General features: G+C 40.0%; 2 protein-coding genes across 11 annotated transcripts; one reads left to right on the forward strand and one right to left on the reverse strand.

The window, feature by feature from the left end:
• Window positions 1–46032: 46032 nt before the first annotated feature.
• On the forward strand, window positions 46033–395006 carry nol4lb (nucleolar protein 4-like b). 3 transcript variants are annotated; one of them, XM_063041305.1, is made up of 13 exons: window positions 46033–46210; window positions 46329–46658; window positions 101813–101968; window positions 119141–119252; window positions 119360–119469; window positions 148810–148945; window positions 263801–264090; window positions 299869–300051; window positions 319734–319925; window positions 335941–336099; window positions 350521–350640; window positions 370115–370316; window positions 389248–395006. In XM_063041305.1, the coding sequence occupies exons 2-13, from the start codon at window positions 46374–46376 to the stop codon at window positions 389448–389450; spliced, it is 2148 nt and encodes a 715-aa protein (XP_062897375.1). In that variant the 5' UTR covers window positions 46033–46210; window positions 46329–46373; the 3' UTR covers window positions 389451–395006. The 3 variants fall into 3 exon arrangements, with proteins under 3 accessions (XP_062897375.1, XP_062897376.1, XP_062897377.1); XM_063041306.1 differs by lacking the exon at window positions 335941–336099; XM_063041307.1 differs by lacking the exons at window positions 370115–370316; window positions 389248–395006 and adding an exon at window positions 353787–353901.
• Window positions 395007–424858: 29852 nt separating this feature from the next.
• asxl1 (ASXL transcriptional regulator 1) lies at window positions 424859–549210 on the reverse strand. 8 transcript variants are annotated; one of them, XM_063041310.1, is made up of 11 exons: window positions 548918–549210; window positions 509371–509479; window positions 475711–475828; window positions 474691–474797; window positions 461209–461326; window positions 452507–452683; window positions 451272–451438; window positions 444721–444817; window positions 443340–443445; window positions 434473–435217; window positions 424859–429196 (listed from the first exon to the last, which is right to left on the reverse strand). In XM_063041310.1, exons 2-11 carry the CDS (start codon window positions 509446–509448, stop codon window positions 425885–425887), a joined length of 5025 nt encoding a protein of 1674 aa, XP_062897380.1. In that variant the 5' UTR covers window positions 509449–509479; window positions 548918–549210; the 3' UTR covers window positions 424859–425884. The 8 variants fall into 8 exon arrangements, with proteins under 8 accessions (XP_062897380.1, XP_062897379.1, XP_062897386.1 ...); XM_063041309.1 differs by lacking the exon at window positions 548918–549210 and adding an exon at window positions 510557–511105; XM_063041316.1 differs by lacking the exon at window positions 548918–549210 and having other exon boundaries at window positions 424859–425268; window positions 426205–429196; window positions 509371–510120.
• Window positions 549211–576716: the final 27506 nt, after the last annotated feature.

The raw sequence follows: 576716 nt of genomic DNA on the forward strand, positions 1-576716 counted from the left end.
AAGTTAACAGGCATAAACCTGGGAGTTTGCTAATGAATTGGCTCTCAATTCATTATCATCCACCTGATTCCATTGCACAAGACAAGATTTTCCTTTTAACAAAATATCCATGGGATCAGGCTCTATTCCATCACAGATTATATGTTAGTTTAGGCAGGCTTTTCGGTTCATTGTGGATAGAAGTTGTCTTCCTGATCAAATTATAAACAAAGGTTATTTCTACACACTTGGTGGGGCATGAAAGCTCCCATAAGATTATATGAAAAAAATAAAACTGATTAGTCCATTGGTGACCGAAAAACTTGGCTCATGGATTCTACTACATGACTTGAAAATGAACTGATATCAGAATATTATGGATTAGAAATGAGTTGCCATATACTGTAAGTGAGGTTGCTGGGTTATGGAATCATGGAGTTGCTATGTCCCAAAAGAAGGATATTTGATCCATCATGTCTATAATGATCAAAAATCTTTTCCATCTTGAATTCTGTTAGCTGCAAAATTTTATTGGGAAATACTTATCCATTAAAAATTAAGTCATTTGGGAAAGCTTTAGATATCAGAAGTCTTAAGCTCACTTGTGCTATGACTATATAGACCCAATTCCAGTGGGATACATGTGAATAAGACTGTAATTCAAATATGGAGCACAGAATGGTTTACATAGGACATAGAAGATAGATCAGTACAGGTCCTTTGGTCAGTGATGTTGTGCCAACCCTTTAACCTACTCTAAGGTCAACCTAACCCTTCCCTCCCACATAGTCCTCCACAATCTTCATCAGCACAGGTGCACCGCAAAGCTGTGTGCGCTACTCACCTTACGCTTATGACTGTGAGGCTAGGCTCAGCACTAGTGCCATATTTACAGTAAGTTCACTATCATTGGCCAAATCAAAGGTGGTGATGAGACAGCATCAGGAGGAAGACTGAAAATCTGGCTGAGCGGTGTCACAACAACGACCCCTCACTCAATGTCAGCAAGACCAAGAAGCTGATTATTGACTTGAGGAGGAGGAAAACAGAGGTCCATGAACCAGTACTCATCAGGGAATCAAAGCTGGAGTGGGTCAGCAACTTTAAATTCATCAGTCTTCAGAGGATCCGTTCTGGATCCAGCACGTAAGTGCATTTAAAAAAAGGCAGCATGGCAGTGCCTCTACCTTCTTAGAAGTTTGCAAAGACTCGGCATGACATCTAATACTTTGAGAGTATGCCCACAAGAAAGTAAATCTCTGGGCTGTACATGGTGACATACAGTATGCACCTTGATAATAAACTTAATTTATTTTTTTCTTTCATCCATGTGCCTATGCAAGTGTACCTTAAATGTCGCTAATGTATCTGCCTCTACCGCTCTCTGATATTTCCCCTAACACCTTAATAAAATGTCCCCTCATATTAGTTATTTCCACCATGAAAAGTCTTTAGTTATCCACTCTATCTATGCCTGTCATTATCTTGTACAGCTCGATCAAGTCAGTTCCCATCCTCCTCCTCTCCAAAGGGAAAAGGCCTAGCTTGCTCAACATATCCTCATAAGACATGCTGTCTATTTCAGGCAGTATCCTGGTATACCTCTTCTGCACTCTCGCTAAAGCTTCCACATCCTTTCTGTATGAGGTGAACAGAAATTGCTTTACTTTTTTTAGGAGCAAGTATTAAAGAGCTGACACATCTATGGGCCAAATAGCCTCTTTCAGCAAAAAGCAATTCAATGATTTTTATTTTAAGGTAAACTGAAGCTGTGTAATGATTCATACATTTGGTCCATGCTTTATTACAATTTCAACTTTCTATAAGTTAAAACTGAATGCTATATGTTATCCTTTCACATTTTCATTATTTGGGTATCATTTTTTGTGGAATTCATTACAGTTTGGAAAGCTGTTTAAGCATAAGCTTATTTTTAAAACATTTATTTTTCACAGTATTTGCAACCTTGGGTCAAATATATTTGTCATTGGTGCCCCCGGCAGGAAATGCTGGCTGAAGGAGATGTACAATTTAATCAAATGTATATATTTTTAGAGACTAAGACAAGTTCTTTGTGGAAAATGTAAATCTTATTAAGAAAATCATGATCTTAGACAAGGATATTTTACCCTGTTCCAGCACAGGAACATACAAGACAGGATGTCTGATCTGTTCAAGGAAATTCATTCTAGCTATGAAAAACATTTGAAAAGGTGATAATGTGGCGACCCACTTTCTGGCACCCACGAACCGGCTCACGAAACAGTGCGCGCAGGCAGAGGGCCGGCAGCAAAAAGGGCGCCAGGCCATCTTCACCAGCAGGGGGAGAATCTCGCGCGGAAAGGGTCAGGGAATATGCATTCCCCACAGTAGTCCCGCCCAGGGAGGGCGGGAACGGGAAGGCTTTAAAGTGGGCCGCGAAGTTTGAATAAATCTCTTTCATTGCAACTCGTGGTTATTCTAGCGCTGTGTGTAGCACATCGCTACAATAATAACCTTTATGCTCTATAATGATTTCTGCAGCAACGAAACAACAATTTTTACCTTTAGTTTAATGATGTAGACAAATAAAATAAATTTACTTTATCAAATATATTGATCAGATAGCATTCAATGGTCCAAGGAAATATTTTAATTAATTTACTTAAAAGCCAGGATCTGGGAGTTGATAGCGCAATGTTAATTGTTCATCCCTAATAATTGGGGCACCAATTTTCTGAGTACTATAATCTACTTGATTAGGGTGCTGCCACGATGCAATTGTGTAGAGAGTTCCAAGATGTAAATATAGTGGTGACTGACAAAGAGTGCTATATCTTAAATCAGAATAAGAATTGAAAATAAAACAATGCAGATGCTGCAAATTGGAAATAAAAACAGAAACTGTTAAAAAAATCTCAACTGGTCAGGCAGTATCCGTGAGAAGGGAAAACGGGTAATGTTTCATGGCCAGGACACTTCATATAGAGATGGGGAGGCCACCTTCAGGTGTGATGCTCTCATGTACCTGTTGCAGAGGCTGTGGTGAGGGAGATTCGCTAGTGTAGACAAGGAAAATAATCATAGTGCCTTTTTGTTGCTGCAAACATTGTGGCCATGTTGCAAAGGTGATGGAGAGAATGAATGTGGTGGATGAGGTGCCAATCAAGTGGGTTGCCTTTTCTGGGATTTTGTTGAGCCTCTTGAGAATTGTTGGAATTGCACTAATCCAGTCAGCTGGAGAGTATTCCATCATACTCCTGACTTGCATGATGGAGGCAGGTGGTTCTAGTTAAACTTATTTTGGAGAGTGAATACTACTTAGTGATTCAGTAAACAAATCTTTCCATTATTTTGCCCAAGACTCAGATTAGATTGATAGGGAGTTAATCTTGCAGTTTTGATCTGAAACAGTTTTGATTCTTCTCCCCTTCTGTCTGCTGAGTTCTACCAACAGGTTGTTTGTCATTTCAGATTGCATCATATGCAGTCTCTCAAGTCTCCTTGTTAACAGGACTTATCGGGCCCATTTTCCACATTATGCTTTGAATGCCAGTGTCATAACCATATTGGAGCACTTAGGCTAGGAGCATGACTAGTCCTGATGAAGGATGGGGTAGATCCTTCCTATTTGCTTTTCTTGACCACTACCTTCTTTGCTGTCCATTTAAACACCCATTCAGAGTACAGCCAATGCCACTAGATGTGTCACTAGAGCTTTTACAGAATTTGTTCAGAATGGGAAAAATTTGGTGGGGTCAGGGAATCCACCCCAGATCACTGGAGGGTCGGGCAGGGTGATTAGCAAGCGTGGTGTGGCGTCATCTTGGGAGAAAACAAACAGTTTGTGTAGGAATGCAGATTGAAAGTGGAAAATGTGGGTGGAGAGGAAGCAAGTAGGCAGCAGGAGGGAAGAAAGGAGATGGGAAGGGAAAACACAGGGGTGATTTAGGAAAAGGCTCTGAGTGAGTCGGAACAGAGAAAAAAGATGTTGTTAAGAATGTTCTTGTGTACCTGCCCATGTGTGTCTGTGGTAAGAGTGCATAAGCAAAAGGAACATACACAACATCTTAGACTGCCAAAGTTTTCTCAGTCTAAGATTGTTTCTTTTCCCACATTTTTACTTTCAGATATCTTTACTAACATGAAGAGAATCATCTCCGAAAGTGAAAGCCCCTGAAAACAACCAAAATTATTAGTGCAATTAACAGTAATTTAAACATTGATACCTTAAAAGACAACAGGTAGCTTTAGTAGGTCACCAGGGACAGGACTTGGAAACTTTCTCATGGACAAATAGAAGATGACATGAGGTGATGTTTTTGGGTTCTGATGCAGAAAAGTTTATCTACCTCTAATATGTGATTTGTACTTTGCAACTGTTGAGCACAGTTCTGACAAGGCTTTTGGACCTGAAATGTTAACTCAAATTTTTCTTCCCACAGATGCCTGCCTAGCCATTTAAGTCTTTTCAGCCATTTTTATTGTTATTTCATATTTTCAGCATCTGCAGCTTATTTTTATTTTCATCCAACATACAGAGCTTGACACTTGCTGGCTCTGTAGCCTTTCAACCAGAAAATTGTTGCTCATGCAGTTCTAGGGACTTCAGCACAAAATGTAGATAGACATTCCTGGGCTGCTTTTCATACAAGATCTTAAACCAGGGCAAATTAACTCTGATGGGAGGTCATTGACCTGAAAAATTGACTTTGTTTCTCTCTTCGCAGATGCTGCCTGGTCTGTTGTATATTTACTCCATTTTCTGCTTTGCTTTTGGATTTCCAACAGCTGAACTTTTTTGCTTTTAGACTTCTTAAACTAAGCCACTCCCTACTTTTTCAGTTGGACACACATTAAGTTCAAGTTCAAGATTATTGTATCTGACTTTACATATGTAAGGGGTTTCTTCTTTTATGTTACTGCGTAGGCTAATTAAAATGGCTTCTTTGTTATGTTATAATTAAAATGGCTTCTTTGTTATGTTAACTGCTGAGAAAGTTCTCTCGCTAGCAGCTTGTTTGGGTTATATTATTGATAAGAGAGCGAATGAACCAATTGGGATAGATGTTATTCTTTTTTGTGTGTCTGTAAGCTATTGTGATGTGCGGGTTTTTGGGGGCAGAAAGCACGATGGGGAGAGAGAGAGTGGACATGGTGCTGTGAGCTGGCTAACGGGGTCGGACCCCAAGCAGGAGTCCAAGGTCCAGGGTCTTCGGCGAGGAGAGGAGACGAAGATAGACTCGTGTGGAGCGTCTGGTCGACCACTATGGTTGATCCCAGGCGGTGGGTCGAAGTGGTTAGAGGGGATCGAATGGCGAAGAGAGGATCGTTACTCGAGCTCCAACTGTTTGTGCATGAAGAGATTGAACTTTGATAAATTTGGTGCCTTTGATTTTCCTTTTATATTTTATCTCTTTTAATTATAGAGTTAGAAAGGTAGATAGATAGATATACTTTATTGATCCCGAGGGAAATTAGGTTTCGTTACAGCCGCACCAACCAAGAATAGGACATAAATATAGCAATACAAAAACCACAAACAATCAAACAACAAAATGCAAAATGCAAACTATGCCGGATGGAAATAAGTCCAGGACCAGCCTATTGGCTCAGGGCGTCTGTCCTTCCACGGGAGGAGCTGCAAAGTTCGATGGCCACAGGCAGGAACAACCTGCTGTGACGCCCAGTGTTGTATCTCGGTGGAATATGGCCAGGGTCCAACAGCAAAAAGTTCAATATCCAGTCTACAAACATGTTCCTCGATCGTAATATGACCCGGATTGCACCATCTGTTGTTAACCAGAACAGTAAGCACCCAACTCCTTTACGCTTACCGCTCTCAGTGCACTTCCGGTCAGCCCGTACGGTCTGGAAGCCATCCATGAAAAAGATTTGATCGATATGTCCTCGTGCAGCCCCGTTCCAGTAAAACACATAACACTGCACTCCCGAAATGTTCTGTGATGCCTGGCCAGCGCCGTGAACTTGTCCATTTTATTACCCACCGAACTCCTCTTCTCCATAAGTCTCTGTTGGCTTGACCCGGTCCTCTTTCCTCGCCTTTGTGATCCCCTTCTGCATCCTCTGTGTGTTTTCCTCCAGATTTCAGCAGGGGTGTCTGCCACTCTGCTCGCTAAACCAGCCCGCATAAGCTCAATCAACTGGTCCCTGGAATAAACAATACAGCCATGCTTCTGCCCCGCTAATGAGACGTGTCAGAATGTAACTATTTCCAGTGCTAAAAACCTGAATAAAACTCTGTCTACCAGCATGTTAGAGAGGGTGCAGCTTCAACGTGTTATCGTGAAAAAAATACAAAAAATAACCTAAGTCAAAAAAGTAAGAAGAAAAAAGTAAGAATACTCATCGGAATGGCTGTAACAGGCTGCATGCATGACCAGTGCACGCGCACTAATCCAGTAATAAAGTTCCAGTAATATCTATAAATTGTAATCAATTAATCATATATGGTGTTTTTTCTGTTATTTGACGGGGTGCGGTACAATCACACAGCATCCACACAAACTTAATTACCCAGTCTGGCGGGGCCGAGGGCTGCTTTCCCTAGACAGCGAGTTGAGTGAGCCTGAGGCATACCAGGGGTCTACACTTGGGGGCTCGTCCGGGATTGGCTGTGTGGTTGCCATGTTTAAATCAGTGCTGCTGTGTCTCTGTGGGATTGCGGTTAGTAACGTGCGTCTCTGTGGGTTATTTGCTGGTTATTGCTGCATGCATGTTGGGTGAGATCTTTGTTTGAGTTCAGACTAGTGCTGACGAGTTGGTGGTGGGACTAGGGGCTGTCCATACTGTTAGGAGAGAGAGGAAAGAGTGGTTTGATTCAGAGGGAGTGTCTGCGAATAAATGTTCCGGCTATGGCAGGCTCCACCTGGCTTTTGGGATATTGTCCACCCCTAAAGGGGCGGAGATGTACGAGATGTGGGCGGAGCGGATCTCTCAGTTGTTAGATGAGTGGCAGTGCTTGGTTGAGGGAGAGTGACAGGGATTGGTTGAAAGTCTGAGTAGACGGGCTGTTGATGGTGTTAGAACTGTCAGTGTCAATTACCCTGTAGTGACAGCTGCCAGTTATCTGAAAGCAGGGGAAAAGCTGGCTAGGAGGGCAGCTAGATTGCTTGCAGTGCTGGGGGATCATTTCAGGGGAACAGCCCCTCCCTCAGCTGATCAGAGAGGTTGGCCTATGTAGCGCCCGTGGTATCGGGTGTGAGGTCCACTGTTGAGGAGCAATGTCACTGTGTGTACCTGGATTGGGTTTTTGTGTCTGCAGGAATGGTTGGCGAGACATGACTTTATTTGGTGGGAGGAGAGTGTAAGTGGTTTTCTCTTTTATGTTACTGCGTAGGCTAATTAAAATGGCTTCTTTGTTATGTTAACCGCTGAGAAAGTTCTCTCGCTAGTAGCTTGTTTGGGTTATATTATTGATAAGAGAGCGAATGAACCAATTGGTATAGATGTTATTCTTTGTTGTGTGTCTGTAAGCTATTGTGATGCGCGGGTTTTTGGGGGCAGAAAGCACAATGGGGAGAGAGAGAGTGGACGCGGTGCCGTGAGCTGGCTAACGGGGTCGGACCCTGAGCAGGAGTCCGAGGTCCAGTGTCTTCGGCGAGGAGAGGAGACGGAGACAGACTCGTGTGGAGCGTCTGGTCGACCACTGTGGTTGGTCCCGGGTGGTGGGTTGAAGTGGTCAAAGGGGATTGAATGGTGAAGAGAGGTTCATTACTAGAGCTCCAACTGTTTGTGCATGAAGAGATTGAACTTTGATAAGTTTGGCGCCTGTGATTTTCCTTTTATATTTCATCTCTATTAATTATAGAGTTCCAGTAATATCTATAAATTGTAATCTATTAATCGTATATGGTGTATTGTTTGTTATTTGGCGGGGTGGGGTACAATCACACAGCATCCACACAAACTTAATTACCCAGTTTGGCGGGGCCGAGGGCTGCTTTTCCTAGACAGTGAGTTGAGTGAGCCTGAGGCGTACTGAGGGGCTACACATATATACAACCAAACAAAACTACATTCCTCCAGACCATGGTACACCCACAAAACATATATGGTACAGCACATAAACCAAAATATTACCATAAATAAGTTAAGAATACATAATCCAAAATGCATATAATGTGCAGCACAGGGAAATTGTAAACGGTGAACAGCTCGCTGTCCTAGTGACAAGACCTTGGTGGTGGCAGAGTATTCATTATTCTCAAAGCCTGAGGGAAATCTGTTACCCAATCTGGCAGTCCTAGCCCTGATACTTCTGTACCTCCTTCCTGACGGTAGTGAGTCAAGGAGGTTGTGGGATGGGTGGTAGGGATTCTCAACAATGCTTTTGGCTGTTCGTCTGCAACACTTCTGGTAACTCACAAATAGAGGAGAGGTATTTCCTGACGATCCTCTCAGTGCCATTGACGTGCAATGGAGAGTGGTTGACCTGTGCTTTCTTGAAGTCCACAATAATTTCTTTTGTCTTGTCCATGATGAGACTCAGGTTGTTGTTCTCATACCATTTATCCAGCCTCTCTACCTCCTCTCCATATGGCGAGTCATCATTGTTGCTGGAGTATCATCAGTGAACTTGATGACGCAGTTTGAGCTGAAGGAGGCAAAGCAGTCATGAGTCAGCAGTGTGAACGGCAGCGGGCTGAGCACACTGCCCTGGGGGGTACCTGCACTCGACGTGATGGAGTTTGAGACTTTGCTGCCAACTCAGACTAACTGGGGTCTTTCCATCAAGAAGTGATATAGTGATATTACCATATCACTATTTTGTGGAAGATCAGTGGGGTGGAGGTTAATCCTAGCTTTCTGATCATCATTTATTCAAAATTCAACATCACCAAAACAAGTCATTTGGTCATTATCACTCTTTTTGTGGAAGTTTGATGTACAATAGACATTACAAAAGTGACAATATTTCAACATTTTACTTACATTTTGACTGTAAAACTCTTTGGGGAGGAGAAAAGTGCAGAATAAATACAGTTCTTCCTTCTGTAGCACCGTATGTGTTTCTGTATAAAATATAATTATCATGAGTTCAATAATATAAATTTACAACCACAATACATTTAATTTAGCATCAGTAAAAGACCTGTGGTGTATTGTTATTTAGCTGTTGTAAATAACCATGCCATTTAACTCCTTTAGCAGGAGAACAGTAATCAATTTCCTGACCTGACATTATGCAGTGTATTCATCACTTTCTAAAGCTGTTATTGCTGTTTAAGACTTTTGGCTGATAACAGCATACTGAATTTGTATCAGGCCGTGAATTATTGATTGATGGTGCTCATACCCCTGTTCTTCTTCAGCACTCAAAGCAAGTGAAGTCTGACCATTATCTACAATTTCATTCTGCACCTTGTCTTATCGGGGTTCAGCTATCCTCCTGTAATGCCTGATTTTTATTTTTTGGCTTTTTCTGTTTTCCTTAAGACAGCATCCCGTGGTGAGTTCAGGTTCACAACTGCTGCAGCATTTTTCTTTCTCCCATGAGTAATCATTCTTCACACGACCCTCGGCAATAAACATTCTTAGACAGGAGTGACATTACAGACATGTTTCATTCTGTCCTCACTCACTGCTGACACAGGTTCAATACACTGGGGACTAATGGACTGTAATTAGGAATAGGAAAACTGGTTGATTCTTCCCTCTCCCTGTCATTAAAGAAAACTTTAGTGCACCAAGCACTGCCTGACACAGCCAAGACCATCACAGAAGCAAAGGTCCTTCTAATTTCCATCATTTAATGCAACATCATTTGGAGCACTGATTTCCTGGATCAACAGGAAAACCTCGGATATTTATGTCCCCACCTACCCTTGAAACATTTTAAATTTACAAATTGAAATGATTTGAAGATGAAGCTGTGTTTCACGTTTATTAACATTATAATGGTAGCTTCACTTTGCACTGTTATTAAGAAGCTAGGTTAATCTGCACTCAAGAGTTACATGATTAAACACTTGGGTGAATTAGACTTTGTCTTACAGGAAGTATCACAATGGGGTCAAAACCTGACCCAAATTCAATTTGTTATTATTGTTTTTAAAAAAAAACTCTTTAAATCCAACAATAGTTGAAAAGCAGATATATTCTTTAAATCCCAAGTTCTTCAGAATTGAAAAAGAACTCTAATTAAGCTGTTAAACTTTGAGTATGTATTCTCAATACTCTGGATTGATAATTCTACATTAAAAATAGTAAAAGGAAAACGTACACAACACTAAACCTAAATAAAAACACAACCCAGACCAAATAAGAAATTATCACTATAGAAGAAAGAGTTAACCAATGCAAGATCATGACCCTCCATGAAAGACATCCCCATGATCTAAGTAGACTAGCTGTTGACAAGGAAGTGTTGAACTGCCTGGCTCAGAGTTGGAGACCTCTTCCTAGAAACAGAAGGATTCCTTGCAGCAAATCAGGGCTATGTGTTTAACACACACACACACACACACACAAAAATCAAAAATACATAATAAAGACCAACAAATTTAAGACAATAAATGCAGAAAATGCCAAGAAAAACCGAAACAATGCAACACATTACAGGATCCTGTAGCAGTTTAACTCAATCTGATTACTTACACAGGCACAATCAAGTGACAAACATCATTCATCAAAATCTTGCTTTAAAATACCAACTCATAAAAGATACAATACCTTACTATAAATACAAGCCTAATCCAGTTTTAGAGTCAAGAGTCCTACAAATTATATTACGACCTATCTATTATTACAGATAGGAAAATCTATAATAACTGTCTGGATATAATATTACATAATAAATAAGCAAAAATAATTAACTTAATAGATATAGACATTCCAAACACACATAACATACAGAAATCAATAAGTGAAAAACACCAGAAAGAGGAAATTAAAAGACTGTGGAACATCAACAGGGTATACATTGTCCCAATAATAATATCTACAAATGGTATCACCCCAAAGTCACTACACAATAGCATTAAACAATAAGGCCTACACAGCAAAATTTATGTAAATGTCCAGAAAACCACAATACTAAACTAGAATAGGCTGAAAAGTTCCGAGCAATTAAGAAATGAGTGTGCTTGGCTATGCCTGTACCATAGGTTTTACCAGCTTGAGCTGAGAAAAAATAAAACTACAACAATAATAATAACTTATTTGTAGAGCACTTTTCATATAGGCAAAGTAATTCAAACTGTTTTATAATGGGAAAAAGTACAAACATGAAAATTAAAAAAATAAATATACACATGAAAATAAAAGACAAAAATATGTTAGGTAAAAGCAAGGTTAAATAAATAGGATTTGAACTGGTGTTTAAATGTGTCAACTGAGTCTACATCCCTTATAGTTTTAGGGACTAAATTTCACAGTTTAGGAGGGTCATTCCAAAAAGCCAACCTGCGAATTATCTGAGCAACATACATCAAAGTTGCTGGTGAACGCAGCAGGCCAAGCAGCATCTATAGGAAGAGGCGCAGTCGACGACGAAAGGGTCTCGGCCTGAAACGTCGACTGCGCCTCTTCCTATAGCTGCTGCTTGGCCTGCTGCGTTCACCAGCAACTTTGATGTATGTTGCTTGAATTTCCAGCATCTGCAGAATTCCTGTTGTCTGCGAATTATCTTTTGAGGGAGATTGTTTAAATTGAAGCGATTGGCAAAAGAAGACCTGAAAGCTTGAGCAGGATTATAAAACAAAAACTATTCTGTGATGAACTCCAGTCCTAGATCCAAGTGAGAGAACTATAAAATAAATTTTAAAAGATACAGGAAGCCTTTGCAGAGTAGTTAGGCCGGAGTGATATGTTCCCTCATTCTGGTTTTCGTTAAAAGTCCAGCAGCGGTGTTCTGAATGAGTTGAAGTTTGCCAACTGATTTCTTTGGAAGGCCAGTAAAAATGCATTGCAGTAATTAGTCTATATGACATAATTAAGAAGATTATGAAATTAGTAAACAAGAAGTCTGATTATTAGAACTAAAATTGCTTTAAATTTCAATTCTATTATTGCAGAACTGAGGATATAATAACTTTAGACTCAAAGTCAATCTTGTATTCACTTAGTTTGCCATACAGAACTGTGTGCTGTGTTTCAGGGGAGTGCGGTGGAAGAGTAATCTTTCAGTGAGATATTTTGTTGAGTAAAGCATGGCTCCCTACCTGAGAGCAATGGGACCTGAACACATGGATCAGGTCACTGTTGATTGGTATGAGAAAAAGTCGAAGTCCATGGGTTTGGTTAGATTTAGACTGGTCATGGGTGAATTGAGCAAGGGGTCAGGGTATAACCTCTGATAGTTATGTTAATACAGGAGCAAAAAATCAAAATGCTAGAGGAACGGCTACTTTCCTACAAACTGTACAATCCTAATTTGATCTCAACAACGGAACAATATAACCACCCTTGTCATCGGTCTGCATACTCACCAGCCTGCACAATTGATAAGTTTTCCTAAAACATACTTCATTCATGAAGTAGGCAACAAGGCCGTCAGAACATATCATCTTCATTCACTTTATCAAGCAACGCAGTATATTCATTTGTAAGATTTCAATTTCCCTAATATGTCATCTTTAAATCTTTGAGATGCTGTGCTTCATGGAGCCCAACCCCTTAGTATCTAGTGATAAAGGATGCAGAACCAAGGCTTTTCCCCATTGAGTATCTGTGGTGCTGCATTAACCTTCAGTGCCTGTCAACTGTATTTATATGTGGTCACCTCCATTCATTGGAAGACCAACATGTCTCAGGCAGATCAAAGTGCATCTTTTGCCAAGTTAATGATCTTTCAACAACAGTTAATATTTATCTCAGTATGCATTCTTATAAGCAGCCTATGGAGTAGAGTCCATTATGCATCTGGCTGTGATGAACCTCCCTGGCAAACACATGTTCCACAAGGAGGTGTCTGTCTTATTTACATTGCAGCTAACTTGACAGCAGCACATTGTAGCATTGAGACGATATATTTGAATGAATGATCTGATAGGGAGTGCCCTTCTCATCCTTTGCCAAGTAAGGTATTGCCAAGGAGCTTGAAGATTCGTACGGCCAGATTTGGGAACAGCTTCTTTCCAACTGTGATAAGACTGCTGAACGGATCCTGACCCGGATGTGGGCCGTACCCTCCAAATATCCAGACCTGCCTCTCGGTTTTGTTGCACTACCTTACTTCCCATTTTTCTATTTTCTATTTATGATTTATAATTTAAAATTTTAATATTTACTAATTTTAACTATTTTTAATATTTTAAATATTTAATATTTGTAATCCAGGGAGTGTGAAGCACAGAATCAAATATCGCTGTGATGATTGTACGTTCTAGTAGCAACTGTTTGGCGACAATAAAGTATAAAGTATAAAGTATAAAAGTATTGATGCGTTTGAGATTTCTGGTGATGAGGCATTAACAGTGTGCAAGGTTTCAACTGCACTTAATTTCAGTGCCAGGTCATCTGAGGCTTTAATATCAGCTGGAATGTCATCAAGTTCCTCCATTATAAAAAAATACTAATTTGATTGTGAAAAGCTTGGGGCTTGAAAAATATTATATAGATCATTAAAATGCTATATGGAAGAAAAGTCTTATTTTCTGGAAAGGTAGGGAATTTACATTAATAACCCAGTATTTGATGACTGACCATCAAAATAAAATTAAATAAAACAGGAAAAGGTTTGAAATTAGAGATGTGTCCTTGGAGACATAGAACATAGAACATAGAAATCTACAGCACATTACCAGCCCTTTGGCTCACACTGTTGTGCTAACCATGTAACCTACTCGAGAAGCTGCCTAGTCTTAGCCCTCTATTTTTCTAAGATCTATGCACCTATCTAGGAGTCTCTTAAAAAAACCCTATTGTATCTGCCTTTACCACAGTTACTGGCAGTGCATTCCACACACCCACCACTCTGTGCGAAAAACTTACCTCTGACATCCCCTCGGTACCTACTTCCAAGCACCTTAAAACTATGCCCCCTCGTGTTAGCCATTTCAGCCCTGGGAAAAAGCCTCTGACTATCCACACAATCAATCCCTCTCATCATCTTATACACCTCTATCAGGTCACTTCTCATCCCCCATCGCTCCAAAGAGGAAAGGCTAAGTTCACTCAATCTATTCTCTAGATCCAACACTAGATTGGAGGTTCCCAACCTGGGGTTCACAGATCCTTTGCTTAATGGTATTGGTCCATGATATAAAAAAGGTTAGGAACCCCTAACTTAGATACTTTGGATGAAAGAAATCAAGTGCTACTCATGATGGAAAGGGCATGTGTTAAGATTCTATATATAAATGTTGTTTATTGTAGAGGGCAACCCATATCACAAAATCAGATGTTGATGACAAAAATCAAGTGATAAAAATACTCATCAGCTAGGGCAGCATCACTGGAGAGAGAAACATAACTAAAGTTTTCGATCAATAAATTTTCATCAAAGTTCAGCTGTTCAGAAGAACTCAGAAGTTTGATCATCAGATCAGAAGTTAATGCACCCTTTGGTTAGAGACTACTGTAAATATTAGCTACACAGTTGTTAATGCTAAAAGATTTGTGTTGATGTCAGGATTTCAACAGAGAAAAATGAGGGCAGTTTGCATATTGTTTGCTTCTTTTCCTGCATTGGTTTGTGGTTTTAGAGATGAGACACTGGGCAAGGTGCCACTGCCAATACTCCCACACTTAAAACATTCCTTTTGCATGGTTTCCTGTCCTTAACCAAGCACATTTTCTCTGCTCAGTCTGCTTAAGGAGGATTACAGGTCAGTTTCATTAAAATTTAGTTCGCTCTTTGTTTATCTTTGCGATATGTGTGTCTGTATGTCATGTCATTAAGTCATTGAAACATAGCCACAAATTATTCGGCAAAATCATGCAAAGGCCATCCAGTATAACTGACAATGAAGTCAGTGATCCAAACAACTGGCTTTTTTTTTATCTACTGTTGCTTCAGACAGTTGCTTTAACCTTGTCAGATATGACTTTGCAAAGACTGAAATCTTAATTTGCAAACAGCCAAAGCACAGTGCTGCTGTTGTACTGGAAGCAGCTAATGAGTTTAATAGAGCTGGATCCAGCCCACAGTGTAGACTAACCCCCTACAGTCCCTACACCATGCCCCCCCCCCCACCCTTTGCTAGTGGAAGGCTAGCCAAACCTGGGAGGCTTCCGATGAAAAGCACTGAGGCCTCAGTGCAAGCAACAAACAGGGCCCCACCCTGGGATGTCCTGACAACTTTTGAGGGCAAAACTGGGAGGCTTTATTTAAGGTGTCATCGCATTCAGCAACATTTTAAAATTGTTAACATTCTGTAAGTAATTTGAAAAATCTTAATGAACTAAAGCAACAATAAACATAGGGAAAATAAGTAATTAAAAATGGGGGATAATAATTAAAAATGGGAAAATGGAATAAAGCGAAACATAAGTAACTTAATTTGCCCTCATCCTCTTCACTTTATGGCTGGGAATCTCCATTCAAATGAAAGAAGATTCTGTCAAAGTGCTTGAAGTTCCAGCATGACTAGGCTGCATCAATGGGCTCTCTGTGATTTCCAGCAAGAACAGAGTGACAGATGTAGGCAGCACTTCCCAGGTATATAGAGGACTTGTGTAAATAAAAACAGAAAGTGAAGAGCAGGTCAGACAGCAATTGTGGAGACAAAAGCAGAGTTGACATTTTTGGTCAATGACGTTTCATGAGAACAGATAAAATTTAGAAAACATGTAGGTTATAGAAAACAGGGAGGAGAGGGAAGGTTCCTCAGGAGAGTTTTTAATCGGATAGTTTTTAAAAATACTTCTCTCTTGTCTGTTCTCGCTCTGCCTAAACTTCTACACAGATTGGTTGATTGGTTGCTATTAATCATCCTTTTTCACTCTCTCTTTCTTGCACCACATCATTTTAATCATCTATCTTCTCTACGTGCAATGAACATCCCTTTTGAGAATGAAAAAAGATCACTAATAGCAACCAGTCCATATAGAAGTTTAAGCAGACTGAGAACAAAGGAGAGAGAAGTATAAAAACAGTTACCCAATAAAAACTCACCTGAGGAGAAGAATTTGGAGGATAGTAAAGGCATGGGGGTATGCTAATGTGCTGGGACATTTTAAGATTAAGGAGGAGGTGGTCTTCACAAAAACATTAAAGTAGTTGAGTCCCTAGGGCTTGATGGCATATATACTAGAATATTGAAAGAAGCGAGTGAGGGGATTGCTGGGGCTTTGATGGGATCTTTGTGTCCTCATTAGCAATCGGCTAGATCCCAAAGGACTGCACAGTAGTGAATGTTGTGCCTTTGTTCAAGAAAGGAAATAGGGATAATCTAGTAATCATAGTCCAGTGAGCCTCAGGTCAGTGATGGAAAACTTTTGGAGAGAATACTGAAGGATGGGATTCATGCACTTGGAAAATCATACATAGCCTGCTCAGGGACTGTCAGTATAGCTTTGTGCAAGGAAGGTCATGCCCTACAATCTTGATTGAGATTTAGAGGAGCTTAATGAAGGTAAAGCAATGGGCATTATCTATATGTTGTTCAGTAAGGTATTTGATAAGGTCTCTCACAGTAAGCTAATTCAGAAGATAAAGATGCATGAAATACAAGGTGAAATGCAAATTTGGATTTAGAACTTGCCTGCCAATAGAAGACAGAGAGTAAGTAGTGATGATCTGCGAGGTCTGGTGTTGTTTGGGTCTTCAGGCTCCTATATTTCCTTCCCAATGGTAGTATTGAGAAGGGGACATGTAACAAAGGATACAGAAGGGATATAAATCAGTTACAGATATGAACGGGGAAATGACAGATGAAATTTCATCTGGGCAAGTATGAGGTTTGTACATTGGGAAGTCAAATGAAAGTAGAATGTATTCATTTAATGGCAAACCCCTTCATAGCATTGAGGTACAGAGGGATCTTGGGGACCAGGGCCATAGTTCATTCAAAGTGGCCACACAAGTGGAAAAGGTCGTAAAAGGTGTTTGGAACACTTGTCTTCATTGACAGGGGTGTTGTGTATGAGGGTAAAGAAGTAACGGCTTAGTCAGACCACTTTTGGAGTATTGTGTGCATTTCTGGTTGCCTCATTATAGGAAACACATGGAGGCAGTGGAGAGGGTGTGGAAGAGATTTACCAGGGTGCTGGCTGGATTAGAGGGGACAAGCTAAAAGGAAAGGTTGGACAAACTTGGGTTATTCTCTCTACAGTGTTGGTGGCTAAGGGGAGATGTGATGCAAGTTCCTAAAATTATTCAAAGTATATACAGCATAAGATAGGGTGGAAATGTCAAGGCAATTTTAAGGCATGGGAAAAGTTTAAAGATGATGTGAGGAGCAACTTTTTGATGCAGAGAGCGGTAGGTGCCTAGGATATTTACCAGGAATAGTCTGGTGGAGCTTAAGAAGCTTTTAGATAGACACATGAATACGAAGGGAATGGAAAAACATGGATGAGGATATTTCGTATAAATTGCCATCAGAATCAACACACAGTCATGGGCTGGATGGTCTGTCCAGTGTTGTACTGTACCATTCTATGTTCTATGCAAATTAAATACAAAGAAAGCCCAACTGATTTTAGTCAGCACTACTAAAGAGAGAAAATGTAAAACTGGTGAAGATTTAAAAATCAAAGTAAACTGCAGGTACTAGAAATAGGAAACAAACACTAAAAATGCTGAGAATAAACAGCAAATTAGGCAGCATATATGGAAGGAGAGAGAAATAGAATTAATGCTCAAGATCATCAAACCTCCAAAGTGAAAGGTTATCCAAACAAAATTCCAATCCTGTCCTTTCTCTCACAAATGACATCCAACTCTAAGCATCTTCAGCTTTGATGGAACAATGCAATGCTCCCTTCTTGCTGCTGCCATCAGGAAGGAGGTACAGGAGCCTCAAGACCCACACCATCAGGATCAGGAACAGTTATTGCTCCCCAACTATCAGGCTCATGAACCAGACAGGATAACGTCACTCAACTTCACACACCCCATCACTGAACTGTTCCCACAATCTATGGATTCACTTTCAAGGACTCCTCATCTCATGTTCTTGATATTTATTTATTTATTGATTGATTGTTATTATTGCTGTTTCTCTTTTTCTTTTTTATTTGCACAATTTGTTGTCTTTTACAAACTAGATGTTTGTCCATCTTGTTGTATGTGGTTTTTCACTGGTTCTATTGTGTTTCTTTGTATTTACTGTGAATGCCCCCAGGAAAATTAATCTTCAGGTTGTATATGGTGACATATATGTACTTTGGTAATAAATTAACTTTAAACTTTGCATGCTCAAGAAACAACATTTCATCTTCCATCTTCGAGCCTCAGGATCAACAGTGCGCTTCATAATACCAGATAACCAGCATTTCTAGTTTGTCTCAAAAGAGCAGAGAATGGTGGACTGTGCCTGTGGGACTCTTACGCATTTAGTGCAGGTAAAGGCCAAACCCAAAACAGTGATGAATAGAATCAAGTGGTTAATTATTTCAGCAGATCAAAGAAAAAAAATATTTGTCTTTGGTGCTTTCACCTTGTGGAAAGGCTCCAAAAGCAATTCATTTTAAAGACACATTTAAGAATCCAAAGTGAGCAATTTATTTCTGGCAGTTGGATAAGCAGCTCTTTGAGAAAGAAGCTATCAGAAACAATTTGGTCTATCTATATGAGAGCAGGTTGTTCTGCAGATGAATTTATGTGAAGAACCAGCTCCAGGTGAAAACCTACAGAATCTGGAAACAAAGGTTTGAATCTCCCTCAGCTGAAATGCTTACAAAACCCTCACCACTATTTAATTCCCTTTAAATTCTGCCTAAGTTGCCTGTAAATTTATTATTTAATTGGCATTCATTGTTTTCTGAAGTGAAACACAACCAGCAAAATGGATATTAATATTCAGAAAATTGGGTAGCCTTTCAGATTAAACCATATATCTTATGAATCTGATGATTAACATGTTTACACTGATGTGTTGCCAGAATATACAATTCTGACAATATTTTGTTAATTCTAAAAGAAATGGACATCACCAGAAGCAATGGTATCAGATTGAAGACAGTAGTTAATAGTTACCTTCATTACTTGAAATCCATAGCCAGCTAGGTGGTTCACGTTTTTGTTTTATTAACCTGCATTCTCATTTTGAAGAATTGGTTGTTCGATAATAAATAATAACTTCGTGGTATTGTTTTGCAGCTGTAACAACTGCACCTAGGAAATTGTTCACCATTCCAGTGGTCATACTGGTCAGAATGGACTTGTTAAGGCAAATCTATGATTCTGATTTGGAAGGATGTGATTAAGCGAGAGAACGTGCAGAAAAGTCTCAAAAAGATGTTGCTGGCACTGGAGGGCATGAGCTATCAGGAGAGACTGGACAGGCTGGGACTGTTTTCCTGGAGTGAAGGAGACTGAGGGGCATAGATAAGGTGGGTGGTGACAATTTTTTCCCCAGTGTAGAGGAGTCTAAAACCAGAGGGTACAGGTTTAAAGTGAGAAGGTAAAAAAAAAATTAAAGGAATCTTGAGGAGATCTTTTCATTCGGATGGTGGTGGATATATGGGAAAGTATATGCCAGAAGAGATAAAGATGGGTACAATTATGATATTTAAAGGACACTTGGACAAGTTGATAGATAGAAAAGGTTTAGGAGGGATATAGACCAAATACATATAGGCAGTGGGCTAAGCACACACCCCTGAGGTGTGCCAGTGTTGATTGTCAATGAAGTGGTGATATTATCACCAAACCGCACAGATTTGGTCTTCCAGTTGGGAAGTCGAGGATCCAATTGCAGAGGGAGGTACAGAGGCCCAGGTTCTGTAGCTTATCGATCAGGACTGTGGGAATGATGGTGTCAAACACTGAGCTATAGTCAACAAACATCATGATAACATAGGTGTTTGTATCGCCCAGGTGATCTAAGGCCGTGTGAAGAGCTATGGAGATTGTGTCTGCTGTAGGCATATTGTGGTGATAGGTAAACTGCAGTGGGTCCAGGTCCTTGCTGAGGCAGGGGTTCATTCTACTCATGACCAACCTCTCAAAGCATTTCATCACTGCAGATGTGAGTGCTTGTGACAGCTCATTAAGGCAGCTCACAATACTCTTCTAGGGCAGTGGTATAATTGTTGCATTTTTGATGCAGGTGGGAACTTCTAACCATAGCAGTGAGAGGTTGAAAATGTTCTTGAATACTCCCGCCAGTTAGTTGGCACAAGTTTTCAGGGCCTTACCAGGTACTCCTTTGGAGCCTGCTGCCCTGTGAGGGTTCACCTTCCTTAAAGACAGCCTAACATCAGCCTCCAAGAACAGCTGTAGTTATGTTCTTGCTTTCAAAGCAGGAATAGAAGGTGTTGAGTTCATCTGGCAGTGAAGTATTGCTGCCATTTTGTTTTGTAGGAAGTAATGTCCTGCAAACCCTGCCAGAGCTGCCCTGCATCGGATGTGTGCAGTTTTGGGCTCTTTATTTTAGAAAGGATGTACTGACATTGGAGAGGGTTCAGAGAAGATTCACAAGAATGATTCCAGGAATGAAAGGGTTACCGTATGAGGAACATCTGCCATTTCTTGGGCTGTATTCCCTGGAGTTCAGGAGAATGAAGGGGATCTCATAGAAACATTCCAAACATTAAAATGCCTGAACAGATTAGATATGGCAAAGTTATTTCCCATGGTAGGGGATTCTAGGACAAGAGGGCATGACTTCAGTATTGAAGGACGTCCTTTTAGAACTGAGATGTGGAGAAATTACTTTAGTCAGAGGGTGGTAAATCTGTGGAATTTGTTGCAGCTCCAATATCTTATGATCTTATGCTCTTATGTTGCCTCCAACCTCAGTCAGAATTGATCCTTCACTCTTGAAATAGCCATCCACAAGTCACACTGGTTTTCTTGTACAGACCTGGAGTTCAGATTTAAATGCCACAGATCCAGCCCTCAGCAGATGGTGAATCTCCTGCTTCATCCATGGTTTTTGGTTTGGGAGTGTACAGCAAGTTTTCGTAGACGCACACACATCCATGCAGGGTTTAATGCATAATAAATAAAATATATATTTTTTTTGTTTTGGGGAGTTTCACAATTTACTCAACACACATTGTAAAGATGTAAGACAATGCCAATTTATGCAGGGATCTCCACAAAGAAAGGATCTGTCTTTGACCATTTTACCAGCAGCTGGTGCAAAGCGAATGGAAATAAAATAGAGAGTTAGAACTTCTTAATTACTCTTGCAACCTTTTTTCTGCTTGTGGCCCACTTGTGGCTTTAATTTGCCTTTGTGTCCTGACCCACCATAGTCTCTGTTAGTTGCTAAATTTTTTTCAGTCAACTGTAAAATTATTCTAATATACAGACAATATTTATTTTTAACAGTTTATAGGTATTATATGTTTAATGTAATGTTACAGGTATTATGAAAAATAAAACTATTTTAAAGTTCTGCATTGCATACTTTATTTGTAATATAATATTCTTCCAACCAGCAATGAAAAAGCATTTAATAATTTTACTGTAGGTATTTAGTCAGATCCATGCAACTGATTTAAACATCACTGAAGATTTCACCTGGCCTGTACACACCAGGTGTGTGGCAAAATAAAAGCACAACAGCGTCTCTTCCACTTCAGGTGACTGAAAAAGTTTGGCAAGAGTCCCCAAATCCTCACGACCTTTCTCAGGGGCACCATTGAGAGCATCCTGACTGGCTGTATCACAGCCTGGTACGGGAACAGCACGAACCTTGATCACTGGGCACTGCAGCGAGTGCTACGGACAGCCCAGTTCATCTGTGGACGTGAACTGCCCTCCACTGAGGACATTTACAGCATCAGGTGCAGAGAGAAGAAATGGAAGATCACCAGGGACACTAGTCACCCCCCCCCCCCAACCATAAACTGTTTCAGCTGCTTCCGTCTGACAAAGATACTGCAGCATTAAAGCAGGACCAACAGGCTATAGGACAGATTCTTTCTACAAGCCATTAGACTTACAAATTCACATGTCTGTACATTGCGACAGAGTCATAACGCAAAGATTTTTACTCCCTCACGTTGTGGGACGGATGTAAGATTTAAATAAATTCAATAAACTACAGAGTTTTTGAATATCTGGTTGCAACTTGGGTTAAAGATAATTGAAGATCACCTTTTTTCACAGCATCGTGATGGTTACTAGCTTTTGACAGCAGGTGAAAAGCTTGACTAATTCAACTAGATAAGAGATGGGAAATTCAATTAAAGACACCTAACTATCTCCCAGGGCTGTGGAAACTTATTTTGAATATTGCTAGTTGTCCAGATATTTTGCTTGCTGCGCTTGAATTTTGCCTGAGCTGTTGCATTACTCTGCAACTCAATAAGACGCATTTACGATGTGGTGCCAACATCATTCATGTTCACCCCAAATGGATCTACCACCCAATCTGGAATATATACCTCCAGCAGGTCTCTGAACCAAAATTCCATACCAGTGTGCAGTTCTTTCAAATGAGGCAGATACACAATCAGATTATTATCTTGCAATTCTATTTTGAGAGTGACCACTGAAGGAAATTGCATAAACTCGGGATGCTGCTGAAAAGTTTGGACTTTCCAAGGAAAGCAGTAATAGCCTCTTTGCATGATATGAGATAGCAGTATTTTCCTTGTAACTATTTGTTTAATAAATTCAGATTTTCAAACATATCTGACAGGTAAAATATGTCACCCTCAACAGCGACGGTTTGTTCTCCAAGCTGCTTATCACTTAGACATGCTACAATACCATCCCAAAGTGCAACAAAGCAATGAGGACAATTTCTGTTTGGAACCATTGGACCTCTGTATGCATTAGTAGCTATTTAAAATCTTGTTCATTTTCTTCACAAAATTGCCAAAAAAGATGATCTTGAAGTGTCTTTGATTTGATAAAGTCATTAGCCATCATTACAGCAGCAAGATGTCTTGCAAATATCCCCCAATTTTTTTGAAACCAAATGCTGACGTTGGATGATACAGTGTATGCAAACAACGCCAGGTACAGCATTCTTAAATGAGCAATGAATCCCCTGCATCTCCTGACCACCAAAGCAGCACCATCGGTTACACAAGCCATTATATTTTCCAGAGGAATATTGTTTTCCAAGAAATAGCTGGGCTTCTGGGCAGTTTCTAGAGTAGGTTGCATGGTTGGCACAACATTGTGGGCCGAAGGGCCTGTAATGTGCTGTAGATTTCTATGTTTCTTCAAAAATAGTTTTACCTTTAATATATGTCTTAATCTTTTGGGCCAAAAGCATTTCCTTAAAAAATTAAACTAGCTTTTTAGACAGTATTTTTTAAAAAATAATTTAATTTTTAGGCAAATATTATATAGGCAAATTCTTTGAGACAATAAAGAGTGTGTAACAACAAGAAAAGCAAATTGAATGTCCTTTCAAAGTATGATAAGTATCAGGGATTTGATGGAAGTTGCATTGGTAGATAGTTTTGCAGTGGTGGACTTCATGCATTCTTGCCTCTCTGCAGTTTAGCCATTTCAGGCAGATGACCCTACTGCAGTAACTGCAGCCTTCACGTCATGTTCTATAAGTATTATAAGACCATAAGATATAGGAGCAGAAGTAGGCCACTTGGCCCATCGAGTCTGCTCCACCATTCAATCACAGGCTGATCCAATTCTTCCAGTCATCCCCACTCCCCTGTCTTCTCCCCATACCCTTTGATGCCCTGACTAATCAAGAACCTATCTATCTCTGCCTTAAATGCACCCAATGACTTGGCCTCCACAGCCGCTCATGGCAACAAATTCCACAGATTTACCACCCTCTGAATAAAGTAATTTCTCCACATCTCCGTTCTAAATGGACATCCTTCAATCCTGAAGTCGTGCCCTCTTATCCTTAACTCTCCTACCATGGGAAATAACTTTGCCATATCTAATCTGTTCAGGCCTTTTAACATTCGGAATGTCTCTATGAGATCCCCCCTCATTCTCCTGAACTCCAGGGAGTACAGCCCAAGAGCTGCCAGACGTTCCTCATATGGTAGCCTTTTCATTCCTGGAATCACTCTCGTGAATCTTCTCTGAACTCTCTCCAATGTCAGTATATCCTTTCTAAAATAAGGAGCCAAAAACTGCGCACAATTCTCCAAGTGTAGTCTCACGAGTGTCTTATAGACGCTCAACATCACATCTCTGCTTTTATATTCTATACCTCTAGAAATGAATGCCAACATTGCATTCACCTTCTTCACCACCAACTCAACCTGGAGGTTAACCTTTTGGGTATCATGCACAAGGACTCCCAAGTCCCTTTGCATCTCTGCATTTTAAATTCTATGACCATTTATTTCTCCCACCAAAATGCATGGCCATACACTTTCCCACATTGTATTTCATTTGCCACTTCTTTGCTCATTCCTCTAAACTATCTAAGTCTCTCTGCAGGCTCTCTGTTTCCTCAACACTACCCGCTCCTCCACCTATCTTTGTATCATCAGCAAATTTAGCCACAAATCCATTAATCCCATAGTCCAAATCATTGACATACATGGTAAATGCAGCGGTCCCAGCACTGACTCCTGTGGAACTCCACTGGTAACCGGCAGCCAGCCAGAATAGGATCCCTTTATTCCCACTCTCGGTTTTCTGCTGATCAGCCAATGGTCCACCCATGCTAGTAACTCCTTTGTAATTCCATGGGCTCTTATCTTGCTAAGCAGCCTCATGTGTGGCACCTTGGCCTTCTGAAAATCCAAGTACACTACATCTACTACATCTCCTTTGTCTACCCTGCTTGTAATTTCCTCAAAAGAATTGCAGTAGGTTAGTCAGGCAGGATTTTCCTTTCAGGAAACCATGCTGGCTTTGGCCTATTTTGTCACGTGCCTCTAGGTACTCGATAATCCCATCCCTAACAATCGATTCCAACAACTTCCCAACCACTGATTGTAACACACAGGGGTCAGTGGAAGGCAAACAGAAGCAGTCTCCTGCTGTGTACCCACTGATTGGCCTTGCTGCAGACAGCTCCGCCCAATCAGCAGTTTGGGATTTGGGTGTGGGTGTGGAGCAGGGCTCAGAGAGCCACCCTGCAGGGTGTGAACAGTGATTTGTGCTTGATCAAGCAGGAGTAGAGATAATGATTGACATGCCACACTATCCCTCCCCCACCCAACATATATATACACACACATACTCTCTCACACACACACACACACACACACACACACACAGGCTAAGGTGTCTTACTGCCTCATTTGCATTACCTAGCATATTTTCATTCAGGGTTCCAAATAAATTACATACATTAACTTTTTAAATTTAAACATCTTAGAGATATATTTAATTAAAACAGTAAAGTTATCTTGGCCTATTCAGAAACTTCTGTGGCCCCCAGTTTATTGTTTTTCACTTGTGGCCCATTAAAAATCCATCATAGCCCCCTGTGGGGCCAGATGGCCCATGTTGAGAACCACTTCTCTAAAATACCAATTGCACATTTATGAAATGGTCAGGAAGCAAACCGTGTTTCCTTTTCTCTGCTATTTATTCTCCTCATTTACACAAAAAAATTGCTGTCCACATAAAAGGTTTGTAACAGCGATCCTGAACACATCGCTTTTTTTTGCCGTTGTTCCATAGCAAAAGGGAATTACAGATTTTTCATCACAGCTTTTCATCTATAGGAAAAAATAATTCAGTAGAAATATTTACTTTGTAAAGATGAATTTCTAATTGGCAAAAACAAGGTAATTTGAACAATGCTCTTTATGAAATTATGTGTTTTATACCCAAGACCAATTGGTAATTCAGTTAATTTTGCTACATTTCTGTGAACTTTGCTCTTAAAAGGTAAAATCAACTTGGTTCCCATGGAATGATCTATTACTGAGGAGTCATGGAATCAAACAGCACAGGATCAGGCAGAATGGACAGCCTTCATCCCTTAGCCTTCTATGTCATGGTGTTTCAAGTTATTATCTAATTACTTCTTAAACATTGTGGGAATACCTGGCTACTCAGGCAGTGTGTTCCAGAAATCAGCCTCTGTCTAGGTAAATGTTCTCTCTTCAAATCCTCCCTAAATGTCCTACCTCTTACCTTAAGCCTATGCTCTCTGGTTATAAATAGCAAGGGGAAAAGTTTCTCACCATCTTCCCACTCTGGGCATCTCATAATTTTCTATATCTCAATCAGGTCATCCCTTGAGCTTCTCTACTTCAAGGAAAAGAAACCCAGCCTTTCCAGTCTCTCCTCACAACTGAAACTCTGCATCATTGCAACATCCTACTTCATCCTTTCTGCATCCCCTGCTGTACAATCACATATTTCCTGGAGTATGGCGGACTGTACTGCACACAGTATTCCAGCTGTGGGTTTGACAAAACAGATGATTTTGCTGCAGTACGAAACAAACAACAATCCAATCAGGAATGTATCTTCTTGGAGTTAATTCAGCTTCCCTTTGCATAAGCAGTTTTTCATACTCTACGAAACATCACTTTAAATGGTGACCATGATTTTGAAGTTAGCTGTGAAGCAACTGCAGTCATTGCTATGCCTCAGAGACATTTGCCCACAAATCTACAGAGGATCTCTTTCTGGTGCATCCTATGCTTTCCTGACCTTGGCTACTGTTTGTCCCTCTGCTGTTATTTCATCAAAATGCCTGAGCAGCCAGTCACATAATAGAATTCTCACTGCAGAAAATCAGAAAGTTAAAAAAAAACTTTTCTTAACTAATGTTTTAGACCATTGACAGAGCAGTAAATTAATCTTCAGAAGATAAACATTTGATTGAGATAGAAACTGAAATATTATAAAACCTGTTAACATTAAAATATATACTTTAAAATTTAAAATGTTTCAAAATATTTATCTTAAAGAAGTACAATCTGCATGGTTTATAGAGACAGAGATTTTTCCCGGTAATGGTAATAACATAGAAGGCCACAAAAGCTCATTTAAATCTCTTTTATCATATCACAGTATCTTCCTGGTACTTTACAGTCGGGTTGAATTCCATCATTCAGGACAATTCAATACGTTTCCTTTGATCTTGGTGAAGGAGATTAGAAAACAGCACCACCTGTGGAGCAAAGCATCGCATCCCTGCCCGCAGCTCTCCAATTTTCATTCTGAACAGTGTGCGCTTGGAATCTTATGCTTGCCAACAATTTTACAGAGTATTTATGGTGAATACTAATTGTAAAACCATGAAGTCGAGGGCAAATGGAGACCACATCGGTACTCTTAATGTGTATTTAATTTCCTGAGCTGCATAAATATTATGGATACAAATTTCTGTTTCCAGTATCTGCTGAACGATTGCTTCCTTTTCTGAGCAAACTCGGTGTATTGCACTCTGCTACATAATCTCGTAACTCTTCTAACTACCATCCCAAGGGCAGGAGCTCTCAGCAGCTGTATGCCATGAGTACCTGCACTCAGTATCAGTAGACACGTTTTTGACATTATTCAGCATTAGTTTGATTCACTTCCATATCTGTTTTCTAACTCATATTGGATGGCAGAATTGTATAGATAAGACCATAAGACATAAGAGCAGAATTAGGCCACTTGGCCCATCAGGTCTGCTTTGGCTGATCCTTTTTTCCCTTACTCAGCTCCACTCCCTGGCCTTTTCCCTGTAACCTTTGATGCCGTGTCCAATCAAGAACCTATCAATCTCTGCCTTAAGTACATCCAACAACCTGGCCTCCTCCACAGCTGCCTGTGGTAATAAATTCCACAAATTTACCACCCTCTGGCTAAAGAAATTTCTCTGCATCTCTGTTTTAAATGGACATCCCTCTATCCTGAAGCTGTGCTCTCTTGTCCTAGACTCCCCCACCCTGGGAAGCATCCATTCCACATCTGCAATGTCTAGGCCTTTCAACATTTAAAACGTTTCAATGAGATCCCCACCCCCCCCCCCGCCACCTTCTAAATTCTAGTGAGTACAGACCCAGAGCCATCAAATGTTTCTTGTATGATAACCCTTTCAATCCCGGAATTATCCTTGTGAATTGTCCTGAAATGATATGGCGTCATCAGATAAGATGAAAACATCATCATCACTTTGCGTCTGCTCCAAGTCAAGGAGGAGAGACAGGAGCCTGAAGACACACACTCAATGTTTTAGGAACAGCTTCTTCCCCTCCACCATCAGATTTGTGAATGTTCCACGAACCCCCGAACAGGACCTCAATATTTTGTGTGTGTTGTTTTGAATTCCCAGCATCTGCAGATTTTCTCATGTTTGTGACTTCAATATATTTCTCCTTTATACAGTATATATTGTATATTGCACTGGATAAAACAACAAAATTCAGCACCCATTTCAATGATAATAAACCTGATTCTAATTTTGATTCTGATTTGATTCTTAGATTTCGCCAGAATGTCACTGGAATTGGAGGGTTTGAGTTATAAGGAGAGACTGGATAGGCTGGGTTTTTTTTTCTTGGAGGGCAGGAGGCTGAACATGACCTTATAGTGGTTTATAAAATCATGAGGGGTATAGATAAGATGAAGAATCACAGTCTTTCTCCCAGGGTAGTGGGATCTAAAACTTGAGAGCATATGAGAGTCAAAAGATTTAAAAGGGATCTGAGGAGAATTTATTCACATAGAGTAGGGTGGGTTTATGGAATAAGCCACCAAGTGGTAGAGGTGGATATAATAGCAGTATATAAAACACTGGCATGTTGATAGTGGAATACGGGCCAAACACAGGTAAATGGAGCAATCATGGGTAGACAACTTTGCTGGCATGAACAAGTTGGGCTGAAGGGCCCGTTTCTCTGCTGTACAACTCTGTGACGTTCACAAACAAAATCAGAAAATGCTGGAGATACTCAGCATCATCTGTGGAGAGAGAAGTGAACGTTTCAAGTTGAAGACCCTTTAAGTAAGAAAGTAAGTTAGGATTAAGTTGTAGAAAGTCTGGGAATTCATCATCTAGTGTTCTACCAAAGCCTTCCCCAGTGGTTTTCTCCAATTGAGGAGTAAATCATTCCAAGGTATCACTGCCACAGTATCCACCCTGCAGTGTACGCTTATATCCCTAAGTCAATACCTATGTATCAAGCACAGTCACCAAAACTGATTCTCTAGATATTTCGGTCAGAGGTACATTGGTGTATATAGATTGACTGTTGAATTTCCTTCCGTATAATAATGATTTTACTTATGATTGTCAAATACTTCCAAATTAAGGAAGACAGGATGTCCAGCAGCTCACTGGCAGTAAAGGCATGCACAAATACTTAAATGATATTATGACTGATACTACCCAAACATCTAGGCCTACCCCTTCCCCCACACCCTCCAGTGAGATACAAGAATGAAGGAAAATGAATCAACAATAGAGATGCAGTCATGCCTGCTGCAAGAAGCATTTCAAAGAAATATTCAACCATGACTCTCTCCTTGACCGGAGTGTCCTTTCTTTCATCCCAGAGCAAACTGTCTGATCCAGCCTAGAACCAACCAACCTAGAGCTGAGAGAGGGTGAAAAGGCCATATGTTAACTGAAGAACAAGCAGACCTTGGAATCACATGATGTAATTGCTGAAATTCTGAGACTTATTAGGTAGTAACTACAGTTAAAAATTCCCAGTGTCTTCTCTCTTCTCTTACATCTAGGAGAAGGAAATGACATGGTACCAGTGACACAGGTAGGAAGTGTGACGAGGTTCTGCAAAGGGAGTTCAGGGAGTTAGGTGCTAAGTTAAAGGATAAGACCTCCAGTGTTGTGATCTAAGGATTGCTACCTGTACCACATGCTAATGAGGCCAGAAAGAGGAAGATTATACAGTATAACATGTGGCTAAAGAGATGGTGCAGGAGGAAGGGCTTCAGATTTTTGGATCATTAAGACCTCTTCCAGGGAAGGTGGGACATTTAGAAAGCGATGGTTTGCACCTGAACTGGAGGAGAACTAATATCCTTGTGGGAATGTTTGTGTGGGAGTGGGAGGGGAGATGGTTTAAAATGGAGTTGCAGGGGCTTGGGACCCATAGCAGATAGTGGAGTGGTTGCGAGGAGAGATATTGTTAAACCTACATACAAAGTCAGGAAGCAGAAGGTTGAGCATGGAGGAACTGATGTTCTGAGCTGTGTGTATTTCAATGCAAGGAGTATTGTAGGAAAAGCAGATGAGCTTAAGTCATGGGTCGGCATGTGGAATTATGATATTGTAGCCATTAGTGAGACTTGGTTGTAGGAGGGGCAGGACTGGCAGCTCAATATTCTGGGGCTCTGTTAGTTTAGACAGGATAGAATGGGAGGGATTATTAGTCAGTGAAAATGTACTCATACAGAGCAAACTGATGAGCTCGTCTACTAAGGTTATATGGGTGGAAGTAAGGGATGACCACATTAATGGGATTATATTATAGACCACCCAATAGTCAGTGGGATTTAGAGAAGCAAGATTTTACAGAGATCACATACTGTTGCAAGAAACATGAGGTTGTGATAGTAGGTGATTTTAACTTTCCACATATAGATTTGGACTCAATACTACCGTAAAAGGGCTAGATGGGATAGAGTTTGTCAAATGTGTTCAGGAAAGTTTCCTGAATCAATACACAGAGGACTCAACTAGAGATAGTGTGATACCACATCTCCTATTAGTGTGATACTACATCTCCAAAAGTTTGCAACTACTGATCATAATGCCATTAGCTTCAAGATGCTTATGGAGAAGGATGTGCTGAGATTCTAAATTGGAGAAGGGAAATTTTGACAGTATCATTAAGGATCTGGCAAGTGTGGATTGGGACAGGCTGTTTTCTGGCAAAAATGTGTTTGGGAAGTGGAATGCCATCAAAAGTGAAATTTTGAGAGAACTTTGTACATTCCTCTCAGAATAAAAGGTAAGGATAACAGGTTTAAGAAATCTTGGTTCCCAAGAGATACTGAGGCCCTGTTTAGGAAGAAAAAGAAGGTTTATAGCAAGTATAGGCAGGAAGGATCAAATGAGGTTCTTGAAGAATATAAGGAATGCAAGAGAACACTTAAGAAGGAAATACAGAGGGCTTAAAAAGACATGAGGTTGCTCTAGTAGATAAGGTGAAGGAGAATCCCAAGGGCTTCTACAGATATATAAAAAGTATAAGGATAAAAAGAGAAAAGAATGGTCCTCTTGAAGGTTGAGTGATCATCAATGTATAAAGCCATAAGAGATGGGGGAGATCTTAAGTGGATATGTTGCATTTGTGCTTACTCGGGAGATGGGCACAGAGGCAAAACAACAAGGTCATGGATGTATACGGATTACAGAGGAAGAGGTGATACTGTCCTGAGGTAAATTAGGTTACATTAATTCCCAGGGTCTGACAAGGTCTTCCTTCAGACCTTGTGGGAGGATAGTGCAGAAATTGCAGGGGCCTCTAGCAAAGATACAGTATTTAAAATTACTTTAGCCTTGAGTGACGCACTGGAGGATTGGAGAATATTTAATGTTGTTCCGTTGTCTAAGAAACGCTCCATAAATAAACCTGGAAATTATAGGCCAGTAAGCCTAACATCAACAGTTGGTAAACTATTGGATGGTACTCTAAGGGACTAGACATTTAAGTATTTGGATAGAGAAAGATTAGGGATTAGAGATAGTCAATATGGGTTTGTGTGTGGTGGGTCATGTCTAACCAATCTTATTGAGGTTTTCAAGGATGTTACCAGGAAAGTTGATGCAGGCAAGGTAGTGGATGTTGTCTACATGAATTTTAGCAAGGCTTTTGAAAAGGACACAAATGGGAGATTGGTTAAGAAGGTTCAGTCACTTGTCATTCAGAATGAGGTAATAAATTGTGGGAGAAGCCAGAGAGTGGAATTAGATGGTTGCTTCTTTGAATGACTAGTGGTGTGCCGCAGGGATTGTGCTGGATCTGTTGTTGTCTGTCATTAGATAAGATTATATTCAACTCTATTGTCATTGTGCCAAGTACAGATACAAAGCCAATGAAATGCAGTTAGCATTTGACCAGAAATGCAAAGAATAGTGTTATTTACAAAATAACTGCGAATAAAAAGTAAGTGCTACAGCACACAATTATAAAAGTACTGAGACAGTACAATATGGGTGCAACACTGCTTAGCACTGTGATGTGAGGTTCAGCAGTGTCACAGCCTCAGGGAAGAAGCTCTTGCTGTGCCTGCTGGTGCGGGAGCGGAGACTCCTATAGTGCCTACTGGATGGGAGGAGAGTAAAAAGTTCATGGTTTGGGTGAGATGCATCCCTGATAATGCTTTTCACCCTGCCCAGGCAGCGTTTATGGTAGATGTTCTCAATGGTGGGCAATTGGGTGCTGGTAACCCGCTGGGCAGTTTTCACCACACGCTGGAGTGCTTTGCGGTCCGATACGGGGCAATTGCCATACCACACTGAGATGCAGTTGGTGAGTATGCTCTCAATGGTACAGCAGTAAAAGTCCATCAGTATCCTGGGACAGAGGTGAGCTTTCTTGATGCTCCGCAGGAAATAAAGGCGCTGTTGCGCATTTTTGATCAGGATGGAGGAGTTTACAGATGAGGTGAGATCCTCGGAAATGTGGACTCCAAGGAATTTGAAGCTTGATACACGCTCCACTACAGTTCCGTTGATGTAGATGGGGACGTGAGTGTGGCTCCTAGCATTCCTGAAGTCCACAATGATCTCCTTGGTCTTCTAGGTGTTAAGGGCCCGGTTATTGTCGGCACACCACACGGCCAGGTGCTGGACCTCATCCCTGTAGGCTGTCTCATCATCCCCTCTGATCAGGCCAACCACCGTGGTGTCATCTGCGAACTTGATTATGGAGTTAGAACTATGTACAGTAACACAGTCATAGGTGAAAAGGGACTACAGAAGAGGGCTCAGCACACAGCCTTGAGGCTGTCATCTACATCAACGATCTAGATGATAATGTAGTAAACTGAATCAGCAAATTTGCAGTTGATATCTAGATTGTGGGCATAATGGACAATGAAGAAAGCTATCAAAGCTTGCTATGGGATCTGGACCAGCTGAAAAAATGGGCTGAAAAATGGCAGATGGAATTTAATACAGACAAGTGTGTGGTGTTGCAATTTGGCAGCACCAACCAGCGTAGGTCTTACAAGGTGAAGGGCAGGGCACTGAGAAGTGCAGTAGAACAGAGGGATCTGGGAATACAGATCCATAATTCCTTAAAAGTAGTGTCACAAGTACAAACGGTACATAGGGTCATGAAGAGACCTTTGAGCACATAAATCAAAGTATTGAATACAGGAGTTCAGATGTTATGTTGAAGTTGTTTAAGACATTAGTGGGGTTTAATTTGGAATATTGTGTCCAGTTTGGTCACCTACCTTGAGAAAAGGTATTGATAAGATTGAAAGAGTGCAGATAAAACTTGCAAGTATGTTGATGATCTGAGTGATAGGGAAAGGCTGAATAGGTTAGAACATCATTCCCTAAAGCACGATGATAAGGGGAGATTTGATATACAAAATTATGAGGGGTATGGATAGGGAAAATGTAAGCAGGCTTTTGCCACTGAGGTTTGGTGAGGGTAGAACTAGAGATCATGGGTGAAGGGTGAAAGGGGAACATGTGGGGGAACTTCTTCACTCAGAGTGTGGTAAGAGTGTGGGACGAGCTGCCAGCAAAAGTGATGGGTTTGTTTTCAACATTCAAGAGAAATTTGGATAGGTACGTAGATGGGAGGGCTATGGTCAGGGTGCAGGTCAATGGGACGAGACAGATTAATAGTTTGCACAGACTAGATGGACCAAAAGGCCTGTTTCTCTGTTTTAGTGTTCTCTGACTGTGAAAAGGAGCTAAGAAATGTCAAATGCAGAACCTAGACAAACAGAGAGTTTTTGTTCACTCAGAGAGGAACAAAAACTCATGATTTTACATTTGATTCTTTATCCGCCCAACGTCCTTTCCATACTCAACTCACCAAATTGATCAAGTCACAAACCCAAAATCATAGACTTCCATTACGCAACAGTTGTACTGAGTTCAAAGTTCAAAGTCAATTTATTATCAAAGTAGGTATATACTCAGTGGCCACTTTATTAGGTACACCTGCCACCTGGCTATAGGCCGCTATAGGCTCTACTTTTTTTCCAATACATTAAAACAAAACAAATTTAAAAAGATAATCCACAGACTTGGTACGTGGGAAGCACAGTTGCGTAGGAGTTAGCGGAATGCTATTACAGTATCAGCAACCTGGGTTCAATTCTGTTGCTGTTTGTACAGTTTGTACATTCTTCCTGTGATTGTGTAGGTGTCCTCTGGGTGCTCTGGTTTCCACCCATATTGCAATACATACACGTGAGTAAGCTAATTGGTCACTAGGTGTAATGTGCAGTGTGGGATCTTTGGCCTGTTACCATTCTGTATCTCTAAATCAGAGGTTCCCAACCTGGGTCCACAGACCCCTTGCTTAATGGTATTGGTCCATGGCATAAAAAAGGTTGGGAACCCCTGCTCTAAATAAATAGAGGACATATTTCCTTAGAAATAGCTTCAGAATGTAATCATTTGCAATCTCTGTTTTTAGGAGCTAAAATGTTGCACCTTGTTCTGTCTTTAGACATCCTGGGGCATCTGTTGTGAAGTTCTAACCTCTTCCTTTTGTAAGTCAGATTTCTATCATTTGCAATTTTTTTTGTCCTTGTATGGTTGTAATATTGTTACTTTGACTGGTAGTTTGTATTTCACTTACGAGGTTTTAATAGGATAGACTCTCTACATCATTTCTCTAGAGGACAGAATGAATTGCTGAAAACTCTCAAACTGGAGGTGTGACATGCTCCAATTTTTGTCAGTGCATAGATGCACAAAAATCTCCCTTTGTGTTTTAGCAAATGTAGTTTTTCTCTGCCAATATGATTCAGGACATGTGCAGCCAAGACTGAACAGGGAATTTTTTTAGGAGAGGAAATTTTATTTTATCCATGAAGAAGCCTTTGTCCAAACAGAAGTGTGAAATCACAGTTCAGAAATGTAAAACTACTGAGCACATTTTAGAAAGGGTCCAAAATATTAATTATATGTCAATGGTGAGAGAGAAGTACTCACTGATGAAAATCTAAATAAATCACATATAATGCATTAATTGTCATAGTGGTTCAGAAAGAGAGGACATCCAATAAACAGTTCACAGGAGTTCCATTATTTATTGGTCATAGTTACATTCAATGCCTCACAGTGCAGTGCTAGTTTGTGAATGATCTGAATTTCAAATGATGCTTGTTGCACAGCCCAGCACCAAGTGATAAGATCTCCCGGGAATTAACATGTCTGAAGTCTTAGAGATGAAATGGACTGCATTTTACTTTTGATATAAATGCACGTGTTGTCATAACAGATGTGGAGAAATACAAATGTAACATAAAATAACATTTTTTGGTATATTTTTATTTATCCATAACAATGCCATGTGAATTATTTTTGTATAATTTTCTAGGGATAATTATGAACTCTCTGAGTTGTTACACAGTTAGTTCATAAAGAAGCACAATACCTATGTTATACCACCAATTATTGAAATCTCATGCTTATGTTAATAAGAACTTATCATCCATTATTCAGCAAAAACAACCTGCATTTAGCACAGTAAAATGTCCCAAGCCACTTCACAAGAGCATAATCAAGCAGAATTTGCACCACATAAGGCGATACTGGAACAGATATTAGAGCCATACATTTCAGAGAGGTAAAAAAGGAGAGAGGCGAAGATGCTTATGGACAGTATTCCAGAGTTTTGGGCCTTAGCAGCCTAACAGTATGGCTGTTAGTGGTGAGGTGATTAAATTGTGGGACTAGAGAAACACAGTTATCTTATGAGATTGTTGTGTTGGCATGTATGTTTAGAATTAAAAACATAAGTGAATGTTTTAAAATAAAGCATTGTAAGTTAGCAAGTAACACACACAAAATTTGGGGGTTAGCAAATGCAGAGATAATGGGTAAATAGAGCAAAAATGAGCAATGGTGTTTTGACAAAAAGCAAGAAGGCACCAAGAATGCTTAGGACTAGAAAGATAAGGATGAAAGCTATTGACAGATTCAGGAGATCAGGAAATGAGATAGCTGTGCTTCATAAATGGCATGTTTTACTATCTATGGAACAAGCTGAATGAGACCATATTGGAGCACTTATAAAACCAATGCCGATAAAAAATACCCCACCTGCATTAATATTTTAAATAGATTTACACAATTTGTTGAATGTTTCCAAATAGGAGTTTGAAAGTAGATCATAGTTCACATTTGCATTTGTACACAATCCTACCAAAATACCTTAATCTTTACCTTGTAGGGTTTGGTTTGGTTCAGAGAATTATTTTTCCATCCCAGAACCTTTGCTCAAACTCATTCTAAACTAAGGTCATGGGTCATTAAAACTGAGTGTGCTTATTCTGATGTGTGAGCAGGTGAATAGTACCAGGGGGAGATGGTGTAATTGTATCAAAAGCTCCAGAGGGATCGGGAGAGACAGGGAGAAAATATACACCAAGGTCACAGACAATAACATCTGTGACCTTAGCTGTCATCCCACTAGTACTCCGGACAGAAAAATAAGATGGATTCAAACAGAAATTATCAGAGCTGGCATGTCCTAGTTCCATTACAGACCTTGGAAAAGAAAGAGGGATGGAAGGTTGTGGAAAAGTTAATGTGAACAGAGTATTTCATATTCTGGAAAAAGTATTGAAAGGCATCAGTACAGATGCTAGTAGTTTTGAAAGGAGAAAGGACAATATCTGATTGATATTGTGAGGTTCTTCACCTGCTACATTATTCATCCAGTATAGTGCCAGGAAAATAAGGAGTGTTGGCAGAGTCAAGGTGGAAGGGAATCTTTAGAATAAAATAATCTTGAAGATGGCACAGAGGAAATGAATGAGAGGCAGGGATTCATGCTGAGGGAGAAAGGGAGCTACAGATGAATAAGCATAGTAAAGAAAAATAAGGAGGAACATCAAAGACAGTTGATAGTTGCAGACAATATTTGATCTAGTCACTTTGGTTGGGTGGTCTGTATGTAGGATTGGGTATTCCAACCTCAGCTTGATTGGATAGCTGGATATAGGAGGGAAGGGATTTCAAGAAGTGATTACTGGAGTTTCACAGGCAGGGGTTCCCAACCTGGGGCCCACAGACCCCTTAGTTACTGATAAGGGTCCACAGCATAAAGTTTGGCAACTCCTGTTGTAGGGAACTTTTGACCATTATCTAAGGGAGGAGGGATGAATCGTCTAGATTTTTTTAGCAAACATTTTACTAATAAAATAAAACTCTAATTTAGTGAATTCTAGTATAATATAATGAAAAATGTTTTTTTTTAAACACTCCTGCCATTCTATAGATGAAAGGTCCTATTCAGGTGAATGGTAATGATCCCATGACATTTTTGAAGAATAGCAGCACCTTTGTCTGGGATTTGGAACAAAACTACAACCATTGCTGGCAATACTTGTAACATCATTGGGAGGGTAAAATAAGTGGTAAGTCTGGTGTTTGACATAAACCACCAACTTATTTTTAAATTAGGTGGTGTACATGGCTTGGTCATCTTGCTATTGCTTGTTCTACACCCTTCCCAAATGAGAATTCACTCTCGTAGTTGTAAATGTGATTTGAGAAGTTTCAGTACTGTATAGTATACAGTACTGAATACTGTTACTGAATACAGTATACTGTATAGTATACAGTATATAGTATAGTTTCCTTGTTTAACTCCTTACTTTCTGTGCATCATTATCAATACTTTAATTCACATTCTTGTGAGGAAAAAAGGCTTCAACGAATTTTATTCTGTTTTATACTTAAAGTTATGATGAATTGGTATGATTCATGTCTTAATTCTAAGAACACTTTGCCATTAAACAATTACTGTGTTATTTTGTATGACATTTGGAAATCTCTGCTTGTCTTTTTATGTGATATAATTTATCCTGGCAAACACCCTACCCCCTTTGACAAATTAGAAACTCAGTTTATTCGAGACAGTTATGGATAATTTATCTGTGATAATTCAAATCATTTGCACACCCAAATGATATGAGCAATTCAGGCATTGAGGATAGGAAGCCTCACAGGACTTTCCATTCATTAAAGTTAATGGATGGCAAATTAGGAATTGTCTGCTGAGCTCTATACTAAAATTCCTGATTTCTGTTTATGTCAGGTAACCACCTGTGTAAATAATACACTTTCCTAAAAAGTATCCCTCTGACTTCTAATTTGAATTCTGTTTGGTGCTATCACCATGTCCATGTTGACATAAAAGGGGCTACTTTAGAAAAAAAATGAATAATTAGATTTTGCATTTATATACTGCTTCTCCAGCAAGAGAACTTTTTAGAAAATGTTATCAAAGAAAAGTTGGACTCCGAGAAGGAGCAAATGGAACTTTGGTGTGAGAAAGCTACGATCAAAGAAAATGTTAGACTTTTAGGGTATAAATGTTTCAGGAGAATGAGAGCACTAATCTTCATTTTCAAGGTATATCACCAATGATGTGCTGTTCTTGGAAATTGTGCCTAGGTGATAAACCCTGAGTACCTGTCCATATTCTGAAGGCTGGCCCACTTGTCAAAACTGCCTGCATGAAATAACATCAGCGGTGACTAGCTCTACCAAAAAGAATCAAATGAGGAACGCAGCAATCTCATATGCCAAAGTCAACTGGTCCACCATGTAAATAGCAACCTCGTGTCAGCCAACATTATTTAAGGTTTAGAATCTGGGTAGGCAAAGAGAACAAAATATCTTAGCTACCACTTGCTTTGAATCAATCGCATGCAGTGAAACAATACTGCTTTTAACTATAAATATAGCAAATCCACGTGCCACGAACAAAGAAGGAAGAACATTTGACTTCTCAATAAATAAAGAGATTGCATTTGCATTCTCAGAATTAATTATTCCATGTCCTCAAATATTGGTTCACCTAAAATCCACATTTAGTCCAAACTCTCCAATTTACATTTCCACAGGAAATGTTCTTGTGTAAAGTAAACATATCCACTCTAATACACACAATATTTAATAATTATATATATGTGAGGTCTTAATTCTATTTTTGGAGAATACACTATGCAACATGCCATTGTCAAGGTGCAGGTAATTAAGCACACTGACATTTGTGATCTGGAAATATATTTCCTCTGTGAAACACCCCGATTTTCTCGGCTGTGTAAGTCTTGGGAGGACAATCACCGGCCCCGCCAAACTTGTGAGACTGAGGCGCGAGCCCACCCCGAAACTCTTGTTTGTGTAATTCGCTAGCCTGTTATAAATTAATGCCACGAAATAACAGACAGTACATGCATACTGTCAAAGGAATTATTTGTATGAATCTTAACTGAAGGGTTAGTAAAGAATAACAAAAAGAAAAGGGCCCGTTCTAATTAAATAGTCAAATGCGCTCAAGTTGGAGCTCATCTTGAACTTCTCTGGCACTCACGCACTGGGCCCTCGGTCAGCGGAAAGCCCACAACGTCGCTTGCAATCCATCTCGAACAAACGGGTCTTCCAGCGGATCGTTTCCTACGACCGGTTCTGCACAGCGTCTTCTCTTTTTATCTCCTCTCGAACAAGAGCTCCAAGCCCAACCTTAGTGTCCCTCACCAGAGAAACCACCCCTTAATCGGACCATCCTAATTAGATGACACACATTTCTCCTCTGTTATCTTCAACAGTAACCCAAACAGCGGAAAGCAAGCAGCTCGCGCAGAACAGCACAAAATGAAATACATACAGCATAACAGTAAAAAAATATGAACTAGGGCATTACATATGGTGTATATGGTATAATATGTAACAAGTGTTTACCACATTCATACAGAGAATGACAAAAACATAAGAACAATTACAAGTCCATAAGACACAATAATATTGTTCAATTGCTTTATGATTGATTTCTGAGACTTGGGATTTGATTACTTTCCAAAAGCATTTTCATAGCTTTCTTATACGATTAATTGTAGGTGTGTTCTGTGATGGTTCATTACAACTACCCTCAACCGTTTTGCAATGCCAACATCATCTCCTAACCTTCAGCATGTGTTTAGTATATAATACTTGTTCATTTTAAAAAATGCTGAAAATTTGTCAAGAAATAATTTCCACGTGAACATAAGGCATACTATATTTAAACACCTAATTAAGAATGACCAAATACATGGGCTTTTAATTGACAGGAAATGAAAATAACAATAATTATGCCAATCAGTATCAAGATCGCTATCTAAACTTGAAAATCTTGAGAAACCGGACATCGTATAATTGGAAATACAGTGATACAGTCGCTGGCGATGTGTTTAGCACTTGGGATCCAGCCCAATCTCGCCCCCTTCGGCTGTTGAGTTGTTTTCTGGGGAGTGACGGGCATATCGTTCCAGCATCTTCACGTTCCGAAACAAATTCTGTGACCGAACCATACTGGATCTGTGGATTTGCGCTCAACCAAATATTACTGCAGTGCAACCATGGCAACAGATGAACGGCAGCTCCAGGTTAGTTGGCTATTTACCAAGAGAAGTAAATTCCCGACTGGCTGTTCAATGTGAACATATGGTTTATCACTAACCTGTTGTTTCAACCTGCTTTATAATGTTTTACAAGTATGAATGCGCCACTTCGGAGCAAAGACAAAGTATTTGTGTTTCTTTTATCCAGCTGTCATTTTGGAACTTCTATCCAATCGTCCCCCTAAATTTGGAATAAACTGGATAGTCCAATTCACTACTTACCTGCAAAGGTATTGTACTGAAAACTCTCTTTGACATTTCTAAGTGCGCCAATCAAAGAATGTGCCGAGAAAACGAAGGTTAACAAACATTATTTTCAATAATTAGGCGCAGAATTCAAGAAGTAAATCTCTTTTAGGACGAAAACAAATTTAGCAGTTGGGTTCAGGTTTCAAGGCGGGAACTTGAGTAGTTAGCAATAGCGCAATACCGAAATAATTATTCTGCGTTTCGTGGTGGTCTGTTTGTAACAGGGTGTATCTATTTTGTTCTCTCCTGTGTATTTCTACTCAGTTCTACAATTAAAAGGAACGTTCAAAGAGTAAACATTCTATCTCATTAGTTTTACTTTAATTTGAATGTATTAATTTCGAATGTAGTAATTGCGTTTAGACTCGTTTCTTCGTAATATGTGCTCATGAAAAGAAATTTCTACGCCTCATATGAATCAAATAGTAGGCACATGGCTGCTTTGTGTAATATGCTAAATTAAAACGTTCAACATATCTCAGTGCACCAGCATAGCTATTGGATAACTAAGAAAAAAGGTCTTTGAAGATCAAAACCTCAAACCCAGGATAAGACTGGAGACCTGCTGAGCATTAATGATTTCTGCCCTCCGTGTGCTTCTGCGACTTGATGTACAGTACCTACAGCATGCACAAGACATTGAAAAGATATCACCTCTGCCCAGTTCCCCAAATCAACCAGAAGAATTAGTGAACCAATGTCAGTGTCTTCCCCTAGGCTAATGTCCCAAGTATGGAGGCCTTAATGACATTTAATTAGCTCTTTTGAGCAGCCTCTATCTTTGACGTGCTCAACGCAGTTTAGAGCTATCATGGGAAAAGATAATGAAGTGGGTACAGAAAAATATTCAAAGGTGTTCTCAAAGCCTCCTTGACTTCCTCACTGACCGATGACTGCTTTAAATAGAGAAGAAACAGTTGGGCTGAAATGGAGGATCTCAAATCCATTGAATGGGCACACATGAAAGCACATCATTAATGGCAGAAGGAGCATAATACTTCATAAACTATCCGTCTACCCATGCTGCCAGCCACTCTCTGTGGTGATCTGCAGATCCGAGGTTGTATTCTTTGGTCATCTCAGCACATGTTCTCAATCCCACAGAACCATCTAAGACAAAAGTGTCATATATATATTCAGCATACTAAAATGATCTTGGTAATAAACTTCCATGTCAACTTAATCTAGTTTATTTTTTTTAATCCATGCCAGTGAGAAATTAAAATGGATACTAACGGATGCTTATAGACAGTTGTAAAGTCAGTGCACTGGTGTATGAAAATCAATAAAGTGCAATTACTGCACTCTGAAGCAAAGACAGGGAATTCAGGAGTAAAAAAGGACAAACTGCTGGAAGAGGTTGGTGGGATAAGCAGCTATGGAGGGAAGGAGATTGCTGTTTTGGATCAGGACTCTATCTCAGGACTGAGTGTGAAGAGGGAAGAAAGGCCAGTATATTGAATGAGAGGAAGGGGTGATAGATACAACAACATGAGAGGAGATGATGGGCATATGGCACCAGGTGGGGGAGAAGGAGAAATGCAGAGAGAAAGGTAAGAACATTTCCTCCATTTTACACACATCATCTCTCACACCACTCCCTCCCCACACATGATAGAGATAGTGTTCCCCAGTCCTCACTAGCTTCTGCATCCTTCGGCAATTCTACCAACTCCAACAGAAACCCACCACCGTTGACATCTTCCCTTTCTCCACTAGCTTTTTTGCTTTCCACTGGGCTCACTCTCTCTGTGATTCTCTGGTCCATTCATCCCTTCCATCCACTGCTCCTCACCCCCTGGAACTTTCTCCCTGCAAAACTTGTTCCTACTCCTTCCTCACCACCGTCCAGGGAGCTAAACAGCCCTTCGCAGTGAGGCAGAGATTCACGCATATTTTCCAACCTGATCTATTGCATTTAGTACTTGTGATGTGGCCTCCTCCACATTGGGGAGTGGAATACAAAATGTGAACCAAGGGAGACAAAATCTTGCAGTGGGAAAGGAACACAGGGGCTGTGGATTGCCTTAAATAGAAAAATGCAATGTTTATGTCTTCCATGGGCTTTAGTCCTTTCCTAATAGCTTCCCCCTTCTCCAGCCCTGTATCTCTCTCCAATCCAATTCCCAGCTCTTTATTTCACCCCTCTCCCCTCCCAGTTTCACCTATCACCTGTGTTCTTCCTCCCCCACCCCACCTTCTAGCTCTGACTCTTCATCTTTTTCCTCTCCAGTCCTGATTAAGGGTCTCAGCCCAAAACACCGACTGTACTGTTTTCCATAGATGCTGCCTGGCCAGCTGAGTTCCTCTAGCACTTTGTGCATGTTGTTTGGATTTGCAGTATCCTCAGAATTTTTCTTGTTTGTCAATGTTTATGTCATATGGTTGGGGTATATGAGTTATTGTTATTCTGGATTGTGTGTGGTCTCTCCAGGACAGTGGACAAGGTCAAAGACAAGCAGGTTGGTGTGGAATGAAGGAGGACAGTTGAAACGACTTATGACTATCTCCCCCTGTCAGAGATCCACAAAAGGGTCAGGTGTAGCCCATATCAGGGAGGAAATTAGTGTTAAATGTAATAAAATTGACAAATTCCACACAAGAACAGAAAGCAACACCAGTACAGTCACAGTGTAGCAGAGAAGGAACTGGGGAAGGGTTCAAGTGTAGATCACCCATAAGCACTCACATCAACTGTAGTGAAGTGCTTTGAGAGTTTGGTTATGGCTAGAGTTAACTCCCGCCTCAGCAAAGAGCTGGACCTGCTGCAGTTCGCCTACCACCACAAAAGATCTACAGCAGGTACAATCTCACTGGTTGCATTACAGCCTGGTATGGAAATTCCAATGAACAGGATCGCAAAAAGCAGCTCCATCACAGGCACAACCCTCCCATCAAGGACATAAGATCTTCAGGAAGCAGTGCCTCAAGAAGGTGGCATCCATCACTAAGGATCCTCAGCACCTGAGACATGCCCTCTTCTCATTGCTACCATTGGAGAAAAGATACTGGAGCCTGAAGGTCCAAACTCAATAATTTAGGAGCAGCTTTTTCCCCTCTGTGATCAAATTTCTGAATAAACCATAAACCAATGAACACTGCCTCATTATTCCCAATTATTGCAGTTTATTTATTTTTGTAAGTTATAATTTCATATCTAGCATTCTACTCCTGAGGCAGTACAACAAATTTCCTTTCATATAAGTCACATAAATTTGATCCTGATTCGGAACAAGGCGTGTTCAAGGATCATTCTGGGAATGAAAGGGTTATCATACGAGGAATGTTTTTAGGCTCTGAGTCTGTACTCACTGAAATTTAGAAGGATGGCGGGGGGGGGGGAAATCTCATTGAAACCTTTCAAATGTTGAAAAGCCTAGACAGAGTGGATGTGGAAAGGATGTTTCCTATGTGGGGGAGTCTAGGACAAGAGTGCACAACCTCAGGATAGAGGGGCATCCATTTAAAACAGTGATGCAGAGAAATTTCTTTAGCTAGAGGGTGGTGAATTTGTGGAATTTGTTACCACAGGCAGCTGTGGAGGCCAGGTTGTTGGGTATATTTAAGGTAGAGTTTGATAGGTTCTTAATTGGACATGGCATCAAAGGTTACGGGGAGAAGGCCAGGGAGTGGGGCTGAGGAGAGGAGAAAAGGATCAGCCATGATTGAATGGCAAAGCAGACTCGATAGGCCAAATGTCCTAATTCTGCTCTTATGTCTTACGGTCTTATATAGCTAACAAAAAGAAAGACATAGCTAGGGCCCATGCAACTGTTCAGTTACACATCTGAATTGTGGAAAATTGGTGGGATCAAAAGAGAAGCTGTTGAGGGTACAAACAAGTTCTGCCAGGCAACTGCGGGTGTTAGTGGATGAGATATGGTTGATTTTTTGCTCCAGAAATGAGGGCCCGAAGCCCTTCCGGATGGGGGATGGAGGTGTATCCAGAAAGAAGGAGAGGGCCCTAAAACCTTCCTGTTGGGTCCAGCTCAGAAGCAGAATCAAAATCGGGGTTATTATCACTGACATTATGTCCTGAAATTTGTTGTTTTGTGGCAACTGTACAATGCAAGAGATAAAGAATTACTCTAAGCTATAATAAAAAGTAAATAGTGCAAAATAGAATAGTGAGACAGTATTCATGAAATTTGATGGAAGAGGGAGAGAAGCTGTTCCTAAAAGACTGAGTGTGGGCCTTCAGGTCTCCTGTATCTCCTCCCTAATCACAGTAATGTGCAAAGGCCATGTCCCCAGTGCTGAGGGTCCTTAATGATGGATGCTGCCTTCTTGAGGTACTGCCTTTTGAAGATGTCTTTGATGGTGGTGTCATCTCATTCCACCTACTCATCATGTACTTACCTATTCACCAAGGTTCCTGTTCCCTTTGGTCACTTCCCCTATTCTCCCCCCCCCCATCCATTTGCCCACCATTTTCCCTTATTTTATTCCACCAATCATCTATGAGCCTTTGTTTCTCCCCCACCCTCTAACTTTTTTATTGACTGGCTGTCTTCCCTCTAGCGCCCGGTTAAGAGGCAGGGTTTTACATACAATATCCCTTTCTCTAGCACAGATGCTGCCTGAGCTGTTCGGGTCCTTCAGCGGCTTGTTTCTATTTTGCTCCTGAGTACAGCAGGTGCAGTCTCTTGTGTCTCCATAGAACCACTTAACCACTTTAAAGGTCAGGCAAGATCTGTGGCGGGGGGAGGAGAACACCTAGCATTTCAGGTAGAAGATTAATCAGAACTGGAGAAGGGCACTCGACGACGTGAAATGTTAATGCCTTGTCACTTTACCTGACCTGCTGAATGTTGTTTTTACGACAAGTTTATGGATATGATTCAGGATTCATTTACCATTAACCTGCTTGGTCAAGTGGGACTTCAAATGTAATCTTACAAATGACATTTGCGGAGGAAAAGCCTAAATTATTTATAGTAGGTCCGCCCGTGTCCCAGAGTATCAAAATCCAAAAAAAAAAGCTCCATGCGGGTAACTTTAAATGCAGAAGCCAGGAGAATTGGAAACCAAGCTAACAGCAGGGGTTTTGTTGTAAGCTCCGGAGGTGCGCTACGCAGGATACCCCGCGCTCCACTCCCAAACCGCGCAGGCGCACGCCGCCGCATTCCTAAATGGGACATCTGGCCGTGACATCATTGATTGGCTGTCACCCGAGAAACTTTTGTCCCTGTGTCCAATCAGGTCACCGGGTGAGAAGAGGAAGAGGAAAGGGGGTTGGACCAAGAATAGAGACCCCTCTGGAGGCGCATTTACAACACTACACCATCACCTAGAACGGCTGAACCGGACCTTACCCAGCCCCAGCCTCCCAGCAAGTGATTTCCAAATTCAGCCCATCCAACCTGCAACAAGCTGCTCTTCCACAATTAGATCCACCGCCTATACCGCACTGACCGTGCCTGGCCATTAGGTTTATTGATCCGGACTATCTATGTAAGCTTCTGTTGCATTATTTTTGGGGGGAGGGGGTAGTGTGAAGAGATCCTCTGCAGAAAGGTACCGAAGTGCTCCCAAACTGACTGAGCTCTTTTCTCTCTCTTTCCTGTTAAAGGGGAATTTTTACGGAGATGTAAAGATTTTGCCCCCTCCTTTCTTCATGGCGAACAAAGCGATCGATTGGGAGAGCGGCGGAGATCGCGACATGTACGGTCACTTTCAGGACTGGTGTCTGAGGACCTACGGGGATTCGGGCAAAACAAAGACGGTCACTCGGAGAAAATACGACCGGATTGTGCAGCTCCTGAGCGGAGTGGAGCTCAGCTCAGTTGATAATGCAAAATTCAAATTTTGGGTGAAATCCAAGGGATTCCAGCTGGGGATGGGCGATCAGAAAAAGGGTGCTGCCGGAAAACCAGCGGTGTACGTACCAGTAAAAACAACGGTTAGTCTCCAGAGTGGGAACATTTATTTACTTATCTGATCAATAAATGTTTTGTCTGTGTGTCTTGAAACAGTTACTGTGCTATGTGCTGGTTTGGGAGGCTTCTAGCTGGCACGTAGTTTTGTGTATGGCTGCTTGATTTCGGAACACCTGGTTACCCTTCTGTACATAAAATTAGGTAATGAATGCTCGCTGCAAATACCAGAGTCCTGCATTTGAACTTCGTTCGGCTCCAATCCCCAAATCATTGTTAGATATTCAAGCCACTTCATAGAGTCGCAGATGCAGGTCGTCCAGATAAGGATGAAATCCACAGTCATTCAACTGCAAAATGCTATTGCAAGTTTACACGAGTTTACAAATCGGCCGGTGTGGAACATTAATAGGAAAGGTGAACTTCACGATTCACTTACATCCTATGTTTAAAGAGTGGGAATTTTGCCCACGCAATGTATAAATATAACGGAATCCCAGAGCACATTTGCCATAGGTGGATGTTCCGGAATACCATTCTGCAGCGATGGGCTGTCGTGATGCCCCCTGGTACACATCAACTGTTTCCTGCTCCCTCTACCCATCAGTCTCTGTTTTTCTTCCTCCTAGTTTATTTTTCTAACGGTCTTTTTTTTAAAAAAAAATGTGCGTACGTTTCTATCACCATCACCAGTCTCTTCTCCCATATTTACCCCATCGTTGTGTTTATCCAGTGCCATCTTAAACGATGTGGGTTTTTATTTGGCCAGTCGCCACCACGTCTGACACTCATGCCAGTTGTATCTTCCGTTTTCTTGTACGAATATAGGATGCTTTCATTTTGATTTTTAAATTAATTCCAGAGAAGGATTATTAAAAGTAAACCTTATGGATTTAAAAATGCGACGTATAAGAAAAGTGACATTTACTGCCCTGCCTGATTATTAGTTTCCCTTCCCTTTGGTCGTTTCGCCTTGTTGTCTCCATCCCGACCCTACCCCCTCCCATTTGCTCAGTGCTTCTCACTGACTACTGTAGTCACTAATTAGCTTGCATTAGCACTCCCCTGACCAGGTAAATTGCACTTGGATGAGCAGTGCCAAGCACCACGCTCTCTGGTTCATTATAATTAGCTAAATGAGCCAGTCCTGGCGGAGGAGAGCAGCGGAAACCACAAGTGGAAAACAGAAAGGCGCCTGGGACGAAATCGGATTAATAAGGGAAATTGGGAACCTGTTTTACTGGAATTTTCTTTTGTGTGTATGTGGAGAGAACGCTGGCACATAATGGATTTATGCGATGTAGATTATTTAGCGCTAACCTTTTTGGTTTTTCCAAGAGCAATAAGGAAAGAGGTCAAATTTAGATAAGTGTGGAAGTCAGGCTGTGATACATTGGGTGTACTTCGTCGCCAGGCAACAAGCTCTGCGTCCCAGCTCCTAATTCTGTGCTGGAGGACGAGTGCGTATTGTCAGTGCTCAGCGCTTTTTCTACTGAAGACTCTTAGTTAATTTTCACTTCCTTCCAAATATTAACGCTAGCCATTTATACATAATTTTAAATATTAACAGTAAAGTTGAATTGTGCATAAAATATCGTTGTCATATTTTACAAGATCTTTAGATTAATGCACTGATTTCACTTTGGTTGATCGCTGTCAGATAAATTTTGGGAACCTTTGTTCATTAAATAGATTAATAATCTCAATACTTGAAAACTTGTCACAAATGTTTTCGCGTTGGCAGGTTTATTGCATTGAATTCTATTTTGAGGCAAAATTGAGTCGCAGGGGACGGCACTGGAATGGTGTTCTCTCAATTGGACGGATGTTTTTTTTGGGGGGGGGGTGTTGCTAGAATATTTTCCTGATGGGAGAGGGGAGTGGTAACACAAACCCACACTACTCGGGTATCTGATCTGATCTGACAGGTATCTAGCTGTTTTACATTACTGTACCGTTAGTGTCCGATTAAGTTTTGTTGTAAATATAGAACAGGAATGATTTACAATTATTGAATGTTACGAACTTGTATTAGCTGCTAAATTGACTAGTTTGTTTTGGTGAGCCTAGTGATTTCGTTGTTTGATTATGACTGTCAGTTTATACTGACTACATTGTTAATTTCTTTGTGAGACTGGGCGAGCTGAATCTTATCGCCAATTAAAGTCCGGTTACCAGCAGCCAATAAATTGGTGATCCAAGTTATTCAGAAATAGAACTCTCCAATTTCATTCGCTTGAAATTTGAAAACACGTGGCCCTAATCAGGCCACGTCCACACCAACTAGTTCATTTTAAGTGATCGTTGTACATTTATTGTTTAAATGCAATTGGTTTGTTTATTATTTTGTAACAATATGAAATTAAGTAAAATTGTATCTGTAACCTAACCTTGTTTTAGGCGTCCCCTTTCATTGACCGTAATCTTTACTAAATGCCCAGTTCAGTTTAAATTGAAGAAGCACATTGCTATGAATCGTGGTATTTAGAAATGTAATTGTTTCAATATAAGAGGCCAGATTGCGTACAATATACAGACCAATACAGAGTGTTGGCAGAATTCTGAGTGCCTACATATTGTAAATTGCGTTCTTACACCGTTAAATACCTGACCGATCATATTTTAAATGCATTTATGAAACCATAACTCTGAGCCGTCCCTTACACAGCTTCAGAGCACATGCTGTGGGATTAGAGCTCGCCTACCAGGATCCTACTTCTCATCTAGACACTGGCGTTACCATAGTGACACTCATTACCTGTCTCCCTACCAGAGTGGACCCAGGCACTCAGCTCCATTCGCCTTTTCAGTTATTAACTTTAATGGGAGCCCTCCCCACCCAGCACGGTCATGGCTTTTCCCAACGCTCTGTTTTACAGCTGTGCTCAGGACAGAGGCCCGACATGAGGCTAATTAAACAAATACGGAGGAGATACAACCACCTTAATCTCCCGGTGGTGCACAATTGGTTGCTCACAACTACTTGGAGGCCGCGAGAGATTTCATTTCTCTGCTATACTCCCCAACCTTACCTCCTCCTATATATATATATATATAATATAAACATTCTGTTAAAAAAAAAACTGAGTGACAGCACAGGCAGGAAAAAAAGCCCAAACCAACATTGGTATATTTATAACCGGACTTCCCCGCCTAGAGTGAACCGCGTTGTTTTTTTTTGCCTAATAGATGGTATGGAATAAACAGAAGACACAACTTCCATCTGACACTGCGGTTCCTCCCCACCAGCTTGCTGTGAAATTGAATTTGCCAGTTTAATATTTGCAGACAGGACCCGGTCTTAATTTCTTTTAAAATCAACACAACAGATCATCGTAGCACAGGAAACATTTTTTTTTAAAAAGTACCCAGAAAAATGTGTTACGAAATAGGGCGATATTTCGGGTCTGAGACCCTTTCTGTTGCGCTTTTCTTGAGTTGTTCTGTCTGCACAGATGATCAGGCACGTACAGAGGGGAATTAAATGTGTTGACTAAGAAACTAAGTTTTTTGATCGCTAAGATTTAAATAATAAAGAATTTGAAGAAAGAGGAAGGAGTTTCGGCCCATTAAATCCTGTCATTATTGTCCTTAAATATCTTGCAAACTCTTAGTATTTTTACACCCATGCCCTGTAAAGTTCATTCTTAATACATTAACTCTGTCTTCAGCAAGATAAATATTGAACGCTGGAGAAACCCACTATTTAGAATAGCATTATAAAATATGCGTTCAGAATGTCAGCGAGCGCAGGCCAGTCTTCTGTCACTGATTTAGCAGGCAAGTTAATTCATTCAGTTAGGACTATTAAAACATTGAAGAAAACTTGTCATGGAATCGCTGTCAGCATCTGAACTTTAGTGCCAGTGGGAATGTTCATCTGAAAAACGTAGGGAGTGGTAATTGTATAAATTTAACATTGAGCCTGGAAAGTGATGAAGCACCTAGATAGGCACGTGGATGAACGAAAATGGAGGGAAGGGTTGGATTGATTTTAGAAGAAGATGGGCTGAAGGGCCTGCACTGTGTTGGGCTGGACTGTTCTGTGTTCTACAGGAAAGATGAAATGCCTTTTCCTGACTTTTAATGGAACATTACATGAGGCTGAGGACAAAGGTGAAGGGACTGGAACAATGAAGTGGCAAGTAAATGGAAGCTGAAGGTCTTGCTTGCAGATTGAATGGAAATGCTCAGTAAAGTAGTCTCAATCTATTTAATAATCTCTCCAAAGCAGCAGAGAGTCTAAATTAACAGGAAATATCAAAGACTGAATGCTAAGTTGAAAGAAGTGCAAGTAGCTTGTATGATGTTGCGGAAAGTGTTTGTGGATCGAAGCTGCTGCAAAGTGAGGACGTGAAAAGATAGTTATTGAATCTGCTGTGCTTGCATGGAAATGTATTAAGGGAAGTTTGGGTGGATGGAAACAGGTTTGGTATTGGGTGATGGAAGTGTAAAGTGGAGCAGTGCAGAGGTAATGGCCCTTTGGAAGGTGGGTGAGGGTGTGAACTGTAGTGGCCCTGCTTCGGAGTTGGCAGACGTAGTAAAATATAGTTCATTGAAAAGTGAGAACAAAGAAACACTAATATTTGTCAGCAGTGCACGAGAAGAAGTTTGAGAAAAGGTAATGATTTGGTTGTATTTATCACATTCGCTAACACTTAAGCTGCGGAAAAAGAAAATTGGTAGTACTGGTATGGAAAATATCAGAATAGATGATGAAAGCCAGGAAAATTGGGAGAATAGAATAAAGTCATTGCATAGTGTTGAGCAGCAAAGAGTATTCAAAGCAAGCTACAGGATTAATGGCTAAATTATTTTTGTTGGACATTTCCCTATATTGAAACTTGCTCATTTTCAGTTAGATTTTGCAGGTTCTGATGCTGCCTATGAAGCCAATGTGAAAACCATAGATTCAGATTCATTTATTTATAACACGTATATTGAAGCATACAGTGTAATGTGTTGTTTGCGTTAACAACCTGGTGATGTGATGGGGACACGTGTGGGCGGACATTCCAGTGCCAACAATGCTTGGCATAACAACACACCAGGCAACATAACAACAACAGCAAATCAAGCCCCAGTCCTCCCTCGGACAGCTTCCAGCAGACTCGTGGATTCACAGATGGTGGGCTTTGACTCCCCCAATAGACTTGCAGAGAATCACAGAACTCCAGTTCACCTATGACCCCAGGACTCATTGATGACAACAAAGGCAGACACTAAGCCTTGAACTCTAGACTTGCCAATGACTGAACCCCAAACTCCAATCTCACTGACTCACATACCTTTGTGCTTCCTGCCCGCATGGAAATCTGATTCCAGAATCCACCAACACCTCATTGACTGAAGGGGTGGGGGCACCAGCCCTTGTTAAAGTTGAATCTGAATTAAACTCGAGAGGCCAGCTTCTTATGGTTACAACAGTTTATTGCGCATCCTCCTGCAGGAGTTTGACACCCAGTTGTCAAAGGGAAGGCATGTAAGTACTGTAAGTATCATCCGACAAGTGGACCCACTTAGTCAGGTTACAGCCATATATTTATACATAGTAAGCCCCATTCATTACTGTTGCAGATGTTATTAGAACTGGTACTCCCACCAAGTCTGTTGGTGCAAAAGTTAGTTACAAATAAGAGGGTTCACTAAATCAAGGTTTTAATTACAGATGGATGTACTGTCCAGCCCTTATCAGTTATTCCCTTTACAAGGCCCTGACTTAATTACAGACGGATGTTCATTCCTGTCCTTATCGGCGAGACCTCCTCTCCTTACTCAAACAAGGGTACTATGTATGATGTTATCAACTCTCAATGTGTCTCTCTGCAAACCAAGGAAGAACCAGTATAAGCTGTTTTTTTTTGGCTAACTGCTGAGGACAGAGTTTTCTTCAGTTCAAGAATTCCTATTCAGTCCCAATTATTCTTTTAGCCAGAGGTTGTACAGGTTCAAAATGATTTTTTATATATCCTCAATTCCTCACTCTTGTCCTCCCTGGTCTCCCAGAACAATAGCTGACCACAGATATCCCACATCCACGTTACTGGCCTTAAAACACAGAGTGGAGGCCTAGACAATGACCTGACCTCTAATTCCCCATATCCCTCTCCTTAAATCATAACATGAGCTCTAATACCTTCAGTGTCTCCAAAAACATCATCATGAACCTAAAAACACAATTAAAGAAAAAGCAACTAAGTCTGAGCCACGGATACCATGGCTTGGAGCCATCTTGACTGGAAGGCAATGGAACATGTGGGGCAGGCAGTGACTAGTGTGATGAATAAATGGCTAATTTGTAAGATAGTCAACTCTTTCCACCATTTAGATACAGTATCTGTTGACCCCACTGCATAGCTTTGAGCTTTTCAACACTACACTAAATGTTCCTTCTACACTTAGAGTGGTCATGGGCCAGGAGTCAATGTGAATGTTACATTTCTTAGGGAGGCTCTGAACACATCATTGAATTGTTTTCTCTGGGTGTGTCTAGTGATGTTATGCAGCTGTTAACATCCTCCTCCATAGAAAGTTGGAAAAGATCAGACGAGGAAATTGACCATGTGATGGCAAGGCTTTAGCTGGAGGATCAAGGGGTGCAAATTTGAAGGAAAAATAGGAAGAAACAACAATCTGTTCCAAAATAGTGTCAGTAAACAAAAAAGTGGGGATCGAATAAGTTCAAAATAATTACGGGGAGAAGACAAGAGAATGGAGTTGAAAGGGATAATTAAACAGCCATAATGGAATTATGGAGCAAACTCGATGGGCTGAATGCCCTCATTCTGCTCCTGTGTCTTATGGACTAGAACTAGAATGTACCTTGTTTTACACAAGTTGGCTGGTTTGGAAAAGATCTATATGGACTGTTTCTGCTATGGACCTGTTTCTGCATTAGGCAAACTGAAGTGGGCCAAGGTTGTCTCAGTGGCTAAATTTGATGTGCCACCACCAGCCTCTTAAAGCACTTCATAATGATGGATGTTAGACCTACTGAGTGTGAGTCATTAAGGCACATTACCTTCCCTTCTTTGGCACCAGGATGATAGTGATCTCCTCAAAGCAATTGGGAATCTCAGATGGGAGTAGAGAGAAGTTAAAGATGTAATTATTTCCGCCAGATAATCCACACAGGTTTCGAGGACATTGCCAGCATATCCATCCAGGCTAGTTGTTTCCCACGGTTGCACTCTCAGGAAGGCCAATCCAATGTCTGCAATGATAAACGTGGGTATAGGGGCATCGAAGGCAGGTGATCTCATTTCATTGACCTTCTGTTCCAGATATGCATAGAACACATATGGTTCATCAGGAAAGGATGCTTTGTAGCTAGTGACACTTTGCAACTTCACATTGTAGCCCATTATAGCATACAAATCTTGTCACAATTGACAAGTGTTTGTGTGGTTATATTTTGTAATAAATAAAGAGGATGGGACTCTTGTAACTTCCCTTTTAAGAAAGGGCTGGTTTGGTGGATCTTTAATGTTATTGAAGGTGTGAAAAGATTGGAATAGAAAAGATGTTCCTATTTGCAGCGAAAACCAGATTTGGAAATGTTGCCAATAACTCTAACAAGTTGTTCAGCAGAATTTTTTAAAATCCAGGTGATTTGAATATGAAATTCTTATTATCGTGATCAATTGAGTTGGCGTGGTGTAGATATATTTAAGAAGATGTTAGACACATAGTAAGGGAAGAAGGCATAGAAGGATATGTTGATAAGGTTAAACAAAGTGAGATGAGAGAAAGTTCATGTGGAACACAAGACTTGCCAAAGACCTGTTGGGCCGACAGAGTTGTTTCTAAGTTGTGGATAGAATGTATAATCTAATTTCTGCTTTCATTGTGATTGCTCTGCAAACTTAAGGAATTTCAATGATATTTTGACTGTGATATGTAAAACTTCATGCATGTTTAAGCACACACTTTTAGAACTTTCCTTCACATGGATGGAATGGTGTCAATAAGAGTACTGCCTTCTGTATGGCTGTTCGCAAAAACAGCCTCAAATGTCACCTCATTCAATTGATATTTTAATCGTATTTTAGGTGTTTTAAATTATCCAAACTAAATGCCATTCATAGCTTTTATTCAGTATTTACCAACTTAACTTGTGTTTGCAGCCAAAATCAATGCTAACGATATTTTCTGGCTATTAAATTTTCTCATTTAAAACTGCTAGCTGGTACAACATGGGCTCATTCAGTCACTATTTAAAGAGTAATTACTTAGGCAGAAGTGCATCCTTAGAGAAGGTGAGAAGCATCAGCATTTCCCTAGTGAGGAAAGGAGAGTCACCAATAGGGACAATCTATCTCAGTCTAGTGAAAGTATGAACAGAGAATCAAAAGGTTTGAAAGGGAGATACCTACTATCAGTTCCATGCATGCTTATTGGTGAGAAATGGTGTGAAGGAGAGGTGGAATAGAATGAAGTATGAAGAGGACTCTCACTCTCTCTCATTTTTATTTCACTTTCATTCATGAGATGACCATCACTGACTACCCATTTTCTAAATCTCCTTGAAAAGGATGTGCTGACATGCAGCCATAGCTTTCATATCAGTTTTGTAAAAAATACAAACGGGTGGCTTGTTTGATCTTTATAGATGATGGTCGAGTGTCAACCTCTCGCTGTGGATCAGAAAGCACATTTCAGATTTCCTCTTGAGTAAAGCAGTTAAGTTTTACAACAGTTTGGCAGCTCCATTATTGATACCAGACTTTTGCCCATATTTATCATATTTAAATTTGCCACCTGTATCATGGGATTTATCCTTGGATCTCTGAACCTTTAGCCCAAATCTGCCGATGAACTCTTCAATAATATTACTGTTGTCACAAATGTATAAAATATATTCTCTGGTAAAGAAGTGCTAAAATGGTCAATTATCTTTCATCTCATTGTCAAGTATTTAAAAATGGATTTGGATTAATAGATTATCTGACAGTTCAAAACTCTTAGGTTGTATCAAATAGCTGATATTTGGCAATGTATACAAAATATCATAGTTGAAGATCCAGGCAGAGTTAAAGCCTGCAAAACTCTTACTTGTAGGTAAGACCACTGCTGCTAACTATAGAATGAATGAAGGACCAGAAAAGAAGATGAGGCAGATTTTTACTCTTTAAATAACAGTGAACTTAATAGTCAGACCAATGTATATATGTAAATTATCTAGTGATCTGCAACAAGGAGAATACTGGACAAGTTGCTTTACTTGATGCTTTGTAAAAATGGCAGTTTGCCCTTATTCTTTCTGGAGTTACAAGAAATTGCTACATTTACACATTAATTGCTAGTTATAACTGCTGCAGGCAGTTAGAACTAATACTTAACAGCATGTCATTTTTAAATGAAAATAATATATTCTTATAATATTCCTCAATCTGTCTGGCCCTGCAAGGGAACAATTGAAACAAATGTCACATTCCTACAGGTTGGTAAACTGCTCAAAATTTTTTCCATTTTTTCTCTTCATTTTCTATCTTTCTTCACTCTATTTGGAAAAAGTAATTAGGATGACAAAAAGACTAGAAAATATATCAGAACTTCATGGTTCAAAGCTCCATTTATTATCAAAATATACAACTCTGAAATTCTTCAGTTCTCTGGGTAGCCATGAAACTGAGGGAAAAAAAATAAAGGAAAGACAGCACGATCATCAACCCCCAGATCCCACCTGCCTGCAAAAAATCTAAACAAAAAATGGAACCAACATCATCGCCTTTCCGCACAAAAACTGAGCCAAATGGATCAGACACATCGACCCCCAAATCTCCCTCGCCCCACAAAAAACTAACAAACCAGGTCAGACACACCGACCCTCAAATCCTCTACTCAAACAAAAGAAAGATCAAAACAAGTCGGGCACATCAACCCTCAAATCTCACTCCCCCCACAAAAAAAATCAAGATAAAACACAATATAAAAACTGTAAGACTGAAAAATAGTGTCTCTACTCCAAAGTCTAAATCCAGAACGCAGAAAAAACATGGACAATACTCTCTGGGCCAGAGCACTGCAGCCGGCTCTCCCCTCTCCGGTAAAGAGCAACTGACCGAAAGGCAGGCAGCTGGCGCGCACTTGCTTTAATGCCTCCATCTCCCTTGTTGCTTTAATCGACGAACCATTAGAGGCAAATATTGTCTTGTGCCCTGTCCTGCAGCTTGCCCGTTATAAGGTTCATGCCTGCTGCCTCCTGGAATCCTCTCAGAGACTGCAGAGCGTTGGACACCCAGACGGTCTCCAAACTTCCGCACTCGCCTTGATGTTTCAATCATCCTCTTCACTTTAATCGGGACTTTAATTGTCTCACTATTAAAGCCATTCCATTGGCAAATATAATAGACAGCAAAACTAACAAAATTTAAGAAGCACTTAGAGGCCAATTCCATTGATACGGCTGCATAAATGTATCCTAATTACTGCTGTAAAGCTCAGAATCAGAATTAGAATATAAACCAAGCTCTAAATATAAACCAAGAAATGGTCACCAGAGATGACAAATTCATATCAAATTATAGCATCACAGCATTTTAAAAAATATATGTATTCAATGCTACAGTAATTCTTTTCAGCTTACAATGTATTAATGCAACAATTACCTGTACCTTACCATTGTAGTCAATTGATTGTCCAGAATTGATGTATTCAATTGAACAGAATTTAAAACTCAACACAAATTAATGTTTTTGTGTCAGTAATAACACCATCCCTCATACCTATTCATATGAATGTTGAATACTACAGGTGTTGTTTAGAAGTATTTTCCACCAAATTTATTTCAATGTAGCAACTGAAAATTTTCCTTTTTCTTTGCCAACTCTTTGTCAGTTCTAGCATTAACTTATGATTAAATGTGTTGTACAGGCAAAAATAAGGCTGTTCAAAATTAAGGAGAATGATTTTGTTCTTAACAAGCTTTCCTTTGTTGATTTAAACCATAAGACAGGGCTCACAGACCTTTTGCATAATCATATTGGTCCACAGCATAAAAAAGGTTGGGAACCCCTGCCATAAGACATGGAGCTTAATCAAGCCATTCAGCCCACTTGGCCTAGTGGATTAAAGATCTTCAGTTTCTAAGGTTGTGTGTCCAATTTTGTTGAATGACAATGCAGTAAAACATCTTGAATATTACCTACCGGGCATTATTTGATTGAAAAGATTGAAGTGCTTAATTAAGGAATTTCATCATGTGGCTCTACCAGGAGGTATTTTATAAGCTACCTTATATAAGTTTATCATCTACACAAATACATTATGTTCTCTTCATGAATTAGCATATGATGGAAATACATGGATTGCCTAAACAATGATGTGAGATCGTAACGCAAACACGAGGAATTCTGCAGATGCTGGAAATTTGTGTTCACCAGCAACTTTCATGTGTATTTCTTGAATTGCGTTCACCAGCAACTTTTTTGTGAGATCTTAATCTTGTTTCTTAGCCAATTAGAGTCAATTCAACTTCATGAACAGTACAACCAGGCGATACTTTAAATTACAACAAGAGTGCTCTATACTTAAAAAAACAGCTTTGCTATTTGCAGCATTGTATTAAATACTGTAGCAATCAATTTGTAACATGCTTCATAGCTAGAGGCAAAATGGCCCACTGTGACTCCCATCGTTTGGTTGTGAGCTCCCAAACTGAATTATCTGAGTTATATAGAATGGTTCAAGAATAAAAGATGAGGCTCCACCACAGTGGGGGCTCCTGATGTTCTGGTTAGAGTAAGCACTTCCTTGCTACCTATTCCTTCCAAGACTCATTGTTGATTTAAGTCATGTTGGTGTCTTGTTATACAGTAAATCTGTCCAGGAGCATAATAGGTTTATGTATGTCTTGATATGGTATTTATTAAAATTAGTGTTGGGAAAGTATTGCAAGATAAATATATAAAATATATATTACCAAACAAATATTTTTGCACCTGCCTGCAAATATGAGGCTGGGGATTAAAGGGATTATATGCATGAATGGATTGACAAATCCAGTTAGTTAGTTTGGTTAGTTTGTGATTAACTATTGTCTAGAAGATTTTGCCAGTTACAAAAGCAATAGAGTTAAGAATTTCAGTTTTTGGCACAGACAGCTAAGAAGCATCTGTACCTATTGAAACCAAAAGTTATTTTGCACTTTTATTGGTACATACAGAACCTTAATTTAATATCTGATCAAATCAGTGGGGAGATTAGCCATCACTACCTTCACAGCGCAATCTTATTTCAATACTATTTGTAAATGAGCTTCTGTCATTCAAGGATATCCAAAATGTTCACACCTGCCCACTTACATAGGGCCTTCTACAGTGGAAAGAGCAGGAAAATGTGGGCTTCTGCCCACCATTTTGGGAGTCAGAGGCACTCATCTCTAATTTAAAATCGCCAACATGAATGCACTTGTCCTGCAATTGGATTGGGCAGTGAGTGTAGAAGTAGATGATCAAAGAGCAAGTAAGTCAGGGATACCTAGAAATTTGCCATTGTATAAAAATGAAACTGATACCTGGTCTGTACTTTTTCGAAGTAATACTTTATTATTGAAAATCTGATGCTGAACTAGACAATCCAATGAAAAATATTTATGCTCTGTGATGGATCATTTTCAGATGTATTTATAAAACTAAAGGTTACCATTCATTGAATATCAAGTTTTGTTGTAATAAATGCTTCAAAATTATGTTTGGCCTTCTGCCTGATTATGTAGTTCAGTGAATATTTTATTCAGTTATAATACTGTTGGCACATGAGCATATAAAACTGTGCAATTTGCACCCAGATTGCTGAATACATTCACAGTGAGAGCTCTGCTCCAATCTCTTTTTTTCATTAAATATTCACTGTAAAATGCTGGAGCTATGCATGGTCCATGAAATGTGCTATAAAATCCATTTTGCACCTTGTTGTACATTTACAGTTTAAAAGAGTCTTTAATGTGGCTGTGCAAAAGCCAAATCCTGGACAGAAATATTGTTATCACCCCGTCAACAGAATTTGCTTATGTTCTTTGGAGTAGGGAAGAAGATGAGGAAAGTGATTTTACAATGAGTTGAAGGTGTGTGATACATATCAAGTGACAGAACTCCAATAAGTAGCAGCTGACAGGGAAATGAAAAAGAAAATACAGCTAGCAAAGGGAAGAGAATATCAGCATGTGGAAATGGGAGCACAGATGTCTTCAACAGGTATATAGTAAGTGGAGGGATGCAGATATCAAGGATTAAGAGCGATCTAAGCACAGAGACTGAAGACAAAATAAAGATTTTATATTTGTGTTTACTAAGCAAGAGGAACTTGGAAGAAAGGGAGGGCACAGAGATAATGTCAGGGTGAAAATTAATGAGATACTGGAGAGATTGGCTATGCGTAGCTGCAAGTTACCTGCTCCGATGAATTTTGGGTAGCTGCGGGGCATGGAAGGACATGCCATAATAAACCAATCCTCCCTAGATACACTGGACTTGCCAGAGGAACAGAAAATGTCAAATGTAACATAATTGCTTTTAAAAAAGTGTATATGGACAAGCCAAATAATTACAGAAAATTGCAGGCTTGTCAGTTTAGTCAGAGCTATGGAAACATTTTTAGAAAAAATATTCAAGGAAAACTTGGAGAAGTTTAAGTAGATAAAAGAGAGGTAGCATAACTTTTCTACAAACGTTTGTAAAAGCAATTCCTGTTTGACTAACCTAATGGAACTTGTAGATGGAAATGCAGTGGATTTCACGTTTATAGTACGTATTTGATGAAGTTCTACACAAAAGATCGGTTATCAAAATTGAAGCCCTTGGAATTGGAGGGTTGCCAAGAGCACATAGAGTAAATTTGGCTTTAAAAAAACAGCATGCAAATGCTGGTATCACTCCTTTTTTGATGCATATTAATGACTTAGACATGGATTTGTGGGGTAATGTTTTCAAATTTGTAGATGCCACAAAACTTTAATGTGTGAGGAAGCTAATGATAGACTGATAAGTGAGGCTTTGGGCCTACTTCGGGCCGTTTGGTTCGGAATGTATTGTTCACTTCGATTGTTTGCATGGTTTGTGTTTTCTTCTTTTCTTGCGCATTGGGTGTTGGTCTTTTACTTTTTATTTTCATTCTTAAATTGGGTTCTTTTGGGTTTCTCACTTTGTGGCAATCTGTAAGCAAACAAATCTCAAGATTGTATAATTTATACATTCATTGATAATAAATGTACCTTGAATCTTTGATAGACTGCAAGAAGACATAGACTGGATAAGAAATGGTGGATATATTTTAGTGCCAAGAAGTACTAAGTGATGCATTTTGGCCAAACAAATATAAAGGGACAATATGGAAGTATGGCACAACACTTAAGTGTTAAGTAATGGAGGATTTGGGTATAAGTGTGTCATAATCCTTGAAACTGGCAGTGTGTTTTCAAGGAATGATTAGTAACATATATGTTGACAAGATTTATAAATTGGAGAGGATAGAGAAAAAATTTACTGAAATAGCTTTGGAGATGAAGGATGAAGCTTTTAGACCCGCAATGCTGGGAGTGCCCTCCTTTGAGTAAAGGTTGAGAGAATACCAGAAAGATGAGTTTAGATGAGGTAAATAAAGGACAGTGGTCTCCATTAGCGAATGATTCAAAGATCTAAGACCACAAATTAAAAATTTTGGACAAAAGATACAGGAGGATGTGGGGAAAAACAGAGTAATTTTGGCCATGTATTCACTGCCTAAAATGATGGTGGAAACAGAATGAGTGTAGAGGAATGGGATCTGAAAAATTTATTGATGACATCACCATAATAGGTCAGATCTCAAATGATGAGATGGAGTACAGGAAGGAGACAGAGTCTTGTGGCATTGTGGCATGTATGTATCAATGATGCTGAGGTGGACATGGTTGAGAGCTTCAAGTTCCTAGGTATAAATTTCACATATAGCTTTGTCCTGGTGAAACCATGTAAACAACTTGGACCAGAAAATGCGCCAGTGTCTCAAGTTTCTTAGAAGGCTATGGAAATTCCCTATTGACCCTCACCAATTTTTATAGATGCACTAATAAAAAGCATTGTATCTGGAAATAAGTCAGAAAATGTGTAGCTCGGGTTGAATTGTTCTCTGATCTTGGCAGTCCATTTTCAGGTGCTTTGTCACCACACAAGTAGACATCATCAGTGCGCTGTTCACTTGTTGCATTGAATCTGGATTCATCACACCTTGGTATGGCAATTGCTCTGCCTTGGAGCACAAGAGATTGCTGAGAATTATGGGCACAGCCCAATCCCACACTAAACCATTTCTCTCACCAATGACTCTGTGTACACTTCCCTCTGTCTTGGGAAACCAGCCAACATAATCAAAGACCCTTCCTACCCTGATAATTTTTTCTTCTCCCAGCACGCCCTTCCATTGAGCAGAAGATGCAAAACACTGCAAACGCCAGGCTGAAGGACAGTTTCTATCCTGCTGTAATAAAACTTTTGAACGTACCTCATGTATAATAAAGATAACTCGTTATCTCTCAAATCTAAGCAACACACACAAAATGCTGAGAAACTCAGCAGGCCAGGCAGCATCTGTGGAAAAGAGTACAGTCGACATTTTGGGCTGAAACCCTTCAGCAGGACTGGAGGAAAAAAAAGCTGAGGAGTAGACTTAAAAGATGAGGGAAGGGGAGACAGAAACACAAGATGATAGGTGAAACCTGAAGGGGGAGGGGGCTGAAGTGAAGAGCTGGGATGTTGATTGCTGAAAGAAGCAGAAGGCCATGGAAGAAAGAAAAGGGAGAAGGAGTGCCAGAGGGTGGTGATGGGTGGGCAAGGAGATAAGCTGAGAGAAGGAAAAGGGGATGGAATGGTGAAGGGGGAGGGTGGTGGGCACTACTGGAAGTTTGAGAAATCGATGTTCATGCCATCAGGTTGGAGGCTACCCAAACAGAATACAAGGTGCTGTTCCTCCAACCTAAGCGTGGCCTCATCACGACAGTGGAGGAGGCCATGGACAGACATATCAGAATGGGAATGGGAAGTGGAATTAAAATGGGTGTAATCTACCTCCCTGTGGTCCTTGCACCTTATTTGTCTACCTCCACTGCACTTGCTGCATTCTGTTATTGCTTTTCCCTTTATACCGTTTGATGCACTTGTTTTGAAATTATCTGAATGGATGGATGCAAAATAAAATTTTTCACTGTATCTCAGTTTGTGATAATAATAAACTAATTTCCAATTACCAAGCATTATTTCTGGGGATTGCTCTTATAGGAGCTGGCATAGATTCAATGGACTGAATGGTTGTTTCTCTGAATTTGTTTCAGAATCAGACTTTGGCTTTCAGAAAAAAAAATGGTACCTTTGTGGTATAATTACCATTTCATTGCAGAACTCCAGTTTGAAACTGAGTGCAAATTCCAAGATTTATACTTTGCACTACCCCCCAGCAGTTCATATACAAGTCAAGGTTAGAAAGGCAAAACAATTTCAGCGCCAACTGATAAACCAACTAAGAAAAATCACAAGTATTGGTCATATGATATGAATGGTTAGGTTTAGAAGATTCTTATGTGAAATAAATTCTACTTTTGTGTTCCAAGTTTGTTCTTAGCTTCTTCAGTCTTAAATCCATCGCTATGATATTAACATGTGATTACACAACCCTCCCTGTATCAAGATTTAATTCTTGTATACATCAACTTATCAGCGTCTTCTTGAGTATTTCAGTATCTTCTTTATAATCAGTGCCTTGCATACTGTCTGTGAAAGAGCATACTGTTTGGATGGTTAAAAAGATTTACTAACAGAAATTTATAAATAATTTCATAACAGGGGAAAGTAGGTCAAAATTATACTAAAATTACATAAGCTGATAGAAACATAACTTTAGGAAACCAACATGTTAGTTGTTTTCAAATACACTTATGAATGATCTTGTAATTAAGGACATTAAATCTGTGAGTTGTTTCCTCCATTGTACATAAATTTAAATAGGCTAAAATGTTGGTTATTGCTCAATTAGTAACACAATCTAAACTCTGCGAGTCAGAATATTGTGGTTCAAAGATTGAGCTCGAAAGTTTTAGACTGAAATTCAATACAGTGCTGAAGGGATTATACACTATTTGGAGGTGGGAGGTAGTGTGTTTTGGAGAAGTTGTTAAACCAGAGATCTTTTTTATGGGAATAAAGGATCTTATTGTACTTCAAAGAGCAGATGAGTTATCCCTAATATCCTGGCCAACATTTATCCCTAATTAAATATTATTAAATCACCTTATCTAGTCACTGTGAGCATATTGGCTGCTTATTTACAACACTTAAATGTTTTCCTTGGCTTACAGTTTGATTGGACATTGGAACATCCCAAAAACAGTCACAAAGGAAAAGAAGCTTTCTCTTTATCAAATATCTTTGAGCTTATCAGTCACCAGAGTCTTATGAAATAACTGGATAATAACTGTCACTCTTTCCCATTTTACAACTTGAACACAATTGAACAGTTAATAGATATTTCTCTAGGCATTGAGGACGAGTTGTTTTTCTCTGGTTTTCTGGGTATTGATGATGCCAATGTAGATTCTGTAGACTCTATCACAGATTTTTGATGTGGACAGTGAGTGATTACACAGAAAGTGATGTAGTTTTCCCACCACTTTATACTAATGAAGGCATTTTTAATCATTCTGCTGGGTCTTTCTCTGTTTCACAGTCCAAGGATTGTGGAGTCTGTGAGGACATCGGATTTCTTTTCAAAGAAGCATTCAAAATATGCTGAGCATTATGAGCATAGAGACTCAGTACTGGGGATGTTGGCTTTGGAGGCGATGCTGATGTGAATATGCTTAGTAGAGCATAAGCTATAGGAGCAGAATTAGGCTGTTTGGCCAATGGAATCTGCTCCATCATTTCATCATGGCTGACCTATTCTCCTCTCAGCCCCAATCTCCTGCCTTCTCCCCATATTTCGTCATGCCCTGACCGATCTATCAACTTCTGCCTTAAATATACCCAATGACTTGTCTTCCAATGCCACCTGTGACAACAAATTCTACAGATTCACCATGCTCTTGCTAAAGAAATTCCTCCTCATCCCTGCCAATCGTTTTGGGGAATTTTGCCACGGTAGCATTGAAGGTAGTACTTCTGTCCTTCGAGGTACCTATTGTGAATAATCCTTGTAGAAGGATCACTCTTGTCTCCCCAACTATGCATCTAAGTTTTCAATCATTGTACATTCTTTTCATAGAAACATAGAAACATAGAAAATAGGTGCAGGAGTAGGCCATTCGGCCCTTCGAGCCTGCACCGCCATTTATTATGATCATGGCTGATCATCCAACTCAGAACCCCGCCTCAGCCTTCCCTCCATACCCCCTGATCCCCGTAGCCACAAGGGCCATATCTAACTCCCTCTTAAATATAGCCAATGAACTGGCCTCAACTGTTTCCTGTGGCAGAGAATTCCACAGATTCACCACTCTCTGTGTGAAGAAGTTTTTCCTAATCTCGGTCCTAAAAGGCTTCCCCTTTATCCTCAAACTGTAACCCCTTGTTCTGGACTTCCCCAACATCGGGAACAATCTTCCTGCATCTAGCCTGTCCAATCCCTTTAGGATTTTATACGTTTCAATCAGATCCCCCCTCAATCTCCTAAATTCCAACGAGTACAAGCCCAGTTCATCCAGTCTTTCTTCATATGAAAGTCCTGCCATCCCAGGAAGCAATCTGGTGAACCTTCTTTATACTCCCTCTATGGCAAGGATGTCTTTCCTCAGATTAGGGGACCAAAATGCACACAATACTCCAGGTGTGGTCTCACCAAGGCCTTGTACAACTGCAGTAGTACCTCCCTGCTCCTGTACTCGAATCCTCTTGCTATAAATGCCAGCATACCATTCGCCTTTTTCACCGCCTGCTGTACCTGCATGCCCACTTTCAATGACTGGTGTATAATGACACCCAGGTCTCGTTGCACCTCCCCTTTTCCTAATCGGCCACCATTCAGATAATAATCTGTTTTCCTATTTTTGCCACCAAAGTGGATAACTTCACATTTATCCACATTAAGTTGCATCTGCCATGGTCATAGATTGTACTGACACATTGGAGTAGAAGATGAATTTTAGCAAAGGTACAATTTAAAATGTTCTTCAGGATTACTGCTTTGATCAAGGAGATCCATACAGAATATAGACTGCAAACATTTAAAAGTTATGTTGCTTGAAATTTTAATAATCAATCTTACTATCTCAGTTAGTATAAATTTTGGTTGCATGCAATTTCAAAAACATTTGTATCACCAATGAATTAAAATGCTGGAAATGATTGGTAGGTCAAGCCACATCGGTGGAGAGGTATACATTTAATGTTTTGGGTTAATTATCTTTAGTTAAAACTGGGGAAAAGTTAGAGATTCCTCACTTGAGCCAAGTGCAGAAGCAGAGGTGAGGATGGCAAACATGATTAAGTAACAGGTGATACCGGGGGGAAAAGAATTAAAGCAAATGGTACCTCGATAGTACCTCTAAAGTAGTATGAAGTTTTGTACAGTCTGAAAAATGGAGGCAGTGGTAATAGTTTAAACTTAACACTGGGCCTGGAAAGTGGTGAAGTGCCCACGTAGGCACATGGATGGAAGAAAAATGGAGGCTATATGAGAGGAAAGGGTTAGGTTGACCTTAGAATAAGGTAAAGGATGACACAGCACTGTGGGCTAAAAGGCCTGCACTCAGCTATGCTGGTTCTATGTCCCAGGTATCTGCCTTTGCTTAGATTTGTCACCTTGTTATGAAAAGTCCATATTTTCTAGGGTTTTAATCATGGACCTTTATTGATGGGGATCGTGTTATATCAGGGAGTGTGCAGCTTGGTAGAGGATCTTTTGTCTTGAGGGTATTCAGCGTAAGACCTGTGCTTTTGCATATTCCAATCAATGAGCTTATGATGAGTTGGAGCACGGCCTCTGAACGTGCATGAACTCGAGTGCCATTCGAGGGCTGCAATTCAATGCCAGAGGTGAAAGTGGCTTTGTTTTTGGAGTAGGGATAATGCTGGTTAAACTGCTTTTGGTTTACCCTGTAGACCGCAAGGAGATTGTTGGACTTGGGTTCAATATAGGGGGAGGAGGACTGAAAAAAATTGCTTGGGCATGATGACACAATATTGCTTGATCCTCATCTCACAGGGATTGAGTCACTGGTGGAACCATTGGTTAAAATCATGACATGGATGTAGACATGTAGTGGATGTAAATTGGAAATAAAAATTAAAGGACACCTGGATTTGAGGAAAATTCTTTGATTCCCCTGGGTTGTAAGAGTCAAAGGATTTTGAAAAGTCCAAAAAATGCATACACAATGGTCATTCCTATTGCCTGTACTTTCCTTGGAGTTGTCATGCAATGAAAATCACATCCTTTGTGCTTCGTGCAGTTTGAGGAATAGTTCTTCAGCACTGTGTAAACACAGTCGTAGAAGACCCTTATTAAAATATATACCATTGAAACATGCAAAACTCTTGGAAAAAGTTGGCAAGAAAGTATATTTCCTCTTTCCAATGAGTCTGGAACCACAAGAATTTCAAAAAAAAAGTTAGCCATTTGGGACTGAGAGGAGGAAATATTTCTTCATCTAGAGGTTGGTAAGCTTTGGAGTTCTCCACCTGGGAAAACTATGGAGACTCTTGTCATTACGTTTATTCAAAACAGAGATCAATAGATTTGTAGACATCAAGGAAATCAAAAGATATGGAGATAGTACTGGAAAGAGTTGCTGAGACAGAAGATCTGCCATTATCCTAATGAATGGAAGAACAGGCTCAGAAGGCTAGATGGGATACTCCTGAATCAATTTGTTGTGTTTGTATATTAATACAAACTTTTGTGAGACTGATGTGGATTTTGTATTGATGATAAATTGAGAATAACTGTTAAAGAAGATACTGTGCCCTTTAGGGTGTCTAAGCACCTTTGTATGAATAAAGTTTTGAAATATATTTCACCTTAGGAAATGTTTAAGTCTAAAGTTTGTTAAAAATTTAAAAATCTTCCTCTGCCAAACACTGCAGCTTCTGTGACAAAGGGGAGACTGATAATGCTGATGAGGCTGGAATTAAACATTATATACACCCAGGAACAATTGTCATTAGTTTGTCTCCATCCCACTAACCTACACCCCCACCCCACTTTACCAACCATACCTACAGGTGTGAAAAATCCCAACAGGCATGCATAAATCTACATTGGATTTTCGTCTAAGAATTTGTTGTTGGACCAGGGTGGTGAGGTTGATGCCGGTTTAAATGACAAGCCACCCAAGCCATTGTAGCTGGACGACACTTTCTGTGAAGATAGGCACAAAGGAATATGAGTTAAAAGAGAGAATTCAAACAGATTGTGTTAATCTGATATGGATAAATTAAGTACAACTGCTTCAGCTTTACAGCAAGAGGCTGAATAGAGAGGAAGGGAAATCTAAATGGGACGATCACATGCAAAATGCTGGAGAAACTCAACAAGTCAAGCAACATCAATGGATAAGAATAAACAAATGAGATTTCAGGCCACGACCCTTCATTAGATCTGGAAAGGAAGGGGGAGGATTCAAAACTGTTTAACATCACTTCCATTACTCAAGTGTGAAGGGGAAAATAATTGTTACTCTGGATCCAATGCAGCACAAAAAAGAAGATAATTAAAAACGAAATCACAATAAGAATACATACGTACATTGGCTGATTGTAGGTACATAACACGACACTGAGCGCAGGAGTGTCAGTACATAAAGAAGAAACTAAGATGAAACAGTAGGGGGTGCAGACAGAGTACAAGCTGGCAGGAGTTGGGTGAGACCAGGTGAGGGGGAAAACCTTTGTTGAGAACCTTTTCTTTGTCCACCACAAAGGCAAACTGTCCCAGTGACTACCCATTTCAATTTTACTTCCCATTCCCATTCTGATATGGACTCCATGGACCATGGACTCATCTACATATTGAGGTTATACCCAGGTTGGAGGAATCGCACCTCATATTCCATCTGGGTAGCCTCTAACCTGAAAGCATGGATGTTGATTTCCCCAACTTCTGGTAAATTTTCTCCCTTCTTCCTTCTCTCTTTTTTTCAAAATTCCACATTCTGGTTACCTATCTCCACTTCTCTTCATCTCAGTTGCCCATTACATCCCTCTGCTTTTCCCCTCACCCCACTTTTCTTTTTTTTCTTCCATTATCCACTGCCCTCCACTATTGGATTCTATCTTCTAAGCCTTTACCTCTTCCACCTATCCCCTCCCAGATTCTTACTTCATCGCTCCTACAAGGTCTCACCTATCACCTGCCACATTATATTCCTTCCCCCTCCCCCTTCTTTATATTCTGGCTTCAGGCCTCCTTCCTTTCCAGACATCTCAGCCTGAAATATTGATTGTTTATTCATCTTTATAGATGCTGCCTGAATTGGTGAATTTCTCCAGCATTTTGTGTCAGGGTTTCAAGGATCTGCAGAATCTCTTGTGTTTTAATTATGTGGACCCTCTTTTTTCTTCTTTGACAGTACCTCTCTGAATGGAGGATGACCTATCTGTAGTCTGCTGGGTTCTGAGGTGTTTCATGTGACTAATGTGAGAACCAAAGCGATCTGGGAACACAGGCCCGTAATTCATTGAAAGTGGTGTCACAGGTAGATAGGGTCGTAAAGAAAGCTTTTGGCACATTGGCCTTCATAAATCTAAATATTGAATACAGGAGATGGGATGCTATATTGAAGTTGTATAAGACATTGGTGAGGCCTAATTTGGAGTATTGTGTGCAGTTTTGATCATCTACCCACAGGAAAGATGTAAATAAGGTTGAAAGAGTACAGAGAAAATTTACAAGGATGTTGCTGGGTCTGGAGGACCTGAGTTATATGAAAAGGTTGAACATGATGGGACTTTATTCCTTGGAATTTAGGAGATTGAAAGGAGATTTGATGGAGGGATACAAAGGTATGAGGGTTATAGATAGGGTAAATCCAAACAGGCTCTTTGCACTGAGGTTGGGAGGATTACAACTGGAGCTCATGGATTAAGGATGAAAAGTGAAAAGTTTAAGGGGAACATGAGGCGAAACTTCTTCTCTCAGAGGGTTGTGAGAGTGTGGAATGATCTGCCAGTGTAAGTGGTGCACGTGAGCTCAATATCAACATTTTAGAGAAGTTTGGATAGGTACATTGATGGTAGGGGTATGGAGGGCAACGGCCCTGGCGCAGGTCGATGGGAGTAGGTAGTTTAAATGGCACGGCACGAACTGGATGGGGCCAAGGGCTTGTTTCTGTGCTGTACTTTTCTATAACTCTAAATGTAGACCTTCCTGCAATTGGGGCAAGTGGATGGGTAGATATTGAGGTAGGTTGCTCCTTCAGCTTCTAGTGCAATGCTACTGTTGGTTCCCAGTGCATGGACTTGAGGTTGTCCACACACCTCATTATCCTCTGACCTATCCTTTGTAGATCAGGCTGGAGCAGGGATGTGTACTGTGATCCAGTTGTGCAGCCAGAATCAGAGCCAGGGTTGGAGTCAGAAATGGGAACACTGGGGGTGGGGGTGGATTGCATAGAAGTTGTTGTATTCATGGGTAGGTTGACTACAAATTGTCTTTGTAGCTTTAGTATTATCACCAGCAACCTAAGTTACTGTATATCCACGTTTTTTTGTTATATGTTGTGAATACAGAGGACTTGGTATACTATACCAAATACCTTTCTCCTTTTTGAGCAGTTATGATCCAGAGATTTCCAAGGGTCAGTGTAGATGTTGTACTCCTTCAAGAAGGCATTGAGCACAGCCTTGAATTTCTTTCACTTGTCCTCTTGTGGTCTATTCCCATGACAGAGCTAGAAATGGTGTGTCTATTTTGGATTTCTGGAGTCAAAGCATGCAACTGATTTGGCCTGCCCAATGTAGCCATCTGAAGGTAATTATGCTTGTGATATTAGCCTAGGAGAAGATAGTCATTTGCTTATCCTTGCAGTAATGTGGAGAATTTTGTGGAGGCAGCATTTATGGTATCTTTTCATTGGATTTAAAGTTGCATTTAAAATTAGGTCAGATTTCAGAAGCAGAAAGAAAAACAGAAATATGCGGTGTCCATTAGATTATGACTTTAATCAAGGTCCCGGATCTTGATCCTTAAATATTATTTTCCTCAACTGACCTGGTCAAGGTGGCACTAGTGAACAATGATTCCTTGGGGGACATCTTCCAGATAGTCAATCATTTCAGCTTTTCTACGTCTTTACTTATTCTTTTTATCTTAATTTTGTTTTTAAAACTGTTGGAGTCTGTGACTTATACTCTGTAGTTTGATTGAGTGAGCTAGCATCCTGCTGTGCCCAAAGAAAGACTCCAGGAGAGAAATGCGAGCACGAGCTACCACGAGGAGAACCTCAGACGAGACGAGGGGCTGTGATCGACTACATTTCTCACTGATTGAAGAGTTGAGGAAGACTGAAACATCAGGGCACCAGGAGAGTGAGTAGTTCTCACTTGGGTCATGGTGCTTTCCTCGGAAAGGCCACTGATTAAGTTGCTTTCCCTGGAGAGGCTGCCAGTTTGAGTCACTTTCAGCAGAAAGCCCACTGTTTCGAGTCACAGCCATTGGAGAGGCTGCTGGTTCAAGTCACTTTCCTCGATGAGACTGCTGCTTCGAGTCACTTTCCTCAGAGAGGCCACTGGTTCGAGTCTCTGCCCTTGGAGGGGCACTGGTTTGAGTTGCTGCCATCGGAGGAGTTGCTGCTTTGAGTCACTGCTGTTGGACGGGTTGCTGGTTCTAGTTGCTGCCACCAGAGTCCCGATGATCTCGGAGGTGTTATTGAAAATCTGAGATTCATGGATTGGACTGTAGTCCAAATTAAGTGTAGTTCATATTGTCCTCCTTTAGTTTTATGTTTTTGTTCATGTTATCGCCCATTCTTTCTTGTTGCCGATTGGTGGGCTGGGAGTTTGGGTGATCTGTTAGTTTTTGTGTGAGGGAGGGGTTGGGGGTTTTTGGAGTTTGTGAGTTTTTGTTTCTTTTTCTTTTCGTGCGGGGATGGGTATTGATGTTTTCCTTTCAATGACTTCCATGGTTTTCTGTATTCTACAGCTATCTGGAGAAGAGCCAATTTTCAGTTGTATTCTGCAGACATACTTTGATAATAAAATGAACCTTTGAACCTTTTGACCAAAGGCTATGCTGGTACATTGAAGGTGATGGTGAATTTCAACATCAATATCTGCCGTTGCCTGGAGATGGCTTTTGACATGTGAGAAGTGAGTCTTGCTGTGAGCCTTTATCATGGTGCATTTCGGCAGTTGGTAAAGAACAGTTGTACTGCAGATGTTAAGTGTAAGACCTGTTCTCTTGACAGATTCAGTGAAGAAGTCAATGATGATTCGGAGTTCAGCCTCAAAATCAGTGCACATGCAAGCATTGTCTGTGTACTGTAGCTCAATATTCTTGTTTTTTTTTTGAGTATGAAATGATGCAGGGCAGCCCAATTTTCCAGGCTCTCATTGTGAATGTACAGATGCTGAGTGATAGCCTACAACACACTCACTTCAGTGAATTATCTAATGATGACTTGGAACTTGGACTCTAAATATTTGCAAATGCTTCTGGGTGATTTTGGTTCTGGAGTTTAGTTGCTGTAGGTTGAATAGCTTCCCAGTACTTCTGAAAATAATTCCACATTTTCATTATGTGACAAATCTAGGAAAATGCAGGAAGCACAATCATCTACTCTGCATGACCTTTATCAGGCTCATTAAAACATTAATTGGCAGTGACTATGTCTACAAAGAAGTCTCCATTTTGCAAGTCCATGGTGGTAGGCAAGTCATGATGTTAACCAAGGGTCAACCAAGATGTCAACCATCTTTATGTCCCTGTTAGGTTGAAAGGAAAGGTTAACAGTTTGAGAGAGCTATGGTTTTCGAGGGATATTGGAAACTCGGTTTGGAAAAAGAGAGATATCTACAATAAATATAGGCAGCATGGAGTAAATGAGGTGCTCGAGGAATATAAAGAATGTAAAAAGAATCTTAAGAAAGAAATTAGAAAAGCTAAAAGAAGATATTGGGTTGCTTTGGCAAGTAAGGTGAAAATAAATCCCAAGGGTTTCTACCGTTATATTAATAGCGAAAGGATAGTGAGGGATAAAATTGGTCCCTTAGAGAATCAGAGTGGACAGCTATGTGTAGAGCCAAAAGAGATGGGGGAGATTCTGAACAATTTCTTTTCTTTGGTATTCACTAAGGAGAAGGATATTGAATTGTGTAAGATAAGGGAAACAGGTAGGGAAGTTATGGAAACTATGATGATTAAAGAAGAGGAAGCACTGGAGCTTTTAAGGAATATAAAAGTGGATAAGTCTCCGGGTCCTGACAGGATATTCCCTAGGACCTTGAGGGAAGTTAGTGTGGAAATAGCAGGGGCTCTGACAGAAATATTTCAAATGTCATTAGAGACGGGGATGGTGCCGGAGGATTGGCGTACTGCTCATGTGGTTCCATTGTTTAAAAAGGGTTCTAAGAGTAATTATTGGCCTATGAGTTTGACGTTAGTGGTGGATAAATTGATGGAAAGTATTCTTAGAGAAGGTATATATAATTATCTGGATAGACAGGATCTGATTAGGAACAGTCACTGTGGATTTGTGCGTGGAAGGTCATGTTTGACAAATCTTATTGAATTTTTTGATGAGGTTACTAGGAAAGTTGATGAGGGTAAAGCGGTGGATGTTGTCAATATGGACTTCAGTAAGACCTTTGACAAGGTCCCACACGGAAGGTTGGTTAGGAAGGTTCAATCGTTAGGTTTTAATATTGAAGTTGTAAGATGGATTCAGCAGTGGCTGGATGGGAGACGCCAGAGAGTGGTGGTGGATAACTGTTAGTCAGATTGGAGGCCGGTGACTAGTGGTGTGCCTCAGGGATCTGTACTGGGTCCAATGTTGTTTGTCATATACATTAACGATCTGGATGATGGGGTGGTAAGTTGGATGAGTAAGTATGCAGATGATACTAAGATAGGTGGCGTTGTGGATAATGAAGTAGGTTTTCAAAGCTTGCAGAGAGATTTAGGCCAATTAGAAGAGTGGGCTGAAAGATGGCAGATGGAGTTTAATGCTGATAAATATGAGGTGCTACATTTTGGTAGGACTAATCAAAATAGGACATACATGGTAAATGGCAGGGCATTGAAGAATGCAGTAGGACAGAGGGATCTAGGAATAATGGTGCATAGTTCCCTGAAGGTGCAATCTCATATGGATAGGGTGGTGAAGAAAGCTTTTGGTATGCTGGCCTTTATAAATCAGAGCATTGAGTATAGGAGTTGGGATGTAATGTTGAAATTGTACAAGGCATTGGTGAGGCCAAATTTGGAGTATTGTGTACAGTTTTGGTCACTGAATTATAGGAAAGATGTCAACAAAATAGAGAGAGTACAGAGAAGATTTACTAGAATGTTGCCTGGGTTTCAGCACCTAAGTTACAGAGAAAGGTTGAACAAGTTGGGTCTTTATTCTTTGGAATGTAGAAGGTTGAGGGGGGACTTGATAGAGGTATTTAAAATTATGAGGGGGATAGATAGAGTTGATGTGGATAGGCTTTTTCCATTGAGAGTGGGGGAGATTCAAACAAGAGGACATGAGTTGAGAGTTAAAGGACAAAAGTTTAGGGGTAACATGAGGGGGAACTTCTTTACTCAGAGAGTGGTAGCTGTGTGGAACGAGCTTCCAGCAGAAGTGGTTGAGGCAGGTTCGATGGTGTCATTTAAAGTTAAATTGGATAGCTATATGGACAGGAAAGGAATGGAGGGTTATGGGCTGAGTGCAGGTCGGTGGAACTAGGTGAGAGTAAGAGTTTGGCACGGACTAGAAGGGCCGAGATGGCCTGTTTCTGTGCTGTAATTGTTATATGGTTATATGGGTCTCTAACAGGGCCTATCTCAGTGAAGAACAGTATCAAACACAGCTGTGTTATTGCCTGAAATGTTTCTTAATCTTTCTCATTACTGAAAATGCAGAATCAATGAAATCCAGAGTCTGCTGAGAGCAGATCGGAGGCATTCAAGTCTGGAGATCAAGATTGCTACATGAGGTGCAGGTATGATCTCCAGAAAGCCATCTCTTGGGCAAAGTGGGGATTCCTGACTACACTGGAATCAATGAGGGATGCTCGACAGCTGTGGCAGGGTTTGAATGCCATAACCGCCTACAAAGCTAAATCTTGTGCCTAAGGGACAGTTTCCAGATGAGCTCATTACCTATCGCTTTGACCACCAGAACAGGGAGGAACCATTGTACACCCATGTTTCCCAATGACCGTTTGGTCTCAGTATCTGAAGATGACATGCGGGCTAGCTTCAAGAGAATGAATCTAAGGAAAGCATCTGGTCTGGACGCAGTACCTGGCCGAGTACTAAAGACCTGTGTTTACCAACTAGCTGGTGTATTCACGGATATCTTCTACCTCTCTATCTGGTAGTGTGTGCTACCCACCTGCTTCATACAGTTTTAATCATACCGGTGCCCAGGAAGAGTGTGGTAACCTGTTTAAATGACTATTTCCCTTACATCCACAGTGATGAAGTGTTTTGAGAGGCTGCTGTTGAAGCTTGTCAGCTCCTGTCTGAGTGGTGACATGGATCTGCTCCAATTCGCCTGCCAAAGCAATAGGTCTACAGTAGATGTCATATCATTGGCTCTTCACACAACCCTGGAACAGCTGCACAGCAAAGATGCATACATCAGGATGCTCTTTATTGATTGCAGCTCAGCATTTAACACTATCTTCACCTCAAAACTAACCAATAAACTCCAAGACCTGAGCCTCAATACCCCCTTGTGCAATTGGATCTTGGATTTCCTCACTCGTAGACCCCAGTCTGTTCAAATTGGCAAAAACATCTCCTCCACAATCTCCATCAGCACAGGAGCACCGCAGGGATGTGTATTTGGACCCCTGCTCTACTCCCTTTACACCTATGACTGTGTGACTAAGTAGAGCTCCAACACCACATACAAGTTGGCTGATGTCACCACTGTTGTGGTTTGTATTAAAGGGGGTGATGAATCAGCATACAGGAGGGAGATTGAAAACTTGGCTGAGTGGTGTAATAACAACCTGTCACTCAATGGCAATATGACCAAAGAACTGGTTGTAAACTTCAGGAGAGGGAAACCAGAGGTCCAATGAGCCAGTAATCATTGGAGGGTCAGTAACTTTAAGTTCCTGGGTGTTACTATCTCAGAAGACCTATTCTGGACCCATCATATAAAGATGATTGCAAAGAAAGCACAACAGTGCCTCTACTTCTTCAGGAGTCTGTGGAGATTCAGCATGTCATCAAAAATCTTGGCAAACTTCTACATATGTGTGGTGAAAAGTGTGCTGACTGGTTGCATTATGGCCTGGAATGGGAACACCAATGCCTTCGAGTGGAAAATCGGACAAAAGGTAGTGGATTTGGCCCAGTACATCACTGGTAAAAACCTCCCAACCATTGAGGACATCTACATGCAACGTTGCCTTAGAAAAGCAGCATCAATCATCAACAATCCTCACCACCCAGGCTATGTTCTTTTCTCACTGCTCTCATCAGATAGAAGGTACAAGAGCCTCAGGACTCGCACCACCAGGTTCAAGAACAGCTACTACCCCTCAACCATCAGGCTCTTGAACAAAAAGGGATAGTTACACTCATTTAAGGACTCTGTTATCTTGTTATTTCATGCTTGTTAGTTGTTGCTATTTAGTCATAGCTGCATTTGCACAGTTTGTTTACAGTTTAAAGTTCCTGATGTTTTCAGTTTACAGATTCTGTTTACAGTTACAGTTCTATAGATTTGCTAAGTATGGCTACAGAAAAAGAATCTCAGGGTTGTATGTGATGACATGTATGTACTCTGAGAATAAATGTTACTTTGAACTTTGAACCCTGAACATTCTAACCATCACAGGATGTTTATTTATTTATGTTTTTATTGAGATACAGCACGGCCCAGCATTCACCCAGTCCTAGCCTAATCATGGGACAATTCAAAATGACCAATTAATCTACCAGCCAGTACATCTTTGGACTGTGGGAGGAAACCAGAGCACCTGGAGGAAACCTACACAGTCACAAGGGGAATGTACAAACTCCTTTGTTCTAGTGCGTTTTAGTGTGTTATATTTTTTATATATAGAAACATAGAAACATAGAAAATAGGTGCAGGAGTAGGCCATTCGGCCCTTCGAGCCTGCACCGCCATTTATTATGATCATGGCTGATCATCCAACTCAGAACCCAGCCTTCCCTCCATACCCCCTGACCCCTGTAGCCACAAGGGCCATATCTAACTTCCTTTTAAACATAGCTAATGAACTGGCCTCAACAGTTTGCTGTGGCAGAGAATTCCACAGATTCACCACTCTCTGTGTGAAGAAGTTTTTCCTAACCTCGGTCCTAAAAGGCTTCCCCTCTATCCTCAAACTGTGACCCCTCGTTCTAGACCTCCCCAACATCGGGAACAATCTTCCCGCATCTAGCCTGTCCAATCCCTTTAGGATCTTATACGTTTCAATCAGATCCCCCCTCAATCTTCTAAATTCCAACGAGTACAAGCCCAGTTCATCCAGTCTTTCTTCATATGAAAGACCTGCCATCCCAGGAATCAATCTGGTGAACCTTCTTTGTACTCCCTCTATGGCAAAGATGTCTTTCCTCAGATTAGGGGACCAAAACTGCACACAATACTCCAGGTGTGGTCTCACCAAGGCCTTGTACAACTGCAGTAGTACCTCCCTGCTCCTGTACTCGAATCCTCTCGCTATAAATGCCAGCATACCGTTCGCCTTTTTCACCGCCTGCTGTACCTGCATGCCCACTTTCAATGACTGGTGTATAATGACACCCAGGTCTCGTTGCACCTCCCCTTTTCCTAATCGGCCACCATTCAGATAATAATCTGTTTTCCTATTTTTGCCACCAAAGTGGATAACTTCACATTTATCCACATTAAATTGCATCTGCCATGAGTTTGCCCACTCACCCAACCTATCCAAGTCACCCTGCATCCTCTTAGCATCCTCCTCACTGCTAACACTGCCACCCAGCTTCGTGTCATCCGCAAACTTGGAGATGCTGCATTTAATTCCCTCATCCAAGTCATTAATATATATTGTAAACAACTGGGGTCCCAGCACTGAGCCTTGCGGTACCCCACTAGTCACCGCCTGCCATTCTGAAAAGGTCCCGTTTATTCCCACTCTTTGCTTCCTGTCTGCTAACCAATTCTCCACCCACACCAATACCTTACCCCCAATACCGTGTGCTTTAAGTTTGCACACTAATCTCCTGTGTGGGACCTTGTCAAAAGCCTTTTGAAAATCCAAATATACCACATCCACTGGTTCTCCCCTATCCACTCTACTAGTTACATCCTCAAAAAATTCTATGAGATATATGGAGGATTATAGATTATAGAAGGAATTATGGTAATCAGCAAAGGCAACATGGCTTTGTGAAAAATAAATCTTGTTTGATCAATGTATTTGAGTTCTTAGATAAGTAACACATAAGACCATAGATATAGGACAGAATTAAGCCATTTGGCTCACCGAGTCTGCTTGATGATCCAATTTTCCCTCTCAGCCCCAATCTCCTTGTCCCCGTATCCCTTAATGCCCTGACCAATCAGGAATCTATCAACCTCTGCCTTAATTACACATAAAGACTTGTTCTCCACAGCTACCTGTGGCAACGAATTCCACAGGTTTGCCACTCTGGCTAAAGAAATTCTGCCTCATCTCAGTTCTAAAAGGACACCTCTCTATTCTGAGGCTGTGTCCTCTGGTCTTAGACTCTCCCACCTTAGGAAACATCCTCTCCACGTACACTTTATCAAAGCCACACAATTCAATAGGTTTCAGTGAGGTCACTCCTCTTCCTTCTGAGTTCTAGTGAAAACAGGCCCAGAGCCATCAAACGCTCTTCATATGACAAGCTATTCAAATCTGGAATAATTTTTGCGAACCTCCTTTGAAGCCTGTAGTTAAAAAGTGAACTGAATGCACTATACTTAGATTTACAGATGACATTTGTTAAATTGCTGCATTGGGATTATTACAGGAAGTAAAAGGGGGTGACATACTGACAAGGATAGAAGATTGTCTAGTTAACAGGAAACAAAGAATAGGCATAGATGTTTTTATTCTGGTTGGCCATTTGTACCTGGTGGTGTTTTACTGGAAGCAATGCTGCAGTCTCAACTTTCCACAAGTGTCTTGGATGAAATCACAGTTACCATATTTGCCAATGATACGTAGAACAATAGATAAAATGACATGAGGAGGAAATAAAGTGATAGTTGATTAACAAATGGAATATAAAGTGGGTAAGTGTGAAATTGAAGGAAAAATGAAGAGAAACATATCTATAGATTTCTGAGTTGCAGCAAGAACTGAATTTCCTCATGCAAAGGATTAGTATGCTGGTTAGGAAGTATGATGAAAGATAACAAAATGCTGTCATTTATTGTTAGGGAAAATTAATACAAAAATAGATAGAATATGCCTGTTTTATAGTGCATTGTCAAGACCAAATCAGGGATACTGTGTACCATAATGAGCTCCTTATTTACGCAAGGAAATAGATATTGGCATCAGTTCAGAGATTTTCTCATCTGATACGTGGAATGGGAAAGTTGCCTTTCTGAGGAAAGATTGTACAGACTAGGCTTGTATGTATCTAATAGAGGACAGAAAGCGGAGATGAGACTTCGTGGAAACATACAATTCCCTTACAGGTCCTGACAGGTTAGATATGCTTAAAATAAAGGGTTATATATTTAACACGGCTGTTTGAAGTGAGATAAAAAATTTTAATTGTCTGTTTTTGGAACTCTCTTCTTTAAATGAGTCTTTGAATATTTTTAAACCAGAGAGATAGATTCTTAATGAGCAAGGAGGTGAAAGGTTACTAGGATTAGGCATGAATGTGGCATTGAAGTTGCAATTAAATCGGCCATGGTATTGAATGGTGGAGTAGGCTTGAGAGGGTAAATCACTTCACCCATTCATTTAAGCTATTCATTTAGTATTAACTAGCTCTTTAACTTTACATCAATCTCACCTCCTAAAATAATTTTCACTTCCTCCTGGAAACATGCACGTGGACAATGTGAAATGCGGGGTGTGAAATCTACAATGTCCCAGCTGGCAGCAATAAGGTTGAATCACAAACAAGAGAAAATGTGCAGATGCTGGAAATCCAAGTAACATAAACAAAATGTTGGAGGAACTCAGCAGGCCAGGCAGTATCCATGGAAAAGAGTATGGTTGAGGTTTTGGGCTGAGACCCTTCATCAGGACAATAAGGTTGAATTTAGGGTCTCATTCTTGCCTCAATCTGCCTATCATCCTTTTACAGTACAGTATTTGTTTTTTGTGGAGTTATATTGGCTGTTATATTGAGACAACTACCAAAGAGGCAAATAATCATTAAATATTCAATGGGACAAAAATAGTAAAGAAGAAAATTTTAAGAAGTTTATAGTCTTCAAATGTGGATAATTCATCAGGAGCAGATGAAATATATCACAAATTCTTAAAAGCAGCGAGGTCTGAGATTGCGAGGTTTTGACAGCAATTTCTTATTTTCAATCTTTTCTGGCTACAGTGGTGGAGGATTGGATGACTGTTAACACTGTACCATTTCACAAGGGAAGGTAATGATAATCAGGTAATTACAGACCAATTGGTTTAACTTTGATGATGTTAAAAATGTTGGAAGTATTTCAAAGTGACACATAAACCTTTCAGAAAGGTACTAATTTATCAGTAAAGATCAGATGGATTTGTTTTATCTGACTAACTTGATTGAATATATAGAGGGTGTTACAAGGAAGTTCAGTGAGGGCTGTGTGTTTGATGGGTTTTTAGCCAGGTCCCACTTAGCAAGCTATGCAGAGAAATAAAAGTGACCTTGAAGTGAAGGCACCACAGATCCTTAAATGCACCAGGCCAAGTCAATAAGTTGGTTAAAATGCCATATGGGATACTATCTTCTATTGACCAAGGCATAGAACATAAAAAGGAGGAGGTTATATCTGTTTTGTATACAGCACCATTCAGGCTGTGCTCTCTTCTCAGTGCTGCAATTGGGAAGGAGGTACAGGAGCCTTAGGTCCCACACCATCACATTCAGGAACAGTTATTACCCTTCAACCATCACATTCCTGAGGCAATATGGATAACTTCAGTCACCTCAACACTGTACTGATCACTGAACACAACCTATAGGCTCATTTTTGAGGACTCTACAACTCATCTTCTTAATTTTAGTTATTTATGTATTTATTATTACTTGTTTAAATATTTATTATAGTTTGTATTTGTACAGCATGTCTTCTTTTGAACATTGGTTGCCTGTCAGTCTTTGTTTACGAGTTGTTTTTCATTGATTCTATGATATTGCATTGTTCTACTGTGAATGCCTGCAAGAAAATGAATCTCAGGGTAGTATGTGGTGACATGTACATATTTTGATAATAAATTTACTTTGAACCTTGAACACAAGTTTGGTCACAGCTTGAATAGAGCATACGGTTTTAGTCACCTTATTCTAGGTAAGGTGCCATGGCAGCAGAGGGAATGCAGAGGAAATTTGCAAAGATGTTACTGGGCATGGAAAATTGTCGCTGAGGAAATATAGGATAATGTAGGATATTTGCTTTAAGGGGAGACTAAGTTCAGGGGAATGGAATTTTGAATGGGCTGCCTAGATATGACTTTCTTCCTTTAGCAAAGGAATTGAAAAGAAGGGGCATAATTTTCAAGTAATCTGTGGAAGGATTAGAGGAAATGAGGATGATAGGCTCTGGGATTCACTACCTTATAATGTGGCCTTCACAAACATTTGTCACATTGAATCTGTACCTGGATGTGTACTGACAGAGCTGCAATCAGCAGGATTATGGAAGCAGAATCAGACCAGGTTTGTTGTCACTGGAAAAAGTCAGAAAATTTGTTCTTTTGTGGCACCAGTACACTGTAAGACATAGCAGTTTGTTGAGAAAACTGATGGCGGAGGGGAAGAAACTATTCCTAATACATTGAATGTGGGTCTTTGGGCTGCTCTATGATGGTAGTAATGAGAAGAGGGTGTGATTTACAGATTAAATATAGAAAAGTGTTCTTTTTTTGAAATGGCATGGACACCAAGGGCTAAATAGCCCGTGTTTAAATTTTCTGCGGAAAGTCTCTGATTCTGTATGTAATTGGTAAATTGGAGATCTATAAATGTATTCTGAATCCTAGCAATATTACAGTTGAGAGTGTCATGGCAAACATGTTGCATCCATTGGCAGTGCCCAGGAGGAGCCTAGTCACCTGCCCGTAAAAGGACTGCTGGAACAATTTGAAAAGGATGTTCCACACAAACCCCCCCAAAACATCTTACTCGCTACAAGCAGCTGCTCTGTGCCTACCTTGTGATTGTTTCACCTGACCAAGTACAACTCTTACATCTGATATTGTACCCATTAGATTTCCACTCCTTTGAATAAAGGATAATGTTATATTTTCCCTTAATGCTCATTGTGTGCAAATTTAAATGATATTTGAATATTAAACACGAGGAGGAGTGCTGATGCTGGAAATACAAAGCAACGCACACAAAATGCTGGAGTAACTCGGGACTGGAAAGACCTGAAGAAAAGTCTCGGCCCGAAACGACGACTCTTTATTCATTTCCAGAGATGCTACTGTACCTGCTGAGTTCCTCCAGCGATTTTTGTATTTGAATTTAAAGATGTTTGGACATCTCAAGCAGGTCATCACCAGAAATCTTAGTCAAGAAAACTCTTAAACATTTAACTCTGAAAGTCATGTGGAGAAACAGAGAACATAGAAACATAGAAAACCTACAGCACAATACAGGCCCTTCGGCCCACAATGCTGTGCTGAACATGTACTTACTTTACAAACTACGTAAGGTTACCCATAGCCCTCTATTTTCCTAAGCTCCACGTACGTAACCAAGAGTCTCTTAAAAGACCCTATCGTATCTGCCCCCACCACCATCACTGGGAGCCCATTCCACACACTCACCACTCCCTGCGTAAAAAAACTTACCCCTGACCTACTTCCAAGCACCTTGAAACTGTGCCCTCTCATGTTAACCATTTCAGCCCTGGGAAAAAGCCTCTGACCATCTACACGATCAATGCCTCTCATCATCTTATACACCTCTATCAGGTCACCTCTCATCCTCCGTCGCTCCAAGGAGAAAAGGCCAAGTTCACTCAACCAGTCTCATAAGGCATGATCCCCAATCCAGCCTACATCCTTGTAACTCTCCTCTGCACCCTTTCTATAGTTTCCAGATCCTTCGTATAGTGAGATGACCAGAACTAAGCACAGTACTCCAAGTGGGGTCTGACCAGGGTCCTATATAGCTGTAACATTACCTGTCAGCTCATGAACTCAATCCCACAGTTGATGAAGGCCAATGCACCATATGCCTTCTTAACCAAAGAGTCAACCTGCGCAGCAGCTTTGAGTGTCCTATGGACTCAGACCCTAAGATTCTTCTGATCCTCCACACTGCCAACATTAATACTATATTCTGCCATCATATTTGACCTACCAAAATGAACCACCTCACACTTAACTGGGTTGAACTCCATCTGCCACTTCTCAGTCCAGTGTTGCATCCTATTGGTGTCCCACTGTAACCTCTGACAGCCCTCTACACTATCCACAACACACCCAACCTTTGTGTCAGCAGCAAATCTACTAACCCATCCCTCCACTTCCTCATCCAGGTCATTTATAAAAATCACGAAGAGAAGGGATCCCAGAACAGATCCCTGAGGCACACCACTGGTGGCTGATCTCCATGCAGAATATGACCCACCTGCAACCACTCTTGTTGCCTTCTGTGGATGAGCCAATTCTAGATCTACAAAGCAATGTCCCTTTGGATCCCATGCCTCCTTACTTTCTCAATAAGCCTTGCATGGGGTACCTTAACAAATGCCTTGCTGTAATCCATACACATTACATCTACTGCTCTACCCTCATCAATGTGTTTAGTCACATCCCCAAAAATATTCAATCAGGCTCATAAGCCACGACGTGCCTTTGACAAAGCCATGCTGACTATTCCTAATCACATTATGCCTCTCCAAATGTTCATGAACCCTGCCTCTCAGGGTATTCTCCACCAACTTCCCAATCCCTGAAGTAAGACTCACTGGTCTATAATTTCCTGGGCTATCTCTACTCCCTTTCTTGAATAAGGGAACAACAAGGAGTATAAGATGATGAGAGGCATTGATCATGTGGATAGTCAGAGACTTTCTCCCAAAGCTGAAATGACTAGCACGAAAGGGCACAGTTTTAAGGTGCTTGGAAGTAGGTACAGAGGAGATGTCAAGGGTAAGTTTTTTATGCACAGAGTGGTGAGTGCATGGAATGGGCTGCCAGCGACGGTGGTGGAGGCAGATACAACAGGGTCTTTTAAGAGACTCCTGGATAGGTACATGGAGCTTAGAAAAAGAGGGCTATGGGTAACCCGAGGTAATTTCTAAAGTACGTACATGTTCGGCACAGCATTGTGGGTCAAAGGGCCTGTATTGTGCTATAGGTTTTCTATGCTTCTATCTGCAACCCTCCAATCCTCTGGAACCTCCCCCATCCCCATTGATGATGCAGAGATCATTGTCAGAGGCTTAGCAATCTCTTCCCTCCCCTCCCACAGTAGCCTGGGGTACATCTCATCCAGTCCCGGAGACTCATCCAACTTGATGCTTTCCAAAAGCTCCAGCACATCATCTTTCTTAATGTCTATATGCTCAAGTTTTTCAGTCCTCTCTAAGTCATCCCTACAATCACCAAGATCCTTTTCCGTAGTGAATATCGAAGCAAAGTATTCGTTAAATACCTCAGCTATCTCCTCCAGTTCCATACATACTTTTCCACTGTCACAATTGATTGGTCCTATTCTCTCACATCTTATCCTCTTGCTCTTCACATACTTGTAGAATGCCTTGGGGTTTTCCTTAATCCTGCTCACCAAGGCCTTCTCGTGGCCCCTTCTGGCTCTCTTAATTTCATTCTTAAGCCTCTTCCTACTCGCCTTATAATCTCCTAGATCTCTACCATTACCTAGTTTTTTTTAACCTTTTGTAAGCTTTTCTTCTTGACTAGATTTTCAACAGCCTTTGTACACCACAGTTCCTGTACCCTACCATCCTTTCCCTGTCTCATTGAAAATTACCTATGCAGAACGCCACACAAATATCCCCTGAACATTTGCCACATTTCTGCTGTACATTTCCCTGAGAACATCTGTTCCCAATTTATGCTTCCAAGTTCCTGCCTGATAGCTTCATATTTCCCCTTACTCCAATTAAATGCTTTCCTTACTTGTCTTTTCCTATCCCTCTCCAATGCTATTGTAAAGGAGATAGAATTGTGATCACTATCTCCAAAATGCTCTCCCACTGAGACCTGATACCTGACCGGGTTCATTTCACAATAACAGATCAAATATAACCTCTCCTCTTGTAGGCTTATCTACATATTGTGTCAGAAAACCTTCCTGAACACACCTAACAAACTCCGCCCCAACTAAATCCCTTGCTCTCGGGTGATGCCAATCAATATTGGGGAAATTAAAATCTCCCCCCACGACATCCCTGTTTTTATTGTACCTTTCCAGAATCTGTCTCCCTATCTGCTCCTCGATGTCCCTGTTACTATTGGGTGGTCTATAAAAAACACCTTGTAGAATTATAGAGAAGGATGGAATATATACTTGAGACAAGTCATTAGTTGCAGGTGACTTATGGTACATGCTGTGCATATCCTGGATAGGCTTGTTTACAAAGCCTGTTCTGAAAAGTGCATAATGGTAATGTAAAGAAACTTGTTAATGCTGATGCTGAAGATGTAAACTGCAGCCTGATTAAATCATTTCATAGGCTTCTATTAATAAATAATATTGAATTATTTAGTGGCAATGTTAAAAGCTACTTAAAATTTGGAAAGAATGACCTGATTAGATTTTTTCTTGTTGGTAGAAAAACCAATCACATTATTAATGTGAGGGATCCAAATTCACAGTGCTCCTGGAGAGTTTAATTTCATGCAACAGGATTAGAAGCACTAAGTTTCATAGGCAACATACGCTATGTGTATATGATGTCAAATTGACCTTTCGAGCATACAGCTGTCATTACTTTATTGTCTTGGAGACAGGTGTCTGGATTGTACACATGCTATGGGACTGGCACAGTTTGCAAAACAAATTATGTGGAAATACTACATATTAAGCTCCCCAGGTAAAACAGTCCCAGGTAGAAAATGTCCATTTAGTGTTGCAAAAATATATATATACAGTACATACAGTGGATTAGGGTTAATTGACTCACATCAGGACTCATACATTTTGGTCTAATTAAGCGGCTACCCCAATTAGCCGAAGTTTCATGGAAACAGTTAAAAATGTATAAAAAAGATAAGCTACCATTTAACTGAGTAATAAATTACACATTTCAATGAAATACAGAACAAATTAGAACACTACCAAAACTATTGCAGTGCTATAAAACTGTGTTTTTATCAATGGAGGAATTTATCCATGGTTTGCGACTATGTTCTTTTGATTGACTGTAAATGAACAAAATCAGCACAGGTACCTTGTGCAGATAGTGTACTGACTTCAAACTGTGCTTTTGATTATTCTATCCTCCAAATCTTCATTTTCATTGTAACATTCAAGATGACTGTTGATACCTTCAAATTCTTCATAGTGCCTAACTTGTTGAAGTAGTGGAATTGTTTAATTTTCACTCCTGGCCATTTCTGACATCTCCAAGGCTGAATGTTTGAGACTGCAGTGAGTAGTACAGTTCCGAGTTGTCTCACTGTTTATTATTCACCAACTGTCAGTGACAAAAATCACTGCTTTTTGAACACAAGTGCACAACTAACACTATTTTGAAACCATTCACTCTAAGCACGATGTAGTGTGTAAAGGCCCCATGACTGACGCTAGTTAGAAACCGTTTGCAATAGACTCCTGTCCCAAATAAACAAAGAGAATCCCTGAAATTTTCTTGATTTATTTTTGTTCTTCAAGAGTTGTCCCAATTAACCAATGGCCCAATTAATCAAAATCCACTGTATATGCAACACACACAAACAAGAGAAAATCTGCAAATGCTGGAAATCCATGCAACACACACAACATGCTGGAGGAACTCAGCAGGCTAGGCAGCATGCATGGAAAAGAGTATTGTCAACGTTTCGGGCTGAAACCCTTCAGCAGGACTGAAGAAATATCGACGTTTCAGGCTACCACCAACTGGACAGGGTTCGATTTTGTTATCCTTTCCAAACATTCAACACAGCGATTTTGCCACACTGTGAGTGAATTTTTGTAGTGCAATAATTCGTGTTAAACATTAAAGTATCTTGCACCTTCAATTCTTTTTGTTTTCCCAAAACAAAACTTCCTGAGCTACTTCACATTTTTCAAAGAAAAATGCTCTGTAAACACATTGTTCTGTAATTACCACCTTTCCCCCAAGGAGGTGCTCTGGTACCTGTCATAGATGGAGAAAGTAATGCAGCATGACAAGTTTACATAACCAGAAAATCATTTGTAATGGCATTTCATTCTGTATACACACTGTCATAACTGGTGGACCTATCTGATATTATTTTCATCCAAAAACCAAGTGATTTTCCACGTGTGCATTGATAACATTCAGCTCTGTTTCACCACCTTCTTCCTTGGCGACGTTTCTGATGCCAGTTGTCATATTTCATGGCCAACTTTGTTAAAGCAAATTCAGCAAGTCTGTGTCTATATTTAGATTTGAAACATTGTTATCTTAGCTTATCTACCATTGTTATCCTAGCTTTTGCCATCCCAATTTTCTCCTGACCTTCTTCCTTTATTCTAGCCTTCATAAACTCTGTTGCTGTGTTTAATTCACACTATAAATCAGGTGCTTGCATATAAGCTTCTCCCTGCTCTTAAGTCTTAGTCATTCCGCATTGTTGTAATCTTCTCTATTTTTGCCTCTTTTTTAAAAAAAGTTGCTCTAAATTGATGGCCTTGTCATTTGTTGTTCAGGACCTAAGTTATACAATTCTTTTCCTAAGCCCTTCTCATCATGCCTATAACACGTGTCAAATTTAATTTGACATTAGTACACTGGGATGATCTGTCTCTGATGTTTCCCTTTCAAAGACACTGCTTTCATCATCCTCAAAAGAAAACAAATGGGTGACTTAAATCTGAAGTAAAAACAGAAAATGCTGGAAATACACAGATCAGGCAATATCAAAGGAATGAGAAACCAAGTCAACATTAACCCTACTGAAGAACTCAAAAGCAGTGAGGGATAACTGTGAATAGCAATTTTCACCCAAAAACTGAGAAGGTAATATTGATATCAATGACCTCAGTAAGAAGAAGGCTAACTAGCCACAGAAATAACTTTTTTTTGGGATGCAGCACAGTAACGGACTGTGCAGGTCCAACGCCATCCAAATACACCGATGTGACCAATTAACGAACTAATGCAGAAGTCTTTGGAATGTGGGAGGGAACCGGAGCACCTGGACGATGTTCAAGTTCAGGTCCAAGATTACTGTCACTCGGCTGTATACATGTACATCACCAAACGAAACAATGTCATATTGGACCGAGGTGTACAATACAGTAGATACAGTATAACTCACACACAAAGCATAAGGTGATATTAACACAAATAAATTAACAAATAATAAAACTTATTCCAAAAGATTGACATGCATAATTGGCATTTATGACGCAAGGAGCAAAAGCTATCCTTGAGCCTGGTGGTATGTGCTTTCAGACCTCTGTATCTTCTGCCCAATAGGAGAGAGGAAAAGAGAGATTGTCTGGGGGTGGGTGGAATCTTTGATCATGCTAACTGCTTTACTGAGACAGCAAGAAGCATAGAGAGAGCCCATGGAGGGGAGGCTGGCTTCTGTGAAGTGCAAGGAGTTATACGCACAGCTCAGTTTCTTTTTGGTCTTAGGCAGAGCATTTGCCATAACAAGTCATTTTGCATCAGGATAGGCTGCTTTCTATGGTGCATTGAAGAAACTGATAAAGGTTGATGGGCTTGGTTCTACATGGCTAGGCCAGGAAAGCCTATTAGAGATGTTCATTCTTAGGAACTTGAAGCACTCATCCCTCTCCAGCTTGAACTGTTGATGTAGACAAGTAGATGTGCACCTGCCCCGCCCCCCCATCCTCCTCCTGAGGCCAATGATCAGCTCTTTAGTTTTGAGGGAAAGGTTGTTGCTGTGGCACCAAATTCCTAAGCACTTTATATCCTTCCTAGACTCGGACTTGTCGTTATTTTAGATACGACCCACTATGGTGATCACCTACAAACACGTAGATGGAGTTCGAGCAGAATCTGGTCATGCAGTCATGAGTGCACAGGTAGCAGAGTATGGAGCTGAGGGCACAAACTTATGGAGCATCAGTATTTACAATAATTCTGGCAGAAGTATTGCAGTCTGTTGGTCAGGAAGTTGACGATCCTGTTGACTCTAGGACTTGGAGACTGGTGTTGAGTTGGCTTGGAATGATCATATTGAAGGCAGAACTGCAGTCAATAAACAATAGTCTAACATAGGTGCCTGGACCATCTAGAAGATACAGCTATGATTTTCAGAAAGGAAATACAGCAAGTGACATGTGAATGCATGATGATTTCTTTGTAATTAAGACTTTTCTTGCCAATCATTTGGCTGTCCTGCCTTTTGGCATCAAAGACTCATTGCATTTAACTGGCAAACAAACTTTTGCCAGTATGAATTATATAAAGCAAAATATGCCCCAACTGATCTATTCAACATTCCTTCATTTATTCCAAAAACAATCAGGTACATCTATTTAAGGAACTTAATGCAAGGCAGGAGGAGAAGATGGCGACGGCCTGCGTGTGCGCAGCCCTCCGGTGAAAAATGATATTGTATCTGTTAAATAGGGGCCGTGGACAATTCTGATTTGACGGAGAATGGACGTGAAAGCACAGAGGAACATCTGGAGAAATTTCTGAAATGCCCATTCGCTGCTGTCGTTACTGTGTGGTCGGGAATCTTTCGGAGGGTAGGCCTCAAAATCCCCGGACTTGCCTGCTTTTGGCGACCGAGAGGGAGGTCAAATCGTTCGGACAGAGATGGCGCTCAGTACTGGGTGTCGGAAAGCTGATCAGAGCTCGAAGTTTTCAGATGACTCAAAGTCAGATTGTGGTTGGCATGGTAGGGAGAGTTTTTCTTCCTTCTCCCGTCTGCGTGAGATGTGGGACATCTGAGAAACTTTGAACTTTACTGTGCTCACGGACTTTCTTCATCAAGTTATGGTATTGTTACACTGTTTGTAACTATATATTATAATTATGTGGTTTTGTCAGTTTTTTCAGTCTTGGTCTGTCCTGTGTTCTGTGATATCACACCGGAGGGAATAATGTATCATTTCTTAATGCATGCATTACTAATTGACAATAAAAGAGAACTATGTGACTTCATAATCTAAATAGCAGAGGCTCTGAATTTCATTGGGATGGCAAATGTCGGCAGACCCAATTCCAACGTTACTGTTCTACTACGCAAGTGTATGGAATGGCCTTGTGATCATAAACATAATCTTAAGATAAAACAACAATTGCAAAGGAACTTGCCAGTAATCCTGTTCAACAATAACACCTCTTAGGCTACATCATTGTATGAAGACAGGATCTAAATTACATTGAAATCATTTGTTGTAAGAAGGAAGCTGGACTAGCCACTGCTTGGTAGTTAGTCAGGTATATGAAGAATGTACCAAAACATAGAACAGAAAAACACAGGAAGAGGCACTTCAGCCCAGTGTTGTGTGGAACATTAGTAGTCAAATAACCAACTACACTAAACCCTCCTATCTACACATTGTCCATTCCATTTACTGCATATCTAAGAGCCTCATGAAAACCTACTGAAATTACCTCCACCACCACTCTCTGTAAAAATAGACACACCCCACCCACCTCCTTTGAGCTTTACCCCTCTCATTTTAAATGCATACTTTCTCGTGTTAGGCATTTCAACCCTAGGAAATCGATAACTAGCTATATACCGTATCTACAGTATGTCTCTCATAATCTTACAAACTTCTATCAGATCTCCCTTTAGTCTCTGCCACTCCAGATAAAACAGCCCAGATTTGCCTAGTTTCTTCTTACAGCACATGCCCTTTAATCCAGGGTAGCTTCCTGGTAAAGCTATTCTACACCTTCTTCAAAGTCTGGATATGCATTACAACCAGAACTGTATGTAATACTCCAGATACGACTTAACTAGAAATTTATAAAGCTGTAACAAACTTTCCAAATTTTGAACTCAATTCCTTAACTAATAAAGGCAAGCATAGTGTATGCCTTCTTTACTACCCTGTGTACTTACGTAGTCACTTTCAGGGAACTATGCACTTGGACCCCTAGATTCTTCTGCACATCAACATTGGTAAAGGTCTTGCCATTGGCCGTGAACTGTCTCTTTATAGTTGATCTTTCAAAGTACAATATTTCACATTTGGTCAGGTTAAGTGCCACCTGCCATTTCTCTGCCCGTATCTGTAACTGGTCTATATCCTGCTGTATTCTTCTGTGCTATTCACAACACTACCAATCCTAATACTCCCAACCAGGGCATTCATATTAGAAGTAGCAGAGGTCCCAGTACATCACTATTCACAGACTTGTAACCAGAATAAGTCCCATCGACCACTACCCTCTGCCTTCTATGGGCAAACCAGTTCTGAATCCAAACAGCCAATTCACCATGTATCCCTTGAATTTTAATCTGCTGGATGAGGGTCCTATAAGGAACCTGAAAAAAGCCATCCTAAAATCCATGTAAACAACATCCATAGCTCTACCTTCATTAATCACCTTTGTTACCTCCTCAAAAAACTCCATTAAGTTAGTAAAACATGACTTGCCCTGCACAAAGCCTGGCTGAGTGTCTCTACTAAAGCTAAGGCTTTTCAAATGATCATAAATCATATCCCCAAGAACCCCCTCCGGTCACTTCCGTACCACTAGAGTGAGACTCACCAGTCTATATTCCAGATTATCCCTATTTCCCTTCATGATTAATGGAAGAACATTAGCTACTCACAAATCCTCCAACGATCTTTCCTGGAGCTAGAAAAGTTGTGAAAATATTGGTCAAAAACCCAGCAATCTCATTTCTTGCCTCCCTTGATAACATGGGTTATATTCCATCAGGCCCTGGGGACTTACCCACTTTAATATTCTTTAAGAGACCCAACAGTACCTCCTCCTTTATCTTGAAATGCCCCAGCAAATTAACATACTCCATGTTAATCTGTCTATCCTCCACGCCCCTTTCCTTGGTAAACACTGATGAAAAGTATTTATTCTGAACTTCACCTATATCCTCTGCTGCAAAATCAAGGATAATCTTCTTTACCCTTGAGTGGTCCCATTCGCTCCCTAGTTATTCTCTTGTTTTTAATATATGTATACAAAACCTTGGAATTCCCTTCAATTGTACTTTCCAAGGACTTTTCATGGCCCCTCCAGGTTTTCCTAATTCCCTTCTTGAGTTCTTTCTGGCTTCTTTAATCCAACAAGGGCTCTCTTTGATCTAAGCTTTCTAAACCTTAGATGCATTTTCGGTTCTTTTTTGACTGAGTTCACCACCTCTCTTGACGTCCAAGTTTCTCTGACTTTGTCATCCTTGTCCTTCCTTGTTACTGGAACATACCTGTCCTGTACTCTGTGCAATTGGCCCTTAAATGCCCTGCTCAAGTCAGATATAGACTTACCCAGAAACATCTGTTGCTAATTGACTTTCCCTAGTTCCTGCCTACTATCCTTTAAACTTGTCCAGGTCCAACTTAATAAACTCCTGCATGGTCCATGCTTATCCTTATCTTTATTTGTCTTAATACTTTAGGACTTAAGGTCACTGTTCCTTAATTGTTCTCCCACTGAATGAATGTTCAGTTACCTGGCCTGGCTTTTTACCCAATACCAGATCCAGTATGATCCCTCTCTAGCTAGATGATCTATGTATTGATTTAAGAAACCCTCCTAGATGCACAGAACAAAGTCCACCCCATCTACACCTCTTGCACAAAGGAGGTCCTAGTCTATAATTGCAACGTTCAGGTCAACCACTAAAACAATGATATTGTTTTCACATCTTTCCCTAATCTGCTTTCATATCTGTTCCTCAGTGTCCTGGTGGCTGTGGGGGATCTGAAATACTATACATTAACCATTTCATTCCCAAGATCATTCTTATGAACATCCTCTAGACCCTCTCAAATGCAGGCACAATATTTATTAGATAAGGGACCCAAACCTTCTCACAATACTCAAAATACAGCCTGCCCAATACCTTATAAAGCCTCCTTTAAGGATCAGACATTCTTTCAGGGGTTGCTGGCTATTGCAGCTCAAAGGGCCTACTCTGTGCTGTAACTCAAATAATTAAAAAAAAAATCCTGTCCCACTCAACCGAGTCTCTGTAAAGGTCAATATCATATTTTCAGGTACTGATCTATGATTGTACTGATCTAAGCTTATCACCCTTACCAATAGTGCTTACAGGATTAAAATACATACACTTTAACCCATCTGCCCCATGGTGTCTGTTACCTTGCTGTTGCTTGTTGTTATTGGTCAAGACATGTTACCTTCCTCTCAATCCTTTCACTTTCTGACTTGTGGTCTGGTTCCCAACCCCTCCAGACTAGATTAAACTCTCTCAAGTAGCACAAACAAACCTCAGCAGGATTTTAGTTCCCTTCCGGCATTCTGTTCCTCTTGAAAAGATCAGGCCTGCCTCAGAATAGGTTCCATTGATCCAAGAACCTGGAACTCAGCTGCCTGAACCACTTCCTCAGCCACTCACTCATTTGTATTATCGTTCTATTGCTGGCCTGACTAGCAAGTGGCACTGTGATTAATCCAGAGATTACTATCTCGGAGGTCTTCCTTCTTCAATCACTTTCCTAACTCTCTACACTCATGGCGCAGGACCTCTTTCTCCTATCTAAGTCAGTTGTACCAATGGTGCACTGCAAACCCTGGCTGCTCACCCTTCTCCTTGAGAACGTTCTGCAACCTCTCTGAGATATCCTTGGCACTAAAAAGCTACCCATATCACAGATATGATAGCCGAAGACTAATATTTTCAGCGCTTAAAAAAGAAATTCCAAGCTCATCTCAGTGGAAAGTCTATCCATACGTTCATTAGGGAAGAGTAACACAAGTGATGAAGATAGGAAAACACTAAAACAGATCACCCAAGTGGCTTTTGATGGAGCCACTGGCCTTGTTTTCTGCTGCAATCAGGACTGATTCAATGACAAGATTGATATCACAGACCGCTTGCACCAGAATAAGAAAACTGATTAGCAAAACCATCCATCATCAAGCCAGTAGCATAACTCTTTTCATCAGCTCAAAACTGAAGTTGAAAAAGATGACAAAGAAATTGAAAAAAAATGATGGGTGAACAAAACAAAACAAAAAAAAACAACCATTTGCTGACAGATATGATATACAGAGCTCTTCTGAGGCAAGAGACCCTGTATAAACTAAGTTTATGTGACTTCATGTCACTTCAAAGGAGAAATTTTGAAAGTGCAGAGCTTGTATGTTCCTGTCAGGATTAAAGGCAAAGTGAATAGGAATAAGGAACCGGTTCTCAAGGGATATTGCAACTCTGATAAAGAAGAAGAGGGAGTTGTATGACATGTATAGGAAACAGGGAGTAAATAAGGTGCTTGAGGAGTATAAAAAGTGCAAGAAAATACTTAAGAAGGAAATCAGGAGGGCTAAAAGAAGACATAAGGTTGCCTTGGCAGTCAAAGTGAAGGATAATCCAAAGAGTTTTTACAGGTATATTAAGAGTAAAAGGATTGTAAGGGATAAAATTGGTCCTCTTGAAGATCAGAGTGGTTGGCTATGTGCGGAACCAAAAGAAATGGGGGGGATCTTAAATGGGTTTTTTGCATCTGTATTTACTAAGGAAACTGGCATGAAGTCTATGGAATTAAGGGAAACAAGTATTGAGATTATGGAAATTGTACAGATTGAAAAGGAGGAGGTGCTTGCTATCTTGAGGCAAATTAAAGTGGATAAATCCCTAGGACCTGACAGGGTATTCCCTCGGACCTTGAAGGAGACTAGTGTTGAAACTGCAGGGGCCCTGGCAGATATATTTAAAATGTGGGTGTCTATGGGTGAGGTGCCAGAGGATTGGAGAATGGCTCATGTTGTTCTGTTGTTTAAAAAAGGATCGAAAAGTAATCCGGGAATTTATAGGCCAGTAAGTTTGACGTCGGTAGTGGGTAGGTTATTGGAGGGAGTACTAAGAGACAGAATCTACAAGCATTTGGATAGACAGGGACTTATTAGGGAGAGTCAACATGGCTTTGTGCGTGGTAGGTCATGTTTGACCAATCTATTGAAGTTTTTCGAGGAGGTTACCAGGAAAGTGGATGAAGGGAAGGCAGTGGATGTTGTCTACATGGACTTCAGTAAGGCCTTTGACAAGATCCCGCATGGAAGGTTAGTTAGGAAAATTCAGTCGCTAGGTATACATGGAGAGGTGGTAAATTGGATTAGACATTGGCTCAATGGAAGAAGCCAAAGAGTGGTAGTAGAGAATTGCTTCTCAGAGTGGAGGCCTGTGACTAGTGGTGTGCCACAGGGATCAGTGCTGGGTCCATTGTTATTTGTCATCTATGTCAATGATCTGGATGATAATGTGGTAAATTGGATCAGCAAATTTGCTGATGATACAAAGATTGGAGGTGTAGTGGACAGTGAGGAAGGTTTTCAGAGCTTGCAGAGGGACTTGGACCAGCTGGAAAAATGGGCTGAAAAATGGCAGATAGAGTTTAATACAGACAAGTGTGAGGTATTGCACTTTGGAAGGACAAACCAAGGTAGAACATACAGGGTAAATGGTAAGGCACTGAGGAGTGCAGTAGAACAGAGGGATCTGGGAATACTGATAGAAAATTCCCTAAAAGTGGCATCACAGGTAGATAGGGTCGTAAAGAGAGCTTTTGGTACATTGGCCTTTATTAATCAAAGTATTGAGTATAAGAGCTGGAATGTTATGATGAGGTTGTATAAGGCATTGGTGAGGCCGAATCTGGAGTATTGTTTTCAGTTTTGGTCACCAAGTTACAGGAAGGATATAAATAAGGTTGAAAGAGTGCAGAGAAGGTTTACAAGGATGTTGCCAGGACTTGAGAATCTCAGTTACAGAGAAAGGTTGAATAGGTTAGGGCTTTATTCCCTGGAGCGTAGAAGAATGAGGGGAGATTTGATTGAGATATATAAAATTACGATGGGTATAGATAGAGTGAATGCAAGCAGACTTTTTCCACTGAGGCAAGGGGAGAAAAAAACCAGAGGACATGGGTTAAGGGTGAGGGAGGAAAGTTTAAAGGGAACATTGTGGGGGGGCTTCTTCACACAGAGAGTGGTGGGAGTGTGGAATGAGCTGCCAGGCGAGGTGGTAAATGCGGGTTCTTTTTTAACATTTAAGAATAAATTGGACAGATACATGGATGGGAGGTGTATGGAGGGATATGTTTCATGTTGCAGGTCAGTGGGACTAGGCAGAAAATGGTTCGGCACAGCCAAGAAGGGCCAAAAGGCCTGTTTCTGTGCTGTAGTTTTTCTATGGTTTCTAAACTCTAAAGAGCGTAGTAGCTTTCTTGAAACAATCCATCAAAAATACTGCCAGGAAACTTTCCGGAGTTCCTAAATTGAGAGTTGACAGTGACTGTTGACACTATCAATTTTATCCCTTAGCTTCAGTTTGGGAGATTCTTGTCAGCGACACCTGAGGAGTGTCGCTGACAAGAATCTCCCAAACTGAAGCTAAGGGATAAAATTGATAGTGTCAAGTACTATTAAGCAAATGAAGAAATAAAGCACGAGGTCTTGATGGCATATTACCTATAACGCTGAAAATAGGGTGGAAGAAACACTAAACAACTCCTTTTGCAGTTCTGCAAAGTACGGTGTGTACAATAAATTCCCATTCATTTTCACCACAGTGTTTTTTTGAAACGGGAGATAGATCTGACTGTAACAACTATTGAGCCTTCGTTAATCTCACAGAGTGAAGATTCTTACTGAATCACCTTATTCATCTTACAAGTATTCCCAAACTCCTCTGTGATTTCGGACCATAAGAGACACCATTGATTTGGTCTTTACGAACGGGCAGATTCAGGATGAGTGTCAGAGTTTCACTTGGAATTGTAAATAGTCTTCACTGATTTGGGCAGAGTCTACAACTTTGTCAGTCATAAGGCTCTGTGAAAAAGTATAGTTCGGCTACTCAAACTACTGTCGTTAGACTCCTCTACTATCATGTACAGTGCATCTACATCTGAGATTTATGCCATCCGGTCTGTTATAAAATAGATTGTGTACTGGCACCCTTCTCCATGTTTTTTTATCAGTATGCAAACATTTATTTGAATTGTTGTCTGCCACAGGGCATTAGTATCCAGTAATAGACTGGCAGAAACCTCTTCAACAGCTCTCACTTTGGCTTTAGAACTAAAATAAACATAAGGTTCAATAATCAAGCACTAGTAGGCAGATGGTAATACTGTTATTGCTCGATGAACAGAAGACTCAAACAGGGTGTAACTGATTCTCTATTAGCCCAGGGCTAACTCTGAACATCGACACAACTAAAGCTCTTCACCTTTCTGCTCTGAGGGATCAAGTCCCATAAAAGAGATCTATGTTGACAGTGAGGAACTGGAAAATGTGAAGCACATTGCCTACCTTGGCGGCCTTCCCTGCCAGAGGGCAAATGTAGATGTAGAAATTCAGTACAGTATTTATTGTGTTTACTTTGCCTTTGTCAGGATATCTTGATGGGTTACTTTAGAATACATACCAGAATTTCACAAGATAGTGGTAATCTTAACTGCCCTCTATGTCTGCAAGACTTTGGTGATCAACAAAGTTTACTGGAAAACCTGGAATGCTCATGGAAGCTGGCATCTTCGGCACTGAGAGCCTTACTTTAGCTTAGTTCAACATCAGCATCTCCATTTGTGTATCCCAGAGCATGCCTATCAAAACAATTGTTTTATGACCAGCTCACCATTAGAGAAGGGAAACTGGAAGACTAAGAAGATATGCTTCAATGAAACCTTGAAGACAAATGTAAAAAGAGACAACATCACACACTAGCAGACAATAGCCTAGAACAATTACACAAAAATTGCTGGACAAACTTAACAAGTCAGGCAGCATCTGTTGAGGGGAATCAACAGTCAAGGTTTCTACCCTTTTACTTTCTAGTCCTGATGAAAGATCTTGGCTCTGAAACATCGACCAAATAATCCTTTGCTCCTGTAATGCATTCCAGCCACATGTCTCTCTCTGCATTTATAAAAACTATCTTGCTCCCTTTAAACTTACCCCTCCAACCTTAAAAGAACATCTTTTCTTATTTGACATTTCTACCTTAGAGAAAATATTCTAACTGTCTACCCTGTCTATGTCACTCATAATTTAAAAAAAATTATTATGTCGGGCTTCGATGCTCGAGGGAAAACAACTTACACCTGTCTATCCTTTCCCTTAAACCATACACACTAATCCAGGCAGCATCCTGCACCTCTTCTGCACCTCTCCACATTCTTCCCATAACAGGGCACGCAGAACTGCACATAACATTCAAAGTGTGGTTTGACTAAAGCTTTATATAGCTGCAGCATGACAATGAAGGCAAGCAAGCTGAAGAGCAGCACCTTGCAATTGTCTGGATTAAATTCTATCTGTCACTTCTCTGCCCTTATCTGTAACTGATCTACATTCCGCTCTACTCTTTGATAGTCATTTACACTGTCCTTGGTGTCATCCACAAAATTGCTCATCTTCCCACCTCCATTTTCATCCAAATCATTGAAACAACTGAAGTCTCAGTATTGATCCTTGCAGAGTATCACCGGTCTCAGACCTCCAGCCAGAAGAATAGCATTCCACTCCTACTCCCCGTCTTCTATGGGCAATAGAATCTAGTTTTATTAATTGAGAAATTTTGACCAATGCTTTGTTACCAATTTTAGTAAATGTTAACTTGTCAGAGAGACAACTTCAACAATATGAAGTCCAGATTATTTCAAAGATCTTTTTGATAAAAAGTAGAAAATAAATTGATCAACAGTTACAGAAATTAACACTGTATTCAGACACTTCTAACGCATAATTTGCTTGTTGAAAATGTTCATGCTTAGACACAGAAATGGTTGAAAGCTCTTTCCAAGGTAACAGGTAATCATCCCTACTGTAGGTATAAATGTATAATTTGAAAGAGGCTGAAATATAATAAAGTAGGACACTGAAGACTATTAAATGGACAATCATTACTTATATGTCTTTAATTTTTATTTTATTTAAAACTTTGCAGAGAAAAAAATCTATTTAAAAATATATCAAACCTGGAAAAGTTATAAAGTTAATTTCATAGCTAGGTTGGTGCTTCAATAAACTATAATGATAAAGGTGTTCATTTTAAAAGATATTACTATTTTTTTCAAAATGGCATATATGGCAGCTATTGTAAATTCAAGAGAGTTGAATTTTATGTGCAGAAAGTGAACAGAATATGCAAGATTCTTAAAAACAGCCTTATTTGAAAAGCTGGGAACCGGATCACAGCAAAACAAAGTGATTCAATGTATTGTGCTGACCCATCCCTGTATCTGTCTGCATCTTCTTCTATTCCTCCGCTTGCCTACAGCTGAGGGACTGAGAATGTTGGTGTTGATTTTAGAGTCTGCTCAAAACAGTTGTCAAAAAAAGCTTACATTTTATAAGTCTTGCTATTTTATCCAGCTTTGTTTCCTTTGCTTCCTTTTTATCTGAAGTTTTGAGTGGTTTTAGTGCTGGTTTCATCAGTTAGAGTATTTCAGACCACAATTAACTATAAATTCAGCACAGTGCAGGGGAAAGGCAAACACTGGAAATTATTTTAATTAAAAATAATGACTGATGTGATTAATGAGTCTTTTAACTCACAGACCTGCTAACTTTCAGCCTTCACTAAATATTCTTCCACCCAAAGTAACCAAAGACAAAATTGAGTATCTTAATTTAAAAGGCACTAAGTATTTGTGTTTGACTCATATTTGTGTAATGGTTTAAAATGATTGCCAATCATTAAAAGTTGGACATTTACTCCAAGTTTGTTTTATCCTATCAAATAAATACCACTTAGTAAACTTGAGGTACTGTTTAAGATGTGAAGTTGTGTATAAGATGATGAGGGGCTTTTTTCCAGGGCTGAAATCTATATAATACTAAAACTCTCATGCTCTGTCTGTCTGTTTGTGACCTCCAATTAGCGCAAATGGTGCATTAGAGCGACACTTTTTTGGCTAAATCGAATTAAAATGCGCTAACTTACAGAATGCAGGCAAAGTTCAAGATTATATATTCGTATAAAACTGCTTATTCACCAAAAAATCAACAGACTGTCTTTCACCCGAGAGCTGATCGGCCATTATGGAAATCGGACAGCCTGACGCATGCACACGGCCAGCCGCAGCAGCGACACCTACCGGAGCAAAAGGGCAGGGCAGCTCTATTTCGAGGGGTCACGCTCTGCTAATCACCATCAACATGTGCAGGATTGGGACAGAGCTAACTGCCACCCATCAATAAGAGATAATTACATCTTATTGTAATGACATACTTCGAGACACCCATAAAACCCTTTACTGCAGTCAAAGAACAGCAGGGACTATATCACGTCCATTTAGGAGAGTGCCAACCACATTATCAAGAATAATCAGCATCCTTTGGTGTTAGTGCTTTGTATCTTCTGTCCAGCATTAGGGTAAAAAAATGGTCAGCCCAATTATGCCGCGTGGAAAGAGAAGGGGGACATTACGGTCAAGAGATGACACCAGATGTCGTTGGGAAGCTGCAAGGAGAGGGAGAAAACAAGAATCGAATGAGGCCAGGGACTCCAGGATCAAAGAGTCAGGGCAGAAAAAGATGAGAGAAGAAGAGACGGAGGAGGAGAGGCATGCATGTCTCCAGGATCAGAGACAAAGAATAAACAGCAGAAGAGGTGAAGAGACGGGGGATGAAAGGACTGCACGTCTCCAGAATGACAGCGAGAGGCACGCGGATGGCAGATAAACCAGAAATGATGCCATCAGAAGTGCCCTTTGTTAAATGAGGAGGAGCTATATTTGCTTTGCTACTCATCGTTCTTCTTTAGTAAACTGAGGTTTTCTACTTCAGTTTCCAAAGCAAAGCAATACCAATAGCATTGAGGAAAATTTAATGTTCATTCTGGTCACATCAGACTGCACTACCCTTCTCTCAAAGGGTGCCCCAACAGATCACCCCGTTGTCTAGTGCCTAATATGAGGGGGCTTAGTTTTAAGATGCTTGGAACTAGGTACCGAGGGGATGTTAGGGGTATGTTTTTCACACAGAGAGCAGTGGGTGTGTGGAATGCACTGCTGGTGGTGGTGGTGGAAGTGGAAACAATAGGGTCTTTTAAAAGCATTTTAAATAGGTATATTGAGTTTAGAAAAATAGAGGGCTGTGTGGTAAGGAAATTCTAGGTGGTTTCTAGAGTAGGTTACATGGTCAGCACAACATTGTGGGCCGAAGGGCCTGTAATGTGTGTGGATTTCTATGTTCTATGTTCTATGTACTACATTTAGATTGGCTACATTATGGGGATACAAAGACCATGCACCACCCCAAAGATATAACTAACAATATAACGCATAAAGCATGTAACTTATCAGTCTGTCTAAAGGTAATTGTTTGCCACTGTTTCAAACAGGAAATTAATCCATTCACATTTCAATCAGACAAATTAGACGTCCTGCTTTTGCTATAGTTTGCAGACAGGCCAAATTAGATTTCCTACACTGTAGTCCCCATGTATTTTATCAAATCCTAAAATATGTAATAAAGGTTTGCCTGTTTATAATACTAATATTTAAGAACTGCTAATGAGAAACACATCAGTGATGTACAGTCTAAGATGTCTATGAAACCATTGCTGTTGCTGAATATTGTAATGTGCTTTTACAGACTGGAGATGGAGTCACTGCTAAGGAGAGCATCTCACTGAAACGCGTAGCTGTGGTGGAAGATTTCTTTGACATTATTTATTCTATGCATGTGGAAACTGGAACTGAGACTGGGAGGATGGCAAAACATGCTGGTCAGAAACGGACTTACAAAGCGGTAAGCTAAATTTCATCACCAATTATTTTTCTTCAATTAAACGTCCCCATACGCTGTAATCTCTGCTTCTTATACAGTATTTACTATGTTGTTATTTCCTTTTAATCTCACATATAAAATATCATTTATGTCAACTCTGTTTCAATCATAAAATGATTGCTCATATTAAATGTCGTAATCACATTGTAAACTCAATGCAATTATCTTGACAGCAACTCCATTCAAATTGTGCTTCTTGTCATGTCATACTGAGGTCAGAAAGGATCCACTGTCTTGAATTATACCCTTCACATCTTGGAAGAAGAGGCATTTAATATTGATGATTTAAGCTTCATTTCTGTGTTTAAAATACTCATACTATAAAATGGATCAATGAATTTGTTCCTACACTGCAGATTCTGAACTTTGATTATTGATCTCAAAAAGGCAGTGTCCATTATTAAGGCACCCCCAGCACCCAGTGCATGCCCTTTTCTTACTGTTACCATCAGGTACCATCGTTGTGGAGTTAGGTAAGGGAGAAATACAAAGAGATGTAGGAGTACTTGTTCATCAGTCTCTGAAGGTGAATGAGCAAGTGCAGCAGGCAGTGAAGAAGGCTAATGGAATGTTGGCCTTTATTACAAAGGGAATTGAGTACAAGAGCAAGGAAATCCTTGTGCATTTGTACAGGGCCCTGGTGAGACCACACCTGGAGTATTGCGTGCAGTTTTGGTCTCCAGGGTTAAGGAAGGACATCCTGGCTGTGAAGGAGGTGCAGCGTAGGTTCACTAGGTTAATTCCTGGGATGTCCGGACTGTCTTACGCAGAGAGGTTAGAAAGACTGGGCTTGTACACACTGGAATTAAGGAGATTGAGGGGGTATCTGATTGAGACATATAAGATTATTAAGGGATTGGACAAGATAGAGGCAGGAAATATGTTCCAGATGCTGGGAGAGTCCAGTACCAGAGGGCATGGTTTAAGAATAAGGGGTAGGTCATTTAGGACAGAGTTGAGGAGGAACTTCTTCTCCCAGTCTCCCAGTGGAGGTGTGGAACGCGCTGCCTCAGAAGGCAGTGGAGGCCAATTCTCTGGATGTTTTCAAGAAGGAGCTAGATAGGTATCTTATGGATAGGGGAATCAAGGGTTATGGGGACAAGGCAGGAACCGGGTATTGATAGTAGATGATCAGCCATGATCTCAGAATGGCGGTGCAGGCTCGAAGGGCCGAATGGTCTACTTCTGCACCTATTGTCTATTATCTATTGTCTGTTGAGATACTGAAGCCTGAAGGCACACACTCAGCGATTCAGGAACAGCTTCTTCCCCCCTGCCATCCGATTCCTAAATGGACATTGAAGCTTTGGATGCTACCTCATTTTTTTTAACATACAGTATTTCTGTTTTTGCACATTTTAAAAAACCTATTCAACATACGCATTTGATTTACTTGTTTATTTATCATTATGTTTTATTTTTTTTATTATTATTATTTTATTTTCTCTTTCTGCTAGATTATGTATTACATTGAACTGCTGCAGCTAAGTTAACAAATTTCACATCACAATCCGGTGATAATAAACCTGATTCGGATTCTGATATGGCTTGTATGGGCTGGGGATGTTACACACTTGATACTTCGGCTGTTCTAATCTAGCTTGACTTTGATGGGGGGAAGTTACTCTACGCTAATTGAAATCCAACTATTCAGAAACATCTATCAGACTCACCCTAATCTTTCCCTCCATAAACCAAATAAAACTGTCCTGAAAATAAATGCAGTTGTGCAGAATTTACATTTACATTTTGCTTTCAGTAGGTACGAGAGATTCTAAACTTTCTTGCGTTATGGGGGACTTCAACATGCAGGTAGACTGGAGGAATCAGGTTGGTGCTGGACCCCAAGAAAGGAAGTTTGTGGAGTCCCTCCGAGATGGATTCTTAGAACAGCTTGTACTGGAGCCTTCCAGAGAGAACGCAATTCTAGATTTAGTGTTGTGCAATGAACCGGATTTGATCAGGGACCTCGAGGTAAAGGAGCCATTAGGAGGTAGTGACCATAAAATGATAAGTTTTAATCTACAATTTGAGAGGGAGAAGGGAAACTCGGAAGTGTCAGTATTACAGTTGAACAAAGGGAACTATGGTGCTTTGAGGGAGGAGCTGGCCAAACTTCAATGGAACAATACCCTAGTAGGGATGACAGTGGAACAGTAATGGCAAGTGTTTCTGGGAATAATGCGGAAGGTGCAGGATCAGTTTGTTCTAAAGAGGAAGAAAGATCCTAAGGGGAGTAAGGGGAGGCCGTGGCTGACAAGGGAAGTAATGGACAGTATAAAAATAAAAGAGAAGTATAACATAGCAAAGACGAGTGGGAAGCCGGAGGATTGGGAAACTTTTAAAGAGCAACAGAAGGTAACTAAAAAGGCAATACGTGGAGAAAAATGAGGTACGAAGGTAAACTAGCCAAGAATATAAAGGAGGATAGTAAAAGCTTCTTTAGGTATCTGAAAAGGAAAAAAATAGTTAAGACCAAAATTGGGCCCTTGAAGACAGAATCAGGTGAATTTATTATGGGGAACAAGGAAATGGCAGACGAGTTGAACGGGTACTTTGGATCTGTCTTCACTAGGGAAGACACAAACAATCTCCCAGATGTAATAGTGGCCAAAAGACCTAGGGTAATGGATGAATTGAAGGAAATTTATATTAGGCAGGAAATGGTGTTGGATAGGCTGTTGGGTCTGAAGGCTGATAAGTCCCCGGGACCTGATGGTCTGCATCCCAGGGTACTTAAGGAGGTGGCTTTAGAAATCGTGGACGCATTGGTAATCATTTTCCAATGTTCTATAGATTCAGGATCAGTTCCTGTGGATTGGAGGGTGGCTAATGTTGTCCCTCTCTTCAAGAAGGGAGGAACAGAGAAAACAGGGAATTATAGACCTGTTAGCCTGACGTCGGTAGTGGGAAAGATGCTGGAGTCAATTATAAAAGATGAAATTACAACACATCTGGATAGTAGTAACAGGATTGGTCCAAGTCAGCATGGATTTACAAAGGGGAAATCGTGCTTGACTAATCTTCTGGAATTTTTTGAGGATGTAACTATGAAAATGGACAAGGGAGAGCCAGTGGATGTAGTGTATCTGGACTTTCAGAAGGCCTTTGATGAAGCCTCACATAGGAGATTAGTGGGCAAAATTAGGGCACATGGTATTGGGGGCAGAGTACTGACATGGATTGAAAATTGGCTGGCTGACAGAAAACAAAGAATAGCGATTAACGGGTCCCTTTCGGAATGGCAGGCGGTGACCAGTGGGGTACCGCAGGGTTCAGTGCTGGGACCGCAGCTGTTTGCAATATATGTTAATGATTTAGATGAGGGAATTAAAAGTAACATTAGCAAATTTGTCGATGACACAAAGCTGGGAGGCAGTGTGAAATGTGAGGAGGATGTTATGAGAATGCAGGGTGACTTGGACAGGCTGGGTGAGTGGGCAGATGCATGGCAGATGGCCTTCATAACAAGGAGAATTGAGTATAAGAGCAAAGAGGTCCTTCTGCAGCTGTACAGGGCCCTGGTGAGACCACATCTGGAGTACTGTGTGCAGTTTTGGTCTCCAAATTTGAGGAAGGACATTCTTGCTATTGAGGGAGTGCAGCGTAGGTTCACAAGGTTAATTCCCGGGATGGTGGGACTGTCATATGTCGAAAGATTAGAGCGACTGGGCTTGTATACTCTGGTATTTAGAAGGCTGAGAGGGGATCTTATTGAAACATATAAGATTATTAAGGGATTGGACACGCTGCAGGCAGGAAGCATGTTCCCGCTGATGGGTGAGTCCAGAACCAGAGACCACAGTTTAAGAATTAGGGGTAGGCCATTTAGAACAAAGTTGAGGAAAAACTTTTTCACCCAGAGAGTGGTGGATATATGGAATGCTCTGCCCCAGAAGGCTGTGGAGGCCAAGTCTCTGGATGCTTTCAAGAAAGAGATGGATAGAGCTCTTAAAGATAGTGGAATCAAAGGTTATGGGGATAAGGCAGGAACTGGATACTGATAGTGGATGATCAGCCATGATCACAGTGAATGGCGGTGCTGGCTCGAAGGGCCGAATGGCCTACTCCTACACCGATTGTCTATTGTCTATTGAGTGCTGATCTGTGGGATTCATCATAAATAGTTTCTAGGATGGAAAGAAAATCAAAGTGAAAATAGAGGGCAAGCCAAATACTGTGGGGACAAAAAAATAAGATTTTGCTTGAAGTCTTAATTTCCAGGGATTCTGTTCAAGAAGCTAGGTTGCCTATTAGAAATGCCATGAATGAGCTCCAGCGATATGAAATATAATAACAATTGTCTTGGTAACAGTAAACTAATAAGAATTGTGATTAAAAAAAAGATCAGGTTGGTGTTCAAAACACATTCCTTTGGCAGATTGTAAAGTAGCCCATTCTGGTGCTGTGCTGAATAAATTACTAGCAGCCCTTATGGGATAACTAAAACACATTTTGATCCTCCAGCTCACTCTGTTTGGAAAGTAGCATGCCACAGGTGTCAGCTCATTCTGATCAGAAGAACCTCTCAGTCCAACACACTGTGGTCATATCCCTTCCCGGAATCGGTAGCATCTACAGGAGGCATTGCTTAAACAAGACAACATCTATCATCAAATATCCCCACCATTTGGATCATGCTATCCTCTTGCAGCTATCATCTGGAAGTACAGAGGCCTGAGGTCCCACACTAACAGGTCATGAACAGCTACTTCCCTTCAACTGTTTGGTTCCTAATCACTATAGTTCAGCAACACTATGATTGCCATGATCACTTTGCAATATAATGGACTGCTTTTTTTGTTCTAAATGTGTCTTTTTGTAGTAAAAATATGTATGATATATTTAATTTGCCTTTCTTGGAATGCTTTTTATATGAGGCCATGTGTCTGTAACACTGCTGCAAGTTGTTCTTTGCACCAATGCATATATGCACTTGTGTCTATGAGAGTAAACTTGAGTTTGACTTTCCAATCATGGAAATGACAGATGAGACAAAGGAGGACATCTGTTTTCACCTTGAGAAGACTCTGACTCACATCTCTGAGAAAGACAAACTGATCCTTCTGGATGACTTTGTTGCCAGGACCAAAATGGATACAATTCCGAGGAAAGGTCTGATTGGCAAGAAAAAAGACGAGAAAGCTAACTGCAACAGAATCTTCCTCTTGACAAAGTCTTGGAACATGGCCTTGAGAGACAGAGAGACAGATGCAAGACTATGTGCAACCATCTCCAATCCACTCACTGGCACTTTCATTATACAAGTGAGAGACTTACAAGGATGTCCACATCATCTGCACCAGGACAAATACTGCTTCATCTGCTCTATTACTTCAATCAGCCTAGCATCAAAAGAAGTGGAAGCCAGGGTAACACTGCCGTGATGAAATCTATGTTGAATATCTCAGCAACTCACACAAAAAAAGAAAACTCTTCTCAGTCAACAGCCCAAAGACCATCTGATGGTTCCTAAACAATAGGAACCACGGTATGCCCATGGAGCCTAGATTGCCCTTAAATACATCATAATTAGCAACTGCGAGGAAACCTGAGGGAATAAGCCCTGTACTAAAATCTGTGGAAAAAAGGCCATTGTCTAATCTGGCCCCATCCTACATCAATGTCCCATGATGATAATGGTACAGGAGAAGAATTGGAAAGTACAGGCCAATTTCTATATCTCAAAAGTCACATTGAAGGCAAACATTAAAAATCACCATGTCTTCACTGCAGCAAAGCATGCTTTGGCTATATGAGCAAATGAATATTTGAAGATCAAGATCTCAAATGCAGTAGAAAGCTATCAGTCACCAGTAGTCCTTGCTCTTCTGTATAGTTCAGAGACTACATCTTGTAAGCACCTCGGGGCACTAAAGGTGTACCATCAACTTCATTTCTGTAAAATTCTCCAAATCTACTGGCAGAATGTGAGCAAATGTTGTCCTTAAGCCAGGCTATTATCTCCAGTATCGAGGCTGCAATTACTCAGCTTGTTCTGATGGGTGGGTCATATAATTCACACCAGTAATAGTTCAGCTTCTCCAAAGACTTATGTTAAGAGGATGGAAAATAAAATCAGGGATGTGCTCTTTGATGAAAATACGGCTATCCCTGACTCATGATTGAGTAAGATAAAGTTTTGGCCTTCGTCTGGCACTGAGAACCTTGAGTGTCTTTGGAAAATGAGCATAGACAGTGGGAAGAGATACCTCAGAGTGCCTCCTGTTCCACTTGTGGTGGAACCTGTGGATATCTGTGTAGTATCTGCAGATTCTGAACTGTGGAAGAATTCATCATCAATCCAGGTTGTTCAGGATGTACACAAGAAGGTACCTCTATGAATTAGAATATACACTACTTTCATTAAAAGAAACTGAATTAAAACTAGACTTTGTCATTATGTTCAACAAGTAGAAGAGCTCCCATACTGCATTCCTCAAATCGGGATGTTAGATTCCAAATCAAGAAACAGCTTTGCTATATACTAGTCTAAATATATAGCATATCAGCTCTTTATGATTCCGGTTATTGTTACTGAAACTGATGCACTTTATTGACGTTATTGAAACTTGTTAATAACCAAAATTAACCAATTTACTGAGCTAATTAAAAATAGAAGACAAACACTCTCAAATTGAACTAATATAACCATAACCATATAACAAGTATAGCACGGAAGCAGGCCATCTCGGCCCTTCTAGTCCGTGCTGAACGCTTACTCTCACCTAGTCCCATTGACCCGCATTCAGCCCATAACCCTCCATTCCTTTCCTGTCCATATAGCTATCCAATTTTACTTTAAATGATAACATCAAACCTGCCACTACCACTTCTGCTGGAAGCTTGTTCCACACAGCTACCACTCTCTGAGTAAAGAAGCTCCCCCTCATGTTACCCCTAAACTTTTGACCCCAACTCTCAACTCATGTCCTCTTGTTTGAATCTCCCCTACTCTCAATGGAAAAAGCCTAATTAATTCTATCTATCCCCCTCATAATTTTATATACACCTATCAAGTCCCCCCTCAACCTTCTACGCTCCAAAGAATAAAGACCTAACTTGTTCAACCTTTCTCTGTAACTTAGGTGCTGAAACCCAGGTAACATTCTAGTAAATCTTCTCTGTACTCTCTCTACTTTGTTGACATCTTTCCTATAATTCGGTGATCAGAACTGTACATAATACTCCAAATTTGGCCTTACCAATGCCTTGTACAATTTTAACATTACATCCCAACTCCTATACTCAATGTTCTGATTTATAAAAGCCAGCATACCAAAAGCTTTCTTTACCATCCTAACCACATGAGATTCCACCTTCAGGGAACTATGCACCATTATTGCTAGATCCCTCTGTTCTACTACATTCTTCAATACCCTACCATTTACCATGTATGTCCTATTTTGATTGGTCCTAATGATTAAAGATAAAAGAAAAAGAACTTTTTATATGTATCAGTTCCATGAATCTGCAATGTTGAGGATTTTGAAGGACTTAGGTAAAGGGTGAAGCCTAGATTGACATGTTCCTATAAGATAGCAAAGAGATATTGATGGAATGAGAGCTATTGACCTGCCTCATGCATTCAATTATTGAGGACCATAACTGTGCTCCAAGTGTAGAACATTGAAATATGTCCAATTCATGGTTATTTCAAAGTATTCATCCTGCAAGATTGAATGAAAAGAACACACTTGACTATTTAATTCAGCTTTGTATTTATCACTTCTCAGTGTTTTGTAAATGAGATCATTGACTGCACAGTATTGACCAATTTTATGATTATTTTATTAAATTAACTGTCTTGTTTGTGTGATTAAATGCTTACCTATATTACATTTACAAGAGATGTGTGAAATAAATGTTCAAAATTGACAAACCTTGTACAGTGACAGCATTTTAGTGGCAAAACCTATGTAATTAATTAAAGTCTGATGAAGTAATTAATGCAATGCCTCAACCTGATGACCTGATGAGAACTGATTTACTGTAATTTAGACCTACTGCTTTTGGAAAAAGTTGTAATTTACAGGTACTTGAATGAAATAAACAATTAATTACAAATGATTAAAAGCTTTGTTCTAGTGTGCATCTGCAACTTTAATCAATCACTCTGGTGGATTGGTGAAAATCATTAATAGATTGCAATTAGTGCTACTACCTCACAGCTTTAAGGATTTGGGTTTGACTCTGGTGTGCTGTCCGTGTGGAGTTTTGCTCATTCTCCTTGTGTTTGGGTACTCGGCTTTCTTCCCAACATCCTAAAGACTTGTCTGTAGGTTAATTGGCTAAAGTTAATCACACTGTAGTGCAAGTGGCAAGACAATCAAAGGGGAGTTGACAGACATGTGAATTGCAGGGCAAGAATTGAAATAAGAGGGGCAACTGCTGGGAAACATTGTGGAATCAACAGCCTAAAGGTCCTCTTCTAATATATATTCAGAACTAAACAACGGGAGATTGAATATAATACAAATGTTGGAAATATTGTGTGGAGCAGATGAGGAGAAACAGCTAATGTTTAGTGTGTCTCCCTATAAATTAACTTTGTAGGCAATTAAAGGACCATGATAGTGTGCAGTGTTTCAAGTTAGGAAACATTCATCAGGCATAGAAAAACTTACAGTCGTAAGGAAAGGCCACTGATTAGAAACATTGACAGCAAAGGGGAAGAATTTGTGTTAATGCATGTTTATTCTTGTTACAAATTTACCACTGTATGCGATGATGGTAGAGAAGGCTAAACGTGAAATTGTTGAATCAGCAGTACAGCTTTGTTGTTTTTCTCTAACTTAGCCATCCCAGCTATTAAACTATTTCAGAAACCTTAAATGTACTACATGTAACTTAATCTTCCAATTGATTGTGAATGATGGAAACAGGAAGACTGTGCCTCTTATATTTTGAGGATAACTTTAATTTGCATTTATAGTAGCCGATAAACACAACCAAAACAGGCAAAATTCTTATGGCAGCTCATATCTTTGACCTCCAGTTTTCCATCGGCATCTGGAGCCTCTTGCATGCGTTCTTATTCACATTGATATATTTGAGGTACCTACATCCGTATCAGAACTTGCCTCCAAGAGGGGTGTGCAGAATTGATATTCTTTATGTGAATGCTACTAAATTCAGTTCCCTTTACTCTTCTCTGAATAAAAAATAATAATTTGCATTTTTCTTTGTTACTACGTTTGTATTAGATATAAGCTTTAAGCAAACTAATAACTAGACTGAAAGAAAAGTCAATAGTTTATCCTGGAAGAATGAACAATGATGGCTCCTTTTGACTCAGAATCAGGTTTAATATGAATTAGACAAACATATGACATATGTTGTGAAATATGTTGGTTTGTGGCAGCAGTACCTTGCAATACATAATTAAAAACTCTAAATTACAATAATAAATAACTTAAATTATGTAGGTCGTGCAAAAAAAAAGCAAAACAAAAAAATAATGAGGTCATGAGGGTTCATTGTCCTTTCAGAAATCTGATGGCAGAGGGGAAGAAGCTGTTCCTAAAATGTTGAGTGTGTGCCTTCTGGCTCCTGTACCACCTCCTTGATGGTAGCAGTGAAAAGAGGGCATGCTAGCATTATAGGGGCCTTTAACACAGGCTGCATTTTTGAGGTATCACCTTTTGAAGAGGTCCTTGATGCTGGGGAGGCTACTGTCCATGATGCAGCTGGCTGAGTTTGCAATTTTCTGCAGCTTTTTCTGATCCTGTGCTGTGGCTCCTCTATACCAGATGTTGATGCAACCAGTTAGAATGCTCGCCACAGTATATCTGCAGAAATTTGTGAGTCTTTTGTGCCATACCAAGCCTCCTTAAATTCTGAATGAAATTTAGCTGCTGTTGAGCCTTCTTTGTAATTGCATTAATATGTTGGGCCCAGGATAGCTCCTCAGAGATGTTGACTCCCAGGAACTTGAAACTGCTCACCTTTTCCACTTCTGATCCCTCAATGAGGATTGGTGTATGTTCCCTCCACTTTCTTTTCCTGAAGTGCACAATCAATTCCTTGGCCTTACTGACGTCGAGTGAAAGGTTGTTATTGTGACACCACTCAACCAGCTGATCTATCTCACACCTGTATGCTTCCTTGTCATCATCTGAAATTCTGCAAACAATAGTTGTGTCATTGGCAAATTTATAGATGGCAGTTGTGCTGTGTCTAGCCGCACAGCTGTGGGTATAGAGAGAGCAGAGCAGTGAGCTAAGTATTTATCCTTGAGGTGTGCAGGTGAGGAGAAGACTTTATTTCCAATATGCACTGGATTTGGTCTCTTGATGAGGAAGTTAAGAATCTAGTTTCAGAGGGACGAATAGAGGCTAAGGTTTTGGAACTTGTTGATTGGTACTAATGGTGAGCTGTAATTGATAAATAGTCGCTTAATGTATATATCGCTATTGTCCAGGTGATCCAAGGCCGAGTGGAGAGTCAGTGCCATTGCATCCGCTGTAGACCTATTGTGGCTTGAGGCAAATTGAAATAGGTCCATATCCTTGCTTAGGCAGGAGTTGATTCTAGCCATGACCAACATCTCAAATCACTTTACCCCAGTAGATGTGAGTGCAACTAGGCAACAGTCTTTGAGGCAGCTTTCCCTGGTCTTCTTGGGCACTGGTATGATTGTCACCCATTTAAAGCAGGTGGTAATAATTTACAAATTTAGTTATGCAGATAAGTGGTTAAGTAAAACTGATTGGCACTTGTGAAACTTTTTTTCAGAATTAATTGTAGCATTGTCTATGTTCATCTCTTCTGCAAGATGATGATGCATTGTCATGGACTGAAGTAAACTTTTCTCACATTCTTGTGCATCAGATTAATAAATTCTTAATTTCCATCAGTTTAGAAATTTGTGGCCTGCTTATGAATGATGACTTCAGGTTACAAACACTTCTGCAGTTAGCAATGTTTAAGAAACGTTTGGAGGGGCACACAAATAGGTTGGGAATGGAGGAATATAGACCATATAGACCATATGCAGGCAGATGAAATTACTGTAGTTTAATTGGCATCATGATTGGCCGAAGGGCCTGTTCCTGTGATGTATGTTCAATGATACTTCATTTGATAATTGTGAAATTAATTTTAAAATTACTATTTACTTTTTTCAAATGACATTATAGGGTTTAGCATTGTATAGATAGCCTGCAGGTAGCTGAGTCTCTAAAGACATTGGAAAATCAGGCAGCACCATATCTGATGTCTATCATTAGAAATTAACTCTAGAAGATTTTTAACCTTTTTCCTTTTTTTATGGCCCTATTAAACATTGGTGCATTCTGGGAGTAACATAGAACAAGAATGTGAAATCTGGTTACTTCATTTCATCACTGATGACTTAACTTTGATAATATTAGAATGAATACAAGAGATTTCTGGAAATCCAGAGCAACACACATAAAATGCTGGACAATCTCAGGAGGTCAGGTAGCGTCTATGGAAATGAATAAATAGATGACATTTTGGGCTGAGACCCTTCATCAGGACTAGAAAGAAGGAGGAAGATGCCAGAATAAGAATGTGGGGGGAAGGGGAGGAAGACAACGTGGCTTAACAGGGACAGAGTTCCTCTTTTCCTCAGCTACCATCCCATGAGCCTTTGCATCATTCCCTGCGGCTTCTGCCACCTTCAATAGGACCCTACCATCAAACACATCCTTACCTCCCCCCATTCTCTGCTTTCCACAGGATTGTTCCCTCAGCGATTCCTTTGTCTATTCATCCACCCCCACCTCCATTCAGGCCCCCAAAACCGTCTGTACAGGTGAGGTGACACTTCACCTGCAAATATGTTGGGGTTGTGTACTCTATCCGGTGCTCCCAATGCAATCTCCTCTCCATTGGGGAGATCTGTTATCGTTTGAGGGACTGCTTTGTCATGCACCTTTGCTCCATCCACAACCAGCTGAATTTCCCAGAGGCTAACCATTTTAATTCCTATCCTCATTCCTGTTACGACATCTCGGTCCATGGCATGATGAGGTCACTCTCAGGTTGGAGGAGCAACACCTTATTCCATCTAGCCTCCAACCTAATGGCATGAATATCAATTTTTCCAACTTCTAGTAATTTTCCCCCTCCTTCTTCCCTCTTCCCTCTTCTTCATTTTCCCTACTCTTCATTTTCCCACTCTCGCCTCTTATCTCTTCTTCTCACCTGCTATAAACCTCCCCCCTTGTGCCTTTCTCCAGTGATCCACTCTCCTCTCCTCTCAGGTTCCTTCTACTCCTGCCCTTGGCCTTTTCCACCTATCACCCTCCAGCTTGTCCTCCCCCCCCCCACTACTTCCATATTTTGGCATCTTTCTCCTTCCTTTCCAGTCCTTAATGAAGGATCTCAGCCTGAAACTTGACTGTTTATTCATTTCCATAGATGCTGCCTGACCGGCTGAGTTCCTCCAGCATTTTGTATGAATATTAGAATGAAGTTCTCGATATCTTGGTCATAAACTGCTGGTGCAGAAGAAATTTCCAACATATCTGCATGCATACATTTGTATTCATTTTGATATTATTAAAAGAATGATGTGGCTACTCAATTTGTTGAGTTTATTCTATTATATAAAACATCCATTTACATAATGACAGAAGCAACTAAGTCAATTTCCCTGTATCAGCTTGAGCTGATTAGTGAATTTTTGTGACACCTTATCTTTCCCCTTTTGAAAAAAAGTGTGGAAATGCGATTTTTTTTTTAGTTTCATGGAAATTCAAGTTTGGATTTTAATACTTAAATCTTTACCTTAACACAAAATATCACTGAAACAAACATCAATTGATAAAGGAACACTGCTAGCAGTATCCATCTTAATTGTTTAATTAATTTTTAAAATATCATGAAAAGCACATTCTTTGAAGTCAATATACACAAGGCACAGGTGTGGCTGAATATAATGATGGGTTGGGGGGGGTATCTGCAAATAATGATTGAATGATAGGGGTGAGTGCTGTTTCTCTGAATGTGCTACATGTAAATAGCACTCCAGAAGTACTGTGACCTGTAACTATTACTAATCATGATAGGCCGAACTCTCCAAATAAACCATTTTTCAAAATACTGAAATTCTAATGAATCTTTCATTCCTAAGGCCAAACAGAAACTCTGCTGTAGCTGTCAATGTGTTGATTATGTATAGCTTTTTTTTTCTTTCTATGTATCCATACAGCAATTTATTCCACAGTGCTTTGTATTATTAATAAGAGCTAAATGAACCTGATTGTGCAGGGTAGATGTTATGTTGGCTGTTGCTTTACACTTAGAATTTTGCCACTACAGTTGTCTCTTGCAGAATTATTTTCCCTGTGCATAGGATGAAAAACACTTTTTTTTCATTTTGCCAATAAAAATCCTTCAACCGTCTTACTTCACAGAATTATATTGTAGACACTGTATATCTTTGTACAATGAGTTAATCAAGCTAGTGCAGTTTAAACCAAATGCTATTAACCAGTGATTTACTGTGTTCAAAATAAGTGATCAATTTTCAAGAATAAAGGTATATAAAGTTGATAAACACAAGAGATTCTGCAGATGCTGGAAATTCAATGTAACACACATAAAATGCTGAAGGAACTCAGCAGTTCAGGTAGCATCTATGAAAATGAATAAACAGTCGATGTTTCCGGCCAGACCCTTCTTCAGGACTGGACAAGAAGACACCATCCTTGCAAGCAGCCAAAGTACTACACCTGTCCATTCACCTCCCTCTCCTCTATTCAGAGTTGCAAACAGTGCTTCCAGGTGAGGCAACATTTCACCTGTGAATCTGCTGGGGTCGTCTATTATGTCCAATGCTCCTGACGTGACCTCTCTACATTGGTGAGATCTATCATAAATTGGGGGACCGCTACATTGCACAACTCCCCTCCATCTGCCAAAGCTGAACTTCCTGGATGTCAAACATTTTAATTCCTATTCCCATTCCTGATCCAGCATTTCGGTCCATGGCCTCCTCTTGTGCCAAGTTGAGGCCACCCTCAGTTTGGAGGAACAACATCTTACATTCCATCTGGGTGGTCTCCAAACTGTCAGCGTGAATATTGATTTTTCCTTCCAGTAAAGTAATCCCTTCCCCCCTTCTTCTATTCCTCACTCTGGCCCTTTACCTCTTCTCACCTGCTTATCACCTCTCCTGGATCCCCTCTTCCTTCCCTTTCTCCTATGGTTCACTCTCCTCTCCTATCAGATTTCTATCTCTCCAGCCGATTATCTTTGCAACTCACCTGGATTTGCCTGTCACCTCCTGGCTATCCTCCTTTCTCTTCCCCAACTTTTTATTCTGGCATCTTCCCCTTTCCTTTCCAATCCTGAAGATGGGTTTCAGCCAGAAACCTTGACTGTTTATACACTTCCATGTTAAACTGATGTTGTTTATTACAAACAGCAGTACTGTACTAGCCATGCACACAACAGAAACATCCTGACCTCCCAAACAATCCAGAAATATGTGTACAGTTATTTAATGATCTTGATAATTTAGAATTCAATTTATCAATTATTTAAAATCTTTAATTGTATCCAGTATGTATAATAAATCCTTTGAAGACTTCAAGGACACTTTTCTTACTATTGGTTTTCTTCTGTCATTCTCTGCATGATGCCATAACAGTAGTGGTACATTCATCAATACCTATCTTGTGCTGCTTTGAAATGTTAAAAATGGATTTGCACATCTATTGCAAAAGGACCAATTAAGCTCTTCATGTATGGTGAGAGGCATCTAATTAAAGTAACTTTCTGCAGTTTCTAATTGATAAAGCTCACACATCTAACCAATATATCTAGATTAGTGCTGGCAATAATGGAGGACATTTATTTACAAACTCCAAATTGAATATATTTGCCCTTTTTGGGAGTTCTCATTTTGTCAGATAAACAGCAGGGTTGGGAATACATTTTACACTTTATGCCAAGAATTCAGCATGCCATCTTCTGAAAATGAAAATAGGAAACAGGGGGACAGAACATTTTTATGATGAAAGTACTTCAGATATTACAGACCAGTTACATAAAATGCGTTTTCTTTCTGTCACATACAATTAGATTGCATTTGATTTAGTTGGTGAGAAGTTAATCTCTCATGGTTACAAATGTTAAATGTTTGAGAGTATTAGCCATATGCATTTCCTGACATTTGGCTTCATTGAATTGAAGTGAGTCCAATGTCAGGAGACAAGTCAATCTGACAGCGGTTAACTATGCATATCTTTAGTTAGTGCCAATGACAAAGTGCACATTTCTTTTCCAATATCGAATGCACTTCACACATAGAGGCTGAATTTCCAGATAACATCTGATATTACGCAATTTACCTGAAAGTAACTAATATAACTGTACTTTGTTCAAAGTACTTAACTTTATTTAATAGTGAGCACTCATATTCCTTTATGTAAACTGAATACTGTATTGCATGTCTTTTTGCCTAGTAGAGCATAAATGAATATTATTTAAAAGCAACAATGTTTTCTTTGAAATCATTCTGGAGTTTGTTCAGAAATGTTTTAAAGAGACATTAAATAAAATTATAAATCCAATGAAGAGAGAAATATTTCTATGTGCTTTAAAAGCACTTCAATTTGTAGTATTTTCCAAATATAAAAATAATTGATTTGTGGTTGTTGGTTATTTAGGAATAAACTGAACTTTCATGGCTGTGCTCAGCTTTTCTAATGGTAACTGCAAACAATTCCCACAGAAGCAATTTCAGGAATTACGTAAGCCTTTTGTAAATATAGGACTTAATGAATGACTGATGCTTCCTGTATCTGCCAATATGCGCTGTCATGAACCCTAGGTCAATGATGCTCTTCAGTTCTATGTTTGTAAGGTTAGCCCTGGAATGGGCAAGTTATTTAGAGAGACTTACAGCACAGTAACAAGTCCTTCCTGCCCAACAAGCCCCTGCTGGCCAGTTACACTCACGTGAACAGTTAACCTGCTAACCCATACGTCTTTGGAATGCGCACTCTTTGGAATGTGGGAGGAAACCAGAGCACCTGGAGGAAACATACATGGTTACGTGGAGAATGTTCAAACTTCTTACAGGCAGTGGTAGAAATTGAACCTGTGTCGCTGGCACTGTAAGAGCATTATAATAACCGTTACACTATCATGCCACCAACTTTTTTTTCTTTGGATGTCTATAATTTATTTTACTTTAGTTTTATATATACCCTTCATCTAGGTAAAGTTATTTTAAAGAAACATTTGACATAGACTTCATATGGTCAATCAACACTGCACATCAGTACACAAATCTGGGATTTACTCTAAGGAATGTCTTATCCCTTGTGATTTGTAACTTAAATGGTGTTTGATTAAATATATATTAAAAATTTAATCTTTAATTATATGACTTTTAATATCTGAATGTAACAGCATTTTTAAAACTACTTCACAATATTAATGGCTGTACCGAAATTGCTCGAGTAAAAATGCAACACGAGAAGATCAGTGACAGAGTGTTAAGCTCCAGTCCCAGCTTTGCCTCCTATCAGGTAATTTCCAGGGTGGTCCTCAAGACTGCCATCTGAAGCCTATTTAACAATGAGACTTGAGGGTGAGGAGGGCCAACAAAATCGGCCCACGATATTTAAGCCATCAGTTGAGTGCAGGTGGGCCTGGAGAGTAGACAATAATTCCAATTAGAGAGTTTGATCAAAATATATCTGGCTCTGCATTGTCTGCATTTTTTCTTCATGTATGCCAGCAATGATTAAATTGAAATTAATCGACAACAAAGTTATATTTTCAAACTAAGTTTTCAATGATAATGAGAAAAAATGAATAATGGAAAAATAAGATTGGTTTCAGCTCTGATATTGGTTTATGTATATTTTTGCTGAACATTAACTACAAATCATATGGTATACTGTTTAGATTATTCCAAGAATGAGCTTGGTTTCTGTGACAACCATCAACCAGTGAAATCATTATATTACAACAACAATTTATACAAACATTAACACTTAATGATTATGCAGGGCAAGTTGTGAAGTAACAGATGTATAATAAGCATGAAAAAAAATTACTTTTTTGTCCTGTATTATTGTATACCTTTGTAAGTCAAATGGCAGTTTCATCCTAACTAAAATATTCTCCATTTCTCAAAATCAGATAGCTGAAACATATGCATTCCTGCCAAGAGAAGCAGTGACAAGGTTTCTAATGAGCTGCACTGAATGTCAAAAACGAATGCACATAAACCCAAATGGTGTGGACTCAAAAGGTAAATATTGAAGATTGCTGAATATGGCAAATTACTGCAGAAGCAATTTTATTCCTGATATTTGGAAATAATAAATCATGATGCAGTTTATCTCATACATTTTTCAGAAAATGAAAGACCTTCATCACTGGCTGGGGTGATAGATTATAATATGCCCATTACTGCCACATACCTGAAGCAGATGAAACTCCAGTTTATGTGTGGACCTCAAGATTTGGTAGGTTTGACAAAACATAAATATTTCATGCTCGAGCTAAATTTGACTTTTCTGATTTAGTTGCTAGAACTCTTATTTCTGCAACCCATTCAAATTGATGTTACTTTGTTACCCTCAACAAAATATAAATAACAACAGGAAAATCTAAATTTTATGATCAAGAAATTCTGTAGTTTCTTCATCTACACTTATAAATTAACTTCTGACTGAACAATTCTGTTAGGAAGCACAAGTCCAAGAAGTCTTCATTCATGCTTGTTTTGGTGAAGAAGTTAAATACCTCATTTCCACAATCTGATGCTGCTTATTAAATGCCCCTTTGCTGATGTAGCTAGGTGTGACCATTCTAGTTCTTTTAAAAAATGGAAATGCAAAGTATTTGATAAATTGAAATTTTTATGAATTTGTAACACAAAGGAAACTTATATGTATAAAAACTTATATGTATAAAACCAGTGTATAAAAACAAATTTCAATTTCAAGTTATTAAAAATAGTATTTTCAGAAACCCGGCAACTCATTGGAAAGGTGAACAAAGGTACAGATACAGGAGGAGAAAATAATTTAGTGAATGGAAAAGAGGCTAAAGGAATAAACCTACTTACTTTAATTTGCTCTTATCTAATAAAGTTATGCTTTGTAGCATATTAATGAAGTATTTTTGTCAAGTCCAGTTTTGGTTGCTCAGGCAACTGTTTTGAGACAAGCTTGCCCTCTGGTGTTAGAGATTTGCAATTAATGAATTCATTTTGTGAAGAAAAATATTGTTTACAGAAATGTTTTCCATCACTATTATTGAGCCAAAATAGTTGCATTAAAATATTTGAAATTATGAAATGCTGCACATTGCAATATTGTGATTTTGTATAATATCACAATTATGCAGAATTTATAAAGATAAACTGTTATGTTTTTTCCCCAATCTGTTTGGCAATTTTAAGCAAATTTATGATATTTTTAAACTGGCTTGTTTTAGTGAAGACATAGTGATTACTACACCTGCTGTTTTTGTGCAGAGATGTTTTTAAATAAGAACAAAATACATGTAATGATATCTCCTGAAACGGAAGAAATAAATTTCAAAGAATTGAGAATTACTTTCTGAATGGTACCAGAAAGATTTGTTAAGTCACTGATGGGGCAATGATTTTTTTTGTGATCTGTCAATGCAAAATTATATACTGCAAGAAACTTGAGGTATCTTGCATAACTGAATTGCTCACAAAGAGAATGTTTTGATGACCTGGTTTAGTGGAGTGGTGAAAAGTTGGATTTGTGATTTAGTTTGGATATTGGCCTTGCTAGGGCTGGAGGTGCTATTGTGCTAGGGAGCTGTGCATATCCAATCTGATTATAATTACCTAACCAGAATTTATGATTAAAAATTAACAGATTAAATTATTGATGGCATGATATCCTAGTAACTGACCTTAAATTTCAAATTTGCAATCTTGAAGCCTCTGCTTTGGAATTATTGTTGGAAAATATCAGATAAACTGATTGTTTTACTTCTCTTTATATTTCTTATATCTCTTACTCTGCAAAGCATCTCTTTTCCTTTTAGCTTGCTCTCTGTGCACAGTTTTATATTGGATTTATAATTCCTGGTTTAGACCGAGATGCAGAAAGAATTTTTCAATTTGAAAAGTGCAAGAGATACATAGTTTCTCCTTGGAGAGGTACTTTTTAGAGATGCTGCTCTGAAAATGGACTCTTAATATATTAATTTGTTGCACAAAAGTCTGCAAGTAGTTCTAAGTGTAATCAGTTGTGGAGATAGTAATCATGTCACCAATAGCAAATTACAAGCGTTTAGTTGCGATGGACCCACCAGATTTTGCAACCCATGAGAACAACTGCCTAGAAATTGTTGTGTAATATCAGTGCTACATCAGTGACATGTCTAAAAATATACTTAAGTAAACCAGGGAACTTGCAGTAACTCATGAATCTTGAAGTCTGCAGATTTCTTTGGAGATCCTCCAAGTGTCAAGCACCTAGGGTGCGCAATGTGGTGGCAGTGCTGTTTGCGGTCCTGAAAAGAGCAACTGCAAACTGGGAATCCATCTTGGGTAGCTCTTCATGTTTTCAGTTTCAATAAGATTTGCCTCGAGTGGATTCCCAATAAAGGATTTTGTGGCCTAAGATCTGCTCAGACCTTTATGTTACACCTATTATTAGACTCCGGAAATTGTAAATGCTGATAACTTCACCGTAATGCCATTGTTTAATTGTACCATCAATTTATATATCATTGCTGAAAATAACAGATAATGGCATTTTGCTTTAGTATTTGTTTAACTATTAGCTAACAGGAAAAAAGTCCTTTACAAACTCCCATTCTTGCAGTTGTTAAAAGGACAACCTAACAAGTAAGAAATAGAATTACCCATTTAATGTATCCAATGGAGGCCCAAAAATGCCACTTTGGAATTATTTCAAGACTTGTACATTCACATTCATTTGACATGTTAGAATCTTATTGTATTGTATGTTCATTGGCTGGTGTAATGTACTCTGGACATGAGATGCTACATTAGCAGCAATATTTTTTTTACATATCCAGTATTACATCTTAATATCAGCAAAAATGAATGCATTAATTGTTTACAAACCGTCCCTTCCCTAGTGTTGGGATCCCACACACCCATTGTTATGCATCAAGGACATAATAGTGAACATTTCACATTTTCTTATAATATGGGAAGAGGCCATTTGTCCTATCAAGTCTATCCCAGTTCTCAGAGCATTCCTGTCAGTTCCAATCCCTCACTTTATTTCCTTTTCTATCACACACTCAAAGTCTCCAAAAACTCAAAAAGTTCAAAGTAAATTTATGATCCAAGTACATGTACATCACCATGTTCAACCCTGAGATTCATTTTATTGCGGGCAATCATAGTAAATACAAGAAACTCAATAGAATTAATGAAAGACCACACCCAACAGGACAGACAGCAATCAATGTGCAAAATAAAACAAGCTGTTCAAATACAAAAAGAGAAAAAATAAATAATATAATAAATAAATAAGCAATAAATCTTAAGATAATGATGCCTGTTATGCCGCTGGTGTTTAGGGCAGCAATGAAGGTCCTTTATCTTTGGTGTGTTCAGGGCTTTCTTCGTCGTGTTAGTAGCTTCCTGTCGGTTTTCACTACTGTCAGTTGTGCAAGGTCCAGATGGAGACTCAGGAATGCGGTTACACTCAGATGTAGGATTCTTTACTGCTGTTTCCATAGCAACTTTGTTTTACCAGTCAGAGTTGTTAGCCCTGAGCTGAACCCCCGAAACTGGAGGATTGGTGGATCACTCTTAGTCTGTCCTCTCCTCTTTGACCAGTTTGGCATGGGTGAGCCTAACAGGAGCCATAGCATAAAGCCCTGACTCCAGCCAGCATAGACCTCTGGGTCATTGAGTTACATAAGCCTCCAAACCACGACAAGGTCGTGGTCCTCTTGGAGGAGTAGATAATGAGACCATGAGATGAAGAGTCGTTGAAGGTGAGTTGAATGCAGTTCAGCGGGAACAGTTCAGTTTTGGGCAAGTGAAGTTCAGTGAAGTTATCCCCTCTGGTTCAAGAGCCTGATGAGTCCTAACTGCCATACCAGTGCAAGTTATCTGCAAAAATATTTGGATGGGGGGTGGTGTTTGAACAATATTTGATGGGTCAACACATTACTGAAAACAGTCATGCTTGATTACTTACTATTATGGACACAACACATACAGATCGTGTTTAGGATTAAACACATCTTAATTATCCAACCAGATCATGTTTAAGATTAAACAAATCTTGAGGTATCCAACCATTGAGCAGTACGATAGCACAGCAGTTAACGCAGCACTATTACAGTGCCAGCAACCCGGGTTCACTTCTGCTGCTATGTGGAAGAAGTCTGTTTGTTCTCCCCATGACCAGATGGGTTTCCTCTGGAGCTTCTGTTTCCTCTCACATTCCAAAGGTGGACAGGTTAGTACTTTAATTGATCACATGGGTGGAATTGGGCAGCAAGGGCCGGTTACTGTGCCATATCTCTAAATAAAATTACAAAATTAAAGAGCTGGTATAATTCTGCTCCTAATTTTTCTTTAAACTTTATTTTATAAAGTTAAAGGTGGTATGACAATCAGTCATATATTAATTCAGTTATTTAATTACAATGCTCATTAATAATAAGTGATAATTTGACTACACTGAATAAATCATCTAAGTGCTAAATTTGACTATACTGAAGAAATCACATACGTAGTAAATTTAACAGGCATTACTCCTATACATGCATAATGACTATTCTCAGTTCAATGTTATCTGGAAGTAATAAAAATGAAAATCTCAAGGATTCGGCAGCACCTTTGGAGAAAAGTTTTAGTTAATGATTTCTCAACAGAACCATGAGAAATAGGAAACATGATATAAGTTGTAGAATGGAGAGTAGGAGACGTCCTCTTTCATTTCCTATCATTTCTATCTTCATACAGTCATTTGTGATTAACAACTGGTTGTCTCTCAACAAGAAGCACTGCCCTTTGCATCATCATTTCTCATGTTCTCCATCCTTTTATGGCTATTCCTTTTGCTGCCTCTACCTTTCTTCCCCTTTTGTGAACCACTGAAACATGTTTATTCCCCACTCTTCCTAGTTATTTATGTATTTATTTATTCCTAGTTCTGATGAAAGATCATTCATCTGAAATATTAACATGTTCCTTTTGCCATAGATACGACTTGTAGATCCGAGGTTCCATCATTTTATGTTTTTATTTCAGATTTCTAACATTTTTGCCTTTTAACTGGTAGGAAAAGACTTGGTTCTGATCAGACACAAACTGAATAACAGCTCTAATAACACTTGCAGGAAGTTATGCAATTGAAGTATTTTTTAAGGACATCCCAAAACCCTGTATAGCCAATAAAATAAACTTAAATTGAGACCTTTAAAGGCTTTTCATAAGAATAATTTCCACACAAAGAGTGACATAGTCAATTTTGTGTGTTAATGTTTTCAGTTTTCAGGGCACAGATGTCACTGGCAAAGTGGACATTTATTGCCCATCCATAATTGCCTTCAGGAACGCAGTGATGATCCATCTTGTCGAATAGATGTGGTCCGTTTTATATAGTTCTTGCACAGAGCTGCTGGGCAGGGAGATGCAGGATTTAGACTTGACAACAATTAAAGAATAATTATATGTTTCTAAGCGAGGATGGCGTACGGGTTGGAGGGGAAGATGCAGATGATGATGTTCCTATGCACCTGTTGATCTGGTGGAAGAGGTGGCGAGTGTGGGAGATGCTGTTGGAATTGGATTTGGGGAAATGCTGGTCAGCACCTCAGATAACGGTCCCCTACTCTTTAAAAAAAAATTATACCCTGAGATTTTCTTTTTTTGCATTCGTTTGAGTAGTTAGGTCCTTTTTGAAAGATACTGAGGGTTATCCCGGACTTGTGAGTTGTGGAATAGGGGTTGGGGTTGAATGTAAATCTACCACCACAGCGAGAGGAGGAACGCTTGGACGACTTTCCCAACTCTACCCACTTCCCCATCCACACATCACGCCGGTCTGAATCCCTCTACCACCCATCAGCACGCCACTCGGTTGCTAAGCGAAGGCACAACTGCAGCGGACTCCCAACTACGGTAGCCACTGACAGCCAAATGAGCCGCGGCGTACGGCGGTGTGCGTGACGTCAGCGCCCCTCTCCATCCCCATCTGTCAGCTGGTGCGCTGCTCGCTCTGCTCCTGTGTCTCGCCGGCTTCCCTTTCAGCCTTCATCAGGATCCCCCTCGATTCGGGAACACCCCCTCCCTTTCTCTCCCCTCCCCCTCGCACCGCGAAGCGGCACGGAGCCGCTGTTCACCCCTAACGACTCCCCGCAAGAGCTCAGCCGGCTGCGCATTGGGTGAGTGCTGGCTCCGGGCGATCTTCTGGGAGAAGTAGAGTAAGTGGGAGCAGCTTTGGATCTGCCAGTGTGCTGGGAGGGAGGGAGGGGGAGCCCTGGGCTAGACTTGGCTTTAAAATGCAATGACCTGATCCATTTTGTCTAAGAAGCGCATGCTTGACCGAAATAAAAGCTTACTTATTAAATGGCACTCTTGTCTGCAGTGTAGCTTGTGAAGAAGTCTGATCGATTAGCACAAAAAAACCCTGATTTCTTTCAAGGGAATTATTGCATGTGAGCCTCTGTTTTTATTAAAGTATCATCTGCTTTCTTTCGGAAGCAGCTTATTTGCCCAGTGATTATGATTATGTCTTTAATATGAATTTTCTTTCATTTCGATGTGTCAGTTAAACCCTTCGTAGTTTGATTAACAGAATAAAAGAGCGACAAACATTTCGTTTTATTTTCATTTTCTCTCTTATCCGTTGTACTCAGAGTGAAGTCTATGCGTACATTTAATCATTTTTGCATTTCATTATTATCAGTGTAAAAGCCGGTCTTTGCAGGGGTGGCGATTACATATTAGATGTTATCCCCAAATATCCTTAAAAAGTTAGTTTTCATTAGTAATTCCACCACGTTTACAGAAAAGGAAACGGTATAAATCGATGAAACTGCTGCAGCCTCATCAATCCATAATTGAATATTCTTTTTGCAAATTGATTTTTTTGTGCTGGATTTTCCATTTTGAGTCTCGCAAGATTTTGTTAGGTGTATTGTTTGCGTGACATTATACGTTCATATATTGTATATAACTTTTTTTTCAGCGGGTAACCAGAAAGTAGGATACTATATACTTGTATGTTACAAACGTAAGTTTTAATGATAAATTATAGAGTATAGGATGGTCATCATTTTGATGTTTATGACAGATTTAAGAATAGATCAATAAGGGATTTTGTTGTAGGTAAATTAGTTTACAGTGTAGGCTAAAATGTATATAAAAATAGGAATATCGTTTCATATTTTAAAACAATCACAATATTAAACTAGAATACTTTTTCTATATATTGGAGTAGTTTCTTCATAGTTTCACTGAGACTGCATCATTGAAACTTTCTATGTTTTTTGAAGTTGCCTTCTTAGATACAGGATTTTATGAGATCTACAGGCAACAAGCAGCAAATAGGGTGCATCTGAAAATGCATTGTATCTGTAGTTTATCTGCTGTATATTGATATTCTTGGCAAAGTCATAAAGGCTAGTTGTGGGTAAAAAAAAGAAAATTCTTGTTCCAAAAAATAAAATTTTGTAATTATAGCTGAGTTTCAAATAAATGTATTTAATGAAAATAAAGATGTACAGCTCTTTAATCAATTTTTGAAATCGAAAGTTCTTTGTAAATTGTTAGTCAAAAGCTTGATAATAATTGTAAGCTTGTCTTTATTGTTTTATAATTTAGCTATGGAATTCAATCTTTCATAGTATTTCATAATTTTATTTTCTGTCTTAACAAGGGAAATCTATTTTAATTTATTATTATATCAATGCGAAAGGTCAAGAGCGCTAATGCATGACCTTACTGGATTGAGACTGAACAGGAGAGGCACTACTTGATGCTGCTCAAAGGTTAGGTGAAATAAAGTTTGGGTTTTAAAACTAGATTAGAAAAGAAAGTAAAAGACCGCGGTGTACTTACAGGTTAAGTATTAGAAAGGTAATCTTGATTGTGTTGCTCTCTGTCTCTATGAATAGGCTTAACTGTTGATGAACTTCACCAATGTGGACTTGTCATCGCCTATTTATCATTAATCAGTCAATGTCTGTTTTTCATTCTAACTGAAAGAACTTGCGTTTCTTTTTGTCCACATCTTTATTTACAACAGGGAAAAGAAATTTCACTCAGATAACTAGTGGGTGGCTTATCATGTAAAGTTCTTGCTTTCTGTGTACATCTTGTATACCACTATAAATGTTCTTCTGTAATTTATGCCTGCATAGCCTGTAGTAAGGACATTTGCTCAACAGTGAACTTGTGTGTAACTGCAGTATGGCAGATTAACTGCTTATTGTAAAATGAATGATTACTTAATGCGATAGCACGAAGGACATTTTACTGGAGTTAATCAAGAGAAAACTTCCATTGTATACTGCTGTTCTTGGGACATTTCAAAGTGCATGACAACCAAGTCATAAACCATGTCAAATGCGACAGATGGAGCAAAATTGAAGTAATTGTGATTTTACTCTTTTAAATTGTTTTGGTGTAATGGGGATTTTCAGCTAGGAGATAAGAAGGCTTTTCTTCTAGGATTGCCATAGGACTTATGATGCTCACCTGAACAGATGCACATGTTGCAGGTGATCAATTCCTACAATGAAGAAAAGTTTGGGAAGTGCATTCTTTGCCGTGTGCTGAAATTCAGCATCAGTTACGTTCTTAAATTCCAGCTTGGACCTTTAACCTACAATCTGACCGTGACAAATTGAAACAATGGGAATGGAGTAATTTTGTCTTTTGACTGTTGTTGCATAAATTATGAAAATTTTTTGTCCCCCGGGATGATGTACCTCAGGACCAAATTTAGATGTTTTTCACACAAGTATGGTTTGGTTTTATAGTTACATGGAGCAACAATACATGCTAATATGAAGTGTAGTATTTAGCTTTAATTCTCCCTTTGCACAGAATTCCTGATCTATTTAATATTAGTTTTAAAAAAAGTATTTAAGAAAGCCTATGTGCTTTGCTATAGAGCATAGGGAATTATCAAATGAAGAGTCATTTTCAGAGCATGTTCATGTGCATCTCCTATTAGCTTATTGAAGATTAGCATAGAGGAAGCTTGAAGCAGGCCATCTGCTTTTTCCTGTGACATGAGGTGAAGGATATGAAAGATCAGGAGGTGGAAATTGGTGGGAATGCTGAGGCGGGATGATTGTGGAAAGCAATGAATCAAGAACTCAGAATTGTTGGTTGATAACGAGCTGCATTCTTATATGTCAAAATTGGCTTATGAAAATAGCTACAGAATGTCATCAAACTAAATAATTCATAAAATCTTATTGATTTCAAGAATTTATTTTATGCTAGATGGGAATTGTATACCAAGCATTGGACTGAATTGTAACGAAAGAGTTAACTACAATAATTTTGGGATGGCAATCTGCCAAGCAAACAGTGGAGGGGTTTTCTTTGGCAATCTTGCAATAAAGAATGTGACTGTTAGCTGTAAATGGACAAAAATGTTGTTAATGATTTCTAGCAAATTGGGATGTGTACATGTAGATGTGAAGTAAATAGTTTACTGCTTACAAATATGTAATGAAGTTATTGAAGCATATCTGTGGCAACTGATATAGAATGTATTTTGTCATAGAAATTCAGTACTGTAGATAAATTCTGAAGGGATTTTTTGTAGCTTTCAGTATAATTTACTCTGTATGTGCCAGGCCCATCAGTACAATGTATTATTTTTATTAAAAAAATTCAATGACGTGACTGCATAAAATTATGAGTGACTTTACAGCAATGGTATAATAAGCTCATTGATATTTGATTATTCACTTTTCACAATTTTTCTATCTGTTGCATCTTCCAAAGTAGAAATTGTTTGTAGGAATTTTTTAATAGAAGATGGCTTATATACTGGAAGTCATTGGAAGAAGTATGAAATGATGAAATTGATGGACAGGAAAAATTTCTGAACTTCGTAGAAGGCTTGTCCAGCTTAGCAAGTTTCATCCAGTATGTCACAGGGCATTTTAATTAAAAGAATGAGAAGACAAGGTGTTGGGAGGTAGGGAGTTGGATGTAGTTTCATGATTGCATGTTTTCCCCCAGTTTATCTTCCAAAGAAATGTTGTCTAGATACTGTATTTATCTTGGAAAAATATCATAAAAGTTTTGACTAATATGACTAACATTGGGAAGGAGGTTATAGTGCATATTTGAATACAGCTAGTGTTTTAATTATGCTTTCAGACAATATGGGGCAGAAAATCTTCAGGCTGAAGTTTTCTTCCTTCTATACCACCTGTGATTTCACTAAGAATTTGTAATTGTCTGATTTTTACGTTAGTTTTTAAACCAAGCATTTTCTTAGCTACCAGCATGTATATTTTGTGAAATAAATTCTATAGTGCATTCAGATTGAGGCTATGGTGCTGAGTCTTTTAATGCAATGTATTTAGTGCTTACGTCAATGAAGTAATCATTGTATTTTGGAAACTTTTAAATAATGACCTATTATAAATATCCATTTTAAGAGAATCTAGGGAAGTGATAGCAGAGATACCATTACATATTTAATTCTTGTTTTAGAGAAAGCTGCAATTCAGAAAGAAATGGCAGATAGCTAATAGAGTGCTATATTTATGAAGGAAGATGGAGATGGGGAAAACTATAAGTTATTCAACTTAATATCAGCCACTACAAATGGAATCTTCATTAAAGGAGGAAAGGAAACAGATATAATAAAAATATAATGATTTTCAGTTTGGTTTTAGGAAGGTGTTGTTAATTGACAAACCTTGAATAATTTTGAGAAGAGGTAACATGGAAAGTAGGCGAGGAATACTGCGGGTGTAATTTATCCAGATTTCCAAAGGGCCCTCAATATCATGCTTCATAATGAATGAATTAATAAGCCTGAGCATATGGTATCAGGAGACAGTTAATGAAATGGCTAGCTAGCTAGCATTAAAACATGAAGCAGACAGTAAAGGTAACAGCTATTTTGATGGCACAAGATTGAAAGTGGGATTTTGTAAGCACTACAAGTTGGATTCCTGTTTATTCACAATGTATACTAATGGTTTGATTTCAAGATTAAGAACACAGCTTCTGAACTTAAGGATGAGCACTATTAGAAATGAGGGATGGCCAATACTGAACAAATTATAAGACACAGACTGCAGATTGGGAACATACAGTAATTGGTCAATGTATTTCAGCACTGGCATGTGTGAGTTATTACATTTTGCTACAATAATAAGGTCAAATTTTACTTGGTGAAGTAGAATCAAGAGGAACAAAGGAATCTGAAAATAAATATACTGATCACTGAAATAAGCTGCAAAAGAAACAAACTGAGGTCCAGGATTTGTGTCTGGAGAGTAGAATTGAAAAGTAATGAAGATTCTTGATTAGCCAATGGTATACATAGAACATAGAGCAGGGAACAGTACTACACAGAAATCGACCCTCTGACCCAAAATATCGGCACTGAACACATGCCAGATTAAACTATCTTATGTCTATACATTATCCAAAGTTCAAAGTAAATTTATTATCAGAGAATATATATGTTGCCATATACTACCCATGAGATTCATTTTCTTGCAGGGATTTACAATACAAAGAAACACAATTAGATTCAGTAAAAAACTGTACACAACAGAGATGGACAAACAGCCAATGTGCAAAAGACAGCATATTGTGCGAATACAAAAATAAAAAAGCAATAACAAATTAATAAGTAATAAATATCAATGACATAGATGTGGAGCTTTTGAAAGTGAGCCCATAGTGTGTGGAATCAGTTCAGTATTAAGGTGAGTGAAGCTAACCCCTCTGGTTCAAGAGCCTAATGATTGAGGGGTAATAATTGTTTCTAAACTTGGTGGCGTGGGGCATGTTTTATCAGCAACCTCTCAAATCTCTTCATTCAAAGTTCAAAGTAAATTTGTTACAAAGTACAAATATGTCACCACATACAACCTTGAGATTCGTTATCTTGCGTGTGAGTAAGTTCAAGAAACATAATAGAAACAATAAAAGACTGCATCTGGACAAACAACCAATGTGCAGAAGACAGAGGAAAAAGAAATAAATAATAATAATAAATAAATAAACAGTAAATATTGAGAACATGAGATGAAGAATCCTTGAAAGTGATTCCATAGGTTCTGGGAATAGTCCAATGATGGGGGTGAGTGAAATCATTTTTAATTGTTCAAGATCCTGATGGTTGATGGATAATAACTATTCCTGAACCCGGTGGTGTGGGTCCTGAAGTTCCTGTACCTTCTTCCTGATAGCAGCAGTGAGAAGTGAGAATGGCTGGGTGGTGCGGGTCCATGATGATGGATGCTGCTTTCCTGCAACAGTGCTCTGTGTAGATATACTCTCCACCACAGATCTTCCGAAGTTTGCCAAAGTTTTAGATGTCATGCCGAATCTTCACAAACTTCTGAGGAAGTACGGGCTCTGCTGTGCTTTCTTTATAATTGCACTTATGTGCTGGGCCAAGGTCAGATCCTCTGAAATGAAGGCACTGAGGAATTTAAAGTTGCCCATCCCCTCCATCTCTGATTTTCCTGATGAAGGCCGGTACATAGCCTTCCAGTTTCCTTTTTCTGAAGTCAATAATCAGCTCCTTGGTCTGACTGACATTGAGTAGAGGTTGTTGTTGTGGCACCACTCAGCCAGGTTTTCAATTTCTCTCCTATTTGCTGATTCGTCACCACCTTTAATTCAGCCAACAACCGTGGTGTTATCAGCAAACTTAAATATGCTATTGGAGCTGTGCTTACCCTTACATTCGTAAGTACGTAGTGTGTAGAGTGGTGTCTAAGCACACAGCGTTGTGGTGCACCTGTGCTGCTAGAGATTGTGGAGGAGGTGTTGTTGGCCAATCCAAATAGACTGGGGTTTGCAAGTGTGGAAATCGAGGATCCAATTGCACAAAGAGTTATTGAGTTCAAGGTCTTGAAGCTTACTGATTAGTTCTGAGGCGATGATAAAATTGAATACTGAGCTGTAGTCAATAAAGTACATCCTGATGTATGCACCCTTGCTGCCAATGAAGTGGCATCTACTGTGGACCTATTGTTCCATTAGGCAGATTAGAGTGTATTCAAGTCACTTCTCAGGTAGGACTTGATCGGTTTTATCACCAACCTCTCAAAACACTACACCACAGTGGATGTAAATGCACTGGACGATAATCATTGAGGCAGATTACCAATTTCTTCTTGGACACTGGTATAATTGAAGCCTGCCTGAAGTAGATGGGTACCTCAGTCTGCTGAGCTGAGAGTTTAGATAATGGTGAACAGTCCAACCAGTTGATCAGCACAGGGCTTTACTATTTGGCCAGTATCTCAACTGTGCTAGATGTTATTTGTCAGTTCACCCTCCTGAAGTATGCTTAAAGTTCAAATTTCAAAGTAAATTTATTACCAAAGTACATTTATTCTCTAGAAACCATAGAAAAACTACAGCACAGAAACAGGCTCTTTGGCCCTTCTTGGCTGTGCCGAACCATTTTCTGCCTAGTCCCATTGACCTGCACACGGACCATATCCCTCCATACACCTCCCATCCATGTATCTGTCCAATTTATTCTTAAATGTTAAAAAAGAACCCGCATTTACCACCTCGTCTGGCAGCTCATTCCACACTCCCACCACTCTCTGTGTGAAGAAGCCCCCACTAATGTTCCCTTTAAACTTTCCCCCCCTCACCCTTAACCCATGTCCTCTGGTTTTTTTCTCTCCTTGCCTCAGTGGAAAAAGCCTGCTTGCATTCACTCTATCCATACCCATCATAATTTTATATACCTCTATCAAATCTCCCCTCATTCTTCTACGCTCCAGGGAATAAAGTCCTAACCTATTCAACCTTTCTCTGTAACTGAGTTTCTCAAGTCCTGGCAACATCCTTGTAAACCTTCTCTGCACTCTTTCAACCTTATTTATATCCTTCCTGTAATTTGGTGACCAAAACTGAACACAATACTCCAAATTCGCCCTCACCAATGCCTTATACAACCTCATCATAACATTCCAGCTCTTATACTCAATACTTTGATTAATAAAGGCCAATGTACCAATTTACCACATTATCATCCAGATCATTGATATAGATGACAAATAACAATGGACCCAGCACTGATCCCTGTGGCACATCACTAGTCACAGGCCTCCACTCGGAGAAGCAATTCTCTACTACCACTCTGTGGCTTCTACCATTGAGCCAATGTCTAATCCAATTTACTACCTCTCCATGTATACCTAGAGACTGAATTTTCCTAACTAACTTCCCATGCGGGACCTTGTCAAAGGCTTTACTGAAGTCCATGTAGACAATATCCACTGCCTTCCCTTCATCCACTTTCCTGGTAACCTCGTCGAAAACCTCCAACAGATTGGTCAAACATGACCTACCACGCACAAAGCCATGTTGACTCTCCTTAATAAGTCCCTGTCTATCCAAATGCTTGAAGATTCTGTCTCTTAGTACTTCCTCCAATAACTTACCTACTACCGACATTAAACTTACCGGCCTATAATTTCCCGGATTACTTTTCGATCCTTTTTTAAACAACGGAACAACATGAGCCATTCTCCAATCCTCCGGCACCTCACTTGTGGACAGCGACATTTTAAATATATCTGCCAGGGCCCCTGCAATTTCAACACTAGTCTCCTTCAAGGTCCGAGGGAACACTCTGTCAGGTCCCGGGGATTTATCCACTTTAATTTTCCTCAAGACAGCAACACCTCCTCCTTTTCAATCTGTACAGTTTCCATGATCTCACTACTTGTTTCCCTTAACTCCATAGACTTCATGCCAGTTTCCTTAGTAAATACAGACGCAAAAAACCTATTTAAGATCTCCCCCATTTCCTTTGGTTCCACACATAGCCGACCACTCTGATCTTCAAGAGGACCAATTTTATCCCTTACAATCCTTTTGCTCTTAATATACCTGTAAAAGCTCTTTGGATTATCCTTCACTTTGACTGCCAAGGCAACCTCATGTCTTCTTTTAGCCCTCCTGATTTCTTTCTTAAGTATTTTCTTGCACCTCTTATACTCCTCAAGCACCTTATTTACTCCCTGTTTCCTATACATGTCATACAACTCCCTCTTCTTCTTTATCAGAGTTGCAATATCCCTTGAGAACCAAGGTTCCTTACTCCTATTCACTTTGCCTTTAATCCTGACAGGAACATACAAACTCTGCACTCTCAAAATTTCTCCTTTGAAAGCTTCCCACCTACCGATCACACCTTTGCCAGAGAACAACCTGTCCCAATCCACGCTTTTTAGATCCTTTCTCATTTCTTCAAATTTGGCCGCCTTCCATTTAAGAACCTCAACGCTAGGACCAGATCTATCCTTGTCCATGATCAAGTTGAAACTAATGGTGTTATGATCACTGGAACCAAAGTGCTCCCCTACACAGACTTCCGTCACTTGTCCTAACTCGTTTCCTAACAGGAGATCCAATATTGCATCCCCTCTAGTTGGTCCCTCTATGTATTGATTTAGAAAACTTTCCTGAACACATTTTACAAACTCTAAACCATCTAGACCCCTAACAGTATGGGAGTCCCAATCAATATATGGAAAATTAAAATCCCCTACCACCACAGCTTTGTTTTCTGCAGTTGCCTGCTATCTCTCTGCAGATTTGCACTTCCAATTCTCTTTGACTATTGGGTGGTCTGTAATACAATCCCACTAATGTGGCCATACCTTTCCTGTTTCTCAGCTCCACCCACAAGGACTCAGTAGACAAGCCCTCTAATCTGTCCTGCCTGAGCACTGCTGTAATATTTTCCCTAACAAGCAATGCCACTCCCCCACCTTTCATTCCTCTGCCTCGATCACATCTGAAACATCGGAACCCTGGAATATTAAGCTGCCAGTCCTGCCCCTCCTGTAGCCAAGTTTCACTAATTGCTACAACGTCATAATTCCATGTGTCAATCCACGCCCTCAACTCATCCGCCTTCCCCGCAATACCCCTAGCATTGAAATATATACACCTCAGAAGATTTTTACCACCACTCACAACCTTTCTATTAGTGGATTTGCTTGAACTTTTAACATCATTTATTTTCACCCCAGCCACACTGTCAGTTCTGGCACTCTGGTTCCCATCCCCCTACAAATCTAGTTTAAAGCCTCCCCAACAGCACTAACAAACCTCCCTGAAAGGATATTGGTCCCCCTGTAGTTCAAGTGTAACCCGTCTCTCTTGTACAGGTCCCACCTGCCCCAGAAGAGGTCCCAATGATCCTGAAATTCATTTCTGAGATTCATTTTCTTGTGGACAAACTCAATAAACCCATAGAATAATAATCATAACAGAATCAATGAAAGACCGCCCAACTTGGGTGTTCAACCAGAGTGCAGAAGACGACAAAGTGTGCAAGTACAAAAGGAAAGAAAGAATAATAATAAAAAATTAGGCCATCACTACTGAGATATTGAGATGAGTGAAATCTTGTCACATTCTTTATAAAGTCAGTGACAACTGTGGCATATTCGTGCAGATCCTCTAATGAATCCTTGAACATGGCTCAGTCTACCGACTTGAGGCAATCCCATAGTCACTTCTCTGCCTCCTACAACCACCTTTTTCTTGTCCTTACTTTTAGAGCCTTGCTCTTTAGCCTCTGCCTATGTGCAAGTTGGAGGAGGACAGCCAGATGATCAGATTTCCCTAAATACAGTCTAGGTATGGAACAATAGGCATTCCTGATCATAGTGTAAGAATGATTGAGTGTGTTGTGACTCTTGATGCTGCACGTGATATGATGATAATAGTTAGGCAGAGATTTCTTCAAGGAAGCCTGATTGAAGTCCCTGATAATAATTTGAAAGGCATCAAGGTTGGCTGTTTCTTGTTTATTAATCACGTCACTCGATACATCGAGTTGTTGCTTATCATCTGTCTTTGGTGGTATGTAAACTGCAGTCAGAATCACAGAACTCTCTCAGTAAGTAGAATGGACAACATTTAATTATTTGATGTTCCAGGTTGGGGGAATAAGAATGCAACAAGACCACTATCTCTGAGCACTATGAAGAGTTTATTATGAATTACAGACCCCGACCTATTGCCTTCTCTGTTTCAGCATTTTGGTTTTATCTGGTGGATTGAGAGCCCCTCAGGATGGATGCCATGTCTGGCTTGTATGAAGTGAGCCATATCTCTGTGAAACAGAATGCAGCAATCCCTCATTTCCCTCTGATACAACAATCTTGCCCTTAGGTCCTCAATCTTGTTCTCCAGTTACCGTACGTTTACTAATAAAATGTTGGGTAGAGGAAGTTACACTTCAAAGTTTTAGCCTGGCTTTGAGTCCTTCCCTCCTCTCTCTCTCTTCTGGCCATGGCGATGGCTGGTCTTCATCTGCTTAAAGGTGCCATACCTGCATTCTTGAGACTCAGGTCCACTGAGTCCTTCAGGAGTTCATAAAATTTCTAGTTTGTTTAGGTGGTTCAGAAGTTCATTACTTAAAGGGAAAGTAAGTTATCCATATCCCTCAAATTCACTTATCTATAAAACAGCCTGTTAAATGGCACTTTTGTATCTGTAGCCTCTTAAATGTTATAACTGTATAAGGTACTGAAGAAGTTTCAGAAAAATATGAGTACTTATCGCTAGCATTGCAATTGCCTTTTCTCACCACCGACTCAACCTTAAAGTTAACCTTTAGGGAATCCTACATTAGGACTCCCAAGGCTCTTTGCATCTTGGATTTTTAGGACCCAGCACTTAAGTGCAATTGTGAAGAAAGCCTCTACTTCTTTAGGAGTTTGTGAAGATTCGGCATGACATCTAAAACTTTGATAAACTTCCATAGATGTGTTCAAACCACAAACAAGAGAAAATCTGCAGATCCTTGAAATCTGAGCAACACGCACAAAATGCTGAAGGAACTCCTGCTGTAGGGTTTTGGCCTGAACCATCAACTGTATTTTTTCCATAGATGCTGCCTGGCCTGCTGAGTTCCTCCAGCATTTTGTGTGTGTTGTTCCATTGATGTGTGGTGGAGAATATATCGACTGACTGCATCACAGCCTGATATGGAAACACCAATGCTCTTGAATATCCTACAAAAGTTAGTGGATATGGCCCAGTCCATCATTGGTAAAGTCCTCCCCACAGTTGAGCACATCTACAAGGAGTTTGTTGCAAGAAAGCATCTTTGTCACCCGGGTCATGCTTTCTTCTCTCTGCTGCCATCAGCAAAAAGATGCAAAAGCCTCAGAACTCACACCACCAGGTCCAGGAACAGTTATCACCCCTCAACCATCAGGCTCTTGAAATAAAGTTTCACGTGCCCCATCTCTCAAACGTTCCCACAGCCTATGGACTCGCTTGCAAGGACTATTCATCTCATGTTCTCAATATTTATTGCTTATTTATTATTATTATTTCTTTCTTTTTGTATCTGCACAATCTGTTTTTTGCACACCGCTGAACACTCATTTGCTCAAGTCTTTCATTGATTCTATTATGGTTATTATTCTATTATGGATTTATACTTTATAGAAAACATAGAAAATAGGTGCAGGAGTAGGCCATTCGGCCCTTTGAGCCTGCACCGCCATTTATTATGATCATGGCTGATCATCCAACTCAGAACCCTGCACCAGCCTTCCCTCCATACCCTCTGATCCCCCTAGCCACAAGGGCCATATCTAACTCCCTCTTAAATATAGCCAATGAACTGGCTTCAACTGTTTCCTGTGGCAGAGAATTCCACAGGTTCACCACTCTCTGTGTGAAGAAGTTTTTCCTAATCTCAGTCCTAAAAGGCTTCGCCTTTATCCTCAAACTGTGACCCCTCGTTCTGGACTTCCCCAACATCGGGAGCAATCTTCCTGCATCTAGCCTGTCCAATCCCTTTAGGATTTTATACGTTTCAATCAGATCCCCCCTCAATCTTCTAAATTCCAACGAGTACAAGCCTAGTTCATCCAGTCTTTCTTCATATGAAAGTCCTGCCATCCCAGGAATCAATCTGGTGAACCTTCTTTGTACTCCCTCTATGGCAAGGATGTCTTTCCTCAGATTAGGGGACCAAAACTGCACACAGTACTCAAGGTGTGGTCTCACCAAGGCCTTGTACAACTGCAGTAGTACCTCCCTGCTCCTGTACTCGAATCCTCTCGCTATAAATGCCAGCATACCATTCGTCTTTTTCACCACCTGCTGTACCTGCATGCCCACTTTCAATGACTGGTGTATAGTGACACCCAGGTCTCGTTGCACCTCCCCTTTTCCTAATCGGCCACCATTCAGATAATAATCTGTTTTCCTATTTTTGCCACCAAAGTGGATAACTTCACATTTATCCACATTAAATTGCATCTGCCATGAATTTGCCCACTCACCCAACCTATCCAAGTCACCCTGCATCCTCTTAGCATCCTCCTCACAGCTAACACTGCCGTCCAGCTTCGTGTCATCTGCAAACTTGGAGATGCTGCATTTAATTCCCTCATCCAAGTCATTAATATATATTGTAAACAACTGGGGTCCCAGCACTGAGCCTTGCGGTACCCCACTAATCACTGCCTGCCATTCTGAAAAGGTCCCGTTTATTCCCACTCTTTGCTTCCTGTCTGCTAACCAATTCTCTATCCACATCAATACCTTACCCCCAATACCGTGTGCTTTAAGTTTCCACACTAATCTCCTGTACTTATTGCCTTATACTTTATTGTCGCCAAACAATTGATACTAGAACATACAATCATCACAAAATAACCGAGAGGCTGGTCCGGACATTTGAAGGGTATGGCCCAGATCCGTGTCAGGATCTGTTCAGCAGTCTTATCACAGTTGGAAAGAAGCTGTTCCCAAATCTGGCCATACGAGTCTTCAAGCTCCTGAGCCTTCTCCCAGAGGGAAGAGGGACGAAAAGTGTGTTGGCTGGGTGGGTCGTGTCCTTGATTATCCTGGCAGCACTGCTCCGACAGTGTGCGGTGTAAAGTGAGTCCAAGGACGGAAGATTGGTTTGTGTGATGTGCTGCGCTGTGTTCACAATCTTCTGCAGCTTCTTCCGGTCTTGGACAGGACAACTTCCATACCAGGTTGTGATGCACCCTACAAGAATGCTTTCTACGGTGCATCTATGAAAATTAGTGGGGGTTTTAGGGGACAGGCCAAATTTCTTTAGCTTTCTCAAGAAGTAAAGGCGCTGGTGGGCCTTCTTGGCAGTGGACTCTGCTTGGTTGGACCAAGTCAGGTCATTTGTGATATTGACCCCAAGGAACTTAAAGCTGTTCCACTTGTGCACCACCAATGTAAATGGGGTCGTGCGGTCCACTACTCCTTCTGAAGTCAACAATCAATTCCTTCGTCTTGCTGACGTTGAGGGACAGGTTATTGTTTTCGCACCATGCCACCAGTTTCTTAATTTCTTCTCTGTACTCAAACTCATCATTACCCGAGATACGGCCTACAATTGTTGTGTCATCAGCAAACTTATATATTGAGTTTGATGGAAACTTGGCTACACAATCATGGGTGTACAGTGAGTACAGCAGGGGGCTGAGTACACAGCCTTGTGGGGTACCAGTGCTCAGAGTGATTGTAGAGGAGAGCTTGTCCCCTATTTTTACAGCCTGGGTCCTGTCTGTGAGGAAGCTGAAGATCCAGCTGCAGATCTGAGTGCTAAGGCCCAGGTTCCGGAGCTTAGGAATCAGTTTATTTGGAATGATGGTATTAAAGGCAGAGCTGTAGTCAATGAAAAGGAGCCTTACGTATGCGTCTTTATTCTCCAGGTGTTCTAAGGAAGAATTTAGGGCCAGAGAGAGATGGCATCTGCCGTTGACCTGTTGCTCCGGTAGGCAAATTGCAAAGCATCGAGGTTGACCGGTAGGCTGTTGTTGATGTGTGCCATAACCAATTGCTCAGAGCACTTCATAGCAATTGATATCAGAGCTACAGGTCGATAGTCATTCAGGCATGCCACCTTGCTCTTCTTCGGCACCGGGATTATCGTTGCCTTCTTAAAACACGAGGGGATCTTAGACTGAAGCAAGGAGCAGTTGAAGATGTCAGCAATCACTCCAGCTAGCTCGCTTGCACAGGCCTGGAGAACCTGTCCCCGGATGCCATCTGGGCCCATTGCCTTCCTTGGATTTATCTTCAGGAAGGCCCTTCTAACGTCCTCGGTGACGACGAAGCTCGACGCCACCAGGTCTGGTTCATCCGGAGGGAGCGGGATGCTCCTCTTCTGTTCGAATCTTGTGTAGAATACGTTAAGTTCGTCAGGAAGAGAAGCGCCACAGTTATTGATATTCCCAGCCTTTTCTTTGCGCCCAGTGATCTCAGTTGAATACCTCAGTGATTTTATTGAATATGCCTGCAAGAAAATAAATCTCAAAGTATACGATAACATATGTATACTTGATAATGAGTTTACTATGAACTTTGAATTTTCTCCTTGTTTAGAAAATAGTTTGTTTTCACTTCTTCTACCAAAGTGCGTGACCATACAATTCCTGACACTGTACTCCATGTGCCACTTATTGCCCATTCATCCAATCTGTCTAAGTCCTTCTCCAGCCTCCCTGCTTCCGCAACACTACCTGCCACTCCACTTGTCTTTGTATTGTCTGCAAACTTGGCCACAAAGCCATCAATTCTGCCATCCAAATCGTTGACATACTATGGAAAAAGAAGCAGTCCCAACACCCACCCCTATTAGTCTCTGGCAACCAATCAGAAAAGGCTCCCTTTAATATTGCTCTACCTCCTGCTAATCAGCCGTTGCTCTATCCATGCTACTGCAGTGGTATGCAAATGTTTGTGCATTCCTAATCAAAATTTCTGTTCCTGTGAATAGCTAAGCTACTAGGGACTGTGAGGGCCATGGCAAAACCTTCAGCTTGCGCCTCTTGAGGTAGTCCATTGTGGATTTTGAGGTGTGTTTAGGTTTATTATCCTGTTGTAGAAGCCAAAAAGTTCTATTCAGAAGGTTCAAAGGAACTTCTAAAGAAGCCTGATGCATTTTGGAAATAAGTCCTGTGGACTGATGAAGTTAAAATAGAACTTTTTGGCCGCAATGAGCAAAGGTATGTTTGGAGAAAAAAGGGTGCAGAATATCTTGAAAAAACACCTCTCCAACTGTTAAGCACGGGGATGGATTGATCATGCTTAGGGCTTGTGTTGCAGCCAGTGGCACGGGGAACATTTCACTGGTAGAGGGAAGAATGAATTCAATTAAATACCAGCAAATTCTGGAAGCAAACATCACACCGTCTGTAAAAAAAGCTGAAGATGAAAAGAGGATAGCTTCTACAACAGGGTGCTGAACTTAAACACACCTCAAAATCCACATTGAACTACCTCAAGAGGCGCAAGCTGAAGGTTTTGCCATGGCCCTCACAGTCCCCTGACCTAAACATCATTGAAAATCTGTGGATAGACCACAAAAGAGCAGTGCATGCAAGACGGCCCAAGAATCTCACAGAACTAGAAGCCTTTTGCAAGGAAGAATGGGTGAAAATCCCCCAAACAAGAATTGAAAGACTCTTAGCTGGTTACAGAAAGCATTTACAAGCTGTGATATTTGTCAAAGAGGTGTTACTAAGTACTGACCATGAGGGTGCCCAAACTTTTGCTTTGGACCCTTTTCCTTTTATGTTATTTTGAAACTTTAAAATTGGAAATAAAAAAGTCTTCTTGCTTAAAATATTAAAGAAATGTGTCATCTTTAACTTTATGCCTTTTGGAAATCAGTGCATCTTTTACTTGCTTAGCTATTCACAGTAACAGAAATTTTGACCAGGGGTGCTCAAACTTTTGCATGCCACTGTATATTTCCTGTAATACCATGGGCGCTTATCTTGTTAAGCAGCCTCGTGTATAGCACCTTGTTAACAGACTATTGAAAATCGAAGTACATAACATCCACTGATTCTCCTTTGTCTACCGTGCTTGTTATTTTGTCAAAGAATTTAAAGAGATTTGTCAGGCAGGATTTTCCCTTAAAGAAGCCATATTGCTTTGGCCTATTTTACCATGTGTCTCCAAGTACCCCAAAACCACATTCTTAACAATCATCTCCAACATCTTCGAACCACAGGGGTCAAGCTAACTGGCCTATAGTTTCCTTTCTTCTACCTCCCTCCATTCTTGAAGCATGGAGTAACATTTGCAATTATCAAGTTGTCTGAAACCAAATCAGAATTTTGTGATGCTTGAAAAATCATTACTAATGCTTCCAGAATCTTTTCAGTTACCTCTTTCAGAACCCAGCAATGTAGTTCATCTGGTCCAGGTGACTTATCTACCTTCAAACCTTTCAGGTTTCCAAGCACCTTCTCCTTAGTAATAGCAACTGCACTCACTTCTGCCCCCTGACACTCTCAAACCTCCAACATACTGCTCGTGTCTTCCACAATGAAGCCTGATGCAAAATTCTTCTCAAGTTCTTCTGCCATTTCTTTGTCCTCCATTACTACCCCTCTAGCATTATTTAACTCCTCTGTAATACAGATACATTTGACTTTATTTTCTCCCTCTTTAATTACAGGTTGAATTCTATCATATTATGATCATTGCTTCCTAAAGGTTCCTTTACCTTAAGATCCCTAATCAAATCTAGTTCATTACACAACACCCAGAACAGCTGATCCCCTAGTGGGCTCAACCACAAGTTGTTCTAAAAAGCTAACCCATAGGTATTCTACAGATTCTCTCTCTTGGGATCCAAAATCAGCACCTACCTGATTTTTGCAATCTACTGCATATTGAAATCCCCCACGACTGTCGTAAGATCGCCCATTATGACATGTTTTTTCTTTCTTCGATTGTAATTTGTAGCCCCTATCTTTGCTACTGTATGGAGGCCTGTACTTCTACTTCTTCCAATCCTAAATCACCTCTGTCCAAGGATTTGATTTCATTTTTTTACCTACTGAACCACCCCAATTCCTCTGTCTACCTGAACATTTGATACAATGTGTATCCTTGGATGTTTAGCACATAACAATAATCTTCTTTCAGCCATGATTCCAGATGCCCACAATGTCAAATCTGCCTGTCTCTAACTGTGCTACAAGATCATTTACCTTATTCCATGTACAGTGTACATTCAAATATAACACCTTCAGTCCTGTATTTGTCACCCTTTTCAATTTTACCCCCTACTGTACTACAACTCATCCCACAGATTGCAATTTTGCTCTATCATCTGCATATCCTTCCTGACAGTCTCACTACACACTGTCTCTGTTTGTATACCAACTGCCCCATTCTGAGCCCTATCACTTAATTTCCCATACCCTTGAAAAATAAGTTTAAAACATCCTTAACAGTCCTTGCAAACCTGGCTATACGACCATAAGATATAGGAGCAGAATTGGGCAATTTGGCCCATTGAGTCTCCTCCACCATTCCATCATGGCTGATCCATTTATCCTCTCAGCCCCAATCTCCTGGCTTCTCCCTGTATCCCTTCATGCCCTGACCAATCAAGAATCTATCAACCTCTGCCTTAAATATACATAAAGACTTGACCTCCACAGCTGCCTGTGGCAAAGAATTCCACAGATTCACCAGTCTCTGGTTAAAGTAATTCCTCCTTATCTCCATTCTAAAAGGGCACCCCTCTATTTTGAGGCTGCGTTTTCTGGTCTTCGACGCTCCCATCATAGGAACATCTTTTCCTCATCCACTCTATCAAGGCCTTTCACCATTCAATAGGTTTCAATTAGGTCACTCCTCTTTATTCTACATTGCAGTGAATATAGCCCAAGCTATTAACTGCTCTTCAGCTGACAAGCCGTTCAATCCTGGAATCATTTTCATGAACTCCCTTTGAACCCTCTCCAGTTTCAGCACATCCTTTCAAATACAAGGGGCCCAAACCTGCTCACAATACTCCAAGTGAGGCCTCTCTAGTGTTTTATAAAGTTACAACATTACATCCTTGCTTTTATATTCTAGTCCTCTTGAAATGAATGCTAACATCACATTTGTCTTCCTTACCGCAGACTCAACCTGCAAATTACCCTTTAGGGAATCCTGCACAAGGACTCCCAAATTCTTTTGTGCCTCAGAGTTCTGTATTTTCTCTCCATTTAGAAAGTAGTCAACCCTTTAATTTCTTCTACCAAAGTGCATGACCGCACACTTCCTGATACTGTATTCCATCTGCCACTTCTTTGCCCATCTCCTAATTCGTCTGTCATTCTATAGCCTCCTTATTTCCTCAAAACTACCTGCTCCTCTGCTTATCTTCATATCCTCTGCAAACTTTGCAACAAAGCCATCAATTCCATCATCCAAATCATTGACGTATGACATAAAAAGAATCGATCCTAACAGCGACCCCTGTGGAACACCACTAGTCATGGCAGCCAACCAGAAAAATCTCCCTTTATTCCCACTCCTTATTCCTGCCAATCAGCCACTGTTTTATCCATACTGGAATCTTTCCTCTAATACCATGGGCTCATAAGCTTGTTAAGCTGCCTCATGTCAGAGGCCTGAAAGTCCAAGTAGCCAACACCAACCGATTCTCTTTTGTTTATCTTGCTTGTTATTTCTTCAAAGATCCAACATATTTGTCAGGCAAGATATTCCCTTGAGGACACCATGCTGACTATGGCCTATTTTATCAAGTGCCTTCAAGTACACCAAAGGCGCATCCTTAATGATTGACTCCAATATCACCCCAACCACTGAGGTCAGACTATCTGGCCTGTAATTTCCTTTCTTCTGCCTCTCTCCATTCTTGAAGAGTGGAGCGACATTTGTAATGTTCCAGTTTTCTGGAACCATTCCAGAATCTAGTGATTCTTGAAAGATCATTTCAAATGCGTCCACAATCTCTTAAGTCACCTCTTTCAAAACCATGGTGTGTACACTATTTGGTCCAGGTGACTTATCTACCTTCCGACCGTTTGGTTTCCCAAGAACCTTCTCTCTAGTAATGGAAATTTCACACACTTCATGACCCCTTACACCTGGAACTTCCAACATACTGCTAGTCTACTACGGGGAAGACTGATACAAAATACTTATTCAGTTCATCCTCTGTTTCCTTGCCCCACCTTGCTGCCTCTCCAATATCATTTTTTCAGCAGTCTGATATCCACTCTTGCTCCTCTTTTATACTTTATGTATCTGAAGAAACATAAGCCTGTAAGGATATTGCCCCCCTGCCCTCCCCCCCCATTCAGGTGTTACTCTTCCCTTTTGCACAGGTCATATCTTCCCCAGAAGAGATCCCAATGATCCAGAAATTTGAACCCTTGCCCCCTGCACCAGTACCTCAGTACCTCAGCCACACATTCGTCTGCCATATAATACTACTCTTACCCTCACTTGAGTGCAACATAAGCAGCAATCCAGAGATTATTACCCTGGTGGTCCTGCTTTACAGCTTTTTATCTAGCACCCAAAATTCTCTCTTCAGAACTTACTGACTTTTCCTACCTATGTCATTGGAACCAATATGTACCAAATCTTCTGGCTGCTTACCCTCCCCTTTGAGAATGCCAGGGACCCAATCCAAGTTGCCCCTGACCCTGATACCTGAGATGCAACATACCTTCTGGTGTCTCTATTGATCCATAGAATTTCATGTCTACTCGTCTCAATATGGAATCCCTTATCACTGCTGAAGTCCTCTTTTACCCCCTTCCTTTCTGAGCCACAGTGCTGGAGACCTGGTCATTGCAGCTTCCTCGTGATAGCTCATTCCCCCTCCCCACCCACCGCCCAACATGATCTAATGCAGTATACTTATTATTGAGGGGAACAGCCACAGGGGTACTCTGCACTAGCTGCCCGTATCCTTTCTCTCTCCTGACAGTCACCCAGATACCTGCCTCCTGTTACTTAGGGATGACTACTCCCCTGTAGTTGCTATATCACCCACTCAGTTTCCCCTATGAGCTGCAGCTTCAGGTCCTTAGCATGCTTTCTGAGGAGCTGCAGCTCAGTGTGTCTGGAGGTCTCCCAAAATTCACACATAACACACGAATAACACAACACAGGCCCTGGAGCCATCTTCATTGCTCTAACTATGTACTAGTAGATGAAGAATGAAAAAGAAGAAACTTACCAGGTATATACTTAGCCCAAGCCTGTTCTCACCAAAACCATCCCACTCTAACACTGGTCCACTCACACAATGGCCGCTCTACTTGGCCCTACCTGATTTTTATTTGCCCTTGCTATTGAATTACTCTTTGACTGAACCGTCACAAACACTGAAAGCCCGCGAATGCTCCTTTTTAAAATACTCACGGACCTGTGAGTTGCTCCAAATTCAATTGGGCTGCCGAGAAAATGCCAGAAGCCCACGAATGCGCCTTTTTAAAATCTCACTGATGGACCTGTGAGTTGCCTCCTCTCTCACTCCTAATTCAATTGGGCTGCTAGAAAAAAATAATTATATCCATTTGAATTAACAGAGTGCAAAATCTATTTGAAGATTCTTTAAGCCTTTCTAGCTTGGTATGAGAGAAGGTTTTACCTAGGATATTAATTTGTACCATTACCTACGCAGAAAAGCGGGAATAAAGACAAAGCAAATCAATTGAATCATTGTTGTAAATTGTAATGCACTTTTAAGATTTGCTGAATGACTGGAGGTGCAATAATTGCAATTTTCTCACTGTGTATTTGGAGATTTGTTTCTTGGAACAGATGTATAGGTTATTTCCTCTAAAATGTCCCTTACCGTAAGAGGAAATATGAAAATGAGCAATTTCTTGCTAATTGAAACGCAGTTTGAGGACATAGTTAAAGAAAAAAATGTCAGCATATATAAATATTCACTTTCAAGAGCTTTCTAATCTTCAAAATAACAGATTCAAAACAAGCTCTTTTCTTAAATGCAGGGGAGAAAAAGTTGAGGATCTATAAAGATATATATATATACACACACACACATACACACATGATTGATGAATACAATATTTCCTCCCTCTTTTTGTTCTGACTATCTATATACTACTAAAACTCTCATGCTCTGTCTGTCTGTTTGTCTGTTTGTGACCTCCAATTAACGCAAATGGTGCATTACAGTGGCACTTTTTTTGGCTAAATCGAATTAAAATGCACTAACTTACAGAATACAGGCAAAATTCAGGGTTATATATTCGTATAAAATTGCTCATTCGTCAAAAATCAACAGGCTGCCTTTCACCCGAGACCCGATCGGCCATTATGGAAATCGGGACGCCACAGCCCGACACATGCACATGGCCAGCCTCAGCAGCGCCTCATGATGCGCACAGAGCCGGCTCTACCTTCCATGGAGACCGCGACGCCACGGCCCAACACATATGCACGGCCAGCCTCAGCAGCCTGGAGGCTTTGGTGTTACTGCTTCCTATCCTCTATCAAGCATTAGGGTAAAAATATATGGATAGCCTAATATGCTGCGTGGAAAGGGAAGGGGGACATTATGGTCAAGAGATGACGCCAAACGTTGTTGGGAAGTGGCAAGGAGAGGGAGAGAACAACAATCGGATGAGGCCAGGGCTGCACGACTCCAGGATCAAAGAGTCAGGATAAAAAAGATGAAAGAAGATGAGACAGAGGAGGACAGGCATGCACGTCTCCAAAATGACAACGATAGGCACAGATGGAGGAGAGAACAAGAATCCGATCAGGCCAGGGCCGCACGACTCCAGGATCAGAAAGAAAGAACAAATGGTAGCAGAGATGAAGAGACGAAGGATGAAAGGGCTGTGCATCTCCAGAATGACAAATTGGTTTTAGAAGTCACATAATTAGTTAAATGGAGATCTGTTTTTCGAGACCTGTGTGCAGTCAAGGTGGGGGGGGGGGACTTATTACTGGCATTGTTTGTGGTAAAATGCTACAATTCGTATAATTTGAAATGCTGGAATGCATTATAGTTTCAGTGGAGGTAGCCGGTGGCCTCATACCTCAGTGAGCTAGGGACAAGCCTCTCCTAGCATGCGGACAGCTACCACATAGCTTTAGTTAACTAATTTAATATAAAAGTAAAGTAAGGGACGATTGGATTTGTTCACAGTGGGTCCATCTGTGGAACAATTTGTTACCCAAATCTATCTGGATGACTCCTACAGAATGACATACCTACACATCATATAAAGGCTGCCTCTTTTCTAGTCAAAGAAACATTAGCTCACAAAGATGCTCTTCCCTCAAATCTTTAGCACTCTGTGAAATACCTTTTAATCTTTCACCACGGGTCCATCTGTTTGAAAGCTCTCTACTCTGGTTGGGTTAAATTTTCTCCAATCTTGGCAATTTTTTTGCAAACCTTTCATCACCATGTGAGGAGACATCGTCAGTGTGCTGTTGGTTGTGGTGTGTCCTCCGAATGCTTGGCCTTTATATAATTTTCTATCAAATGACTGGACATCATTTCGGAAACTCAATTGCCATGGAAACCCATATCTTCCGAAGGCTGTCTACTCTCTTGATGAGCAGGTTGTGTTGGGTCTCTTTGTGGCTTTGTTTTCTGAACATGTATGCTTGTTTCTGCCTATAGTTACTAAAGAACAGCATAAATTCATATTCTTAATAATTATTTTCCATTTTTCATTCAAAGTACTGTATACACATTTTTCATTATTGTGCACACTTAACAATGTCATTAACACTGACTGTATTCAATGAAATGCAGCTGGACTAAATCAACACATCTTGATAATTGTGAATATATTTTCTTTTGTAGGATGAAAGTTCAGTGAGCAGTGATGATTTTGATATGAGTGACACCACATGGATTTCAGCTGACCAGTTTGTGAACCCCAGCCCCAGTCAAGAAGAAAAAATGCACAGCCCTCAGAATCTGCATAACCAAGAAGATGGTAAGTCCTTTCTTGAAAAATAAAATCAAGCAAACTGGGAAAAATGTGACTGACTTTGTGGCCAGTTAATTAAAGTGAGTACTATTTTTAAATGTTTTCAAAAAGAAATAAGAAACTGGAGTCATCTTTCTTCTCAAGTGGAGGAACCCTGTGGGACGATTCTAAAACAAAAAGTGGAATGTTTTCTCAGTACTCTGGCTATCAGTTATACAGCTATGAGTATTTTCATCTTAACTGACAAGATATTTAAGCAAACATGAAATTGTATTTATGTGCAGGGTACCTCAAGTATCACAATGAAATACTGTTCTAATGTAAGGTAACTTAGCAGGCAATTTGTGTGAAGCTCTTTCAAGTAGATGGAACGACTTTGGAAGAATGTTGTGGTAGAGTAGATGGTCAAACATGTGACCGAATGATTCTTGAGGCAATGTGGGTGGGAGGGGGTGCCCATGAGAGCATTCGAGTCACATGATCAAAGAGAAAAAGTCCAACGGTAATGAGAATCATGGGGCTAGATTGATAATTGAATAAGCTATAACTTATGATATGATAAATAAGATACAATAATAACTGAATAATCAATAAGATACTAACTGAACTTATTTTCAAAGAGGTGGGCATAGTCCACATTAACTAAATTTACCACAACAAAGGTTTCTTTATTGTGATTAGACTAGGCTGCTCATGTGCTTCATTGTACAAAATACTTTTGTATAAGGTGCTTCACTTATGATAATAAGAATAATAAGCAATACTGTCTCAATGAAGGTAGCTCCCGTTTTTTTTGCATTTCCAGACTTAGGCACTATCAGCATTCTTTTTTTAGCATGTTAAAATTCCATGTTAGTTCAAATTCATCATATGGTGATGCAACTTTTGGGTTTTTGTGAATAGCCAATGGATGTACATATCCAGGAAGTTCAGAGGCTAAAAAGGCAGCAAGGGAGTACAAGTCTTTGTCACTTTCTACTGTTTACCACGTTTTTATTTACCTACCAGGAATTTTAAAGTGAAATCAGAGTAAGATTACTAATAGGATATCTCTTCCGTAATAAGTGTAGTGTGTAATTTTGAAAAAGGTCAGCTCTTTCATGAAGCTGTATTTCATTTTCTCGCTAATTTTCTGTTTTCTCAGGTTGTAGAGATTATAGAAATTCGCAACAGGAATACAAATCACATAATTTTGCAATATGTTGGCGAAATATACCAATTGTGATAAAGCCCAACATTTCAATAGAACATTAGTTTAATTTTTGTTCCTGTGCTCCGGATATTATTGATTTCTCTGTATGGAGACCTAACTCCCTTGCTTGTTCAAAAGGTCCTGAACTTTCATATTTAAAGAAATATTCCAGTTTGCCCTTCTCATTCCAATGCAATTCCTCCTTATACTGAACTCCATCTACCTCACTCATACATTCTGTACTTTCTTATTATCCGTTACATCATAACCCTTATCCCTTCATCTAAGTCCCCTGGGATAATGTGGTTATCCAGCCTGTCCTTCTTGGTTCTGACATGTTGGCTCTTTGTTTCCGGCCTTCTAGTCTTGGGTGTCTTTCTACAGGAAATACACCCTTCTAATATGATCATTTCGGCCTGTATGGTACTGGAACCTGAGAACAGTGCCAGAACTGCCCTCTGACTCTTAGCGACCATGTGCTGTCTCAGGTCCACTACCTGAGGTGTATGGGGTGTGAGGGAGGGGTAGCACCTCTGGTGGGGGGACATGCCGTGTCCTTTTCAAGGCGGTTAGTCCACCTTTGGTCCCCACCTGGCACTCAGCTCTCACCTGTGGCTCCCCGTAGCTGTTTGCATGCGACAGCGGCCACACCCCAGGCAACGGCTTCAACAAGCCAGCTAAACCAAGTGAGGGTAGCCGGCGGGTCTCAAACCCTCAGTGAGATAGGGAGATGTCTATCCCAGCATGTGAAGACATACTCCAGCGGATTGAACAGACGAGACCAATGGAAGGTCCAGTGGTTTAGAAGGCAGTCTCTGCAAGCGTCATGGAACGTGTAGAGCATAACAAGACACAGAAGACGTCCTGGTCATCCACTGCACCTAGTCCCATCTCCAGCCGTCTCAACTCTGTCTTGTCACTGGATCCAGATGGGAATTGGGAAGAGAGAGTGAGGCAGATGCTGCGCAATTCTCCCTCACTTACATCCAAATCATGCGCTAGTCTCAACACCCTCAATGGTGTCGAGGTCTTCATAGACGACGACGATGGATGAACAATATCTCAGGTCCACTACCACAGCCACACATCCTTCCTGGTAAACTAAAGGCACTTTCTCCAGCCCTTTATCTCTTTCACCAATTGACTCCTCAGCTCTTTACTTCACTCCTCCCCCTCTCGGTTTCACCTATCACCTGCTACCTTGTACTTCTTAGTTCTCTCCCCCCCACCTTCTTTTTCTGACCTCATCATTTTTTTCCAGTCCTGATGAAGGATCTTGGCCCCAAATATTGACAGTTTACTCTTTTCCACAGATGCTGCCTGGCCTGCTGAATTCCTGCACATTTTCTGACTTGCTTGTGGCCAGAATTTGTTGTTCTATTCTCAGTTTTTTTTTGTAGTCTTTATTTTTATCTCCTTTTCCCCTGGAATAAAGGATCTCCCTCCCTCTTCTCTATCTCCTCCATGAACTCCTTGAGCTTATGACGTGAACACAGCTTCTTCCCCCCAGCCATCCAATTCCTAAATGGACATTAAACCTGTGAACACTACCTCACTCTTTCTTTTATATTATTTTTGTTTTGCACTATTTTTAATCTAACTATTTTATTTATATATAAATATTTAGACAGATGCGCGCGCGTGCGCATACACACACACACACACACACACACACACACACAGCAATTTATTTACTTATTTTTCTTTCCACATTTTCAAGTATTGCATTGAACTGCTGCTGCTAAGTTAACACATTTTACGACACATGACAGTGATAATAAACCTGATTCTGATTCTGATTCTGAAACAGGAGGTGGACTGGGTTGAGGTGGTACATTCTCTCCAATTTATTGTCTTTTTCTGCTGTTTAATAGAGCTGACCAGGCCACATGCTTGAACCAATGTTGTGGTTTAGTGAAGAATGTCCCATGAAGTCTGTGAATTAGTGCTTTGAAATGCTGGCAGCCGCACTTACGTGATCATTTGTCAGGACTTCTTCTGCTTTGCATACTGTATAAGGTACCCTTGGCCACTGAGAAGATGTTTTTACGTAGCGGCGTGATTAAAACTGCGTCCAGGCTGCACCAGCATGAGGACAGGCAAGTGAATTGCTAAACATCCCAATGAAGTAATCCTTTACCCTGACATTCTGTAACTGACCTCCCATCCAGTTACCACCCACAGGGTTATCTTCAAATTTCACTTATTTTCTGTTTTCATGATAATCTCCCATGCCAAGCTGTAGCAAATGCCTTCTGAAAGTCCGCAGAATGTGAATAAGCCCTTGTCCACCCACAGTGCTTGGTAACCTTGCCAAATGATTCAACTAGATTGATCAGACCAGATTTACCCTTCACAAATCCTTTTCAAGTATACAGTCATTCCGGCTTAGAGAATAGATTCCTGGGAATTTCCTGCAATTAATCTTAAACTGAGGCTTTGGGGTTCTGATATGACTATCATTCATTCTTTGGGGCTTCTTGTTTCGTGGATGTCTCTGCAAAGAGTAAGAATTCAGGCTGTATACTGTATACATTCTCTGATATTAAATCGAGCCAATTGAAGTTTGTATTTACTTGTTTCTTTTAGTTAAATAATACAATATTTTAATAATATTCCAATCAAATCCTAAAGAGCATTAGACAATTCACTTTTAATCATTTTATTTAAGAGACATTTGGATCTGAAGTAGAATGCTTCCCACTTTTTTTTATAGATTTATCTATTAATAATTCAGCTGAAATTTTTGTGACTAATTTATTTCTTAACTCTGGCATTTTTCCTATATTTAAGTGTCTCGTTCATGGCTCTCACTCCTCCTTCTCCAAAACTGAATACTTATAAAATGCTTTTATAGTGTCAGAAATTCAACTAGCTCTGTAGCTGCTTGTAGCACAGTTATTATTTTATTCTCCTCCATTCCTTTGAACAGGGGGTACATATTTGCATTCCTTCAATCGTATTCTTATGTCCAGAGATCAATGGATGATTATTGCCAGAAAATTAAGTATTTCATTTAGATATTTCATTTTCACATCCCTCAGCAAAACAGGATGTATTCTATCCTATACAGACTTAACTGCTCTGAGTGTTTCCAGTCTTTTAAACACCTCATCTTTAACTACTTCAGTCCAATTCAATTTCTGCGTTATCTTTTCCTGTGTTCAATTTGGCAGCATCCTAGTTTTCAGAGTTAAAGTTTCCATTCGATTAAATTGCTTGGCACTCAAGTCCAGTCCTTTTAGAATGCAAGTGAATTGAAATGAAAGCTTTACATCTGTTGAAATAAAATACGATAACACTAAGGGTGTAGAAATTAAGAAGTAAGAGTAAAATCCATAGACAATAGGTGCAGGAGTAGGCCATTTAGCCCTTTGAGCCAGCACCGCCATTCACTGTGATCATGGCTGATCATCCACAATCAGTACCCCGTTCCTGCCTTCTCCCCATATCCCTTGACTCTGCTATCTTTAAGAGCTCTACCTAACTCTTTCTTGAAAGAATCCAGAAAATTGACCTCCACTGCCTTCAGAGGCAGAGCATTCCACAGAACCACAACCCTCTGTGTGAAAAATTTTTTCCTCAACTCCATTCTAAATGGTCTACCAGTCCTCTAAATCACTGGACATTGAGAGGAGTTGCGGACTCTGAAATAATTAACTGTAGATAAACCACTAGCACCAAGTACAAACAATATCCCAATCTATTAAAAGAAACTGGGGATGAAGTAGTGGAAGTTCTAATCATAATTTGCTTATTATCTTGGGTTGCAGGTATAGACAAAAATACTGCTAGTAGGGTTATACTTGCTTTAAAAGGAAGAAAGAGATTGTTTAACAAGCAATCAATTGATTGACCAACATAGAATTTTTATATAGATCATGCCTGAATAAATGGATTGAATCTTGTAAGTAAATCGTGTTTAATGTCTGTGGATTTTAGCAGCAACTTTGACTAACCTTTCCTTGGTAGGGTGTTCAGAATAGTAAAACTCCACACGATATGAGAGAAGGTGACAAGTTTGATTAAAAATTTTGTGTTGAAAGTAAAGGGTGATGTTGACTGGATTTTAATGACTAGAAGACTGTTTGCAGTGGAATTCTGCTGGGCTGCATGCGCTGTATATCAATAATATAGATTGATATATAAGAAGTTTACAGATATTCCAGAACTGACTACAAAATGTGACAGTGGGATAGAATGTTTGGGTCTCAAAAAGATAGAAATAAATTGATCAGGTAAACCTGAAATGGAATTTAATTTGGAACAGTAAGAGGAGAGGGTAAATGAATGAAGAGAAGACACAATAAGATGCAGGATACTGAGAAATATGGAGGAACTAAAATCTTGAAGAGCATGTTCATATGCTTGAGAAAGGGTGGGTAAATAAGGCGGTTAAGAAGACACATGGTACATTGAATTCTGGCCAAGAATACTTCCGTATAAAATACTAATTAATCTATAGCCAAATTGTGTATATAGTTCTTGTTATCACTTTACTGGAGGGATATGATAGTACTTGAGCAGATGATAGCAGAGCAGTTTTATGAAGATGTTGCCAGAAATAGTGAATATTTAACTAAATTGAGAAATAATTTAGTTACAGTTGTTTGCTTTGGAATCAGTGAGGCTTGGGAAATTTAGTCCAGATGTTTAAAATTATAACAGGCTGGCAAAAGTAATAAAGTAGGACTTGTTTCCTCTGGTAGAGAAGTTAAAGGATTAACTTCTAAAGTTTTAAAACAAAGAGTTTGGACATATCAGCTGACATAGATTTAATATGCCAAAATAACCACCTGTGTCCTGAGGAAATATGAAATACGGACAATATACTCAGGAAGCCAAGCAGCATCCATGGATAGAAAAACTGTTAGTATTTCAGTTTTGTGAACTTGTATTAACAAAAAGCTTAATAAAAAGAGAAAAATCAGATGCAGAAATTGCATGAGAGTATGGTGAAAGAAGGAAAGTCTGTGATTAAGTAGAAGATATTGAAGAATTAAGATCATTAATGGAAGGATTAAAAGGCGTAGCAAAATGTTTACTAGAATTGTGAATGTCCAAGTTGGTGCAGTCTTTCATTGATTCTGTTATGGTTATTATTCTATAGATTTATTGAGTATGACTGCAAGAAAATGAATCTTATGGTTGAATATGGTGACATACCTGTACTTTAATAATAAATGTACTTTGAACTTTGAGAATGTCTGGAACTCTCTGCCTGAAAAGGTGTTGAAGGCAGAAACCTTCATCGTATGGTATTTAAGAAGTGTTTGGGTAAGTACCTGAAATATTATAACTGATAAGACTAGAGATGGGGGGAAGGTAATCAGGCTTAGTTGAAATTCCTTCTCTTGTAGTTGCCAGCATGAACATAACGGGTCATTTAGCTTAGTCCTGTGCCATAAATTTCATTGACTCTATGATCAGCTGGCAGTGCCTTCCATGAGGTCTAATCAAATTCTCCTTTTCATGATCTTCTACAACTTGTATTAAAAATTCAGTGCCTTTACAACATTTTGCTTCATTTGATTCAAGGTTCAAGATTGTTTAATGTAATTTCCAGTACACAATTGTAAAGGAAAACAAAATAATTGGTACCCTGGATCCGATTCAGCACAAACAATACACAATTAGATAAAGAACACAATGATAAGAAACACAATAAATATAAATACATACGATAGCTTGTATACATAGATTGTTTTTCCCAGGAGTTTGTAACTGCTTGCAGTTTCCACTTCTTTGGCGCCGGTGCAGTGTTAATGCTGCAAGTTCGGTAAAGTTGACAACCGTCTCCTTTGTCTTGTTAACATTGAGGAAGAGGTTACTTGCCTAGCACCAGGCCTGTAACTCATCCACCTCTTCTCTGGGCCATCTCATCATTGTTGGTGATCGGCCTGATCCTGATGAAGGTATGAGGATTGTTTTGACCATGATGGATTGGGGGAGCTTTATAAGACCCTAAGATACAGGAGTAGAATTAAGACATTTGGCCCATTGATTCTGCTCTGCCATTTCATCACGGCTGATTCATTTTTCCTTTCAGCCCCAATCTCCTGCCCTCCCGCTGTATCACTTCATGCTCTGACCAATCAAGAATCTATTAACTTCTGCCTTAAATACACATAAAGACTTGCTCTCCACAGCTACCTGTAGCAATAAATTCTTCAGATTCACCACCCTCTGGCTAAAGAAGTTCCTCCTTTTCTCCATTCTAAAAGGATGCCCCTCTATTTTGAGGCTGTGTCCTCTGGTTATAGAGACTTCCACCATAGGAAACATCCTGGCCACATCCACTTGATTAAGGCCTTTCCCCATTTGATAGATTTCAATTAGGTCATGGTTCATTCTTCTAAATTCCAGAGAGTACAGGCTCAGAGCCATCAAACACTCTTCATCTGACAAACTGTTTAATCATAAAATTATTTTCATGAGCCTCCTTTGAACCCTCTTCAGGTTCAGCATATCTTTTCTAAGATAAGGGGCAAAAAACTGCTCACGATACTCCAAGTAAGACCTCACCAGTGTTTTATAAAGTCTGAATATTGAATCCTTGCTTTTACATTCTAGTTCTCTTGACATAAATGCTAACATTGAATTTGCCTTCCTCATCATAGACTCAAACTGCAAATTAACCTTTAGAGAACCTTACACAAAGATTCCTAAATCCCTTTGTAGCTCAGATTGTTGTATTTTCTCTTCTTTAGAAAATAGTCTACCCTTTCGTTTCCTCTACCGAAGTGCCTAACCATACACTTCCCGACACTGTATTCCATCTGCCACTTCTTTGCCCATTCTCCTAATCTTAGTCCTTCTGTAGTCTTCCTATTCACTCCAAGCTATCTGTGGTTCCACCTATCTTTGTATCATCTGCAAATTTGCAACAAAGTCATCAATTCCATCATCCAAATCATTGACATATAATGTAAAAAGAATCAGTCTCAACACAGACCTCTGTGGAACACCACTACTCACCGGCAGCCAATCAGAAAAGGCTCCCGTTATCCCCACTCCTTGCCTCCTGCCAATCAGCCACTGCTTTATCCATGCTACTATCTTTCTTGTAATACTATAGGCTTGTAGCTTGTTAAGCAGCCTCATGTGTGGCACCTCGTCAAAGGCCTTCTGAAAATCCAAGTACACATCAACTGATTGTGCTTTGTCTATCCTAATTGTTACTTTTTCAAAGATTGAAACAGACTTGTCGGGCAAGATTTTCTCTTGAGAAAACCATGCTGACTATGGCCTATTTTATCATCTGGCTCCAACTACCCCAAAACCACATACTTAACAATTGACTCCAACATCTTTGCAACCAATGAGGTCAGACTAACTGGCCTGTAATTTTCTTCTTCTGCCTCTCTCCCTTCTTGAAGAGTGAAGTGACACATCCAATTTTCCAGTCATCCAAAAGCTTCCCGGAATCTAGTGATTCTTGAAAGATCAATACTAATGTCTCCGCAATTTCTTCAGCCACCTCTTTCAGAACCCTGGGATGTACATCATCTGGCCTAGGCGACTTATGTACCTTAAGAGCTTTCAGTTTCCCAAGAACCTCCTCCCTTGTAATGGTAACCTCACACACTTCATGACTCCTGATACTTGGAACTTCCACCATATTGTTAATGTCTTTCACAGTGAAGACTAATGCAAAATACTTATTCAATTCATCTGCCATCTCTTTGTCCCCCATTACTAACTCTCCAGCATCACTTTCCAGTGATCGGATATCCACTGTCGCCTCTCTTTTATGCTTTATATATCTGAAGAAACTTTTGGTATCCTCTTTAATATTATTGGCTAGCTTACTTTCATATTCCATCTTTACTTTCTTAATTACTTTTTTAGTTGCCTTTTGTTGGTTTTTAAAAGCTTCCCAATCTTCTACCTTCCCACTAATTTTGCTCTATCATATGCCCTCTCTTTGTCTTTTATATTGGCTTTGATTTCCCCTGTTAGCCATGGTTGTGTCATCTTGCCTTTAGAATACTTCTTCCTCTTTGAGATGCACAATATATATACTGTACCTTCTAAGTTGCTTCCAGAAATTCCTGCCATTGGTGCTCTGCCGTTATGCCTACCAGTGTTCTTTTCCAGTTAAATTTGGCCAACTCCTCTCAAGTGTCTCTGTAATTTCACTGTAATACTGACACAATTGACTTTAGCTTCTCCTTCTCAAATTTCAGGGTGACTTCAATCATTTGCTCCCAAGGGTTCTTTTACCTTAAAATCTCTAATCAATTCTGGTTCATTGCATAATACCCAATCCAGAATGGCTGATCCCCTAGTGAACTCAACCACGAGCTGCTCTAAAAAACCATCTCATAGGCATTTTAGAAATTCTCCTCTAGAGATCCTGCAACTACCTGATTTTCCCAATCTGTCTGCATTTTGAAATCCCCCATGACTATTGTAATATTGCCCTTTTGGCGTACATTTTCTATCACTCTTTGTAACTTGTAGATCACATCCTTTCTACTATTTGGGGGTCTGTATATAACTCCTATCAGGATCTTTTTACCCTTGCAGTTCCTCCACAATGATTCAACATTTTCGAACCCTATGTCACTTCTTTCTAATGATTGAATTTCATTTTTTTTTACCAGCAGATCCATGTCACCCTCTCCGCTTTTCTGTTTATTTTTTGATACAATGTGTATCCTTAGACATTAAGGTCCCAGCTATAACCTTCTTTCAGCTATGATTCAGTAATGCCTATGTCATACTTTCCACTTTGTGACTGTGCTGCAAGTTCATCAACCTTACTCCATCTACTATGCACATTCAAATATAACATCTTTAGTCCTGTACTCACCTTTTTTTAATTTTGTCTGCCTTTTATGTTGCAACTCATCCTGTTGACTGTAATTTTGCCCTATCATCAGGTTCTCCTTGCTAAGAGTCTTACTATGCATTGCCTCTGTTTGTAAACCAACTTCCTCATCTTCAACACTATCACTCTGATTCCCAAACCCCTACCAAAATAGTTTATGAAAAGGTGGATGGACAATGGCTGGTGTTTAAAAAGAAATGCAGAAACTGCAAAAGATTAATGTACCCGCTTAGTGTTAAAACTTGTAAATACTTGTGCATTTTTGTACACCATTCTCTGAAAGTAACCCTCTAACGAATCCGCAAACACAAGGAATTCTGCAGATGCTGGAAATTCAAGCAACTTTGATGTGCGTTCCTGTAACAAATGGTACGTTGGCCTTCATAGCAAGAAGATCTGACCTCAAGATCTAAGAGACCACATTTGGAATGGAACATAGAACAGTACAGGCCCTTCGGCCCACAATGTTGTGCCGACCCTTAAACCCTGCCTCCCATATAAACCCCCATCTTAAATTCCTCCATATACCTGTCTAGTAGTATAGAACATAGAACAGTACAATAGCGTGTGCAGTTTTTCTCTTCTCTTCTAAAGGATATAACTTGCCTTGGAGAAGGTGCTCAAAAGTTCACCTGACTGATTCCTGAGGTGGACTGCTGTAAGAGATGAGGTTAGTTTGATTGAGTCTGTGGTCACTAGACTTTAAAAGAGAAGGGAAATATAATTGAAACTCATAAGATTTCAACAGGGCTTGAATGCGTGGGTAAATTTTTGAAATAATTCTCTTGTATAGTTACATCTTTTATATTGAACATCACAGGAGCCATGTTTAATATTGCAAGCAGTGGATGTGGCAATAGTGATTAAAACATGAGTAAGTATGCACATCCTTGCGTTCATGTCATAAGTTGAGTTTTACATATTATGAGCCTTGCATAGTTTGAGCTGGGCTGATGAGGGGTGATGGGTCAAAAATACAGCACATTTCCATTAAATGGAAGGATAATTAGATCCTTCATTCTGGATGATACTTATTATCTCCAGCAGATGTCAATGAATGTGACGTTTGAGGAAATTTAGAAATGGGTTGCCTCTCTTTGTCGGTAACAACAAGGTGTCCTTACAAATGTAAGGAAAAATAAGGTGAAATTAACAGAACTATTTCCAAGAATTTGGTAACTTTATTGCAAGGACATTGTTATTTACGTTTGTGGCATTTGACATTAAATGATAGCTTGAGATATTTTATGCAATGAGCTTTAGCCATTTGACGAATCTGTGCTGCAATTTGGCTCCGTTTAGTTCAGCTTCCTGTGAGTTTTGTAAACGATGATTGGAATAGTTTGTGAAACTGATGTTAACCACATTTATGCAACAATCGCCTATGAACTTGGTATAATTTTTGAGCAGAAGTCTTGTTATTGTAATTAGAGATGTGGCACCAATGAAAAGTTACACAGTGAATATCTGTTAATCCAGTATGCTTAGCTCTTCGTTGGTGCCTGACTGTCATACTTTGAGTATTGGATTGTATTTCTATTAATACTCCAATTCACCTTTAACAGACTTTGACTTAGATGTTCTACTAGTGAAGCTCATAAATTTAAAAGGAGCACGAGAAACAAAACCCCTGATGAGTTTCAAGGAAGTGAGGGACCTAAGGCCCTGGTGAGTTTAAACAAAGTGCACAATCTAGGTAATTTTAAACTGAGTATAGGAGTCATTGGCCCCATGTGTGAAAGAAAGTACAAGAATCAATATCCAGTGAGTCAGATTTCCCAAAATTCACACGGTAGATTGTTGGGACTTTGCTGTTCATTGTTGTAAATCTGGCTCACAGGGTTGTAAATCTAGTCAGCTCCATCTTGGGTACTAGTCTACAAAGTACTCAGGACATCTTCAGGGAGCGGTGTCTCAGAAAGGCAGCATCCAGGGCATGCCCTTTTGTCACTGTTACCTTCAGGTAGGAGGTACAGAAGCCTGAAGGCACACACTCAGTGATTCAGGAACAGCTTCTTCCCCTCCGCCATCCGATTCCTAAATGGACATTGAACCTTTGGACACTACCTCACTTTTTTAATATACAGTATTTCTGTTTTTTGCATTTTTTAAAATCTATTCAATACAGGTTTCCCCCGCCATCCGAAGGTAGAGCGTTCCCATGAAACGGTTCGTAAGCCGAAATGTCATAAAGCGAAGAAGCAATTACCATTTATTTATATGGGAAATTTTTGTGAGCGTTCGCAGACCCAAAAATAACCTACCAAATCATGCCAAATAACACATAAAACCTAAAATAACAGTAACATATAGTAAAAGCAGGAATGATATGATAAATACACAGCCTATATAAAGTAGAAATACTTTTCCACAATCATTACTAAACTGTTCCCTGTAGCGAAAATCTCACGCAAGCGCTGTTGGCAAAAACACGGTGCAAGCGCTCTCCAGTAACCTTTAAGCTATGAAGCTGCCAAATCATACCAAATAACACGTAAAAATACACAGCCGATATAAAGTAGAAATAATGTATGTACAGTGTAGTATCACTTACCGGAATCAGGACAGCGCCGAGCACACTGATGATGGTGTGTTAGGCTGAGTCATCGCAGGTTGGGTGGTGCAGTGGCCCCCACCCTCCGGGCCACCAACCGATACATTGCCCCGAAGCACGCAAGGGTGCAGCGGTAGCCAGGAGGCACACAGCACATCTTTAAGAAAAAAGCCGAAATAAACATGCTAATTAATTACGTGCCGCCCGACATGTAATTGTCGGCCCAGATCACTGTCGATTGCCAATTGCATCGCCTCTCATCTGGGCTGACGTGTGGGGCGGCACCTAATTAATTAGCATGTTTATTTCAGCTTTTTTCCTAAAGATGTGCTGTGTGCCTCCCAGCTACTACTGCATTCTCTGCGAATCGGTACAGTATCTGTCTGCGGCCTGGGTGTTGGGGTGGTGGGACACTGGGGTGTCATCTCGTCATCTGTTTCCATTAGAGCAGGCAGCTCATCTTCTCCTATGACTGACCGCCTTGATGTCGAAGGTCGAGGTTCGTCGTCTGCTGTGGCTGATGTGGAAGGCTTGCTTGACTGCAGAGCCTCGTGCATTTTTCTATCATACAGTTCTTTGTAAGGACTCAAAGAATCTTGCAAATATCCTCTAAACCTACGTACCCTTTCAAAATTAAAGTTGTACTTTATCATTACTCATTTGGTTTTTATCGCGCGCTGATTTTTTTCGTAACAGTGAAAACACCTTCTGAAAGCGAAAACAGGGTACTAATGTAGGTCTTTCGTAACAGTGAGGTTTCATAAAGCGAATGTTCGAAAAGCAGGGGACATCTGTATACGTATACTGCAATTTATTTATTTATTTATTTATTATTTTTACTATTTTGATTTTTTTCTCTATATATTATGTATTGCATTGAACTGCTGCTGCTAAATTAATAAATTCCATGTTACATGCCAGTGATAATAAACCTGATTCTGATTCTGTTTATGTGGGGGTCAGCTGCTTATTACACATGCATTTTTCTTTCATCCTATATGCTAATTTGAAGAGTCAACAACTGCCTTAGCACTTCTTAAAACATCTTCAGTGCCCTAAATGATCTTTTAATGTCACTGCTGAAGAGTTAAGAGAGTGGGTGATGAACTTCAACCAGGAACCTAAAACAGATTTACGTCTAATTAGATTTTGTTGTAAAGATGTAGAGGATTCTGGCAAAACTGCATTCATTACCATCCCTTAATTGTCTATATTGGATTCAGCCTAACCAAGTTAAACAGCCAATTTACATGCAGCAAAGTGCTGCATGTGAAAATAATGATCATTTAGACTGCTTTTATTTAGTAGTGAGAAATCTTAGACAGCACGTCTATGCGATTCCTTAACACTTTTGAAGTAGCAGTATATTCACCTGAACAGGAATCCATTATACTTAAGTTCTCTCTCAATCTTCTTCTTGGGCAGTCTTTTGGAATTGAGGATGACTTGTTTCCACTCTGGTTTATCCATAATGCAATAATATGAATCTAGATTACATGCATAAATCATGGACCACAGGCTTCCATCTCATAGGCAAGAAAGAATACTGATATTACATGTAATGCAGGAGCTTTTGTATTTCATAATGGTGGGCTTTAACTGCTGTACTTGGAGTGGCTGAACACAATTTGACAGGTTAACAGTTAACTGACAAAGATTTTACAGGTTAAAAACAATATTAGGGAGCAACTTATATGGTTGATTCCAGTAATGGAGTTTACACTAATGCTATTGAAAAAACTTTAATAATGTGTGTAATAAAGCTGAAACCTGCGGCACACTGAAATAAAGTGCTTCAATAGAAGTTTGTACCCAAGCTCCACACAGGCAGAATTTTAGGTATTAGCTATGCCAATTTAAATGTTTAGCCGCTCTCGAAGAAGGGAGGTTATGGGTGCATGATTGCATGCAGGTGGATGGCTTAGAGGTAGTCAGAAATAATCAGAGATTAAAAAAAGCAGACACACCATCTCATTCAGCCACAGGTGTTTTGAGAAAAATGGGTAAACAAAATAGGGATCTGGTTTTAATCTGAAAAATAACAGAGCATTTAATTTAATTTCTCAATTTAAGCAGTTTTCGTGGTGATGGGTGAAGGGAAGGATTGTCCCAGAACTATTGGAAAGGACCTTGCATTTGTGTGCTAAATGAATTATGATGTTTAAGTAGCAGCTTAGAGTCTTCCATCTCCATAAACTGTACTAAGCAGTCGGTCTGGAGTATGTAAAATTTAACCTTTAATGCTTATCAAAATAAAAATACTTTTATTTTGGACCAGTTCCTTTTTCCACTGATGTAAGGCAATTAGGATTTCCATGCATGACATTATTTATGACCACACTTGTGTACTTTCCTGTACTTTATGTATTTGTGTACTTTAATTGTGATAATATACTTCAATAGTTCTAATTAAAATACAGAACATTGTCTAGTGTTTGTTTTAAATTCAAATCACTTATTTATTCATTTATTATTTATCGTAGTCTATTTATTATTGTTTAGTTTATTCAGAGATACTGCACAGTTACATCCCCTTCTGACCCTATGAGCCCCCATTGTCCAATTACACCCAGTAAGACCGATTAGGCTACCAATTACGTCTTTGGGATATGGGAGGAAACTGCAGCATCCAGAGGAAACCCATGTGGTCATGGCGAGAGCATTCGAGCTCCTTGCAGACAGTAGCGTAATTGAACCTGGGTTGCTGGCACTGTAATAGCATTACGCTAACCGCTATCCTACCATGTCACCCCCATCATCTTTGAGTGAATAGTTTCACAGAGCTACTTCCTTTTGAATATGATTTGGCACCTTGGCTGCCAATGAGGAGGAAGCATTATTGGCATGTCAGTGACCACACTCAACGTTCATTCACAACAGTATACCTTAAGGAGTTTTTCACTCATTGGCAACATTGAAGGTAACCAGCAGTTGCAGCATTAAATGATCTTTTGCAGGGGAGGTGAGATTTGTACAAAAAGGATAGTTTACAGTTAAAATTGAAGGGCACCAATTTCCTTGTCCAGAAGGTTGCTAGTGCTGAAGATGGTTGAAACAGGTGTGGCAAGTGAGTGGGACTGGAGTAGTAGGTTGGCAAATGGATTGATTAAGAAGAAAGTTGAGGTTAAATGAAGTAAGACTGATAGCAAAAATAGGGAGAGCTAAGCTAATGAACATGGCAGCAAAAATGGTCTAAAATGCATTGATTTTAACATGACAAGTAAAATAGATGAGGCAAATGAGCTTAAACTCTATCTATGCATTAAGTTATGATATTTTAGCTAACATAGAAACATGGTTGAGAGAAGGACTGGCACCTCAATATTCCAGGGTACAGATGTTTAAAATATGACAAAGAGGGATGTAAAAAAAAGTTGAGGAGTTGCATTACTGATTAAGGGGAATATCACAGCTTCGCTAATAGAGGACATCTTGGGAGGGCTCAGCCACCAAGGCCATATGCGTAGAAATCAGAAATAAGAAGATTGCAACTACTATGCATGGGTTATATTGAGGGACCAATTCATCAGTCACCTTTGATCTGTCTCCCATATTGGGGTGGGGGGGGGAATCGAATTTCCCAGTGGCCACCCATTTTAATTCTACTTCCCATTCCCAATCCATCATGTAAGTCTATAACCTCCTCTACTGCCATGGTGTGGCTATTCTCAGGTTGGAGGAGCAACACCTCCTATTCCACCATGGCCTCCAACTTGACGGCATGAAAACTGAATTCTCTAACATCTGAAAGTGACCACACAACTTGATAGGGTGTCAAATAAGGCATATGACATGCTTGCCTTTATTAGTTAAGGCAATGAGTTCAAGAATCAGGAAGTTGTCTTGCAGCTTTTTAAAGCTCTGGTTAGGCCACATTTGGAATATTGCATTCATTTCTGGTCACCCCATTATAGGAAGATTATGGAGGCTTTGGAGAGGAGGTTTAGCAGGAAGTTGCTTGAATTAGAGGGCATGTTCTATCAAGAGAGGTTGGACAAACTTGGGTTCCTTTCTCTGGAGTGGTAGAGACTAAGGAGAGACCTGACAGAAGTATATCAAGTTATGCAAGACATAGATATAGTAGAAGCCGTTATCTTCTCCCCAGTATTGAAAGGTATATACTTGCATTTAATGTGGGAGAGTAGTTCAACGGAGATGTATGGAGCAATTTTTTTTACACAAGAGAGTGGTGGGTGCCTGGAATCTGTTGCCAGTGGTGATGGACGCATACATGATTCACTTAAGAGATTCTTAAGTAGCTACATGAATATGCAGAGAATGGAGGTATATGGACTATGTGCAGGCTGAAGGGATGAATTAAAAATAGACACCATTAGATTAATTAGTTTGGTGCCACATCGTGGGCTGAGAGGCCTGTTCCTGTACTCTTCCTGTTTCATAATTTTTTAATGTGAGTATTTCAAAGTGTGAAGGATTTATATTTTTTTAATAGTATAGTAATGTTTTTTTCCAGAGAGCTTTCTCCAAGGACAGCAGTAAGTCATTATTGCACACCATCTGAGAGTGCTGAAGCGTTAGATTAGAATTGAGTTTAACTGATGGGTATGCAGATTTTAAGAATTGGAATACTCAAAAAAAAACAAAGACAAAATATTCACTCACCAAGGGAACATTCAGTTTAGTAATTTAATCAACCATATCCACCTTCTTCACAAATTTCTGTCAGTTATAACTTTATAACTTTCCCAGGTTCTCCTACTATTAGGAAGGATTGGGAGAGATTAGTTCGTAGTTCCCTTGCTTGTCACATTGTGGAGTTGGCTGTTTGGAATGTGTAAGAATGATATTTTTATGGTATTCTTATGGTTTGAGAGAGAGCAGGAAATTATAGGTAGTTCCAGAAAAAAGGGTTCAAAATTATCTCAACTTTGTGAAGATTAAAAAAAAATTGTTAATGTTGGAAACCCAGAATAAAAACAAATTCTGAAAATACTTAGCAGTTAAGGCAACAGATTGTTGGCTCGTTCATTCCCATTGATGCTGCCTGACCTTTCAAAGCCTTCCCATCACTATCCACCTTAGTATTGTCAATGTGCTGTTCATTCTGTGTGTTTTCACAGTTCATTGTTTGTGAGACCATGAGCCTCATTGCAAGTAACTTGGGTAAAACTAAAATTGGGACATCTCTGTAAATTTCTTTCCCACCTGTTCATCAGAGAAATGGATAATCAGCTACATTTGCCTTAGCTGAAAGTGAGTAAGAACCTTTTTTTTTGGAACTACCTATAATAAAGAGAGATATGATTGATTTTAGCTGAAAATATCATAGAATTTTCAAAATGTACAGCACAGAAAAGGCTTTTCATTATGTTGTATCCATATTAGTCAAAGATAACCAACTGAGTTCATTCCATTTTCCATCCCATAGTTTTGTAGTATTGTTACAGCTATTCATCAGATGATTTGAAGCATTGTGATGGTTATTGCTTGCGCCATCCTTAGAGGGAATGAGTTCCAGATCCTCATTGATTGGGTGGAAAAGTATTTAACTCTCCCCTAAGATTTCTACCTATTAGTTTAATTCTACGCCATTGGAATTTGTTCTGGGGAAGTGGAAACTGAACTGCCCAAATGTGTTGCACCTTAAGAGGAGCAGGTCCAGTATTCTGTCTGGCAGGATTCCTATCATTATTACAGAGGGAATAGATTTAACAGGAATCTTTCTGGGCACAGTGATGTACTTTTAAATCTAGCAATACAGTGTACAAGGCTGAAGGCACTGGTAGATCAATGAATGTAATAACATAGATGTTGTTTGAAATTTGGCTTAAGTTGGCAATGCAATATTTCTGGTTCCAGTTTTTAGACAAGATAGTAAAGAAGATTAAAATGGAGGTTATATAGTAGCATTAGTTCAGGAGACAATCACAGCTGTGAGAAGAGATTATATATTGGAAGGATCAACAAATTAGACCATGTAGGTAAATTAAAAACAAATAATGGTTGACCACATTTTGGATCTGTACTATAAATCTTGAAACAATTAGGGGAAATTGAAGTTCAGATTTGAAGGTAAATTTCTGACAAGCTGAAAAAAATTAAGGCATTAATAATGGAGCATTTTAATTACTTGGGAGTCGGTAAGTGTAAAGGATATAGAGGGTGCAGAATTCTAAAATTGCTTTCAAACTTTTTTTTAAACCAATATTTGGTAAATCTAATAAAATGTGGAGGGAAGAGGCAGATCTGATTTTAGCTTTAGAGATGGGTACTGGAGAGGAGCGAGGAGCTTCAGTGGGAGTTGAATCTTATGATGATGGTGATGATAATTCTGTTAGATTTAACAGTTATGAGAAAGAGCAGAAACTAAAAAAAGACAAAGGGTTCTCAACTGGGGCAAATTTATCGAGCTGAGTTGCTTCCACAAAGATGAAGTAGAGACAGCTGCTTGTCAGTTGATCAGACTTGGAGCAAAAGGTTTGTGGTACATATTTTGCTCAAGGGGAAAGGCAGGGCTGTCAAGTCCAGAACCGTCATGGCAACAATGTCAGTGAAGGATAGAATAAAGCAAAAAAAAAACCAAGGCTTACATCAACTATCAAGAAAATACTACACAAAACCTAGAAGAAAATAGAAAGATGTAGGTGTGAAATTAAGGAGAAAGTTTGGAAAGCTAAGAGAGGGCATGAAAGATAAAAGTAGAGAAAATTCAAATGTCTTTTATTAGTGCACAAAGATCTGGAGTCTAATTGGGACCAAGAAGTTAACTTGCACATTGTAGTCAAGGAAGATGAGTGTGAAATACTGGTTTGCATTGACAAAGTACGAGAGAAAATATTAAAGGAATTAGCACCGTTGAAAGTGAATAAATCTGTAGGTCTGGATCAAGTAAATCCCAAATCATTGAAAGAAGTATGAGAGAAATTTGCAAAGAAGTTGTTGACTTTCATTTTTTTTATTCATACTTGGCCTATAAGTTAAACATCAGTGGTGGTAAAATTATTATGATGAACTTCATAAGCTTTTCTGAAGAAAGGCAAATTAATCAAGGACTGTCAGCATGGATTTAATAAGAGAGTCATGTCTGAATAGGCTGGCTGAATTGTTTGAGATGATAGATGAGGCTGTGTGTTTGACATACTGGCAACCCTCTACATTATCCCATTTAGGTTATGGAAAACTGCTCTTGTAGAAATCACAGGTCAATTCCCAAAAATTGAGACATGGAATAAAACTTTTTCTCACAGAATTTTTTTGCAAAGAGCAGGATATAAGTACATTCTTTCAACTCTTATTTCTTATTGTATGCACAGGTAATATGGCTTTGCATTATGAAAAATTGCGATATGGGTCATTTTCTATGAAGGCAGGCCCGATCACCCCCTCCCCACCACACACACACACACACACACACACACACACACACACACACACACACACACACACACAATACGGGAGTTGCCTGTGGTTACATGGATTTCAGCAAGGATTGATAAGGAAAGTAAATGTGCATGGGATCCAGTGTAGGCTAGAAAATTACATGCAAAATTGACTCCGTAACAAGAAGCAAGGTGTAATAATTTGACAGGTGTGACTAGAAGACTGTTATTAGTGAGTTTCCACATGGCTCAGTAATTGGTGTGTAGCTTTTTGTGGGACATGCACTAATGAATTAGACTTAAGTATAGAGGAAGTGATATGACCTTTAAATTTAGTACACTTCAATTAAATCTTCCTTCTATCTCTTTTGTTCCAAACTTAATCAGTTTTTATTTCTTTTAACATTAATTTTTCTGTACTAGTAACACCTTTGTAAACTTCCCTTGAACCTTGTACAGTGCTGTTAGACCCTTCCTATAGTGTGACATTCAGCACTCTTTACAGTTGTGTTGCTATGGCCGAACCAACAGTTCTAGCACAATCTCGTTAGATTTTTATATTCTGTGCCTTGATTAATTGCATTAGTATGCTATATGCCACCTACTTCACCTTATTTACCAGTCCTGCTACCTTTATAGACATGCTCTCCAAGGTTCTTGCACTTCAAGTTACATTGCGTTACCTAGTGTTTCTCCAGATTGAATTCTACTGTGCACATTTCAGCCAACCTTCCTAGTCCATTAATATCTTCCTTGTAGCCAACATTTTCTCACCATTATCCATTTTGGTTTATTTTGTTGTCATTGGCAAGACTCGAAATGGTGGCATCTAAATACAAAGTTATAGATCTTGACATAAACCTTACTCAATTCCTGTCATTTAATCCTCTATCTGTCCAGACCTGATGAAGGGTCTAAACTTGAAACATTAACTGTTTATTCCTCCCCACAGAAGCTGCCAAACTTGCTGAGTTTCTCCAGCATTTTGTGTGTTTTGCTCAAGATTTCCAGTATCTGCGGAATCTCTTGTGTTTAAGCTTTATTTAATATGCTATCCTCATTGACCCTCTGTGTAACTTCCTTTAAATATTTAATTTGGTTATATACATGGCTCCTCTTTTACAAATACACGCTGACTGTCATCAACTAACCTGTGCCTCTCAAAATCCTAATTTATACTGGCCTGCAGAATATCGAGCGATGACGGGGGTGGGGGGGTGGGGGTTAACACTGAAAAATAAGGCCAGGCTTGAATACATGAGTATTTAACATATTTGCATTGACATCTAACACTGCTCACTCTGTCACAGTTTGTTCTTTGACCCAAAATAACTGCAATAAAATGCAATGTGGCTGAATTCCAATTCTTCTTGTAAACTTCACTCATGAAATTTTTATGAGCCAGATGCTCCTGAGGAGAATTATTAACTTCAAGCACCAAAACTTAAACAAGAATTGATGCTTTTGGTGTAGAAATACTTTTTGACATCATGAGCTTCCTTGTTTTCCTTCTTTCAATTTATGTGACTTTTTATTTGTTGTGTTATTAGAAACAATAGTACAGAATTAGAATATAAGCACAATTAATTAGCACTTTTATTATTGCTAAAGATAATGCTATTTATTCTGATGGTAAATTTCATAATATCTTCCTGTAAGTTTAATTATGATGTACAAGGGTTTGTTTGATATAAAACTCCTTTTAGGTTTGTATTTGTAAGACTTTCATAAAGAACAAACACTTAATTTCCAGCTTCATAAAATTTAATTGCTTTATTAAAACTTAAATAGTAGTATACAACTGAAAAAATGTTTATTATTTAAGTTTTACCTTTATTCTGGGGCTTTTTATATCGGTTTTCCTAAGTCGGTAGATATGTGGAATGCATTGTTATATGTGATAGAAACTTAAATGTTTTGAAACCTGAGTTAAAAACTAACATGGCACTTAATCAGCTGAGGCTCTAACTTTGCACATACGCAAGCTGTTGTCTCACCACACGATTAACAATGCCCTGAGGATGCCAGCTGCATCCCAAGGGGGTGATGTATCAGTGAGGGGCACAGGAATAGCGGAAGTCAAGGTCAGATCACTCTCAATCTCGAGTGGGATTCGCAGCCCCGGGAGAAGTGGAGGAAGGGACCCTTCACCAGTTGCAGGGATCTATCACGACAGTGACAACCCATTGGAGGATTATAGGTTAACCTCAACCACAGTTGGGTATTTAGTGAAAGCAACAGTTCCCAGTTGAAATGGAGTGGTGCTGTCCTTATTGGGGCCAGTGATAGTGGATATTGTAGACACCATCATTAGATTATTGAGGTTACAGCAACTGGGGAAGGTCCCAGCAGTCGGCTGTGCAAATTAGAAAAGTGGCTTGGGGTGGAGGCTCCCAAGTGAGCCATAAGGAAATGTTCTTGGTGTTGCTCAGAGCCCGGAATCCAAAAAAAGCAGTTAAATGGGGTTCCCATTGCTACACTCCATACCAAGGGAGGGAGCACTGCCAGGAAAAGAGAGGCAAGGGAGCCGTTAAGGGAAAAGGGGGTCATTCTCCAAGCCCTCCTCCAATAAAGGCTCCTTCTGCTCTCCTCAAGATTCCTCGCATTCCACTCAGGGTTCTTTCTATCCCTTGTTGGAGGCTCTGCAAAAGACACTGGCATATCTTCAGTGGCAGCAGGTATTGGGCAGTGGGTGGCAACCACCTGCCCCACTCAATCTGTGGCTCACTTTTCTCAGGGGCCAAATTCTAGGGGTGGGCTGTGGAGTCTGACATTGTGTGGGTCCTCCACATTCCACAAGCAGCAGGGGTGATTGAGTACATGGACGTGCTGTTGAAACAGCAGATTAAGACATTGACCCCCACCTGCACCTTTCAGGGTGGCTGAAAGTGCTGCAGTGAACGGTGGGCAATCTGAACTCCTGGCCAGTGGGCCTGGGGTTGTGCCTACTGTCTGGCGCTTGGCAGCATCAGATCCTCCAAAGGTGGAAGAGGTGGAGTTGAAAGAGGAATCGGAGAAAGTTTGGGTGCAGCACCCACAGGAGCCACCAGGGTATGGGGAGATTGTGGTATGTATAGCAGGGAGTATGTGATAGATGGGTGCTACTGGAGAAACGAGGGATAGTTTGTCTAAGTACCCAGTGATTAAGCAGGAGGGAGTGATATTGTATCTCCCTGCATTACAGAATGGCAAAGTGGTGGATGCTAACGACGATGGCGATGATAGTGGTCAGTGTGAAGTCTTACAACATATTCCTATGGATGGCGGACAAGTATGTGAACCACACCAATGCTTTGGACTGTTGGGTCTGAATGAGGGTGCCAGCGCATCCTGCAGAAGGGGTGCAGCTGATACTGATCCTCTTTAACAAAGTACAGGACTGTTGAAGGCATTCTGTTTTGTGTGAAGCTGGGAGGGAGCAGTCCATTGCAGCGAATGAGAATGAGTATGGGAATGACTCTCGGTGGAGAAAGTGTTTTAAAGGCTGATCATTTCCTATGTACGACTGTCTACTTGACTCGGAGAGTAATCCCTCTGCCAACAGGGAAGGGCAGGAACTGCTGGTGTAAGCTGTACAATGAGCACAGGTCCAACCAGACACAGCGAATGTGAGCGGGAGCAGTATTCCGGGATGTCAACACCGAATGGTGCCGTGAAGGTGGGTACTGCCTGGACACTAAACAGTATGTACTGGATATGCAGTGTCCCGTGAGATGGTCAGGCTGTTGACATATAGGGTACGTGGTACCATACATACACTGCCTTAGTAATTTGGACAGGCACCCTGAGTGTGAAGGTTGGTGCAGTAAGAGGCATATCACAAAGGCAGAAAGGCTCTGAATGATAGCCTTTCCCCTATATTGTACGGCAGGCTGTCCCGGCAGCTGATACACTTGGCCTCTGTGATGGAGACACTGACATACAAGACGGCTGCAGAGCTCAAGCAGACAGAAGGCGCACTGACCAGAGTGTTAGCTGCGATGATGGCTGTTCAGGTGGTGGCCTTGGACTACCTGCTCATGGAATCTGTGCTGTGTTTGGGCAAGAGCGCTGTGCCAACATCTCCAACGACTCTGGGAATGTTACTCACCTGATTGATGATATCCCGCAGTCAGTGAGTAAGATCAGGAAAGTGGGGGACCAGCTCCATAGCAACTGTATCCCGGAAGGAAGCTGGTAGTCTTTTGAGTGTTGGGAGGCTGGTAGGCTTGAGAGCTTGATGATAAATTTTGAGAGGATGGTGGCATTGAGTGTGGGCACATGGCCAAGTGGTTAAGGCATTGGACTAGTGACTTGAAGGTCGTGAGTTTGAGCCCCAGCCGAGGCAACGTGTTGTGTCCTTGAGCAAGGCACTTAATCACACTTTGCTCTGCGACGACACTGGTGCCAAGCTGTATGGGTCCTAATGCTCTTCCCTTGGACAACATTGGTGTCATGGAGAGGGAAGACTTGCAGCATGGGCAACTGCTGGTCTTCCATACAACCTTGCCCAGGCCTGCGCCCTGGAGAGTGAAGACTTTCCAGGCGCAGATCCATGGTCTCGCAAGACTAACGGATGCCTTTACGGTGGCATTGAACACTGAGTTGTAACTAAAGGGTAATAGTTCTGTTATACACGTGAACCAGAGTATGAGTGATGTAATTGGAGGAGGGATATATGCATTCATGCATAGACCCTGTATATGGAATAACATTAAAACTCTAAGCAACTGTATGGCTATATGAATGTACACGATAAGCTGTTGATCTCTTGCAGGTGCAAAGTTAAACAATCAGTTGAATTACTGAAAGGAGTTAAATCACTTGCCAGTTTAAGTACAAAATTCTTCCATGACTGTTATTTCAGAGCATTTAGGAGAGTGACTCACTGTCATTGCTTTCATCGTTTGAGCCGAGGACTTAAAAGCATATGTGGACGTTTGGAGGTCTAATGGAAGACCCCTGTCAAAGAACAGATTGCGTTGTGTCAGAACATATAGGAAAATCAGTATATCGTAAAAGAGGTTGCAAGATGCATGCGTCTGTTTGAATTGTGTGATAATGGAATAGATGTTGCAGTCTTGATGTAAATTTAAAAGGAGGAGAATGGTGGTGGGTTCACTTTGAGGTAATCTTGGGAAAAGGCAGACCAACTTCCTGTTTTCCTGTTTCACCGTTAAGATATCTTATAGCTGAAATATTGCCAGAGAGCACCTTGCTTTTATATTTTTTTCACTAATTTCCGCTGGAAGACCAGGAAGCTCTTCTAACACTGGAAAGCACAAGGAGTAGGGTTGCAGGAAAAAAAAACTTTTTGATTAAAAGAATTGATTTAGCTGTACAAGTGAAGATGCTGTGAACCACTTTGGGAAACCTTAATTTCTCAAGAATCACAGGGCAATTGTAAATGAATTCATGGGCAAATTAAATGTCCTACATTGAAAATTCAAATGACATTTTTGGGCTTTCAAAAAGTACTTTGATTATTTTGTTATTAATAAAAATTACATTAAATGTATTTTGAAAATTTACTTCCTTATTAAAATTAGGTATTTCCTTTCAATGTTACCTTGCATGATACTGATTTTGAAAAATTGCTTGTGACTCAAAATAATTCCAAATTAATAGTAATATAAGTCATAGGACCTATAGAATATTCATAAAATGAGTCCAGCTGTTACTGATGTATCCCGGGCAAAGACTATAGATAGTTTTCCCTTGATTACATTGTCCCTTTATTCTCATTCCATTACGACTCAGGATAAATCTGCAAAAGTATGTGAAATAGGCTAGCCAGGTTAAGATAAAACTACTAAATGCTGGAAGCAGTTATAACCCATTAAATTATAAATCAGACCTGCATAATTAAGAGCTTTAAGCCTAATTGCAAGGTGAAAGTCAGGAGGAAAGGGAACAAAATAAAAATAGACTGCTACATGGTGTAATTTGGTTGGAAAATTCTTTTAAAGAAAAGTGATTAAATAATGTCAGCATGATGCGCATAGAAAAATTAAATTATTGCTACAATCTTCTGATCTTCTGAATTGGTGACGTGGGATTTTAACCTTGAAGTAAGATCCTTTAAATAAAATGCACAAACTAAAACAGTATGGGGAAAAATGTTAAAGGACCAAATTGAAAGAGAATATTTCTGCAAAGGTAGATTTTATTGGAATCATCCTTCTGAAAAGTAGGGAGCATGCACTCTGCTGTATAATTTAAAACAAGATATGTTGGAAAGGCTGCCAAACAGCACAAAAGTCTGTTTGTTATTTTCAAGGTTGTGAGTGTAATATTGCAATGGCTCACACATTCTTCACAAATACTATCTGGGGAGTGATTGTGAAAGAGGATTTATGTGTCAAAATGATCCTTCTTCCAGTGGCAACAAAGAAAACTAAAATTCTTGAAAGGATTTTTCATGTAGCAAATGACCGAAGGTTTACTGGAACGCAAAACTTAGTTTATGTTTTTCCTAGATTAAGATTCTTTGATCTTAAAGTATACCATTTCCGACTTGATCTGTAACCTTACAGAAGAAGTGACCTGACATTTAATATTTTGAATTGAAGATTTTTGAAATAATGGCGCAAATGTGATGGAATAGACTACTTTAGTCCTCAAAAAATGAAAGTCAGAGACCACAGTACCCCGTAGAATAGGACCTATAAAATGTAATGCAATCAGCATACTAATGTGATGCTAACTACGAATTACAACAACTGGGAGATCAAGCTGGTGCTGACCATGCCTAGGACATTTCAGCAGGCACCACCTATAGTTAGTAAGCTAACATGAAATGTGTTTCAAGACAGTTGGCATTTCTTAAAGGGGAGATAGTGCGAGGTACTTTCAAATTAAGGTGCATCTGGAAAATAGACAAAAATTGCAAGATGCGGGATAGATAGAGTAAGCTACGAGGCTTGTGGTTGATGCACTGGAATAGGGGAGGAAGCAGAAAGGAAAAGAACATACTTTATCAGCAGGGAGCTTGGAGGAGCTGTAAGTGAGTGCTGATAAAGAACCAGGAGGCAGCCTCAAGGGGCTAAATACAAAACTGCTAAAAGTTCAGTGGCTTTATTTTCAATTATTTCATTTTTTGAATATCTTCAAATATCCTATCCAAGCACTATGATTACCTCAGATAAGGTTTAATCCGCTAATCTCTGTCGATCAGGACTTACTTCTTTCTATTCCTAGCACAAGTAATGTCATATAAACCTTGTGTCCGCTTCTTTCTGATGAATTATTCCGAGGGAGTGCAGAAACGTAAGTCACACAGAAGTTCACAAATGTGTGGCTTACTCTCGTGCATGACTTAAGGCACACAACCAAAGCTGACTAGAGAGAACTAAGTACATCCATATCATATCTCCTACGAGGGCATAATGTTGGCGGTGAGAAATACAAAGATGAAGACACGTCATCTGTAGGTTTCACACTGGCATCCATCAGCTTAGAAACTTTAATTTTGAAGATAACAAAGAGGCAAGATCTGCTTGTGGTGTAGTTCAAGTTCAACGTTCAAAGTAAATTTATTATATGCAACCCTGAAGTACATTTTCATGCAGACATGCACTGTAAATCCAAGAAACAAAATAGAATCGATGAAAGACCGCACTTAAAAGGTCAAACAAACATACAATGTGCAAAAGACGCCAAACTGTGCAAATACAAAAGAAAAAAAAAGTAATAATAAATAAATAAACAAACAAACAAACAAACAAGCAAGCAAGCAATAGATATTGGGATCCCACCACCACGCACATCTTTCCCTCCCACCCCACTCTTCGCTTTCCACAGAGATCACTCCCTACATGACTCCCTTGTCCATTCGTCCCTCCCCACAGATATCCCTCCTGGCACTTATCTTGCAAGCAGAACAAGTGCTACACCTGCCCCTATACCACCTCCCTCACTACCATTCAGGGCCCCAAACAGTCCTTCCAGGTGAGGCAGCATTTCACCTGTGAGTCTTTTGGGGTCATATACTGTGTCTAGCGCTCACAGTGTGGCTTCTTGTGCATTGGTGAGACCCAACGTAGCTTGGGAGACTGCATCTCTGAGTACCTAGAAGAAGCAAGATCTCCCAGTGGCCACCCATTTTAATTCCACTTCCCATTCCCATTCCGATATGTCAATCCATGGCCTCCTCTACTGTTACAATAAGGCCACACTCAGGCTGGAGGAACAACACCTTATATTTTGTCTGGGTAGCCTCCAACCTGATGGTATGAATATTGATTTTTTGAACTTCTGGTAATGCCCTCTCCACCCCCCACCACTCCCCCCCCCATCACCATTCCCCATCCCCTTTTCCCTCTCTCACCTTATCTCCTTGATGCCTGCCCATCACCTCCCTTTGGTGCTCCTCCCCCCTTTCCTTTCTTCCATGGCCTTCTGTCCTCTCCTATCAGACTCCTCCCTTCTCCAGCCCTGTACCTCTTTCTCCAATTAACTTCCTAGCTCTTTACTTCATCCCTCCCCCTCCCAGTTTCACCTAGTGTTTCACTTTCCCCTCATCCCACTTTTGAAATCTACTCCTGATCTTTTTTCTCCAGTCCTCCCGAAGGGCCTTGGCCCAAAACATCAACTGTACTTTATTTCCATAGATGCTGCCTGGCCTGCTGAATTCCTCGAGCATTTTGTATGTGTTGCCTTGATGGTGGATGCTACTTTCCTGCAGCAGCGCGCTGGGTAGATCTGCCCGTTGGTGGAGAAGGCTTTGCCCATGATGGACTGGGCTGTATCCATTACTTTTTGTAGGTTTCTTCGTTCAAGGGAATTGGTGTTTCTGTATAGCCAGTCCAAGAGGAAAAGAGGCAATTTCTAGCTAGCTTTGATACTAAGATAGTACATTAATCCAACTGCAGCAGACTCAGACGACGACTAGACAGTGTGAAAGTAGATGTGATCTGATGGGTATGGAGCACAAAATACCTGGTGTTTTTGGAACCAGCCAGAAAAAGTAACAGCATTCACTGCTAAGGAGTACCTTCCAAGGTCAGCTGGAATCTCTTCAGTGAAAATCACTTGTTATCCTTCAAGCTAGCATTTTCTTGGAGTACAGAAGATCATTCATTTATGAATTTGTATTTATTTATTTTATTTAGTTTCTTTCAAGATACAGCATGGTAACAAGTCCTTCCAGCCACACTGCTCAGTGACACCCATGTGACCAATTAACCTTCTCACCCATACATCTTTGGGCTCTGGGAGGAAAACTGAGCACCCGGAGGAAACCCCCGTGACCACGGAGAAAATATATAAGCTCCTTACAGACAGCGGAGGGATTGAACCTGAGTGCTAGTATTGTAATAGCATTATGATAACTGCTACACTTCCTGGGAAACTTGCATTTGGATCAAACAGAATCTGTGATGGTTAGTGACACCAGAAGGTAAAATGTAGAGCTGTGGTTGAAATGACTGGCGTTACACTTCTGCATATTTTTAAAATTCAGCATCAACAGAAAGGAGTTTCCTAAATTCTCCTTCACTACCTGGTCATCCATCGGCACCTCAGCTGGCTACTGAATGGTTGGTTGCAAAGGCTTTAATTATGAGGTTGTGCAGCATGTATGCTGCTAAAGACTATCTTGAACAACATTCACGCTAATGAATACTGCAGGGTCCTCCAGAGTGACACAGGAAGTGGAAGTATTGTTTCAGAATGCCAGGGACCTGCTTAGCTGTGTGCCTTTTACTGTATGTCATCTATGTAGTTTGAGTTGCAGTTCTGAGTCACGAGGCTGGGGAGCAGGTCCTTTTACCTAATGGCCACCATTCTTTCACCTGTGGGTTGAAAAGATAACTGGGACAATGGTAAATGGACTACAGCCAAGACACATATTTTTCTGCCTATAATGGGATTTGAGGGAGCAGAATCATTTTCAGTTCTGTTATGGATGAGAAAAGTAGACCTGTACAATAATATACTTCAAATGTGGGGGGAACTACTTCACTCAGAGGGTGGTGGTGTGCGTGTGTGTGTGTGTGTGTAGAATGAGCTGCCAGCGGACAATTTAGATACGGGTTCAGTTGTAACATTTAAGAGAAGTTTGGATAGGTACATGGATACGAGATGTATGGAGGGCAATGACAACCTAGTTCCATCTGCCAGGTGCAGAAAGATGCAACTAGGCAGAAAACCAAGCCAGCACAAAGGGTCTGTTTCTGTGCTGTTGTACTCTGTGGCTCTATAAGTGGTTGATGATGCTTTTAATTATCCTCGTGTTAGGGGATGTTTTCTGCAAAGGAGAGTTGTTCCTGCTGCCAAGTTTCACCTATGGGCTAAGAGAGCTTCAGAACTGTTGCCTCTGACTGAGGTAGAGCAGGAATATTCAGCATGGTCGTGCACAGGGAGCACACAGATGTCCTGTGTAAGCAACAGGAGACTGCACTGTCTCACAATCTACCCACCAGTCTGCCTGTCAGCCACATCTCAACCCATCTTTGGAGGATCTGTAGTTCCCAAACTGACTTCACTAGCTACCTCAGAACCCCAAAATCCCAAGTCACCCTTGATCCATGGAGAAGAAGAATTTGGTAATTGCTCCCAACCGGTAGCACTTCTATCAAATGACAGAGAGCCTCTTTACCTTTAATGCTTGGTGCAAGCTAGTGCTGACACTCTCCCCAAAGTACCATCAGATATCACTTCCCCCATAAGTACCTCTGTGTCATCTTAGTCGTTTTATTTCTCAAATGGGATCCATAAAACCCAAGCAGCAGATGTCAGCACTCCAAATTTTGCACAAAATAGATACATGAGTTCAATGAGGCTTAAATGAAAACAGGAAAACTCAATATTAAAACTTGTAGAAGTGAACAGATTATTGTCGCATTTGAGTTAACCAACATTGATAGGTGCAATGCAGCAAGGTTGGAGTGAACAGTTGTACTACTATCAAACCTAATAATGTCCTCCCCATTCCGTTTTCTACACTAACTGCTAAATATATCAACTACAAATTCATTATAATTTGATCGATAAGTGACCAGATGAAGAACCAGATGTTGATTAACAGAGCTGACTGGTAGATGATTGTGGTAAGGTAGATAATTCTGATTGTGAATCGCAGAATATACACGTGTAAGTCACATAAAATTATATGTGTCTTTTGTGTGGTGTTATTGATTGACGTATCCTACTGTTACAACTCATCCAAACTTTTGTTAATTGATAGTGTACTTGCTACTTTTTTAATACCATGTTTCATCGAACTGGAAGTGTTAAATTTGTGCGACCTAACTTTCAATTATACTGAATGCCTGCTGTGTCTTTTAGCATAAGTTGCAACACAGCAATTATTTAGTTTGTAACACTTTCATTAAAAAGTAGGTTTGCACTGCTGGCAATTACAAAATAGAGCTAAGATATAGTAATTTCTGTTTGGTTTATTATTTTGAATTTCAAATGCCAAGCTATATGTTATCTTAGATCCTGTTTCAGTAAAATAAGTGATTTTATTCTGTCACGTTGATGAATTTTTGAACTTAATGGGCAATGAATATAACACTGCCTGGAAATGTTTCCCTAATCTGAAGCATTAATATACATTTAGTTGCTTGAATGCATTTTTCTCTCCATATACTCTGTGTTTCTATGATAATATGAGATATATTTTATTGAACTGTCACTGTTAATTATGAGAAGCTTCAATATAATAAATTGAAGCTTCAGATAATTATGAGGTAAGTTTAATTTTTTGTGCCATCTTTCTGAATATTTCAAAGATTTCCATTTAAAATAAAAAATACATGACACATTTAAGTGTCAGCTGAATACTGTATGTTTTGTCACCATACCAATGCAGCTACTACAATTTTTACTTAGATTTTGACTGCTCCTCGGGGGAAAAAATTCTAAGTGTGTATTTTAGTTTGCAATATCATTATTTTCCATGGAAGCTACATTTAGGAATGCAATTGCTTTGAAGTTAAACCCCATGAATATTAACAGCAGGCATTTAATACCTTCATTAAAAAATTTCTTTGGGTGCTTCTTGATTGGAGGTCCTACACAGCTACATGGATAGTCACCTGATTAATAGTTGTTTACAGTGATTAATGAATCTAATTTGGAAGGAAATAAATTTGTCTTAATAGCATATATTTTCCTTTTATATTAAGTTAATAAAATTTCTTTGTGTAAGATGTGGTTAAAAGATTAGTAAATGAATCACACTGCTCTCAGGATGAGGTTTTTCATTCTAGGATGAGGGAGATGTCTTCCTTTTTTAAAGAAAGGGGCTTCCCTTCCTCCACTATCAACTCTGCTCGTAAACGCAACTCCCCCATTTCACGTACGTCTGCTCTCACTCCATCCTCCCGCCACCCCACTAGGAATAGGGTTCCCCTGGTCCTCACCTACCACCCCACCAGCCTCCGGGTCCAACATATTATTCTCCGTAACTTCCGCCACCTCCAACGGGATCCCACCACTAAGCACATCTTTCCCCTCCCCCCCCCGCATTCCGCAGGGATTGCTCCCTACGCAACTCCCTTGTCCATTCGTCCCCCCCCATCCCTCCCCACTGATCTCCCTCCTGGCACTTATCCGTGTAAGCGGAACAAGTGCTACACATGCCCTTACACTTCCTCCCTTACCACCATTCAGGGCCCCAAACAGTCCTTCCAGGTGAGGCAACACTTCACCTGTGAGTCGACTGGGGTGATATACTGCGTCTGGTGCTCCCGATGTGGCCTTTATATATTGGCGAGACCCGACGCAGACTGGGAGACCACTTTGCTGAACATCTATGCTCTGTCCGCCAGAGAAAGCAGGATCTCCCAGTGGCCACACATTTTAATTCCACATCCCATTCCCATTCTGACATGTCTATCCATGGCCTCCTCTACTGTAAAGATGAAGCCACACTCAGGTTGGAGGAACAACACTTTATATTCCGTCTGGGTAGCCTCCAACCTGATGGCATGAACATCGACTTCTCTAACTTCCGCTAATGCCCCACCTCCCCCTCGTACCCCATCTGTTACTTATTTTTATACACACATTCTTTCTCTCACTCTCCTTTTTCTCCCTCTGTCCCTCTGTATATACCCCTTGCCCATCCTCTGGGTACCCCCCCCCCTTGTCTTTCTTCCCAGACCTCCTGTCCCATGATCCTCTCGTATCCCTTTTGCCTATCACCTGTCCAGCTCTTGGCTCCATCCCTCCCCCTCCTGTCTTCTCCTATCATTTTGGATCTCCCCCTCCCCCTCCAACTTTCAAATTCCTTACTCACTCTTCCTTCAGTTAGTCCTGACGAAGGGTCTCGGCCTGAAACGTCGACTGCACCTCTTCCTAGAGATGCTGCCTGGCCTGCTGCGTTCACCAGCAACTTTCATGTGTGTTACTTGATAAGTTTCCTATCTCTATGTGAACAGATTGAACAACAAGAAGGTTCTGAGGTTTGACTACTGTTTTTATTTCTAGCAGTCAGCTTACTCTTTTTCAGATGCATCGAACACAGACTCCACCTGATTTCCTATTGATTCCACAGTTGTTTATATACCCCCTAACTTCCTTTATTGTACCACAGTTTAGGAAAGGGAATGATGGATGTTTATCCACAATTGCAATAGTGAGAACTGCTGAGGACAATTTGGCAAGCAGCATGTACAGCGTAATATCCTGATTGCATTCCAAACTGTGTTTCTGAGGTCAAAGAACAAAGCCACACTAACATCTTAACTGCATGCCCTATCACAATGAGACACTCATTCTGGAATGCTGCCCAGTCTTTAACAGACTGGAGATAGTAACAGCACATGGCTCCTTTATGAGTCACAGTACGCTGCAGCTTTAGGGGTCAACTCTGAGAAAGATCAGGACATACTATATTGGCCTGAGAATGTTCATTTTTTTCCTCTCTATTACTACAATGAGACCTGAAGATGTTTGTTTTTACTTTGTGAAGGTAGCATTATTCTCAGTCAGTAAATAGTCTGCATATTGCAAGAAATTATGGGCACATTGCTAACACATCTCCATACATTAAAATAGTTAGAAAATAATAGGTAGTTTACCCACTATTTCTTGGTGTGTATGCCAAGAACGAGGTCTGTTACTAACAGAAAAAAATCAAGCTTTTTGTGAGTATGTGCACGCACATATTTCTGCACATATAAAGAATGTATGTTTAAAATAGCAGAATCATCAGTTATAGAATAAATAAACAAATTTATCAAAAATTCTTTTTGAGTGCCCTTCAGATAATTAGATTAGATTATGAGTACACGCAGTCCTCTTTCATTGTCATTTAGAAATGCATGCATTAAGAAATGATACAATGTTCCTCCGGAATGATATCACAGAAACACAGGACAAACCGACTGAAAAACTGACAAAAACCACATAATTATAACATATAGTTACAACAGTGCAAAGCAATACCATAATTTGATAAAGAACAGACCATGGGCACAGTAAAAAAAAGTCTCAAAGTCTCTCGAAAGTCCCATCATCTCACGCAGATGGTAGAAGGAAGAAAAAAAAACTCTCCCTGCCATGAACCTCCAGCACCGCAAATTTGCCGATGCAGCACCCTGGAAGCACCCGACCACAGCCGACTCTTGAGTCCGTCCGAAAACTTCGAGCCTCCGACCAGCCCTCCGACACCGAGCACGGAGCACCAGCTCTGCCGAGCGCTTCGACCCTGGCCCCGGCAAAAGGCAATAGGCAAAGCCGAGGATTTGGGGCCTTCCCCTCCAGAGATTCTCAATCGCACAGTAGCAGGGGCAGCGAAGCAGACATTTCTGAACTTTCTCCAGATGTTCCTCCGTGCTTCTCACGCCTGTCTCCATCAAATCAGGATTGTGCACGGCCCCAACTTAACAAATACGATATCATTTCGGAGCGGCTGCGCCCGCTATGTCGCGCCGTCATCTTCTCCTCCCTCCAATTATATTGCTGAATGCAGTTTTAAAAAATGGACTTAACTTACTAAATTATTAAGATTCCACAAAGGATTTGGAAGTGACCCAGGCTTTATACACAAGGTTCTGTCTGAGAATGATACTGCAAGAAAGACTGGATTGCTTTCAAGTTCAGGTAGCAGAATTGAAACACTAGAATCAATTTGAATGATTTATATATTTACAATTTACAGTATTACTCCTTTGTTTACTTTGTTAGCAGTTCATCCAAACTCTGATTTCTTAAATAAATTTTCCAACTGTCCTTTCTGATCTAGTGGCCTGGAAATGCAGTCTCTTAACACATTTTTTTAAAATGCTCTACTTGATTTTATTGTAGCATAAAAATTGATCTCTAGGCATGGTCAGGACTTTGTAGTGTGCATGGTATATAGTCAGACTTTCAAGTAGGTCTATTCTGTGCACTTAATATGCCCAAGCACACAAAGCACTCACGGATGATGTTAATTTTCCTGGAACATTCCCACTGATGTTTCCCCTGTAAAATTGATCCACATACAGTATGCAGTATGCAAATAGCACTTTGATTTGGGCTACGCAGAGGGAAGCAGGGCCGAAGTTGAATTATTTAAAGGGACCATCAATTACTTGGCACATTTATTGGACAGACATTTGTATGAATTCATAATTAAGGTGCCTGAAAGCTATTGTCTAGAGGCAACGCTTCCTAAATCCGGAGCTTAGCTAACTTTTAAAGTTGCATTATGAGAGTATTCATAATGGATGCATCAAGCTACCAAAATCCAAGGCTGAAGGGAGGAAGAAACAAAAACTATGATAGTCTGTTTGCCAGGTGCTTTGGGGAATATGCAATCTGGCTCTGTCTATCTCCTGAAGAATGCACCCCATCAGCAAAATTTTCTGCATCAGTGGAGAGGGAAATCAGTTACCATCTGCAGGTTGAGCCCCATCCACCCAACAGTTCTTGTGCAACTCCCTCTGTGCCAGACAATGCCATTGTCATCTGAGCTTCTTTCTTAGGACCGGTGGCTGATAAATGCCACATATTGTAGCTTGCAGCTCATAACTGCTTACAGGAGATCATAGTTGCTCTCTGCTCCTGAGGAGAAGAAATTCATCTCCTTTAATAACTCTGGGTATGTGAATTGGCTCAGATTATTGTCATCGTGAAGGTTCAGGGAGCAATAGACTGCAACCATGAGGCACTTTAGTTTAAAAAATTTTTAAAAATGGAGTTCTTCATGGGATATAAAGATATGGTGCAGTATGCTGCAGGAACTATTTTGTTCTTCATCAAAATCAGACCTTACCCTCTAACCATTGCTTAACAGCAGCAGAAAGGAAAGAAAGTGATATTGATGGGTTTGGTCATAATGAGAAAAGCACATCAGTTGGGTTATATTGAGAGAGCAAAAAGTAATAGTTGACCCATTTGCAGTTACCCATGCAGAAATATATTTTGGTGTGAGGGGAAAATTGATTTCTTTGTACCGGGATACAGTGAAAAACATATATGGCATCCATACTGATCATTTCCTTACAATAGAGCTTTGAGGAACAAGGGGAAACAATGCCAGAATGCAGAATAAAATGTTACAAAGAAAGAACAGTGCCTGCAGACCACAAAAGGTGCAAGGCTATAACAAGATAGATTATGAAGTCATACTATAGGACATTTCAAAGGACTTATAACTGCAGTCAAGATGAGGAGAGGCACATATGAGCATACCATTGTCCTGTATATGATTTCCAGTCTATACTCGTTATTGGCTCACTGCTGGCTGATGCATGATCACTAGCTTTCTCTCCTCCAGATCACTAGGATATGGGCACTTTAGGCTCCCTCCGTAGTTTGATTCTGGAAACTGCTGTTGCAGGCACCTTAAGCAAAAGAGAGAAAAGCATATATCAGTCCTGACGAAGGGTCTCGGCCTGAAACGTCGACTGCGCCTCTTCCTATAGATGCTGCTTGGCCTGCTGCGTTCACCAGCAACTTTGATGTATGTTGCTTGAATTTCCAGCATCTGCAGAATTCCTGCTGTTAAAAGCATATTGTTGTTGTTTTGTGTGTGTGTGTGTGTGTGAGAGAGAGATATCCATACTATAGCTGAGCAGATGGAAATGCAAATAATATGACACTTCATGCTACTATTACCGTAGCAGTAAGTGTAATAGTGTAGCAGAACAGTTTCTGATAGCTGGAATGTGTTTCTCTTTTAACTAATTTTGAAAACTTGTGTGAAATTATTAAACTTCTTGCACTGAGACCAGCTTGCAGAGCACGGCCACTGCAAACAGTGATTCCTCTGCTCTCCTTTGCTTCATTGATTCATTTTGGACTTGAATGGCTTCCAAAACTTTCTGGCATGTGGGATCGCTCTCCAGATGTACACTTCTTCCTGCTCTCGGTGAAATTCCTTGGTCTGTGCTGCCCTGAATGTTCTCCATGTTGTGCATAACTTTCAGCAAGTGCAATGTTAGTTGGGTAGTTTCAGCAGGTGAAGTTATTCGTGTTCAATCTGCATTAAAGGTGACCATCTAAAATCCTCTGCGGTCCACCAATAATGCACCCATTAAAACCAGGCATTAATGCCCTTTGTTCAAACTTTCCAGGACCCATGTGCTGCAATACTTTAGTATGCGGTCTTGCACCCAGATATATTTCTGGACCATTGAATCATTCATTACATACTTCAGTCTTCTCCATATTCTTAAAAATTATCATCATCATCATCATCATCATCATCAGGTGCCGTGCCCAGTTTGAGCTTTGACTGCCATGGCGCACATACTCCTGTTTCGGGTCAAGTGGATCAATTCATTGGTATTCATTTCCAGTTCTCTGGCTGCTGTCTCCATCATCATTTGTCTTTGTCTTCCTCTTGCTTTCTTCCCTTCAATCTTTCCCATAATTACTGTGCATTCTAACTCCTCTTTCCTATTCACATGTCCAATGAAGTTACGTTGCCTTTTCATGATCTCATACCTTATTTCTCCTTTTGTGTTTGCTCTGTTCATGACATCCTCATTAGATATTCATTTCGTCCATGATATTCTTTGCATCCTCCTCAAAAACCGCATCTCTGCTGCTTCAATTCGTTTCCTCAAGTTACTAGATATTGTCCAACATTCTGAGCCATATAACATAACTGGATAAACATTACATTTCAGTACTCTGAGGCGGATTGTCATGCCTAGTTTAGTATTGGTCAGTGTACTCTTCCTTCTCGTAAAGGTGTCTTTTGCCATCCCTATTCTTCTTTTGATGTCCACGTCGCGCCTGCCATCTGATGTCACTCAGCTTCCTGAGTAGCAAAAGTTCTGTACTTGTTTTATGTCTTCCCCATTTATTCTCAGCCTGCAGATAGAATTCTCCTTTTTGGATATCACCATACATTCTGACTTTTTACAATTGATAGATAGACCCATTTTTGTACTTTCTTCAACAATTGTATCAATTAAGTTTTGTAGTTCTTCCTCCATACTTGCAATTAACACAGTGTCATCTGCATATCTGAAATTATTGACGTTTTCACCACCAGCTTTGATTCCCAAAATGTCTCTTACTTTTTGTAATATTGTTTCACTGTACACACTAAATAAATCAGGGGAGAGAAAACACTCTTGGCTAGCGCCTCTCTTGATTTTCGTAAACTGACTCACTTTTCCATCTATTCTTACAGCGGCAGTTTGTTCCCAGTACAGATTTCTGATTAGGCAGAGGTCTTTCGAATCTAGATCTAGAGTTTTCTGTAATATTTCAAATAACTTATTGCGCTTCACTTTATCAAATGCTTTTGTGTAGTTGATAAAACAAACAAACAAATCTTTTTGCACTTGAATAGCTCGTTCTGATAGTATCCTTAAAATCAATACTGCGTTTCTTGTGCCGTTGTCTTTCATGAAACCACATTGTTCTTTACCTATTTCAGCTTGTGTCTTAATTTTAGCTCTTGTCATCAAAATTCTTAGAAGTATCTTGGTGATATGACTCATTAAACTTATGGTCCTATGTAATTCACATTCTATTGCTCCAGGTTTCTTAAGAAGAGTGATAAATACTGATTTTTTTCATCTCTTCTGGTATTATTCCAGTCTCATAAATGTAATTGATTAAATCAGTAAGTTTTTCAATTCCATAATCTTCAAGGGCGATAATTTGTTCTATTGCTAATTCATCAGGACCTGCTGCCTTTCCTTTCTTCATCTTATTTATTGCATTATGAACTTCAGATTTTAAAATACTTGGACCTCCAACATTTTTCTTAATTTCTGGATTTTCACCTCGATTGTCTTTAAACAATTCCTGAATATACTCAGTCCATCTGTTCATAATCTCATCTTTTTCCATGATAATGGTATCGTCCTTTGCTTTCAAACATCAACCTGAAGAACGGAGGAGCTTTTTACCAGTGATATTCTTGATTTGTTGATGTAACTTTTTTGGATCAGTAATAGGGATTCTTTCTATTTGCTGACATTCCTGGATTAACCATTCTTCTTTGGCTTTTTGACATAAGCTTTTAACTTTTTTACCTAAGGACTTAGACTCTATAGGAATTGCTTTCTTCTGTCTCCTTTCTTCCACGAGATTTTTTGATTTCATCTGTCATCCATTTATCCTTTGTGCTTTTTTCTTTTTTAGGAATCACTGACTTTGCTGATTCTACCAAAGCATCCCTTAGAGAGTTAAATTTCATTTATGCATGATTGCTATCATCTTCAACAGATTCTATTTCTAGACTTTGAAGTCTGTTCCTTACTTCAATTGTAAATTTTTACTTAATTTTTCTTCTTTAATTGCAAGTAATCAAAGGATTGTTTAGGTTTTTGCTTCTTTAGTTTTTTAAGTTTTACTTTTACATGACATACTACTGGGTTTATGGTCACTATTACAGTCTGCACCTCGATATGTTTTGCATTGAGTCACTGAGTTTCTAAATCTTTGGTTTATAGTAATAAAGTCAATTTGATTTCTAGTGTTATCACCTGGACTCTTCCAGGCCCACAAGCGTCTTGGATGGTTTTTAAAGTAGGTATTCATAATGACTTGATTATTCATCTTGCACCATTCTACCCATTTCTCACCTCTTTCATTTCTTTCCCCTAGTCCAAATTTTCCTATGGTATTTCCATCAGCACCTTGTCCTACTTTAGCATTTAGATCTCCCATGACAATAACAATATCTTGAGATTTGTATCCATTCTTTGCTTGTTCAAGCTCTTCATAGAATTGATCTATATCCTCATTTTTTCCATCTGTTGTTGGTGCATATACCTGTATAATTGCTAAATCAAGTGGTTGTCCTCTGAATCTAACAAGGAGCACTCTTTTTGATATTGCCCATTGTCTTAAAACACTTTTTACCATGTTTTCATCCATAAGAATTCCTACTCCATTAGTATGGGGTGTTCCACAAGAATAAATTATTGCCACTTGGAATGTAAGAACCCCGTATCAAGCAGGAGGATTGGACAATGTGATAAATGAAATGGAAAGACTAATGGGAATTACCGAAGTTCATTGGGTAGGTGCTGGAACATGTCAGAATAGAAATAAAACTTAAAAATTATAAAATTTTAATTACAGAATGGTACAGCAGCAGCCCACTACCATACCCCAATGAACAAATAAAACAGCAAGAAAAACCAATGATGTTTTCTTCTCTTTTCGCAGCAGTTAACAGAATTCTATATAGTCCAGATAGAAACTTCTACAAGGAGGAGGCAAAGGAAAGTTAGATATTAAATTTCACAATGTAAAACAATTATCAGTGAATTTGTTACAGATATACTTTTGTGTCTTCACAGTTACTACTTCCACCAGAATACACAAAGGTCTTTTGTCATTGCCATGACTAATATTTTTAAGAAATCTCATTTTACTGTCAAATGATTACTTTATTCTGAAGAAATATGTGTTATTTAACATGTCTCACACATAACTCTCCCACACAACTGGCAATTATGTAAACCATAACAATGAGAGGAACATCACTTCAGGAGACTTGTATTAACACTATGCTTTCCTTGTTAGAGTCTTCAAAGAGTAATTTTGAACCTGGTCATCCTGGATCCAGCATGTTGCCCAGACACACCACCCACATTCTCACCCATTCACACCACCTCTAGATGTAGAATGCCAGTGAGCTAACTTTCCACACCCAATGGATCTACAGCAAGATGGAGTAATATCCCAATGCCCAGTAGGCCTCAGTCAAAGTTAAAAGTAAATTTATTATCAAAGTATCCATTCCTGAGTCCCCAACCTCTGATGGAAGCTCAGAGCTTCTTTTATGCTCGCTTTGAAAGGGAGAATAAAACTACATCTATGTGAATGCCTGCAGCATCTGGTGGCACTGTGATCTCTGTCTCAGAGACCAACATCATCTCTCAAGCAGGTGAACCTTAGCAAGGCGTCAGGGCCTTAAAACCTGTGCCAACCAACTGGCATGAATGTTGATGACATCTTCAGTCTCTCTGCTGCAGTTGGAGGTTCTCACCTGTTTCTAAAGGGTGGCAATCATGCCAGTACCCAAGAAGATCAGGGTGAGCTGTCTCAGTGATAATCACCTAGTGGCACTCACATCTACTGTGATGAAGTGCTTTGAGCTGTTGGTCATGGCTGGAATCAACTCCTGCCTAAGCAAGGGCCTGGAATTTGCATTTGTCTACAGCAGATACAATCTGATTGGCTCTCCACTCGGCCTTGGATCACCTGGACGATAGTAATGCCTTTGTCAGGCTGCTGCGTAGTAATTACTGCTCAGCATTCATCATCATCATACCCTTAGTACTAATCAAGAAGCTCCAAAACCTGGGCCTCTGTACCTCCCTTTGCAACTAGATCCTTAATTTCTTCACTAGGAGACCACAGTCTGAGTGGATTGAAAATAACATCTCACTGACAATCGGCATTAGCACACTTCAAGGATGAATGCTAAGCATGCTACTCTACTCTCTCTACACCCACGGCTGTGTGGCTGGGCCCAGCTGAAATGGCATCTATAAATTTGTTGACAACATAACTACTTTTGGCAAAATTTCAGATGATGTCAAGGAGGCTTATAGGAATGAGATAGACCAGCTGGTTGAGTGATGGTGCAACAACAGCCTTGCACTCAATGTCAGTAAGACCAAGGAATTGTTTGTAGACATCAGAGATGGTAAGTCAAGGGAACACACATTAGTCCACTTCAGAGTGGAAGGGGTGAGCATTTTCAAGTTCATGGGTGTCAGCATTTTTGAAGATCTAGCCTGGGCCCAATATATTGATGCAATTACAAAGAAGGCATGGCAGTGGCTGTATTTCATCAGGAGTGTGAGGAGATTTGGTATGTTACCCAAGACACTCAAAAATTTCCACAGATGTACAATGGAGAGCATTCTAACCAGTTACATCACTGTTTTGTAATGGAGGAGTCACTGTACAGGATCGGAAAAAGCAGCAGAAACTTGTAAACTCAGCCAGCTGCATCAGGGGAACTAGCCTCCCCAGCATCGAGAGCACCTCAAGAAGGCAGCAGCCATTGTTAAAGACCCCTGTCACCCATGACATGCCCTCCTCCCATTGTTGCCATCAAGGAGGAAGTACAGGAGCCTGAAAACAGACAGACAGACAGACACATGCATACACACGTTTTGTAATTTAGACATTTTATTACTATATAGCAATGCACTATTGCTGCAAAACAACAAATTTTATAACATATGCCAGTAATATTAAACCTGATTCTGATTTTGGAGATATTCAAAAACTATTGATGTTGAGTCTTATCAGTAAAAATTAAAAACAAATAGTTTTTGTTTTTATGCCAACAAATTAAAATGAAATAAAGTAAGATAATGACAGATGCTCTGGAAGATCATGTTGGCACAGTCAACATCGGAGGACTGATCATAACCAACCTCAGGTTTGCCGATGACATTGATGGCTGGCAGGAAGTGAGGATGAAATGGCCTGCCTTGTGAACCTTCTGGACATTGCATCTACCAGATATGGCATGGAGAATGGAGACCAGCGCAGAGAAAATCAAACTAATGAGAAACAATGAGGAGCCAATCACAACAAAAATCACAGTCAGTGGCCAAGAACTAGAGACTGTCAAACAGTTTAAGTATCTTGGCGCCAGCATCATCCAAGAAAGATCAAAGCCTGAAGTCCTTGCAAGGACAGCCCAACCAACAGCAACGCTGGCTAAACTAAAACCAATCTGGAGAGACAATAACATTGCTCTGAGATCCAAGTTGAAACTCCTGCATACACGTGTGCTCTCCATCTTCTTGTATGCTTGCAAATCATGGAGCTTGACAGGAGAAAGAAGATCCAGGCAGTAGGAATGAGATACTTCAGAAGGCTTCTCAGCATCTCCTATACAGACCATGTCTCAAACAACAAAGTACGAAGAGCCATCACCAGCACATGTCCACAGTAAAGAAGAGGAAACTGAGATAGTATGGCCACATAACAAGATCAAGTGGACTCTCAAAGACCATTCTTCAGGGAACGGTGTAGGGGAAAAGAACAAGGGGCGGACAGGGAATGAAATGTGTAGACAGCATTGCAGAGTGGACTGGAGAGAGCTTTACCACAACCCAGGCACTCATCCACAACCGTGGAGATGGAGGCAACTTGTGCAGTGCTTATCTGTACAGCGCTGTTATGACCCAGGCAGATTGCAGGATCTGTAACCATAAAAAGGAAACATGTTAAACATTTGCCTGAACTTCATCTAATTTTGAAGAGTTATACCAGGTGTATCTGTACAGTTGAGGACTATATGTGAAGTGTTTGTGGCCCCTCAGTAATGCTCTACCACTGGAGTCAACGGTGAATCTAGTTACATAGTAGATGGTTAGGTGACATCCAGTTCGTCTTGGACTTCAACCTTTCACTATGCACATACAAGTACTCAAGCCAAACTGAGCTGTGAATATCTGATAGCTGGTGGTTTCCTTCACAATCACTGATTGTACAGTATGTCTGCACAGTTCAGGCCATTATCACTGAATAATCCCTGTACCATTCCTTATTCCTTCTCTTTGTTTTGATCTTGAACATTGAGTTTGCAAGTCTTGGATGTGTTGCAAGATGAAATTGGGTTAAAATGTCAAGAATCACAAAACCCAATTAAACTAGTCAGATTTAAAATAGTTCCATCATATAACATAGACTTGCCTAGACAAAGTAACTTCTCCAAATACAACAGTATGTCATTACTTTGTCTTCTGTTGTTGTTGTTTGGCAACATATCATTCATAAGGGATGATGGAAAAAATTACCTGACATGATTAAATTGGCAGAAACAGGAGATTAGATTATGATTTATACTTCAGCACTTCAGATGAAGAAGACTGGCCTAGATCTTTCTGAGTGGGGCTCACCATCTGTTCTTGCCATGTATGTTCCCAATTCCCCTGAACTTAGCTGCTCCAGATCCAGAAGGCTGAGCTCACTGACCCAGATGATCTTGAGAATTAGCAATGAAGCAGAGTCTCAGATGGTGTAATCATAAAACGCTCTGGAAATGTTTGAAAATTTTTGACAGATGTTTTTCTCCCATGTTGCTATTTCTCATATCCATCAAGGTATTTTAACTGACAAATACAAAATACGTGTAATTAAAAGCATTAAATATTAAACATTGAACCAAGTGCTGAGAATTAAAATAATTTATCTTGTATTTTTCCATTATCCTCATCAGCCGTACATTTCTCAGTCAGTGAATGGGCTTGTAGATCCTGTACCAAGTCTAACCAGTTCAGGATTAGAGTGCAGATTCTTGAGCATACAGTGGCATGCAAACGTTTGGGCACCCCGATCAAAATTTCTGTTACTGTGAATAGCTAAGCGAGTAAAAGATGACCTGATTTCCAAAAGGCATAAAGTTAAAGATGACACATTTCTTTAATATTTTAAGCAAGACTACTTTTTTATTTCCAATTTTAAAGTTTCAAAATAACATAAAAGGAAAAAGGTCCAAAGCAAAAGTTTGGGCACCTTCATGGTCAGTACTTAGTAACACCCCTTTGACAAATATCACAGCTTGTAAACGCTTTCTGTAACCAACTAAGAGTCTTTCAATTTTTTGCTCATTGCTGCCAAAATTCAGCGTCAGAAGTTTGCAGAGGAACATCTAAAAAATCCTGATGCATTTTGGAAACAAGTCTTGTGGACTGATGAAGTTAAAATAGAACTTTTTGGCCGCAATGAGCAAAGGTATGTTTGGAGAAAAAAGGGTGCAGAATTTCATGAAAAGAACACCTCTCCAACTGTTAAGCATGGGGGTGGATTGATCATGCTTTGGGCTTGTGTTGCAGCCAGTGGCACGGGAAATATTTCACTGGTAGAGGGAAGAATGAATTCAATTAAATACCAGCAAATTCTGGAAGCAAGCATCACACCATCTGTAAAAAAGCTGAAGATGAAAAGAGGATAGCTTCTACAACAGGATAATGATCCTAAACACGGCTCAAAATCCACAATGGACTACCTCAAGAGGTGCAAGCTGAAGGTTTTGCCATGGCCCTCACAGTCCCCCGACCTAAACATCATCGAGAATCTGTGGATAGACCTCAAAAGAGCAGTGCATGCAAGGTGACCCAAGAATCTCACAGAACTAGAAGCCTTTTGCAAGGAAGAATGGGCGAAAATCCCCCAAACAAGAATTGAAAGACTCTTAGCTGGCTACAAAAAGTATTTACAAGCTGTGATACTTGCCAAAGGTACTAAGTACTGCCATGCAGGGTGCCCAAACTTCTGCTTCCGGCCCTTTTCCTTTTGTGTTATTTTGAAACTGTAAAAGATGGAGATGAAAAAAGCAATCTTGCTTAAAATATTAAAGAAATGTGTCATCTTTAACATAATGCCTTTTGGAAATCAGATCATCTTTTACTCATTTAGCTGTTCACAGTAACAGAAATTTTGACCAGGGGTGCCCAAACTTTTGCATGCCACTGTAAGTGCTGGGAAATTCCAGCAAGTTCCTCTTCCAGCACTGGATTTCAGTTTTAAATCTAGCACGGTAGCATGGTGGTTAGCACAAAGTGTTACAGTGCCAGCAACTGGGGTTCGATTCCTGCCACAGCCTGTAAGGATTTTGTGCGTACTCCCCATGTCTACGTAGGTTTCCTCTGGATGCTCCAGTTTCCCCTCTCAGTCCAGAGGTGTACTGGTTGGTGGGTTTATTGGTCATTATAAATTGTCTCATGATTAGGTTAGCATTAAATCAGGGGATGGTAGGGTGGTGTGGCTCAAAGGGCCAGAAGGGCCTATTCCGCACTGTATCTCAATAAAATAAATATATCTCAATAAAACTTCTTGAAGGTTCAAGATTGTTTACAATCATTCGTCAGTACACAAGTGTAAAGGAGAGCAAAATAATTGTTACTCCGGATTCAATACAACAGATAAAAAACACAGCGTTAAGAACACAATAAAAAGCACAATAAATGTAAGTGCATAAGATTAGCTTGTATATGTAGATTGATTGTATGTAAATAAAGCGACTATGTATAGGAGTATCTGTACATAGGGTGACAGGAAACGATAAAGTAGCAGTGATGGTGAGTGTGGTGGGGTGGGTTAATGGGTGGAGATGTTGATCAGCCTGATGACTTGAGGGAAATAACTGTTTTTGACATAAAGCTGAGAAATGTCAGTAATTCTATGTAGTGCCGTTGGTCAAACCTGACATTACATAAACCAATGTTCCCTATAAATAACGTACACTACCCCTTGAAGACTCATCGATTGATTGCACTTTTCAGGAAATTGATAAATTATTTAGTTCTTTATTTGTATGTAACAATATTAGGAATAGGAAAGTGGAGAGATGCGGAGCCCTGAGACCAGAATTAGGATGAAAGCACCTATAGAGCCTTCTCATCTCGTTTGAAAGTATGTTAGTCAATCTCCAAAAGAAGAACAAAAACATAAGTTTAAAAATTGCCTTCAAAAGTGTTTTTTTTTTACAGTTTTAGAACAGTAGCTTACAAAAGATGAGAGTTTGTGTAATTTTGTGGAGCTGCTCCCTATGGGTGTATTCGAAGTGAACATTAAAATGAGAAGACATATCCATCAGGCAATGTCGCAAATATATATCAGAATTTGATATGAACTGGAACACTGGGTATTTTCCCATTAATATTGCATTTCACCCAACAATAAGTATTGAAGTACAATGATGAGTCAGCTGTGTCCTGCATTATGCATTATGACTGAATTTGCTGTTAGAAAATCTGAGCATACACAGAGTTGGTTTCCTACAAACAGATTTGGAGGATAAGATGAGGCATTTTGACCAGCTCTTTCAGAAGTGGAATTTCAACCTGGGAGTGTGGCTCTGACTGTTCTACCTGTAGAAACACAGTAGTATTTGAGCATACCAAAATATACAGAAAGGACATGTGAAACTTTCATCACCCTATAAAAGTCCTTTTTTCATCCATTCTAGCTCTTCCAAAATTTCAACCATAATTTAAAATATCATCCTGGCCGAGCTGTGATCATAATTGCTGAACATTTAATTACAGGAAGGGCCTGTGCATCTTAGAGCTATAGATTAGAAAGCACAGATCTCTGCATAAAAATAGAAGTTAAATAATTTCTTATTCTGTGTTTGAACATTCTTATGTAACATGTCTTCATATACTTTGTGATAGCAATTAACTAACACTGTGAATACAGTTTTGACCCCTGTAATCTACCCATCATGCAATTTTGCAAGTATGTAGATTTCATTATCAGTTAGATGCAATGGCTGGTTGTAGTAATCATTGGCAACAAAATAGCTTAACCATTCATTAGCACTGTAAATGAAGCAGATTTTTGAATATTTCCCCCGTATCACTATCCTTCACTGAACAATCAATACAGAAATATGATGCATAGAACGAGAGTATTTTTAATAGCTATGTAGAATTCACTAAAAGATAATGATGATGGACAAAGCAGTGAGTATAACAATTGCTAATCTTAATAATGGTAAAAAAAAAACGTATGGTTTGGTGTTGGTACAAACAATGGAGCCATCTTTTTTTCAGATTTAGAAGAGTGGTTTGATTAAATGAAGAAAAAGACTATCTACCTTGTATGCATTAACCGAGACCAAGTTAAAATAGATTTTCTCTCAAGGAGCAACATGATAACTTACTGACCGAAGTTTAGTGTGTTATTTTCATTCGAGGTGTTTTGAAGGAATTTCAGTAATTAAAATGTAACCAATGATAGGTATGCTTTATTTTGAAATCTAGTGTTAGCAATTGTCCTTTGATCCTGTATGTCCAGCAAAGGTCATAACAAGAAAAATTGCTGTTTTCCCCCTTGGAATTGCTTATTGTAGTGTTAGTTGCTGAACAAGATATTGGAACCTGTCCAGCACCATCTGTACAACGTACATTAAGTTAGCAGTAAATTTTCCATTGTAAGTAAGTTTGTAAGTCCAAACTCACTATTGTGTCCCTATCCTTCCACATCTGAAATAAAGTGCAGATGTCTTGTATTTTTCAATCCTTTACTGTTTGAAGCTCTTGTTTAAAAGTTGCTATTACTTAGGACAGCCATGGTTACGGTATTACCTTCTTTTTAAAGTGAGAAGAGCACATATTACCTGGAACACAAATAATTAATCCCGATTCTGTCATAGTAATTGTTTTCATGTCCAAAATGATGTTATGCTTAGTGTATATGAATCAAAATGCTTTTTTAATTTAATCATTCATGGGATGTAGGTCAGATAACAAAGCCAGCATTTATTGCTCCAAACCTACAAGTAAGTTGGCTCACTTCAGAGAGAATTTTGATGTCAAGTGCAGACCAGCAAAGAATGGTAATTTTTTTGGATATTTATGTAATTAAGGAGTGTGGGATTAGTACAAGATGATGCTGAAAATGAAGATCAAATATAATCTTAATAGAATGGCAAAAGATAGAGGAGACTAGAGTAATTCACTTTTTTATGTTTTTTTTCTTGCCTGAATAAGAACAATAAACCTGATGGGTTGTTATAACAGCCAGGGGTTTCAGAGTTACCATTGAATTAATGCAGACGGATGACCACTTGTCAGCCTGAAACCTTATAAAACACCAGTTAGACTGCATTTGTGTGCAGTTCTGTCCACATTTCTCTCCACAAATGCTTCCTGTCCTGCTGAGCATTTCTAGCAGGCTCAGCTGTATAATCCATGGATGATGTACTTAATATATCTGTAGATGATGGCTTGGTTTATAATACAGATGACATTGGTACTGGCCAGAAAGAGCCAGTGGTATAATAATTGGGGGTAGTTATATCCCTGTTTATAGCTGGTTTGCAGTTGGTATTAAAACAATTTTCAAGACTTTGTATTTTTGCAGTGTGATATTTAGAATCTTCCTTTCATTATCACCACAGCTGCTTGTGCTTGTAAATAATATTGACACCCAGCATGCTAAAATAAAGCATCTTTACGCATTTTTATATCATAAAGGCAATATGAAACTGTGTGTTCCATATCAGCTTGTATAACTTACGTTCTCTGTTGTCTGAATTTTCATTTCTGTGTCGCTGCTGCAAGCCAGTTTTTCATTGAACCTTTACCTCACTGTACTTCTAACAATAAACTTGACCTGGATGCCAGCATCATTTGATGCCAAAGGTAGTATTCATTTTCAAGCCAATCATCAGTTCCGACATCAATCTGTAAGAGGTAAGTTACAGAGGTGGATTATCTTGCTGCTGGTGGTTATTGTCCTAGAGGTTGGCAGAGGCACATTTTGCTCACATTCCACTTGGACTTCTCTTCATGAAAAAGACGTCACTGCAGTTGATATAACATGCGAGTGTTGCTGGCTAATTCAGGTGGTTTCCAACAGTTAAATGAGAGAATAGTTGGGGCTTCTGCATTGAACAGCAGTGCAGCCCGTAGTTTTGCTGGTGCCATGCACCCCTATTACCCCAAGTTGTTTCCTAATCTCTGCTACTGCCCGTGTAGAGTTTGCTTGTTCTTCCTGTGCCCCCTCGTTTCCCCCTGTGTTTCAAGGACATGCTGGTTTGTTATTTCACTGTTGTAAATGATCTCTTGTATCGGCAATTGTTAAGGAATCAAAATGGAACTGATCGGCATGTAAAGTAGAAAAAGTTACGAGGAAATGAGAGGAGTGATTGGACTAATGGGATTTCTCTGCTGGGAGCCAATGTAAATTCGATGAACCAAATGGTCTGTTTCTGCATCATAAAATATAAGCGAATACAGTAAATCTGCTCTTTCTGACAGATTTAGAATGTCACACCTGCTGGTTCTATCTGCCTGCTGGACCCCATAAGCTTGGTCTTGCTGAGATTTCCCAGCATTACATTGAAGAATTACATGTCTGAAACCCTATCTATTTTTGGATTGGGAAGCAATGAGAAAGATGTTACTGTTAATTATTTTATTTTGTGTCAAGTACTCAATTATTTAATTTGTCTAGATTTGTTAATTTTTATTTTAAAATTTTGCAAAGTTTTGAAAATTATTCACTCAACTTTAATAGTCTTTTCTCGATATCAGAGCCATATATATTAAAAAAAAATTAAAAATCAGATTACAGCCAGTAAAGCTTTCTCCTAGATCCTCTGTTTCCAATAAGCTAATGCAGGAAGGAGTCAGACATAATCAATGGAAACCAAGAGTAGAAGCTCACATCTGTATACTCCCCGATCTAAGATTGTAATCGACCCACGTACAGCTTATCCTGTTCCTGGCAGCTCATGCACTAGCAGGTCTTTATAGTATTCATGGGGTCTGTATCAGTGTTATTAAAGAAAGCCATGCTGAGCAAGTCACCGTCTTGGAACCCATTGTTGGGAAAGACAGGTCTGCTGTAAGTAAGCTCGCCTTTAGACAACTGCTGCACCTTTTCGCTAACACCAACCTGCTAACGTGATCCAATGACTGACTTACCTACCCTCAAAATCTTTGTTGGCTGAGGTTAACTTATCCAAAAAACATGGCAGTTTCTCATAAATCATTTATACTGAGATGAAATCAGGAGGAGAAAATCAAAAGTGCCTATTGTCCAACTGGCTGCTGACAGTTGTGGCAATAAATGGTATTTTGCATATGAAGCAATGCACACTTCCTAATTTGCTCTACATAAATGCTGTCACACTTAAGTTGCAATACTGAGATCTGAGGAGCTAAGTTGGACTGTTCTCATTGGCACTGATATGGACAGCATCAACATGGGTCAGTGCAACACACTTATTATTCACCTGTATTTATTAAATGTTATTAATCTACAAATTAACAAAATACCATGGATTGTTTGAAAACCTGTTGATTTTTCTTCAGCTAATTTGGTTTTTAATATGCGTAGTAAAGCTGGATGCATTTGGTTGTATATTTTTGAGTCCCATTAATGTGGTGACAGAAAGCACTTGTAAACATTACCAATAGTATTTTCATGAGTAAATCAACTCTTTCACATCTCAAAGGATGACTGTTTAAAATCCTTGTGAAGACATGGTTATTTTGTCAGCTTGTTCATGATTCACTCCACATTCTACGTTCAAACTTCCCAGTGGCCAAACATTTTAATTTTGATTCCCATTCCTGTTCTGATATAGAAACATAGAAAATAGGTGCAGGAGTAGGCCATTCGGCCCTTCGAGCCTGCACCGCCATTTATTATGATCATGGCTGATCATCCAACTCAGAACCCAGCCTTCCCTCCATACCCCCTGACCCCTGTAGCCACAAGGGCCATATCTAACTTCCTTTTAAACATAGCTAATGAACTGGCCTCAACAGTTTGCTGTGGCAGAGAATTCCACAGATTCACCACTCTCTGTGTGAAGAAGTTTTTCCTAACCTCGGTCCTAAAAGGCTTCCCCTCTATCCTCAAACTGTGACCCCTCGTTCTAGACCTCCCCAACATCGGGAACAATCTTCCCGCATCTAGCCTGTCAATCCCTTTAGGATCTTATACGTTTCAATCAGATCCCCCCTCAATCTTCTAAATTCCAACGAGTACAAGCCCAGTTCATCCAGTCTTTCTTCATATGAAAGACCTGCCATCCCAGGAATCAATCTGGTGAACCTTCTTTGTACTCCCTCTATGGCAAAGATGTCTTTCCTCAGATTAGGGGACCAAAACTGCACACAATACTCCAGGTGTGGTCTCACCAAGGCCTTGTACAACTGCAGTAGTACCTCCCTGCTCCTGTACTCGAATCCTCTCGCTATAAATGCCAGCATACCGTTCGCCTTTTTCACCGCCTGCTGTACCTGCATGCCCACTTTCAATGACTGGTGTATAATGACACCCAGGTCTCGTTGCACCTCCCCTTTTCCTAATCGGCCACCATTCAGATATGTCAGTCAATGGCCCCTTTATTGTACCACAATAAAGCCACCCTCAGGACAGAGGAACAACACCTTATATTCCATCTGGGTAGTCTCCAGACTGATGCCGTGGTTCAGAAGCGGGCTATAATTAATGATCAACTTAAGACCATAAGATAGGCGCCACAGTAGCGTAGCAGTTAGCGTGACGCTGTTCTGGAGTTCAGAATTCAATTCCAGTGCCGCCTGGAAGGAATTTATACATTTTCCCCAAGAATGCATGGATTTCCTCCAGGTGTTCTGGTTTTCTCTCACAGTCCAAAGACCCATTGGTTAGTAGGTTAATTTGTCACTGTAAATTGCCCAGTGATTAAGCTAGTGTTAAATCGGTGGGTTGCTGGGCAGTGTGACTCATTAGGCTGGACAGCCTTTGCCATGCTGTATCAATAAATAAATAAAATAAGACAAAGGAACAGAATTAGGCTATGTAGCCCATCGAGCATTCTGCCATTTGATCATGGCTGATTTATTACCTCCATCAATCTCATTCTCCTTCCTTCTCCCTATAGCATTTGACACCCTTACTAATCAAGATCCTATCAAAGAGCGGTCTAAATGTACCAATGACTTGATCTTCACAGCCATCTGTGGTGATGAATTCCATAGATTCATCATCGTCCGGCTCCAGAAATTTCCTCTCATCTTTATTCTAATGGGAAGTTCTTCTGTTTTGAGGCTGTACCCCTGCATCCTCTCCAGCCAGGGCTTTGAATATTCAGTAAGTTCCAATGAGGTCAGAGGGGGAATCAGAATCAAGAACTGATTGTGGACTTCAGAAAGGGTAAGATAAGGGAACACACACCAGTCCTCATAGAGGGATCAGAAGTGGAAAGAGTGAGCAACTTCAAATTCCTGTGTGTCAGTATCTCTGAGGATCTAACCTGGACCCAACATATTGATGCAGCTATGACATCAGCTGTATTTCATTAGGAGTTTGAGAAGATTTGGTATGTCTCCAAAAACACTCAAGTTTCTACAGATGTACCGTGGAGAGCATTCTAACTGGCTGCATGACCATCTGGAACGAAGTAAGCTGCAGGGAGTTGTAAACTTAGTCAGCTCCATCATGGACACCAGCCTGCATACTATCCAAGACATCTTCAAAGAGCTATGCCTCAAAAAGGTGGTGTCCGTATTGAGGATCCCCATCACCCAGTTCATGCCCTGTTCTCATTTGCTACCATCAAGAAGGAGGTACAGGAGCCTGAAGGCACCCACTCAATGACTTAGGAACAACTTCTTCCCTTCTGCCATCTGTTTTCTGAATAGACATTAAACCTATGAACACTACCTCATTACTTTTTAAAATTTCTATTCTTGCACTATCCATTTAATTTATTTAAAATATATACTTACTGTAATTCAGTTTTTTCTGTTATTATGTACTACATTCTACAACTGCTGCAAAGTTAACAAATTTCACGACATATGCCAGTGATGTTAAACCTGATTCTGATCCTGATTCCCTCTAATTCTTGTACACTCCATTTAGTACAGGCCCCAAGCCATCAAATGCACTTACATCTTGCATTCCTGGGATCACTCTCCTCTGAACCTTCTCCAATGCCAGTGCATCCCTATGTATATGCAGGGCCCAAAACTGCTCACAACACTCCAAATGCTGTCTGATTAATGCATTATAAAATATCAGCATTGCACATTGCCTTTATATTCTAGCATTTTCAAAATGAATGCTATCATTGAATTTGTCTTCCTTGCCATTGACTTAATCCCCAAGTTAACCTTTAGAGAATCCTGCACTAGGATTCCCAAGTCCCTTTGCACCGCCGAATTGTTAATTTGCTACCATTTAGAAAATAGTCTGTCTTTATACCGTCTACCAAAGTGCTTAACCATATACACTTCACTTCCTCTTGGTGCCCCTCCTTCTTCCGTTTCTCCCATGATCCTCTCTCCTTTCCTATCAGATTCCTTCTTCTCCAGCCCTTTATCTTTGCCACCCACCTGGCTTCACCTATCACTTTCTAGCTGGTCCCCCCGCCCCCCCCCCCACACACACACACACATTTTTATTCACTTGTCAATCCCCCTTCTTTTCCAGTCCTGAAGAAGAATTTCAGCCAAAAACATTGCCTCCTTATTCATTTCCATAGGTGCTGCCTGACCTGCTGATTTCCTCCAGCATTTTGTCTGTGTTGACCACATAATTCGCTACACCGTATTACATGTACCACTTCTTTGCCCGTTCTTCCAATCTGTCCAGGTCCTTCTGCAAATTACTTGCTTGCTCAACACTACCAGCCCCTTCACCCTAGTTTGTCTTCATATCATCCACAAACTTAGCCACAGATGCTAGATAGGAACTATTTAAAAAGCAGAATTTTGCTTTTTCTAATTGCATCTTGTAATATTTTTAAGCTGCATTTTTAATTCTAGTCATTGTCCTGTTGACGAGTTTCCATGTCTGAAAATTTATATGCTAAGCGATCTCATTAGAATATATAGCTTTACGAAGGATTTGTCTATTCATATCATAAATCATAGGCAATCGCATTAGATGATTTTCCCCCCAAAGTAAAGAACCTAGAATAATTCTCTCTTTCTGATTCCTAAAATTGTACAATTTTAAATTTTCAAGCAAATATAGTGGATTTTGCTTAATTGGGTCATTGGTTAATCAGGGCAGCCTATTATTTGAGACAACTCTTAAAGAACCAAAATCAAATCAAGAAAATGGCCGGATTCCCTTCAGTTATTTGGGATACTATGCCACTTAACTGGGGCAGGAGACTGTTGCTGAACAGTTCCTAACTAGTATCAGACATTTGAACTTGTGTGGCCATCAAGCACTATACCACGCTGAGAGCGAACAGTTTTTAAATAGCGTCAGTTATGTATGTTTGTGTTCAAAAGATTTCGTCACTGATAGTTGGTGAGAAATAAGCAGTAAGGCAATTCAGAGTTGTTCTGTTTACACAACACACACAAAATGCTGGTGGAACGCTGCAGGCCAGGCAGCATCTATAGGAAGAAGTACAGTCGACGTTTCAGGGTGAGACCCTTCATTAGGTCTCAGCCCAAAACGTCGACTGTACTTCTTCCTATAGATGCTGCCTGGCCTGCTGCGTCCCACCAGCATTTTGTGTGTGTCGCTTGAATTCCCAGCATTTTCTCGTGTTTGCGTTGTTGTTCTGTTTACTGTAGTTTCAAGCATTCATGCTTGGAGATGCCAGAAACAGCCCTGAGTGAAAATGAAAATATTTTACTATTTCAGCAAGATAGGAGCTAGAAGAATTTGAAGGCATCAACAATCATCTTGAATGGAACAATGAAATTGAAAATTTGGAGGATGCGGTTGCCGATAGCTTTGTATGAAGGCTGTCCATTATCTACACTAGGTGTCTGTGTTGATTTTGTTCATTTACAGTCAATCAAAAGAACATGTACACTGGAGGACTTCCTCCGTCAATAAGTATTAGGAACTATATTGATCAAAGGTGGTGATGAATCAGCATACAGGAGGGACACTGAAAATCTGATAGCGTGGTGATTTAACAAGCAGTCCAAGGAGCTGATTTTTGACTTCAGGAGGAGGATACTTAACATCCATAAGCCTGTCCTCATTGGAGAATCAGATGTGGAGAGGATCAGCAACTTTAAATTGCTCAGTTTTGCCATTTCAGAGGACCTGTCCTGGACCCAGCATGCAAAGGCAATTACATCAGCGTCTCTACTTTGGCATGACACCTAAAACTTTGACAAAATTCGATTGATGTGTAGTGGAGAGTATATTGACTGGCTGCATTCCAGCCTGGTATGGAAACACCAAATACGTTGAATAGAAAATTCGACAAAAAGTAGTGGATATGACCCAGTCCATCACGGGTAAAGCCCTCCCCACCTTCTGTTATGGATTTATTGAGTACACCCACAAGAAAATGATTCTAAGGGTTGTACTTGTTGACATATATGTTTTTTGATAATAAATTTGCTTTGAACTTTGAACTTCAATTCCTTCATTGCCTCCCTGTCATCCATTAAAAAAAGTCTATCTATCTACCCTTTCATAATCTGTTGCCATCTTGTATGTCTCTTTTTAAGTAATCTTCCATTAATAAAAAGTACCTGAACTACTTTAGTCAAAATTTTAATCAGAATTTTCAACTGAGTACATGCATTTTCTGTATGTTATTTTCATAATGATATATAGTATGTAAAATTTGACTCAAAGTTAGAAATGCAGTTTTAATTGAAGTTTTGTAAGGATTTTATTCAAGTTAGCCTCTATTGCATTTTTCTTGAAAACAGATTTTTCTCTGATTCTGATCACGAAGTGCCTTAAGAGTTTATTATACCTTAAACTTGCTTTTACATAGCCTCTTTTTACTTTTGTGAGCATACTTCTTTTTTGTCCTCTGTACCCCTTCCCCCAAGGTCAGTGCAGTTGAGGATAAATTTTCCCTTGTGAGAAATAATGCATAAACATCGTAAGGTTATCACGCCATTTTTCCTGTCTACAAAGCAGCTTTATAATTCAGCATTCCCTTTATGACTGGAAAAAATGTTAAATGATAATTTTCCAGATCTTTTTGAAACTCCTTCCCTTCTGTGTTTCTGGTTACAGTAAAATTAGTAACATCTGGTCTCTTGGAAAATAAAGGAACCATCTTATTTTTCCCTAAAAAACCTGACTCAGAAAAGATGGTTCAGATCAGTCTTACCTATTAGATATGAACATTATTTCAGAATTATGGTATATGATTGACTTGATATTAAAATAAAATGGACTTCATTATAAGAAACTTGGTTTTACAAGTTTGATTTCTGATAACTGTTTCTCATAGGCTTAAACAATTTTCACTTGAAGATCAGTTATATTTTACATAAATGATATTGAAATTTGAAATGGGCTTTCCATCCACCTGTGCCTTGAATGATTATTTCTTTAGCTTTTAAGAAAACTAAAATTAATTAGATTATTTTGTTGACTCATAGTTATGTTGAGGATGTCAACATAGTGCCATTGCAGCATTAAAATTTAAGAGCTGTATGTGATATCTAGTAGACTAACAACGTAATCATTGTTTCAGATTTTAGCAATCTTAGCCATGCAATATATGAATGTATCGTAACACAAAGGCGGGGAAATACAAATCTGACTAGTATATTATAGCTAATACAGTGATTTATAAACATTGATTACTACTTTATGAATGAATGAATGCAGACTATCCAAGTACCTCACTTCTCAATATTTAAACAAATCATTTAATTTGTTTCAGATCTGATGATTATGAAAATTAAATTGATGAATGTAGTAAGGATTTAAGAAGATCATGAAAAAATGCCCATTTTTAATGTGGGCTTGAAATATTTTCAAATTTAATGGCTTAAAATCCTTTCATTAGAATTATTTCTTGCCTCTGGTGATAATGCTTCCCTCCAACTTGGTCATGAAGTTTGATATTGTATGATGCTGCTGCACTTAATTGACTTTCAGACTTATATGGGAGATACCCTTACATGTGTAGTGTACATCTCCAAAATCTCATACATTTCTACTGACTTTCTACATCACTGGAACCTTTTTAAAATCTTAATGTTCTTATAGTGTTCCTTGTACTTTTGTATGTACTGCATTTCACATACATTCTAATGACAAGATCACATAAATATACATATTTCCTAAAACAGGATATCCTTTTCCAATGTTTTAATTGCTGACAGATGTGCTCATTGCTATAAGAGGATAAAGTCTGGAACACCCATGTTTGGCATTTTACTCACACGGTATTAATCTGGCCATGCTCAAATAATGAGGTTTATGAAACTCAGATTTGCCTTTCAGACTTGTTATTGTAATTGGTTTTGTGGGAGGAGACTTAGGTTAATTTTGTGTGTGCCCTCTTCTCAGTTCCTACTTCATCGCTCACAAAAGTAATTGAACACTTTAGAGTGTCTCTTATTTCCATAGTCTCTGAAACTGTTTGAATCATGCGTTCTGATTCTCTGAGTAGTCTCTTACCTTAGGTTTCTCAGTCATATTTGCACCTGCATAGCAGCTTTCCTTACTGTACATTGATATCCCTTAGAGCTTCACAGCCAAATCCTCTTCAACCCTCACAGTCTCATTAGGACTTTGCATGAACATTCAATCAATTTCTTAAGATGATAACAGTAGAGAAATCTTAAATATTTTATCCCTGGAATGGTTTAGGAGCATAGTCTACAACATTTTGGATTCCCTCTTCAGAACTGGAAACACGTATAATTTAAGGACATAACGTGTTAGGTGGACAGATTCTCAGTAGTACGGATATCAGCCCATGCTAAGCTCACAGAAAAGTCCATCCTGTTTAAAATGCAGGCCCATCAATGTAAATGGCTGAATTTATTGTGGAATTCAGGAAAGCCATTTAAAATGCCATGGAAGTAGAATAGTTTGGTTGACAAAGAAAAAGCTGAAAGAAATATTTTTTTTTTAACTAGCAAAATCATGTCCTTAGTTTCTATTGTAAAATCTTTACCATTTGCCATTACTTCCAGTCTGTGGAAGATTCCTAGATTAGATGCAGGTCTTCTATTTTCCGATGGATTCTTCCTGTCCAGCTGAATATTCTGCGCCTTTTCAGCTTATGCTTTGAAGTTGGGCACAGCACAATGGTGACGCAGCCACTTTCATATTGTTGGGGAATTGAAAACAAAAGAAATTACGATTTTGTTTAACTTTACTCAATTTTTCTTTGTTATAAATGGATTCTCTGATATATCTTCAGCAAAGTATAACCCTCAGCCAATTATCACAGTGAATCAAATGATCACAGTGTTATTTGTGGAAACTTGCATTGTGCAAATTGATTCATGATTTTGTCTTCAAAGTACTTTATTTACTGTACAGCACTTTGAGATGTGCCGGAGCTGTAAAGAAAGCCATTACATAGAAGTATAATCACATGATTTTCTTCAAGCATTATACAATTAAGAATTGACTTTATCCGGAATGAAACATGGTCACAAGTATTTCTAAATCATTTCAAACACACCAGCAATTTAGCAGACATTCCCCAGAATGCTTGCATAACTGATATAATTTTCTACAAAACTTGAATATGGAATGACATCATTCCCCATGGACGTCCGTTTTGGAGGATTTATGTGTACTTAGATTGGGTTATCCTGGGAATGACCATTGTTGGTGCTTCCAGCAAAACTGGGATTTAATAACACAGTATTTGTGTCCCTGCAAGCTGAGTTCCACAGTTTTTACATTCAGCAGTCCCAGTTATGCCACAGATACCTCCAAGACATCTGAACCTTGCTCATAATTTTCTGATGTATTGATCCCCAACTACTTACCTCTTCGTTCGCGACTTCTCCCATCCTTACCCCTGGCTCAAACTTCCCCATGCTGAGCTAATCTAATCAGACACCTCAGTTATGTATCTGGTCACCAATCTGCTCCCTAGATCCTGATCCACTGTCTTCGCTGCCAGCCATTTTTTTACCACTTCCCTTGTCAACTACCACTGAATCATCAGACTCAGCCTTTATTTTCTACCACTTACTATCCCTGTGTGATGTCCTTTTAGTGGTTCCCAAGGCCTTGGCATTTGAAAGCTACTGGAACTTGCAGAAGCACAATGATAAAAGCAATCATCAGTATGCTCTGGCACTGTCCATCTCATGCACCCATCGAGGTGCATTCAAATCTCTCGCACATGTTTCTTAAAGTTCATGTAGATTATTTAGCACACCTAATTCATATGGTTATTTTCAGTTACTTCAGCCTCAAATGACTAACAGCTAAGACTTAGTGGGCATGAATTTTCTGTCATCAACAGCACTCTTTTAATGCACATCCATCTTGCAGTTTGCGACTCTGTCTTAGCCCTGTGATTAAATGATAGCCAGTGGGTTTTCAGTCAATCTCTTTTCCAGCCTTTACCTCATCCATCACTGAGGGCTAGTGTAAAGTGACATAAACTCCGTCAAGGAGTCAGCATAGTCACAGAGGAGGGGGAAAGAGAATAACTGCAAGAGAAGGACAAGAATTCCTGTCAGGTTTCTTTGTCACCTTGTTTAAAGACTTTAAGTAGTGATGCCGTACTCTGGAAAAGAATGAAACACTTTTGCATTTTATGTCGAGTCTCCATAACGAACATACAAAAGAAAAAAAAAACTTACTTTGTGTTTTCAAAGACTCAAAGTAGATTTATTATCAAAGACTGTATAAATTATACAACCTTGAGATTTGTTTGCTTACAGGGAGCGGTAAAACAAGAAACCTGAAAGAAACCAATTAAAAAATAAAGACCAACCCCCAATACACACTGAGAAAGAGAAAAAAACACAAATCATGAAAACAATAGAAGCGAGCAACAACAGCATTCCGAACCAAATTGAGTCCTTAGATCCAAATCCCTGGAGCAGCCGGGAGTAGGCCCGAAACCTCATCATATTAGCAGAGAAAGTCTCCATAAAGTTCACTGACACAAAGGACAACAGGCAGGGGTACTCTTACAGCCTTAGCGCCACAGAGAGAGGAGCCAGCCCCCAGTCTATCTGGGCCAGCATTTAAATTGTCCGAACAGCAAATCATACCTCGCATTAGGACCCATTTTTGATTCACGGTGTGAAGCATGTGTTGTTCTAAAATATGCTTAATTTAATTTTGTTGAATAAATTCAATGAGAATAATATCATCAGAGATCAATTGAACCGCATTGCTAAGAAAAGCCACAGGAAACAAGAAAACCAAGTTAGATGAATTTTTAAGAATTTACAATTGAAGCAATTGTGAAATTTTTCAAGTGTGGTTTACAATTTAAACAAGGAAGGGATTTGTTTAATTAAAATTGTTTTAACAATAATCAGATAATGGGAGATTTTCTGCAATGAATCTGCTGCAAAATGATTGCCCAATGATTTTCTTTTAAGTGCATATCATGGGCTGAGAAGTTGTAATTTCTTGTACTGGTGTTTATCTCTAGTGTTTAAGTAGAAAACAATCCCTCTGTATATTTTTTGGTAGATGGGAGTCAGTATCAGTTCAAAGATTGGAGATTTTTGATGTTGGTGCTGCCATCGGGTGATGACCGGTCAAGCATGGGTCTAGACATCTATGTTCCCACTTCTGCTCAAATCGCAAAGAACACAGCACTGAAATCCTGTTAAACTATTCAACTGTTTCATTTTAGTTGGTCCATTTGTAAGATTGATAGCTCCTTTCCGTTAAGCGAATCAAGAGAAATGGTCAAAAGTTGGGTGAAAGGAATTTTGGTAAAGAACAACTTGATCAAATGAAATATTACAACTTGCAAATTAAAACAGCACACACAAATTGCTGAAGAACTCAGCAGGTCAAGCAGCATCAATGGAAATGAATAGATAGACAATGTTTTGGCTGAGACCCTTCTTCAGGACTGAGAAGGAAGGGAGAAAGTGCCAGAATTAAAAAGGTGGGGAAGGGAAAGGGAGTAGCTGGAAGATGACAAGTGAAGCCAGGTGGGTGGGAAAGGTCAAAGGCTGAAGAAGAAGGAATCTGATAGGAGAGGAGGCTGGACCATAGGAGAAATAGAAGGAGAAAGGACTGGGGGAAGTAATAGACAAATGAGAAGAGGTAGGGAATGAGGAACCTGGGAGGGGAATTTGTTTACCGGAAGGAGAAATCAATATTCATGCCATCAGGTTGGAGACTACACAGCAGGAACATAAAGTTTTGCTCCTGCTCCCTGAGGGTGGCCTCAAATTGGCACAAGTGGAGGCTGTGGACCAACTCATCAGAGTGGGAATGGGAATCAGAATTAAAATGTTTGGCTACTGGAAATTCCTGCTTCTGGTGGATGATGTGGAGGTGCTCGGCAAAGCCATCCCCTTTTTTTACAAAAGGGCTCACCAGTGTAGAGGTGGCTGCATGGGGAGCACAGGACAGAATAGATGGCCCCAGCAGATCTTCAGGTGAATGGAAGTGAAGGAGGAGGTATATGGGCAGGTATAGCACTTAGGCTGCCTGCAGAGATAATTGCCAGGAGGGAGATTATGGCAGATTGTGGGGAGGAATGAATGGCAAAGGGAAACACCGAGGGAGCAATCTCTGCGGAAGTTGGGGCGGGAGGCAGAAATATATTTGGTGGCAGGATCCTCTTGGAGATGGCAGAAGTTGTGGAGGATAATGTGTTGGATATGGAGGCTGATGGGGTGGTAGGTAAGAACAAGAGGAACTATTAAAGCTGTGGGAAGATGGGGTGAGCGTGGATGTTTGGGAAGTGGAGGAGATTTAAAATAGTTTTTTAAATCTGTGTGATGTTTGTGATTGTTGGAATGTAGTGTCGATTCTATGGATTGTTTTATCTAATATTCATTATTTTCTTCCAGTTTTTTTTACATACTCAAGTCAATGAATAATTTGAAGTTCTGGGTGGTATTCTCAACTGTTTGAGTCTTTAAGAACTGCATATCATAAGAATAAGCAGTTAGTGAGAGATTCCCTGGTTGAGATTCTGCTGATAATGTTAGTGGATGTAAATTATTGGCAGGAAGTCTTGAGTATCCCACTCTACACTCATGCATATACTAATTTGGTAAAGGAGCCCTTTTGTGTTTTGTTTCTTTGTGAGGATGAGGGTAGCAAGGAATCAAGATTAGGTAGTCAGTAATAGCTAGGGAGTCACATGATATGGCTTCTCTGCTAGTGTTTCTTAAGGACTTATCTGTCAACTCCACATTATATATCTCAGCACCATTCTGCTGCTTGGTGATATCACTTGTGAACTCACAATTAAGCTGCACATTGATTATAAACATTTAGCTCCATATATCCTCACCTCTGTTGACCATTGTACATTTTCTAAGTTATCAATCTGCCTCTCCAGCTTCCAGCACTGGTGAATAGAATTGCTACTAATTAAATATTCAGAATAACAAGCATCAACTTATGATGCTGCACACCATAAATGCAAAACCTTCATAACTTTGACCTGAGGTTAGCATTGGATCATCCATGTATCTATATCGTCTATACCATTTCCACCTCCATTATATTGCCTAGCTTTAGTCTTGCTCCATGGTATCTGTTGCAAGATTTCTTAATTGTGTCTGAGTAATTTCTGCTAGCCCACCAGCGAGTAATACAGTGGAGAAGTAGGCCCTTCAGCCCATCTCCTCTATGCCAATCAACGTTAAGCTAGACCCATTTGCCTGCATTAGGCCTGTATCTCTCTTGAAGTTCCCTACCCATACACTTACCCTAATATCTTTTAAACATTGTAATTGTATTTGCCTCAATTACATTCTCTGTCAGCTCATTGCATATGACCAACCTCTGAATGATCTTTTTCTCTCAGGTCCCTTTTAAAACTTTACCTTCTCACCTTAAACTTATATCCTCTAGGTTTTTACTCTCTTTCCCTGGGAACAAGGCAATGTTTATTCACCCTATCTATGTTTCTGCTGATTTTGTTCACCTCTTTATGGTTAGCTCTCAGTCTCCAACATTTCAAAGGATACAGTACTATCCTGCTCAGCCTCTCTATAATTCTGACCCTCGAGTCTTGGCAACTTTGTTATAAATCCACTTTGCACTTTTTTCAACATTACTCCCTTCCTATAACAGGGTGAACAAAACTGTTCACAAAATTCCAAGTATGGCCTCACCAATGTCTTGTTCAACTGCAACATAATGTCTCAACTGTCATACTCAGTGCCCCAACTGAAGGCCAGCATGCCAAACATCATCTTCACTACTCTGTCTACCTGTGACACCTCTTCTAGTGAATTATGTACCTGTATTCCTAGGTCCCTCTGTTCCACGCTCTGTTCAGGACTTGAGGTTAACTAACACTGTCACCTCTGTCCTAACGTGCATTAAGTTCTGTGTATGCTTGAGCTACATGCCTCACAACTTGTTTTGTGTAACCAGCACATGGGTTTTAAAATAATCATCACCCTTGCTATCGCCCTATCTTTGTGATCTCTCTGGATACTCCAAACAATGACAATAATTACTTCTCTGGCATCTGTTTGTGGAATTCTCTCTCCATATCTCACTACCTTGATCAGTGACTTCTCCTTCGTGGAACTTCTTAAATCTCACCCTTTTGGCTAAGCTCATTTGTCCTAATATCACAGCAATAGAGAAAGGTGAAGTGCACAGTCTCAGAACTGTAACATCCCTGAGCAGTAACGTACACCCACTGCCAAAGCATGTGTACTTCCAGAATCTGGGCCCTCGGTCACCTAAAGGCCCATTAAACTGGACAAGCGCCATGCTCAATTCTGAGACTATTGCTACTACCACTGATAGCTCAGTGTCGGATTTTGTTAAAAATGTTCCTGTGGAGAGTCTTTGGTATGTTGAATGTGCCATATAAAAGCAATCATTTAACATATTGCTGAGGGAGAATAACAGTGTGAAAGAAAGTAACAGTTGAATGTTGTTCTTTGCTTTTACATTTTGGGTGAACAGAGCATTAATGAAGTGGTACTCCCTTACGTATCATGGTGCCTTAATATTAAGAGAACCATGTACATATCATTACCAAAATCCTGTCAAATTAAGAACAAAGCAGTATATTCTTGCTCTTTTGCTGGCTTCACACAGAGAAAGTAATGAAGGCATTTCACCTGATGCACATTGCAAAGCTGATATTTTTAAATACTCACCTTGTTTTCAAATCCTTCGATCACCTCACCTTCCCTATCTCCGTAAACTCCTAAAGCCCTCTGTACTCATCCAATTCTTAACTCTTGAGCATCCCTGAATTTAATTTCCCCATTGTTGACATGTATCCTGGGATGTCTGAAGTCAACTGCATTCCCAGTCTGTGCTTTCCCAGGAGGGCACTGGGGGATTTGTGGCATCTCCTCGAAACTGACCTTTTGCTAGTAACAGTTAAGGTCACTAGAGTCATGAATATTTATAGCTCGTTCCCCGATTCACAAGGGTGTCAATAACATCACTGAACCTGCAGTGCACCCATCCATCAAATTCACACAGGCACAGTGTTCATTAGTTAAAGAGCCTTTATCACTTTGCTCATGTAAAATCAGCCATTGGACAAGAGAATACTGCGATTTTTAACATTACAGCATTCTCTGAATGATGTTACTAGTGGTATCCATGTTTGTGTGGAATTCCTCTCTATTGATTTGCAGCTTAAAAGTATTCAGCAACCAAGAACCTTGTTGATTAGTGACTGATTTCTAAGATGATAATTATAATTCTTTCATTTTATGATTCTCTGCTGCTGTTTGATGAAGTAGCAAAACCAGAGGAATTGTTCTTAAGGAGGCCAGATTATGACATTGCATTATGACAGTAGTACAACTGCTGTGAGCATCAGGTGAGAAAGATATAAGGTAGTATACTAGGTTCAAAGGTTAATTTTATTATCAAGGTATGTATGCAGAGTACAACTCTGAGATTCATCTTCTCCAGCTAGCCATGAAATACAGAAAAACCATGAAAGTTGTTAAAAGAAAAGGTATCAACCCCCCACCACCAGAAAAAGAAAAAAAAACAAAACTCATAAACCTCAAACCCCCAGCTCCTCCCTCACACAAAACTAAGAGGCCACCCACCCAAATGCAGCATCTAGAATATCAAACCTCTAAACCCCAAGCACCTCCCATGCGAAAAAAAAAGTAACAAATATTCTGCTATTGCCTACATTTCTAGAAGCAGAATGTCTTTTCTGATCAGGAGGATGATATAATAATGTGAAATGAAATGTTCTATAAATATCCCAATTAATGTTTATTCAATTTAAGACCAATTGAATAATTACTTTGGTTCTGTCTTCACTAAGGAGGACATAAATAATCTTCTGGAAATAGTAGGGGACAAAGGGTCCAGTGAGATGGAGGAACTGAGGGAAATACATGTTAGTAGGGAAGTGGTGTTAGGTAAATTGAAGGGATTAAAGGCGGATAACTCCTCAGGGCCAGATGGTCTGCTTCCCAGAGTGCTTAAGGAAGTAGCCCAAGAAATAGTGGATGCATTAGTGATAATTTTTAAAAACTCTTTAGATTCTGGACTAGTTCCTGAGGATTGGAGGGTGGCTAATGTAACCCCACTTTTTAAAAAAGGAGGGAGAGAGAAACCAGGGAATTATAGACCGGTTAGCCTAACATCGGTGGTGGGGAAACTGCTAGAGTCAGTTATCAAAGACATGATAACAGCACATTTGGAAAGCGGTGAAATCATAGGACAAAGTCAGCATGGATTTGTGAAAGGAAAATCATGTCTGACAAATCTCATAGAATTTTTTGAGGATGTAACTAGTAGAGTGGATAGGGGAGAACCAGTGGATGTGGTATATTTGGATTTTCAAAAGGCTTTTGACAAGGTCCCACACAGGAGATTAGTGTGCAAACTTAAAGCACACGGTATTGGGGGTAAGGTATTGATGTGGATAGAGAATTGGTTGGCAGACAGGAAGCAAAGAGTGGGAATAAACGGGACCTTTTCAGAATGGCAGGCAGTGATTAGTGGGGTACCGCAAGGCTCAGTGCTGGGACTCCAGTTGTTTACAATATATATTAATGACTTGGATGAGGGAATTAAATGCAGCATCTCCAAGTTTGCGGATGACACGAAGCTGGGCGGCAGTGTTAGCTGTGAGGAGGATGCTAAGAGGATGCAGGGTGACTTGGATAGGTTAGGTGAGTGGGCAAATTCATGGCAGATGCAATTTAATGTGGATAAATGTGAAGTTATCCACTTTGGTGGCAAAAACAGGAAAACAGATTATTATCTGAATGGTGGCCGATTAGGAAAAGGGGAGGTGCAACGAGACCTGGGTGTCATTATACACCAGACATTGAAAGTGGGCATGCAGGTACAGCAGGTGGTGAAAAAGGCGAATGGTATGCTGGCATTTATAGCAAGAGGATTCGAGTACAAGAGCAGGGAGGTAGTACTGCAGTTGTGCAAGGCCTTGGTGAGACCACACCTGGAGTATTGTGTGCAGTTTTGGTCCCCTAATCTGAGGAAAGACATCCTTGCCATAGAGGGAGTACAAAGGAGGTTCACCAGATTGATTCCTGGGATGGCAGGACTTTCATATGAAGAAAGACTGGATGAACTAGGCTTATACTCATTGGAATTTAGAAGATTGAGGGGGGATCTGATTGAAATGTATAAAATCCTAAAGGGATTGGACAGCTATATGCAGGAAGATTGTTCCCGATGTTGGGGAAGTCCAGAACAAGGGGTCACAGTTTAAGGATAAAGGGGAAGCCTTTTAGGACCGAGATGAGGAAAAACTTCTTCACACAGAGAGTGGTGAATCTGTGGAATTCTCTGCCACAGGAAACAGTTGAGGCCAGTTCATTGGCTATATTTAAGAGGGAGTTAGATATGGCCCTTGTGGCTAAAGGGATCGGGGGTACGGAGGGAAGGCTGGTACAGGGTTCTGAGTTGGATGATCAGCCATGATCATACTGAATGGCGGTGCAGGCTCGAAGGGCCGAATGGCCTACTCCTGCACCTATTTTCTATGTTTCTATGTTCTTGAATGTTGAAGCTGTCTTGCACTTTAGATCACTTGTGCCATGCTGTCATCACGTAAACTCCACATATTCAACTCAACCCATTTTGTCTGGTTTAAGAAAGTATTGGTATTTTCTAGTAAAGTGCACCTCATTTAATAATTTGTCTAACTGAATTGTGGACCAGTAGAATTAAAATAATTCATTGAGAAGCTGATAGATGTATCAGAGAAGCTAATGTGCAGTGGATGGCTGTTTGGTCAAACGTGGATTTTCCGATCTCAGAAATTGTCTCCCATAGGGGCTTTTGAAGAGGACAGTGAGGAAAGTCAGAAGAGCATCTATCTTTTGGGTAGTTTGATTTGAAAAGCCAAATTAAGCCTTTCAATTAATATCTGATTTGGGAAGGCTTCAGGAATTTGGGAAATAATTTATAAAAATTAGGTTTTAAGATTGTTTTTCAGATGAAGACAATTTTTTAGAACTAAAAACTTACTGCTGTGACGAAAGAGGGTTACAAAAGTACACATAGACTAAGATGTTAACTGTCCTGTGCTAGCACCAGTGGGATCAACAGTTGATCTGCCACCTGTCTTCAGGAGAGTGAGTTAAGTAAGACAATGGAGCAGCATTTGGAAATGTTAATGAAGAGACGAGAGAGTTTAACGGAAGGAGACACCGGTCTGAGTATTGTCAAGACCGGCTCCTTTTGAACCCTGAACTGTTTGAAGTGTGATGGACAGGCGATACCCCAGCAGGGGGATAAAAAGGGACAGGTTTGCTAAGGCAATCGACACACGACTCCACGAGGTAACGAGACCCTGAAAGCGATGTGCCCCCCCGACTAGTTGGTGGGAGTTGTTGGAGGTCTGGTTGCAGGACCAGCCATAGACGCACAGGGTAGAAAGGTACGGATCGGCGGGAACCTGGTGTGTGTGTCCACCCTTGCCTGGGTGCTGGGTTCACCGCAGAAGAACGATCGTATCTGGAACGGAGGGGTCACAGTCGGTGACCTCAGAAGACATTACCAAGGACTCGCCCGAAAGCTAACTGCGAGGAATATCGAAGGTCTGTGTGGAATCCGTTTTGAATATTCATTGGCTTTCGCTCTCTCTCTCCTTTTTCCTCACCCAACGGCACAACGGTGATTATTGCGAACTGAACTGAACTCAATTGAACTGAACTTTGCGTCACTTGAAACTGGTCATTTACCCCTAGACAACGATAGAGCTTGATTGATCCTATCATCCTAGTTCTGTGTACATGTGTGTTTATCATTGCTGAACTGTTGCATTTATTATCCTTGTGATTAGAGTACTGTGTTGCTTATTTCTTTAATAAAACTTTCTTAGTTCCAGTAATCCAGACTCCAACTGAGTGGTCCATTTCTGCTGGTTTGGCAACCCAGTTACGGGGTACGTAACACTGCATTTACAGAAATATGCAATTTATGTCTGAAACTATTATACTTATTTTTTTCCAAACTTATGAAAATTTGGCTGCAAGATAAACTGACAGGATTGTGAAAGGAAAGGATCTATTAATTTATATCATTCGATCAGTCAGAATGATTAAAAAGATAAATGAGGAAGGAAGAATGGCTTCTGCTGCCATGGGTTAATTGTTAGCCAAACATTTTAAATTAGATGTTTACAGTGTTGGTTTGCTACTGCTAAATAGTTTTGCTGAGGTGTTGCTTTTCAAATGCTGAGTATTTTTGCTGGGGTAAAGCTAAAATAAATACCACTTCAGATCAGAAACTGGCTCTAACATTGAATCTGTGCCAAATCTTGAAATTGAAAGTAAGGATTAGCACGAAATTCACATACTTTATCTAGTGCAAATTCAACTTCATAAGTTCATAGAATTGTGCTGTATGGAAACAGGCCATTTGACCAAGTTCACTCACACCCGCCAGTGGGCATTCTTCCATATTAACCCAAATGCATAAGCAACTCAAGTGTTCATTTCGACATTTCTTTAATGCTGTCAGTGACCCAGCTTCACCCATTCTCTCAGGTAGTGCATTCGAGTTTCTTAACGCTCTTTTGAGGAAAGAAAGATCCCATCATATCACCATGGTAGCCTAGTGGTTAGTGCGGCACCATTACAGCTCAGGGCATTCCAGAATTTGGAGTTCAATTCTGGCACTGTTCTGTAAGGGGTCTGCGTATGTTCAAAGTTCAAAAGTTCAAAGTACATTTATTAACAAAGGACGTATACTATATACAACCATGAGATTCATCTCTTTCCAGGCAGCCACAAACCAAAGGAAGTGTGGCTTGAAGGGCCTGAAGGGTATACTCCGCACTGTATTGCTAAATAAAATAATAAATAAATAAATATCCTGTGAATCTCGTCCCCTTTACTCTAAACCTCTAGTTTTATATACCTTTGATATGGGGAAATGTTTTCTGCAGTCTATCCTATGTATACCTCTCACAATTTTACATTCTTTATTCATTACCCCTCTTAACCTTCTCTGCTTCAGGCAGAAAAGACCTTGCACTAGCTAATTCAAATTAATCTGGCATTCCCAATGCCATAAATGTATTCAAATTCTAAAACATTGCACAAGTTATTGAGTGCTCATATCATAGAGGTCAAATGCTAAAGCTAGAGTAAAAAATAGTGGAATTATATTAAATATGACTGTTTCAAATTCCGTTTGCAAGAATTGTCTGTCCATTGAGTAATAGTTGAATTTAATATCTGGAATTGCACCTTCATACCTTTTGTCATTTAATCTTTTCCTGCCTTTACATCACTTCAGAGACCTTACCCTTTGTCCACTAGTCTTTTTATAATGTGCATTTTTCCCACTACTGGATCTTGTCATGCTGTCTTCATTACAACTGAATTCAACATGACTGCTGCATTTTTTTCCTTTTCATTTAATTTTATAGCAGAAATTTGAATGCTACCAATTATATTTCAACCTTGGCAAAATCGTGTGATCAGTTAGTGTGCAATGTTTCTTTTGGAAGAGACACTGTATAAGATGGCTGCTTTTTCTCACTTGTTTCCATGTCTAAACTAATTTTCACCAACCTTTCTTTCTTCTGACATGTAACTCTCAATCACAGCTTCCCCTGGTCATGCCAATCCAAATACCTCAAGACCACAATATACTTTCCCATCTCTAGTTTACTGCCATTAGCCCCAATTTCTTGGAAGGCTCTACAACAGGTAGTCAAAACTGCCCAACGCATCACCAGCACCAGCCTACCTGCTGTCAAGGACATATATACGGAAAGGTCAATAACATTGTGAAAGATCTCACCCACACTGCTCTTGGACTGTTTGTCCCACTTCCATCATATTTAATTCTGACCCTTGTGCTCCAATCATTCAACCTAACTCGTCAATCTTCAAGGTATCCGTTCAGCTCTCCCAAACCATAGCTGTTATTGCAATTTTGATTCCTCAATGATATGTTGAATTCCAAGGGTTGAAGACCAAGGGTTACACCATTTATACTCCTTTACAATTAAGTTATTCAGTATTTAGGCCATTAACTCTGTTTCTCTCATGTTGAATATTTCCAGGCTTTTCTGTTATTACAGGTTTCCCCCGCCATCCGAAGGTAGAGCATTCCTATGAAACGGTTCGTAAGCCGGAATGTTGTAAAGTGAAGAAGCAATTACCATTTATTTATATAGGAAAAATTTGTGACTGTTCGCAGACCCAAAAAATAACCTACCAAATGATGCTAAATAACACATAAAACCTAAAATAACAGTAACATATAATAAAAGCAGGAATGATACAATAAATACACAGCCTATATAAAGTAGAAATACTTTTCGACAATCATTGCCGTACTGTTCTCTGTAGCGAAAATCTCACGCAAGTGCTCTCGGCAGAAACACGGTGCAAGCGCTCTCGGCAGAAACACTCTCTCCAGTAACCTTTAAGCTATGAAGCTGCCAAATCATACCAAATAACACATAAAAATACACAGCCTGTATAAAGTAGAAATAATGTATGTGCAGTGTACATATTTAATGGAATTGGGAAGACTGCGCTGAGCACACTGTTGATGGTGCATTAGGCTGAGTCGTCGGAGGTTGGGGTGGTGCAGTGGTCCCTAGCCTCCAGGCTGTTGACCGATACCGATCCGCGAAGTATGCAGGGGTACAGCAGTAGCCGGAGCGCACCCAGCACGTCTTTAACAAAAAAGCCGAAATAAACAAGCTAATTAAGTAGGTGCCGCCCGGCACGTAAACATTGGCCCAGATCAGAGGCGACGCAATTGCCTCTGCATTCTCCGCGGCAATGTATGGGTCCGCGGCCGGGGGGTTGGAGTGGTGGGACACTGGGGTGTCATCTCATCATCGTCTGTTTCCATCAGGGCAGGCAGGTCATCTTCTTCTCTATCTGCCTGCTTCGATGTCGAAGTCGAGGTTCGTCGTCTGCTGTGGCTGATGTGGAAGGCTTGAAAAACGACAGTATGCTTGACTGCTTAGCCTCGTGCATTTTTCTATCATACCGTTCTTTGTAAGCACTCAAACCATCCTGCAAATATGCCCTAAAGCTACGTACCCTTTCAGAATTAAAGTCGTACTTTTCTGCAATCATTGCAGTGAAAATCTCACGCAGTTGCTTCACGTTCAGTTCCTGGACGACTTCACTTTCAGTCCATTCGCTACTGCATTCGGTTTCGATTGTTATCCTTTCCTCTTCCAATTGCATCAGCTCTTTATTTATCAATTCTTGGTCATGGGATGCCAAACCTCTTCAACCTCATCTTCATCAACTTCCACAAGCCACGTTCACTTTGTCCTTACTTCGTTCACCACGATTGAAACGCTTAATTATGTCTAGTTTTACGCTGTGTAATACCCTTACGAGCTCTTTTAGGCTTTTCCGATACCTTAGAACTCATCTTGCTGACGGCTGCTCACAGACATGTGTTTAAGCAATGCCAGCTAGAATGCAGTCCCGGGGGAGGAGCTTCGCTGCTGGGGGCGTGCGCTGCCTTTTTTCGTAACAGTGAAAACACCTTCTATTAGCGAAAACAGGTAACTAATGTAGATCTTTCGTAACAGCGAGGTTTCATAAAGCGAATGTTCGAAAAGCGGGGGACACCTGGTATTTCTGATTTCCAACATTGAGATTGTTTCACTTTTGCGTTAATACGTATTTAATGCTTCCAATTCAACGACACAGTTATTCTTTCCTTTTTATTATCACACTACAATGATGCTTGTTAGGAATGAACAATAGCTGTATGCACAGAACTCTGGAAAAAATGTTTTTGTTAAATTATAGTTTAATTCCAGAAAGCATGACGAATGGGGAACTATTGGTGTTGAACAATGTAGTGAGCTGCAGGATGTCATTTTCTTTATCCTCATTGTGGCTTCAAAAGATGTCAGAAAATGTTACCTTAATTATACTGGACTGCAAAATGAGGAATTTTCAGCAGAAAGATTCAAAACCATTATCACAGCCAAAGGAACCCAGTAACCAGCTTGTAATTGGTATATATTAGTGAGGTTTTCATATCATACATTTGTAGATTCTAATTCTTTTGCTAATCTTTCATTACAGTAACTGTGAAATTTGTAGTTTTTTTTATTGTTCATAGTTTTGGACCTCATCAGAATTTTTAAGTGACTATTTGTTACCCTATAGTCCATACACACAAATCTAAGACAATGAGGTCTCCTGAAATGAGATTTTGATTCCAGTCACTAGAACATTGCCTTGCATTTGAAATTATGAACCTTGCCATCTTATTTCCTATCCCTAATGAAAAAATGCATTAACTAGAGCACAATTTTGTTTAAAAGCTTTCATTATTCATAATTTATATTTAAATTTGATTGAATATTAAAATGTGCACAGTAGGAGAATCTACAATGAATACACATAGGATAGCCCATAATTTATTTTGTAATCAGAGATTCCTTTGGAAGCCAGCAACAGTACAGTTATATAAATGCATTTCTTAAATGGAAATAAAGTAATCAGATTAACAGGTGTGTTTTGACCTTAAAATTTAAGAGCAGGAGATTGAGGCATGGACCATTTTAGTGAAAGTTTTTACACCCCTGTTTCAGTACTGGTAGTAGTCATTGTAGGAACGAACATTGTTTGCTCTGTGAGAAATTAATCTAACCTGCAACACCTCTTCTGTCTGGCTAGCGAATCTATAATAGTGTAATTCTACAGAGGTGCTGTAGAGAGCATTCTGACAAGCTGCATCACTGCTTGGTACAGAAACTGCACTGCGGCAGACAGGAAGGTCTACAACAGGTCGTCAAAACTGCCCAACACATTACCAACATCAGCCTACCTGCCGTCAATGACATATATGCAGAAAGGTCAATAAAATCGTGAAAGATCCCACCCATACTGCTCTTGGACTGTTTGTCCCACTTCCATCATATTTAGTTCTGCCAACTCAATGGCAACAGTTATTCTTTTCTTTTGAGTATCACTCTATAATGGGAGGACCCACGCTAGGGCCACCAGACTCAAAACAATTGCTTTCCCCAAGCAGTAAGGCTGATCAACACCTCCACCCACTAACGCCACCACTACTTAATTATTTTCTTCACTCACCTTATAGACATTTAGAAAAACAATCTATGAATCTAAGCTATCTTAAGTATTTATATTTGTGATTTATTATTATGTTCTTTATCTTTTGTGTGTGTGTTTTTATATGCTGCATCAGATCTGGAGTAACAACTATTTTGTTCTCCTTCACACTTGTGTACAGGAAAGACATTGATCAATCTTGAATCTTGACTTGGAACTCGTGCCAGCTGTGATGCTGTAACACTGGGATAATGTGATAGTCACTTGTATACATGGCATTCCATCCACATTTGATCCTGTAGCTAAGCACGAATTGAAACTGTTGTATGCACAAGCCAGTCATTCAGAACATTTTGCTAGATACCTTTTTGCCAGAATATCTTGCAGCCCATGTGCCTTTGGGAAAGGAATCGCACGTTCTATAAGCTGGATGGGAATGGATGAAAATGAGCTTGCAGAAGATAAAGGTAGAAAAATATAAGTAACACAAAAGTTGTTTTCCTCCAGTCCATACAGTGTCCCTTTTCCTTTGTTCTTACTGAAATACATTGCAATTTGTAAATGTAATTACAAAAAAAATGTGGTTATTTGCACAGTACAGTTCCTGACCTCAGGATGGCCTTAGGTACTGAAAAGGCAGTAACGACAACACAGTCAGAAATTCAAAAGTGCAAAATAAGCACTTTTATTATAAGACAGTACCTAACTTACAGATGTAAATTAGATGAGAAGGTTCAAGTTGAAAGTTGAAAGAGCAAGACTCTTACTTTTGCATGGAGCCTTACCTTAGATCCATTAGCAAAGCAGGGGATACAACACAATACTTACTTATAACATAAATGCCTTTGAAAGCTGTTTCTACTCTGGTTTTATGAGATCTGGTGTGACTGATTAAGTCAATGTGGAGACCAGAGAATTCCACAAATGAGGCAGAACAAGCCTGACTGAGGAAAAGTTCCAGTGTCAGGTAGAGCTCTCCTTCCATCACTTCCACAGAACAATTGTGTGCTCCTAATGTATGTTCTCAAGGGCTTAGTGCATTCCTGAATGCTTTGTCTCCATTTTAAGTGGCCATAAACTAGAGATTTTCAAGAACCAATAGGAATGTTGTATTTCTTCAAGGAGGTTTTGCATATGTCTTTGAATTTTTCCCCTACCTGTTGGGTAACCTTTTCGCATACTGAGCTCGGAGTAGATTATCTGTTTGGACAGTCTGGTATTCAGCATGAGAATGATCTGGCCTGACTAGCCCAGTTGACTGAGAGTTGTGAGGTCTTCAGTGATTTAGATGTTGGCTTGGGAGAGAACAATGGCATTGGTTCCAAACACAAGAAATCTGCAGATCCAAAGCAACACACACAATATGCTGGAGGAACGCAGCAGGTCAGGCAGTACAATATCTATAGAAAAGAGTAAACAGTCGACGTTTTGGGCCAAGACCCTTCATCAGGACTGGTGTTGATTAGCTTTGGATAATCTTGCAGAGACAATGCCCCCGCCGCATCTGCTCTCAGGATGAGGCTTTTCATTCTAGGACGAGGGAGATGTCTTCATTTTTTAAAGAAAGGGGCTTCCCTTCCTCCACTATCAACTCTGCTCTTAAACGCATCTCCCCCATTTCACGTACATCTGCTCTCACTCCATCCTCCCACCACCCCACTAGGAATAGGGTTCCCCTGGTCCTCACCTACCACCCCACCAGCCTCCGGGTCCAACATATTATTCTCCGTAACTTCCGCCACCTCCAACGGGATCCCACCACTAAGCACATCTTTCCCTCCCCCCCTCTCTCTGCATTCTGCAGGGATCGCTCCCTACACAACTCCCTTGTCCATTCGTCCCCCCCATCCCTCCCCACTGATCTCCCTCCTGGCACTTATCCGTGTAAGCGGAACAAGTGCTACACATGCCCTTACACTTCCTCCCTTACCACCATTCAGGGCCCCAAACAGTCCTTCCAGGTGAGGCATCACTTCACCTGTGAGTCGACTGGGGTGATATACTGCGTCTGGTGCTCCCGATGTGGCCTTTTATATATTGGTGAGACCCGACGCAGACTGGGAGACCGCTTTGCTGAACATCTACGCTCTGTCCGCCAGAGAAAGCAGGATCTCCCAGTGGCCACACATTTTAATTCCACATCCCATTCCCATTCTGACATGTCTATCCACGGCCTCCTCTACTGTAAAGATGAAGCCACACTCAGGTTGGAGGAACAACACCTTATATTCCGTATGGGTAGCCTCCAACCTGATGGCATGAACATTGACTTCTCTAACTTCCGCTAGGCCCCACCTCCCCCTCATACCCCATCTGTTACTCTTTTTTATGCACACATTCTTTCTCTCACTCTCCTTTTTCTCCCTCTGTCCCTCTGAATATACCTCTTGCCCATCCTCTGGGTCACCCCCCCCCCCATCTTTCTTCCCGGACCTCCTGTCCCATGATCCTCTCGTATCCCCTTCTGCCTATCACCTGTCCAGCTCTCGGCTCTATCCCTCCCCCTCCTGTCTTCTCCTATCATTTTGCATCTCCCCCTCCCCCTCCAGCTTTCAAATCCCTTACTCACTCTTCCTTCAGTTAGTCCTGACGAAGGGTCTCGGCCTGAAACGTCGACTGCGCCTCTTCCTATAGATGCTGCCTGGCCTGCTGCGTTCACCAGCAACTTTGATGTGTGTTGCTTGAATTTCCAGCATCTGCAGAATTCCTGTTGTTTGCAGAGACAATGTTGGTGGTATATCTCCAATGTCCTGAGGTATCTGCCATAGGTAGTGCTCGTCTGTCTTTAGCTTACAACATTAATGAAAGTCACAACCACTTACAGTGCAGCAACATAATTTTATCTTAGTTAATGAAAATGGTATATGAAAATCAAGGCCTCGAACCTTCTACAGAACTGATAGTCTTACCAGGCAGCAGAGATCTGTGCCCCCTGAAATGCTACTGAAACAAAACAGCTTTGGAGTGACACTGTAGCTGTAGGCGTAAGTGTATGCCGGTGTTGCCGTTGGTTCAGTGGTGGATAGTCTTCTTGATACTGATTAATACTATGCCATGGAATCCCTTGTGTGAATGAATAATTAATTCCTTTTAAACAAAGGGGTGCTACACTGTCATAAATGCTGTTATTTGCATAATATACAAATTGTGATAATCATTTGTTGATTTACTGGACAGAAAAATCTTATGCTGCTGATTAAAACATTGGAAGTTTCCTAGTGCAATATCTAAAATCCCTCAACAAAACTAATTAAAATAGATTAATTATTTATCTCAATACCGATTGTGCCTAAGTTGACAGACACATTTCCCAACAGAAAGCAATGACAACTTTTCAGTTGTACTTCTACCAAGAAAAATCATCCACAGTCAAAAACACAAGATTACATAGTAAGATTAATGCCTTGTATTTAGCCACTTATTTTCAAAATTAGTGAATAATCTGCTGGATTTATTGTAGGGACTGCTTCATACAAATATGATATTTCCATTATGAATGCAGTGTGTATCTCTGAACTCTTCAGATAACATAGAATCATAGAGACAGAGAACCTTTCAGCATAGAAACAATTCCTTAGGTCCATCTAGTCTGTGCAAAACCATTAATCTACCTAATCCCATCAACCTGCACCCAAACTATAGTCCTCCATACCCCTCCCATCTATATAGAACATAGAAATCTACAGCACATTACCTATCCAAATTTCTCTCAAATGTTGAAGTAGAGCCTGCATCTATCACTTCTGCTGGCACCTCGTTCCACAATCTTGCCACCAACTAAGTGAAGAGGTTTCCTCTCATGTTCCCCTTAAACACTTCATCTTTCACCCTTAGCCCATAACCTCTAGTTGTAGTCTCACCCAACCTCATATGAAAAAGCCTGCTTGTATTTACCCTATCTGTACCTCTCTAAGTTTTATATACCTTTATTGAATCTCCCCTCAATCTTCTACGTTCTAGTGAATTAAGTCCTAACCTATTCAACTTTCCTTATAACTCAGATCTTCCAGTCCCAGCAACATCATTGTAAATTTTCTCTGCACTCTTTCAATCTTATTTACATCTTTCCTTTAGGTAGGTGACCAAAACTACACACAGTTCAGATCCTGCTGCAAGCTTTGATAGTCTTTCTCGCTGTCCACTACACCCCCAGTCTTGGTGTCATCCACAAATTTACTAAATCAGTTAACCACAATTTCATTCAGATCGTTGATATAGGTGACAAACAACAATGGACCCAGCATCGATTCCTGCGGCACTCCACTAGTCAAAGGCCTCCAGTCAGAGAAGCAACCATCTACATCCTATATTTGACTTCTGTGAAGCTAATGTCAAATCCAATTTACTGCCTCATCTTGAATGCCATGTCACTGGAACTTCTTGACCAACCTCCCATTTGGGACCTTGTCGAAAGCTTTTCTAAAATCTGTACAAACAACTCCACTACTTTGCCTTCAACAACTTTCCTGGTAACTTTCTCAAAAAACTTATAAGATTGGTTAGACATGACTTATTGTGCACAAAGTCATATTGACCATCTCTGATCAGTCTCTGTCTATCCAAGTACTTATATGTCTTAGAATACCTTAGAATTCCTTCCAATAACTTTCCTACTACTGATATCAGGCTCTCTGGCTTATAACTTATGTCTCATCCTAGAGCCTTTCTTAAACAACAGAACAGCGCCCATGGCACAGGATGTTTTCAATATCTCTGCTAGGGCGACTGTTATTTCTGCACTATCCACCCATATACTCTGAGGGAACACCTCATCAGGCCCTGGGAATTTATCTACTCTAATTTTCCACAAGGCAGCAAACACCTCCTTCTCTGTAACCTGTATAGGATCCATGACCTCATTTCTGCATTGCTTCATATCTATAGACTCTATGTCCTTCTCACAAGTAAATCCAAGTGCAAAAATCCACTTAATATCTTACCCGTTTCTTTCAGCTCCACACATAGATTCCCACTCTGATCTACCTGAGGACCAATTTTGTCGCTTGCTGTCCTTTTGCTCTTAATATATCTGTAGAAGCCCTTAGAATTCTCCTTCACCTTGTCTGTTAGAGCAACTTCATGTCTTTTAGCCCTGCTGATTTGCTTCCTAAGTGTTCTCTTGCCTTTCTTATTCTCCTGAAGTACCTCATTTGTTCCTGCCTGCCTATACCTGCTGTGCACCTCGTTCTTTTCTTAACCAGTGCTTCAATACCTCTTGAAAACCAAGGTTCCCTATACCTGTTATCCTTAGCCTTTATTCTAAAAGGAACATACAAATTTTTTGCTCTCAAAGTCCATTTTTGAAGGCCTCCCGCTTACCAAGTACACCTTTGCTAGAGAACAATGGGTTTTCTCCAATTTTGAATCTCAGCCTGAGGACCAGACACAAACAAAAGACACACACAACATGCTGGTGGAACTCAGTAAACCAGATAACATCTGTGGAGAAAAGTACAGTTGACTTTTCAGTCCAGGACCCTTAGGAATCCAGCATTTTGTGTGTGCGTTGCTGAGGACCAGACCTATTCTTTTCCATGATTACCTTGACAGTAATGGCATTATGATCACTAGAGCAAAGCGTTCCCCTACACAAATTTCTGTCACCTACCCTGTCTCATTCCCTAAAAGGAGATCTAGTATCTCACTCTCTTTTGTTGAGACTTCTATGTATTGATTAAGGAACTTTCTTGAACACGTTTGACAAACTCTTTCCCATCCACCCCTTTTACATTCTAGAGTCCCAGTCAACGTGTGCAAAGTTAAAATCACCCACTATAATAACTTTGTTTCTTGCAAGAGTCTGCAATCTCTTTACAAATTTGCTCACCTAAATCCCACAGACTGTTGAGTGGTCTATAATATAATCCCATTAACATTGTCAAACATTTCTTATTCCTCAATTCAACCCTTAAAAACCTCACAAGATGAACTCTCCAGCCTGATGTTTCTGAGAACTGCCATGACATTTTCCCTGACTGGTAATAACAACCCTCCCCTTTAATCCTTCCCATTCTATCTCATATAAAACAATGGAACCCCAGAACATTGTGCTGCCAGTCCTGTTCCTCCATTACCAGTCCTGTTCCTCCATTAGAGTCTCATTAATGGCTGCAATGTCATAATTCCATGTGTTGATCCATGCCCTGAGCTCATTTGCCTTTCCTACAATACTCCTTGCATTGAAATTTATGCTGCTCAGAACATTGGTCCCACCATGCTCGACCATTTGATTCCTGACTTTGTATGTAGGCTTAACAATATCTTTCTCCACAACCACTCCATTATCTGTTCTGGCTCGTTCCCATCCCCCTGCAAATCTAGTTTAACACCTCACCCCACCCCATGCGGCACTAGCAAACCTTTTCGCGAGGATATTTGTTTCTCTCTAGTTCGTGAAAACCGTCCCTTCTGTATAGGTCCCACTTTTTCTGGAAGAAAGCCCAAAGATCTGAAATTCTGAAGCTTTCCCTTCTGCATCATCTCCTTAGTCACGTGTTAAACTGTATTATCTTCATATTTTAGGCCTCAGTAACATGTGGCATAGATAGCAATGCTGAGATCACAACCCTGAAGATCTTGTCCTTTAACTTAGCACCTATCTCCCTGAACTCACTTTGCAAGACCCAATAACCTTTCGTATCCAGGTCACTGGTACTGACGTGAAACATGACCTCTGGCTGTTCACTTTCCCACTTAAGAATGCTGTGAACTCGATCTGAGATGTCCCTGATCTGGCACCCAGATGGCCAGAAACTATCTGGGAATCTTGTACTTGTCCATAGAACCTCCTTTCTGCCCTCCTAACTAATGAATCCCTATCACCGCCACTCGCCTTTTCTCCCCCTACCCTATTAGCCACAGAGCAGAGCCAGACAGTGCCAGAGACCTAACAGCTATGGATTACTTCTGCTAGGTCATCTCCCTCAACAGTATCCAAAGTGGTATACCTGTTGTTGAGGGAAACGACCTCAGGGGTACTCTGTTCAGGCTGCCTATCCCCTTTCCCTCTCCCAGTTTCATGTGTCCTGCATCTTGGGTGTAATTACCTCCCTGCATGTCCTGTCTATCAACACCTCAGCCTTCCAAAGTATCCAGAGTTCATCCAGATCCCCCTCCAGCCCGGTCTGTTAGAAGCCGCCACTGAATGCACTTCCTGCAGGTGTAGTCGTTAGGGACACTGGGAGGTCTTCCTGCCTTCCCACATCCCGCAAGAGGAGCGTTCCAGTATCTTGTCTGGCGACCCACTGCTCTAAATATGCAATAAGAATGAAATGAAGAGTAAATAAAAGAAAAAAAATTCTATTTGTGCTAAACATGCATTGATACAGTTTAAAGTTGTACATAGGGCTCATATGTCTATGGATAAATTAGCTCGTTATTACTCTCATATAAACCCTGTATGTGATAGATGTCATTCTGAGATAGCCTCATTAACTCATATGTTTTGGTCTTGCCCTTTATTGAAGAAATATTGGGACAATATTTTTGATATTATTTCAACTGTCTTGAATATAGATTTACAACCTCATCCTATTACTGCCATCTTTGGTTTACCAATGATAGAAAAACATAATTTGAGCTCTTCAGCTTGTCGGATGATTGCTTTTGTTACTCTCATGGCTAGAAGATCTATACTTTTGAATTGGAAAGAAAATAAATCCTCCAACTACATTTCATTGGTTTTCTCAAACTATATCTTGTTTAAATCTAGAAAAAATTATAAGTGTCATTTATGACCCATCTATTAAATTTGATGAGACTTGGAGACCATTTATTCAATAATTCCACATGATGTAATTTGACCCTTGCCAAATCTATTTTGTGATTTCAATATATGGGGAGAGGAGCGGAAGTGGTGACACTATTGGTTCTATCTGAGGTATCATAATAGCCATTTCTTTTCTTTTTCTTTTCCTTAGTTTTCTTTTAGTTTGGGGAAATTAGTTTTTTTTAAGGGGATATATATTTTTTTCTTTTTCTGTTTTTTATGATATTTTTGTATTTTTTGTATACTCTTTATATATTTTATTGTTAATCTGTGAGATTTTGGGAGGTTTACTAACTATGTGTTACCTGACTGTATACTTTTACAATATAATTATTAATTAATACAATCCCAATTGCTCTGTACTTATTTTTGTAATGTGTATGATGTTGAAACTAATAAAAAGATTGAAAAAGAAAAGAAAAAAATCCATCTATGACCTACACCTCTTCTTGCTAAAGCCTCAATGAGCCAAAACCAACTCGCCACTCCAACACTGGCACACTCACACAATGGCCACTCCATTTAAACCTAACTGCTTCTTATTGGTCTTTAGCAAGTGCCTAATTATGCGCAATGCAATGTCTCCTTAGGAACTGTGGTGCTAAAAAGTGATGACTGCCCCTGCTCATTTCTTTTAAATTCTCTCTCCCTCTATGCAATCCATGGCCTCCTTGGGAATGTGGTGCGCAAAAGAAATCATCCCAAATGGTGAATTAGTTATTGGTTTCAAAACCCTTCAGTAATCTAGTCACTATTTATCTTGGAAAAGAAACACAAAGTAGGGTTTAACCAGATCTCCCACAGGGAAGGTCTGCCCATTCTCCTGGTGAGCAGATTAATGTTGAGATTAGCAGAGACCTAGAGGCAGTTCAGTTCCCATTGCATTTGGCTAGATAATGTCTGCATTTTGTACAGGTAAGTGGGAGTGGAGGGGCAGAGATGGAACTCTAAAGAAATAGATTAAATAAAAATAGTAGAAGATATATTTAATTTAAAAATATATTTAATCTTTCCACAGTTAATTAAAATGGCAGATCGTTAGCACACTTAAACTGAGTAAGATCTCTTTGTATTTGCTGCAAAGGTCTTTTCCTTTAATCTTTAATCACTGGGGCTCAGCGGACCTACTGTAATTAACATATACACAAAGTTCATGGCTTCATTGTAAGTTAAGGAGTTCAGATTCTGTGTATTAGATCTGAAGCAATTTCATCCATCGGTGCTGCGATAAGGATTTGATGCCAGTGGGGCAGCTCTGCTTAATTCTGCTGTGTGGCAAGTAGTTGAGTAAAACAGCCCATGAGAAAATCAGAATACTAAAGCTTCAGGAACTAAAACAGAAACAATGACCTGTATACTTAGATGGGCACTGTGAGGATTCTAAGATATTCTTTTACTCTCTCCCATTGGAATTTGTAGATAAGATCAGGGAATGATGAATTTAGATGACACATAAATAGAACCTTCCTTCCTTTGTATTTTTTTGCCTACATTAACATGTGTGACTTAAAGTAGCAAATAATATTGCTGTATGGAAAGTTACTCTCTAGAAGACAGATGAACCTCTTTCCCTGTGCATTTGCTACCACTTTTGTAAAGTGAAATTATCCTGACTGCCTTTAAATGACTTGGACTCTTGTGCAGAGATTTGACAATGCCAAATAAACATATTCTTGACCAGTGCAGAATGGGCAGTCCCCAGATACGATGCAGATAACATAACCTTCCTAACAGTGCAGCCTAATAGCAAAACTTCACAGGCCATTTGCACAGTGTTGCTTGAAAGGGCATAAAGGTGGAAAATTCCTTCTAATCCAACAGCAGATTCTTGCCATTACTCAGTGAACAGATGAATATGTTGTTTTATGATAGTAGGACAATGGAGTCATGCATACATTTGCACAATCTATTATATAATAACTATATGTTCTGCTGTATCAGGTGTAAATCTCTTTAAACAGATTGCTGTTTAGCCTGATCTGTTCACCGTGTTTCAAGACAGAAAGTGTACTCCTTATGAATAATAGTTCTAAATGGTCATGCAAAGGTTAGATGCAGTGCTTAGAGAAATTTACCTGTTGCTGGTCAGTGGCCTGCAGAAAATAATTCTTAGAGCCAGGCTATGAAAACAATTCATATGATATTAGAATCAGTGAGACATGACAATTACAGGCCAGACTGAGCTTCACCTGGCCTGTGTCTTACAGTGATATTAATGTTTAATGGTCCATTCTATAGGCCATCCCTTCAGCTGTTCCTACCTTTTCAGTGAAAATCAGTCACACCATTAGAATGAACTGATGTGCTGCTTGTTGCATGCAGCTCCTCATATCCAATCAAGATCTTTCACTCGACTTGGTTGTGAATCCAGCAGCATGCTGGAAGGCCAGGTGGATTTTTAGCTGTGGACAGGAATTTGACTGTCTCAATAGATGGGTGCCTCACATTGGAGCTCTGTCCATTCCTACGTTTTACTGCAACTCAAACCATATCACATTTTAAAGGGTATTAAGGAACTTATGCTTTACAGTTCTACAAATTAATATCTCTTGACATTCCTTAAAGTGAACCAAAGGTCTAAGTAGAAGCAATAGGGCAACATTAATCTTGGAAAACTGGAAGTTGGCCTGTTATCTTAAACTTAGTTATTACTTGTGTTCCACTAAAATCTTTGTATAGCTATTGTGTGTGTGTAAGCATTCAAAGTATGTTCTACCAAATGCATACCAATACGTTTCATACACATGGTGTAGGGTCTCAATATGGTATCACTTTAACTTGGGCTTTCTGTCTTGAAGAATTCCATGTTCGTCTCTCCATTGGATTCCAGCAGTTATGTGGACATGGCTGGTAAATGGGAAATATTGATTGGTGATGTTGTGTGGGTTATAGATGGCAGAGGAGCTCAACAGTGGTGATGTTGTCAGAGGCGGATGAGCTTTTACATAAATGTGTCAATTCTTGTTCAGTGGTTGTTAGATTTCAAAGTGGTTGTTAGGTTTCAAAGCCTACATCAGACACCAAAGCATATAATCTAGGTTGACACTTCAGTGTATTACTGAGGCATGTTGAAGTGAAGTCTTTCAGATGAGAATTTAAACCAAAGCAGTGTCTGCCCTCAGGTGAACACGATAAACACCACTTGAAGAATAGCAAAGGATTTCTCCCAATGTGCTGGTTACAAACTTCATAAAATAGATTTATTGCATGGATACTTGTAGAAATGTTGCTCTGTGTAGCTTGGTTGCTGTGTATCCTGGCCTTGAGTTTCTCCTTGGGCATTTGCTGAGGTTTGAGAATGGCTTCTAGTTTTGTAGATTCTGAGGCCTCTCATGAGCGTAATGTGGAACTTGCAGAGAATGATACAAGTGGGACTGAGGTGGAGAGTAACTTAGGAATAGGTGTTCTGTTTCTGTCATTTACACTGGGCTTCCTGTGCTCTCAGTGAATGGTCTTGAGGCTTTCAATATCTTTCAAAATGCTCCTCCATTTTGAGTGATTTGCTTAAGACAAGAGTTGGCAGAATTGTCACACTGAAACTTTAGAAACATTCTTGAATCATTTCCTTTTTCCAGCAAACACATTCTTGTTATGACAAGTCTTAGAATGTCCTTCTTTTTCAGAAGTCTGGTGTTGGACAAATGAACAATGTAGCCTGATTTTCAGAGCTAACTGACTGTAATTAGGACTTCGTTGCTGGGGATGGTGGCCTAAGACAGGGTGCTGATGTAAATTTGCTTATCATGATGGTGGATTTAGAGGGTTTTGTTGAGACAGTTTTGGTGGCATCTGTCCAGTGTTTTGAGGTGACTGCTAAAGTAACTAAGTGTATAGGAGGACAAGGAGCACTGTGAGGATTCATTCTTGCTTCTGCCACATCTTGGCATGCTAGCTGCAATCTTAACAATCAGGTTCACAAAGATTCAGTCTCAATACAGAATAGCACTATAAAGGCAGAAAGGTGGTTGGAACCCAGCAGAAGGAACACTTTGATGAACTGCTGATCTACATTTCAGACTTGAGCAGAGTATCCTTGACCTAATTCTGCACAGCAATCTACATTTATGACTGAAGAAGGTTGAGAAGTTCATATGCCATATAGCTGCAGTGATACCTCAGGCGCAGACAGTATTCTGCTGAAGTTCTAATCCTTAGAGGTGAGGAACTTCTGTCTTCATCCACTCAGAGCCATTCTCAAGAGGAGACAAATCTGACCACGGTAATTAGAGAGACCCTTTTGCAGTCTGCCCCAACGAAAGTCATTACTGCAATCCTCCCCAACTATTTCCTTCTTGCAGCTAACAAGGCGCTCCCTGATTGTAGTTTAAATTCCGTCCATCCAGTGCCGCAGTGGAAGACTTCCACTGTTCATACTCCCGAGAGAAATGGAGGGAGCAGCACTGACCATTGCAAGTAGCCTTTATCAAATTCTCAAATGTGCTTATCTCTATCAACCTAAAGAGCTGAGGGACATTGTCCTCAAATTGGTCTGCCTGCAGAAATTTGTCTCTATTTAGCATTTGCTGCAAGGTGGTGTGCAAACAGTGATCCCAACCAAAGAGTCATTATTTTCTGTTATTATTTCATTAATAGAAAAATTACTTTATACATTCTGCAAGCCTTACACTTCCTGCATACAAAACAAACTGAGAAGTTCTTCGTCCCTAGATGGAAATGTATGGAGGCAAAATTTAACACAGTGATTACTTGATTTACGTAGCCAATTTCTGTACTGTAAGTTCTACTTACCTAACTGGTCAGCACCTACATTTATTTTCATGTAAGCCTCTTCTCAAGCAACATTAGCAAACATTATTAGCATACTATTTTTTCTTTCTCCCTCATATACTTACCTACCTGCCCCCTAATTCTTTTATTCTATTTGCCTCAACTTCTGCAGATAAGCGATAGGAAGTTCAATATTCTAATTACCCTTGCTAAAGATATTTCTCATACAGTAAGTATTTATCTGTTTCGTACAATTTCTGAAGTAATGACTTATACTAGAGTTCTGCCCTCTGGAGCAATATGCTGAATTTAAATAGGGATGTTAAATCAACCTCGACATGCTTTCTCCTCTGGTTCTTAAGCGGTATGAAAATGCATATTCATTGAAGAGGAGTAGGAGGTACTTTAAAACGGACTGGATTATCTTCATCCATCTCAGAACATTTTGTGATGGTTAGATTATTATATGTGAAACTCTGATATGAAACCTAACTGACTGGCAGTGACTATTTGAAAATTATGTGTGCTAAGTTCCCAATTCTGAATGAGTGAGGCTTTATTTTGTGTTAATAGATTTATACTAGTGCTACGGAAAGTTATTGCAGATGGATGCTGGTAACTGCCATACATGGCATCTAAAATTTTAGAATTAATATGTAAAGGTGAAAAGACAAATTGTTTCAAACATCAGTTCAGTCATAGAATTTGTACCTGAAAGAATAACATATTCTTATTCTCCCCAGTGACTTTCCAGCTGTGTCTTTTCAGGATTTTCTATTTTTGTCAAGATACAGTATTGCAGTTTTACAGTACCTTAGACTCTGGTGGATTGTATTCCAGGTCTCTGTGTCTCTGGCAGCAGGTCTATTTCGAACTGGATCTATTGTGTGCTTTTTCTTTCATAAAAATGTACTTGGGCCTTGACAACAATGAGAAAGTAGATTAGCAAGGAGCACATTGCACGCTATAATTTTATGTTCATTAGGAAAGGACTGTACGTCTGCACTGCATTGGTAGGAGGAGGGCAACACAGAAATACCCCTTTATTTTCATCAGGTATTTATTGGGGAGTTATGTACAGTTAATGTATTTAGCATATTTTATATAAATTTGAATTATTTCTTATTGTGTACTGCTGACTGAGTTTAGTCAGCTGGGATAGATTCACAGACAATTGTTACTTATTTCCTTCTAATCAAATATTTGTATTTGAAAGAGTTTTTAGGATTGTAGCAAGGGAAAAAATATGATTGCTTTTGTTCAGTTACTTCCATCTCCCTTTTCAGTGGCAATGAATGTAATTTTATCTTTTGCCCACTGATAATGAGTATATTTTGTTGACTTGGTACTTTGTATTTTCAATTCTTCAAGGGCTATCGATGCTATACATAGTAACTCTACAAGTGTATAGTACCTCGTTTTTCATTTTCTAGACAAAGAAGATTGAGTGGCACCAAGAAAGGAAAAAAATCCCTAGCTCACTCTGGAACTCATTTGGGGATGGTTGGGATTACTTTATTGTTACTGATATTAATATTTTTGTACATTGTGTATTCAGTGCATAGTGCAAAAACATAGTATCAGTTTTAAAAATGTAGTTTTTAAGCATATGATTTTCTTTCTTGATAATTAATAATAAATGATACAAACCAACACTTTTTTTGAAAAAAGAGGAACTTTATCACAACTTTCTGGCCCTTTGATTTTATGAACCTTTGTTCTTACAGTTTTTAAGCTCTACTGCCAGCTAGTCATAAATGAGCTGTAACACTGTTCCTTTTATCTGCTTGATAATTCAGTCATTAAGCTTCTTTAGGCTTTTACAAGGATGGTTTGAAACCAGGAATAATAGCAATATAATGTGTTAGCTATTGTTAGGATCATTATGTAATTAATGCTAAAATGTGTTGCAATGCCGATGGTAAAACTAATAACTTAACCTTGCTTCCCAGGACGATTAGTTATTGTATTGTGAAATTATAAGGATTGAGATAGGCTAATGGAACTACTTTCAGGCAGTAAATTGAATATTTTTATACTGTTTGTTACATTAAGTTCGACATTTTGAAAGCTTGTTATTGCTGGATTATCAAAGTGATTTTAGAGAACCTTTTCAATTCAGTGATAAGATAATTCCACTCATTGAGGTTTCATTTTTTAATGTATTATTTTAAACCAATTGAGTTAAATCTTGCTGTCAGCAATTGCTGCAAATGGTACTCAATAATTTTATGTTCAAATTGGTACAGCGCTGTTTAGTGAGGAGTAGATACTTTGCTGTATACCAACTTCCAAAATTTACAGTCCAACTTCTGAATTTAGTATCAAAAACTGGCAGATCTATTGTTTGATTGAAATGCCTTGAATAGCAGTTGCTTTAATTCTGTGGCAGATATCCAACCCTCCACCTGACAATAACTTCCTTTTAACTCAGAAGCCAGCTGGACAAGTAGAGAAGCTACACGGAAAACACTGGAGGAACTCAGTGTGTTAGGCAGCACCAATGAAGGGAAATGGGCAGTGGATGGTTCAGATCAAAACCCTTCATCTGGACATCCGGAGTTCCTTGCACTCCTTGTGTGATGCTCCATATTCCAGCATGTGCAGTCTCTTGTGTCTGGCAGTGAAGCTCATCAAACTGAATAAACTTCGGCCATATTGTTTCTGTTTGTAACCCTGAGGCTCGCCCAGCTCACGTTCCTCTAGGGGAAACAAGCTTTGGCCTCGCCAAACTGGGAAATCACGTTGGTGTGGATGCTGTGTTATGTACTGCCGTTACAAACCCACAATGCAAAATATCAAACAGTACACCATATGCAATTAAATGTTTGAACTTTATGAATCTTAATCTGAATATAGGGTTAGTAATGAAAATTAAAACAAACCCAATTCAAGGAATAGTCAACAGTTCATGTTAGAGCTCACTCAGTAGTCATTCTTCCACCATCGGTCTCCTCCGAGTGTTGCCGACCTTCGGACCCTCAGATCCCAGTCCACTCAGTCCGGTGGTCTACCAGCTCTCTCCACATGCGTCTTCCCTCTTCATCTCTCCTCAATGAAAGACCCGAGAAAACATCCTTCCAGATTCACAAGACGGAGCAACAGTCTCCGACTGGTCAACATGCATACCACAGTCCTGTTATCTCCAGCCATAACCCAAACATTGGTTTCTCTGTAGCAGCATTACCTCAGCAGTGAACATTACAAAGAAGCCATTACATTAGCCTTAGCAGTGAAACATTACAAAGAAGCCATTACATTAGCACTGAATCCTTACAGCGCGTTACATGTTTTTTTCCAATGCACTGCCAACAAAGGATCTCTCACCCATTGCATTGGTGGCAGCGATCCAATACCACTGAGTTTTTTTGATCTACTTCAGACTAAGAGACAGTAAGAAAGGAGCAGTGTCTCAAGCTCACTCTGGGACTCAGTTAGGGGATGGTTTGTATTACTTTATTGCTATTGATATTAATATTTTTGACACGATATAACATTTACCCAGGACATCTTGCAGAGCAGGACTGGCAAAACTAAGTAACTAGACCTTACACTTAATCTTTCTCCACATCTCTGAGTGCTCTGCATTTCTATACTAGAAGAGAGGCTATCCAAATTAGGAGTAATAGTTAGGATGGAAAGAAGGCATCAGGTTATGAAAGAGAGTGTTCTTTTTTCCATTCAAGTCATGTCTGGTCCATGGACATCACTTGTTGAGTACTTGGACAATGCATAGTTTATTTATCACCTTAAACCTGAAAATAATTTTTAATGAGGGTTAAAGGTGTGAGGCAGGGAACTGGAATACAGCACCTGGTATCATAGAAAAACCATCAATAAATGTCACATCTTGAAAAATTAAAAGGAACATAAACCACGTGTTTGGTGCTACATTTTCTTCCAGTGATTTCTGAAGAAAAATAGAGGATTATTTTAATTCCCTCTCTAAGGTGGAAATAATCAAATTAAAAACAATTAGCTTTCAAAAGACCCACAGTACGAGGGGTGATTGATAAGTTCGTGGCCTATGGTAGAAGGAGTCAATTTTAGAAAACCTAGCACATTTATTTTTCCTACATTTACACACTTAGTCCAGCGGTTGTGGAGCATATGGATCCCTTCTTTGTAGAAGTCGCTATTTTGGACCTCCATAGCAGGGGTGATTGATAAGTTTGTGGCCTAAGGTAGAAGGAGATGAGTTATTAACTTCAAACTTTCTGCATTTTCACTCAAAGAGTTGAACTGCACATCCATGTAACGAGAGCTGTATAACTTATCTCCTTCCACCCAAGGCCACGAACTTATCAATCACCCCTGCTGTGGACCACCTGGAGGTCCAAGACGCTCTCGTTGTATGCGTGTGCAGTTCAACTCTTTGAGTGATAATGCAGAAAGTTTGAAGTTTGAAAGTAACTCATCTCCTACTACCTTAGGCCACAAACTTATCAATCACCTACCCCTGCTGTGGCTCACTTCTACAAAGAAGGGATCCATGTGCTCCATGACTGCTGGACTAAGTGTGTACATGTAGGAGGGGACTGTGTTGAAAAATAAATGTGCTAGGTTTTCTAAAATTGACTCCTTCTACCTTAGGCCACAAATTTATCGATTACCCTTCGTATGTAGGGATTAGATTAGATTAGATTAGATTCAACTTTATTGTCATTGTGCCGAGTACAGATACAAAGCCAACGAAATACAGTTAGCATCTAACCAGAAATGCAAAGAATAGTGTTATTTACATAATAACTGCGAATAAAAAGTAAGTGCTACAGCACACAAATATTAAAGTACTGAGACAGTACAATATGGGTGCAATACTGCTTAACGCTGTGATGTGAGGTTCAGCAAGGTCACAGCCTCAGGGAAGAAGCTCTTCCTGTGCCTGCTGGTGGGGGGGCAGAGGCTCCTGTAGTGCTTACCAGATAGGTCCATGGTTAGGGTGAGATGCATCCTTGATAATGCTTTTCGCCCTGCCCAGGCAGCATTTATGGTAGATGTTCTCAATGGTGGCAATATATGCCACTCCAACTGGGAAAGGTGGAAAGGCAAAAAATGACTGTTTTGCATTTACTAGTAACACAGCATTACTTTAGTTATTTAGCTATTTTGCTGCTTCAACATATGCAGAAATAGAGGAAAATCAGACAGGAATGGCATACAATCACTAAGGTAGCTTTTCCAAATTTCTATTGATTTCAATGAAGATAACATTGGACAAGATAATTAAATATGTCCAATAAAATAAGCATGGGAAAAGTGAAATGTTTTTGCATATCTCCTCATAAAATGAGGATTATTTTGGTAGAGGTCATCCTTACAATGTGTGAAATGTTTTACTTACTGAAGAGGGGAGGGAAGCAGATTGTGGGGAAGGCTGTAGAGAGGCTGCCTCAAGTAGGGAATTTGGAAAACTAGTTCAGCAGGGACATGGAAGTGAGCCTGGATGAACGGATTCTTTGGCACAGTCTATGAGAGTGCTGAAGCTACAGCTTGGGAAACCTGTTATTTATTTAGAAATCAATGATGGTTGTGAAACAACTTTATGAAACCAATAGCATGTCTGCTTGTTCATTCAACCAGAAAGGGTTATAAAGACTTATTTGCAGTCTGATTGCTGATCTGAGATATGGACAGTGATGAGACAATGGCTGTAAATTAAATATTGGCAAATTGAATTACCAGTCTTTGTCCCATATTTTTTTAATCCCTACTACCAACTCAGTCCTTAGTAACACATGCCTCACATGTGCACAGTTTAGCAAAGTCCACACCCTGTCAACAGTGCTTATTGACAAATTCATTGAAGTATATAGGGGAAAGGCCTTGTACTCAACATCTGCAAGAAAAAGGTCTCAAACAACTTGCCTCCTCTGTACTTTGCCTCCCTTTGACAATAGTGGCTTTCACTGGTACCTGAAAGATGTGGGGGGCTACCCCATTTCATTTCTCGGGAGCTATCTGTGAGCAAAGGTGGTCACTAATGTTAAAATTAACTACTACTTTCAATGAACCAGCACAGCGTTTGGTTTATTGAGCCAATGGATGTTTGAAGGTCACAGCTACAGACCAGACAAAAAACTTGTAATCCACATTGTAGCAGTGTTCTCTGCTCTCCTATGTGCCTATGAGGCCTGGATTATTTATAGCAGGCAATTTAAAGATCCCACCAACATTGTCTCCACAAAATCCTCAAAATTCGCTGGATGAGCAATCCCAAATTCAGTGTTATTTTTTAGACTAATATTCCTAATTTTGAGGCTTGAATTACATCCAATTGGTTGCATTGGTTGTGCCTGACACCAGACACCCAAAATAGACATGTTGTTCCAGGCTATGTCACAGGAAAGAATTACCAGGCAGTTGGGGGGAAAGATTCAAAAAACATACTCAAACCTTCCTTGAAAAATGTGTAGGTTCACCACTGATTCTTGGTAATCACTGACCCAAGACCTCTTGAGAGAAGGAGCATTGGGGATGGTATGGAAAATTTCATGCATGGGGAACACAGAATCACTACATGAGTGTGTATTCAATTGACCACAATGTTCCCTCTAATTTGTAATGACCTGTGTGCGCAACAATCTTGTGCTGTGCAATTTTTTGCCCAGTGACGACAACGTGTGCAATGAATAATTTCAATAAAAACAGTATAAATAAGCCCCCAGTTCTAAAATCTGCAGACAAATCATCGCAATCTCCATGTTGTCAACATCATCCGAAATAGAAAAAGAAAATGAAGTATACTTAACATGCCATTGAGATAGTGGGTGACAACCTTTTGTGCATTAGTAGCAACAGATGTGCGTGCGCACACCTTATGAGGAGCATTGATTGACCAGCTACCCATCAGGCTCCTCCTGTTCCATTTGTGGAAGCGCCTGGAATACCCACAGTAGCTTGATCAATTATCTAAGAATTCACAAAACTGAAATGGAAGCAAGGGATCCCTTAATCCTGATGAATTGCCTAACAATTATAAAGATATGAAAAGTAATTTTATTGGCTGTAAGAAGGTGCTTGGTCTCTGCCTAGCAGCTCCATTGTATTAGCTTTAGTTTGTCAGATTAAATTTGAAGAAATACCTTTTTAAGGAATTTAAAGCAGAAGATTTAGTAATTCAGGAAGGTAACTTGGTTGGCCTGGACAGGTTGGGCTGAATCCTGTTTCTGTGTTAGGGAAGATATGGGCCCTGTTTTCATTCTGTATGACTCTGTGAATCTAGGAGTGGCACGCACAACAGTATGCATTTGTCACATTCAACTCCCATAAAAATTGAACAGATTATTTCAAATAAAGTCTGTGCATCCGCATCCAGACTTTGGAGCAAGAGGTCTTGGGTTCGAATCTGGCCAACACCTTGCACGAGTTCAGCCTGTCTTGGGTTGAGCGTCGAGCTAGCAACTTGGCCTCCTAAAACAGACAAATGCTAAAGAAATGGCAAGACTGCTGCCTGATGCACCAGAAGGTGCAGGGAAGAACTATCTCAAATAAAACCAGCATCTGTTGTTGGAAACTCTGTTGAAACAAACCTATTCACATTTCACCTAAATGGATTTGACTACACTTTCAGCATTAGGATATTTCAGAATAAATAATTGGATTTGATACTGTAGAGTAGCTTACTATGCACTAAGATTCATAAAGCAGGTTATATAAGACATTTTGTTCTGTTCATGAAATGTGCAATAGTAAAATTCATAGTATGGAAATCCATATTCCCAGATTTCTTAGCAATAATGGCAATTCAGGTATTAGTGCTACCTATAAATTTTACAAATGTTTTTCAGGTGTATTGCTTTACCATAGCATGTGTGTGCTAGATATGTGACCTGCAAATATCAGTGAGATGGTCATGGTACAGGTTTCACGGAGGAAGAAATTGCTAAACGCTGTGACTATGGCAGGCTGAATGGGGCTCTGCTAAACGACCATTATACCAGGTAAAAAGCTGGTGTGTGGTGGCCCATTCCAACCCATTAATCAGCGTGCCACAGAAAATTAAGTGCTGCCATCATAAACATATGCAACCTTTTAACATTGTTAATTGGTAAATACAGCCAATTAACTTCTCTGGCAATTGAGATTGATTAACACTTGTGTTCAACTCCTTACGGTGTAAAATACTGCAAATTTTAATGATATTAAGCTTAAAACTTTTGAAACTTTTTTTACTGAATCAAATGTTCCCCTATGTTTGTCTTTCGGTATTTGATTTGTCATTGAAGCCTTCTCCAGTATATTTCTACAATGGTACATTTAGAAATTGGACCCATTTTCTTTTTTTAAATACATAAATCACATTTAAGTAGTATTTTGTACCTGTTGTGAGAGGCTTGTGTTCATTTCACATTGAAGTAAATCACACAAAGTAATGCTAATGAAATTGCCAAATGCCCCAAAATGGGGTGGGTGGGCAGTGGGGATGGGGTAATGGCATTGTTCATCTGTGTTTAAAAAAGAGGCAACACCTCCTCTACTTTCAATTAAAAATATTGGTGATAGCATTAAGAAAACAAGAGGTCTGTGTCATGCAAATGTAGCCTGCAGACTTCTTATCTGTTGTTCAGATGTTGCAAGTACAGTGCATGCTTCAAAGTGCTGTAGGATGCAGGGCAACTTTACCAAAAGGTGCATTGAAACTTGGCCCATTAATTCCATTTAATTGGACCATTGGTTATTTGGGGCAACCACTTATTTGGGACAACTCTTAAAGAATAAAAACAAATCAAGAGAACTTGGTTGCAGCACCCAAAGCGAAACAACCTCACTTCCGGGACAGCTGTATAGGCATCAGAACTCCATCTTCATCAATTCATCCCTCAAACTCACCTTGGCATCACTCGCCCCTTCAATCTTTGCAGCGATCATTTCAGACAATCTACCTCAGAAAAGGTAATTTTGGTTGGATTACTTAGCTTTTTGACTACCAGAAAGCTGTCAAACACATTCAGTAGCACCTTAAATGGAAGACAATCCATTGTATGAAGGCAGTTCATTAGTTACACTAGGTGTCTGCGCTGATTTTATTCATTTACAATCAATCAAAAGAATGAAGCAGCATACAGATATACTGGATGAATTCTTCTGTCAATAACAATTAGGAACTAACATACAGTTTTAATAGTACTGTAATAGTATTGATAGAGTTCAAATTTGTTCAGTATTCATTTAAATGCATAATTTGTTACTCAGTAAAGGGTGGTTTGCCTTTTATTATATACCTTAACTATTTGCATGAAACTTTGGCAAATTGGGACAGCTGCTTCACTGGGCCAAAAGGTACTGGACCCAGTATGTCCCAATTAACTGGAATCCACCATATTGACATACTTACAATTTGCAACCACTTAACATGTTTAAAAGTAAAGGAGGTTTTGTTACTAATCCCTAAATCAAGTTAATATTCATATCAGTGCTTTATACTCTTCTTCTAAATTTCCCTCCTATGAAATCAAAGAAATGATTTTTGGAGATAATTGTAGTAACTAATATATATATATAAAACATTTCTTGTAGGACCAATCAGGGTTGAGTTTTACTTTATATCTTTACTCCACTTTTCTTTCATTATGCTTTTCTTTTAAACAGAGAGATGTTTAATATTTTACTGCTGGGGTCTCTGAAGAATGTGATTGTATCTGCCCAAGGGCACTATTATCTCTCATTTATGACATTAGAAATATCTTTCTTTTATTAATTGATAAAGTTCCAGTCGGCACCTTGCTGCAGTAGGGAAGGCAAATCTTGTTTCAGTATTAAGGACTTGTTTCAATATTTTTCTCATGACAGATAAAGAGGTTGTTTCATTCTTTTCAATCTATAATGGTCCAGAGTGCAATCCCATTCCAACACTAATTTGTCTGTAATTTATTCTCCACCAGCTTCTCATCAACTCTCCCTAGCTTCTACCATTCACCTACATACTTACAATTTACAACTAATTAACCCACCCATGGGCATATCTTTTGGGTTTAGAGGAAAACATTACACCTGGAGTAAAAACATGCTGTCACAGGGACAACATAAAAAATCCACCAGAGGTCAGGAGTGAATCCTGTTTGCCCTATTAACTGGGTCACCTCCGGGAGTATGAAACCTGTGGCTGAAAAACACACACAGTCCTTGTAATGTTCAAATATTTAATATTTTGCTGTACTCACATTATCTATATTTCCAATATCAGCACAAGCAGGTAAGTACTCGCACAGTTTTAATAACTACGCAGATGCAGCTAGGAAAAGCTGTTGAACTGTCATAGCAATTCTTCCAATGATGGTCAGGCTTTATACTGGCTATTATCTTGGCTAACTCCCAAAAACCTTACAGTCAGAACAGATTGATGACTTTTAATTTTAAATGTACTAGCACAAAATGTTTTGAGGCAAGGTTAAGCTATATTGGGAGCAGCAACGTATGGAACAAAGACCAGTGGGATTACATTTCTTTACCACCCATCTTTTGAAGAGCACCCTGACACAGCAAAATATTACTTAGTCTGCTATAATGTTATGCTGATTTTAAATAATATTGCACTTGAAGTTGATGAACCTCGATAAGAACTAGTATGAACATATTGCTTATAATCTTGTGGTAACCTGAGAGGGGATGAGGAGGTATAAGTAGAGTCTGCCTGGAGCTTCAGGTCAAACCTGGCGTTAGTGTCTTTCAAAAACAAGAAGATTTTGAAGCAAAGTTAAAGCAAGAAATACTGAAAGGATAAAAAAAGATTTAATGGTAAACAGAGAGCGAAGGGCAATAAATTTGGGGATACCTGTCGCACACCGTTGCTTTGTGTTATCTGATTAGTGTGTATAAATATAAGGACTATTTTAATTATACAAACGTTGCCTCGGGAAAATAGGAATCTATAGTCCATTTATTGAATAATATTACTGAGGTTCTAAATCTACCATTCTGTTTCATTCCATTGGTTCGAAATCCTACATTTGTCATCACAGTTCAAATGCATTAAAAATTAGGGAGGTTATCAAAATTGAGTTTATTTTGTGCTCGTGCATAAATCAGTTTCATTCCCATCAAAGATCCTACGATGTTGGAAAGAGAATTTAGAATTTAGGCTGGAATTTATTTTGTCAGGGTTCTAGTCTTTTTAATTTAGACAGTGATCAGAGCAGATCCTTTTGAAGCTGCTTTCTGATAATAATCTGCATTGATTGCAACCTGCATAGAGGGCATATCCAGAGGATTCCCCATGCAACCATGGGATCTTTGTAGAGTTTACTGTTGGGGTTGAGAAGTTAGAGTTCTGCAGGATGTCCTGTTTCCAGTGGATCGAGTATGCTCTTCATGTTCATCTACATCCTCAGCATAGCAAGTCAAGACAAATTCAATTTTGAGTTTATTGTCATTCAACTGTTCGCATGTATACCACCAAACTAAATAACATTCCTGCAGACCAAGGTGTACACACAGTACGTATAACTCACACACAACACGTAAAGCAATATTACCATGAATAAATTAACAAATATAAGGTGCATCTATGACACAAGTTTAAAAAGTAAACAGTATAACACTCCTGCTGCTTATTATGTGATGAGATCTGGGTGGTGGCGGAAAGTTTGGTGGTCTATGGCCTAGGGGAAGAAGCTGTTTTCCGTACTAACAGTCCTTGTCCTAATGCTACAGTACCTCCTTCTTGATGGTAGGGGTTCAAAGAGATTGTTGGACTGGTGGGAGGGATCACTGACAATGCAAAGGGCCGTACATAACGCAGCACTCTTGATAAATATCTCTGATGTGGAAAGGAGACCCCTGATGATTCTGTCAGAAGTCCTTGCAATCTTTTGTAGAGACTTGTGGTCAGGTGTCTTGCAATTCATGTACTGGAGAGTGATGCAGCTGGTCAGGACACTTTCAGTGGTGCTCCTGTAACAATCTGTTAGAATAGTGGGAGGGCCTCACTCATCTCAATCTCCTCAGGAAGTGGAGATACTGCTCTATTTTCTTGACCAAAGAGGTGGTGCTGAGGGAACAGATGTGATTGTATCTTTCACTGGAAAAAGGTATTCGGAGATGTTAGAGACACAGGACATCTAATCTGAATATCTAATACTGTGGAGCGACATAGTAATGTAGTGGTTAGATCATCCACATTACAGTGCCAGCTGGAAGACCAGGGTTCGATTTCTGCCACTGTCAGTAAGGTGCTTGGACATTCTTCTGGTGACCGCATGTGTTTCCTCTGGTCTGGGTGTTCTGATTTTTCTCCCACGTTCCAAAGACACATAGTATGGACATCAAAGTTGCTGGTGAACGCAGCAGGCCAGGCAGCATCTGTAGGAAGAGGTGCAGTCGACGTTTCAGGCCAAGACCCTTCGTCAGGACTAACTGAAGGAAGAGTGAGTAAGGGATTTGAAAGTTGGAGGGGGAGGGGGAGATCCAAAATGATAGGAGAAGACAGGAGCGGGAGGGATGGAGCCAAGAGCTGGACAGGTGATAGGCAAAAGGGGATACAAGAGGATCATGGGACAGGAGGTCCAGGAAGAAAGACAAGTGGGGGGGGGGACCCAGAGGATGGGCAAGAGGTATATTCAGAGGGACAGAGGGAGAAAAAGGAGAGTGAGAGAAAGAATGTGTGCATAAAAATAAGTAACAGATGGGGTACGAGGGGGAGGTGGGGCCTTAGCGGAAGTTAGAGAAGTCAATGTTCATGCCATCAGGTTGGAGGCTACCCAGACGGAATATAAGGTGTTGTTCCTCCAACCTGAGTGTGGCTTCATCTTTACAGTAGAGGAGGCCGTGGATAGACATGTCAGAATGGGAATGGGATGTGGAATTAAAATGTGTGGCCACTGGGAGATCCTGCTTTCTCTGGCGGACAGAGCGTAGGTGTTCTGCAAAGCGGTCTCCCAGTCTGCGTCGGGTCTCGCCAATATACAAAAGGCCACATCGGGAGCACCGGACGCAGTATATCACCCCAGTCGACATCTCTAACATCGACTTCTCTAACTAACGCTAAGGCCCCACCTCCCCCTCGTACCCCATCTGTTACTTATTTTTATGCACACATTCTTTCTCTCACTCTCCTTTTTCTCCCTCTGTCCCTCTGAATACACCTCTTGCCCATCCTCTGGAACCCCCCCCCCCTTGTCTTTCTTCCCGGACCTCCTGTCCCATGATCCTCTCGTATCCCCTTTTGCCTATCACCTGTCTAGCTCTTGGCTCTATCCCTCCCCCTCCTGTCTTCTCCTATCATTTTGGATCTCTCCCTCCCCCTCCAACCTTCAAATCCCTTACTCACTCTTCCTTCAGTTAGTCCTGACGAAGGGTCTCGACCTGAAACGTCGACTGCACCTCTTCCTACAGATGCTGCCTGGCCTGCTGCGTTCACCAGCAACTTTGATGTGTATTGCTTGAATTTCCAGCATCTGCAGAATTCCTGTTGTTATGGTATGGACATGCCTGTATTGGTACCAGAAGTGTGGGCTGCCCAGCACGCTCCTCACAGATTTGATTTTATGCCAAAACGATACATTTCACTGTGTGTTTCATGGTACATGTGACAAATACAGCTAATCTCTAATCTTTATCTTTGAAATGACTCTACCCACTAGACTTAGTGTAAAGTCACAGGATAGGGACGATACCATCCATTATACAGTACACTGCCATGAACAATTTTGTATGTTTTTTTGGCCTATACAATTCGCCATAAGGAACAAGGAAAAGTAACCAGATGAATAGTTGCGCAGATCCTGCTTGTTCTTCTGAAGGTGTGTTTGGTAGTAAAGTACAAATTACCTGTCTTTTGATCTGAATGATAAAATGTAAATAGCATATCTTGCAATATAGCCCTCATTTAAAAAATTTTAAGTAAAAGATTTGTCTTTCAAAAGTAGGAAACTGGGGGATGGATTGAGGACTGTTTATTGTAACTAACTGAATTTATTTATGATTTCGAAGTAAAAATTTTGAAGAAACTGTACTGGATTTTAATGTATTTTTTCCACTCACTGCTCTCTGTGTCTTGTCTGAGTTATTGTTGCTGGCAGGCTATGAGCTTAGTGTGAGTGTTACCCATTATATGACTAGTCATATCTCAGTGGAAAACTTGAAGTGGGAGGTCAGTAATCCAGAATGAAAATCATCACAGAGGAAAGACCCGAGGACTAGTCTGACAGCCAAGGACATCTTTCACTGTTAGTTCTTCAGACATCTCATTGGCTGTGCTGCAGAGAGGAGCAGAGTTACCATGGCAATGCCAGCTCTTCTGCAGGCATGAAGACTTGCTCGTGCTGCCTCTCAGAGGGATAAACCAACTTAATCCCAGGGTGCCGAGACAGTGAAAAGGTTGGACCACCCCTAAGGGACATTGTAGCTAGTACAGTGGAGGAATTAGCAGCTGCAACGATTGATATTAAGGCCACACCAAGGAAATCACTTTATGTTGTCAGCCTGTTGGGGGGCGGTGGTACTGGGGATGAGGGGATGAATATAAAATATAAAATGAAACTGTTACAAGTCCAGCTCCTGCAGTTGGTATCACATTTTCCAGTCAGCAAGTGCAATAAAACACTGAGGAAAGTCTATTTATTTCATGTACGGTACCATTTTTAATAAGGAAATAAAGACAAAATTAAAATAATTAGTTTAATTTTGTAGATTTCTTGACTGCTTAAAAAAATTGTAGTCTCCATAAGACAGATGCGTTTTCAAAAACAAATTTGTGCACAAGTGGACTTTACATAAATTTTAATGTTGTGCATTTCAAAATAGAATTAGAGAACTAAAGTATATTTCTGTCGTAGAAAATCGTATGACAGATTATGCACATTGTTATGCTGGGGTATTTCTGTAATGATAAAAAAGGGCAAATTTTGCACAACTGCTTCTGCATCAATGAATAAATAAATAGCTTGGAGAACATAGTTGGAGGGTCATAATGCATGACAGATTTATTAATGTCCTACCAGCTTTATGTTTATCATGCCAAACTAAATGGATAACAGTAGTATATTATAACATTTTCATTACTTAATTGTTCTAGTATAATGATGAGGTTGCATTGGAGAGATGCCCTGTGTTATTAGAGGGTCTCTTAAGACATGGACTAAATGCTATTTCAATTTATCAGTTTCTTCCAGAGCCCGTGGGTATTAGCAGAGTGCAGGAGTCCATAAGGCATTCTGGAAGTAGTAGAATTTCTTATACAAGTACTGCCTCCATTTCTTAGGACTCGGAGTAATTTGCAACCAGAGTTTCCTCAGAGCAACGTCCACTGTTGAAAAAACCCACACACTTCTGGCGTGCTGAAGACTCTTGTATGTCAAAGTGACATTTAGCTTCCACTGGAGTCTGACTTGTATTGTCAGACTATGGGCTAAAGAAGGACTGTTGTGGAGCAAATAAGTTTGTGGGTTGTTTTTGTACCATTTTCTTCTAGGATTCTAATGAAAATTTCACAGCAAGCCTCTCACTGGGCTGCTTAGCCCAGCTCAATTAAAATTAATATTGCAAGCTAGAGTGGAAGGAAAAAGTGGAGGGAGGTGTTTCAAGTCAGTTGGAAGTAAAGTTAAAAAAACCCTGCAGCTCATAACTTGGCACAGTGCCTGCTCACTTGAGAGCAGCATAGCTTTCCGGTTGTGGGTTCTCTTCTTTGCCTGAGAGGAATTAGGCAGGGTTTAGTTCTTCTGCACAAATGATTCATCTACTTTAATAAGTTGATGGCTTAGCTATAAATGAACACAGTGGTATTTTGCATCTGTAATGTATCAATGCTTTCGTGAGTTGCAAACTCTGTTCCACTACCTCCTCAAGCTTTCCTGTTATTCTTTTACGGGACCGATTGTCAAATTATTAACCAACAAAAGATAAAGAAACCACAATGTAATAGCACATTTCCTGCAAAAATAAGCTGCTGGATAATTTATGAGCAGTACATCCCATGTGGTTGTCCATCAAGCCTATGGTTCCTGTTTTTAAGTTCTTTTAAAATTAGTCCTCTAGGATTATATCGAAAGTCTTAACGAGGTAGATTGGAACAGTGATTTTTAACCTCACTGGAAGTTGACAGTTAAATTCCTGCTCTTTTTTTAATATCCTATTTTGAGGAGGCATCAAGGTCACTTGCCAGAAGCATGCATTGTAATTCCCTAAATATGCAGATTGAAGTCTGCGTGATGTCACGGATCCTTGATTGTAATTTTTGTAGTTACCTTTCACACCAGATAAAGAAAACAGGAAGGGGACCTGAGACAGCAGAAGTTACTTAAAATAAGATTTCTTTCCTTCTGGGGTCAGGAGCAAGGAAGTTTCCCATTCCCTTAAACAATTACCACAACCCCTGTTAAAACTGTTCTCAATCCTTTGAATTTAATTTTTTTTTAAACTTTCCTCATGGGATTAAGAGGTGTGCAGCCCCATTTTAGTATTTTTTTGCCACCATTCCCTATTCTCCATCCTCACTTGTAAGGGACTCCTACAAAACACATTTTTTGCCACTAGTAACACTCCCACCTGGAGTTAGCTGGCAGTTCAGAATCAGGTTTATTGTCACTGAAAGTCATGAAATTTGTTGAGTTGTGGCAGCAGTACAGTTTGGGCATGACAATGTCCTATAGGTTACAATCAAATAAATAAATATTACAAAAGAGGAATAGTGAAGCAGTGAAGCTCTATTCCCTACCGTAGCCTTTTACCTGTTCTCACCTGCCTATCATTTCCCCTGGGTCCCCTCCTCCTTCCCTTTCTTCTGTAGTTATTATTATTATTATTAGTAATCTGTGTTCCTGTTCTTGCCACCAAAGTGGATAACCTCACATTTATCCACATTAAACTTCATCTGCCATGCATCTGCCCACTCACCCAACCTGTCCAAGTCACCCTGAATGGCCTACTCCTGCCCCTATTGGTTATTGTCTGTAGTTCACTCTCCTCTCTTATTAGATTCCTTCTTCTCCAGCCCTTTAGCTCTCTCACCCACCTGGCTTCACCTATCACCTTCCAGCTAGACTCTTTCCCTTCCCCCTACCTTTTTATTCTGGCATCTTCCCCCTTCCTTTCCAGTCCTGAAGAAGGATCTTGGCCCAAAATGTCAACTGCTTATCCATCTCAACGAAGCTGCCTGACCTGCTGAGTTCCTCCAGTAATTTTGTGTGCATTGCTTCAGCATTCATGGGTCGTTCAGAAGTCTAATGGCAAAGAGGAAGAAGCTGTTCCTCAAACATTGAATTTGAGTCTTTAGGCCCCTGTACTTCCTCCCTGATAGTAGTATAATAAGAAGAGTGCATGTCCTGGATGGTGAGGGTTTTTAATGATGGGTAGACAACTGATGGTGGGATACAGATGAGCTCAGACAATAAAGCCACCAAGGACACATGGTAACTTTGTCCCCCACCCATTTACACATTCCCAATTTCTAGTCCAAGTTGAATTGAAACCTCTGTATTCTTGATCCCTGGCAGCCTTTTATCTAGACTACTTGTCAGCACAATCCTTGACTTCCTCTCTGTCCTCACCTGTTCTCCACATTGAATCAGACGTGTTGTTATGTTGGTACGTTGGGACAGTCGTGCTGCAATAACCTTGGATGCTGTCTTTGTGGACTTTGCGTATTCTCCTGTGACAGTGTTATATTCTACCAGTGATTCCATTTCCTCCCATATATGCTGGCAGATTAATTGGCTCTGTAAATTACCCTCTAATGTATGTAAATAATTTTTAAAAATCAAAAAATCATGTGAAAGAGAATCATGTTGTAGGGGTACTAGAGAATAAGAAGAGAGGGAATGGGGCTGATGGGACAGTGCTGTTGTGAGCTGGCAGAGACCCTCCTGGCAGAACCCTTTAGTCTAAGTGTGTAAATGAGTTTAGTGTCAAGATTCAAATAAGCTCATGTTGAAATAGGGTCAAATTATCATGATGCTCCTTCCTGGATTTACTCCTGCCATCCACACAGTTTTTCTTGATAACACAACTGAAATGGTGAGTCAGCTACAGGCACTGAATTGCAGAAATTCTTAGCATTATCTCTTTTGTACTCCTGAAATTGTCCAACCAATTTTTTTTAAAATTATTATATTTTGCTGTTTTTCTTAAAGCAAATAATAAACTGCTCAAAATCTAGTGGGTTGAAACACTTTGCAGACTGTGGTTCTTAAGGTATTACAGAGTGAACCCTGCTTGCCATCAACTGGAATTATTAATTGACCCCGTATTCACTTCCAGTGATGGCTTCATGGAAACATAGACTGATGGAAGAATTCTAATTATGCTTAGCAAAGTTGGAGGGTTGGGAATAAGTCAAAGTAACCTGATGTTATTTTACAAAATGGGATATTCCTCCCCCCCCCCCCCCGCCCCCCACAAGTTTGTCTTGCTTAGCCAAATTTCTCTTTACCAGGACCAGGTATTGGAAAATTGGAGATTCACTTCACCCAATTCTGTGTTCACTTATATTTAAATTGTGTGATAATTATGAGCTAAATGAAGTATGCTGGAAAGGTGAGAAAACTTCATGGATAAAAAGAGATCTTGAAAGGCTTTGCAAATAGAGGTGAAAAAGAAATGATTAATTCTATTTTATGTTAAGTCATGATTACATTGCAAGGAATCATGGAAACAATCTGAGAAAAGGAAAGTTTGAAGTCTGATGCAGGAAGTATTTGTTCACACTAATGGAAAATCTCTGTAATTATTCAGGAAGTGATTAGTATATCAGACGTCTCTATTGGGGGACGAGCTATATGTTTTTTTCATGTCCGTATTGATTTATGTAACAATTTATTTTTGGGCTTTTATCATCCAAAATGATATAAAATTAAATAAGCTAAGTACCAGTTCTAATATGAAAATAAAATAATCTTCCTTTTAACACCAGATCTGAGCTTTATATATGTCCAGATGATTTTAAAGTTTTATAACTATTACTTTAGTTATGATATTTCACAAACAAATAAGCCTTATTTATTTATATATTGAGATACAGTGTGGAATAGGCCCTTCTGGCCCTTTGAGCCATGCCGCCAAACACCTCCGATTTAACCCTAGCCTACTCACAGGACAATTTACAATGACCAATTGACTTAACAACTGGTACATCTTTGGACTGTGAGAGGAAACCAGAGCACCTGGAAGAAACCCACACAGTCACAAGGGGAATGTACAAATTCCTTACAGACAGTGGTGAGAAATGTATGGCAGTTATGTTACATTGCTTCTGTACTTCATTGGTGCTGACATGCTGAGTTTATCAATTTCATCAACTTTGCCTTCTGTTTCCACCCTACCCTTAAACTCACTAGGTCTTTTTCTGACACCTCTCTCCCCTTTCTCTATTCTCTGTCTCCATCTCTAGAGATAAACTGTCTCTATATCTTTTATAAATCTACTGACTGCCATGGCTATCTTGACTATAGCCACCCTATCTTCTGTAAAAATGCTCTTTCTCAGTTCCTTTGCTTTCACCACATCAGTTCCTAGGATGAGGTTTTCCAGAGATGTCTTCCTTCTTCAAAGAACAGGGGTCCCCTTCTTCCACTATTGATGCTACCATCACCAGCATTGCCTCCATTTCTTGAAAATCCAAGCTTACCCTGTTAAGTGCAAATTTTGTGATGGAAAATGATTTAGAGACCTGTAGATTTTATTGGCTAAATTAAGGGAAGATTAGGGGAAGTTTTTTGAACATGGAATACAGGCAGAATTTTCTAACTTAACTATTGTTAAAATGCAGGAGTTCCCAACTTGGGATCCACTGACCTTTGCTTAATGGTATTGGTCCATGACATTAAAAAAAAGGGTTGGGAATCCCTGTTAAATGGAATCCATATATACTTTGTAAATATATTCCTTTCAAAGGGTCTCGGCCTGAAACATTGACTGTTTATTCCTCTCCATAGATACTATCTGACCTGTAGAGTTCCTCCAGCATTTTGTGTGTGTTGCTCTGGATTTCCAGCATCTATAGAATCTCATGTGTTTATAAACTGATTTTCATAAAATGTAAAGCAAACAAATGTGGAAATGTACAAGCTGCTACATTGGTAAGATGCAGAGCTGGGCTGAGGAGTGGCAGATGGAGTGTGAAGTAATTCACTGTGGAAGGTTGAAGCAGGAAACAGGGTTAATGGCAGAAGTTTTAGCAGTGTGGAGAAACAGAGAGACTTTGATATCCACATCCATAGATCCCTCAAAGTCGCCGCAAAGTTGATAAGGTGGTTAAGACAAAGTATAGTGTGCTGACCTTCATTAGCCTGGGGATTGAGTGCAAGAGCCACAAGATAATGTTGCAGCTCTATAAAACTCTGGTTAGATCACACTTGGAATATTGTATTCTATTCTAGTCAACCCATTGTGGGAAGGATGTGGAAGTTTTAGAGAGGGTGCAGAAGAGATGTACCAGGGTGCTGCCTGGATTGTAGAGCATGTCTTATGAGGGAGGATAAGTTGAGCAAGCTAGGGTTTCTTTCTTTGGAGCAAAGGAGGATGGGAGGTGACTTGATAGAGGTGTACAAGATGATGAGAGGCATAGATAGAGTGGGCAGCCAGAGACTTTTCTCAGGATGAAATTGGCTAACACAAGTGGCATAATTTTAAAGTGAGCGGAGGAGAGTATATGGGGGGGAATGTCAGAGGTAAAATTTTAAACAGAGAGTGGTGGGTGCATAGAATGCATGACCATGGTAGAGGCAGATACATTAGGGACATTTAAGAGACTCTTAGATAGACTGTTAGATAGGCCCTTAGATGCGACTTGGACATCCAAAGAAGAAGAGGGATGGCAAAAGATACCTTTACGAGAATGAAGAGTATACTGACCAATACTAAACTAGGCATGACAACCCGCCTCAGAGTACTGAAATGTTACGTTTATCCAGTTATGTTATATGGCTCAGAATGTTGGACAATATCTAGTAACATGAGGAAACGAATTAAAGCAGCAGAGATGTGGTTTTTGAGGAGGATGCAAAGAATATCATGGATGAAACGAATATCAAACGGGGATGTCATGAACAGAGCAAACACAAAAAGAGAAATAATGTATGAGATCATGAAAAGGCAACGTAACTTCATTGGACATGTGATTAGGAAAGAGGAGTTAGAATGCACGGTAATTATGGGAAAGATTGAAGGGAAGAAAGCAAGAAGAAGACAAAGACAAATGATGGTGGAGACAGCAGCCAGGGAACTGGAAATGAATACCAATGAATTGATCCACTTGACCCGAAACAAGAGTGTGTGGGCAATGGCAGTCAAAGCTCAAACTGGGCATGGCACCTGATGATGATGATGAGATAGACACATGGATGAAAGGAAAATGGAGGGCTATGTGGGAAGGAAGGGTGAGACTGATCTTTTAATCAATCTAAGATGAATTGATTAAAAGATCAATCTAACCCTTGGATATATGTTAAAAGGTCAAAAAACATAACGGATGGAAGGGCCTTTTATGTGCTGTTCTGTTCAATGTTCTGTGTTCAACTATTTACCACTATGCACGGTGTCTCCATATACTAGATACTACTTTTTTCTTCTTGATTGCATCATCTCCTCTTAAATCCCTGTCAACCAATCAGATCTCAGGATGTTTAATATTTGCAACAATCTGTGTGTGAACTGATTCCTCCTAACTTTATTTGACTCGTTATGTTCCCATAAGTGGAATGTCTTTCTCCACAACCCAGTGGAAACAGTTAATGATTTTAAAAGCTTCTAGCAGGTTTCTTCCTTTATTCTCTTCTCTCTTACAATAGAAAGCCACGGCCTTCTCAATCATTTATAAGGATGAGCCATGCTCTGTTATTTCATTCATGGCTGACTCTGTGCCTCAAGTCCATTTTCCCATCTAATTGCCCTGTCTCCTGATTACTTTAGTGCCTAATCTCTGATCTCAGTCTTGAATGTATTCAGTGACTGATTACCATCTTGAAGTTCAGAATTGCAAAGATTTGTGGCCTTCTCCATAATGAAATTTCTCCCCATTTTGGTTCTAAATTGCTGACTCCTTAAGTAGAGGTCATATCCCTCATCTCTACTCTTTCCATTCCAACTCCGAAAGACTGGATTTTCATAGAACAACCTTTGAATAATCAAATACATTTTAAAAATCTAGATATTCAGTAATATATTGATTCATTGTCCTTAATCAATTCTGCCGGTAACATACTGAAGAATCTCATAAGAATAATCATCCTTTCCCGTTTTTAACACCAGCATTGATTTTGCCAAATTAGATTCTAATTCCCCATTGTCCTATTGACAAAATGCTGGAATATATCTATGGTGTAGTTCTCTGTATTTTCTCTCCCTTACAGTCATGATGTTAGATTTTGCCTTGCCTTTGCTGAGAGTGTTCCAAAGTCCTGTGAATTCTGGCAGATTACCACTAATTCATCCACCATACCCGTTTTAGAATTCTGGGATCCATGTATCATTTTCTGAGGATTTGCCTGCTTGTCCCTTAATTTGCATACTATTTCCTCTCCAGTGATGACTTCGTGTTCCTTAATGCCCACAAAATATCCTAGCAGTTGTGTCTTCTGAATACTGTTAGAGAGGTAGATATGTTATTGATCCCAAAGGAAATTACAGTGTCACAGGAGCATTACAAATGCACAGATATTGGAAGAGAAGTAAGAAAGAATAAAAAAAAGCTACCTTAAAAATAAGATGTACTAGATTTTCAAGTCAACGATTACAAGATTTATAAGTTCATACTGATAAGATGGTAGTGCAAGAATTACCATAATATTATACAGTGATGGGTGCACATTCACACCATCCAGATAAGAAGTTATGGTGGTAGTAGTAGTTATCATGCTTATAAATACTTTCTTCACTTTCTGCTATGTTTCTGTGTTGTTTTTGTAATTTGGAAACCAGAATCTCAGACCATACTGTGCTACATTTAGAGCATAATAAGGGATAGATACAAATTTGATCTTTCCTTTCTATTTGGATTCCGTTTAACAAACTACTACTTTGTTTACATCCTCTTTGGGCATGCCGACTTGCTTTATTATTGGGGCAGCAAGCAATCTGCTACGTGAACTCAGAAGCTTGAGTAAGTCTATAGTGGGAGAGGATTTGTTGATAATTTAGGGTGAGCCCCTGCACTGGGTCCAGATGAAGAGTTTCAACCCAAAACCTTGACAATTCCTTTCCCTCCAGAGAAACTACTCAACCCCCCAGCACATTGTTTGATGCTCCAAATCTTTTTCTACACATCCACCTTCTACAGTCCCTTGGGTCTCCATCTTGCATTAGTACTTTTTAGGAATCTATGCCTTAATATTTCTAAATCTCTTGCCTTCACTAATCTATTTAGTTTCTTACCTTCCAATAGATAAATAGAGTAGCTTTTTCTGCCTAAAAATGAATATGTTGTTAGATTTATTATAAATCATATATTAAGATATTTTAGAGATAATTAGGTGGGTTTTAAAATGAAATATAAAGCTAGAACAAACAAAAGTGTTACAAGCTGCTGAATTAATAAAATTCTTTACCTTTGTGGTAAGAATCTCAGCTTTCATTGAAGGGTTTATTTTATTTAAAAGACCTACTTCCTTAAGATCATTCTCAAATGCATTTTATGAAATATTTTTGTTTTCCCACTATATAACTAGACCAATTCTGTCATCATGGTGAAATTTTATTCATTTGGTGCCTTACTAGGCAGAAATCTTTGCTAATTTTCTCTTAGTGTTGAATGCATTGTGAGTGCATACTTAACTAGGTTTCAGCAAGATTTTTCTAAATTAACCACAGCAGTATTTCTTGAATCTTTCACCCAAAATGCCACAGAGATGCTATCAGTTCAATCAAGGACTTAAAAAATGTAATCAGTGATTAGGATTGGTTTTAGATTATTCGGAATCACAGAAACACAATGCAGAAATAAATTATTTAGTAAGGGAAAGCTGCCTGAAATTTTTTATATAGACATTAAAATGCTTATCATTTTTGGTTGAATTGAATGTTATGGATGAGCAGGAAGATGAATTGTAAACTTCTTTATTTCCCTTTATTTTTTTATTCAATTTCATATTCATAAACTCCTTGGGGCAGGTCTCTGGAGATCTGCGAATCTGACACTACATTGCATCAAATCATTTAAGGGGACCCTAGAGAATATGAACAGCAAAACACCAGGCAAGGACTGGTGATGTTTAAACATTTTGCATTTGGCAAAGATGTAAACATTTAACTGGAGGGGAAAGAATTGCCTGTATTTGTATTCTTAACATAACATTAATCCTGCTCCTATGCATTATTTCAATGACTCAGAATATAATATTAGTCTCTTTGAGTCATTGCATTTTTCTCTTTTATTTTGCCACATATTTGGTTACACCAGACCTAGAAATCCTGTGACTTCTGTCAAAATAAAGGGATGGAACATGCTTAAAACTGCATATCTAGCTGCAATGCACACTTCAGTGTGTTTCAGACTTGGGTGTCTGTGCACTATATATATATAACTTCACTCTGATCCTGGACCCACCATTGTTCCTGTGATGTATTGAGCTGGGAAGATGGGTACACTTTATTTCTGGCCTTTCAGTTCCTGGCCAGCCATTGGAGGACTATGGAATTCAAATCTCTTACTAGTTCTTCTTTCAGTTAGTCCTGACGGAGGGTCTCGGCCCGAAGCGTCGACTGTACCTCTTCCTAGAGATGCTGCCTGGCCTGCTGTGTTCACCAGCAACTTTTATGTGTGTTGCTTGAAATTCCAGCATCTGCAGGTTCCTCGTGTTTGCGTTTAGAAGTTTGACAAGGTTTTCATTGACGTGCTGAATCTCTGCAGACTCCTGAGGAAGTAGAGGCACTATTGTGCTTTCTTTGCAATAATACTTGTATGATGGATCCAGGACAGGTCCTCTGAAATAGTGACACCCAGGAATTTAAAGTTACTGGCCGTCTCCACCTCTGCTCCTCCGATGATTACTGACTCATGGACCTCTGGATTCCCTCTCCTGAAGTCTGTAATCATTTCCTTGGTCTTATTGACATTGAGTGAGAGGTTGTTATTACTGCACCACTCAGTCAAGTTTTCAGTCTCCCTCCTCTATGCCGATTCAGTGATACAGTGGTGTCGTCTGCAAACTTGTATATGACGTTGGAGCTGTACTTAGCCGCACAGTCATAGGTGTAAAGCGAGTAGTGCACCTGTGATTATTAAAATACTTTAAATACAGTGAAATGGGCACAAGCTTTTTTGAGCCTTTTGGATGTTGCTTGCCACCTGCTGAGTAGTCCATTTGTGTTGGCCACAGAATCAAGTTCTTATGTCTTTGGAGTCTGTGTGATGACATAAGTTCAGTGCAGCCTTGGGGCCAGTGTGGCGAGGGTATAGGCGGTGAGCATGGGCTGATCTCGTTGAACACAATTTGGCCCAGACTCTTACCAGGTGCACACAGGATATCCATATGGCCTACTTCCCCATTATTCTGAGGTTATGCACAGTGACCCCCTCCCTCCCACCACACTCTCAAACCCCTCTGGCAATAAATTAGAATCATTGATGTCAATCCAATGTTCAGTACAAAAGGTAGTGAATTCGGTCCAGTACATCACAGGTAGAACCCTCCCGACCATTAAGCACATCGACATGAAATGTTGCCTTAGAAAAGCAGCATCAATCATCAAAGCTCTTCACTACCCAGACCATGCTCTTTTCTCACTGCTGCCATCTGGTAGAACAGGGGTCCCCAACCTTTTTTGCAACGTGGACTGGTTTATTATTGACAATTCTATGTTCTAGAACATACAAGGTAAATGGTAGGGCACTGAGGAGTGCATTAGAACAGAGGGATCTGGGAATACAGACACAAAATTCCCTAAAAGTAGCGTCACAGGTAGATAGGGTTGTAAAGAGAGCTTTTGGTACATTGGCCTTTATTAATCAAAGTATTGAGTATAAGAGTTGGAATGTTATGGTGAAGTTGTGTAAGGCATTGGTGAGGCCGAATTTGGAGTATTGTGTGCAGTTTTGGTCACCAAATTACAGGAAAGATATTAATAAGGTTGAAAGAGTGCAGAGAAGGTTTACAAGGATGTTGCCGGGACTTGAGAAACTGAGTTACAGAGAAAGGTTGAATAGGTTAGGACTTTATTCCCTGGAGCGTAGAAGAATGAGGGGAGATTTGATAGAGGTATATAAAATTATGATGGGTATAGATAGAGTGAATGCAAGCAGGCTTTTTCCACTAGGCTAGGGGAGAAAAAAACCAGAGGACATGGGTTAAGGGTGAAGGGGGAAAAGTTTAAAGGGAACATTGGGGGGGGGGTTCTTCACACAGAGTGTGGTGGGAGTATGGAATGAGCTGTCAGATGAAGTGGTAAATGCGGGCTCAATTTTAACATTTAAGAAAAACCTGGACAGGTACTTGGATGAGAGGTGTATGGAGAGATATGGTCCAGATGCAGGTCAGTGGGACTAGGCAGAAAAATGGCTCGGCACAGCCAAGAAGGGCCAAAAGACCTGTTCCTGTGCTATAATGTTCTATGGTTCTATATTCTTGTGGCACCCGGGGGGAGGGGGGCGGGTGGTAGGGTTGCCAACGGACAAGAGTAGCAGTCAAATGCGTTGTGTTTACCCCGAGAAAGACTACAATGACCATGAAGCCTTGCGCAGGCACCAGTGCGCATGCGTGGCTTGTGCATGCGTGTACGTGCCGATTTTTTTCTACAGATCATTTTTGGCGACTCTGCTCGGGGGGGGGGTTGTTAATCACGACTGGAATATAGATGATAAGTAGCTAATACATTCAATTTCATTTCTAAAAGGGTTTATCTAACAAATTTAATAGAAAACACACAGCGCATATTTTCCTCTCATGAATATAGTGATAAGTCAACTATCAGAGGAGGACAGGGGAGCTTGAAGTAAGTGTTGAATGAACTTCCAGTAGAAGTGGTAGAGACAGGTTCGATATTATCATTTAAAGAAAAATTGGATAGGTATATGGACAGGAAAGGAATGGAGGGTTATGAACTGAGTGCAAGTCGGTGGGACTAAGTGAGAGTAGCGTTCGGCACGGACTAGAAGGGCAGAGATGGCCTGTTTCCATGCTGTAATTGTTATATGGTTATATAAGTCAATAGCATCATAACATTTTAAGTAATGTTTGGATATTAAACACACAGCACATATTTTCCCTGTATGAACATATAAGATCATTGCAATACACCAATATTGTTGAATCAGTGGGAGCCCTGGGCTGAATACTTGTTTCCCTGCAACGAGACGGTCCTATCGAGGGGTGATGGGAGACAGCGATACTCGAAGGGGGTTCCTTATGTCCAGTCTATTCTGCAATTTAGTTTTAATTGCATTCATTGCAGAGATATGTTGGAAATGGAAGCAACGTTTTCAGTGCTTTCATGGCTATCTCAGGATTTTTAGCTTTGACTTTGATCCAGAATGCCGGCAGAGATGTTATGTCAAACGTACTTTTCAGCCCACCGTCATTTGCAAACTCGAGGAGTTGATCTCCTTCCCGTGCTGCCATAGATGACACATGCGTAATGACCTCGCGTGTGTTCAAGCTCAACAGTGCGTGACAGGGAAAGAGGAAAGGTGCAGCTGACTCATATCGCCAAATCATATTGTTTCCTCACGGCCCGGTAGCGCATGCGTTGCGGCCCGGTACCGGTCCGTGACCCGGTGGTTGGGGACCGCTGAGGTAGAAGGTACAAGAGCCTCAACACTCGCTCCACCAGGTTCAAGAACAGTTACTACCCCTCAACCATCAGGCTCTTGAACAAAAGGGGATAGCTACAGTCATTTAAGGACTTTTTTATCTTGTTATTTCATGCTCATTATTTATTGCTATTTATTTATTATCTGCATTTTCACAGGTTGCTTACAGTTTTTGTTCCTGATGTTTAGTTTACAGATCCTGTTTAAGGCTACTGTTCAGTAGATTTCAGGGTTGTATGTGGTGATATGTATGTACTCTGATAATAAATTTTTGTACTGTTTCAGTCAGGTATGTTATGGAGATCCGGGTAACGGTTGTGCCATGGATTAAAACCATGATGACAATTAAGGTTCTTTTAAACTGAATAATGGCAAATAGGATCGCATGTTATAAAGTTTTAAATAATGCTGTTTTCCATCAGTAAAGCAGATTCTAAAAAAAAAGCGGAAGAGTCCATCCATATCATATATTTTGTGAATAGCCTGTTATGATAGTATTTACTTCTCTTTCATTGCCAGATGATTCATCTTCAGAATGCTGCAGTGGGAATGGCTCCACTACTTTGAACCCTTCAGCATCAAACAGTATACAAGGGGGCAGTACATTCCCTGAAGTAAATGGAAACAGTTCCACTGGTTTGGACTACAGTGCCAGCTCAGAGGACCAGCCAGTCAACCTGAGTGAGCGGCTTCAGCCTAGTCAAGTGGATAATGGAAGTGTGGATGGACAAAGAAACCGGGTCAAATACATTGGAAAAGGCACATCAGATGTTAGATTGAACAGGGATGCAAGAGAATATGGGAGTAAGGTACAGTCTAATTTAACTTGCCTTAGTTGAAAATGAGTGCATTGACTGATAATTCCAGGAATTTACTTGAGTATGTAAAAGCTGCTGTACTTAAGTATTGCACATTGAAATTATTCCCTACAATTATTCTTTGGGAACTGAAGATGATGAAATCAGGAAAGATTTATCTGTATTTCTACATAATTAACATGAGTTTTATAATTTTTTTATATTTACATATACGCTGACATTTACAAGAGGGTTATGTTGTATTGATCAACATAAGATCTAAATTAAATAGATTGATTTCTACTTAGCCACTTGACAATCCACTAGATTGTCAATGACCAGATATCAACAGCAGAAAAGATGGTGCCAGTGTCCAGCTTTTTAAAATCTTTTGTTTTTGGATGTTCAGGTTAAGCCCTTTCAATGATACACTTGGTGAGATAGTGCAATATGATTTGGACCTTGGTCTCTGAGATTATGTAATTGTAAGGATTGGCTGGGAGCTATAATTAGATAATGGAGAAATGATGAAATCTTAGTTCTAGAGCAGGGGTTCCCAACCTTTTTTATGCAATGGACTACTACCATTAAGCAAGGAGTCCATGGACCCTGGGTTGGGGACCCCTATTCTAGAGTGAAAGCATCAGTTGAATATTTTCCCAGTCATCCTACAGATTAACTTCTCTCCTGTGAGAGACCTGTTGTAGGTTAGGTGCAGTGTTGCTGTAGAAAGATGAGGGTTAGCATTGAAGCAGTTATGCAGCCTTGCACAGCCCAAGATGGATTGGGTTTGTGTCTATAATGGACCCATTGATTAAGATCACAACTTGCATGCCATCACATTGCAGATGCTGACAAATTCAATGGCATTTCCAAGGATGCTTTCACAGGGAAGTAAAATGGTTAGGTGATAAGAAGTAGCAAAAGCAGAATTAAACTTAACTGTCTTCAATAAAGACAAACAAAAACGTTCAACTTACATGAACAGACAACATTTTAAAATAACATCAGGTTTCATTACTTGGTGAACAGCGGTGAACAGCAGTGAATGTATGCAGCTGGAACAGCCATTGACAAATTTGCTACTGTAACTCTCTCCTTCAGTAACATATACTTCAAGGACTGGCATCCATTCAAGTGGCTAATTTGGAAAATAGAAAGCAGCACTATGCAAATGCATAATTGTTGGCAGTCAAATGAGTTATATGCATTTTTTGCTCATTTGGAAAATGCCAAGTAGTGTACACACTGTGCATAGTTTTAACACTCAACTTTGTGTCCCTTTTTCCATACATGGGAATGTTTTTGTTCATGAAAGCTGAAAAGCAATGCAATGCTATTTTATTGAAATGTAGACATATTCTCCTATAATGCACTTTAAAAAATACTAATAAACTTTAAAATGACACTCCATGACCATTAAATAGATGTATTAATCTATTCTGTCACATTTAGAAGTGTGAATCCACGTGTTCATTGTATTTTTAAGATTCAAAGGTAATGACTTCACAACAGTTCTCTGACAAGGACAATAAAATAATGAGCACCTATCAATCTTTGCTCATCCCTCAAGGAGAATCAGCAAAGAAATGGCAGGTGGAATATATTGTAGTGTCAGGAAATATATGGCCATGCACTTTGGTGAAAGGAATATTTTCTAAACAGGGAGAAATTTCAGAAATCAGAGGTGCAAAGGGACTTAGGAGTCCTTGTGATGGACTCCCTAAATGTTAACTTGCAATTTGAGTTGGTGGTAAGGTAGGCAATTGCAATGTTAGCATTCGTTTTGAGAGAACTAGAATATAAGAGCAATGAGGTAAAGCTGAGGCCATATAAGATATAGCTCAGCCTGCATTTGGAATATTGTGAGCAGTTTTGGACCACTTATCTGAGAGAAGATGTTCTGGCATTGGAGAGGTTCCAGAGGAGGTTCACGAGAATAACTCTGAGAATGGAAGGGTTAATAGATGGTGAGCATTTGATATTTCTGGGCCTGTACTTGCTGGAATTTAGAAGAATGCCGGGGGATCTGATTGAAACCTATCAAATATTGGAAAGTTGAGTTAGAGTGGATGTGAAGAGGATGTTTAAATAGCGGGGGAATCCACTACCAGGGCACAGCCTCAGAAGTACAAGGTCATGTCTTTAAAATAGAGATGAGGAGGTATTTTTTCAGCCAGAGGGTGGTGTGAATCTGTGGAATTCATTGCCACTGAGGACTGTGGAGGCCGAGTCATTGAGTATATTTAAAGCAGAGGTAGATAGGTTCTCGATTAATCAGGGTGCCAAAGGTTACTGGGGGAAGGCAGGAAAATGGGGTTGAGAGAGATAATAAATTAGCCATGTTGGAATTGACTTGATGGGCCAAATGTCCTAATTATGCTCCTGTGTCTTATGGTCTTATGATTTTATGAAGAAATGTGAATTGTGTAATTGAGCTATCATTGTGCCTATTTAGAATAATTAGGCTTTGTGATCTTCAAGTAAATGTGGCTGTACCATAACAACCGAATGCTAAGTGTTCTAGTGTTTAATAAAAAACCTATTCTGTGCTTTACCGCATGAACTGCCATGTTTGTTTACTTATATGTTTCAAGTCTCTTTTACTTGAATTTGCTAAAATTACAAAATAACCATTTAAAACATGGAAGATGGAAGAATGGTGATTTTCTTTTTCTGCTAACTGACATTCTTCTGAACTTCACTGAATTATTAGTTGACATCATTAGAAAACTTACTGGGCTCAGGAAGAAATAATGAGTGAAGGTGAGAAATTGGCTATTATTAAGAGAGGTGTGGACCAATTAAAGGAAAGTATTACCAGAAGAAAGTAAATACTGCATTTACTGGGCAATTTTTTTTTCATAAAGATGAAGGGGCAAATGAATAAAAAGTGGCAGGAAAAAGTTAAGGAAAATAAATGTACAAGTGAATATATGAACTTGCAAGCAAGAGGTGAAGTAGAATTATTGACTCTTTGTTTGATGACTGCTAAATTGAGGGAGAGATGTATGAAAGTCTGACCCTTAGTTGCTTTACAGCTTTGTAGATGACTGACTGCAGCTGACCGTTACTCCAGCCTTATTCTGCAATGTCATATCAGGTACCCCTGCGTTTGCTTTTCTTCTAGTTGAGGCATCGTTCCAGAGTCTACAGAAGTAGTTGTTAACGTATGGTCTGGTATTACTATTCAGGATGCAGAGCTGTTCTTGTTCATCCTGAATTGCTTTCTTTCATTGAAAACTTTGCAAGGCCCATGACATGCTTGAGTACTCACAAAGCATTCTCCATCCAGACATTTGCATTCGAACCTTTACCTCCAAGTGTCTCCTGCCATTAACTTCTGATGGGGAAAAAAGACCCCTATCTGCACATTCTCAACTTTGTGGTTGCACTTCTGCTAGATCATGGTCACACACCTATCTCTAGCCACTTTGAGACAGGTGATAGAGGACACGCTACAACATCTCTGACAACCTGGCCTCTGTGCTATTCCTTCTAATTTCTGCTTTCGTTGACATACTAACTGAAAGAATTGATTTTGATGTTGGTATGTGAGCTGGACAGGGAAATGAATACTCATAGTTGCCATTAATGAAGAGGAAAAATATAGTTACAAAGACTCAAAAGGTCATTAACATTTGTGGTTTCTTTAAATGCCCTCATGTTGATAAACCTCAAGTTATCTTAAACACAAAGAATTCTGCAGATGCTGGAAACTCAAAGCAAAACACACAAAATGCTGGAGGAACTCAGCACGTCATGCAGCATCTATAGATATGAATAAACCATCAACGTTTTTGGCCAAGACCCTTCTTCAGGAATTCTGTTTATGCATTTCCATAGATGCTGCCTGGCCTGCTGTGTTCCTCCAGCATTTTGTTGTGTTACCTCAAGTTATCTTCTTACCAAATTTCCTGTATATTCTAAGAATACAGAATCTAGTTTGGGGCTTGCAGAAGTTAAAGTCACTAGCTGTTTTAAAACCATCATTTGGAAGGTTTACAGTATGTTTTGCTGGACAGTTTTTATTGCTGGAATCAGAAGAGGTGTATTCCAGGAGCAATGTAGTCCTTTAAATAGTGTCACAAAATAACTATGATGTCAATGTGAGATTATTTTGTAATAACAAAGACAAAAGATAGACTGTCCTGGAATTAGAGGACTGTATGTGCGTAGGAAGAAGAGAAGAATAAGGATTGTTTTGCTGTTGTTGCTTTGTGTTTGGTATGTTCTGTTTTTGTTGTGTTCTTTGTCATTCTGATGAGGCATACTATGTTCACCATGTTTCACAACACTTGTGGAATGCCTGCAGCATATCCTTGTATGTGTTGGTTGTTGATGCAAATGACTTACTTATTTCACTGTATGTTTCGATGTACGTGATAAGTGAATCTTAAAATCTGAAATATATAAAGAAATCTCACAGCCCAAGTATCCAAATTTTCTGAGCTCCCTCTCCAACACTTCATAAAATTTCTGATGAATATTTGACAACAAAGCTAATTTCATCATCAGGCACAACTGCACAGACGCGTGGACATCAACAAGTTAGATCGGTGCGAAGAATTTTAAAGGAGAGCATTTTTTCTTCAGTGCTTTGATCGAGGCACGACTGCGCAGGCACGTGGACGTCAGCGAGTTAGACCGGTGGGAAGAACGTAAAAAGAAGAAAAGCTTTATTGAGCAGGCGCTGGAGTAGATGGAGTCAAAGTAGGAGAGCTTTGGCTCAATGGGCTTCGGCGATAATCGGTCGAGGTGAGGTTAAGTTACTTGTGAAGAATAGGAATAGGAAGTATGTCTGCGAGGCTGGTGTTCTAAACTGAGTGTCGGATGTGGGATGTCCGGGAGACTCACAGCCTCCCGGACGGCCACATCTGTGCCAGGTGCGTCGAGCTGCAGCTCCTTTGGGACCACGTTAGGGAACTGGAGGTGCAGCTCGATGACCTTCGTCTGGTCAGGGAATGTGAGGAGGTGATAGAGAGGAGCTATAGGCACGTAGTCACAATGGGGCTTTGGGACACAGATAAGTGGGTAACAATCAGAAGAAGGAAGGGTAAAGCTGTCCCCTTTAACAGTAAGTACTCCTGTTTGAGTACTGTTGGGGGAGGATGACCTCTGGCACAGAGTCTGGCCCTGTGGCTTGGAAGGGTAGGGAAAGGAAGAGGATGGCAGCAGTGATAGGGGACTCTATAGTTAGGGGGTCAGACAGGCGATTCTGTGGACGCAGGAAAGAAACACGGACGGTAGTTTGCCTCCCAGGTGCCAGGGTCCAGGATGTTTCTGATTGCGTCCACGATATCCTGAAGTGAGGAGGTGAACAGCCAGAGATCATGGTACAGATTGGTACCAATGACACAGGTAGGAAAAGGGAGGAGGTCCTGAAAACAGACTGCAGGGAGTTAGGAAAGATGCTGAGAAGCAGGACCACAAGAGTAGTAATCTCAGGATTACTGCCTGTGCCACGCGACAGTGAATACAGGAATGGAGTGAGGTGGAGGATAAATGTGTGGCTGAGAGATTGGAACAGGGGGCAGGGATTCAGATTTCTGGATCATTCGGACCTCTTTTGGGGCAGGCGTGACCTGTACAATAAGGATGAGATGCACCCGAATCCAAGGGGGACCAATATCCTGGCAGGGAGGTATGCGAAGGCTACTGGGGAGAGTTTAACCTAGAGTTGCTGGGGGCTGGGAACCAAACTGAAGAGATGGAGGAAGGGGCGGTTGGCTCACAAATAGAGAAAGCTTGTAGGCAGTGTGAGAGAGAGGATAGGCAGGTGATAGAAAACGGATGCGCTCAGACTGATGGTCTGAGATGTGTCTATTTTAATGCAAGGAGTACCGTGAACAAAGCAGATGAGCTTACAGCGTGGATCAGTACTTGGATCTATGATGTTGTGGCCATTACAGAGACTTGGATGGCTCTGGGGCAAGAATGGCTACTTAGAGTGCCAGGCGTTAGATGTTTCAAAAAAGACGGAGGGGGGCAAAAGAGGTGGGGTGTAGCACTGCTGATCAGAGATAGTGTCATGGCTGCAGAAAAGAGGACATCATGGAGGGATTGTCTACTGAGTCTCTGGATTTGGAAGTTAGGAACAGGAAGGGGTCAATAACTCTACAGGGCGTTTTTTTATAGACAACCCAATAGTAACAGGGACATCGAGGAGCAGATAGGGAGACAAATTCTGGAACGGTGCAATAATAACAAGGTTGTTGTGATGAGACATTTTAATTTCCGCAATATTGATGGGCATCTCCCTAGAGCAAGGGGTTTAGATGGGGTAGAGTTTGTTAGCTATGTTCAGGAAGGTTTCCTGACACAATAAGTAGATAGTCTACAAGAGGAGAGGCTGTACTTGATCTGGAATTGGGAAATGAACCTGATCAGGTGCCAGGTCTCTCAGTGGGAGAGCATTTTGGAGATAATGATCATACTTCTATCTCCTTTACCGTAGCATTGGAGAGGGATAGGAGCAGACAAGTTAGGAAAATGTTTAATTGGAGTAAGGGGAAATATGAAGCTATCAGGCAGGAATTTGGAAGTATAAATTGGGAGCAGATGTTCTCAGGGAAATGTACGGCAGAAATGTGGCAAATGTCCAGGAGATATTTGTGTGGCGTTCTGCATAGGTTTGTTCCAATGAGACAGGGAAAGGATAGTAGGGTACAGGAACCATGGTGTACAAAAGCTGTTGAAAATCCAGACAAGAAGAAAAGAAAAGCTTACAGAAGTTTCAAAACACTAGGTAATGTTAGAGATCTAGAAAATTATAAGGCTAGCATGAAGGAGTTTAAGAATGAAATTAGGATGAAATAAGAATGAAATTAGAAGGGGCCATGAGAAGGCCTTGGTGAACAGGATTAAGGAAAACCCCAAGGCATTCTACAAGTATGTGAAGAGCAAGAGGATAAGACGTGAGAGAATAGGACCAATCAAGTGTGACATTGAAAAAGTGTGTACGGAACCGGAGGAGATAGCAGAGGTACTTAATAAATACTTTGCTTCAGTATTCACTGTGGAAAAGGATCTTGGCAATTATAGGGATGACTTACAGCAGATTGAAAAGCTTGAGCATATAGACATTAAGAAAGAGGATGTGCTGGTGCTTGGTAAGTTGATAGAGAAGATCTTGAGAGGCAGGATTTATGAACATTTAGGGAGGAATAATATGATTAGGAATAGTCAGCATGGTTTTGTCTTAGACAGGTCATGCCTTACGAGCCTGATTGAATTTTTTGACGGTATGACTAAACACATTGATGAAGCTAGAGCAGTAGATGTAGTGTATATGGATTTCAGCAAGGCATTTGATAAGGTACCCCATGCAAGGCTTATTGAGAAAGTAAGGAGGCATGGGATGCAAGGTGAAATTGCTTTGTGGATCCAGAGCTGCTTGCCCACAGAAGACAAAGAGTGGTTGTAGACAGGTCGTAATCTGCATGGAGGTCAGTGACCAGTGGTTTGCCTCAGGGATCTGTTCTGGGACCCCTTCTCTTCGTGATTTTTATGTTTGCTGATGACACAAAAGTTGGAAGTGTTGTGGATAGTGTGGAGGGCTGTCAGAGGTTACAGCGGGATATAAATAGAATGTAAAACTGGGCTAAGAAGTCCTGACGAAGGGTCTCGGCCTGAAACGTCGACTGCGCCTCTTCCTATAGATGCTGCTTGGCCTGCTGCGTTCACCAGCAACTTTGATGTGTGTTGCTTGAATTTCCAGCATCTGCAGAATTCTTGTTGTTTGCTAAGAAGTGGCAGATGGAGTTCAACCCAGATAAGTGTGAGGTGGTTCATTTTGGTAGGTCAAATATGATGGCAGAATATAGTATTAATGGTAAGACTCTTGGCAGTGTGGAGGATCAGAGGGATCTTGGGGTCTGAGTCCATAGGACACTCAAAGCTGCTGCGCAGGTTGACTGTGTGGTTAAGAAGGCATACGGTGCATTGGCCTTCATCAACTGTGGGACTGAGTTTATGAGCTGAGAGGTAATGTTGCAGTTATATCGGACACTGGTCAGACCCCACTTGGAGTACTGTGCTCAGTTCTGGTCACCTCACTACAGGAAAGATGTGCAAACTATAGAAAAGGTGCAGAGGAGATTTACAAGGATGTTGCCTGTATTGGGGATCATGCCTTATGAGATAGGTTGAGTGAACTTGGCCTTTTCTCCTTGGAGTGACAGAGGATGAGAGGAGACCTGATAGAGGTGTATAAGATGTTGAGAGGCATTGATTGTGTGGATAGTCAGGGGCTTTTTCCCAGTGCTGAAATGGCTAACGCGAGAGGGCACAGTTTTAAGGTGCTTGGAAGTAGGTTCAGAGGAGATGTCAGGGGTAAATTTTTTACGCAGAGAGTGGTGAATGCGTGAAATGGGCTTCCGACGACGGTGGTGGAGGTGGATACAATAGGATCTTTTAAGAGACTCTTGGATAGGTACCTGGAGCTTAGCAAAATAGAGGGCTATGGGTAACCCTAGGCGATTTCTAAAGTAAGTACATGTTCGGCACAGCATTGTGGGCCGAAGGGCCTGTATTGTGCTGCAGGTTTGCTATGTTTCTATCTGTCAAAATTCTCAAATTTTTCAATCCTTTCACAGCTACTAACATTTAATTAAGAATCCTAAACATTTTAAAATGAATACAAATTAAGAAAGTTAGTAACATCACCTTAACTACTTATAATCCTTGTTAGCAATTAGAAACTGAAAATAGAAATCATTTCAAAGTAATGTAAATTACCATGGCCTTTTTAAAAAAATTTTTCTCAATGGAATAAAATTTTCATTCATTGAATGGACGGACTAGTCTGGTAGTCGATTCCCTAGCTTAAGTGCTGGGGACTTTCTGCAAACTTGCATTCCATTTACAAACATTTGTAGAATCAAGTAGTGAGACATATCAACAGACTGGCAACCAAATTCTCCCAGCAGGTTCATGATTTTCACTTGGAGTCCCATATACCCTTTAAGACCCAAACTTCCTGACATTTACATGGTTACGTGCTGGCATTTCACTATAGAACTCTGGCAAAACCCATCAAAATTTGAGCCATAATATCTGATGGGACAAATGTTGTATCCCGGCTACTTAATATTAGTTAAGACAACTAAGCTCCTTGCATGCAGTATAGAACTTCGTTATTTCAGTTACACCTTTGTACATATTTGTTTGTCCATTTCCTGACATCAGGATGAAAAAATACCATGTCTTCAGCTCCCATACATTGCATGCGCATATATTGAAGCTGTTCAATATTGTACCAGAAATTCAGCCCATTTCTTTCCAATAGAAGCACATTTTAAAAACTGGCTACAATGCACTGTGTGCATAATAGTGCATGAAATACAAGTGACATAAGTCAGATTTATCCTGTGTTCTCTTCTGCCAAGGACTAGGGACAGGAAAATCAAAAAGAGAATTGATCTGGGTCTCTTGAGTATTGTAGTTTGAAACATAATTTAGTAGAGGTAGAGTATGTATCTTGGCACTATTTCAAACAAAATATTTAGATCCTGGGAGTAGTGTCAATATCAAGGTGATTTGTAAATACATTCTCATAGGTTATTTAAAAAGACATTTTCTTTGACAGTCAGCTGTACATCTAAACATTCTGTTGAATGGCATCGCTGACGTCTACGGGATTCTCACATTGAAGAACATGCATTCAGGCTCTCAGCTACTTGTTCATTTATCTTCAGGGATTTTACTTCAGCAGCTTTTATCCCAGCTCCCACATTATTTATTCTTATGATACTCAACTTTGATTACCACCCTTTTATCTTATTATATGAAAATAAGGATTTCTCAGAAACTGCAAGCGCCAAAGAAAAATAAATTTAGCAAATATGGTAGATATTTTTTCTTTGCAATTTCACTCAATAAATGCTAAATGAACTGAAAACAGGCAGCAGTTACAGAGTAGGAATCACAACAGCAACTTAAGTTCTATACAAACTGAAAAACATTCCTGCAGGTCAAATGCTTTACTGTGTAGTATTCTGCCAAAGTGTATTGATTTTTTAAAAATTGCTGGTTTCTTCAATGACCAGTCCTTGGAATATGGAGAGCCCTGATCTCAAGTCAATATCTCTGAATCATTTCTGGCTACCCAGAGACTCTGTTAGTCTATCAGGAATAGGTTAGACTCTTGCATCTAAGTTACAACTGTCAGATGAGCATGCAGCCATGCTAGAATTTATTTATTTCAGTATATATTATTGTCATTTATTATTTTCCAATGTCAAAGCACTGTAATCTTGCATAAAGTTTGTGTGTTTTTCACTTACTACTTGCATCTGCTGGAAAGTTATTCATGCTGTAGGTTTTCATAGAAATAAGGAAAATACGTACTCCTAAATCATTCCTGCACTTGGTACTTTAAAAGAATTAACAGTTTACTGTTAGGCAAATACTTCAGTCATATGTCCACTAATGTTGCCATTGGTGACTCCTGGGCTTAAATAATACTTCTTCTAAAAACTTGAGATGGTGGAACTAAATAATCTGTGCTGCATATATTGATGAAAGTTAACCAAATTGTATTACAAAACTGATACAGTGGATTCTGGTTCATTGAGCCATAGGATAACTGGGGCAGCCACTTACTTGGGATAACTCTTAAAGAACAAAAAGTAATCAAGAAAATAGCTGGGATTGCCTTTGTTCATTTGGGACACTATGCTGCTAAATTGGGACAAACGACTGTTGCTGAACAGTTTCTAGCTAGCGTCAGTTGTATGCGCTTGTGTGACCATTTGACACTACATTGTGCTTAGCGCAAAGAGTTTTTAAGTAGCGTCAGTTGCTTATATTTGTGTTTAAAAAAGCAGTGATTTTTGTCACTAATGGTGAGAAATGAGCGTTAAGACCATTCAGAATTGTTTTCTCACTGCAGTTTCAGGCGTTCAGGCATGCAGATGCCAGAAATGACTGGGAGTGAAAATGAAACTATTTCACAACTTCATAAATTAGGAGCTATCAAAAATTTGAAGGTATTGACAATCAAATTGAATGTTACAATGAAAATGATGATTTGGAGAATGCAATCATCAAAAGCAGTGTATGAAGGCAATACATTATCTGCACTGGATGTTTGCATTGATTTTGTTCATTTACAGTTAATCAAAAGAACATACATGATGAATTCCTCTATTGATAACCAATAGGAACTAATACACAGTTTTACAGTGCTGTAGTAGTAGTATTAGCAATGTTCTATCTTGTTCTGAATTTTATTTAAATACATAATTTTTTACTCAGTTAAATGGTAATTAGTCTTTTTTTTTTACTTTTTAAACTATTTCCTTGAAATTTGGCTAATTGAGGCAACCACTTAATTGGGCCAAAGTGTACCAGTCCCAACGTGTCCAATTAACTGGAATCAACTGTATTTCCTTTTGTTACATTAAATTGTTAGAATTAGAGATTGAACTAAATATTCAAACTGCTTGGATACAATATTATTATTGAACAAATTCACATTCAGTGTTAACATTAAACATAGCCAGGAACCTGCAGGTAATTTTACTACAAAGGTATACATCGCACTATGGAGACCAGAGAAAAGATACCCTTGAGGCTTGATCCCAACATGATGCAAAATAAACTCCATTGCTTCTTAACCTAATTAAAATACTTGCAGCTGTGTCAGGAGCTGTGATTCAAGCTATAGCACTCCTGCTGCATCAGACAACATAATTTTCTAGAAGTTTATCATTAAAAAAGTAAAGTAGAAGTCTTAATGCAAGAAATAACAGACCAAAAACTTAAGGCAATATACTTTATTATGACTCACAGCCTTTGAACCAGAACCAAGTAGAAAGGAAGCAGAGAAGAACCACAAATCTCTGGGGATTAACAATATAAAAGCAGAATTTCCGAAACAGGATGGTGCATTATCCTTCAATGGCTGCTATGCATTTATAATGAATTTGAATGGGGCTATTATTTCCAGGCTTTTTAAAGATTGGATGATAAAGGAGTGTAGGATTTCTATAAAGAGGAGTGACCTTATAAAGGATTATAAAATTTTGAAAGACGTGGATAAGGTAAATAGTCACAGTCTTTTTCCAAGGGTAGGCAACATAGGTTTAAGTGAGAGGGGAAAGATCTGAAGGAGATTTGAGAGGCAAGTTTTTCCACACAGAGGGTGGTAGTTGAAGAGTACAGCAAGCAACCAGAGATGGTGGTATAGATGGGTGCAATCTCAGCATTTAAATCCATTTTGGCATGTACATGGATAGGAAAGGAATAGAGGGATGAGGACCTGTTGAAGGAAAATGGGATTTGTATATATTGGCATTTCAGTCAGAATGGAAAATCAGGCTAATAGGCCTGTTTTCATACATGTCTATGGAGCTGTGAACCAATGGGAACTTAATTGTGTCAATCCTGAAAAAAAATCACCCTGTTAAGTTTCTTAAATTCATTAAATGAAAGAGAGTTTACTTAAATCCTTGCTTCCTGAAAGGATTTATTTCAGTAAAATCCAATCTTGTTTGTAACACAAAGTTGGTAACTCCTGAACCTACATTATACTTAGTAATAAACGCAAATGATCCTACAGATGCTGGAAATTCAGAGTAACACACAAAAAATGCAGAAGAGACTTAGCAGGTCTGGCATCATCTTTGGAAAGGAATAAAGAGTAGACGTTTCAGGCCAGTACCCTTCCTGATGAAAATTCTCTGCCTGAAACATCAGCTCTTTCTTCCTATCCAGAGATGCTGCCTGACCTGCTGAGTTCCTCCAGTATTTTGTGTGTGCTGCATTATACTTAGATTAGCTATAATAAGGGTGGGTTAGATATTTACCTTCAGTGCTTCTTGTGCTTGGTTGTCTATGCTATTCAAGTATACCATTCCAGTTCAGTTCCCAAGTATTTTTCTATATATTAAAAGATGATGAAGGGTGTATGGGAGGAAGTCCCATGAGTTTATCATTCATATATAGGAAAAGACACATTGCCTTGCAAATTATCTGTAGTCAGCAGCAGTAAATGTGTGGTTTACTCACTCTACCATCAAACATTCAGTTCCACTGGAATCCGTAAATCGAAGTTTTTGCAAGTGAGATAATCTGAAAGGTGTCACCTTATCAATGAAGTGGGCCCATCAGTTCTGTGCTAAATGTAGCTGGTCCATGCCTTTTAGAAGCCAACAGCTAGTTATAGTTTTTAGTGGGCTACCAATTTACCTGAGCATTTGGAAATCTCACAAATAAAATGTCACCGGGATTTCCCAGTGGGCTACCTCAACATTTATTCCAACACATAAGCTCCTACCTTGACCTTTCTTAAGCTCCTACACCATTTCTGTGTCCAGTTCACTATAGTCATTAATGAAATTTCATTACTTCTGTGTACAATTAGGGAGTGATATTACAGCTCCCAGTCCGAATGGAATTATTATGAACAGAGCAATTAAAAGTAGAAATCTATGACCCTCACCCATGTCTTAGCTTATTTGCCTTTCAGATGATTTGTAATTTAAATGTTAAATTAGATTTATATTTATAAAGCTATGCATTCACTTGTTTAATGCATAAGGGAACTTTTTGTTTCTTTCTGTATTCTGGTGTTCTCAAAGTACAATAGATTGGTTGTTTTTATCATACACACAGATTTAAAGCTTTGTCAAAACAGATTAAACAGGAATCATGACAGTGAGATGCTAGCAACAAATCTCACGAGATTTGAACTAAATTGGGTCTTACTGATTTCATCACCATGAAGGTTAAAACCACCCACCCACTTTCCAGTCATTTAAAATATTGAATAGACAATTAGGAATTTTGAGAATTGAGTATACTGGCCTTCAATTTCATTCTACAATCACTTTCCTATTGAGTAAGACTTTCGATTGAAGCAAATTTTCACAAATTTCACTTTAAAATGTGTACTCAATATTGATTGGTTGGTTTCTTGCCCAACAAAGTGCCAGTTATTACATATACCTCCCAGGTAGTTGCGAGGTAGGTGTCCTATAGTTTCTGCTGCTGCTAAACAAGATTAAAAACCCATCAGTGAAGTATACAATATGCTGGTAATAATTGGAACTTTCAGGGCTCTGTTTTGTGTTCATTTTAATGGGAAACATTTTTTTCTAGTTGCCTACTGTAAGATTTCTATTGTGCTTACAACTGTGCACATAAACAGTGTCACAGTTTATGCAATATTTCTTACAAAGCACCTGTTTGAAAGCTCCAATAAAAACAGGAAACATTGGGAACACTAAAAGCCGCACACACAAAATGCTGGAGGAACGCAGAAAGCTAGGCAGCATCTATGAAAAGAGTAAACAATCCATGTTTGGGTCGAGACCCTTCACCAGGACTTGTGAATTTTACAATTTATTTTCTTTCTATAGATGCTGCCTGACTTGCTGAGTATTTCCAACATTTTCCATTTTGATTTCTGAATGGCAGCACCTGCAGTTTCTTTATTTACTTAAAGGGTGTAACTACTCCATTCTCCAAGTGTGAATGAGTGAGACAGAAGTCAGGACTTGTGACTCCATTAAATGGGCATACTTTATTTACATCTCCTCTCAAAACATATATGACATGTATTCCTGGTGTGAGTTTTGAAATATGCAGGAAGATCCCATTTGGAATTGACCCCTGTAATTGGAAATTATATCATATTGATGCTCTCATCATTTCCCAACATTTAACCCAGACAAGCTTCATAAAATTGCTGATAATCAGCAGCTAATCGAGATTTATCTGTAATTATTGTTTGCAGAACCTTTAAGTTAAAATGATGAGGAAGACAGGCGATAGTTCTATGAGATTATGTGTAGATGCCTTTATGAATTAGTTTGACAATTTGTTCCAGCTTATTTAGTTTCATGGCTGCTCATTTGACAGTATATTTTCTTATATCAATGCCAATCCACTTATATTTTCTTAAGGAATAAGAGGAGGTGGAATGGAAGGATGCCAAATAGTTGTGGTCAAACCACAGAAAAACTGTGTTCACAGCCATTTCCTTTCTACCAATATGGACTGGGTTTCCTGAGAAATGTGGCACAGTCTTGAAATCACCGGGGAGATCATGAAAACTTCTGTTTTATTTTGCAACCACTCTGCTTTGGTGTAGATGTTAATACTATAGCTGTTAAAGTTACTTTGCTTGTACTTATTCCCCTTGTTTTGCTGGAAATGCAAAGCTGGGCAACTGCCCACACTGATCTCATGCACCAATAAATCTATAAAATTGGGTGTTCATCGTTGGGACGCTCCACCGCTTTTTGCCATTCTAGATTCCCATAATGAGGTCCTTTTTATTTAGTACCACCCAGTGTCTCCTCCAGCCTTGAGACAATGACTGGGAAATTAATTGCATAGTGAATTTTACACAGGTTGTAGGTATTAATAATTTTTTTACAGAAAATACTATGGGATATTTATTATTAAAAGTAAAAATAAAAATTTAGTTGGATATAGCAATTTATACGTGTCCTTTAGCTTTTAAAACTTAAATATTTTTATATGTTGTTTCTACTCAACAAGAATGAGGTGGATAGCCACAGTTTTGTAGTCAATCAGTGTTTAGTTATGGTGTATATGTCAACACAGTGTGGATTTGCATGCTTATAGCCCAAAAAAAGATTGCACTGGAGGTCATTTGATGATGCATCTCCTATTCTGTTCCATCAAAGGGCTATTTAGCCAAGTCCAATTGTTCTATAAAACACTGAGCTGAGAAGCTGGATACTGTTCACAACCAATCCACCGATGGCACAATTAACACAGCAGCTTTAATTTCAATACAAGTTTTTTTTTACATTTTAATTAATATTTTAATAAATTTAAGATAAATCTGGTATTAAAAATAACTAATTATGTTTTATTATTTCAATGCCTTCTAATCTATTTCTAAATGTCATTGATCATCAGAAACATTTAGAAACAGTTGGGGGGAAAAAAAGCACCTCACTCTCAATGGGTATGTGGACCACTCTGTGTTGTGAAACTATGCTGATAATTGGGTCAGCAGGCTGTAGGGAGCAAAAAGATGGCAAAAGGAAAGTGTGTCCATGGGCACACGACTAGAGTTGACTATTTGGCAAGCCAGTTCAAGTAGACCCAATATGGATTTGTAGTAAGCAATGCTGAAGTACTTTCTGAAATGATAATAAGCATATTAGTATTTACAATAAACTTTAGAGTGTCTTGTGTGGTATAAGGTGAATAAATTGTGATGTGGTCACTCTGGCAACAAGTTCAAGAGCTAACAATAAAGACATCAACCTCAACACAATTATCAGGCTACAATCCATACATTATCATGTAAGCTGCAGTTGTAGACAAAGTTTTCATGCAAGCCAGTTGAAGCATTTCCCGTAACCAATTTGCTAACACTGATAACTTCTTCCTGTATTAAATTTTGGAACATAGATATATTCCAAAATCCATTTTGCAGCCTAGAGAAAAATACACATGTAGGACAACAAGTACTTTTTCGGGTCTTTAATTCCTTTATCTGTTTTGGATGTTTTAATGCGGAAAGAGGGTATCAAAATAAAAACAAGATGAATTTTTAAAAAATACAGTTCCTGCTGCTACAATCTCAGTTTAATTTCTGTCCACACCCTTGTTACATATACAGTATGAAAATAAATAAAACAGAATATACAAAACCAGTACGGTGGTGGCAATTCTAAAAGAAACAATACAAACAGTATTAGAATTCCACCAACCCTGTACCTTATACACAACATCAAAAATATGAATCAATACAGTTTATCTTACTAAGAGATATACTCACTTTGGCACGCATGTGCTTAACTTCCAATCACACATAGGCTAGACCCTGAAATGAATTCTCCTCGCTCATGCTACGTAAACAGAGATTAACACATTCACATTCCATTATGAAACAATAAAGAAAGATAAGAATAAACTTTTACAAAAACCTTTACAATATATTGCCTTCAAGTTTAAATTACTGAAAAGACTAACCTACTAGGTCAATAAGGAACTTTGTACAACCATGCGAGCCAGCACTGATATTTTATTCGTGAAAATCTAAAGCTTCCACATGTAAAACACGTCAAATTAGTGATATTCTAGATTTACAAACAAGTGTAAATGAATTTACATGGATATTATCAGATATTTCACCAAACCTGGTAAAGGAATAAAACATCATTCTCTTTAGAACATGGTAACTCTTCGTTCTACTCCACACATGCATAATGACGTCACCGTTTTCTCGTAAAGGCACAGGCAGCTATATTTAGCATTACCAGGGTAAATACACAAGTGCACTTTAACAATAAAAAATGATACTCAGCGATCACCTGGTTACATAGAATAACTTCTTAGAAGAACTGCTGAAGTCAGTTTCATTGAACAGGGGATCCTGTTAGTGAACATACAAACCAATTTTGCATTCAGCCGTCAAAGAGATATATATTTAATTGATCAATTGCAACATTTTGTCTCAGGGCAAGCTGAAGAGTGATGAATACTGTTGATGGTTTGCTTATTAATTCTTTGCTATGACAAGAATGATTTTGTGATGGCATCGAAGCCAAGCTTATTGTCATTTACACTGTATAAAATCTATGTGCCTATAGTTGATGACATCAGTTCTTGTGGAAATAAAAGGCAATGTATAGCACTGTCTGTGCTTACGGGGTCCATAATTCAATGAGTGAAGTTGTTCTAAGATCAAATTCCACCACATCCTTAAAACTGATCAAGCCATTGCTTTTTCATATTGAATGTCTAATGTTTCGTGCTGTCAACTCTTTGGGCAGGATTATAGCTACTACTTTTTCTAAGGCAGTCAAAGGCGTAATTGGAGTTTCTGAATTACAAATTAAAAAGATTTAGAGAGAGGGAAACAATGATTTACAAGATTGATAGTAAGTTTTAACAGTCAGGAAAAACCAAACAAACAAGGGAATCAGGAAAGATGAAGATATTACAGTGATAATGTAATCAATTCATTTTCTCCTGTTTTGGCATCAAGGTTGTTGATACCCACTCAAGTTGTCTGTTTGACATGATATCTTGATGAATCCAACCTTCATTTACTTCATTATCAGGAAAACTGTAGCCATCCTCCCTGTGGCAAACACCAAAACACTTTGGCTTTTACTCCATTACTGTCTTCCATTTCTTGCCATCACAGTGTTAGCTCTGTGATTTGTACATCTATTGTGAAGATTCATATTACAATTAGAATTCACAAGTATTATTGTGTTATTAAAGGGCTTATGTTTCACCTTGTTTCTAGCTATATTGGCACCAATGAACTATTCCTTCCTTCCTTCCTTCCTTGCGCCCTTAACTCCTGGTGGAATCGTCTGGGCACCATCATGACAAGCTTTGCACCAGTCTGTTCCATCTGTCGTGGTTGTGCGCCAGAGCCTGGGTCACCACAGATGATTTCCCTGTCCATTCTTTAATGTTGTCCGTCCATCTTTTCCTCTGTCTACCTCTCCTTCTTTTCCCCTCCACAGTTCCTTGTAGAATGGTCTTTGCAAGGCCACTGGATCTTGTTACATGGCCGTATCATCTCAGCTTTCTTTTCTTCACAGTTGTGAGAAGGTCTTCATGGGGGCCAATGTGGTGCTGGATGGTCTTGCGGACCTGCTCGTTTGTGATGTGGTCCAAGTATGAGATGCCCAAGATGATGCGATAGCACCTCATTTCCAATGCCTGTATCTTCCTCTGTAGCTGTGCTGTGAGGGTCCATGTCTCACATGCATACAGGAAGATGGAGAATACCAATTGCACGTGGGAGTCTGATCTTGTACTTCATGGTGATGTTGCTGTCCCTCCATATTGTCTTAAGTTTGGATAGTGCAGTCATTGTCTGTGCGGTTCTTGCCAGGACTTCTGGTCTTGATGCTTCATCACTGATGATTGCCCCCAGGTATTTGAACTGCTGCACTGTCTCAAGTTTCTGACCATGGACTGAGATGTCTGTTGTGATGGCACCGTTGGCATTTGCCATGAGCTTGGTTTTCTTGGCACTTATTTCCATTCCATACTTTGTGGAGTCTCTGTCAAGATGGCTGACCAGGTTGGCCAGTTTTTCCTCTTTTCCTGCAAGTCCATCAATGTCGTCAGCAAATCTTAGGTTTGTGATGTTCCTCCCTCCAATGCTGACTGTGCCCACATGATCTTCAAGGGCAACACTCATGATTCGTTCCAGGAAGACGTTGAAGAGAGTGGGGGGAGGAGGCAGTCCTGACGGACTCCTACAGAGTTATGGAACCACTCCCCAATGGTGTCCTAAGCGAGAACTGCACTGGTTGCCTTGGCGTAAAACTGATAGATTGTATGAATCAGCTTCTGCCCCATGTTGAACTTCTTCATGATAGCCCATAAGGCATCATGCCAGACTCTGTCAAATGCCTTCTTGAAGTCTATGAAGACATGGTAGAACTCCCTCTGGTGCTGAAGGTGTTTCTCACAAAGGGGGCGGAGGTTGAAAATCTGCTCCATGATGCTTCTGCCCTTACAGAAGCCTGCTTGTTCCTCGGCAATGATGTCTTCTGCCTGAGGTCTCAGTCTGTTTAAGATGATTCTGAGCATTACCTTGCTTACATGGCTGATCAAACTGATGGTATGCTAATTCTGGCAAAGTTGAAGATTGCCTTTCTTGGGAAGCATAGTGATCAGCGACTGAGTCCAAGGTGTCGACCATTCACCTGTCTGCCAGATCTTATTGCAGATGGTGGTAAGCATGTCTATCGTGGCCTCTCCTCCATGCTTCAGCAGTTCAGCAGGGATGTTGTCAACTCCTGCTGATTTCCCACACTTCAAAGATCGTATTCAATACGAATGAATTATTAAGCAATGTTAAAAACATATCAAAACGGGGTTTTTTTGCTTATATTCAGGGCAGCTTAATCTTGGGGTGATTGGGAAAGACAATTATGAAACCTGAATCTTGAATTCCCTAAGCAAAAAAAAACTTCATTGTGTCTGTTCTCTTTGGTCTTGAGGAATATATTCTGAAATGTATTTTATAACATTTATTATTTCGTGAGCACTTAAAGTTGAACCCTTAACGTACATAATTTTTGCATTGTTTTCTTGCTTTCTGTTGGAATGAAGTGTCTATTTGATATCAGATTTAAAACAGCTTGGATGGTATTTGATGAGAAGAAATATATTTTTATTTACATGGGCAAAGGAAGAATATACAGTATACAAATAGTAGTGTGACAACAAGATCTGCTGTTTTACTGAGTCATCACCTGGGTTTGATCCTGACCTTGGGTTCTGAGCGTGTGGAGTTTGCACACTCATCCTGTAAATACAGAGCTTTTCTGAAGTACAGATGTACAAGGTGGAGGGTTGAGTTCCCAGGAAATAGTCTATAGTATGGCTTTCCATAACATGTAATCATGTTAACTTCCCATACAGAAAGATGTGTAAATTGGAAAAATATATTTAATTACTCCATTTTTTGGACATTAATTTTGTTAGAGGGAATTTTTATTTCATTTCCTGGACTTTTTAGTAGAGATTTGTGAACTTGAGCGAACTTCTTTTACTTGAAGTACTACAACGTGGAGGCCGCCCGTTCTCTGGATCCCTCTCACATGCCAAAGATGTTCCGGTTTATAAGGTGGCACAACCTGAATTATTGCTTCTCCACTTTCATAGCCCAGGTTTAATCCATGCATTGAATTGCATGTTCTTCTGCATCAGTTTCTCTGGCAACTGTTGTTTCCTCCCACATTCCAGAGATGTGTGGGTTATCAGGCTAATTGGCCACAGAAAATTGTTTCTGGTGTGTAGGGGAATGGAAGAAACTTTTGGAGGCTGAAAAATTAGGATTAGTGTGCATTTAGTGTAAATTGATGTTTGGTGGTTGAGGCAGCTTCAGCGGGGCAAAAGGCACGTTCTGTGCTTATGACTCTGATTTTCAGTAGCCATGATGGACTTCGTGTATTTAGTATTAATATAAACAGAAACAATATTTGCACCAGTTTTTTTTGAAGTTTATATTTGCAAAAACTAGAGCTTTTGCAGAGAATTTTAAACTGACGACATGAACCAGTAACGTGTACCTTTCTTCCCCATACCTAATGCATCTCTTTACCAATAGCCAATTTATTAACACTTATTAACCTGACTCTAGAAATAAACCTCAAAGAAACCTCTTCCATTCTTGAATTGTGCTCAAGTAGACAAATTGCTATAGAAAAATTTAAATAGTTTTCATAATGCAAGTGAATAATATGAAACTCAAATGAATGGCATTCCTGCATCTTGCACTTTTGATACAAATCTCCAAAATACTCATATCCAGGCCATGGCAGATTTACAGGTTGATGTCTCAATAGGCTGTGCTTTAGAAATTAATTTTTATTGTGCTGTCATAAAGTTCTCATAAAAATAGCTAGTGTCATGATGCCAGTGCTTCAGCTGCCCACGGTCTCAAAGCTCCTTCTGGAAGTGATATTGCAACTTTTGCATTGACAAAAGAGGAGCATAACACTGTTTTAAACTCTAGCCGCAAACTGAGTAGGTACAGAAATAGCAACTTTTGCATATTCATTTACAGGGCAATTATTGGGACCTAAGCAACAACAACCAGGAGAAAGGTGATTTAAAAAATTCTGCAGTAGTGATATCTTTGATTTTAACACTCTTTATTAACATCTTTGACACACAACAATCCCTTTGCATTATCATTCTCACTTATCATCCCCATTCCACAAATTTTTAGCATTTCTGAGAGCCAAGTCTGCCATGACAGGCAGAACTGATATAAAGAAAGGATAACTGTCTTTGCTGCAAGTTTGAAATAAAAGGCAAAATATAGAAACTGTGGAATAATGCTCAAGTCAATGACTTTTCTGCAAACTCTGGAAGATCATTAAACTGAAATATAGCGCCGTTTCTCTCTCCACATTTGCTACCTGGCTTGATGATTATACCCACCATTCTCTGTTGTTGTTCCAGCTAACTGATGATGTAGTTGTACAGATGAGTTGACACAGAGATACGTCAGTTCTGGCAACTATCCTTATTTTTACACTGATGACTGAACTAAATTTGTGACAAAATTCAAGCTCCCCCTGCAAACAGTCTATAACAATGCTTCATTAAAATTTTTACCCCTGTCATCTTATTTGTGAACATATCCTTGCATGTCCTACAATTTACATAAATGTAATTATAGAGAGAGATTCACTCATGCATGGGCAATCAAAGTTATTTCATGGTTTTATTTGATAAAGATGGCTATTTATGGCAGTGTATTTGTAAACGTTTGCATAATGTTGTAAATCCTAAGAAAGAAAATGTTGTTCTGTATGGATACCAATCAGTTTGCTGATGAATGAATTTCAGCTATACTACGTATAACACATTTGCAGGTACCGCTTTGCTTCCTACATGCCAACGTGATACATTTTGAAATAGTCAATGCAATCAAAATTAATGCTTTAATAAATAATAATAATAATAATATTCAAGCTTATAAACTGTTTTTCACCATAAGAACTTCTTATTCCCTTTGATTCTTTCCTAATTCTAAGCAGAAAATTTTGTGAATGCAATAATCATCTGTTCAGGATGACTTTATGATAGTGCTGCCAAAAAAATAAATATCATGTGGAGCAATTTGAAATGTGTGAGAGATTTGAATTGGGTGGATTTACTTGGATAGTTTCATAGTAAATATTAAATTGCAAGGTAAAATATCCAGCCATGAATCAGCGATCTTACTCTGCACACTCTGTCAGTGTGTTTGTGTATTATTATTTCTAATGACATTCAAAACCAATGACACCTCTTATGAGAACTTGTCAAACATTCATTGTGCTTTTCTTCCGGTGGAAATAATACAATGCCACCCCGGTTTAAGGATGGCTAATGTTGTTCCATTATTTATGAAGAGCAGCAGGGATAAACCAGTTGACTATGGTAACTACAGGCTGGCGAGTCTTACATCGGTTGTAGGGAAATTATTGAAGAAAATCAAGGGATAGGATTTGTGTACATTTGGAAAAGCAGTGGGTGATTAGGAATAGTTAGCATGGCTTTGTATGGAGACATCCTGCTACACTAATTTAATTGAGTGTTTTTAGGTGGTAACTAGATGATTGATGAAGGTAGAGTGGTAGACATTGACTAAGTGGATTTTGGTAAGTCATTTGACAAGTTCTCACATGCTAGGTTGGCCGAGAAAGTTAAGGCACATGGGAACCAAAGTAAGCTAATTAATTCGATCCATAATTGGCTTGGGAACAGAACACTGAGGGTGGTGGTAGAAGGGTGTTTTTCTGATTAGAAGTTCTTGATCAGTGGTGTATTGCAGGGATCAGTGCAGGATGTAGAACAGATGAAAAGTTGCCAAACATGACAGCTGGAGTTAATCCCAACCAGTACGTAGTGATCCATTTTGGGAAGTTCCTGTGGAGTAGGATATACACTCAGTGTTCATTATATTAAGTACACCTGTACACCTGCTCATTAATTTGAATATCTCTTTAGTCAATCATGTGACAGCAACACGATGGATAAAAGCATTCAGACGTGGTCAAGAGGTTCAGTTGTTATTCAAACCAAATATCAGAATGGGAAAGAAATGTAATCTACGAGAGGTGATTGACAAGTTTGTGGCCTAAGGTAGAAGCAGTCAATTTTAGAAAACCTAGCACATTTATTTTTCAACATAGTCCCCTCCTACATTTACACACTTAGTCCAGCAGTCATGGAGCATATGGATCTTGGACCTCCAGAAAGTGTCCACTGCAGGGGTAATGCAGAAAGTTTGAAGTTAATAACTCATCAGGGGTGATTAATAAGTTTGTGGCCTAAGGTAGAAGGAGATGAGTTATTAACTTCAAACTTTCTGCATAATTACTCTAAGCGTTGAACTGCATGTGCATGTCACGAGAGCCGTATAACTCAGGGGTCCCCAACCTTGTTTTGCACTGCAGACTGATTTATTATTGACAATATTCTTGCGGACCGGCCGACCCCGGGGGGTGGGGTGGGGTTGGTAGGGTTGCCAACGGACAAGAGTAGCAGTCAAATACGTTGTGTTTACCCCAAGAAAGACTACCATGACCATGAAGCCTCGCGCGGGCACTTGTGTGCGCATGTGTGACTTGTGCATGCGTGTACGTGCTGATTTTTCCCAACAGATCGTTTTTGGCGATTCTGTACGGGGGCGGGGGGGTTGTTAATCACAACCGGAATAAAGGTGATAAGTGGCTAATACACTCAATTTCATTTCTAAAAGGGTTTATCTAACGAATTTAATATTAAACACACAGCGCATATTTTCCTCACATGAATTGATAAGTCAATTATCAGGGGAGGACAGGGGAGCTTGAAGTAAGTATTGAACGAACTTCCAGTAGAAGTGGTAGAGGCAGGTTCGATATTATCATTTAAAGAAAAGTTGGATAGGTATATGGACAGGGAAGGAATGGAGGGTTATGGGCTGAGTGCAGGTCGGTGGGACTAGGTGAGAGTAGCGTTCGGCATGGACTAGAAGGGCAGAGATCGCCTGTTTCAGTGCTGTAATTGTTATATGGTTATATGGTTATATATGTCACTTATAAGTCAATAGCATCATAACATTTTAAGTAACATTTGGATATTAAACACACAGCACGTATTTTCCCTGTATGAACCTATAAAATCATTGCAACACACCAATGCTCGCTGAATCAGTGGGAGCCCTGGGCTTGTTTCCCTGCAACAAGACGGTGCCATCGAGGGGTGATGGGAGACAGCGATACTCGAAGGAGGTTCCTTATGTTGAGTCTATTCCACAATTTAGTTTTTGTTGCATTCATTGCAGAGATATGATGTTGGAAATGGAAGCGACGTTTTCAGTGCTTTCGTGGCTATCTCAGGATATTCAGCCTTGACTTTGATCCGGAATGCCGGCAGAGATGTTATGTCAAACAAACTTTTCAGCCCGCCGTCATTTGCAAGCTCGAGGACTTGACCTTCTTCCCGCACTGACATGGATGATGTGCGGGTAATGACCTCACGTGCGTTCAAGCTCAACAGTGCATGACAGGGAATGAGGAGAGGTGCAGCTGACTCATATCACCAAATCATATCGTTTCCTCGCGGCCCGGTAGCACATGCTTTGCAGCCCGGAACCAGTCCACGGCCTGGTGGTTGTGGACCGCTGGTATAACTCATCTCCTTCTACCTTAGGCCACGAACTTATTAATCACCCCACTGTGGACACTTTCTGGAGGTCCAAGATGGATCTGTACTTCCAGATCTCTCAGTCCTACCACACTCCTCAGTATCTTGCTGCTCACTGTGTAAGACCTACTCTAGTTGGTCCTCTCATGGCGCAACACCACACACTTGTCTGCATTAAATTCCATCTGCCATCTTTCATCCCATTTCTCCAGCTGGTCTAGATCCTGCTGCAATCTTTAATAGTCTTCCTTGCTGTCCACTACACCGTCAATCTTGGTGTCATCATGCAAATTTGCTGATCCGATGTGCCCCAATTAACTGGAAACTCATCGTCATCGTGTGCCATGTCATGTAACGGAGGCGATCATGGTCCCACAACCATGATTGTTCTTGGCAAAGTGATTTTCCATTGAAGTAGTTTTCCATTGCCTTCATCTGGGCAGTATCATTACAAGATGAGTCCCCAGCTATTATCAGTACTCCTCAGAGATTGTCTGCTTGACGTCATTGTAAGCTGGCCTTGTGTTACACACCAGCTGCTCATACAGTCATCCATCACCTGCACCCATGACATCACATGACCCTGATCGGGAGCTAAGCAGGTGCTACACCTCATCCAAGACTAACAGAGGGAAGGAGTGCCTTACACCTACTTTGGAAGAGACATATCTCCACCCCACCACCAGAATCTACAGTATTTAAAAGAAACAAGGTAATAAACTATGTTACAACAGGAATTCTGCAGATGCTGGAAATTCAAGCAACACACATCAAAGTTGCTGGTGAACACAGCAGGCCAGGCAGCATCTCTAGGAAGAGGTACAGTCGACATTTCAGGCCGAGACCCTTCGTCAGGACTAACCGGAAGTCTTACAGTTCTAAAACGTAGGAAAAACAGCATTGAACAGCAAGGAGATTTAAGGAGCGACATTAAATAAAGGGTCATTTTAAAGGAGCAGTCTTAATAGATAGAAACACATTATTAAATTAAGAACTGCTGAGATATTTCAACAATTTCGGGATGAATGGGAATGCAATCAGATAAAGTCAACAGGGACTACTAGAAATAAAGGGACAAATACAAAGAAAGGTCTTGGGAGAAAAGTAAAATAGATGAAAAACCTTGAATTCAATGACCAGCCAAGAAAAAAAAACTGAAAACAAAGCGGAGAATCATAGGCTCATGTACAGTTTCAGTAATCTGAGAAAACGGAGTAAGTCTGGAGAAACATGAACTTCTGTAGCTGGAAAAAAATACAAGTAGTGAGATGGTAGAGTTACCATGATTAATAATATATTAAGGGCAAATTAGAAGTATAAGGGGATGTAGGTTTTAACTAGTGATTTTAGGGCTGATATCAAAAAATATCTTCACATAAGTAACTGAAATAAGTTTCCTGATATAGACGAGTAGTAAAATGGGACTTCAGGGTATCTTTAGATAAATGAATGAGGATTTATTGAATAAGTGCTTTTTAAGCATTACTTTCCAGTAATTTGCTGATTGCTTACATTATGAACAATTTTAATAGTGGTTTCTTAACTGCTAGTCATGTTTAAATCTAATAAGAAGTTCCTATGGAAAGCTAACACCCCTTGCAAATCAAGATCTAGAAATGAGGTACATGTCATCCACAATCTAAATGAAAATAGACTTGAAGGACCAAATACTGACTTCTGGTCAATTTTAAATGTGTCTTCCAATGAAAGGGAAAGTATGCAAAATTCTTAGTACACAATGCTGATCTATAAAACCATAGATATAGGAGCAGAATAAGGTAATTTGGCCCATTGTGTCTGCTCTGCCAATTCTTCGTGACTGATCAAATTTTCCTCTCAACCCCAATCTCCAATTAAGAACCTATCAACTTCTGCCTTAAATATACATAAAGACTTGGCCCCCACAGCTGCCTGTGGCAAAGAATTCCACTCTCTAGCTAAAGGAATTCTTCCTCATCTCATTCTAAAAGGACAGCCCTCTACTCTGAGGCTGAATCTTCTGGACTTAGACGCTCCCCCCATGGAAACATCCTCTCCACATCCAGTCTATCAGGGCCTTTCACTATTCGATAGTTTTCAATGATGTCACTCCTCATTCTTCTGAATTCCAGTGAATACAGGCCCAGAGCCATCTAACGCTCTTCGTATGACAAGCCATTCAATCCTGGAATCATTTTTGTGAACAGTATATATTCTATATATTACAAGTCAGAGCATTTTTATCAGTTTATTTACAGATGAATTGAAGTAAAGAAACAGTAGGAAAATCAAATTTACATGGTAAGTAATCTGAAGACCAGGGACAATTTAAAATCTTAACAGTTTAGTTCATTCACTTTTTAAAGGTGAAAAAATATTGGAACATACTATTGTTATGTATCATGAACAAAATTTGTAGAGAAATGGAATCTTGAGATGGTCTGAGAATTATATGAACCTAGAAATTCCACTTGTTAAGCTTCTAAAATAAATTGTATTGTTCAGTCAAAATGCAGATTAATCCAAAATAGAGTAATCTTCTACTTATTAATGCAATTCCTGCTTTTTCAGAGGGTTTTGTGTTGGCTTAAGCACCTTTTTCACCTCAGTATAAATTCCCCAAATTACGACAATAATTCATTGTATGATGTTCTGTTCCACTACGATTTTCAATGCATTAATCTGAAAAATGACAGTTCTTACTTAACTATAGAGTAACCTGATTAATTAACCATGTTGCATCTGAAACCGTTACTCAAAGATTCAGTATTGAAGTTACATTGTTTGTCCTCACTGATCTCTGACTTCCTGGACCTTAAACATTGCCTCTTATGTCAGCCAGGACTTTACCTGTCATTCTCAGTTTCCTAACTTCAAGATCATTCTGAGCTGCTGTTTCTGATCCCTGCCACAACTCACAATCTGTTACTCATTGTTAGGCCGGAAAAATCACTCAAACTCTTATTGTTTGAGAGGCCATTTGCTTTTCCTTTGTCCCCCAGGAACAGGCAGAATAGGCATAGGAGACTCGCTAGACTTGTGAGTGGAAAGTCATGTTTGACAAACCTTATTGGATTTTTTGAAGAGGTTACAAGGAAAGTTGACGAGGGTAAAGTGGTGGATGTTTTCTATATGGACTTCAGTAAGGCCTTTGACAAGGTTCCACATGGAAGGTTAGTTAGGAAGGTTCAATCGTTAGGTATTAATATTGAAGTAGTAAAATGGATTCAGCAGTGGCTGGATAGGAGACGCCAGAGAGTAGTGGTGGATAACTGTTTGTCAGATTGGAGGCTGGTGTCTCGTGGTGTGCCACAGGGATCTGTACTGGGTCCGATGTTGTTTTGTCAAATATATTAATGATCTGGATGATGGGGTGGTAAATTGGATTAGTAAGTATGCAGATGATACTAAGATAGGTGGAGTTGTGGATAATGAAGTAGGTTTTCAAAGCTTGCAGAGAGATTTAGGCCAGTTAGAAGAGTGGGCTGAAAGATGGCAGATGGAGTATAATGCTGATAAATGTGAAGTGCTACATTTTGGTAGGACTAATCAAAATAGGACATACATGGTAAATGGTAGGGCATTGAAGAACGCAGTAGAACAGAGGGATCTAGGAATAATGGTGCATAGTTCCCTGAAGGTGGAATCTTATGTGGATAGAGTGGTGAAGAAAACTTTTGGTATGCTGGCCTTTATAAATCAGATCATTGAGTATAGGAGTTGGGATGTAATATTGAAATTGTACAAGGCATTGGTAAGGACAAATTTGGAGTATTGTGTACAGTTCTGGTCACTGAATTATAGAAAAGATGTCAAGAAAATTGAAAGACTACAGAGAAGATTTACTAGAATGTTGCCTGGGTTTCATCTCCTACGTTACAGAGAAAGGTTGAACAAGTTGGGTCTTTATTCTTTGGAGCGTAGAAGGTTGAGGGGGGATTTGATAGCGGTATTTAAAATTATGAGGGGGATAGATAGAGTTGATGTGGATAGGCTTTTTCCATTGAGAGTGAGGGAGATCCAAACAAGAGGACATGAGATGAGAGTTAAAGGGCAAAAATTTAGGGGTAACATGAGGGGGAACTTCTTTACTCAGAGAGTTGTAGCTGTGTGGAATGAGCTTCCAGCAGAAGTGGTTGAGGCAGGTTCGATGTTGTCATTTAAAGTTAAATTGGATAGCTATATGGACAGGAAAGGAATGGAAGGTTATGGGCTGAGTGCAGGTCGGTGGGACTAGGTGAGAGTAAGAGTTTGGCATGGACTAGAAGGGTGGAGATGGCCTGTTTCCGTGCTGTAATTGTTATATGGTTATAGACTTATAGACTTCTCCAAAGGTTGGTCTTTATAGATTATACTCATGTAGTTTTCAGAGACCTCTCTGATAACCTTCTGTCTGGCTGTAGCCCTGGATAATCTCCATAGCACCTTCCATAAAGAACATTCTTCCTACAGGCACTGATGTTCTCAAGCCTCTTCAGATCACTCTTGACTCGACTCATTGAGTACTGTCCCAACCCTGTCGTATTGTTGCACTAAAAATTCATTAAATAGAAATGTTCAGCTGAAGCTGGAAAGTGTTACTTATGTTGCAGTATAGCATTGAACATAGAACCATTTAGCCTTTCGTCCCACTATGTGCTGATCATGATGCTAATCTGAACCAATCCCATCTTTTTGCACATGGTCTCTATCCCTCTACATTCTGCCTATTCATGTCTGTCTATTCACGCGAGCAGTTTCAAACTCCTGGGAGTGCACATCTCGCATAAACTCTCATGGTTCCAGAACACATTCTTGCACAGTCAGGATCACCAATGCCTCTGCTTTCTGAGGAGGCTGAAGAGGGCTGGACTATGCCCATCTATACTCGTGTCATTCTGCAGGTGCACGGTAGAGAGCATCCTAATGTGCTGCATCACTGCTTGGTATGAAACCTACACTGTGGTGAACAGGAAAGCTCTACAACAGGCAACACTGCCTAAAGCATCATCCGTACCAGCCTATCCACCATCAAGGTGCTGGGAAAAGGCCAGTAACATCATGAAGGATCTCACCTACTCTGCTCATCCACTGTTTGTGCCACTCCCATCAGGGAGGAGGCTATGTAGCATCCATGCCAGGATCACTAATCTCAAAAATCTGTTGCTTTCCCCAAGCAGTGAGGCTGATCAACACCTCCACCCACTAACATACCCTACCCCCCACTACAACATTATAATTTCCTGTCCGTCACCTTATCTACAGACACTCCTGTGCCTAGTGTCACTTTATGGACGTACAATCAATCTGTGTTATATTATGTATTTATATTTTTTGTGTTTTTGTGCTGCTTCAGGTACAGAGTAACAGTAATTTCATTATCCTTCACACTTGGGTACTGGAAATGATATTAAACAACAATCTTGAATCTTGAAAATGCCTTTTATGCATTGACATCATTATCCGCTTGTTTTAAATTCCCTGGCTTTGCATTCCAGCCTTCTCTGTCTAAAAATATCTTTTCTGGCAGATCTTTTTCAAAGTTTTCTCACCTTAAATGAATGGTGTCTAGTATTTGACATTTCCACCCTGGGGGGAGATTCTCTGTTTATCTACCCTATCTAACCCTTTTGTAATTTTAAAAACTTCCTCAGTGGAAACAATTCCATTTTATCCAACCTTTCTTTACAGGTAATGCATTCCAATCCAGGCAAAATCCCGATCAACGTCTTCTGCACCTGCTTCAATGTGTCCAGACCATTCTTGTTGTGCGGAGACCTGAACTACATTAACATACTCCAAAATGGCCTTAACCTGAGTTTTACACAGATGCAACATGACTTCCCAATTTTTGCCACAAAACAATTAAAAAATAATTATCTGCTTGCAAGCCATTTATTTTTATTCCTCCAGAAATATTGGATACTGGCAGTTGTTGTCAAATGTAAATATGGTGCTTCCATTGATGGATCCTGAGCACAGGAAAGCTTTCCCTGCATCCAGGTTGTCACATAATATGAAAAGAAAACAGAATATTTTGTAACTACTCAGTGTTTTAAAAAAAAATCTTATACACAGGAGATGGCAATATCAAGATAAATTTATAGTTCAAACTCCAGACAAAAGGGTAAGGCTCTACTGACAATTTGATTAAAATAATTTCTATCATTTCAAGGTAAATTTTTTCACACAGTACTTTTAACTTAAATTTAAGTTATAAATGTTCTTCTTAGCTAACCATACTTGCCCAAAAGCAGAAGGAAAATATCAGCTGAAAAAAGTTGCAATTCACTGTATATAACTGACCATATTTTGCCAATTACTATAGTATGTTTAATTCATGTTTGATCAATTGGATATTCAGCAACTAAGCATTTTTTATGTCAAACATGGTTGTATTTATCTTGTTGGGCTATGATATATTTAAAGAGTGAAGTCTCAGAAGCCGTACTTTTGGGTGGACCAACATTAAAAGTGTTCAGTAGAACAATATTGTAATTACTTGAATCATCAAGACATGTTTTTCATGCTTGTAGTTGCGAACTATATTCACATGAGTTTATGTATTAAAACGCATTTAGATCAATCAATATTCGGTTTGTGTGATATTCAGTTGATGAGATAATGTTTACTGAGACCTGAGCAACACTCAATCATTCTGCACAGGGTATGATATGAAATTGTGTTTGAAAATGGTCTCTTTTGAAAGGCCAGTTAAAAAAAAAGTATCTTGAACTTTGGAACAAATCCAGTTTACCACACCTAAGTTTATGGCTGTTTCATTGTTAACAGCATGTTTGTTTATAAAGGGTATAAAACTTCAAAGTAAATTTACTAACAAAGTACACAGTACATCACCATATACAACCCTGAGATTCATTTTCTTGCAGGCAAACTCAATAAATGCATAAAAGAATAATAACCATAATAGGATTAATGGAAGACTGCACCAGCTTGGGTATTTAACCAGTGTGCAAAAGAGAGCAAACTGCAAATACCAAAAAAGGAATTAAGAATAATAAATAAATACACAATAAATATCAGGAAAATGAGATGAAGAGTCCTTGAAAGTGAGTCCATAGGTTGTGGGAACATTTCCATGATAGAGCAAGTGAAGTTGAGTGAAGTTTTCCTCTTTGGTTCGAGAGCCTGTTGGTTGAGGTGTAATAATTGTGCCTAAACATGGAGCTGTGTGTCCTGAGGCTGTTGTATCTTCTTCCTGATGGCAGCAGTAAGAAGAGAGCATGACCTAGGTGGTGCAGGTACCTGATGATGGTTGCTGCTTTTCTGTGTCTGTCATGTAGATATGTTCAATGATGAAAAGGGCTTTGCCCATGATGGGCTGGATGATACCCATTACTTTTAGTAGTATTTTCCATTCAAAGACATTGGTGTTTCCATTCAGGGCTGTAATGCAGCCAGTCATTATACCCTCCATCACACATCCATAGATGTTAGTCAAAGTTTTAGCTGTCATGCTGAATCTTCACAAACTCCAAAGGAAGTAGAGGTGTTGCTGTGCTTTCTTCATAATTGCACTTATGTGGTGGACCCAGGACTGGTCCTCCAAAGTGGTATACCAAGGAATTTAAAATTGCTGACCCTCTCCACTTCTGACTCTCTGATGAGGACTTCTGGATTCCTCTGGAAGTCATTAATCAGCTCTTGGTCTTGCTGCTATTGAGAAACAGGTGGTTGTTGTGGCACCATTCAGCCAAATTTTCAATCTCCCTCATCACTTCAGTGGTGTCATCAGCAAACTTGAATATGGCATTCAAGCTATGCCAAGCCACACAGTTCTAAGTGTAAAGTGAGAGAGCAGGGGGCTAAGCACGCAGCCTTGTGGTGATCTGTGCAGATGGAGATTGTGGAGGAGATGTTGTTGTCAATCCAAACTGACTGGGGTCTGCAAGTGTGGAAATCCAGGATCCAATTGTACAAAGAGGAATTGAGGTCAAGATCTTGAAGCTTATTGATTAATTTAGAGGGGAGGATGGTATTCAACACTGAGCTGTAGTCGATGAGGAGCATCCTGATGTAAGCATCTTTGCTGTCCAAACATTCCAGGATTGGGTGAAGGGCAAATGAGATGGTGTCTGCTATGGACCTATTGCTCCAGTAGGCAAACTGGAGCAGATACAGGTGGCTTCTCAGGCAGGAGTCGATATGTTTTATTACCAGCCTCTCAAATCACTTCATTGCTCTGGATGTAAGTGGTCCTTGAGGCAGATCGCCATGTTCTTTGTAGGCACTGGTGCTTGAAGAAGTTGGCTACCTCAGACTGACAAAGTGTGAGGTTAAAGATTTCAGTGCACAGTTGATCAGCACAGGTCTTTAGTACCTGGCCAGTCTGGGAAAGATGTTTCTCATAGGTTCATCCTCTAGAAGGCTGCTTGCATGTCGGTCTCAGAGACTGAAATCACAGGATCGTAAAAGAAGACATGAACAATAAAAAGTAACTCCTAAGTACATTTATGTACACTGTATACAACCTTGAGATTTCTCTTCTTGCAGGCAGCCACAAAACAAAGAACCACGATAGAACCCGTTTAAAAAAACCCACATAACAAAAACCGTCAAACACCCAGTGTGTGGAAAAAAGAACAAATTTTGCAAATGAATAAAAAAAGTAAACAAATAACATGCTGAACATTAACCACAGAGTCCCCAAAAGTGAGTCTACAGCCACGGAGCACTTTTCCCCACTGAATGAAGTGCTGTTGGTAGCAGGACACAGCTACAGAGTAAGTTCACCACTGAAGTGAGTAAACCCGCAGAGTAGTGAGTTTAACACCAGTTCATTTGCCCTCGGCCTTGACACCTTGATCAAATCGCACAAATAGTAAAAAAAAGTAAACAAAAGTTTAAAAAAAATGCGCTTATCACCTGTTCATTTTCCACTGTTGTCCTGAACAATATTAATCTTGCTCAACGGTTTAGTCAGCACGGAGTAATGATGCCAATCACAGATTTGTCTTCCACCATTAGTCCTTGACACACTGTCCACCCCTAGCGATAGCCGCCCCTTGGTGCACCTGCACTCTCGAGAGTCTAATGCACCAAATCCCCTAGGAGATTGCAAAAGCTCCCAGATTTTTTAGTCCGTTCAAAAGAACTTCCTTAAAAGAGAAATTACAGGCTGCAGACTAGGGCGGCCACAGTTCATCTTTATAATCTGTCACATTTGATAATTTTTGGAGTTTCACATACTTAAATAGTAGTACTTAAGTTCGTCATAAGTATCTTCTCGCTAATTGCTAAATTATAAACTTTTGTATTCGGAACTAGTTCTATCTCACAAGCATTTATTGACCCTGAAACAGGCCTTTTCTTCTATTGCTTGACTGATCTTGGTTATACAGATTAATCAGCCAGTGTAGGCAAACTGAAAGATCCAATTCTTCAGAGCATTTTGAAAAGAAACAAAAACCAAAAGAGTTGTTTCCTTGTAAAAGTAACCTTGATTTCGGAATTTATAAAAGATCAATCTTGAAATGTTAATTAATAAGGTTATCAGAAAATAGTAAGTTACATATGGGGAGTGTTCCTGAATTCATGATTTTCTTAACTGTTTCACTGAATGCTAGAAGCAGCAGTTAGGAATAGAATCAGTAGTCTCTGTGAAGTGTGGATTGATTAAAGAAGATCGACATGGCTTTGTTAAAAAAGATTATGTCTGAGTAATTTGATGGGAGTTCTTGATGAAATAAGCAGAAAGGGTTGATGAGAGAAATGTGGTTGACATTTTATATACAGTCTGAGTAATTTGATGGGAGTTCTTGATGAAATAAGCAGAAAGGGTTGATGAGAGAAATGTGGTTGACATTTTATATACAGTCGGCCCTCCTTATCTGCGACTTCCGCTGGGTCCTGATGTCCACTGCACTGAGACAGGTTAAATAAGGTCTGGGGTTCCAGAACCAATCCCTCGCGGATAAGGAGGGCCGACTATATATGGACTTGTATCACAGGCTTGTCATCAAGATTGAAGACTTGGGTGGGTTGGTACTAGGATGACTGCTTTTCTCAATGTATACTAAATTGGAGACATGGTGAACTGTGAGGAGGATAGTGAATAACTTCATCAAGAGAGGTTGGTGGAATAGGTGGATGGGTGAAACTTAATACTGAAAGAACTAGGAGATTGTTGAATCTCCATTCTAATTAGCTGAGCCTTTGGGTGAACCAATGCTTTTCACTTTTCAATGGTTCTAACATTATTGTCCAAGTAAGTGATGAATTATTGGACAATACACTTGCACTAAATCTGGTCAGACTTCCCTTGCATATGTCAGTCACCAATCCAATTGTTTAAATGAAAGTTAGTATATTATCAAATGGAATCATGATCTATTTATGCAATGCACATAAAATGCTGGAAGAACTCAGCAGGTTAGGCAACCTCAACGGAAAAGATTAAACAGTCGATGTTTAGGACCGAAGGGTCTTAGACCAAAACATCGACTCTTTTCCATAGATGTTGCTGGGCCTGCTGAGTTCATCCAGCATTTTGTGTGTTGCTTGGAATTCCAGCATCAGCAGATTTTCTTGGCATGATCAATTTATCTAATTTATGGAGGGAGATCAGATTTTTAAGTAGCTTTCTATTGAGACCAATGGATATCCTTTGGATATTTACGACAAATCTAATGATTTGTATTTTTGTTCCAGTCTCCACCCTACAGCTCAGGAAGTTATGACTCTGGAAGAAATGAGCTCTCAGGAAGTTGTCCTGAGGACCTCTCAATTAACAGAGGCGGGGATGATGATGATGACGATCATGATGACCATGAAGACAGTGAGAAGATTAATGACTCGGAGGGAATGGATCCTGAGCGACTGAAGGCCTTTAATGTAAGATTAAAGTATTGGTTCTTGAATAGAGTTTCAGGGCACTACAATCAATAGTTTGATCACTGGACTCCAGCACAGCAGCATTCTTTTGTAATATATCTTTATCAATAACCGGCTTGTGCATTACAGTTCATAGAAAAAAAAATAAAGGACTAAGTTATTTGGTTCTTGGGTATACACTAGGAAAAAAACAATCAAGCAACATGTGAAGGAGTAATTTTCACTCTTTCCTTGACACATGGGAAGATGAGGCTTAAGCTAATGCTGGAGTTGCTCTCCAGGCCTGATTATTACCTTATGTTTAAATACTTTGTGTTTTTGTCATTGATAGTTTGTGTCATTTGCCATTGATAAATTACTGCTTTAATTTTTGTTTCTGATTTTTGTTTTTGATTTTTTTGCTCATTGGCTGGTTCGGCTCATCACTGTAGGCTGAATAGCCTGTTTCTGTGCTGAACTGTTACATGTTCTGTGTTTTGTAGTTATGGTTGATCTCAGCAAATATTTCTGACAAAAAATTAGTTGAAGTGATGATACACTTCATAGACACCTTGCTAGTCTTGTGGATTCAATCAGAATTACTCCAACAAATAATAAGAAATTGTAAATGTTGAAGAATCTTATTTCAAATGTAATATGTTAGAAATATATAGCAAGCAACAAGGCAGAATATAGTCCCATTCTTAAAACTGAAAAGGTTTGACAAAGAATCTACACAAGATATGATTATCTATCCTTGTAACAGCATGTATCAAATATTTTCCATTTTATTTGATATTATTTTAGCAGTCTGACTGATTAGATATAATGCAAACAAATATATTGATAGTATTCCAGATAAATTTCAGCAAATGGAATACTGTAATTATTTATATTTTTGAATGATTTTCTTCAGGAGATATTTGTGTTCTGTTTATTCTAACTGGTTTAGAGGTAGACTTTGCTTTGGCTTTGTGTACCTACATCCAGTTTGACTACTGTGCACAACTACTAGCCTCTCTGTCAGTGTACTGCCCTTAAACAGAGCTTAATTTATCCGCATCACAACCAGTCTCCACTCCTCAGCTCAGGCCACCCAAATTTAGTTTATATGGACTGAACCACAACTGTGATTTATGTTGGCTAAGCTAAGATAAACTGAGCCTGCTTTAGTTGAGCTGAAACCAATCCTGGCTTTATACCAACTCCTCTTGGCTTGTATTTGGAGTTCAAGAGGTTCAGTTCCAATCTAACAAAGTCCCTGGTTTTCATAGGATTGTAATTCTCATTGATTGGAGTTGAGCTGCAATTCTTTTAATTGGCTTGTTGGCTTGTAACCGTAGTTGAGGAGGCCTAAATCAGATTGGGGATCTTTCTATCACCTATTTTAATATTTCTCTGGGAAATTTTGAGTTAAACACTGTGTGTCAGAATGCAACATAAACTGAATATTTTTCATTTCTTATGTTTGATTTTTCCATGGGGAGAAATTTGGTGCAAAGTTAGTGATATAAAGTTCCCTTTATCCCACATTCCAGGGCCCCATATACTCGTACTTCTTTCAGTTTATTCTATAGGTACCACATTTGATTCTCTCTTACTTTATCACTATTATTGACATACAGAGCGGAGTAGCCCTTCGGCCCTTCTGGCCTTTTGAGCTGCGCCACCCAACAAATCCCCAGTTTAATCCTAGCCTAATCATGGGGCAATTTACAATGACCAATTAACCTATCAGTCGGTATGTCTTTGGACTGTGGGAGAAAACCAGATCACCCTTAGGGAACCTACGCGGTTATGGAGAGAACGTAAGACTCCTTACAGGCAGTGTCAGGACTTTGGAGACAGTCAATAATCAAAAGGTTAAATGCCAAAGAGAGGGATCCAGGTGGATCAAAGATTCTAAAGGTGGGAAAACAATGGTAAATTATCCTGGCCAAAGGTGTAGATGTTTGAAGAACATGGCAGAAAAACTGTTGGGGTTCAATTGATTGAGGTAGGCCTATAGGGAGATGAATCAAAGTTCTCCTCTGAGGGCTGATTGTTCAGGATCAATGAAGGAAGATTCAGAATAATCAAAACACAGTGAGGGGGTAAGACTGATGTGAAAGGCAAGATCCGAGGAATGTGAATTGGAAGAGAGATCTGAAGAAATACTAGAATTCAGAATTGTTGAAGTTTGTGATTTTGATGCCTGGAAGAAATAATAAGTACTAGGATGAAAAGAAACTAGTGGGTTTCAGCTTTGAAACAGTGTTGTTGGAAGTAGAAGTCAAGAGCATGTGTGGATCATCCCAATATTTGTTCAAAACAAATATATTGAAGGGCAGATATTGAAAATGTAAAGGATAGAATTTCAATTGGATTGTGCCAGACATGTTAAGTGTTTTCAGTACTTTCTCTTATTCCTGCAGCTATAATATTTGAAATCTCATTGTCAGAACATTATTTTTCCCTCTCCCTCTGTTCCTATTCTCCTTAGATAAATTGGCTCCAGTTAATAAACCTTTATCATCCTGTCACAACTGGTACCACCATTCGACGTATCACTCAGCCCATCTAGGTCTGCACCTTTTCATGAACATGCCTTTTGTCCTCTACACCCTTTTTCTCCAATCTAAAATGTTCTTGATTTCTAATTTTTCCGAGTTCTGATGTAAAATCACTGATCTGATGCAATAACTTTATCTCCCTCTCCACAGATGCTGCCAGAATAACTGAATATTTCCACCATTTTTTATCTAAATTTCTGGCATCAATTTCTTTTTTCAAAATACAATGTCCAATGTTGTGATCACATATCATAAATATTCCCTCAAAATAGTCTTTGTCCAAACCATCACCAGAGATGGTGCAGCTGGATCAAAAGTTTTTAAAGTTATGGATTGGCAACCCAGGTCTCCTACTTTTCCAACTTAGGTGTTTTATCCCTGAGGGTTTTCCTTGTGTGACCATTCAACTCGAACAGTTCCCAGTTAAAATACAGGACAACTCTTATTGTCTATGATGCTTAAAAATATCTGTATAATATGTGAAGAGTGTTCATCACGGTCTGGATATCACACTTCATGTGAATTACTAAAGTTAGTGATAAATATACAAAAGAATGAATTAGAATCAGATATATATAATTGTGGTGGCAGCAATACATAGAGACTATAAATTACAAAAACAAATAGTGCAAAGCAAAAGAATAACAAGATAACGTGCATAGACCATTAAGAAATCTGCTGATGGGGTGTAAGAGGTTGTTCCTAAGTCATTTAGTATGACTCTTAAGGCTTCTGTATCTCGTCCCTCATGACAGTAATGAGAAGAGGGCATGCCCCAGATGGTGAGGGTCCTTTCGGATAGATGCCATCTTCTTAAGGTACTGCCACTTGAGGATGCCCTCAATAGTGATGAGGTTTGCACCTGCGATGGAGCTGCTGAATCTGTAAATTTCAGCAGTCTCTTGTGATCCTATGCATTGGAGGAAACATGCAAGGATGTGATATAAACAGACAAAATGCTGTCCACTGTACATCGACAGGAATTCACAAGAATCTTTAGGAATCAGAGGAACAAAGACAAGGTTCTGTGATAGAGCCACCTGAATGGTATGTTGCTTTCCTGGTGCCAGGACCAGGGATGTCTTGGATCATGTCCATGGCTTTCTTAAGGGTGAGGGTGAGCAGCCAGAAGTCTTGGTACATACTAGCACCTATGACGTGTGTATTCACGGTGAGGAGGTCCTGAAGAGCGATTATGGGGAGCTAGGTAGAAAGCTGAGAATCAGGACTTCCAGGGCAGTAATCTCTGAATAGCTGCCTGTGCCACATTGCCAGTGAGAGTAAGAATAAGATGATTTGGCAAATAATACATGACTGAGGAACTGGTGCTGCGGCAAGGGTTCAGATTTCTGGATCCTTGGGATCTATTCTGGGGAAGGTATGACATGTACAAAAGGGACGGGTTACACCTGAACCCGAGGGGGTCCAATATCCTTGCGGGCAGGTTAGCCATAGTTGTTCGGGTGGGTTTAAACTAATTTGGCAGGTGGTTAGGAACCAGAGTGATATTGCTGAAGATGAGATAGTTGCTTTACAAACAGAGGCAATGTGAGAGCCTGGTGATAGGGCAACATTTCAGTCAACAGGATGAGTTGCAATGAAAATGGTGGACAAAATCATAAAAATTGAATACAGGTCTAAAGATGTTATATTTGAATGTGCAACATATACAGAATAAGTTCATGAACTTCTAGCACAGTTAGTGATTGGCAAGTATGATGTTGTAGGCATTACTGCATCATCGCTGAAAGAGGATTATAGCTGGGAGCTTAATATCCAAGGATATAAATTGTATGGAAAGTACAGATTGGAAGGTAGAGGGGGTGGTGTGTCTCTGTTGGTAAAAAAAAAGTAAATCATTAGGAAGGTGACATAGGGTCAGAAGATGTTGAATCTTTGTAGCTAGAGCTAAGGAATTGCAAGGATAAATAGACCCTGATTGGAGTTACATTCAAACTCCCAAAAAGTAGTAAGGATGTGGTCTACAAGTTACAATGAGATAGAAAATCCATGCCAAAAGGGCAATGTTACAATAGTCATGCAGGATTACAATGTGCAGGTAGATTGGGAAAATTAGGTTGGTGCGGGATTCCAAAGAGGAATTTCTAGAATGCCTACAAGATGGCGTTTTAGAGCAGCTCATGGTTGAACCCACTAGGGATCAGCTATGCTGGACTGGGTGTTGTGCAATGAGCTGGAATTGTTTAGAGAGCCTAAGGTAAAAGAACCCTTATGGGCAAGTCATCATAATATGATAGAATTCACCCTGAAAATTGAGAAAGAGAAGCTAAAGTCAGATGTATGAGTATTACAGTGGAGTAAAGGAAATTACAGAGGCATGAGAGAAGAGTTGGTCAGAATTGATTGGAAAAGAACTCCGGCAGGGATGACAACAGAGCAGCAATGGCTGGAATTTTGGGAAGCAATTCAAAAGGCACAAGTTATAAACATCCTAGAGGAAGAAGTATTCTAACGGCAAGATGACATCACCATGGCTAACAAGGGAAGCCAAAGCCGACAGAAAAGCCAAAGAGGGGGTATATAATAGGGCAAAAATTGTTGGGAAGTTAGACAATTGGGAAGCTTTTAAAAACCAACAGAAGACAACTAAAAAGTCATTAAAAAGGTAAAGATAGAATACAAAAGTATCCTGGTCAATAATATTAAAGAGTACAGTATGCCAAAAATTTCTTCAGATACATAAAGTATAAAAGAGAGGCGAGAGTGGATATTGAACTACTGGAAAATGATGCTAGAGAGGTAGTAATGGGGGACAAGGAAATGGTGGGCAAACTGAATAAGTATTTTGCATCAGTCTTCTCTGTGGAAGACACTAGCAATATGGTGGAAGTTCCAGGTGTCAGGGGACATGAAGTGTGTGAAATTATCATTACTAGAGAGAAGGTTCTTGGGAAACTGAAAGGTCTGAAGGGAGTTAAGTCACCTGGACCAAGTAGTGTACATCCCATGGTTCCGAAAGAGGTGGCTGAAGAGATTGTTGAGACATTAGTGATGATCTTTCATAAATCACTAGATTTTGGAATAGTTCCAGAAAACTGGAAAATTGCAAATGTCACTTCACTCTTCAAGAAGGGAGAGAGGCTGAAGAAAGGAAATTATAGGCCATTTAGTCTGACCTCAGTGGTTGGGAAGATGTTAGAGTCGATTGTTAAGGATGTAGTTTTGGGTACTTGGAGGCACATGATAAAAGAGGTTCCAGTCAGCATGATTTCCTCAAGGCCAATCTTGCCTAACAAATCTAAAGGAGAATCTGTTGATGTGTATTTGGATTTTCAGAATGCTTTTGACAAGGTGCCACACGTGGGGCTGCTTAACAAGCTACGAGCCCATGGTATTACAGGAAAGATTCTAGCATTGATAAAGCAATGGCTGATTGGCAGGAGGCAAAGAGTGGGAATAAAGTGACCCATTTCTGATTGACTGCCAGTGTTCTACAGGGGTCTGTGTCGGGACCAATTCTTTTTACTTTCGGTGGCATCCGTTAAGTCTCGCAAGACCATGGATATGTGCCTGGAAAGTCTTGCTTCTCCTCTCCAGGGCACAAGCCTGGGCAAGGTTGTATGGAAGACTGGCAGTTACCCATGCAGCAAGTCTCCCCTCTCCACGACACCGATGTTGTCCAAGGGAAGGGCATGGACCGATGCAGCTTGGCAACAGTGTCGTCGCAGGAGTTGCCAGAATGAGTTTAAAGACAACGTCGGACTGCCTTAGGGACTCCAGCTCCGGGTTTGTCCTCAGGGTTTACTCCCGAAGCCTTTCACATGAGTGGGTATGGCCGCAAGGCAGTGGAGGTTTGAAATCAGAGCTTACATCTTGTTTTACAGAGTTTACATAATGTAAATCTTTTTACACTACATGTCAGTGATTTCAATGATGAAACTAATGGCTTTGTTGCAAAGTCTGCAGACAATATGAAGATAGGTGGAGGGGCAGGTAGTTTTGAGGAAATAGGGAGGCTACTAAAGGACTTAGACAGATTAGGAGAATGGGCAAAGAAGTAGAAGATGGAATACAGTGTCAGGAAGTATAAGCAACACACACAAAATGATGCAGGAACTCAGCAGGCCAGGCAGCATCTATGGGGAAAAAAGGACAGTCAACAGTTCAGGCCAAAACCCTTTGGCACGACTGGGGAAAAAGAAATGTCTGTTGGGGTCATCAGCTGTATCCAGAGCTCCCGGTGTGGCCTGCTGTATATCGGTGAGACCTGAAGTAGATCGGGACACCGCTTCCTTGAGCGCCTATGCTCCATCCACCAGATAATGTGGGATCTCCTAGGGACCACCCATTTCAATTCTACTTCCCATTCCCCTTTCAACATGTCACTTCGTGATGGGGCCATGCTCAGGTTGGAGGAGCAACACCTTATATTCAGTCTGCGTAGCCTCCAACCTGATGGCATGAACATTGAATTCTCAAACTTCCGGTAATGGCCCCCACCCCTCTCCTTCACCATTTCCCATTCCCATTTCCCTCTCTCACATTATCTCCTTACCTGCCCATCACCTCCCCCTGGTGCTCCTCCCTTTTTTCTTTCTCCCATGACCTTCTATCCTCTCCTATCAGATTCCCCCTCCTCCAGCCCTTTGTCCTTTTCACCAATTGACTTACCAGCTCTTTACTTATCCCCTCTCCCTCTCCTAGTTTCACCTATCACCTACTACCTTGTTTCTCTTCCTGTCCTCCCCCTCACCTTCTTACTCTGCCTTCTAATCTTTTTTTCCAGGCCTGATGAAGGGTCTCAGACCAAAACATTGACTGTTTATTAATTTCCTGGCATGCTGAGTTCCTCCAGTATTTTGTGTGTGATGCTCAGATTTCCAGCATCTGCAGATTTTCTCTTGTTTCAAGAAGAGTATGATCATGCATTTTGGTAGAAGAAATGAAAGGGTTGATTATTTTCTAAATGGAGAGAAAATACAAAAATCTGAAGTGCAAAGGGATTTGGGAGTCCTTGTGCAGGATTCTCTGAAGGTTAATTTGTAGGTTGAGTCTGTGGTAAGGAAGGCAAATGCAATGTTGGTATTCATTTCAAGAGGACTAGAAGATAAAAACAAGGATGTACCGTTGAGGCTTTATAAAACACTGGTGAGGCCTCGTTTGGAGTATTGTGTGCAATTTTGGGCCCCCTATCTTAGAAAGGATGTGCTGATACTGGAGAGGGTTCAAAGGAGGTTCACAAAAATGATTCCAGGATTAAATTGCTTGTCATATGAAGAGCGTTTGACAGCTCTGGGCCTGTTTACATTGGAATTTAGAAGAATGAGGGCTGAGAATGGTAAAAGACCTTGAAAGAGTGGATGTAGAAAGGATGCTTCTTATAAATTGAATTGAATTGACTTTATTTCTTGCATCTAATGCATACACGAAGAGTAAAAATCTTAACATTACATCTCCGTCTGAATGCACAATGTGCAAATTATAGTGATTTGTAATAAATAATATGTAGCAGTAAGATATACAATAGAACAGTCAATATAGTTTAGAAATACAATTGTTTCAGTGCGAATTATGGTGGGAGAGTCCAAGTCCAGAGGAAACAGCCTCAAAATAGAGGGGCGTCCTTTTAGAAAGGAGATGAGGAGGAATTTCTTTATCCAGAGAGTGGTGAATCTGTGGAATTTGTTGCCACAAGCAGCTGTGGAGGCCAAGTCTTTCTCTATACTTAAGGTAGAGATTGATAGATTCTTGATTGTTCAGGGCATGAAGGGATATGGGAGTGGGAGGAGGGGGAGAGTGTCAGGAGATTGGGACTGAGAGGAAAAATGGATCATTCATGATGAAATGGTAGAGCAGACTTGATGGGCCAAGTGGCCTAATTCTGCTCCTATATCTTATGGTCTTGGTGACATACCAAATTTCCTCAAGAAATAAAAACAAAGCAAATCAAAGATAAATAAAATCAAAAAAACTCCTCAAAAAGTAATCCAGTTATTTACTGTTGCTTTTTAATCTTGATATAATCTGGAGAGGTTATCAAGGCAAATGTGCTGATGAAAGCATTATCTGATAGGTGTAAAAAATCATTGTTACTAACAATCATATTTCTTGTCTCAGCTGATTTATATTATATGGAGAAGGGATTCGACCTGGAACATTTACTCTCTTTCTCTTTCCATAGATGCTGCCTCACCTGCTGAGTGTTTCCAACATTTTCAGTTTTATTTCAAATTTCCAGTAATTGCAGCTTTTAAAATTTGTTCGACTTCTTCAGACCGAAGAAGTGCAGCATGATTTGACAAATGCCACAAGAAGAATTAAAGAGAAGTGATATGTGATATTCTAGCTTGAGGCAACACCTGACTGGGGGCAATAATATCTTTATGACAAATGCCATTACTCTGGAGCAACACTGAAAGTGCTGGAGGGCCTCAGTGGCTCAGTGGAATCCAGCCTTTTATGTGTTGCTCCAGATTTCAATATCTACAGTCTCTTCTGCTTCCATACACTGAAGTGCACATTTTAAAGATTCTACCTCACAGGAATATGTGACAATGACTGCATAACGACATGGCATTTTGGCAATTAAGTTGAATAGACTTGGCAAGGAAACTTCTTAGTCAAGTTTATCATCATTTAAATATATAGGTGTATATAATGTATATAACCATAGTGTACATAGAAATGAGATATTTCTCCAAACCAGGGTGTAAAGCACAGTAGTACACCTAACACATAAAACACATGATAACTTATGAAGATAGGGATAACATCTAGTTGAATCACACATAAGTAACAAACTGTAAGGTCCAGAACAAACTAAATATGATGTGGCAGGGAGTTCCGAAGCCTAATGGCCTGGGGGAAGAAATTTGTTTCTCATCCTGATCATTCTTGTTGTTATGCATTATAGTCTTCTGCCTGATGGTAGAAGTCAAAGAAGATGCTGGATGGATGGGTGAAATCCATAGTAATACTAAGGGCTCTGCTTATGCAGCGCTCCTGGTAAGTGTCCCTAATGAATGGTAGCGAGACCCCTATGATCTTCTTGGCTGCTCTCACAGTCCTTTGTAGAGATTTCCGGTCCGATGTGCGACTGCCCCCATAACAGGTGGAGATGTAACTGGTCAGGATGCTCTCAGTGGTGCCTCAATTGATTTACTTGTTTATTTAATATTATTACTTTTTAAAATTTTAATTGTTATTTTTTTCTCTGCTAGATTATGTATTGCATTGAACTGCTGCTGCTAAGTTAACAAATTTACGTCACATGCCGGTGATAATAAACCTGATTCTGATTCTGTAAAACGCAGTTAAGATGTAGGGTGGGGAGGGTGTGCAGTGGGAGCCTTGTTTGCCTCAATCTTCTTTGGAAGTGCAGGCACTACTGTGCCTTCTTGTTCAGGGAGTTGATATTAAGGGGCCAGGTGAGGTCATCTGGGATGTGAACTCGCAGGAACTTCGTGCCTTTAACTCCTTCTCTGTGGAAGAGCCATGTACTTGCAGAGAAGGAAGGTTTGTCTGCACCTTCCTGAAGTCCACAATGATTGCCTTTGCTTTCTCCACATAAAGGCTTGGTGGTTGTTCTCATACTAATCCACCAGCCACTCCACTTCTTCTCTATACTCCGTCTCGTCATCGTTCTTGATAAAGCCAACCACTGTTGTGCCATCCTTTAACTTGATGACATGGTATGAGCTGGACCCAATGACATAGTCATGTGTCAGCAGTGTGAACAGTAGCGGGGTGAGCACACAGCCTCGGGGAGTGCCAGTGCTCAGTGTAATGGGACTAGAGACATTGCTGCCCACACAGACTAACTATGGCCTTTCTGTTAAGAAGTCCATTATTAAATTACAGAGGGAGGTGTTGAGAGCCAGCAAGGATGTTTCCCCAACAGCTTCTGGGGTATGGTGGTATTGAATGCCAAACTGAAGTCTATAAACAGCTGTCTGGCACATGAGACTCCATTTTCCAGGTGGGACAGGACAGAGTGGAAGGCAGAGGTTATTGCAACATCAGTGGATCGATTTGAGCGATAAGCAAACTGGACAAGGGTCCAGTGTAGCCAGGAGAAAGGCTTTAATGTGTTCCATGACCAGCTATTCAAAGCATTTCATAGTGGATGATGTTAATGCCAATGGACAATAGTCATTTAGGCAGGTTACTGTTACCTTCTTTGGCACTGGAATGATGGTTGCCACTTTGAAAACTGAGGGGACAATGGGTTGTTCCAGAGGGATGTTGAATATATCTGTCAGTACCCCCGTCTGCTGGGCTGTGCAATCTTTCAGAACTCGACCTGGTGCATTATCGGGCCCAGCGGCTTTGCAAGCGTTGACTCTGGCCACGGTCTTCCTCACCTGCTTCCTCACAGAGTGCCTGCTCCCCAGGGGGGAGGGGTGCCTTCCTCACCTGCACTTTGTTCCTTAATACACCGCCAACCCTCTTCACCCCAACCCTCTTCCATTTCTGCAGCTTCGCCACTGCTATCACCTATTGTCTTTCCGCTCTGATATAAGATCATAAGGCATAAGAGCAGAATTAGGCCATTCTGCCCATCGAGTCTGCTCCATCATTCCATCGTGGCTGATATATTATCCAGCTCAAACCCATTCTCCTGCCTTCTTCCCATAACCATTGACACCCTGATTAATGAGAACCGATCAACCACTGGTTTAAATATACCCGATCACTTGGCCTGCACAGCCGTCTATGGCAATGAATTCCACAGATTCCCCACCCTCTAGCTTTATAAATTTTTCCTCATCTCTGTTCTAAATGGACATCCCTCAATTCTGAGGCTGTGTCCCCTGGTCCTAGACCCCGCCCCCCCCACTACAGGAAACATCCTCTCCACTCCACTCTGTTTAGAGCTTTGAATATTCGATAGGCTGCAATAATATCCTTCCCCCCACCGCCCCCCACTGTCTGTTCTTATACACTCCAGTGAGTGCAAGCCCAGAGCAATCAAATGCTCCTCATATGTTAACCCTTTCATTCCTGGGATAATTCTCGGGAACCTACTCTGGACCCTAGCAGATCTTTTCTTAGATAGGTCCAGAACTGCTCACAATACTCCAAGCACGGTCTGACCAATGCCTTATAAATCCTTGGGATTATATCCTTGCTTCTGTATTCTAGTCCTTGGGAAATGAATGCTAACATTGCATTTGCTTTCCTTACCACTGACTCAACCTTCAATTTAAACTTCAGGGAATCCTGCACAAGGACTCCTAAATCCCTCTGCAACTCTGAATTTTGAGTTTTCTCCCATTTAGAAAATATGCCATACCTTTATTCTTTCTGTCAAAGTGCATGATCATGAACTTTTCAAATACTTTATATTTCATCTGCCACTTATTTGCCCATTCCCCAAATCTGTCTATGCCCTTCTGCAGACACCCTGATTCCTCAAAGCTACCTGCACCTCTACCTATCTTCATATCATCTGCAAATGTGGTCACAAAGCCATTAATTCCTTCAGCCAAATTATTGACATACAATGTGAAAAGAAACAGTTCTAACACATGCCCCTGTGGCACACCACTAGTTACTGGCAGCCAATCAGAAAAGGCCCCCTTTATTCCCACTCTTTGCCTCCTGCCAGTCAGCCTATCTTCTACCCATGCTGGTACCTTCACTGTAATACCATGGGCTCTTACCTTGTTTAGCAGTCTACTGTGCAGCACCTTGTCCAAAGCCTTCTGAAAATCCAAATAAATAACTACTGACTCTCATTTGACTATCCTGCCTGTTATTTCCTCAAAGAATTCTAGCAGATTCATTCGGCAGGATTTCATCTTTAGAAAACCATACTGACTTTGGTCCATTTTATCATGTGCCTCTAAGTACCCCAAAACCTTACTCTTAATAATAGACTCCAACTTCTTCCACTGAAGTCAGGCCTCTAATTTCCTTTCTTCAGCCTCCCTTCATTCCTAAAGAGTGAAGTGGCATGTGCATTTTCCAGTCCTTTGGAAGCATTCCAGAATAGAGTGATTCTTGAAAGATTATTACAAATGCTTCCACAATCTCTTTACCTACCTCTTGAGTGATTAATTTCAAGTTCCTGGGTGTCAAGATCTCTGGGGATCTAACCCGGTCCCAACAAATTGATGCAGCTATAAAGAAGGCAAGACAGCAGCTGTATTTCATTAGGAGTTTGAGGAGATTTGGTTTGTCACCTAAGACAATCGTAAATTTTTACAGATGTACCATGGAGAGCATTGTGACAGGCTGCATCACTGTTTGGTATAGGAGGCTACTGCACAGGATTGAAAGAAGCTACAGAAAGTTGTGAAATTAGTCATCTCCGTCTTGGGTACTAGCCTCCATAGTATCCAAGACGTCGTCAAAGAGCGGTGTCTCAGAAAGGCAGCGTCCATCAATAAGGACCCCCATCACCCAGGGCATGCCCTCTTCTCATTGTTACCGTCAGGAAGGAGGTACAGAAGCCTGAAGGCGCACATTCAGTGATTCCGGATCAGCTTCTTCCCCTCTGCCATCTGATTCCTAAATGAACATCAACCCATGAACACTACCTCACTTTTATTTTCTTTTGCAATATTTTTAATGTAATTATTTAATAAGCACGTATTTACTTATTGTAATTGATTTGCTTATTTATTTATTTTTCCTTTATTATCTCGTATTGCATTGTACTGCTGACGCTAAGTTAACAAATTTAATAACTTATGCTGGTGATATTAAACCTGATTCTGATTCTGAACCCTGCGAGTGGTCCAGGTGACTTAGCTGCCTTCAAGCTTTTCAGCTTCCCAAGCACCACAGTATAACAGCCACACTCACTTCTACCCCCTGACACTCATGCATTTCTGGCATTCTGCTAGTGTCTTCCATAGTGAAGACTGATGCAAAATACTTATTAAGTTCATCTGCTATTACTTTATTCCTCATTACTACCTCTCCATTGTAATTTTCCAGTGGTCCAATATCCACTCTCGTCTCCTTGACTCTTCATATATCTGAAAAACCTTTTTGTATCCTCCTTGATATTGTTGGCTATCTTACCTTCATATTTCATCTTTTTCCTTCTTATGGTTATTTTTAGTTGCCTTCTATTGGATTTAAAAGCCTTCCCAATCCTTTAATTTCTCACAAATTTGTATCTTTCCTGCACTTCCTGAATTTCCCCCATAAACACCAGTCATTGCTGTTCTGCTATCACCTCTGCTGGTGTTCCCTTCCTGTCAGCTTTGGCCAGTTGCTCTCTCATGCCTCTATAAATCTCTTTATTCCACTGTAATGCTGATTTTATCTTCTCCTTATGAAACTGTAGGGTGAATTCTATCATGTTTTGATCACTGTCTCCTTAGGGTTCCTTTACCCTAAACTTCCTAATCAAATCTGGGTCATTACATAACACCCAATCCAGAATTGCCATTCTCCTAGTGGGCTTAACCACAAGCTGCTCTAAAAAGCCATCTCATAGGCATCCTCCAAATTCCTTCTCTTGAGGTGCAGTACCAACCTGCTTTTCCCAATCTAGCTGCATATTGAAATGCCCCATGATTGCCCTTTTTACATGCCTTTTCTATCTCCTGTTGTAATTTGTAGCCTGCATCCTGGCTGCTGTTCAATTGCCTGTATATAACTCTCATCATTTTTACCCTTGTAATTTCTTAACTGTAACCACAAGGATTCTACATCTTCTGATCCTATGTCACCTCCTTCCAAAGATTTGATTTCATTGATTTTACCAATAGAGCCACCCGACCTCTTCTGCCTCCCTGCCTATCCTTTCGGTACAATGTGTATCCTTGGATGTTAAGCTCTCAACTGTGTTCTTCTTTCAGCCATGACTCAGAGATCTCACAGCATCATACCTGTCAATCTTCTAACTGCGCCATAAGATCATCTACCTTACTCCATATACTTCTGTTTATTTATTTGTTTTAGTTAGAGATGCAGTGCAGAACGGGCCTTTCTGGCCCAACAAGCCACATCACACAGCAACCTACCATTTAACCCTAGCCTAATCACAGGATTACAATGACCAATTAACCTACTAACCAGTATATCTTTGGATTGTGGGAGGAAACCGGAGCACCCAGAAGAAACCCACATGGTCACATGAAAAACAGACAAACTCCTTACAGAGCACATCGGAATTGAACTCCAAACTCCGACACCCCAACCTGTACTAGCATTGCGCTAACCGCACACAACCATGGCACCCCAATGATGTTGATCATTAACTACAATTTTTCTCAATCAATCAATTTTTGATTGAATGAGAAAAATTGTTCTGGAAAACTAAAGGCAAAATAGGGCCATGGTATGATTAAACCTATAGTATTATTGAGGAAGATTTATTTACAAAACATTTCAATTGGTTTCCCTTTCCACAAATGCTGACTGACAGGCTGAATTCTTCCAGCATGCGTTTTGGTAATACACGATATTATGCAATTCCCCAACAACATATATGGGACACATAAAGTGCAACAGAGGTTGGGCAAATTGATTTCTGGGATGGGGTGAGATGAGAGCTGACATATGGAAACTTACAAAAAACTTACAAAGTCCCTTTGGTTAAACGCAGGGATGATGATAAGAGGCATAGTCAAGTGAACAGCCAACAATTTATTCCCAGGGTGGAAATGGCTAATCTGAGGGGCATAATTTTAAGGTGATTAGAGGAAAGTGTAGGGGGATGTAAAAGGTAAGATTTTTACAGAGAGTAATGTGAATGCATGGAATTCACTGCCAGGTGTGGTGATAGAGGTAGATGCATTAGGGACATTTAAGAAACTCTTAGATAGGTACATGGATGAAAGAAAATTGGAAGGAAGTGTTAGATAGATCCTAGAGTAGATTAAAAGGTTGGCAGAATATCATGGCCAAAGGGTCTGTACGTTGCCGTAATGTTCTATCTTTACCTGGGTTGGAATGTTTAGAATGCAGGGTCATAATATTAGTAAGAAGTCCACCATTAAGAATAGAATTAAGAGACTAAGTAGTGACTCTCAGTTGTTTTCTACTCAAGACAGCAGTAGAGTTCATTTCACTGAGTAAATAAAAAATAAAAAGTGTTTTTTTTGGATAGTAAGTGAATCATGGAAACGGAAGTAGTAAAGTGTTTCTGAGGTAAAAGCTCAGCCACAATCTTATTAAATGAAGCAACAAGGGTAAAGGGCCAAATGGCCCATTCCAACTTCTATATTTTAATGTTGAAGCTGAGTTGAGATTGAACTTGACATGAGGTCAACATTTGACCCTGTGTGACATCAAATAGTCAAGGTAAGATCGAAGTCAATGGCCACAGACATTAGATTTACACCCTGCACAAGATGTGGTTCATAATCAATCAGGTCAGTTATATCACTTCACTCAGAACAGCATTCTGCCCATCAGTGAGTTGTTCGTTGGCAGAGAAACTGAAGGAGTTGGACTTGGTCTGGATCATGCTACTGTCTGTGTCAGAGAGGCGATGGAGGAGTTTGTGTGCAGTCTAACAAAAAGTGGTAATTTTAGTTGCTTTTCTTGTGATCAGAAGACCCTGTTGGACATTGATAATGTGGAATGCTGTAAGTTTGATTCACTGATTTATTGACAGATGGTGGGGAAGCTATGTGGCCTCAGTTGAAGTGAAGTTTAGACCTCAAGCCGCGGTGTCGTCTGTTTACATCTGCCCAGGAAAGAGGCGTTGGAGTCAGTGCACTCCTCCAGAATGCCAGGAGCGGTGTGGCATGGTGCCTAAGCTGTAGTTGGTGCTGCGCCCCATTGTTCACTTGACAGAAGACAAGCTGTATTGTGTTTGACTGCACACTGCTGCAACATTCATAGACTCCTTGACTATATTTTTTGCGTGACTGCATTTTACTGATATCTTATATGTGTTTGCTGATTTATATGTGCTATATATGCCTTGTACACTGTATGGCTGTTGGTACTGAGTCTTGCACCTTAGCCCCAGAGTAATGCTGTTTCATTTGGCTGTATTCATGAATGATTGAATGATAATTAAACTTGATCTTAAATCACCCCAATCTACTTCAACAATAGCTTTTCTTCCATCTCATGGTCAAAAGTGGGGATGTTGTCTGATGATTGCATAATATGTAATGCAATTTGCAGCACTTTACGAAAAGGAGTTGCATGCTGCAAGAACTTATAATGAAGGGTCTTAGCTGAAGCATCAACTGTTTATTCCTCTCCACTGATGTCACCTGACCTGCTGAATACTGTGTGAATTCACCTAGGCATATGCCTCAGTAGTTGCCCTAAAAGGAGCATCTTAAAGAGAGAGAATGAATAGAGAGTTAGATTGATTTAGGAAGGAAGCTTAGGGTTTGACTGATGAAGATGCAGCTGTGATGATGCAGTGAGTGGAATCAGGCCAGAACATTAAGAAAAATAACAAATAGCAAATTGGATAAGAGTCATAGAGTCTGAGTGAGATATAGTACTGAATCTGTTGAATCAACAACTCATTTTTCACTAATCCTACATTAATCCCATTTATTTTTATTCTCTCTCATTCTCATCAATATGCCCCTTCTTCCATGAAAGGAAGGATTTTATTTTTACCCAGTCACGGGACAGTTTACAGTGACTGATTAACCTAGTAACTGATACGTCGTTGGAATGTGGAAGGAATCACATGCATTCCACGGGGATGATGTACAAACTCCTTACAGAGGATGCCAGAATTGAACTCTGAACTTCAATGTCCTGTGCTGTAATAGTGTCGCGCTAACTGTTGTGCTACCATGGCGTCCAGGCAAACTCCACACAGTGAGCACCGTAGGTCTGGATTGAACAGAGCTCTCTTCTGTGAGGCAGTGGTTCTACTAGTTGTGCTATTCATTAATGCACAAGTTTGTTAGTTAAGTTGTGCAGAGGGAAGAGGTGGTTTCTGCAAGGCAAAGTAAATCATTGAGTGGGTATGAGTCACAAAAAACAAAAAAAATGACAGCCAAATAAGTAGTATGAAAACAAACAAAAGGAAAACAAAATTATCATTAACAACAGTAATGTGTAATGTTAGTGTTATTGTTAACAATGAAGTATCTTAGATACTCTAAAGGTTTGTATATGCACAACATTATCTTAAACACAAGGGATTTAACTTAATGGTTTTTCATGTCTTGCAATAGTGCGTACTTTTTCAGCTATTTAGATTCTGATGAAAAACATACCATAATATACATATTTTTCCTTTGCTACCAGTGGCGAAGAACGTACAATAATCAAGAAAATAACACATAACCAGAATTAAAGCCCACACTAAAAAGGAAGACCAACCTTTTTAAAAATCCTGAATTATTTTTATAGCTTCCCTCCATCTCTGTAACCAACTTTCCCAAAATATTAAACGAATGACAACAAAGTGCTCATTACATGAAAAAGAAAGTAAAAGTCTAGATTAGAAGCCCCAACATTCTCATTGCTAAAATTCTATTAGGAAGAAGAATTAATAGAACCATGTATTTGTATACAGCATGTTTGCATACAATTTGCATCTTTAGTGGACCTGTTCATCAAAGGGATTTTGAGTATAACTGGAAGTATTACACCCATTATATATTGAAATCCTACACATCGATAGATGGGGCCGATCTTACAGTCGTGGTTTACCCTAACGCGAGTGTCACTTTCTTGTTGTGCTTTGTGCTGTCATCAACATGAACAGTGCTCATTAATTAGGTAATGACAGAAATTGGATTTAAAGTTTGCAACCTACAATCATTGTTTTAACTCTCAGTGAGAAATTTCTCCTTATTATTTTAATGTATTAATTAGCTCAATGCTGGCAGCACTATGCAAAATCAAGGCATCTTCGCATTGAGAGATTGTGGTTAAAGGCACCTTTATCTTTGGGACCTCTATACCTTTGCTGCCCATAGTGTGTCTGAGGTTGGGTGAACGGCCATTACCCCACCACTATTAATTAACACAATTTCCCTGCTGTCTGCTGTGTTTCCTATCCCTGCCCATGGTGATATGACAGCTGCCTGCTTAATTACCCAGGTCAAGTTTTAAAATGTTTTAAACAGAAGAATCTCATGGTATTTTAAAGGACAGATGTCCCAGTTCACTGTTTTTGATTATGCTTGATTTAGTATAATAGCAAAATGAAGTACCCAGTTAGAGTGCCAAAGACAGGTGAAGTCCATTGTCCAGGCAATTAACGTTAAATTAATTGGGTTAAACGTTTTATTGATATGAAGACAGGAAAATGCAAACTGTGTATCTACCTTGGTTCCTTGTGTTTGCAGCATTTCCTACAATGTTGTTAGTTCTGATAATACATTCGTAAATGATCATGGCAATGTTCTGCAGAAGGCTGGCCATGCATTGCAGAAAACTGACAACTACAAATTAATAGGTATGAGTCGAAAAAACTTGTGGAGAGGTAATGTAAAGATTTAGGTGAAGGCTAAGTAAGACTGACTCTACATGCTAAAATTGACTGAGGCAATACAAAATGTAGGAACAAAGTAGTAGAGCTGAATATAAAGCTGTAGTAAAAATGGATGATGCGAGGTGAATGGAACATACCCCAGGTTGCTAGAACTGTTATGCATGTCTTGAAGTAGTTCATCTTGCTCAGGGCAAGATGTTTGTACGTAAAGATTGTTGAGATTTTGCTGTCTAATTTAAAGATGGGCAATATATTACTTACCAACAAGCTTTAGCCATGTGTGTGTAATTCCACAAAAAATACTGTTACAATGTCTTTTCTCAAAGATTCCAGAAGACCCGCTATGTTAAATTTGGATTAACAAAGCTTGCTATTATGTAAAGTAAAAACTATGTTAAGGTAATCACTGAATATGTAATAGCATTATGAATTTTAATTTTTAAGTATGAGAAAAGTGTATAATGGATATCCCCTCAATATTGGATTGGTGCAAAGGTAGGCTAACTTCCATACTGTTGAGCTCCAAGGTATGCTGTATCAGTTTGGGAGCTTCCTCTCCTGGTAGAGAAAAGAAAATCTTTGTGATATTTATTCCTCTAACAGCCAGTTTATAATTATACTGACTGTATGTTGCTACCTGCTTGACCATGCGCTAGTATGTAGCTTACAGTTAAAAGAGGAAAATGTAGACAGTGTTCAACTTTAAACAAAACAACATGAACCTGTGCATTCTGTGAGCAAAGACTTCATTGCTACAGATCAGCATTTCTGACTCTAATATTTTCTTTTGCCAACAGATGTTTGTGAGGCTGTTTGTGGATGAAAATCTTGACCGAATGGTTCCCATTTCGAAACAGCCCAAAGAAAAGATTCAAGCTATAATTGAGTCATGCAGCCGACAGTTCCCAGAATTTCAGGAGCGAGCCAGAAAACGCATTCGCACTTACCTCAAGTCCTGCAGACGAATGAAAAAAAATGGCATTGAACTGGTGAGGAATTCAAAGTAAATCTGAATTTCAATATATCCTGATAGTATAGACTACAAATCAAAGTTGGTGAAATCAGAAACAATCACTTTGAAGTGATTTTGCGACTTGCAGAATGCATATGTTTTCATTGTTGAACATATTTTACCAGATCTATAATTAAAACAAAATCAAGTACACCCGTATCTCCTTCTGGTATATTTTCCTTCGTTAATCTAACAGATAGCTAGCCAGTGGTATAGTGGCATCTGTACCGGACTTCAAGGCGAGTGGTCCCAGGTTCGAATCCAGCGGCCCCTTGCATGCTTTCCATCTGTGCTAGGTTGAGCATTGAGCTAGCAACTCGGTCTCGTCAAAAACAGATAAATGCTAAAGAAATAGCAAGATTATCGCCCGATGCGCCGCAAGGCGCGGAGTGGAACAGCAATCTAGCATATATCTGATACCGAGTCAAAATAACTGCAGCCACCAATGTTACACCAAACTTTCTATTTGGATTGTGATATCAAATGCACCACCTAATGTTTGTGCTTTAAACTTTGCCAGTCAAGTAAATATCTTGGCATTTGCTGTCAAATCAGTTCTCCCTTGATATTTACAAGCACATTAAAATAATTATTAAAAATTACTAAATAATTATTTGGAGAAGACTGTACATTTATTTTAGTGTGAGGGTGATTACAAACTTGTACTTTCTACCTGGTATCAACTAATCAGGATTGAGCAGCCGTTCTTCTTCAAGCTGGTGACTGCAACTTTAAAGTGCAGAATCTCGAGAATATCTTCAGATTTAGATTTACTTATCACATGTACGTCAAAACATGCAGTGAAATCTGCATTAAATCATTGCCATCCCTTTTTAAAGATGGTTCTGGTGGCGAGATTTGATTGAGGATTTTCCATTACTTGTCTAGGAAGTATTTTCTCCTTCCCTATCAGACCTTTCTCCATCCTAATTAGGTCAGGTCTTTTGGGGACCAGAGGCTGTCCCAGATGACCAGTTTGTTTTTAGTTTCTTGTTCATCCTCTGTGTATCTGTTTCAGCACAGCTTTGGCAAGGAATTGGTGGCAAGATGCCTGCTGGCATCTACAGCTGTTTTATATAAAATATAAACATATGCAATATACTTGGCAAGAATTCGGTTATAAATTTTAAATTGGTCATCATTGTGGAGCAATGCTTTATATATGCATTGGGAGAATATGGGAAGCCCTGATCCTGTCGAAGTTATTGGAAAGGAAGTTTACTGCAGAATGCATAATCATGTCACACATGTAGAGGGCATCAGAAAAGTAAAAGCAGTATCATTGAGGAAGATGCTCTTGTGCAGGGCTTCCCAACGTGGGGTCTTCAGACCCATTACTTAATGGTATTGGTCCATGGCATAAAAATGGTTGGGGACCCCTGCTCTAGTCGATCCTGGCAATAGGGGGAGATACTGAGAACAGTTGATGAAACAAATACAGTTACACGTGAAAGCTACAAAGGAGAATGAAAATAAGTTTACAATATTGACTTCTTGTTACAAATAGTCTAGGAAAAGCTGCTTGTAGGAACAATGTGTGTTCCTTAAAAAAGAACAACGGTGATGTTGTAGATGAAATATAGAAATTAAAGTTCAAATTAGGTGTATTATTAAAGTACATGTATGTCACCATGTACAACCCATGATTCATTTTCTTGGGGCATACTCAGTAAATCCTTCATACAATAATAACCAATACAGAATCAATGAAAGACTGCACCATCCTGGGTGCTCAACCGGTGTGTAAAAGACAACAGACTGCAAATACAAAAACAAAAGAAAATTAATAATAAATAAATAAGCAATTAATATTGAAAACATGAGGTGAAGAGTCCATAGGTTGTGGGACTAACTATTCCAATGATCGGGCAAGTGAAGCTGGGTGAAGTTACCCCTTTGGCTCAAGAGCCTGACAGTTGTGGAGTAATAACTGTTCCTTAACCTGGAACTGTGAGTCCTGAGGGTCCTGGACCTTCTTCCTGATGGCAGCATCCAGAGAGCATGACCTAAGTAATGGAGGTCCCTGATGATGGATGCTTCTTCACTACAACAACAATTCTTGTAGGTGTGCTCAATAATGGGGAGAGCTTTACACCGATGGACTGGGCCATATCCACTGCTTTTTGTAGGATTCTGTAAGTTCAAGGGCATTAGTGTTTCCATACCAGATTGTGATTGTAGCCAATCAATATATGCTCCACTACACATCTGTAGATGTTTGTCAAAGTTTTAGATTCATGCAGAATCTTCACAAACTCATAAAGAAGAGGCGCTGCTGTGCTTTCTTTATAATTGCACTTACGTGGTGGGCCGAGGCCAGGCCCTCCAAGATGATAGTACCGAGGAATTTAAGACTGCTGACTGTCTACACCCCTGATCCTCCAACGAGGATTGGCTTATCGGAGTTTAGTTTCCTCCTCTTGAAATCAATAAATCAGCTAGTTGGACTTGCTGACATTGAATAAGAGGTTGTTGTTATATCACCACTCAGTCAGATTTTCAATCTCCTTCCGATATGCTGATTTGTCACCACCTTTAGTTCAGCCTACAACAGTTGTATCATCTGCAAACTGGAGTATAGCATTGGAGCTGAATTTAGCCACACAGTCATAAGTGTAAAGCTAGTAGAACAAGGGCTAAGCACACAGCTTTGTGGTGCACCTGTGCTGATGGAGATCGTGGAGGAGATGTTGTTGCCAATATGAACTGACAGGGATTCACAAGAGAGGAAACAAAGGATCCAATTGCACAAGGAAGTATTGTGACGAGCCCAAGGTCTTGAAGCTTATTGACTGGTTTTAAGGGGATAATGGTATTGATATGTTTTTTTTCTCTTTGCACATTGGGTGCATGAAGGTCCTTTTTTTGATGGGTTCTTTTGAGGTAGCTTTGTTTTGTTGCTGCCTATAAGGAGACAAATCCCAAGGTTGTATAATGTATACATACATACATTCTTAATAAATGTACTTTGAATTCCAAGTTGTAGTCGATGAACAGCATCCTGATGTATGCATCTTCACCACCCAGATGTCGCAGAATTGACTGAAAAGCCAATGGATCTGTAATGATGGTAGGCAAATTGGAGCAGGTCCAAGTCGCTTCTCAGACAGGAGTTGATATGTTTCATCACATTCCTCTCAAAGCATGTCATCACTATGGATGTAAGTGGCACCAGACGATAGTCATTGAAGCAGGTTAACATGTTCCTCTTAGGCACTGGTATAATTGAAGCCTGCTAAAAGCAGATAAGTACCTCAGACTGCCAAAGTGAGAGGTTAAAGATCTCGCTAAACACTTCAGTCATTTGATCAGCACAGATCTGGACTGAATGTTTTTCCATGGGTTCGCTCTTCTGAAGGTTGCTTTTAAGTCGCCCACAGAGACTGAAACCACAGGATCATCAGGGCTGTGGGAGTTTGTGTTGGTTCCTCCATATTTTAGAAGGCATTGAGCTCATCTGGAAGTGAAGCTCTGTTGTCACCTATGTTGTGTGATATTACTTTATAAGAGATGATAGCATTCAAGCCCTGCCACAGCTGTGAAACCTCCTTCATTGATTCATGTTTAGTCCAGAATTGCCACTTCACTCGTGAGATGGCTTTCTGGAGATTGTACCTGGACCTTTTGTAACATATTTGGTCACCAGACTTAAATGCCTATGACCTGGCCTTCCCCAGATTGTGGATCTCATGGTTCATCTAGGGCTTGGGAAAGACTCTGAATGATGTTGTGGGGTCAACACTCATCTACAATTGTTGTAATGATGTCCATGACAACCATGGTGTATTCATTCAGATCCTCTGATGAGTCCTTGAGTACTATCCAGTTCACTGATTCAAAGCAATCCCGTAGATGCTCCTCTGTCTCTTTGTTATCCTAATCTCTAGAGCTTTGCTCTTTAGCCTTTAGCTGTGTACAGGTAAGAGAAGAACAGCCAAATGATCAGATTTACTGAAAAGCAGTCTGGGCATAGAACAGTAGGCATTCCTTATCTTAGTATAATAGTGGTTTGGTATATTGGGACCTCTGGTGCTGCAGGTAATTATCATTTGCTGATGGTAATTGGACTGGGTTTTCTTCAAACAAGCCTGGTTTTCAGTCCCCGACTATGATTTAAAATGCATTGGGATCGGCTACTTCTTGTTCAGAGATAGTCATTAAATAATTTGTATCATTATTTACTTAATTGGAGACCAATAACATCCAAGCTTTCTGCAGATACTAATATTGAATTCAGGATTTTGGCAAACATTAATGCAAACCAAGAGACAGTTTTTAAAAAAAATGCTCCACAAGAGCAACCAGTTCTCTGGACAAAGTGACCTCCATTCTAAGATTTTTTTAAAAATGGGTGAGGAAATTGCATTCACTCCAGTATTCCCAATTTCTTTTCATCTGGAAAATATGTCTTTGCATTGTAAAGTTTAGAATGGTGTGGCTGAAAAGATTGATCAGACAGTCAGCGTGGACTTGTAAATTTTGAATCTGCTGGGGTTGTCCATTGTGCCAGTGCTCCTGATGCAGCCTCCTCTACATTGGTGAGATCCATTGTAAATTGGGGGACCACTTCATAGAGCACCTCCACTCTATCTGCCAAAAGTGGAACTTCCCGGTGGCCAAACATTTTAATTCTGATTCCTATTCCTGTTCCAACAAGTCGGTCCATGTGCCAGGATGAGGCCCCCTCAGGGTGGAGGAGCAACACCTTAGATCCTGACTGAGTAGCCTTCAGCTTGATGTCATGAATATTGATTTCTCTTTCTGGTTTAAAAAAAAATCCTTCCCCCTCCCCTCTTCTATTCCTCACACTGACCTCTTACCACTTCTTACCTATCTATCACTTCCCCCTGGGTCCCCTCCTCCTTCCCTATCTCCTATGGTCCACTCTTTTCTCTTATAAGGTTCCAGATTGCCTTCTCTCCAGCCGCTTACTTTTCCTAAACATCTGGCTTCACCTAGCTATCCTTCTTCCCCTCCTTCCCACCCCCCTTTTATTCTGGTGTCTTTCCCCTTCTTTTCCAGTCCTGCAGAAGGGTCTCAGTCGGAAACATTGACTGTTTATTCATTTCCATAGATGCTGCCTGATCTGATGAGTTCCTCCAGCATTTTGTGTGTGTGTTGATTGTGATTTGCAACTGTTTATAATTATGACATGTACAGTGCTTCTTAAAGACAAGGTGAGATGCAACTTTTACTTGTCTCTGTGAATGTAGCAATAAATGAAGTTTAACAGGGTAAAAATTTACAAATAGTACAAGAAAAAGTGGTAACCCAAGAAACTGAACAACACAAGTAAAGGTGTTATAATGGATGATAAATGAAATGATTCAGGACCTGCCACTGCAAGATTCTCTTGTGCACACAAAGCATAGGCATTTACCAGCCCATGTGCATGGAAAGATCCTTTCCACTTGCCTTTTTCAATATATGTCACTATTCTCAGGCTCAGTGATATTATGCCAATTACATGAATGTGACATGGACTTATCCTGACACACAGTCCTAGAACAAGTAATTTCTTACCTGCAAATCCTATCCCCTTAATGCGTGGGGACAGAATGTTTTAAACTGTGGTTATTCTTCACAGAGTTTGGTGGCCGCACCAAAGACACTCGCAAATTTCTACAAAGGTGCTGTGGAGAGCATTCTAACTGGCTGCATCACCATCTGTTATAGGGTGGGGTGGGGGATGCTACTGCACAGGATTGAAATAAGCTGCAGAGAGTTGTAAACTGAGTCAGCTCCATCTCAAGCACTAGCCTCCGTAGTATCCAGGACATCTTCAAAGAGCGATGCCTCAAAAAGGTGGTATCCATCATTGAGGACCCCATCACCCAGGACATGCCTTCTTCTCTTTGCTACCATCAGGAAAGAGGTACAGAAGCCTGACAGCACACACCTAACAATTCAGGAACAGCTTCTTTCCCTCTACCATCTGATTTCTGAATGGACATTGAACCCATGAACAATACGTCACTGCTTCATTTTCATGTTTGCACTACTTCTTTAATTTAACTATATATTTTTTCTCACCCTGATTGCTGTCCCTAGAGTGCGCTGTACAGGACTGAGATCTCAGATGATGTTCCTGGGGTTTGTTGGAGCCACTCTCCCAGTCCAGCTGTCACAGTTCCAAGTGCTCCTATCACCACTGGGATTACCCTGGCTTTAACCTTCTACATCCTTTCTATCTGCTCTTTCAAGCCAGTATTTCTCCAGCTTCTCATATTCTTTCTTCCTGATGTTACTGTCATTCAGGATTGCCACATCTATTACTATTGCTTTCTTCTGTTCCTTGTCCAGTATTACTATGTCTGGTTGGTTGGCCAGTTCCTGCTTATCAGTCTGTATTTGGAAGTCCTACAGGACCTTAGCTCTGCCATTCTCCAGTACCTTCAATGCCTTGCCCCTCCAAGCTGAGACCGACACCAGGAACTGTCTGGGTTCTGCAGTGCAAGGGTCCGGGGTTCAGGTCCTGGAGGTGGCGGCCCAGTTGGAGTCTTGGGCTGGATCTTGGGTTGGATCAGTCGAAGCAAGTAGCTGAAGAAGTGAGCGGAAGAATTTCGGGTCGAAATAGTCGTTTTTTTTTAAAGAACTGCTCGGGGAGAAGAGTCTGCACTGCGCAGGCACGTGACATAGCGCGCCAAGGTTTAAAAAGCAGACCACCATATACAGCGGCCATCGTTGTAGCGGCCATCGTCGGAGTGGACTGAGTCAGAGTGGGATGGCTTTGGCTCAAACAGGCTTCGGCGAGAACAGGCACAGGCCAGGGTAGGTTCCAGTAAGTTTTTTGTTCAGATTGTCTAGCGTAGAGAGAATGGCAGGCAGGATGTTGGAATGCTCCTCTTGCAGGATGTGGGAAGTCAGGGAGCCCTCCGGTGTCCCTGACAACGACACCTGCAAGAAGTGCATCCAGCTGCAGCTCCTGACAAACCACGTTAGGGAACTGGAGCAGGAGCTGGATGACCTGCGGATCATTCGGGAGAATGAGGAGATTATAGATCGTAGCTACAGGGAGGTAGTTACACCAAAGGAGCAGAGGACAGGAAATTGGGTCACTGTCAGGCGAGGGAAGAGGAAAGGGCAGGCAGAGCAGGGTTTCCCTGTGGCCATTCCCCTCAGCAACAAGTATACCGCATTGGATACTGTTGGGGGGGATGACTTACCTGGGACAAGCTGCAGTAGCCGGATCTCTGGCACTGAGTCTGGCTCTGCAGTGCAGAAGGGAGGGTGGAAAAAGAGGATAGCGGTAGTGATAGGGGACTCGATAGTTAGAGGTGCAGATAGGAGGTTCTGTGGTCGTGACAGAGAATCCAGGATGGTTTGTTGCCTCCCAGGTGCTAGGGTCAAGGATGTCTCTGATCGATTGCATGACATTCTGAAGTGGGAGGGTGACCAGCCAGATGTCGTGGTGCACATAGGCACCAATGACATAGCAAGGAAAAGTGAAGAGGTCCTGGACAGTGAGTATAGAGAGCTTGGTAGGAAGTTGAAAAGCAGGACCTCAAGGGCGGTAATCTCAGGATTGTTACCTGTGCTAGGTGCCAGTGAGGGTAGGAATAGGATGCTCTGGAGGAGGAACAAGTGGCTGAGGAACTGGTGTAGGGGGCAGGGTTTCAGATTTCAGGATCATTGGGACCTCTTCAGGGTCAGGTGGGACCTGTACAAGAGAGACGGGTTACACTTGAACCACAGGGGGACCAATATCCTTTCAGGGAGGTTTGTTAGTGCTATTGGGGAGGCTTTAAACTAGATTTGCAGGGGGATGGGAACCAGAGTGCCAGAGCTGACAGTGTGGCTGGGGTGAAAATAAATGATATTGAAAGTTTAAGCAAATCCGCTGATAGAAAGGTTCTGAGTGGTGGTAAAAATCTTCTGAGGTGTATATATTTCAATGCTAGGAGTATTGCGGGGAAGGCGGATGAGTTGAGGGCGTGGATTGACACGTGGAATTATGATGTTGTAGCAATTAGTGAAACTTGGCTACAGGAGGGGCAGGACTGGCAGCTTAATATTCCAGAGTTCCAATGTTTCAGATGTGATCGAGGCAGAGGAATGAAAGTTGGGGGAGTAGCATTGCTTGTTAGGGAAAATATTACAGCAGTGCTCAGGCAGGACAGATTAGAGGGCTTGTCTACTGAGTCCTTATGGGTGGAGCTGAGAAACAGGAAAGGTATGGCCACATTAGTGGGATTGTATTACAGACCACCCAATAGTCAACGAGACTTGGAAGAACAAATCTGCAGAGAGATAGCAGACAACTGCAGGAAACATAAAGTTGTGGTGGTAGGGGATTTTAATTTTCCATACATTGATTGGGACTCCCATACTGTTAGGGGTCTAGATGGTTTAGAGTTTGTAAAATGTGTTCAGGAAAGTTTTCTAAATCAGTATATAGAGGGACCAACTAGAGGGGATGCAATATTGGATCTCCTGTTAGGAAACGAATTAGGGCAAGTGACAGAAGTCTGTGTAGGGGAGCACTTTGGTTCCAGTGATCATAACGCCGTTAGTTTCAATTTGATCATGGACAAGGATAGATCTGGTCCTAGGGTTGAGGCTCTGAACTGGAAGAAGGCCAAATTTGAAGAAATGAGAAAGGATCTAAAAAGCGTGGATTGGGACAGGTTGTTCTCTGGCAAAGATGTGACTAGTAGGTGGGAAGCCTTCAAAGGGGAAATTTTGAGAGTGCAGAGTTTGTATGTTCCTGTCAGGATTAAAGGCAAATTGAATAGGAATAAGGAACCTTGGTTCTCAAGGGATATTGCAACTCTGATAAAGAAGAAGAGAGAGTTGTATGAAATGTATAGGAAACAGGGGGTAAATCAGGTGCTTGAGGAGTATAAGAAGTGCAAGAAAATACTTAAGAAAGAAATCAGGAGGGCAAAAAGAAGACATGAGGTTGCCTTGATCCAAAGAGCTTTTACAAGTATATTAAGAGCAAAAGGATTGTAAGGGATAAAATTGGTCCTCTTGAAGATCAGAGTGGTCGGCTTTGTGCGGAACCAAAGGAAATGGGGGAGATCTTAAATAGGTTTTTTGCGTCTGTGTTTACTAAGGAAGCTGGCATGAAATCTATGGAATTGAGGGAATCAAGTACTGAGACCATGGCAACTGTTCAGATTGAAAAGGAGGAGGTGCTTGCTGTCTTGAGGAAAATTAAAGTGGATAAATCCCCGGGACCTGACAGGGTGTTTCCTCGGACCTTGAAGGAGACTAGTGTTGAAATTGCGGGGGCCCTGGCAGAAATATTTAAAATGTCGCTGTCTACGGGTGAAGTGCCGGAGGATTGGAGAGTGGCTCATGTTGTTCCGTTGTTTAAAAAAGAATCGAAAAGTAATCCGGGAAATTATAGGCTGGTGAGTTTAACGTCAGTAGTAGGTACGTTATTGGAGGGAGTACTAAGAGACAGAATCTACAAGCATTTGGATAGACAGGGGCTTATTAGGGAGAGTCAACATGGCTTTGTGCGTAGTAGGTCATGTCTGACCAATCTGTTGGAGTTTTTCGAGGAGGTTACCAGGAAAGTGGATGAAGGGAAGGCAGTGGATATTGTCTACATGGACTTCAGTAAGGCCTTTGACAAGGTCCCGCATGGGAGGTTAGTTAGGAAAATTCAGTCGCTAGGTATGCATGGAGAGGTGGTAAATTGGATTGGACATTGGCTCGATAGAAGAAGCCAGAGAGTGGTGGTAGAAAATTGCTTCTCTGAGTGGAGGCCTGTGACTAATGGTGTGCCACAGGGATCAGTGCTGGGTCCATTGTTATTTGTCATCTATATCAATGATCTGGATGATAATGTGGTAAATTGGATCAGCAAGTTTGCTGATGATACAAAGATTGGAGGTGTAGTAGACAGTGAGGAAGGTTTTCAGAGCCTGCAGGGGGACTTGGACCAGCTGGAAAAATGGGCTGAAAAATAGCAGATGGAGCTTAATACTGACAAGTGTGAGGTATTGCACGTTGGAAAGACAAACGAAGGTAGAACATACAGGGTTAATGGTAAGGCACTGAGGAGTGCAGTGGAACAGAGGGATCTGGGAATACAGATACAAAATTCCCTAAAAGTGGCGTCACAGGTAGATAGGGTCGTAAAGAGAGCTTTTGGTACATTGGCCTTTATTAATCGTAGTATTGAGTATAAGAGCTGGAATGTTATGATGAGGTTGTATAAGGCATTGGTGAGGCCGAATCTGGAGTATCGTGTTCAGTTTTGGTCACCAAATTACAGGAAGGATATAAATAAGGTTGAAAGAGTGCAGAGAAGGTTTACAAGGATGTTGCCGGGACTTGAGAAACTCAATTACAGAGAAAGGTTGAATAGGTTAGGACTTTATTCCCTGGAGCGTAGAAGAATGAGGGGAGATTTGATAGAGGTATATAAAATTATGATGGGTATAGATAGAGTGAATGCAAGCAGGCTTTTTCCACTGAGGCAAGGGGAGAAAAAAACCAGAGGACATGGGTTAATGGTGAGAGGGGAAAAGTTTAAAGGGAACATTGGGGGGGCTTCTTCACACAGAGAGTGGTGGGAGTATGGAATTAGCTGCCAGACAAGGTGGTAAATGTGGGTTCTTTTTTAATATTTAAGAATAAATTGGACAGATACATGGATGGGAGGTGTATGGAGGGATATGGTCCGTGTGCAGGTCAGTGGGACTAGGCAGAAAATGGTTCGGCACAGCCAAGAAGGGCCAAAGGGCCTGTTTCTGTGCTGTAGTTTCTATGGTTCTATGCTTATGCTACATCTGCCCACAAAACCCTCCAAATGAATGTGACAAGAGCAGGAAAAGTAACGCTGGCGCAGACGATGCCCAGATTAACAAAGTCCACTCCAATGGTTAGGGAACTGGGACCAGCTGGCGAGAAATTGGATACTGGAACAAACCATTAATGGACGAGACTGTTTTTTTCTCTATTATTACGTATTGCATTGTACTGCTGCCACAAAGACAACAAATTTCATGACATATGCCGGTGATATTAAACTTCCAAAGTCTTTGAACAGAAAATCCTACAAAAAGTAGTGGACATGGCCCGGTCTGTTACAGGTAAAGCCCTTCCCACCATTGAGCACATCTACATGGAGCACTGTTGCAGGAAAGTAGCATCCATCATCAAGGGCCCCCAGCACCCAGGCCTCACTCTCTTCTCACTGCTGCCATCAGAAAGGAGGTACAGGAAACTTCAGGACCCACACTGTCAGGTTCAGGAACAGTTATTTACCCCTCAACCATCAGGCTCTTGAACCAGTGGGGATAACTTCATTCAACTTCACTCGCCCCCATCACTGAACTGTTCCCACAACCTTTGGAGTCACTTCAAGGACTCATTGTCTCATGTTCTAAATATGTATTGCTTATTTATTTATTGTGATTATTTCTTTTTTTAAAATTTGTATTTGCACAGTTTGTTGTGTTTTGCACATCGGTTGTTCATCTGTCCTGTTGAATTCAGTCTTTCATGATTTCATCTATTAGGTTACTTGGATTTACTGAGTATGTCTGGAAGGGAATGAATGTATATGGTGACATGTATGTAGAAGGCAATGGCAAACCACTGCTGTAACTTGCTTTGTACGCGGTTCCCCACTACGTCAGAGAGGCGAGGAGGGAAGTCGTCCACTAACTGGAGAAACTCTGGATGCGACGTACCTTTCCATTTACTTTGGACTTTTCCCCATAAATCCTGTGTCATATAGTCCTAGACGATGGAATGTGTCAGTCTACAACATTGCATGTGGAAACATGAGCTGAAACACAAGATTATTTACTTACTTTTTTCACATAATTTCTGTAAGAGTGAATTTCATTTGCATCTCAAATTTTTCAGTCGTAATTTGTGAATTCTGTAAGGTTGAATTTACATCATTCAAACTTCTGTATTGTGGAGGTCCCCTGTAGCATCTTAGCCACCCCATCCACCAAAGGAAGAACCTGTTGTGAAGGGGTCTTTGGCAAGGAGAAGTCATTATTGCCTGACAGGGACTTCAGGCAACTCTCAAACATCATCATCCGGGAGGGGGGAGAAGATGGCGACCCGACAGCAGCGCGCCCGGCCACTTCAGTGATGATATCTGTTATCTGTCAAGTAGGGGACCATGCACAATTCTGATTTGATGGAGACAGACGTGAGAGCACGGAGGAACATCTGGAAAACTTCTGAAATGCCCGCTTCGCTGCCGCTGCTGCTGTGTGGTAACTGGAATCTCCAGAGCAGAAGGCCCCGAAATCCTCGCCTTTGTGTGTTTCAGCGGCCGGGGAGAGGTCAAAGGCGCTCGGCAGAGGATGGCGCTCGGGAGGCTGTATCAGAGAGGCTTGTCAGAAGCTCGAAGTTTTTGGACGGATGGACTCAGTGTCAGCTGTGGTCGGCTGCTTCCAAGGTATCAGCAAGTTGACGGTGCCTGGAGGTTTATGGCAGGGGGTTTCTCCTTTTTGCCGCCTGCTATCGGGGACTCGGGACTTTGAGACTTTTTTTTTACTGTGCCCATGGTCTGTTCTTCATCAAATTATGGTATTGCTTTGTACTGCTGTAACTATATGTTATAATTATGTGGTTCTGTCAGTGTTAGTCTTTGGTTTGTCCTGTTTTCTGTGATATCACTCCAGAGAAACATTGTATCATTTCTTAATGCATGTATGCATTTCTAAATGACAATAAAAGAGGACTGAGTGTTCTCATAATCTAATCTAATCTAAATTCGCTGATGACACTACTGTTGTAGGACGAATCTCAGATGTTCAATGAGGAGCCATCAGAAGTGAGATAGATTGGCTGGTTGAATGGTTGGCAACAGCAACCTTGCACTCAATGTCAGCATGCCCACTTTAGGATGGAGGCAACACACACTAGTCCTCATAGAGGGGGAATAATGGAACAGGCAACCATTTTCAAGTTCCTGGACACCAGCATCTCAAAGGATCTATCCTGGACCCCACATCCTGATGCAATCACGAAGAAGGCATGCTGAGAACTTTACCTCATTAGGAGTTTGCGGAGATTTGGTATATCATCAAAGGTTCTTGCAACTTTCCACAGATATAGAATGGAGGACGTTATATCTGCTTGTGTCACAGTCTTGTATGGATGCTGCAATGCACAGAATTGCAGGAGTCTGCAGAGGGTTTATAAACCCAGCCAGTTCCATTATGGGCAGAAGCTTCCCCGCCTTCAGCATCTTAAAGAGGTGGTATCTCACGAAGGCAGCAACCATCATTGAAAACCCTCACCATCTGATACATGCACTTTTTGTATTGCTACCATTTAAATCATCCAAACATTTGGCCGTTCCTCACATTAGGACCCAGGCTCGGTTCATCGATACACTCTGGGTCTGGAACCCGCCTCCATGTTTCGGCCCATACCCGACCTATGCAAATCAGCCTGGCACTTGAGTAATCAAACCTCACTCTCGGTTTAGGTGAATGGGCTTCAAATCTGCCTCTCCTCTGCTCCAACTTTGCTGCAGTCCGCTCGCCCTGACTTTGCCTCAAACATGCCTTGACTTCGCCTTGACTTTGCCTTGCACCCATATGCTTGAACCCTCGACTCAACCTTACATTCACTCACCTCTCCATTTTTTGGCAGTGATCATGTTAATGTGTTAAGAACAAGTCATTCCCTCTGCATTCAGATTTCTGAGCATTCTCTGAATCCATGAACAATACCTTGTTATTTGTCTTTTGCAATGTTTATTTATTTATAACACAGTAATTTTTTTCTTGCACTGTATGATGCCATAAAACAACAAATTCCATGACATATGTCAGTGATACCAAACCTGACTCTGATTCTACTATTGCTAGTGACTCTTTTAAATACTGGGTTTCAAATCACTTTGACCCTCGTGTGATCCAGCCTATCCCAGTCTGTCAGTTGCTTTCCTTCTCCTCTGCAGCTTCTGTATTGGACTTAGGAATTCATATGATTCATTTCAGATGTTGGAAGCACCAGTTTTCCTTTGTGACTTTTCAATGAAATTGAACTGCACATAAAACTATGGCGTTTTCAGGAAGGTGGGGCAAAGTGATTCTGATAAGTATTCTGTCAGATAGAGAGATGGTCACTGGGATTGAGATGGTAAACTGGTTTGCTGGTGGGCCTGAACAACAGATTAGGACTTGTATGGGCAAGAAGCACTATATCAAATGGGAAATTTTACTTAAAAAGCCAGCATAGCAATAGAAAATAATCCACCCCATTTTAACCATTGGCATAAGGTGACCTAAAGAAAGATAACTCTGCAGTTGGGAGTAGGGTGCTGGTGGACCTGTTTCAATGTTCATGCTGTGTAAGTTAAGGTTTGTTGTCCTGGTTAAATTGTAGTGTTTTCATTCTTTGTACGATGAGAGATTTTTTAACTTCCATATTCTTCCAGGTCAGCTTGTACGTGTACAACATATTACGTGTAACAAACTATTTTGCTGTGGTATTGTTTTCATTATTGATGCTGTTCACAGTCACAAAATAATGAGTAACCTTTTGAGAATATATAATGTTGCAGTTTGCATAGTGCAGCTAAGTGCACACTCATGGTGTGTTTCATAGTCTGAAAATATTTTTCATCTTTTGATGAAAATTTTTCACATTTTTAACTAAAGTCATAACTTTTTAAGTCTGCATTCATTGTCATTTTAATTGATGATCTATTAAAATATAACTAACATTCATTTGACTTTAAATTTGAGATGAAGTATAAAAATTCAGTTATCTTTCAAATAAAAATTATTCCAAACAAAGCAGTTATCCTTTCTTTTTGGGATCTTGGGATAATTTCAGCTGGAAGCTTATGAGAGTGAAATAGGCACTTCAAGGAAAATGATTCATGTTGTTTTAATGGAGTCCAGTTGTTCAATTTTATAAGCTTGTACCCATATCAGACTGCAAATATTTTAATCAGGAGACACGATCATCAGATTATTGTAAATAAATGATTCTTTGTTCTCTGTAATAAGAACATTAGCTAAGGTTTGTTGCAGTGAGCAGCAACCTTGCTTCAGGATTTTGTGAAGAATGACTTTCTCATCTTATCTGATGCTAATAACAAATTACATGTATTTGTTGGCCCCATGTGGTGAACTTGAGTTATCACTGTACTTTGCAGAATTTGTGCAAAAAAAAGGTACAATTTTTCTGTTGAGGGACCATTGACATTGAGAGCAAAGAAGGATTTCCTTCCACTGCAGATAAAAATCTTGAAGGACACCAGTCTGATTCTGTGAAATGTGAGCATCAGTTTTATTATCTAAAGCCACAATTTTCTGTTGTTTTTTTTTGTTAAGTAGTACAGTTCTGGAAAATTTAGTGACTCTGGTAGAATATTCTGGGGATTGACTCCCAGGTATGCCAAGATTCAACCCCACCTACGTCACCAACCACTAAGATCAACATTATGATTAAGAAAACAGAAGATGCAACAGGACCCCTTATAGTGTTGATTTAATCATTGGGGGAATCCACAATCTGAAAGTTAGTTGAGGTGGAGATGGAATTTTCCCTCAATTGATCTTCACCTTTGTTGAATTAAGTGTCATATTAATGCTGAAGATCTCGTGCTGTTAATAGCAGCTGTTAAGCCACTTTATTGGTCTTTCTGGAAGAGGTCCAAATGAATCTGGAATATTTACTTTTGGTAAGCACAAGCAGTTCTGCAGATGCTATAAATCCAGAAGAACAAACACAATTTAGAAACCAGAGCCATTAATAGGGAAATATAATACAAGTGAAACTGTCCAGGAACCCCAAAATGAAACACTGCAATCATTCATAGTAATTTTTGGTATGAATTTGTGATATCCATTTGGAATCAGTAACTGAATAGGTAAACAAAACAAGCAGTTATCAAGGTCAGTTCCTTTAATTTGTTTTAAAACACATCAGTTTTAACAAGAAAACATTCAAAAAAGGATTAATGTGATAAAAATTAGTTTGAATTTCATACAAGGGGTGTGTGCACCTTCTGTTGTCCATTTATTCTTTATTTCCATCTTTAGGCATCTCGCCTACATGCCACCTCCTTCAGACAGGAGGACAGGGAAGAGGGGGCCTCCAATTTCTTCATGTCTACTGTCGGTGCTGCAGCTCCTTCTTCAGCCAACAGGAAGCGTGCTTGCTGGAGGGTGAGGCGGACATCAGGTTTTCCTTCCTCTGAGGTGAGACGCTGCGTTTCGCGAGGCGCCCCACCCAGAGTTCCCACTGAAAATTTCAAAAAGAAACTCAAAAACCCTGGGACTCAAACTTGCTGCTTCACAAGCAAAGTAACTTTTTATTGACAACACTGTTGTCTGTCAAAATAATCCCACTTTACTGCTTCCATTGTCCCCCTCCCCCTCCAGTCTGAACCATCATTGGCTTTGCTAGCTTTTCTCCTGCTGCAGTAGAACTGGCAAAGCCTGACATCAGTTGAAGCAGGAATATCAGCTCTCTCATTTTGCATGTAGTTGCTTCCTTTTTAATTTCAATGATTCTAGTGCGTGCACATGTGCCTGTAGATGGATGAATGTATATGTGTGTTCTTACCTATGTGGGTGGGTGGGTGAATGTGTGTGTATGTATATCAAAATATAAAAGCAATCATTTCTTTTTCATTTTTCTGATCTGATAATCTATCCCTAAAAAAGCAGAAGCACGAATTACAAACAGCCTCATTCTGGAGGAGCATTCCTCAGTAAGTAGCAGTAAGACGAACAAATCATGCACAATTTCACATTAGCAACGTAATATCACAATTCACAGTACTCTACATCTCTGCTAATCTTAAACATCACAGTTTTGAATAGCTGCTAAAAGTTTTTGAATGTATTGTATGAGCAAAAGACCACAGGAGATATAAGATCTGAGGGAAAAATATAAAATGGTAAGTTTGTCTGGTGTGGATAAATATCTTAACAGCGGATTATTATAAATTAATAAAAGGGCAATATAACATTGAAATTTTGCAGAGGTTTGCTGGTATCTCTCTCTCTAATGCGCAGATATTGCAGCTTTAGTAGTTTTAATTCTTGAGACTTACAATATTAAACTCCAAAAATGTGTAATTTTCCAGCTGACGTGCTGAGAAGTTCACAAAACTGGTTTACTCCCAGGATTTAAGTGTCACATTGTAGACAGCAGCTGATAAATCAAAAACTTATGCATAATCAGAATCAAAGTGCCATCAGTATAAAATTAGGCATTTCTATGTGGCATGTATTAATTTTTAAAATTTTGAACATAAATTAATGTAAAAATATAATAATTTAAAGAATTAATTAAATACATCACCCCTCACAATTGCTTTTTCTAGATTCAAAATTCTATCTCCTTTGTGTCATGTTTTGAAGTTCCTCTTTCAAACAATTTTTCCAACTAATTTTTTAAGAGTATGTCTGTTCATTTTGTCACAGCTTTGCCAAATGTCTCCGAAACTGCTGTGCCTGCTGATTTCAGAAAATGGCATCCTGCATGATAACATTTGTCCCCAAGCTGGATTTAAGCTACAAATGGCAAGCTGATTAGTTGCAGGAGCACTACTGAAGAACTGATTAGTGGGAATTTGCGTGATATCTCAAAGCCTGCTGGGGATGTTTCCATGACATTTGGGATTCATTAAAATGAGAAATTTCAAGATTTTTTTGTCATTTATGTTAACATTTTCATTAAAATTCCCAATTCTGATTCTCATATCGCTCTCAGTGTTTCTCATGCCACTTTACTGAAAAGACGCCTAAACCTAAATGATTGTTTAAAAATACACCCCCATGTTTGTGAAAGGTGGCATGCAAAGCAGAATGCTCATCATTAGGTGGAAAGATTTTCATAAAAACAATATATTCTGTGCCCTAGCATATTTAGAAAATAAATACCAATAATTGCATGTAGCAACTGATTTTGAAATATGTTTTACAGGATCAGTACTTCAGTACTGTTGAAGGTTATTAAAAACAGTCTCATAGTTCATGATTGTGTTTGCATTTAAATTGAACTCTGAGATCTGAGTGGTGCAATGGATTAGACAGTATTATTTTTACCTCAGTGACCTGGGTTTAAATCTAGTTCAGACTGATGGGATTAAAATACCATCTGTTTTGAAGAGCCCGATTTGAAATGAGTTGTGGGCAGTTTTCATCTATTTCTTAGTGAAGATGAGGCTGTAGAACAAAACTGACACCGATAAACCAATTTCACCACAGGATAACTGGTAAGGGAAATGGAGAGAAAAAAAATGTCACACTAGGGTGCTCTGTACATATAAGCTTGGGGTTTCAAATATCCTGAAGATGTGACAGAATGGAAGTCCATTTTCGTTCTCAAAATACAACATGATTTAAAATAGAAAGCAGTTATTAATTGTTATTTAGCCTGAATGTTAAAGATATGAAAGTTAAAGCAAGATTTTTAAAAAAAGACAGGAAAGAGGGAAGAAGCTTCATAATTCTGCAAAAGAACATGATAGAAGAGGAGTGTGTAAAGTGTGTCATGATTTTAAAAGCTTGCAGTTACTGAAAGGAGGTAGAAGAAAATGCATGTTGGTGTATTTATAGCAACTGAAGAATAAAGGAGCAAAGAACAGAGATTAGTGCAAGTGGTAATCAAAAATTTGTACTTGGAGAAAATGCAGAAGAAATGAAAACAAACAATACATTTCCACGGTGCCCTTATCAATCTCAGGTTATATCAAAGTGTTTAGCATCTAAAGCACAATTTGTAAAATACAGTCACTGTTACAATGGAGGGGCAATGGTAGTCATATTACAAGCAAGACTCCTAAAACAGTAATGAAATAAACTGTTTGTAATTTACATCTTTGTTTTGATTGAGGAACAAATGTTAACTATGTTAATGTTCCTACTCAACTTCAAATAATGCCATGGTATCTTTTACATACCCTTAGTTGGTAATGGGATCTCAGTTTAACATTTCTTCCAAAAGAAGCCACCTTTGGCAGTGTGCTATTTGCTCAAATGTATTGGCATGACTCCGTGGTACGTGCTCATTTTATGAAATGTAATTTATACTGACAACCTTCTGCCTCATGGTTGACTGTTGCTACCATTCATTGGGTTTGTTTTGGGGCAGTCTGATATAACTCTGAATAGAGTTTGTCTCTTTTGTCCAACTGCTTAAAAGGGAATTTTGAGCAGTTGGAGAAAGTAGTGCAGCTCCTGTAAAAAAAAATCTGAACAAGTTCAACTCCTGTGAGGTAGTTCAGCTCCTGTAAAAACATGTGGAAATGGGAGATTAAACATAGATACATAAATATTGATTATAACAATCTTGTATTCAAAAGTGCATTTGCTAGGGTATCAGCACCCCAGTGTTTTAGCCTATATCTAACATTCCCTCCTCATTCTCTCTCTTTTGGAGTAACTGTACAATACACAAGATTGCCTTGTTGAGAAACAAAGTTGACTTGCAATTCAGTTGCCCTTGTTTATTGTCTGTCTTTTGCTGAAGTTCACATCCTCAAAGAATACATTATTAAAATCAGAAACTTTGAGGCAGCTTATTTATGTGTGGAGATCCTCTCAATGAAATTTTGTGACATACAGTAAGTATATTCCTCCCCTATTTTTTCCATTGTTTATTTTCCTCATATCTTCAAAACCCACCTAAGCACTACAACATTGGCTCGATCCTCCTTCCTGTTCTTTTCAGAAAGTTTTTCTCCCAGTTCTGCTAAATACCACATACTTATCTGTGGCCATAAGTTAGATGTACTGAAAAAAATTTGAATGATTTCCTGATTTGTTGATGAGCCTTAATCAGTGCCTGTTGCATCCATGCGTATTTTATCTCTCCAAATAAAATGTTTCTGTGTCACATGATTTTCCCAAAGGGAGAAACTGTGGATGCTGGAAATCTGAAATCAAAGCAAAACGTGCAAGAAACATTTAGTCTAGCAATCAGTGTTTGTGTAAAGAGAAACATTTTGCTTTTCAGGCCAAAGAATTTTCATCAAAACTGGACAATTGTTTCTCTCTGCTCTCATTAATTGGTCAGCAAATATTTTTCAAAAAGGTTGAAGTAAGATGACTGAAGATTGTGGTTGAAACATGTAAATGTTGAAAATACAGTGGATTCCGGTGAATCGGGACCAGTACATTTTGGCCCAATTGAGTGGCTATCCTAATTAGTCGAAGTTTCATGGAAATAGTTAAAAAGGTATAAAAAGGACAATCTACTGTTTAACTGAGTAACAATTTATGTATTTAAATGACATACAGAACAAAGTAGAATATTACTGTTATGTTTTGTATCTCCAGAAATTAATCGAAAGAAAAACATGGGGAGACCAGGATAAACGAGTACTCTTGGTTTTTACTGTAGTGAGGTGCGCACATAAAACATGGCAGCACCGTGACATATGCCATTCATATACTTTTATATATAAACCATAATCAATTATTTAAACAAAGAATGCTTAATCAAACAATATATTTACAGTATTACTCAAATACCACTAAAATATTAAATACATAACATTCCTCCCTACTTAGCTATAAACTCCAATTCAATATGGAATGCATCTCAACTTATATACGTATATACTCTATATGGTATATTATATATTATAGCTACTATAGAGACATCTACAGCAGAGTAAATTTTTAAGTTGTCCCATTCATACCTAAAGGGTTAATCACTGTGGAAGATTTCTTACTCTTTTAGGATAGCATCTTTGCTGTGGGGGAGGGGGTCACTCTCCTTGGCAGGTGAGACTGGTGTATGTGAAACAATCTTAGGTTCTGGGTTCTCTTCTATGGTGGTTGTAGGAGTTGAGTTGACTCTGGGACTGCAGGAAGTGGTTCTGATGGCTCTCGACACCTTTCTTCTCTAACAATTGACTCTTCTCTCCTCAACTGATCGATTTGTCGTCTCCAGATGGCATCAGATGCAATCTCCACTGTGTAGGAGAGTGGTCCAGTTCTGTCCTTAATCTTTCCAAATACACACTTTTGATCACTTTGTAGTCCCTTGCCGGGACTGCTTGTCCAGAAATGAAATATTGAATCTTCTTGTTTGAGGAGATCTCAATTTGTCTCAGCTGTTTGCCTTGCAAACTCCTTCTGAGATTGGGTTTGAGGAGATCCAAGTGTGAACACAAGGGATGACCAAGGAACAGCATAGCTGGTGAGTTGTTGGTTGTGGAGTGTGCTGTGTTGTGATATGCATGGAGGAGATTGGTGAGCTTCTGATTCAGCGTCATTTTAATGACACTGTCTTGCTGACACTGCTGATGGTGCATATTTTAGACTCTGGGCAAACCTCTCCACCAAGCCAAGGTTGTTATGGTGCAGATGTAATATGTCATATTCCACTCATTTTCGGGGATGAATGAAACTTTCCACAACAAACTGTGATCCATTGTCACTGACTAAATGTTCTGGAACACCAGTCCTTAAAAAGAAGCTTCTCAAAACATCAACTGTGTGGATGGCTGTAGTGGAATTTCTACCAAACAATTCTGGCCATTTTGTAGCTGCATCCACTACTACCAAGAAATTTGTGCTCATGAATGGACTGGCGAAATCCACATGAATCCTCTGTCAGGGTAATGCAGGCCATTCCCAAGGATAGAGGGGCTCTTGGCATCTTCTGGATGTGTTGGCGTCCGGAATAGTGCATGGCAAACTGCTTGATCTACTATGTATCCCAGGCCACCAAACAAAGCTTTGAGCCAATGCTTTCATTTTGACCACACCTACAACTTTCAATCCCCACATAGGATGTTTTGGAGATGTTCCTTGTCATCCTTACCAGTAACGAGGACCTGGTCCATAGCATTCTGAGTGCAGATGCAGCACTCCGATAATAAGCCTACTATAGTGATAAAGACCTTTGTGAATGATTATGGTGAGAAACATAACTCTTCTTCCATCTCTGTCTGTAGGAAGACCTTAGCAAAGTCCAGTTTGCTGAAGTATTTTCTTCCAGCAAGGTTTATAAAGATAGCTACTATCCTGGGTAGAGGATATTGATCTTCTTTCAGCACCTGGTTGATGGTGAGCTTAAAATCACCACAGATCCTGACATACCCATCCTTCTTGGCTAATGAGTCCACTGGCGTTACTCATAGGCTCCACTCAGCCTTGGAAATAATTCCTTCAGCCTCTGTACGATCTAGTTTACTGGATACTTTATCGTGGGTAGTATAAAGAACTGGGAGGGATTTGTAAAATTTGGGTGTGGCATTTTTACTTAACAATAGCTTACCCTTGATATGTTTGAGTTTTCCAATACCATCCTTCAACACTGCTGTGGCATCATCTAGTACTTTTCTTAATTCACTTTCAGTTGACTCTATTGCAGAGGATGTGGCATGCAAGTGGTGGGTGGATCTCCAATCAAGTTGTAGTTGTTTCAGCTACTCACATCGTCACAATGCCGGCCCTCCTGTTTTTACCACATACACCCCCAATGTGGCTTATAGGTTGTTGTATTTCAGTGTTACAAATGTCATTCCCACAGGAGTTATCTTTTCTCCAGTAGAAGTTCCTTGTTGGGTATCTGGAGGCTTCATTTCAATATCTTTGAAATGCTATTCAAACTCATTTTGTATAATGACTGAAACAGCCAAACCAGTGTCCAATTCCATTTTAATTAATTTTCTGTTCACTTCTGTGTAAGCCATATTGCTCGTCTCTTTTTAGTTTTCACACTGTAGATCTCAAAGCTACTCAGTCCTGTGTCACTCTTATCATTATCAGATTCTTCATCAGCAGCATGCAGATTTCTGCTCTTTCTGAAACTGCAACTGGATTTTTTTCTCTGCCTCAGGAAAGCAGCCAGCATAATCAAAGGCCCTTCCTACCCTGATATTTTTCTTCTACTAGCTCCCCCTTCCATTGAGCAGAAGATGCAAAGCACTGAAAAGATGTACCACCAGGCTCAAGGACAGTTTCTATCCTGCTGTTATAAAACTTTTGAACATATCTCTTGTATAATAAAGATGAACTCATTACCTCTCAAATCTAAGCAACGCCCACAAAGTGCTGCAGGAACTCAGCAGGCCAGGCAGCATCTATGGAAAAGAGTATAGTTGAAGTTTTGGGCTGACACCTTTCAGCAGGACTAGACTTTTTACCTTTTTCTCTTCCCTGTGCCATCCATTTATTTTTGTCTGCACTACATGCTCTTTGTATATGTCCTGTTTTCTTGCATTTTCTGCAACTTTTGCCTTGATATCTGCATTGGTCTAGTGTATGTGCGCCCCTGCACAACGGTAACGTAGTTTGTTTGGCCAGGTCGGTTTCTGTTTAAACATTGCAATTTTGTTCATGCTTACATTCATTCCTGACTGCAAGCCAATTACATCTTTGTCTGCTGTTTCAATTGATACAACTATTTCAACTGTTCTTTTGAATGTAAGTTGTGCTTCCGTTAGGAGCTGTTTTTGAATGTTTTCTTGTAAGATTCCACAAACTAAACGATCTCTCAGTGCATCATTAAGCTGATCAATGAATTAAAAATGTTCAGACAATTTCTGAAATAGATTTCCTTTCTTTTTGATTCCACTTATGTAAAGCATTCTGCACTGAACAGTGGTTTCAGCTCTAAATGTTTCTGCATTACTTTCAGAATGTCAGCAAAGCTCACTTTAGCTGGTTTGGTTGGAGCAGTCGTACTTATAAGCAAACTGTATGCTCTTCCACCCAATGCACTCAGCAAAACTGGAATTTGCTTCTCACTGGCTATTTTGTTTGCTTCAAAAAACTTTTCAAATCACTCAGTATACATGAACCAGTTATCCATTGTGCAATTGAATGCACCTATCTTTCTGATGTAGCCAGTCATTTCTGCTTTATTTTTAAATTTATGTTTATAGTCACCCAGTACTCACTGTTATTGAACTCATGACTTTGTACTTTTTCTAGTTTTTTTTAACTCAGCTGTGTCTGTCCCTTCCCGAAGAAGCAAATGCTCTACTTTTCTTTAACTCAACTATTTCTTGCCACACTTTTTTGTTAACTTGAACATCTCACTGCATTTCAACAGGTAGGTAGTCATCTGGGTTCATTGAAAACTTCCTCATCACAATGTTATGTTTTGTAACGCCAGAAATTAATCAAAAGAAAAACATGCGGAGATTCTGGTTAATTGGGACACATCGGAACCAGTACATATTGGCCCAATTAAGTAGTTATCCTAATTCATCGAAGTTTCATGGAAATAGATAAGATGATACAGATAAGTGTGAGGTGTTACACTTTGATAGGACCAGCCAGCATAGGTCTTACACAGTGAATGGTAGTGCACTGAAGAACCAAGGGATCTGAGAATACAGGTCCATAATTCACTGAAAGTGGCATCACAGGTTAATAAGCCATAAAGAAAGGTTTTTGCATATTGGCTTTCTTAAATCAAAGTAATGAGTACAGGAGAAGGTATGTGATGTTGAAGTTATTTAAGACATTTGTGAGGCGTAATTTGGCGTATTGTGTGCAGTTTTGGTCACCAATCTACAGGAAAGATGTAAATAGAAACATAGAAACATAGAAAATAGGTGCAGGAGTAGGCCATTCGACCCTTCGAGCCTGCACCGCCATTTATTATGATCATGGCTGATCATCCAACTCAGAACCCAGCCTTCCCTCCATACCCCCTGACCCCTGTAGCCACAAGGGCCATATCTAACTTCCTTTTAAACATAGCTAATGAACTGGCCTCAACAGTTTGCTGTGGCAGAGAATTCCACAGATTCACCACTCTCTGTGTGAAGAAGTTTTTCCTAACCTCGGTCCTAAAAGGCTTCCCCTCTATCCTCAAACTGTGACCCCTCGTTCTAGACCTCCCCAACATCGGGAACAATCTTCCCGCATCTAGCCTGTCCAATCCCTTTAGGATCTTATACGTTTCAATCAGATCCCCCCTCAATCTTCTAAATTCCAACGAGTACAAGCCCAGTTCATCCAGTCTTTCTTCATATGAAAGACCTGCCATCCCAGGAATCAATCTGGTGAACCTTCTTTGTACTCCCTCTATGGCAAAGAGGTTGAAAGAGTACAGAGAAGAAATAGGGTAATGGAATGGGCTAGCCAGTGCTGTAGTGGCACCAACATTGGATTTCGAGGCAGAAGGTCCTGAGTTCGAATCCGGCTGGGCCCCAACCTGAGCAGCAGCAGTAACTGCACAGAAGAACGGCCTGGCAATCCACTTCCAGATCTTCTCAAGAAAACCATATGGGCAACTACACTATCCCAGTTTGGCAAAAGAATAAATCAAGGAAGGTAGTGCACCCGTGGCTGACAAGAGAAATTAGGGTTAGTATCAATTCCAAAGAAGAAGCATACAAATTAGCCAGAGAAAGTGGCTCACCTGAGGACTGGGAGAAATTCAGAGTTCAGCAGAGGAGGACAAAGGGCTTAATTAGGAAGGGGAAAAAAGATTATGAGAGAAAACTGGCAGGGAACATAAAAACGGACTGTAAAAGCTTTTATAGATATATAAAAAGGAAAAGACTGGTAAAGACAAATGTAGGTCCCCTGCAGACAGAAACAGGTGAATTGATTATGGGGAGCAAGGACATGGCAGACCAATTGAATAATTACTTTGGTTCTGTCTTCACTAAGGAGGACATAAATAATCTTCCAGAAATAGTAGGGGACAGAGGGTCCAGTGAGATGGAGGAACTGAGCGAAATACATGTTAGTAGGGAAGTGGTGTTAGGTAAATTGAAGGGATTGAAGGCAGATAAATCCCCAGGGCCAGATGGTCTGCATCCTAGAGTGCTTAAGGAAGTAGCCCAAGAAATAGTGGATGCATTAGTGATGATTTTTCAAAACTCGTTAGATTCTGGACTAGTTCCTGAGGATTGGAGGGTGGCTAATGTAACTTCACTTTTTAAAAAAGGAGGGAGAGAGAAACCGGGGAATTATAGTCCGGTTAGCCTAACGTCAGTGGTGGGGAAACTGCTGGAGTCAGTTATCAAGGATGTGATAACAGCACATTTGGAAAGCGGTGAAATGATCTGACAAAGTCAGCATGGATTTGTGAAAAGAAAATCATGTCTGACGAATCTCATAGAATTTTTTGAGGATGTAACTGGTAGAGTGGATAGGGGAGAACCAGTGGATGTGGTATATTTGGATTTTCAAAAGGCTTTTGACAAGGTCCCACACAGGAGATTAGTGTGCAAACTTAAAGCACACGGTATTGGGGGTAAGATATTGGTGTGGGTGGAGAATTGGTTAGCAGACAGGAAGCAAAGAGTGGGAATAAACGGGACCTTTTCAGAATGGCAGGCGGTGACTAGTGGGGTACCGCAAGGCTCAGTGCTGGGACCCCAGTTGTTTACAATATATATTAATGACTTGGATGAGGGAATTAAATGCAGCATCTCCAAGTTTGCGGATGACACGAAGCTGGGTGGCAGTGTTAGCTGTGAGGAGGATGCTAAGAGGATGCAGGGTGACTTGGATAGGTTGGGTGAGTGGGCAAATTCATGGCAGATGCAATTTAATGTGGATAAATGTGAAGTTATCCACTTTGGTGGCAAAAATAGGAAAACAGATTATTATCTGAATGGTGGCCGATTAGGAAAAGGGGAGGCGCAACGAGACCTGGGTGTCATTATACACCAGTCATTGAAAGTGGGCATGCAGTTACAGCAGGCGGTGAAAAAGGCGAATGGTATGCTGGCATTTATAGCAAGAGGATTCGAGTACAGGAGCAGGGAGGTACTACTGCAGTTGTACAAGGCCTTGGTAAGACCACACCTGGAGTATTGTGTGCAGTTTTGGTCCCCTAATCTGAGGAAAGACATCCTTGCCATAGAGGGAGTACAAAGAAGGTTCACCAGATTGATTCCTGGGATGGCAGGACTTTCATATGAAGAAAGACTGGATGAACTGGGCTTGTACTCCTTGGAATTTAGAAGATTGAGGGGGGATCTGATTGAAACGTATAAGATCCTAAAGGGATTGGACAGGCTAGATGCAAGAAGATTGTTCCCGATGTTGGGGAAGTCCAGAACGAGGGGCCACAGTTTGAGGATAGAGGGGAAGCCTTTTAGGACCAGATTAGGAAAAACTTCTTCACACAGAGAGTGGTGAATCTGTGGAATTCTCTGCCACAGGAAACAGCTGAGGCCAGTTCATTGGCTATATTTAAGAGGGAGTTAGATATGGCCCTTGTGGCTACGGGGGTCAGGGGATATGGAGGTAAGGCTGGGGCGGGGTTCTGAGTTGGAGGATCAGCCATGATCATAATAAATGGCGGTGCAGGCTCGAAGGGCCGAATGGCCTATTCCTGCACCTATTTTCTATGTTTCTATGTTTCTATGTTTCACCATGAGTTGACAGTGATTCAACGGCACCCAACAACAGATAGGGTAAATGCAAGCAGGTTTTTTCCACTGAGGTTTCTACAAACAGAGGTGAAAGGTGAAAAGTTTAATGGGACTGAGACTGAAGGAGACTGGTGTTGAAATTGCAGGGGCCCTGGCAGAAATATTTAAAATGTTGCTCTCTACAGGTGAGGTGCTGGAGGATTGGAGAGTGGCTCATGTTGTTCCGTTGTTTAAAAAAGGATCGAAAAGTAATCCGGGAAATTATAGGCCAGTAAGTTTAATGTCGGTAGTAGGTAAGTTATTGGAGGGAGTACTAAGAGACAGAATCTACAAGCATTTGGATAGACAGGGACTTTTTAGGGAGAGTCAACATGGCTTTGTGAGTGGTAGGTCATGTTTGACCAATCTGTTGGAGTTTTTCGAGGAGGTTACCAGGAAAGTGGATGAAGGGAAGGCAATGGATATTGTCTACATGGACTTCAGTAAGGCCTTTGACAAGGTCCTGCATGGGAGGTTAGTTAGGAAAATTCAGTCGCTAGGTATACATGGAGAGGTGGTAAATTGGATCAGACATTGGCTCAATGGAAGAAGCCAAAGAGTGGTAGTAGAGAATTGCTTCTCAGAGTGGAGGCCTGTGACTAGTGGTGTGCCACAGGGATCAGTGCTGGGTCCATTGTTATTTGTCATCTATATCAATGATCTGGATGATAATGTGGTAAATTGGATCAGCAAATTTGATGATGATACAAAGATTGGAGGTGTAGTAGACAGCGAGGAAGGTTTTCAGAGCCTGCAGAGGGACTTGGACCAGCTGGAAAAATGGGCTGAAAAATGGCAGATGGAGTTTAATGCAGACAAGTGTGAGGTATTGCACGTTGGAAGGACAAACCAAGGTAGAACATACAGGGTTAATGGTAAGGCACTGAGGAGTGCAGTGGAACAGAGGGATCTGGGAATACAGATACAAAATTCCCTAAAAGTGGCGTCACAGGTAGATAGGGTCGTAAAGAGAGCTTTTGGTACATTGGCCTTTATTAATCGAAGTATTGAGTATAAGAGCTGGAATGTTATGATGAGGTTGTATAAGGCATTGGTGAGGCCGAATCTGGAGTATTGTGTTCAGTTTTGGTCACCAAATTACAGGAAGGATATAAATAAGGTTGAAAGAGTGCAGTGAAGGCTTACAAGGTTGTTGCCGGGACTTGAGAAACTCAGTTACAGAGAAAGGTTGAATAGGTTAGGACTTTATTCCCTGGAGCGTAGAAGAATGAGGGGAGATTTGACAGAGGTATATAAAATTATGATGGGTATAGATAGAGTGAATGCAAGCAGGCTTTTTCCACTGAGGCAAGGGGAGAAAAAAACCAGAGGACATGGGTTAAGGGTGAGAGGGGAAAAGTTTAAAGGGAACATTAGGGGGGACTTCTTCACACAGAGAGTGGTGGGAGTATGGAATGAGCTGCCAGACGAGGTGGTAAATGCGGGTTCTTTTTTAACATTTAAGAATAAATTGGACAGATACATGGATGGGAGGTGTATGGAGGGATATGGTCCGTGTGCAGGTTAGTGGGACTAGGCAGAAAATGGTTCAGCACAGCCAAGAAGGGCCAAAAGGCCTGTTTCTGTGCTGTAGTTTCTATGGTTCTATGGTTCTATGGAACGTGAGTGGAAACTTCTTCACTCAGAGAGTTGTGAGACCGCAAGTTGTGCATGCAAGCTTGATTTCAACATTTAAGAGAAATTTGGATAGGTATATGTGCATTTACATAGAAGCTGTAATGTATTACTTAAAGAATGCTTAAATATATATTTACAATATTAATCAAATAGCACTGAAATATTAATTACACAGCAACTACTAATACCTCTACAGTACTATAAATCTGTGTGTGAATCCCTAATAGTTATCAATGGAGGAATTCATCCAGTGTATGCTGCTGTGTTCTTTTCATTGACTGTAAATGAACAAAATCAATGCAGTCTCCTTGTGTAGATAAGGGACTGCTGCCATACAATGCTTTTGATGATTGCATCCTCCAAATCTTTATTTTCCGTGTAACATTCAAGATGTTGTCGATACCTTCTAATTCTTTGTAATTCTAAACGTGTTGAAGTAGTGAAATCATTTAATTTTCACTTCCGACAGTTTTTGGCATCTCCGAGCCTGAATGTTTGAAACCACGATGAGCAAAACAATTCTGAATTGTCTTGCCGCTTTTTTTCTCGGCAACAATCAGTGGGAAAAATCATTGCTTTTTGAAGACATACATACTGTATGTAACTGATGCTACTTACAGACTATTTGCTCTAAGTATGGTGTAGTGTCAAATACACGTGACTGACACTAGTTAGAAACTGGCAGCAGTTTCCTGTCCCAGTTCAGTGGCAGAGTGTCCCAAATAAACAAAAGGAATCCCAGCTATTTTCTCAATTAGTTTTTGTACTTTGAGAATTGTCCCAAATAAACAGCTTTTCTGATTAACCAATGGTCCAATTAACCAAAATCAACTGTGCATACATTCTGTCTTCTTAATATATTAAACTTGTAATTAATTCATTTAAAGCAATTTAAAGTCTCTATTAAAGTAAAACAATGTGGCATCTGATTCATGTATGTCATGAATTCAAAAAGCAACTTCACTCAATGTAATTTTCCTACTGTAAGTTTAGTGGTCAATCAACAGAATGCTGGTTTTATAATTTTCATGATAAATATATCGGTGTCGAGCTGAAACCATTTCAATGAAAATTCTACAAGCAGTCTCTGATTTGCCATCTATATAGTCCTCTGCAAACATATTTGGATGTCACATTTTTATTAAAGCTGGGAAATATTAACATGAACTATTTTAGCAAGCAACTACTTAAAAATTACATGTGGTAATTTTAAAATTTGATCTCATGCCAGTACCTTTCACCCTCCAGAATGAAATGGGTACTCTGGACTACAACACAGACATGTTTGGAGAATACTTAATCTTAGTTGTAAATTAAGAGAACCCATGTCTTATTGCTAAGATCATAGAGTCCTGTATAATTAAATGCATTTTGTTTTGACCATTACATGCAGGCATATGATTTCTGAGAAATGTGCATGTGACATCTGTTTATAGTGCTCAGTGTTTTAACATGATTAAGTTTGCTGTAAAGGAAATGAAAGGAATGATTCATCTTGTGTACAGAGATCATTTTTTATAAACAGAACTCACAACTCAGCAGGTCTGTTTCAGTGTCTCATAATAGTTTTGGCTTGAGTGATCTTAAGTAGCGATGTTCAACTTGTAAATCATTTTCTTCTCTGTAGCCACGGCCCACCCCACCTCACCTGACCTCAGCTATGGCGGAGAATATTCTAGCTGCTGCATGTGAGAGCGAAAGCCGGAAAGCAGCAAAGCGGATGCGACTGGAAACCTATCAGCAGCAGGTACTATTAACACAAAGCTGCTGTAAGGGGGCTGGAAAACAATGGAGAAGAGTTCCTCTGTATTTACTTAGTCAGGCCATTTGGACTGCTGCATTAAGTTGTGGACACCATACTGGAAAGGTCGATTCCCCTTGTAGGAAGCTAATACACTGGAATAACACAGAATTTAAATCGTTAAGTTATGAAGATGGGTTACATAAAACTGATTTGTGTTGTCTTGAATAAAGTAGATTGGCTATGTAGTGTACTTAAACTGTAGTAAAGATTTGATACAGAAGAACAATTCTGGTGGGAGAATTGAGAATAAACAAGTGTTCGAATTAGAGCTAGGCTATTCAGGAAGAGAAAAAAAAGCACACATCATAAAAACAATGGTAGAAATTTGAAATTATTTTTCTTCTCGACTCAAAAGATACTGAAGCTTTCAGAATTGAAATTAATAGGTTTTGCTTTAGGTAAAAGTTTCAATGGAGCAAAAGTAGGCATTTAAATTTGAAATGCAAGCTGCTATAATCTACTTAAGTAGTAGAGGAAGGGTGAGTGATTCAATAAATTCCTTTCATTCTCATGTTCTTCTGGTGTACAGGATACTATATCTGATTTTTTTAACTTATTATTCCAATTGTCCTGAGCTATTTTTAAAAAGATCCCAATGTGAAAACATTGAACAAAATATCAGTCCCATTATTTTACATCAAAGATTGTTTGTTTATTGAGATACAGCGCAGATTAGGCCCTTCCACCCTTCGAGCCACGCCACCCAGCAATCCCCTGCTATAATCCTAGCCTAATCATAGGACAATTTACAATGACCAACTGACCTATCAATCAGAAACCAGAGCACCCAGAGGAAACAGACGCAGTCGCAGAGAGCACGTACAAATTCCTTACAGGCAGCGGTGGGAATTGAACCCTTGTCACCTCCACTGTAAAGCATTGTGTTAACCACTATGCTACCATGTCACTCAAAATTCACAGTCACCAGCATAGAGATGCTGGCCAGGGATTGAAGCCGAGACTTCATACTTGCGAAACATGATAACAGATGTTCTGTACACCTTCCAGGTTATCAGAATTAATGTACATCAGAATATACTTGTGAAAAATATAGAATAGAATTTGAAAGGAAAAATAATGAAGGTTTGTGAGTTTGTAGTGAGTGAACATAAATAAATTCAGAATCATAAGTATAATCTATGTCTTGTGTTTTGGAAAGTTAGAAGGAACTTCTTTTACTGACTGTGCTATTAAAACATTAGTTCTTTACAATTGACTGGTAAACATGGAAGTATTTCATTATTTAAGAGTGATTTGTATATTGAGAGTACAACTAATCCATAATTGCAAGAGCATGCATACTTTGTAACAAATGGTTATCTCCCTTTGATTGTAGTGTATGTTGCTAATATAGCACATATTATGAATTGTATGCCTAATTATTTGCTTGATGATGAATATATAGAGAATAAATTAGGATATTCTGGTAGATTACTGGTAAGATGGCAGTGCATTCAGAAACCTCTCGGGGTCCAACTGAAGGTGAAATTGTTTGTCCTATACGTCTATTTTTACAATCAAAAGACACTGCTGGTTATCGGGAACATCAAGTGCTGTAAGTCTACCCCACTAGCAAGTTGCTCATTTGCAGTGGAGCGGGACTTGTTGTGCACCATATTGCAGCCTGCTTCTGCCACCCAGTGATGAAGCCATCAGAGCTGGTGCATGAAGGTGGTGCGTCAACCAACAATGGCTGTGAGTGCGAGCAGTCTTACTTCAGTGGTTGGTAAGTTGATGGAGAAGATCCTGAGAGGCAGAATTTATGAACATTTGGAGAGGCATAATATGATTAGAATTAGTCAGCATGGCTTTGTCAAAGGCAGGTTGTGCCTTACGAGCCTGATTGAATTTTTTGAGGATGTGACTAAACACATCGGTGAATGTAGAGCTATAGATGTAGTGTACATGGATTTCAGCAAGGCATTTGACAAGGTACCCCATGCAAGGCTTATTGAAAAAGTAAGGAGACATGGGATCCAAGGGGACCTTGCTTTGTGGATCCAGAATTGGCTTTCCCATAGAAGGCAAAGAGTGGTTATAGATGGGTCAAATTCTGCATGGAGGTTGGTGTGCCTCAAAAATCTATTCTGGGACCCCCTTCTCTTTGTGATTTTTATAAATGACCTGGATGTGAAAGTGGGAGGGATGGGTTAGTAAATCTGCTGATGATACAAAGGTTGGGGGTGTTGTGGATTGTGTGGAGGGCTGCCAGAGGTTACAGTGGGACATCAATAGGATGCAAAACTGGGCTGAGAAGTGGCAGATGGCCTTCAACTCAGTTAAGTGTGAGGTGGTTCATTTTGGTAGGTCAAATATGATGGCAGAATATAGTATTAATGGCAAGACTCTTGGCAGTGTGGAGGATCAGAGGGATCTTGGGGTCCGAGTCCTTAGGACACTCAAAGCTGTTATGCAGGTTGACTGTGTGGTTAAGAAGGCATACAGTGCATTGGCCTTCATCAACCATGGGATTGAGTTCAAGAGCAGTGATGTAATGTTACAGCTATATAGAACCCTGGTCAGACCCCACTTGGGGTACTGTGCTCAGTTCTGGTCACCTCACTACAGGAAAGATGTGGAAACTATAGAAAGGATACAGAGGAGATTTACAAGGATGTTGCCTGGATTGGGGAGCATGCCTTATGAGAATAGGTTGAGTGAACTTGGCCTTTTCTCCTTAGTGCGACAGAGGATGAGAGGTGACCTGATAGAGATGTATAAGATGATGAGAGGCATTGATTGTGTGGATAGTCAGAAGCTTTTTCCCAGGTCTGAAATGGCTAGCATGAAAGAGCAGTTTTAAGGTGCTTGGAAGTAGGTACAGAGGAGATGTCTGGGGTAAGTTTTTGATGCAGAGAGTGGTGAGTGTGTGGAATGGGCTGCCGGTGACGGTGGTGGAGGCGGATACAATAGGGTCTTTTAAGAGACTCCTGGATAAGTACATGGAGTTTAGCAAAATAGAGGGTTATGGGTAACCCTAGGTAATTACTAAAGTAAGTACATGTTTAGCACAGCATTGTGGGCTGAAGGGCCTGTATTGTGCTGTAGGTTTTCTATGATTGTTTTGGATGTTTTTCTTTTGATTGCAGTACCCTTTTGGACATTGGTAATGTGGAATATTCCAAGTTCGGTGCACTGGTTCACCATCGAGACCAATGGCAGAACAACTGTGTGGCCTTGGTTATAGTGTGGACCAGGGAATTATGCTACGGAGTCACCTGTTGCAGCCACCCAGGGAGGAGACACCGGAGGTGGTGTGGCAGGCGTCCAGGCTGGGTCGGAGGCTAACCCCTCCCGTCAGTGCTGCTCTCCAGTGTTCACTTGGTAGAAGACAAGCTGGATTGTGTTCATGTGCGGCTGCACTTTTTTTTCAGTGTGTGATGATGGGACTGCAGTGGGCATGGGCTTGTTCTTGCTGACAACGTCCCATGTATTCGTTGGGGGCATATTTCTTTCCAATTGTTGAGTTGGATGCCAGAGTCAAGAATCATATTGTTTGCAAATATTCTTTGTTATACATTGGTTTAATTGTGGGTACACACTGATTAAGCTTGTGATTTTCCCACTCTATATTGTTTTACTGCCACGCATAATAATGCCCTCACAAAAATGCCTGCCACATGGCCCATGCCAGGTTTGCATCAAACATTAATTGAGAAACAATTTTTCATCAGTAGTACTTGCAAAATGTGTAACATTGTACCAGATTTTGTGACACCAATTTATTTGGATCACACCTTCCGTTGCAATGTTCAGCCTTGTAATGCTTTAAGAAGTGTATTTGAAGGAAAAAGGCTCCTTTTCCTGTACAATATCAACTCTTCCAAATATCTGGTGCAGCATGAAGCTGCTTCTGAAATGAATTTAAATTTAGCTCAATTACCAATTCTGTCTTTTCAGTCCAACCTCAGTAAAAAAAAAGCTACCTACTGTTGTCGAAAGGAATTGGTACTGGAACTTACAAGTACCTTTTTAACTCTGTTCCTCATCTTTTCCTGTGAAACTGGGAGTTAGATTGCTTGATCTATTCCAATGTCAATGTGATGTGTTTCATCTTCATGATTCCAGAACTGTATTTGAGGGGAAGGCTTAAGCAAAGTACTGTATATTTTTCATGTAGGTTTCTAAAGGTTTAAAATCAACTTGTGGTGTGTTGTCTCTTCACACGAAGGAGTACTCATTTATCTATGGGTGCTTGCAGTGAAGTTAGTGAGGCCATATTTCTGAACCAGAGTACTTCTGTGTCATGTGATTGTCCTGAGCAACAGAGAATGAAAGCCATTTTCCAGAATGTTTTAATGTTTCTATGGTGAGTTGCCTCCATTTATCCCTCTTGACTTAATTTGATACTAATTGAAACTGAGGTAAATATTTCATTAATTGCCATCCTGTCCTGTACTGTTAGATGTGCACTGAAAGCTGAAGATTTTTTAAAGTGAGTTCCAGTTTAATCACCTGCTGTAAATGTGGACTATTAAAAGTATGCTCTTATCCTCCACAAGTATGAAGAGCCCTCAATCTTGAATAACTTTTTAAAAAGGAAACAGATTTAAGCTAAAGTCAAAGAGCCAGGGAAAGTAGAGAGCATCATCGGAGGAATTGTAATGACCTGGTATGCATTGCTGGAAGGATGGCACAGACAGATAAAGTACTAACTTTCAAAAGACTGTATATGTTTATTTATAGAACTAAAGGAAAGAGCTGAAAAGTGAAAGTAATTGGGTGGCACTAATTGCTCTTGTACAATATTCCGAACAACCTTTCACATTCTTTTTGTCACCGTGAGCACCGTTCCCATCTCTGCAAGGCAACGTGAATGCAAATCTGAGTATTTTAAATTACCTGAGGTCATATGACAATTTGGTGAATAGATTATATTCTGAATGATCATTAAACAATGATCAGTGTATCTAAATTTAGTTTCAGTATCTCCAACTGGAAGAGTCGAAGTGACTGTGTCTGATTTTAGAGAAATTCTTCATGGTAATTCTTTAAAACTACCCATGGCAAAACATCCTTTGTAGAATTAACCCCTGTGACAAAGAGAAGTTCTTCATACAGGCCTAGAGTGGTCAGAGCCCTTGAGTGAGCTTCAAAGACGCACTTATAGGTATCTGGACACATTTTGCAGCCCAAGTACTTGCATTTCACCTAGACAACAGAAGTAGCAGCTTCTGCCTCATGCATATAATAGTTAGAGGTGAGTCATTACACATGGAATAAAGTGTACAGAATGATTTGAATACAGATATATGAAATTTGAGGCAGTAGCCAGTCTGCAAATTCAACACCAAATTAGTGACAAGAATTTTTTTTAAAGAAATCAACAAAAATTTGAAATGTAAAAACGGTTAAGAAATCCAACTGATCATTAGAAAAAGAGGCAAGATCTGATTCCTACAGCATCTGCGAATTTCAACAGGACAGCATGATGCTTGCCTTTAATTCTATCTTCAGCATTTTGACAGAGATGATTCTGAGAATTTTCAGTAGAATTTTGCATGTTGAGAGCTAAAGGAAAGAGCTGGAAAGTGAAAGTAATTGGATAAGCACGAAGCCCAATTGTGCCCCAAGAAAGATCTGAAAATCCTGCTGAAGTCACAGTTGAGTTTATTGTTGTATGTACAAGTAAATGTATGCACAGAAGCAATGATAAACTTCCTGACAAGTGCATCAGACACAGAAAAATCACTAGGGAAAAAAAATTATCCAAGATTGAATACAGTCAGGTTTGTATTGAGGTGTGCCTGTACTGATGCTTAGTAAGGAGAAATGTTGTTATTGACCCACACTGATTGAGATCTGCTGACAAGGACATTGAGGACCCAGTTGCAGAGGGAGGTACAGGTCTTGATGATAAGTTTGCATGGGATGATTGTGTGGAATGCTAAACTAGAATCACTGAACAGTAGGTGATACATGTGTTCCTCTTGTCCACATAGTTCAGAGCAGAGTGTTGTTGTTTGTAGGCAAATTGAAGCAGATCTAGGTCATTGCTGAAGCAGGTGTTTATTTGTGCCAACACCAACCTTGAGTCAGTTATTGAGGTGATTACCTTAAAACAATAACCTGCAGTTCTCATTGGAGCAGAATTTGGTGGAAAGGAAGCTTCTATTTGGATTTCTTTCTGCTGCTACTGTCTGTCTCAAAACCAAGTTACTTTGGATCCAGAACCTGACTCCAATGACCTGTATTGCATTAATTGACTTCGGACTCAACATGAGATAGCAACATGAAAGTTCATGTCGATAACTAATCAAAGACTTACTGCCGTGGTTTCCTAATTCATAAACATCACATATCTGTTTCATTTCTCAGGGACTGAGTTAATTATATGCATAGCAGTCAATGCCCACCATGGCTTGTGAATCACATGGAAATTAGTTAATTGTTTAATTTTCAATCAATATTTATGTGATTCATCAAAGCCTCACCTACGTATACAGGGAGGCTACAGGAGTAGTCCATATAAGTGCTGACCTTCTAGCTGGTTAGAATATAAATATCACATCTTGCACAAACTCCTAGGGATGAAAGAACAGTAGAGTTATCAATTTTATGCAGCCATTTATCTGTTTCAAAATGAAGTATGATTCACTGAATTGAGTGTTTTTTGTTCATCCTGTTGAATAAAGCTTCTGTGGGGTTTTATTTTTATGAAGCTACCGGGGCTATTTTCTTAATTAGCTCTTTACTTCCAAATCTGTCTTTTTTCTGTCCTATTCCATTGGCTTTTGTAAGCAATGCATTATCAAAAACATAACTGTTCTTAATCTATCTGTCCTTTTAAACTGACACTCATCTACAACCAATCATTCTTCCACCAGGCCTTTGAAAATGTTCTTCTAGGATTTTGACACAGCTATGCTAATCTTTCAGCTATTATAGGCCTCTTAATCCTCTAAGGTAGGCAAAAAGTGCATATACTGCGGGCAGGAGATGCATCACTAATCTTGTGACACCTGTTAAAGGTATCATCATTGAAAAATGAACTTGCCTGACTGCTCCTTGCATTCAAAAAACTGGAGAATGCAGTTGGCTATCACTTCTCACCACCATGTCTTCCACCCTCAGCTATAATTACATCCTAACCAATTTTTCTTGCTTTAATTACTTACCCAAACCCAACTTTCTTCCGGAACATGTATGACCTGGTCTTCTTGATAATTTCATGACCACTCAAAAGCTGCTGCAGTTTTGTAGAGACCTTATCTACTATCTCATAAAGAACAGTAACAACTTTTACCTATGTCTTTCATTAAACATTGTGACACTTCACAGCAGCATCACTAAATAAAATTTCCAATCGAATTACAAATGTCACTCCACCCTTTTAAGAGGGAAGGAGACAAAAGACAAGAAATGATATGCCAGTTACCCTGACATCAGTGTTTGGCAAGATGTTAGAGTCCATTACTGAGGATCAGCTTTCAGGGTATGTGGGGACACTAGATAAAATTGGCAAAGGTCAGCGTGGTTTCCTTAAGGGGAAATCCTGCCTGAAAAAAATCTGTTGGAACTCTTTGAAAGAATTAAAGGTGGGACAGACAAAGGAGAGTCAGTGGATGTTGTTTACTTGGATTTTCAGAAGGATATGACAAGTTGCCGCAAATGAGGCTGCTAAGCAAGTTAAGAGCCACTGGTATTACAAACATGGTCAGAAGAATGAGGCAAAGAGTGGGAGTAGGCAGTATTTAGAGTATTGTGAGCAGCTTTGGGTCCCTTATCAAAGGAGAGATTGAAGAGGGCCCGGAGGACGTTTACGAAAATGATCCCGGGAATGAAAGGTTTAACGTGACTGCTTGATGATTCTGGAAATGTACTTGCTGAAATTTAGAAGAATAAAGGTGATTTCATTGAAACCTGTCAAATATTGAAAGGCCTAGACATAGACAGAGTGGACATGGAGAGGATATTTCCCAGTAATGGGGGAGTTTACATAGAACATAGAATAGTATAGCACAGTACAGGCCCTTCGGCCCACAATGTTGTGCTGACCCTCAAACCCTGCCTCCCATATAAGCCCCCACCTTAAATTCCTCCATATACCTGTCCAGTAGTCTCTTAAATTTCACTAGTGTATCTGCCTCCACCACTGACTCAGGCAGTGCATTCCATGCACCAACCACTCTCTGAGTAAAAAACCTTCCTCTAATATCCCCCTTGAACTTCCCACCCCTTAAAGCCATGTCCTCTTGTATTGAGCAGTGGTGCCCTGGGGAGGAGTCGCTGGCTATTCACTCTAACTATTCCTCTTAATATCTTGTATACCTCTATCATGTCTCCTCTCATCCTCCTCCTCTCCAAGGAGTAAAGCCCTAGATCCCTTAATCCCAAATCACAATGCATACTCTCTGAGCTAGGCAGCATCCTGGTAAATCTCCACTGTACCCTTTCCAATGCTTCCACATCCTTACTATAGTGAGGCAACCAGAACTGGACACAGTACTCCAAGTGTGGCCTAACCAGAGTTTTATAGAGCTGCATCATTACCTCGTGACTCTTAAACTCTATCCCTCGACTTATGAAAGTTAACACCCCATAAGCTTTCTTAACTACCCTATTTACCTGTGAGGGAACTTTCAGGGATCTGTGGACATGTACAGCTGTGGAGGCCAAGTCATTGGGTTTATTTATAGCAGATGTTGATATGTTCTTGATTAGTAAGGGCATCAATGGTAATGGGGAGAAGGCAAGAGAATGGGGTTGAGATGAATAATAAATCAGCCATGATTGAATGGCGGAGTAGACTTGATCTGCCAAATGGCTTAATTCTGCTGCTGTGTCTTATGGTCTTACGGATGGGAGATAGAAAGGTTAGTTAAGGGATTGCCTGTCATTGGTCCTCAAGCACTGAAGACACAGTCAATGTTGATGTAATTAAAACTTTAATGATCACAAGGCTAGACTTGGTGGACTTTTGTCATCTGAGGAGTCTAGGAGATTGCAAATGTAGAAAGTGATGAGTGATTTGAAAATAAGGATGTAAATTTTAAAATTTAATTATTACTTACCTGGAAGTCAATGAGGTCAATGAGACACCGACAATGATTTAATGGGCCTAAGTGTTAGTTAAGGCACAGGTAGCAAAGTATTGGTTTCCATTAAATCTATGAAGGTTAAGAGAAACCATCAAGGAGTTCATTGGAATAGGAAGTCATGAGTTAACAGTCGTGAAAGAAGATTCCAATGCAAGATGAGCCTATATAGTGAAAGAATCAGTAATTATTATGAAAATGGCAATACGTGATTCATATTTTATTGCAGATATGTAGTTGATAGCTTATCTGAGGATCATGTGAGATTCCAAGCTTAAGACAACGTGATGCTAGGAAGAGGGATGAAGTTGGTGGCTAGGATATGGGGTTTTCAATGACAACTGAATCTAATGCTTCTGGTTTCTGTTAAAGTTCAAATCTTGGATCTCAAACAGGCTTTATTAGCAGACTATTACTGTTTGTAGCTTGTTGTTGCATGCTAATAAGGCCAGGAGGTCATTCGAACACAAGGATTTGCCAAAGCAACTGTAATAGCCCAAACATAGTCTGTGCCCAAATCAGTAGCTACTCAGCCCTTCCCAACTGTATGATCATTTATCCCCAAATTCTCTAGTTTAAATCTCCTCTTCAGCATCTATGTTTGAACCGACAGTGCCAGCTCTACCATTCCACTCTTCTCTTCAAACACATAATCACTTATTTGCACTGAGACAGCCTCTCTAACTGGGGTTAGTCAGTTTTCCAAGCATTTATTATTGCTTTCACATATCTTCACAGCTTCTTGATTTCTGTTCTTAGTAACTACCTCTGAGCCCACAAGCCTTTGAGGTACTTGCAATCTTCAAATTCTGGTCCCTTCATTATTCCTAATTTAAATTGCCCCACCACAAATACCTTTCAAGGCTTAAACTCTGGAATTTTATCACTAAGCCCATACAACTAAACCAATCCAACTATCACAAAATATGCACATATGAGGAATTATTATCTCTCTTTTCTCCATGAAATTTATCAAGACCTATTTCATTTGGTGAATTATGTTTTTTGTGTGATTCGTTACCAGATATTGTTTGGTAATGTTCGGCAGTGTGCTATGGGAAAATACAGTTACGTAGAAGTTATACGTTACATAAATTGTACAATGCAGTTGCTGTTATCTTGGAGAAAACTCAAGAGTGTTAGGAGTGTTGTTTGGGCTGGAAATTATGTGTTTGTGAGCTGTTCAGGTTGAAGATCATCATAAAAGTCTACTCTCCTAAATACTTTCAAACAAGATACTATGATAGGTGAAACTTCTGTCATGATGCTACAATACTTTCCTCTTTCCAAATGAAGGAGATGGCACTATAAATTTGAAGTCTGAAATACATCTGTAATTCGTAAGTTTCTCTACACTAAGTTTTTGGAGCATTTGGTCTTTTTCAGAGATCTTCATCTAGAACAGGGGTGGCCAACCTTTTACATTCCATGCATCAAATTTTTCAGGCACAAGTTCAGATGCGCCATGCAACTCTTGTACCCCCACAATTCTTGTAAAAATATGTTAATATAGAACTTGTGCCTGAAAAAAATCGCATCTGAACTCATGCATGAAAAAATTGATGCATGGAATGTAAAAGGTTGGCTGCCCCGATCTAGAATATAGCTTTTCAAGCTTATGCAATGGCAAGACTCATCAGGATGGTGTGATGTAGAATGGAGCCAACAACACTTTTGTCAATTACAGATCCAATTTGTGGAGTCTCTTGAAGTGCTTCTTCCGGTGAAAGGCCTGTCTCACCTCAGTAATCTTTCCTGGGGCTTGGCTGCCAGCTGGTTGGACCTTTGAATGGTTAAGCCATAGATTAGGATGACAACACTGAAGGCTGCATCCTTTGCTGGATCTCCCAGGCCGTCTGTTTTTAGGTCACAAGTATTTTGCTGGACCTTGGAAAATGATGTTAAGAAACCAAGAATACCTTACATTTGTGGTAACACACACAAAAAATGCTGGTGAATGCAGCAAGCCAGGCAGCATCTATAGGAAGAGGTACAGTCGACGTTCACCAGCATTTTTTGTGTGTGTTGCTTGAATTTCCAGCATCTGCAGATTTCTTCGTGTTTACATTTGTGGTTATAGCTTTTGGATTTCCTTGTTGGTCTCATCAAACCAGCCCCATAGGATTGATTAGTATTTGCTATCTATGTTTTCTATTTAACAAAATCACTTGCCTTCCTTCCAATTTTATTTTTAAAACACTGTGTTTTTATGTGCCCCTAATTGATTTTGTTATGCTTGAGATTAATATTGTTATGCTTGAGTAAGGATGATTCCTTTGCTATGGTCTATTACCTTTCCCTCATCAGGCCCCTGTCGTATCACTTGATGGGATAGTTCATCGTAGCATGCTGCTTATTGTTTTAAACTGAGCCGGAATAGAGACACCACAGATATTTGGAATGTTGCACTGTTTTCACGTGCTAACGTTTAAATAGCTCTGGCTGTGCTTTGATATTTGCAAATGCATGTTTTATCAACTGTGATCATTCCCAGAAATTTGTTTCTTTTTACCAGCAAATTTTTAAATGGAGAGTTCACATTAATGTAATACAATAACACATTTCCAAAAATCACCATAATGCTAATTAATTGAGTTCAATTGAAATGATAGTTGCTTTATACAAATGATGTATGGCAAGCTCCCACAACCAGTCAATAGAGGATGACTACCTAATCTTTTGAAAGAGAACATTGGATTGGTGTAGAAATTGGTTCTCAGTCCCATGCACTAAATAACATAATAAGCACATTGGACTCTGTTTATGAAATTCAGTTGTACACATCTGTTTTACAAAGCATTTTGCAGAAAATGTAACAGTCTGACAGAAAAACAGATACATACTAATTTTAATAAAATCCAATATCAGCATCCAGGGAGGATGCATATGTATTTACTGTAGTAACATTTTTGTATTGAAATTCTGATATGGGACTTAATCTCATAACTGATAATTATAACTTTGAAATTATGGAAATAACAGCACTGCTACATCTTTCATTCTGCTTCATGGTTTCTGAACCTTAATGCAGAGATAATTGCTTTTGATAGTTCATAACCAGAAATGCTTTTGATTTCTTTGGCTGAGGTTACAATTTTGAAAAGATTTAAAATAAATGAGCAATTAATCATAAACTCTGGACAATAAAGTTATCCTCAGCAAAAATTTTATATTATGTTACATTATGAAAGCTTTGCACCTGACTTTTCTGAGTTAACCAGTCAATGAAAGATTCATTTGTTCTTTGGGAATAGAGAATAAAGTCTAGTATATGAATCTTCTTTTCCTGGAGCAGCTTAATAGAAATAAGAGGGTACAGAAACCCTTGGTCTGCAGAAACAAAGAAATTTCTTTGTGATGCAACACACACAAGATCCTGGAGGAACGCAGCAGGCCAGGCAGCATCCATTGAAACGACTAAACAGTCGACGTTTTGGCAGAGACCCATCATCAGGACTGTAAAGGAAGGGGGAAGGAGTCAAACTAAGAAGCTGGGGGAGGGGAGGAAGAAGTACATGGTGGCAGGTGATAGGTGAAACTGGGAGAGGGGGTGAAGTAAAGAGCTGGGAAGTTGATAGGTGAAAGAGATAAAGGGCTGGAGAAAGGGGAATCAGACTGGAGAGGGTAGAGGACTATGGAAGAAAGGGAAGAGGAGGAGCATCAGAGAGAGCTGATGGGCAGGTAAGGAGAGATGTTGTAAGAGGGAAACAAGGATTGGGAATGATGAAGGGGGGACAACTACCAGAAGTTCGAGATCAATGTTCTTGCCCTTGTGATTGTACATTACATTATTGCTGTTTATGAGATAGCCGCGTGGACCACGAACAATTCTGTAGTACTATAAAAGCTTTACTTTATCTTTCACATTTTCAGCTATTTCAAGTAGCTTAGAAACAATTACTTCAAGTGTATTCACTGCTTTATAGGAAAGCTTGAAAGCCACTTAGTGCACAGCAGAAATCAACAAACAGTATTCAGATAAATGAATGCTTACAATATTCTTGTATACTCTTAGACAAATTGGAGACCTAATATCAATTTGTGCTGGCCAAGGATATCAAAATAACTATGCTGCTGGCACATTGGCCTTCATAAATCAATATATTGAATAGTTAAACAGCTTCATTTCATATCAGAGAAATGTATACAATATACAAACTGAAATTCTTATTTAGAAGAGTGCCCAAAAAAATGTGACAGTGAAAATGTTAGAACCCCAAAGACCCCCCCTCCCCTGCACAAGCAGCAGCAAAACAACAACCCCACCCACTCTGCAAAAAAACATCAGCACCCTCCATTCACCAAGCAAGCAATAGCAAAGCCCCTGAGAAAGACCATGGTCTACGGTACGCAAAAACTAATCACTCGCCCGACAACTTGACATACCACAGGCTCTCTGTTTCTCCCTATTAAAGGGAAAAAGAGGTATCCCCATTCACAGTGAGAGAGGTGACATAACAAAACAACTCGTTGATTTACGATGATAAAGTTTGTTGTGCTGCCTTTGTTTCCCAAGTTCTCAGAGTGGAGATTGAACAACAAGCTCTTCCCCACCACCGAGAGAGAGAGCACACGCGGTTCGGTGAATACAGAGCCCCTGACAGCTGATCCACTGCTGCCGATGTTCCAGGCTCTCCCACGACACTTCAATCAGTGGCACCAGCATAGAATCAGCCCATCCACAGGGCCACAAAGTCTCGGAACCCCAAGCTGTGCTCATCTTCTAGGCCATGTCCTAGGGACTTCGAAAACCAGCCAGTCATGAGCCCCTGGGAGTGGGTCCCGCCACCGCAAAGAGAAGTCTAAGTGTAACACCAGGTCAGGATCTCCAACAAAATCCCACTCACTATGAAGTTAAAAAAGAGACATCAAAGGTAGAAATTTGGCTGTTTTCACCGATGAACTCGAAGCAGTTGCCATTGAGCGTCATCCCCACAGAAGACGGAATGTTATGTCAAAGTTGTATAAGGCGTTGGTGAGGCCTAATTTGGAGTATTGTGTGCAGTTTTGGTCACCTACCTACAGGAAAGATGTAAACAAGGTTGAAAGAGTGCAGAGAAAATTTACAAGGATGTTGCTGGGTCTGTAGGACTTGAGTTAAATGAAATATTGATTAGGTTAGAACGGTATTCTTTAGAACGTAGAAGATTGAGAGGAGATTTGATAGAAATATATAACATTAAGTGGAAGGTATAGATAGGGTAAGTGCAAGCAGGCTTTTTTCACTGAGGTTGCATCGGACAACAACCAGAGGTCATGGCTTAAGGGTGAAAGGTAAGAAGTTTAAGGGCAACATGAGGTGAAACCTTTTAATGCAGGGAGTATCATGAACAAAGCAGATGAGCTTGGAGCATGGATCAGTACTATTATCAGGATCAGGAGCTATGATGATGTTGCCATTACAAAGACAGGAGTGCCAGGCTTTAGATGTTTCAGAAAGGACAGGGAGGGAGGCAAAAGAGGTGGGGGCGTGACACTGCTGATCAGAGATAGTGTCACGGCTGCAGAAAAGAAGGAAGTCATGGAGAGATTGTCAACTGAGTCTCTTTGGCTGGAAGTTAGGAACAGGAAGGGGTCAATTATAGACCATCCAATAGTAACAGGGACATCGAGGAGCAGACAGGGAGACAGATTCCGGTGAGGTGTTATAATAACGATTGTCATGGTGGGAGATTTTAATTTCCCCAGTATTGAGTGGCATCTCCCTAGAGCAAGGGGTTTAGATGGGGTGGAGTTCATTAGGTGTGTTCCGGAAGGTTTCTTGACACAATATGTAGATAAGCCTATTTGATCTGGTATTGGGAAGTAAACCTGGTCAGGTGTCAGATCTCTCAGTGGGAGAGTATTTTGGAGATAGTTGTCACAATTCTATCTCCTTTACTATAGCATTGGAGAGGGATAGGAACAGACAAGTTAGGAAAGCATCTAATTGGAGTAAGGGGAAATATGAAGCTATCAGGCAGGAACTTGGAAGCATAAACTGGGAAACATGTTCTCAGGGAAATGTATGGAGGAAATGTGGCAAATGTTCTGGGGATATTTGCATGGTGTTCTGCATAGATACATTCCAATGAGACAGGGAAAGGATGATAGGTTACAGGAATCATGGTGTACAAAGGCTGTTGAGAATCTAGTCAAGAAGAAAAGAAAAGCTTACGAAAGGTTCAAAAATCTAGGTAGTGATAAAGATCTAGAAGGTAATAAGGCTAGCAGGAAGGAGCTTAAGAATGAAACTAGGAGAGCCAGAAGGGGCCATGAGAAGGCCTTGGCGGACAGGATTAAGTAAAACCCCAAGGCATTCTACAAATATGTGAAGAGCAAGAAGATAAGACATGAGAGAATAGGACCAGTCAAGTGTGACAGTGGAAAAGTGTGTATGGAACCGGAGGAGATAGTAGAGGTACTTAATGAATACTTTGCTTCAGTATTCACTATGAAAAAGGATCTTGGCGATTGTAGGGATGACTTACAGTGGACTGAAAAGCTTGAGCATATAGTCATTAGGAAAGAGGATGAACTGGAGCTTTTGGAAAGCATCAAGTTGGATAAGTCACCGGGACCAGATGAGATGTACCCTAGGTTACTGTGGGAAGCGAGGGAGGAAATTGCTGAGCCTCTGACAATAATCTTTGCATCATCAATAGGGATTAGCCGCCTGGTGGCGTAGTGACATCAGCGCTGGACTTTGGGACGGAAGGTCCCGAGTTCGAATCCAGCCGGCTCCCGTGCACGCTTTCCATAAGTGCTGGATTGAGTGTCAAGCTAGCAACTCAACCTCGTAAAAAAGAAATTGCCTGCTACAGAAACATCAACAGCAAAAAAGTTGATGGCCTATGCTCTCTCGTGAGTTGAAAGGCAATCTCCCCCCTCTCTCCCCCCCTCTCCCCCCCTCTCTCTCTCCCCCCCTCTCTCTGTCTCATCAATACGGATGGGAGAGGTTCTAGAAGACTGGAGGGTTGCAGATGTTTTTCCCTTATTCAGGAAAGGGAGTACAGACAGCACAGGAAATTATAGACCAGTGAGTCTTACTGCAGTGGTTGGTAAGTTGCTGGAAAAGATCCTGAGAGGCAGGATTTATGAACATTTGGAGAGGCATGATATGATTAGGAGTAGTCAGCATGGCTTTGTCAAAGGCAGGTCGTGCCTTATAAGCCTGGATTGAATTTTTTGAGGATGTGTCTAAGCAGTAGATGTAGTGTATATTGATTTCAGCAAGGCATTTGATAAGGTACCCCATGCAAGGCTTATTGAGAAAGTAAGGAGGCATGGGATCCAAGGGGACCTTGCTTTGTGGATCCAGAACTGGCTTTCCCATAGAAGGCAGGAGTTGGTGTAGACGGGTCATATTCTGCATGGAAGTTGGTGACCAGTGGTGTGCCTCAGGGATCTGTTTGGGGACCGCTTCTCTTCATGATTTTTATAAATGACCTGGATGAGGAAATGGAGGGATGAGTTAGAAAATTTGCTGATGACTCAAAGGTTGGGGGTGTTGTGGATAGTGTGGAGCACTGTCAAAGGTTACAGCAGGAGATCGGTAGGATGCAAAACTAAGACTGAGAAGTGGCAGATGGAGTTCAACCCAGTTAAGTGTGAGGTGGTTCATTTTGGCAGGTCAAATATGATGGCAAAATATAGTATCAATGGGAAGACTTCTGGCAGTGTGATGGATCAGAGGGATCTTGGGGTCTGAGTCCATAGGACACTCAAAGCTGCTGCGCAAGTTGACTATGTAGTTAGCAAGACATACAGTGCATTAGCCTTCATCAACCGTGGGACTGAGATTAAGAGCCATGACATTATGTTACAGCTATATAGGACTCTGGTCAGATCCCACTTGGAGTACTGTGTTCAGTTGTGGTCACCTCACTACAGAGGTTGTGGAAACTATAGAAAGGGTGCAGAGGTGATTTACAAGGATGTTGCCTGGATTGGGGAGCATGCCTTATGAGAATAGGTTGAGTGAACTCAGCCTTTTCTCCCTGGAACGATGGAGGATGAGAGGTGACCTGATAGAGGTGTATAAGATGATGAGAGGCATTGATTGTGTGGAGGCTTTCTCCCAGGGCTGAATCGGCTAACATGAGAGGGTACAGTTTTAAGGTGCTTGGAAGTAGGTACAGAGGAGATGTCAAGGGCAAGTTTTTTTACACACAGAGTGATGAGTGCGTGGAATGGGCTGCCAGCGACTGTGGTGGAGGCAGATACGATAGGATCTTTTAAGAGACTCCTGGATAGGTACATGGAGCTTAGAAAAATAGAGGGTTATGGGTAACCCTAGGTAACTTCTAAAGTAAGTATCTGTTCGGCACAGCATTGTGGGCCGAAGGGCCTGTATTATACTGTAGATTTTCTATGTTTCTATGAAACTTTTTCACTCAGAGGGTTGTGAGAGTGTGGAATGAGCTAGCAGCACATGAAGTACACACAAGCTTGATTTCAACGTTTGAGAGAAGTTTGGATGGTAGGGCCGCATCCCCAAGGACATCCTATATGGAGAACTCGCCTCAGGATCCCGGCCCATAGGGCGCCCACAGCTGTGTTACATGGACATTTGTAAACGTGACCTGAAGTCTGCTGATATCAGGGTGGACACTTGGGAAGAGACAGCTGCAAATTGCTGCACCTGGCAACAGGCTGTACGTACGGGCATTACCAATGCAGAGGAAAAACGTACTCAACTGTGGTCGGACAGAAGAGAGAGAAGGAAAGCTGTGGCAGTGACTACCCAGCCACAGCCATCAGCCTTCATGTGCAGCAGCTGTGCCAAAGACTGCCGCTCAAGAATCAGCTTATTCAGCCACAGCCGACGCTGTTCCACACCCAATTGAGTCCTAAACTGGGAGCATCCATTGTCTACTTAGACAGACGAGCCATTAATTAATTAAGGATTGTAGGGATATGAAGGGCTGTGGTCCTAGTTCAGGTCGATGGGAATAGGCAGCTTAAATGGTTCTGACATGGACTAGATGGGCCAAAGGGCCTGTTTCTGTGTTGTACTTCTCTATGAGTGAGGTAGGGGCAAATCAATAAGGCTGAAGTACAAGTCATTTGTGATTCCATTGAATGGGATAATGTGACAGAGAGCTGAATGACTTACCCTTTGTTCCAATGCTACCATATAGTTACTAATATGTTCATTTTACCCTTTTAAATGCCCACTTTAATTTAGAAAGGGGAAGGTTATATGGATGTGTTAATTGTTCATCTGCTAACATCAGCAATACTAATTTATAAGCCTTGACATGCATGCATGAGTGGAAGTTATGCTCTCGACAAAGAGCACATATGGAAATCAGTGAGCCTGAACACTTCCCACTCCTCCTTCCCTCAGATAAAGAGCGGTGCTTAGCATTGAAGGCCAGGAAAAATATACACGGATGATACAACAGCTTGCAAAAGCCAATAAAAGATACTACAGCTGGACGTTCATGGAGCTGACAAATACCACTATCTGCAACCTCACAATTTATTAAAGGGAAAAAAAATAATCTCTTGCCTGTGGTATTGTAACTCATAATTTAGATAAGATTTAAGGTCAATGTTTTATCGACAAAACCCTAAAGTGGTGTGTAAGATCATCTGGGAAGCTTATTCAGTTCTTAGCAACAAAATCCAGTGAACTCAAGACTCCACTCTAAAACCTAAAATTATTTTGATCACATCAGATTGTCAATCCTTTCTAAATAGACTAACTGTATAAAAATGCTATTTCTGATGCATCTCATCAGCAAAATATTGAGGAAGTGATAATTCATTAGAAGAATTAGAGTAGAACAATTATGGATAGAATAGTTTTGTTTTGATGGGACTATTAAGTGAGATGTGCATCCTGTTGAGAGGAAAGCAAACCTTTATGCAAAAAGAAACTGAGTCTGAGATTGAATGGTTGCTGTGTTAAATGGAGAGTGTTAAATTTTTCTGCTGCATGTTTCAGGTGTGTTTAATATTTGAATGTTTATCCTAAGAAATTTCATTTTCGTTGGATGCACGGTCTAGAGAGTTCTCACTGACACTACAGTCTGTTGCACTTAGCTTGGCAGTAAGTTGTGATATGTTTCTGTTGGCGCTGGGTATTTGACACATATATCATTGAGTACAGATTTCAGCCTGCATCTCCAGAGTGGATATAAATTGACTAATGGCAACGTATTCAAGTTGTGGACAGTTTTGCACATAGCAGCTACTGAAGGGTGGAAAATGTATTTATTAAGTAGGAAAAAGTGCATAGAACTGAAGTACACAGTAAACAAAATAAACAACAAAGGCTGCATGAACAAATTACTGGTAGGTTGGAAATACAGAACAAATTGTGTCTAGTTAAATGTGTACATAGGACCCAAGGTTTGTTGATTTTAGTTTGCTCTTTTGTTTTGCTGTAGGATGAACCCATTGCACTAGATAAACACACTCAACAAGCCAGGGAGGCGGCCCAGCTCGCACACACCACTTATGCACTGCCAGCTGCTTCTTACTCACAGGATCAGATGTACATCAATGGAGGACTGAATTACAGTTACCGTGGTTACGGAGGAATAGGAGGTGGACTGCAAACTACGTTACAGACTGGCACCCTCAGCAATGGTATGAACTTTACAACAGCTGGAAATTGTTGATTATTCTTTGCTGTTATTAAAAATCCCATGCAAGGGAAATGCTCTTTTATCCGGGTACAATTACGTGTAATAGACTTTAAGGTAGAAGTATAACTGTATAATGTAAATTGGAATAATTTTATATTTTCTTCAAAAATAATAGGTTACTGAAATGCTTTTTAAATGTATACGTGTGCCATTTAATTTTTAGAATATGGATGAAGGAACAATGGAAGGCTATGTGGGAGGTGAATGTTAGATTGATTTTGGAGTAGGTTAAAAGGTCAGCATAACATAATTTTCCAAAGGCCCTGTATTATGCTGTGCTGTTCAATGTTCTATTAAAAAAATACAGTACAGGTACTGGTCCATTTGCCCATCATGTACTCCTAACTAATCCTAATTGTCTCTGCAAGGTCTATATCTTTTTATTCCATGCCCATACATATGTCTAAATGCCTCTAAACATTGCTATCATAGTACTATGCAAAACATTTTGGCACATACCCATGTATGTATAGCTAGGGTGTCTAAGACTTTTGCATGGTACTGTAATTTTATGTATTGCACTGTACTGCTGGCACAAAAAAAGACAAATTTCATGATATACATGAGTGATGATAAACCTGATTCTGATGTGGGTCTCTGTTGTGGACTGAGAGTGGGAAGGGGGCAGAGAGAGGGAATCATGGTTGGGGAAAGGGGAAGAGAGAGGGGAGGGAGGGGGAAATGTCAGACAAGCATTCTGTAATGATCAATAAACTAATTGTTTGGAATGAAATTACCTTGCCTGGTGTCTCAGGGATGGGTGTGAAAACATCCGCACCATACCCCCTCCCCCAACGTCCTGTCACTCCTTCTCTGCCACCCGCTGCACAGCCCTCCCGCGGCACTCCACCCTCGCCATTCCCAACTTCCTGCCAGATTTACAAACTCACTCTCCGCTCCACGTTGTCAAATATAGTACAGTGCAAGAGTCTTAGGTGCCCTAGTTATATATATGTGCCTAAGACTTTTGCACAGTACTCAACCCTGGTAGCACATTCCAAATGGCGTCACCCTCCATATTTAAAAAATAACATGCCTCCTTTAAGACTAATTATCTTTTGTTTCAAAACTGTCCTTCAGAGTTTGATATTTGTACCCTAGAAAAAGATTGACTGACCTTTCTGTGCCTCTATATACCTCTGTCAGGTCAGCCTTTAGCCTCTACCACTCCTTACAAAATAATCCCGGTTGCCCAGCGTTATGGATAATACACTCCATTCCAGGCAATATGCGGGTGAATATCATTTGCACCTTCTTCAAAGCATCTACCCTTTCTTACAGAACTGCATACAATACTTAAAATGTGGCCTAACCTAAGTTTTATACCTTTGCAGCTTGACTTGCCAACTTTCATTTTCAGTGTCCCTTCTGATGAGGGCAAACATGTTGTACACCTTCTTTATCACCCAGTTCACTTGTTTTTGCCTCTCTGAGAAAGCTAAGGATTAACACTTCAATATTCCTCTGTACATCAATCCTTCCTAGTTCCCTCTTGTTTTTGTCCTCACAAAAAGCACTCACCTCACGCTTGTTCAGACTACACTCCATCTGCTACTTCTCCTCCCAAGTTTCTAATTGATCTATATCCTGCTGTGTCCTTTGACAACCTTCCCTGTTGTCCATAATTCCACCAACTATCTGCATACTCACTAAAGATTTTCATCCAAATCATTTATGCATGCAAGCAAGAGAGGTCCAAGCATCTTTTCTTGCAGAACACCACTAATCATAGACCTCCAATCAGAAAAGCATTCTCTGCCACAATGCTCGGCCATCTATAACTAAGCCAATTTTGAATCCAGCCTAACATGGATCCCATGTGACTTAATCTTCTGGACTAATTGTGATGATTATTGTATTGTTCATCAGTCTTTCTGGCCTTAATCGCACACCTAATGCAACAATTTGATACGTAATTGGATGGAGAATAAACGGAATAACAATTTGAAATTCCTGGATGTGCATATTTCATGCATAAGTAGGTCTAGATTTTTCTAGAACTATGCAGTTGAAGGTATGTTATTACTAGAGAGACAAAAGGAAATAATTGTGAATAGAACAGAGAGCTTGATGATGGGATGAAAGGGTAATTAGTTTGTGTTTGGGGGCAGAGGGCAAGCAATGGGAAACAAACAATGAAATAGTTAGTCTGACAATGACAAAACTGTGCTTGAATGAATCCAAGTTTGCCCAGGACATGAAATGTATGAGTGGACACTCACTGAGTGTATGTTCATGGTCTTCTGCTGCTGTAGCCCATTCACTTCAAGGTCTGATGCGTTGTGCTCTTCTACACACCACTGTTGTAACACATGGTTATTTGAATTACTCTCGCCTTCCCGTCGGCTTGAATCAGTCTTGCCATTTTTCTCTGACCTCACTCATTAACAAGGCGTTTTCGCCTACAGAACCGCCACTTACTGGATTTTTTTTTGTTTTCCACGTCATTCTCTGTGAACTCTAGAGACTGCTGTGTGTGAAAATCCAAGGGGACCAGCAGTTTCTGAAATACTCAAACCACCCCACCTGACACCAACAATTATTCCATGGTCGAAATCACTTAGATCACGTTTCTTTACCATTCTAATGCTTGATCTGAGCAACAACTGATTCTCTTTATCATGTCTGCGTGCATTTATACATTGAATTGCTGCTATATGATTGGCTGATTAGATATTTGCATTAATGAGCAGGTCTGTCTAGTAATTTGGCCACTTGATGCAGATGGGAGAGCAAGTTTTAATGAAGATATTCGGACTCTGCGGTGGGACATAGATAGGTCGAGTAAATTGGCCAATGGAGTTTAATGTGAGAAAGTGCGAGGTCCTGCACTTTGGTAAGAGAAATTAAAAGGCTGTTTATTATCTAAATGGAGAAGTACTACAAATGAGTGACCTACAGGGGGATGTAGATGTTCTTGTGCAGAAATCACAAAAATCTATCATAAAAATGGAGTGTGCAATTAGGAAAGCAAATGACATATTGACTTTTATTGCAGGTACTTAGAAATAGAGAAGAATTGTTACAATTAAACAAGTTATTGGTGAGGACACGCCTGAAAAACTGTGCACTATTTTGATCCCCTTAACTAAGAAAGGATAATAGTGTTGCAGTCAGTCCAAAAGAGATCCGCCAGGTCATTTTGTGGTGTGAGACGATTGTCCTAAAAGTAAAGGCAATACTGGTATTCCATAGAGTATAGAAGAATAAAGGAAACATACAAGCTGCTATGGGGTCTTGACAGGTAGATACTGGGATATATTCACCAATGGAAGAATGTTGAATAAGGAGACATTCCAGATATTAAAAAGGCTGGTCATTTTAAAACCGAGGGTAGAAATGTCTTCTTGCAGAGATTGTGAGTCTTTAGAATTTTCTGCCCCAATGCATTGTGGAGACTAGTTCATTAGAAGTATTTAAAGTGGAAGGTTTTTTTTGAAAAATCAGAGCACAAGAGTTCTAGGGGGATCTGGCACGGAGGAGTTGAGTGCTGGAGTATTGAATGTCAGGAAAGACTTGCCAAGTAGCCAAGTGGCCTATTTGCAATCCTTTTCTCTTGATTTCTTGTGATGTAAATTCTTATCATTCCAAGGGTTCAACACATTATAACTCTCTTTCTTTCTTTCTTTTTAAATCTTTTTATTGAGTAAGTATACAAAAAAGGTAAGCCATATAAACATTAATACAATGTTAAAGTATAATAAAATTCCAAAAGATAACAATACCAAAAAGAAAATACTACAAACAATGTAATTTAAGCATAAGAAACCAAGATAACATAATAGTATACTAGATTTTATATATATCAATGGAAAAAAAAAGAAAAAAAAAACCCCAAAAAAAAAACCCACCGTGCAACTAACTAAAAGCAAAGCAAAGCAATGGGCTAACTTGAAACCAAACAGAGTTAAACTTAAAATCACGTCCTCAATCCCGACCTCCATTAAAACAGTGAAGAAAAAACAAGAAGGGTAAATATTACATTAAATGAAAATATCGAATAAAAGGTCCCCAAATCTGTTCAAATTTAAATGAAGAATCATAAAGGTTACTTCTAATTTTCTCCAGATTCAAACATAAAATCGTCTGAGAAAACCAAAAAAAGGTAGTTGGAGCATTAAGCTCTTTCCAATGTTGTAAAAAACATCTTTTCGCCATTAAAGTAAGAAATGCAATCATTCTACGGGCTGAAGGGGAAAGATTACTAGAAATTTTAGGTAGTCCAAAGATAGCAGTAATAGGGTGAGGAGAGATATCTATATTTAATACCTTAGAAATAATATTGAAAATATCTCTCCAAAAAGTTTCCAAAGTAGGGCAAGACCAAAACATATGAGTTAAAGAGGCTATCTGCCCCGAACATCTATCACAGAAAGGATTAATATGCGAGTAAAAACGCGCTAACTTATCTTTGGACATATGTGCTCTATGAACCACTTTAAATTGAATTAGGGAATGTTTAGCACAAATAGAGGAAGTATTAACTAATTGTAAAATCTGCCCCCAATCATCCACAGAAATGGTAAGCCCCAATTCCTGTTCCCAATCTACCCTAATCTTATCAAATGGAGCTTTCCTAAGTTTCATAATAATATTATAAATCATAACCGATGCACCTTTCTGACATGGATTAAGGTTAATTATCGAATCTAAAATATATATAGGAGGAAGCATTGGAAAGGAAGTAAGTATAGTACTTAGGAAATTTCTAACTTGTAAATATCTAAAAAAATGTATTCTTGATAAGTTATATTTATTAGATAATTGTTCAAAAGACATAAGGGAACCATCTAAAAATAAATCCAAAAACCGTAAAATACCCTTAGTCTTCCAAGTTTGAAAAGCGCGATCCGTAAAAGAGGGAGGAAAAAATATGTTACCTAAAATAGGAATCGCTAACCCGAATTGATTAAAATCAAAAAATTTTCTGAATTGAAACCAAATGCGCAAAGCATATTTAACTATCGGGTTAGAGACCTGCTTAAGACGTTTCGAATCAAAAGGAAGAGAGGAACCTAAAATAGAACCAAGTGTATAACCCTGAACAGATTGTAATTCCAATGCTACCCATTTAGGAATAAATAGTATGTCCCGGTCAAGTAACCAAAATTTCATATGTCGAATATTAATAGCCCAATAATAAAATCTAAAGTTAGGTAATGCTAAACCTCCATCTCTCTTAGCTTTCTGTAAATGTATTTTACCCAGTCTCGGATTCTTGTTCTGCCAAATAAATGAAGAAATTTTAGAGTCAACTTTATCAAAAAAAGATTTAGGAACGAAAATTGGTAATGCCTGAAACACATATAAAAATTTTGGCAAAAAAAACATCTTAACTGCATTAATACGACCAATCAAAGTTAAATATAAGGGAAACCATTTAGATGAAAGTTGAGTAATATGGTCTATTAATGGTAAAAAGTTAGTCTTAAATAAATCTTTATGTTTACAAGTAATTTTAATCCCAAGATATGAAAAGTAATTATTAATCAATTTAAATGGAAATTTATAATATAAGGGAAGATGTTTATTAATCGGAAAAAGTTCACTCTTACTAAGATTTAATTTATAACCTGAGAAAAGACCAAATTGTGCTAATAACTCTAAAACAGCAGGAATGGATCTCTCAGGATTAGAAATATATAAAAGTAAATCATCAGCATAGAGTGATAATTTATGGGACTTTAATCCCCGAGTTATCCCAGTAATATTTAAAGATTCTCGAATAGCAATTGCAAGAGGTTCTAATGCAATATCAAATAATAGGGGACTAAGAGGACAGCCTTGTCGAGTACCACGAAAGAGAGGAAAAAAAGGTGAGTTTAAGGAGTTAGTACGAACCGAGGCTACAGGGGAGTAATATAACAGTTTAATCCAGGATATAAATTTCAAGCTAAAATTAAACATTTCAAGCACCTTAAATAAATAAGGCCATTCTACTCTATCAAAAGCTTTCTCGGCATCTAAAGAAATAACACACTCAGGAACATTTTGTGAGGGAGTATAAACGATATTTAACAATGTACGAATATTATAAAAAGAGTAACGACCTTTAATAAAACCCGTTTGGTCTTCCGAAATAATAGAAGGAAGTACTTTTTCTAGTCTATTTGCTAATAACTTAGAAAAAACTTTAGAATCAACATTTAATAAAGATATTGGTCTATAAGATGCACATTGAGCAGGGTCTTTATCCTTCTTTAGTATTAAAGAAATTGATGCTCTATTAAAAGATTCCGGAAGTTTACCAAGTTTCAAAGAAGCCTCAAAAACCTTATAGAGCCAAGGAATCAATAAAGAAGCAAAACATTTATAAAATTCAACGGTAAACCCATCAGGGCCAGGAGCTTTCCCCAGATTCATAGAAAAAATAACATTCTTAATCTCATCCATTGTAATGGAAGTATCTAATAAAGAAGACATATCCTGTGAAATCAGAGGGAAGTCTAACTTATCTAAAAAATCATTCATATATTTAGAATCTCGAGGAGACTCTGATTGGTATAAAGAAGAATAAAAATCACAAAAGGTTTGATTAATCCCCACATGATCCAATATCAATCGATCATTTTGGTTATAAATCTGATTGATTTGAGATTTAACATAATTAGATTTCAATTGATTAGCCAGCAGCTTGCCAATTTTATCACTGTGAACATAAAAATCACTTCTTGTTTTCTTTAATTGGTTTACAATCGAGGACGAGAGTAGTAAACTGTGTTCCATTTGAAGTTCAGTTCTTTGTTTGTATAGCTCCTCAGAAGGAGCCATAACATATTTCTTATCAATTTCTTTAATCTTGTCCACAATTACCATCTCCTCCTGCTTCTGTTTCTTCTTCAAAGCAACGGAATACGAAATAATCTGACCCCGAATATAGGCTTTAAAAGTGTCCCAAAGAGTGTTAACCGAAATATCTTCTGTATGGTTAATTGTAAAAAAAAGCTCAATCTGTTCATTCATAAAATTAACAAAGTCCGAGTCCTGAAGCAACAGCGAATTAAAACGCCATTGTCTATTGTTTGGTATATTGGCCATAATTTTAATAGAAAGCTTAAGTGGAGCATGATCCGAAATGGTTATAGAATCATAATCACATTTAATCACTGAAGGAATGAGACGAGAATCAATGAAAAAATAATCAATTCTTGAATAGGAATGATGAACATGTGAAAAGAAGGAAAAATCTTTTTCCTGAGGATGCAGAAAACGCCAAATGTCCGTCGACCCAGAATCAGAAAGGAAAAAATTAATCAAATTTGCAGATTTATTAGGTAAAGTCCGTAAAGGAGCCGAACGGTCCAAAGCTGGAGATAAACAGGTATTAAGATCTCCGCCCCAAATCAATGAAAACTCGTTCAAATTCGGAAACTGATCAAACAATGATTTATAAAATTCCGGACAATCCATATTAGGAGCATAAACATTAACCAAAACTACTTTTTTATTAAATAATAAACCACTAACCAATAAAAATCTACCATTCGGATCAGAGATAATATCCTGTTGTATAAAAGTAACTGAGGAGTCTATAAAAATAGAGACGCCTCGAATCTTAGCATTGGAGTTCGAATGAAATTGTTGTCCCTTCCAAAATTTGAAAAAACGTAGTCTGTCCCCCCTCCGTACATGGGTCTCTTGTAAAAATAAAATTTGTGCTTTAAGTCTCCGGAACACATTAAAAACATAACTCTCAGTATATCTGGCTTTGAGATACAGAACCCTCATATAGATTCTCTGCTTTCATAGAGTCAAAATGTTTTCTGTTGAAATTCTAGACAAGTTATTTTAGGAGGGGGTCCCCAAGCTTTTTTGCACCACGGACCGGTTTAATATTGACAATATTCTTGCGGACTGGCCAACCGTGGGGGGCGGGGTGGTGTTAATCACAACCGGAATATATGTGATAAGTCAACTATAAGTCACTTATAAGTGGCTAATACATTCAATTTCATTTCTAAAAGGGTTTATCTAACAAATTTAATATTAAGTACACAGCGCATATTTTCCTTGCATGAATATAGTGATAAGTCAATTATAAGTCACTTACATAAGTCAATAGCATCATAACATTTTAAGTAATATTTGGCTATTAAACACACAGTGCATATTTTCCCCGTATGAACATATAAAATCATTGCTACACACCAATATGGCTGAATCAGTGGGAGCCCTGGGTTTGTTTCCTTGCAACAAGACAGTCCCATCGAGCGATGATGGGAGACAGCGATACTCGAAGGGGGTTCCCTTATGTAATGACCTCGTGTGCATTCAAGTTCCAACAGTGGGCGTGACAGGAAATGAGGAAAGGTGCAGCTGACTCATATCATTTCATATCGCCAAATCATATCGTTTCCTCGCATATGCTTTGCTGACCAATGTTTTAGGACATTTTATGAAACATAATCTGCTTTTAATCCCATCCTGGAACTCAGAGAAGTCAGTAATCTTGTCAAAATGTGTCTTACTAAACAATTAGTTTTCCAGATTTTTTATGGCTATTTCAACGAATAGATCCTCCCCAGGATATCCCAAGGTTCTACTCCTGAGAGTGGAGCAAGCATCATAAGAAGAGCCCTAGCAATATTTTTAAAATAAAAATGTAGGGCAACCTGTAGTTAAAATTAAGGCATTTAACTTACCCATTCAAATTTCACTAAAAGCTGCAATGATGATGTAGAAAAACTTCGTCATATCCCCATGCACTGTATGGAATAGGACTGGTTTGTTTTCTTCCTGCTGTATGAAGATAGTATATGTATTGTGATCACACTTTGCAGCAGGGTTGCAAACCAAGTTCCCACTCAGCAGAGGTTGCCTGCAGGAGCTGGCAAGTCCATCCAGCTCTTCTCCCAAATGTTCATTCATATGTTTGGTCCGTTCATTGGTCAGGCATTTATAACCTGGGGGGAGGATCTATCGAAAGGACAGGCAGGAAGGCATAGGCATTGGTGTGACTCTCTTGGTAAGAGATGGAATTACATCTTTAGAAAGAGGTGACATAGAGTCAGAGAATGTTGAATCTTTGTGGGTGGAGTTAAGAAATTGCAGACGTTTAAAAAAAACATTATGGGAATCATAGGCTCCATTGTATTCTATTGTTGATAGTAGCATTTAAACCATGGAAATACCACATCCATTATTGCCTAGTTCTCTATGGACAGATGATGCAACACACTGAGAAGCTCCAAATAGGCCTTTACAATTTGTTTGCTGCAATAATTAACAAATTTTGATTATGCACCAGAGGCAGATGAAAATGGCAAGGAAATTCACGCCTTATTTAAATCTGACTTCATTTTACTTAAGGCATAGCCTGATCTATTTTCATTTCACGAGGCAGACTGAAGAATCTTACTTGCCCTCACCGCAAACTTCCCTCTATTATTCTTGTTACCATATTATTTGTCAGGTTGGATTCTTCTCATAGCTGTCCCATGGGACCCAGTGGTCCATGAGGAGTGAGCAGTCCCCATCCTCAGTCAAATAGGAGAAAATCTGCAGAAGCTGGAAATCCAAGCAACACACACAAAATGCTGGAAGAACTCAGCAGGCCAGGCAGCATCTATGGAAAAGAGTACAGAGTCAACATTTCGGGCCAAGACCCTTTAGCAGGACCCTGATGAAGGGTCTCAGCCTGCAACGTCGACTGTACACTTTTCCATAGATGCTGCCTGGCCTGCTGAGTTCCTGCAGCATTTTGTGTGTATTGGTTGCCTGTGAATTGCCTTGATGGATGGTCTTTAAAATTTTTAAACTGTTCAAATGGAATAGTTTAAAAGAGAATAAATGTACATGAAATACCTGTGCTAGAAATTAATTGGAAATATTGAGGTAAAATAAAGTTAAGAAGCACTAACCTGAAATATTTATCAAAATTTAAAGAACTGGAGTTGACCTGAGGTGTCAATTATCCCTGGTATTTTGTGAGAGACGCTAACTGTTCAGTGCTGAGACCTTCAGCAGAGCAGGAGATCAAATGCACTGTAGTTGGCTGGCTGAAGGTCAGGATGTTACAGTCCATGTTGCCCTTCTTTTGATATGGTGTTGACCCAAATACAGACATGATACTTGATCTCCCCCTCCCAAACACTGCAACTCAACGGTCCCGTATCGGGCCGCAAAGCACTCCAGCGTGTGGTGAAAACTGCCCAGCGGATTATTGGCACCCAATTGCCCACCATTGAGAACATCTACCACAAGCGCTGCCTGGGCAGGGCGAAAAGCATTATCAAGGATGCATCTCACCCTAATCATGGACTTTTTACTCTCCTCCCATCTGGTAGGCGCTACAGGAGCCTCTGCCCCCCCACCAGCAGGCACAGGAAGAGCTTCTTCCCTGAGGCTGTGACCCTGCTGAACCTCACATCACAGTGCTAAGCAGTATTGCACCCATATTGTACTGTCTCAGTACTTTTATATTTGTGTGCTGTAGCACTTACTTTTTATTCGCAGTTATTTTGTAAATAACACTATTCTTTGCATTTGTGGTTAGATGCTAATTGCATTTCGTTGGCTTTATATCTGTACTCGGCACAATGACAATAAAGTTGAATCTAATCTGATCTAATCTAATCAAACCTTACTTGTCTTGTCACTTTTCCAGTTCTGGTGAAAAGTGATGGATCTGAAACATTAACACCAGTTTACTTTCTACAGTTGCTGTCTAACCTGAGTATTCTCAGCATTTTCTGTTTTTATTCTATCATTTTCTGATCCACATTCCTCACTGGTCTCCTTGATTAACCATAGATCTTCAAGGTGGTGCTGAGTGGGGTGGAGGTACGTTTGATATTAGTCAATTCAGGGTGACAAATTACAAGGAAAGTGCCCCAAAGACACAAAATAGAACTGAGTAAAATCACTCAAAAAATAATAGCAAAATCTTAAGAAAAAAATATTTCAGATTTCCAAAACAGCATTCTGAATGTATAAAATGTAATTCAAAGTACATTCTGTGTTGTATTTCAGAATGTGAAGTAAACACTTATTCCGCTGCACTTTACTTAAATATATTGTTCTTTAAGCCATGTCTCAGGTGAGAATGTGCCATTATATTGATTGCCTTATTTGTATTGTTTTTAAGATCAAACAGAACAAAAGTGTATATCCTGAAAATTATGACATTCTTGATGTGATTTTATCAAAATTTTCCAACTGCTCTTTCAAGTGGTTAGTTAGTTATTCTGGTCTATAGTAATCAGGTTAATGCTTATTTCAAAATGTCAAAGAGAAATATCTGAACATATCAAAGACACTGTCAGCAACATTACTGATGAAACTCATCTGGCTTGTAGGATCAAGCATTTTGAAATTACTTAAATGAATAAAACAGATTATTTGGAGGTAACTCTGCACTCTCATGCTTCCATTTTCTTGCAGTGAAAATGAATAACCACCTAGAATAGTAAAAAGATTAGATGTCTCTAGGTTTATCATCTGCCTGCTGGTAAAATGTAATTATTTGAGATGGGCGGGGGGGGGGGGTGGTCAGGGAAAAGTAACATTCTGGGTTTTGAAAGCGACGTGTTTCAAGAACTGGCTGTTTTTATTCCACTGTGATCCTATTCAGTGAGGTCTTGGATTATGTGCTAGATGTGGATGGTATTACTCAGGTGACTAGTAATCCTGTCTCTTATAATGTGAGTGGATCTATTGTTTGTGGAGGCCTGAACCTCGGATGCTAATGAAATTAACATTTGCTCTTGGTGCCTCACTTTTATTCAGTATAGCTAAAATATGCCGTTAATGGTGTGCATTTGGCTGAAACATTGCAATGTAGTTTGATGTCAGTAGGTTTGGATGAATAACTAATAACCTAAACTAGCAACATGTTTATCTCCTTAAAAGAAAATAGGGAGCTTCTAGTTTATAGGTTTTAAACATTAATTATAAAGAGCTATCATGAGCTGGAATTACTGGCATTCCCATGCCAATCAATCAGAGTATTTGCAAATGCCATAGGTATGAATTTGTTTGTAAAATGTCATGAACTTGCTCAGTGAGATATTTAAATGAGTCTTGATTTCATGGAAACTTTGATTGGACAGCCTGTTTACAACCAGCATAAAAGAATGTATGCCCCTAGCATACAGTTATATTTTAATGAGTTGCAAGGATTTTACCAGAGCTGCAAAGTTGGATACCAGGGAACAACATAGAGGGAATGAATAACTTAACAGTCAATTGTTAAAGCTTCCTGTTAAACCAGTACAAGAATATTATACACAATACCCACAAAGTAAGAGGATCTCAAAAGGTCAGACAGCGTCAATGGAGGGGATAGAGCAGTCAATGTTTCAGGCAGAAACTCTTCATCGGGACTCTTAACTAATGGCTGGAACAGATGGGTGAACTGAGTCAAGGGAATAGCAGTTTTTTTTTACGAGTGACAGAGTGGAAAGATGTATAGTCAGGATTAATTATGAGAATCAGTAGGTTTGTAAAAGATATCAATGGATAGCCTGTCTCCAGAAATGGAAACAGATCAAGAAACGGGAGAGAAGGGTCAGAGATCGACCAAGTAAATTTGAGGGCAGGGTGGAAGTTAGAGGCTACGGTGATGAAATTGATGGGCTTAGCATGGGAGCAAGAAGCAACACCAAAGCAGTCGTCAATGTGGTGGAGAAAAAGTCAGGGAGCATTAAGGGTCTCGGTCTGAAATGTCAACAGTTTATTCCCCCTTAATAGATGCCTCCTCCAGCACTTTATGTACCTTGCTCAAGATTTCCAGCATTTGCAGCATCCCTTGTGGTCAGGAGTATTATATGGGATTAAGGTATCCAGTGCTGCAAAATTTGGGAATGAATATCTCCTGCCATTACTTGCAGGGTTCTTTAAAATGTTCGTAATTGAGCAGTTAGTTAGACCCATTAAGCTAAGATTATTCTTGATATAAATACTCAAGGGTATAATTACTTTGTTCTGAGTATTTGCAGAGTATTAAACTCAAAACTGCAGCTTTTTTTTTGTACATCTTACTGAACTTGTTTGTCAGAAATTGCTCTTATTTCTTGCTAGTACATTAGTCCTGTTGGGACTTTCATCAGTTTTAATGAGATCAGAAAGTAAGTAGATAAGGCTCAGTCTGGTAGAGGCTTGAAATTTTATGCAAATAAGCAGTTTCTGCATTCAAAGTACTACAGTTTAGTCAGGAATGTTAAGTAGACATAAGGGAGGTATATTGAGACTAAGACTTGTGTAATTAAGTAGGTTATTTCATTATTATCCTATTAGTTGGAAGAACTGTATTATAATTAGCATTTGGAAGGTTTTTGTATCGCACTTTGACAGCGAATACAGAAATAATCCCTTTTAATTTAGCAGGACCATATTTTAGCTTTCCAGTGGGTAACCTTTGAAAGCCCTGTGAATAAAGTATTTTGTGTGGTAACTTGCAAATAAGTAAGCAAATTTTCTGCATTCAGTAGTGAGTCAATTTAAAGATCCAATTGTTCATCTTAATGCATGCATGGATGTGTTCTGCAGATTGTATCATCACTGAATCACTTAATCACAAGAAGAAAATCACTAGGTACATGTCAGGATCCAAGCATCATTTTATCACTTTTCAAGTTGTTTGTATGGATATAGATCACAAAAAATATGGCTGTCCCTCCCCCCCCCTCCCACTTTTCAGGAAATTTTGTATCCTCAGTAATGTTCTTGACCTTCACATCAGGGAGGTAACATGTTTTCCTAGGATATCTTCAACCACAGAACCTGCCTGATTATCTAATTATTGACTATTATATCACTGTAGTTTTTCTGTTATTTCTATGAGCCCTCTGACTATCTGAACAATCCATTACCAATTGCTAGACTCAAATACTGATTTAAGACTTAAGATGTACCCAGGAAAATCCTGTACTACCTGTTGTATCCCCAGTGTCCTTTTCATAGTTGTTCATTCCCCCACACTGCAGGCTATAGGTTAACTATCTCTTGAAGCTTGCCCTGGTGCGGCACTATTTGCTGCTCAAGCTTCAGAACCGAGGTTCCATCTCCCTCCAGCTGATAATACTTCTTGCACCTGCTGTTGTAATAGATGTGCAAAGCACTTCAGAGCTTCTTTGGGCACAGGATGACACTGTCCTGCAATATCAGTCAACTGATTAAAATTTGCCAGCTCCCTCATCTGAATGTTTGCATCTGGATTGCTAGAACGTCCTTGGATGTGAACTGATCTGTACATAAGTTCCATTTACTATACATTATTCCTAACCTGTTCTTAATCAAAAATCTCCAACCCAAGCATTCATCAAACAAACCTACATTGCATTATCACTTAGGGTAGTCTCTAATGTCTCTTTCAGAACTTTCTTCCCACCAGCTCATTCCTTAACCTGCTGTTGCTCCCCAGCCAAATAGGCAGGTTGGGTAATGGTGAACATAATTTATCTTGCTGTGTCTATTCAACCATGTGCCTTGAAACTCAGCAGCATCTTCTTAGGCAATACCTTGGGGTTGAAGATTACTTGTTTCCACTCCACTTCTGAGGTGACCAGTTAGGATCTAGACTCTGCTGCAGGTGGAACAGGAGATGTTTTGTGGGGCAGATAGGTGAGTAGTTTGGAAGGAGAGGTTCTCTATAGACTATTGGCCCAGGGCTTCTGTATGTTTCCAGTGTGTGTGGACTGAAGGTCATTAGTGCCATTCAATAATTGGTGGAAGAATGTCAGCTGGAATTCAATCTAGCAGAGTGTGAGCTGCTGCACATTTGGAGATCAAGTATAAAGGGACAGTACACTGGTATTGGCAAGATCCTCAAGTGTTGATGTACAGAGGAACTTTGGAGTCCAAGTCCATAGCTCCCTGAAACTGGCTTCACAAGTTGATAGGGTGGTAAAGAAAGCATATAACATCTTTGCCTCTGTTAGTTGAGGCAATGAGTTAAACAGTCAGGAAGATAATTTGCAGCTTTATTATACTATGGTTAAGCTGCATCTGGAATATTGCATATTGGAAAGACATGGAGGCTTTGAAAAGGTTTGAAGACGTCCCCTGGATTATTAGATTAGATTATGAGGACACTCAGTCCTCGTTTATTGTCATTTAGAAATGTATGCATGCATTAAGAAATGATACAATATTCCTCCAGAGCGTTATCACAAAAAAAAGGACAAACCAAAGACTAAAACTGACAAGACCACATAATTATAACATATAGTTACAGCATATGCCATAATTTGATAAAGAGCAGACCATGGGAATGGTAAAAAAAAGTCTCAAAGTTCCGATTGACTCCTGATAGTCCCCGATAGCAGGTGGCAGAAGGGAGAAACTCTCTCTGCCATAAACCTCCAGGCACGGACAACTGTTGATGCTTTGGAAGCACCCAAACACAGCCGACTCTGAGTCCGTCCGAAAACTTTGAGCCTCCAACCAGCCCTTCGACGCTGAGCACCATTAGAAGGCATGTGCTACATCAGGAGATGTTGGATAACTTTGGTTGCTTTTTTCTGTGTGGCAAAGGCTGGAGGGAAATTATATTTCAAGTGGAGGTGATAGAGATTAGACCTCTGCTGTAGGAGGCTTGATGGAATGTGGTGCGGCATTGTGATGAGACAGATTGATAGTGTTGGGGCCATGGCCGAGCTTTGGGGCCATTCATTAGGATCAGAGCTTGAATGTGAATCATAAGCAAGGTGGTGTGGTTATGGGAACAGAGGAGCAGATCAGGAGCAATCTATTGAAAATGCGGAAAGGGAAGGGGAGCATTTCAAAATGATCACTTTTATTCTCTGTATTTGACATTAGTAGGCTTGTTGTCACCCCAGTCCTTCCTTCCTGTTTTTAATTACTAGCCTGATGTTTGCAATTTTACAAACCCACAACATAGAGATTGTTTTCAGGACGACTCAGTAATCTTGTTCACTGGAGCATCCATGTTGAAGAGCACCTTGTTACAGGAAGAGAAAACTGGACTGTAATGCATAGAGCAAATTTCTGCCCATCCTCCGGATAAGGGGGCTCTAACTCAAATAACTGGCTGGTGAGGTGGATATATGCAAGACACTCCTTCCCTTCACTAGCCTGCAGGCCACTCTCAGGTAAGTTGTAGCACCTGCTTAGCCCCCAGTCAGGGTCATGTAAGGTGGTGGATGGTCGTATGAGCAGCTGGTACAGATCACTAGTCCTGAGTATGAGCAGCTGGTACATATCACTAGTCCTGGGTATGCGACCACTGACTCCAGGCAGATAATCTCTGAAGAGTATTGATCATGTAGGACACTGCCCAGAAGAAGGCAAATGGCAAACCACTTCTGTAGAAAATTTGCCAAGAACAATCGTTGTCACGGAAAGACCATCATCAGCCATGTCATAGGACATAGCTGATACAGTAAATGAACAAATCCTAATAAAACTAATAAATTATAAACACTTTAATCCTGCTAGGTTATCTTTTTGATTCATGTGCAGTATGGCAAAGATGATCATTTTCTTGTCAATAATTCAGTATTTAAGGTGAAGAGAGGACAAATCTTTCAGATTTTTGTACATTTTTATCTTTCATTTAGAGTCACTACATTAAAATATGCTGTTTAGAAGGACTGATAAACACAGGAAACAACATGCCCTTCTCTGTGAATTTTATTCCTTTTAAACTAAAATTTAATCCTTTCCCATAGTCATACATAATTCATCCTGCACACAGGTAAATATGATTCTATTTTACCTCTGGTTCAACTGGATTGACAGATTTCGTAAACTGTATACCAATTGGGGAATTGAATAAAGAAAGCAGAGGTATGATGGTCCCCTGATGATTCAGTTGATTTATTTGATGTATAGTTCAGCAAGACAGACATGAATAATGCCATATTCTTGTCAAAATTGCGGATTTAAGATCATGCTCCTATTTGGATAACCACCCTCAGGCAGGAGGGGGATTCTAAATAAATGCTGTTGACATAGGTTATTGGGCAAGGACAATTACAGTTTGCTGTGCTGTCAATTATCATCTAACATCCCACTTCAGTATCCATGTATAGTGTCAAAACTATCCTGTTACAAGGAGTGAGGAGTTAATATTGTTAGGCAGCATGTCCAGGAAGGGCTGAAGGACCTTTTTCAGTACTGTGACTATAACCTGGGAGAGGTGAGAGCATCTTGTTTTGTGAAATTCACCCTTTTCTACATAGAATGCAAAAGCCTAGGGGAATCAGCGGCTTAACACCACACTGCAAATTTCGAGTGTTAGAGATAATTTTAAACAGGAAACTACTAATAGCAGCATTACATTATTTAGAAGCTAAAGTAATTGCAATTTTTCCCATTATGACTGACCAACAGGAACTTTTCATTTTACTTATACACCACTTCTTTCTGGAGAACTATATTTGATGTGCTTTACAGAAATAAATTGTGAGCTATTGTAGTTTTTAGACATAAAGCAAATCTGCAGACTTCATTAAATTTTGCTGTCAAATTTAATGATATATAGGTTATTCCTTCCATGCAGAGAGTCTACCATTGAAAAAAGGAAAGCACAAGATTAGCTACACAACTGAAGTAACATACAGAAGGTTAGGACACAGCACCATTCTGTTTAATTATCTGGTATAAAACATAGGAGCTAAATTAGGCCATTTAGCCCATTAAATCTGCTCTGCCATTTGAGACTGGTTGTTTTATTTTCCCTCTCAACTCCTTTTTCCTGCTTTCGCCCCATAACCCTTACTAATTAAGAACTTATCAATCTCCACTTTAAATATACGCAATGACTTGGCCTCCACAGCTGCTTGTGGCTATGAATTCCATAGATTTACCATCCTCTAGATGAAGAAATCCTTCTTTATCTGTGTTCTGAAGGGACATCCTTATATTCTGAAACCGTGCCCCTTGGTCCTAGACTCTCCTGCATCCACTCTATCTGGGCCTCTCAATATTCGGTAAGTTTCAGTGAGATCCCAGAGACAAACCCGCTTAACACGTTAACCCTTTCATTCCTGGATTATTCTGGTAAATGTTCTCTGGACCCTCTTCAATGTTAGCACATTCTTTCTTAGATATGGGGCCAGAAATCACTCACAATACTCCAAGTATGGTCTGACTATGTATGCCTTCTAGGTCCTCACCATTGTGTCCCTGTTTTAATATTCTAACTTTATTGGAGGAGTTCAGGATGAGAAAGGTAATACTTTAAAATAACGGCAGGTTTGAAGGGAGCTACGAGAATGTAGCTCTGACCTGTAACCTGGATGGATGCAGCTAGAGGACAAGAATGTTGTGCTCTTATGGGAAAATGCTAAGTGCAAATTGGTGTATCCAATCAACCACCCTAAAATAATTATAAATACGCAGTCAACTGGTCCCGCTCAACAGACAGTCACCAAAATCAAAAGAGCAAGTTCCTGCCACAGACATCATTAGTTCTTTGACAAGTTTGTTTCAAGTTCAACAGCAAGCCCTGTAACATTCCCTCTCATTGAAATTTCATGGCCTTGCCAATGGAGGGTTTGCACAGCACCTGCGTGAGGAAGGCAATTATTCCAGAATTAATTATCTGCATTAACTTTGAACTCTTAGCATATTGAAGCTTACTGTGCAGGATTGTACTGTAGGGTTAGTGTTTAAAAGATTTTATGTTTTGGAGATAACATGTCTAAACATCAATATTATTTGTTTTTGGGACATTCTCGCTAATTTGATGAACTGTAATAGTGAGCAATTTCCTTTTCAGATCTGGAAACTCATTAGAGAAAAATCTGCTGCAAAGCATTAATCATTACATATTCAAATGCCCAAGTCAGATCTTCACTATTAAGATTCTCATTCTCGTTTATAAAGCCAGTTTCTTATTAAGAGTGCTGGATGTATTAAGATGCTTAACATGAAAGATAACTGGATTCATTTCTAAATCCTTTCAGGCCCAACTGATCTCAGCATGAAGGCGCTGGCCTCAAATTCGACTTCATCCAACACAAGCAACAACAGGAGTGTACCGGCAGCACAGCTCAGTCCAACAGAAATTAACGCGGTTCGGCAGCTGATTGCTGGCTACAGGGAATCAGCAGCCTTCCTCCTCCGTTCTGCAGATGAACTTGAAAACCTAATTTTACAACAGAATTGACTCCTGTCAGCACAGTCCTAGTGATAACACCCCACATTCTATAGTCACCCAGTTCAAAACTGGAAATGGAGAGGAGATTCCTCTTGTTACAACGATGGCCATTAACCCATTGCTGCTATGGAAGTGATAATGCCACCAACCTTTAACCTCAGACCTTCATCAGGACCAAGTGTGCGAGTGCAGATGTCTTCAACCCAAGGACCTCATTCACCAGAGTAATTGTTTTCTTAGCTGGCAGCACAAACTGAGAGATTTGACACGTGCAAGACCTCAGCTGCTCTCACAGGCAGCAGTAGTTCCTGTCCAGTTGCCATACAAAACCCATAAAGCATTCAGTTCCCAGGTGCAATACCTAGTAATGCTGCTAATAGAAATAACCTAGTGCAGGCCTCTGGAAGAACAATAGAGCAAAAGAAAATAATCTCTATTGGTTTTGAGCTCATTCTGGTCATTAATTATGAGGATAGTAGCATCAAAAGGTACATGCGTCATTCAACTAATTTACAAAAGCATTTTTATTACCAGCCTTTTTGTGTTTTCCTATTGAACATCAGATTCACTAGACACTATCCATGGTGAAGTCTGCATTCTGTTACTGCTACAGCTAATGGAGGCACTTGTTAGGGATCCACACGCAACATGTCTCAGTATTAATTTGATCATATATGGAATAATATAGAGCCAAACAAAAGGTAGGTGCATTGATTGATTCTTGTGTGAAATTCATGCGCAAGAGACATAGCTGTGAGTGTACAAGGCCAGTGCTGAAGAAAGATCAAATATTTTTAAATATAATTAGTGAAGTGCACTTTCAAAAACATATAGACCATTTAGTGCTTGCCTGTATATATTGGTATATTGGAGCTAACATCTATATAGGTGAGTGATACTTCATTAATACTGGATATTTAAGCTTTGTAGAATTTTAATGCATTTTCTGATTTCAGAATGTGCGTGTGAAAATACAGGATTTAATTCTGTAATTATGTTATTTTGTACATAGTATCAGCAGAATAGTTTTTTTTTTTAGAAACATTCTATACAAAGTCAAAACTCTTGTTTTAGCCATAGCAGGCTTCATATCAGTCTCTGTTACTACCAAAATATTTCGGTAGAATTAGCAGATGAAGTTTAATACAGTTAGGACAATTCATCTGTGAAGAAAATCCAGAGGGCGACTACTTTAAGAAAAGAGTCCCTACTCTCTGTTTCAATACCATAAGCAGTGGAACTGCATTCTGTATCAAAGAAAGTGTAAAAACAATATTGTTCAGAAAATTCACATCACTGTATAAATATTTAAAATGTAACCCTAGACTTGCATAGTTTTAAGCATATTCTTGCAGAGGTTTTAGTAAAATAAAATATTCTAGTAAACCAATGAGAATGAGTATTGCCCAACTAGAACAGGCTAAACAAATGTAAACTGAGGGATACATTTTATAGCCAGTCAATTTCTTAGGTGGTTCTCAAATCACAATTTTGATCATCAGTACCATGAAGTTATTTCAAATAACTTCCACTTTATTCACTGCCAAATGCTACATTTCATATCCTGCAGGACTTAAGCTTTTATCTCATCAGCAAATGAAGATGCGTGATGAAATCTTTCAGAACTCAGGTAACAGTTTATACCAAGGTAAACTTTTTACTGTTTTTTTTTAAGGAAAAAAGGGTGAATACTGTGAAACAGAAACTGGTTTGTCATTTTATATTTTGACTCTGCTTTTAATAGTTAACACTAGCTGCAAAAATAGTTATTCTAGGTCTTTTATTGTAAGAAATAAACACTGTTGGGATAGTTTCAAACTAAATTTAGTTCTCAAAAGGTTAAACTTTCTTCACTGGCACCAAACTGTATAAATATTTGCATAAGTTAGCTCTAAGAAGGCATTAACCAATATGTTAGCTTGTTTCATTGCAATGGGTGTGCTTGATTTCATTCAGGTCAATAACATTACTGTCTACATTCAGGGATGAACTCATTAATTTTGGAGAAATATCTGTCTGTTCCATTCCAGTGCTAGCAGTTAACCCATCAGAGGAGAGTGGATTTTCTTCCAACTCCCACAAGCCACCATATGATAAATCAGCTTTCCAAAGAATTCTACTGAAACCTGTTTTGCTGTGGAAATCTCTCAAATTTGCTCTGAGGAATCATTAAATCATGCATTTTTCAAAAGGGCTTAATTCCTACAACTTTTAACCAAACTTACCTAGTGAAAAATGTCTGTCTGCACCATAAAATAATGCTACATTGAAACAAACTTCAGTTATACTTCATAGAAAGATTGTTTCAGGACTGATGTTGCCCAGATATCACCAAATACATTGGTTACTACTTTTAACCACTAATGTAATGCTTTTTATGAGATACTTCTACCTCAGTTTTCCCTTCATTATTCACAACGATCAGCTGCAGAATAAAATTCCGCTACAATCACAAATATACATATTTCCACCACTCCAAAAAACAGAAACTCAGTTATTCATTCTACACCACCACGGTATATTAATAAGTTCCTTTTCCACACACCCTCCCTCCAGTAACTTTAAACACTACTGTCACCTGACTAGATCGTAAATCAAAATGAGGCTGCACTTCAACTTCACCAGGAGAGCATGCATTGAATTGTTTATTTTAACGAACAGATAATTCTCAGAAAACAAATACCATTGCATCATTGAGATTGCATTTTATAGGGAAACCCTTCAAAATCCATGCCAACTTTAGAAAGGCAATCTGCATGCATGCAATAACATTTGCAGGAAATAAATGATCATTAAACCAGTGATGCATACTAGATATCATTGATATTATTGAATACAGTGCAACCACACATCTCAAACAACTGTTTGTCATACTGAGACAAAATCTTCTTCCACCCAACCTTCTTGTGACTCAAGGCCAAAGCAATCCAGCAATATTCAGTTAATTATAGAATGACCTGATTGGTAAGAACCGTAAACAGGAATAGTTTTCAAGCAGACCTCAACTATTTTGGACCAAAGGAGAGAATGAAGTAGAATCAAAATCTAGAAGCAGCAGAGGTCCAAAGAGATTCAGTAGTCCGTGTGCACAACTCATTTAAATGTAGCAGTCAGATACAAAAATCAAAGGCTAATAGTGTGTTGGACTTTATATCAAGAGGGCTGGAACATGAAAGGGAGGATATTTTTCTACAGCTACACAGAACTGTAGTTAGACTGTATGTACCGTACCATGTATATTTCCAGGCACGTCTTGGAAAGGATATTACCAGCCTTGGATGCCAGCCCTAATTCACCAGAACATTACAACCATTAATAATGAGGAGCAATTCCATGATCCAGGCTTGTGTTCCCTGAAAAAAAATGAAAGACTTGGGAATAACTTAACTGAGAACATTAAGATTTTGAAAGACATTAGTATAGTAAACAGAAGAAAACATTTCCATTATCAGGCAGGCCATGGATACAATATGTAATCTTGAAATTAACCTTTCAGGGGAAGTAAAAGGAGAGCTCACTCACAAAAGGTAAGAGCTGGCATTAATTTAATAATTTAAAATAAGAGTTTAGAAGACTTTTTGTTAACTATGGCTGCTATAGGTTATAGAACCAAGCCAGGTAACTGGATATGGGTTATAAATCAGCCATTAATTGCAGCAACATGCATCCCTCCTTGTCTAATTCTTTTCCTAACTCAGTTCCCAGTGCAGCAACTTTTAGCAAATGTATTATTTGATGAAAGCTTTAAATCAACACCATTTTTACAACACCTCTTAGGGCAATTAACCTTCACTCATTTTTACTGGTTTAGTTTAAAATATTAAGGCAAAAGTACGCTTCATACTGAAAATGCTACCATCCTCATAACAGCCCAATTGTACAGAGCAATGACATGAATGAATTTTGATTTGATGATCATCATGACTGTAATAGTTTAAGTTAAAAGGCAATGAATGCTTAATATAACCTCATTCATACACTTTTGGGACCTCGTTCAAGCCGAAGAGCAGTTGATGTTCTCTGCCCTCTGTTTTAAGCTAATTGTCCTTTTAAGTGCTTTGTGTGTGACACAGAGTTACTTGTTTTTTTTATGAAAAAGGGTGGGAGGGAAATGTTTTTATTAATGTACAGGATGTTGCAAAATTTTGTTCTGTGTGGGTTGTTGTCCTTAGCAGTTCCAGAAAAGAGACAGAAAAAAATAGGCAAAAGACAATCTTAGCCCCCATTGATGCTGTGAGTAACTTTTTCCTAAGTGCAGCTATTGAGTAAAATTGGGGGAACACTAAGTAATTTTCAGCCATAACTTAAAGTCACTGAAATGTTGTTGCACAATGATAATGAATACGTCTGAGGACTGTGTGTAATTATACAGTCATCATTCAAAGATCTTAACCCTTTGAGTGCTGATTTTTAAAAAAATTTTAGCTGTTAGGCCGTTTATTTTGTTGAACTACTGTACTATTGCACCTGTTTGCAGAAAATGCTGACCACAGTGGACATTTTCTGTATGGAAACCATTCCAAGTGACACTGAACAATGCTAACCGTACTGTTGCAAATGTGGAATTGAAAGGATTAATAAGCATTAACTGGCTTAAAATTTGATGTGTCGTACAGTTGCAGTCAGCAAATTAACTGGATGTTGTTATTAAACAACAAAATAGTGGTGCTTTTGGTTTATTTTGATGGGGAGGAGGAGAATCCGTTTCCTTAACTGTTTGTACCTAATACCAATGTGAACTTTGTATTTCCTTCTGATTTTTGACTCAGTGAAAGTGTGGCTGTTTACATGTACAGATTTTGCGATTTTGTGTTCTCCAATACCCTGTATTAATGCTGTAGAAAGAAAATAACCCAAATTCTTTTAATATTTATTGCATATACACAGTGAAGATGTTTTCCTATACATGTAGCTAATTATTTTGATTCTTCGTGTTGATATAAGTAAAGCAAATGAGTTTTTTGTATTTTTTTGTTTGCTAAATGAATAGCATGGGCAGTTCTACTTACATATCACTTTAAATATGAACCAATGATCTTGCTGGAGCTGTCAGTATGGTGTCAAACTAGCAAAATGCACTGGTTTCATTATACTCTGTGGAATATCTTTGTACTATATACATATATAAGATGGAGTACTAATAAAACCAATATACTGTGTATCAAAAAGAATACTCAGATGCTAACATTCTTTACTATTAAAGTGCTGAGTCTTTTGCTTACTAACATGAACAACTGTGGGGGACAATAAAACCCTTGCTCACACTGTCAATATGAGAACAATATTTATTACAACTTCACTCGGTGCACAAAGTGAAATAGCCACTATTGCCAGAAATAGTTGTGGGTGCTGTTACTTTAATACCTCTGCCTACTGTCTTAGGTTTTCCATAAATCTCCTGGCTGTTTGGAGATTTGTGTCATCTTGGAGCACTGATAAGTGGCAGAGTCATTTCTTCTGTTTCATCCATTAGGACCTGTTGGTGTGGTGTTTTGGCGAGTTCTTGTTGGCACTCTACATTTGTACAGTGACGGAACAAAACAATTTTGTAGGGTGGGAGTTGTATACAGCATTAATTTTCCATTTCCAAATGATTATTTAACTGTTCGAACATAAAATGTGGGGTATAGAGAACAAACACTGATACTACTACCTGGTACTTTTTGCTCTTCAACACAGAGATTGATTAATAGGCATTATATTCATGGCAGATGATGAATCACAGTACAGTTACAAAGGTTCCAGAAACTAATGGTCCAGCACTGGCTAACAAGAGAAGTTGATGATGGTATTAAAGTAAAAAACTGGTAATACTAATTAAAGAACATCTAACTTGTACACCAGGGGGATTTTGGAATTAAAAGATTTAAGGTAATGATAGTGAATGATAAAGAAACTTGTTCATATCATAATGTTTACATTTGTTTACAAAAGCAAATGTGAATCCCTTAAAGACAAAAACAGGAGTTTAATGGAGCAAAATGGAATTATTATCAACAAATAGAAAAATAGAAAATTATGGAACTAAAACCAGCCAATCCACAGGACTCCAGGACCTGCATCCTGAGATTATATTGGAAATTTTTTTTTTTAGAAACAACAGAGCATTGGATAAATGTTAGAATGAACCTCAACTTTTGGAGGATAGAAAAAATGTTAGAACGTAGAAAACTGCAATTTAATTAATCGTGTCAATAAAGAGTAATGGTCTTTACTCTTCCCTTTTTCATGCACCTGTCTAAATGGTTCTTAAACATTGCAATCATACCTGCTTCCACAAGTTTTTTTTTATTTCAAAATATACTTTATTCAAAAATAAATATATACAATAAACCATTCAATAACTTTTCATCCTTTACATACGTTTCCATTATACACAGTACATATCCGTATTTATAGCCACCCACGTGGCACTCCAGTAGTTCAGCTTACCATATCATTTCATTGTTGAGGGGTATACTCCCCGCCCTCCGACCCCTCCCACTCCCACGGGTGGAGAAACCTATACTGTGGTCCTTCCCCACTGGGCCCTTGCGGTGGCTGCACCAAGTTTCAGTGCGTCCCTCAGCACGTACTCCTGCAGTCGAGAATGTGCCAGTCGGCAGCATTCTCCCACGGACATCTCCATGTGCTGGTAGATCAAGTTTCGGGCCGACCAAAGAGCGTCTTTCACCGAGTTGATGATCTGCCAGCAGCACCGGACATTATTCTCCGTGTGTGTCCCCGGGAACAGCCCGTAGATCAGAGAGTCCTCTGTTACGCAGCTGCTGGGGATGAAACGTGACACTAGCCCGTCCATCCTCCTCCACACCCTCTTTGCGAACTGGCAGTGTGCAAAGAGGTGGGTCACAGACTCCTCCTCACTGCAGTCCTCTCGTGGGCAGTGGGGTACGGAGACAACGTTCCGGGCGTACAGGAGGGCTCTGACTGGGAGGGCCCCTCTCACCGCCAGCCAGGCGAGGTCTTGGTGCCTGTTGGTTAGATCTGGCGATGAGGCATTTTGCCAGATGAACTGGACAGTCTGCTCAGGGAACCACCCCACTGTGTCCATCACGTCCTCCTCCTGCAGTGCCTGCAGGACACTACGTGCCGACCACTGCCTGATGGCCCTGTGGTCAAAGGCGTTCTCCTGGAAGAACTTTGCTACGTAGGACAGGTATGCCGGCAACGACCAGCTGACTGGGGCGTTGCGCGGGAGTGGGGCCAGACCCATCCTTCATAGCCAGTTTCTCTGGCACCATGTTCCTGGCACCTACCAGAGTGTAAAACTTGCCTCTTAAATCTGTTTATGAAAACTTACCCCTATCACCTTAAAGTTATGCTTTCTAGTATTTGACATTTGCACCCTGGGGAGAAAGACCTATTGTTTCTCAATTTCCATCTATTTTCTCACTTGTACAAGGTCACACCTCAGCCTTCAATGCTCCAATGAAAACCAAGTTTGTCCTACTTATCTTTATAACTAATACTCCCTAATTTAGGCATCATCCTGGTGAGCCTCTTTTGCATACTCTCCAAAGCCACTCAATTCCTGTAATGCAGCAAGTACTCCAAAGGTAGTCTGACACATTACTAAAACTATTGCAGTGCATTCATAATAGCCTCTCCTCTGCACTCACAGAAATATTACTACAATGCATTTTAGCAAAAAAACAAAAAAGTGTGTGAGATCAATGTCATACCAATACAATAGTGGGAAAAAGAAAACTTACATTGAGAAAAGTTTGTTTTTATATTTTAAATGTAATATTATTAAATCTATTGTTTTGAAAGAAATTGAAGGAGGGACAGTGATTTTATGAACTCTCAAATTGCTGTTGATTGAAAGTTGGTAAAAATGTTGCCCCAAGACAAAAATGAGCAAAAGTGAAAATAAAGCCTTGTTAACCTAATCATTACAATAGGTAAATGTTGGAATCAATGATTAAGAGTGCAATAAATTAACACCTCAAGAAGAATTACAGGTTAGGAAGAGTCTTTATGTAATTTACAGAAACAATAATATTGGTTAATCAAACATAAGAGATCCTTGAATTTGACTGATAGAATAAATGAGGAAAATCATCTATTTGGTGCATTTAGATTTTCAGAAGATTCTGAAAAAAGTGTCAATCTTAGAAATAAGCAATCATCTGGCCTTGCAAATCAAGCCAGAAGTAAAGAATTCAGGTGTAAAACACAGGATTGGGAAGTTTTTAAAAGCTCACAAAAGGAAACTAAGAAGGCCATTAAGAGGGAGAAGATGAACTATGAAAGGAAGCTAGCAAATAATATCAAAGTGGATACTAATAGCTTTTTCAAGTATATAAAAGAGTAAAAGACAGGTGAGAGTAGATATAAGACGAATAGAAAATGATGCTGGAGAAATTGAAGTGGGAGATAAGGAGATGGCGGAGGAACTGAACGAGTATTTTGCATCAGTCTTCACTGAGGAAGACATCAGCAGTATACCAGACACTCAAGGGTGTCAGGGAAGAGAAGTGTGCGCAGTCACAATTATACGATAGAGAAAGTACTCAGGAAGCTGAATAGGCTAAAGGTAGATAAATCTCCCGGACCAGATGGAATGCACCAGCATGTTCTGAAGGAAGTAGCTGTGGAGATTGCAGAGGCTTTAGCAATGGTCTTTCAAAAGTCAATAGATTCTGGCATGGTTCCGGAGGACTGGTAGATTGCAAATGTCACTCCGCTATTTAAGAAGGGGCAAGGAAGCAAAAAGGAAATTATAGATCTGCTTGCTTGACATCGGTGGTTGGGAAGTTGTTGGAGTTGATTATCAAGGATGAGGTTACAGAGTACCTGGAGGCATATGACAAGATAGGCAGAACTCAGCTTTTCCTTAAAGGAAAATCCTGCCTGACAAACCTATTGCAATTTCTTGAGGAAATTACAAGTAGGCTAGACAAGGGAGGTGCAGTGGATGTTGTGTATTTGGATTTTCAGAAGGCCTTTGACAAGGTGCCACACATGAGGTTGCTAAACAAGATAAGAGCCCATGGAATTACAGGAAAGTTACATACATGGATAGAGCGTTGGCTGATTGGAAAGAGAGTGGGAATAAAGGGATCCTATTCTGGTTGGCTGCCAGTTACTAGTGGTGTTCCACAAGGGTCCGTGTTGGGGCCGCTTCTTTTTACATTGTACATCAACAATTTGGATTATGGAATAGATGGCTTTGTGGCTAAGTTTGCTGATGATACAAAGAGAGGTGGAGGGGCCGGTAGTGCTGAGGAAACAGAGTCTGCAGGGAGACTTGGATAGATTGGGAGAAAGGGCAAAGAAGTGGCAAATGAAATACAATGTTGGAAAGAGTAAGGTTATGTACTTTGGTAGAAGAAATAAATGGGCAGACTATTATTAAAATGGGGAGAGAATTCAAAGTTCTGAGATGCAACGGGACTTGGGAGTCCTCATGCAGGATACCCTTAAGGTTAAACTCCAGGTTGAGTCAGTGGTGAAGAAGGCGAATGCAATGATGGCATTCACTTCTAGAGGAATAGAGTATAGGAGCAGGGATGTCATATTGAGGCTCAAAAGGCACTGGTAAGACCTCACTTGGAGTACTGTGGGCAGTTTTGGGCTCCTTATTTAAGAAAGGATGTGCTGATGATGGAGAGGGTTCAGAGAAGATTCACTAGAATGATTCCAGGAATGAGAGGGTTAACATATGAGGACTGTTTGACCGCTATTGGACTGTACTCCTTGGAGTTTAGGAGAATGAGGGGGGACCTCATAGAAACATTTTGGATGTTGAAAGGCATGGACAAAGTGGATGTGGCAAAGTTGTTTCCCATGGTGGGGGAGTCTAGTACGAGAGGGCATGACTTAAGGATTGAAGGGCGCCCATTCAGAACAGAGATGCAAAGAAATTTTTTTAGCCAGAGGGCGGTGAATCTATGGAATTTGTTACCACGGGCGGCAGTGGAGGCCAAGTCATTGAGTGTATTTAAGGCAGAGATTGATAGGTATCTGAGTAGCCAGGGCATCAAAGGTTATGGTGAGAAGGCAGGGGAGTAGGACTAAATGGGAGAATGGATCAGCTCATGATAAAATGGCGGAGCAGACTCAATGGGCCGAATTGCCGACTTCTGCTCCTTTGTCTTATGGTCATTATTGACTGAGCTAAATTTCAAATCACATACTGTAATAACCATATTATTAAAACTGCATTCTTTCAATTAAGGAACATTGCAAGAGTTCACTTTTTTAAAACAATCTCAAGGTGCAGACAAGTTGATACACACTTTTGCTTTCAGCCAATTAGACTGCTGCAATGCACTCTGTTTAGGACGGCTTAAGATAGATATAAATCCGCTGCAGCTTGTTCAAAATGCAGCAGCAAGAAGCTGAGTACATTTCACTGGTTTTGGCATCATTACACTGGCTCTCTGTGCTCTCCAGGATCAATTTTAAAATCCTCTTAATTGTAGTTAAGGTCCTGCAGAGTCTTGCTCCGTATATTTTTGGAATGCCTATCCCCCTGCATCTCTAATCAGAAACCTAGATCTGTAAATATTAGTTTGCTTCGTATTCCTAGAGCTAAGTATTTAAGAACTGGTAATGCGGTCCTTTGCTCTTACACACCGAAACTCTGGAATACTCTACTCACTGAGATACTGTATGCCAGGCTAGTACGCTGGAATGTTTCAAAACTCTTCTAAAAATCTACTTTTTAAAATTTGACCTACTTATAGGAGTACTTAATGCCTGCTGATGTTAATTATATTTATATAATTTGATATATTCGATTACATTTTAATCTACATAATGTTTGTATATGATTTTTAATTGTCTCATATTATGACTATTGATTTACCTTTACAATCTATGTAAAGCACTTTGAGCCCGCATGTTAATTTACAAAAGGTGCTATATAAATAAAATTATCATTACTATTCTCAATCAGGTTGCATGGTTGGTCAATAGTACAGTGCACGCATGGTTGGGAGTAATATACTGACAAACAATGAAAATTGGTTAGCAGGTAGAAAGCAGAGAGTGAGATTAAGTAAAATGGATCTTTCTGTTTTACTTAGGTTGACTGGCTGAGACTAATGTGAATCAATGCTTAATGTTCTCTCTCAATAGTTGAGTAGAGGGGATCAAATGTCAACTTCCCGAGTTTGCTGATGACACTAAGGCTGGATGGGATTGATTATAGGGCAGAATGTAAAGAGGTTTCAAAGTTATAAACACAATCAGTAGGCAAGCAAATGGAAAATGTTTCAAAATTCACTTGGGTGTACTTTTTAAATGTTGAACGATTGAGTAATGTTGATGTTTAAAGGAACATTCCTTGTAGACAAGTCACTGTAAATCAACAGGCAAGTGCAACAATGATTTAGGAAGGTGAATGGTACATTGTCCTTTTGCAGTGTTGGATCTCCTGTTAGAGAATGAGGTAGGTCAGGTGACAAAGGTACGTGTTGGGGAGCACTTCGGGTCCAGTGATCACAATGCCATTAGTGTCAATATAATTATGGAGAAAGATAGGACTGGACACAGGGTTGAGATTTTTGATTGGTGAAAAGCTAACTTTGAGGAGAAGCGAAAGGATTCAGGAGGAGTGGATTGGGACAATTTGTTTCATGGGAAGGATGTAATACAGAAATGGAGGTCATTTAAAGGTGAAATTTTGAGGGCACAGAATCTTTATGTTCCTGTTAGGTTGAAAGGACAGGTTAAAAGTTTGAAAGAGCCATGGTTTTCAAGGGATACTGGAAACTTAGTTTGGAAAAAGAGAGGTATCTACAATAAATATAGGCAGCATGGAGTAAAAGAGGTGCTCGAGGAATATAAAGAATGTAAAAAGAATCTTAAGAAAGAAATTAGAAAAGCTAAAAGAAGATAGGAGGTTGCTTTGGCAAGTGTTACGTACCCCGTAACTGGGTTGCCAAATCAGCAGAAATGGATCACTCAGTTGGAGTCTGGAGTACTAGAACTAAGAAAGTTTTATTAAAGAAACAAGCAACACAGTAATCGAAAGGATGATAAAGGCAACAGTTCAGCGATGATAAACACACATGTGCACAGAATTAAGATAACAGCATCAATCAAGCTGTATCGTTGTCTAGGGATAAATGACCAAATTTCAAAGTGACTCAAAGTTCAGTCCAGTTTAGTAGTTCAGTTCGCAGTAATCGTTGCCATGGCGATGGACAACGTGGGGGGAGAGAGAGAGAACAGGAACAACTGATCATTCAGACACGACTTCACTCACAGACCGGCGATATGGCTCACAAGCAACTTTTGGGCGGGTCCTTGGTGATATCACCTGAGGTCACCGACTGTGACCCCTCCTCCAGATGCGGTCGATCCTCTGCAGTGAACCCGGCACCCAGGCAAGGGCGGACACACACCGGGTTCCCGCTGATCGTACCTTTCCACCCTGGCCGTTGTCTGGTACTTCCCACCGACTCGTGAGAGGCGTACCGCTTCCAGGGTCTCGTTACCTCGGGTGGCGTGTGTGTCCTGCCTTAGCGAACCTGTCCCTTTTTATCCCCCTGCTGGGGTATCGCCTGTCCATCACTTCAAACAGTTCAAGGTTCAAAGGGGGGAGCCGCTCCAGACAGCTCTCTCTCCCCCGTCCCTTCATTACACATCTCCAGACGCTGCTCCATTGTTCCTTATCTCTCCTTCCCCTGAGGGCAGGTGGCAGACCACTTGCTGATGTCACTGATGCTAACCCAGGCCAGCAAACATCTTAATTTTTATGTGTATTCTCGTCACACAAGTAAGGTGAAAATAAATCCAAAGGGTTTCTACAGTTATATTAATAGCAAAAAGATAGTGAGGAATAAAATTGGTCCCTTAGAGAATCAGAGTGGACAGCTATGTGCCGAGCCAAAAGAGATGGGGGAGATTTTAAACAATTTCTTTTCTTTGGTATTCACCAAGGAGAAGGATATTGAATTGTGTAAGGTAAAGGAAACAGGTAGGGAAGTTATGGAAACTATGATGATTAAAGAATAGGAAGTACTGGCGCTTTTAAGGAACATAAAAGTGGATAAGTCTCTGGGTCGTGACAGGATATTCCCTAGGACCTTGAGGGAAGTTGGTGTAGAAATAGTAGGGGCTCTGACAGAAATATTTCAAATATCATTAGAAACAAGGATGGTGCAGGAGGATTGGCGTACTGCTCATGTGTTTCTATTGTTTAAAAAGGGTTCTAAGACTAAACCTGGCAATTATCGGCCTGTAAGTTTGACGTCAGTGGTGGGTAAATTAATGGAAAGTATTCTTAGAGATGTTATATATAATTATCTGGATATACAGGGTCTGATTAGGAACAGTCAACATGGATTTGTGCGTGGAAGGTCATGTTTGACAAATCCTATTGAATTTTTTGAAGCAGTTACTAGGAAAATTGACGAGGGGATGTTGTCTATATGGACTTCAGTAAGGCCTTTGACAAGGTTTCACATGGAAGGTTAGTTAGGAAGGTACAATCCGTAGGTATTATTATTGAAGTAGTAAAATGAATTCAGCAGTGGCTGGATGGGAGACGCCAAAGAGTAGTGGTGGATAACTGTTTGTCAGGTTGGAGACAGAGAGACAGAGAGACAGAGAGAGAGAGACAGAGAGACAGAGAGACAGAGAGAGAGAGAGAGAGAGAGAGAGACAGACAGAGAGACAGATAGACAGATATGTATGTATGTATGTATGTATGTATGGCTCCGTCTGCACCCAGAGAACTGAATCCAGATTTGGTCATCATAACAATTTTAATAAAGGATGCACTTACTAGAGGGGATGCTGCAAATATTCATTAAAGTGGTTCCACAAATGGCAGAATTGCCATATCAAGAGGTCTGTAATTCTTATGCAGGAGATCTTATTAAAACTTACAAAATTCTGAGTGGTTGATGGAAGGCAGGGGACTTTTCTCTTGGCAGAGTCATGCAGAATCATGTCGGTCTTTCATAGGAGGGCATTTAGGAATAAAATTAGAAAAAAAAATATTTCTTCATGGAGTGGTGATCATTTGGAATTTGTGATCTATTGGGGCTTTAGAGGCTCAGTCAACAGTTTGCTACATTTGGTATTAAGGAGTCAAGAGATTATTGAGATAATGCAGGCAATGGCAGAGGTAGAAAATAATCCATCTTGATGAATGGTGGAATCAAATGGCCTTTTCCACTCGTGTTCTTATTGCGCTGTGTCAAAGCAATTCGCAACCCAAACAAAAGGCATGTATAAAAGTATACTTTCAGCTGGGCAAAAAAATCAATTGACCACGACTGATCCCATTGTAACATTAATTACAAGATTTAACATTGTGCTAATTTTAATGGATTATGGTAAAATGCAGCATCTTCACTGAGATCACAGACCAGTTCTGCAAAGCTAATGGCAGTAGCTAGTGGTGATTTGCAGTTCACAGCTTGCTGCTTCTCTCTGCATGTTCCTGGCTAATTTGTGCATTAATGAAGGCTATGTATTGCTCAAATGCCATCATTTATTTCAGTATAATCTCATTTGTGCTTTCACTTGGCTGAGTTGAGGTAACACACTAGCTGTGTGTAATTGGCACACCTTCTACCTAAACCTTGTACATAAAGCAACTTAGTTTATTAACCTTCCTCATTCTATCTGCCCTGTACCTTGGACATATCTTTAATCAATGTGGTAATTTTCTATTCTATTGTTCAGATGCTGACATCATCTCCTTAGCAAATTTGTATCTGAATGGAGCAGTTTTTTACTTGGGGTTTATTCCTAAGGTACCATACAGGTCTATGGTGGGTTTACAGTCTCTGTTTATCACTGGCCTATCCCATGAGATGGAAAAGTTAATAAAGTGTCACAAAAGAACCACATGAAGGTGAGAGTCGGATGGAAATAGGCAGCAAGGGTAACTAAATTTGAATTCTGTACATGTACAGGAAAGGGCACTCTTGCAGTTGTCAAGATACAAGAGCCAAGGGCGAGGAGCTCCAACTAAGACTGAGGTAGGCTGTTACATATATCCCTCAAAGATAGGTGTAACTTCGAAGTATATTTATTATCAAGGTACTTATACCCTCTATTACCTTGAGATTCTTGCAGGCAGTCACAAAACAAAACACAATAGAATTCTTGAAAAATTCCACATCATAAAGACTGCCAAACATCCAATGTGTGAAAGAAAATAACTCATCTTGCAAATAAAGTACAGAGTCCCCAAGAGTAAGTCCATAGCCACAGAGCCAGTTCAGCACTAGAGGCAAGTGCCAATGGCTGCAGGCCTCAGATGCAAAGTCAGTTCAATGCTGCCGCAAAGTAAAGACTCACAGAGTAGTGAGCTGAACACCAATTTGCCCTTTAGCCTCGACACCTTAATCTTTTTAAATTGGCCTGGTGCCTAAATCAGCTAAGTTGATTTGTTGTTCTCTCTTGGGCATGGGCCCTGCTGCTTCAATCCAGCCCGAAGCCCATACCTGCATTCTCAAGAGTAGTTTGCCAATCCTTCAGGATATCGCTAAAACGCCAGATTGTACAAACAGTTCCAACGCACAACTGCCAAAGGGAAATTACAGGCTGCAGATTACAGTGATCACAGTCCAAATGAATGGCCATAGCTCTACCCTTGATCTGGGAAAAGTGAGTGGAGTTGAGGCAAAAGGTATTTAATGCGAGGAGAAATTTACACTTTTAAATGTGGACGGGAATTGTTTGGGTCTTGAGAGCCCTCTGGTCATCCCACTGTGGAATGGAAATAGGGATTGTACATGCATTGCAAAGAAAAGCTATTTGGAACCAGAGAACTGTAAACTGTCAATGTGTCAGAGTATCAGAGGGATGGTACTGAACCATTTGAGAAAGGATGGAGTCACAGTACAGGAAGTAACTAGTGGGTCACAAGCAGGCCGAAACAAAGACTCTCTCCTGACCATCCTGCTTGTGAATCTTGGAGAGGAGGTAGACACTAGCTGTGTGACCACAAGGCTAGAAACTTCGAGGGGAAACAAGGTACTAAGCAGTTGAAGGAGCAACATTCAATAACACTTCATGTAGGTTTTCATAAATGGTTCAAAACCCAAATCTAGTTAATAATGGGAAGATCATCTGGGAGAAATGGAGTATTTAGGAAAGGAATTCCGGAGATTAGAAGCTAAAAGGGATGTGTGCTAACTTTAGAGTTGCAGAAACTGAATGCTTGAGGCTTTCTGAGAATATACATCTTTCATAGTTGTAAGGCAAAGAACATGAGCAAACAAAACTATGGATTTAGTTGAAAACAGGTTGAGAATTTGAAATTGCAGACACAGTAGGGGCATGAACCATAGAAATAATGAATGCTCAGGTTTACGAAGAGAGTAAGTAGTGGGGGTGCTTTGGAGGCAAGAAAAGATTAACAGACGTTTCAGCAACATATAGGGAGAGAAGGGCTAATGGCAAGACAGCCCTGTAATAGACATCCAGCCTTGTAGATGGTGTAATATTCTAGACAGAAAGAACTTGGAGTCACTCAGCAGATAAAAATATGAAGCTTCTAACATCTGATTTGGTCTCAGACAGTGGGCAGAGAGAGTGGTTTATTGGTTCGGAATTGATTTCCTGTGACGGGCGCTGAAGGCAGTTACATTAGGTTTTTCTAATATTTAATTGGAGGAATTCTGGGGTCTTTCCATTCTGAATGTCAGGCTAACTGTGACAAATTTGAGGCATAGATGATTTGAGAGCCTGTGGCAAATTAAAGTTGGGTATTATCCAGGGACATGTGATATCTTTGGATGTTGATAACAGGCAATATGAAGGTTTAAAAAAAACAAGGTTTGATCCTTGGGGCTCTCTACAGATTAGAGTTCAAATGGAAAATATATTAGGTGAGATTCACTAGCTTAGAAGGGAGATGGTTTAGAATGGGGCTGGATCAGATCAGTCACACCTCAGTGAACAGGAGAGGCATTGGGGAAAGACGATGGGTCCAACTCCTCCCTGACTGGAGTGCCATGGATTTGTGCTCCGGGGGCCAGCCACCCCTTTAGCTGAGCTGGTCTAGTACAATACTGCCATCTATCTACTGTGTGGAAAATTGCCCAGGTGTATTCTATTCAAAGCAGATGAATAAATTACTGCTGCATCATCAGTCTGTTCTCAATCAGCAGAAAAAAAAATGTGATGTAATGTGCCATACACAGTGCTATTCAGGGGCACTTACTCATCATAAATGTTCTCACTGATGCCGAGTCTCATTTCTGCCACGATCACTCAGCAGACCTCATTGCAGACTTGATCCCGAAAAGACCAGAGGATGGCAGAGGTGGGGGCAGAGTCATTGTTCTCCACCAACATCTGAACTGTCAAGAGTCTGGCTACATTTGAAGGCAATGAGAGTCAAAGCAAACACTCCACTGGCTGAAGTCACACCTAGCAATAGGAAGATGGTGGTTGCATTTGGAAGCCCAGGATGTTCCTGCAGGGACTCCTTAAGGGAGCATCCTTGGGTCAAACATTTATGCCTACTTCATCAATGACTTTTCTTCCATCACAAGGACAGAAGCAGGGATAGTTGCTGATGATTGTGGTAGATGCAAATTCTTTAAACTTTCAAAAGTGCTTTTGCAAGGGCTTCCATAGGGGACCTAGGATCAAGGTCAGCAAATACAGCGACAGTGGAGTGTCAGGACAGATTCCTCTCAGCTTCAGGACATGAAGAGGAAAGAGGAGTTATTCACAGTGGAACAAATGGGAAGTGTTGTTCCACAAGGATCAGTGCTGGGACTACTGTTGTCCACAATTTGCATGAACCATTTATGCTTGGGGTGAGTGGCTGGATGAAGCTTTTGAGGGAGAAGAGAAGGGACAGTTGTATGAGGGAAGACAGGAAGTGGCTTGCATTTAAACATGGGGTGTGGATTGTTTTGAGCTGAATGGCCTATTTGTGTGGAAGTTTTTTTTTGTTCAGATCCGTTTGAGAATTCCAAGACAGTGAAAGAAACCCAGCTGTCTGCAATGTGACTTGGACAGCGGTAATTTTTGCACTGTACCAGTGTCAGCCAGTATTCTCACCTGACATTACTACATAATTACTGGCTACAAATGCAAGCCAGAGATACAGATTCTGCAATACAATTCGTCCTCCAGCTGGTATTGGAAGGGATTCTTCTCAACTGCTTGAATCAGCACCGTGTCAACAATCAAACAGCTTCACACATCCCAAACAACTCTCTAAACAGGCACCTCATCACAATTATTTCCACCAAAACTCACAACCTCCATCACCATGAAGTATGCAGGTAGCAAGTGCAAGGGAGGCTTAAACTGTGCAAGTTCCCTTCTAAGCTATAGACCTTAACATAGTTTTTCTTTCAAATCCTGGAAGCCCCACTCACATGTACAGTGGGAGTATCTTCACCAAATGCACTGCACATATCCAAACCAGTGGGGTTGCTATCCCCTGAGTAAATTGTCAATGACTCCACACCCCATGGATGAATGAGAATGGTGGCAAGGTCAACCAGACAAAGTTTGCATTAAATGAGAGCACACATGGATTTGCTCAAAGTGGGGCAACCTTCCCTGTAACAGCAAAATGAACAGCAACTTTTTCAACAAGCACCAAGCTTTCATAGCATCTTGTTTCTAGTCATTTGATTTCAAAATTCCAAGGCACGCCATCTTATATTTGTTATCTCCTCCAGTTTTTCCTTCTGCATTTACTTTGTGTGCCACAATAGCCTCCTTTCAGCAGGCTATAACCGCTCCCTCCTTACTATAATTGCACAACTATTACTTCTCCTTATTAACATGATTCCTCATTTTTGTGTACAACTTCCCATTTACAACCCCCCCCCCCATTCTTTCCTCAAGGCATCATCGGATTCCATCGTCACACTCAGGTGTATGCTATTTTTCAAGTGAGCTCAATCTATTTGCAGGTAAAAGATTAAATGACACTTTCTGAAGAGGAATAAGGAAATAATCCCAGGGCTTTGGCGAATGTTCCTCATGAAGTAGTATTTATTTTTGAATGTAGGAAATATTATTTTTGTCACAAAGGCTTGGCCATTTGTTGGAGGATGTTCAAATAATTCAACTTTGTAATTGAGAACATATATACAACCTCAAATTCTTACTCTTCACAGACATCCATGAAACAGAAAAAAAATGAATGACAGAAATCATTAGAACCCCAAAGTCACCCATGCACAATCAGCAGCAAAAGCATTAACACCACCCCCGCCCCCCCCCCGACCTCCCACCATGCAAGCCACAGCAAAGCCCCCAAAGAGACCATGGTCTGGAGTCCATCAAAAGCTAGTATCCATCCCAACACTGACATCTCAAACAGGCTCTCTGTTTTTTTTTCCACCCCTGCGCAACTTCTTATCAAAGGTGATTCATTGGCAGTTGAGTTCTGTGTGCTTTTTTCATTTCAGAACTATTATTTTTCATCCTATGCAGCTCAAAGTTCATCTTTGTCACATTGCACATTAATTCTACATTTACTTTTGCTACCAGCTCTTGCAGAACTGGGGGCAATGCTCAGACATCTGACTGCTGCAGAACTTTCACAAACTGTATTTTTTTTAATGCTTCTGCAGAGGAGAAAGCAACAGTCACTGCTCACAGGGTTTCATTTGGCGGCAGCAATTCAAGTGTCAGGCAGTTACCAGGAGTTATTTAAATATAATTTGCAGAACTGAGGTGCCAGAAATCGTGCGTCACTGCTGACAGAAAGAAGTTAGGTGCAAATGTGTAGCCCAGGGCTGATAGAATACTGAAAGCGATTTCTGAACCAGTTTCCACTTCCGTCAATTTCTGCCAATATCTCGCAGCTTTGTTGATGTTCTGGATGAACACTGTGCTGCCACAGATAAACAATGGACAGCTCATTGCTTCAAGTCCGGACAACTAGGGCTGAATAGGTTTCATCGTTAATTTTCTTCATAAGATACTGTAAAGCAAAACCTTAGTTTCCAGGCAAAGTCCTAAACATAATTTAGGTCAAACTCTCAGCCAATGAGTGAGACAAGAGTCTCATGAGACTCTGTACCACAACCCAAATTGCTACAGTAGGAGATGAATGAGCAATTAGTGCTTCAAAAAGAGGTCAATTTGACTTTACTCACCTTGTATTCTGATGAAACTTCTAAAAAGGGGAAAGTAATTTGCACAATTCTACTTCAATGGATTCTAGACTTTGGCCATTAATAACGTTCTTTTCAAAAAAGGAAAAAGAAACATTCTGGCTTATTAACAGTTTTCTAATGAATTAATTTTAGACAAGTTGTTTAATAGCTCGCAAGTTATTAAATGGTTAGTTGCTTAAGTAGAAGATTAATTGGAACAAAAGTTGTGCTTGTTCCCAGAACTGGGAAAAGAGCCAGAGGGATCATCCAATAGTTAAAGACTGGGTGGGGTTGGCTTCTGTATCCCAAACTAAAAGCATGAAAGCTGAAGGATATCAACTACAAAAAAAAAAAAAAATTTGCCAGTCACCAATCAGTCCCAAATACATACTGGATGTTACCCAAATACAAGAATTAACTCACGAGTTGAAAGTACCCAGGTATTGTATAGCAAAGCTAAGTTCATATCTGTAAGGATCGCAACACTGGTGGATTTAGAATGTACTAAGTGGCTCTGGGAACATCCATGCAATTCAACAAAAAAAACTGTCTTTAAACAATATAAGGGATACTAAAATTCTTTTAGGTTAAACATCATTTTTCCAGATAGTGAGGCTATTAGGAATAATTACTTATAGCAAAAAAAATCCAGATCACCTTACAGAAGTGTTACTACGGAAAAAATGATAGAAGTCATAGAAACAGCACAGAACAGCAAGGCACAGAAATGGGCCCTTCAGCCCATCTAGTCTCTGCTGAACAGTTATTTTGCCTGGTCCCATCAACTCGCACATGGACCATAGCCCTCCATTCCCCATGCATCCATGTGCTTATCCAAATCTTGCTTAAATGTTGAAATCAAACCCATAATGGCCACTTTCTCTGGCAGCTGAGTCTGCACTCTCACCACACTGAATGAAGTTCCTTTTCATGAGGCGAAACAAAGGTTGGGTAAGTAACGCAAACAACAGGAATTCTGCAGATGCTGGGAATTCAAGCAACACACATCAAAATTGCTGGTGAACGCAGCAGGCCAGGCAGCATCTCTAGGAAGAGGTACAGTCCACGTTTCAGGCCGAGACCCTTCATCAGGACTAACTGAAGAAAGAGTTAGTAAGAGATTTGAAAGTGGGAGGGGGAGGGGGAGATCCAAAATGATAGGAGAAGACAGGAGGGGGAGGGATGGAGCCAAGAGCTGGACAGGTGATTGGCAAAGGGGATATGAGAGGATCATGGGACAGGAGGTCCGGGAAGAAAGACAAGGGGGAGGAACCAGAGGATAGGCAAGGGGTATAGTCAGAGGGACAGAGGGAGAAAAAGGAGAGTGAGAAAGAATATGTGTGTAAAAAATAAATAACGGATGGGATACGAGGGGGAGGTGGGGCATTAGCGGAAGTTAGAGAAGTCAATGTTCATGCCATCAGGTTGGAGGCTACCCAGACGGAATATAAGGTGTTGTTCCTCCAACCTGAGTGTGGCTTCACCTTTACAGTAGAGGAGGCCGTGGATAGACATGTCAGAATGGGAATGGGATGTGGAATTAAAAAGTTTGGCCACTGGGAGATCCTGCTTTCTCTGGCAGACAGAGCGTAGGTGTTCAGCAAAGCGGTCTCCCAGTCTGCGTCGGGTCTCGCCAATATATAGAAGGCCACATTGGGAGCACCGGATGCAGTATATCACCCCAGCCGACTCACAGGTGAAGTGTCGCCTCACCTGGAAGGACTGTCTGGGGCCCTGAATGGTGGTGAGGCGACAATTCACCTGTGAGTCGGCTGAGGTGATATACTGCGTCCGGTGCTCCCGATGTGGCCTTCTATACATTGGTGAGACCCGACGCAGACTGGGAGACCGCTTTGCTGAACACCTACGCTCTGTCCGCCAGAGAAAGCAGGATCTCCCAGTGGCCACACATTTTAATTCCACATCCCATTCCCATTCTGACATGTCTATCCACAGCCTCCTCTACTGTAAAGGTGAAGCCACACTCAGGTTGGAGGAACAACACCTTATATTCCGTCTGGGTAGCCTCCAACTGATGGTATGAACATTGACTTCTCAAACTTCCGCTAATGCCCAACCTCCCCCTCGTACCCCATCCGTTATTTATTTTTACACACACATTCTTTCTCTCACTCTCCTTTTTCTCCCTCTGACCCTCTGACTATACCCCTTGCCCATCCTCTAGGTTCCCCGGGCCTCCTGTCCCATGATCCTCTCACATCCCCTTTGCCAATCACCTGTCTAGCTCTTGGCTCCATCCCTCCCGCTCCTGTCTTCTCCTATCATTTTGGATCTCCCCCTCCCCCTCTCAAATCTCTTACTAATTCTTCCTTCAGTTAGTCCTGACGAAGGGTCTCGGCCTGAAACGTCGACTGCACCTCTTCCTAGAGATGCTGCCTGGCCTGCTGCGTTCACCAGCAACTTTGATGTGTGTTGGTTGGGTAAATAAGTAAGTAACTCAGCAAATTTAAATTATGACAATTTTCAACAACAGTTCAAAAAAATTGGATCAGATAATGTACATGGGCCTAGAGTCTTCAGTCATTGTAGGTGGAACAAAAGGTGATTAAGCTCACAGTGAGATTTCAAACTGTTGGTACACATTTTAAATTGGTTTGTGGACCTGAACCCAACAGGAGGTCAGTGAGCATAGAACTGATGGATGAATAAGACTCGGGAGCAGGTCTGGTTCTGGGTAGCAGACCTTATGAATGGGATTTCCTTCGTAAGATATTAGAATAGATAAGCTTGGAGATAACAAGAATTAAATGAGGCCTTCAGCATTTAGGAGGTGCTGTTGAAGAGGATGTAGACCATCTTGGTGATGCAGTGCAAATAACTTTAATGAAATTTTTAAAATGAATATAGTTATAATAGCATTCAAAATCTAATTGAAAAATTCAATTAAAGATAAAAGATTGTACTTAGCGTTAAACATTTGTCCACCAACTTTGTACAGGCACAACCAACAACTGATTGAAAAATTGCCTTCACTTCAAGTCCTGGTGAAAAATAATTGGGGCTTGGAACATCAGAGTTGCATTTTGCATCATATTCAGATTATTACATGCCCTTTACTATTAGTATCACCTTAATTAAATTTATACCATGAAATATTTCATTTTTCAATTGAAGGAAATAAATTTCATGGTAAAATGTAATTGGGATGAAGCCAAAAGCTTAAAAAAAATCTAAATCAAATATGCTGCAAAATGTGACACTGATGTTTCAAGCTGCAATTATTTCGCAATAGGACTTGAGGAGAAGACATTTGTCTGCCTTATGTTATTGGTGTCAGTTCAGGCAGTCATAACATTGCTTTCTTCCAACACCATATAGATGTGATAATTACACATATGGTACCATTTTATTAAGTTAAACGTTGTTAAAAATTGAATATGCATCCTAATACAAATCCATCAAGATCCATTTGAAGATAATAGGACAAACAAAAATGCAGAATATGGCTGTTGAGGGCAGGTAACTTGTTTTTAAATTACCTTAAAAAAAAGAAAGTAAACTTTGATTGTTCCAAGCATCAATCTAAAAGACTTAAATTTGTCTTAAGTAGAGCAAGTAAAAACTTATTAGATTTCATGCATTTAAAATCTGCCCACTGTGAGACTGTGCCGATTTAATCTAATCCCATCTGCCTGCACATCATCTACATCTCAAACCAAACTTTGTATCTGCTTCCACCACCTCCCCTTGCAGCACGCTCCAGACAAGAAACCACTTTTTAAAAGCAGTGCCTTGCAAATCTTCTTTAATGATTCTCATCCCTCACCTTAAACCTTTGTCCTCTAGTTTTGACATTTCAATCCAGGAAAAATTACTATGCATTTTATCATTTTATACTTTGCTTAGGTCATACCTCAATCTCTGACATTGCAGTGGAAAAAAATATCAATTTCCCCAACCTCTCCTTATAGTTAATACATTTAAATCCGAGCCACATCTGATAAATTCCTTTTGCACTCTCTCCAAAGCTTCCACATTCTTCCTGCAGTGTGGTGACCAGCACTGAATGCAAAACCTGACATGGCCTAACCCAAGTTTTATACAGCTGCAACATGACTTGTTTTGGTTCTGTACTCAGCGCCAAAACCGATGAAGTGTGCCTTCATCACCCTATCCACTTGCACTGCCAGTTTCAGAGATATGGACTGCCCACCAAAATCCCTTTGTACATCAATACCAACCCTCCCCAAGATTCTGCCAGAACCATCAATTCTTCCTGGTGTTCAGATGTGATAGCTCTGGTGATCTCCTACTCATCCATATTTGAATATCTGTCAGTGAAGTGTCACTCATACTACCTGCCACAAAAGTTCACTTCAGATATCCAGACTGCATTCTACATGCCACCTCAGACAATCAGGACTAGTATATTTAATGAACTATATGCAGTGGCAAACAGATTTGAAACAGAATACCCAGAGGCTTTCTTCTTCATTCCTGAATACAAAGTCTGAATTCAAAGTCTTTTTACTGGCATGTAAAAAGAGCAATGTTGTGGTCATCATGGGCGATTTAAATATCCAGGAACATTGGGACAATCAGGTTGGTGCTGAACAGCAGTAGAGGGAATTTGTAGAATGTCTAGAGATGGCAGTTTGGAGCAGCTTGTGTTTGATCCCACTAGGGATAAAACAATTTTGAATTGGGTGTTGTGTAATGAACCAGATTTGATTAGGGGACTTGAATTTAGTTTAAGGAACCCCAAAGAGTCAGTGATCATAATATGATAGAATTCATTCTGCAGTTTGAGGGGGAGAAGATAAAGTCAGATGTATCAATATTACAGTGGAGTAAATTAGAGGCATGAGAGAGGAGCTGGCCAAAGCTGATTGAAAGGGAACACTAGCAGGGATGACAGCTCAACCACAATGGCTGGAGTTTCTCAGGACAATTGGGAAGGTGCAGGATAGATACCTCCCAAAGATAAAGATGAAGTCTTCTAAAGGAAGCTAACAAGGGGAGTCAAAGACAGCATAAAAAGAAAAGAGAGCATATATTATAGCAAAACTTAGTGGGAAGTTAAAGGATTGGGAAGCTTTTAAAAACCATGAGGGCAATTAAAATAGCCATGAGGATAGAAAAGATGAAATATCAAGGAAAATTAGCCAATAAAAGAGGAAATCAAAAGTTTTTCTTCAGATATACAAAGAGTATAAAGAGAGGAAAGAATGGATATTGAAACACTGGAAATGATGCTGGAGAGGTAGTGAAGAAGGACAAAGAAATGGAGGACAAAGCAATGGCAGATGAAGTTAATAAGTATTTTCCCTCAATCTTCATTGTGGAAGACACTAGCAGTATGGCAGAAATTCAAGACTGTCAAGAGGCAGAAGTCAGTGTAGTTGCTATTACTAAGGGAGGAGAGGGGAAAAGGGGAAAAGGAATGGCAGAACGGGGGGGGCGGGGAGAAGGAGAAGCTGAAAAAGCTGAAGGTAGATAGGTCGCCTGAACCAGATGGACTACACTCTGGAGTGCTGAGAGAGGAGACCTTAGAGATTTTGAGTCACTAGAAATGATCTTTCAAAAATCACTAGATTCCGGCTGGTTCAGGAGAACTGGAAAATTGCAAATTTCACTCTATTCTTTAAGAAGGGAGGGAGGCAGAAGAAAGGAAATTATAAACCAGTTAGCCTGACTTCAGTGGTTTGGAAGATGTTGGAGTTCATTATCAAGGATGAGGTTTCGGGATATTTGGAGGCTCATAATAAAGTATAATATTTTGCAAAAGTCTTGGGTGTATATGTATATATATCTATCTATATCTAGGATGCCTAAGACTTTTGCACAGAACTGTAGTAATTTTATGTATTGCATTTTACTGCCACCACAAAAAAATAACAAATTTCATAACGTGCGAATAATAATAAACCTGATTCTGATATGGATCTCTATTCTGAATTGAGAGTGGGAAGGGAGCAGGGAAAAGAGAATCATGCTTGGGAAAAGGGGAATGGAAAGGGAAGGAAGTGGGAACACCCACAGAGACATTCTGTAATGGTCAATAAACCATTTGTTTAGAATCAAATGGCCTTGCGTGGTGTCTCAGAGCTGTGTGTATCTGCTCTTGTACCACTCCCCACCCCGGCGCTCTTTCTCTGCCTATCCTACACCCCTTCCATGGCACTCCACCTTCACCATTCCTAATATTCTTTGCTCTCGCCAGATTTACAAACTCACTCTCCATTCCACATTCATAAATACAGTAGTGCAAAAGTCTTAGACACCCTAGCTACATATTCGTGCTTAAGAATTTTGTGCAGTACTGTTGGACAAAGTCAGCATGATTTCCTTTAGAGAAAATTTTGTCTGAAATATGGTGCAATTCTTTGATAAAATAATGAGGATAGACACAGGAGTCAGTGGATGTTGTTTATTTGGATTTTCAGAAGGTCTTAGGCAAGGTACATACAGGAGACTGCTTAACGAAATAAGAGTCCGTGGTATTACAGGAAAGATACTAGCATGGATAGAAGATTGGCTAACCGGCAGGAGGCAGAGAGTGGGAATAAACAGTGCCTTTTCTAGTTGGCTGCTGGCAAGTGGTGGCGTTCCCCAGGGGTTGGTGTTGGGACCATGTGATCGTTATTCACTTCTGTTGTTTTTTGCTTTCTATATAGCATCTGTCTACCAATTGTAAGATCAAAAACAGATGCAAATAAACTTTAACTAACAGTTAGTTTAATTTCTGGTCATAAGAAGTCAGTCTTCAGTTCTTAAAATGTGAATGGAAAGCAGCAATCAGCTTGAAGTTTAAGAAAGGACTGTCTAAAGAAAAGCTTTACAAGTAAGTTCTCTATTTCATAGACACTTTGTCTGTGAAAGCAGATGCTAGTCATTGCACCCGCTTTTCTCCTTGGAAGATGCAGTATAAGACAATGAGTTGTTTCAAACAGACAAGTTGGCTCTGAAGTTGCTTAGCTCAAGAAAGCTTGCAAATGTATACCATTTAGCATATCAATAAGTGATGTGTTTATAGTTGATTTTTATGTGCTCAAGTTAGCTTTGCAGAATTAATTTGTGAACTGTGAATATTAGCTGAGCCTATATCTTTGAAAATCCTTTAGACCATAAACACGAGGAATTCTGCAGATGCTGGAAATTCAAGCAACAAAGTTGCTGGTGAACGCAGCAGGCCAGGCAGCATCTCTAGGAATCCTTTAGACCACTTGTGTTAAAAGAATATCTGAGGAACTATGTGTGTGAGGTCACCCAAATGGGAGAAAGGTATAAATGTAGACAGCAGTTCTGACTTGTTAGGAATGGGGTAAAGAACATCAAGAAACAAAAAAAAAACACTCAGGGTGAACAAGAATCAATTCCTTCTCCTTCGGTTTCTACCACAGACAATTCATTTGTCTGCATCATAGGTGGGTCTTGTTAGTTTATCAAAAATAATTTGGTAATCAGTTGTGTTTAATAACTGCTTTATGCTTTCAGAACTGCTTTGTGTTTAAGAAAAACATGTAATTTGAGAACATTTTTAATTTTTCAAGGTTCAAGCTAATGATTCAATAATTCAAGATAAGACAAATCTGAAAAATTGAAAATGTTTAAGATTAGAAATCTTCTGAGTTTTAAATGTGTTTTAAGAGGGTTATGTGGATTAAATGTGTACCACTGAAAATAAATGAACTGTGTTTAAACTACTTTGTCAACTGGAAGTATCTTCTCCTTGGTGGGGAGAGGTGCTCAAACAATGGGTATTGGCATCTAAACTTGCCTTGGAGAATAAACAGGAAAGTGAACTAGTCTTTGAAGATTGGGTAGTTTTAGTATAATCTCTGTTTAGTGAGAGTACTTGTGGCTATTTATATCTAATAGGGCTTAAAGTCTTTATTTGGAGTTTAGAACTTTCAAATCAGCAAACCCAATACCATCATAACTGCTTCCTTTCCTGTTATACGTCAATAGTTCGGATGATGGAATTGATGGCTTTGTGGCCATGATTGCAGATATACGAAGGTAGGTGGAGGGGTAACTGGTGTTGCGGAAGCAGGGAGTCTACAGAAGGACAGAGACAGATTGGGAGAATGGCCAAAGTAGTGATGGGTAGAATATAGTGTTGGAAAGTATATGGTCATACACTTTGGTAAAAAGAATAAAGGCATAGACTATTTTCTACATGGGAAGAAAATTTTAAAAATCTGGAGTTGCAAAGGGACTAGATGGTCTTTGTACAGGATTCCCTAAAGTTGGCTTACAGGTCAACTTGGTGGTAAGGAAGGCAAATGCAATGTTAGCACTCATTTTGAAAGGACTAGAATGGAAAAGCAAGGATGTGACGCTGAGACTTCATAAGGCATTGATCAGACTTCAGTTGGGAATATAATGAGCAGTTTGGGGCCCCTTATCTAAGAAAAGATGTGCTGGCATTGGAGAGGAGTTTCACAAGAATGATTCTGCAAATGAAATAGTTAACATACGAGGTGCATTTGAAGGCTCTGGGCCTGTACTCGTTGGAGTTGTGAAGAACAAGGGGGTTCTCATTGAAACCCATCGAATATTGAAAGGTCAAGAGTGAGTAGACTTGAAGAGGAGTTTCCTATAGTGGATGAGTCTTGAACCAGAGGGCACAGCCTCAGAATAAAAGAATGCCCATTTAGAACAGAGATGAGGAGAAATTTCTTTAGCCAGAGGGTAATGGAATTCATTGCCACAGATGACTGTAAAGGCCAAGTCATTGAGAGAAGGTTGATGGGTTTTTGTTTAGTCAAAGCATCAAAAGGTCATGGGGAGAATGGGATTAAAGGAATAAAATCAGTCATGATGGAATGGTGGAGCAAACGATGGGCTGAGTGGCCTAATTCTGCACCAATGTATTTGGTCTTATAGAATGGCTCCTTCCCTGATTTGACTATCTGCCATCTTTGTTAAGAAACTCTCCTTGATGTACCTAACAAATACCACTTCAACTAAGCCTCTGGCAATATGGGAGTCCCAGTCAATATTCAGTGGATTACCCATTGCAATTACCCCGTTTTTAATTCTTTCCATAATCTGCCTACATATCTGTTCCTTTTTCTCCTGGAGGCTATTTTGTAGGCCTACAGTGACTGCACCTTGTTGTTATTGAGGACTAGCCATATTGCCTCACTCAATGAACTCGACAGGATGTCTCGCTGAATGTAGCTGTGATATCCTTCCTGATCAGGAATGCAATCACCTAATTTCTTTGATATCTGAAGCTTTCTAATTTGGACCATAAAATATGGAAGCAGAAGTAGGCCATTCGGCCCATCGAGTCTGCTATGCCATTCAATCATGGGCTGATCCAATTCTTCCAGTCATCCCCACTCCCCCGCCTTCTCCCCATACCCTTTGATGCCCTGACTAATCAAGAACCTGTCTATCTCTGCCTTAAGTACACCCAATGACTTGACCTCGACAGCCCCTTGTGGCAACAAATTCCAAGATTTACCACCCTCTGACTAAAGCAACTTCTCCACATCTCAGTTCTAAATGGACATACTTAAATCCTGAAGTCGTGACCTCTTGGCCTAGAATCCCCTACTGTGGGAAATAACTTTGCCATATCAAATCTGTTCAGGTTTTAACATTCAGATTGTTTCTCTGAGATCCCCCCTCATTCTCCAGAACTCCAGGGAATACAGCTCAAGAGCTGCCAGACGTTCCTCACATGATAACCCTTTCATTCCTGGAATCATTCTTGTGAATCTTCTCTGTACTCTCTCCAATGTCAGTATATCCTTTCTAAAATAAGGAGCCCCAGACTGCACACAATACTCCAAGTGTGGTCTCATGAGTGCCTTGTAGACCCTCAACATCACATCCCTACTCTTATATTCTATACCTCTAGAAATGAATGCTAACATTGCATTTGCTTTCTTCACAACTGACTCAACCTGGAGGTTAACCTTTAGGGTATCTTGCTCAAGGACTCCCAAGTCCCTATGCATCTCTGCATTTTGAATTCTCTCCCCATCTAAATAATAGTCTGCCCATTTATTTCTTCCACCAAAGTGCATGACCATACACTTTCCAACATTGTATTTCATTTGCCACTTCTTTGCCCATTCTCCTAGACTACCTAAGTCTCCTTGCAGGCTTCGTTTCCTCAACACTACCCGCTCCTCCACCTATCTTTGTATCATCGGCAAATTTAGCCACAAATCCATTAATATCATATAGTCCAAATCATTGACATATATCATAAAAAGCAGCAGTCCCAACACCGACCCCTGTGGAACTCCACTGGTAACCAGCAGCCAGCCAGAATAGGATCGCTTTATTCCCACTCTCTGTTTTCTGCCGATCAGCCAATGCTCTACTCATGTTAGTAACTCCCCTGTAATTCCATGGGTTATCTTGCTAAACAGCCTCATGTGCAGCACCTTGTCAAAGGCCTTCTGAAAATCCAAGTACACCACGTCTACTGCATCTCCTTTGTCTTCCCTGCATTTTAATTCCCTCAAAGAATTGCAATAAGTTTGTCAGGCAGGATTTTCCTTTCAGGAAACCATGCTGGCTTTGGCCTATCTTGTCATGTGCATCCAGGTACTCCATAATCTCATCCCTAACAATTGGTTCCAACAACTTACTAACCACTAATGTCAGGCTAACAGGTCTATTGTTTCCTTTCTGCTGCCTCCCACTCTTCTTAAATAGCGGAGTAACATTTGCAATTTTCCAGTCATCCGGTACAATGCCAGAATCTATCGATTCTTGAAAGATCATTGTTAATACCTCCACAATCTCTCCAGCAACTTCCTTCAGAACCCGAGGGTGCATTCCCTCAGGGCCAGGAGATTTACCCACCCTCAAACCATTAAGCTTCCTGAGCACCTTCTCAGTCGTAATTTTCACTGCACAAACTTGAATGTCTGGTATACTGCAGACGTCTTCCACTGTCAAGATTATGCAAAATACACATTCAGTTTCTCTGCATCCCTCATTAAAATGTCTCCAGTGTCATTTTGTATTGGTCCTATATCTACCCTGTATATACTTAAAATAAGCTTTTAGTATCTTCTTTGATATTAGTTGCCAGCTTCCTTTCATAGTTCATCTTTTCCTTCCTAGTGATCTTTAGTTTCCTTCTGCAAGTTTTTAAAAGCTTCCCAATTCTCTATCTTCTCACTTGTTCTGGCTTCCTTGTATGCCCTCTCTATTGCTTTTACTTAATTTGGAACATTAGGGTGAGTAGTCCTGTCCTCCCAGCCAAATCTCGACATGATAGTGTTTGTATAAAGTTTTAGAACAAACTATTATAGCTTATGTTGAATTGAAGTTGAAAACTAATGAAAGAGGAATAGGGCTTGTTTTGTCTGTTTTGGTGCAGTCTGTTGTTCTTCTGAACAATGTGGGCATGCAATGTTGGTTCTAGAATGTGTGCTATCACTTGTGGACTACCCCATCACATTGTTGGTTGTTCATGCAAAGGACTACAATTGCACTGCATGTTTTGATGTACATATGATAAATGAATCTGAATCTAATCCAAAACATGCAAAATAATTATATAATTAAAGAATTTTCATTTGTAGTTTTAAAATCATCTGATCCAAGCCAGACTAGAGGAATTTTTTTAAAAAAATGGATCAGTGGGTATATTTGGGAAACTTAGTGAGACAACACCCAGAGCAATATTGAGTCCTCATCCAAGGAAAGATAGAGCCTTAGAGAGGAGACAATGAATCTTCAGTAGATTCCCAAGATGAATTTAGATTGTCCAGGTGTCGGTGTGAAGACAGGCAATCAGCCGCTCATGACTAAGATTAGAAATGCCCAGAGCACCAAGAATCCCTGGAGTTCTGTGGCCCAGGTGTAGATTTTTGGTTAATGAGTAGATGCAAAATTCAAGCTGATAGATTTTGAGCACCAGAAGTAAACACAGGCTGGAAGAGTAGAGGTATGGTTCTGATAAGATATTTCTGAATGGCAGTGTAGGCTCACATGCCCTCCAAACACTACCCTTAAGTCAGAAAAATAGCTAAACAATTTTGGGATTTTGCAGGCAATACAAGTACAAAGTTTGGTGTACACATGAAAGATAGATTGCTCAGCACCACATTATTGCCCTGGAGTCATCCTGTAGAGTAGTAGGTCATTTCCAAGAAACATGTATACAACATAAATATATTCCCATACCAACAGACTGCAACACAGACCAGTGTTTATACAATTGACTTTTGCCTCTAGGAAATGGAAACGTAATTCAGTCTTAAAGTGAAGCGACTTCAAAACACTTACTTCTTTCTGCATAAAATAATAAGAACTGATTATAAACATTAATCTTTCAACTTGGAGAACCATAATGAAACAGTATGATTCTTAAAAATGCACAAGTGCAACATGCTTTTCTGCAGTTGCAAATTTATCAATGTACAAATTTAAGTAAATAAGCATCACATTTGAGCTTATAGAAGTTTATCTCAGTTTGATTAGTTGCAATTCAACAACAGAAAACTGCCCTACTAATTGGGCAAAATGTGATAAAAATTGCTCAAAATGAATCTAACCTTGACAAAACCACTGAGCTCATTTTGGAACAGCACAACATTAGAGTGCTAAATGTTAATTTTTCCATGATAATGCCAATTTAATCACATTTTCCAATTATGGTCACACAAAAATAAACATGCTTTTTAAATGCAGTATTTAAAAAGTCATGAAACTAAGTGCTCTTTGAATGCTGGCTTGGATGTCAGTTGATCAAACATTGTGCATAGTTTTAATCAAATGTACTGGAATGCACCTGTACACTTTCAACTGATCATCTGCATGTTATTTTAGTTAATAAGCAGGTATGTCAGTAGTAATGATTCTCCCCCACCCCCAGATCTGACTAAATTAGATTAAAAATCAACCATCTGTGTTCTATCAAATAATTAGTCTGGACTTAAAAGACAAATCACTGTAGGCTAACTCATTAGTGTTCCCTTAAATGTGGAGAGAGCAGTGGCACAGTGGCTAGCAACCTTGGTTCAATTCCTGCCACTGTTTCTAAGGAGCTTGTACACTTTCCCCATAACTGTGTGGAGTTCATCCTACATTTCAAAGATGTATGGGGTAGTAGACTAATTGGATGGATGAGTGCAATTGGGTGGCATGGGCTCATTGGGCTGGATGAGCCTGTTATCATGTTGTATCTCTAAACAAAAGTTTAAAAAAAAACTTTAAATTTAAAAAATGGCTAACTTTCACCTCCAATTGATTTACAGCCTGAGTCAAAATAACTTCAGGGAATTCAGTTCATTAGACTCAAATCATTAATTTACTATTCTAAGAGTTATGTTTATTTCCATCTCATCTCTTCTTTACTTGGAAGAAAAAGGTCTAGACAAGTCATACATTTTCCCTCCCCACTCTAAGTACCTGATGGCCCAAAGGCATAGAGTGCAGACTTCAAAGAAATGGAGCAGTGCATCCCATTTTTTTTCTGAATGATAAATGACTAGCCATAGTCTAAAATAAGTGGTACATGGAAATTTTTAAAAATCTATCTTAAAAGAGGTTCACAAAGATTTACATTTTTATGATGTCTTTCAAGATCCTGGGATTTCCTATGTCTTTACAGCCAAAGCAGCAGATTGTGTTCCAATGCAGGGAACACTTGAACCAATTTGCCTACACAAAGTCCTATCAACCTATGACTGGAGAATTTTTTTTTTAAAAAAAGAGAATAATCAAGTCTTTCTTGTTTACAAAATTCTGGAATCTCATAATAATATACGGGAGGACAGATTAACAGGTATGCTAAACTTCTCTTCTGAAAGTCTCTAACAGTGCAGCATGCCCTCAATAAGCATTGTTGCATTTGTCCAGATATTCCTATTTGTATGCAGAAAGACTTGAATCCATGGTGACTTACCTCTAAGTGCCATCTACTCCACCACATCCAACATGTTGTTCATATCATCTTCTAAATTATTAATTTTGAATTTGAAGAATGGTTTAATCTCAAGGCACAAGAATAGAAACTGCTGAAAACACCAAGTAGGTCTGGAACTATCTATGGAGAGGAACAGTTAACATTTCAGGTGCAAAGTTTTGCATCAGATCTCAATTCAAATTTCCAACACCTTAAGCATTTCATTTTGGTGATATCCCAATATGAAAAGGAAGTGCAAGTGTGGAGTGTAGATTGAAGAGTTGATAACTTCTGCAGTCACATTAAAGGCCAAGAGATACAGCGATGCTGATGGCAAGAACTTCAGAATACCGTGCAGCCAAGATGGCTTAAAGCTCAACCAGTGATATTGAAAATGATGAAATGACACCAAAATGCAGGCATAGATAAGTATGCACTGCCAGAGGAGACAGGGGCATCAAATTCATTGAGGTACTTGCAACAGCAAGTCTGAATACTTAAACTAAGCAATTATTAGAATCACAATAATAATATTACCTCTTTACATATATTGTGATGCTGAGCATGTAGATTTCCTCACAGCATAACAAGCCAGATACACATCTAGAATAGCTATCAGAAATGAAACTGATGGCTTTGACAGAATACTGATATAATTATTACAAAATACATTAGATAGAAATATCTTTAAAATAATTGATATCATTGCATAACCTTGACACAATCCATATAAAAGTAATGCTTTCAAACAGTTCATATCCCGTGACCCATCTTTGGTTTGTGTAAATTATTACACTTGGGATGTGAACAATTTGTAATACGACTATTTTACCAAACACTGGCATGGAACAGAACATAGATAACATTTATTCCAACAGTAAAAATAAATGCTGCACCCAAGCAGAACATTAATCCGTATTTGTTTGTTATTTTTTTCAATTGGGTCTTTATCGTCAGTTTTAAATTAAGGCTTTTGCTTCTCAGTGCAGTAACAGCTGTTCATGAACTCACCCTTGATTTATGATGATTATTCCCGAGGGGATTAAATGCTTGTCATTGCCATTTTAAAACTCAAGTAATTTTATTTTAGCAACATAGTTTTTCCCTCTCTTGGACCAAACCAGTCTAAATTTGCTTTATAAAATTATTTTAATGCTTACTGCCCAAGAACTGCAAAGGCAGCTCTCCCATGTTCCCCTATGAGTGAGTTCTGCTCTACTGTTAACATGGAAAGTGTGCATGTGCTGGCAGGATGTGTCAACTAGCAGATGTGTCAATTAGATGGAAGAACACAACGTCCTCCATAGCAATTTGAAGTCCATGAACAGTGCCTCTCTTTTCTTTGCACATTTTAGTAGAGATGTGAACCCAAACCTCTCCACCTTCATCTCTACTGTAACATTTATTCTTGGTCTTAACTAGGAAGTGAATTAAACCTGCAAACAGTATTAAATATTTAACAGATATATAAATAAGGTACTGCAGCAAAATATAATGAATGCATTTTATTCAATTTACTACACAACTTTTCAATACTGTGTAAAGGTGTAAATAAAAATACAGCATAATACAGACAGAAGTCACCCACGCATTAAAGACCAATAAATTCCCAAGCATATACTCTGTCAATACAACAGCATTAAGATAGACAAATAATGGAAAGGAGAAAAACTTGATGGCTAGAGAGATCACTGTACCCTGAGAATGAGTTTGTAAAGCCACTTCTAAAATAAATTTATATTTGCAGAATGTCTTTGGTAAACAGGGAATGAGACTCAGGCCAAACTTGAAGTAAAAGGCTTTTTGCTTCATTGTTCTTAGCAATTGCAGATGGATAAAACAAACCACTTCTTTTAAGGCCACCTAATAAGCTTGCATCATTGCCAACATTGTGTTCATAGTTATGTTCTACCAAATACTGTGGAAGCAAGCAAAAAAAAAATCAAAGACACCATGTTAATAATGCTTTGGAAGCACCAATTACTGTACTCTCCATTCTAATCTCTCTGAAGAGCAATGCAAACATGCAAAGCAGACTAAATGTAAGAGACTATATGCATTTTAACACTGCAAAAAAAAAATCTGAACATTGCTTTCTCTTAGGTCATGAACGGATAACTAAAACTCAACATGCTTAATGTGGTCAGTTTTACAGTATTAACATGTTGCTTTAGGTTTTTACAAACAAAATCAGTGCATAGAGCATTATTGTGGAGTCAACAACTTCACCTTTACACATTTCTGGTAAGAAAAGACATTATCAGCAAGAAATAAAATAGGATTATCAACATATAGGTCCCTCATGATTTGCAGTCCCCTAATGGTTCATTATGAACTGCCAACATACACTTCCTAAGGTTTTTGCATGCAGTTTATCTGCCCTTCCATTTATTTACAGTGGTCAGACTAGACTCAAAAGGCAAAATTATACACATTGATACACAATTCTGATACATATAAGTTGCACTTTCACCATGCTATAATAAATCCACATGAGTGGTCCAAATTGGTAATTTCTTCACAATAGTTCTTTACTATCTCACCACAAGACATGATACACAAAGTTTAGATGGACCTATACAATCATCATGGCAAAATGCGCCACATCCTTTGCACATGATCATGGCCTTTAGCCTGCAAGAACATTTAAAAGTCATTTCGTTGACACCACTGCTTTCAGCAAACGTCTGAGTGGGAACTGCAGAATTATGGTTCCCAAAGTTTGTCTTCTGACTCAGTGACATCATACTTCCAGCAAGGGACATTGGAAAGGTGCCCATGGACAGTTCTGAAACTGAAGTGTTGGTAATATGACTAAATCCTGTGGTACTGAAGGAAAGTTTAGGAAGCTTACCATATAATTGCTGTTGAATACTGAGCTGAGAATTAACAAGCGAATGTTCTGATGAATGCTGAAATTGTAGACCAGACTCTTTCACAACCTTTCCACTATTGCAGTCCATCTTTATTGGACCAACATATAGCTTGTCTTTGAAATCAAATGGAATGTATGCACCATCTTTTATACCAATGATATCTTGATTCTTGTTAATTTCCCTACATGTAGGAATATTTTCAGTCTTGATGACTTTAAAGCTTTCGTGCAGTTTCGGAAGCCAATCCCTTCTTACATTTGGCATATTCTCCATTCCCATTAAATTTCTTTCTGGTGATGTTTGGGTAATGGCTGGCACATTCTCAAAAACAGAACCTTTTGACTGAATCTTAATCACTTCGGTTCCTCTGCAATTTCCATCATTTTGCACAACTACAGTGTTATGCAAATAACCATGACTAACCTTCTGCCTTCCTGGCATCCCACTGCAGGCCTTTGCTATTACTGAACCAAAAATAGTGTTCTGGTTCTCCAGACTTTTACAAAAAGACGGCGTGTTTGGAATGTAATAGCCAGACACAGTAGAGCTGCTAATTTGCTTTAATGTTTCAGGCATGCTTCTTGCTGTAGGATTTTGTACATTGCTAGTTTGAGTGTTTCCAGGGATGTTCAATGATTCTTTGCAACCTTCTTCAAAACTGCACGTAGCTGGCACTACTTTTTGTGTTGTCAGACCTGCTTCTTCAACAGGCTTAGAAAGAATAGGTGCTCTATTTAGCGGTTCCTGTAAAACTGGACCATCTAGACTTTTACAGTCGCTGTCCAAAGCCATCTGAGGTTGGACGGAGTGCTTACTAGATTGCAACACAGTTGATTTCATCTGCTCGAGTTGTTTTTGAGAGAGATCACTGAAATCACCCGAAAATATTTTATGCAAATGATAATCAGCTAATTTAATTCCACTATGTACACCACTGATTATACTTTTGATATCAGCTGTTTGTGCAACATGATCAACAGTTGACTGACTGAAACTTCTTTCTTGTTTAACTGGTGGGCTCTCAGCAGGTACTGGAGGTGGCACCAGCAGTCGAGTGATCTCCAGTTTGGTACCAGAATGATACTGGGGTAAAACCTTCTCTAAAGGAAGACTGCCCTGGAGCAGCTGCGTTACCAGTGGGTTATTGACTTCAACCGATGACAGTGGACGATTAAAATTACCAACCCTTTTTGGCCCTTCAGCACTTGGATGTAGCAGAGAGTTGATCTGATTTAAATTACGCAAAATCTCAGGCTTTTGTCTCTGGCACTCAGTCGGTTTCTCATCCTTCTGCAGCTGATTTTCCTCTGACAAATGTAACTGTTGGTGCTGATCACCATTATTAGACCCTCGGCAGACATCAGGGCTTTCTACAATTACACCACTTGCAGAACAAATAGGGGCTCTGTCATCTTTTGATATACTTTCATTTGTGGGACGTCCACAACTTTCATCAGACAGCGGACTGCTTATTTCAGGTTTATAATACAAGCTATTCTCATGGTCACTTTCACAGCTTGTCTGCCTTTTGGCTGTAGGCTGGTCAAAGGTGTCCTCTAACACAGCAATGTCAGCTTCCACTGACTGTTGCACACCCTCTAACAACGTCTGCTCTTGTTTAACAAGATAGTCTTTCACACATTCTTCGGCATCGGCAGAAGCAGTACAGTTGAGCTGCTTTTCCAGCAAATCAGACTCGATGGGGAATTTTTGTGCTGATGAATGGCTGGGATCTTTATTGGAACATACCGATACTATTACAGACGTTATCTGTTTCTCTGCTACATGTGGCTCATTTGATATCTCCTGGAACGTGCTTGTTTCTAGCTGATTATTTATTTCAAATTCATCGCAGACGCTCTCTTTTTCTTCGTGTGATGGCGAATTTGGAGAAGTTACCTTGTGGATCAACGGGGATCCAATTTCCTCCATGATACATCCATTAACCTCTTGCTCACAGGGGTCACTTTCTGGAAAGTTAATTGATAGCTGGCTTGATAAAATGTCTGTAGTGCTTGTTTCACTTTCACTGGCATTACTCGGTAATGAATCAGAGGCTGCAGTGTTCACTTCTAGAACAGGAGTGTCTATTGTGTTAATTACTGCAGCATTCTTGGTTTCGGCAATTACTGTCCCAGAGAAAACATACTTTTGTGAAGGGTCATCAGGACAGTTTATTTTATCATTTAGATCAGATTTCTGGGTTTGGCTGCAGGGCGAGAGGAGGGGATTGTCTGTCTCAGCAAGTGCAAGAATTACAGTTTCACATTTAACACTTTTGCTACTTTCTATGAAAATACTATCCCTCTCTGCAGGCAACTCCACTGTTTCAGAGGGTGCATCATCCTGAAGAAGTGTAGTTTCATCACTATTAGTCTGCTCATCAGAAACTGCGTCACTTACTTCAGAAACTGTAATCTGGTCTTGCACATCGTCCAACAGATCTGGTGAATTACTGTTAACAGTATTGTATCCAGCATCACCTTCCCAATCAATGGGATAGATATCATCTGCTGTCTCTAACTTGCGTGGTGTTGTCTCAACAAGATTGCTTTCCAAGCATTCCTCGATTACAACACCTTGCTTAACATAATTCTCTCCATCGCTGGGCTTTTCGGGTTCATTGCCTGCTCCACAGGCTTGGAATAGCTGTGCTCTATACTGATGATTTCCTGTAGCTTGTTCTGGTACTTTAGTCTTTCTGTCGTTCTGTCCGGGGGAGTCAGAGCTCCCTGGTCCATTACCACCACTACCCCTTCCCCCTCCTTCCACTGTAACATTGGCAGCTGCAGCTGCTGCAGCCTCCCTTTGTGCCCTGGCTTGTTGAGCACGGGCTTTGATATCTGCAAGCGTTCTGGCACCTGTCCTCTCCCTACTGGATGTTCCAACTGTGGTGATGATCCTAGGGCATATCTGATAGGCTGGCTGCCCTTTGATAACCCATGGTGGTTTGATTCTTGAGAGTTGAATCTGAAAGCACAATGATCCACAATTTACCATTAATTCTCTCCTGAAACAGGATTCATAATATAGGCAAAAACCAGTTAACCGCTTCAGTATTTTATAGGTAGTGACCAGATTAGACACATTAACTCTAATGTACTTAATAAAATTAAAACAGTAATGTAATGAAGGAAAATGCAATGTAAATCAAGAACAGAAACAGAAAATGCATTTCCAACAAAGGAAAATCAATAGTTTAAAAGAGATAATACAGATTTTACCCCATAAAAGTGAGATACATTTGCATGCAAGCAAAACTCACCATCGGCAAATTAAAATTTATAAAAATTCCATTCTTGTTCTGATAGTTTACCATTCGTAGCAAAGTAATACCTTTCTCTTCACTAGCACAATATATATTTTTCGTCTTTATCAACATACTAGATTACCACAGTGAGAGATACTAACAGTATGTATTCACGTACTGTAATAATTCACCTTGACCATGAGATAGCTTCACATTAAAGAAGTTAATATCTCAGTATCATTACAAACTACATTTAAAATTATAATGTATTTATTTTTAAATAGTGCTATATGGAAGGGAGGAACGTTGGTCACATCAGGAGAAAATTAAGCTGTTTGACAGTACCATCAAGGCAACTTCTAAGTCTATTGTGTGTGTATTTTGTGCCTTCTCCCCATGACAGCATGGACTTTCTTCAATTGTTCCAGTTTTCTTCCACATTCCAAAGATTTCTCCCCATATTAACTGGCGACTGTAGTCCATCACTACTGTAGGTCAGTGACAGAAATATCAAGGGAAGTTGATGAACATGTGAGAGAATAAATTATAGACCTACATGGAAAGAGGGAGAATGGGACCTTTCTGAAAGGATTGTTGTAAGGAGAGCTGGTATGGACCAGGTGAGTCAAACAGCCTTGTCCTGGGTTCTAACTAGCAGGTCAACAGACACAAAAAATAGAAACTTTAGGTAATATTTCATTTAAACTTTACTCTAACATACCATCAGCCTACATTGTGTTTTCAAGTATTATCCCAGGCTTACAAATATTAAGATCCAGATTTTAATAAATCACAATGTATTCCTCACTAAACACCTCACTTTGTAGGTATTAAAACTACCTTTCCTTTCACATTTTGTATATAATGTTTCAATTTCAAATTAACAGATTTATTTGAGGCCATGAAAACAGTGAAGTAGGTGCATGTGTGTATTAATAGAGAAGCACCTACTGGAAAATTCCTCACCTACTTCTTGATGTACAGCATAGGCTGTTGTCACATGTTGCCATGTGCATCACTTACTGTTCATTGCATAACTGAATGCTGAACAATTAAAAAAGACCCATGAAGTGTTGCTGTAGGGCAGGGTCCCCATCCTGAGGTCCACGGACCTCTTGCCTAATGGTATTGGTCCACAGTATAAAAAAAAAGTTAAGAACCCTTGCTGTAGGATACTATTGTAATGATACAGCAGAAACATTTGTGATTCATTTTGGGTTGATACTAAACTGTCAGCAAATGGATATCTAACTTAGGAATCATTAGAATGTGTATTCAAAGAATGAAATGGGAATTTTATTTAGCACAACTCAAGTCTAAATCTTCCCTGGGAGCATTAAATACCGATCATTGAGCACAATAATGATCAGACTGTCATCCTGGGAGCAATTCAGTTCATACATAGACAAGGTTATTAACGTTGACAGAAAATCTTTAAAAGAACTACTACTTTTGAAACCACATATGTAAAAAATTCCGGTTCAACCAATTAACAAAAAGAGAAATACAACTTTTCCAGGACCTCCAGGATAACGATCTCAGGATTGCTACCAGTGCCACGTGCAGGCAGGTTTAGAAATAGGAAGACAGCACAGATCAACACGTGGCTGAAGATGATGCAGGAGGGAAGGCTTCAGATTTATAGATAATTGGGTAGTTTTCCAGGGAAGGAGGGACCTGTTCCAGCGGGAGGGTTTATATCTGAACTGGAGGGGGACAAATATTCTGGCAGGTAGGTTTGCTAGAAAGGCTCTAGTGGATTTAAACAAAATACAAGGGGGGAGGGGAACCAGAGAGGAACAGATGTAGGGGAGAAGGAAGAAAAAGGAGATAGTAAAGTTGTTTGCACCGTTAGTGATAAACAGAGAGTAAAAGGTGGAAAATTTCTTAAATGCATTTATTTTAATGCTAGGAGCATTGTAATGAGTGTAGAGCATGGATTGATACCTGGAAGTATGATGCTGTAGTTACTAGTGAAACGTGGTTGCAGGAGGGGTGTGATTGGCAACTAAATATTCCTGGATTTCGTTGCTTCAGGTATGATAGAATCGGAGGGACAAGAGGGGGAGGTGTTGCATTGCTTGTCAGAGAAAATATTACAGTGGTGCTCTGGCAGGATAGATCAGAGGGCTCGTCTAGGGAGACTATTTGGGCGGAATTAAGGAATGGGAAAGGTGTAGTAACACTTATAGAGGTGTATTATAGACCACCTAATGGGGAGCGAGAATTGGAGGAGCAAATTTGTAAGGAGATAAAAGATTTCTGTAGTAAGCACAAGTTTGTCATTGTGGGAGTTTTTAAATTTTCCACACATAAGACTGGGAAGCCCATACTGTAAAAGGGCTGGATGGTTTGGAGTTTGTAAAATGTGTGCAGGATAGTTTTTTGCAGCAATACATGGAGGTACCAACTAAAGAAGGGGCAGCGTTGGATCTCCTGTTAGGGAATGAGATAGGTCAGGTGACGGAGGTATGTGCTGGGGAGCAGTTCGGGTCCAGTGATTACAATGCCATTAGTTTCAATATAATTATGGAGAAGGATAGGTCTGGACCCAGTGTTGAGATTTTTGATTGGAGAAAGGCCAACTTTAAGGAGATGCAAAAGGATTTAGGAGTGGATTGGGACAAATTGTTTTATGGGAAGGATGTAATACAGAAATGGAGGTCATTTAAAGGTGAAATTTTGAGGGCACAGAATCTTTATGTTCCTGTTAGGTTGAAAGGAAAGGTTAAAAGTTTGAGAGAGCCATGGTTTTCAAGGGATACTGGAAACTTAGTTTGGAAAAAGAGAGATATCTACAATAAATATAGGCAGCATGGAGTAAATGAGGTGCTCAAAGAATATAAAGAATGTAAAAAAGAATCTTAAGAAAGAAATTAGAAAAGCTAAAAGATACGAGGTTGCTTTGGCAAGTAAGGTGAAAATAAATCCAAAGGGTTTCTACAGTTATATTAATAGCAAAAGGATAGTGAGGGATAAAATTGGTCCCTTAGAGAATCAGAGTGGACAGCTATGTGTGGAACCAGAAGAAATGGTTTGAACAATTTATTTGAACAATTTCTTTTCTTCGGTATTCACTAAGGAGAAGGATATTGAACTATGTAAGGTAAGGGAAACAGGTAGGGAAGTTATGGAAACTATGATGATTAAAGAAGAGGAAGTATTGGCGCTTTTAAGGAATATAAAAGTGGATAAGTCTCCGGGTCCTGACAGGATATTCCCTAGGACCTTGAGGGAAGTTAGTGTAGAAATAGCAGGGGCTTTGACAGAAATATTTCAAATGTCATAAGAAATGGGAATGGTGCCAGAGGATTGGCGTACTGCTCATGTGTTTCCATTGTTTAAAAAGGGTTCTAAGAGTAAACCTAGTAATTATCGGCCTGTAAGTTTGACGTCAATTAATGGAAAGTATTCTTAGAGATGGTATATATATAATTATCTGGATAGACAGGGTCTGATTAGGAACAGTCAACATGGATTTGTGCTTGGAAGGTCATGTTTGACAAATCTTATTGAATTTTCTGAAGAGGTTACTAGGAAAGTTGACTAGGGTAAAGCAGTGGATGTTGTTTATATGGACTTCAGTAAGGCCTTTGACAAGGTTCCACACGGAAGGTTAGTTAGGAAGGTTCAGTCGTTAGGTATTAATATTGAAGTAGTAAAATGGATTCAACAGTGGCTGGATGGGAGACGCCAGAGAGTAGTGGTGGATAACTGTTTGTCAGGTTGGAGGCCTGTGACTAGTGGTGTGCCTCAGGAATCTGTCCTGGGTCCAATGTTGTTTGTCATAATATACATTAATGATCTGGATGAAGATGGGGTGGTAAATTGGATGAGTAAATATGCAGATGGTACTAAGATAGGTGGCATTGTGGATAATGAAGTAGGTTTTCAAAGCTTGCAGAGAGATTTAGGCCAGTTAGAAGAGTGGGCTGAAAGATGGCAGATGGAGTTTAATGCTGATAAGTGTGAGGTGCTACATTTCGGAAGGACTAATCAAAATAGGACAGACATGGTAAATGGTAGGGCATTGAAGAATGCAGTAGAACAGAGGGATCTAGGAATAATGGTGTATAGTTCCCTGAAGGTGGAATCTCATGTAGATAGGGTGGTGAAGAAAGCTTTTGGTATGCTGGCCTTTATAAATCAGAGCATTGAGTATAGGAGTTGGGATGTAATGTTAAAATTGTACAAGGCATTGGTAAGGCCAAATTTTTGAGTATTGTGTACAGTTCTGGTCACCAAATTATAGGAAAGATGTCAACAAAATAAAGAGTACAGAGAAGATTTACTAGAATGTTACCTGGGTTTCAGCACCTAAGTTACAGAGAAGTTTGAACAAGTTGGGCCTTTATTCTTTGGCGCGTAGAAGGTTGAGGGGGGACTTGACAGAGGTATTTAAAATTATGAGGGGGAATAGATAGAGTTGATGTGGATAGGCTTTTTCAATTGAGAGTAGGGGAGATTCAATCAAGAGGACACGAGTTGAGAGTTAGGGACAAAAGTTTAGGGGTAACACGAGGGGCAACTTCTTTACTCAGAGTGGTAGCTGTGTGGAACGAGCTTCCAGTAGAAGTGGTAGAGGCAGGCTCGATATTGTCATTTGAAGTAAAATTGGATAGCCATATCGACAGGAAAGGAATGGAGGGTTAAGGGCTGAGTGCAGGTCGGTGGGACTAGGTAAGAGTAAGCATTCGGCACGGACGAGAAGGGCCGAGATGGCCTGTTTTCATGCTGTAATTGTTATATGGTTATATAAGTTTAAAAATTCACCATTTTCAAAGTAAATGAGGAATTCAGTTCTTATATGGCATGGGGAAGGGGGAAGGAGGAGAATGCACTTTTAATTGAACAAAGTTATATTGATGTATCATAGAAATTTGTATACTAAATTCTAATCCCAAAATTAAATCACTGCAACCATGTTACATTTTAAACGTCCAGTTAAATTAAATTGTTTAAATAATGACTCATCTGTTTAAAAAAAATCACGTACCCTAATAGGTGGCACCTTTGGCTCTTCTTTTGTAGGTTGTTCCTTTTCTGTCCGAAAGCTATCAATTGCGGTCCGAAAGGACTGATGATCTTCAAGACGCGGCTTCTTCTCGGGGCCAGAGGTAGAGGCCCCATATTCAGAAGACTTTCTTTTTTGGTCTTTAGACTCTCCGAAATTGTGCTCCAACTCACTTTTCAAAGCAGCACTCTTAATAGTAAGGCAGGTGACCTGATCCTTGGAAATTCCAGCAGGCTGAACATCAGTCAATTCTAAATGTCCATCAGATTTCTTATGCTCTTGAGACTGTACTTCTGCAGGTCTCTCAGAAAGCAACAGAGATTTGGACTTTAAGGCAGATTTATTTGCAAGTGCCTCTTTTGGATGCCCAGGACTAGTTTCATTGTTAATTAAGCCAAGTTGATCTTCATCTGCACAGCTAACTGTCTGAAATGCCTTAGCCTCAAAATGTTGTTTCTGGCTCCTGGTATCATGAGATGATACAGTGCACGAAACTGTATTTTCATTTTGTTCAGGTGGCTCGGGCTTTCTTTCAACAAGACTTCTCCTCACTCTACATTTGAGGTCCACCTTTGAACTTCGAGTGCATTTCCTTATTCTCTCATCCTGCTTTTTAACTGGACTAGGTTGCTTAGATGGCCCTGCTAAGACAGGTGAACTGGCTTCTTTTTCCATTTCCACTTGTGCACCTGTCTGCTGCTCAGATTCTGCTTTCGACAAGCCCAATCTGTCAATGTAACAAGAACAACTATATTCAGATACACACTAGACCAGACTGTACAGCAATATCTTAGAAAGTTAGTTGAATTTTTTTTACACTTCTGTGCTCCATCCATCAGTTTAGAAAATTACAGCCACTTGTGTCAGTCTATTCAACCAAATATGTGACACTGTTCTTTCTTTTTCAATATTTTTTATTAATTTTCTACATAGAATACAGAGTTCAAAAAAAACTATCAAATACATTATACTGAATTGCACATACAAACTCCTTACTCTATATTCGTACAAATTGATTAATTCATAATATTGAAATATAGTAAATTTATTATATGGGAAAAAAAATCTAACCCACTACCAAGACCGAAGCTGATTAGCAAAGAAGAAAAAAGAAAAGCATATTATTAGCCATCATCTATGCTTTAACAGCAAATCAAAGGTTTTGAAAATAGTTCAAAAAAGGTGACACTGTTAAAGCAAATCCATTATTAAATTCCTGAAACAAATCATTGGATTGAAAAGTTGGCTAGAAACACATTTTAACCTGATATTCATTGATTGAAAATTCATCCAACTTATGGTTTTGCAATCCGTAAAATAATGTTTCTGTCATATAGGCATCCATTAATCTCATGAGACCATGGATTTGCGCCTTGGAAGGTTTCCAGGGCGCAGGCCTGTGCAAGGTTGTATGGAAGACCGGCAGTTGCCTATGCTGCAAGTCTCCCCTCTCCATGCCATTGATGTTGTCCAAGGGAAGAGCATTAGGACCCATACAGCTTAGCACCGCTGTCATCACAGAGCAATGTGTGATGAAGTGCCTTGCTCAAGGACACAACACGCTGCCTCAGCCAAGGCTCGAACTAGTGACCTTCAGATTACTGGACGAACGCCTTAACCACTTGGCCACGCGCCCACACTGTCGTTTAAATTTTCATTAAAGAATTTCATAAATCCAAGGCAACAAAGGACGGTTCTGTGCTAATCTTATGTAGCATTAAAGCTACGTTATACAGAGCAAGGATGAAATACTTGCAGTTTGAATGGCTAGAACATGTTCTGATTCTGGTTGTAGTATCATACTCAAACAAGCACATTCGGAGACAGAGCCATCCAAAACACTAACTCACATGCCATATGTGAATAGTTAAAACTAGTTTGCCTACTCAATGCCTGGTTCCCTCCCCAGATAATAAACTTAAATGCATGCAGAATTCATGCTTAAAAAAAAAAGTCAAATTACAATTGACAAATACTGCAAAATTTTGCAACATAGAGGCCTTAGAGCAGGGAGAGGTTTTTTTTTGTAATTTTGAAGCTGCTGCTTGTAAGGAGGTCTTTTAAGTATGTCTATAATGCAAAAAAAGTTGAAAGGAGCACCAAATTCACCAATTCTTGATTTATCAAGTGATAAAATTAGACACCTTAAACCTCACTCATATGGGCTACACAACAGAACACTAACATGTTCAGCAGAATATTTATAAAAGTGTATCCATTTCTCCAGTGGTCCCTACCAAAAAAAAATTTTGCATAGCAAAAAATGCAAATAGAACAGGTTGACATTTCTATCCAAATTATGCAATCTGTTCTTCAGGTGATGTACTATTTAGAGAGCACAGTCTAATATTTACCTTACTGTGCATGGAGGGATGAGGTCCACAGAGATCAAAGGTAAATATTGACAAAATACATAAATTTATTGATTGAACTAAAAAAACTTTATCCCTAAGAAAAAGTACCATTTGGATTTCTTAGGGGTAAAAAAAGGCAAATTACTTCCTTGAGTGACCAAGTATATTTGTTTTGCACACCTTCAATTCATACTTAATACCAAGTGCTCAGAGATGGAATGATTGACATGCTTGAAGTCGACAATGATGCCTTCAATAATTTTTTCATCAGTTAGGTAAACATTAGTATCTAAGTGAAGTACTTCAAAGGTGATTCTTTCGTATCACAAACACAAACATCCTGCGCCTGTCCTGATGAAAGCAGTCATCATAAACATAACTATTTAAATAATCACTGCATGAAAAGAGTTTCAAACTTTTTCCACCATTAGCATGGAGTTTTTGGTATTGCAAGTTTGTCATCTGCAAAGCACACTAAGGTGTGATGTGTAATGCATGTGCCTTGAGTGCACCTAATGAAAAACACCATCAGCAAATCTCCAAACAGAATTCAAACCCAGCGGGTGTAGGCGGATATTCAGCCCACTGTATTCATGCCAAATTCTTGTACAGTAATTTAGTCCCCTGCAAGCATCCAAATGTTCCCTCAAGTGCCTTATTGACACTGATTGACTCAGCTTCCACCATGATAATCATTCCCCATAAAAATAACTTTCCTCATATCCTCCCTTGTACTTGAAGATGAAATTCCTTATTCCTGCAAATCTTGTCAGCACCTTCACACCTTTTGTACAGTAGGATAACCAGTATTAGAAACAGTACCTCAAGTAGTGGTCTATGTCCAGTAAAGATTTTAGAACAGGATAGTGCACCACAGGAACAGGCCAGAAGCCCTCAGTGTTGTGCCAAACTTGGTACAATTAGTAATCAAATACCCAACTAAACTAATCCCTTCTGTCAACACATTCTCCACATCCTTCTATTTCCTGCATATTCATGTGGTTATCGAAGAGACTCTTGAACACCTTTATCAAAGTCAAAGTAAAATACATATATGTTACTGTAACATACATCAAAGTTGCTGGTGAACGCAGCAGGCCAAGCAGCATCTATAGGAAGAGGCGCAGTCGACGTTTCAGGCCGAGACCCTTCGTCAGGAAACGTCGACTGCGCCTCTTCCTATAGATGCTGCTTGGCCTGCTGCGTTCACCAGCAACTTTGATGTATGTTGCTTGAATTTCCAGCATCTGCAGAATTCCTGTTGTTTATGTTACCGTATACTACCTTGAGATTCATTTACTTGCAGAGATTCACAGGAAAATACAGAAATACAATAGAACTAATGAAAAACTGCACAAGTGTAATAAACAGCCAATGTGCAAGAGATAACTTGTGCAATAATGTTACAGCCAGATCGTCCAGTGGCCAACTATTTTACAAACACAAATAAATCTACAGATGCTGGAAATCCTGGCCAGCTCTGAGTTCCTCCAGCATTTTGTGTGTATTGCCAGCTATTTTACCTCTGCTTCTTATTCCCAAACTAATATGTCAGTCTACAGGACGTGCCAAGTTGAGGACTGATGCAGATTAGAAGAATAGTACCTCATTCTACCTTAGTGGTCTTTAACCTGACAGTACGAGCATTAATTAATCAAACTTCCAGTAACCACTCCCTTCTCTCCCCCTCCTTTATTTTCCCTTATCCCACTGCCACCTATACCCATATACTTTTCCCTCCCCCGTCCTCTTGAGCTATCCATTATGTATACTTTCATCCCTCTAGTTTTACCTCCTTACTTCCTTCCCTTTATTTTATGATCCAATATTCTTTCCTCTTAAGTTCTATTTTCTACAGTCCTTTGTCACTTCCATCTTTCACCTCCCAGCTTCTTACATCATTCCTATTTCCTCTCTCCCCTACCTGCCTATCTTTTCCCCTCACCCATCACTGCCATATCTCGCTCCATCCTTCCCCTTTTTCTTCTGGCTATCACTGCCCCCGCCTTTTTTTTATTCCAATCCTGAAGTCCAAATCTCAGTTAAAAACATCACATGTCCATTTCCCTCCACAGGTACTGTCTGACCTGCTGAGCTCTTCCAGCATTTTATACAATATATTAAAAAACATAAGCATTGGAAATTAAAATCAGTTTGATAAACCACGAATCATCTTTAGTAAGCCCATGGCCATTCTTTTTTATTAAATTAAACTTCCCCAAGTGTCTCCACCAGTTGTTTCCTTTATCCCACTGCCACCTATACCCATATACTTTTCTCTCCCCCATCCTCTTCATGGGAGAGAGAAGGAGGAGAGCCATTTCTACCACCATAGATGCAGCAGAGAAAGCGTCAAGATGGCTCTAGATAAAGAGGGGAGATCGGTGGGTTGCTGCTAGGGCACTGGCCGGGGTCTGATCAACCCCGGCTGAGTTGCCTGGGCATGGGTGTATGACGTTGAAAGACCTGAAACACCTGACGACCCCATGTAACATCACTGATGATGTGCCCCAGCTTAGCATCATGCAGATGTTTCTGTAAGAACTACCCCATGGCTGATATAATTGGCCCAGTAACTGCCTGACATGTCTTTGTACCGTTTTGAACAAGGATGTAATATTTACCCATTTTGCATCTCTGTTCTTCTACTTGGTACCTCGGAAGGCCTAGAAGAGTACAGAAAGTACTTTCCATTCCTACCCTGACTTCATTCAGCATTCAGGATGAATCCCATCTGAACCAGTTCACTTGTTACTTCACTTCCATTTTGCAAATGAAACCACAGTCATAAACATTTAATTATGTGTTCAATTTTCCTTCACATGGAACCCTTTCATGTCAACCCAAACAAAGCAAAGACAAAGCAAAAGAACATCCTTGAGAATAAATTATCACAGTATGAAAATAACACAAAATACTTAAGGTCAATTCAATACATTTAGAGATGAAGAGGGATTTCTTTAGCCATAGGATGGTAAATCTGTGAAATTCATTGCCACAGACGGTTGTGGAGGCCAAGTCATATTTAAAGTGGAGGTTGACAGGCTCCTGATTTGTCAGGCTTTAAAGGTTAAAGGTTATGGGGAGAAGGCAGAACAGGGGGGTTGAGGGGGATAACAAATAAGCCACGACTGAATGTTGGAACAGACTTGATGGGCTAAATGGCCTAATTTTGCCATACCTTATGGTCTTACAAATGGAATTGATTTTGTGGTAACTTACAAGTACAGGAAACTGCAAAAGGATAGTGACTCAACCATTGTTTAAAGTCAATATTTTCAGGGATTATCACTGGCCAAGAAACCTCCAAGAATTGCACTGCCCTTTGAAGAAAGTTATAGATCTTTTACATTCACTCTAGTGAAACCATAGAAACTACAGCACAGAAACAGGCCTTCTGGCCCTTCTTGGCTGTGCCGAACCATTTTCTGCCTAGTCCCACTGACCTGCACACGGACCATATCCCTCCATACACCTCCCATCCATGTATCTGTCCAATTTATTCTTAAATGTTAAAAAAAGAACCTCATCTGGCAGCTCATTCCATACTCCCACCACTCTGTTTGAAGAAGCCCCCACTAATGTTCCCTTTAAACTTTTCCCCCCTCACCCTAAACCCACGTCCTCTGGTTTTCTTCTCCCCTTGCCTCAGTGGAAAAAGCCTGCTTGCATTCACTCTATCTATACCCATCATAATTTTATATACCTCTATCAAATTCCCCTCATTCTTCTACGCTCCAGGGAATAAAGTCCCAACCTGTTCAACCTTTCTCTGTAACTGAGTTTCTCAAGTCCCGGCAACATCCTTGTAAACTTTCTCTGCACTCTTTCAACCTTATTATATCCTTCCTGTAATTTGGTGACCAAAACTGAACACAATACTCCAGATTCGGCCTCACCAATGCCTTATACAACCTCATCATAACATTCCAGCTCTTATACTCAATACTTTGATTAATAAAGGCCAATGTACCAAAAGCTCTCTTTACGACCCTATCTACCTGTGACGCCACTCTTAGGGAATTTTGTATCTGTATTCCCAGATCCCTCTGTTCCACTGCACTCCTCAGTGCCTTACCATTAACCCTGTATGTTCTACCTTGGTTTGTCCTTCCAACGTGCAATACCTCACACTTGTCAGTATTAAACTCCATCTGCCATTTTTTAGCCCATTTTTCCAGCTGGTCCAAGTCCCTCTGCAGGCTCTGAAAACCTTCCTCACTGTCTACTACACCTCCAATCTTTGTATCATCAGCAAACTTGCTGATCCAATTTACCACATTATCATCCAGATCATTGATATAGATGACAAATAACAATGGACCCAGCACTGATCCCTGTGGCACACGACTAGTCACAGGCCTCCACTCAGAGAAGCAATTCTCTACCACCACTCTTTGGCTTCTTCCATCGAGTCAATGTCTAATCCAATTTACTACCTCTCCATGTATACCTAGTGACTGAATTTTCCTAACTAACCTCCCATGCGGGACCTTGTCAAAGGTCTTACTGAAGTCCATGTAGATAATATCCACTGCCTTCCCTTCATCAACTTTCCTGGTAACCTCCTCGAAAAACTCCAATAGATTGGTCAAACATGACCTACCACGCACAAAGCCATGTTGACTCTCCCTAATAAGTCCCAGTCTATCCAAATGCTTGTAGATTCTGTCTCTTAGTACTCTCTCCAATAACTTACCTACTACCGACGTTAAACATACTGGCCTATAATTTCCCGGATTACTTTTCCATCCTTTTTTAAACAACGGAACAACATGAGCCACTCTCCAATCTTCCGGCACCTCACCTGTAGACAGCGACATTTTAAATATTTCAGTCAGGGCCCCTGCAATTTCAACACTAGTCTCCTTCAAGATCCGAGGGAACACCCTGTCAGGTCCTGGGAATTTATCCACTTTAATTTTCCTCAAGACAGCAAGGACCTCCTCCTTTTCAATCTGTACAGTTTCCATAATCTCACTACTTGTTTCCCTTAATGCTATAGACTTCATGCCAGTTTCCTTAGTAAATACAGACGCAAAAAAACCTATTTAAGATCTCCCCCATTTCCTTTGGTTCCACACATAGCCGACCACTCTGATCTTCAAGAGGACCAATTTTATCCCTTACAATCCTTTTGCTCTTAATATACCTGTAAAAGCTCTTTGGATTATCCTTCACTTTGACTGCCAAGGCAACCTCATGTCTTCTTTTAGCCCTCCTGATTTCTTCCTCAAGTATTTTCTTGCATTTCTTATACTCCTCAAGCACCTTATTTACTCCCTGCTTCCTATACACGTCATACAACTCCCTCTTCTTCTTTATCAGAGTTGCAATGTCCCTTGAGAACCAAGGTTCCTTATTCCTATTCACCTTGCCTTTAATCCTGACAGGAACATACAAATTCTGCACCCTCAAAATTTCTGCTTTGAAGGCTTCCCACCTACCGATCACATCCTTGCCAGAGAACAACCTGTCCCAATCCACGCTTTTTAGATCCTTTCTCATTTCTTCAAATTTGGCCTTCTTCCAGTTAAGAACCTCAACCCTAGGATCAGATCTATCCTTGTCCATGATCAAGTTGAAACTAATGGTGTTATGATCACTGGAACCAAAGTGCTCCCCTACACAGACTTCCGTCACTTGTCCTAACTTGTTTCCTAACAGGAGATCCAATATTGCATCCCCTCTAGTTGGTCCCTCTATATATTGATTTAGAAAACTTTCCTGAACACATTTTATAAACTCTAAACCATCTAGACCCCTAACAGTATGAGAGACCGAATCAATATACAGAAAATTAAAATCCCCTACCACCACAACTTTATGTTTCCTGCAGTTGCCTGCTATCTCTCTGCAGATTTGCACTTCCAATTCTCTTTGACTATTGGGTGGTCTGTAATACAATCCCACTGATGTGGCCATACCTTTCCTGTTTCTCAGCTCCACCCACAAGGACTCAGTAGACAAGCCCTCTAATCTGTCCTGCCTGAGCACTGCTGTAATATTTTCCCTAACAAGCAATGCCACTCCCCCACCTTTCATTCCTCTGCCTCGATCACATCTGAAACATTGGAACCCTGGAATATTAAGCTGCCAGTCCTGCCCCTCCTGTAGCCAAGTTTCACTAATTGCTACAACGTCATAATTCCACATGTCAATCCACGCCCTCAACTCATCCGCCTTCCCCGCAATACTCCTAGCATTGAAATATATACACCTCAGAAGATTTTTACCACCACTCACAACCTTTCTATTAGAGGATTTGCTTGAACTTTTAACATCATTTATTTTCACCCCAGCCACACTGTCAGCTCTGGTACTGTGGTTCCCATCCCCCTGCAAATCTAGTTTAAAGCCCCTGAAAGCAGTTTTCAACAAAATAAACAATAATTCCTCCCTTTCATTGTACATCTCCTCCAAAGTCTATATAATTCTGAAACTAACTTCTGCACCATAACACACAAATATATTTAGCAAACGCATGGTGCTTACTTCTGTCCATAGTAATCTTCAAAGAAGTTCTCTTTCCACAGCTCAACTTTTTTCTCCTTCTCCATTTCTTGACGTAGCCGAAGCTGCATTTCAGGTGTAAACTCACCTACACAAGATCAAAGCACAGCGATAAGATTAAAACTCAAAACTATCCACATCTACAAAGCAATCAGAGCTTAAATTAAGATTAAAAAAGAAAACTTAACTTTGTCAATAAATTTGCATCATTATTAGACAGTGACATTTGCTGACATAGTTCCGCACAGTGGTTGGCAGAGGGCACATACTTAGGTGGTTAAGGGGGGGGGGGGGAAGACTTGATTTTGCAGGTGGCGGTGTTGGAGAAATCAGTCACTTTTGACGATTCTCATGCAATCCCTTGAGCAGTGACAAACATGATAGTGACCTGGGATACATGACTCTAGTCTGTCCCATGGGGTAAATTTTGACACCTCTCCAAAACGAAAACTAAACAGGGATTTCAACTCCAATTTCAAACTGGCATCAATCTCGCTATACAAATATTGCTGATGTTCAGTCATTAAGTCATGTCCGACTCTCTGTGACGTCATGGGCTCCTGCACACCAAGCCTTCTTGTTGGAAGCTGCCTCTCTGAGATCCAAGGTCATACGCATTGTTTGAGTAATATTATCTTATCCATCGTAGCCTCTGTCATCCTCTCCTTCTTTTACTTTCTGTTTTACCTAACACGAGAGTCTTCTCCAAGGAATCCTGTCTTCTCATGACGTGGCCAAAATATTTGAGCTTTTGTCTCATAATCAAGCCTCTCAGTGAGCAATCTGGTGATACTTCTTGAAGTATTGACCTGTTGGATCTTTTTGCTGTCCAACGAACTCTTAACACTTTCCTCCAGCACTCAAGTTCAAAGACGTCGATTCTTTTGTATTCAGCCTTACTAATAGTCCAGCTCTCACAGCCATACATCACAACTGGAAATACCATAGACTTGACTATATGGATCTTTGTAGACAATGCTATACAAATGCTTGGCATAATTTCAGAATTGATTTGGTCCCAGATTTGGGCCATTGCCAAAATTTTTCCAATCAGAGCTTTCACAAAATCAGTAGGGCAAAGCAAAGAATAGAACACTTTTCCAATGCTATGGGCAGAAGCAAGCACATACATTATTAAACTACAAATACTGTTTTAAATCTAAAATGCTTTTTTTTTCTTTCTCCACAGATCCTGCCTGGCCTGCTGAATATTTCAAGCATTTTCTGTTTTATTTCAGATCTACAGCTTGTGCAGGTTATATTTTAAGCTTTCTTTCACGATTCAGCTGAACATGCCTCATATTACTTCAATTGTAGCTTGAGAAAATGCAACAAGAAAGCATTTCAGGAGAAAAAAAATTACCTTCTGCTAATCGCTCTTTCCATCCCTGAGCTGCAGAGGTGAAGAACTCGTTATTTAGGGCAGAGCTACTGAGCCGCATTATACCATCAGTACCAACCTATAAAAGGTGAAAGGAAACAATTCCACTAAAACAAAAAGTACACCAACTGGGATATTCCATCTTTTAAAAACAAACTGAAAGGCAAGTCTGGAGTCCTTCGTTAGGTTTGTAGGAACATGCCAGTAGAGCATCAAATAAGTAATAGCTTTAGTTTATTTTCATTAGTGATAACCCAACATTAAATATGGGAAAAGTCACTGTCAGTTTAAACAGAATCAGAAACAGTGTTCATTTACATGAAAACATAATGCAGTTGCATCAAGGTTCATGTCAAAGTTATTCTCTGTCCCTACTTTACAAAACAGGGTGCATGAAACTCAATAGTTCCGAGCTTTCAAATTTTTTGCCCCTTGCCCCATGACACTGGAACTAGGACGACATTGCCACCTGTCAAAATGCATTACATTTAAATTAATCATTCAAGCAATGGATCAGAAAATTACCATTTCAGTAGCTGAGCCTTAAAAGATTAAATTCCAGATCTGATTCCTTATTTGCGCAGAGGTACCAAAGCTTTACGAGTATGTCAGAGGGGGTTGTAAGTATCTGAGCAGTCGAAGTTTTGGGGGTGGGGAAAAAAAGACAGGCCCTCACCCTTGATTGCACTTCACCTATCTTCCATTGCTGGAGCACAAATGTGGATGTTAGGCATGTGAAAGGTCAGCTGTGAAAGCACATGAAGTGTGTGGGCAGGGACTGCCAGTCAGTACTGTGCATGATTAGGTTACAATTGAGCAAGTGTGGGAGTGGAGCTAAGCAAAATATGCAATTTAGTATCATTGTGCAAACAATTTTCATAAAATATCTTTATTACCATAGTTGTACTGAAACTCAAGTGTGACTGACAGGGGGGAAAGGTATTAACTGCTTTTATTGGATGTTTAAATTTAAGACGGCTATATATGAAAATGAGATCAGAACACTACTTGGTCAAGCAACAGTTAAACCTGCACTAATAAAGCATCTGCATTTGACAGGCAAAATATCTGTCCTCAATACAAGGCAATGAACAGAACTCCACAAAGCTGTTCATTTGTATCAGGAGTTTTATAATGAGCTCACTGGAAGGCGTGCAGTGTTCAAAACTTACAAATTTCAACTCAAGATTAGCCATTTATAAAGAAGAACTTGGCACCATGAGGAATTTGGTGGTATTGTAAAAGCATAATAGTATAAATTTAGAAAGCTTACTCTACTACTGCAAGGACCCAAAAGACATTGGGGAAAAATACAGTGACAATAAACAATTAGTCTCCCCAGAAAAGAGAATTTATTCAACTAACTAGAACAGAAAACCCTTGTGGAAAAGGGAATAAAAACCCCATTCATGTCAGGTTTCACAAAGAATCTTGAGTTTTCATTTGGTCACAGATCACAGTGCCACCCACTGGTCAATATCTCATAAACCATCTCAACCATTTTATTCTAATTGATACATCTTTTACTGTCCACATTTAAAACACAATCTCAAAATTGTGCTTTGCTCAAACCTATTTACTACTAAATGAAATAAAATTTACTTTCTCAAATGCAGTTTAGCTTTTAAATATTGTGAGCCACTCAAACAAAATCAAGTATGGGTCTCAAGTGCATCCTTGTCTGCTTTCATTTCAATGCCAGTAAATTGGTAGAGTCTTGTAGAAATGAAACTGTGTACAAAGCTATATTCAATGACTAAGTTACTCAATTTAAAAATCAACATAATGTACAAATTTGCAGTTATATAAACTTTGATGCAGAAGTATCTTAATAACATGAACGAGAATTAAACAGTTTCATTTGACATCAAGTCTCTCCCTATTTTGATGTATTCTGCGTCATTCCATTCATTCTCCAAAAGAACAGAAAACCAGGCTCTAAACTCATGTACCCAACTCTAAATACAAAGAAACCCAAATATGTTTCATACTTTATTCAGTCTCTCATGGCACATTTAAGTTGGCAACTCATCAATGCATCAACATGAAAGGCAAGAATCTGGTTTTACCATTTCAGAGAACATCAAAATGCACAACTAAACTGAATTAAAATGTCATTGTTGTTAACAACACAACCACAAAAAAGCAGAACACAAAGAGAATGTATTTCAAGAGGAAGAAAATGGTGTTCTACAAAATACACTACTCATTTTTACATCTGAGGCAGCTAACTGAGACACTAACAATATATCCTACTAATTGAAAATCTCAGAAGAATGCTCAAGACATTCACATACAACAGCACAAGTTTTTTTCAAGCATGTTCACACTTTGCACCAGCTAACATTCAAAGAAAAGATAAAAATGAAGTATCCCGTATCAGAAGACTGGATCTGCAATGGCCTTGCAATACTTGCTCTCACTTCTCAAAAGCTTAAAGAGTTAGAACCAAGAATAATATTCAACTGTCCATTGTGCCCCTGTTCATTCTTTGAACAAACTATACAATTAGCAATAATCTACTGATGGGTCCCCAGTGCTCTGAATTTTCTCTGATTACAATGAAAATTGGGTAATATTTATATAATTTAATACCTTGTAATAAGCAAGGATGTACAGGATTCATCGTGAAACTGGATAACTATCTCAAATACAAGAAGAGCGAGCTTGAGAAAAATAAATGTTATTGAGACCTTCAACCACAGTTGTATGATTAGTACACAAGTCTAACATAACAAAACTCAATTTTATTTTAGCTTCAGGTCATTCTCTTGACTACACCTCAATTACCACCAGCCATGATACTTGACATGCAGACTGAAACTACCAACCTCAGATTAATATGGAGAATATATGAGAAATGACTAGCAATGACAAATTTGAAAATTTTATAGATCATATAGATAGATTCCTGTTTCTCTTCTATTTCACACCAACAGACAAGTAAATACAACAGTTATTCCATCCTCCACCATTCAACCTTTGTCAGCTATTTTGTAGACAATATTTTCACTTGTCCTGCAGCAGGAGAATCTGGTCAAACAGCCTAGAGTTTTGTTCCAAATTAATGAATATGCATGAGGTGTTTTGGTATTATCAGTTTGGTACTGAGAAAAAGATCTTGCAGACACGTTGAGCATAGAACAGACTGTTACAAGGTCAGACTTACCTCTCACTGAACAGACACAGCTACCAGGTATTACCTCAAAAAAATATTAAGGGTGAATATCCTCTAATGCTCTGCATCCTCCCACAGTCCGAAGATGTATTATTTGGTAGGCTAATTGACCATTGTAAAGTGTGCTGAGATTAGGTTAAGATTAAATTGGGGGAATTACTGAGCAGCGTGGCGCAAAGAGCCAGAAAGCCCTATTCAGCACTGTATATCAATAAATTAAATAGAAAGCAAGATTCCCAGAAAGGGGCTTTTGGTGGGTGGGTCTTGACCACAAAATTGCTACATCCTCTATCAGACTTGGTCCTCGCAGTGTGGCTCTCAATCAGTCCTTAATTTGGGAAGGGGTGGGATGAGGCCAATTTTGATAGCATCAGACAGAAATTTATTTTACTTGGGAGAGGCTGCTTGAATGAAAAGGTATGACTGATAAGTGGACGGTCTTTGAAAGTGACACAGGAACCTTAACTGACCAGGGATATTGATGCTCTTGTACATAGCACCTCCTTCCTACCAACATAGAGGCAACTGGGATCAAGCAAGTCTTTGAGTACAAGTAGAAGGCTAAGGAGAAAATTAGGAGGGGAAAACTGGACCATGACATATCCCTGACAAATAAGGTAAAGGAAAATCTCAAAACATTGAATAAGCACATTAAGAGCAAAAAGATAGCTAGAGAAAGAGTAGGTCCTCTTTAAGATCAGTGTGGAGGTCTACGTGATAGGTGAGATCTTCAATGAACATTTCTTGTCTATATTTATTGCGGAGAAGAACATGGAAACAAGCAAGTCCAGGAAAGGAAACTGTGATATTCTGGAGCAATTCAACATTCCAAAGGAGATGTTGTTGGAGATTTTGAAACATGAAGGCAAATAAATCCTCAGGACTTCACCAGATCATTCCTTGGATGTTACAGGATTAAACAGATGGAAGAGCTGGGGTCTGGAGAAGATTTCTGCATCCTTTTTTGCCATAGGTGAAGCACTGGAAGAATGGACAACAGCCAATATTGTGTCTTTATTTAAGGAGGGGAACGGGGATATATAGTCCAGTCAACTTTTTATATTAATGGTAGTAATGTTATTGGACGGGATTCTGAAAGACAGGATTTATTTGAGTGTGGAAAGGCTAAGAGCATTTAGGGAAAGTCACCATGGATTTATCTATTGGAAATCATGTCTCTATTTTTTTTGAAGGAATGACCAAGAGGAATGAGGAGGCAGAGAAGTAAATGCTGTCTACATAGACTTCAACAGGTCCCAACAGAGTCCTCAGGGTATGCTGGTTTGAAAGATTAGCTAGCCAGCCAGATCTAAAATTGGCTCAATGGTCACAATCAGAAGGTGGTAGCAGGGAGTTGTTTTTCCAGACCGGAGGTCACTGATCAACACCACAGGGACTGTAATGTACACTTTATTCTGTACATTAATGATGGGAATGTAGGTGGCATTTTTTTAAAATGTTTTTAGATGTCACCAAAGGTCTGTAGTGGATAGCAACGGAGGTAATCCAAGGTTACAACATGATATACAGTGACTATAAAAAGTATTCACCCCCCCCGAAGTTTTCATGTTTCATTGTTTTACATCACAATGGATTTAATTTGACTTTTTTTGTCACTGATCAACAAAGAAAGACACTTTCGTGTCAAAGTGAAAAAGATCTCTGCAAAGTGATCTAAATTAATTACAAATATAAAACACAAAATAATTGATTGCACAAGTATTCACCCCCCCCCCCCTTAACATGGCACACCAAAATTATCACTGGTGCAGCCCATTGGTTTTAGAAGTCACATCTCTGTGTGCAGTCAAGGTGTTTCAATTGATTGTAGTAAAAATACACCTGTATCTGGAAGGTCCAACTACTGGTGAGTCAATATCCTGCAAAAACTACACCATGAAGACAAAAGAACACTCCAAGCAACTCTGCAAAAAGAAAAAGGTTATTGAAAAGCACAAGTCAGGAGATGGATACAAGAAAATTTCCAAGTCACTGAATATCCCTTGGAGTACAGTTAAGTCAATCATCAAGAAATGGAAAGAATATGGCACAGCTGTAAATCTGCTGAGTGACCATGCAAGAAGGGGACTAGTGAGGAAGGCTACCAAGAGACCTATGACAACTCTGGTTCAGTGGCTGAGATGGGAGAGACTACGCATATAACAACTGTTGCCTGGGAGCTTCACCAGTCGCAGCTTTATGAGAGAGTGGCAAAAGAGAAAGTCACCGTTGAAAAAAAAAAATCACATGAAATCTCAGCTAGAGTTTGCCAGAAGGCCTGAGGGAGACTCAAAGTCAGCTGGAAGAAGGTTCTATGGTCTGATGAAACCGAGCTTTTTGGCCGTCAGACTAAACACCAGGTTTGGCATAAGCCAAACACCACACACCAAAAACACACCATCCCTACTGTGAAGCATGGTGGTGGCTGCATCATGCTGTGGGGATGCTTTACTGCAGCAGGCCCTGGAAGGCTTGTGAAGGTAGAAGGCAAAATGAATGCAACGAAACACAGGGAAATCCTGGAGGAAAACCTGATGCAGCCTGCAAGAGAATTGCGACTTGGGAGATTTGTTTACCAGCAAGGCAATGACCCCAAGCATAAAGCCAATGCTACACCAGAATGGCTTAAAAACAAAGTTAATATCCTGGAGTGGCCAAGTCAGAGTCCAGACATTAAATCAATTGAGAATTTGTGGCTGGACTTGAAAAGGGCTGTTCACTCATGATCCACATGCAATCTTGAGCAGCTTTGTAAAGAAGAATGATGAAAAATTGCAGTGTCCAGATGTAAAAAGCTGATGAAGACCTATCCACACAGATTCAAGGCTAATTGCTGCCAAAACTGCATCTAGTAAATACTGACCTTAAAGGGGATGAATTCTTATGCAATCAATAGTCTTGTGTTTAATAATTATAATAAATTTAGACCAATTTGTAGAAATTTGTTTTTACTTTGATACAAAATTCTTTTCTGTTGATCAGTGTCCAAAAAAAAAACAACACAAATTATATCCACTGTGACTCATTGTTGAAAAACAAAAAATGAAAACTTCCGGAGAAGGAAGGGTGAATACATTTTGTAAGCACTGTAAATCAACTGGGAAGGTGGACAACGGAATGGAAAACGACATTTAACTTGGGTAACTGCAAAGTATTGCATTTTGGGAAGCTAAACCAAGGTAGGATACGCACAGTGACAGGCATATCTCTGGGGAGTGTTACTGAACAGAAAGACCTTAAAGTGGAAGTTCACAGCTCTTGCATAGCATTTTTTTTTTAAAAAAAGGAATGCACTTTAAAAAAAAATTAAAAGCAACAAATCTTCAAATTAAATTACTTCAAATGCCAAGCATACCTGCCTGTCCACCTCTGGCAGGAGAAACAGCAGCTGCTGCTGGAAGTGTAGTGGTAAAGAAGTGAAAGTCCGAGAGTTGATCAAAGCACGCAAGTTTGTGTTGACAAGAATTGATCCAGGTGTTTCAACATCAATCTCTTCCCCTCTGTTTCGCTTCATTTGTCCTGCTTGAACAATGTAATACAATGCAACATATTACATCACAAATACTTGTAAAAACAAACTGTGAATGAGTTTATTTTGCTCCTGGTAGCATTTAGATTCATTTTTAATCCCTTCACAAAAGCCGACCAGCAGCAGCCATCATTGGTGAATGGACACCTGCTCCCAGACATCCATTAACCTAACAGCCCGCTGCAGGTGTGACAGTATGAAAATAAACAGCAGTTCTGTGATGAATTACCATTCCAGGACTCAAATCTCCACTCAGCTGCACCACCATTTCATGCCAGTGTGCAGCTTTTAAAAACTGATCCTGCAGTAGTAACTAGTAGTCAGCAGTCTTTATATCAGTATGTATTCTGCATGCAATGTACAATAACAAACACAAAATCAAAAGGATTCTAAACATTTGGCAATGCAGCTGAACATGAAGCAAATAAACCAAGTAAAATCCACTGTTTTCACACTAAAGTATCAAGAGTATTTTGTATGTGACCTGTTTAACAACTCACTGACTAATTACAAGTAGTTATGCTTCAAGGATTATAAAGAGAAGATTTTACTTTAAAATAGTAAAATGGGAATAGTATCAAATTGGAGAAAGTGAGAAATATTTTTATGCAACAAGTTTTGATCTGGATGCAAGTGGTACACACAAGTTAATAACTAATTTCAAAATGGAAAAGATATACAACCGGAAAACATGAAAAAAACATGTAACCCACAACAATGATTCATCTGTCAGAACCTTAAAAGAAATTGAACAATGATTTATCTAAATAACAGGACCTTCTACATCAAGATGCTTTGATGCTACTGAAAGGAATTAATAATTGAAGGAAACTTTCCAAGACAAGCTGAATCCGAGAATTTTTCTGAAGTACATCAATAGCGAGTCAACGCATATCGTTGTAATTTGTCCTGTATAGTGCTGAGTGCATTCTTTTAAAAGCCGGGCAATTTCATATTCTGCTGGTACTAATGCATTTTTACAGCAACTTGAAGCTGTCTTTTGACATAATTTCCTTCATATTTAAAATCGCAAACAAAAAGTAGTAAAATTAATTCCTTACCTGTGCTTGATCTCCTCAAGGCTCTGAAGTGTTGTCCAGGCTTCCGGCTCAGGGTTGGCCTACACTGAAATTTATTCATTTCTGTTCTGTTGTACTGAATGCTAGCCGAGGTAACTGTGCAGGAACTACCATTAGATGCACTGCTTGATTCACCATCTGTGTGCTTGGCTGCAAACACTGAAAGCAAACTCTACTCAACATCTTGACCAAGAAACAGTTTATGTAGATTATGGCCTGAACACTGTTACAAAACCAAAAACCAAAAGAGAGTATTCAGGCCATAAACTACATCAAAATTTAAAGACCACTGAAAACATCAGGCTAAATGTGAGTGAAAGCATAGGCTTTATTGTTAAAAATTCTACCCATTTCCCAGTAAGAGCTTTACTATTAATGCAATATTTCATGGATTTACTGTAGAAAAGTAGCCCATATCAATGGAGCCCACTGAACTGTATTTTATATTTAAGAGAATTCAATTTGCCTTTTAAATCTTTAAGAAAACTTATTTGCATCATAAACAATTGCCATCAAGGTTAATTAAATAACAAATTATATTCAGAAGTATGGCATAAACAGAAAATAAGCGATTACAGAACACAACTTTCGTGTTAATTGTACTTTCTCACATGGACAAAAATATTTATATTGCACAGTATACTCAAGGAACATGAAATAATGCATGTACCAACCAGCCCAGTAAAACAGCTGTGGCTCATCGCCTTTGAAAAATTTGTCCAATTCCATTACCCTTCAAACACAAATTATGAATAAAATAAGAGTGCACCAAATGAAATATGGCAAGGAATACAAAAGGAGAGGGGCAAGCACTGTAATATCAGCAAAAAGGAATTTGAGTTTTGCCATCCACAACATACAATTTTTCTAATATCCCACTAGTTCCCTGTCTGTTCTTTCCCAGATGCAACTGCTTTTCTGTTGTGAGAAAAATAAGCAGGTTTATTTCATGATCGGTTTAGTTCCAAATACCGGAAGAGGTTTCTCTTTTCTCACCATTCCAGGCCTTTTATTTTGTAGTCCTTGTCCCAATTCAGCCACAAACCAATCCACAAGTTGAATGTGACTTCTGTGGGATAGGATTAAGCTAAATTTGCAAAGGCAGAGACTATTCAGAACAATTCAGCATGGCTTTGTTTAGGGGAAGATCACGTCTGAAAAATTTAGTCAAATTAATCAACGTGTAATGATGTAGTTGATGGGCTTTAGTAGGACCCATGACAAGTTCCCACATGAGAGACTGGCTCAAACAAATTGAAGCCCTTGGGATGGAAAGCAAATTGACAAAATGGATCCTAATTGGCTTGGTAACAGGAGGCAGAGGGTGACAATGAAGGGTTTTTACTACTACAAGCTTGTGATCAGTGGTGTTCCACATAGATCTATGCTGGTAACTTTGCTGGTTGCAATATATATTAGTTAGGTTCTGAAATTTCAGGTTTCATTAGCAAGTTCACATTTGACAGAAGTACGGTAAGATAGTATTTCTTTATATTTGGGTTAGTAAATTCTATGTAGGTTATATACAGGCCTTTATATATAGCCCCAGACTGTTTATGTCAGTGACATACAACTTCTTAGGTATTCACACAAATGAGGCCCAAGTCACTGAAATCTTGGACATGGGACAAGGAACAGGCAAAAAAACACTGCACTGTAAAGGTTGGGTCTCCTCATTCAATCTCATTACATCAGGTAGAGAACAGCCACCCATAAACTAGACAGTTATTTAATGGGGGGCATCACATATTGGCTTGTTGCAGAGTCAAAATGGTAAATATTAAAATAGTTCAGGAAAAAAAATGAGCTGAGGTTGAGGTATTTTCTCTTTAAGGAAGCATGGATTTAGTAATGGTGAAACAGAATTTTAACAGGGCAAAAATGCCTACAGTCAATCAAACTCAATAGGAAGGAAGGTCAGAAAGGATGTATCAAGAGCACCTGATCCACCACCATCAGATTATTCTGCATCCCAAAAGTTAGAACCTTTCATACATGCAATTCCATGCATTACATGTTGAATTAGCCCTGACCTGCAGTGTTCTCAGACCAAACATACAGAACCAGGTTCAATATTTTCTTCTGAAAGAATCCCTATCTATTTGCAGAGAACTTTCTCTCACAGAGCATCAAAGGACATGTACACTATTCTTGATATTTTTTGTTTTACAGTTTCCTTTTAATTGGCTAAATAATTAAAATACTAATCATGATAGTGATGGTAAGAATTGGAGGAGATGGCAGTTGAATGCGTGGCTGAGGAGTTGGTGCAGGGAGCAGGGTTTTAGATTTTTTGATCATTGGGATCTCTTCTGGGGAAGGTGGGACCTGTACAGATTGGATGGGTTGCACCTGAACTTGAGGGGGAGCAATATCCTTGCAGATAGGTTAGCTAGCATGGTTCGGGAGGGTTTAAGCTAATTTGCAAGGAGGATGGGGCCCAGAACGTTAGAACAGTGAAAGAAGTTCATGGAGTAAAGCCGGATCTAACATACAGAGAGGCCTTGAGGAAAGAGAAGCAGAACAAAGGGTGTAAAGGTAGTAAGGTAGAAGCATCAGGAACAAAGGTCATGATCTGAGAGCTTGGATACGTACATGGAATTATGATGTAGTGGCCATTCCAGAGACTTGGCTGGCACCAGGGCAGGAATGGATTCTCAATATTCCTGCATTTCAGTGCTTGAAAAGGGATAGAGAAGGGGGAAAAAAGGGGAGGAGGGGTGGCATTATTGGTCAAGGATACTACTACAGCTACAGAAAGGGTGGGTAATGTAGCAGGATGCTCTTTTGAGCCAGTATGGGTGGAAGTCAGGAACAGGAAGGGAGCAGTTACTGTATTGGGAGTATTCTATAGGCCCCCTGGTAGCAGCAGAGATACCGAGGAGCAGATTGGGAGGCAGATTTTGGAAGGGTGCGAAAATAACAGGGTTGTATCATGGGTGACTTTAACTTCCCTAATATTGATTGGCACCTGATCAGTTCCAAGGGTTTGGACAGGGCAGAGTTTGTTAAGTGTGTCCAGGACGGATTCCTGTCACAGTATGTTGACAGGCCGACTGGGGGAATGCCATACTAAATCTAGTATTAGGTAACGAACCAGGTCAGGTCACAGATCTCTCAATGAGTGAGCATCTGGGGGACAATGCCCACCACTCCCTGGCCTTCAGCATTATCATCATAAAGGATAGAATCAGAGAGGACAGGAAAATTTTTAATTGGGGAAGGGCAAATTATGAGGCTATAAGGCTAGAACTTGCAGGTGCGAATTGGGATGATGTTTTTGCAGGAAAATGTACTATGGACATGTGGTCGATCTTTAAAGATCTCTTGCAGGATGTTAGGGATAAATTTGTCCTGGTGAGGAAGATAAAGAATGGTAGGGTGAAGGGACCATGGGTGACAAGCGAGGTGGAAAATCTAGTCAGGTGGAAGAAGGCAGCATGCATGAGGTTTAGGAAGCAAGGATCAGATGGGTCTATTGAGGAATATAGGGTAGCAAGAAAGGGGCTGAGGAGAGCAAAAAGGGGGCATGAGAAGGTCTTGGCGAGTAGGGTAAAGGAAAACCCCAAGGCTTTCTTCAACTGGAGGCTGTGGAAGTGAGCGAGGTCCTCAATGAATACTTCTCTTCGGTATTCACCAATGAGAGGGAACTTGATGACGGTGAGGACAATATGAGTGAAGTTGATGTTGTGGAGCATGTTGATATTAAGGGAGAGGAGGTGTTGGAGTTATTAAAATACATTAAGATGGATAAGTCCCCGGGTCCTGATGGAACATTCCCCAGGCTGCTCCACAAGGCGAGGGAAGAGATTGCTGAGCCTCTGGCTAGGACGTTTATGTCCACATTGTTTACGGGAATGGTACCGGAGGATTGGAGGGAGGCGAGTGTTGTCCCCTTGTTCAACAAAGGTACTTTACACTTTATTGTTGCCAAACAATTGGTACTAGAACGTACGATCACCACAGTGATATCTGATTCTGCACTTCACACTCCCTGGATAACAAACATTAAATATTAAAGATATTAAAAATAGTTAAAATTAGTAAATATTAAAATTTTAAATTATAAATCATAAATAGAAAATAGAAAAATGGGAAGTAAGGTAGTGCAAAAAAACCAAGAGGCAGGTCCAGATACAGGAGGGTACAGCCTAGATCCGGGTCAGTATCCGTTCAGCAGTCTTATCACAGTTAGAAAGAAGCTGTTCCCAAATCTGGCCGTACGAGTCTTCAAGCTCCTGAACCTTCTCCCGGAGGGAAGAGGGACGAAAGGTCTGTTGGCTGGATGGGTTGTGTCCTTGATTATCCTGGCAGCACTGCTCCGACAGTGTGCGGTGTAAAGTGAGTCCACGGACGGAAGATTGGTTTGTGTGATGTGCTGCACCGTGTTCACGATCTTCTGCAGCTTCTTTCGGTCTTGGACAGGACAACTTCCATACCATAGTCATACTTTATTGATCCAGAGAGAAATTGGTTTTCGTTACAGTTGCACCGTAAATAATTAAATAGTGATAAAACCATAAATAGTTAAATAGTAATATGTAAACTATGCCAGTAAATTATGAAATAAGTCCAGGACCAGCCTATTGGCTCAGGGTGTCTAACCCTCCAAGGGAGGAGTTGTAAAGTTTGATGGCCACAGGCAGGAATGACTTCCTATGACGCTCTGTGCTGCATCTCGCTGGAATGAGTCTCTGGCTGAATGTACTCCTGTGCCCACCCAGTACATTATGTAGTGGATGGGAGACATTGACCAAGATGGCATGCAACTTGGACAGCATCGTCTTTTCAGACACCACCGTCAGAGAGTCCAGTTCAATCCCCACAACATCACTGGCCTTACGAATGAGTTTGTTGATTCTGTTGGTGTCTGCTACCCTCAGCCTGCTGCCCCAGCACACAACAGCAAACATGATCGCACTGGCCACTACAGACTCGTAGAATATCCTCAGCGTCGTCCGACAGATGTTAAAGGACCTCAGTCTCCTCAAGAAATAGAGACAGCACTGACCCTTCTTGCAGACAGCCTCAGTGTTCTTTGACCAGTCCAGTTTATTGTCAATTCGTATCCCCAGGTATCTGTAATCCTCCACCATGTCCACACTGACCCCCTGAATGGAAACAGGGGTCACCAGTACCTTAGCTCTCCTCAGGTCTACCACCAGCTCCTTAGTCTTTTTCACATTAAGCTGCAGATAATTCTGCTCACACCATGTGACAAAGTTTCCTACCGTATACCAGGTTGTGATGCATCCTAGAAGAATGTTTTCTACAGTGCATCTATAAAAATTAGTGAGGGTTTTAGGGGACAGGCCAAATGTCTTTAGTTTTCTCAGGAAGTAAAGGCGCTGGTGTGCCTTCTTGGCAGTGAATTCTGCTTGGCTGGACCAAGTCAGGTCATTTGTGATATCGACTCCGAGGAACTTAAAGCTTTTGACCTGTTCCACTTGTGCACCACTGATATAAATTGGGTCGTGCGGTCCGCTACTCCTTCTGAAGTCAACAACCAATTCCTTCGTCTTGCTGACTTTGAGGGATAGGTTATTGTCTTCGCACCATGCCACCAGTTTCTTAATTTCCTCTCTGTACTCAAACTCATCATTACCCGAGATACGGCCTACAATTGTTGTGTCATCAGCAAACATATACTGAGTTTGATGGAAACTTGGCTACACAATCATGGGTGTACAGTGAGTACAGCAGGGGGCTGAGTACACAGCCTTGTGGGGCACCGGTGCTCAGAGTGATTGTAGAGGAGAACTCGTCCCCTATTTTTTACAGCCTGGGTCGTGTCTGTGAGGAAGTTGAAGATCCAGCTGCAGATCTGAGTGCTAAGGCCCAGGTTCTGGAGCTTAGGAATCAAGTTTATTTGGAATGATGGTATAAAAGGCAGAGCTGTCGCCAATGAAAAGGAGCCTTACGTATGCGTCTTTATTCTTCAGGTGTTCTAAGGAGGAATGTAGGGCCAGAGAGATGGCATCTGCCGTTGACCTGTTGCTCCAGTAGGTGAATTGCAAAGCATCGAGGTTGACTGGTAGCAGGGATAGTCCGGGTGATTATAGACCAGTGAGCCTTACGTCTGTGGTGGGAAAGCTGTTGGAAAAGATTCTTAGAGATAGGATCTATGGGCATTTAGAGAATCATGGTCTGATCAGGGACAGTCAGCATAGCTTTATGAAGGGCAGATCTAACAAGCCTGATAGAGTTCTTTGAGGAGGTGACCAGGCATACAGATGAGGGTAGTGCAGTGGATGTGATCTATATGGATTTTAGTAAGGCATTTGACAGGTTCCACACTGTAGACTTATTCAGAAAGTCAGAAGGCATGGGATCCAGGAAAGTTTGGCCAGGTGGATTCAGAATTGGCTTGCCTGCAGAAAGCAGAGGGTTGTGGTGGAGGGAGTACATTCAGATTGGAGGGTTGTGTCGAGTGGTGTCCCACAAGGATCAGTTCTGCAACCTGTTCTTTTCATGATTTTTATTAACCACCTGGATGTGGGGGTAGAAGGCAAGTTTGCAGACAACACAAAGGTTGGTGGTGTTGTAGATAGTGTAGAGGATTGTCGAAGATTGCAGAGAGACATTGATAGGATGCAGAAGCGGGCTGAGAAGTGGCAGATGGAGTTCAACCCGGAGAAGTGTAAGGTGGTACACTTTGGAAGGATAAACTCCATGGCAGAGTACAAAGTAAATGGCAGGATACTTGGTAGTGTGGAGGAGCAGAGGGATCTGGGGGTACATGTCCACAGATCCCTGAAAGTTGCCTCACACGGGATAGGGTAGTTAAGAAAGCTTATGGGGTGTTAGCTTTCATAAGTCCAGGGATAGAGTTTAAGCGTCGCGAGGTAGTGATGCAGCTCTATAAAACTCTGGTTAGGCCACACTTGGAGTACTGTGTCCAGTTCTGGTCACCTCACTATAGGAAGGATGTGGAGGCATTGGAAAGGGTACAGAGGAGATTTACCAGGATGCTGCCTGGTTTAGAGAGTATGCATTATGATCAGAGATTAAGGGAGGTGGGGCTTTACTCTTTGGAGAGAAGGAGGATGAGAGGAGACATGATAGAGGTATACAAGATATTACGAGGAATAGATAGAGTGGATAGCCAGCACCTCTTCCCCAGGGCACCACTGCTCAATACAAGGGGACATGGCTTTAAGGTAAGGGGTGGGAAGTTCAAGGGGGATATTAGAGGAAGGTTTTTTTTTTTACTCAGAGAGTGGTTGGTGCCTGGAATACAATGCCTGAGTCAGTGGTGGAGGCAGATACACTAGTGAAATTTAAGAGACTATTACACAGGTATATGGAGGAATTTAAGGTGTGGGGTTATATGGGAAGCAGGGTTTGAGGGTTGGAACAACAATGTGGGCCAAAGGGCCTGTACTGTGCTGTACTATTCTATGTTCTATGTAAACTTCAGGTTCTTGCTGGCACGATAGCATGACTTGCATTGTTTCTTCCTACAAAGTTTGAGTTGGACATGCTATCTTGGTCTGACAGGGTCAATAATATGTGACTTTGTATTAAAAAATGCTGCCATACCGTAAGTTTGGTCATTTTTTAGTCATCATAAATCTCCATACCTCATCATATTGGGTAGTGTAACACCACTGCATTAGTCCAGAATACTATTGAAGTTGTGTTCAAATTACACCAAGGCAGTGTGAATGGAAATATACTCAAATCAATAAAGGAAACCGTGAAGATGCTAAAGCATCAGTCAGTCCTTGAAAAAACTTTAGTTTATTCAATACTGATTCCAGTCCTGTTTTAAAATAGTTGTCTCTCGACTATCCTAGCGAACAGCTTAGTCGCAAACAATTAATGCAGTTGGAATTACTAGCATACCACCAACTTCCAGACAGCTAGTGTGGACCTGCCAACCACATTAATATTCCGTGAATGATTTCACTTTAACAAAACCTACTGGCTTTTTCCAGGAGTTATTTAACAGTGGCTGGAGCAATACGAGTAACAAAAATGCAACAGATGACAAAAAAATATTAATTAGCAATCTGGGAGATAAAGCTGGATTTCCTATTGGGGAAAAAATCTGGAGCTTTAAAATAAATATATTTCAACACCAATAAATGTTTTAAGGAACAAGAACACTGTTTTCTGGGCAAGCAGAGTCAATATTATTCAGATTCTTATTACGTGAACACAAATTACCAGTGCACGACTATTGAGGAATCACTGAAAGGAATGGCATTAGAAAAATTGTGAATGCAATTTATTACCTAGAATTCCCAGCTGTTGTCTTCCCATGGTGAACATTGGAATGTGTAATCAATTTTTAAAAAGTTCAAAGTAAATTTATCCAAGTACATATGTGTCACCACACATAACCTCAAGATTCATTTTCTTGTGCGCATACTCAGCAAATTCAAGAACCATAACAGAATCAATGAAAGACCACACCTAGCAGGGCAAAAATATCCAGCCAATATGCAAGTCAACAAACTGAGCAAATACAGAAAAATGAAATAAGAATAAATATCGAGAATGTGAGATGAAGAGTTCTTGAGAGTGAGTCCATAGGTTGTGGGGACAATTCAACGAAGAGGCAAGTTATCACGATAAACTGAACAGTATCGACCCTCAAAAGGGGGGAACAATTCAAAATCGATGTAGACCCAGTGATTCTTGAGAGCAAACAATTGCATACATTATGAACATCTTACCTGAAGCAGATTCCACATGTTCTCCATTAACTTTCAATGGTGTCAGTACAACTCTTGGAATGGATTTACTCATCATTACCGGAACTCCAATCTTCTTTTTTGGTTGTTGCTTCACAGGCTATTGCATGTGATAATACACATATTTAGATAAAGCAAAGGAACTCTGTTACATATATCCTACATTTCACAATCTTGGAATATTCCAAAGTGTTTAGCAATTAAAATGTCACTTTGAATAAAAAAACACTGATATCTTATAGAAACATACAATTTGCAATCTAAATCCAATTGTCAATCAGAATAACACACGCACATACTCTGAACTTGAGAATGAGGACAAGATTTATTAACAAAGAGAATGCAAAGAAGCCAGAAATCAAGATGGAACACTTATATTACACCTCCTTGGTTTATTTAAACTACACTTTTATCATCAATAGCTACATCAAATTTGACCTCAGATCAATGGAGCAAGCTCTGAGCTTCAAATCCAGTTTCAGGCAGAACAGCAACTACATCAAGGATTATACAATTATCTAAAATCAAAATCACTGTTGAAATTAACAGCAGCACAAACGCTAAAATTATATTAACCAGGCATTTTTTATTCTAGATCCAAAGTCCTGTCTTAAAGTATGAAAATGTATCAAGCTCCCATATAGACAATAGGTGCAGGAGTAGGCCATTCGGCCCTTCGAGCCAGCACCACCATTCACAGTGATCATGGCTGATCATCCACAATCAGTACCCTGTTCCTGCCTTCTCCCCATATCCCTTGACTCCGCTATCACAGCAAAGAAAAAGTATTACCTTTCCATTGTAATGGAGGGTATATTCAACTCACAATTTGCAAAGTGGACATCAAAACACATGCACCATCTGCAGTTAGATCCTGTGTTTGCTACTCTGAATAAAATTTGTGGGAATAACAACTATCAAAGGTTTGCTTTTTTTCTGGGAACAACCAGTTCCATCAAACAGGAGCATAAACATTCCAGCATCACCCATACAAGTCAATGGAACACTAAACCTATAAAGCTCTTTCGTACACTGATATGGCTCAGGATGGCAAGCAAATTGGACATTTCCCACAATGAATCACTGTTTTCAAATATCTGTTTGTGCTTCAAAGTATATTTTTTCTCTCTAGATTCATTCTTGTTCCCGGCAGCACTTGCTCCCCTGGTACCAATATATGAAAAAGCAATTGGCAAGGATCTTAGAAAATGATAGCAGTTCTGTCAATCCAATACCAAGACATACAGAGCTTTAATCTTCCACAACACAGTTTGGTTTAATAGAAAAGTTGCACCAATATATACTTATATATCAATAGTAGTGTAAAAGCCCCCCAAAAATTCAGCATTTTGCCACAAGAGAGTTGAGCAAGTTTCTACTTTAACTTAGAAACTCACATCATCTGCTTTAAATGTAAAGTTCTTGTGGGAGATAAGTACCTATTTTACTACAGAATTAAAGATGGAGGAAACATTTGATAGTATTCAGTAAGCCTTCCAATAGCAGAAAATCAAAGTACAATGAAGTTGTTGGAGTCGATTGTCAAGGATGAGGTTACAGAGTACCTGGAGGCATATGACAAGATAGGCAGAACTGAGCATGGATTCCTTAAAGGAAAATCCTGCCTGACAAACCTATTACAATTTTTTGAGGAAATTACAAGTAGGCTAGACAAGGGAGATGCTGTGGATGTTGTATATTTGGATTTTCAGAAGGCCTTTAACAAGGTGCCACACATGAGGCTACTTAATAAGAGCCTATGGAACTACAGGAAAGTTACATATGTGGATAGAGCGTTGGCTGATTGGCAGGATCCTATTCTGGTTGGCTGCCAGTTACCAGTGGTGTTCCACAGGGTCTGTGTTGGGACCGCTCCTTTTTACATTGTACATCAACGATTTAGATTATGGAATAGATAGCTTTGTGGCTAAGTTTGCTGACGATACGAAGATAGGTGGAGGGGTGGGTAGTGCTGAGGAAACAGAGAGTCTGCAGAGAGACTTGGATAGATTGGAAGAATGGGCAAAGAAGTGGCAAATGAAATACAATGTTGGAAAGTGTATGGTTCTGCACTTTGGCAGAAGAAATAAACGGCAGACTATTATTTAAATGGGGAGAGAATTCAAAGTTCTGAGATGCAACAGGACTTGCGAGTCCTCGTACAGGATACCCTTAAGGTTTATCTCCAGGTTGAGTCGGTGGTGAATGCAATGTTGGCATTCAATTCTAGAGGAATAGAGTATAGGAGCAGGGATGTGATGTTGAGGCTCCATAAGGCACTGGTGAGACCTCACTTGGAGTACTGTGGGCAGTTTTGGGCTCCTTATTTAAGAAAGGATGTGCTGACATTGCAGAGGGTACAGAGAAGATTCACTAGAATGATTCCGGGAATGAGAGGGTTAACATATGAGGAACATTTGTTCGCTCTTGGACTGTATTCCTTGGAGTTTAGAAGAACGAGGGGAGACCTCATAGAAACATTTCGAATGTTGAAAGGCATGGACAGAGTGAATGTGGCAAACAACAGGAATTCTGCAGATTTAAATTCACTACTGCGAAGCCTCTTCCGGTGATGCTTACACCGAAGAAGTTTAGACAGCATCTGCAGAATTCCTGTTGTTTGCGTTTAAATTCACTACTGCGAAGCCTCTTCCGGTGATGCTTACACCAAAGAAGTTTAGATCCTCTCTTCGACGGGAGTTCAGTGAAACCATCTCTCACTGCTCCCCATCTGTAATTTCTTCGGCTCTTCAACTTTTCGACCACACTTTGACTCAGACTCGCTATCACAGCCATATATCCTTTCTTGGAATGTGCCTCCGTCGCCAACTTACTCCAGTTGGCTTTAGGATTCGTTTCCAAGCCTCTCAATTTGGACCTTCTGAGGATCCCAGGTACTCACATTTTATTGACTCTGCCTCTCGCCGCTTCTCCCATCAAGCTCTGAAGGCGACTCTCTCCGCCATGAGGAGGTACTTGGTGTCCCTATCCCAGACCCTTCCACACCATCGGGACACTTCTTCGCCGTCTGTAATGGTCCTACCGTTATTTCATCCTCTGTCGGATTCACACCTGCAATTGCCGTTTTTTTTGAATTTGTCATGTTAGGCAAAGATCGCAAGATCCTACATCTACGGACTCCAGAGCCTCAGCGAGTTCCGTGTTCGCCATGATGCGGAACTTTTCTTCCGCCGTCTCCGTCTCCGAGCCTACTTCTTCGGCAAGGACTCTTCCACCCCCACCGATGACCCCTTCTCCTGTCTTCAACCCTCCTCTTCTTCATGGACACCCCACTCTGGTCTTCTGCTTGCTCTGGATCTCTTTATTGCTAACTGCCAACGGGACATCAACCGTCTCGACTTCACCGCACCTTGTCCCCATTCCAACCTCACTCCTTCGGAACGCTCTGCTCTCCACTCCCTCCGCACTAATCCTAACCTTATTATTAAACCCGCCGATAAGGAGGGTGCTGTTGTAGTCTGGCGTACTGACCTCTACCTTGCCGAGGCACAGCGACAACTCGCGGATACCTCCTCTTATTTACCCCTCGATCGTGACCCCACTAAGGAGCACCAGGCCATTGTCTCCCACACCATCACCGACTTTATCCACTCAGGGGATCTCCCATCCACTGCTACCAACCTTATAGTTCCCACACCCCGCACTTCCCGTTTCTACGTCCTACCCAAGATCCACAAACCTGCCTGTCCTGGCAGACCTATTGTCTCAGCTTGCTCCTGCCCCACCGAACTCATTTCTGCATACCTCGACACGGTTTTATCACCCCTTGTTCAATCCCTTCCGACCTATGTTCGTGACACTTCTCACGCTCTTAAACTTTTCGATGATTTTAAGTTCCCTAGCCCCCACCGCTTTATTTTCACCATGGATGTCCAGTCCTTATATACTTCCATCCCCCATCAGGAAGGTCTCAAAGCTCTACGCTTCTTTTTGGATTCCAGACCTAATCAGTTCCCCTCTACCACCACTCTGCTCCGTCTAACGGAATTAGTCCTTACTCTTAATAATTTCTCCTTTGGCTCCTCCCACTTCCTCCAAACTAAAGGTGTAGCTATGGGCACCCGTATGGGTCCTAGCTATGCCTGCCTTTTTGTTGGCTTTGTGGAACAATCTATGTTCCGTGCCTATTCTGGTATCTGTCCCCCACTTTTCCTTCACTACATCGACGACTGCATTGACGCTGCTTCCTGCACGCATGCAGAACTCGTTGACTTTATTAACTTTGCCTCCAACTTTCACCCTGCCCTCAAGTTTACCTGGTCCATTTCCGACACCTCCCTCCCCTTTCTAGATCTTTCTGTCTCTGTCTCTGGAGACAGCTTATCCACTGATGTCTACTATAAGCCTACTGACTCTCACAGCTATCTGGACTATTCCTCTTCTCACCCTGTCTCTTGCAAAAACACCATCCCCTTCTCGCAATTCCTCCGTCTCCGCCGCATCTGCTCTCAGGATGAGGCTTTTCATTCTAGGAGGAGGGAGATGTCTTCCTTTTTTAAAGAAAGGGGCTTCCCTTCCTCCACTATCAACTCTGCTCTTAAACGCATCTCCCCCATTTCACGTACATCTGCTCTCACTCCATCCTCCCGCCACCCCACTAGGAATAGGATTCCCCTGGTCCTCACCTACCACCCCACCAGCCTCCGGGTCCAACATATTATTCTCCGTAACTTCCGCCACCTCCAACGGGATCCCACCACTAAGCACATCTTTTCCTCCCCAACCCCCCCCCCGCATTCCACAGGGATCACTCCCTACACAACTCCCTTGTCCATTTGTCCCCCCCATCCCTCCCCACTGATCTCCCTCATGGCACTTATCCGTGTAAGCGGAACAAGTGCTACACATGCCCTTACACTTCCTCCCTTACCGCCATTCAGGGCCCCAAACAGTCCTTCCAGGTGAGGCAACACTTCACCTGTGAGTCGACTGGGGTGATATACTGCGTCCGGTGCTCCCGATGTGGTCATTTATATATTGGCGAGACCCGACGCAGACTGGGAGACTGCTTTGCTGAACATCTACGCTCTGTCCGCCAGAGAAAGCAGCATCTCCCAGTGGCCACACATTTTAATTCCACATCCCATTCCCATTCTGACATGTCTGTCCACGGCCTCCTCTACTGTAAAGATGAAGCCACACTCAGGTTGGAGGAACAACACCTAATATTCCGTCTGGGTAGCCTCCAACCTGATGGCATGAACATCGACTTCTCTAACTTCCGCTAAGGCCCCACCTCCCCCTCGTACCCCATCTGTTACTCATTTTTATGCACACATTCTTTCTCTCACTCTCTTTTTTCTCCCTCTGTCCCTCTGAATATACCTCTTGCCCATCCTCTGGGTTCCTCCCCCCCGTCTTTCTTCCTGGACCTCCTGTCCCATGATCCTCTCGTATCCCCTTTTGCCTTTCACCTGTCCAGCTCTCGGCTCTATCCCTCCCCCTCCTGTCTTCTCCTATCATTTTGGATCTCCCCCTCCCCCTCCAGCTTTCAAATCCCTTACTCACTCTTCCTTCAGTTAGTCCTGACGAAGGGTCTCGGCCTGAAATGTCAACTGCACCTCTTCCTATGAATGTGGCAAAGTTGTTTCCCATGATGGGGGAGTCTAGTACGAGAGGGCAGGACTTAAAGATTGAAGGGCGCCCATTCAGAACAAAGATGCGAAGAAATTTTTCTAGTCAGAGGGTGGTGAGTCTATGGAATTTGATGCCACGGGCAGCAGTGGAGGCCAAGTCATTGGGTCTATTTAAGGCAGAGAGTGAAAGGTATCTGAGTAGCCAGGGCATCAAATGTTATGGTGAGAAGGCGGGGGAGTGGGACTAAATGGGAGAATGGATCAGCTCATGATAAAATGGCGGAGTAGACATGATGGGCCGAATGGTCGACTTCTGCTCCTTTGTCTTATGGTCTTATATCAGCAGATACAGAAGTAGTGGAGGTCTGTGGTAAGTCGCCATCAGCAAGTCTTGGATGGATACTGAAATTTGAGACATATAATTAGATCAGAAGTCCAGTTTGAAGCCGAAAGGTCCAGATTGAAGTCCAGAATTTGAGGTCCAAAGATCAAGCTTTGATGGCCAGGGCACTGAGTCTGTAAATCTCTGTGCGCCCAGAAGTCCAGGTTGAAGCCTAAATGTCCAGAAGTTGAGGTCCAAAGGTCAAGGTTTGATGGCCACAGCACCGAGTCTGCAAATCTCTGAGAGCACCATGTGGAACTGTGAGCCCATGTGGAATTGAAGACATCAGGCCTTTAACTTCCAAGGTCACTGGAGGTTGAAGGCCAAAGGTGGTCTTGGAGGACTGTTTCTGTGTGGGGGCGTGTGGGAGTGAGGAACAGGGTTGCTTCATTGTGGTTGTGGGATCACTTGAAATGTTCTGTTTTGTGTTCTGCCGCGCATTCTATGTTGGCAATGTGTGGCAACACTTGTGGATACCCACCCACAGCACATCCTCAGGTTGTTAACGCAAACAATGCATTTCACTTTATATTTCAATGTAGATGGAGAGTCACGATGGTGTAGCAGCTAGTGTGACACTATTACAGCTCAGAGATTGGGATCAATTCCAACATCATAGAGAAGTACAGCACAGAAACAGGCTGTTTGACCCATCTAGCCAAAACCACTTAAACTGGTTACTCCCATTCACCTTCACAAGGACCATAGCACTTCATATCCCTACTATCCAATGTACCTATCCAAACTTCCCTTAAACGTTGAAACAAGGTTGAAGAAGTACAGAGAAAATTTATAAGGATGTTGCCGGGTCTGGAACACCTGAGTTATAAGGAAAGATTGAATAGGTTGGACTGTATTCTTTAGAATGTAGAAGACCGAGATGAGATTTGATATAGGAATACAAAATTATGAGGGGTATAGATAGGGTAAATGCAAGCAGCCTTTTTCCACTGAGGTTGGGTGGGACTACAACCAGAGGTCAGGGGTTAAGGGTGAAAGATGAGAAGTTTAAGGGGAACATGCTGTATTTTCTCTATACCTGTGATTATGTGGTTAGGTATAGCTCAAATGCCATCTATAGATTTGCTGATGATACCACCATTGCTGGTAAAATCTGAGATGGGGATTAGAGCATATGCAGGAGCGACCTATGCCAGCTAGTTGAGTGATGTCATAGCTACAATCTTGCACTTGGGTGTCATCTGCAAATCTGCTGATCTAGTTAACTATGTTATCATCCAGATCATTGAAATAGATGACAAGCAACAAGGGACCCAGCGCTGATCCCTGTGCCACACCACTAGTCACAGGCCTCCAGCCAGAGAGGCAACCCTCTACTACCACTACCTGGCCAATGTCTAACCCAATTACAGCATCCGCCCTCCCTGTGGAAGGTATTTTAGGTTAGATTAGATTCAACTTTATTGTCATTGTACTGAGTACAGATACAAAGCCAATGAAACGCAGTTAGCATTTGACCAGAAATGCAAAGATTAGCGTTATTTACAAAATAACTGCGAATAAAAAGTGCTATAGCACACAAATATAAAAGTACTGAGACAGTACAATATGGGTGCAACACTGCTTAGCGCTGTGATGTGAGGTTCAGCAGGGTCACAGCCTCAGGGAAGAAGCTCTTCCTGTGCCTGCTGGTACGGAAGCGGAGGCTCCCGTGGCGCCTACCGGATGACAGGAGAGTAAAAGGTCCATGGTTAGGGTGAGATGCACCCTTGATAATGCTTTTCGCCCTGCCCAGGCAGTGTTTATGGTAGATGTTCTCAATGGTGGGCAATTGGGTGCCAATAATCCACTGGGCAGTTTTCACCACACGCTGGAGTGCTTTGCAGTCCGATACAGGACAATTTCCATACCACACTGAGATGCAGTTGGTGAGTATGCTCTCAGTGGTACAGCGGTAAAGGTCTGTCAGTATCCTGGGATAGAGGTGAGCTTTCTTGATGCTCCACAGGACATAAAGGCGCTGTTGCACCTTTTTGATCAGGATGGAGTTGTTCAGGGACCAGGTGAGATCCTGGGAAATGTGGACACTAAGGAATTTGAAGCTTGATACACGCTCCACTACAGCTCCGTTGACGTAGATGGGGATGTGACTGTGGCTCCTAGCATGCCTGAAGTCCACAATGATCTCCTTGGTCTTCTGGGTGTTAAGGGTTAGGTTGCTGTCAGCACACCACGTGGCCAGGTGCTGGACCTCGTCCCTGTAGGCCGTCTCGTCATCCCCTCTGATCAGGCCAACCACCATGGTGTCGTCTGCGAACTTGATTATTCAGTTAGAACCATGTATAGGAACGCAGTCATAGGTGAAAAGGGAGTACAGAAGAAGGTTCAGCACACAGCCTTGAGGCACACCGGTGTTCAGGGTGAGAGTGGAGGAGAAGAGGTAGTCTAACTTAACTGATTGGGGTCTGTTAGTCAGAAAGTCCAAGGTCCAATTGCAGAGGGATGAGCTGATACCAAGCTGGTGAAGTTTGGCAATCAGCTTGTAGGAGATCACAGTACTGAACACTGAACTAAAGTCAATGAGCAGCATTCTGATGTAAGAGTTGGGGCTGTCCAGGTGGGTCAGGGCAGAGTGAAGTGCCATGGAGCTGGCGTCCTCTGTTGGCCTGTTGGTGCGATAAACAAATTGATGGGGATCCAGGGTAGTGGGCAAGCAGGATTTCAGATGTGATAGAACCAGTCTCTCAAAGCACTTTGCAATGATGGGGGTGAATGCAACTGGACGGAAGTCATTCAGGCCCGTGGCAGTGGAATGCTTCGGCAGTAGCACAATGGTGGCGATCTTGAAGCTTCTGGGGACAACTGCCTGGGCCAGGGTCAGATAGGTATGGGTTTTCTCTGGGTGCTCCAGTTTCCTCCCAGTGGAAAGACATACCAGGTCAGTTAATTTATCATCGTAAATCGTCCCATGATTAGGTTCAGGTTAAATCAGTGTTGCCGGAGGATGCTGGGGCAGCGTGGCTTGAAGACCTGGAGGGAACTACTCTGTGTTGCATCTATGAATATAAATAAATCTGAATCTGCTACAAAAGGTAACAGGTAGGCAAATACTTATTTAATGATCTTTCAGGCACAGACAAAAATAGCCTCTATTCCCATTTCTACTCTTTCTACATTCACAGGAACTAGCCATTTAGATGTTTGCTTTTGCTACCCCTCAATTCGTCATTCCAAGAGCTTTGTTGCTGATTCTTTACATTTGTGTTATTGATTTGAGTTTTGGAAAACAAAATTGTCATTAGTGCATTGGTTCAGTAACCAGCTTCTCATTGCATGGCAATTCTTTCAATCTTTTTACAGCCTCTTCCTTTGAAATGAACACGAGTAGACATAATGTTATCACTATTTACCACCTCAAATGTACTTATGACTTAATGTTTTTGCTAGGTTTCTCCCTGCCAGAACACAACAAAACAGGAGAACAACCGTTCAGCCCCTCGTATGCTCCACCAATCAAGATCATGATTTCCAAATCCACTGCCATGCCCAGTTCCAATATTTTCTACTCCTCTGCATGTCCCAAAAGATACAATTCTTGGATATACTTCATGAAAATTCAGGATTTTGAGCCCTATGCATGAAAAGATTTCTCAGTCCTAAATGTCACTGTTCCTGCTAATTTAGATGGAGGAAATAGCCTCCTTCATATCTGTGGCTCATCTGTGTCTTTTCAACACAGTAATATTTAAGGCCTGACACTTTGTTATTTGACATTATCATCTCCCCCATAATTTCCTCCATAGGAGCCACGTTTTTGCACTATTTTTTGCTCTCCTCCCACACTATCCCCTTTCCAGTCCAAGCTGATTTCTTTTTCAGTTTTTTTCTTCATTTTGTTGCTACTTCCAAAAACTTGTTCAGTCCTCAGTTATGCTGCTCTTGGCAACATTACAAGACACAAATGGATCACTTTTCTCGTGCAGTTTTTGAGAATCAATGTCCATTTGTTGACTATATAGAGAAACTGCCAATGTTTACAAGTGTTTTAAAATGTTTTTCCTTGCTTAACCAGGGCAACCTTCTTTCCCCCATTACTGCATTTATGTTTAAGACACTGGTTATTGACCAAATCACCTCTCTCCTATATACAAATTTGCACTGCACAACCATTCTCCCAGAGGACCTCCAAGTAGGAGATGATTAATCATCTCTTATGGAACTTTACATCCAAGACGGTGTGTTTCCCATTTTGTACTGAGGCGTTTTTTTTTTTGACTCTGGCCCTAATGTCTTCTCCAAACTCAAGTTACAAACTCCTTTTGAAATTATGACCTCCAATCCATGCAAAGATAAAGGAACCCCAGGATTAAGGTAATTGAGTGTTTCTCCATGTGTTGCAGTAATTCTGAGTCCTATGGAGCATTATAACTAACAGTTAATTCCCTATTACTTCTGACATTGATTTATTTCCTGTTTCTCTGGACTAAGGCTCACCTCATATCATCCCCTTCCATTCCATGTCGCTTATTCTTTGTAAATGAATTTTTCATCCACAAACTTTTAGTTGTCCAATTTTTTTAAAAATGTACATTTGCAAAATACTCAGGATTCAGTCACTTGAGTTTCTACCGAGAATGAGGAGCTAGGGACTAATTTAACATAAGGAACTTCTTTGCTTGATGCATTGTTGGTTCGTTCATGCACAATGACGGTGGATTTTCTTTAGATCCATAATGGACCCTGGACTCTGGCATGAGATGGACACCATTATTTTTGTAGCTGTGACCAGGCTGCTCAAAAGTTGTGCTGCTCATCTCCAGGACCAGACTAACTTTTCTCATATGCATTCATTTCAGGCCACCAATCCATTCACTCCCCTCCCCCATGAAAATGGTCTCCTATATTAGAATGCCACAGTCAGATGGCCAACTTCTCTACAAACTTCAATAACCCAACAGGTAGCAAATATCTCAAGCCTGACAAACAAAATCATAGCCCAAAGCTCCAATACTGCAACAACTTGACTGCTCAGGAACTTGAACCAAAATGTTGATCATCCCTTGACCTCCATAGATGCTTCTTGACATGTTGAGTTTCTCCAGCTACTTGTTTTACATTTTCAAAAACGTGATTCCTCACAATGCTCAACTGACTATCACATTCTGTTCCAACCCAAATCTGAGCAATTACTCAACTGAAGGAATGAGACTGCCTTCTGAATAAAACTTTCTAGGCATTTCTATCCTTGCCTAATGGCTGGCAATGATTGGATTCTGTATAATCAACTCAAAGGCAATATTTCTCCAGAAGCACACATCTCATGTGTCATTGGTGGCAATCTCACTGTCTCCACCAATTCTTATGCACCATGGTACCATGGGCACAATGATAGTACAGTGGTTCATGCAATGCTATTACAACACGGAGCTTCGGAGTTACATTCCAACATCATCTGCAAGGAGTCTGTAGATCCTATCAGTGGAATGCGTGGATTTTCTCTGGGTGCTCTGGTTTCCTCCCATGATCTTTGGACTGTGGGAAGACGATCAGTTAGTAGGTAATTGGTCAGTGCTTAGGGTAGAATTAAAACTGGGGGTTGCTGGGTGGTGAAGCTCAAAATATTGACTCTGCAATGCATCTCAATAAAAAAAAAATAAAAATATCTCAGCTACAAAATGTCAGCAATGCTGCCATCCCATCAAATATTGCTTAACAAATTCATTTTGCTACAATTTATCTTCATTTGATTTTTAATTTGCATACTAGTTGTTCAATATTAACATGGACTTTTATCCTCTTTTAACTTGTTTAGAAAATACTAACCAACGTACAAAGGACCAAACACAACATAAATACTTATACCCAAAAGTCCTGCAAACCACAGTTAAGAGCTCATAAAAGACCATTCCATTTCACCCCCAAACAGCCCAAGTTCCTGACTTTTACACTCTAAGGTTGCACTCCACCTTAGTTCACTTTGGGATCTGATAAATTGGGATCGATTCAGAACACATGTACATAATCAGAATTATACAATATGTAATGTCCTAAAATGTCAATTAATGAAAGGTAAACGAGCAATGCCATTCCCAAAATAGTCAAGAAAACAGCATCAGAAATTGCAAGCATCCTTCTTTAAATGGATCTAATTTGACCCAATCTAAACTTATCAAAAGATTTTACTATGACCAATGACAAAAAAAAACTTTAAGCTATAAAATTCAAAAGGAAGAAATGGAGAAGAAAGGAAAAAAATTGAGGGAATGGAAAAAAAAAATAGACAAAACAGACAAACAATAGAGAGAATTGGGAATGGAGAATAGATTCCACTCTCCATACAATTTACAAGCATGCCAGATAGACAGTATTATAGACAAAAATATTTACTGGATATTCATCTCATATTGATTTGTAGGACTGTACTGTAAGAAAATGGTTTTGCCTTAAAAAAAAAAGCAATTCTTAGGTTGATAGATACCACTTGCAAGGGTGGTATTTATTATCCATCTGACTTTTCATTATCCAGAACAACGGCTGATAGAATTGAGTGACTTAAGACCACTTCAGGGCAGCCAGATTCACTTCAGAGTGGCATTAGAATCCTATAATGACTTGCCTTCACAAGAAGCAACACCTCGTACTCTACCTGCAATGTGAACTCAACGAACTCCTAACCCCTCCTCTGCGTCAACCATCCATTTTCATACCCTTCAGGTTCCATTTCACAAATATCTGCTCGATCTAGTTATTGCCATTATCAATTTAACGGCATTGTGCAAAGGTGGTTACTTAATGGACATCACGTGTTAAGAGACAGCCCATCCTGGTCATAATGAAAACCATAAATGTCAGGAATGCTTGCATTCAGAAAAAGAATTTTGAAAAGCCAATGACAACTATAACTTGTAAACATTGCTGTACATGAATATAGCTTGAAACTGCTCTGTAAATACTTCACTGAAACAGACATCCAATGTCAATGCAAGGAAACCTGAATCGCAAATAATTCTTTATGTTCTCCCAAAAAAAATCTCTGGTTAGACCGTAGATCACCCACAAGAAATATACATGTCAAATATTCTCAGCGCTACATAATAATTTTTTTAAAAAGTATCTACACTTTGGGTGTTTCATGTCTGGTAAAACAAATCGCTGGTTACCAAAATTAGATACAAAAACATTCCAACTCTTCAGTAAATCATTGCCCTTTCAGATCTAGTGTGGCTGTACAACAATCTCCAATAATAACGTTAAAAGGTAGTGCTGCTAAGCAACACCACTCTGGGGAGGAAACCAGAAAGCCTTACAAAGCTATCTTACAAGCAATCGAGGCTTGATGCAAGCTAACATTTCAATTTTTATGAAGTCATCTATCAGTGTATTTTGCATTGTAGTATACCAAAAACAGCAACATGATATTTATAGAAGATAGCAGATTCCTAAATTCTAAAAATGACTTGGGGAAGGGCAGAGTTTAAGAGTTTTGTCTACTACAGTAGAAATTCATTAGAAGACTTCAGTTACCTGTTGGGTTGCTTTATGGCTATTCTGCTTGCCAGGAGACACCTGCTTTCCTCGAACCTCAGTGGAACATGACGCATTGGAAGAACTCTCATCAGACACTGGGGAGGCTAATTATAGATAGCAAAAAAGAGGATATTTAGAATGCTTCCTTTTGTTTAAATGCACTGCATTTCACCAATACTAAAAACAGCATTCAGAGGTGCAGATTAAATTTAGGGAATTCATTTCATGTGGTTTCAAAGCAAGGTTTTAGCTTTTTCTTGTTTCTTGCTACCTTAAAAATCTGTCAACTGTGAATTGAAAGCCAAGCTTTAAATGTAAAAAGTTCAAACTTTACGATGGGCCCAGGAATGCAAAATCCATTTTGCCTTTGGAATATTAGTGCTTTCTCTTCAAGCTTTCAAAACGCTCATTCTATAATACGTGAAGAATCACTTGACATATTTACTGATCAAACTATGTAAAGCCATTTATATTTTTCAAGCAATCTTCCCCTAAAAATTGCAACCACCACCACTCACCCTTGTTCTGGCAAAGCTTTCCACATTCCTCACAAAATAAATCCATCTCCACTGTACCAACCTGTAAATTATCAATCTCCTCAATGCTACTTTGCAAACACCGTGTCCTATTTCAATAACTGAGGCAATGATTAAGCTAATGCAGACAGTACAGATGCCTCACAACTCCAGTAACCTGGGTTCAATCCTGACCTCCAGTACCATCTGTGTAGGGTCTGCAGATGCTTACGTGACTGCATGGGATTGCTCCAGATGCTTCAGTTTCCTCTCACATTAGGCATGATGCTTAATAGCTTATCTGGCAAAGGTAAATCGCCCATAGCTCAAACAGCTAGGAGAATGAGGGGCGGGGGCGGGGGGGAATTCGAAGGGCGTGGTAGTGTTAAAGTTGAAAAAGGTTACAGGGAAGTGGGGAACAGAGTTGGCATTGATCCGGGGCTAAATGGCCTCCTTCTGCATCACAAGGAACCATCAATATGAAATGTTTGACATTACCTACCATCATTTTCCTCGCCTGTGGTACTGGCTTCATTAGAATCACAACTTTCCAAGTCTGGTCCATCATCATAACCTTCATCACCAATGGGCATGTTCTTGGACCATAACAATGCATCTTTCTAAATGAATGAAAGAGTATTTTTTTAAAAAAATGTTCATTGTAGAATATGCCAAGCCATGTACAAATTATTGATGGTAAAATGAGGAAATTACAACAATTAACAGTTTATGGGCAAAGAACCATAAACCACTCGGCTATTATATTAATGCAAAAGATGGACTGCTTGGCTTTCTGATCTCTAGTGTATATTATGTAAAATAGAAAAGCAGCCACATCTTCTATAATGATGTGTTATCTAGGCAGGTTTCACAGTTAGTTGAAGACCCTCCATCTAAATTTAAAAGAGGTAAAATTTGATATTGCTCCCATCAATCCCATTTATTTTCTTTCATTTCCAAAGGAAGGTGCCAACTGGGCATTCTCCAGAAAGAGGGAAAATTAAGTATTTAATAGTCGCTTTTGAAAGATTAAAATAGCAAATGTGGTACTTGCACATCTCCTCAACCAGGGAAAGGGCTGGCAAAAAAATTATAAACCTAGATTATCAATGCAATAACTAAGACAACATATGCATCTTTAATATTATAATGCAAGACACTGCTGGCTGTATGTCTTCCTTTAAAAAGATGTTAAGATACATCTTGTGCCTGATGCATGGATGGATTTTTCATGACGTGATTAGATTTCTCCCTTGTTACAAAGGTTGAAATCTATAAGATAGTAATCCATTCAGTTTTGAAATTTATATGCAAAACAATGTACAAATTTTAAAGGGAAAATTATGTCACCATAATCACAAGCTAGAATGAATTTTATTCATCCAAGGACCCAAACTCTCTCTTATCTGTTTAGGGTCAACAATATTCTTGATGATCAAAGACAAAACAGCATTCTTCATGTGAAAAAAATATTTCCAAATAGGGAAAAAATACATTTCCAATTCACCAGCTAGAGTATATAAGGCAGACATCAGCTCGCAGTTCCACTGGACAACCAACTTAGTCAGTAACAAAGTACATAAAATGCAAACTAGGGAAGAGGAAGTTAGATGTAATGAATAGTATCAAGAAAAATTACTGCTGACATGTGCTTAGGTTTCCAAAGGACATTAACATCTTACGCCCCCCACCCCCCCCCCAAGGTGGTCTGACTTCCAGCCTTCAGCCATCAAAACTTTTCAAGTGTCAAGACTTCTTTATTTGCAGTGCATTTGCAGAAGTCCCAGACTTGATGAATGACAGATGGTGCGACATATGTCATTCAATTTGGGCACTAGATTCCATGTGCAATATCAGAGAAGCTTGAAAACTGTTCCGAGGCCCAACAACCTTGACCATCCAATATTACAGGAATGGGCCCATAGCCGTATACCACCTAAGGCCTATTTGTTACCTCCCCAACAGTGTGACAGACCAGCTATCTGGACCAAGTCAGGACAAGCAAATGGGAACTAGCAATGGTTACAACAGATAAACAACCAAAGCAAAAGCAAGTAGCCCATCACAAGTTTAAAGGAATCTCTTTAAGCACCTTCATTTCAAACTTCAGTTCACCCTCCGACAGTTAGCTCAGTCTGAAGGTAGAGCTCATAGGATTCTACAGACTCAAGTTCAAGAATCAGAGGAACACCAAGGGCTTTCTGATAACCTGTTAAGATACAACTACACTTTCAGGTAGATGTACTGAATTTTAAAAAGGTACTAAAAAAGAACAGCAGGATATTTATACTGCCATTGTGGCCAACATCCCTAAAGCAGGTTAACCGACTTTGATCACATGGTAGGCTTATTCAGAAAGTTAGAAGGCATGGGATCCAGGAAAGTTTGGCCAGGTGGATTCAGAATTGGCTTGCCTGCAGAAGGCAGAGGGTCGTGGTGGAGGGAGTACATTCAGATTAGAGGATTGTGACTAGTGATGTCCCACAAGGATCTGTTCTGGGACGTCTACTTTTCGTGATTTTTATTAACGACCTGGATGTGGGGGTAGAAGGGTGGGTTGGCAAGTTTACAGATGACACAAAGGTTAGTGGTGGTGTAGATAGTGTAGAGGATTGTCAAAGATTGCAGAGAGACATTGATAGGATGTAGAAGTGGGCTGAGAAGTGGCAGATGGAGTTCAACCCGGAGAAGTGTGAGGTGGTACACTTTGGAAAGCCAAATTCCAAGGCAGAGTACAAAGTAAATGGCAGGATACTTGGTAGTGTGGAGGAGCAGAGGGATCTGGGGGTACATGTCCACAGATCCCTGAAAGTTGCCTCACAGGTGGATAGGGTAGTTAAGAAAGCTTATGGGGTGTTAGCTTTCATAAGTCGAGGGATAGAGTCGCGATGTAATGATGCAGCTCTATAAAACTCTGGTTAGGCCACACTTGGGAGTATTGTAAACAACAGGAATTCTGCAGATGCTGGAAATTCAAGCAACATACATCAAAGTTGCTGGTGAACACAGCAGGCCAAGCAGCATCTATAGGAAGAGGTGCAGTTGACGTTTCAGGCCGAGGCCCTTCGTCAGGACTAACTGAAGGAAGAGTGAGTAAGGGATTTGAAAGTTGGAGGGGGAGGGGGAGATCCAAAATGATAGGAGAAGACAGGAGGGGGAGGGATAGAGCCGAAAGCTGGACAGGTGATAGGCAAAAGGGGATACGAGAGGATCATGGGACAGGAGGTCGGGGAAGAAAGACAAGGAGGGGGGGGGGTTGACCCAGAGGATGGGCAAGAGGTATATTCAGAGGGACAGAGGGAGAAAAAGGAGAGTGAGAGAAAGAATGTGTGCATAAAAATGAGTAACAGATGGGGTACGAGGGGAAGGTGGGGCCTTAGCGGAAGTTAGAGAAGTCGATGTTCATGCCATCAGGTTGGAGGCTACCCAGACGGAATATAAGGTGTTGTTCCTCCAACCTGAGTGTGGCTTCATCTCCACAGTAGAGGAGGCCGTGGACAGACATGTCAGAATGGGAATGGGATGTGGAATTAAAATGTGTGGCCACTGGGAGATCCTGCTTTCTCTGGCGGACAGAGCGTAGATGTTCAGCAAAGCGGTCTCCCAGTCTGCGTCGGGTCTCACCAATATATAAAAGGCCACATCGGGAGCGCCGGACGCAGTATATCACCCCAGTCGACTCACAGGTGAAGTGATGCCTCACCTGGAAGGACTGTTTGGGGCCCTGAATGGTGGTAAGGGAGGAAGTGTAAGGGCATGTGTAGCACTTGTTCCGCTTACACGGATAAGTGCCAGGAGGGAGATCAGTGGGGAGGGATGGGGGGGACGAATGGACAAGGGAGTTGTGTTGGGAGCGATCCCTGCAGAATGCAGAGAGAGGGGGGGAGGGAAAGATGTGCTTAGTGGTGGGATCCCGTTGGAGGTGGCGGAAGTTACGTTGAATAATATGTTGGACCCGGAGGCTGGTGGGGTGGTAGGTGAGGACCAGGGGAACCCTATTCCTAGTGGGGTGGTGGGAGGATGGAGTGAGAGCAGATGTACGTGAAATGGGGGAGATACATTTAAGAGCAGAGTTGATAGTGGAGGAAGGGAAGCCCCTTTCTTTAAAAAAGGAAGACATCTCCCTCGTCCTAGAATGAAAAGCCTCATCCTGAGAGCAGATGCGGCGGAGACAGAGGAATTGCGAGAAGGGGATGGCGTTTTTGCAAGAGACAGGGTGAGAAGAGGAATAGTCCAGATAGCTGTGAGAGTCAGTAGGCTTATAGTAGACATCAGTGGATAAGCTGTCTCCAGAGACAGAGACAGAAAGATCTAGAAAGGGGAGGGAGGTGTCGGAAATGGACCGATTTTAAGTTCCCTGGCCCCCACCGCTTTATTTTCACCATGGATGTCCAGTCCTTATATACTTCCATCCCCCATCAGGAAGGTCTCAAAGCTCTACGCTTCTTTTTGGATTCCAGACCTAATCAGTTCCCCTCTACCACCACTCTGCTCCGTCTAGCAGAATTAGTCCTTACTCTTAATAATTTCTCCTTTGGCTCCTCCCATTTCCTCCAAACTAAAGGTGTAGCTATGGGCACCCGTATGGGTCCTAGCTATGCCTGCCTTTTTGTTGGCTTTGTGGAACAATCTATGTTCCGTGCCTATTCTGGTATCTGTTCCCCACTTTTCCTTCGCTACATCGACGACTGCATTGGCGCTGCTTCCTGCACACATACAGAACTCGTTGACTTTTATTAACTTTGCCTCCAACTTTCACCCTGCCCTCAAGTTTACCTGGTCCATTTCCGACACCTCCCTTCCCTTTCTAGATCTTTCTGTCTCTGTCTCTGGAAACAGCTTATCCACTGATGTCTACTATAAGCCTACTGACTCTCACAGCTATCTGGACTATTCCTCTTCTCACCCTGTCTCTTGCAAAAACGCCATCCCCTTCTCGCAATTCCTCCGTCTCTGCCGCATCTGCTCTCAGAATGAGGCTTTTCATTCTAGGACGAGGGAGATGTCTTCCTTTTTTAAAGAAAGGGGCTTCCCTTCCTCCACTATCAACTCTGCTCTTAAACGTAGCTCCCCCATTTCACGTACATCTGCTCTCACTCCATCCTCCCGCCACCCCACTAGGAATAGGGTTCCCCTGGTCCTCACCTACCACCCCACCAGCCTCCGGGTCCAACATATTATTCTCCGTAACTTCCGCCACCTCCAACGGGATCCCACCACTAAGCACATCTTTCCCTCCCCCCCCCTCTGCATTCCGCAGGGATCGCTCCCTACACAACTCCCTTGTCCATTCCTCCCCCCCATCCCTCCCCACTGATCTCCCTCCTGGCACTTATCCATATAAGCGGAACAAGTGCTACACATGCCCTTACACTTCCTCCCTTACCACCATTCAGGGCCCCAAACAGTCCTTCCAGGTGAGGCATCACTTCACCTGTGAGTCGACTGGGGTGATATACTGCGTCCGGTGCTCCCGATGTGGCCTTTTATATATTGGTGAGACCCGACGCAGACTGGGAGACCGCTTTGCTGAACATCTACGCTCTGTCCGCCAGAGAAAGCAGGATCTCCCAGTGGCCACACATTTTAATTCCACATCCCACTCCCATTCTGACATGTCTGTCCACGGCCTCCTCTACTGTGGAGATGAAGCCACACTCAGGTTGGAGGAACAACACCTTATATTCCGTCTGGGTAGCCTCCAACCTGATGGCATGAACATCGACTTCTCTAACTTCCGCTAAGGCCCCACCTCCCCCTCGTACCCCATCTGTTACTCATTTTTATGCACACATTCTTTCTCTCACTCTCCTTTTTCTCCCTCTGTCCCTCTGAATATACCTCTTGCCCATCCTCTGGGTCAACCCCCCCCCCCCCGTCTTTCTTCCCGGACCTCCTGTCCCATGATCCTCTCGTATCCCCTTTTGCCTATCACCTGTCCAGCTCTTGGCTCTATCCCTCCCCCTCCTGTCTTCTCCTATCATTTTGGATCTCCCCCTCCCCCTCCAACTTTCAAATCCCTTACTCACTCTTCCTTCAGTTAGTCCTGACGAAGGGTCTTGGCCTGAAACGTCGACTGCACCTCTTCCTATAGATGCTGCTTGGCCTGCTGCGTTCACCAGCAACTTTGATGTATGTTGCTTGGAGTATTGTGTCCAGTTCTGGTCACCTCATTATAGGAAGGATGTGGAAGCATTGGAAAGGGTACAGAGGAGATTTACCAGGATGCTGCCTGGTTTAGAAAGTATGCATTATGATCAGAGATTAAGGGAGCTAGGGCTTTACTCTTTGGAGAGGAGGAGGATGAGAGGAGACATGATAGAGTGACAAGATAATAAGGGGAATAGATAGAGTGGATAGCCAGCGCCTCTTCCCCAGGGCACCACTGCTCAATACAAGAGGACATGGCTTTAAGGTAAGGGATGGGAAGTTCAAGGGGGATATTAGAGTAAGGTTTTTTACTCAGAGAGTGGTTGGTGCGTGGAATGCACTGCCTGAGTCAGTGGTGGAGGCAGATACACTAGTGAAGTTTAAGAGACTACTAGACAGGTATATGGAGGAATCTACAGTGGGGGCTTATATGAGAGGCAGGGTTTGAGGGTTGGCACAACATTGTGGGCCGAAGGGCCTGTACTGTGCTGTACTGTTCTATGTTCTATCATTTTAGGGCTCAAGAAACCATGAAATTAAGATAAAAGAGCAGACAGGCTCTTCAACCAAAATGCATGCTGGTCATCACTCATCCATGTAAATCAAACCTACATTAACCTCAGTTTTTAAATTCTCCCCATGTTCCCACTAACCGCTTCTTGATCCTAGACTTTTATACATACTAGGGGCACTTTACAATGGCCGATGTATTTACCAACCTGATTTTGGGACATGGGATGAAACTGCAGCATCCGGTGAAAACTCACACACGATCATAAGGAGAAAGTTCTAACTCCATACAGACAGTATTCATTTCAGGACTGAGCCCACGTCTCTGGAACTGGGAGGTAGCAGCTCAACTAGCTGCACTGCCCAATGATTGTATGCACGCTCTTACATTAAACTACAGTAATTTGCTTGGCTAATAGATGTCCAGAGATGTCAAAAGCTGCTGCACACTGGTGGTTCTTCTGGCTTGGATTCAATTTATTTGTAGCACAATGAAGCACCTTAAGTCATGCTTCTTTTCCACATTGGACACATTAAATTAGCCCTGTCATTGCTGATAAGTACCAAAGTGAATGAAGAGATATGGTAAAAGGGCCTCTTCACTCGACCAGGAAAAGACAAATAGGTGACTTGATATAATCCCTCATGATCTTGAAGCAATGAACCATTTTCCATTATCAGTGATAGGCATTTTATTAAAGCAGAACACTGGGTGAAAGGGAAGGCAGATGAAAAATACTGAAAATAAATTAAAATTTATTGGTCTAAATATTTTTGAATTGAAGACCTGCTTACTCTTATAAATGATTATGTATTTATAAAAAAAATCCTAAAATTTAGATGGGAGCATCAAAGTGAGAAAATACTTGATGCATCATGAATATGTACAGGTGAAACAGACCTCTAGGGTCAGTGCTGTATGGCACAAAAACTGGTCCTTCAGCCCATCATGTCCATGTTTTGCACGCCTACATTAATCTGAATTTATTTTTTTTAATTTAGCAATACAGTGCAGAATTGGTTCTTCCGGCACTTCAAGCCATGCTGCCCCAACAACCACTTGACCACCCAGATTTAACCCCAATACTGCAATTTTAAATGATCCATTAGCCCAGGGGTCCCCAACCTTTTTTGCAACGCGGACCGGTTTATTATTGACAATACTCTTGTGGACCGGCCGACCCGGGGTGGGGGTAGGGTTGCCAACGGACAAGAGTAGCAGTCAAATATGTTGTGTTTACCCCAAAAAGACTACAATGACCATGAAGCCTTGCGCGAGCACCAGTGCGCATGCGTGTATGCACCGATTTTTTTCTACAAATCGTTTTTGGCGATTCTGTTTGGGCGGGGGGGCGGGTGTTAATCACGACCAGAATATAGGTGATAAGTGGCTAATACACTCAATTTCATTTCTGAAAGGGTTTATCTAACGAATTTAATATTAAACACACAGCGCATATTTTCCTCACATGAATATAGTGATAAGTCAATTATCAGGGGAGGACAGGGGAGCTTGAAGTAAGTGTTGAACGAACTTCCAGTAGAAGTGGTAGAGGCAGGTTCGACATTATCACTTAAAGAAAAGTTGGATAGGTATATGGACAGGAAAGGAATGGAGGGTTATGGGCTGAGTGCAGGTCGGTGGGACTAGGTGAGAGTAGCATTCGGCACGGACTAGAAAGGCAGAGATCGCCTGTTTCCGTGCTGTAATTGTTATATGGTTATATAAGTCACTTACAAGTCAATAGCATAACATTTTAAGTAACATTTAGATATTAAACACACAGCACACATTTTCCCTGTATGAACATAAAAAAATCATTGCAACGCACCAATATCGCCGAATCAGTGGGAGCCCCGGGCTTGTTTTCCTGCAACAAGACAGTCCTATTGAGGGATGATGGGAGACAGCGATACTCGAAGGGGGTTCCTTATGCCCAGTCTATTCCACAATTTAGTTTTCGTTGCATTCATTGCAGAGATATGTTGGAAATGGAAGCAACGTTTTCAGTGCTTTCATGGCTACCTCAGGATATTCAGCCTTGACTTTGATCCAGAATGTCGGCAGAGATGTTATGTCAAGCATACTTTTCAGCCCACCGTCATTTACAAGCTTGAGGAGTTGATCTCCTTCCCACGCTGACATGGATGACGTGTGTAATGACCTCACATGCGTAATGACCTCCCATGCATTCAAACTCAACAGTGCGTGACAGGGAATGAGGAAAGGTGCAGCTGACTCATATTGTCAAATCATATCGTTTCCTCGCAGCCCGGTAGCACATGCTTTGCGGCCCGGTGGTTGGGGACCACTGCATTAGCCTTCCCCGTACATCTCTGGACTGTGGGAGAAGCCTGGAGTGCCAAGGGAAAAGCCATGCATTCCACAGGCAGGATATACAGACTCCTTAATGATGGACTCTAAACTCCGTTGTCCCGAGCTATACACTAGCATCACACTAACTGCTACACTACCGCGGCGCCCAGTAGCACATTAGTGTTTGTAGATTTCTCGGCATTTTCCCCCAATTCAACTGCCTGCATCAACTTATCATAATTGTATTGACTGTACCTGAATCCACACCTCCTCTGGCAGAGATATTTATTCCTTATACCTTATTTATGCCTCTTTAAACTTTATATATCTCTGTCAGGTCACCCATCAGCCTCCTTCGCACCTGGGAGAACAAGCTCAGCCTATCCAATCAAGATTGGATTTCCAAAGCAAGCTACATCCAAAGAATATGAGACAAGAGACTGCAGATGCGAGAAATTTAACCAATAAACAAACTGCTAAAGAAACTAAGCAGAACAGACAACATCTGTTGAGCAAAATGGAGAATCAACATATTGGGCTGAGTCCCTTCCCTTGACAGAGTCCTTCACTCTCCCCAGTACATACACATCCTTCCTATAGTGTTATAGCCAGAACTAGACAACAGTCCCAGTGCAGTCTAGCCAATGTTAAGTAAACTTTCAATGTAACAGCCCAACTTTTATGTTATACCATAACCCACAAAGCAAGCATGCAATATGCATCCTTCACCATACTGTCTCCCAGTGTTGCCACTTTCTGGGATCAACGGACTTAATCCCAAGGATCCTTTGTTCATTAACATTCATCAGCAGACTACCACTTACTGCACATGTCCTTTCCCCATTTGACTTCCCAAAGTGCATCACCTTGCACTTGTCAGGATTAGATTCCACCAGCCAACACTCCACCCAACTTTCCATCTGATCTATAACCTGCCGTAGTCTTACTAGCCACAACACCAACATCATCCATTTTCATCCCATGATTCCTTGTGTTTAACATTAAGAAAGTGACTGCTGGCTAAATGATATGAACATACTGATATTAACACTGAGTGAGGAGAGCTTTTCAACAAATGGAACTCTGGATTGATGAAGAGGGGGGCACAAAACATATTTGGAAGAATGGACCACATAGTCCCAGCTTGTCCCCCTAACTAACCCCCTCCCATGGGGGGTGGGGGGGGGGTGGAGGATGGTGTTTGGAGCTAAACCTTCCTGAATAGAAAAAGTACTTACTTACACACAAGCAAAAAGATTATTCAAAGTCAATCATTAAACCCCATCCCTAATAAAACAAAAACAGCCAGGTGGAGTGCTATCAATTCCAAATGAACCAAAATTTTGCCAGACTCCTGTGGGCACTTGCACTCTCTAACCTGTTGTCATTCTTCAGTGTAGATAACCAGGGTAAAACTAAACACAATACAGGTGGCTGAACCATACAGTGCTTGAGGAGAAAAGTCAGAGCAACAGTCATAAAGGGTTCCACATCTGGGGTATGGCAGGTGTTACTGCAGGATGGTACGCTGCCTCTCACCTCAGGTAAACCACCTGGTAGCTGCAGAACATTTGAGAGGCCGGCAATCAGTCACAGAACAGTCCATGTGGATATCAGCAGAAGTAGAAATTAGGACAACAGATCTGCAAACAGACTTTAAATGAGATGAGAAAGATCAAGGAGCAAACCCCCAAGAGATAGTAATTTCCAAGCAACTGCACGTCAGGGAGGGCAGAAATAGGGCATGTGGTTGGAATAATGGCTTGAAATTCTTGAGGCATTGTACAGTTTCTGAAGCTGGATAGGTTGAAACACCAACGGGACCAGGACCAATACCCTTGATATTAGAAATGGATATGGTTTTGTTCAACAGTTTTACCCAGCTTATCAGGTGATGGGATACTAAACACAGCTTTAGTACAGCTGGAAACAGAAAGAAGGAAACTAATGAGAGTTCAAGTCGCAGCAAACAAAGTGGGAAAATTGACAATCAAATGTCTTGCTGAGTTTAATGGAAATATGTTAATGCAATTAACATAAACAATGAAGTAGATGAGCTGAGGCTTATCAGAAAAATATCAGGCTATTAGGGGTGCAGATAATATGGGTAATAACCATGGGGATATTAATTTATTTGGAAATTATCCAACCAAATTAACAGTAGTGTGGAAGATGAATCGTGGTGTTTTTAAGATGGCGTACTAGATCTGAATGATGAAAAACCAGACAATTTTAAATCTCGTACATTGCAAGGAGAAAAGGTTTAATAATATAGCACCTCAAGGGATCTTTTCAGACTGATCAAGTCAAGTCAAATCACTTTTTATTGTCATTTCAACCATAACTGCTGGTACAGTACACAGTAAAAACGAGACGTTTTTCAGGACCATGGTTGAAGCAAGCAGCTGAGAAGAAGGGAGTGAAGAAATCGGGTACAAAAAGTCTTTTTTTTTTAAAAACACTGCTCAGGGAGAAGGGTCTGCACTGCGCAGGCGCGTGACATAGCGCACCAAGGTTTAAAAAGAGACCACCATATACAGCAGGCAGCGGAGCGAGAGGGAGCAGAGTGGGAAGGCTTTGGCTCAACAGGCTTCGGCAAGAACAGGCAGAGGCCAGGGTAGGTTCCGGTTAAGTTTTTTGTCCAGTTTGTTTAGAGTAGAGAGAATGCCAGGCAGGATGTTGGAATGCTCCTCTTGCAGAATGTGGGAAGTCAGGGAGCCCTCCGATGTCCCTGACAACAACACCTGCAAGAAGTGCATCCAGCTGCAGCTCCTAACAAACCGCATTAGGGAACTGGAGCAGGAGCTGGATGACCTCCAGATCATTCGGGAGAATGAGGAGATTATAGATAGTAGCTACAGGGAGGTAGTTACGCCAAAGGAGCAGAGCACAGGAAATTGGGTCACTGTCAGGCAAGGGAAGGGGAAAGGGCAGGCAGAGCAGGATTCCCCTGTGTCCATTCCCCTCAACAACAAGTATACCACATTGGATACTGTTGGGCGGGGGGGGGGGGTGGTGGTGACTTACCTGAGACAAGCTGCAGCAGCCAGATCTCTGGTACTGAGTCTGGTTCTGCAGTGCAGAAGGGAGGGTGGAAAAAGAGGAGAGCGGTAGTGAAAGGGGACTCGATAGTAAGAGGTACAGATAGGAAGTTCTGTGGTCGTGACAGAGAATCCAGGATGGTTTGTTGCCTCCCGGGTGCCAGGGTCAAGGATGTCTCTGATCGCTTGCATAACATTCTGAAGTGGGAGGGTGATCAGCCAGATGTCGTGATGCACATCGGTACCAATGACATAGCAAGGAAGAGTGAGGAGGTCCTAGAGAGTGAGTATAAGAGAGCCTGATAGGAAGTTGAAAAGCAGGACCGAGGGTGGTAATCTCAGGATTGCTACCTGCGCTACGTGCCAGTGAGGGTAAGAACAGGATGCTCTGGACGATGAACAAGTGGCTGAGGAACTGGTGTAGGGGACAGGGTTTCAGATTTCAGGCTCATTGGGACCTCTTCTGGGGCAGGTGGGACCTGTACAAGAGAGACGGGTTACACTTGAACTACAAGGGGACCAATATCCTTTCAGGGAGGTTTGTTAGTGCTATTGGGGAGGCTTTAAACTAGATTTGCAGGGGGATGGGAACCAGAATGCCAGAGCTGACAGTGAGGCTGGGGTGAAAATAAATGATGTTAAAAGTTCAAGCAAAGCCACAAATAGCAAGGTTGTGAGTGGTGGGAAAAATCTTCTGAAGTGTATATATTTCAATGCTAGGAGTATTGCGGGGAAGGCAGACAAGTTGAGGGCGTGGAATGACATGTGGAATTATGACATTATAGCAATTAGTGAAACTGGGCTACAGGAGGGGCAGGACTCGCAGCTTAATATTCCAGGGTTCTGATGTTTCAGATGTGATCGAGGCAGAGGAATAAAAGGTGGGGGAGTAGCATTGCTTGTTAGGGAAAATATTACAGCAGTGCTCAGGCAGGACAGATTAGAGAGCTTGTCCACTGAGTCCTTATGGGTGGAGCTGAGAAACAGGAAAGGTATGGCCACATTAGTGGGGTTGTATTATAGACCACCCAACAGTCAGCAAGAATTGGAGGAGCAAATCTGCAGAGAGATAGCAGGCAACTGCAGGAAACAAAGTTGTGGTGGTAGGGGATTTTAATTTTCCACATATTGATTGGGACTCCCATACTGTTAGGGGTCTAGATGGGTTAAAGTTTGGGTTAAAGTTTGTAAAATGTATTCAGGAAAGTTTTCTAAATCAATATAGAGGTACCAACTAGAGGGGATGCAATATTAGATCTCCTATTAGGAAATGAGTTGGGACAAGTGACAGAAGTGTGTGTAGGGGAACACTTTGGTTCCAGCAATCATAACGCCATTAGTTTCAACTTGATCATGGATAAAGATAGATCTGGTCCTAGGGTTGAGGTTCTAAACTGGAAGAAGGCCAAATTTGAAGAAATGAGGAAGGATCCAAAAAGCGTGGATTGGGACAGGTTGTTTTCTGGCAAGGATGTGATCGCTAAGTGGGAAGCCTTCAAAGGAGAAATTGAGAGACTGCAGAGCGTGTATGTTCCTGTCAGGATTAAAGGCAAAGTGAATAGGAATAAGGGACCTTGGTTCTCAAGGGATATTGCAACTCTGATAAAGAAGGGAGAGTTGTATGACATGTATAGGAAACAGGGAGTAAATAAAGTGCTTGAGTATAAAAAGTGCAAGAAAATACTTAAGGAGGAAATCAGGAGGGCTAAAAAAAAAAGACATGCAGTTGCCTTAGCAGTCAAAGTGAAGGATAATCCAAAGAGCTTTTACAGGTATATTAAGAGTAAAAGGATTGTAAGGGATAAAATTGGTCCTCTTCAAGATCAGAGTGGTCGGCTATGTGCGGAACCAAAAGAAAAAGGAGGTGCTTGCTATCTTGAGGCAAATTAAAGTGGATAAATCCCCAGGACCTGACAGGGTATTCCCTTGGACCTTGAAGACTAGTGTTGAAATTGCAGGGGCCCTGGCAGGTATATTTAAAATGTCGGTGTCTACGGGTGAGGTGCTGGAGGATTGGAGAATGGCTCATGTTGTTCCATTGTTTAAAAAAGGATCAAAAAGTAATCCGGGAAATTATAGACTGGTAAATTTGACGTCGGTAGTGGGTAAGTTATTGAAGGGAGTATTAAGAGACAGAATCTACAAGCATCTGGATAGACAGTGACTTATTAGGGAGAGTCAACGTGGCTTTTGTGTGCGGTAGTTCATGTTTGACCAATCTATTGGAGTTTTTCGAGGAGGTTACCAGGAAAGTGGATGAAGGGAAGGCAGTGGATGTTGTCTACATGGACTTCAGTAAGGCCTTTGACAAGGTCCCGCATGGGAGGTTAGTTAGGAAAATTCAGTCATAGTCATACTTTATTAATCCCGGGGGAAATTGGTTTTCATTACAGTTGCTCCATAAATAATAAATAGTAATATAACCATAAATAGTTAAGTCGTAATATGTAAACTATGCCAGTAAATTATGAAATAAGTCCAGGACCAGCCTATTGGCTCAGGATGTCTGACCCTCCAAGGGAGGAGTTGTAAAGTTTGATGGCCACAGGCAGAAATGACTTCCTATGACACTCAGTGCTGCATCTCGGTGGAATGAGTCTGGCTGAATGTACTCCTGTGCCCACCCAGTACATTATGTAGTGGATGGGAGACATTGACCAAGATGGCATGCAACAGACAGTATCCTCTTTTCAGACACCAGCGTCAGAGTCCAGTTCCATCCCCACAATATCACTGGCCTTACGAATGAGTTTGTTGATTCTGTTGGTGTCTGCTACCAGGGGTAGCAGGGGTCACCGGTACTTTAGCTCACCTCAGGTCTACCACCAGCTCCTTAGTCTTTTTCACATTAAGCTGCAGATAATTCTGCTCACACCATGTGACAAAGTTTCCTACCGTAGCCCTGTACTCAGCCTCATCTCCCTTGCTGATGCATCCAACTATGGCAGAGTCATCCGAAAACTACTGAAGATGACAAGACTCTGTGCAGTAGTTGAAGTCAGAGGTGTAAATGGTAAAAGTCCCCTGTGGAGTCCCAGTGCTGCTGATTACTCTGTCGGACACACAGTGTTGCAAGCACAAGTACTGTGGTCTGCCAGTCAGGTAATCCATGATATCGGGGAAGCATCCACCTGCATTGCTGTCAGCTTCTCCCCCAGCAGAGCAGGGCGGATGGTGTTGAATGCACTGGAGAAGTCAAAAAACATGACCCTCACAGTGCTCGCTGGCTTGTCCAGGTGGGCGTAGACATGGTTCAGCAGGAAGACGATGGCATCCTCAACTCCTAGTCGGGGCTGGTAGGCGAACTGGAGGGGATCTAAGTGTGGCCTGACCATAGGCCGGAGCAGCTCCGGAACAAGTCTCTCCAGGGTCTTCATGATGTGGGAGGTCAATGCCACCGGTCTGTAGTCATCAAGGCCGCTGGGGCGCGGCGTCTTCGGCACAGGGACAAGGCAGGACGTCTTGCACAATACAGGAACCCTCCGGAGCCTCAGGCTCTGGCTGAATACATGGCAAAGTACTCCACATAGCTGAGGGGCACAGGCTTTGAGCACCCTGGTACTGACAGCATCCGGTCCTGCAGCCTTGCTTGGGTTGAGACGTTTCAGCTGTCTTCTCACCTGTAGAGCTGTGAAGCCCACCGTGGTGGTTTCGTGTGGGGAAGGGGTATAGTCATGAGAGCAGGGTGGGGGACTATGAGGAGGGATAGGAGGGGAGAGTGGAATGTGTGTTGGTTGGGGGCCGACAACAGATGGCTCATGTGTGGGATGGGCAGGGGCCACACTATCAAATCTGTTAAAGAACAGGTTAAGTTCATTGGCCCTGTCCACACTGCCTTCCGCTCCTCTGTTGCTAGTTTGCCGGAACCCAGTGATGGTCCTCATCCCCCTCCAGACCTCTCTCATGTTGTTCTGCTGGAGTTTCCACTCAAGGTTCCTCCTGTACCTGTCTTTTGCCTCCCTGATCCTGGCTTTCTGGTTGCTAGGTATACATGGAGAGGTGGTAAATTGGATTAGACATTGATTCAATGGAAGAAGCCAAACAGTGGTAGTAGAGGATTGCTTCTCAGAGTGGTGGCCTGTGACTAGTGGTGTGCCACAGGGATCAGTGCTGGGTCCATTGTTATCTGTCATCTATATTAATGATCTGGATGATAATGCGGTAAATTGGATCAGCAAATTTGCTGATGATACAAAGATTGGAGGTGTAGTGGACAGTGAGGAAGGTTTTCAAAGCTTGCAGAGGGATTTGGACCAGCTGGAAAAATGGGCTGAAAAATGGCAGATGGAGTTTAATACAGACAAGTGTGAGGTATTGCACTTTGGAAGGACAAACCAAGGTAGAACATACAGGGTAAATGGTAAGGCACTGAGGAGCGCAGTGGAACAGAGGGATCTGGGAATACAGATACAAAATTACCTAAAAGTGGCGTCACAGGTAGATAGGGTCGTAAAGAGAGCTTTTGGTACATTGGCCTTTATTAATCCAAGTATTGAGTACAAGAGCTAGAATGTTATGATGAGGTTGTATAAGGCATTGGTGAGGCCGAATTTGGAGTATTGTGTTCAGTTTTGGTCACCAAATTACAGGAAGGATATTAATAAGTTTGAAAGAGTGCAGAGAAGGTTTACAAGGATGTTGCCAGGACTTGAGAAACTCAGTTACAGAGAAAGGTTGAATAGGTTAGGACTTTATTCCCTGGAGCGTAGGAGAATGAGGGGAGATTTGATAGAGGTATATAAAATCATGATGGGTATAGGTCGAGTGAATGCAAGCAGGCCTTTTCCACTGAGGCAAGGGGAGAAAAAAAACCAGAGGACATGGGTTAAGGGTGAGGGGGGAAAAGTTTAAAGGGAACATGGGGGGGGGCTTCTTCACACAGAGAGTGGTGGGAGTGTGGAATGAGCTGCCAGACGAGGTGGTAAATGCGGGTTCTTTTTTAACATTTAAGAATAAATTGGACAGATACATGGATGGGAGGTGTATGGAGGGGTATGGTCCATGTGCAGGTCAGTGGGACTAGGCAAAAATGGTTCGGCACAGCCAAGAAGGGCCAAAAGGCCTGTTTCTGTGCTGTAGTTTTTCTATGGTGCTACATGAAACAATACAAAAACTACACTGAACTATGTAAAACAACACAAAACTACACTAGACTACAGACTTAACCAGGACTGCATAAAGTGCACAAAACAGTGCAGGCATTACAATAAATAATAAACAAGACAATCGGCACAGTAGAGGGCGGTAGGATGGTGTCAGTCCAGGCTCTGGGAATTGAGGAGTCTGATGGCTTGGGGGAAGAAACTGTTACATAGTCTGGTCGTGAGAGCCCGGATGCTTCAGTGCCTTTTGCAAGATGACAGGAGGAGAAGAGATTGTATGAGGGATGTGTGGGGTCCTTCATACTGCTGTTTACTTTGCGGATGCAGCGTGTAGTGTACATGTCTGCAATTGCCGGAAGAGAGACCCCGACAATATATATAAATTGGTTACCAACTGAACTTTGATCTCAAGTCTAACCAAAGTTATCTACAAAAAAAAATACAAGCATATTGGAAAACTACATTAAAGACTGTGATAGTAAACGCTACGCATTTCTTGTTTAAATAGAGACAGACAGCGCAAAACAAAAACAGGCTTTTTGACCCACTGTGTTCATGACGCAACTCAATCCCATCCACTTGGAGAACCAAATCCAGTTTACCCAGTCTCCCCTCATAATTAAAATGCTCCATCCCAGGCAATATATTCCCCAGGCCCTAACCACATTAAATCTCCCATAATGCATCTCCTCACAATTATTATGACTTAATTCCGTCTGTCACTGCTCTGCCCAACTTACCAGCTGGACAATATCCTTCTATAACCCAAGATCATTCTTTTTAAATCAACAATATCAATTTTCCATGCCATCTGCAAACACATTAATCTTACATCACATGGTGTACATAACAAATTATGAAATACATTTAAAAAACAATAAGTGTGCTAACTCTGATTCTTGTGGTATACGACTGGTTTCATGCTTCCAATCATAAAATCCTTCACCACACTATCTGCTTCCTGTTCAAGGCACTTTGAATCCAGTTTGCCACCCAACCTTGTAGCTTATGAGCTATAACCTTTTGCATGGCTTCCATGTAGGACTGTGTCAAAAGGTCTTATTTAACTTCATGGAAATTATATTAACCACAATACCCCTCCTCTCAAATCAGAATCTGATTTATTATCACTGACATATTCATGAAACTTGTTTTGTGGCAGCAGCACAGTGCAATACATAAAAAAATTACTCCAAGTTACATTAAAATATTAAAACAGTACAAAAGAAACAAGCAATATAGTAAGGTAGTTTTAATGGACTGTTCAGAAATATGATGGAGAGGAAGCTATTCCTATATGCTTCAATCATCATCATCTATAGCAAAAATATATCCCTTTCAAAAAGGAATAAAAATACACAGGAAAAATGTTCTAACCATGATCAACTAGAAGTTAAAGATAGTGTGAAATGAAGAGTCTGTAAACTTCAAGGAACTAATGAACAGATTTACAGTGGATAAGGAGCCCAGACATATTTTTATGTTTAAATAAGTTACTGGATTAATTAATAGACCCGAAAGATGATAAATCCCCAGGTTCCTCTGACGCTGGAGGTTTTAAAAGAAAGCTTTGAAGATGGAAGGTACAGAATGATCTTGCAAAATTCCATAAACTAAAACAATTCCTAGATTAAAAGCTAGTAATTTTTAATATTAAATTTACCTCTCCTTTCATTCCTGTTCAAGGAAGAGAAGAGGGATGGGGGGGGGGGTGGCAGGAAGTAAGACTACAAATTAGTTAGCCAAACATCAGTAGGAAATGCTAGTAGCTATTAAATGGTAAACTGCACTTTAATGGAATTTTTAAAACTGAAATGCTTGCCAGATGTATTAGAGTTTACTCTTAAGGGTGTAACCAGCAGAATGGAAATGAGGTACATTCAGGCTTTCTGAAGGGCTGCAATAACAGTGCCACACAAGAAGTTATTCAAACAAAATTAGATTGCACAGGATTGGGTATAAAATTCTAGTATGGGTTATGGAGAAAACAGGACACTTCCAACAAGAGAAGCAGCAACATTTGCTGTTGGGCCTCACCCATTTACAACTTGTATCAATGAGTCAGATGGGGTGATTAGGTGTTATCTATCTAAATTTGCTGATGTTAGAAAACAGACCACCAGTACAAGCTGCAAGCAGGATGCAGAAGGGCTTCAAGGACACATTGATAGAATACATGCCAGATAGAATGTTATGGGGAGATATGCGAGGTCATCAATTTTGATAGAAAAATAACGAGAGGCTGAAAAATGTTGAAAAGGACTTGTGTCCTACAGATATAATTGAAAGTTAATACATATGCATTTAAGCAATTACAAAGCAGCACATTTGCCTTTTATTTAAAAAGAGGTTTTGAATTCAAAAGAACAGATATCTAACTGCACCACTATGCAGAGATCTAGCCTCCCCACCCATCTAGAATACTATGCAAAGCTCTGGTCTCCCCACAAAGGGAAGGATATATTCTGCAGGAGAGTGTGCAATGAAGGTTCACAAAATTGATTCCTGGGACGATGGTTTTGATATTTTAAAAAAAGATATCTGGGATTACACTCTTGAGCTGAAAGCACAAGATGTCATCGCACTGAAATGCAATTTTGGTTTTGCATGGTTTGACAGAATCGATGCAGTTATGTTTACCCTGGCTTGGGTATCAAGGGGTTGGGCATACATGCTAAGGTAAATTTATTATCTTTCTTTCTTTTTAAATCTTTTTATTGAGTAAGTATACAAAAAAGGTAAGCCATATAAACATTAATACAATGTTAAAGTATAATAAAATTCCAAAAGATAACAATACCAAAAAGAAAATACTACAAACAATGTAATTTAAGCATAAGAAACCAAAATAACATAATAGTATACTAGATTTTATATATATCAATGGAAAAAAAGAAAAAAAAAACCCAAAAAAAAACCCACCGTGCAACTAACTAAAAGCAAAGCAAAGCAATGGGCTAACTTGAAACCAAACAGAGTTAAACTTAAAATCACGTCCTCAATCCCGACCTCCATTAAAACAGTGAAAAAAAAAACAAGAAGGGTAAATATTACATTAAATGAAAATATCGAATAAAAGGTCCCCAAATCTGTTCAAATTTAAATGAAGAATCATAAAGGTTACTTCTAATTTTCTCCAGATTCAAACATAAAATCGTCTGAGAAAACCAAAAAAAGGTAGTTGGAGCATTAAGCTCTTTCCAATGTTGTAAAATACATCTTTTCGCCATTAAAGTAAGAAATGCAATCATTCTACGGGCTGAAGGGGAAAGATTACTAGAAATTTTAGGTAGTCCAAAGATAGCAGTAATAGGGTGAGGAGAGATATCTATATTTAATACCTTAGAAATAATATTGAAAATATCTCTCCAAAAAGTTTCCAAAGTAGGGCAAGACCAAAACATATGAGTTAAAGAGGCTATCTGCCCCGAACATCTATCACAGAAAGGATTAATATGCGAGTAAAAACGCGCTAACTTATCTTTGGACATATGTGCTCTATGCACCACTTTAAATTGAATTAGGGAATGTTTAGCACAAATAGAGGAAGTATTAACTAATTGTAAAATCTGCCCCCAATCATCCACAGAAATGGTAAGCCCCAATTCCTGTTCCCAATCTACCCTAATCTTATCAAATGGAGCTTTCCTGAGTTTCATAATAATATTATAAATCATAGCCGATGCACCTTTCTGACATGGATTAAGGTTAATTATCGAATCTAAAATATATATAGGAGGAAGCATTGGAAAGGAAGGAAGTATAGTACTTAGAAAATTTCTAACTTGTAAATATCTAAAAAAATGTATTCTTGATAGGTTATATTTATTAGATAATTGTTCAAAAGACATAAGGGAGCCATCTAAAAATAAATCCAAAAACCGTAAAATACCTTTAGTCTTCCAAGTTTGAAAAGCGCGATCCGTAAGAGAGGGAGGAAAAAATATGTTACCTAAAATAGGAATCGCTAACCCGAATTGATTAAGATCAAAAAATTTTCTGAATTGAAACCAAATACGCAAAGCATATTTAACGATCGGGTTAGAGACCTGCTTAAGGCATTTCGAATCAAAAGGAAGAGATGAACCTAAAATAGAACCAAGTGTATAACCCTGAACAGATTGTAATTCCAATGCTACCCATTTAGGAATAGATAGTATATCCCGGTCAAGTAACCAAAATTTCATATGTCGAATATTAATAGCCCAATAATAAAATCTAAAGTTAGATAATGCTAAACCTCCATCTCTCTTAGCTTTCTGTAAATGTATTTTACCCAGTCTCGGATTCTTATTCTGCCAAATAAATGAAGAAATTTTAGAGTCAACTTTATCAAAAAAAGATTTAGGAACGAAAATTGGTAATGCCTGAAACACATAAAAATTTTGGCAAAAAAAACATCTTAACTGCATTAATACGACCAATCAAAGTTAAATATAAAGGAAACCATTTAGATGAAAGTTGAGTAATATGGTCTATTAATGGTAAAAAGTTAGTCTTAAATAAATCTTTATGTTTACAAGTAATTTTAATCCCAAGATATGAAAGGTAATTATTAATCAATTTAAATGGAAATTTATAATATAAGGGAAGATGTTTATTAATCGGAAAAAGTTCACTCTTACTAAGATTTAATTTATAACCTGAGAAAAGACCAAATTGTGCTAATAACTCTAAAACAGCAGGAATAGATCTCTCAGGATTAGAAATATATAAAAGTAAATCATCAGCATAGAGTGATAATTTATGGGACTTTAATCCCCGAGTTATCCCAGTAATATTTGAAGATTCTCGAATAGCAATTGCAAGAGGTTCTAATGCAATATCAAATAATAGGGGACTAAGAGGACAGCCTTGTCGAGTACCACGAAAGAGAGGAAAAAAAGGTGAGTTTAAAGAGTTAGTACGAACCGAGGCTACAGGGGAGTGATATAACAGTTTAATCCAGGATATAAATTTCAGGCTAAAATTAAACATTTCAAGCACCTTAAATAAATAAGGCCATTCTACTCTATCAAAAGCTTTCTCGGCATCTAAAGAAATAACACACTCAGGAACATTTTGTGAGGGAGTATAAACGATATTTAACAATGTACGAATATTATAAAAAGAGTAACGACCTTTAATAAAACCCGTTTGGTCTTCCGAAATAATAGAAGGAAGTACTTTTTCTAGTCTATTTGCTAATAACTTAGAAAAAACTTTAGAATCAACATTTAATAAAGATATTGGTCTATAAGATGCACATTGAGCAGGGTCTTTATCCTTCTTTAGTATTAAAGAAATTGATGCTCTATTAAAAGATTCCGGAAGTTTACCAAGTTTCAAAGAAGCCTCAAAAACCTTATAGAGCCAAGGAATCAATAAAGAAGCAAAACATTTATAAAATTCAACGGTAAACCCATCAGGGCCAGGAGCTTTCCCCAGATTCATAGAAAAAATAACATTCTTAATCTCATCCATTGTAATGGAAGTATCTAATAAAGAAGACATATCCTGTGAAATCTGAGGAAAGTCTAACTTATCTAAAAAATCATTCATATATTTAGAATCTCGAGGAGACTCTGATTGATATAAAGAAGAATAAAAATCACAAAAGGTTTGATTAATCCCCACATGATCCAATATCAATCGATCATTTTGGTTATAAATCTGATTGATTTGAGATTTAACATAATTAGATTTCAATTGATTAGCCAGCAGCTTGCCAATTTTATCACTGTGAACATAAAAATCACTTCTTGTTTTCTTTAATTGGTTTACAATCGAGGACGAGAGTAGTAAACTGTGTTCCATTTGAAGTTCAGTTCTTTGTTTGTATAGCTCCTCAGAAGGAGCCATAACATATTTCTTATCAATTTCTTTAATCTTGTCCACAATTGCCATCTCCTCCTGCTTCTGTTTCTTCCTCAGAGCAACGGAATACGAAATAATCTGACCCCGAATATAGGCTTTAAAAGTGTCCCAAAGAGTGTTAACCGAAATATCTTCTGTATGGTTAATTATAAAAAAAAGTTCAATCTGTTCATTCATAAATTTAACAAAGTCCGAGTCCTGAAGCAACAGCGAATTAAAACGCCATTGTCTATTGTTTGGTATATTGGCCATAATTTTAATAGAAAGCTTAAGTGGAGCATGATCCGAAATGGTTATAGAATCATAATCACATTTAATCACTGAAGGAATGAGACGAGAATCAATAAAAAAATAATCAATTCTTGAATAGGAATGATGAACATGTGAAAAAAAGGAAAAATCTTTTTCCTGAGGATGCAGAAAACGCCAAATATCCGTCGACCCAGAATCAGAAAGGAAAAAATTAATCAAATTTGCAGATTTATTAGGTAAAGTCCGTAAAGGAGCCGAACGGTCCAAAGCTGGAGATAAACAGGTATTAAGATCTCCGCCCCAAATCAATGAAAACTCGTTCAAATTCGGAAACTGATCAAACAATGATTTATAAAATTCCGGACAATCCATATTAGGAGCATAAACATTCACCAAAACTACTTTTTTATTAAATAGTAAACCACTAACCAATAAAAATCTACCATTCGGATCAGAGATAATATCCTGTTGTATAAAAGTAACTGAGGAATCTATAAAAATAGAGACGCCTCGAATCTTAGCATTGGAGTTCGAATGAAATTGTTGTCCCTTCCAGAATTTGAAAAAACGTAGTCTGTCCCCCCTCCGTACATGGGTCTCTTGTAAAAATAAAATTTGTGCTTTAAGTCTCCGGAACACTTTAAAAACTTTTTTTCTTTTAATAGGATGATTAAGACCATTAGTATTCCAGGAGACAAAATTAATAATAGACTCCATAAATCCTAAAGTCAACCCACAACAAGGAGGATTGACAATAGGCGCGACCCACAAACCCGGAGAGGAAACAGAACATACAAAAGATACCGGGGAAAAGGACGCAACCAGTACTTCAATAATGTATATAGCCCAAAGAAAAACAAACTAAAACGTGAAGCCCCTCCCGCCACCCCCCAGCCCAAGACCCCAAGGCAAAATCTAAAGCAGACCCGCCAGAAAGAAGCAAGCGCTAAAACTACCCCCATGACTTCCGGTATACGCTCCCTAAAAAAAAGGTATAAATATGAAAAGGATCAGCTAATTGTAAAACAGTAAAAAAATAAGTAAAAAAAAGTTAGCTCAATTAGAATACACACAGAACAGAACAAAAGCCGGAAAATATATATTAAAAAAAACCACAATAAACCTCAAACTCATGAATAGACACAGCAACAAAAAAAATAGGATTATTAACATAAAGTGATTATAAAAAGCAAAACAGAATAAAATTTAAACAAAAACTACAAAATTTAAGGCCGCACAGGAAATACGTAAGATGACAAAAGGGAAGTAACCACCCAGAATCCCCTGGGAAAAGAAAGAAATGACGCAGTTAAAAAGAAAGTTTAATAGCCATATTAAGAAATCGAAAGTAAACTTTTCTGCCCAAATAGGGCACAGAAAAGTTAAAACCAACCAATTCACAGCCTCCGATCGACGGAGAAAATTAAAAAGAAAGCAATTAAGATGTTGGAGATGAAAGTTGATCCAGATAACTCTGGGCATCCGATGGAGAATCAAAAAAACGAAGGGCTCCATCTGACATGCGAATCCTTAGACGTGCAGGGTACAGCAGCGCTGGTCTTAAATCCCTCTTATAGAATTCCGACATCACGGATCTGTAACGGACCCGTTGGTCCCAGATTGGTTTACTGAAATCTTCCACGAATCGGAACTTAAGATCCGAAAAATCAATGAAACCTTTAGATCGAGCGAATCGAAACAGTCTCTCCTTGTCTTGAAAGTAATGAAAACGTAAGATAACATGCCTAGGTCTATCTGACCTAGACGAGTATGATGGGATTCTGTGAACACGATCCAGTAGCGGTGGTTGGTCAGGAAATACAGTAGGGAATGCATCTTTTAAAAGTTGGGAGAAATATTTCATGGGGTTGTTACCTTCAGCGGCTTCCCTCACGCCAATCATTCGTAAATTCTGCCGTCGCATTCTAGATTCCAAGTCAGAGTTTTTAAAAGTCAAAAAGTCAAGTTTCTTCTTCATTACATTAATTGTTTCTTCGATTTTCCCCATCTTAAGCTCACTTTGTTGCGCGAATTTTTGAAGATCAGATATAGCCGACTGATGTTCCGCAATACATGTTTGCATCTTATCAATTAAATCGGCAATTTTCTGGAAATTAGTTGAGATTTCCGTATGAATCAGGTCTTTAACAAAGCCTGCAATTTCCGTACGAATCATCTCCCTAACAGAGGTTGAAATTTCCCTCTGAATTAACTCCGCTATCGCTTTCAAAGTCACCGGTGATTCAGTCGGAGGTAGATCCGTAGCTTTCGGTTTAACCGGAGGTTTACCATCCTTGCCGTCTTTCTCGTTCTTAGACATAGCAGATCTAAGTTCCATCCAGTTGTCGGAGAATTCAGTTTAATTCAAAGTATTGTAAGAGTTGATGCCTTAATGGTTAATTAAAGTATAGCTGACCATAGAGAAAAAAAACTCAGAGGTAATGGAGCGAGTCAAGAACGCGACTTCACTCCATGAGCGCTACCGGAAGTCCCCGGTAAATTTATTATCAAAGTACATACATGTCTCCATATACAACCCTGAGATTCGTCTTCTTGCAGGCAATCACAGTAAATACAAGACACGCAATAGAATCAATGAAAGACCACACCCAACAAGGCAGACGACAACCAGTGTGCATTAAAAAACTGCAAATACAGGAAAGAGAAAAAAGAAATAATAATAATAAATAAATAAGCAACAAATATTGAGAACATGAGATGAGAGTCTTTGAATGTGAGTCCAGTTGTGATCAAGTGAATTAAATTGAGTAAAGTTATCCCCTCTGGTTCAAGAGTTTGATGGTTGAGGGGTAATAATTGTTCTGAAACCTGGTGGTATGGGTTCCAAGACTCCTGTACCTTCTTACTGATGGCAGCAGCAAGAAGAGAGCATGGACTGAATAATGGGAGACCTTGATGATGGATGCAGCATTCCTGCAACAGGGCTCCGGGTAGATGTACTCAATGGTGGAGAGGGCTTTACCTGTGATGGACTGAGCTGTGTCCCGGTGAAGAAGAAATTCCCTCACTCGGGGATGGTGACTACTCAAGCCACTGAGTATACTGAGAGAGTAGATGAAAATTGGATGTTTCCCGCTCTGGAAGAATCTAGGACTACAGATGACAGTTTAAGAGATGCTAAGCTCAGACAGATGAGGATAATTTCCTCTCTAACTGGGTTTCACGTCTTTGAAATTCTGTTCAAAGACTTGTCTGAGCAGAGCCTTTGAATATTTTCAATGCCAAGAGATTCATGATAAGCAAAGAAATGAAAGGCTACCAGGAGTAGGTAGGGACACAGATAAGGTTTCAAATCAATACAATCAGTATCTTATTGAATGATGTTGCAGGATTCAGGGGATGAATAGCCCATCCTTGTTCGAATTCACATTGTCAAGAGTTTAATTTCTGAAGATGAAGGCCTGACGACATAAGCCGAGTGTAAGGGTGTGGTACTGGAGATAAAACTACAATCTTAATTGCACGGAGAAAGAGGCATGATCATAAGGTGAGCAAAATCACTGGACTCTATTCTGAAGGAGTTTAGACCTTCCTTCAGAAAAGCAGTGATTAACTCATGATTGAGCATGGTATTTAAATAAAGGCTGTATCTGAATAATGTCCATTTTTCAGGGCAATCCTTTAGCCGTCATGATTTTACTCAAGACTTTCAACAACATCCACATGCGGGCTGGTCAAGAAAGATAAAGACCAAAATTGGCCTGGTGGCAAGTAGTAAAATGGTGGTCGTCAACAGGTGACTTTGTACTTGAAGCGGCGTTTCTACTGGGGCCCTGTAGAGCTCAGTGCCTAGTCCCTTGTTGGCAATAATATGTTGATCAGTTAAATTAAATGTTTGCAGTTAAAACAAAACTATCTGTGAAATCAATAGTGAGGAAGAAAGCTTCAGAATGCAGAATATCAATGCTACTTCTCAGACCAAGTGACCAGTGCAAACAAAATTCAGTCGAGAGAAAATAAATTCATCTGGGGAGGAACAGAGAGATCTTGGAGTCTACATTCACAGTTCCTCAAAATGCAGTTGGCAAGACAAGACAGCTTTTTTTTATTAGATAGGTAGTTATTAGATAGCCACAAAGGCATGCAAGGATACTTTTCTCTATCATGGAAACAGAAGAATTTAACATGCTAGAATTGTACACAATAGTTAGGCTACAGCTTGACTAATATCCACAGATCTGAAAGATACAACTGCTCTGGAAAGGTTACAGAGCATATTAATGAGAACACTGCCAGAACTGAATCATGAGTAAAGAAGGGTATTGCTGGCACATGTTATTTCTTTTGACAGAGAGAGCTGAAGGGAAGTGTTATTCAGGGGTATAATATTACGAGGCTAAATATGATAATTTCCCTTCGATAAGGAGTCAAAACCAGGACACAGTCTGAAGTAATTACTAGAAGAATTTGAAGGGTGATGAAAATAAATCTTTCCCCCAGAGGGTGAATAACATTTCACACTCATTGTCTGAAAGGATAATTGAGACAGAGGCTTTCAAAAGTACCTGGATGTGCACTTGAAGATCAGCAACCTGCAAGGTATCACACCAGGTATCCGAAGGTGTGATTAGCTTGGGTAGTCCTTTGCCAACTGGCATGAACACAATGCCAATTTGTGATTTTTGTGTTAGGAGTTTGTGAAGGTAGGGAAAAACCTAAAGCAAATGTTTGGGGGGGTACGGGGAAGAAGGTAAGGAGGAGTGTGTCAACAGCACGTTTTAATAACCATAATGCAACCAATTTGCAACCATTTCTCATACCAAGAGCAAAACAAAACCAGATAATCCTTGGGCTAGGGCAAGTTTTTAAGTTATTCATATCAATGTACAGCCAAGTGCTAACAAGCCAGTTTCTGCAGCTTCTACCAACTACAGAATTTAAAACTAGTTTCATTAACACACCTTTCCATGTGCTAAGTTATTCGCTGTATGAAAAACTTGCTGATTGTCAAAATGCTGTAAATTCGAAGTGCTGGTAAGTCAGGTATTTCCTTTCGGGTTAAAATGCCAATGCTGGATCCAGTTCAATCCCCTCAAAAAACCAGGATAATGCAGTGGGATTTAATTGCCTGTGGCTTCTGATGCAGGCTTCAATTGGAATGCAGGGAAACTGCCCGGTGCTAACTACGTTTCTGAATCACGGCACACTTTGCCAGAGGTCCAATAAGTAGCCAACCAACAAAAGTGAAGTCATATTAGTTGGTGGCAAATTTCCGATAAGGAATTCTTTACTCAAGTGCGAACTTCATCCTTTCTCACTCAAAATCAGGAAGGATAGATGCCGTGTTTGCCAAGTTCCTTCCCCACATCAAACCCAATAGCTGCCACCTTTCCCATTAGTTTTCCTCTGTATGTTCTTGACTTTCTTCTTCTTGAATTGCATTACAACAATGTCCATTAATATATGCAGATCTGTGAGCCGGGTTTATGCGAGTCTCAATGTCAAAAAGTCCATAACCTTCTGAGGTAAAAAAAACTACTGTACAATCATACTCACAGCAAATATCAACTAACAGCTAAATCTTTAACTCACTCCTGTGAAAATCCTTCATGTTGCTGAATAAGTATTCAACTGCATATGATTAAGAAACTACTTGGAATATTGCTGTCCAAAAATAACAGTAATGATGTCAATTTAACATTGACCATAAAGAACATAGTTAGATACTTCTATTGAGGAGCCTTAAATTAGCTGTTTCATCACAGAGACCAACAATAGACATTTTACGAAATTTGCTGAACAATTCCAAGGTTTAAATACAAAACTCAAGCTCAAAATAATTACTGGAAATAGTTTAAGGAGCAAGAGACTGGCAATTGACAAACTACCTCAGTTTCATATCCTTGTACCCACTGACAGGCAAGATTAAGGCTATATTCAGATGAACAGCAAATTAACAGAAAGTAGACAGGCAGAACATGACAAGTCAGTGCAAGGGAAGACAGAGAGAAAGGATATTTGTGAACTCAAGGATATGAAGACATTAGAAGGTGCAAGCTGAAAGCATTAGAACTGTATAATTAACATACAAAAGAATTTGAAGAAATTTTTCAAGTCAGTGCGAGAGTAGCAAGCCATTTTTCATTTCCCAATTCAAGCGCCCTTGAGGGTATAAAGGTCAATCAGACAACAACAGTAAAATCATGCAGATGGCGCACCAGACAATACCACATTCCTTTGCCTGAAGGGCATCCTTGAATCATTTATGTACTTAAAACAATGTAGCAGCTTTTAAAGTCATTTTCTGGTACCAACTCACGAATTACCACATTTATTGAGTGCAATTTCCCAACTTGTCATGCAGGATTTGAGATCATCATTTCTCTCACTGGCCCAGTACTACAACCACCTTGGCACTTTACTCCTGGAATAAAAAATAAAACTAATGGAACCACTATGACTAATCCACATCCCATAAATAGCAATGCAAGCATGGTGAACTTATTTTATATTTATAGCCACTTCCATCTTGTAGGTAATTTCATTACATTTTCTCTTATAGAGTATTATTACTAAGATGTGAAATACATTGTACTGTCATGTTAACCATCTCATGGAGATTCTGTCAGAGATTACATAGAAACATAGAAAACCTACAGCACAATACAAGCCCTTCGGCCCACAAAGTTGTGCCGAACATATCCCTACCTTAGAAATTACTAGACTTCCCCACAGCCCTCTATTTTCCTAAGCTCCACGTACCTACCCAAAAGTTTCTTAAAAGACCCTATCGTATCCGCCTCCACCACTGTTGGGGGCAGCCCATTCCCCACTCACCACTCTGCGTAAAAAACTTACCCCTGACAACTCCCCAGCACCTTAAACCTGTGTCCTCCTGCTGCAACCATTTCAGCCCTGGGAAAAAGCCTCTGACTATCCACACGATCAATGCCTCTCCTCATCTTATACACCATATTATACATTACTTGATGCTCAAGGTACTGGAGGGCAGCTCATCGTTCAATATGATCAGAGCTTTGCAATTTTATTACCAACTTCATTCTTGTTGGTTAATTTTAATTCCTCGTAATATAAACAGCTTTCTCTATGTTATAAACATTCAATTGCCTTTACTTGTGGAACAGCTGAACTGAGGATAATGATACATCTTACCCAATGTGCAGCATTAAAGATACAAATATTAATTAAAGAGAATTCAAAAATATGCCATGATACACAGTAATTTAGATGAAAGAGAAATGCACAAATTATTAGTGCAGGCCATAAGGCCTTCAAGTATGCCCCACCATTTAATTATATGGTTGATCTATAATGACCTCCACTCCATTGCCATTTTTCTAACCCCTCCCCCATTTCCTCTATCTACCAAATATTTATCCACCTCTACTTCAAATATGTTCCAATGAGCCAGTTTCTACTACTCACTGAGGCAGAGAATTCTACATATACACTAATGCTTATATGAATAAAAATCTAGATAAACCAGTTTTAAATGAGTGGCCTCCTAGCTTGCACAGACTCATCCACAGGTGAAAATATCCCAATATCTACCATGTCAACCCCTCTTGGGATCTTATATGGTTGAATGAGGTTAACCTCTCATTCTTCAAGAAATATAGGCCCAAACTATTTCTTTGTTTTTTTTTTAAATTTAAGAAAGGAAATCAAAACTGCATGTTGTGCTCACCAATCCCTGCCCAACAGTGAAACCTCTTTATAAATGCTAACCCCTTTGCAATAAATGCAAAAAACACCACTTGAATTTTCAGCCACACTGAAACTACGTGCGTTTTTATGCTTCATACACGAGAACACCTCGATCCCTCTGTACTTCACTAACCATCCCTTTCCATTTAGATAATCTGCTTTTTGACTTCTTTTGCCTCACACTTCCACATATTAAAGTCCAAATGCCAAATCGCAAACTGAATGGCATCATTCAATTGCAAAAATAACCCAAAAGTGGGCATTTGGAAATGAAGAGCAGGAGCAGACACAAGACAATGAACACTGGAAGGTTAACGCTTGTTGGCCTCACATCCCTGACTGGCATTATTTATAGTAATCTCAGAACAAGAAGTTTCTGCATTAAAACAAAAGAAATAATGAGACTTCATTCCGCACCTCTAGGACCAGGAGAGATGTGTGCCTAATAGTATTAATTAACACAGTAAATACCTGTTAATTATCACATCAGAATCCAAAACCTGACCAATTCACTGAAGGGCCACAACTGGAGAGAGGATAAATGATGTGGCCTTTGTTTTCCACACTGTTGAAAACCAACCTGTGTTTCAATTCAATCCACATTAATACAGAGGTATGCAAATTTTTGAGGGGGTTAGATAAGGGTAAGTGCAAGTAAGCTCCCCCCCCCCCCACCACTGAGGTTGGGTGAGACTAGAACTAGAGGTCACAGGTTAAGGGTGAAAGGTGATGGGCTGAAAGGCCTGTTCCAGTGCTGTCCTGTTCCATGACTCTAATGACTAATAATGCACTGAGCACTTGTCAGTTTCAAACATACATTCCATGATTGATCAAATCCCTAAATAAATGGAAAATTGGTTGGAACAATCAACAATGGCAACAACCAAAGCAGCATGGATCTTCAACCTGATAGAACAACTGACATTTAAAAAGCTGTCTTTTCAAACTTGGAGCCCAAGATTAAGACTACCCATCAGATCAAAAAGGTTCTTACCCAGATCTATGCCTTGAGCATTAGGCTATTTTACATCTACCTCACTGTATTAAATCATCAACTGCTCAAGCAGTTCTTCAAAACTCAGCTGAAGTACAAGCCTTTACATTATATTTTATGAATTCTTCTCATGTCTCACACATTAAAACAACATGTCACTATATTCTTTTAATCATTTCTTTTAAGAATACTCTCTTCATTTTCTGCCTTCTGTGCATTAGCTATGCATTCCATTCAAACTGCTCCATCTACTATTTTGCCACTAATTTTATTCCAAGTATATTGGAAAACCTCACCAATTAACTTCCAATCTTTTCAGCCATCACATCTTGACACATCACATAAAAAACTATTTTTAACCTGTGTTTTTTCCCCTACAAGTCTCTAATAAATCCAATTACTAATGTAACTTCTTAACAAGATGGTTTCAGCCTTATGTCAAGTTTCATGACTTTGACCCATATTACCTCAATCTGAACTCCAACCAAGAAATCGAGTCCCCCCCCCCACCCCCTGCAACACATGCACTTTGCCATAACGAACATCACTCTTCCAAGATGCACACAGAGGAAGGCTTTTCCCAGCACAAGTTATACTGATAAACTTCACGTAGCTCCTGAAGCTTGTTCTTTATTTCTATCCCATCACACCATCCCTATTACAAAATATGAAGACTAACACATTTCCCTCTCAGCAAATACCTTACTTCAATACATGCCACATGTAGTCAAATCAAGACGCTTTTGATATGTTTCTTCCTTTAATTGTTCTGGGACGAAGTTGTGGCATTCCATTCAGGACTTTTTAAAGTCGAGGCTTTGAATAATTTCCCCTCTAACTATGGAGCATGGAGTCTTGGACTTCCACTTCTACTAATGGGCTATTATATTAACAAAAGGCTACAGCAAAACCAAAGATACAGCAATACAAATCCATCACCAAATTTCAGTCACAGTAACTGAAAGATTTACCAAGTAACCACATCAGCAAATTCAGTCTGTGTAGCCATCAATTGAGACTGCCGACTGGAACACTTCCAGTTACACTAATATAAACAATAAGTTACGTGTTAAATCAGGATTTTAAAAATAAGATTCAATGCACTTTATTAAATATCAAAGCACAAGGTCTTCTGGACTTTTATCCAATACATGTCTCAATCACTTTAGTATAATGGACTATTGCTGTAGCATACCAATGTCATAAATAAATCAAACAAAAGCTTGCTGACAGATAGTTAAGATAGATGTGTAGAAAATACTCAACATTACATTAGGGATGGCATGATTTTTCTGTATATGAAACTAGAGGAAGTATGAAAATTACAAATAGTTAAATCAGATAGCAATGTGCATGTAAGCACTACATTTGTCCCAAAATGGAGTCCTGCAACCTGTTAAAAGCAACCCAAAATATCTGCTTTTTGCATCTCCTCATAATTTGGCAGCTACACAATATTTTGATACAGAAGTACTGTGGAGACTAACTTCTATATACAAAAAAAATCCAACACATTTGCACACTCATTTTAATTCCACACTTTGGTAGGGGACAGGTGTCAATGGAAAACTATTAGTCAACAAGAACGCAATTGAATCATTATTCACAAATCCTTATCGCTACACTATACACACCCTCTCACACGACTTACATCTTCAAGGGCAAAAGGCACAAGATTTTTAAAAATGATAAAGAACATGCAAGGGTCAATGATTTCCAAGATTATTCCATGACATTTCTAACACTAGACCCTTCTGTTATTCATGGGGTGAGACAAGGGGGTATTGGTGGCAAAATAGTAAAAATGTTCATTCTATGCAGAACAAAAAAAAACTTCATTCTGAAAATACTTCCTTACCTTAGCAACAACTGTATTCTTTAATTACAATGATGGCACCATTAATGTGACTTGACATGTTTTACAAGTAGAAATCACTTGAGCAGTGATATCCAGATGTCAATCTGTGGGATGCTTGGGGAACTTGGATCACAATAATTCAGTTTTTGAAATCCAATTAACACAGTTCTATCTTTCTTGCTGGCTTCTCCAGCTAACTTTAAAGGCCAGAGCTCTGGTGCCTCAGAGGTCCAAACACAAAAATAGAAAAAAATGTAACCCTTGGTGACTTTAAAAGGGAACATGCAACTATTTTTTGTTTCACAGGGGCTAAAGAGTTCCAGTATCCACTTACAAACTGCAAGCTTGGAAATCCCTACAGTTACGGCAACAAAATGGAACAATAGTTCTTACCTTCAATGTATAAAGACCCATCCGCCCTGGAAGTCTGTAAAACATTCCATCATCTGCACGAGAATTAGTGTGAAGCATAGCATTCAGACATGCCAAGGGAGATGTTCCACTACATAAAATAGATTAAAAAGCACATTTTATGTAAATACCTTGTATTAAGTTCAGATTGGCACAGTGGTACATATTCTGCTCCAATTGGCCAATTTCCCTATCTTCTTTTAAATTGTACCGGCAAATAATGCTGAAAACAGCAGCTCAGTGATCACAAAAGTCATGTTTTGATTAACTTCGTAGTATTATTTTGAAACATTACTTGCCAATTGCTCAGCCTTGTGATTCGTACTAGTCTACACCACTTTGCCTCAAGATGGATGAAGCATTTCAGATTTGTTTCTCCATAAACAAATATTGAAACAAAGGTTGGAACCCATTTGGTATTGTTCAATACTATTTATAGGCATGTAACTTTCTGCTATCATGTCATATAACATTTTTGAAATAGCTTTACCTTTCCCTTTTAGGAAATCGTTATTTTGATGCATATTTTTAGTACTGGCTCTCTGCTGTCCCCATCAATACACAAGCCTAATCAGAGCCCTCACTGTTACAAAGGGATTTGTTTTGTTTTTACAATGATATACATGATCAAAGTTTATTTGTATGGATTTCAATTGCTGTATATTTAACATTCAGAAAACATCCCATTCAAGAGGAATTCGATACTCAAAATTTGTGAGCTAACTTTACCTCTGACGATCCATATTTCACCAGACAGAACAGCAATGATCAGTTCCCTATACAAGGTATTATGTATTGGACAAGGGGTGATTAGACAATGTTTGTGAATCAAATCTTACTGTTCTGAGTAGGGAGAAGTAAAATTAAAACAAAAGGAAAACAGTATGTGACTGTCATCAGATCAAAGCATACACTTCCCTATACTGAGAGGTTTTACATGGAAAATGAAATCACAGGTGTACCATGATACCTCCCAAAGGAAGCATAACCAAAATTGACATTTCAAAAAGGAACTATACCGAATAATTTCTCCTTTGCATTTACCATTTATATTCCATTGTACCCAAACATCATTCACATTTACAAGAGTGTAAAAATACTCCACGTAATCACTGTATGGCATCAGCAAATGTTTATACCAAAAAGTATCACTGATTATTAAACTCACATTTTAAAGTATTATCAGGTGACCATGCAATTCACTGGTGTCTTTTCATGACCAACTCAAGCAGCCTCATCACCAAACAGAAATCTTAGACTTATGGACTATTGCTTTATTTTAGAACAAATATTGCAGCAGCAGTCCCTAATAACTACTTACACAAGCCAATGAAAGCATCTAGTGGCAAAAAAACTCTCAGATTAGCAACTGCAATACCAGACAGGCGTCAGTATCTTAAGTGTTTAATATTTTTTCAGATCTGCAATGTTTTGAAAACTATTTCTAGATCTACAATGGGTCATATCACTCATTAGATTTAATGGACATAAAATTCTGACTGTGCTGTTTTCAACGTTTTTAACATCTTCGAATTCAACATGGATCAACTTAAGTGGGGTCAACACCACATTTAAAAAGCAGATCATAAACCTTGCTCGCTCAAGCCACCACTCCTGCCAATTTGTTAGCAAACAAAATGAGATGTTTCCCAAATCAGTCATTTAATCAGAACACTTCCCATCAACTCAATGACCTCCACAATACACGTTTTCTTTAAATTCCATGCCTAAAATAGGAAAAAGAGAACTAGTCAGGTAAAAAGTGATATTTCTCCCAGGAAATGCCAAATTTGGCAGACTGAGAAAAAAAACCTCTGCTGGCTATATTCCTCAAGTAACACTATTTCTCAAAGCCAAATTACACACATTATTACTCAAAGGTAGTCAGCAAGGCAATTTCCAACAACTCAGAGAACATGAGTGATTATGAGATGCAATTTAGGCCCTGCAAATCACAACCTATTACAGAGTAATAAAGCACAATCCCACTACATATCTCTTCAATGCTTTATAGCCTCTGAAGTGGCTTGGCAAACCAAGGCATCACAAAATAACTACAACAAAATAAAGGACATATCAGATGAGCTTATTGGAAATAATTAACAGTGTCCAAGTGTTCGGTCTTATTCAGCTCTGCCCAGTTAACTGGAAATTTTCACCAACACTTGTCAACAGGTGATCAAGTCATTGCTGTCTCTGCATATGAATTATGCAATAACTTGACAACAGCATTCAGGAGTTTTACCAATTGATAACCATTCCCAAACCTGAGAAATGTGAGAGAATGCTCACAATCTCCTCTATGAATATAATGGCATCACATACATACGACCAGCCGAGCTTCATCACAAGTGAAGTTGTTTATTTGCAGAAAGAACCCAGTGAAGACTGGAGTTCAGTCCTGCTGAAGGGTCTCAGCCCAAAGCGACGACTGTACTTTTTCTCCCCCATAGATGACGCCTGGCCCACTGAGTTTCCCAGCATTTTGTGTGCACTGCTTTGATTTCCAGCATCTGCAGATTTTCATTTGTTTGTGACCAAATAAACAGAGCCTGGCCGCCATTGCCTTTACCCCAGAATAGCATTCAATTTAAGAACGGAAATGGCAATTCTTCCAAATAAGATTTCACAAATCTGGTAGTATCTAGATACTACCTGTTAAAGTCACTAGCAACACAATTAATACAAACAAAATGCTGGAGGAACTCAGCAGGTCGGGCAGCATCTTTGGAGGGGAATAAAGAGCTGACATACTAGTTTCAGCCTGAAACATCGGCTCTTTATTCCTCTTTTTGTGCGTGTTACTTTAGACTTCCAGCATCTGCAGAATCTCTTGTTTTTAATCAATACATCTGTGTGGTCAATTCAAGTACTTTGATCAACCACAAGCCCACGTCTTGTCCTGGTGAATATTTTAGTGCTGAAGTCTCACCATGACCATTTGAAAATTAACCATGTTGTGGTACAATGAGCTTCCATTGTAACAAAAAAAAGCATCTTAGTGTGATTTCACTACACTTTCCCATTACAATGGCTTTTCAGGAACTATTTAAAATCTTAAAATGTGTTATTTAGAATTGAGGGTATCACACACTATCAAAATGATCCCATTAAAGATTCCTAGCGTCAGCTATGGTTGCCCACACGCAGAGTGTGAATACTAAACGGTACACAACCCAGTTGTGTACACCAGGTTCAAGCTGAGTCTGAATGTTTAGTCTGGCAAAAAAAAGTTAAGGTCAGTCAGCCAATATTCTAATGAAGCTAGAATGATTTCCAGTGTGTTCATGTTATGATGCATTTCTGTTACTATTTTTGGGCAATTTTTGAATTGGGACGGCCTACAGATAACAAACACTGAACTGAACTGAATATGCCTGGACTCCTTCGATTTTGAGTTTTATATTTTGTGTTTCTTTGGGGTTTTTTGTTGCTATGGGGGGGGGCTGATGTTTTTCTTTGAATAGGTTGCATGGTCTTCTTTGTTTCGTGGCTGTCTGTGGGGAAGATGAATCTCAGGGTTGTATACTGCATAACGACTTTGAATCTTTGATTTGCTTAGTATTACTGTCATTGCCCTCTGTTCTCGATCAATTTTTGGCATTCCATTTTCAAACAGGTCAAAATGCTGTTTGAAATTATGCTACTTACAGCAACGATCACATCAGGTTGTGAAAAATAATAACAAATTTAAGCCACTCCTGGGTAATGAAAAGGTTCCGTTTTTACAGATACAGCATGTTGATTTGGCCACAAGTTAGAATAAATACTGACACAAAAAATCAGTAAATATGGTAACCACATCCATAGTATTATAATGAACGGCATCTAAAGCACACATGACTAATAAAAAAAAATCTAAAAGTGATAAGGAAACTAGATCTGCCATTTATACGGAGCAAGTGTTACGTATGAACATCAGACCTATGAACTTATAACATTATTGGAACTTGTTTTTATCCACAGGTGTCCATAGTCGAGTATACGTAAACAAGGGATGGCTTGTGCTATGATCCAGTCAAGTTCAGATTGGCTGTCCAGATCTCTAATTTTATTCCCAAACCCATTTTTCTATTTGTGTATAAATGTAACGTGACAAGGTATTATGCCCCGTCACAAACGTCTGAAGCTTTATTCCCAAACTTTGCCAAAGATTACAGAGTGTAATGCTTTAAAAAAAAACTCAGGGCAAAGCCAGGAGCAGTAGAGTCACAGAAAAGTACTGCACAGAAACAGGCCCTTCAGCCCATTCAGCACATGCCAAACCATTTAAAGTGCCTTCTCTCGTTGACCTGCCCCAGGACCATAGCCCTCCATACCCCTCCCATCCATGTACCTATCCAAATCTGTCTGAAATATTGAAATTGAGCTTGCATGCACCACTTGCGCTGGCAGCTCATTCCACATTCTTACGATCCTCTGAGTGAAGTTTCCTCTTGTTCCATTTAAACCTTTCACCCTTAACCCATGACCTCTAGTTGTAGTCTCACCCAGCCTCAGTTGAAAAAGTCTGCTTGCTAGACTCCTCATTATTTTGTACACCTCTATCATATCTCCCCTCAATCTTCCACATTCTAAGGAATATTCTTAACCTATTCTCGGGGAACTGATTTAGAACCGCAGGGTAAACATCACTGACTGTTTCAATGCAAGGGGACATCAGCTGGCCTTGCCCATTCTACAGTCAAATCAAGTATCAACATTCATCATCTTGGATGTATGGTGACATTCTAGTGGTTTGCTGGAACTTGCCCCAACAGAAGACAGTTGTATTGATGAAATCAGAACAATATTCAATTAACAAAACAAGTAAAATTCAAACTGAATAACAGCACTTGAACAACAGAAGTTACTGTTGCCTTACACTGAAATGCATCCTTCCATATTTTGACCCAAGAAGCTAAGTGGAACCATAACCAAAACAACATTTGGTAATAACACTAAAGCTACGCTACCCGGTAAGAAAAGATATAATTGAGAAATAGAATCTGCAAAGGAAATCAGATTTGACTTGCATATATTTAAAATGATAAAACTTGAAAATTAAAAAAGGGAATGTATTTGAAGATGTACTCTATTTGAAGATTAACTCAGTCGTTAATCCCACAAAGGCCGTTACCCAACTGACAGTTGAGCAAGTATGAAAAAAAAGCAATGGGGGGGGTGGTGGAGGAGGTGGAATTTTCACAGCACAACTGCAAAAGGAGCCATTAATTTTAATTCTCTCTTACAAAAGGATACTGCTGATCATCATTGCAAGGCTTTACAAATTCCTTAAATTGGTAAGACACACTGCCCTTGGATGGATAAATTCTCACTCATGGCTAGCAACGCTTGTTAATATCAGTTGGATCCAAACACAGTTTCAATGTGAATAATAACTGGGTGTGCAAATTCCACATTCTTGGAAATAAGCAGCACAAACAGCCCTTGAAGATAATGTCAAACAGACTAATAAAATTCCACAAGTCAGACTAAAATGCAATGAACAACTTAGCGCACATTTAGGCAAGCCAGTTGACAATAATATACTAGTTTAAAATTGTAGTAATAACCAAAGTATTATAATCAAGTTTCAACATGCATTTAAAATTACTGGGTTTGTCAACTGTATGAAATTAATTCGTAGTGGGGTAGGGGTGATGGAATTTCATGAGATATTAGATTCTAATGAGTGAGTTTACTCAGGAACGGATTCTATTCTACTTCTTAAAAAGCTTGCTGCTGCTGCAGCCATCTGTTTAAACATTCACAGCCCTGGGGCCCATCTCAGATGTCAAACTGTATCTTGCACTCCATTATTTATGCAATAAGTCACCATAAGCTTAAACATACTTTTCAACTCATTTCAACTAAGGTTTTAATGGATGAAAAAGTTGAGGTTGTTACATAAGGGAAATTCAAAAGTGAATTGGAAAGATATTACCTTACTACAGAAAATCCTGCACACTTGTAAAAGCACAAACTTAGCTGGAGGAATTTTATAGAATTTCACCAACAAGAAAATGAACATACAACAGCTTCCAAGTTATCAGTTCTCATGAATCATGTGAGCAACCATCCCTGAAAGTGAGCTTCAATACCCGGTTTAAAAAGAAAGAACAAGCATCGCTCTATCAAAATAAAATTTCATCGGTAAAGAAAGCCAACAGCAGGCTAAATTGTCAGTGCATCAAAATAAATCGGCTGAAGAAACACCAGTGCAGATACTTCTGTTAATTTTCAACATTACTTGCTTCATCACATGGACCTAGACAATCAGCGTGAACTGGCCATTTGAAACATATCACACTTCAACGCAATTTTACTCAGCATCCAGGTTTGCAGTTCTATTCAGGATCCATGGTCAGCAATGTGAAGCAGGACTCTGGACCATTTTTGTCCCCTCGAGTCTGCAGCATGAGGTCAATTGTTACTCTCGAACCATCAACTTAATAATATCAATAAATTTAACACCCAACAGGGACCAAAGTGAGATCCTTTTTCTTTTCAATGCTATTTGATTACTTCCTCAGACAAAACAAAACAGCAACATTCCATAAAGCTGCCCCTCCCTCAGATTTTTAGAACTTAATGACTGAGGACATTTTTAAAAAAAGCAGCTAAAGCAGAGCACACGACTCCACTTACTCACCATGACAAAAAGAAAAAGATTGCTAATTGGCAATTAACAACATTAATAGGACAAGAACAGAAATTATTTGATGGGAGTACAATTAAAAAAGCAGAATAATTATCAATTGTTGTAAACAAGTGGGGTGGGGGGGGAGCGAAAAGTGGTCATTATGATCTGAAATTACAGGAATTGACAAGAGCTCAGACAACTCCATACACCTAACTGAAAAAGCTGAAGTTGCAGTTCACAATCCTAAACTTCATGCATAGTTGCACAGACAAGAGTGGGCTGGAAAATTAAATTGGCAGGAAGCTCAGGGTCACACATGAAGACAAAACAGCAACATTCCATAAAGCTGTCCCTCCCTCAGTGTTTGGCTGATCATACTATGGCTAGTGGGAGCAGTTGTTAAATGGATGTTCCCCTTGAATGGTGGGATGAGATGTACTCAAAGGGGGCAAGTGTACAAGCACAGAAAGATACACAGCAAGGGGAAGACAGCAAGGCATATATCAAGAGAGTGAGTAAAGGTCCTTGTTAGGTAGTGGCAGAATCAGCAGAGGACAACTGATTAAATTGGAAGTTGGAGGGTGGAAAGATCAATAGCAATTCTATAGTGACCATGGGAGAGAGAAACTGCATGAGCTAGAGTGAAGAAAGGGGTGCCAAAGGTATACCTTACTGTTAGCCACAAAGCAATGTGATGTGCCTCTACAATAGGTTAAATCCTAGGAATGAAAGGGTTAATGTAGGAAGAACATTTGATGGTTCTGGCCCTGTACTTGGAGCTTAGAAAAATCAGGAGGGATCTCACTGAAACATATAGAATATTGAAAGGGCTAGTAGAGTGCACATGGAGAGGATGCTTCCTATGTGGACAAGTCTAGGACCAGAGGGCACAGCCTCAAAATAGAAGTATGACCATTTAGAACAGAGGTGAAAAGGAATTTCTTCAGATAGAAAATGGCGAATCAGTAGAAGTAATTGCCATGGGCAGCTCTAGAAGTCAACTCATTGGGTATACTTAAAGCAGTGGTTGTTAAGTTCTTGAATAGTAAGCGTATCAAGTATTATGGGGAAAAGGTAAGATAATGGTGTTGAGTGGGAAAATAAATCATGATTGAAGAGTGGTGCACTCGAGGGGCCAAATTGCCTAATTCTGTTCCCTTGTCTTATGGAGGAAATAGCTGTCAAGCTACAGTGCACAGGTAGGACAGCATTTGGTCCACATGGCAACACTGCTATAGTGACTTCAGGATGGATAGCAAAGGAATAATGAAATTAGGGAACATACAATTCACATTCACCTAGGATACAGATGAAATTGTAAGAGGAAGCATAAATCATGTCTGAAATGGGCTCGTCTTATCAGCTCAACAGCTCAGCTAGCATTCACGTCACTAGCTCCTCAATATGAGATTGGAGGAGAGGAGGTAATGTAAGGAAAACAGAACATGATGACTGAGTAGCCATGATACTTAACAAGCTAACCCAGCATCATCTTCAAGAACAGTATGAATTTAAATTCAGAGAAGAATGTGATAACATGGGCCAGCATCTAAATATTAAGCTTTCAATGGTTGTGAAAATTTAATTACCTCTTGTATGATCTCAATGACATCCCCCACACACATCCCCAACACCTAGCACTGTGGTTGGAGAAACCAAGTGTCAAATCTTGGTATTGCTACATATGGAGAACAGATTTTTTTAAAAAAAGAAAGAACCAGAAGAAAGAACATGAAGGGGATGGAAATATGCCCTACAAATCCAGACTGAAAGTAATGGAATAGAAATTACTGTTGGTGATCAAATCAACATTTAAGGACGCTTACTATTTAAATCCCTCATGCTATTTTAAGATGTATTCAAGTATTTATTTAAACCAGCTAAATGCTTAAAACTATGGTCAGATTCAGGGGAAAATTAATCAGTGCATCTAATAATCAGTGCTTTCCAGGCTGAAGAAAACTTAATATAAATTTGAACCGAGTTCACTGAAAAATATTGTAATGTTTGGAAGAAAACAAAAGAAGTTAATTCTAAATGTCTGAAACTCATATTTGATGCAGCTTACGTTTAGTTTGGGCCAAGGAATGCTGAGCAATAATTTAAATCCCACCATTTTGACAATGTTAAGCCACTTATGTGAAGTTTATAAAACGGGCATAATCCAGGAACTAAATTACTGCCAACAAGTTGTTGAACTCTGTTTTACACACACAATTTATGGTGCAATTGATATTTGGCTTCTTGTGTGGTATATCTGGTGGAAGCAGTTTCTGTAGTTCAGAAATTGCAAAGAGCAGAGAAATACAAAAATCATAGACACAAATTCCTACTGCAAGATTACAAGCATGATTATTAATAATGGATTAGAAGCACACTTCATTCATTCACACAACAGAGCACCTTATAGTAAAGCAATCTCTCCATTGCAACCTTCATGTAATACAGACACGCTCCTTCTTGTCACTTGAATGGAATTGGAAGCTCAGTAGTGCAGAGATAAAAAGGCAAATTTCACCCCATCTGGCAATGACGGAAATAACTTGCAATTATAATCAAATCGCAATATGCTTCATAGAATATTACAAACTTCTTTAGCCATTTTTAAAAAAATTTTATGCAACACAATATCTTTCTAATAGTGCTGGCCCATTAAAAGCATAATGAATAGAGCACCCACTTATTCCCCACTGCTTTCATAGTAATTTATTATGAAAGGATTTAAAGGACTTCCAGATCCATTATGGCACCCTTCTCTGGACAGCTCCTTCAATAGTTCTCCCATTACTTTGGCTCCTCCCCAATGACAGACATTGCACTCAACAACAATTCAACACTGCCAGCGGCTTCTTGAAGAAAAAGCTAACATCTTATGTAATGTTACTACCTTACGCATCCCTGGGGATTTCAATTCAACATCCATGTACCTATCCAAGCTTCTGTTAAACGTTGAAATCAAACCCGCATCCGCCATTTCTACTGGCAGCTCTTTCCACACTCGCACCACCCTGAGTGAAGAAGTTTCCCCACTAGGTTCCCTTTAAACCTTCCACCCTTAACCAAATACCTCTAGCTGTAGTTTCTCCCAAACTCAGTGGAAAAAACATGCTTGCACTTACCCCATTTATATCCCTCAATTTTGTAGACCTCCATCAAATCCCCCCTCATTCCCCTAAGCTCCAGTGAATGAAGTCCTAACCTGTTCAACCTTTCCTTGTAACTCAGGTCCTAAGTCCTGGCAACATCCTTGAGAACTCTGTCTGCACTCTTTCAATCTTATTGATATTTTTCCTGTAGGTAGATAACCAGAACTGCACAGATTACTCCAAATTAGCCTTCACCAACATCTTACACACCTTCAACATAACATCCCAAATTCGATACTCAATACATTGATTTACGAAGGCACTGGCGAGACACAGCGACATTTTGTGGGAAGCAAGCAAAACTACTAACTACTCTATTAAATATACTTTTTCTGGACTATGATCACTGCAATCCACAGCCTGTAATTTCCCTTTGGGAGTTGTACTTTTGAATCGTCTGTATGATCTGACATTTTTGTGGTATCCTGAAGGATTCAGCAAACTGGACTCTTGAGAATGCAGATAAAGCAGCTATTGCTGGAATGGACTTGGGGCCGAATAGAAACTTTGGGCTGAAGTGAAGCAATGGGGCCCAGGCCAAAGAGTGGAAAACAAACCAATGTTTAGCTGATTTAAGGGCCAAGCCAGATTTAAAAATTCAGGGCCTCCAGGCCAAGGACAAACTGATTTCCAGCTCACTACTCAGAGGCTTTACTCGTCTTACCACTGAACTGGCTTAACGGCTGCACCCTGCAGCCTTCAAACTCACTTTCAAGGACTCAGAGGTTTATGCTCTGTGTACTAAATGTTTACCTTTTTAATGTTTGCACAATTTGTTCTTTTTCTGACCAATAAATGGTAAAATAAAACAGTTCATAATTTTAACAATAGACATAGCCAATGCATGTTATCCTAAGTTCAGCCTCATACATGATTAAGATATTTCACTTTTATCCAAAGTTTGGATACACAAATCACTTATGTATGGACATGTATAGCACAAGGCTGCATTTGTGGAATTGGCAATAAGTTTAGTGGACAGGGCGGACGAGAAGAAACTAACATCTACTTGAATGGAATAAAATCAATTCAAGTCATAAAATAGCTTTAAAAAAATTGACAATCTCAAATTAATTATATAATTCAAGTTTAGTTTGTGAAGGAAACAAAACCCATAATGAAACCATTTTAGAATTGAAAAGTATCAGTTTGGCTTTCACATGCTAACGAAGCAGGTAAAAGCACAAAACAGAGGTGGCATACTATGTTTGCCATGTTAGTGTTTAACTTCCAGTGTCAAGAGAGACGAGGACACCGACACAAAGCTGTCATGTAACCTAACTCCTCAGTTAATTATCTGGGTAAACGTAAAATGAAATTGCAGATGTGCAAAATGCAAAAACTCCAAGCCCACTGTCTAACATGACACAACCGCAGAGCAGGACACGCTTCTGCTCTCTAAACTGATCACGCAATTATAGGAGAAGCCAAACGGGGGGAGAATTTTTTTTCCCAGTCAAAGGGACCTGGAATTAAGTGCCATGACACCACAATAACTGACATTAGTCCCAATCGCCATTCTTCTCCACCCCTCCCCCCCCACCCAATCGGCAAGAAGTCAGAATGAAGAACTGTAACAAATAACGAGCCTAACATTTACCTTTGGCAAGTTAAACCAATGTCCCTTGGTTCTATTATACTCATCTTTTTTTTAAAAAAATATTTTGCACAGGTCAATGAACTCACATCAATGACAAGACACCAATCAATCCATTCTGTTGAATAGTTTCCATTTCCTCAAACCTTCTGCTGTGCAAACAACCAAAACTGGCCACAGTATTATTTTAGTCACTGGGGTAAACCTTAGCTCATTCAAGGTCTTGAATAAGCAAAAAATTCCACCGTTATAATATTTTGTTTACATTAATATACGCATCAATATTCTCTTCAGTTTTGTAACCTGACGAACTAGCAGCAGAATGTCAAAGTTTCATGAGCTATAAGCACAGAGTTCTCATGCCACTCAGCTTTGAGACGACAACTTCTAAGATACGAGGGGTGATTGATAAGTTCGTGGCCTAAGGTAGGAGATGAGGAGAAACTTCAAACTTTCTGCATTTTCACTCAGAGTTGAACTGCATGTGCATGTAACGAGAGCTGTATAACTTGTCTCCTTCTACCTTAGGCCACGAACTTAACAATCACCCCTGCTGTGGACCACCTGGAGGTCCAAGACACTCTCGTTACATGCACATGCAGTTCAACTCTGAGTGATAAGGCAGGAAGTTTGAAGTTAATAACCCATCTCCTTCTACCTTAGGCCACGAACTTATCAATCACCTTTACTGTGGACCACGTCTACAAAGATAGGATTCGTATGCTCCATGACTACTGGACTAAGTGTGTACATGTAGGAGGGGACTATGTTGAAAAATAAACGTGCTAGTTTTTCTAAAATTTACTCCTTCTACCTTAGGCCACGAACTTATCAATCACCCCTTGTATGTACATCTGTAAACTTTACAGAACACTTGCTTCAAAGTTAAAACAAGACACAAGAACTCCTACTTGATTAAGCTAATCCAAATGGGTTTGCACAACTTCACTTAAGTTAGTTAAATATAGCCAATGACTTTAATTCCTTGTTTTAAATATTTAGGGATCAAATATTTAAACAATTGAATAAACAAATGATGAAATAGAAAAAAGAAAATCAAAATACCAGGAATTTCATCATAACCTACAGTCGAAGCTTCGAGTCGTGATTGTGGTCTCATCTTAATTTTCAATCAGATTTCAAAAGCATTCAATAAGCATCTGAAGTTTCCTTTGCAAGACGTGAGAAGGATTTTTAAGATTGAATTGGACAGCATGCAGTACAATTACTAACTCGCATTTATGTAGTGCAATCAAACATGAACAACTCTTGGTATTTTACGGAAGTGCGAAAGGACATGGAAGTGAACAGGATTAGGGACCAAAGATGATAATAAGCCCTAGTTTCTTGAAAGGGGTAGTCGAATACGATTTACTATCTGCCTTCTCTCCATTAGTTTCTCAATGTGACTGTACCATAGGTAAAACAGTATTTGGACATTTACATGGAACCAATAGAAAGGGAGTTTAAAATTCATACAAAACAGCAGCAGTAATGAGAAAAACATTGTCAAAAGAGCATCAATGGCATTAGCTTCCATATATTTGTATTTATGATTTCAGCTAATGCAAATAACTTTGTGAATTTGAGAATGGTAATCATTTATTTTCTGAAAAAAGTGAAAAATCCAGACTACAATAAAATAAAAGAATTGGAAAAGTATTCTGCAGTTTTGTATTCTTTTAAAATTAACAGTGACAGGTGGTAGTGAACTACAACAGTAATATCACATTACATAACCAATGTGCTCCACAGCTAACTTTATGCCTCATAAATAAAAATACCTATCAGTTTCTTTCTTCTTGGAGGTAGAAAACTAATGAAAAAAGATAACTGAAGTGCAGACTCAGCACTTCTGTGCAATGCAATCAACGTTTTATAAAGCTCATTGTTCAGTCTGCTGCACACATAGACAGATACAAAGCAACTCTACGTGGGCAGTCCATCAAATTAGCAGGGGGAGAAAAAACAAGGAATAAAAGTCATTACTCATATAACCCATAATTCAAGTGGCATTGTTAAGCCAGTGTGAAATCCTTCAGGAAATGTTGCTACACTAATTTAAAAAAAAATCAAAATAACAAAACACAGCATTTTTAAGGGTGTACTTCCTTTACAGTTGCAGGCTTGCCGTGAGAATTTCTTAGCAATTAAAGCCCACATCCACACAAAGCTGGCCTGACACAAGAACATAAAATGGCACACTGAAGGGAGGTTTATTCCACTTCAGAGTAAAGCTCCATATCTAGCATACATTCCAAGTATGAATTGGAGAAATATGGTTGTAGTTTCCCAGCAACACTAAACACAGTACACTTAAAATTACTGATCATAAAATAGCAATTATCAACAAGGTTTTTTTTTTGAAGAAGTTTCTGTTCACAAGGAAATGATTACTGGGATGATTAAAAGCAATGTAGTTTTAGTGGCAACTGCTAACATTTCTTGTAAAATAATGTCTGGCTGTGGTTTGTTGAATCTCAATAAAAGAAACCAGAGCTGTTTATATTGGCACCAGAAAGAATGAAGTCTACAATGCCTAATATTGCACAGAACTAACTGTAGATTAATAAATACTTTGGCATTTCCTACTTTCCTCAAGCTACAAAATAACTCTCAAACTTCCGATGTTTAATATGTTTATTTTATTCCAAGTCAACGGATTTACACCCTGCTAAACACAAAGTTTAAAGGTATTTATATTTTGAGAGCTAGTATCAAATTAAGCAAAGTTAATTTTTTTTTATGTCCAGTTGCCAAGTTCTTTTTTTTTTTGAAAAATGGCAAGAAGTATACATAGCTAGAAATATCTGGGATAATAAATCAAACAAAGTCTAAAAGTTTAAAAACATATCTGAACCTATCTAATGCATGTACAATACTAAACACACTGGCACTTATGAATCATCCCTAGAAATACAGACAAGTGTGTTTGCTTTTGTGAGTATGTCAGTTAACACAAAAATATACTACCATAAGGGAATGCAGTAAACCGATCAAGAATATGATGATTTGTGAAAGTTAAATCACAGGTTACTATTATTAGGTGAAGAAAGCTGCACCTATATCAAGATCATTCAATCATTGTCTTACAAATTATTTTATCAGCGCTAAGAATTAGCTCTTACTTAGCAGTAATTATATATCAACATTATTCTTGCATTTTTAGTTTTAAGCAACATGGTTATCTTTATATATTTTGGCTTAATTATCTTACCTTCTACAGCCATTGCATCACGAAACACGGGCATGAAAAAGGAAAAACAACAATTAGTTGCATATATTATAAATTCACTGAAAATAAAAACAATATAAAAACAGGGACACCAATCCAATAGCATTACTGAATAAATTCAATTTGAATTATAGGTATATAATCATGGCTTTAAGCACTAAATTCATAACAAATAATTTAAAATTTTAATTCTAATCTATTCTTTTGGTTTTCCATTCTTTATTAATCATAACAATAAAACATCATTGAAAAGAGATCAGGCAGAGATGATAAGCTCTGCACTGCAAGAGGTTCAGGAATCCATACATACAAGGATTATTTTTTTTTTAACTGTTGGGATGAATTTATAGAATGAGAATCAATCACTGGTAACCATAAAAAGAGCAGGAATTTGTGATCTTCATGTCAAGAGCTCGACAATGCAATCCTCAAAACCTCAGTGAAGAGTTCCAGAATCCTATGTAATGAAACCCAGAATTGGATTTCTTTTACCATAAACCAGAGGCCTTGGGCAGTACTGATTTCCATTTACCACATTTGTCTACACAGCAAATGTTACTGCACATCAATATCTAATTGCATACAAACCATTTAGAAAAGAGGGGCATATTTAAGCACAGTATTAGGTTTTCATTCTTATTCTTTTTAATTAAGCAGACAGAGCAAAAGGGGAAAATGAGATACAACTGCCTGCTGAAGTGAAGTGAGCCAGACTAATTGGCTACATATACAGGGCAACAGAATATAATTGGCCACCCATGTGAGGCGCAAGGGAGGAATTGGGCACAAGACTGTACTTTAAAACTACTTCAATTGCCTTCTTTAAACAAAGTTAAAGACTAGAGAAAATATTAAGTCTTTTTCTATTTACTAAATAAATAAGCAAGCCTTTGACAGCCACTAAAAATCTCCAAGAGTAGACAGCCCTGCAGCTCTATTTACAGAGAGAATGTTGAATTCTCAATCCAAGAACTGAAGTTCAAATGCCAACCAATATTGATATTTGAGTTAAGCTGTGGATGAGTTTTTAAAACTAGTCACTGGCTCAGGTTCAACCTCAACAAGTTCCTGAAACTTCTCGTCCAAAACCCGGGTTACAGGTACCCTGCCCAAATCACCCACTACACATATCCTCCATGGCCACCACAGGGTGGCTGTAGACCCAATGTAGGAGATCAAGTTTCTCGAAGGCCACCTTCAAATGATTTCTGAAAGTTCTTTTGGCCTGAGTGTCATGCTCCCTGCCCAAGCTTTCCCACCCCAGCCTCCTTCCTTTACTGTTAGCAGTGCAACAACCTCAAATCATTTTGGCACTTCTCTTTCGTACCCTAGCATGTTATGCTCATCTCTCCCATGTTCCTGACATCCACAGCATCATCTCTTTTAAAAAAAATCCTCAAAGCTCATTTCTATTAAACATACAACAAGCGCTATATCACTGCCTTGTGTCTTTGATAATGAGCCCTTAGTCATTTATAAATCATAATTTTAACTATCGATTCAACGGAGGAAAAGAACAAACAAAATCTGTACCCATGTGAGGAAAGCAAGTGACTACAATGTTGAGATGAATCAACAAATTAAAACAATGATCCTCAAAAAGTATTTCCATCTATTATTGCAGAGAAGTCTAGCTTCAACAATAAGACTCGTTCTTGCCTCTCAGTTTCAACATTTACATTAAAATAAACCCTCAACATTCTCCTAATGAAACCATTCACCACAACTGACCTCATTTCTTTGAGTCCTTCAGTCTCTATAACGTGCAGAATCTGTTTGGGGGTCATTGGAGCATCAGAGTAATTTTCCAACACCTGTGGACAAATATGTACTGAAATCCAAGTCAACCATTACCCGACAGCACAAAAAGGTTGTAAAGATCATGTGCAGCAAATATACGTGATGTGGGTTCTCTAATCCATAGGATTTTAAACCATTTGTAAATTGATATTCTCCAGGGGTCACAGTGAAATTGACACTGGCACTCAGATGATTCACAGTTCGAAAGTTATTCTGCACAAAAAAAAATCTATGGTTTACTTAAAAGAAAGTCACTTTTCTTTAAAAAAAAATGAAGTCTTTCTTCCCCCCATAGAGTTAACAAATTCAGTTTATCACCCATGCTTTGATCTGAGATTGCACATCTGTGGTAATGAATATTTCATTTCTGCCTTTGTAATAACAGTACTACTGAATATAGTCTCGGGTAGAATAGAGCAGCAATGGTTCAATAGTTTTTCTATACACATTTTAAGACAGCAAGTAGTGTTAAGCAATGTGTTTTTTTTAAAAAGATAAAAGACGACCTTAAATTTAACATAACCCTGGACGTCACATATATGTACTTCCAGCTATTGACACTAGAATTAGAGATGCCAAAGCGTTATTTCGTATTAACAGCACTGTTGCAAAGATTCCTGAAATACCAGCTTATGTTTCAAGTCTCAGGCATGAAGGATATTAAACACAGGATCAGGATATACTACGCAAGCTTTAAAATTAAAGCATTACAACTTAAATGTAGAATCTGAGAACAGAGAAATATTGGCTAGAGAAAATTTAGATTGAAACTTCCATTCATTTTTCTTTCCCCTACAGCATTAGTATGTTGGCTTGCAAAATGTACAACACCTGCTATTCTAAATTTGCTATCCCAACTTCTGAGAGTTGAATAGGTTTTATTTTACACAGTCCTAGGCTGTTACAGAAAACAACAGCACTAAGTGTAGCGGATTCACAACTGACTAGCAATCCAAAAGCTATAAACCATTCCAACAGCAGTAATATTGAACCTGATTAAATCCTACATGCATATTGTTTAGTCTGGCCGATGTTCATTTAAACTGCGATAACTCAAGATGTGCAAAACAAATATGCAGGGAGAGATCTTAACTGAGTGTCAGTTCTCTTTTTTGAAACAGCCAACATTACTGATTTGGACTTCAATGCTAATAGGAAAATTACAGCGGAAAGAACTGGGGATTGAATAGTTCTTGACAAGGCTGTGGAAAACTGAAGACATTTGGGGAAATTCTGCCCGTTCCCAAGCATTTTATTGGTGACTGTGTAATCAACATTCAGATACTGATGATCATGTAAAAATTGGGAAGATGATGGATATGCCACTCACCCCCCAGTTAAAATACAGCAAAATTTACTGATACTATACTTTAATGCAGTACAATTTCAGAATGCACATTTTCATGCGTACTACAAGAATACAGCAATTCCCAGGCATACACAATGTAAAGAGCCCTAAATGGATGCCATTTTAAAAAGCATTTAATGGAAAATAGACTTTGTTTGTGAAGTATCGTGCCATCAGGGGAGGCCCCAAACAAAAGTGAGGTGCTTCCCCACAGGAACAGGGGAAATATATATGTGCATACATAACCATTTGGTTCAGCACAGCTGATACGCAGGAAACAAAACAACACACAAACTGAGCTAAGAATTAAACCTATGAAGAAACTAATTTTATTATAGGATGGAAGACGTAATTAGCTATCAGTTACACTTATCTCAGTCGTACAACACAGTAAATATTTCATTAATAAGGTCACAAAGCTGTGGTTGTAATTATGTGAGGCATAGACAGACTATCCAGCCCAGGATCGAATGCCCAATACTAGAGGGCATGTATCTGAGGTGAAAGGGGCAAGTTCAAAGGAGATGTGTGGGGCCCAGAGAATGTTGGGTGCCTGGAATGTACTGCCTGGGGTGGTGGTGGTGCAGACCAATATGATGGAGGCATTAAAGAGGCTCTCAGACACACAAATGTGCAGGGAATGAAGTGATAACGAATAACACACAAAATGCTGGAGGGGCTCAGCAGGTCGGGCAGCATCCACCGAGGGAAATGGGCTGTCCACATTTCAGGCCGAGACCCATCACGCTGTGCAGGTTGAGGGATTACTTTAGTCAGGCAGTTAATTACTGGCTTAATTAGTTCAGCACAACTTCATGGGCCCAAGGTCCTGAACCTCCATGGAACTGTTCAATGTTCTAATATTTCAGGTTTCCCCACATTCCAAAACCAATTCAATGCAGTGCTCAAGAACTGCAACTGCGTGAATCCAAATGGGCTGAAAAGTAAAGGTAAAACTTGTAATGTATTGTAATGGTAAGGTCAGTTAATGCAGTTGGACATTTGTCAAGTACAGTGATGATGTCATCATCCTGGGACAGAACAACATGAGATGTGAGGGAGCATGGAAGCAAGAAGGAGAAATAAAGACACGCTCAGAGTACGAAGCGTGGAGTCATGATACATGCACTAATTAAGTACTAAGAGAAGTTGCAAATATGCAATAGTGACGAGGATACAGACTCTGAAAGTAAACTTAACATCAGTTGATAAGAATGGAGAAACCTGGGATCCAACACTTCACATGTTTTATGGAGCCAGCTACACTAGGCCCACGATGGGCACGGTGGCTCATTTCATTTGAACTTTATGCCGATGGTAAGGGACTGATAGTGGAAAATAATGCAACAGATAATACAAAATAACAGAGAGCACTACTTTTGCACCTTGTAGGACCAGATGCACAGGATATATTCTCAACACTACCAAACACACAAAAGTCACAGACTATGCAGCAACAGTGGAGGCACTGACTGCTTACTGTGTTCCCCAGGTTAACACTACGCTTGCCCGGCAGCATTCTCATCAGCTTGCCCAAAAACAAGGTGAGACGGTTCAATAGTTCTCTTCTTGCCTTCGCCAGGCAGCAAAAGACCGTAATTTTCTAATTAACACAGAAGGGGTAGGAAACCTGGACACTAAGCAGATCAGTCTGTACATTGATTCAAAGGTAAAGCCTGTGGCCCAGCTACTCAGATGTATACCTTACAACTTAAGGGAGGCTGTTGAGAGAAAAAAAAACAGCTAATGAAAATGACCATTGAGAAAGTTGAAGGGTGTTAACTCACTAGTACTTTTACCAAAACCCGACAAGGACATCAGAATGTGTTTAGACACGAGAAGGGCAAATGAAGCAATTGAGAGGGAGAGATATCTCATTCCAACTGTAGATGAAATACTACAGGGTATGGATGGAGCTGCGGTATTCAGCAAACTAGACTTGAAATGGGGCTATCACCGGCTAGAACCAAATCCAGAATCTAGAGAGATAACATTTGCTGTGTATAATGGGGTGTATAGGTACAAGGGACTGATAGTTGGTGTGTCATTAGTCAGTGAGCAGTACCAGCATGAGATAGCAAAAGCTTTAGCTAGAACTGAAGGAGTTGAGAACATCTCAGCTGATGTGATTGTACATGCGCCTAACCAGACAATGTATGATGAGAGACTACATGCTGTCTTAAAGAGACTCACGGAGTGTAGACTAACACTGAACTCGGAGAAATGTCAGTTCAACATGGACAGACTAGTCTTCTCTTGTCACAGAAAGGCATCGCACCAACTGACAGAGTGCAAGCAGTAATGGAGGCTCGTGAACCACAAAATACCACAGAAGTGAGGAGTTTCCTTGGTCTTTTTAGCTACAGCAGCAGATTCATTCCAGTTTGCAATTTTGTCACAACCACTGTGATGATTGACCAGGAAGGACACTCAGTTCAAGTTTGGAGAAGAACAGAAACAAGTATTCAAAGCCCTCAAAAAGTTGCTAGCAAGAGCAGGTACAGTGGCCTATTTTGATAAAGATGCAGCAACTAAAGTAATACCCAGTCAGACTGGGGGCAGTACTCGTACAAAAACAAAATGAAGGAATGGTACCTGTCCATAACGTGTGCTGCAGTCTCACAGACTGAACACAAATACTCACAGCAAGAAGCATTAGCATTAATATGGGCCTGCCAAAAACTTCATCCTTATTTGTACGGTAGAATATTTGACCTGATCACAGATCACAAACCTTTGGAGATGACTTACAGCCCAAGATCTAAACCATGCACACACACAGAGTAGTGAGTCTTGTGATTGCAACCATATGACTACAGAGTCACACACAGGCCAGGAGAACAGAACATTGCAGACCCACTGTCGTGGCTGCTGGGACAGAATGTTCAAAAAGAGTGACAAGCATAATTCAGAGGAATATGTCAGGTTCACAGATGTGAGTGCCACGCCTAAAGCCCTGACAACACGAGAGGTAGAGAGAGTGTCAGCCACAGATCCAGAGCTGCAAGAGGTGCGTAAAGCCATCATGAATAGACACTTTGAGAAACGTAGGACATGTGCACACATTGCAAGTGAGCTGTGTGTAGCGGGTCATCTAATCCTCAGAGGGACATGGATTGTTACCTAAAGCCTTGCACACACAGGCACTCGCTCCAGGTCATGAAGGACACTTGGGAATAGTTGGTACGAAACAGCTTCTCAGAACCAAGGTTTGGTGGCCTGGTATGGATAAAGCAGATGAGAAAGACTACAAAACTTGTCATGGCCATCAAACTGTATCTAGACCAGACCCTCCAGAATTACTCAAGCTGACACCATCACTGGATGGCCTTTGGCAGGAAGTAGCTGTTGATTTGCTTGGACCATTCCATTCTAGCAGTAGCTGATTACTACAGCCAATTTTATAAATATGGCATTTTGATCTCTACAACTGCAGAGAGTTATTGACAGTCTGGAGAACATTTTCAGTAGACATGAACTGCCCATATCTATCAAATCAGATAATGGACCTCAATTCAGATCTGAACAGTTCAAGGACAATATTGAGTGTAATGCCATCAAACACCTCAAAACAATGCCAAAGTAGGTTCAGGCAAATGGTGGAATGCCAAAATGCATCACTACTGAAAAGTATTAGGATTGCTAAAGCACAAGGACTTGACTGGAAACTTGAACTGAGAAAGTACGTGACTGTGCGCAGATGTGTGGAACATGTCACTAACAGGGAAAAGTCCTATCGAACTTCTCTACAACCACAAAATGAGGGAGAAGTTACAAGACATCAAGGAAGTACACACAGCAGAACTTGAATTATGAGATCGGGATGAAAATCTAAAAGGAAAGTGCAAGATGTATGCAGACGATCACAGAGGAGCACAAGAGTCTACTGTAAAAGTCAGGGACACTTTGCTTAACTAGCAAGGAAAAGTGGACAAATTCACCACACCTTTCAACACACCACCACGCAGGGTGGTGAGGAAAACATGAGATCAAGTGGTAGTTGAAACTCCAAATGGAGTGTAGTATGCAAGGAACACCACACATGTAAAAGTTCAACACAAGAGAGACTTTTGACAAACAGGAGGAAATTCAAGAACCTGACAGTGAGGTACTGGGACAGGACAGTATGATAGACAGTTACGAGCAAGCTCAGGTTCAAAGTGAGGAAAAGCAATCACCAGACATTGAAAGCAAAGAGAAACCGGAAGAGAGACCTCAAGGGGTTAGAAAACAACCTCTAAAGTTTAATGATTCTGTGTTGAAATAGAGCTTCAAGTTGTGGTTTTGAAACACTGAAAACTGTTGTAATGAAGTTTTCAGTTCCAGAGTTACCATTAGGTTTAAACAGAAAATGTGCTGGTTATAGTCATGCATATCAGAGAATGTGCGTTGAAGTGAAATGTGGTTTTGAAACACTGAAAACTGTTAAATCTGTGAGTTGAATGTGCTCTAAAACATTGAACTTCATTTCCCAGGAAAGAAGGGGTGTCAAGTATTGAAATGGTAAGGCAGTTGTGAAGTACGGTGATGATGTCATCAGTCTGGGACAGAACAACATCTGATGTGAGGGAGCATGGAAGTGAGAATGAGAAATAAAGACATGCTCAGAGCATGAAGCATCGTGCCATGATATTTGCACTAATTAAGTACCAAGACAGGTTGCAAATACACAACATAACTTAAAGAAGCCACAATTTCTATTTGTATCATTTTGCACAAAAAACGAAATGTGTTTTTTTTTTAAAAAATGCTTTTGTAGTTTTTCTTTACAGGGAAACAAAGATATTTCAGCTTGTTTGAAGGTTCCATTATCAAGGCTGCTAACAGGACCATCAGCCTTCAATAGGGTAACAGTTCAAGGAATCTCGCAATTTGTAAACTGCCTGCTCAAAACATGCCTGGCCCATGAGTCAATGCCAATGAAAAAACTAATTCTAAAAGGTTTATCTACATTTTCTGCTTTTAGACATTACAAGCAATGCCAATTCTTAATTGCAAGATTTTCCTTTCTAAAAAAAAAATAAATGGAAGTATCAGTCAAAAAAAACAATTTATTTGAAAAGCAATCTGTTTAGAGGAAGTCTGGAAGAAAGCACTGAAGTATTTATTGTCCAGACCACTTCAATAAGAGGAACATATTGCATAAAGACTACCAAATTTTATGTTAGATGGGCTTGGATACACAGTGTATAATTAATTGCCTGGCAGTGCTAGCTCAGATTTATAAAATCTATTAATTATACTGAGGTTAATGCTGAAAGATATTTGCTGAATGAGGTGATACCCTGTAGAAAACTGAAATCACTCAGCACCAGCTGTTGTCCTGCTCTGTTTGCTACAGAGAATGGAATATGTTAAAAGGCCAAAACATTTTACCACATGGAGTTTATCGTTCTCATGCAGTTTTAAGACCTCATGACATTAATTTGAAACTAGTTCTTTGGCAACTCTTTTATCGAATTGTTATCAGTGTTTTTTTTAAATTGCATAGAGTATAACCAAAATATTCCCATAGTTTCATAGTCAGCTGGTACGTAATATGATTATTATTTTTCTTAGAGCAAAGTAGGTTCTTTTAGTCATGGAATCATTTACAGCAGATTAAATTTACAACAGATTAAAATTTTAAATAAGCATAAATTTGACTCCAGAAACAATGCTAAATTACTTATGTTTATATACACAAATGTTAGTTTCATTCACACAAATATCAACATCTGGATGGAGTCTAACATCAACTTGAGCAACAGTTCCATTCTACATAAAAGTATTTAAATTGTGCTGAGAAAAGGTTTGATTTAAATATCTATACCTTTGTAGATAAAATGCCTATGAATGAGAGAAAGATTTACATTTACTGTTTATCCCTATTAAAGAAAAACAAGCCACATCCTAAACAGACGAAGATCTTTTAAAAGTAATACTGAACATCTGCCTTCAATGGATGAAGAAAATGACACTTGCTGGAAAATATGTAAAATACACAGTGGCCACTTGATTTGGTATCTCCTGTACCTAATAAAGTGGCTACACCACTGAGTTGATGTTTGTTGTCTTCCACATCAAGGTTTGATGTGTTGTGCATTGCATTCAGAGAAGCTCTTCTGCACACCACTGTGGTAATGCTTGGTTAATTGAGTTACTATTGCTTTCCTATCAGTCTGGCCATTCTCCTCTGACCCCTCATTAACAAAGCGTTTTCGCTCACAGAACTCACGGAATTTTTTATTTTTTGCTTTTCACACCACTCCCTGTGAACTTTAGAGATTGTTCTGCGTAAAAATCCCAGGTGACCAGGAGTTTCTGAAACGCTCAATCCACCCCATCTGGCACCACCAGTCGACGTCCCTTAGGTCACATTTCATCCCCATTGTGATGTTTGGTCTGAACAACAAATGAACTGCATGACCACATCTGCATGCATCGAGTTGCTGCCAAAGGACTACCTGATTAGATACTTGCACTAATGAGGTGTACAGGTGTACCTAATAAAGTAGCCATTTTGTTTCCAGAAAAGAGCAATGTCGATTTCCACCCCTCTCCTATGCTGCCACACAATATAAAAATCAACATCAAAAGAAGAGGGCCGAGAATTGGGAAGGAAATAAATTCCTAGATTGATGACTGACTCAGAACATGCATTACTCAGCAAGGAATTCAGATTGTTCCTGTTTTAAAAGGCTTGAGGAAGACTGCACATCATAGTACTTAAGAAACCCACATGCCAGATTAATTGCACTATAAGCACTCTACTTCCAGACAAAAGTATCCGCTATTAACTGATAATGCTAAAGCAATAAACAAGCACCAATAACTTGTCTTGTATCACAATAAGTTTAAACCTTCAAAACACCATGTTGCTATACACACCATGCCTTGAATCTACTATTTCTACATCATCTAAACTTTTCCAAGTCAAAAGGCAAATGGAGAAATGTCAATATGCACTTATGACCTATAGAATAAAGAATAATCATGGATCGAAGTTTTGCAACAGCAATACCTTGTTCTACTCTTTCAGCCTAAGCTTTAATAACATGACCATTATCAATGTGAAGTGTGACATTTAGAAATCTTAATCCTAATGTTGATGGAGGTTACAAACTGGAGTTGAGCACTTCAGAGAGAAATCAACTGATCACCTGACCTCCCACATGACCTCTGCAACACTGTTTCTTACCACAAAGTCAGGAATAAGTTACTGTGCCAAATTAGGGTTTATGTTGTTGAATCGTACTGAATCCAATTCTATGTAACATTGCTCATTTTAGCTTAAAAAGCACAGAAGCCACAGATACAGTATTTTTCCCCTCATGGTCCAAATTAAAAAAGCAGCAAAATAAAATATTCATGCTTAACAACATAGGATGGAGGGAGATAGAAATATTCAGTACAAGAATTATTCTCTCCATGACTAAGGCTAAGCTGCAGTTCTGGATGAGCATCAACACATCATCCAGTCCTGTGCCCCAAACTCGCAAACGAGCAAGTAAAGTGTAAACACTGCAAAATACTTTCATTCAATCCAACAGAAAAATCAGCCCAAAATTACAATCCCAGTTACTATACAATTTAGTGCAGTCTCCAAAGAAGTGGATGCAAGAAAAAAAATGGGCATCATTCTGTCCCCAAGGGCTACACTTCACAGCTACAAGTGGAGTTTAATTGCATTCTTAGAAGATGCAGGAAACTATCAATCCAGTTACGGACACAACCGATTAATAGACGACGCAATAGCGCAATAGCCACTACTCTATGTACCATGCGTACACATCTGGAGAAGGATGCTCATGTGAGAATGCTGTTCTTGGACTACAGTTCAGCATTCAATACCATAGTTCCATCCAGGCTCGACAAGAAGCTCAGAGACCTCGGCCTTGACCCTGCCTTGTGCAGCTGGATCCTGGACTTCCTGTCAGATCGCCAGCAGGTTGTAAGAGTGGGCTCCCTCACCTCCAATCTTCTGACTCTCAATACAGGATCCCCTCAGGGCTGCGTACTGAGACCCCTCCTTTACTCCCTTAATCGCCACCCACAGCTCCAATCTACTAATTAAATTTGTCGACAACACTATATCAACTGGCCTTATCTCAAACAATAACGAGGTGGCCTACAGGGAAGAAGTCATCTCTCTGACAGCGGTGTCAAGAAAACAACCTCTCCCTCAATGCCACAAAAACAAAGGAGCTGGTTGTGGATTACAGGAGGAATGGAGACGGGCTAACCCCTACTGACATCAATGGATCTGGTGTTGAGAGGGTAAACAGCTTCAAGTTCCTCAGCATCCACATCACAGAGGACCTCACATGATCTGTACACACCAGCTGTGTGATGAAGGCGGCACAACAGCACCTTAAGTTTGGTATTGGTTCCTAAATCCTCAGAACTTTCTACAGGGGCACAATTGAGAGCATCCTGACTGGCTGCATCACTGCCTGGTATGGGAACGGTACCTCCCTTAATAGCAGGACTTTGCAGAGAGTGGTGCAGACAGCCCAGCGCATCTGTAATTGTGAACTTCCCATGATTCAGGACATTTACAAGGACAGGTGTGTAAAAAGGGCCCGTAGGATCATTGGGGACCTAAGTTATCTGAACCACAATCTATTCCAGCTGCTACCATCCAGGAAGCGGTCTCGCAGCATAAAAGCCAGGACCAACAGACTCCAGGACAGCTTCTTCCACCAAGCCATCAGACTGATGAACTCACGCTGATTTGAGTGTACTCTATATTACACTGACTGTCCTATTTATTATAAATTACTATTATTGCAAACGGCACATTTAGATGGAGACATAACAAAAATTTTTACTCCTGTATGTGAAGGATGCAAGAAATAAAGTCAATTCAATTCAGCATTTCTCCACATCAATGCTATGGCATTCACATCTCCTGTTAAAATATATTCCTGCAAACATGCAAGTCAAACTTCAGTGACAGCACTTGACTATGCCCGGATGTTCACTTTTCATTAATGGCAGAGTGGGTTCACTTTGACACATGTTCCACAACACTTACGCCAATTATTATTCTAATATTATGAGAATATTTCAAGGATAGAGTGATAATATTTAATAGTTTTGATAGGCATGACAGGGAGTTGGTTGTTGAAAGTTTTTTTTCCCAACTGAATCAAGAGCTGTACTTGGCCTGTGAATCCTCCTTGAAGTCTGCAGATTTAGGGCCTTGCCAGCAAAGATTTGGAAACCTTCATCCAGCAAATTTAAGCTACCAAGTTGTAAGTGTGTTCTTGGCATCAGCCCCAAGTAGCGATGATTCAGCTCTAAACTTAAAATCTCAACTGTTATTCCAAGGCTTGGGAAGGCTATTAAAGAAATTTAAATGCCCATTTTTAAGGTCTTTATCCCCCGTTAGCAAGTCTCTTATCAGGAAAATTCTATAATGGAGTTCCAGGTCATCCTTTTAAAATTTCTAGTATAAATTCTTTTCAAAGAGTAAATGAAACAGCAGTGTAATTTTCAGGCAAAGCAATTTATTTCATACAGTTAATGTAGCTCGAACATATTGGGTGTATGTTAACACAGCATCTGGAACCTGGTACAAATGAACTCATCTTACTATAATCCCCTGACATTTATAACAAATACTATGAGTAATGTTTTCACATGCAGTAAACACCAGACAGATGGAAGAGTGAAATCAAACTTGCGATGGTTGCGTCAAATAACCAGCTGCATCAAAAGCATCACTTAGTGATAATTCTCAAAACTACCACCTAAAGTCAGCTAAACCATTAAGAGACTGTTTGGAAAGTCCAAAAATCAATTTTAAAACTTTTTTTTTTAAAAAAATAGTTAAAGCATCACATTCTGATTTCATAGACTGTAAAACATGGTTATGTCTGCATTCACTTGAAATACTTCTCAAATACCTTCAGCACCAAACCTATTGAGACTCTATATTCGTCTATATTTCCACAGGCCATTTGTCTATAAGGAGTCCATCTAAGTTAGATGCTAAACCTACTATACCAAAGTTTTGGTTAGTTTTGTATTTTAATCACAACAATACAACTAGTTCTGATTAAATTATAAAAATACCCAAGACTCAAGACTATAACAAGAGGCCGCATTAATCATTGGGATAGAGAGGTGCACTATCAAATAAGACACGCACTTTAAAGCAAACTATATGGAAAGGAGCCATATGATTTAGAAAACACTGGATAAATAGCAACACACACACACAATGCTGAAGGAATTCAGGTCAAGCAGCATCTATGGAAAAGAGTAAACAACCAAAGCTTTGAGCTAAAACCCTTCTTCAGGACTGAGAAAAAAGGGGGGAAGATGTCTAAATAAAAAGGAGGGGGGGGGGGACAAAAAGAGCTGGCTGGAAGCTGATAGGGGAAGCCAGGAGGGTGGGAAAGGACAAGGGCTGGAGAAGGAGAGGAGAGTGGACAGTAGGAGAAAAGGAAAGAGATGGTGACCTAAGGGGAAGTAATAGGCAGGTGAGAAGAAGTGAAAGATCAAAGCGGGGAATAGGAGGGGGAGAAATTTGCTCACCAGGAGAAATCAATATTCATGCCATCAGGTTGGAGGACAAACAATAATCAAAATTATGAAAAAAGTACCCCCACTACCCAGAACATGCCCTCTTCTCATTGGAGAAAAGATACAGCAGCCTAATGACTCTTGTGTATGTATATGTGCTAGAAAGTTTGACAGCCCTGTAGAATTTTCTCTTTTCCTACACAAATATGACCCAAAATATGATCAGATCTTCATGTGTCCTAAAACTAGATACAGAACCCAATTAAATACAAAAATTACACTAGTTCATTTATTTATTAAGAAAAATGATCCAATATTACATATATTTGTTGGAAAAAAGTATGCGAACCTCTGGGGTAAAGCCTTCTACAAAAGCTATTTGGAGTCAGGTATTCCAATCAATGAGATGAGATTGGAGGTGTGGGTTGTAGAGGTGGCCTGCCCTATAAAAAAGGCACATAAAGTCAGGTTACTGACAGAGCCTGCGCTTTTCAAGAAGGATCTCCTTATGTGCACCATGCCGAGAGCCTGCGCTTTTCAAGAAGGATCTCCTTATGTGCACCATGCCTTGATCAAAACAACTTTCAGAGGACCTTAGAAGAATTGTAGAGATGCAGGAAGCTAGAAAAGGCCACAAAAGCATTTCTAAAGACCCAAATGTTCATCAGTCCACAGTAAGAGAACTTGTCCACAAATAGAGGAAACTCAGTACTGTTGCTATTCTTCCCAGGAGTGGGCATCCTACAAAGATAATACCAAGAGCACAACCTTAGAGGTGAAAAAGAACCTAAGGGTAACAGCAAAAGATCTACAGAAATCTCTAGAACTTGCTAAAGTCACTGTTTATTTGTCCACGAAAGAAAAACACTGAACAAGAACGGTGTTCATGGAAGGACACCATGGAGGAAACCACTGCTCTCTCCAAGAAAAAAAATCACTGCACGTCTCATATTTGTAAAAGACAAATATTCTACAGTGCTTCTGCGACAACGCTCAGTGGCCAGATGACAGAAAAGATAAACTTTTTGGCTGAAATGCACATTGCTATGTTTGGAGGAAAACTCATTCCAACTGTGAAGTATGGTGGAAGAAGCATCGGTTTGGGGCTGCTTTGAGGCCTCAGGACCTGGACAGCTGGCAATCATTGAGGGAACAATGAATTCAAAATGGTGTTAAGACATTTTACAAGAGAATGTCAGGGTAGCAGTCCGTCACCTGTACCTTAATAGAAGTTGGATAATACAACAAGGCAATGATTCAAAAGACAAGAGTAAATCAACAGAATGGTTTAAAAAGTAGTAAATTCTTGTTTTAGAATGGCCATGTCAAAGTGCTGGCCTTAACCCTATAGAAATCTTGTAGAAGGATCTCAAGCAATCAGTTCATGCAAGGAAGCCCATCAACATCCCAGAGTTGAAGCAGTTTTACGAGGAGGAATGGCCTGAAATACATCCAAGCCAATGTGTAAGGCTGATCAACAGTTACTGGAAACATTTGGTTGAAGTTATTGCTGTACAAAGCATCTATCAGTTACTGAAAGCAAAGCAAAGATTCACATACTTTTTCCCAACAAATACATGTAACATTGGTTCATTTTTCTCAATAAATAAATGAGCAAGTATAATGTTATTTATTTAATTGGGTTCTCTTTATCTAGTTTTAGGACTTGCGTGAAGATCTGATCACATTTTAGGTCATATTTATGCAGAAATAGAGAAGATTCTACAGTGTTCACAAACTTCCTGGCACAACATGCCTCTGGAGTAACAAGCAGTGGGACAATCCTACTGCAGGCAGTAGGAAGAGAAAAAATAAACTATTATCAGTAAAGCAGTTAAATGCTAGATTGAGGTTACAAAAAGCTTCTGTGAAAGCAATTAAATTGGTTCATATCTTGCCAGTAATTTATGGCAACTGTGAACAGAATTGCAATCCTATGACAATTTCAATAGAAAGAAGTTCTGAATCTGTCAGTTTGCTCCAAAACTGAGCTCCACATTGGAGCTCCAACAGACTGAGACTTCCCAAATATTTCAGGGAAATTAACAAAAGGAAACTAAACTCACACTATTTTTAATATTTACACATTTCTAAATCTTGGGAACATTTAGTTATGTTCAACAACCCTGATCATTTGACAACTCGTAAAGCTGGGAGCTGGGCTTTGCTCACTGACACCACGAATGTCGTGGTGGTGGTGGATGGAAGCACCTCTACTGGTACCGCTTAGCCTGACGTTAATAGAGACCAGGATCATCCGCTAGCAAAATTAAACCTCTTGCGGGCTGTAAAGAAAGAACTAGCCCATGGATGATCAGACTGAAGGAAATTCAAATTCATGTGCGATTGCTTCGAATGCCGTTATAAAAATGGGAAACAAAAGGATGAGATGGGGGGGAAATCAGGTTTTATAACATGCAATAGCAGCACTGCATTTGTACAAATTAAGTATCAGTGACTAAGACAGGGTGCGACAGTTATTCACGTGAAGCCAATGGGATACTTCGGCTGACATGGACAATCACCACTCAATTTTGTAGCCATCATGCAATTCAGCACTTGATGCCATTCAGTCTATTTCAACAGTGGCCAAAGAGAAAGATATCTCAAACCAACATTCTCAAAGTGGAGAAACAAGTCAAGAGACCATCAGTGTACTGCCTAATAAGGCAATCTCAAAGCTTCGGGACTGTTTTGAATGGCAGATGTTCAAAGAGGTCGCTAAAAACAGAGACGACGTAGATATTAAATCACATGCCTCATCTGTCATTGACTATATCTGTAAGTGTGGAGGTAACATTAACACCTCACAGCCCATCCAGAAGCCCTGGTTGAACACAGAGATGCACCCCCTGCTAAAAGCCCAGGACGCTGCCTTCACATCCGGTGACAGAACAGCTCTCAGAGCAGCCAGAAAAAACCTCATCTTAGGGATCAAGAGGGCAAAGTCAGCCTAGACACGAAAAAATCATGAACACGCCTGATAACGAACATTGACATTTGTGGCTGGGCATTAAAGGCATTACTGACTATGCAAGGAAAAACACCGTTGGACTGTTGCAATGACTATATCCTGGAACTGTGGGCCTCCAGGGAAGGAGTACATTATAAATGGTAATTATTTCAATTTGAATTCACTAACTGTATTATAACCCCTAACTTTTAATTCTATTGTCTTTGAATAAAAGGTTTGTATGTTTGTTTTTAAAAAAATTGGCACCCCCCTCTCTGACACTAAACAACTTTTATGCCCGATTCAATGCATGCAACAACGCCAGCTATCCAGCTCCCAGGTGAGCAACCTCTGGCTATAATAGCAGCAGACGTGACGAGGACTCCAGAGTCAACCCCCAGAAAGGCTGCTGAGCCTGATAACATCCCGGGCTGAAAACTCAGGGAGTGTGCACACCAGCTCATTAACGTCTTCATGGAAATCTTCAATACTTCACTCATCCAAGCTGGAACCCACAGGGTTCAAACCAGCCACCATTACCCTTGTACCAAAAATGTCTACATTCTCAGAACTAAACAACCACCACCCAGTGGCACTGATGCCAATTATGAAGTGCTTTGAACAGCTGGAAATGGTTCACATCAACACCATTCCTACCACACTGGACACTCACAGATATACTTAGACAGAATCGCTCTACGATAGATGACATAGTGTCTGTCATGCACCTGAACCGATGTTTAAACGATTTAAGAGCCGAGCCAAGCCGAATTATAAAGATCGACGTGTCGAGGCAGAGGGTGAAGGTCAAACCGATGTTCAGCTCCCTACACCAAGAAGCCTCACTTGCTTCGGCACTGAACCGACTCTGCAGCCACCGGGCTCCTGGATCCGCTGCGGCACTGAACCGGCTCTGCAGCCACCGGGCTCCTGGATCCGCTGCGGCACTGAACCGGCTCTGCAGCCACTGGGCTCCTGGATCCGCTGCGGCACTGAACCGGCTCTGCAGCCACTGGGCTCCTGGATCCGCTGCGGCACTGAACCGGCTCTGCAGCCACTGGGCTCCTGGATCCGCTGCGGCACTGAACCGGCTCGGCAGCCACCGGGCTCCTGGATCCGCTGCGGCACTGAACCGGCTCTGCAGGCACCGGGCTCCTGGATCCGCTGCGGCACTGAACCGGCTCTGCAGCCACCGGGCTCCTGGATCTGCTTCGGCACTGAACTGGCTCTGCCGCTGTGCACTCACTTTCACAGACTCTGCAGTTCACGCTCTGTGTGTTAGCCTTTGCTTTTCATTGTTTCTACAATTTCTCCCCCCGTCCCCCCGCACACTGGGTGTTCGATGGTCTTAGTTGTGTGGGGTTCTACTTTCTTTGTGACTACCTGCAAGAAGATGAATCTCAAGGTTGTATATGGTATATGTATTTTGGTAATAAATAGTTGTCCCTCGGTATCCGCGGGGGATTGGTTCCAGGACTCCACGTGGATGTTCAAGTCCCTTATATAAAATGGCGTAGTATTTGTATACAACCTACGCACATCCTCCCGTATACTTTAAAATCATCTCTAGATTACTTACAATACCTAATACAATGTAAATGCTATGTAAATAGTTGTTATATTGTATTGTTTAGGAAATAATGACAAGAAAAAAAGTCTGTACATGTTCAGTACAGACGCAACCATCGTAGCTCTTCTGGGAACGTGGATGCTGCCTCGGCATCAGCCAATGCCAATTCTCCCGTGATCTTCAAGTTCTTGAGGGTGCAGTGCTTTACATAGCTAGCCAGCCGTCTCTTACTAGCCTTAAAGTCCTTCCCCTCGATCACAACACAAGTAGCGAACAAACGAGACGCGAGGCGAACAAAGCTCAAACAACGAGTGGGAGAGAGACTGAGGATCTGTGAAATGGCGGGAGGCTACAGCAGGGTATGCCTACACATCATTTCATTCACGTGGATTCAGTGTAGTGCTCAGTGCGCAGCAAATTCAAGTTTTGCTTTTTGGAACTTTTTGGAATTTTTGTTGGGAATATTTTCAATCCGCGGTTGGCTGATTCTGCGGATATGCAGGGCCGACTGTATTTTGAATGCTGGTTCTGGATTTCAGTTCGGCATTCAACACTATTGTCCCACAGACTTTGATGAACAAACTCCTACTCCTCAATCTAAATACACCACACAGGAATTGGATGTTGGACATCCTAATCAGTCAGGATGCACAACCACTCCTTCCTCCCAATCATCCTCAACACAGGTGCCGCCCAGGGCCGTGTGCTGAGCCCACTGCTGTACACCCTACTCACACATGACTGCATGGCCAAGTGCCAAGCAGTCACATTGTCAAATTCGCCAATGGCTCAATAGTAGTGGGGCTCATCAGCAACAACAATGAGGTGGCCATCAGACAGGAGGCGGAAGAGCGAGGGTTGATGCCAGGCAGATAACCTCCTCCTCAATGTCATCAAGACAAAGGAGATGGTTATCAACTTCAGCAGAACTCGCACCACCCACGACCCACTTCACAACAGCGGCACAGCAGTGGAAACTAGGAACAGTTTCAAACACTTGGGAATGCACATCTCACACAAACTCTCATTGTTCCAGAACATATCCAACACAATCAGGAAAGTTCTCCAATACCTTTACTTTCTGAGGAGGCTGCAGAGAGCTGGTCTATGCACATCTACAAATACACAACAGGGAGCATCCCAACATTCTGCACCACTGCACTGTGTCAGACAGAAAGGCTAAAACCGCCCAATGGACCACTGGCACCAGCCTACCTACCAAAGACTTATATACAGAAAGTTGTCAGAAAAGGGCCAGTAACATCATGAAAGATCCCACCCACTCTGCTCACGGACTGTTTATCCCACTCCCAGAGGAGAGGCTACATGCCAGGACCACCAAACTCAAAAAAAAACAGTAACTTTCCCCAAGCAGTCAAGCTGATCAACACCTCCCCCCCCCCACCACGACTTTACCACTTCCAGATGGAGTCACCTTAGGTACAGGCATTTTTGTGCCTCGAGTCATTTTATGCATACTATTAATAAGCCATCTTATGTATTTACATTTATCGTGGTCTGTGTCTTATGCTGCATGGGACCTGGAATTTCCTTGACAGGAAATGACATTGAACAATCTTGAATGACACTCCGTGTACAACTCGGACTCTGCTGCAACTCATGAAGCTAATGCACATCTACGAGCCTTGAGTGCAGCTACTGTGATAGCAAATCTTGTCCCAGTAGTACCCATGAGATAGTTAAAAGTAAGAGTACTGTGCAGACGATTACAATTACAAATGAATACAAAATACTGGAAAAGGGAGTCTCAGACTTCTGGAATCCAATATTAAAAATATATCACAAGTAACTGCAGGATTTCAGACAACTACATCTACTTTATGATAACAGCATATTGAAATGAAGGCTGAATTTATTGAAACTAAACAGGTGCTGTTTTTAATTACTTCCAATATAAATAACCCACCCAGTCAATATACTATCAGTAGCATACAGAGCCCTTTACTAAACAAGTTTTTAGAAAGCTTGTATTTTCTACTTCTGTTGCAAAATATTGAAACTCTTCTACAGGTAACAGATGCTGAAGCTCCCATGAATCTGAGGAAACCTATGTTGGACTATAATGGGCCAATAGACATCCGGTCTACTCTAAAGCACAATGCAAAACAAAAAAAAACAGAGCACGTTGCAGACAAGAACAGTCCCTGTTGGAAGAGTCAGAGCAGAAACTGGATGTTGGACCAGTTTCTCCATGCCAACCAATGCAGCCACCCATACCAATCCCATTTACCCACATTAGGCCCACAGCATTGTATGGTTTGGCTGCTTAAGAGTTTGCCTGATTACTTAAATGGAGCATCTAAACAAGTTCTCAAATAGCTTGTCTAGATGCAAGTATCTGCCTCTACCATCAACACAGATGGCACAAAGAATTTGACCACTGTGAAAAAAGTCTTCCTCAGATCCCCTCTAAACCTCAAATTAAACCTCTGCCCTCGGCATTCCTGCCACAGTGCTCCTCAGGGGTCAGTACTTTTCACGTTGCTTGTCAATGCTTCAGAGAGTGGAATTGATGGCTTTTTGGCAAAGTTTGCAGAATTACGAAGATAGGTGGAGGGGTAGGTTGTGCTGAGGAAAACAATGCGATTGCAGCAGGACTGAGACAAGTGGGCAAAAGAGTGGCAGACGGAATACTGTGTTGGGAAATGCATGATAATGTATTTTGGTAAAAAGGAACAATAGTGTAGACTATTATTTAAATGGGGAGAAAATTCAAACATCAGAGGTGCAAATGGACATAAGGCCAATTTATACTTGTGCGTCAAATTGACGCCGTAGCCGCATACCCTACACCGTAGCCTGACACGCACCTCCCCAAAAATGTAACTACACGTTGCGGCGACACAGACCGCAACAACGATGATTGGTCCGCTTGGTAGCATCGCATTTCCTCCTATGCTGCAACAGCTTCCCATTGGGTAACTGAAGGGCAGGGAAGGAACTCTGGCTGCAATACTTTCCATAAAGCTTTACAGACGTCCAAAATTATGGAGGACCCTGTGCTTGACGCCAGTTTGTAGCTAGCTGCTACAGCCTGCTGACTTCCACCTGAAGCTAAAACTCAAATGGTGATTGCCAGTCTCTGAGTATACTGTGCGTACACTGATGCGAAATAAATGGTTGGAGACGATGAACCAAATCGTCAAATCTACCTGCCGACATCCGAAAATATTTGAAATGCATTTCCTCGACCATGTCTCTCAGTGGCCGGACAAGCACAGAAAATTCACCCTCCTTCAGTTTCAGTCGCCACTGTTTGAAGTTGGAGTTTCTTCGTGTTGAGTTTCAACACGAAGAAACTCAACACAGTGGTATAGAAACCCCACCGCCAACTAGCGTTTTGGCAGTGAATTGCAGAGCGACGCAGACACATCAACACACAAGTATAAATGCTCACAATGGCGTAGCCCACTTGTGTAGGCTATGGCGTAAGTTAGTACACACAAGTATAAATCAGCCCTTGGGAGTCCTCATGCAAGACTCCCAGAAGGTCAATTCACAGGTTGAGCCTGCAGTAAGGAAAGCAAATGCAATGTTAGACTGTATTCCTTGGAGTTTAGAAGAATGAGGGGAGACCTCATAGAAACATTTTGAATGTTGAAAGGCATGGACAGAGTGGATGTGGCAAAGTTGTTTCCCATGATGGGGGAGTCTAGTACGAGAGGGCATGACTTAAAGATTGAAGGGCGCCCATTCAGAACAGAAATGCAAAGAAAATTTTTTAGTCAGAGGGTGGTGAATCTATGGAATTTGTTGCCACAGGCAGCAGTGGAGATGAAGTCATTGGGTGTATTTAAGGCAGAGATTGATAGGTATCTGAGTAGCCAGGGCATCAAAGCTTATGGTGAGAAGGCAGGAGAGTGGGACAAAATGGGAGAATGGATCAGCTCATGATAAAGTGGCAGAGCAGACTAGATGGACCAAATGGCCGACTTCTGCTCCTTTGTCTTATGGTCTTACTTCAAGCGGAATAGAATATAAAAACAAGGAGATCATGCTGAGCCTTTATAAGACACTAGTCAGGCCACACTAGGAGTATTGTCAACAGTTTTGGGCCCCTTATCTCAGAAAAGATGTGTTGTCATTGGAGAAAGTCTAGAGGATGTTCACAAGGATGACTCTGGGAATGAAGGGTTTAACATACGAGGAGTGTTTGGTAGCTTTGGGCCTGCTCTCGCTGTAATTCAGAAGAATACGTGGGGATCTCATTGAAACCTACCAAATGTCGAAAGGACTAGATAAGGTGGATGTTTCTTCTGGTGGGGGTATCCAGAACTAGAGGGCACAGCCTCAAAATTGAGGGACAACCATTTAGAACAGAAGGAAGGACTAATTTTTTTTTTTGGCCAGAGTGTGGTGAACCTGTGGAATGCTCTCCCACAGACTATGGCAGAAACCAAGTTCGCGCGAATACTTAAAGCAGGTTGATAGATTCCTGATTGGTCAGGGCATCAAGGGGTATGGTGAGAGGGCAGATGTACGGGGCTGAATGGGATCCAGAATCAGCCATGATGAAATGGTGAGCAGCCTCAATGGGCTGAACAGCCTAATTCTGCTCCTATGTCCTTTAGAAAGATTTTTACCACCAACCACCCCCTCCCCCCAAGTTTTTCGTACACCCATATCAAGTCACCAGTCAGATTCTCCTGCTCCGGGGAAAACAAACCCCACCTATGCAACAGCTCCTTGTAAATGAAATACTCCAGTACAGACAATGTACTGAGAACCTACTCAGCACCCACTCCGGCACAAGCAGCAGATTAATGGGCCAGACGTTCTGCTCCTGGGATTGTTCTGGAAGGAGGTAAATGATGACAGCTACTAAGATCACAACTGGAGGAGCAGCACAGTTGTTCATTTGTGGAGTCGGTCCGTTTTAACTTAGTGCACAAACTTCTCTATTCAATCACTGAGAGACTGAAGACAACAATGCAGCTGATACACTGAAATTAAAGAATGCACATTGTTCAGTCCAGTCAAAGCCTTCACTTTCCTGAGGCACTAAAAATGTAATCATTTATTGGCATGTCTAAAACATCGCACTGCAAGGGCATTCAAGTTAAACATCAAAAATACTGACAAATCATTCTGTTATCTGTCACAAGGGCACTCATTTGATTCTTCCCAGCATGGTAGTGATTATAAAGCAATGTGCTATTCTGGTCTTTACTGTAAACGGCGTGATACTTAGCATATTTAAATTAAAGATGATAATGGCACACAATACTGGCACCATGAAATGCCAGCTCTCAAAACAATGATATACAAAAGGTTATGGGAGAAAAGGGCCACTGTAACTCTTCACATTACTATTCTGTTGCTACAGAACACTACATTCCAATCAACTGCTAAGTGTACCCTTCTCACGACCCAATCATCACGTCCAACGATTCATACTAAACATTTCATATTAGTTCTCATTTAAAAAAAAGTTCAACACTAAAACAATCAACAGGAACTTCTATTACATCTGTATATAACACCATTTGCCCAAATCCAGGGGCTAATAATCTCATTAGCATTAAAAATGCTGAAAATACAAAGCAAACCAAAGAACGGAACAGAAATATTAACCATTTCTTTTCTCTAAAGGGCGCTATCTACCCGGGTATTTCTAGCATTTTTTTTGTATAATTTCAGATTTCCAGCGTCTGCAGTGCTTTGCTTTCACGACACATGAATTCCTATTTATAAACTATATGCTGACAAATACATAACATGCATTAACAGAATACACTATGAAATATCATGTGATTAGATAAAACATGCCACATATTAGCGCTAAAATATCGGTGAAATCGACATGGGCTTTTCTACTCGAAGTCCATCGCATAATCTTAAGTACAATATTGAGTGCATTTGAGCTAAATTATCCTAAGAGTATACAATATCAATCAATTGAAGTTACAGGAGCTCCATTCGGTTTGCAATTAAGTGATGCGGCAGAGGGAAGGGAATGCATTCAATGCCAATCGTCCTTAATGGAATGGACAGTCAAATGGTAAGAGTTCCAGACATTCTGTGACATAACATCAAGACCACGCCAGAGATTAGTTTGGTTATCTCCGAAACCTGTTACGCCACACAGCGCAAAATTCATTTCTGACCGGGAACCACGTCTGCATTGCTATGGAATTCTTGGGAGTCTACAAAGCAGTCCAAACTAACTGAAGGGGAATGAGTCACTGCCAGAAAATAATACACTGCATATTACATTTCACCATAATGCAAGCCACGGAAAAAAAGGGAAAACAGATTGACTGGTTTTTTTTAAGTTGCTGTACGAATATCTGACAACAGCAAAAAAAATCCAGTCCAGAACAAGGGCAAAACACATATAGATTATTGAAACTCATGTAAATACTGTACTACCCACTGACATGATACGCACAAAAATGCTTCCATGCATGTGTTTATATAAATTAATTAAAATTAAAACAAAAAAAAACAAGCACACCAACTTTAACCGGTCTTAAGAAATGGTAGGGAGAAATAAAAAGAGTGAATTAGAAATTCTTGTAAGGAGGGAGGGGAGAATTAGGAGACCCGTGTGCCCCGGAGGGTGACACACATGATAAACGTGCGCTGGATAAGCCTTGATTGCTCCATTTATTATTGTTCCAGGAGCCAGAGCCGAGCGCCCGCCCCCCATCGGGTCATGAACCCATTTCAGATGGCTCTGAATGGGGGAATGAAAATCTCAAACGCTCTTTAGTTACCATGCGGGCAGCCTCAGCCCACGTGCGGTCCTTCTTCTTCTTCTGCTGCTTGTCTTTCATTTTCTCCCTCCCTCCTCCTCTCCTGCTTCTTTGTTGCTCCTTGCAAAGGAAAAGATCCAGCAGAGAAGGCTGTGTCCGCGCCGCGCGTCGCGCTGCAAGCACTGGCGTTCCAAAGCCAAAGGCGGACTGCGGGCGAGCGGCGGTGCAATGGTCGGCTGCAACCGGGCGGACGCTGCTCACTCTGCGGATCCCGGGGCTCCTAGGCTACGCAAACGGCCATAATGAAAACAGGGCCAAAGGGCAACTGACGTCATTAGCCGCAGCAATTGTTGTTTTCTTCTTCACCTATTTTTTTTTGCAACTGATACCCTGAAAAACCCTGCGCGTTCAAAACATGCGGCGTTCCGCCCTCTTGAGCAATTTATGTTTTTTTATCCCCGAATCTTATGCCTCTTACTAACCCCCGAGGGGATGGGTGATTGAAGGAGGAGGGGGCGCATGTTGGGGCGAAAAAAACGCTTTTTCTCTCGCGCGGCTGAATTATTGTTTAAAAGGAGCCGACAGTGCACCCTGGCGTTTGTAGTTCCGGAGGGAGGAGGCGCCCTTTGAGAAGGCGGCAGCTCCTCAGTAGTGGACTACAACGTCCGTCAGTCTCCAGGAAGAGCGCGCATGCGAGTCCGCGAGTGGCTGCTTCAAAGGGCCGACTCTGCCGCCCCGGGGCGAAGAGTGGTATTGCAGTAACGGGACAGCCTGATGCCGGTGAAGTGGAATTGGATCTTCTGCGAAATTAAAGAAACGTGCGATCTGTAAGCCCGTACCAATCCCAAAATAGTTTTATACGCATAGCTTTTACCATCCACTCCAAAATAGACATACAAATTATTCCACGAATCCTTTAATTTTGGTCACTTTTTTTCAATAATCTCCCTGTGAAAGTTTTAATTAAACGAAGGAAGTGTTGAATTTAAATTAAAAAAACAACAAAATAAAATGAAAGCAATAATCAAAGTGTGTTAATAAATATAGTTTGAAAAATAATTATGAAAATCGTGGCACCTAGATTCGCAAAACTGAGTGATACACAATATTCCTATTTCAATGTTCAGTGTTGTAATATCAATGTCTGTTTGCGATCTGTCTCATTAACATACAGCACCTTATTTCACTTGAACTAATTTAGAAACACTACTTTCAAGATCAAAGTATATCATTTACCAAGCCTATTTAACATGCGTTCTATCTAAATAAACAAAATTATTCTATTAATGGCGTGGATTTTTTTCTTAACTGAATTAGTTTGGGTTGAGAAAAAATATCCATATTTAAAATCTTTATGGCCAAAGTATTGTGCTTACCAAAATGCTGAAAGTTTACAACCTGATAAAAAATACAACTTTGAGAGAGTCAAGTTATATGTTAAAATTATATGGAAATTGTAAGTTAAATACGCGTTGGAAATATTAGAAAATGGTTTAAAAGTATCCAACAACTTGTGCAAAGTTGCCTTTTTGTTGATCTTTCTACCCTATTGTCAGTGGCAGATTTAGGAAGAGCTTAAAACTTTTTAGATAAAACTGTAAATCACGTCGATCTGTAAATTCAGACTGTTCTTTTATTTTGCAAGATGCTCTACATAAAGAACAAAAATCAAACTAAAGAAATATATTTTCAATTAAAACCAAGAATACTGGAAACCCTCAACCAAAACATGAAGCAACGTGGGTCCTAATGCTGTTGAATCTTTCCTCATATCTGCAATAATTGTCTTACTTTGTATATCTATTCAGAATATCTATTCATTTGCAAAAATGCAATTATCATCTATAAATGTTTCTTGATTACAGTACGTTAACATCCTTGGCTTAATAGACATATTCCTCGCGAATGACAGCTTTCCTCTTTACATAATGGTCCTGCTTAATTATACCTTTCAGTCTCTGGTGCAACTCAAACTGTCGTGAAATGGCTCTCATTACCCTAGTCTCCGCTCTATTTCTCTGTCACCTCCATTCCTTTGAGTACTTCAAGCCCTTCCACCCTCTTTCTCTCCTGAAAATCCTAGTTCTTCATTGCCTCAACACCAAACCAGAGTTTCTCAGTGATGTACCCTCAATTCCTTCCTCCCTCAGCCACTGTGCTGAGTGACAGCTCAACCCCAGTGATTTCAACCTTCATCTCAAATTCATTTTGTGTTCACAGAAATCCAGGCCTCCTATAACCTCTTCCTTCATCCAAGTTCTTAATCATTTTCATCATGTTGACCTTGCCTTGTCACCTGGTCTCTCTATTTTTTTTGTTATTTAAGATGAATTGAGGAAATGAGTGAACAGTGTAGCTAATCACTGCAGGATTTGCCTCCCACAAGTTTATTGGATAAAGTGGATGAAGCAATGGGGTTCCTGTAATTTGTACAGGACTCTTTCTAAGCAAGTTTATGAGGAAGTAGCTACTACTGAATGAGCTGTCCCAGACAATCCCCTTCACCAGAGGTGTTACCCGTCCCTGGACACCCCATACACCCATGGAGACTGAAGGTACAGAAGACGTCATGGTCATCCACTGCAACCAAGGATGACCCCAGTTTGTGACACTTGTTCGTACCACTGGACCCAAACTTCTGAGGTTGAGAGAGTGGAACTGCCCCAGTGCAACAGCTTTTCCACTTTAAAAACTCTCCCACGCAGGTTTCCTGTCATCATCGGACACGATGAACAACCACCATTTGCTGCCGCATCTCATAATGGGGCATGAATCAGAAAAGATAAGAAAAAAGCTAGGTTGGGAGCATCCAGAGATGAAATCATGTCAGTGGAGGCAAGTCTTGTACACCGGTAAGAAAGAGGCTGAATCATTCAATGCCAATGATTAAAACACAGCAGAAATTGCATGCAGCAGCACCAGCATGAGACTTGAGTTCCTTTCACCTTGCGAACATTAGTCAATGGTGATCATGTGCTTTCTTTCTTTTCCAATATTTTTATTAATTTACATATAAGAATACAGAGCACAGGAAAAAATATATCAATACATTATACTAAATCACATATAAAGACTTCTTACCCTATATTCATACAGGTTAACTAATTCGTAGCATTGAAATATAGTAATTTTATTATATTAAAAAAATCTAACCCACTACCAAGACCAAAGCTGATTAGTAAAGAAAAGAAGGAAAAAAAATTATTAGTCATCATCTGTGCTTTAACAACAAATCAAAGGTTTTGAAAATAATTCAGAAAATGTCCCCACAATGTTTGAAAGTTTTGACTAGATTCAGAGATTGAGCATCAACTCTTCTCTAAATTTAAACATGACATCACATCACGTAACCATTGGGTGTGAATAGGAAGGGCTGCATCTTTCCATTTAAGCAAGAGTGTCCTTCTGGCCATAAGAGAAATAAAAGCCAAAAATGTACAAATCAGATGACGCCAAAGTAATATCCTTTCCTCCAACAATACCAAATAAAGCAGTCAAAGGATTAGGCTTAAAATTTACTTTAAAAAGTACCGAGAAAATTTGAAATACTTCTTTCCAATATTTTCCAAGACTCGGACATGTCCAAAACATATGAATGAGTGAAGCTTCTCCATTATTACACTATCACAATACAGAGATATATCTAAATAAAAATGAGACAACTTATCCTTGTTCATATGGGCCCTATGGACCACTTTAAATTGAAGGAGAGAGTGGCAGGCACATAACGATGAAGTGTTAACCAATTTAAAAATTTGATTCCAAGGTTCCTCAGAAATTGAAGTCTGTAAATCTTATTCCCAAAGATTTTTAATTTTATCTAAAGGAACATTTCTCACTCCCTGCAACATATTATAAGTATTAGATATAGATCCATTAAAAAAAGGTTTCAAATTAAAAATTACATCTAGTAGATTCTTATCAGGACTTTTAGGAAATGTACTTATTTGAGACCGTAAAAAATCTCTTATTTGTAGGTATCGAAAAAAATGAGTTTTGGGTAAACTATATTTAGTTTACAGTTGTTCAAACGAAAAGAGACTTCCCTCTACAAACAAGTCCTGAAAACATTTAATGCCTAATCTATCCCATTCTTTAAAAGCCACATCAATCATAGAGGGTTTAAAAAAAGTTAGAAAAAATGGGACTTGAAAGAGAAAATCTCAATAAGCCGAAGTATTTTCAGAATTGTATCCAAATTCTCATAGTGAGTTTAACTAGCAGATTATTAGTTAACTTACTCAGAGATAAAGGGAGTGAGGAGCAAAGAAGAGAAAACTTAAGGAACCAATTGTTTTTCTTCAAGAAACCCATGTACGTAAGTGTGACAATTCGCGCCTTTTTAATCAATGAAGAGAATCGCATTTCCACTCCTCGTTTCTGGCCAAAGCTAGAGGGGTTTCGATCCTTATAGATAATAAAGTTCCCTTTGTTCAACATAAAGTAATTTCTGATACTAATGGGTGTTTTGTTATAGTATCAGGGAAACTAAACAACAAATTAATGGTATTTGCCAATGTGTATGCTCTGAATATAGATGACCCAGGTTTTTTTGAGCGTTTTTTTTTCCTTTTTGCCAGATCTAAGTCTGTACTCATTGGTGATAGGTGGAGACTTTAATTGGTGCTTTAATTGTTGTTTTGCATCGTTCATCTTCTATACCAATGATACCAAATAAATCAGCTGCGTTTATTAAATCTTTCTTAATGAAATGTGGTATTGTTGATGCTTGGTGTTTTTTTTATCCAGTAGACAAGGAATATTCGTTTTTCTCTCATGTCCATCATACATATTCCAGGATTGATTTTTTTTTATTGATAGCCAAATGATTCCATTAGTTCAATCCTGTGAATATAAAGAGATTGCTGTTTCAGATCACGCTCCTGTGTTTCTATCTTTAAATCTTCCTGGTCTTCTTCAAACAAATAGATTTTGGCAATTTAATCTAACTTTGTTATCTGATAAAGATTTTTTAAAGTTTATAGAGAGACAAATTACTTTTTTTTGAAGAGAATACGTTAGAGGAGACTTCTAGTCTTATCAGATGGGATGCCTTTAAGGCGTATATTAGAGGGCAAATTATTTCTTATACTGCAAGTATTAAGAAAAAAGCTAATAAAGAGAGAAGTGATATAGCTAATCAGCTGAAACAGTTAGACCAAGAATATGCCTTTGCTCCAGAACCTGCCTTATATAAAAGACATGTTGAAACTAAAACTAAATATGATCTTCTTTTAACTTATCCAATTGAAACCCAACTCCTAAAAGATAAAAGTCAATTTTATATTCATGGAGATAAAACAGGTAAATTATTGGCTGATCAAATTAAAACCTTTATAGCTAAACAGCGGATTAAAGAAATATATAAAGCTAATGGTAATAGGACAACTGATTATTTAGAAATAAATGATACTTTTAGAGAATTTTACTCTAAACTCTATAGTTCTGAATCTTCTAAAGATAACACTGTAATGAACAATTTTTTAGATCAACTAAATATTCCTACAATTTCTGCGGACAACAGAAAATTGTTGGAACAATCTATTTCTTTTGAGGAAATTGTTGAGGCTGTGCGCTCATTACGTTTGAGGAAAGCTCCAGGTCCAGATGGATTTTCTGGAGAATTTTACAAGGCCTTTTCCTCACTGTTTATACCTCATTTATGTTCAGTTTTTTCGGATTCATTTAAGTCAGGCAGACTCCCTCAATCTTTGTATGAGGCTTCCATTTTGTTTATTCTTAAAAAGAATAAGGATCCAACTGAATGTTCTTCTTATGGACCAATTTCTTTACTTAATGCTGATACTAAGATCCTATCTAAAGTTTTGGCCCATAGGATTGAAAATATTTTACCATCTGTCATTTCTGATAACCAAAATGGATTTATTAAAAATCGATATTCTCACTTTAATATTCATCAGTTATTAAATGTTATTTATTCTCCCTGTAACATGATATTGGAATGTGTGGTATCCCTGGACGCTGAGAAAGCTTTCAACAGGGTTGAATGGAATTATTTATTTAAAACTTTAGAAAAGTTCAATTTTAGACCCGTTTTCATTCAATGGATTAAATTACTTTATTTAGCTCCTTCTGCTAGGGTTATCACTAATTCTGATAATTCCAAACCATTTAAGCTTCAACATGGCACTAGTCAAGGCTGTCCGTTGAGCCCTTTGCTTTTCGATCTGGCCTTAGAACCCTTAGCCATTGCCTTTCAAGAATCTAATGATATCACCTGTATTTTAAGGAAAGACACTATTCGTAAAGCCTTGCTGTATGCTGATGATAAGCTGCTATTTATTTCTAATGTTGAGACTTCATTACCCCATGTGCTTTCTTTACTCTACACTTTTAACCAGTTCTCAGGTTATAAATTAAACCTACATAAAAGTGAACTTTTCCCTTCGAACAATTTGATACCAACAAATTCTAACCTTCCTTTTAAAATTGTAAGAAACCAATTTACCTACTTAGGTGTAACAATCACTAAAAACTATAAGTGTCTATTAAAGAAAATTTTCTTACCCTATTGAATCACGTAAAAAGGATACTATTAAATTGGTCGCCACTTTTGTTATCGCTGACTGGTCGAATTAACTCTATCAAAATGAATATATTACCTAAATTTATATATCTTTTTCAGGCATTGCTGGTTTTTATTCCTAAATCTTCTTTTGATTCTCTTGACTCTATTATATCTTCTTATATATGGAAGAATAAGCGTTCTACAGAGTAGATTGAATAAAATTCATCTTCAGAAAGATAAAAAGAATGGAGGATTAGCCTTACCAAACTTTAGATTTTATTATTGGGTAGTTAATATAAGAAATCTTACATTCTGGTTATATTACATAAATCAAGACGATTGCCCAATGCGGGTTTCTTTAGAAGCTAACTCTGTTAATAAATTTTCTATCATGTGCTTTAAAATCAGAACTCAAAAGTGTGCTGGAGACAGGATAAAGAATTGAAAAAAAATATCTTATTCTGAGGGATTGGGCTAGGAAAAATAAAATGGACAATTACATGCTGGCAAATAATGATGCATGCAGTAAAGGTAATTTCTTAAGATAGTGTTTACCTTGGTCAGCATGGACAAGTTGGGTCATAGGCCCTGCTTCCATGCGGTTTAACTCTTTGACTCTATGACTCGAATAGCCATTCAGATTGATACGAGTAAAAAAACAAAATAAGAGGTTTCCTACCCTAAACAGAAAACGGTGAATAGTCAACACAGGTTTCAAAACATACAACTTCGTTTACCATCCTCATAGTATATGAGACCACCCACTGGATGGGGGCAACCATGGATGTTGCATCCCAACAGTCTATGCGATACGCAAGCCAGAACACAAGCCAAGGCAGTATAATATAGAGACTAAGCTGCTGCCCATGTAGCAGGCTCCCCCTTTCCATCCAGTTAATGAATCCAAAGGAACAGCAGAGACCAATACAGTTTGGCACCAGTGGCATGGCAGGAGTTGCCAGTCACTATTAAACTCAATGTAGATCTGCCTTAGGGACTCCGGCTCTGGATTTTTTCTCGGGTTTACCCCAAAGTCTTCCCCTTGAATGGGTGCAGCCCCAGGGCAGTGGAGGTTTGAGATCAGGGTATTCCTTCTCCTAGAAGAACTGCCAACCGTGGCTGGTGAGCATCATCCCCCTGAAGTGACTGGTTTTAAGGTGCCAGTATCCTGCCTTTGCCCCTTCTCCTGTTGGAAGAAATAGTTCTGCTGGGCTTAGTAGCTAAGCCACATGTGAAGGCCAGGAGCTGGCCTTGGTTGTCAGAGGCTATTTGAGGCACACAACATTGGGAACATTTAATAGGTAGTTGGAGCTTTTCCCCATTACCACCCCTGGCTATAAGAACCTTAAGGAACCCTTATAGTATAGTGTAAAGGGACATTCTGAATCTTTAGACAAGATTAATGCTGCAGGTGTAAATTGTTTAGATTTTCATAAGAATGAGATGCTATATAATAAGTTAGTGAATTTAAGAAAGGGCAGGGTCAGAGGAGACCCATGAGAGTATAACAATGCATGTATACCGAAGGCTCAAGTTCAAACAGAGTTGATAGAATTGAGGTATATTACTATCACAGAGTTTTGCAGCCACACAACATGGAAACAAGGCATTCAGCCCATCAAATTCATGCCAACCAGTGGTCACCCATCTGTAACTAATCCCACCTTCCAGCACTTGGCCCATAGACTTCTGTACCCAGCCAATAAGCAAATAGTCAAGCCGACACGACAATGATACAATGACACAATGAGACAATTCATTGACCTTGACCAGATATACATACATCTTGTAGCATTGCCTCATATATTTTGGGCTTGGTTCTTTCTACTAACCTTGACAAGTGCCCCCCATGGTGCTTTACCTTGTGCTTCCTGGTCCTCTGTGAGTAGAAAACTTTTGTCCTCATCTTCACCTCTTCGGCCAAGTCTTCGTCGGGAAATCTGGAAGCTCACTCTTGTTTGGCCATGGCTTCCATTTGTAGGGTAACTCTGAATCAATGTAGGCTGAGCACAAAGTTAGCCTTCACTTTGATGCTACAAAGAAAAGGAGAGCATTTTCATGCAGCTGGTTGTAGACTTTGTGATTTTGTGTCCATCTTGTACCAAAATGAATGGGTTCAGTTTAGCTTCATGTTGAGAGCCAAGTACCAGCTTTCTAGTGCTGTTCTATTTAAAGCATTACACCTCAGAAAAAAAACCTTCCCATGCTGGAAAATCCAATAATCTTCAGTCTTCTCTTAAATATAATTCTTCTGATATTATGGATTTGGTTTGTTTTTGGATCCTGTCCGCTATGCCTTTGGCATTAATTTTTGATAACCAGAAACTTATGCTATGTTCAACTTTAAAATGTGAGTACTATCTCCATTCATTTCCGCGCTCTTGTTTAAACAATGTAGATCAACATCATCTTGGCTTTATCAAATGCTGCTCTTTCTGACTGTGCAGGTTTCACATTGAACCCAGTGGGAGCCCAATGTCTATTTCAGCTCTGTCTTTCAATGTTTGTTTGCCTTTTTGGAGTGTATGTGTTGTAATTTTTGTTCTTCATCTGTGTGTCATTTTACAGGTGGAATTCCAGGGTGGTGTCAAGGTCCTGGCTGTTAGTGAGCAGCTGAGGAAAATTCGGAATGGTGGATGAACACTCAGGGGCTATGGTGCCAATTGGTAACAATAATATCAGAAGAGGTCCAGCTTTAGATTTTAAGGAAAACAATCAAGAGATTAAGAAGCAGACATCAAGTACCAAAATTTCTGGGTTACCCCCAGTGAGACATACCAGTGGGCTTAGAAATTAGTGGATTCATGGAGTTAAGGAGCTCAGAAGCAGCCCATTGGCCATGGCAACCAACATGCCTATATAAGCTAATTCATTTGTTTCTGGTTTGACCCATATTCCTCTAAACTTTTCCTATCCACGTACCCATCTAAATGTTTTCTCAAACATAGTAAAATTCTACCTACTTCTACCATCTCCTCTGGTAGCTCATTCTAGATACCCTTCGTAAGAAAATTTTGTTCCTCAGCTCACCAATAAATCTTTGTAAAGATTGTGCTGCTGAATGTGTGGAGGAGGGAGAGCTTCAAACCTCTGGGGCATTCTGAGCAGCTCTGTGGGAAATGGCTTCCACCTCAACTACACCAGAAATTTATCCTCACTTACTTACTTTGTTATATACCTCATGGATATCTTGTGACTGTCTTATGACCATGATGTAATTGAGTAGCTGATGAGCGTGATGTAATGGTCTTTTGGAGGTCACCTGATGTAATTTTCCTGCTGATGTGAGGTCACGTGATAACATGTTCACCATGGGTATATAAGTGTAGACCCCTGGTGACGCAGTTGGTTTTCCAGTTAGAACGTCAGCCAGATACTCTGCTCCGCTGAGTATTTGCCTTATGACGCAGTTTTGATTTAAAACAGAGTTTTACTTTCTATTGTAAGGTACAGAAGTGTTGGGCCGGCAGTTTAACCAATCGCTGCCAGGTTTGTTGATGTATCTTTTCAGTAGTATTGGAGAGTGAAGACGGGAACCTGAAGGAATCATTCGGCGGTTTTGGATAGGATTGACCATTATTGAATTCGTTCAAGAAAGAGTGATCTGCATGAGATAGCCTCTGCTAAAAGCAGCAGAAAAGGCTGTGCAGTATCTAGTATCCAGAGGGAAAGGTCAGTGCCTTTAAACCATTTTATTTCCGTCGTCATGAATCCTGCAGACAAGGCAGATTCCAGCTGGGATCGACAGTAACGTCGTGTCTTTGAGGAATTCTTTACTTAAGGAAAGTCTCTCCTAATTGACTGTATAAATCTCTTGGACTTTCAAAATTACCATTCAAAGAACTGTGCTTGAATTTACCACTTTAAGACTGTTTTCGTATTTACCGCTTTAAGAACTAGTACTGAGTTTGGCGGTTTGTTAAATGGCGGCATAACAGTTTACTTCCGATTAAGGTTTTCGTTTGTTTATTATTTTACTAATTTTGAGCTGAGTTTAATAAATGTTTATTTGTTATAGAGCCTGACTCAATTCTATATTCATTGTTGCTGGTCACGTGACAACTTACTGCCTGTTATGGTGCTGGCATTTAGGGCAGTAATCAAGGTTCTCCATCATGTGTGGTGTTTCTGTAACAATTTAGTTTTTAACCAGTCAGAGTTGTTAGCCCTGAGCTGATCCCCCCCCCCACCAAAATCTGGAGGATCTATAGGCCACTCTTAGTCTGGCCTCTACCCTTTAACGCTGTCAGAGCAGTTCTGCCAGGATAGTCAAGGACACGACCCACCGAGCCAACACACTTTTCATCCCTCTTCCCTCGGGGAGAAAGCTCAGGAGCTTGAAGACTCGTAGGCCACACTTGGGAACAGCTTCCTTCCGACTGTGATAAGACTGCTGAACCGATCCTGACCCGGATCTGGGCCGTACCCGCCAAATATCCAGACCTGCATCTCGGTTTTTTTGCAGTACCTTACTTTCCCTTTTCTATTTTCTATTTGTGATTTATAATTTAAATTTTTAATATTTACTATCAATTTGTACTCCAGGGAGCACGAAGCGCAGAATCAAATACCACTGTGATGATTGTACGCTCTTGTATCAATCATTTGGCGACAATAAATAAAGTAACCTGATTGGCATGGGTGACCTTACCAAGAGCTAAAGCTCTGACTCCAGCCAGCATAGCTCTCCGGGTCATTGAGGCATGCATGCCTCCAAACAATGACAAGGTTGTAGTCCTCTTGGAGGCTTTATCCTCAAGGGCAGGTTTATTTAGAATACTGAAGAAAGTTTAAACTAGTTTAGCACGAAATTGGGAAGCTGAGAATCGAAATTAAAATGGAGGGGTCAGAAATGGCAAAAATATTAGTGAGAGATCTTGAAAGGCAAAGTATAGTTTGGAAATCTAAAAAAAATGGAATTTGACTTTTTTAAATGGTATGTACCTACTTCAAGGAATTTAGTGGAAAAGACAAATGCATTCAAGGCACTGAGAGAAGAAAAGGAAGTGTGATATTTTGCTTAATGCTGAAGGAACAGCTTCTTCCACCAGGCTACCTGACTGATTAATTCACGCAGATACAATTGTATTTCTATGCTATATTAACTGTCCTGTTGTACATACTATTTATTAAAAACTACTATAAATCGTACATTGTGTATTTAGATGAAGACATAATGTGAAGATTTTTATTCCTCATGTATGTGAAGGATGTAAGAAATAAAGTCAATTCAATTGTTCGCATCACCATGTTTTATGAAAAATATGATTATACTGGAGAGCATGCAGAAAAGAATCACAAGGACATTACCAGGATTGGAAAATTGGGTCAGCAAGAGTTGCTTTCTTTGAAACGATGAAGTTAAGAGGAGAATTAATTAAGCATAATCTTGTGAGGCGTCCAAATGGATTAAATGGGAAGTGCCTATTGCAGAGGGGTCCAAAAACAAAGGGCATTGTTTTAAAATAATTGGTAAAAAGGGTAGAGGGGATCTAATTTGGTTAAAAGTCTGGAATTCTGCCTAAAGGAGTGATAGAGGCAGAAATATTACCCCAAGAGCTATGATCTGCAGAGTGCATGAAGTTGAATAAGGCTGGATAGCTGTATTTTTCCACCGGCACAGACAGGATGACAGGGTTGAGTTAAAAATGGCTCCGTCTGCACAGTAAATTTTTTTTTTGATTCTGTAAGTCTGTAATAAATTGAAGTTTCCTCCGTTCTGGTCATTGTGACTCTTTGCTTAACTTTTTGGTCCAGGATCTTTTGATTTATGATTTCCAATTCCATTCCACCTCCTTGACTGTTATCATCTGGTGCTTTAGGAAGGTGGCGTCCATCATTAAGGATTTCACATTATTACTGTCGGGAAGGAGGTACAGAAGCCCGAAGGTGCACAGTCAGCGATTCAGGTACAGCTGCTTCCCCTCTGCCTTTTGATTTCTAAATGGACATTGAACCCATGAACACTACCTCACTACTTGATTATTTCTCTTATTTTGCACTATTTATTTAACTTAACTGTTTAATAGACATATATATACTGAATGTAACCCAGGTTTTTTTCTCTACATTTATTTATCATGTATTTCATTGTACTGCTGCCATTAAGTTAACAAATTTCACAACATATGCTGGTGATACTAAATCTGATTCTGATTCTGTGAATTTAATCACTTTGCACTGAGTTGCACATTATGAATGCGACTGAGCTTCCTGAACATTGTTGTAGCTATACCATGCATCTAACTATTCCATACCCATTCCAAATGTTAAAGTAATGAATGGACGTGTTTACATTGAACCACCCTATACAGAGAGTTCAGCCTCTGCAGTTCTCCTGTAACTACCAGCCTGGTTAAGATTTAGGTCTACCATGAACCCAAGTTATTGATGAGGGTCTCAGCAATAGTGATGCTATTAAAGGTCAAGAAAAGGCTGTGGGATTTCCCTTGTAGCAGATTGTCACTTGCTACCTGCCACTTATCAGCGCAAGTCTGAAAGTTCCCCAGGTCAGCAGGCAGGAGCCGACATAAATAAAGATGAACGTTGTGGAGTTAGAAAAGAAAAAGATATTTCTGAACATGATAGGAGTGATAACATTTGCATTGATTAAAATTAGATTCATTTAACTTCCAAATTTGCTTTTGTAGTTTTAACAAATTCCTTATGAAACATTTTGAGCAAATGGCTTTGATTCATTGGCTACATTCTGAAGAATCTTGAATTCCAAAGTAAAACTTACATTCTACAGTTTACATTGTACAGAATCTACAGTGAAAACCAAATACGATGCTTTTGGTAATAAAAGGCCTTGAAAATCTTGATAATAAACCTTTGTCAATTGATGAGGCTTACAATTAGCACCTCCGGAAATCTCGTGATTAAAAGTCTGACTTCAAGTAATACAAACTTTCAATTAGCAGACAGCAATTGAAATGTGCAAAGAGAGTCACATTGCTCTGGTAACCAAGGTATTGGTTAATAGTACAAGTTATATACTATAATCCTGCCAGGGCAGAAAGATTTAGTAGAGTCAGCCTATGTTTGACAGGCCATATAACCTTGAACCCTGGTTAATAAAATACCTGCCTGGACTGAGTCTCTTTAGGTATTGTCTACATTGTACTCAAAGGCAATGTGTGGCAGGAATGGCAAAGTGCTTTTTTATTATTGCTCATGACAATATTTTACAAACAATTGAACGAATATGGGAAAAACAAGCCTTAAGAAAGACAAGGTCTCTTTTTTTAGCTTGTATCTATTTGGTTTATCATATTTTGTTGATATTCAGTATGTTTTTCTGAAGAGTTTAGCATTTCGGTTAACCTAAGTATGCCAAATGCTAGAGTTGTTACACTTATAAGCATAATCAAAGGGAATTAGGGCATTGATTACAAAGCGGGATTCTTAGAGGATTTGAATACTGGTAGAGAACAAATTCAATATCCCAGTGAAACAGCCAGTAATTGTTCACTGGTGGTGTACAATAAACCAAAGAACACTAATTCTGATAGTTTGCAATTTCCAGGATTAGTTTATTTGAATAAGTAGCAGTAGTTCCCTGCACAACTTTGGCTACATGCCAGGTTCTCATCTAATAATAGTGGAAACTGGCTTGTGATGCAAGGGTGCACTCTGGTAAAAGTAAGTGGCTGACTATCGTGGCAAATCGCTTTTCAACTTTCATAATAAGTTATAAAATTCATTGCCTTTGCCAAGATTAAAAATGATGAACTAAGGGTCAAATAAAAATAAATAAACAAACATTTATAGTCCCCTAATGGACAAGATAGAATTGCTTCTTGATGGAGCTAGTATATAAAACGGATGGAAGAAGGGTTTGCCCTAGCAATTCCAATGAACAAAAGTGAAGAAGGGCTGTTGGGAAGTTGTGACCAGGTTCCAGTTACCTGTGAGACTTGAGAAAAGAAGTAAAGAGCTTCAAGTAACTTTTACTATATTTCTGCAAAAGTATAATTAATCATAACAAAACTTCTGACACACAGACTGACTTAAAGTTTGAACAGATGTCTGTCAAGTGAGGGTGTCGCTGATGTCAGCAAGATGTACTGAAATGTACTAGATGATACAAGGATTACTCAGCAAAGTATTTTAATCTGGGAAGCCATTCTTGACATTACAGTCAAGAAATTCAAGTGTGCTGCAAAGTCCAATTTCAGGGTCCAATTTTAGGATCACATGAAGCAATCCCTCTGGATCAATGAACAGGCCCAAGGCCAATTTACATTTGAATTTACTATCTTAAGGCAACAAATCACATACACCTGTTATGCATCCCAGGTACAACATCAAAACAAGAAAAAAATCATTTACTTTCAGTATTTACTAGATCATTCTAAATCATACCAAATCAGTGATTTACTAGATCATTCCAAAGAGGACTTAAGATTGCACTACACTGATGGGTCTTGAGTCACAAGTAGGCCAAAACGGGTAGGCTTGGCAGATTACCTCCTCTGGAAGATTTAAATAAACCTTGTAGATTTTATAACGATCTGGTAATTTTGTGGTGGTCTTCACTGAGTTGTTAAATGAGTTAAATTTCTCACCTGCCATGCGGGGAATGAACACCAGTTTCTGGCTTATAGGTCCAGGCCTCTGGATTACCAGCTCAGTTCAATTCTAACTATATCACTCTGTCCAGGAATGAAAGAAGAATGTATTTGTAAATCGAGTAATGATATTATGAGAAGGGAGGGAGAGTGAAAGAGAAAATGCATGGGATTACGAATGACACAATGGTGAAAGGATAGGTCACCAGCGGAAGGGGAGTGGAGGAGAGGGGAACTTGGGGTCAGATCAGCGACAGTGGGCTTCATAATTGGGAAGGTATAGAGTTCTGAATTGCGGAGGAAGTGTAAACCATTCAGCTTGATTTGATTATTGAAACTGCTTGATATTTTTCTGATGCTTGGGTATATGGATTTGGTTGGCTGATTGATGTCTTTTTTTATGGAAGCTTGTATGGCGTATAGCTCCCGGTTTGTGCTCCAAATGGTTTTTTTTCCCCTTTTTTTTTGTTATTAGGGGTTTTTTTTGTTTTAGTTAGTAGGGGTTTTTTCTTTCTTTCTTTTTTCCATAAAAATGCTTTAACATTTTGTTTTTTTATTTTTGTTGATATACTGTTCAGTTTGCTTGATAGTTTAACTCTTATTCTACATATGGATATGCTGTCTTGATTATTTTGATCTATCTTTCTCTGTTGTTGATTTTCAATAATAATTAATAAAAAAGATTCAAAAATGAAAAAATGAAACTGATTGATATTCTACCGTTCATTTTAACTTGAAATACTACTTTGTTTTCTGTGAGCTGCTATATTCCTTTCCACCTTCTCAAGTGAAAAATCTTTCTATGAATGGGCACGCTGTTCCTCTATACATTAAAGTGCTATGGAATCCTTAATGTTACCCAGAAGGCAGGTTTGGAGCTTTACAAACGGGTAAATGAGAACAAAAGGAGAACCGTTCTCCAAATTCTGAAGCTGCGTTACATGAGAGTTAAATATCATGCCTTTTCTTCATCAGTAACCGTTGCACAAGTCCAGGCTTTTTAAACAATGCTCACGAGCTGAGGGCTGTCAACCATCATGCCAATTAGTTTTAGATGTACAGCCCATTTCATTCTGAAGTAGGCTTGAGGTTTGGTGAAGAGTGGACACAGGGTGCTAGAACTGTAAACTATTGCTAATGGTTAAAATTAAAATGATCTTGTACAGCAAAATCGGGAAGGTATGCTCTGTTTAAATAAGAAGCAAGTGCCTACTCTTTTTATGAGTATTAGATGAATCATATTTTGAAACTGAGCATGAATCATACACTGAATTCTCAATAGGTCTGAGTCAAGCAGTTTGCTATTTAGATTTCATAATGACTAGGATAATGGTGCAATCCAGATACATTTTATTAATAATCTGATAGCTGAATTGAAATATAAGTGCTCGGCCTGATTGATCTTGACACTTAATTATCTGGGCATATTTTGTGCACCTATTAAACCATTCTTCCCTCCACTCTTGCAGCTCAGTACAATGCATTGCTCATTATATCTGGAGTACACAGGATGTAAGGTAAAGATGGAAGAAAAGATATGCTCACACCCTCATCATTGGCTGCTCCACCAACTTCTGCTCACCGAGATGCCAAAATGCAAGCTAGTGCTGCATTGATGGGTGCAATTATAATAACAAACATTCTGGAGGAGGCAAACTGTCTTTCAATGAGCATGCTCATTGATGTTCACTAGATTCAGATACTTCCAGCAGTTATTGTGGCGTCTGTGACCTGTGTAAACAGAGCAAGACTTGGGGAAACTCGACAACCTAAACTAAAGAATTATTACATAATTTCTGCACTGGGGTGCGTCAGAATATTGAATACAGAGCTAGAGCAATACAGAAACCAAAGTTAAGAGTTGGGAAAAAAAGTGCAGATTAAGAGACAAAGTAATATTGTAAATAAAGTCTTCAAATACAATAAAAATATCAGGGGGTAGAAATTCATTTACAGTGGCAGAAAATTTGTCAGTATTTATGACATATTATTCACAGGACTGTACAGCACAGAAGTGAGCCCTTCCGTCCCCATCTTGTCCATGTTGTCCATCAACGCTAATCCCATTTGTCTGTATAAGCCCCATATACCTCCTTGCCTTTCCAGTCTAAGTTCTAGTCCAAATGCCCTTTAAATGTTGCAAATGTATCCACCTCTGCCACCTCCTTTGGTAACTCATTCCAGATAGCCACCTTGTCTCCATGTGAAAAACATGCTCTTCAGATCTCTTTTAAATATCAATCCTCTCATTGTAAATTTGTGTCCTCTGGTTTTAGACAACTTACCCTGGGGGAGAAAAGTCTGACTACAGCCTTATCATTTTATAAGCCTCTGTAAAGTCACACCTCAACCTATTACATTCCAGTGAGAATAACCAAGTCTATCTAAAGCAAAGCACACAAAGTGCTGGAGAAACTCAGAAAGTCAGGCAACATCCATGGAGGGAAATAAACAGGTGATGTTTTGGGCCAAGTCCCTTCATCAGGACTGAATACTGATCCTGCACTTTGTGTGCGTTGCTCAACATTATCATCATCTGCAGAATCTCCTGTGTCTCCAGCCAATCCAATCTCTCCTTCTGATTACAGCCCTCCATTCTAGGAACTATCTGGTGATATTTTTCTGCACACTTTTTATTGCTCTGTTAGTGTGACGATTGGAACTATACACAATACTCCCAATCAATATTTTGTACAACTACAAAATGACATCCAAACTTTTGTACTCAATGCTCCAGTCTATAAAACCTGGTAGAACAAAGAGTTTATTCACTACCCTATCCATCTGTGTCACCACTTTTAGCAAGCAATGGACTTACACCCCAAGGTCCCACTGTATCTCAAAGCACTTGAGATTCCTGCCATTTACTCCTCATATCCTACAAGAGTTTGACTTCCCAAAATGTATTACCTCACATTTTTCTCATTTAAATTCCATCTGCTACTGCTCTGCCCAGCTTTCCAGCTGATCAAGGTCTCACTGTATCCTCAATCTACTTTGCTATTTACAATTCAGCACAGACTAGATGGGCTGAAGGGCCTGTTTCTGTGCTGTCGTGTTCCATGATTCTATGGATCTAATTGAGTCAATTTTCTGTTGTCTGAAAACTTACCCATCAGACTATCACGTACATTCTCATTAAAAGAGTATTTGTATTGACTGGAGATGACCTATCTATTTTGGTATATTTAGGGCACAGACCTTATGTAAGCACATTTATGCCTCACCATTTCATATGCTTCAAAGCTTGATGAGGTAATACTCTCATACTGCTTCTGAAGGAGCAATACCTCCACAACATCAACTTTCTGGTTTACGCAAATGACTGCATGATTATATTCACTGGAAGTTGCTGTTCAATTTGCATTATAATTATGTGAATGTGGCTAATTTCACTGCTATTTCTATCTACTTCAAGGAAAAAGTCCATTGTATCAATGACGTAAAACTGCACCTATTAAAATTGTGAATAATTATGCTCTTTTAGAATTGTATGAAACGGATATCAGAAGCACTGACTCTGAGTTACCTTTGTTGCTTTTGTACTTTGAAAATAATAGCTACTTTTTATAGCTAAATTTAAGACAGGATGAACATCACCCAGTAAACTGCCTTTTCCAAAAGCTCTCTTCTGGCAGGCAATATACAGCTATTAAAACAAGAACTTCATGCCATCTTAACAGTTTCTTTCCCATGGCAGCTAATCTGATCAAGCATTCTAGTTAACCCAACTTCCCCCACTCAGGGATTGCACTGCACTGTAAACACTTTAAACCTCTTTTTATAATGCTGGTTACATTGTAAATACATGCTGGTATCTATGTCTACTCAGTGGCCACATTATTAGGTACAGGAGTGGAATCCAGTGTGGCCCTCTGCTGCTGTAGCTCATCCACTTCAAGGCTTGAGGTGTCGTGCATTCAGAGATGCAATGCAGAGATATTTCAGTTTCTGTAGCCTTCCTGTCACCTTGAACCAGTCTGGCCATTCTCCTCTGAACTCTCTCATTAACAAGGCTTTTTCGCCCACAGAACTACCACTCACTGGATGTCTTATTGTTTATTGTGCCAACTTCTATAAAGTGTAGAATCTGTTGTGCGTTAAAATCCCAGGAAATCAGCAGTCTTGAGATACTCAATCCACCCCATCTAGCACGCACAATTATTCTACGGTCAAAGTCACTTCCCCATTCTGATGTTTGGTCTGAACAACAACTGAACCTCTTGGCCATGTCTGCATGCTTTTATGCATTGAGTTGCTGCCACATGATTGGCAGATTAGATATTTGCATTAACGAGCAGGTGTATCTAATAAAATGGCCACTGAGTGAATTTTTGTGATTGTCAAATGTTGTTTTTTGTTACGTGCTGCGCTAATACATCACAGTAAATTCATAATATCTATATTATATGGCAAATAAAGTTGATACTTGTCACTTGACATTAAAAGTTTTGTAAAGAAATGAATGTGTCAAACTAATAACAATGTGACTGCAATCTGTAAGATCACCATAATAGATTTGGAGACATTATGTTGCAATATCACCAAAACAGATGGGTAAATTAAATGTTATTAATATATTGAACAAATTAATATACATAGCAAGTAACAGTAACAGTAAGCATGAAAAGACTTTTTTTTCTTTTAAAAAGTCCAGTTCTGAAAAATTTTTCTATGCTGAAAATCTGCTGACCTTACTTGGTCAAGTCCACAACAATGAATCCTACCTACTCTCTGAAATAGCCAAAGAAGGACGGGTAGGGATGGAGAACGAATATTGACCTTGCCAGTGACATGCAAATAATGTAAATGGATTGTTGTGTATATAATATTTCTATAACATTTGAGTAATCTTGTACATTACTCAAGTTAAACCCGCATTCCCGGACTCCGTGTATTCCGTTGGATTGATTTAATGTTTTGAAGTTAGAAAACTTTACATGAACAAGAGAAACAATGTTTATGAATATCAAAATAATCTATAAAGTACTTCAATAGTTTTGCTCATCAAATACCTCAGTGTAGGTGGGTCATTCAAATCCATCGGAAAGTGGAGACTTGTTTACTTAAGGGATGGAGGAAGGGAATAGGGCGTTCGCCTGTAGCCAGGAAACCTGCAAATGCCAGTTGATGTCTTGCCATATTTAACAGCTGCACTTCAGTAAAATTTGTTTACTTCATTTCCCATCCAACAGCATGCGAGATTGAAAACTGACTGACTGGTTGGAAAGGCCATAACAGAAACCATAACAATCGATTCACATGTGTTTTAATTCTAGTAAGGTTGATAGACTTGGAATATGGATCAGTACATGAAACTATGGTGTTGTGCTCATAACAGAAACTTGGTTGAGAGAGGGTGGCAATGGATAGTTAATGGTCCAGGGTTTCAATGTTTTAGAAATGACAGAGAAGGAGGTACAAGAGTAAGGCACTATTAATCAGGGTCGATATCACAGCAGCACGTAAAAGAAACTTAATGGAGGTCTCACCTACTAAATCTATATGAGTAGAACTCAAAAATAAGAAAGCAGCAATCATAACAATGGGATTATATATCAACACGCCCCCCCCCCACTCCCACAGCTATAGAGATATTGATGAACAGAAATGCAGGCATGTTAGGGACAGGTGTGAAAAAACAGCATTGTTATAGTGGGTAACTTGTCTTCCCTAATACAGACAGGGACCTCCACCGTGCGGGTGGTTTAGATGGAGCAGAATTTGTTAGGTGCACCCCAGTGGGTTTCTTTAATCAATTTACTGGGCCTGGTATTGGGTAGTGAGCATGGCCAGACTGACATTTCAGTGGGAAAACAATTAGAGAACAGTGATCACAACTCCTTAAACTTTAAAACAGCTACTGTATATTAAAGGGTAAGTGTGGACCTTGAGGGAGAATATTAAATTGGAGCAGGGAAAATTATGAGAGTAAAAGTCATGGACTAGGGAGAGTTAATTGGGAACAGCTGCTTTTGGGCAAATCCACATCTGGCATGCGGAGGGTGTATAAGGACCAAAAAGCATATACTTATGTTCCAGTAAGAAGGAAAGTCAATAGTGGCAAGGGAAGGCAACCTTGGATGTTGAGAGCAGAGGTGAATTTAGTCCAAAAGAAATAAGAAGCTTATGTAAGGTTTGAAAAGCTAATACAGGCAAACCGATCTCCTGAGCATTATAAAAACGACAGAAAAAACTCAAGAAGAGAATTAGAAGGGGCCAAGAAAGGCCCCTGGAAAGCAGGGTTAAAGAGAATCTCTGGACAAGAGGGTAACTAGAGAGCAGGTCGGGAACATGTGCTTGTAGACAAAGCATGTGGACAAGGTCCTAAATGAGTACTTTGCATCTGTATTTCCCAAGGAGAGGGACCTGCGGATATCTCCAGATCTTGGTGTGCATTGTTCCAGATTCCAGGGCACCTGCAATCCCTTGTGCTTTATCGCTTGGTGCACTGTGCAGTTTAACTGCAATGCAAAATAAAGTGCCAATGAGCACTGGAGGCAAAGGGCAACTTGCACAGATTTTGCAGATTTTCCTCTTCTGTGAGGCTGTATGTCTTCTAGTTTAATATCCCAACTTTTTTGTGAGTAGAATGCATCAGTATGCAGAGTGTATCTCAACGCTTTAAAAAAATGTGAAACACTTTCTTAGTTATTCGATATAAATATGTGAATCTTAGAAATATGAAAGAAAAATTTTCTGTCTTTTCTTCTACTGCCTTAATATATTCTTTGTGATCTTTGGTATGGATTACTGCAAGATAAGTTAACAGATAAAATAATGGTAATAAAACCCTGTTCAAAATTTTACTTTAAAAAGCATTGCAATGTTCAAGATACATTTCAAACTACATTGCATCCCTTTCCTACAACAACTATTAAAACTTAGTTGGTATAAAAGTTAAAGACACCATGTAGAAAATGTTCATAGAAATATATCTTACTTCAGTTGTCTGGAGGTATGTCAAAACTGAAACATGTTTCCTTTTTGTGGCCTCTCCAACTGAAATTGTACTGTTGACATTTATAGCAATAGTGCATTTAGAAGCGGCCTTTGTAAACGAACAGGAAGCAGATGCTCGATGCAAGAACTGGAAGGCTGCAATGGCCATCTTGCCCAGATGAAAGGCTCCATGCATAGTAAGGTCATCCGAGGGTCAATATTCACGTATAGAAACCACCATTGCCGTGTCATGAGCAGGAAAGGTGTAATGTGGATGGCAGGCTTCAACAGGAAAGTGCAACTGACATTTTTATTAAAGCCCACGGTAACAAATCCTGTTAAACCACAGTTTGCACTTTGTTGTGTATCTGCTCATTACAAAGGCTAACCCATTGTTCTTTAATGTACAAAAGTTTTTTCAACAGCATGGAATATTAGAATAGAAGTATAATTTTCTTATCTTGTTTCCCTGGAAACATTAAAAGAGTGGATATATTATCCTTCCACCTAGAAGTGTAGTAAGTAAGTATAACATGTGATCTTAAATTAAATGAAGTATTATTTCTAAAACTGAAAGATCACCACACAAAACTTAAACTGAGGAAATTAAATTGTAATTTTAGGATTTTCTGCTGAGATCTGGCTGCTTTCAGGTACTCAAAAACTGCACAATGACAAAAGGGACAGGAAGGGTGGCACCAAATCTCACCCCTACATTGGACTTCCAGACTTTTCCTTCCTCCTCATCTCCCACAACAGCAATATTAGTTGTCTTGCTTGGCAAGGTCAGCTGAGGAGATAGCTGCGTTTGAAAAGACAATTGTCCTGCAGGTATACTGACAACACACAATAAAATTGTCAGTTGGTACTGGTCAGGAGGTAATGATCCTCTTCTGATGCCAGTAACAAAATATACTCAAGCCAGGTTGGTACTTGGATCACCTAGGAATGCTAGGTGCTGTAGGATTTAGCAAGAGAGGACAGGATTGCTATATGCACGAACGTTTCTGCAGATGCAGAGTCTGCAGAATCTTTTGTGCATAAGGTAATTTGTTGGAGCAGCCAGGTTTTGACTCAACAGGCTTAGGCAAGAACAGGCACAGGTTAATACTTAAGCTTGAGAAGTTACGTCGGCAAGATGCTGGTTAAGGTAGTGGAAGGCTCCTCCTGTGAGATGTGGGATTTCAGGATACCTACCAGGCTCCCTGATGACTACATCTCCAGGAAGTGCATCCACCTTCAGCTCCTGACTGACAAGGTCAAGGAACTGGAGCAGGAGCTGGACATACTCAGGCTCATTCAGGAGATGAGACTTTTACTGAGGTGGTCACACCCAGAATTCAGGCTTCAGATAGTAGATGGGTGACCACCAGGAGAAGTCAGGGGAGTAAGCAGTCGATGCAAAGTTCCCCTTATGGACATCCCCCTCAGCAATGTAGACTCTATTGGATACTCCTGGGGGGATGACCTATCAAAGCACACCATCAACAGCCAAGCCAGTAGCACTATGGCTGGCTCTGTGGCTGAGGAGAGTGAAGAAACTACAAGGATAAAAAGACTCTGATGGGAGATATATACGGGCCTCCAAACAGTAGTCACAATGTGGGCTACAATTTACAACAGGAGATAGAAAGGGCATGTAATAAAGTCAATGTCACAGTAGTCACGGAGGATTTCAATATGCAGGTAGATTGTGAAAATCAGCTTGATGCTGGATCCAAGAGAATGAATTTGTAGAATGCCTATGAGGTGGTTTGCTTAGAGTAGCTGGTGGTTGAGCCCACTAGAAGAAAGGCAATTCTGTATTGGCTGTTGTGTAATGAACCAGATTTGATTAGGATGCTGAAGGTAAAGGAGCCCTTACGATGTAGTGATATTAATATGAAAGAGTTCACTCTGCAGATTGAGAAGGAACTGATAAAGTCAGATATATCAGTATTATAATTGAGTAAAGGGAGGCATGAGAGAGCAGCTGGCCAAAATTGATTGGAAGGGGCACTATCAACAATGTCAGCCGAACAGCAATGGCTGGAGTTTCTGGGAGCAAATCAACGTTGCAGGATAGATACATCCCAAAGATGAAGAAGTATTCTAAAGGGAGGATGACATAACTGTGGCTGACAAGGGAAGTCAAAGGCAGCATAAAACGAAAAGAGAAGACATATAGCAAAAATTAATGGATAGTTAGAGGATTAGGAAGCTTTTGAAAACCAATAGAAGGCAACTAAAAAACCATAAGGAGAGAAAAGATGAAATATAAAGATAAGCTAGCCAATAATATAAAAGAGGAAAACAAAAGCTTTTTCAGATACATAAAGAGTAAAAGACAGGTGAGAGTGGACCGTTAGAAAATAATGCTGGAAAGGAAGTAATGGGAGAAAAATATGGCAGACAAACTTAATGAGAATTCTGCATCAGTCTTCAATGTGGAAGACATTATCAGTATGCCAGAAATTCAAGAGTGTCAGGGGGCAGAATTGAGTGTAACTGCTATTACTAAGGAAAAGGTGCTTGGGAAGCTTAAAAGTCTAAAGATAAAAATCACCTGGATCAGGTGGACTACGCCTCAGGGTTCTGAAAGAGGTACCTGAAGATCTAGTGGTGGCATTAATAATGATCTTTCAAGAATCATTAGATTTTGGCATGGTTCAGAAGGACTGGAAAATTGCAGATGTCACTCATCTCTTTAAGAAGGTAGGGAGGCAGAAGAAAGGAAAATATAGGCCAGTTAGCCTGGCCTCAGTGGTTGGGAGGACTTTGGATTCCATTATTGAGGATGAGGTTTCAGGGTAATTGGAGGCACGATAAAGTAGGCCAAAGTCAGCTGGTTTCCTTTAAGGGGAAATCTTGTCTGACAAATCTGTTGGAATTCTTTGAGAAAATAAATGACAAAATAGACAAAGAAGAGTCAGTGGATGTTGTTTACTTGGATTTTCAGAAGGCCTTTGACAAGGTGCAGCATATGAGGCTGCTTAACAAGGTAACAGCCCATGGTATTACAGGAAAGAAACAAGCATGGATAGAAGATTGGCTGACAGGCAGTGGGCAAAGAATGGGAATAAAGACAGTATATTCAGGTTGGCTGCCAATAATTAGTGGTGTTCCACAGGGGTCAGTATTGGGACCATTTCTTTTCACATTGTATGTCAACAATTTGGATGACAGAATTGATGGATGGAGGCCAAGCTTGCAGACCATACAAAAACCAGTGGAGGGGCAGGTAGTGTTGAGTAAACAGGGGGTCTGTAGAAGGACTTGGATAGATTGCGAGAATGGGCAAATAAGAGCCAGATGGAATTAAGTACAGGGAAGTGTATTGTCGTGCACTTTTCTAGAAGGAATAAAGACATAGACATGTTTTCTAAACAGAGAGAAATTTCAAAAATCAGAGATGCAAAGGGATTTGGGAGTCATGCAGGATTCTCTAAAGGTTAATTTACAGGTTGAGTGTGGTATGGAAGGCAAATTCAATGTTATCATTCATTTCAAGAGGACTGGAATATAAGAGCAAGGAAGTGATGTTGAGGCCTTATAGGGCGTTTCTTTGGACTGCAGGAGAAAAGATGCGCTGGCTTTGGAGAGGATCAAGAGAAGGTTCACGAGAATGATTCTGGGAATGAGGGGGTTAACATGCGGGGTGTGTATGATGACTCTGGGCCTGCACTTGCTGGAGTTTAGAAGAATGGTGAGGGATATCATTGAAATCTATTGAATATTGAAAGGCCGAGATAGGGTGGATGTGGAGAGGGTGTTTCCTTTAGTGGGAGTGGTGTCTGAGAAAGGCAGCGTCCATTATTAAAGACCTCCAGCATCCAGGGCATGCCCTTTTCTCACTGTTACCATCAGGTAGGAGATACAGAAGCCTGAGGCACACACTCAGCGATTCAGGAACAGTTCCTTCCCCTCTGCCATCTGATTCCTAAATGGACATTGAAGTTTTGGACACTACTTCACTTTTTAAAATATACAGTATTTCTGTTTTTGCACACTTTTTAATAATCTATTCAATATACACAATTGACTTACTTGTTTATTTATTATGTTTTATTTTATTTATTTATTATTATTTTTTCTCTCTCTCTCTCTCTTTCTCTGCTAGATTATGTATTACATTGAACTGCTGCTGCTAAGTTAACAAACTTCACGTCACATGCTGTTGATAATAAACCTGATTCTGATTCTAACTAAAAGGCACAGTCTCAGAATAGAGGTATGTCCATTTAGGACGGAGATGAGGAGGAATTTCTTTTGCCAGAGGTTATGAATCTGTAGAATTCATTGCAACAGACAGCTGTAGAGGATAACTCATTGAGTATATTTAAAGCAGAGGTTGATAGTTTCGTGATTAGCCAAGGCGTCAAAGGTTACAGGCAGAAGGCTAGAGAACTGAATTGAGAGAAATAATAAATCAGCAATGATGGAATGGCAGAGCAGACTCAATGGGCTGAATGGCCAAATTCTGCTCCTATGTCTTATGGTCTTATGGTGGAAATCTTGAAGAACACACACACAGTGCTGGAGAACCACAGCAAATCACAAGACTTCATCAGAACATGAGTCAGAAGGTTCTCAGCCTGAAATGTCAACTGTTTATTGCCCTTCATAGATGCTGACTGAATTGCTGAGTTGTTCCAACGTTCTGCGTGTGTTACTCATGAGCCACCAATCAGTCACTTTGCCTGAGAATCACCTATGATGAAAACACATTTTGATGCTCTATTGGTTGCAAAATCTGCGGGCCTGACTATGTCATTAACATTCGATAAAGGAGAAATTGTTGAAGAAGAAGGAAAGGGAATCCATCGAAGGAAGACCAAGACTTTGTTTTGGCAAGGTCACCTTTAAATATCACCTCTATTTGCTGACTGGATCTCCACAAGTAGCTATTTAATGCAGTATATCATAAACACCTTTAAAATGCTTTGGATCTCTTAACAGCTTACCCTTTATTCCTATTGGTGTAGTGACTACCCAGATGCAGCACTGCAGTGTTTTCCTTTATACCAATTACAGTTTGCAGAACTGGCCTGCTGCTTTTCTTATTACAAATTAAATTAACCCTAATCTAGATCACAGAGCAAGGGCTCCAAAATTCTCAGATTGTCACATGCACTTAAAATAACAACACATATTTTAGGTAATCAAATATATGAATAACAAGACCAAGATTACAGTTCCTCTATTATTTTCTGATTTCCAAAATTCACCTATTTTCCAGTCCTTTGATATTCAGAAATCAGCTATAAGCTGATGATATGCATCAGTAGCTTGTGATATTGCTAATTATCACTTGCAGCATGTTCGCTGATGACTGCACAGTATTGCAATGAAGTGGGCTTTCTGGCATGAAGCAGGACCTGGACACAATTCAGGCTGGATTTGATAACTGGCAAGTAATGTTATGGTCCTACATGTGACAACAATAATATTTCTTCCATCTGCAAGTCATAAATTGATAATGTGACATATTTGTGATTATCGTGGCTGGATAAGGGCAGCTTCAACAACACTCAAAATAATCTTCAAGAACAAAGTAAGATACTTGATTATCTTCCAGTCGACCACCTTGAACAGTCACACCCTCCAGCACTTATTCATCATCTTTGTATGTAGTAACATGACAAGACTTCTTCAACCGCTCCCGTTATGCCAGCAACAGAAGCCTCTTCAGGTTCCTGTCCGTAAACACTGTCATCACTCGAAAACACTTTAATTATTAGTTCGTTAACATCACAGAACACACTACCTGCCTAGCTAACTACAATGTGTATTTTCA

The sequence above is a fragment of the Mobula hypostoma genome, chromosome 2, assembly GCF_963921235.1.
Source record: "Mobula hypostoma chromosome 2, sMobHyp1.1, whole genome shotgun sequence".
NCBI lineage: Eukaryota > Metazoa > Chordata > Chondrichthyes > Myliobatiformes > Myliobatidae > Mobula > Mobula hypostoma.

Coding starts and splice junctions, on each gene's coding strand:
- asxl1 (XM_063041310.1), bottom strand. CDS start 509,448: ATGCTTCACACTAATTCTCGTGCAGATGATGGAATGTTTTACAGACTT. Junction 475,829..509,370: donor TGGGTCTTTATACATTGAAG/GTAAGAACTATT, acceptor TCATTCATTTAG/AAAGATGCATTGTTATGGTC. Junction 452,684..461,208: donor ACATGTGGAATCTGCTTCAG/GTAAGATGTTCA, acceptor GTTTGCTTTCAG/TGTTTGCAGCCAAGCACACA.
- nol4lb (XM_063041305.1), top strand. CDS start 46,374: ATGGCGAACAAAGCGATCGATTGGGAGAGCGGCGGAGATCGCGACATG. Junction 300,052..319,733: donor AGCGACTGAAGGCCTTTAAT/GTAAGATTAAAG, acceptor TTTTGCCAACAG/ATGTTTGTGAGGCTGTTTGT. Junction 319,926..335,940: donor AAAAAAATGGCATTGAACTG/GTGAGGAATTCA, acceptor TTCCATCTTTAG/GCATCTCGCCTACATGCCAC.